At 47.6% G+C, this 576,716-nt stretch overlaps 4 protein-coding genes and 1 pseudogene across 8 annotated transcripts; 3 read left to right on the top strand and 2 right to left on the bottom strand.

Moving 5' to 3' along the window:
- Positions 1 to 29,076: 29,076 nt before the first annotated feature.
- Positions 29,077 to 30,652, top strand: TRH (thyrotropin releasing hormone). Its single transcript, XM_068981614.1, has 2 exons — positions 29,077 to 29,287; positions 30,135 to 30,652. The coding sequence occupies exons 1-2, from the start codon at positions 29,077 to 29,079 to the stop codon at positions 30,650 to 30,652; spliced, it is 729 nt and encodes a 242-aa protein (XP_068837715.1).
- A 34,476-nt stretch (positions 30,653 to 65,128) lies between these two features.
- On the top strand, positions 65,129 to 114,110 carry LOC138087513 (phosphatidate cytidylyltransferase, mitochondrial). Of its 2 annotated transcripts, XM_068982690.1 has the most exons (8): positions 65,129 to 65,387; positions 67,996 to 68,178; positions 71,139 to 71,231; positions 81,061 to 81,211; positions 95,574 to 95,719; positions 104,099 to 104,264; positions 105,524 to 105,586; positions 114,034 to 114,110. In XM_068982690.1, exons 1-8 carry the CDS (start codon positions 65,253 to 65,255, stop codon positions 114,108 to 114,110), a joined length of 1,014 nt encoding a protein of 337 aa, XP_068838791.1. In that variant the 5' UTR covers positions 65,129 to 65,252. The 2 variants fall into 2 exon arrangements, with proteins under 2 accessions (XP_068838791.1, XP_068838792.1); XM_068982691.1 differs by lacking the exon at positions 105,524 to 105,586.
- A 36,120-nt stretch (positions 114,111 to 150,230) lies between these two features.
- On the bottom strand, positions 150,231 to 151,122 carry LOC138087810 (RNA N6-adenosine-methyltransferase METTL16 pseudogene; annotated as a pseudogene).
- Positions 151,123 to 189,332: 38,210 nt separating this feature from the next.
- On the top strand, positions 189,333 to 331,502 carry VGLL4 (vestigial like family member 4). 3 transcript variants are annotated; one of them, XM_068981733.1, is made up of 5 exons: positions 189,333 to 189,396; positions 295,618 to 295,807; positions 325,530 to 325,752; positions 328,479 to 328,605; positions 328,929 to 331,502. In XM_068981733.1, exons 1-5 carry the CDS (start codon positions 189,333 to 189,335, stop codon positions 329,192 to 329,194), a joined length of 870 nt encoding a protein of 289 aa, XP_068837834.1. In that variant the 3' UTR covers positions 329,195 to 331,502. The 3 variants fall into 3 exon arrangements, with proteins under 3 accessions (XP_068837834.1, XP_068837831.1, XP_068837833.1); XM_068981730.1 differs by lacking the exon at positions 189,333 to 189,396 and adding an exon at positions 258,846 to 259,355 and having other exon boundaries at positions 328,479 to 328,599; XM_068981732.1 differs by lacking the exon at positions 189,333 to 189,396 and adding an exon at positions 258,846 to 259,355.
- Positions 331,503 to 332,116: 614 nt separating this feature from the next.
- ATG7 (autophagy related 7) lies at positions 332,117 to 573,178 on the bottom strand. 2 transcript variants are annotated; one of them, XM_068982053.1, is made up of 18 exons: positions 573,019 to 573,178; positions 572,501 to 572,555; positions 564,232 to 564,349; positions 562,438 to 562,515; positions 558,554 to 558,670; positions 557,115 to 557,264; positions 542,659 to 542,747; positions 540,924 to 541,045; positions 536,068 to 536,158; positions 535,167 to 535,311; positions 526,845 to 527,003; positions 520,846 to 521,040; positions 519,190 to 519,393; positions 518,633 to 518,748; positions 512,970 to 513,045; positions 496,377 to 496,457; positions 451,344 to 451,466; positions 332,117 to 332,506 (listed from the first exon to the last, which is right to left on the bottom strand). In XM_068982053.1, exons 1-18 carry the CDS (start codon positions 573,176 to 573,178, stop codon positions 332,474 to 332,476), a joined length of 2,112 nt encoding a protein of 703 aa, XP_068838154.1. In that variant the 3' UTR covers positions 332,117 to 332,473. The 2 variants fall into 2 exon arrangements, with proteins under 2 accessions (XP_068838154.1, XP_068838155.1); XM_068982054.1 differs by lacking the exon at positions 332,117 to 332,506 and adding an exon at positions 440,911 to 441,074.
- Between the last annotated feature and the right edge of the window lie 3,538 nt (positions 573,179 to 576,716).

The following is a 576,716-nucleotide window of genomic DNA, read 5'->3' as shown; positions in this document are numbered from 1 at the left end:
GCGCTTTATGAAGCCAGGGACCATTGTCCCTGCTCATTTAGTTTACCAGAACATGGTAGACACCGAGGGCTTCCCAGGTGGCTCAGTGGTAAAGAAGGAAATGGCAACCCACTCCAGTATTCTTGTCTGGAAACATTCCATGGATCGAGGAGCCTGGTGGGCTACAGTCCATGGGGTCGCAAAGAGTCGGACATGACTGAGAACACACATCATGATTTGTTGAATGCATGAATGAGTGCCTACGGATCAAAGCTGGCAGTCTGTGGTGCAACAGAGAGGGGCTGCAAGTGGAATTTTCTGGATTAATCAAGCTCCGGTTAATCATGTCCATATGGAAAAGTGTTCCAATATTGCCTGATCGTCTGATTATTGAAAGGAAGCTAAAAATGTGACTTTTGTTAAGTGAAATTCTCTACTTTTTAAAGTGGAGCTGATGTCATTTTTTAAGAACATTGATTGTACAGACCAAATGATACCTGTTGGCTAAGTCTGGCCCATGGGCTGCCTGTCTTTTAACATCTGATAGAGCCCAGCTCCCTCTTTCCACCCCTGTTTCCTCTTCTGGGCCTCCATTTAGGGAAGTGCCGCCTGGACACCTCCACCTGGATGGCCTCCTGGACTCACAGAATCCCCAGATTCAACCCTGATTTCACCCTCCTCTCAACCAGATGCTTTTGAGCTCCTCACCTCACCCCGCAAACTGTCTCCTAAATCAGTCTCTTTTCAATCTGACTCCTCCGCCTGCCCTGTTCCTGCCTTGGTGGCTGTCCTCTGAGGTACAGTTAGGGTGAGAGGAGCTCATCACAAGCTTATCAGGGCTTAGAGGGGTCTTAATCCAACCCTGGGGCAGAGAGCTCACAGAAACAGACAGGAGATGGTACCACTCTCTCTGATCTCTGGATAAAGTGCATACATCTGATAATTTAACACAAATCTATTTTTAAAAATTTAAATGGGGACCCACATATATATATATATATATATATGGCCAAAACTGAGATCCATATATGTATATAGCCAGGTGCAAAAAGTATTTGGCATGGTGTACTTTTCCACGTGTATCTACCCTGGCACCACACCAGGCCATAGGCCCCTTCCAGCCTCCCGGCAGATGGCCTGGTGTCCCTTCTCAGTCAGTAGTGTCCACAGCGTCCCCGCCTCCACACACACACACACATACACACACTCCCAGTATTATTCAGACTTTATCACTAATAAACGAGTGAGGCCGCTTCTGGAATTTCACACAACTGGGGTCCTGTGACAGGGACTCCTTTATGTCCGACTCCTTTGCTCAGTGTGATGATTCTGACATTCAGCTTTGCGTGAATCAGCAGTTTGCTCCTCTGATTGGATGGATGTTCACCTGGAGATGGACGGTGGGCTGTTTCCAGGTTTGGCTCATATGAGTCTGCCTCGAGCCTTGCTGTCCAAGCCCCCAGTGCCCCAGAGTCCTGATGTCTGGGGGTGTCTACCTGGAGCAGATTGCCTGGGTCCCATGCAAGTGCAGGCTCGCCTTCCACATCCAACGGCAGAGGAAAAGCGGCTGGACTCTGTGTTTTTAAAGGATTTTAAGGACAGGATGAGGAAGAGGTGTATGTGATTGGCTCGTGGACTGTCCTTCTGATTGGTTGGTGGTGAGGTAACCTGGAGTCAACATCATCAACCTTCTGGTTCCAGCTGTTCGGCCGTCTACCTGCTTATGGTCAACAAGCAGTTAATTTCTGCTATCTGGTGGGGCTTCAGTGTCTGCAAAACAACATAAAGAATATGGCTCAGAATATTATCAATAGAGTTTCCAGGTGGTTCAGTTGGTAAAGTATCTGCCTGCAATGCAGGAGACCCTGGCTCGATCCCCGGGTCGGGAAGATCCCTTGCAGAAGGAAATAGCAACCCATTCCAGTATTCTTGCCTAGAGAATCCCACGGACAGAGAAGCCTGGTGGGCTCCAGTCCATGAGGTCCCGAAAAGTTGGATACAACTTAGCGACTAAAGCACCACCACCAGTATCTCTAGCCTTTGAGAGGGAACTAAATGTCTTTAACTTCATTTCATGACTAAACTATTACATTTTATCTTGCTTGATTGTTTTCTTTCTGTATTTTCTCACCTCTCTGATTAAGTTTACCTTTGGGAGCTCAGGGAAGGCCTAGGAAGTGCAAGTTTTCCTGCAGAAATGAGGTAGGTAGAGGACATGACAGGGATCTGTGTTCCAGGAAGACCCCCAAGCAGGGCCCTAAGATAACACTTACTGGCCTTGTGACCAACCAGCACCACCCCCCTCTATGAGCCTCAGTCTCTTTGTCTGTGAAATGGGACAGTTAGCTCCTGAGGTCAAAACCTGGCTGCTGTTTTCCTGAAGAATCTGCTTTGCTTGACCTGCATGGTTATACCTGAACTTTGAACTAGTTGCCAACCTGTAGAAATCTGGAATTTTGATCTAAAGCCAGTATCTGTGCCTCTTTTGAGAAAGGAGTCCTTCCCTCAGGGCTGTGGTGGGTGGGGCGATGTTGGGGCCACTCCCTTTAGAGGTCTCCTTCAGTCTCTGTACAGTGCGAGAGACCCGGGTTCAATCCCTGGGTCGGGAAGATCCCCTGGAGAAGGAAATGGCAATCCACTCCAGTATATTGCCTGGAAAATCCCATGGACAGAGGAGCCTGGAAGGCTACAGTCCATGGGGTCGCAAAGAGTTGGACACGACTGAGCGACTTCACTTCAGTCTCTGTAACAGCTCCAAAGGCCTGTGTGAATCTAAGTTTCTATGAAAAGGATCCTGGGGTAGAGTGGTGGTGGCGTGTTACGGTTGCCAGATTTAGCGCATTAAAAATATAGCACTTTGCTGTCCACCAGAAACCATCACAACATTCCTAAATGGCCCTGTGTGTGTGTGTGTGTTCATGGGATTTTGCCCTTCCTGATTGCAAGAATGGTTGCAAGTTTAAAGTGCAATTCTGATTCTTACCACCAGGAGGAAGCAGAGATTGCAAATTGATGGGTTCCAGGCCCAGGCAACATAGGAGGAGATGCTTGGATGGCATCACGGACTCAATGGACACGAGTCTCAGCCAACTTCAGGAGATAGTGAAGGACAGGAGGGAAGCCCGGTGCGCTGCCATCCACGCGATCGTGATGAGTCGGACACAACTGAGCGACTGAACAACAACAACCAGGCCCAGGAGCTCTACTCTGTGGGGTTCAGGGGCTACCAGGGCAGGAGGAGAAGGCAGCTGAAAGATGGTGGGGACAGGATCTGGGGATGTGCCTGACCCAGTGTCTGACAACAAGCGGAGGCCAGAGGGCAAGAGGTCATAGCAGGTATTGCTGTTCAGTTGTCCCAATGAGTTTGGTGTTTTGAAGAAACAAGCAAAGTCCTCAGGGCTCTAAGTGATAAGCGAGGCCACGGCAAGAACTTGAGTTTTCACTCTCCCTAAAGCCAGGAGCCATGGAAGGCTTCTGAGAAGCAGAGGGACATGATCTGACTTCAGTTTCGAAGAGAACCATCTGGTAGGAAATAGCTCACGGGGCAGGGGGTGGGGGGGGGGGGGGAACCCGGGTGGAAGCAAGGAGACCAGCGGAGAGGCTGCTGCAGTTGCTGGGGTGAGAGGAGATGGTGGCTGAACCAGACTGACGCTGGGGGAAAGGGTGGGATTCTGAACACATTTTGAAGGATGAGCAGATAGGGTCGGCTGCTGGAGGGGTCGTGGGAAATGAGAAAAAGAAAGGAGGCAAGAATGACCCCAGAGGTTTTTGCTGAAGCAACTGCTAGGAGCAGGTTGCACTTTCAGAGACAGGACGCCTGCAGGAGAGCCGTCAGCACGTGTCAGAGAGAATGCACTGTGTGTGGCCCAGCCAGCCTGACCCTGGAGCCTGGAGAGGGGAGACAGACAGTAACCTCTCACTCACAAGTGAAGAGAAGATGCTGGCTAGTTGGCAGGGCCACGCAGATCACAACAGGGTCATGAGGTCTTCATGCTACCTAAGAGCAGCCAGAAGCAGCTTTCAGCGAGAGTCACAGGATACCTTGACCCTTTAGGAGAGAACAGAGCGCCTCATTGCCTCACTACCCCTCTCAAGGGGCTTGGGAGACCCTCCAGTTCCCTGATAGCTCAGTTGGTAAAGAATCCACCTGCAACGACTCCTGGGTCAGGAAGATCCGCTGGAGAAGGGATAGGCTACCCACTCCAGTATTCTTGGGCTTCCTTTGTGGCTCAGCTGGTAAAGAATGTGCCCGCAATGCGGGAGACCTGGGTTCGATCCCTGGGTTGGGAAGATCCCCTGGAGAAGGGAAAGGCTACCCACTCCAGTATTCTGGCCTGGAGAATTCCATGGACTGTATAGTCCATGGGGTCACAAAGAGTCGGATACGACCAAGCAACTTTCACTTTCCTGTGCCCAGGGACTCTCAGCAGCTGCCACCTCACCATGGGGACTGTCACGTCCCTCGGGACCCTGAGGCTCCTCCTTCATTTCCCTACAATCAGCTCCATCTGTGGGCTTTTTCATTTCCTCCAGAGCCACCCCCACCCCCTGCCTTGCTCATATCCTGTTGATCCAGACCCCTCATCCACCAGCGCTGCCCCCCACCCCGCTCTGGTTATGACTTGACTTAGGAGGGCATCACTCTGATGTCTGCCTCCCGGGTCATCGGGCCGTCTCCCCGTGTGTTTCCATCTCTGTGTCTTTTCTCCCCTTCTAATAAGAACAGTAATTGTGTGGGCTTAAGGACACACCCTACGACTTCACCTTAGCTAATTACATCCGTGATGACTGTTTCCGAATAAAGTCACATTCTGAGATACTGCTGGAGAAGGAAATGGCAACCCACTCCAGTATTCTTGCCTGGAAAATCCCATGGATGGAGGAGCCTGGTAGGCTACAGTCCACGGGGTCGCAAAAAGTCGGACACGACTGAGCGACTTCACCTTCACCTTTCACCTTTCTGAGATACTGAGGCTTAGGACTTCGATATAGCTTTTCAGGGGGATATAGCTCATCCCATGACAGCTTCGTTGTTAGGGTGATGAGCCAGCCTGCATGTCTACATTGCCCAAGAGTTGTGGCCTATGGGAGGGCTTTGCAGATGAGGCGGCTCCCATGGGCCAAGGACAATTGTCAGGAGAAGGGGGCAGCTATGCTCTTTAGCAGGCAACACTCACGGCAGCCAGGAGGTGGGTGCCTCAGCCCGGAGAGGGGAGCTGGGTGGGGTATCCACAGCTTCTGGACAGGCAAGCTGTTCAGCCTCTCTGTGCCTCAGTCCCTTCACTTAGAAAACAGGGCTTGTAACCTGTGTGGTGGTGATTTAGGCACCAAATTGTCTCCAACTCTTTGCGGCCTCATGGACCGTAGCCCGCCAGGCTCCTCTGTCCCTGGGATCTCCCAGGCAAGGATGCTGGAGTGGGTTGCCATTTCCTTCTCCAGGGGATCTTCCTGACCCTGGGTTCGAACCCTGGTTCCCTGCATTGCAGGTAGTCTCCTGCATTGCGTAGACCGTGTATGTTAGGGAAAGGTGAGGATTAACATCGTTTACGTTCTTAGACCTGTGTCTGATGCGTGGCAAGTTCTTGGGAAATCCTGCTGCTGCTGCTAAGTCGCTTCAGTCGTGTCCGACTCTGTGCGATCCCATAGACGGCAGCCCACCAGCTAGCATATTATTAATGACCTCTTGGGCCATGGTGGACGTGCCAGTCTCTGAGAAGCAGCTCAGTCTCTGTCTCAAAGACGGGCCCCTGCTCAGCCTCCTGGCTGATTCAGAAAAGCCCTCAGACGACTTAATTCACCACAAACACCACTGCAGAATGAGCCCTTGGAGGTCATCCACTTCAGTCCTCTGAGACCATTTTGCAGATGGGGAAACTGAGGCCCAGCCAGGAACTTACCCAAGTAACACATGGGAGGCAGCGCGGCAATCTTTCAGAGAGATGTCTTGGAACAGACAGACTGGGCTTGAAGCCCAGCTGGGTGGCCTTGGGTCAGTTCCTCTGCCTCTCCGGGCCCCAGGTTTCTTGTCTCTTAAAGGAGTCATCACTGTACTTATGATTGAACATGAAATGCTCTGTCTAAATGCTTATTAAATGTCAGCTCCGGTGTCACACCAGCACTATCAGGAAACACGTGGCTCGTATGCAGCCCTCCAGGAAGGAGGGGGACTTCCTAGCCCAGGATACTCTGGCCCCAGGCGGAGTGGCAGGGTGGGGGTTTCAGCCCCTGCACACTGACTCCAGTCTCAGCAGAGGCCATCCTGGTGGCCTGTCACTCAGCTCCCCGGCGCCATGGAGCTGCTTAATTGCATAGATGGTGGTGCTGTCGCCAAAGCCTCGTTCGTCAGAGCCGTGTGGTCTCAGCCGTGCTTGGCTGAGAGGTACATTCATTACGCAGACAGCTCCGAGCGGGACTTCCAGAGGGACGGGCCGAGGCGGGAGGCGAGCAGGCACGCTCCATTCCCGGGGCTCAGCAGGCCTCTCGTCCCACGGCTGATTGCCATGCGGGCCCACTCTGTGAAGGGTGCTGTCCTCATTGCTTCACAAATATCAGCTCACAACAGCCCCGTGAGGACGGTTATCTGTGAGGATGGTTATTGTGCCCGTCCCCATCTTGTAGATGCGTCATGAGGACTGAAGCTGAAGCTCCAATCCTTTGGCCACCTGATGCGAAGAGCCGACTCATTAGAAAAGACCCTGATGCTGATCTGGAGAAGGAAATGGCAGCCCACTCCAGTACTCTTGCCTGGAGAATCCCATGGATGGAGGAGCCTGGTAGGCTACAGTCCACGGGGTCGCAAAGCGTCGGACACGACTGAGCGACCAGCACACACACACTCACGCCGGGAAGGATTGAAGGCGGGAGGAGAAGGGGACGGCAGAGGACGAGATGGTTGGATGGCATCACTGACTCAGTGGACATGAGTCTGTGCAAACGGGGAGATGGTGAAGGACAGGGAGGCCTGGTGTGCTGCAGTCCATGGGGTCGCAAAGAGTCAGGCACAACTTAGCGTCTGAACAACAACAGCCACGGCCCAGAGAAGCGCAGTGACAACTCCAGTTTCACTCAGATCAAAAGTGGGGCCAGTGGCTCCCGGGTGGCCTCTCAGTGACAAGGGTGTTGATAAGTATGACATCACTAGTAGTTTCCAGGCACTGGGAGTTCGCAGGGGTCAGAGGCAGTGCTAAGCCCCTTTGTGAATGGACTCTGAGATAAGGATGAACAGCCCCTTTCATAAAAGACCCCTGGAGGGTGCAGGTGCTTGCCCCAGGCCATACAGCCATCCAGGAAACAGCTGCTTTGTCTTCTTCTTCTTCTTCTTTTTTAAATATGTATTTTCTTTTTATTTATTTATTTGACTGAGCTAGGTCTTAGTTTCAACATGAAAACTCATTAGATGTGGGATCTAGTTCCCTGGGCAGGGATCAAACCCAGGGCCCCTGCATTGGGAGGACAGAGCCTTAGCCACTGGGCCACCAGGGAAGTCCCTGATTTGGCTTTCTTAAATAAGGCAGTTCTGGTTCCCAGCCTGGGCCTTAACCACTCCCTCTGCTTGGGGGAGGTCCTTGCCCCTCTCTGGGCCTCAGTGTACTTTTTTTAAATAACTTATTTATTTGGCTGAGCAGGGTCTTAGTTGCAGCATGTGGGATCTAGTTCCCTGACCAGGGATCGAACCCGTGCCCCCTGCATTGGGAGCAAGAAGTCTCAGCCACTAGACCACCAGGGAAGCCCCCTCAGTGCCTTTTTCAATCCATCGGTTCAGTTCAGTCACTCAGTTGTGTCCGACTCTTTGCAACCCCATGGACTGCAGCATGCCAGGCCTCCCTGTCCATCACCAACTCCCGGAGTTCATCCAGACTCAAGTCCATGGAGTCGGTGATATCATCCAACCATCTTCGTCTGTCGTCCCCTTCTCGTCCTGCCCTCAGTCTTTCCCAGCATTAAGGTCTTTTCCAATGAGCTGGTTCTTCACGTCAGGTGGCCAAAGTACTGGAGCTTCAGCTTCAGCATCAGTCCTTCCAATGAATATTCAGGATTGATTTCCTTTAGGATTGACTAGTTTGATCTCCTTGCAGTCCAAGGGACTCTCAAGAGTCTTCTCCAACATCACAGTTCAAAAGCATCAATTCTTTGGTGCTCAGCTTTCTTTATAGTCCATCTCTCACATCCATACATGACTACTGGAAAAACCATAGTTTTGACTATATGGACCTTTGTCAGCAAAGTAATGTCTCTGCTTTTTAATATGCTGTCTAGGTTGGTCATAGTTTTTCTTCCAAGGAGCAAGTGTCTTTTAATTTCATGGCTACAATCACCATCTGCAGCGATTTTGGAGCCTAAGAAAATAAAGTCTGTCACTGTTTCCACTGTTTCCCCATCTATTTTCCATGAAGTGTTGGGACTGGATGCCACGATCTTCATTTTTTGAATTTGAGTTTTATGCCAGCCTTTTCAATCCATAAACGAGTCTTTACCAGGCTCCCTACACTGAACATCAGCAACTAGCCTGTGGTGGGGGATGGGGCAGGTACAGAAGACAGAGGGATCTCAAGTTTCTGTGCAGAGGGTGTCAGATACCCGCTTCCAGCCCCGTAGTTGTTTTGTCGATCAGTCGTGTTTGACTCTTTGCGACCCCATGGACTGCAGCACACCAGGCTTCCCTGTCCTTCACTATCTCCTGGAGCTTGCTCAAACTCATGTCCATTGAGTCAGTGATGCCATCCGACCACCTCATCCTCTGCCGCTCCCTTTTCCTCCTGCCCTCAATCTTTCCCTGCGTCAGGGTCTTTTCCAATGAAAAGGCTCTTTGCATCAGGTGGCCAAAGTATTGGAGCTTCAGCGTCAGCATCAGTCCTTCCAGTGACTGGTTTGATCTTCTTGCTGTCCAAGTGACTCTTTGGGAGTCTCCAGCCCTGAAGATCCTGCCAACCAGCGTTTCTCTGGGTGCAGACCACATGGATTGAATGGAATTTCCACAGGCTACAAGGAATCAGATTTTGCACTCTTGGCTCTTAATCAAAAAGCCTTAGGAAGAGAACACGTTCTCCACCCAAAACCTCAAGAAGGTTATTTGAGACATTTAACAAATTAATATACAGTTGAACAAGTTTGAGAATTTCGAAAAGTCTTACGTGTACACGTTCAAACATTCAAACAACACAGGAGGGTGAAGCAGGAACTTCAGCTCCTTGCCCTCCACTCTGCCTCCCGGAACTGCCGCCCAGAGAAAACCGCTCTCCTGATGCTACTGATCACCTTCTCGGAGCCAAACACTCCCCTGGGCACTGGGGACAGCAGGGGACCAGACACAGCCCCTGCAGAACCAAGGATAATGACCGTGGCTTTTAAAGTTTATTGAGTGCTTGCTTAGAGTGGCCAGGCGGGATCCTGATTCTTTTAACAGTGCCATGATTGTGCCCCTTTCATAAAAGAGGAGAAGGGAGCATCTCCAAATCATGATTTCCTAGACTTTGTCTGAGTTCAGCCTGTAACTGAAGCACTTGGACCGGCCGGCCGTGCTCAAATACAGGTTCCTGGGCTTGCACTCACCTGCTTCTCAGAGCGGGGGAGGAGCCTGCATTTTACACACACACCCTGGGAGTCTCTGTTGTTGTTCAGCTGTGCCTGACTCTTCGTGACCCCATGGACTCACTGCAGCACGCCAGGCACTCCTGTCCTTCACCATCTCTTGGAGTTTGCTCAAACTCTTGTCCATTGAGTCAGTGATGCCATCGAACCAGCTCATCCTCTGCCACCTTCTCCTTTTACCTTCAATCTTTCCCAGCATCGGTTTTGAGGATCACTTCCCCAGCTGCCCTGGGAGGTGGCAGGGTGAAGAGACCACTGAGGTAGTCGCATTCTGAAATGACAAACCCTTGTGGGGGGCGGGGGCAGCCAGGGCGAAGGTGCAGAGGGGAGCGGGCTCACCTGCTGGGTTTCTCTGAAGCTGAGCCTCCTGGAGGTCTAATTGCCTCCGTCTCAAGACTGCCAGCCCTACCAAGGCTCTCCCCCTCCTTCCCAAGATGTGCAATTATTCCAGCTGGCAATCCCAGCGGCTTTTTTTTCAATATCTTATTAGTCAAGCAGAACATTAATTAAATGTGAGAATAATAGGCCCAGAGGTGAAAAAAATAATTATAAAGCCAAAGCAAGTCCGTTCACAGGGCTCTGCAGTAGCTGGGACCCTTAACTTTGTGACGGTGAGGAAGACTGTCACCCGGACGTTCCCACCCTGCCAGGTGACTCGAGGTAGCACCTTTAGATGTGTATGGGGGGTGGGGGAAAGTCCATGGAGATGCTGAGTCCAGGGAGCCTTGGAAACCAGGGTCACCTTGGCCACCACGGAGCTCTGTCAGGGAGGGACAGGACGTGGGCCACCACCCAGGAATAAACTAGACCCTGTGGGAAAAGAAGCCGAACTGCTTTCTTCACCCCATCTTCCCACTCTGCTGGCTTCCCCCTGGTGAGCTCCTATTCATCCTTCAAGGCCCAGCCCCAAAGACCCCAATTCTGGGAAGCAGAGCTAATTAATCCTTGCATTTGCCTGGCTAGGAGCAGCTCTCTGTCACAGTTCAGGCTCTTATTCCGATGTCCGTCCCTGTTACGGTCCTCAAAACAAGGCCTGGCCCTGAGCAAGTGTAGATGAACAGGTATTTTGGCAAGACAAGCACCAGAGCTGGTCAGCTCTGCTTCCAAATGCCTCCTTTCAAATTAAGTATTGTCCCGACATCCAGCCTGTACCGAACAAGTAGGCTGGAGTTGTGTGTACTGTTTGAAGTGGCATTCAAGGTCCTTTGTGACCTCAGCCTCATCTCCTTCTTTACCAGTTCTTCCTAAGCATGTTCCTGGCCCAGCTATGTCCAAGTCACCTGGGGCACAACCTGGACCTACCCGGTCAGAGGCTCACGGAGTTTGCAGAGAGCCAGTCTGCAGATAGCACTGGGCAGTGGGAAGAGGTGGTGATGGACAAAGTCGGTGGAAGCCAAAGAGCCCCGCCACTCGTCAACCCCTAGCCCCAACCCTCACCCCCACCCACTCAGCAGCTCTTTGCCCAGCAGTACATTTATCTAAATTAAACACAGTGCTCCTAATGAAACAATGAGAGTTATTACACACTCCGCTACCTCCCGGCAAAGCCTCTGATTGACTCAGCCACCCTGAGAAGGCTCTGAGAACGCGGGTGTAGTCCACCCCCATCCTGCCAGAGGAAGGGGCTTGGACACTGGAAGCCAGCTCGGCAAGGCCCACCTGCTTCATTCACCGAGGTCCTAGAGCTGGAACACCCACCCACAGGAACTGTGGTGTGGGGAAGTCAAAGTGGACCTGTGGAGAGAGTGGTCCCTTTCCCAGCCTCCTTCCTTCCTGGCTTTGTGCTCAAACACTGGGCCCATGACTGGGCCGCTGGGACCTTCCCCAGCAGCCCTGACCCACCAGCTCAAGGCCCCTCCTGGGTTAAGTGTCACGATCGACCCTCGGCTTGGCTCCGTGAACCCTTGAACCCTCACGCCTTTTGCCCTTCCCTTCCCCTTCAGTAACTTACAAGGATCCCAGGAGCAGAAGCTGATGCTTACTGAGCGCCTCCTCTATGCCGGGCTTTGGATTCCTGTCTGGATTGTCACTGCTGCAGCCCCTATAGGTCCCACTCTTTCCAGCCTGGGGAGGGAATGGAAGAAACAAGGAGATGTTTCTGCCTGGTTCTTTTGGGTCACTTGCTCTGGGCACCTGGCCACCCTGCCGCGAGGGAGCCCAGGGGCCTTGGAAAGGCCACACGTAGGTTTTCCAGGCCACAGACCTAGCTGAGGTCCCAAGCAACAGCCAGTATCAGCTGCTAACTGAGGGGACCTTCAAGGTACTTCCAGCCTCAGCCACTGTCTGACTGTAACAGCACAAGAGACCTTGAGCGGGAGCCCCCCAGCTGAGTCCAGCCGGCCCGCAGACCTGTCCAGACAATGACCGACTGTTCTGTTATTCTGTCAGTTCTTCTTGTAAGCTGCTAAATCTGGGGTTGATTCCTTAGACAACAATAGAAACCCGGGGACTGAGCAGTAGGGGTGTGGAGATTCTGAAATGACTACGTTTCCACTTCTTAGCAGAGAGAGAGCTTGTGATGGAAGTGAAGTGCCAACCTAGAGAGTCAACATTTTTGCCTCTTTGGCTTCTAGACTTTTAGACACAGAAGTCGTAACCTTCATGCCAGCCGTGTGGCCTTGCGGAAGTCACTTTCCCTCTCTGAGCTTCGGTCTTATGAAGGACGTGATATGCTTGGCACTCACTCGGCTCTCCTTGTCTGCTCTCACCTCCACGGCACTGCGTGCCCTTCACATCTCCCTAGACACCCTCCTCCACTCTCAGGCCATCTTGCTCCTGGGGAACACACGCACACCCCTTCCTGCCTCCCTGGGTACTGGAGTGAGATGGGAGCCGGGCAATCGATAGCCAGCCCTGCCTGGATGAGTTCTCTGCTCGTTAGAAGGGCCTGCCGCCTCTGCCTCCCTCCCTTCCAACTCAGCAGGTACCTGATTCAGGGCAGGAGTAAAACAGCTAGCAATCTGCTTCTCACGCCACCTGCTCAGAGTCAGAGAGTCTGCCCCCTGCACCAGAGTAGGACCGAGATGGAGATCTAGGCCATTAGTTTCACTCCTGAGAACTAAGCTAAAGACATGATCTGAAATGTGAAGGTATTCATTGCAGCGTGGCTTAGAATAACGAAGCCCTGGAAAGAATTTAAGTGTGCGTGAAGTGTGACCCTTCATCTCTAGGGCCTTAGAGAGTAGAGCAGAAAGAGGCTGGGCTTTGGATTCAGACGGACCTGGGTTCAAATCCCCCTCTGTGTGTCTCTGTCTGTCCCTGTTGAATGTTCCTGTGCGTCTGTCTTCATGTCTCTGTGTGTCCTTGTGTGTGTCTGAGTCTCTGTATTGGTCTCCACGTGTGTCCATCCGTGTGTGCTGAACGTGTGTCACTTTCTCCACCACCTTCCCCACACCCCGCCTGCCTGTCCATTCCATCCCATCTTAGGAGTGGGTGACCCTGACCTCGGTCTGCCTCGGACCAGCCTGGTGGCTGTGACCTGGCCCATCTCAGCATTCCACTCTCCCTCCCAGGCCCAGGGGAAGTGCCAGGACTTGGTAAATCCTCCTTGAAACCCCAGCCCCCATCATCCTGACAGCTGCAGCAAGTCCGTTTGTGACTCTCTGAATGCGAACTGAAAAATGACCGGTGGTAATTGTGAGAGGAGGGTGTCTCTCTCTGCGTGACTCCAGCCAGAATTTATTAAATGTTCTTCTGAAAATTTCTGTTCATTTCCCGACCTGTTGGACTCAAGAGGCTCATCAATCACGAGGCGCCTTTGGCGTGAAGAGCATCCACATGGCTCCCGCTCAACATCCAGCCCTGCCCATCTCCGCAGAGGATGTCACAGTGTCCCGGCCCCTTTCTCAAGCTGCGTCCCTGAAGAGACCAAGCTTATCTTTCATCAGAGCGTAGTCATCACTGCGCTCCCCTCTCCGGGCCGTGGAGCGCTGCGACTGCAATTGGAAGACGGAGGGGGTGGGAGCATGGTGACGGAGAGGGGTCTCCAGGTCTATTGCAGCAGGGCATTCAGAGACCCCTTCCCTGGGTCTCTCTATTTGACCGTCCAGATCCACTCTGCATTTCCCCTTGCTGCTCCATGCGCGCAGAGCAAGCCAGTCTTCATCAATGGCTTCCTGGGCCCCTGGTTTTCTTTTGGGTTTGGCCGATGGAGTCTCCTAGGGAAGATCAGAGGTGGGAGGACAAAGAGGCTGTCGTGTTTAGATCCCTGGCTCCTCTCTGGGCCAGCGGGTCCCTGAACTGAAGGTTACAGCTCCGGCCACCTCCCTCTCTAGCCAGCCCCTGCCTTCCCTGGGTTTTGGTGACCACTGACTGCTCTGTCTCCCTTCAGGCTCAGAGGTGTTGACAGGGGTCCTTCACCTTTCCTGGGTGCTGCACGATACCTTGTACTCTCTGCCTATATTTTTATAAATATCCCCTTTATTGAATTATCCTCAAACTCTCCAGTTGGAAGATGCCATCTATTTCTTGGCCTGATTGTGACCAATATGCTTTTGCTATGCAGACCACAAGCAGACACACTTTTGATGTTTAAAATTTTTTTTTAAATTAACTCTGTTTCGGATAATAAATGCTCCCCCAATTAAAAAAATTTTTTAAAGAGAAAAAATTAACAAAAAACAAACAAAACAAACAGGAAAAAAAAAAAAGCTAGAAAACAAAACCAAAAAAAAGTGCCCATTGGGGAAAAGTCAGAAAATAAAAAGCAATCTTTTCCAAGTATCTGCTCTGTTCCAGGCCAGCATGATGCCAAGAACATTCCACATTCCCTTATATGACCCCCGTGAGGAAGGTTTTACTCCCTTCAATGTAAAGATGAGGAACCTGTGGAATGGAGAGGTGACGATACCTGCCCCAGTCATGAAGCAAGGCCGTGGTGGGCTGAGGAATGGAGTCTCACAGTCCAGAGTGCTTTCTGCGGTCCCGCCCACCTCCACAGACGCCCTTGCTTATCTGAGCATCATTCTTACTGTCCTGAATAGCTCTCTGGCCCCAAAACCAATAAAGGAAATTCTATTTGCTGCAGCCACTAGGCCCCCAGGATAGCCCTGGAGATGAGTTTAGCCTAACCTTTGCCATGGCCAGACCAGGATGTTTGTGATGGAATGGTCTGGCTCACCTCTGCTCTCCACTTGTGGGCTCAAGTGGAAAGAAGCCCTTCCTTGCGATTTCTCCCCCAAGAATCCATGCCCTAGATCTGCGCCCACAAATAACTGCTGGCTGAGTGCTGCTGCAGGCATCGCTCTCGCTGTGGTAAAGGCAAAGCAGGTCTGCAGGGAGGCGGTGAGCTCCTGCACGTCCTCCTCGTCTCCAGCTGCACGAGGTGGCCCCTCCTGAGTGCCTGACCCTCTCTGCTCCAGCTTCTCTGATGTCACCCGTTCTTCAGCACCCCGAATAACCCCCTCCTCACACTTCACACTTGACTGGTCTCCAGTCCACAGAGACGTTGTCCATGGTGACACGCTTTCGGTGCTATATGTCTCGGCACATAGCTGTTCTCCAGCTGTTTATACTGTTTTTCAAATCAATCAGTTGCTTACTTGACTGTCCTGGGTCTTTGTTGCTGAGTGCTGGCTTTCTCTAGTGCGAGCAGGGCCTCCTCTAGTTGCGACGCGTGGGCTTCTCATTGCGGTGGCTTCTCTTGTTGCGGAGCACAGACTGTAGGGGGCGAGGGCTCCCTAGTGGCATGCAGGCTCAATCGTCGTGATGCGCCAGCTTAGTTGCCTTGCAGCACGCGGCGTCGTTCCAGATCAGGGACTGAACCCGTGTCCCCTGCCTTTGCAGGTAGCTCCTTAACCACCAGATCGCCAGAGAAGTCCATTTAAACTGCGTGTGTCGAGTCTCCCAGTTGCCCTGTGCGTGCACGCGTGCTCAGTCTCGCTCAGTCGTGTCCGACTCTTTCTGTTGGTGAACACATCCACCCCAGGAGGGAGATGCCCCCTGGCACTACAAAGACGGAGTGCCCGTGCCTGGGACCCTCCCAGATCTCACCCTAGGTGTCTCCTCACCTCACTGTTCATCTGCGTCCTTGGTGATGTTATTCAGTCGCTCAGTCCTGTCTGACTCTTTGTGACCTCAAGGACTGCAGCCCACCAGGCTCCTTTGTCCATGGGACTATCCGGGCACCAATACTGGAGTGGGTTGCCACTTCCTCCTCCAGGGGATCTTCCCGACCCAGGGATTGAACCTGAGTCCACTGAGGCTCCTGCCTTAGCAGGCAGATTCTTTACCCTTGAGCGACCTGGGAAGCTCTCCAGTTGACCTAGGAGCTCCATAAGGCAGGAAACCAATTTACTTCTATCTCACTCACTCACTTGCCCATTCATGGATTTATTCATTTATTCACTCCCTCACTCGTCCATTCATTCATTCACTCAATCACGTAAAGCATTAGTATCCTTAACATTTCTGGCCTCCTTTTGGCTACATACAGATGAGGCCAGGAGAAACCATCCATCTTTTGAAAGTCCAGTTCAGATATTGTCCATAGGGCCAATGGCCCTATGTCGGGTAAGGCCTTGAACTTGCCGTGTTCTCTCAGAGACTCATGAGACTTCGGGTCACTTCCTCACAGGAATACTTCTCAGGTGGAATTGGAGCTACCTCTGAAAGGTGCAGAATAAGTAACAAAGAGGCTAGAGCTTGTGAACCAACAGGCAGAGCAAAGCTCCCTGCCCCTCATGGCCAGGTCTATTTTCAACAGCTGACAGGCTGCATACCATGTTAGTTAAGAGGCCAAGATTTGGTCTTCCACCTCGTGACCTTGGGCAAATTGCCCAAACTTCTGGGTTTCAGCTTTTTCATCTATAAAATGGGAATAAATATCATACTTACATCATTCATTTTTTATGAGGATTTAATGTAATAATGCATGGGAAAAATCCTTAGCATAAGGACTAGCCTGTAGTAACCAATTAGCTGAAAACTTTAAAAAATTATCATTAGTGCTTAAGCATTATTTTCATCTTCATTTTACAGAAGGAAAACTGAGCTAGAGATGTGAAGTAGGGTACCTAATCCCCTCTCCCCTCCAGCAAATCACTGGCTGAGCTGGTACTTGAATGCAGACCTATAGAGTCTGTGGCAGAAGCTAAGACAGGGGAATTTGCTCTGGTATCAGTCACATGATTCTTCTTCCCTGTGCTGGGATCCCTTTATTTATCTGAGTGTCATCTGTTAGTCATTAGGTCGCAAGTGACAGAAAGGACAGCAGAAACTGACTCAAACAGTGTATTAAAAAACAGAGACATCACTTTGCTGACAAAGGTCCATACAGTCAAAGCTATGATTTTTCCAGTAATCATGTACGGATGTGAGAGTTGGACCATAAAGAAGGCTGAGCCCTAAAGAATTGATGCTTTTGAACTGTGGTGCTGGAGAAGACTCTTGAGAGTCTATTGAACAGCAAGGGGATCAAACCAGTCAATCCTAAAGGAAATCAGTCCTGAATGTTCATTGGAAGGACTGATGCTAAAAGCTGAAGCTCCAGTACTTTGGCCACCTGATGTGAAGAGCTGACTCACTGGAAAAGACCCTGATGCTGGGAAAGATTGAGGGCAAGAGGAGAAGGGGGCGACAGAGAATGAGAGGGTTAGATGTCATCCTGGATATAAGTCTGAGCAAGCTCCAGGAGACAGCGAAAGACAGGAAAGCCTGGCATGCTGCAGTCCATGGGCTCGCAGAGTCAGACACGATTTAGCAACTGAGCAGCAACAACCGGGAAACCTGGAGGGTCCAGGCAGCAATGACTTTCCAAGCATGTTATCCCAGCACCGCCTTAATGCTGGTATGAGTGTCCCCCCCACAACTCTGGCATGTCTCCACCCAAGAGTCTAAGTCCCATGAGAGAGTGGGTTCCATAGGCCAAGCTTGGCCCACATGCCGGTTCCTTGTACTGGGATGCGCTGGTGTGGCTGGTGTGCCATCAAGGCCACTTTGGATGGAGATAAGGCACCTCCCCAGGAGAAAAGATGGCTCCTTCTGCTTCAGTTCAGTTCAGTTCAGTTGCTCAGTCATGTCTGACTCTTTGTGACCCCATGGACTGCAGCCTGCCAGGCTTCCCTGTCCATCACCAACACCCGGAGCTTGCTCAAACTCATGTCCATTGAGTGGGTGATGTCATCCGACCATCTCAATCATGGCTCCTTCTGCTCCCCAGAGGTCAAAGGATGGATATAGGCAGCCAAAACACAATGGCATCCAGTCCAGACTCACAATGAGGCAATGAAAAGGAGCATTTAAACTCTTAGGAGGGATAATGAGCCTCTCCTCGGAACAAACTAACTGGATGTCTCTGTCAGCACCTGCTGGGCTCCTCTTCCTCCATCTCTTGTGACCCTGACTCATGGCCCAATGTTAGAGGCGGATTAATTCCTGCTCCCCCACTTGCAATATTCAGAGTTCAGACTCCATATATTCCGAGGACAAGCTCTAATTAGCCCAGAACACTGGCATAGAGCCTGCTTGTGGCTGACAGCAAGATAAATATACCTAAATGGCCAAGGTGATTTGCGGTTGGTTTTCATTTTTCTCCTGTAATAAGAGCAGCGGTGGCAGGGGTGGGGGCTTGTCATCTCTGGCGGGCCTGATGGATGACGGGGTGTCTCATCCGCCGGTGACTGTGGCTCACAGGCAGCCCGCGGTTTATCATCCATCCCCACCCGAACCTACCCAAAGCGCTTCTGGACTCATCAGAGTCAGCGTATATCCTCCCAGGAGGATCCAAAGATAAGCTTCGTGATATTTAAAAAGTGAGAGTCTCACTTTTCATGATGGGCCCTGAGACATCAGAGTCTGGGCTGATTGCTTGAGGTATGGATTCCTTCAAAACATTTTCAGTTAAAAAATAAAACTCCCTCTAAATTAGTGAGGAGAAGACATAAGCAAAACATCAAAGAAAATTTTGCGAAAGGAAAAAGAATTCTCCATATGCATCAACATCCTAACACTAGTTGTTTTCAACAGCCCCTTCCAGTGGGATAAAGTAGAAATTTTTATTTATTTTAATAAAGCATTTTATTATGTTTAATTTTTTATTTATTTATTTTTGGCTGCACTGGGTTTTCTCTATTTGCGGTGACTGGAGGTTGGTTTTGTGTTGTGGAGCACGGACTCTAGATAACTGGGCTTCTGTAACTTTGGTGCATAGGCTTAATTGCCCCCAAGGGATGTGGATCTTCCCCAGACCAGGGATCAAACCCATGTCCCCTGCATTGGCAGGCAGATTTTTAACCACTGGACCACCAGATATGTCCCAGTGGGCAAGTTTTAGAATAACACAAATCTGATTCAAAGCCAAGTTCCTCTATTTCCTGGCTGTGTGACTCTGAGTAGGTCATTTTGCTTCTCTGAGCCTCGGTTGCTTTAAAGAGGCAGAATCATTTTGCCCTCATATGCCTGTGTGCATTGAATGAGAAAAAGATGTGTGCGGGGCACCCAGGCATTGGTTGCTACACACAGTCTCTTTCTGCTGTCCCTCTCCACGTTCATCTCCTTCCTCAGAGCCCACTGTGTGTTAAACTCTCTGGGAGGTGAACACATTGTGTTTGCAGGGGAGTTCCTTCTGTTATAATAACACGTGTTAACTCCCCGGGCTAGCTAGCAGAGTATGTGTGTGCAGTGTAAGCTCAGTCGCTTATTCGTGTCTGACTTTTCCCAGCCCCCTGGACTGTGGCCCACCAGGCTCCTCTGTCCATGGGATTCTCCAGGCAAGGATACTGGAGTGGGTTGCCATTCCCTTCTCCTGGGGATCTTCCTCTGATCCAGGGATTGGACCTGCATCTCTACATTAGCAGGCGGGGTTCTTTACCACTAGCGCCACCTGGGAAGCCTCAGCTAGCAAAGAATAAAGAAAAGAATTTACAGGTCAGTGTGAAAGGAGGCAACGAGAGTGGTCCACGCACAAGTGAAACACCGGACCTACAGCCATATGTCTTCCCCAGACGGGGTCACCAGTGACTAACTGGACCCAAAGATGATCACAGACCCTGCCCCAAACTGAGCCACAGATAATGTGTGTGACGCAGGCACATCCTGACCTATATCCCTGGACACAAACACATGTGCACATCGCACAGACACGGACTGCACACACGTCCATACGCACACTCAAGCTGCCTGTGTGATGCAGAGCCGTGCGCCCGAACACCTCTGTGCACATGCTCCACGCCACCTACACGCATCAGACAATACTCTCCAGAGCCGCTCTCGTGAGTTCCACTCCCTGGCCGGCTCCGCGGGCTGGCGGTGTCTCAGTCACCCCGGGCCCTCCCTGATCGCAGGCTCCATTCAGCAAGCTCCAGCAGAGCGGAAAATTGCTCTTTAGACACAATCTGGACCACACAGACCTGCAATTGGCCTCTCAGCATGAATGTAAGACCTCAGGGAGGCACAGGGCCTGGGCTGGTGGGGCTCAGGGCTTCAGCTCGTCTGTCAGCCTGGAGCATAGAGTCCTGGGCTGGTCCTGAACCCAGACAGGGGCCCGACTCTCCTGGGCATCTCACAGGGTGTGGGAAGCCTCCCTGGGCATCAGCCATCTCCGGACCACACTGCTCTGGTGAGGGGATGTTTCTGGCTCGGGAAGGGAAGAAAAACAGGTCCTTGAACAGCTAGGGCTCCCCTGTTTCCAGTCCTGCTGGTCCCGAGTACCCCCATCCTCCGGCCCATCCACCCCCAGGAAGCCTTCCCTGATTGCTCTTGCCTTCGTGTCTCTCCTCGCACACCCTGAAACTGCCACCCAAGTGGATTGTTCCTCCTTCTGGTAAATGTCTAGACTGCCTTGTGTGTGCCCAGAGATGACACGGGGTTGAGGGGCTACCCTTATGCCCTCTCGGTTCAAAAGACGTCGGCCAGGCAACTCAGCTTGTGCGCACTCGTTCTGGGCTGAACGCATTCACTCGTGCCGTCAGTAGTTCAATAACTCTTTACCAAGCACCGGCTCTGAGCCAGGAACTGGATAAACAGCACGGAGCAAGCAGCTGTCCTCACGAAGTGAGGTTCCATTGCAGGAGGCAGACAACTAACCAGGGACAAAGAAATAAACACCTGACTGTGCTTCATGATAAAGGCTGGCAGGGAAGGGCGAGTGCGACAGCCACCTGTTTCAGCCAGGGTGGTCAGAGAAAGCCCCCTGGTAGGACCTTCCATCCAAAATAACTCCAAGTCTTGTCCAACAAACCATCCATCCCTGACCCTATGGGCTGGATCTGTGGCCCCACCCCAGGGCTTTTGAGCACTTGGTACCTTGAAGTGGAATCGATGTGGACAGGTTCTCCTCCCCTGCTGGACTGCTAACATCTTCAGAAGAGTGTTCCTTTCTGGATGCCCTCAGTGACCCCCAAACTCAACATGACCTGCTCAGGGAATGTTCATTAAACGAGCAAATAAAAGGAGAGATGAATGAATGAGCAAATAAATGAGTAAATAAATGGATGTATGAACAAATGAGCATTTGCGGGAGGCTCTAAAGAATGTGTCCAATTATAAAGTCCACCCTTTTGACACCAGCTTCTTTTACATATTAATGACCTAACCCTTGGCATACAGCAAGAATGCAGGATCCAGAGACTGCTTGAAAAGTGGAATAGTGATTGCGGACAGGCCAGTGGAGGCATATTACGTTTCTGAAAGGTGGCTTTCACAATAAAAAAGAAGATGGGATTTTTTTTTTTTTACATCAATACACCACTTATTTTAGAAAAAATATTTCCTCACTTAATATCTCCATATAAGGTGCTTGAGGGCTTCCCTGACAGCTCAGTTGGTGAAGAATCTGCCTGCAAAGCGGGAGTCCTGGGTTCCCTGGGTTGAGAAGATCCTCTGGAGAAGGGAAAGGCTACCCACTCCAGGATTCTGGCCTGGAGAATTCCACGGACTGTATAGTCCATGGGGTTGCAAAGAGCCGGACACGACTGAGCAACTTTCACTTTCTAGGTGCTTAAGGGGCTCACACTATTCTTCATATTTAATATATATGTGTATACATGTCTGCATTCATAGTTTCTGAATATGTTGTCTTAAAGCCTGCATGTAAAAAAAAAAAAAAAAAAGAATAAATGGCCCACACGTGGCAAGGGCAAAGAAGAGGGGCAGAAGCATGGAGGTGTGAGGCTTCACACAGCAGCCCTGTGGTTTTGTGAGGAAGCTGGTTTGCGGCCAGGTGCAGCGAAGTAGCTGAGGAAGGCTGGGGGGTGCATCGTGGGAGCAGACTCAGGCTGAGCCCCGTGGGGGCACAGATACCTTAGACGCAGGCAGAGTAGAGTGAGAACCCAAGAGGAGACAGAGGGCAGAAAGGGGCGAGAGAGACGGGAGATTTCACAAGGAGCAAGGGTTCCACAGAAGCTCCTCACTGGCTTTGCTATTTCTCTTTGCCCCTGATGTACTCACAATTAACCAAGAAGACAGGGGGATGGTCTGAAAGGATAAATCAGCTCAGAGTTCTCCCTGTTTTAAACCCGCTGTTGTGCCATTGCTTCGAGAACAAAATCCATACTCTTTTATTCCTACTGCCAACAAGACCCCAGGAGATCTGACCCCTCCCCACTTTTCCCTTATTCTCTATGACTCCCTCCCCATCCCACCACCCCTGTGTGCCCTGGGCTGGAACCATCCTTGACACTTGGATGTATGTTGGCAATCCTTGTTGAATAAAGAAATACATCCATGACTGAATTAACAACTGAAAAGTTTACAGTGGACTCATGACCAATAAAGTCATTGATTAGTTGAGTCAAAAATCTCCAGTGGAATCTGACTGGGGAAATTTTCAGAGTGAGTTTCTATGGAGAAAAGGCAGACGCTGAAAGGACTCTTCTTCCTGGAATTTTTTGAGACGATTTTTATGATCTTGGAAAGAGAGGATGCTTATTATGTCTTATTGTTTCTATTAACGCTGAATGCAAAGGAAAGAACTGAATATTTAAAAGGTACCATTTGCTATAATTAAAAAGCTACCATGTAGTGGATATAGAAACCACTAGAGGAAGATGTAATCATTATGGGAAGCTGGGAAAAGGGTACCAATGACCTCTTCGTATTATTTCTTACAATTGCATGTGAATCTACAATTATCTCAAAATTAAAAATTTATTAAACACTGAAAAAAAAATTAATGGGTAGGCTAGACAGACCTTCTGCAGCTTAGGGTTGATAAAGACCCTACAATATCTGAGGGGCATCTCTGAACATAGAACAGAGGGCTTTGAGAGAGGAGGTTAGAGGAGCTCGGGGAAGGCAGGATCTGGAAATCAGAACTTTCCCAGGGTCTCAAGAGCCCTCATGCAGGAAGATGTATGTGTGTGTATGTTGGGGTGGGTGGGGGTGATAGTCGTGGGTACTGGGAGTTAGAAATAGTGTCTAAACTTCACCATTAAATTATCTCATTATTCTTTTTCAAAAGCAAAGCTGTCTTAATCTGATAAGCAACTACAGTCTTGAGATCAAGCAGATTTCTATCATCAGGTGGGGGAAAGAAAAAGCAAGTTGGAAAAATATATGCAATATAACAACTGGACTCCTAGCTCCATGAGAGGGAGAAGGAACCTGACTTGTTATCCTGCTGGGTCCCTGTTTTAAAATATAAGTTTGATCATTATTCAGGTATGGTGAGACCAGTAGATGAGGAGATGAGTGGGAGTGAGTCACGGCTCCTAAGAGGACAGTGCGCACCACACAGGGCCACAGAGGGAAGTACCAGCGTCCACCAGGAGTCAGGCAGAGGGAGGAGGGAGTGGGGGTCGGAAATGGGCAAGAGGCTGTGGCTCTTGGATGTATGTGTGGACACTTGGACATACATCCAAGTGTCAAGAGCTGGATGTCCAAGCTGTGGTTGCTCAGGAAGGAATAGGCACAGTGGGGTAGGCAGCTTTAGAACTGGCTGGTTTGAATAATTCCAGTGGACTCTGGGGCATCCGGACTATCCTAAGTTGTCTGGTACCTGACCCTGGCTGATTAGGGCTCTGGATTGGTTAGTTTGTATATGAAAGGTGCTCTCATGGGAGTTCTTTACTCTAGGAACTAGCTACCCTGGGAGGGGCAGGCCCTCCAGAGAGTCAGCAAGACCCCAGAGGTCAAAGCATTAAAAATATATCATGAATATAGTACCCAAGGTCTTGATCAGATCCTCAGTTCAGTTCAGTTCAGTCACTCAGTCATGTTCAACTCATTGCAACCCCATGAATCACAGCACGCCAGGCCTCCCTGTCCATCACCAACTCCTGGAGTTCCCTCAGACTCATGTCCATTGAGTTCGTGTTGCCATCCAGCCATCTCATCCTCTGTCGTCCCCTTCTCCTCCTGCCCCCAATCCCTCCCAGCATCAGGGTCTTTTCCAATGAGTCAACTCTTTGCGTGAGGTGGCCAAAATATTGGAGTTTCAGCTTCAACATCAGTCCTTCCAATGAACACCCAGGACTGATCTCCTTTAGGATGGACTGGTTGGATCTCCTTGCAGTCCAAAGGACTCTCAAGAGTCTTCTCTAACACCACAGTTCAAAAGCATCAATTCTTCAGTGCTCAGCTTTCTTCACAGTCCAACTCTCATATCCATACATGACCACTGGAAAAACCATAGCCTTGACTAGATGGACCTTTGTTGACAAAGTAATATCTCTGTTTTTGAATATGCTGTCTAGGTTGGTCATAACTTTCTTTCCAAGGAGTAAGCATATTTTAATTTCATGGCGGCAGTCACCATCTGCAGTGATTTTGGAGCACCAAAAAATAAAGTCTGACACTGTTTCCCCATCTATTTCCCATGAAGTGATGGGACCAGATGCCATGATCTTCGTTTTCTGAATGTTGAGCTTTAAGCCAACTTTTTCACTCTCCTCTTTAACGTTCATCAAGAGGCTTTTTGGTTCCTCTTCGCTTTCTGCCATAAGGGTGGTGTCATCTGCATATCTGAGGTTATTGATATTTCTCCCAGCAATCTTGATTCCAGCTTGTGCTTTTTCCAGCCTTCCATCTTGTGCTGATTCCAGATCAGATCTTAGTAGCTATTAAGGATTCAGTGGATATTCGCTGAAAGAAGGAAAGAAGAGACAGAAGGAAGGGAGAGAGCTGGCTTGTTGAGGACATCTCAGATACCTTTACCATCTTCTCTGGTCCCTTGGGGTATGGGAACCCCTATCCCATGACCCAACCATCCAGAAACTCTCTTCCTAACAAGCAACTCAGACCCCTGATTACAGAAATGGGCTCACCAGGGAGCAATATTCCCCCCACTTCCCCCTGCCCCTGGAAGGGAATCTCTTAGACTCAGACGAGATTCTGTTGTTTTGTTTTCCTTTCTCATATTGCTTGTGGGTTTGTGGACAGGAAATCTGGTCCCATCATTTCAAGGCAAATAGATGGGGAAACAATGGAAACAGTGACAGACTTTATATTTTTGAGCTCCAAAATCACTGCAGATGGTGACTGCAGCCATGAAATTAAAATTAACTTTTCTTGCTCCTCGGAAGAAAAGTTATGACCAACCTAGATAGCATATTAAAAAGCAGAGACATGTTTTTCCAGTAGTCATGTATGGATATGAGAGTTGGACTATAAAGAAAGCTGAGCACTGAAGAAATGATGCTTTTGAACTGTGGTGTTGGAGAAGACTCTTGAGAGTCCCTTGGACTCTCAAGGCATCCAGTCCATCCTAAAGGAAATCAGTCCTGAATATTCATTGGAAGGACTGATGCTGAAGTTGAAACTCCAATACTTTGGCCACCTGATGGGAAGAACTGACTCATTGGAAAAGACCCTGATGCTGGGAAAGATTAAAGACGGGAAGAGAAGGGGACAACAAAGGATGAGATGGTTGGATGGCATCACTGACTCGATGGACATGAGTTTGAATGAACTCTGGGAGTTGGTGATGGACAGGGAGGCCTGGTGTGCTGCGGTCCAGAGTCGCAAAGAGCTGAACACAACTGAGCAACTGAACTGAACTTGTGGACAGGGAATCCTGCACAGAGGAAAAGAAAATCCAAATACCTCTAAGGGCTGCCAGTGAAAGCAAACCCCCAGCTGACCTCCCCTTCTCCAGCCCCCCAGCTCCCTGGCACTGTACTCTTTCATCCCTCCTGAGGGGATCTCTGAATACAAGAACCACAGTTCATCTCCTGCGCCATCACACAGATGTAAAAATTGTTCTCTGCTCTGCTTTGTTCACTTAACAATACATCCTGGAGCTTATTGCATGTCTGCTAAGAGTGACATAGTGCCCTGCAGTTCCAGATGGGCCCCAGTTGATCCAAGCAGATCTCTCCTGATTGACAGCCAACCAGGCTTTTTCCAGTTCCTGCTTCTGTAAATCTTGCTGCCCTGAGATCTTCCCCACCCAGGGATCAAACCCGCCTCTCTTACATCTCCTGCATTGGCTGGCAGGTTCTTTACTATTAGCACCACCTGAGAAGCCTTGTGGAAGGTACACATGTGTCAAATTTTCAGGTTGCCACCCAGAGAGATGGTATTGATTTACACCTCCACTGCTGTATATGAAAGGTAACAGGTCTATGTGTCTGTCTGATTTAATGCTTAGCTAGGATGGCAGTTCTTCTAATCCTGGGGTCTGGTTGGGAGATCAAGTCTGGAATTTCAGGTTTGTAATCCACCCCCATCCAACCAACCATCTGACCCTGGGGACACAAAGTGTGTCTGGGAGTTGGGAAGGTGGTCAGGTTACCTCTACAGACCTCAGTATCTTCACCTAAGAATGAGGAGGGGACTATAGCTGGTGATCTAAAAGTTCCCTTCCACCTCTAGTCTTTCTGCCTCTCTGAGTCTCTATGTCCCTATCTGTAAAGTGGGACTTATAGTCCCTATCCCACTTATCTTGTGATGTAAGGCTGATGTAAAGGTGACGTAGGGATGCCAGGAGGTGGTGGACATGCCTGGAAAGTTAGATGCTCTGCCAAGGAAAGGAGTAAAAACTAACACTCTTGGATTCCCCTTGCCAAACCACCAGCACGGCTTGAGACATATAACAGGTACTCCAAGTTTTAGCCTGAAGAACTGTTGTATGGGGAGGCAGAATGATGTTCAGACTGTCCAGAGGTAGGCGAGTCTTCACCAATGTTGTTCCCTCTGCCTAAAACGTGGTTCCCTCTAAGTATGCCTGGCACACTTCTGTATCTCCAGGAGGGACTGGGGAGCCTGGCACACTGTGGGTGCCCATTAACTCTTTCACTATGAAGGCTGTTCCCAGGACTAGGGTAACAATGCTCTCCTCCAAGGCATCATCTGACTTCAGGGACTGATTGGTGCACAAGCTCCTTGGGATCGTTGCTTTTCTACTCCCTCTTATCCCTTCACTTCCTTTGCCTGGGGCAGGTAGATCCAAAAAAACTTCCTATCCAGGGGTCAATGACCAGAGCAACACACTGGGAAGACAGTAGAAACTGGTGGAGGGTGTGATGACCCAGGGCAGCTGTTGTCAGGAGGAAATGCAAGCCCACTTTTTCCCAACAGATTCTCAAGAGAAGCCATAAATCCATAATTTCCCTGAGTTCTCCTGGCTGTAAAACGTTGGTTACTGAGTTTTTTCTCTGGCCATGGGATTTCCCAGGCAAGAATACTGGAGTGGGTAGCCATTTCCCTCTCCAAGGGATCTTCCCGCCCCGGGATCGAACTGGTGTCCCTTGCATTGGCAGGTGGATTCTTTTATCACTAGCGCCACCTGGGAAGCCCAACAGCCCAGTTCAGTTCAGTTCTGTTCAGTCGCTCAGTCGTGTCCGACTTTTTGCGATCCCATGGGCTGCAGGAGGCCAGGCTTCCCTGTCCGTGACCAACTCCGGGAGTTTACTCAAACTCATGTCCATTACAGTTTTGAAATTTTAGAAACTGCAGCCTTCCCTCACTGTAGGGATGAGAAAATTGGGCCCAGAGCGGGGGAGACATTTTCCAGAGACGACACAGTCAAGATCAGAGCCCAGGTCCACTTGGCCACTTTCCTCCTCTCTCTGTCTCTCCCTCACTCCCCCTCCCTCTCCCCCGCAGCCCCCGACTCCTCCCCATCTTGACGGTTTCTCTGCCGTGGTCTGCTCTGATCTCTCTGTGTGTCTCTTAGCCTCCGTCTCCATCTTCGAGTCTGTCCTGTGCGCATCTCTGTGCGATTCTCTCAGCATCTCTGCCTTTGTCCCCTACCCGGCCGGGTGTTCTCTTAGACATCAGACCTTCGAAGCTGGATGCAGAAACCACCCTGCTCCAGCATCCGATTCTGCGGCTCGTGCCTCCTCCCCCGGCTCCTCCGCCCGCCGCCCCCGCCGCCCCCGCCCCAGATTTCCGGCGGAGCAGGCAGGCAGGCGGGCCAGCGGGCGGGGTACCCACGGGGCCGCTGCCGTCAGCGTCCCTTCCCGGCGGCCGCGACCCCTCCGCGCTGACCTCACCCGCACCGCCGCCTCGCGCAGATATAAGCAGCGGCCCGGCGGCGAGGAGGGCAACCGGCGACCCGGGTCCTACCAGCGCTCCTCGACTCCTGACCCGCCGACCCCAGACCCCGAATCTCCGGATCGGAGCCCAGGATCCCGGACCGGTCCCCGGAGCTGTTGCCGGGCAGGTAACCACTGTCGGTCCCTTCTCCCCGCGGGCGGCGTCCGGGACCCGGGAAAGGGGGGCGCTTTGCCCGCCCTCCAATGCGCCCCGCGGAGAGAAGCGGCTTTGGAGCTCGGAGCGCGCCCGGGAGGGGCGCTGCGCTTCCACCCCCGGGTCTTCCACGGCGCAGGCTGGGTCCCGACGGAGGCTCGGGGCGGGCACAGGGCTGGCGGTTCCTCCCGGCGCGCACGGCCCGGCCTTTGGAGCCGCGCATCGCGGGGAGGTTCGCATCCTACGGCTGCCGGGCTTCCCCAAGCTGGAGGTCCGCGCCAGGATGCCGGGGGCTGCACTGGGCAGTCAGGACACAAGCGGGAGAGCCTGGGAGTTAGAATTCGAATCCGGATCTTACAGACTGTTTACGGTGGCAACCGACCTCAGCCTGAGAATCTCAGTCTCGGAGCTAGAAATAGGATTTAGCCTATTGAAATTAGAACTTGATTCCTAGCCTGGCCCTAGAATCTTAGCGTTAGAAATAGAGTCAGCGTTGCAATCAGAACGCTGTAGAAGGCGTGTTGGAATAAAAACATTGCTTTGGGAACCTTGAGGGAGAATTTTAGCCTGCGACGCTGCAGGTTAGCGTCCTGGCTGTTGGGCCCGCGCCGCAATCTTGGTGGTTACACTCCTGTCATTGAGAAGTGGTGGTGGAGATGGGGTCCCTGACTCTCGCAGGTAGACCTGGGGGCGGGCAGGCTGTCCAAGCATCCTTAGGGCTGAGGATGCCCAGGACTCAAGGCAGGTCCTCCAGCTGACCTCGCCCAAACGTGGCAGGTGGTCCTGCTCCCGGGAGGGCATTTGAACGGTTGATCCCCCCCACAACTCACCCCCGGCCTCGGGTATCCCCCAGGACAGGAAAGAGAGCCATAGAGCAGGCTGGGACGGGAGCGCAGCGGTGTGCCTTTTTTCTCTTCCTGTCTCCCTGCCCCAGACGCCAAGATGCCTGGCCCTTGGTTTCTGCTAGCCATGGCTTTGACCCTGACCCTGACCAGTGTCCCCGGAGGCCGCGCACAGCTGGACGTGGCCCAGCAGGACGTGGACCTGTCCGAGCAACAGGGCCTAGAAGACCTCCTGCGGCAGGCGGAGCGCCTCCTCCTCCTCCGGGAAGACCTCCAGCGACTGCGAGAAGACCAGGATGACAGCGTATCCGGTGAGGGCTGGGACTGTGTGGGGCTGCGGGTTGAGAGAAGGATGCTGGCTGGAGAGGGTTAGGGGAAACCCGGCCACAGAGGAGGGAACGACTTAGTCATTCAGCCTCTTGCCTTTCAGAAACTCCCCCTGGCCACAACTTGGGCAGGTGGTGAGTTGACTGCTTCCTGGGATCAGATTCCTTTTCCATCTCAGTTCTGGGAATATTTCAGAGAGCAGACCTTCTGTGGGAAAGAGTCTGTGCCAGGGAGAGAGAGTTTCTTTGTGTGTTGCAGTGTGAATTACTAGGCACCTGTTCATACTAGACACCGGTATGCCAAGCACCCTTCTAAGTACTTGAAACCCCTTGTAGCAGGATTTGATCTTCCTAAGCATCAGATCCTAAATCTGTCTGCAATGCAGAAGACCCAGGCTCAATCTCTGGGTGGGGAACATTCCCTGGAGAAGGAAATAGCAACCCACTCCAGTATTCTTGCCTGGAGAATTCCGTGGAAAGAGGAGCCTGGCGGGCTACGGTCCATGGGGTCTCAAGAGTCGGACACGACTTAGCAACTAAACCACCAAGCCTCAGATAGGTACTGTTATTACCCTTCCCCACCCCATTTTACTCAGAAGGAAACTGAGGCTCAAAGAAGTTGAGTTGCTTATGGTCACACAGCTGGGGAGTGGAACCAGAGGCCATGGCCTTGACCACCTGTGTGAGTGTGCCTGGGTCTATGAGGCCTGAGAGGCAGGTGCAAGGCCATGAGTCTGGGTGAATGCTGTGGGAATCTGTCTTGCCTGGAAGAAAGGCTGGAGTGGGCATCTGTGGGTCATAGGGTCCCTCACGGGCCTCTTTCCTTCCCCAGAGTCCCAGATCTTTCAACCCGATTGGTTCTCCAAGCGTCAGCATCCTGGCAAAAGGGAGGAGGAGGAGGCAGACGAGGGAGTGGAAGGAGAAGAGGAAGAAGGAGGGGCCGTGGGACTCCGCAAACGGCAGCACCCCGGCCGGAGGGACGATGTGGCGGCATGGGCGGTGGACGCGGGTCAGCAGAAGCGGCAGCATCCCGGCCGGCGTGCCTCCTGGCTTGGGTACGCTGTCACCAAGAGGCAGCACCCAGGCAGACGGCTGGTGGACCCCAGGCCCCAAAGGAGCTGGGAGGAGGCAGGGGAGGACGAGGACGAGGGTGGAGAGCTGATGTCTGAGAAACGCCAGCATCCTGGAAAGAGGGCCCTGGGGAGCCCGTGCGGACCCCGGGGACCCTGCGGCCAAGCCAGCCTTCTGTTGGGCCTCCTCGATGACCTGAGCCGGGGGCAGGGGGCTGAAGAGAAGCGGCAGCACCCTGGGCGGCGAGCGGCCTGGGCCAGCGAGCCCCTGGAGGAGTGAGCCTGGTTGCCTGTAAACTCAGTTTGTGGTCTAAGAGCGTCTTGAGCCCTGTGCGCCCTACCCCTTGTGACCTCTCTTTTCCCCTCCTCTTTAGATGCCTGACCATACTCCTGAGCCCCCAGTTTACACACATGTCAAACTCTTGGCTTCACTTGCGTATATCAGGGACTTGAGAAAGCCAGCTGATGAGTTCAAACCCCAAGTCACCCCACTCAGCATCACTGGTGAGGCAACAGACCCCAGAGTCCCTCTCCCCCACCCCTGCAGGCCTGCTCCCCTCCCTAGCCCTAAGATGAGCGTGCTGTGTCTTCTAAGGGACCCCCAGAGTGGAACAGGGTACTATTGATGTGAGCAACCAGGGAGGGTGGGTGGAGTTGAAGCCAGCATGTCCAGATCCAGCTTCCAGCCCTTGCCACGTGCCAGGATTTGCCATGTATAAACTTCACCCCCGGCACTGAGGATCTCGTTCTCTTCTTGGGCATCCTTTTGTGGTTAGGAAGAGCCCCTCCTCACAGCTGTGTTCCACTTGGGAGAAACATTGTAGGTGGTGCTGTGTTGTGTGGTGGCTGTGGGAATAAACACGTGCAGGAATTTGTAAGCGTCACCCTGGAAGTCACGGCTCGTATGTATCCTTCTAGGCACCTTTCTCCTATTCGTGCTAATAAAACCTGTATCTGGATAACATCGGTGGTTGCAGTTATATCTCAGCTGGCGTGGGATTTATCTTTACAGCATTGAGAGGGGACAGGCTGAGAGCTCCCCAGCTCTGCTGAGAAGGGAATCAGGGACCTTGCAGGGGTGAAAAGTCCTCTCCACCATCCCCCGCTCAGAACAAGCTCCAGGGAGGTGGACGGGAGCTCTGGAGCCCGTTTGACACCTGGGGAGACTGAGGCCTGGAGAAGAGGAGGGACTTGCCAGAAGATACCCAGCTAGCTGGGGCAGAGCCACGGGTGTGAGAGGCAGCTCAGGACCCTGCCTTGAGTTTGCCTGATTGGTGACAGGGCTGGGCTGGCCCAGTTTTATAATCATCATCGTTCTTGGCAGGAACCAAGAGTTCATGTGTCATCTGGCAGGCACAGTGATGACAAAGGGCCAGGCTATGTTTGCGAACTCAAACCAGGGGCTGAGCAGGGAGGCAGGCTGGGTGTGGGACAAGAGGGAGTGGTGGGGACTTGGGCAAAAATGGAAGAGGCCGTCTGACAGCACTTCAATCCAAAAACTTGGACATCCTGTGAATCAAATAATGATAATAATAGTGACATATACCCAACATGTACTATGTGTCAGGCAGTTCTTAAGCACATTACGCATATTGATTCTGATTTTCATAATGATCCTAGGTGTTACTGTGATTAGGCCAAGTTTCCTAACCAGGAAACCAACGTACAGAAAGCTCAAGTGAAGTGTCTGGGGCTGAATTTGGCCCATTCATGGCCACCTTCCCACTTTTGACTGAAAACTTTGAAATTTCCCTGGGTCTTAGACTGTGCGTCATACACCTTCTTTTCTGGTGGGTGGATGGGCTATTTGGCTTTTCTGCAGACAGCATTTGGCCACCTTCCTGGAGCGGGAAAGAAGGGTTGGAAGGGTGTCTGAAACTCAGTTCCCGTCCTCAGGGAACCACGGTTCGGGTGGGCTGGGGTTGGAGGAACTCAGGGCTTATGCCTTCACACTCGTCATCTCCATTAATATCCGCAGAAGTCTGCTGAACTGTTGAGGTGTTGATGGATTTTTCTATTTTTGATGAGGGAACCAGCACAGAGATTAGGCACCTAGGTGCCTGAAAGTAGGGCTGGCCTTCCCTCTAGACCCTCTGGCTCTTCTTCACTGGACCATCAGGGCAAGCGGGGCCCCGGCAGGAAACCCTCTGCTCAGAGACCCTCTGGAAGGCAGACACCCTAATACAGCTAACATGGGCCACTTACAGAGCTCTTCCTGGGGCTCAGGGCTTGCAGGTGCTTTCTCAGCCAGTCCCGTGCAGCCCCAAGAAGCTGCCTGTCATGTCCTTTCTTAAAAAAATACACAAGACTGTTTTGTTGTGTTTTTTTGCTAATTAAAAAAATGTATTTATTATTTTTGGCTGCTCTAGGTCTTAGCTGCTCTGAGGGCTTTCTCTAGTTGCGGCGAGCAGGGCCTACTCTCGAGCTGTACAGGCTTCTCATTGCCGTGGCTTCTCTTGTTATGAAGCGTGGGCTCTAGGGTGCACAGGCGTCAGTAGCTGCAGTCCCCTGGCTTTAGAGTACAGGCTTGGTGGTTGTGCTGCGTGGGCTCAGTTGCTCTGTGGCCCATGGGATCTTCCCGGGTCAGGGATCAAACCCGTGTCTTCTGCACTGGAAGGTGGATCCTTCACTGAGCCACCAGGGAAGCCCTGGTGTGTCCTCCTGAAGCTGAATGGCAGTTGAGTGTGGAGAAATGAAGGGCTTGCCTAAGAGCACACCCTACCCTCTGCTCCTTCCAAATGTGCTTGGTGTGGGTCGTTGTTACCTCTTCAGACATGGGGCCGTTTGAAGAGTGAGACCCCCGCTTCCCCAGTCATATAATGATTCCCCTCTACCCCTGAGAGTGATCAGACCACGTTGCAGCTAGTAAAGCACGCAGGGTAGACACAGACGGCAGAGCAAATCTGTCTGGCTGAGCAAAGCAGGCTTCCTGGAGGAGGAAACATCCAAGCTGAGTCACAGGATAAATAAGAGGGAAGATATTTCAGGCAGAAATAAAGAGCATAAACAAAGGCCCAGTGGGGAAAAGAATCAGTGTTCCTAGAGTGCTAACACTGGAAATCTGAAGGGTTTTGACACATTCCTTTCTTCGAGGAAAAATGTGGCCCATTTCTCTACCTGTTGTCTAGCACTGATCACGGCCCCTTAGAAGCATGAGAGAGCAGTGTAGTTTGGGAATGGAATCAAGGAAGCCTTTCTGGGGAAAGGGGCACTTGAGGTGAACTCTGAAAGATGAAAGAAAAAGAAAACTTCCTAATCATGTACTCTGGGCCCAGACATCAGGCTTTGCCTGGTGGGCACTTTTATCCCACTGCTCAGCACATAGTAGGTGATTTGTAAATACCTGTTGAATGAATTAATTACCCATCATAGTCATCTCCAGTTCAAAGGAAAGGATACTAAGAGAGAAGTAAGGTTAGGGCTAGTCTGAACCCTAGAGATGAACTTGGGGTTCATCTCTATCCAACCCCTCCTCTCGCATCAGTGTTTACCACGTCCTGTGAATGCTACCTCCTAGATCCATCTCAAGTCCACCTATTTTCTCCCAGTTCCTCTGGCACCCCCCAGGTCCTGGCCACCATCACTTGCTCGTCTCTGGCTTCCACGCTTGTCCCCAAAAGGCCATTGTCCACACAGTGGCCAGAGAGAAGCAGATAGGACTATGGAAACCATACCTCTTAAGACCTCTTAGCAGCTTCCAACTTGCCCAGAATAAAATCCTTACCACGGCCACCCAGTCGGCCTCTTTTCTGGTTCCTGAACACACCTCAGGACCTTTGTCTGTTTCTCCCGCCGTCGGGAGCCCCCTTTTCTCCTATTCCTCACATTCTCCAGATCAGTATCCTAGGGTATCCGAGGATACTTGTGAAATATTCTAGGGTACTTCCTGAACTGTGGAGGTTAGAAAGCAGAAACTGCATTTCCCAGACTCCCTTGCAGCTAGAGTTTTGGAATCACATTAAGGTGTCCACGGGGAAGAAGTGAGATTGGGAAGGCTGCTCTGATGATTCCTGCTCGAAAGCAAGGTGATAGTGATCTCTTTCTGCAGCACCTTCCTGCTCTCCAAACTCCAGCTCTGAAAGCATCTAGAGTCAGTTGTTGAAAGCACCTTTCTGGCCAGCTTTGCAGCTATCATAGTATGTTCTTTTCCCTTATAAACAACTTTATTGGTGGTATGTTTTATATATCCTGAGATTTATTCATTGCAGGAATATACTCCAATGATTTTTAGTAAATTTACGTAGTGATACGACCATCATCATTAATCAGTTTTAGAACATTTTCAGACCCCCAATAAAATTCCCATGCCCATTTACAATTAATCTCTCTCCCTACTCTTAGGCCCAGGCAACCACTCATATACTTCTTCTCCATACATTTGTGTTTTCTGGATATTTTATACAAATAGAGTCTATAACATGTGATCTCTTATACCTGGCTTTTTCCGATTGGCACAATGCTTTTGAAGTCCATCCATGATGTAATCTGTCTTGTTACTTTGTTCTTTTTGATTGCTGAATAATATTCCAAGTTGTTGTTGTTGTTCAGTTGCTAAGTCATGTCCGGCTCTTTGTGACCCATGGACTGCAGCATGCCAGGCTTCCCTGTCCTCCACTATCTCCTGGAGTCTGCTCAGATTCATGTCCATTGAGTTAGTGATGCTATCTAACCATCTCCTCCTCTCTCACCCCCTTCTCCTCTTACCTTCCATCTTTCCCAACATCAGGGGCTTTTCCTATGAGTCAGCTCTTTGCATCAGGTGGCCAAAGTATTGGAGTTTCAGTGTCAGCATCAGTCCTTCCAATGAATATTCAGGGTTGATTTCCTTTAGGACTGACTGGTAGCGGGTTCTTAAGCTCAGTGATTCCCATGGTGGTCTCATTTTCCTCATTAGAAACAGAGAAAACAGCTTCCCTGGCAGGGCGCTTCTGTGGTATTTTTCTGCAGGATGGCTCCCCCAGCCCTTTGACAATTGCATAAGCACTTTATTCCGAGAGCAATGTTCCAGATATTCAAAGACTGGTACCAGTCAGGCATCAGCCAATCAGGACACACGTCCGATCAGAATGGACGGATTCTAACACACCTGTGAGGCCACAGCAGTATCGATACAACTTGCTGAATGCCAGCCCTGCTGTGTTAGATCAACGTTTCTGCTTAACATCCCTGGAGCAAAGTGTTTGCTGTGCTCACTCCTGATTCACACTAGGTAACTCCTCCTCCTCCTTAGCTGTCATTTCAGACAACCCTTCATCGGGATGTGGCACCAAATCTCGCCTTTCTTTGCAGCTGTCACAGTTTGTTTTTATATCTGTAGCCTACAGATATAAAACAGTTTACTTGGAGGATGATCCAGAAAGCGATGGTCTCAGAGTTGGGGAGGGATTTGGGGAAGAGAAGGCAATGAACGCAGATGCAGTCGTGAACAGATTTCCCTTGAGAAACTGGAGAACAGGACTCAGAGGGTCCCGCTCGACAGAGTGAGGTAGCTGGAGATTTTCTCCTGACTCTCATTGATCAGGAGTCAAAGGGGAGTCCTACGGATGCTAACACTTTGGCACTTTCAGCTTGCTGCAAGCACTGACCCCTGGGGGCCCTGAGGTGGAGAATCTTAGGATGCTATTGTATATTACCGCAAAGGTGAGCGCTGAGGGGATGGAGTGAGGGACCCGCAGAATCTGACAATCTTCTTGGGTGATTTTTTCATAAATGCCTCCTTCGTCACCAAACTCTGCATTCCATGAGGCGATCACTCCGGTACCCCCAGCACCAAGGACAGTGCCAGTGCAGGGCAGGTGCTTAGAAAACATTTGTTAAACATGAAAACAAAGGTGGAGATGGGAGTTGAAGGTTTCCTGCTTCCCTGATAGCTCAGTTGGTAAAGAATCTGCCTGCAATGCAGGAGACCCCGGTTCGATTCCTGGGTAGGGAAGATCCCCTGGAGAAGGGGATAGACTACCCACTCCAGTATTCTTGGGCTTCCCTTATAGCCCAGCTGGTAAAGAATCCTCCAGCAATGTGGGACACTTGGGTTCGATCCCTCCTGGGTTGGGAAGATCCTCTGGAGAAGGGAAAGGCTACCCACTCCAGTATTCTGACCTGGAAAATTCCATGGACTGTATAGGATTGCAAAGAGTTGGGCACGACTGAGCGACTTTCACTCACTCACTAAGTGGCGCAGCAGTAAAGAGCCCAACTGCCAATGCAGGAGACATAAGAGATGCAGGTTTGATCCCTGGGTGGGGAAGAGCTTGGGGAGGAGAGCGTGGCACCCCACTCCAGTATTCTTGCCTGGGAAATCCCATGGACAGAGGAGCCTGGTGGGCTACAGCCCATGGGGTTGCAGAGAGTCAGACACAAACGAAGGGACTTGGCACGCATGATGCCTGAGAGAGCCGATGGGGCAAACCCAAATGTTGTAGGGCGCTACACAGGCACTACATACCTGTGAGCCTGGCCTCAAGGGTGGCCCTGGAGCTGAGAGCTTGTGTTATGACCCAGTGTCACACTTGCCCAGCGACTCTGCCTTTTAGAGTCTTGGAGGGCGTCAAACAGCCCTCTGCAGGTGGTAGTCTTTAATCTCTACACTGGGACACCAAGAACCTCCTCTGTGCGGAGACTTTCTGCTTACCATTTACACCCCACTTTATGGGTGAGAGTTGCCTGGTTTAGAGAGGTGAAGCAACTTGCCCAAGGCCATACGTCTCCTATGGATGCTACCACCAGGCTCACCCCAGTTCTAAAGACTTCAAGGCCGGTGGTTTTTCCTTTCTACCCCTGCCATCCTCATGCACACAGCTTTAAAAGCGGAGGAACAGGGCTTCCTTGGTGGCTCAGTGGTAAAATATCCGCCTACCAATTCAGGAGACGCGGGTGCAATCCCTGATCTGGGAAGATCCCCCATGCAGCTAAGTCCATACGCTGCACTGCTGGCCTGTGCTCTAAAGCCCGGGAGCCCCTGCTCCACAGCGAGAGAAGCCACCGCAATGAGAAGCCTGCCCACCGCAACCAGAGGAAAGCCCACACAGCAACGAAGACCCAGCACAGCCAAAAATAAATAAATATTTTAAAAGCTGGGAAGCATCCCTTCAAGGAGCTGCCTCTCACAGAATCCAGCGAGGCCGCCTGACCTGCTTTGCTGTGAGCCATCCCCCTGTCACGACTTCCTCTGATATATGTTCTTGAATTAATTCCTTCTGCAAACCTTATTTCGATTAATTAGATGAAATCAGAGGACCGCTTGGCCAAGAGACTCAGTTCCTGCTCGGGCCTCTCAGGGAGTGGGGTGGGGTAGGGGAACACGTGGGGCTTCTAACCTGAAGGATGTTGGCAATTAGAACCCATTTCGATCACCCGGGTGTGAGCTGACTGCCTTGGAGAACATCAATTAGCTCAGTGGCTAAACTGCGCTGAGAGCTACAGGTTACCAAGGGGACCTGTGGTCAATGCCAGGATTTAAGTGGCTCTAGTCTTCGGGGATCATCTTTCCTGAATAGCGGCCATGTTCTGGGGCTGTTGATTATCGGCAGGCTGATTAGACCCTGTCCATGGAGGAGAGTGAATTCCTAATTGCCAGCTGCTGAGGAGGCGAGCTTCCCGGCACAGATGCAGGTACACCCCGTCCAAGGTGCCAGACAGAGGCAGGCAGGCTCACGTCAGGGGGCGGCCGCATTAGGTCAGTAGCCAGAGAGACAGCACAGGACACATGCCGGGCTCCGCCTGGTCTCCCCTAGGAGGAGTGTGGGGTCTGGGGGTGACCCTGGAGAACATGGAGGCCCAGGCCATCCTTGGGAGGATAAAGGAGACGCCAACCTAAAGACGAAAGGGAGCCCCTGCTAGTGCCAGGCTCTGAGCTGATAATCATAACAGTTATTGTTGTTCAGTCGCTAAATCATGTCCGACTCTTTGCGACCCCATGGACTGCAGCACGCCAGGGTTCCCTGTCCTTCACCATCTCCCTGAGCTTGCTCGAACTCAAGTCCATTGAGTCGGTGATGCCATCCAACCAGCTCTTTCTCTATCTCCCTCTTCTCCTGCCCTAAATCTTTCCCAGCTTCAGGGTCTTTTCCTATGAGTCAGCTCTTTGCATCAGGTGGCGAAAGTATTAGAGCTTCAGCTTCAGCATCAGTCCTTCCGATGAATATTCAGGACTGATTTCCTTGAAGATTGACTGGCTGGATCTCCTTGCAGTCCAAGGGACTCTCAAAAGAGTCTTCTCCAACACCACAGTTTAATAATCATAATAGTCAGTGCTAATTGAGCTCTTTAATTGAGTGCTGAAGAATTGGTGCTTTTGAACTGTGGTGTTAGAGAAGACTCTTGAGAGTCCCTTGGACTGCAAGGAGATCCAACCAGTCAATCCTCAAGGGAATCAGTCCTGAACAGCTATGGATGCTGTGCTGGCTCTTAGGTGATGGGGCTCGGACGACCCCTCAGGTCCTAAAACCCTTTAAGGGGATTCACAAAGTTTTCACTTTCCTAGCTGTGCATCTGTGTGAGGCCAGGTTGTCTTCATGTGTTTGCATCAAAATTTAATCTGGTAAGTAAACACAAAAGCAGATAAGAGAATCTAGTTGCCTTCCATTAAGTTGGACAATGATAAAATCTGTAAAATTGTACACCAACGCCACTTCTCTCGTGAATTTTTTTTTGTTTGCTTTGGAAACGCGATTATTTCCTTAAAAATATTTTAGTTAACACACTATGTATTAGTTGTTTTAAAATATTCTCACTTGGATTTCTCATACGGGAAACATCAATAGGTATAATCCAAAGTTCTTTGAGGTCTCAAATAAATTTTAAGTACCTAAAGAGGTGCTGAGAGAAACTTGATTGAGATAAACACACACACACACACACACACACACACTATCTTAAGAAGAGCTGGACTTAGCAGTCCTGTGTGCTACATATTCTTGTAAGGGCTTTATGTATTTTGAACTATTTAGTCTTCATAGGAGGTAACTATTACATAGGAGGTCACAGGAGGTAACTATTACAATTATCCATATGGGGAAACTGAGGCACAGAGCGGTTCAGTCTCTTACCCAAGGCCACATGTTCAGAACAGGGTGGAGCCCAGTTGCCAGCCCAGGCCTCCAGGCTCCCATCTGAGCTCTTGGCCAGGCCTCTGCACTCTGCTTCCAAGCAGCATGCACTCTGGGGCGGGGAGGAGGAGGGGAGATGGGGTCAGGCTGCACAGAGCTTAGGGCTTACGGGATTTGATGGCATCAGTGTAAGATTCCCATGATAAGTACATTTCTGCACAGAGAGATACCATGCTTTTGCTGGATCACACAGCCAGGAGAGGGCTCCTCACTCCTCAGTTCTGAGCCAAACCCCAAGGACCACCTTCTCACCGCCCTCAACAGTGACCAACTGACTCAGGGATGGGCCACGCTCAGCTGATGAGAGCCGGCTTCAGAGCTTCGGTGGGGACATTTGTCCGGAGGCTCTTTTTCCCCTCACAGGTTGCTGAACTGGTAGGAGGTTACCCTGGAGCTGCTGGGGGCCACTAGGCCAGTGCAAAGCAAGAACCTGGTTGAGAATCCTCACTGATCAGAAGACAGACAAGCGATGGAGAGACTGAGACCCAGCTCCAGCACTGCCTTATACCCTTGGCCTTTCTAGTGACATAAGCCAATGAATTCTGTTTTCTCTCAAGTCATGTGTGTTTCTTTAAATATAACACAAGTTTAACATCATCCGTACATGTCACCCTTTTATTTATTTCTTTAGCTTGCCAGGTCGTAGTTGCGGCATGCGAACTTTAGTTGCGGCATGTGGGATCTAGTTCCCTGGCCAGGGATCAAACTTGGTCTTAGGTGTCGTGAAGATTGAATGAGATGTGGCATGTGAATCATGTAATTTGGGAACTGACTCACAGTAAATTATCCTAAAATTCCGGCTCCTGGGATGATCACTTTATTAGTTTGCATTTAATTTTTGTTGAGGGAAGAGTTTTGAGCTGTCATACAATTCTCAAAGGGGTCTACGATCCCGGAAGTTCAAGAACCATTGGTTTGGGAATCCGAGGAGCGTGGGTCGGATATTACGATAAATGATCACGTCTTGCTTTTGCAAAGTCTGCCAGGATGGCGCCCTGTGATTGCCTCTGTGGGGGTCAGGATGCTCGCCCTAGCCAGGATGAGCCCCCCGCCAGCTTATCATCCCTCCCCCTGGCTCTGGCCCTGGGTCCCTGTGACCTCAAAGCTCCAAAATGCCTCATTAGTGCCTGGTGAGAGCAGAGCCAGCAAGTGGGGCTGCCTCTGGCCTCCGTGGAGCACACCCCTCATTAGAGCAGAAGGAAGCGTCTCATCTGACAGCGGGGTGGCCAGGGCCGGCGGTCCCTTTGTGTCTGGGCCCGATGACTCAGGGAACGCCAGCGCAGAGCCGTGGCACCGTGCCCCACTCCCACTCCCATGATTCTCCAGCCCCAGTGACCAACACTGCAGCTGGCATTTACTGAGGTGATAAACTAGGTATTTACTCCTTGGTCCTCCTGGTCTGGCCAAGAGAGGCTGAATCAGAACACAAGGCCTCAGGGAGGGAGACAGAGCCAGGATTCAGATGCCTTGCCCCTGCTCCAAACCCTTGCAGTGCAGAGTTGGGGGGTCGGGGGGGACAGATGGAAGTTGGGGGGCAGACTTGATGTCCGGCAGCCAGGCGGGCCCTCTGCTCTGCCACTCTCTGGCCTCGGTGTTAGGCAAGTCATTTCTGCTGTCTGCAACCCAGTGTCCTCAACTGTAAGGGGGGGATGAAGAATCATACCTGAACCGCGACCCTGCAGAGAACTCATTTCACAAGTTTGCTCGCGTTTCTGTCCTGCTGACATCCCCAAGCCGCACTAACCTCAGCTCTCAAACACAGGCAGGGTCAAGGCCCGCCATTTAAGGTCCTTTGTGAGCCAGACCCTGCCCACTGCTCCTGTGTCAGCAACCACCCAATCACCCACCTTACCCAATCACTCCATACAGATGAAACGATTTCTCTCCTTTACCCATGCAATACTACCACTTGGCCTGGAATTCTTCAGCCTCTCTTTTTGAAGTTGGAAAATCCCGACTTCAGGCTCAACTTGGGCACCTCCTCATCAGGAAGCCTTCCGTGACCTCCTCCCAGCGTTGCATCAGGCAACTCCTTGGGGATCCCACCTGCCAGAGCTGGACAGACCTGGGCCCAGGATCCTGGGGATCCATCTAGAACTGCCCATCTCAAAGCATGATCCAGCATCATCCAGAAACTTGTGAGAAACGTGACTTCTCAGCCTCCACCCTGGACCTTCTGAATCAAAACTGGGAGCACGGCCCAGCAATCTGTGTTGTAAAAAGCCCCCCACGGAATTCTGAAGTTCAAGTCTGAGAATCACTGGTCTAAGCAGCTGCATTTTCTGCATTTGTAGTGCCTTATGACCTGGTCTCACTTCAGCAGCTGCTGCAAGACGGAGGGGTCCGTGCCTCCCCTGGGTGCCGCCCGCTAACAGAATTGTTACAGATGAGAACTGTCTCTGACCCATCCTCTCTCCCACTTCCTGGAGATACTCAACCAATTTTGAATTGTAACTTTCTTTTATTGGCAAAGAAGAAATTTCAGCACCGGTCTTATTTCTCATCAGGCTCTCCTCCATCCCAATCCTGCCAGGCTGGGACCTGCTGAGTTTGAGAATCAAAACGCCAGTCAGCTGCCTCTTCAGGAAAACGTTGTCAATTTTGCATGGCTCCCCTCAGACACACCAAATGTTGTCTGGAAAAATACTGCTTTTCTCCTCTTCTCTCACCCAGAAACTCACCACTGTGGCTCAGAAAGCTGGGAAGGTCTCAAACATTTTCAGAAGAGTCACTTCCCTCAATCTAATCCCCTCCCTGCACTCCTGGAATCTGCTAACCTCTTGTACTAGGAAGTTCTTCTTGGTGTCTAACCACACTCTTTCTTGCTGTCACTGGCTCCAAACCAGTCTGTGATTTATAAGAAACAAGTGGTTTTATGTCTGTTTTTTGTCATTGTTCAGTAGCTAATTCATGTCTGACTCTGCAACTCCAACATGCTAGACCTCTCTGTCCCTCGCTATTTCCCAGAGTTTGTTCAAACTCATGTCCGTTGAGTCAGTGATGCCATCCAACCATCTCATCCTCTGTCGTCCCCTTCTCTTTTTGCTTTCCATCTTTCCTAGCATGAGGGTCTTTTCCAATGAGTTGGTGCTTCTCATCAGGTGGTCAAAGTATTGGAGCTTCAGCATCAGTCCTTCCAAAGAATATTCAGGTCTGATTTCCTTTAGGATTGACTGGTTTGATCTCCTTGCCGTCCAAAGGACTCTCAAGAGTCTTCTTCAGCTCCTAGGCATCAATTCTCTAGTCCTCAGTCTTCTTTACAGTCCAACTCTCACATGACTAGTGGAAAAACCATAGCTTTGACTATACAGACCTTTGTCAGCAAAGTGATGTCACTGTTTTTTAATATGCTGCCTAGGTTTGTCACAGCTTTCCTTCCAAGGAGCAAGCACCTTTGGATTTCAGTGACGGTTGCCATCACTGTCCACAGTGATTTTAGAGCCCAAGAAAACAAAATCTATCACCACTTCCACTTTTTCTCTGGAAACTAGCCAAGGGCCAGGCACACAGCAGGCACTCAATAAATGGTTTATTCACTTAGAAATAGTAGGGTAGGGGGGAGGAAATGGGTGGATTAAGAATAAACTTTGACAATCGAAAGTGAACATTTACTCTGAGCATTACGTTAAGTGTCTCAGATCTAGTCAAAGAGCCAACAACTTTACGAGGTAGATGGCATCTTATTCCTATTTTACTTGCGAGGAAACTGAGGCTCAGAGAGATGAAGCAATGTGTGTGAGTTCACACGGCAATTTTGTGACCGATCTGGTATGTGAACCCAGGAGAATATTGGGGGCTCACTTCCTGGATGGTCCCGTGAGTGTTGCTGGGGTGTGGTGGGCAGGCAGCTGTCTCGAGAAGCACCCAGCCCCTGGAGATTTTGGACGCGTGGGAGCAAGGCCCGAGGCAGAGACAAATGAGGCCCATTCGTGTCCTCCGATGAAGGGCTTCTGAAGCTGGCAGGAGGAGGCGGCGGAAGATGCTGTCAGGAGCTGCCGCGGTGGAGGAGAGGCCGCCACCGAGAAAGCAAGTGCCAACAGGTCTGAGTAAGAAACCCCTTTCCTCACACCCGGCTGGGGCTTCTTTTAGAGCAAAGCTTCAAGACCAGTGACAAGCAGCAAAGACAGAGCAAGCCTCCCTAACACTCCCCCGCACACCCTGCCAAAGCACACAGCTGTTGACGTAAAGTGCCTCCTTCTTTCTTCCCCCCAAACCCACCCTCATTCACTCAAGTAACAGATGTCGTTGTAAAGAAAAACCGTGCAATGGGAAAGCTGTTGAGTTGAGTTTATTCAGAATCTCACTGAGGACCACAGCCCAGGGGGCAGTCTCTCAGGCTGAGGAACTGTTCCAGAGAGGTAAGCGGGGGAAGTCAGTGTGCATGTGATTTTGGGGAAGTGGGTACCGGCCACCAAGCACACACCTTGGTACGAGGAACAAGCAGCTTAGTAAATGGTTTTACTGCTTTCTTTCTTTCTTTTTTAAAAAAATAAAATATTTATTTATTTCGCCACACAGGATCTTAGTTGTGGCCTGTGGGATCTATATCCCCGACTAGGGATCCAACCCAGGGCCCCTGCTTTGGGAGATCAGAGTCTTAGCCACCAGACCATCACGGAAAGTCCCCATGCTTTTTCAGAATATGGGAAGATGCAACAGTTTGGCTTCATAAAATTCTCTCCTGCAAATATCTAACTGTCTGAAGGCCTGTTCTGCCAGTTCTCCCACAGCAAGGCTGCTGCTGCTGCTGCTGCTAAGCCGCTTCAGTCGTGTCCAACTCTGTGCGACGGCCCCATAGACGACAGCCCACCAGGCTCCCCCGTCCCTGGGATTCTCCAGGCAAGAACACTGGAGTGAGTTGCCATTTCCTTCTCCAATGCATGAAAGTGAAAAGTGAAAGTGAAGTCGCTCAGTCGTGTCCGACTCTTAGCGACCCCATGGACTGCAGCCCACCAGGCTCCTCCGTCCATGGGATTTTCCAGGCAAGAGCACTGGAGTGGGGTGCCATCGCCTTCTCCTCTCCCGGAGCACAGAGTGCCTCAATTCCTGATCTCCACCCTGAACCCCCGGCAGGCTGTCCTGAAGGTCAGGAACTGTAGTGCCTTGTGCCTAACCCTTGCAGACCAGGAGGGCAAGCGCCATTCTTCAGTGGGCATAAAGTAATACATTATTGTATAAAAATGCAAAAATCAGAGTCTCCTTTTGTAACTCGCCACCTCCTGCTACCCGGGTTCGGAGGTTGCTGGCCCCGGGGGCCTTGCTCCCAGGAAGGGGTGGGGCCCAGGGGAATAAGGAAGAGGGTGTGTTACTGTGTGACATCATGGTAATCCTTGCACACGGCTCACAGATGTGTCCATTTCACGGGGAACATCTCCAGACAGACTAGGAGCCGGAAGGGTCCGGAGGAGTCTGGGGGTCAGCACAGTGCACACGCCACTGAGGGGTGGTGGTTCAGACAGGGAGATGCGGGAGGGCTTTTCACTGTGGGTTCTCTGGTGGTTCAGATGGTAAACAGACTGCAATCGGGGAGACCTGAGTTAGAATCCTGGATCCGGAAGATCCCCTGGAGACGGAAATGGCAACCCACTCCAGTATTCTACACTTTCGGTGTAGATTTTGTTATTCTGCCTGGTGTGGTGACGCCCACGGACTTGGAAAAGGCAGCTTAGGAATTCCTGGGAGGTTCAGTGGTTAAGACTCTGCGCTTTTCACTGCCGAGGGAGTGAGTTCAATGAAACTAAAATTCTGAGAAAGAGAGAGATGGAGATACAGAGAGAGAGAGAAAGAAAGAAAAGACACTTTGCGTCTCAGTTTCCGTGAGGAGAGGGTCCCACACTCTGGAGGAGAGCAGGCGGGCATGGTAGGGGGAAGCACCAGGGTTGATGGAAGGCAGGGAGAGGGAATACGTGGGCAGGAGCCTTTACTGTGGTGTCCGTAGGAAGGAACGGGCGAGCAAGGAAGGTAAGCGGAGCTGAATAATCCCAGTGGGCTCTGGGGAGCAGGGGCTGTCCCTAGCTGGCTGGGGCCTGGCCCTAGGTGGGCGTGGTGGTGGTGGTGGTCCAGGGTGTGAGAGCTCCTCTGGATGGTTTCATTTGCATCTAAAAGGCACTCTCCCAGGTAACCTTTTCTGAGCCCTAGGAACTGCCTACCCTGGAAGGACAGCCTCTCCGGAGTCTGAGAGCCCCCACAGTTGGTGGCATCAGAAATAAGGGAAGGTAGGGGACTTTCCTGGCGGTCCAGGGTTAGGAATCCATGCTTCCAGTGTAGGGGGTGTGGATTTGATCCCTGGTTGGGGAACTAAGATTCCCACATGCCGCCTGGCATGGTAAAAGGTAAAAGATTCAGTTAATACAAGGAGGAGCCAGGAACTCTGGGTCTGAGGCTGGCAGGCTAAGGGGGAGGGTCCCACACCAGGATCTGCTGTCATCTGTGATCTCGTGAGAGGGGCAGGAGGGACAGGACCTGACCTCTGGCTGTGTGTTAAGGAGAGATGCCAAGGGCAAAATGCCAGATGCGCTGGGCACAGGGTGAAGCCTCAGTGTTAGCTGAAAGCATGAAGGCTGAGTTTCGAGAAGGAAGCATAAATACCAGCAAGGGTGGCCTCTGCTTTTGCACATTTTCATGCATCAGCGGGGCGCGCACACACACTCTCACGCCTTGTCTCCTATCATCTGACGTAAACGTTATTGTCCCCTCTACTCCTTGCCCTAAGCCGCTTTAGCATCACAAGACTGTGCCGATAGAGCGCCATCATTCACTTTCACACTCCCCTGGTGCTGGATATCTAGGTTATTTTCAGTGGTTCTCCATTACAAACCGTGCCGCGATGAGCAGCCTTGTGCAGACGTGAGAGATTCTGTGGGATAGAACACCTAGAAGTGAAATTGGTGGCGGTGGTTTAGTCGCTAAGTCGTGTCCGACTCTTGCGACCCCATGGACTGTAGCCCGCCAGGCTCCTCTGTCCATGGGGATTCTCCAGGCAAGAATACTGGAGCGGGTTACCATTTCCTTCTCCAGGGGATCTTCCTGACCCAGGAACTGAACCCAAATCTCCTGCATTGCAGGCAGATTCTTTATCGACTGAGCTACAAGGGAAGCCCCAGAAGTGAAATTGAAAGTGAAGTGAAAGTCACTCAGTCATGTCCGACTCTTTGCAACCCCATGGAATTCTCCAGGCCAGATTACTGGAGTGGGTAGCTTTTCCCTTCTCCAGGGGATCTTCCCAACTCAGGGATCGAACCCAGGTATTCTGTGTTGCAGGCGGATTCTTTACCAGCTGAGCCACGAGGGAAGCCTCAGAAGTGAAATTGCTAAGACAAAAAATGGACAGGCATAATTTTTGTAAATCCTGCCGATTGTTCTACAACAGTCTGTACGCAATTTATACTCCCACCAGAGTGAATGAGATTTGTGCGTTCTCATTTCCCCATGCCATTCCCAACACTGGATATTAACAGCTTGTAATATTTTTGAAATTAACCCATTTCTATTTTTTTGGTGGGGGGTATGCCTTGCAGCATGCAGAATCTTAGTTCCCTGACCAGGAATCGAGCTCACACTCCCTTGCAGTGGAAGCTCAGAGTCTTAACCACTGGACTAGCAGGGGAGTCCTGAAATTAATCTATTAATGTTTCTAATATATATTCCACTTGGTCCCCAATGTGGTTCGCGATAGCTTTTACTCAAAGATATGGGAAGGAAGCACTCTAGAATCGTATGTAAGTGGTATAGACTCCAGAGTCGGACCACTTTGGTTCAAATGCCAAGGCTGTGTGACCTTGGCAAGTTTCTTACCTTCTCTGTGCTTGTGATAGGATGAGACAAAGAAGGGTGTGGTATACGGTAGCCATAAAGATGCCCGTCTGAGGTCTCCAAGGATGAGGTGTGTTACCGACTGCCTCAGCTGCCTGTACGGAAGGAGACACAACATTCCCGCGGAGAGCAGGCTCCCGTGGGCTGCTCCCAGCCAGTGACTGAGAGCAGCAGGCCCTTCCCCAGAGACAGGACACCCCACGGGCTTGACTTCCTTCTTTGACTCTCTTGCCTCCCTTTTATAAGGACACTTTTGATTACACTTAGGGCCCATGTGGATAACGCAGCATCATCTCCCCATCTCGAGATCCTTAACTCAGTCCCATCAGCCAAGTCCTTCTGACAGGCACGGTAGCAGTCACAGGTTCTCTGCAACTCGGGGACCATTATCAGCCTACCGCACTGCCCACCTTCCCTCTTTCCCTCTCCTGCCCATGGGAGCCAGGCCTGTGGTTGGGTGCCTCTCCCAGGTGCCTCCAGATGACGTAGAGGATGCTCAGTTAAATGTCGGGTGCACTGAACAATGCTTAAATAGACAAATGCATGGGACACAGTGCATAGAACTTATCCTATAAAATGATTCATTATTCATCTGACATTCTGACATTCAAATTCAACTCAGTGTCCTGAAATGTTTGTTTCTTCAGTCTGGTGACTTTAGTATTATCCCCAGGTCCCTGCGTAGGTACAGCCATGCCCTGGCTGAGGTGTGAGGAAGGCTGACTGCCCACATGGAGGGCAGAGGGTGTCTGGGGACCAGGACACCAGGAGCCCCCACCCTGATTCTGTGCCTCTCCTGCCTGGACCAGGCTGGGCATCCTCAGCCACAGATGGGGCTCTGGCACTGGTGCCTCCATCTTGGACACTTCCTTCTGTTAACCTATTCTATCTCTTTTTAAAATTGATTTATTTGGGGGCCTTCCCTGTCAGGTCCAGGGGTTAAGACTCCAAGCTGCCAATGCAAGGGGCACGAGTTCGATCCCTGGTTGGGGAACTAAGATCCCAACTGCCCAGCAGTGCAGCCCAAAAAGAAAAAAAGACCAAAAAAGGAGATTTATTTTTAAAAGTGAAAGAAAAAAAGTCCAGAAGACCTAGAGGTAGCTACTTTTACTAGGTTCTTGTGAATCCCTCTAGAGATATTTTAAGCATTTTCAGCATCCATGTGCTGCCCTTGACTTAGAATTAACCCCCTCCATTCCTATTCTCTGCAACCCTGAAAGGCAGCCTCTAATCCCAGATCCCACGTGCCCTCCCAGGTGTGGTGAGTGCGCCCCTGGGTCTGCACAAAATGATTTGGAGTGGAGCATGGCTTGAAGTTTTAACAGTTCAACCTCTATTTAAATGTGTCCTAAAGAAAACAGACCAGTACATCCCACACAGAATTTTCCATCTGCCTAAAATGGGGTTAACATTTAAAAGTGTGCTGTGTTCAAGGTAAATAATGGGCAATCTGCAAAAAGGGTGAAACTGTACAGGAGGTGGAGGGACAGTTTGGAACTTGGCTTGTGGCTATTAACATGACCAACCTAGACAGCATATTAAAAAGCAGAGACATTACTTTGCTAACAAAGGTCCGTCTAGTGAAAGCTATGGTTTTTCCAGTGGTCATGTATGGATGTGAGAGTTGGACCATAAAGAAAGCTGAGTGCCGAATAATTGATGCGTTTGAAGTGTTGTGTTGGAGAAGACTCTTGAGAGTCCCTGGGACTGCAAGGAAATTCAACCAGTCCATCCTAAAGGATATCAGTTCTGAGTGTTCATTGGAAGGATTGATGCTGAAGCTGAAACTCCAATACTTTGGCCACCTGATGCGAAGAACTGACTCATTTGAAAAGACCCTGATGCTGGGAAGGGGACAACAGAGGATGAGATGGTTGGATGGCATCACCAACTCAATGGAGACGAGTTTAAGCAAGCTCTGGGAATTGGTGATGGACAGGGAGGCCTGGCGTCCTGCAGTCCATGGGGTCGCAAAGAGTCAGACACGACTGAGCGACTGAATTGAACTGAACTGATAAACAAGGCAGGTCAAGAAAGTGAGATCCGTACTTTGCGCCTAGAATGAGCCCAGCCCAGCGGTTGGGAGAGGAAGGCTGGGTTCCTGAGCTGCGAGTCTCAATCTTGGTTGAACATCGGAATCGCATGGGAAGTGTTAAAAACCTCAGTGTCCAGGCTGCGTTCCAGATCAACTTGAGGGTGCCGACCCAGCGTTAGAATTCTTTAAGCCCCACCAGGGACAGGTGCGCCGTTTCTAGAGCTTCCCTGAGCCTCTCAGGGGAAGAGGATGTTGGGCGCCCCCTGCTGGCGGGAGGAGCCACGTTCTCCCAGCCTGGTAGGACTTGCTGGCAGACTCGGGGTCTCAGCTACACGGAGGAGAGGTTGCTTCTGTTTACCTAAGCTGTGCTCCAGGCTGCCTTTTCACAGCTGCTCCTGCTAAGTCACTTCAGTCGTGTCCGACTCTGTGCGACCCCATAGAAAGCAGCCCACGAGGCTTCCCCGTCCCTGGGATTCTCCAGGCAAGAACACTGGAGTGGGTTGCCATTTCCTTCTCCAATGCATGAAAGTCAAAAGTGGGAGTGAAGTTGCTCAGTCGTGTCCGACCCTTGCGACCCCATGAACCGCAGCCTACCAGGCTCCTCCTTCCATGGGATTTTCCAGGCAAGAGTAACAGCTAGAGGATGCTATTTAAAGCAGGAGGCTGGAAGGCACGTGAGAGGCCACTAGGTCTGGTGCATGGGCTCAGGACGCAGGCAAAGGACGTGTCCCAAATTCTGATCCTCAAAGTGTCACCACGGCCAAACAAAAATAGGAGCGGAAGGCAGAGGCCAGATAGCATGGGGCGTGGAGGAGGCTCTAACTGAAATGCTTAATACACCTGATGATAGTTTATTTTTCTCCCAGCTAAACGCTTACCCATTCCCGTGCTCTGGCATTTCTACACACGAAGTTGAAGGTCACGCATAATTCAGCGATTCATCCGTTCTACAAACGTCACCCGGGCCAGGCCCTTTGCAAATGTAATAATAGCTCACACGTATTGCGCGCTTACTTTGTGTCAGGAGCTGTTCTATGTGTTCTGCACATAGCAACTCATTTGATCCTCGTACAATCAATCCTACGTGAAAGCGCTAGTCGCTCAGTTATCTCTGACTCTCTGTGACCCCCTGGACTGTAGCCTGCCAGGCTGCCCTGTCCCTGGCATTCTCCAGGCAAGAGGACTGGAGTGACCCGCCATTTCCTACTCCAGGAGATCTTCCCGACGAGGGACTGAGCCTTGGGTCTCCTGCACTGCAGGCAGATTCTTTACCATCTGAGCCACCAGGGAAGCCCTGCAATCCTATGAAGAGGTCATTATCCCTATTTTACAGGTGAGGGAACTGATACACAGAGAGGGTCGATAACTCACTCCAGTTCTCACAGCTGGAACGTCCCGGGGAATGACTAGGACGGTTCCTTCCTCGGGAAGGTCGCTGTCGGGTGGGGTGACAGACCAGGAACTCACAAGAGATGAATTGCCCCCTCTGTCTGGGAGAGTTTGGGGAGGGCAGGCCCTTGAAATGGGTTCTAAAGGTTGGGTAGGAGTGCTGTGTGCGCTCAGTCGTGTCTGACTCTGTCCCCCCATGGACTATAGCCCGCCAGGCTCCTCTGTCCGTGGAATATTCCCGGCAAGAATCCTGGAGTGGGTTTCCATTTCCTACTCCAGGGGATCTTCCCCACCCAGGGATCGAACCTGTATCTCTTGCATCTCCTGCATTGGCAGGCGGATTCTTTACCACTGCACCACCTGGGAGGTCTGAGTGGGAGTCAGCTAGGTTGACAGCGGGTGGGAGGAAAGGGAAGGGCCATTTCAGGCCGCACATTCACTCACTGAGCCCTGCAACACTCACTGAGGGCCTACTTTGTGCCATTATGGTTGGGGGCTGAGATGCGGCAGCAAACAAGGCTGAGTAGCTACCACGTGTGGCTGGCTTCCGAGAGAGAGGCAGGCAGGCAATAAACACAGGCATATTCAGAAGAGATGAAGGATGCCAACGCCGGGCACGGGCATAGAGGTCAAGGGGTCAGGGCACGGGGGAACAGCCAGGAACAGGGGAGGCGAATGAGGCTCCCTGAGTCCAGAGAGGAGGCCAGTGATGCCCAGTCTGGGGGTGAGCACCGCCTTCAACTCTGCACAGCGTGGGTGTCCTCCTACCCCCCCCCCCACCCCAGGCGAGGAGAGAAGCGGTCATATTCTAAATCCGGCTGGGGAGCAAAAGCCAGCCGGACTTACTGATGGGTTGGGAGTGAGGTGTCAGAGAGAGGGGTCAGAGGCGACCTCAAGGCTTTGGGCTGGAACAGCTGGCTGAATGGAGGTGCCATGGACCCCCGTGGACAGGCTGCGGTCAGAGCCGGTTTGCGGGTGGGGTCTCCGAGAGAACAGAACCCCCGTGAGCTCTGCTGAAAGTACAGGGCGTCCTGCCGTCCGAGCTCACCGGCTGCTCAGCAGAGCCCCCGCGAGAAAAAGGAGGCTCACGTTCAGCGGTGCAGGGGCTTGGTGGGGGGGAGCGCGAAGGGGGCTGACTCTCCCGCCCCAGGTCGCTGGGGTGCTCACCCGCCTCTGATGGACAGCAAGGGGCGGCCTCGGAAAGCAAAGGATGGGGGCCCATGGAGTCACGCCGGAACCCAGGAGGGCTGGATGGCTCGTATATGGTCCTGTGGCGCCGCCTGGTGGCTGTGTAGGCTCCTCGCAGCCCTCTGCTCACCCTGCGTGCACAGCCCACAAAAAGATTGTTTAGCCTCTAAGTCGTGTCCTACTCTTTGGGACCCCATAGACTGCAGCACGCCAGGCTCCCCTATCCTTCACTCTCTCCCAGAGTTTGCTCAGACTCATGTCCACCGAGTCGGTGATGCCATCCAACCATCTCATTCTCTGTCATTCCCTTCTCCTCCTATCCTCGATCTTTCCCACCATCAGGGTCATTTCCAACAAGTTGGCTCTTCGCATCAGGTGGCCAGAGTATTGGAGCTTCTGCTTCAGCATCAGTCCTTCCAATGAATATTCAGGACTGATTTCCTTTAGGATGGACCGGTTGGATCTCCTTGCAGTCCAAGGGACTCTCAAGAGTCTTCTCCAACACCACAGTTCCAAGACAACCATTCTTCGGTGCTCAGCCTTCTTTATGGTCCAGTTGTCGCATCAAAAAGAGTATGGTGAAAAGGCCTCCCCACCCCAACCCAGCTCCGCCTCCCCAGAGGCAACTACAGCTGGAATTTGTTTCCCTCCAGAGACTCAGCGCCTCCTTTACAGCGACACTTACCTAAGGGTTTACTCTGCGCCAAGCACACGTGGTGTCTTTATCCTCCGCCTCCCTTCCCAGCACAGAGGCCTGCCCCTCTCCTCCTGCAATCCTTGCCCCTTTCCCCCACCTCCCTCAGAGGACAGGCAGAGGCCTCCATGACGGCCATGATATGCCTCCTGCCTCGGGCCCGATGGTCTAATTCCTATAACCCCCTCGCTCCCTGTTTCAGCCACGCTGGCCTCTTTGTTGTGTGGCGTTGTTTAGTTGCTAAGCTGTGTCTGACTCTCTGCGACTCCGTGGACTGTAGCCCTCCAGGCTCCTCTGTCCATGGGATTTCTGTCCATGGGATTTCTGTCCAGGCAGGAATACTGGAGTGGGTTACCATTTCCTTCTCCAGGGACCAGCCTCTTTCGATTTTTTAAACTATGGTAAACATATACATTATATTTATTATTTTAACCCTTTTTAAGTGCACACTTTAGTGGCATTAAATACAGTAACAATTTAGGGTAACTGGCACCACTACCTACACCCAAACTTTTTCATCATTCCTCCACAAATCTGCCCTCCTGAAACTCCCCTCTCCTCCTCGGGTAACCGCTACTCAACTTTCTGTCTCCGTGAACTTGCTAGCAAGTGCAGTCATAGAGTATTTGTCCTTCTGTGTCTGGCTTACTTCATTCAGCATGATGAAAATGTTACAGTGTATGTCAAAATTCTGTTCCTTTTCATGACCCAATAATATTGCACCGCGTGCCCAGAACACACTGTGTTTGTCCAGTCATCCACTGATGGACACTTGGGTGGTTCCCACAGTTTGGTTTCTGGGCACAATACTGCTGTGAACACAGGTGTTGGCCTCATCACTCTTTCTTCCACCCTCCAGGCACACCCTGCCTTGAGAACTTCGCACAGACTGTTCCCTCTGCCTGGACTGTTTTTCCCCAGGGGATCCACATAGCTCATTCCTCACTGCCTTCAGATCTTTCTTCAAACTGTGCCTAGAGTCAGCCCACTCCCAGCCCGCTACTAAATTCTGTGACCTGGCCCTCCCCATCTCCTTCATCTTTTTCCCATAGCCCTCACCACTTTCCAACACCCCGCATAATATACTTACTTAGTATACGTATTGTCTAGAGTCTGTCTCTCCAGCTCCAGGAGGGTGAGAATCAGGGTCAGTTTGGTGTATCTTGGGCAATACACACATACACAGTTTATTGAATGAACTTGAAATTGCAACCCAAGTCAATTTTGAGTCACACATTTTAAACTGGAGGCACAAGTCTTGTTAGATGCTGTGTGCTCCAAACTCTCTTAAATGCTCAAATACTTCAAATACCACATATTATATGGATTGCTTCAATTCGGGGCTGAAATTGGGATTAACTTCTCAACTGGCTGAGCACACGGATCTCCCGAGATGCAGGTCAGAGGAAGGCGCTCTGAAGCTGCAAATGACCGGTGTGAATTTTTCTTCCAACCCGAGCAGTGTGTTGACTTTGATTCTCTCCTCTGTCCCTGGGAACACAGCTCGGATTGTGAATATCACAGTTCGAGGGGTTGAGTGGGAACAGGGGTTGGGTGGGCGGCCAGCCCCTTTGGCCAAATCCAGGGCTTGAACGCTAGCACAGGGTTCCATCTGCTGGGTGTGTGGGAGTCGGGGGGTTCTTTCTCATTCACTGAAGGTCCCTCTGGCCTCTGGGTGGGTGGTAGCCTTGCCTGGTCAAAGGCAATGCCAGTCCATGACCTTCAAATCGGGCAGCCTTGCAGCTCACATGCCCTCAGGTCAATTCGCTATTTTCTATTTTTCAGGCCTGCAGACGCTGCTGCTCCCCACGCCCCACCCCTCGCACCCCCATCACATTCGACCAAATGTGGTTCCTATCTGGTTCAGTTCTGAGCTCCTGCCTGGCAGGGCCGTGACACCCAACAATATTTCCATGAACCAGTTTGGACTCTCACACCTCCCGTGGCAGGATCTGACTCAGCCTGACGCCAACTGCCAAGGCGTTTGGATGGCAGCTTCCCTTTCTCTTTATTGAACAAACATTTACTAAGTCCTTCCTACGCCCTGGGCACTCTTCCAGCACTTTCCAAATGCAGACCTCTTTAATCCTCCAACCTAGGAGGGAGGTATGATCATGGTCCCATTTTAATGATGAGAAAAACTTAAAAGTCCAGAGAATCTACATGACCCACCTGGGATCAAACAGCTCCTGGACTGGGATTCAAACCTGGGTCCCCTGGCATCTGATAACCACGATGCTTCACTACGCCTTCACTTTTAAAAAAGTGTTTTTTTAAAAAAATTTAATTTAATTTATTTGGCTGCATCGGATCTCAGTGGCGGCACGCGGGGTCTAATTCCCTGACCAGGAAGTGAACCCAGGCCCCCGGCATTGGGAGCGCAGAGTCTTAGCCACAGGGCACCCTGGAAGTGCCAGTTTTTGCCTGTCTTTCTTTTCTTCCTCTTCCCCTGCTTGCCTCCCTCCCTTTCTGCCTCTTCCTTGCCTCCATTTCCTTCCTTCCTGACCCAAGCAGCTGCCATCTGCCTCCCCTGGACACCACCCAGCCTGGCACAGTCTCTGCTGGTTCCCCAGACGGGGCCCTGCCAGTTCCTCCGTCATCGTGGCCGCTTCCCGGTGCCAGCGGACAGGGAGTGCCAGCCTCCACCCCGCCTCCTGCCCACTCCGCCTCGCAGCGGCAGGTGGCAGAGGCCTGGGAACCGGGGCTGGGGCCAGGCTGGAGGGAAGCCAGGCCTGTGGGGAGCTGCGTGACGCGCCCACACCCGCCCCTGACGTCCGATCTCCGCCTCGAGAGCTCCGTCCTGCTCAGCGGCTTCACTGTGATGCCAAGTCAGCCTGTGCTCCCGGGGAGGCACCTCAACAGTAGGGGCCCCGCCGCTGTTGTGAGTGTTACGCCGCCTTGTCTAACTGAGAATGGCCGGCAGAAATCACGATGGTTGAAAAACAGGTTCATCGCCTGACCCCAGACACAATCCTGCCTGGGGGCATGGCTTGTCCCGGGACTCCCGTGACCACTGGACATGAAGTGAGCTGTTTTCCTTCCCCACTGCTGGCTGTCAGGATCTAAGGGAGAGGCCAGTGACACAGGCAGGCCTGGGTCTGTTGCTCTGCTTCTGACCCCCTGGCAAGTCTCTTCCTGGTCCGTGTGGGTACAGGAGGGGGAGTCCCAGCCCATGCCTCGTGGGAAAAAATATACATATATATGTGGCCTTCAGGTTGAAAACATAAAACAGGTTTGGGACCCTTTTTATCTGTATAGATGGGAAAACCAAGACCAAGAAAGGGGATGGAACTCGCTCCAAGTCACAAAGTAAGATGCAGTCAGGGCTAGTTCCCAGGTCTCTAGACACCTAGCTTACTGCGCTTCCCTGGTGGTGGTGGTATGCGGTCGCTAAGTCGTGTCGACCCTTTGCGACCCCATGGATTGCCGCATGCCAGGCTTCATCTGTCCTTCACTATCTCCCTGAGTTTGCTCAGACTCATATCATTTGAGTTGGTGATGCCATCCAACCATCTCATCCTCTGTCACCCCCTTCTCCTCCCGCCTTCAATCTTTCCCAGCATCAGGGTCTTTTCCAGTGAGTCGGTTCTTCTCATCAGGTGGCCAAAGTATTGCAGCTTCAGCTCCAGCATCAGTCCTTCCAATGAATCTTCAGGGCTGAATTCATTTAGGATGGACTGGTTGGATCTCCTTGCTCTTCAACAAACTCTCAAGAATCTTCTCTAGCACCACAGTTTGAAAGCGTCATTTCTTCCACGCTCAGCCTTCCCTGGTGGCTCAGATGGTAAAGAATCTGCCTGCCATGTCTGAGACCTGGGTTTGAACCCTGAGTTGGGAAGATCCCCTGGAGGAGGGAATGCCAACCCATAGTATTCTTGCCTGGAGAATCCCCATGGCAGAGGAGCCTGGCTGGCTAAGGTCCACGGGGTCGCAAAGAGTTGGACAAGACCGAGCGACTAAGCACAGCAGCCTTTTTTACGGTGCAACTCTCACATCCATACATGACTACTGGGAAAACCATAGCTTTGACTAGATGGACTTTTGTCAGTAAAGTGATGTCTCTGCTTTTGAATACGCTGTCTAGGTTGGTCATAGCTTTTCTTCCAAGGAGCAAGTGTCTTTTGATTTCATGGCTGCAGTCACCATCTGCAGTGATTTTGGAGCCCAAGGAAAGAAAGTGTCACTGTTTCCATTGTTTTGCCTTCTATTTCCCATGAAGTGATGGGACCAGATGCCATGATATTATTTTTTTGAACGCTAAGTTTTAAGCCAGCTTTTTCACTTTCCTCTTTCACCTTCATTAACAGGCTCTTTAGTTCCTCTTTGCTTTCTGCCGTTAGAGTGGTATCATCTGCATATCTGAGACTGTTGATATTTCTCCTGCCCATCTTGTTTCTAGCTGGTGATTCATCCAGCCTGGCATTTCACTCTGCATATAAGTTAAATAAACAGAGTGACACTATACAGCCTTGATGTACTCCTTTCCCAATTTTGAACCAGTCTGTTGTTCCATCTCTGGTTCTAACTGTTGCTTCTTTGCCTGCATATGGGTTTCTCAGGAGGCAGGTAAGGTGGCCTGGTATTCCCATCTTTTTAAGAAATTTCAAGAGTTTGTTGTGTGATCCACACAGTCAATGGCATTAGTGAGCCAATGAAGCAGAAGTAGATGTCTTATTGGAATTCCCTTTCTTTTTCTATGATCAAACAGATGTTGGCAATTTGATCTCTGGTTCCTCTGCCTTTGCTAAATCCAGCTTCTACATCTGGAAGTTCTTGATTTAAGTACTGTTAAAGCCTAGCTTGAAGGATTTTGAGCATGACTTTGCTACCATGTGAGAAGAGCGCAATTGTGAGGTAGTTTGAACATTCTTTGGCAATGCCCTTTTTGAGATGGGAATGAAAACAACTTTTCCAGTCCTGTGGCCACGGCTGAATTTTCAACATGTGCTGGGATATTTGGTGCAGCACTTAAACAGCATCATCTTTTAGGATTTGAAATAGCTCAGCAGAAATTCCATCACCTCCATTACTTTGCTCCTAGTAATGCTTCCTATGGCCCCCTGGACTTCACACTCCAGGATGACTGGCTCTGGGTGAGTGATCACACCACTGTGGTTATCCAGCTTATGCGGACCTTTTTTATACAGTTCTTCTGCGTATTTCTGGCACCTCTTCTTAATCTCTTCTGTCGGGACCAACCCAACAACGACCCGAGGGAGTAGTGCCACAGAAGAATAAGGAAAAATAAGAGTCAGAAATAGAGTGGGGATCAGGGGGCTGATGCCGTTTGCAGGCAAAAGCCCAGATCCCAATCCTTGCATAACTTTTATTGTTAACTTCTACTTCCTTATTCGTGCTGGAGAGAGAACTGTTCTTTACGATCTCAGATCAGGGATAAGGATATACAATGCACAGTCCTCAATGCCAAACCTTCAGGCCTTTCATGACTTTGTTTAGCCTTTTGGCTAGCAACAGCCTTTCTCCGTAACCGCCTCAAGGCTCTGGTTACGGGAACAGTCACTAATGGTTTCCCATCAGTCACATCAGTACTTCAACATCTTGTTTTCAAGATGTCTTTCCACCATGTACTTCTGCCTGCTCCCAGCCCTTGGGGGTGTTGAGAAAGTCATTCTTATTTTTCAAAGAAGCCCCGTTAATTATAGTACAGGCCTGTGCATAGCGTATTCCCTTCATCTCCTTCTTCATTAGGTCCACACTGTCACTGCTCTGTATCGTGCCCCTCTTTGCATGAAATGTGCCCATGGTATCTAATTTTCTTAAAGAGAACTCTAGTCTTTCCACAACTTTGTTTTCCTCTATTTCTAGGGATTGTTTATTTAAGAAGGCATTGTTATTTCTCCTGTTATTCCTTGGAACTCTGCATTCAGATGGGTATATCTTTCCATTTCTCATTCCCCTTTCTCAAATTATTTTGAATTACCTCTCACTAATGATTGCTTTTCTTGTGTTTCAGCAAAATCATCAACGCAGCAGCACATTCTGCTTCGGGACTTCCCAGGTGGCTCAGATGGTAAAGTGTCTGCCTACCATGCGGGAGACCCGGGTTCAATCCTTGGGTCGGGAAGATCTCCTGGAGAAGAAAATGGCAACCCACTCCAGTATTCTTGCCTGGAAAATCCCATGGACTGAGGAACCTGGTAGGGTATAGTCCATGGGGTCGCAAAGAGTCGGACACAACTGAGTGACTTCACTTCACTTCTCCTACTAAGTTCTTTGCCCATTTCAGTTCAGTTCAGTTCAGTCGCTCAGTCGGGTCTGACTCTTTGTGACCCCATGGACTGCAGCACACCAGGCTTCAGTGTCCATCACCAACTCCCAGAGTTTACTCAAACTCATGTCCATTGAGTCGGTGATGCCATCCAACCATCTCATCCTCTGTCTTCCCCTTCTGCCCTCAATCTTGCCCAGCATCAGGGTCTTTTCCAATGAGTCAGCTCTTCACATCAGGTGGCCAAAGTACTGGGGCCTCAGCTTCAGCATCAGTCCTTCCAATGAATATTCAGAGTTGATTTCCTTTAGGATTGACTGGTTTGATCTCCTTGCAGTCCAAGGGACTCTCAAGAGTCTTCTCCAACACCACAGTTCAAAAGCATCATTCTTTGGCACTCAACTTTCTTTATAGTCCAACTCTCACATCCATACATGACCACTGGAAAAACCATAGCTTTGATTAGACGGACCTTTGTTGGCAAAGTAATGTCTGCTTTTTGATATGCTGTCTAGGTTGGTCATAGCTTTTCTTCCAAGGAAGAAGCATCTTAATCTCATGGCTGCAGTCACCATCTGCAATGATTTTGGAGCCCCCCAAAATAAAGTCTCTCACTGTTTCCATTGTTTCCCCATTTATTTGCCATGAAGTGATGGGACCAGATGTGATCTTAGTTGCCCATTTAATTTCTCCAAAAATTCAGGGCCGGTTTTACAAAGAGATAAAGTAGACAGTTGCTGATTTGCTTGAAATTCAGGAACAGTCAATGATGAAATCGACAAATACATATACTACATGTCAAATATTTTTCTAAGAAGTTTATGTATGTTAACCAGTTTAGTCATCGTGACTACCCTGTGAGGTAAGCACTGCCATTATGCCCATTTCATACACGTGGAAACTGAGGCACAGAGCTATTTGGCTGGGGTCACACAGATAGTGGCTGGGCTAGGATTCAAACCAGGCGATCTGGATCCAGGGTCCAGACTCTCGATCACCGTATTATACTGCCTCTCAGATGAGACAGTTGCTTTGGTTCCCTGAAATTCTACTATTATTCATTCATTTCTTCAGTGTTATAGGAGTCTGTGCTCTTCCAGAACTTCATTGGAAAACTCAGGGCCAAGAAGCTTTCCCCGAAATGTTGAAGAGCTGTCTTAACACAGGTATGGTCCAGCCCATCTCCGTGTCTCACTGTAATCCCTTTGCATACGCATCTGTGCCATTCTCAACTGCAGAAACTTTGTTTCAGGCACGGCGCTAGACACTAAATGACGGGCATGTGAATGAGATATGGTCCCAGAGCTCGGAGAGTCCCCAAGGCTTTTGTAACTGTTCTTGATAGACACATTTGAAATTTAATACCAGGGCTGGAGAGCTACAAGCTTAAAGCTCTAAGAGCAGAGGGTTATATGTGAGCACAGAGGACAGAACAATTACTTCTGATCAGAAGGGGGTGATATTTGAGCTGAGAGTAAAGGAAGATTTCAATAGGAGAATGAATGAGTGAATTTCTTAGGAAAATAAATGGTCTGTGTTCTTTTTATGGCACAAGATGAAAAGAATTAGACTTGGCACTGTATTCACAGGGACCAGCATTAGTCCTGCAACTTCAAGCAAATCATTTTTCTGCACAGCAGTTTATCCATCTGTAAAATTGGACTAGCAACCACTCATTTCCTGGGATTTCTTTTAAGACTTAAATAAAGCTATGTCTGGAAAAGTTCTTTGATTGAAATGCTAAGTGCCATAAAGATTTTAGGTATAATTATGCTTCTTAATTCCTCTTGTACTCCGTCTCTTAAGAATTCAGCACAACTCAGAACATTACCGAGTTCAGTGGCAGACGCCATTCTCTGTACTTCCTGGATACTGTTTCATTGGCCATCCCAACAATCCTATAAGGTGGGTCACATCCATATGCCCATTCTACAGATAAGGAAATGAAGGTACAGAGAGCTCAGCTGCCTGGCTCAAGGCCACACAGCTCTTAACTACTGGGGCCCAGATGGTACCTCAGCACCTCTGATCAGAGGCTAAAGATGCTGTTAGTCAGGCCCGCCTAGGACATATCAGTCAGCTGAGAAGGGATGGATGTGGCAGGGTGACCACCTCTGAGGACACAGTCATCAAGACCCCTCTCCTCCAGTTCCATCAGTAGATCAGCTGAAAATAGGATTAATCATAAGGATCACAGAACTCAGATTTTCTTTTCCCAAACATTTTATGTTCTTTACTTAAACACTGATTATAAGAAAAACCAAGGCATAAAAGTTAGAGAGATTTCACGGGGCTTTTTAGAAAATAAAATAGGCTAACACCCTCCTGGTGAAACCTAGCCCGATAAGGTCATTGTTAAGGAGTCCAAAGCCAACAGCTGGATGAATCAGAAAAACGAGGCCTAACATTCAGTCAAATCAAGTGGCATTTATCTGTGTTTTTAAATGGCTCTCTAACACTTTTATTTCCTTAGTATAAGAGTTCCAGTATAAGAGTTCCAATAAAACCCTAAAGTGATTGTATAGAACACTGGGGCTTTTTAATAGCTTCTAACTTAGCAAGCCACAGTCATTTAAAGAGAAGTGGATGAGCTGCTAGGAGGACGGAGATTTCTGCTGAAGAAAACAAAGGTGTTCTGGCTCCATGGCTTCTTCCTCTTTCTGGAGAGAGGTGAAATGCACATAGGAACGTGATGGAACTTTCCAGCTGGTGATTTTGCATTAGGAAGGAAAGTGTTTATGAAAATGAAAATTACTGATAATTATGTGTGAAAGCCCACAAGGGAGAAAAATGCAGAAACATTGCAGAATCTTTATTTATATCCAGAGCTGAAGCCCATTGGTGGGAGTGTGAATTGGTCCAATTTTTGGAGGTGGGGGGGACTTGTTAATGTCTTGACACTTTGACCTGGCAAGTTCCCTTCGCAAAATCTACTTTTTAGCAACACTTAATACATACCAAAGGTCTGTGTACAAGGATATTCACTGTACTGTAGTTTGAACGTACAAAGAAATAGAAATAATCTATTGCCATCAACATGAAAATGTTTAAACAAATAATGGCATAACCATATTCTAGAAAATTTTGCTAATAAATGGAATGAGAGAGATCTAGATCATTCTGACATGGAAAGTCATCCCTGATGTTTTCAGTGAGAAAAAAGCAAATTGCAAAGGAGTATCTATTGTATGCTTTCATTTAAAAATGTTTCTAATGTTAATAATGGAATGTGTGTGTGCTCAGTCGAGTCTGACTCTTTGCGACCCCATGGACTGTAGCCACCCAGGCTCCTCTGTTTATGGGATTCTCCAGGCAAGAACACTGGAGAGGGTTGCCATTTCTTACTCCAGGGGATCTTCCTGACCCTGGGATTGAACCCCCATCTCCTTGTCTTCTGCTCTGGCAGGCAGATTCTTTGCCGCTGTGCCACTTTTTAATGTTAATATATTCATAGAAAAATCTGTGGAGGAATATGTACCAAAGATTGCCAGAGGCGATCTCTGGGGGTTGGTATACATATTTTTGTAATGTTTACATTTTTATGTATAGATTATATATTATTATAGAATATAGATTGCTTTGGCAAAGAGAGGGGAAAAAAACAAAGTTGAATTATTCCATCAAGGGAAGAAAGGAAAAAAAGGAAATTTGCTGGCAGAGATTTATTTACTGTGCTTTGGTGAAAGGTAGCTCAGATGGTAAAGAATCCACCTGCCAATGCCAGTGCGGGTTCCATCCCTGGGTGGGGAAGATCCCCTGGAGGAGGGCATGGCAACCCACTCCAGCATTCTTGCCTGGAGAATCCCATGGACAGAGGAGCTTGGAGGGCTACAGTCCATGGGGTCGCAAAGAGTCGGACACGACTGAGCGACTGACACTTTCCCTTCCGGTGTGATTCCGTGGTGAGTACATCCCAGAGCCTGGCCGTCCAGGCCAGGGCAGAGTTGGCAGAATGGACCACAGCGCCCGTGCGCCCACAGGGAGCCTGAGCCGCGCCGGGTCTCCCTCCTGCGCCCTCTTTCCGGCTCAGGCTGGCCACGGCCGCTGCACCTCAACCTTGGTTGACGGAGTAAAACCAGCTGGCCTCGGTTTCCACTGCCTCCCAAGCTGCCCACTCCAGAAGCCGCGGACTCAAGGTGTAAAGAGCTCGGCCTTTGGCCTCGGGAGCCCTGGGTTCAGATCCTGACTGGCCGCACGCCTCGCTGTGGGGCGTGGGGAGATTTGCTTCTCCTCTCAAGTGGCCAGTCTCCTTTTGTGAACAGGGATGGTCTAAGAGAGAACCTGCCCCAGGGGTCTTTGGAATGAAGAGGAAAGCGCAGAGAGAGCTTGAGAACAGAACAGAAACGAGCGTCACCGACGATCATCGTCCCGCGGGTCCTTCCTTGTAGAGGCTCCCTTCCGGCGCCTCCCGGATGAACTCCTGCCCGTCCTGCTGGGCCCGGCTCACCGGCGTCGCCGACGGCCTCCGCGGTCTCTGCTGCGCAGGCGGAACTGCCGGGGGCTCCGCCTTCGGTCCTGCGGGGCCCTGGGCGCGCAGCCTCGCCCCTGCGCGGTGGGGCCGGGTTGGCTCCTCCGTCCTGCGTCCCCCCAGTCCCTGCAAGGCGGCAGCCCTGTTCCTCACCTCACAGCCCAGCACTCACCGCAGGGCGTGAGGCCGTGTTTGAATCCCAGTCACCTTTTTCCTGGTTGAATTCACCCTATTCTTGCCTCTGTCACCCCAGGCCAGGCAACTTAACGCACCCGGAGCTCTGGTAACAGCTTCCTAAGGGGTCTCCCTGCCCGTCTCCCTCCATTCCGGTCCAGGCCGAGGTTTGAGCCTGACGGGTCCCTGCCCAAAGCCCTTCAAGGGCCGAGCAGGACTGGAGGACACGGAGTCGGATTTTCATTCCGGTTTGCTGAGGCTGACGTGATGCCCAGCACGTTGCTTGCTGGAACGCTTGGCTGCTTCATCTGCGAAATGAAGGCGTCACCTCCTCCCACAAGGCTGTAGAAGGAACGCAATGGAAAATGCAGAGAAACGCATCAACGGCGTTGAGCCAAACCCCAATTTAGCTGTTACTACTTCTGTTATCCTTGAGAGGCCGGGCTCATCAGGGGAGGAGGGGAGCATATCTGAAAAGTCCCTGTCCAGGAATTCAGACTACATCCTGAAGGGCCCCGAGTCCCGGAGCAAGTTTCTGTGTGTGCGTGTGTGTGTGTGTGTGTGTGTGCGTGTGCGTGTGCGTGTGCGTGTGCGTGTGCGTGTGTGTGTGTGATTCTGTCCCCGTGGACTGTAGCCCGCCAGGCTTCTCTGTCCATGGAATTTTCTCGGCAAGAATGCTGGAGTGGGTTGCCATTTCCTCCTCTAGGGGATCTTCCTGACCCAGGGTTCGAACCCACATCTCCTGTGCCTCCTGCATTGGCAGGCAGATTCTGTAACCACTGAGCCACCAGGGAAACCCCACAAGTTTCTCTAATTATTCACGAAGAGGTGAGCTCTTACTAGGATCCTATTTCCATCAGAAACTGCATTTCATGTGCCCCTTGGTGAGCTGAATCCATAAGGCAAAGGGGAAAAGACTCTTCCTCACCTTTAAAATTAAATACAAATATCAGAGAACCTTGGTGCATTCTTCTTCTTCTCTTTTTTTCGCCATTTATGAAGCTCTTTCCTGCCCATCATAGAATTTGGAGGATTTTAATGGGAAGAAAGCACAGCCAAATCTGAACAGTGATAGTCTCTGGATGGTGGGATTTGGGGTGATTTTAACCTTACTTGTGTTTCCCTAAAGCTTCAAAATCTTCTGCAGTTTCAGAGCTGAATAGAACCAACAGTTGCATAACATTGTGAACGCAATAAATGCACTAAATTGTAAAGCGTACAAGTTTATGTTATGTGAATTTCACCTCATCCAAAAGATCTCCTGCAATACTATAGACGTGATTTCATAGTCATTTATGAAAATGAGGTTTGAGGCGAGAACAAGCAAGGACTTTTAAGGCTCAAAGTTCAGTCAGCAGACACTCTCCCGCTCCCTTGTCCAAGTCATAATCCCAGGCGGCCAGCCTGCAATGCGCTCCTCCGACCACCAGGGGGCTCTGCAGAGGCCTGGCGTCCCCACTCGCGGGAGGGCGCCTGCTCTTGCTCTTCCGCCTTCAGAGCACGTGTGCGCGCGGGGGGCGTGGCCCGCGTGGCCTCCTGAGCGGCAGGACGTCGCCTACTCGGTTGTGTCCCGGTTGCCTCCCTCCTGACTGACTGACTTCATGTCTGACAGACTTAGTGTCTGACTGACCTGCCGCCCCGAGTCCTTGCGAGCCCCCCTCACCTCGCCCCCCCTGCCCGAGCCTTCTTCCGTCCGGGCGGGTCCCCGGCTTTCCTCTCGCACCCCGAGCAGGTTCCCGGTCCCGCCCGCTGTCCTCCGGGGGGCCCTGGGTGACCCCGGCCCCATGGCGCTGCAGGCGCTGCAGAGCTCGGGGGTGGCCTTCCGCAAGATCCTGTCTCACTTCCCCGAGGAGCTGAGCCTGGCTTTCGCCTACGGCTCGGGGGTGTACCGCCAGGCGGGGCCCAGCTCAGACCAGAAGGTGAGCCCGGGAGGTCCCTTTGCCTTCGGTCCCTCCCGAGCCCTGGAGCTGCCGGGCCGCTCTGCGCATTCCCGTATCAACGCGCAAAGTCCCGATACAAACCCTACGAAAGGGCTCTTAGCAGAGCGGCAGCGTGAGCTGCGCTTCGAAGGACACGTGGGAGTCCGCTTGGATCCAAGAGCGGGAGATGCAATTATGTGGAGGGAAGAGCTGGTGCTGGGACAAGACGGAAAAATACATATATATATATATACACTTGCCAGGTTCTCGTTCAGCGTTCTCAGCCTTGGCTGAACATTGGAGTTTTCTAGAAAGCTTAAAAAAATACTGATAATCTGGGTTCCAATTGCGGAGATTCAGGTTTAAGTGGTCTAGGCTGTAGGAATTTTAAAAGCTTCCCAGGTGATTCTACTACGCAGCCAAGCTTGAGAATTACGTCCCTGGCTGTAGCAGAAAATACAAAGTGATTCTCCTGACTTTGGGAAGCTGACGGACGGATGGGTTCGGGCATTTGCAGGAAGGGAGTTAGCGGGTGAGCAGTATATTTGCTCCTACCCAGGGCATTTACCAAGGGTCTGTTTAGGGCAAAGCATTGTTACTCTTCAAAGCTGACGGAGCACCAGAGCAGTGAGGGTAGAGGTTTCCTTATGATTGTAGATATTTTTTTCCTTCCTCTGTTATATATATGAGGGGGAAAAAGTTTGCTTCCAAGATGGAGACGAGATTCAAGACATCCAAGAGTGGCAGGCAGTCATTTTCCATTTAGTGAGGCTTTTAATTGGCTTTGACTGACAGGCTTTTGAGCCCTTGCTGAATTAAGGTTGGAGGAGCAGGAGTGGAGATAGAGATGTTTTCTGTCTGTGCAGCTCGTGTTCTGGACTGGGTTTCTTTAATAAAGGAGAGAAATGGTCTGGTGCAGTCTGCATTAGGGCCTCACTAGGTTACCTAGCTGTAATCTTTCAGTTAATCTTTGCCTGTTCACTTCCTCGTGAGGCCATCTATACTGTGGCTTGAATTTCCTGGTTCCCGCCTATACTAGTACTTCAGTAATGTGCTTATTTTGTATTTTATTGTGCTTAGTCGCTCAGTATTTTCCAACTCTGCAACTCCATGGACTCTAGCCCACCAGGCTCCTCTGTCCATTGGATTCTCCAGGCAAGAATATTAGAGTGGGCTGCCATTTCTTCTTCCAGGGGATCTTCCTGACCCAGGGGTTGAACCCTTGTTCCTGCCTCTCCTGCCTTGGCAGGTGGATTCTTTACCACTGAGCCACCTGCAAAGCCCCCTAATTTCAGTAGTACTTTAATTTGGCAGCATATGAGAAATGATAAATTTGGGGCATACAGAAAATTATAGATTATAATAGGCTATCCTTAAAATTGTTAAAAACGTGTCCACTCAAAATCTTAACTATCACCACTAGTTTGTAGGAAACTCAGAGCATCCTGATTCTATAGTCATCTCTTCATTTTCCTGTGAAGATTTTCCTTTGAGCAGACCTGGAATTCCCTCCAAGAAAAGGTCTTTCCTTTTCCCTCACCCTCGTTCCCTGCAAGTTCACAAGTAGATTCCAGCACCTGCGTCTGTCCCAGATGAGTCCCTGCCTCGGTGCCCTGGTTACTGGGAGGCAGCCCCGTGTTGGTGGTGCACCCTTTGTCTGCCCTCCCTTTCTGCTGCGGGAGCGTTTCTTACCATGGCAGCCAGTCTTCCTCTTTGGTCCATCTCCCACCACTCTATACCTGCATCCCATCCAGCCCTACCGACCTAGACGCAGCACCCAGAACATGCCCAGCTCTCGTCTCCTCCACAGAGCGTTCTCATCTAACAGGACTCCCCCGACCCCCTTCCTCAGGGCTTGCCTAACACTTCACCAAATCTGCTTAACTGTTGTGCATTCTTGAAGACTCAGACTTACCAGAGTCTTGAAGAGTGTCGTCTTATAGGAAAATTCCTCCTTCTTCTGTGACCCCATTCTGAGTGAAGTTCCCCTAGCAAGTCCTTTCGCTAATAATCTGTCTTTTCTCCCCAGTTGACCTTGAGCGCTTTACCTCTATCTCAGGACCCATCAGAGCTCGTCATAGATGATCAGGGAGAGGTTGGCTAGTGGGTGAAGTTAACTTATTTCCCTTTGCATAATGCTTTATAGAGCTTGTCCACATGGTGTTATCTGATCTGAAGGAAAGTGGAGCACATTTAACTAGAATTAGATGGAAGACAGTGTAGCAAAGTGGTCTAGCCCAGAATTTGGAGCCAGACTGTGTCTGTCATTCATTAACCGTGTGTCCTTGGGCAGGGAGCTTACTCTGCGCCATGGTTTCCTTTCCTATAGAAATATGATTATAATGGTATCTACCTTGTAGGATTGTTTTGAGGATAAAAAGTTCTGTATAATACAGAAAATGTTTAAAAGAAGGCTGAAACATTACTTCATTAACCATTACTGTTCTTAAGTGAGTTGACAAAAAACAAAGCTCAGCTTGGTTCCACAAGCTTCTGACCCCGGGTCTGCTGTTAGTCAAAGCTACATTGAGTCTTAGAGCTGTCCACTCTGTCTCGGTGTCTTTCTAGAAGTTAAAACTAAAATCCATCTTTTTTCTTCACCTCCCAGAATGCAATGCTGGACTTCGTGTTCACAGTCGATGACCCCGTCACATGGCATTCAAAGAACCTGAAGAAAAACTGGAACCACTACTCTTTCCTAAAAGTGCTGGGGCCGAGGATTATCACTGCTGTCCAGAATAACTACGGCGCCGGCGTTTACTACAACCCGTTGATCACATGTGATGGGAGGGTGAGTGACTTCGGGCCTCTGTCTTAACTTGGGTGGATATTAACCTTTGTTCTTAGAATCCCAGCTAAATATGTGTGTTCTTGCAGTCAGGAAATGTTCACACTTTTGCTGGATGAAGGTGGTGAATGTCACTTTTTTTTTTGCCTTTGGCCAAATGTTTTTTGGCTGGGAAAGATTGAGGGCAGGAGGAGAAGTGGGCGGCAGAGGATGAGATGGTTAGATAGCATCACCGATTTGATGGACATGAGTTTGACTCTGGGAGATGAGTTTTGACTCCAGAAGGTGGTAAAGGACAGGGAAGCCTGATGTGCATGGGGTCACAGAGTCGGACACAGCTTAGAGATTGAACAACAGCAAGTGTCTCTTGGTCTCAAGTTGCAGTGTGCCTCAGGAGCCCCCGGAGCGCCTGTCAGGCGTGCACATGGTGGGTCCCACCCCCGGAGTTCCTGAATCAGTGGGTCTGGGACAGGGTGTGAGGATTTGCCTGTCGCACACGTTGAGAGGTGATTGTCCTGTAACACTGTGCTGGTTTCAGGTGTGTGGCGGAATGATTGATCTTACTGTGGGCTGATAACCAGTGAGTCTAGTTAACACCCATCACCAGACATAGTTGGTTTTCTTTTTCTGGTGATGAGAACTTTTAAGGTTTACTCTCTCAGCAGCAAGGATTTGCATTTCTTTCTTTCTTTCTTTCTTTTTAATTGGAGGATGATTGCTTAACACTGATGTGTTGGTTTCTGCCATACATCAGCATGAATTAGCCGTGGGTATACGTACGTCCCCTCCATCTTGAACATACCGCCCACCCCACCCCACCCCTCTGAGCTGTTGCCGAGCATCAGGTGAGCTCCCTGTGTTGAACAGCCACTCCCCGTTAGCTATCTCTTGTACACATGATGGTGTATATTTCAGTGCTTCTCTCTCTGTTTTCCCCACCTTCTCCTGCCCCCTGGATTTGCATTTCTAACAACCTTTCAAATGATGCTGATGCTGCCCGTCTAGAGCACACCTTGAGAACCACTGGTTTGGTCAGTGGGAGGGATGGGCAGACCCATTGCAGATCAGGGTGGAAACTAATCTTATTTATACGGAGAGGAACATACTCCCAGGGAGAAGCTGGAAGTGAAGAGCGGATCGTAGGTAATTGGAAGCGTGTGGTGCCCAGTGAAAGGAACCCCTCGGTGCCATCAGTGGGGCGGAATTTGATGACAGGTGTTGGAGGGCAGCACCCTGGATCCTGGCGGAGGGTTGTCCTACTGTGGGGACCCTGCCCAGTGGTCATTCCAATGAGGGGTCCAGGCTCTAAGAGGACGGCCAGGAACCCGGCATGACCCCAGTGGGAGCTGAGTCAGGGGCCTCCTAGAGTTAGCTAGGCAAAGGATGTCTCTGCCACGCCCGCGCTGCACCAAGCTCCTGATGGCTCAGGGCAGACGAGTCACCTGAGAATCTGTGATGCTGATGCTCCTGGGCGGTGGACCACACTTTGAAAGGCAGGAGGCTGGAGTACCAACTTGAGAAGGATTTTGCAGGCCTCTCTGAGTGAGGCAGGGATGAGCGCTGTGGTTGGTGATGTCTGCATCGCCTCTGGGCCGGGCGTTTACTTTTCTGGTTGCCATCCGGTCCTGCCTCCCAGCTGTTAGGCTCCTGCGGCAAGAAGGGCTCTGCAGTGTGGTGGCCGGAGTTGGGGGAAGGTGGTCACTTAGCCCAGCCCTGCACATCCACGCTAGTCATGGAGCTCGGAGCTCTATGCTTTCTCCAGTATTAATATTATGCTGAGCCGACCTCTAATTAGTAGTTTCAAACAGTATTACAGGCTCCAGTAACCAAATGTTTGGGCATAATTGTGTCCCAAACGGACTGTACTTTTTAATTGAAATTCTTTAGCTACTTTTTAGATATTTGCAGCCTGCGAAGGCTGCTTGGATACTGAAGTTCAGTGAAGTGAGTCTGAAGATATCTGTTGAAGCAAATGGGGTTTTGTAACTGGTAACAACTGCATTCAGGGTTTTGTGCAAGCTATTACTGAAATGAGCTTGACCATAGTTGCGTGTGTTCAGAGCCGATAAAGAGGCTTTATGTTTGCATGTTGCATTGTAATTACAGAAGCGTTTGAAATAGTCAGCCGTGAAAGAGAGATTCACCATGTGAAGAATGTCAGTGAAAACTTTGAGGAAAATTTCTTGTTCTCTGCGATGAAACAAACACTGGAGCCCAGACTGAAATTCAGAGACCTGGTTTGGCTCTGCTCCGCTGGGTGCCACCTTGGGCACATCGTTTATTCTCTCTGAGCATCAGCTTTCTTATTTCTCACATGAGGAGCGTGAACTGTGCCACATGTCTGTCAGGACCTGTGTTTTTATTGATATTTCCAGTCCATTGAGGACCAAGACCAGACAGCCTATAAGAGCCATTCTGCCTGTGACATCACAAGTGCCAGAGTTTAAACTGTGGTCATCGCACCATGAATACCTTAGGCAACAGACGGTCTTGGAAACTAACCCTTTGCAAAAGATTTCATGGAGATGTGTGTTTTTACAAGGTAGGCAGTTTTTTGAGTGGCTTTGGAAATCAAGCTTCCGCCCTGGTCAGATGGAGAAGGCAATGGCACCCCACTCCAGTACTCTTGCCTGGAAAATCCCATGGACGGAGGAGCCTGGAAGGCTGCAATCCATGGGGCCGCTGAGGGTCGGACACGACTGAGCGACTTCACTTTCACCTTTCACTTTCATGCATTGGAGAAGGCAATGGCAACCCACTCCAGCGTTCTTGCCTGGAGAATCCCAGGGACAGGGGAGCCTGGTGGGCTGCTGTCTGTGGGGTCACACAGAGTCGGACACGACTGAAGTGACTTAGGAGCAGCCGCAGCCCTGGTCAGAAATTCAGTTCTTTATATATTGCACTTGCACAAGGGTCCATATGGCAATTTGCTCTTTTTCACGCACATTTCTTTTCTTTTCCAGCTTATCAAATACGGAGTTATTAGCACCAGTGTTTTGATCGAAGATCTCCTCAACTGGAATAACTTATACATTGCTGGACGACTCCAAAAACCGGTGAGTGAGTGTTCTCTTAGGACTGTCTCTCCTCTCCAAACCTGACCTTACTTTGACCTTTGTGATTCCATTGGCATAGAAATGAGCTTCAGACTCCTTTTCCTGCGTACAGAATTTGTTGCCAAACAGTATCCAGGTATTACCCTGCTGCTTCCCTCTCTCTCAAGATTGTCCAGGTGTCTGAACGGATGAGACTCAGAGTCAGTCCGTTTGAGTTAGGAGGATGACAGGCGAGGTGCCCAGGCTGCAGTAGAGCCTCTATCAGCAAACCACCCCGCCCGCACCCCACCCCCAGATCACTGTTTCTTCTAGAATGCCAGTGCCACAGGGCACTGCTTGTCCGCCAGTTTGTCCCGACAGTGCCTGGGATCCCGTCTCCGCGCCCTGCTTGTTTGGGAGGTTGTTGGAGGAGGCCACAGGGGCAGGCTTTTCCCTGGGCTTTACTAGAAGTGACAGCAAACAGCAGCGTGGAGGACCTGAGCTTCCGACACGCATTCACAAATACCAGGTTTCTTCCTTTTTGCAGACACATAGTCTGTATCTGAGAAGGATATCTTCACAGTTTAAGATCTAGACAAAGTGGTCACAATTGCTAATCTCCCAATAAGGATTAATTTTTCTCGAACTGTCAGAGGGTCTTCAGCCCCAAAGAGGGTTCACAGAGTGTTCGCAGACACCTCTCATAGGTGACTTTGCTGCTCCGCCTTTGTCAGCTACGGCAAGAGATTAGAGTTTTATGTAGTCTTAGCTCACTTGGTTGTGTGATAAAATCCCTACTGATGTGTGGGAGGACCAGGTTCTGTTTCCTTGAATTTAGGCTGAACGTTTAACAGTGTCGCTCATTTGGTCCGGGCCACAGGCACACGGATAGTGTGCTACTCACTCGCTCAGTCACGTCCGACCTGTGCGACCCCAGGGACTGCAGGCCACCAGGCTCCCCTGTCCCTGGAATTTTGCAGGCCAGAATACTGGAGTGGGCTGCCATTTCCTGCTCCTGGGGATCTTCCCAGCCCAGAGATCGAACCTGTGTCCATCAGCAGGTGGATTCTTGGCCACTGTGCCATCTGGGAAGCCCCCATACTACACTTGATCATACCCAGAAAGCGTGGGTACATCTATATGTAAAAATCTGCCAAGCTGTGCTGGGTAGATCACTTTGCTTTACTATATATAGTTTTACTTAAGTAAAAGCTTGTTTTAAGTACAGAAACAATGTATGCGTTTGTGGTAAGTCACTGCAGTCATGTCTGGCCCTGTGTGACCCTATGGACTATAGCCTGCCAGGCTCCTCTGTCCATGGGAATCTCCAGGCAAGAATACTGGAGTGGGTTACCATGCCCTCCTCATAACTGAGGAAATAAATGTAATTGGATATTTGTAAATATTCCTTTTCTTTCCAAGTTTCTTTTTAAATACACAAAATATGTAGCTTGATAGGAAGGTTAATGAATGTAGAATTAGAATCCCTGGGTCTTACTCATTCCTGCTGCTTATTCACTGTTTATGCGACGTTAGGCAGCTTGTTTTATACTTCTCTGTGCCCAGTTGTGTCCAGCCCCAGGGACCGTACCCCACCAGGCTCCTCTGTCCACGGATTTTCCCAGGCCAGAATACAGAAGTGGGTCGCCATTTCCTTCTCCAGGGTATCTTCCTGACCTAGAGACTGAGCTCTCTGCGTCTCCTGCGTTGGCAGGCTGATGACCACCAGTGCCATGTGGAATGGGAATAGCAATCCTTGCCCTGCCCTCTTCACAAAGGTGGTGAAAAATGGAAGCAGGATGCTAATACTGGAAAGAACACAGGTGTTTTCAAGTCAGATAGTTCTAGGGTTTGAGTCCCAGCTCTGACACCCCCTAGCTGTGTAAACTGGCACCAGGGACTGAATCTGCCTGGGCCTTGGGACTCCCTCACTTGTGGCTGAGAGTGCTGACACTGACCTCAAAAGGCATTTGAGAAATGCCTGGATCTGAGATGCCTGGCACCTAGCAGACATTCAGGAAACCATCTTTCCCTTCTTTGTGTCTTCACCTGTCTGAGTCATTTTGAGATAAAATGAGGTGTTGAATGGAAAATGTATTCTCTGTACTATGTTTTGTTCTTATAATATTTCAAGTTTTTTTTTTTTTTAATCTACCCAGCACAGCTTGGCATTGTTGTTATTGTTCAGTCACTAAGTCATGTCCAACTCTTTGCAACCCGATGAACTGCAGCATGCCAGGCTTCCCTGTCCTTCACTATCTCTCAGAGTTTGCTCAAACTCATGTCTGTTGAGTTGGTGATGCCATGTGACCATCTTGTCCTCTGTTGTTCCCTTCTCTTCCTGCCCTCAATCTTTCCCATCATCAGAGTCTTTTCCAATGAGTTGGCTCTTCACATCAGGTGGCCAAAGTATTGGAGATGCAGCTTCAGTCTCAGTCCTTACAGTGAATATTCAAGGTTGATCTCCTTTAGGAGTGACTGGTTTGATCTCCTTGCAGCCCAAGTGTCTCTCAAGAGTCTTCTGCAATACCACAGTTCAAAAGCATCAATTCTTCAGTGCTCAGCCTACTGTATGATCCAATTCTCACATTCATACATGACTACTAGAAAAAACCATAGGTTTAACTAGATGGACCTTTGTCAGCAAAGTAACATCTCTGCTTTTTAATATGCTGTCTAGGTTTGTCATAGCTTTTCTTCCAAGGAGCAAGCATCTTAATTTCATGGCTGCAGTCACCGTCTACAGTGATTTTGGAGCCCAAGCAAATAAAGTATCTTACTGTTTCTACTTTTTCCCCATCTATTTGCCATGAAGTGATGGGACTGGATGCTATGGTCTTAGTTTTTGGAGTGTTGAGTTTTAAGCCAGTTTTTATCACTCTCCTCTTTAACCACGATCAAGAGACTTTTCACTTTCTGCCATTAAAGTGGTATCATCTGCATATCTGAGGTTTGTGATATTTCTCTCTGAAATCTTGATTCCAGCTATGATCCATCCAGCCCAGCATTTCACATGATGTACTCTGCGTATAAGTTAAATAAGCAGGGTGACAATATGCAGCCTTGAAGTACTTCTTTCCCTATTTGGAACCAGTGCGTTGTTCCATGTCTGGTTCTAACTGTTGCTTCTTGTCCTGCATACAGGTTTCTCAGGAGACAGTAAGGTGGTCTGGTATTCCCATCTCTTTAAGAATTTTCCACAATTTGTTGTGATCCACACAGTCTAAGGCTTTAGTGTAGTCAATGAAGCAGAAGTGGATATTTTTTTGAATTCCCTTGCTTTTTCTATAATCCAACAGATGTTGGCAACCTGATCTCTGGTTCCTCTGCCTTTTCTAAATCCAGCTTGTACAAATAGACTGCAGAAAACAGATGTGCCATGAAATCTCAGAATGTAAGCACTGGAAATGACCTCAGATTTCATCTAAATATCATGTATCCTGATAAAAACATCAGTTCAAAGCAACACTCAGATACACTCAGGTCATTTAAAACTGCATTTCTCAGCTTACTTGGAGAAGACAGTGTTCTTGATAACAATGACAGTCCCTCAGGCTTGTTGGGCTTTCCAGGGGGCGCTAGTGGTAAAGAACCCGCCTCCCAGTGCAGGAGACATAAGAAACACGGATTTGAACCCTGGGTTGGGAACATTCTCCAGAGGAGGGCATGGCGACTCACTCCAGTATTCTTGCCTGGAGAATACCATGGGCAGAGGAGCCTGGCAGGCTACAGTCTGTGGGGTTGCAAAGAGTCAGATGCGACTGAAGTGACTTAGCACATGTGCACAGGCTTATTAAGAAGCTTCTCAGTTGAGTTCAGTTGCTCAGTTGTGTCCAACTCTTTGTGACCCCATGGACTGCAGCAGGCCAGCCTTCCCTGTCCATTACCAACTCCAGAGTTTGCTCAAACTCATGTCCACTGAGTCGATGATCCCATCCAACCATCTCATCCTCTGTTGTCCCCTTATCCTCCTGCCGTCAATCTTTCCTAGCATCAGGAAATAAGCTTCTAGCACAAGAAAATTAAGCTATTTTAAGAACCAATTGAGGTTTTGAACATAACACATGAAATTAAAGATTAAAAATCATAAATGGATAAATCAACTCTTCCATCTACACCTGCCTCCAGTTTCTCTTTTCTGCAGAAGTAAATCACTGTTAACTGGAGAATTCTTAGGATCAGTTCAGTTCAGTTCAGTCGCTCAGTCGTGTCCGACTCTTTGCGACCCCATAAATCGCAGCACGCCAGGCCTCCCTGTCCATCACCAACTCCCAGAGTTCACTCAGACTCACGTCCATCGAGTCGGTGATGCCATCCAGCCATCTCATCCTCTGTCGTCCCCTTCTCCTCCTCCCCCCAATCCCTCCCAGCATCAGAGTCTTTTCCAATGAGTCAACTCTTTGCATCAGGTGGCCAAAGTACTGGAGTTTCAGCTTTAGCATCATTCCTTCCAAAGAACACCCAGGACCAATCGCCTTTAGAATGGACTGGTTGGATCTCCTTGCAGTTCAAGGGACTCTCAAGAGTCTTCTCCAACACCACAGCTCAAAAGCATCATTTCTTCGGCCCTCAGCTTTCTTCACAGTCCAACTCTCACATCCATACATGACTACTGGAAAAACCATAGCCTTGACTAGACAGACCTTTGTTGGCCAAGTAATGTCTCTGCTTTTCAGTATGCTGTCTAGGTTGGTCATAACTTTCCTTCCAAGGAGTAAGCGTCTTTTTATTTCATGGCTGCAGTCACCATCTGCAGTGATTTTGGAGCCCCCCAAAATAAAGTCTGACACTGTTTCCACTGTTTCCCCATCTATTCGCCATGAAGTGATGGGACCAGATGCCATGATCTTCGTTTTCTGAATGTTGAGCTTTAAGCCAACTTTTTCACTCTCCTCTTTCACTTTCATCAAGAGGCTTTTTAGCTCCTCTTCACTTTGTGCCATAAGGGTGGTGTCATCCGCATATCTGAGGTTATTGATATTTCTCCTGGCAATCTTGATTCTTAGGATAACTATCTTTAAACTGTTTTTACCCCTGAAAGTGTTAGTTGCTCAGTCGTGTCCAACTCTTTGAAACCCCATGGTCGGTAGCCTGCCAGGCTCCTCTGTTCATGGAATTCTCCAGGCAAGAATACTGGAGTGGATAGTCATTCCCTTCTCCAGGAGATCTTCCCAGCCCAGGGATCAAACCTGGGACTCTTGCAGGCAGCTTCTTTACTGTCTAAGCCAAATACAGATTTTTTTTTTTAACCTCTAGGTGGCAGCAAATATTAACCAAAGGAACAAATCTGATAAAAAGAAAGAGTTGGAAGCCTTTGGACGAAAATAATGGGTGAATATCTTAAGAAAGAATTGTGGGAATGAGTGTGAATTTTTTGTTTTCATCCGTCTTAAAAGGAATTACATTAAATTATGTTGTCTGAAGCTCTAAAATTATCCTCCATGTTACAAATGGAATAGGATTTCTCAATCACTAGCAGTTTAAGTCTTTAAAAGGAATATGCAGAGGGCATATGGGAACTCTTCTGTGCTTCTCATTTGGCTTTGCTGTGAACCTAAACCTACTTTAAAAGATAGTTTATTATTAAGAAAATAGGAAAGAATATAGAGGAGTACTTTGCTTAAAAACTACTCCTGGAAAAAAGTATTTCTGGAAAAAATTGAATACAAGTTGCATTTCTATTATACTTTACAGTTACCTTACCTCATCATTGAGGAGACAGCCCGGTGTTACTTCTAGTGTGACTGTGAGTTTGTGTTATCGACCAAGCCATTTTCCAAGTTGAGAAACACGTGAAGTAGCTAATAGAGTCTCGTTGTAGCCAGTCTTTAGGCCAAAGAAGTCTAAAGTCATATTAGTATTTATTCCTCTAATTTATTTAATGTAAGTTGAATTTTTGTATTTCAGGGTTTTTTTTTTTAGTGTATGGATAATTTGCTGTAAATATTTAAAGTATTCACATTGACAAACAATGGTATTTTGCCACCCTGTTAAAGGAATTTTAATTTATTTTAATGTATTCATTTTAATATATTTTTTTCTTTTATTTGCTAGTCATATAGCTTTTTTTTAAATAATAGCTTTATTGAGATATAATCACACACACTTCAACCCTTTAAAAAAGTGTATGACTCAGTGGTTTTTTTAGTATATTCACAGTTTGCAAGCGTCACCATATTGTAACTTCATTGACTTACTTTTTGTAGTAGAAAACCTCCCCCAGTGGTAGAAAACGTCCCTGAATGAGACTTGGAAGGCCTGGCTCGCTAGTCTTGGCTCTGCCTGGCTGAGAGCAAATCTTTGGGCCTCTAGCCTTTGAAATGAAAGATTGAGCCATTCATTTACTTATTCAAAAGACAACTAAGTTTTTTCTCTGTGTATGCCAGGAGAATTAAAAAAAAAAAGACAACCACGTTTCTAGTCTCAAGTGCCTACAGTCCAGTAGGTAGATAATAAGGTTGGTTTTTTAAAAAATTCAGCTCAAATGTCTACTGTTTCTTTTTGGTCCTCAAGCGAGTCCATTTAGAAAAATTGGCCTTTCTGTTCATTTGGAACAGAAAGCTGCTATGGGAAGTGTCGCTGGATTAATGGTCGAGTGTTTGAACGGGAGGGAGGGCTGTGTTCTTTGTGACTATAACTTCACTCTTTGCAATTCAAGCTCGTCTCATGTGACTATTATAGAGGAGACCATGTGTGACTTTGTCCTTTTTTCTGTCTTGAAAGGTACTCATAAATCTCTCCAGTTGGGCTTTTGAAAGTCCCTTTGAGTGTTACGCCTCCTCTCTTTCCAGTGAGGATATTCCCCTTGGCAGTAGTGCTGATGGTCGATCTGTGGTTCAGGTCGGGGCATTCCCAGTAAGATACAGACAGCTATTCACAAATCTGAGGGCTTCCCTTTTCTTCCAGGGCCTCTCTGGCAGTGTCCCAAGAGTTCACTAGCTTTTCACTCTGAACAGCAAGGAACAGTGCTGCCAAGACAAGCTCCTGGTTCACCTTCCTCTGGAGAACCAGATGAGCAGAGTGTCCTGAACTCATGTTTTTCCTTTGAGTTAGGATGCTTTTATTTTCATTCTCTTAAGCTTAAGTAGCAAACAGACTGCCTTTAAAAAAAAGAAACACCTAAGTAGAAACTTTCTTAGAGAACAGGAGTATTTTTCATCAAATAGGAAAAATTTTCCCAAACTTACTCTTTCCTTTGCACCTTTGATTCATTAGTATCTCAAAATAGCTTCTGTTTTCATTGAGTTTCTGTGAAAGTTCACCTCCTCACTCCCCTGCAAAAAAAAAAAAAAAAAAAAGAGGGTGAAGAATTACTGAGCAGGACCTGGTGAATGAGGATGAAGAGTAGGAAATAATAAAGAGGCTTCACAGGCTCACTGGACAGGTCCTGGTCCGGAGTGCCGCCTGTTCCTTGAGGGGAGCTCTTTTAACCCTCTGGGTCTCAGTCTCCCCATTAGTGAGATAAGGAGGCTGCCCTCTTAGATCCCCAATTCCATATGGAGTGTGAGGCTTGGGAAAGCTACTCAAGGACTAGACAGAGGAGTTATTTTAGGACCTTCAATTTTGTCTTAATCATCTTCCAAGATTAAAAGTTAAGCAGGACAGAATGGGTGAGGGTATGTCTGAATACTCAGAGCTGGCTTTGCCAAGTACAAGGGTGTTACCCTGGTCTTTGCCATCAGCTCATTATGCAACCTTGGGCAGGCCATGCTCTTGGACTGCTCCTTGCTTTGACTTTCTGCAGATGTTTGTGGTAATTCCAAACTCACCAAAGTGCTCCAAGGCTTAATTCAGGGCCATTAAGTCCTTGTAATTATAAGGAAGGAGGAGGCACATGGAATTAAATACCTTACATACCATATGAAGCTTTGTATGTTGTAAATATTCCATTTGAAAAAGGGACAAAAGGTAAAAGGTAGAATTCAGGTTCTTCAGTTCAGTCGCTCAGTCGTGTCCGACTCTGCATCCCATGGACTGCAGCACACCAGGCTTCCCTGTCCATCACCGACTCCCAGAGCTTGCTCAGACTCATGTCCATCGAGTCGGTGATGCCATCCAACCATCTCATCCTCTGTCGTCCCCTTTCTCCTCCTACCTTCAATCTTTCTTCAATCAGGTTCTTAAGCCTGATTTATAAAATAGTTGTTTTCTAATACTGCTTTTCACAATTAATGAAAAAACAGAGAAGAAACTATACTTTGGGATGTACATCATTCCTGTCTTTCCTTGCCATCTAATACAATTTTAATTTGGAGTTTGTCATACTGTTTGTGTCTTAATGAAAGGCAGTCTAAACCCTACTTTCTGGAACATGAGGAGAGTTTGCTTATAGCACTGAATGGTTCAGAGATGGCAGCTGCATTTCAGATACATGAGTGTCCTCAGGAGGGATTTCTAGACCCACTGCTTGCTTAGAAAGTCAGTCAGAAGCAGCATGATGGTCCACAATCACCTTGGGAGTGCACACTGCCACAGTTGCTACAAAGAGCAACGTGGCAGTTCTGGTTCTAAGCTCGTGCCTTAGAGCAGTGTGCTCACATGAGGCCCCTGGAGCAGCATCAGTGTCACCTGGGAACCTGGCAGAAATGTACCCAGGCCTGCTGAGTCAGAGTCTCTGGGGATGGGCCTAATAATGGGTGTTCGAACAAGCCCTGCAGGAGACTCTGATCTCATAAAGATGAGAAGCCCCAGCTCAGAGAAGCGCGTGCTCTGTGCACCAGGAGACACATAGGGAAGCTCCCTTCAGCTGCGGGCTCTCACTGAATCTTCCCAGCAACCTCGTAAGCCTGGTTCAGTTATTAACCCCATTTTACTGGTAAAGAATAGTACCCATAGTCACAGAGGCAGTGAGAGGCAGAGACAGGGCTTGAGCACAAGCTGTTGACTACAGTGCAGCTTTTACACCCAGTCAGACACACTGGAGCAGTTTGCGTCCTGATGGGCGGGGAACGTCAAAGACAGCAGTTTCTTCTAGCTAGCTAGCTTTCCTTATTCCTTCAGTTCAGTTCAGTTCAGTTTAGTTGTTCAGTCGTGTCCGACTCTTTGCGACCCCATGAATTGCAGCATGCCAGGCCTCCCTGTCCATCACCAACTCCCGGAGTTCACTCAGACTCATGGCCATCCAGCCATCTCATCCTCTGTCGTCCCCTTCTCCTCCTGCCCCCAATCCCTCCCAGCATCAGAGTCTTTTCCAATGAGTCAACTGTTCGCATGAGGAAGCCAAAGTACTGGAGTTTCAGCTTTATCATCATTCCTTCCAAAGAAATCCCAGGGCTGATTTCCTTTAGAATGGACTGGTTGGATCTCCCTGCAGTCCAAGGGACTCAAGAGTCTTTTCCAACGCCACAGTTCAAAAGCATCAATTCTTCGGCGCTCAGCCTTCTTCACAGTCCAACTCTCACATCCATACATGACTACTGGTAGGTTCAAATCAGTTCAAAATAGAGCATGGCCTGCTCAGGTTAGATAAGAACAGGGATGAGTTCTCAATAAAGAAGTAAAATGCCTTTGTCTACCATAAAATTAAATGAAGAACAAAGAGATTAAAAAATAAAATTCTCAACTTCCCAAAGGTCATTTATTCCATTTTGTACTGATTTCTTTTTCAAAACTCATGTGGTTTCCTCATTTAGAAAAATATTTTGTTTTCTTTCCTATGTCCTGAGTTCTCTGATTTGGGCTTAAAACAGGAGACTCCAGAATTAGATTAGTGACTGTTTCATGCCAACTGGCCTAACACTGCAGTATCTTCAGGGCTGAGGGTTTGGACAGCTCCAGCGCGTGTAGTAACTCCCAGGTTGGGCAGTGCCCCACTTCAGGAAGCCTTCTTCTGAACGTCCCGCTTTTCCAGGTGAAGATCGTGGCGATGAATGAGGATGTGGCCCTCCGCTCAGCCCTGGATCAAAACCTGAAGAGTGCTGTGACTGCGGCTTTCCTCATGCTCCCCGAAAGCTTTTCTGAAGAGGACCTGTTTATAGAGATCGCCGGGCTCTCCTACTCAGGTTAGAGGGTTTCATGCTGCACTTCCTGCCGGGAGGAGATTTGTTGCTGGAAGACCGAGCGACCCGACCCCCCGCCCCTCACTGGCAACAGAGGTTCTGGTCCCAGCACCTCTGTGAAGGTCTCTGCAGGAACCCTGCAATCTGCCTCCTTGCCCCCAGGGTCTGTTCCTTTTCACATCTCTACATAGGCTAACCCTCTGTTGTTGTTATTGTTAATTTTTATTTTGAAACACTTTCAGAGTACAGGTAAGTTTCAGTAATCATCCAGAAAGCTATGCCCTTTCCCCAGAAACGACTCACAACACTTGTTTTATCATCCTCTCTGTATCAGTGATGTTCAGAAGTTGACAGCAGAAACCCCCTGGAGGGCCTGTCAGACAGACAAGACAGCCGATTTGGGAGGTCTGGAGCGGGGCCCCAACGTCTGTATTTCTCTCCTGTTCCTGGTGATGCGGATGCTCCTCCAGGGACCCCACTTTGAGAACCACTGCTCCCTCTCTGCACGTAATACGCCACATGATGCGTGTTCTTCTGAGCTGTCAGGGAGTCGGGCACACGTGCCACATCCCGTTCAGGCCCATTACTTCAGTGTGTGTTTCCTAAGAACAGGGCATCCTCTCGCAGAACCACAGTGCAGGCGCCAAATAGCAACGATGCGTCACTTCTATGACTGATGAGCTTCATTTCTAATGTTGTCGGTTGTCCCAATAGTGCCCTTTCTAATATTTTACCCTCAAGTACATGATCCCGTCAGGGATCACATAATGTATTTAGATGCCATCTCTTTTATCTTTTAATTTGTAATGTTTCCTCAGCCTCTCTTTGTCTCGTATGACGCTCACATATTTGCAGTCTGCAGACCAGTGATGTTGGTGCCCTGAGGATAAGCAGTGTTTTCTCCCGTCTAAGCAAACTGGGGAGACATTTGAAGGTCAGGCCAGTATCCTATTTCTTACCAAACTTTCCCTCCGAGGGTGAATTTCCACTGATGATTCTTGCTGGAAACAGTCTTTACTATGATGGGTGCAAAGTGGTGACTTGGCCACTCCACCTTTCCTCATATTAAGGAAACCTTTCTCCCTCGTTCTCCATTCATCTATTTATTTATCTAAATATTAACTTCCTTTCCCCTTAAGCCAGCTGTGCTCCTCAGAGGTATTGGGGAGGGGGAGGCCGAGAGGGCAGAGCCTGGCCCCTCACTGTAGCCTTGGCCCCAGGAGCCCCCCCAGCGATCTGTTTAACGTGTTAAGAATTTGTGTATAACTCCGTTTTCAGAAAAGTAGTCTGTCTTTTAAACTGTAGTTTGAAAACCACTATCTTAAATATCCCTCTTTCCCAACTTTTAAGTATGAGTCAGAGAACTCTATGCTCAAATACTGCAGAGGCAGCTGACTCATTCTCTGAATCCCTGTACAGATAAGATTTCATGGAGACACTGTGCTCACAGAGACGCGAAAGGTCTCGCTCTTCAGTCTTGTTCCCAAAATATGTGTGTGTGACCACAGCTGTCATGCAGCACGGGTGAGAAGGCAGGTGAAATAGCCTTGGTCTCGGTTGCTTCCAGCATCTCACGGCAGCCTCCCTGCTTGTCAGCAAAGGCCAAGGGGCCAGCATGGTGGGGCTGCGTCCAGGAGGAACATGTGGGGAGGGGGCCTCTGTCTGGGCACCTCCCCAACCCCGCTCCCCTGTGAGGAGAGGTGGACCTGAGCCTTCAGTCAACTTTGTGGGAGACGGTGCAGAGCCGACGGCTCTGAGCACGTTGTCAGCATCAGCTTAGTGTCAGGCGGACTGCAGGCTGCTGCTGCTGCTCAGTTGCTCAGGCATGTCCGATCCTTTGCGACCCTGTGGACTGCAGCACGCCAGGCTCCCCTGTCCTTCACCATCTCCCGGAGCTTGCTCAGACTCATGTCCATTGAGTCAGTGATGCCATCCAACCATCTCATCCTCTGTCGCCCCCTTCCCCTACTGCCCTCAGTCTTTCGCAGCATCAGGGTCTTTTCCAGTGAGTCAGCTCTTCTCATCAAGGGGCCAAAGTATTGGAGTTTCAGCTTTAGCATCAGTCATTCCAATGAATATTCAGGACTGATTTCCTTTAGGATTGACTGGTTTGATCTCGTTGAAGTCCAAAGGACTCTCAAGAATCTTCTCCAACACCATAGTTCGAAAGCATCAATTCTCAAGTGCTCAGCTTTCTTTATGGTCCAACTCTCACATCCATACATGACTACTGGAAAAACCATAGCCTTGACTAGACGGACCTTTGTCAGCAAAGTGATGTCTCTGCTTTTTACACTGTCTAGGTTTGTCATAGCTTTCCTTCCAAGGAACAAGCTCTTTTAATGTCATGACTCTAGGAGTTCTCTATAAATTCCAAACACTGACTAAGGACATTTATTTACAGATTTTAAGTAAGCATTCAAGCTGCTGTCAATCTTGAGCTGACTTTTGTTCCACCGCCTGAAAGAACCATGTCATACGCTCCTGGTTTCTCCAGTTGTTCAGTAAACACTTGCTGATTGATAGCAGAATCATCCTCTGTTCTGCTTCTTCTAGAATATTCATTAAGAGCTGCTGTATAGCGATGCTGTTCCATCATCCGTAGGTCGGTACGTGGGTGGGTGGGTAGATGCGTAGGTAGGTGAATGGAGCACTTACCCCTTTATTCCATCACGGATCCTCATAGTGCCGCCCTGTCTGCTCAGCAGACGTGCGTGCGTCCTGTGTCTCCCTGTGCCACACACTGCACTAGGCCGGGTGCGTGCTCGCACGTGAGATACAAGTGCAGCTCCTCGGGGAGGTCGTGTTTTTTTAGGGAGAGGCTGACAGTCAAGGAGCAGCAGGCAGTCCCGACAGCAGTGAGTGCCGCGGGGAGAGGGAACGCTGCAGGCTGAGGGCGAGGCTGTTTCTCAGTGGGTGGTTCAGGAAGGCCCTCTGAGGCAGGGGACAGTGTCTACGAGCCGGCCTAGGGATGTTGGGGAAGAGCCGACCGACAAGTGGGTTGCTCCCCAGAGCCAAGTCTCACACCCTGCTGTGTCTGACCCCAGCCCCTTGGCCTCTGCTCACTCCCATTCCTCATCTCACCTCCTCCTGTTTTCTAGCTGTTATATTTGTTATTGCTTAATCAGCCTTGGGTCTGCGACTTTGGCCAAGTAGCCTACATTACTCATTTCAAAAAGGCTGGCTGCTTTTTCCTGCAACACTTAGGACACGATGCTTTACAAATTCTCCCCAGAGAGGGCTGATTCCCACTCTGTGTGATCCCTACCTTGTGGATAAGACCTTTTCCAAAAAGTGTTCTGTAAGTCAGTTGTTTAGATTGGGAATATATTTTCCCATTGAAACATCATAATATATGATGGTTGTTGGTAAGCCAGAAACAGTGTAATTAAAGGTTAACCAGCCTGTGATATGATGGAACTAGACTGGGATGGTGCAGGTGGGGAGGTATCTAGACCCTGCAGGCAGGTGTCTTCTGTAGATGTGAGACTTGCCCCAGGTGATGTGTTGAAAGACCAGCTCTTTTACCTGCCTTTCGTAGGCTTCTGAGAACCCAGTATCCTTGAATTGATCAGATTCTAATCCCTTCTGGAAACTACCCAAACCTCCCAAGTCCTTGGAATATTCCAGATTTCAAATTACTCACCAACCTCATTTTTATTTACAAGTTGGACATCTATTTTACACCTGTTTTCAGTTGAGAGAGCTGACATGTTGTCCCTAATGTGCAAAGTTCCGTTTCTCCCTGGCGGAGTCTTGGGGGACACAGAGAAAACAGTTGTCTCCGTGTCACTGGACAAGTTCCTGCCAGTAATTGCTGGTGGAGGCAAGATCCGTCAGTATTACTAGCAGTAATAATAATAATCCCTGTGTTCTGTGTAGTATTTGAGGATCACTTTAACTGCCCCAGGGTCAGTATTTATGGCATTATCATTATAAGTGATGGTGAGAAAGGAGTGGGTGGGAGATGGGAGCCTGCAGAACTGGGGAGGAGAAAGCCCTCTAATCCTTCAGTTATTCTTAGAAGTCAGCATTTAAGTAAACAGAAAAGGAAACTGAATGAACTTTTAAAGGGCCACCTTTCACACTCTTGTGAAAGGACAAACTAATGACTAGTTTTAGGTGATGATCCCTGGTTTAACATTTATCAAGTGAATCAGCGTCCCATACCTTATAAAGAATTAAGGATGCGATGTCTGCTCTAAGGAGCTTCACATTATAACAAACATATGTAGTCATAGTGAGTCAGTGGCAGACTTCAAAACTGCCCAGGTGGAAAAGGCAGGGGTGTGTAAGTGTATGTCCCATTCAGGGAGGGAGGAGCAGAAGGATGTGACGGAGGCCCATGCTGGTGGCAGGAGAAAGTCACATTCTGTGTCGTATGTCAGGAATGACTCTCGGTACTTTTGATCTAATAACTCATTTCATCCTCACACACAACCCTTTAATAGGGTGCTATATTATCGCACCATTTAACAGATGAGAAAACCAAGGCCCAGATCTGTCTCAGGTCAGTTATCTCAGATTAGTAGGTGCTAGAGCTGGAATCTTGGTCCACGCTCTTTTTTTAACTTTTCGTTTTGTGTTGGTATATAGCTGATTAACATGCTGCAATAGTTTCAGGTGAACAGCAGAGCAACTCAACGATATACATGTTTCCATCCTCCCCCAAACTCCCCTCCCACCCAGGCTGTCCCATAACATTGACAGAGTTCCATGTTAGCCCTCATCTTAACCACTGAAATTCACTGCCTCTCTGGTGTTTTGGAGAAGAGGTTAGACCCGGGTTGGGCAGGGTGTTGAAGACAAAGTGAGCAGATGGGAATTTGATAACTAAGAGCCACAGAGGTTTTCCAGCATTGCAGGTTGGGCCAGGATTTGTGGTTGTGGAAAGATAATTTTGCCAGCAGTGTGCAGGAGGGAGAAAGACTGAGAATGAGAACATTTTTTCCCTCAGCACCTAATCACGAGAGTTTCCTCTGCTGGACGCCCTTCTAAGCTCTGGGGATAAGGCAGGCACGGTCCCGGCCCTCGTGGCGCTTTCTCTGCAGTTGAAAAGGCAGATGGCAGACACGGGGCAGCGCAGAACAGGGGAAGGGGCAGGCGTCACTTTGGTGCAACCAGAGACGGCCTCTCCCGAGGTGGGACCTGAGCACCAGCGTCTGAGCGTCCATGAGGAGAGCCCCGGGAGAGCTGACCAGGCAGAGGGGCCTGCAGGGAGGACGGTTAGGACCGGGCCGGTGTTGGGTCGCCTCCAGAAACCCCCCCCGCCCTGTGGTGCATGGCAGGCCCCTCCACATGTGTGGGTGGATGGACAGAGCACAGCCAGTCTGGACAGCGATGAGCACTCGGGCAGGGCCTCAGGACTGCGACAGCCTCACATGGAAACAGCTGCTCAGCTGGGTGTTCCATTTAGTAAGTTGTGTCTGACTCTTTGTGACCCCCACAGACTGTAGCCCACCAGGCTCCTCTGTCCATGGGATTTCCCAGGCAAGAATACTGGAGTGGGTTCCATTTCCTTCTCCAGGGGATTTTCCTGACCCAGGGATCAAACCCACGTATGCATTGGCAGATGGATTCTTTACCACTGAGCCACCCAAGAAGCCCATTCTATTTAGTACTTTTTTTTTTTTAATCATTATATCACTTCATGGAAGGCAGCATTAGTGCAGAGTTTATAAGCTGGGGCTCTGCAGTCAGATTCCAGGGTTCACCTCAGCTTTAACCTTAATTAACCTTCTGTCTTGGGGCAAGTTTCTTATCTCCCTGTGACTCAGTTTCTTTCTCTCTAAAGGAGTTTTTATACGGATGAAATTAAATCATACATGTAAATTAAATCATATGTGCCTGGCACATCGTAAATGTTCAGTAAATGTCGTCCTGCGTTATTCTAGATCCATGTTTGCTTGTCTTAACATAGGGCTTCCCTGGTGGCTCAGACGGTAAAGAATCTGCCTGCAGTGTGGGAGACCTGGGTTTGATCCTGGGGTCGGGAAGATCCCCTGGAGGAGGAAATAGCAATCTACTCTAGTATTCTTGCCTGGAGAATCCCCATGGGCAGAGGAGCCTGTCAGGCTACAGTCCTTGGGGTCACAAGGAGTCAGACACGACTGACCGACTAACACAGACACAACACAGCCACTCGCTGTAGACAGAAAGGTGAGGCTGCAGTCAGACCTGAGTTTGAGCACTAGCCTCGTGGAGGTGCTGGAACCTTTCCGAGCCCGTTTTCTCCTTTGTAAAGGGGAAATAACTATTTCATAAAAAGATTTTCCATGAGATAATATGTATAAAAGCCCCAGCATCACAGCTCACTGATGGTTGGCGTTCAGAAAATGACTCCTTTGCTCATTTATCACTGTCACTGTGTGTCGTTGCTGGCTGCAGAGGTTTGCCTCAGGCCGAGACACCCTGATCCCCCAGTGCTTCAGTGGCTGGTGGACACCCAGGCTACCCTCATCTGCCGTTGTCTTACGGATGACATGACTGTGGCTCACGTCTGCCAAATCTGTTTGGTAGGGAAGAGAGCAAAGGGGGACACTAGCTTCCTTGGACACGTTCGCCAAACTGGGATTATGTTGTCTGATATACTAACCACTAAACTGCTTGCGTGTTCACAGAGTTAGCAGAGGACTTAAGTCAGGTAGAGTCACTTGGTCCTTCACAGTCCTTGAGGAACGAAAAACCCCTTCAACTGCTGACGTGTGCAAGAGAGAGAATGGTTTCTTTCAGTGCCAAACTGTCTGAATGCAGGCTCAGCTACTTCTAGGAACAAGACAAAGCAGTGAGGAAGTGCCAGCTGAGTGATTCTTAGAGAAAAAAAATTAGGAATGAGTGCCAGCCCTCTACAGTGCGAGTGGACATCCCCATTTCTGGATCCTGGTGAAAGCCAGTAGAGAGACTTTTCCTCTGGGGCCAGAGCGCCTGCGATTTCTTCCATGACAGTCACACCTCTGTGCCCTTGCCAGCAGTGTGCCTGGGTGACGTGCATGTTGGGAGTGACTCTCGCAGTCATTTGGAAACAGATTTCTGCAGGCTTGGCAAGCCTGAGCGCTTGCTGAAGCCTCGCTCGGAACGCTTCTTTACTCGGTCACTAGCTGGTTTCTGAGCATGCCGCGCTCCTGAATGGGTTTCAGTCAGCAACCGTGTCTAACGTCTCCGGGTTTCTTACTGTGTGGCTGGTAGTGTTCTAAGTGCTTTACACGTGTTAACTCATCTAATCCTGGAAACTCATGAACCCGCTGTACTGCCGCTCCATATTGCACTGTGTTTGAAGATCCCGAAGCCCAGAGCAGGAGGGAGCTCGTGCTGGGCCCTGCAGCTTCTAGTCCAGCGTGCGGATGAACGCCGGCGCTCTGGTCCAGGATCCTCGCTTCTCCCCTTCCCTGTCCTGTGGAGCGTGCCCTTCCTGGCTCACACCGGGGACTGTGGTAGGCACTGTAGGGCCCCGTGGGTCCCCTCCCCATTCCTGGCCATCTCCCTCTGCTTGTGTTCCCTTCTTTGCTCTTTCCACCTTCTGAGGTACTGTTTACTTGTTGGGTTTCTTGTCTCTGGTCTTTGTTCCACCGCTAGGATGCAGAAGGCAGACGTATTTCCTTGCGTTGTTCACTCTCCTTCAGCGATTATAGTGGTACCTGACAGATACTAGGTGCTCAGTAAATACTTAGGGAATGGGGGGATGGATGGATGGTTGTGGTACTGGTTCCTTCCTGAATCAGTATTGTAAACCTGATGCTTCCTACACCTCTCTATTTTGTGTTCTCTGAAGTGTGCAAGAGAAAAATTTATATATGATTCAAATGTATAGCACCAGTGCATCAGCTATTTGTTCTGACCTCATTCTCTTCCATGTGTGAGTTAGTTTAGTGATGATATAGTTTCTGCAGCCATGGAGATATTTTTGAGGATGTATTCTGAATGGTGTGTTAGGCTACCTCCTAGAAATACTGCCTTAGTCATCTTTGTTGAAATAATAATTATTTTTGTCACATGCAAACGAATGAAGTTGGACCCCTTACACACCCTACACAAAATTAACTCAAAATAGATCATGGATGGGTCTTCCCAGGAGTCACTAGTGGTAACGAATCCACCTGCCAGTGTAGGAGATGCAAGAGACATGGGTTCGATCCTGGGCTGGGAAGGCCCCCTGGAGCAGGAGATGGCACCACACTCCAGTACACTTGCCTGGAAAATTACATTCTGCAGAGGAGCCTGACGGGCTATAGCCTCTGGGGCTGCAAAGAGTCAGACGTGACTGAGTGACTGAGGACACACACACAGATCATGGATGTAAGAGCTAAAACCGTAAGACTTTTAGAAGAGTCAGTTTGAGTTATACAGTGTTTTCTTAAATATATACCAAAAGCAACAAAAGAAGTAAATAAATGGGACTATGTAAAAATTGAAACTTCTATGCTGCAAACAAAACTGTCAAGAAAGTGAAAAGACAGCCTATGAAATGGAAAGAAATACTTGCAAATCATTTATCTGATAAGGAGCTTGTGTCTGGAATGTTTAAAGAATTCTTAGAACACAGTAAAGAGACAAGTAACCCAATATAGAAATGGGCAAAGGATTTGAATAGACAATTTTTTGAGAGGAAGTATACAAATAGCAAATAAGCACATGAAAAGGTGCTCAGCATCATTCATCGTTTCTTTGCAACCCTATGGACTCTGCCATCAATGGAATTCTCCAGGCCAGAATACTGGAGTGGGTAGCCTTTCTCTTCTCCAGGGGATCATCCCAACCCAGGGATCGAATGAACCCAGTCTCCTGCATTGCAGGCGGATTCTTTACCAACTGAGCCACAAGGGATGCCCAGGAATACTAGAGTGGGTAGCCCATCCCTTCTCCAGTGGATCTTCCTGACCCAGGAATCAAACTAGGGTCTCGTGCATTGCAGGCACATTCTTTACCAACTGAGCTACCAGGGAAGCCCACTTTACATACAAATAGCAGATAAACACATGAAAAGGTGCTCAGCAGCATTCGTCATTAGACCCCAGTTCACACCCAAAGCCTATGATCAAAATATAAATGAGAACAGGTGTTGATAAAGCTGTGAAGAAATTGACCTGCATATATTGCTGAAGGAATGTAAATAATATAGCCACTTTGGAAAAAACAGTTTGGCAGTTTCTCAAAATATTAAACTTAAAGCAACTATGTGACCCAGCAATTCTACTCCTGGGTACCTACCCAAGAGAAATGAAAATATATATCCACACAAAAACTCTTATGCAAATGTTCAGGGCAGGGTTATTCGTTAAAAAAAAAAAAAAGGCCCCAAAGTAAGAGCCACCCAAATGCCCATCAACTGAGAGATGGATATATAAAATGTGGTACATCCACCCAGTGGAATATTATTTAGCCATAAACAGGAATAAGTACTGACAGGTGCTCCAACATGATGAACTTTGAAAAAACATCATGCTAATCAAAAGAGACCCTGTATTGTGCAGTTCATATAAAGTGTTCAGAATAAGAAAATCTATATATAGAGAAAGTGAATTAGTCTCTGTGTGGGGCTGAGGGTGGAAGCAGGGAAGGAAAGTGACTGCTGACGGTAGAGGGTTTCTTTTAGGGAGGCTGAAATGGTCTAAAGTTAGATGGTTGCTTAACCCTGTAAATATGCTTAAAAAACAATTATGTGCTTTACATAAGAATTATATGGTATGTGAATTATATCTCAAAAAAAACCGCCCCAGTTTAAAATGAGTATTACGTTGCATACATATCTCAGCTTCCAGTTTGAGCTCCTGTTCCTGACCACTTCCACGTCAGGAGTCCCGGGCAGTAACCTGCTCTGAAATGCCGTTTTCATGTCAGTTGCTGCTTGAGGCAGAGTCTGTATCTTTCTATGCCCTGAGTCCAACACAGCTCCTGGCACTTAGAAGCCACCCAGATATTTATTGAACTGAGATGACAGGAGTATGACAGTTCGTCTAAGAGGAAAGGTTAGCCTGCCAGTGTCATAGAAACCCAGGGCTTCCTGCACCCTCTGCCCTGCCCCTCCCATATACACATCATGACAGCAGTAATGTCTGCCTCACTGTGGACAGAGCATCCTCTGATACCTTAATCACTGAAACCTAAAGGCAGTCTTATGAGGTTAGTGTGACTGTTGCAGAGAAGGAAGCTGATTGAGAAAGGTTGAGTAACTCACCCCCAGTCACCCAGGGACATGGCTGACCTGAGAGCAGGGCCTTTCCACTCACACCGTTATGTTCCTAATAAGGTCCCTGACTGCGGAGGATGTGCTGGAATCACAGAGCAGGTTAGCTCCAAATGGACTACAAGCCTCTGAATTTGTCTTACTTCAGGTCAAGGAGAGATTACCCTTTTGTCTAGCCATTGCATTAGACAGGCTGTTCTCTAGCTTGGGCAGTTAAGAGTTAAACTCCCATAAAATACAAGTCAGCAGTCAGTTTTCCCTCAATCCCTGTGTTTTGTTCTGAGCGTATCTGCGGAGGTAAGAAAAATTGATTCTTAGGATCAGATGCTGGTTCATGCTGTGTCCACAATTTTATTCATTTTGTTCTGAAGCAGCGGGTGATAAGCCCATTTGCTTGCTGTTCCCCGTGGCTGAGCCGGTTCTGCTGCACAGCAGTTGGAGAAATCTAATTCAGCAGACATTTATGGATCTGCCTTCATGTACCAGGCAGCGGGCAAGGAGCCGGGGTCACAGGGACAAATGCGCTTTGGTCCCTGTTCGCAGAAAGTCCTTAATGTTTCCCAGCTCCTTTCATCATGGCTGGGAGTTGTTGTTTGGGGAGGATTTGGATCATCTGCCTTTAAATTTTGGTAAAATATACTCCCTCTCTCAGAAAGTTACCGTCTAAAACGTAAGAGCTTTTGTTCGTTAAATGTACAGGAGGTGAGGAGGTGGCATAAATATTTAGAACTCGACAGTGGTGCAGACTGATCCTTCAGTTCTGAGCCAGCTGTGTGAGACTCAGAGTTTGATGACATTTCATCCCTTCCGGGAGAAATAGAAAATATGTATAGGCTCTGCATGAAAGCATGAGGGTATATACACAATTGAAAGTCAACCCAGCTGCCTCTCCATTCACATTTGCTGGGACAGCATGTCTGTGCATCCGTGAACTTACTTCAGAACGCTAGAGGTAGTGAGCCAGCATTACAGAAGTGAGGGAAAGGGGGGAAATTACAGGGGAGAATTACAGAGGGAAGTGAAGTTAGCACCTGAAATGTCGCTGCCCTGACCCTGAGAGGTGGCCGGGCCTTGGGCAGATGGTTGTTCCTTGTCCTCATCCGTGAGATTGAGGATAATCAGCACCTTCCTTGTCAGGCTTGGCAGCCTTAAATGAGACAGCAGATGTGGAGCACATGCCTTTAAAGAGCCCGCAGTAAATGTGTCTCTTATTAGAGCAAACATAACCATTTAAAAGTAGTCTTTTGTCTTGTTTCTTTACAAAGTTGTTTCCTTTTGGTACTTTTGTGTCCTGGCTTCTCAGCTGCACATTATTCTGTGGTCATTTTCCATCTCAGTGTGTGGCTCCTGTAACTCTTAGTGGGTGAGCTCTGGTCCATGGTCGGTGTGGGCGCGCCCTGGTCCACAGTTGGTGTGGGTGCACCCTGGTCCACGGTCGGTGCAGGTGTGCCCCAGTCCCTGGTCAGTGTGGGTGGTCCATGGTCGGTGTGGGTGTGCCCCAATCCGTGGTTGGTGTGGGTGGTCCACCATCTGTGTGGGTCCGCCTCAATCCACCGTCTGTGTGGGTACACCCCGGTTCGTGATTGGTGTGGGTATGCCCCAATCTGGGGTTGGTGTGGGTGGTCCACGGTCGGTGCGGGTGCGCCCTGGCCGGTGGTTGGTGTGGGCGTGCCCCGGTCTGTGGTTGGTGTGGGTGGTCCACGGTCGGTATGGGTATGCCCCGGTCCATGGTCGGTGTGGGTGGTCCACGGTTGGTGTGGGTGGTCTGTTGGTGCAGGTGCGCCCCAGTCCGTGGTCAGTGTGGGTGGTCTGCGGTTGGTGTAGGTGCGCCCCAGTCTGTGGTCGGTGCGGGTGGTCCGCAGTTGGTGTGGGTATGCCCTGGTCTGTGTTTGGTGGTCACTGTGGGTGGTCCATGGTCTGTGGTTGGTGTGGGTGCACTGTTCCCCTGTTGAGGGGCATTTGGTTGCTGCCAGGATTTCAGTGTTGTAAATTGCATATTAAAAAGCAGAGACATTACTTTGCCAACAAAGGTCCGTCTAGTCAAGGCTATGGTTTTTCCAGTGGTCATGTCTGGATGTGAGAGTTGGACTGTAAAGAAAGCTGAGTGCCAAAGAATTGATGCTTTTGAACTGTGGTGTTGGAGAAGACTCTTGAGAGTCCCTTGGACTGCAAGGAGATCCAACCAGTCCATTCTGAAGGAGATCAGGCATGGGTGTTCATTGGAAGGACGGATGCTGAAGCTGAAACTCCAAGACTTTGGCCACCTTATGCGAAGAGCTGACTCACAGGAAAAGACCCTGATGCTGGGAGGGATTGGGGGCAGGAGAAGTGGACGACAGAAGATGAGATGGCTGGATGGCATCACCGACTCGATGGACGTGAGTTTGGGTGGACTCCGGGAGTTGCTGATGGACAGGGAGGCCTGACGTGCTGTGCTTCATGGGGTCCCGAGGAGTCGGACACGACTGAGAGACTGAACTGAACTGGAATCGTGCTTCAGTGAAGAGTCGTGTGTGGAGGGTGTTCACTGGCTTCCTGGGAGACCTCAGGCCGGTTCTGTCATCCCCGTATCCCTGTCCTTTCTTGCCACGTGGGGAGGTGGCAGTGCCCACCTGAGGGGACGGCCGTGTGGGCAAACGAGGTAGGACGATGACCCAGATCCTCAGCGAGCTTCACCTCCTGGTCTCTGTTTGGGTTTGGGGCTTGGGGCTCACTCTCCAGAGATGAAGCTGCTTCCAGGACTGTAGCAGTGTACGAAGTCAAGAGCATTACGTGAGAGAACCAGTTTCTCTACCCTCCCACTAGCAGTCATCCTCGTGTGTAATTGTGTAAACAAACAGAAAACGCTGTCGTCTGTGTTTGAGCGGCTCATTAGGGCAGTGAGAGGACAGGACTCACTCGAGCTCACTGCCCTAACCAGTCCCCATCTCATCTCACAGAGGTCAGGTTCCAGAGGCTGCCTGTGAATCTTTTCCAAAGCTTGTCGGCCCCACACGCTTTCTACTAAATTGCAGTGCGTGTTGGTCCTTTGAAGCTTAAAAATCCAGTGTATTTTATTCCTCACTGAGGTACATACTTACTGTTGGGTATCTGATAATTTTTCCAACAATTATGGCCTCCTGTTGGAGCTGCCCTGTGGGCCCAGCAGCATGCCGCTTCACTCACCAGGACTCCCTACTCCAGGGGTGCCCCCTGTATGGGGGAGATGGACCCTTCTGTTGGGGCGGGCCCTGGCTTCTGGGCCTGCGCATAGGCGGGACTGGCTTCTGAGCCTGCGCATAGGCGGGACTGGCTTCTGGGCCTGCGCATAGGCGGGACTGGCTTCTGGGCCTGCGCATAGGCGGGGCTGGCTTCTTGGCCTGCGCATAGGTGAGGCTGCACTCTGGCCCAGGAGCTGCCTGTGGCTGCTGGCCTCTCAGTGGTCGGGGCTTGTCCTCGGGTGACTGGCTGTAGGGTCTGCCCTGGTTCTGGCCCACTGGATAGCAGACTGGTGCTGACGGGCTGGACGGAGGACGCCAAGATGGCCCTGACCAGCAGTGGAATAATCATGGGCGGAATGAGCTCCTCAGGAGGGTGGCCATCAGCACCTCTGTCCCCAGGAGGAGGCCTTTTGCTTCTCTAGATCAGCAGTTCACCACTTGCAACTTTGTAAAGTTACATCTGCTTTAAAGTTCATCCTAAATGTAATCTGTGTCCTTGTCAAATATAATAAGGTTATTTATATTCACAGAGTGCCTCAAAAGCCCTCATATACATGCAGCAGGCAGGGCCAAGCTGAGTGAGCAGCACCAAGGACGAGATACACACAACCCCCATCTCTGGTCACAGGCAGAGTTTTGTTAACAAGATGAAAGTTTATAAATAGAGAAGCTTCTGCGTTGGAAAAACAAGTGCATATTAACTGTCAGGGTGACTTCCTTCTGTACTTCGGTATATTTTAACTGGCTAAAGGGCTTTGTGGTTTGAGAGGTTCTATTTCCCCCCAAACAAGTGCCTGCATTCCTGGGTGCTGTGTTCGCATCTTGAAGGTGAAAAAGCCAGTGTTTCGAGTGAGAGGCCTTGCCAGGCTGACCTGGTGCAGTGTCAGCTAGGGGGCTGTGATTCACAGGTCACTTGGGGGCCTGCAGTCCACAGGGCAGACTCTGAAGTTGCGTGCAAAACTGGTTTTGTGCTTGTTTTAACCAGGTGACTTTCGGATGGTGGTTGGAGAGGATAAGGCAAAAGTGTTGAATATCGTGAAGCCCAACATGGCCCACTTCCGGGAGCTGTATGGCAGCATTCTGCAGGAGAGCCCCCAGGTGGTGTATAAGGCCCAGCAGGGCAGCCTGGAGGTGAGCGGTTGGTGGGACATCACGGGTCCGTCCCAAGGCAGGAGCCCGTTTAGGGGAAAAGTCGGGTGAGCAGTATGACCAGTGTAGTAACATATTCATAGAAAGTATGTTTTGCGTGTAAATGTGTTCTCTATATGTTTGAAATAAGGCTAAAAGGTCACATAAGAAACTAGTGACAGACAGGAGGCTGTCTCTGGAGAAGGGGACCAGGGCTGACATGAGGCCGGGTGGGGACCGGTCTTCACCGTGTGTACCTTTTTTGCCATTTGAACTTCTTGCTACGTATATTAATTACTAATCAAAAACAATTAGAAGCAAACTCTGAAATTACATTCTCTTCGCCTCCAAACCCACCTGCCTCCCAGAGGTAGTCTCATTACAGGTTGGTGTGTTTGCTTCCAGATCTCATTGCATGCACTTCTGTGTGTATTTGTACATGTATAGACATGTAGGAAGTGGCTTGCTCTTTTTCATTTGGTTTTATTTTACAGAAATGTATTCATATATGTTATTCTGAAGCTTGTTTTTCCCCCACTTGTTATATGTATTGTGTCTTGGGACTTTTCTTTTGACATAGCAGACAAAACTTTCTTTCAAGGCATTTTTCAAAAAAATACTAAGCTTTTTGAAAATGAAGAAGAGCCCCTCCTTTGAGAAATGTAACTTGGATTTAAGATTCTTTTAACTATAAGATTCACAGTTTTTTATCTTTAAGATAACACCATTCTACTTTTTTAATGCTCTTTCTTTTCCAAAGAATACGAGCAATTAATCATGTTGAATAACAAATTAATGGTATTTCTAGAACTGAAAGGCAACTTTAAAAACTAGGAATTATTTCGAATGTAACATTGGAGAATACCATGAATGCCCAAAAAACCCACCACTCAGTTTAACAGATTTTGCCATGTTTGCTTTAGATTGAGGTTTTTTGTTTTTAATTTTTACTTTTCTCAAAGTGATGCCTGCACACTTTAAAAACCAGGTGATACCCCAAGGTTTTGAACAAAAAACAGCAGTTCCGTGCTGCACAGCTTCCTACTTGTCTGTGCTACTTCCCAGAGCAACTGCTTTCATCTCCTTCACTGATTCTTCTGGTGTTTACTTCATTATTTACAAGTAATATGATTTGACTGTTATTTCTTGATTTTTTTAAAAAGTTTTGTACTTCTTTTGTTATCGTTTTATGGAACATGAGGATTTTTTACTCTTATGCACTCCATCCACACACACACACTTTCATGCTCTTATCTCTTTCCCTGTCTCTCCCCACCACCACTCACCTATGCTCCATATATAGTTATTCCATGGACTTTCCGGATGGTTCTTCTGGGAAAATGAATCCATCCACCTGCAATGCAGGAGACCCGAGTTCAAGCCCTGGATCAGGAACATCCCCTGCAGGAGGGCATGGCCACCCACTCCAGTACTCTTCCCTGGAGAATCCCATGGACAGAGGAGCCTAGACAGCTATCGTCCATGGAATTGAAAAGAGTTGGACACAACTGAAGTGACTGACATGCATGTATACATAATATATAGTTTAAAATTAATAGTCAATATTTACCTTATTAGGACAACTGGCTTTTTTCACTGCTGAGATATACTACTGTGAAATTTAGTTTCCAGTACAACTTTGTTTTTCTTGGAGTTAATCAATCCATTTTTTCTGACTTTCTTGATTTCTATGTTGTTCAGTTGCTAAGTCATGTCTGACTCTTTGCGACCCCATGGACTGCAGCACTCCAGGTTTCCCTGCCCTTCACTCTTTGAGTTTCCTTGAATTTACTCAAACTCACATGCATTTAGTCAATGATGCCATCCAACCATCTCATCCTCTGCAACCCGCTTCTCTTCCTGCCGTCAGTCTTTCCCAGCATCAGAGTCTATTCCAATGAGCCGGCTCTTCGGATCACATGATGAAAGTATTAAAGCTCTAGCTTCAGCATCAGTCCTTCCAGTGAATATTCAGGACTGATTTCCTTTAGGATGGACTATAATCTCCTTGCAGTCCAGGGGACTCTGAAGAGTCTTTGCCAGCACCACAGCTCAAAAGCATCAGTTCTTCAGTGCTCAGCCTTCTTTATGGTCACACCCTCACATCTCTACATGACTACTGAAAAAGCCATAGCTTTGACTAGATGGACCTTTGTCAGCAAAGTAATGTCTCTGCTTTTTAATACGCTGTCTAGTTTGTCATAGCTTTTCTTCCAAGGAGCAAGCATCTTTCAGTTTCATGGCTGCAGTCACCATCTGCAGTGATTTTAGAGCCCAAGAAGATAAAGTCTGTCACTGTTTCCATTTTTTCCCTATTTACCAGAAAGTGATGGGATGGGATGCCATGATCAGTGTTTTGAATGTTGAATTTTAACCCAGCTTTTTCACTCTCCTCTTTCACTTTCATCAAGAGGCTCTTTAGTTCCTCTTTCCTTTCTGCCATAAGGGTGGTGTCATCTGCATATCTGAGGTTATTGATATTTCTCCCAGAAGTCTTGATTCCAGCTTGTACTTCATCCAGCCCAGCGTTTCTCATGATGTACTCTGCATATAAGTTAAATAAGCAGGGTGACAATATACAGCCTTGACATACTCCTTTCCCAGTTTTGAACCAATCCATTGGTTCATGTCTGGTTCTAACTGTTGCTTCTTGACCTGCATACAGATTTCTCAAAAGGCAGGTAAGGTGGTCTGGTATTTCCATCTGTTTAAGAATTTTCCATAGTTTGTTGTGATCCATACAGTCAAAGGCTTTAGTGTCATCAATGGAGCAGAAGTAGATGTTTTTCTGGAATTCTCTTGCTTTTTCTATGCTCCAACAGATGTTGACAATTTGATATCTGGCTCCTCTTCTTTTTCTAAATGCAGCTTGAACACCTGGAAGTTCTTGGTTCAGGTACTGTTGAAGCCTCACTTGGAGAATTTTGAGCATTACTTTGCTAGTGTGTGAAATGAGTACAATTGTGTGATAGTTTGAGCATTCTTTGGTGTTGCCTTTCTTTGGGATTGGAATGAAAACTGACCTTTTCCAGTCCTGTGGCCACTTCTGAGTTTTCCAAATTTGCTGGCATATTGAGTACAGCACTTTACCAGCATCACCTTTTAGGATTTGAAATAGCTCAGCTGAAATTTCATCACCTACACTAGCTTTGTTTGTTATAATGTGTCCTAAGGCTCACTTGACTTCACATCCAGGATGTCTGGCTCTAGGTGAGTGACCACACCATGGTCTGGGTTATCTGGGTCATTAAAACCTTTCTTGTACAGTTCTTCCATGCATTCCTGCCACCTCTTCTTAATCTCTCTGCTTCTTCTAGTTCTTTACCATTTCTGTCCTTTATTGTGCCCATCTTCGCATGAAATGTCCCCGTGGTCTCTCTAATTTTCTCGAAGAGATCTCTAGTCTTTCCCATTCTGTTTTCCTGTTTCTTTGCCCTGATCACTGAGGGAGGCTTTCTTACCTCTCCTTGCTGTTCTTCGGAACCCTGCATTCAGATGGGTGTATCTTTCCCTTTATCTTTTGCCTTTCGCTTCTCTTCTTTTCTCAGCTATTTGTAAGCCCTCCTCAGAGAACCATTTTGCTTTGTTGCATTTATTTTTCTTGGGGATGGTCTTGGTCACCACCTCCTGTACAGTGTTACTGACCTCTGTGCATAGTTCTTCAGGCACTCTGTCTACCAGATCTAGTCCCTTAAATCTATTTCTCACTTGCACTGTATAATCATAAAAGGATTTGATTTAGGTCATACCTGAATGGCCTAGTGGTTTTCCCTACTTTCTTCAATTTAAGTCTGAATTTTGCAATAAGGAGCTGATGATCTGAGCCATAGTCAGCTCCAGATCTTGTGTTTGCTGACTGTATAGAGCTTCTTCATCTTTGGCTACAAAGAATATAATCCACATGACTTCAGTATTGATGGTCTGGTGATGTCCATGTGTAGAGTCGTCTCTTGTTTTGTTGGAAGATGGTGTTTGCTATGACCAGTGCGTTCTTTGGCAAAACTCTGTTAGCCTTTGCCCTGCTTCATTTTGTGCTCCAAGGTCAAACTTGCCTGTTACTCCAGCTATCTCCTGCCTTTCTACTTTTACATTCCAGTCCCCTATGATGGAAAGGACATCTTCTTTTGATGTTGGTTCTGGAAGGTCTTGTATTTTGTACATACGTGTAACTAATTCACCCTCAAACTCTCCTACAAATCTATGAAACATCTTACATTGTAGACAAACATATAAGGTGTTTTCTCTGTTTCTTGCTTTTCCTGGGGACATTCTTCCTGGAGTCCTGTGTCCCCAGTTCCTTTCATGACTGGCTGCTTTCTAGACACGCTGCACAGCTCTTCTCTGGAGCTTTGTTTCCTCATCACCTGAGAATTTCTTCCCCTCTCCTTTTGCTAATTTTTGGTTTTCTTGAATTTTTCCTCTTTCACAGTTTATATTTTTAAGTACTAAAATGTGTACTTGTGAAAGAGGTAAAATTTTTGAGATCCTGTACATCTGGAAATTCTACTCTTAAACTGATGGATGGGTTTAGGTTAGACATCAGATTCTAGGCTGGAAGTAATTTTCCCTCAGAAGTTTTTTAAGTCATGGCTTTATTTCTTCTAGTTTCTTCTGTTGCACTAAAAGGTCCAACGGGGACTTCCCTGGTGGTCCCCTGGTTAAAAATCCACCTTGCAATGCAGAGATTTGACCCTACCTGGATTTGACCCCTGGTTGGGGAACTAGGGTCCCACATGCTCAGGGGCACAGCCAACATATTAAAACAGAAAGGTCCAGCAGTATTCAGATTCCCTGTTCTTTGGATGTGATCTTTTTATCTCTCTGATACTACTTAGTATTTTTTCCTTTTTTTTCAGTATTCTCAAATTTCATGATGATTTGCCTTTGCCTTGTGTATGCTTTCTCATCATTGTTGCTATTTGTGTTTCATTCGGCCACACCACGCATCTTGCGGGATCTTGGTTCCCTGACCAGGGATGGAACCTGTGCCCCTGCAGTGGAAGTGTGCTCGCCACTGAGCCTTCAGGAAATTCCCCTGGTTTTTACACGTTATTCTGGCACTTCGTGACTCTGTTCTGGAAATGTACGATGTTCAGTTCTAGGAAATCATTTTTTCATTTCTGTAACGAAATTCTCTTCTACCATTCCTTCATATCCATTGTCTTCATTTTTTTTCTAGAATTCCTATCAGTTGTTGGACCTCCTTGTCTGGTTATTTTTTTTCCCCCTCATTCCTGTTTCTTTAGTTTTTTTGTTCTGCTTTCCAGAATAATTTTTTGCATTGATATTCCAACAGATCTGTTGAATTTTTATTTTCCTCTGAATGTTCTTTTTTCATGTCTATATATATATATATATATATATATATATATAGCATTCCATTCTCATTGTATGTCTGCATTATCTTTCCTTGAAACCTGAAGAGGCCTGTCGGCGCATTTCTTTCTTAGTGATGAGAGATAGAGATTTCCTCAGTTGATCTTTACTTTGGAGAGGATGTCCCAGCATGCTCCAGATCTCTTGACCCCTGAAGACTTCCCTGCTGCGTTGGGCTCCTGAGACTTCATGGAGTTTGTCTTTTCCCCTTCGGAGAGCATACAGCTACCAAGGCCGCCGATGTCCTTGCCCCTTACTACTCACCAGGTGGCAGTAGCAACGTGTCATTGATGTAGTGGACCAGCATGAGATTACACAAGATAATTGGCTCGCTCCATTGTGAGGGTCGGCAAGTTTGGAATTTGCAGGTCCAGCTGGAGACCCAGGGAGGAGTCTGCTGTTCTCTTGAGTCCAAGGGCAGTCTGGAGGCAGACCTTCTGCCTTGGGGAACTTCAGTCTTTCTTCTCAAGGTCTTCAACTGACAGGATGAGGTCTGTCCACATTAAAAGGGGTCTTTTGCTATTCAGTGTCTGCTGGCTTCAATGTGAATTACATCTAAAAAGACGCCTTTAGAGTAACATCTGGACTAAAGTTTGACCAGGCACCTGGGCCCTGTAGCCCAGCCAAGTTGACATATACAGTGAGACATCACACCCTGTATCCTTTAGGTCTACATGTGACATCAGTCTTTGCCATTTCTCCTGGGGTGTGGTTTTCTTTTTCTCATTGCTCTTTTGACGAGAGGGTGAGAATGGCAGCTTCAGAGACTTCCACTTGGCCTTCTCCGTCGGAACAGCGCCAGTGTACCATCTGAAGAGTATGCTTTCTAGGACTACTCTTGGTACCAATTGTGTAGGATCAGGATTGGGGAGTTTTGAAATGAAGACATCATCTGATTGATCGTGTGCTGGCACTGTGGAACTTGATGGCCCTTCTGAGCTGTCCCCGCTTGGAGGAAGGAGGCCAAGCCTTCAAAGCCCTGCATTTTCCAGTCTTAGCAAACAGGCACCTCCCTTGGCTGTACCCAGTTCTAGGAGGCACTCCGAGAGAGGGAGTCAGCCAGCTTTCCCAGCAGGTAGTGGAATGAGTGCCTTGGCCCTGAAGCAGGATCTGGTTGGTACAACACAGCAGCCGCTGTCATATGCCTGTATCTGTTTTTAAAAACATCAGGCCATGTTGAGATATAATTTACATAGCATAAAATTTGGTGGTTTTTAGTCTCTTCACAGAGGTGTGCAACCATCACCTCTATCTGATTTTAGAATATTTTTATCACTCCGAAAAGAAACTCCATTGCCATTAGCAGTCCCTAGCTTCCCCTCCCCCAGGCAGCCACTAAGCTACTCTCTGCTCCATGGATTTGCCTGTTGCAGACACTTCTGTAGATGGAGTCATATAACAGGTGGGCTTTTCCATATCTGCTGTTAAAATGCAATGTGACTCATAATTTAACTGCTTTCACATTCGTATTTTAATGAGAACTAAAGAGTAAGGATGATTAGAATTTTGCAGGTTCTTTGAACATGTCACCTAATATTTTGTCTTTAAACACATACTTTGAAGCAGAAACTCCAGTGCATTTGTTTCCTCCAGAGAAAGCAGTGACAAGTGCTGTTTCCTCATTCCTCATATTACTCAAGCCATTTTGGCATCTCTGAAATTCCTGGAAGTTTCATAGGTAAAGACTTAGAGAAATATAAGAGCCTATTGACTAATCTCAATACTCAGCCCCAAAACATGAGTCTATAAACGGCATTTCTAGCATATTTTATAAAATATTCACATTTTTGGGTCATTTATCTAGTGAAAGATAAGTAGAGTTTGAATCCTGTGAATTTAGGAACATCTCAATGATTAGTATAAAACATTTAGGTTAAAGAAACCCTTCACCTTAGCGGAGCCTCTAATTAATAGCATTTTATTCTTTTCTGCAAAGACTTTATAGATAAAACTAGAAAATCCAGACATTAGGCATGTACTCATTAAATATTTGTTTAATGAAAAAAACTGGTAGAGTGCATGAATTCTGATCATCAAGAAGGGTGGTCATACCTGAAAAATCTGAATCTAAAACTGAATACATTCTTTTGTCTAATTTCGTTTCTTACTGTTCCCTTTAAGTTAAGACCTAACACTTGTTAGAAGAACACAGGACATTGTTACTGGGAGAATAATGTGATGAGCTGTTGAGGGCACTGACACTGCTGCTCACCTTGGCAGGCAGTCGATGTTTATGCGATTTTGGAAAAATTTAGTTCCATGAAGTACAGTATATTAGACTAGGAGTTAGAGCCACCCAGCTCTGTGGCTACATGGTATCCAAGTAAAGTCTAATGCATAGTTTTACATATGTTTTATTTCTGGGTTTATCTTTAAACCTGATATATTTTAGAATACATTAGGAACAAAAACCATTGGTGTAACTTACTGTTGTTTAAGAAATAATGACAGCTAAGATTTATTGGTACAGTTATTCATCCCCTTATTCAGCCACTGCTTTTTCAGTACCTACTATGTGCCAGGGGATTAAAGGTGAATAAAGGTTGGTCTCTGTCATCAGTTTATTCCTACAGTTGACAGGAGACACAAGTTTAGATCCCACTCTCTGATTGGCTGTGTGATCCTGGCCATGTTACTCTGTGTCCCTGTGTTTAAAATGAGTGCTTGATTTGCTGGGGCGTCAGTTTTACCTGAATCTTCACTTAACTACTGGATTTAGGACAAATAGAAAAAAATTTTTTAACTGAGAGTCACAAATTGATTCTTGAAAGAAATTTGTGTTCTTAGGTACAAACAGAGAAGTATTGGCTTGTTTGAAGGAGCTGAGGCTCCTTAACATTTAGGCATTCAGTTTCAGAAAGGAGAAAGTCTCCTTAGCACACTGCCTAGTCCAGAAGGTGAGTTCATATTCACTTTGTGTGGTTTTAAGGAGAAGCCTTGTGTCTTTGAATAGTTACAGCAATCAAAGCACTTCCATAGACATCAACAAATTTTTTTTTCCCTTAGATCGATAAAAGCCCAGAAGGACAATTCACTCAGCTAATGACATTGCCCAAAACCTTACAACAGCAAATAAATCATATTATGGACCCTCCTGGAAAAAACAGAGATGTGGAAGAGACTTTATTACAAGTTGCTCATGACCCCGACTGTGGCGACGTGGTGCGTCTAGGTATGTGCGTGAATCTGACAGGGAGGAGGTGCTGGCTGGGGGTAGCAGGAGGAGGGAGGCAAACTTTGTGGCTGAGACGGCTTCTTTCTTCTTTCTAGCCTAGAGATGGAGAGAGAAAGTGCCTCTAGGAAGAAGAAAGCGCTGACAGTCTGGGGTTTTTCCCAGCCTAAATTCTCATTTGTTTGAAGTAGGGTGCTGAAATTCCTTCTATTTTCAGATCCCTCGTCAAAATCACTGTCAGAGAGGAAAACAATGATTCTTTCGGTCCAAAAGCATAACTTTTAGGAGTTATTACAAAGACGTGGCTTTGTTCTCCGTGGTGGTCTGAGGAAGGAGGAGACTGGTGATGTTTTTAATGCTCTTGTAACATCAAGAGCACCACTCTCCTGGGCCCGTGCCCCCTCGGTGCGTCTCATGTGTATGCACTAGGTCCAGCACCCGAAATGTTTCGCACATTATCCCCAGTATGTACCAGAATCCTCCCTAGGGTGAACCCCAGATCTGAGCCTGAGCTTCAGAGGTTACAGGTATTTACAGGTTCAGACAGTAAGGAGATCGTTATGAATCGGCTCACCCTTCTCTGCTGAGCTTCCCCAGGGAGCAGCCGGGCCTTGGCAGGGTGCAGGTCACCACAGCGGTGCTGCGAGGCGAGACTGCCCGGTGGGCAGAGCAGCGTGTGTGCTTAGGGCGCCGGGAGCCTCTCCTGAAGATACGCGTGGAGGCCTGTCTCCAGTTGTTTTCTTTTTAGCGTGGCGCTGGCCACGGAGTGAGCTCTGCTGCCATTCTGAGGGCCTGAAGGGCCCCTCGCCGTCCTCACCGAGGAGTGCTGTGCGTGGTTGCAGGATGAGCGCCTCCTGCGCAGAAACATGTGGTGTTTGGTGTTTGTTTTTTCCCCCCCAGTCTTCTCACATCTTGGAATTGAGAGCCAGCAGGCTTAAGCAGGTTTAAAGTGAAAAAATGACCTTCGAGAGTCACCTAACCCCCTCCTCCCTGCGGGTCGTAAGATGAGGTGGTCCAGACCCAGAGGGCGCGCTCATTTGCCTGGGTTCACACAAGCTGGTCGGCGACACAGCTGGCAGCTCGGGTCTCCTGGCCGTCCGTCCTGATAACCCTTTTCCTTAGTCGCTCTGACACCAGGACAGAGATGGAGTTGCTGGTGTTATTGGATAGCTGGAATGAATATTTAGTTTCAAGTTTTTAAAGTGTTACGACGACTAACATCTGGCCTTTTTGGCATTGTTGCTGGTTTTTCCTCACAGGGCTCGCAGCAATTGTGAGGCCTTCCAGTATGAGACAGAGCACCAAAGGCGTTCTCACTGCCGGTAAGAATGTTTAAAAACCCACACTTCACATACCTGCTGGACTGAGCAGCCTCAGTACTCCGGGTTACAATGTAAAGCTTTAACTGTATCCTTCAAGTACTTGTCAGAGGCTGGATTTTGCTGGTCATAACCTAGGATACAGACTGGCAGATGGTGCTGTAATCTGGGGCCCTGAGGTACTGCTGGAAGGCTTGGCTGCCCAGGTACTCCGTATGGGCAGGGTTTCCCTGGAGGTGTTATATCTTTGAAAGTTACTCATGATGATGTTGCCAAAACAGCAGTACCTTGCCCTGCCCTCCCCCCCCCACCCCCACCGCTGTTCCTCTGCAAAGACAACCCCTGCTGACTCTCCGGCTGGTTTATTTATGTTTTCACTGCTGGTTCCCTGGATACTGGGCTGGTATTATTGCTTCTCCTTTTTAATTTTAGGCAGCATCTATGAATTCAGCTACCCCACCACACACACACACACACACACACACACACACACACACAGAGACACGTCCGTACATCAGTACGTCTGTCCATCCCTCCATCGCTCTCTCTGTGCTCAATGGTTGTGTCGTAGCTTTGACGTCGTCGTCTTGTTCCCGTTGTCTGGCTGTGTTACTGTGATTCATCGCTGAGCCCCCTGATACACTTTTCCTTCCCGGCACAACTTTCTTTTCCCATGGAGTTGTCCTCACCTGTCTCGTGGGAGAGACCCTTGTGTCTCACGTCTCTGATTCTCGTGGTGCACAGCCTCACTTTGGTGAAGCACACCGTCCAGGCACTTTCTGGGAAGGGATGCTGGGGAGGCAGCTTTGGAGCCCATGTGTGGCCAGGTCTGTCTTCAGTCACCTTCCCACCTGACTGACTGAGACTTAGGCTGGCGGTGATTAGAAGTAATTGTCCTTTAGAATTTTGGTATCGTTGCTCCGGTTATCTTCTCACTTCTCCGATTGCTGTTGAGGTCCAAAGCCATTCTGATTCTTAATCCATTGTGTATGCTCTTTCTGGAAGCCTTTTAGGTCTTCTTTTTCCCCCAGGGCTCTGAGGTTTCTCAGTGGTATATTTTGATGTGAGTCTGTTTTTGTCTGTTATACTGGATACTCCTTGCCCGGTTTGGAAACTCAGAGTATAAGGATATAGGAAAAATGTATTGTATTCTTTCTTCCCATCTGTTTTCTCTCTTCTCTTGCTGGAATTCCTTTTACTCAAATATTGGACCTCTGAGACAAGTCCTTTGGGTTTTTTTTTTTTTGATATCTTTGTTCTTTTGCTTTGCTTTCTCAACTATAGTTTCCAGCTTTTTTATTGTTGTTTTATCTTTGCTATTTTAATTTCTAGTATCTCTACTTTTTTTTAATTCTCAGAATATTCCTGTTTTTGAAATTTAAAACACCCTGTTCTTGCTTTATGGGCTTAAGCATTTGAACGTATCTTTGGATATTGTCAGATTGCCAAAGTGGGTTACCAGTTAACCTTGACACTGTGGTAGATGAAAGTTCTTTTCTTCCCCATCCTTTCTGACACTCTGTGTTGCAGATGCCACACTTTTTTCACTTAGTCTCTCTATCAGCCATCCACCTAGCATCCCTCAGGTGCTCACCACGCAGGACAGTACAAGGTGAGCGCGACACCATCCTGCCTTCAGGGGCTTCACCCTCTAGAAGAGGAGATGGCACAGACATAGGGGCTCGCAGCGCAGGGGACAAATGCACAGAGGGAACCTGCAGAAGGGCGTGATCGTCCAGCCTGATTCTCATCCCTGGGTGGAGATTGCCAGGCGACTGCATGATCACACCTCCTCACGCCTTACCCCAGCAGCCTGGGGACACAGCCAAGCTTCATCCTCCTGAATCTTCGGGAAGGTTCAGCCCATCAGCAGAGGTTTAGTATCTCAGGTGCCAGATCCACTCAGCTGAAGACTTTTCCTGCCACGCAGGGGTGCATGGCTTTGTGTTTCCAGTTAGAATCTTTATTTAAGCTGCTTTCTTGCTGATCTGTCCTGGCCAGGCTGGAGCTGAGGGGCTTTCTTTCGTGCGGGTGGCTCAGGCTATCACTGTGTGTGCATGATTGCAGCTCCTCCTTGGATAAGGCTGGACGCTTTGGCGCTTTATTTTTGGCTTCCTGTGCTATAAGGAACTACTGGCTTTACTCTTTTTTTTTTTTTTAGTCATGATAATGATGGTGTTGGGTTAAACAACCATTTTCCTTAGGGATACATACGAAGGGACTTCCCTGGCGGTGCAGTGGCTGAGGTGCTCCCAATGCCAGAGGCCCAAGTTCACTTCTTAGGGAACTAGATCCCACATGCTGCAACTGGAGACTCTGCATGCCACAACTAAGACTCCTTGCAGCCAAATAAGTAAATCTTTCTTTAGAAACGCATACTAAAAGATCTGCAGATGATATGACGATGTCTGAGATTCTCTTCAGAAGAAAAGCGTTTGGGCTGAGTCCCATTGCTGTCCACCTGAAACTCTCACAACCTGTTAATCGGCTGTGCTCAACTATAAAATGAAAAGGTGAAAGGAGGAAAGAAAACACGTTGGAAGGAAGTGCATATGGTGGGGTGGTAACTTGAGACTGGCCATGAGTTGTTGAAGTTGGGTGAAGATACGTGCCAGCATATTATGCTGTCTTGACTTTATCTCTAATAAAAGGTTTTTAAAAATCCATCCTGATCATCTCTTGACCCTTCAGCCTGAAATGACTCTTGGGTCCTCTTTCTGCCTGTTCTTCCTGGTCGCCAGCAGAGGGCAGTAGGTAACCCCTCATGGCTCCTGGAGCCCAGATTGCTGCTGGCTTAGTGCTCAGTGCTGCTCCCCGACAACTCCCCGGGCTCGCTGCTTGCCTGCCTCTCCCTCTGAAGGCGCCTGCTTGGGTCGTGGAAGCAGAGTGACAGGATGTCTGCAGCCTGCGCTGGGGCTGCAGGTACTGTGAGACGTGGTGTGCATTCCTTCACACTCTCCAGGTTTGCGCCCCCTGGGCCCTGCTCCTCTGGTTTATGGTGGTGGAGGGCTGTGCTGAAGGCGGCCCAGGCTAGGGACAGGGGTTTGTGAGCCCCAGAGACTCGGGTTCAAATCCCAGCTTAACTGCTATGACTTGGGTAAGTTGCCTAATTTTTCTGAGTTTTCATTTCATAGGGACAATTATTCTTGTCTCACTGGGTTGTGAAAACTCAATCTTAGGACATATAAAAGCATCTAGCACGGCTCCTGGTCTTTCCCCTTTGGTCTCATTACCAAGAAGTTCCCTGACCTCTCTTTAGATCATGCCCCCTTGCACTGTCACGTTCAGCTAGCATTCGCCCATTCCCAGGTCCCCAGTTGGACCAAACTAGCAGCCTTAGGCCCCGAGTGGCTGATTTGCTCTTCCCCTGTCCTCTGACTTCACGGCAAGCTGCAGGACCCCAGCTCCTGCACGCCGCTCTTAGAAGTCCTCTTGCTGTCATGGTCACGGCTGTCATTCCGCCTGGCCTTTCTGGGTCCCTCTTCTGGAACCTTCCGGAGTCCTGCCTCTGTGCAGTCTTCAGCCACCGAATGTGTCACCTGCAGGGCCAGGAGACCCCAGTGTATTTGGCTGCGCTTTTCCTCCTTTGTAGCCATTACCACTCCTCCCCTCTACAAGTAAGAAGGAAGGGTCTCCCTAGCTCGTGAAGAACTTCTGTATTCGCGTACTGTTAAGGTCAAGGAGAGCTGAGCTAAGGCTGCAGTCAGAAGACTGGCGTGAAGCTGTGCTTCATGCCTTTGCTCCTAACCTGGGATGGAAACAGCCTTTCTTCTTTGAAATGGAGAGGATGCTGATAACGCAGCCCTCGGTGTGTTTTGGGATCGTCCAGTATGTCCTTTATAAAGCACTGCTGCTGCTGCTAAGTTGCTTCAGTCATGTTCAACTCTGTGCGACCCCATAGACGGCAGCCCACCAGGCTTCCCCGTCCCTGGGATTCTCCAGGCAAGAACACGAGTGGGTTGCCATTTCCTTCTCCAATGCATGAAAGTGAAGAGTGAAAGTGAAGTCGCTCAGTCGTGTCCAACTCGTAGCGACCCCATGGACTGCAGCCTACCAGGCTCTTCCGTCCATGGGATTTTCCAGGCAGGAGTCCTGGAGTGGGGTGCCATTGCCTTTTCCGTTATAAAGCGCTAGTAGGTGCTATATAGGCTCAAGTGAGTCTGAGTCCTAGTGTCACTCTCTTCCTGGACAAGGATGGAAGCCAGGTGTCCATGGCAGCGGGGAGGGCTCTCTTTCCAGTGGGCTGTGATGGGTGGCGTGGCAGGTGTCCTGTGTGGTCTGGCCCTCTGTCCGTGTTAGTTCTCTGAGATTCCCCTACCGTCAGATGCCTCCATGCTCCAGGGTGAGCACCGAACTCCTTACAAAACCAAACACTTTCTTTCCCTTTAGCCTGGGAGTTGGTTACTGGGGAAGTAACGCTGACTTCATAGACTGCTGTTAGTGGAGTGGCCCAGTTCTCGTCAGGGTCTCAGGGCAGCAGCTCAGGGGAGTGGACAACGTTGAGTTCCCCGCTCCTGGCCTGCGCCTCCCTTCACCACAGCAACAGATTGTATTGCAACTCAACCTGCTAACAGGAGCCGCAGCCGCTCTTGTTTCTAATCTGAGTGGAGGGAGGTGGAATCTGTTTAGGCTGGAGTTGGGGGCTTGGAGAGAAATGGATCTGGGGTTAGTAGTTTTGACTGAGAAGCAAGCAGGGGCCAGACAGGGGAAACCCCTTAAAAGTCTAAAAGGGAATCCAGAGTTTCAGTGAGGGCGGAGGGAAGCCCCTGGAGGATCATCGGAAGACTGCTGCAGCTGGAGACTGGTGAGCAGCTTAAGGGATGTGCTGCCTTTCCTTGGGAAAGCAGTCAGCCCGCCGCAGCCAGCCCGGCGAGGAGGCAGGCCTGGACCAGGGCCACGGGGAGAGGCAGGGGGCAGGCAGGGCTTAGAGGGGGCCCGGCTCCCAGGCTCATGGCTCGGGAAGTGGGAGATGGTGGTCCCCTTCCTGGAGGTGAGGGAACACGGAGAGCATGGCAAGTTTAACTTTCAAAATCTCTTGCTTTATTTTTTCCCCCTGTCTGATTTTCTGGTCTATCAGAACTAATTTGCGGGTCAATACCTACTTAACCTCTGTAGCTTCAGAAGATTCAGCTTTCACAAAAACAGGTTTAGTCTTGTTCCTAAAAAGATTCCACATGCCTCGCGTCTGTGCTCACCAGCCCTTTCCTGAAGTGATGGAAGGATCACTGACTCTGCTCTCCTTCTCATGTCTTATGACTAAGCATTTTATCCCTGTTTTGGGGTACCTCCATATTTCAATAATAAGAACTTATTATTTCAATAAAAAGAATAAGAATGAAGGTTCTTCTGGTAATGTATTTATCATTTAAACCTGAACGTTTTAAAAATAAAACCACCTCAGAAGAGATTTTTTTTTCCTTTTAATTGCAAGACTGTTGAGGGCTTATTGATTTCCTCTCCTGTGGATCTGAAGTACAGAGTTATAGGGAGGTGGGCCCCTCTCAGCCTGGTCTCATCTCTGCCTCACGTTGTTTCCCAGAGAATTTTGTCTGTCGCTGAACTTGTCCGTTTAAGATCGCGTAGGGGATTCATAGTCTTACACGTGTAGTGTTTTTGCTGTAGGTCACATGAAACGGGCTGAATGTCAACAGAAGGGAGGCCTGAGGAGCCATATGTTGGGGTAGATTTCCGGTGGCTTTCAAAACTGAATCCTGACTTCGGATTCTAATCCGAGTTTGTTATGGCCAGCTTCAGGTGAATAAGGAGCTGCCTGATTTAGAGGAGGTGATTGAGGAGACCTGCATCTCTACCCGCTGGGGAGGGAGCAGAGTCGGGGTGTTTGCAGTTTGGGGCCATTTCAAGGAGTCCTGCTCGGCATGTCTTGGTGCCTATCTTTGGGTGAGCAAAGTTATGCCTTTCTGTTAGCTGTCTTCTTAGGGGCAGAATTGAAAAAATGAAAGTGTTAGTCGCTCAGTCATGTCTGACTCTTGGCGGCCCCATAGACTGTAGCTTGACAGGCTCCTATGTCGACGGGATTCTCCAGGCAAGAATACTGGAGTGGGTTGCTGTTTCTTCTCCAGGGGATCTTCCTGACCTAGGGATCGAACCCAGATGTCCTGCATGGCAGGCAGATTCTTCACCATGTGAGCTGCCAGAGGTGGGTCATAAAGTGTGAGGCTGTCCAGCAGTGGTGGATACTGGCTGACCAGTGTCCCGGTGGCCCTCCCGGCCACAGAGCCCTGCTGCAGAGCCCCTGGGACCAGGCCTGGTAGTGTGGCCTGTTCGTGCTCGGCCGTCTGGGAGGGGAGTGGATGGGTGGTATTGGAGTTTTCACTTACACTTTCCTGATGAGCAGTAAGTCTGGGTGTTTGTTCACACGCGTACATGGATGTCCTCTTCTGTGAAGTGTCTGTTCTGCTTTTGTGCATTTTTCTGTTGAGTTTTCTGCCTTTCCTTCTCTGCACTGAGTTCCCTGCATAGTCTGGGTACAGGTCCTTCCCTGGACACGTGGAATGCTAAACTGGCCCACTCGGGCTTGTCGTCTCACTGTCTCACTGGTGTCCTTGGATGAGCAGTCCTTAATCTTCTCAGTCCAGTTTTAAGGCTTTGTCCTTTAAGGTTGGCAGCCTTTCTTATCTTGTTTAGGAAATGTTGCCCCTCCAGGTTCATGAAGTTTAGTCCCTCGCCTTGGTTGCAACTGGAATATTAAGGTGAAAAAGATCCCTCACTCTGATCTCTTGGATCTTAACCATCTGTACAGCCTGGCTCCCTGGGAGAATCTGACTAAAACTCCAGGCCTAAAAAAACACTAAAACTCGTGTCTGCAGAGACACGCATACAGAGACACCTTCCTGTGACTTGAGAGAGTTCTCAGACTGGCCTTGAAGCCTGTCAGTGGGCGCCTCGCTGGAGAACCCCCCTGTAGTCCAGCCCTGTCACTTGGCAGACCAGGAAGTCGAGCCCCAGAGAGGGGAAGTCGCCGTGCCCAGCTGGGACCAGCACCCCGTTCTCCTCACTCCCATTGCAGGGCTCTTTCCCTCCATTCCCTGAAAACGCCTCTGGCAGAACCGTCGAAGAGAGACTGTAATTAAGAGGGGTTTCTCTCCACTAGCAGCAGACAGTGGCTTCCTGGTGGCACTCGTGGGCGGTGGTGTGTCCACCTTAGTTAGGTGTTAGGCTCCCGGGATTCTGCGTGCAAGGCTGGCGAAGCTGAGCTGGGACCCTCGTGTTGACGTCTCCTTGTCCAGCTGTGTCTCGGGTGCTGCCTTGAGCCTCTGTGCAGCTGCAAGACTGTCTTGATCTGCTCTGGCTGGAATTCTAAAATCACCTTACATAATGTGTTTCCTGTCCTGGCGCTCTAGTAGGTGAGGTTTACCAGAGCGTTTGCTCCAGGGAGAAAGGGGTGGAGGCGGGGGAAGGGGCTGCGAGTTTCTTGACGAGGCTGGTGTTCTGCAGTCCTTGTTCAGTGCACAAGCGAGGCCAGGGTTTCTAGAAGCGTTTGCTAATGATTTTACTGGTACCCTGCCTTTTTACCTGCCCCTGCCTGCAGTCGCCTCGTAAAAGATCCTGAGTGCACTCGACCGCCTCCAGGTAACGTGGCCGGGTATTTTCTAGAGCACTCACACCCCAGGGTGCGGAGTCTGGGGAACCGGTCCCGTGACCTCGTCAGCAGTGCCCACGCGGCATGTCACACCTGCCGCACACACCCCAGTCTGGATCTCAGGGTGAGAGAGACCGTTGGGATCTCTGAGCCATGCCCTGAAACAGACTGCATGATCTCACTGTCTGCAGATAGACTCCTGTGAGGGCTGACGGGCAGGAGTGCCCGCGTGGTTGGGCGCAAACCCAAGTGCCTTCCTCCCGTTTCCTCAGGCACTTGTGACTCCGTAGCTGGGGGCAGACGGCCGATCGCGGTGCGTCTGCTCCATCACAGCAAGTGTTTGCTGAGCACCTGCCCTGTGCTGGGGCCGCACTAGGCAGTGGGGACACGGGTGAATAGGACAGGCCCCTGTCCTCCGGGAGCTCCAGGGCTGGGCAGGATAGGTGAGCGCCGCGCAGTGTGACGAGTGCCGCTCTGGGCATCAGCACAGGCGCCGTGAGACCAGGAGGAGCAGCGTCTTAGTCGCCGGGGAGTCAGGCCTGCGGACTCAGCACCTCCAGGCAGGGTGATGGGGGCGCGGTGCTAAGGCCAAAGGCTGCAACACGCGCTTCACTGAAAGGACTCCCTCAGCCCTGAGCTCAGGCGCCTTTGCATCTCTGCTTTGGCAGATGTCGAATCAGTCTCTTCTCTCCGGTCGATCAGGGAAGTCCCTGGGGTCTCCTAGACCACTCAGTCAGTGCCCCTGGGCTCCACTCCAAAGACACACCTCCAGTCCCAGCGTTGTGGTGCCTCCAGTGAGCATCCGCCCAGGGAGCCTCAGTGTCTCACTCTCTCCTCTTTTCTCTTTTAGGTCTGAAGAAATCAGTGGTTTATAGTTCACTCAAACTGCACAAAATGTGGAAAGGATGGCTGAGAAAAACGTCCTGACTTTGGCTTGCTTTTGTCTATTTTACGTTTAGTTGAATAAAATGGTCCATTTTGATAGAACAGTGTCTGTTACTTTGACGCATTGCTTGAATTTGAAGATATCTCGGTTTGTAGGATGCGATTTCCTAGATTTTGGAAATGCCTGTGCTGCGTGTTTATCCAGTGGGATCCAGTACGTTTGAGGACTCAGCATGAGAAGCCTCTGGGCCCTGCTGTCCTGAGAGCTTCAGCCGCGGTCTGTTGGGTCCACGAGGCTCGGAGGCCTGAGAGGTGGTGCGTGCGCTGCGGACCAGCAGCCCCTCATCAGGGCAGGAGGTTTGGCTCTGTCTGCCTCGGCTCCATCTTACCCACTCGGTTTTCTCTGGTGAGAGTCCCCATCAGCATCTTCCTGGATCTGGGTGTCTTCCATTCCTCCTGATTTTCCATGCAGGTGTGTGGAGGTAACTCGAGTGAGGAGCCTGCACCAGACCGGTACAGAGCTTTCCCCGTGTAACGGGAGTGTTTGGGGAGGAGGAAACAACACAGGACTCGTTAGGTCAGAGAGCTGGGAAGTCAGAGGCTGGTGGGCGTCAGTGTCGGTTTGAATCAGCACATTAACAGACCAGTTTCCAGCCTCTCCCTGCCCTTTGCCGTGTTGACATCACACGAAGGCCGACTCCCGAGCCTCTTAACTCAGACCGCTGACCACAGCCTCAAAGACTGTGTGTGCCCCCATCCAGGTTTGGGGAGATGGTGTGGGGGGCTCCCTTCAGAAGCCCTCTTACAAAAGCAGGGAAACTCCAGCAAGCCTCTGTCTGGGCTCCTGGGCCCTAATGATAGCCTTCCGGTCCCTGCGCCTGTAATGAGGGGGAGCCAGGCCGAAGCGGGAGCCTGAGCTTGTGCCGCACTGGAGTCCACCTCCCTTCCCGCTCATGCAGGAGGAGCGCGCGGCCCGGTGGAAGCTGGGAAAGGAGAAGGTGCTGGGAGGCAGGGTCTGTCCCCTCAGCATCTCATCGTCTGTCTCCTCACCGTCTCTTCAGTCCAGACTCTGGTTTCGTCTTTCTCTTCTCAGACTGTCCCCACCTCACGCTGTTTCGATCATCCAGTGCCCTATCGCAGACACTTAGGTTCTTTTGAGAATTGGAACAATAGCTTTCTGCTTATTTATTATTATTTTTTTTACCTTTGGGTTCTTCCAACCCCAAAGGCTTGGGATACGAGCAAGCTGGGTTTGAATCGCCATGCCATTGCTACTAGCTGTGTGACTTTGGGCAAGTTGTTCAGCGTCTCTGAACAGTTTGGCCGTGTCTGAGAAGGGAATAAGGTCACCATAGTGAAGGTCCGGCAGGCTGCCTGTCCTGTGTACGAGGACACTGCCTGGGCATTCAGTCAGTGTCACTCTGTTGTTTGGTATTGCTGTTTTTGTTATGATTTTCTTCTGCACACCTTTGTTTCTTTGGGTCAGGTTCTTCAAGAAGCTAACGTGATTTCCAGTTGTTTATCGGATAAAATATTTCTCATCGGCCTTGGTCAGATACCACAGTTGGCTCATAAACAGCAGAAGTTGATTGTTCACAGTTCTGGAGCCGGGAAGTCTGAGACCAGGGTGCTGGTATGGGTGGTTTCTAGTGCGAGCTTCCTGGTGACAGAGGGCTGTTTGCCCAGCGTCTCCTCTCATGCTGGAGCTGGCAGCAGAGCTCTCTAAGCCTCTTCTTATAAAGATGCTAATCCCATTCATGAGAGCTCCACCCTTGTGATCATATTACCTCCCAAAGGCCCCACCTCGGAAACGTCATCACATGGAGGACCGAGAGAATGTTACGGGGACACAAGCATTCCATCCATAACAAGCTTGTTAAGGACCTGTAAGCTGGCTTTATTTTGACTGTAACTTGTGCCCCCTGTATCTAATAGAGCTTTTTATTAGACTGCGCTTCCCTGGTGGCTCAGCGTTAAAAGAATCCTTCAGCCAGTGCCGAGAAACAGGTTCAACCCCTGGGTTGGGGAGGCCCCCGAATACTAGGCTACCCAGCCCAGTAGTCTTGCCTGGGAAGTCCCATGGATGGAGGAGCCTGGTGGGCCACCGTCCATGGCATCGCAGAAGAGTTGGATATGACTTAGCGACTAAACAGCAGCAACAGAATGTCCTGAACTAGTTTGCACGGTAGATACTCAGTAGTTAATGTCAGAGTCACTTTCCAGTGGGGATCCCTGATGCCCCAGGAGAGGCAGTGGCGGCCGACAGAACGCACAGGAGCATCGTGACTGAGACCAACCCAGGCCTGCAGACTGGTAAGGTGCCTCTTCCCACACACCCCCTAGCTTTTGTAATTGATGAACACTTGAGTCTTTGTGTCCCGCTTCCCCAAGATGTAGTCTTATCTTCCTTTTCCTCCATGCATTTTGAAGTATCTAAGTTGAGATTCCTCAAACAGGTATCTTAGGATGAAAGCTTGAGACTTCCTCTGAAGAAAAAGGAATTCTTTGGCAGGAAGTAGCTCTTCTCATACACCAGAAGACCCAAAAAATAAATGTACTTGAGAGTCAGACTTCCTCCCAGCCGTGTTTTTGGGCAAGTTATTTTAGCCTTTCTGAGCTTCAGTTTGTGTGCTGTGAGGTCAGTACACGCGCTCATACCTCTGTGGCAGGGCTGGCGTTCAACTTTAATGAGGAAGCGTGCACAGTATCTAGCATGGCTCTAGGTAGATGAGAGTACGTCATGCTTACAAGTCACTCTGCTGTTCCGTTCAGATGGTGAGTTTGGATAGCTAGGGAATAGCCCACAGAAAGCATCATCAGGGAAAGAGAAACAGTCCTTGGTATATCAAATAGAGGGGATTTAACCAAGGGAATTAGTTATAAAAGGAAGAAGGTAGAAGGGATGACTCCCGGGGATCAGGAAGTGGTTGACATCCCTGGAATAGACTCTCCAAGCTGACCTGTTTCATGTGACCAGAGATGCTGCCTGTGGTGGTTCCAGAATATGTTAGCAAATTCTGTGGCCATCTTCCCAATCAAGGTGAACTCTTAATTCCCCCTCCTTGAACATGGACCAGCCTCAGTGGCCTATCTGCATTTCTAACAGGGTGCAGCGGACAAGACAGCCTCACTTACACGATGAGGTCCTGAGTCATGCCACACCGTCCCCCAGCTCTCAGGACACTGGCTCGTAGGGCCAGCCGCTAGGTTGTGAGGAAGCCCAGGCCGCCCCATGGAGAGGACGTGTAGCCGCCCCAGTGGACAGCACCAGCCACCAGACGAGTGAGTGAGTGAGTGACCGCAGCCAGGCACGGGACCCCAGTCAACTCCCAGAACTCGGGGTGGGGGGGGGATCAAAAAACAATGATTGTTGTTAAAGGCCACTAGGTTGAGAGGGGGTTGCAGCATTAGATAATTGGCCCAGTGCCCCTGCCACTGGGGGAGCTGCCAAAATGGTGCCACCACTGCCCAGATGCCACAGGGGACCAGACATCACAGCCACTGCTGTTGGAGGCAAAGCCAGAACCTTCCCCATCCTGACCTCCCGCCACCGTCCCCAACTGGCAGAACCTGATAGAAAGGCACCGGGTCAGAAAGCCTGCGAAGGGAGTTACAGTCCAGAGTGGAGTGTAAAGCCACATTCATCTTGTGGCTGAGGCCCGCAAGATAAAATCTGCCAGGTCCACTCTGGTGACAGGGCATCCACGTGTACCCTTTAACCCATACATGTCCTTCCAGCAACAGCACCTCTAGCTCCCCACAGCAGCAGGTATAGAAGAAAATGTGCTTGCTTTCTGGCAGAAAAGAGCTTTATATCCATCTCTTGTTTTGTTGTTCATTCGCAAAGTCGTGTCCGACTGACCCCATGGACTGGGTGATGATAATTCCTCTTGTAATCACAGTCTCACCTGACTACCATGTAACCTAGAAACTAACCTGTGAAGTTTCCTACCACTTCTTATAGAAAATCGTAGGGAAGAAAAATACATTCGTGCCTGTCGGTGATTGAGTGAGTTGGGTGTGTGAGTCTGTGTGTCTGCGAGTGTGTGTACATACGTTATCAAGCAAGGAAGGAAGGACACCCACCTCATTTTTCTGAACCGGTAGACACATCCAGCATCTCCCATCACTCGTTCCGTGTTTCTGCTGTCCTGAGCCGGCGCTTCAGCTGGCCAGATCTCCTTACCTGCTCGGTGACCCAGATCTTCATTCCTGCGGGACCCGCATCCTGAGTGGACCTGTCTTCACTGGGTCGGTCTAGTCTGTTATTAACTTTCTCTATTGAATACAATTCCAGGCTTTACGTGTCGAGTGGTGAGAATTTGATGGTCCTTACTGTGCTAAGGAATGTGTCATGTATTAGCTCATCTTACCCTCACAGTAGCCATATAAGGTAGATACTGTTCAGTTCAGTCCAGTTCAGTCGCTCAGTCGTGTCCGACTCTTTGCGACCCCATGAATCGCAGCACGCCAGGCCTCCCTGTCCATCACCAACTCCCGGAGTTCACTCAGACTCACGTCCATCGAGTCCGTGATGCCATCCAGCCATATCATCCTCTGTCGTCCCCTTCTCCTCCTGCCCCCAATCCCTCCCAGCATTAGAGTCTTTTCCAATGAGTCAACTCTTCGCATGAGGTAGCCAAAGTACTGGAGCTTCAGCTTTAGCATCATTCCTTCCAAAGAAATCTCAGGGCTGATCTCCTTCAGAATGGACTGATTGGATCTCCGTGTAGTCCAAGGGACTCTCAAGAGTCTTCTCCAACACCACAGTTCAAAAACATCAATTCTTCGGCTCTCAGCCTTCTTCACAGTCCAACTCTCACATCCATACATGACCACAGGAAAAACCATAGCCTTGACTAGACGGACCTTAGTCAGCAAAGTAATGTCTCTGCTTTTGAATATACTATCTAGGTTGGTCATAACTTTCCTTCCAAGGAGTAAGCGTCTTTTAATTTCATGGCTGCAGTCACCATCTGCAGTGATTTTGGAGCCCCCAAAAATAAAGTCTGACACTGTCTCCACTGTTTCCCCATCTATTTCCTATGAAGTGATGGGACCAGATGCCATGGTCTTCGTTTTCTGAATGTTGAGCTTTAAGCCAGATACTGTTACTGTCGTACAAATGAGGAAACTGAGGCTCAGAGAGATTAAGTAATTTGCCCAAAGTCACACAGCTAGTTTAGTGGTAGAGCCAAGACGTGCCCGCCGCATCCCCACCACCACATGGTTTGCGTGATCTGAACCAAGTCTCAGTGTCTGTAACCACTGTTCATCGACAGCTCGGGACATGGAACATACACAGTTAACAGTAACTGTTATTGTTGATGTTGCTTCCATTTGACTGATACTTGGATAATCTTTGACTCACTGCCCTGTGAAAATGGCCAGGCGACTAAACAAAGCGTCAGTAAGGAAATCTCCCTGGTTCCTGGCCAGAATTCCTTAGACCAGTGTTTGAGAATTCACAAGTGTCTAAGGCAAAGGCTGATTCCCTATGGTTGAGTCATGGCTTCCAGTCATAACCTCTCTGTATCAGCTGAGCGACCTCGGAAAAAGCTTTGGTGTCGGTGAGTAAAGACTCAATGAGCAGATCACAGGTCAGCTCTGCCCCAGACTAGCCGGGAGACGTTGGGCCTTCCTGAGGGAGGCGTTGGCTGAGTTCCCTTACGTGGCTCCAGGATGAGCAGTCTTCAGGAGATGGGACCAGAGGAAAATGGCAAGAAGACAAATACAATATAGTGCAGCACTGGAGGGCAGTGTATTGCCCAGGACCAGGTGTCCATGTGATCCCCAGCTGAGCGTCAGAAGAGCCGGGCGCTGAGACAGGCCTTTTGTAATCTGTCACGTGAGCAGAACTTGCTGGAAGTCAGAGGTACTCCTGTCGTTCTAAGACGTCTACATGGCCACTGTCCTGAATTGTGGCTCCAGCTGAATCATGGGTTCCTACTCGTTTGGGAATCTGTGTGGCCCTGTGTCTCCCCCAGCCCTGAGCCTTGCCGTCCAGTCCCCTTAACTTCCAAACACCACCAGTGAACAGTGAGAAGCAGGAGTGTGAATTTGACCAGACATGCTGTATTCTGACTAAGGGAAGATGCTCGTCCACCCAAGCACTCTGGTCCTGATCAAAAAGCCCCCAAGCTCATCTAACCCACAGAAGTGCCCGCCACCAACCTGTGCTGAGGAGCAAACACGTCGAGTGTCACAGACCCTGGAGAGCATCTGTGCAGGTCCTTTAACCAGTGGAGGATGGGACGGAACAGGGGAAGTGACCCAGCGTTTACTGAAGGCCTGTGAACACCAGAGGTCATCCAGAAACCACTCCTTTTAATCCTCGCCCTGCTTCTGCAGCAGCAATATGATCCCTGGGTTGGTTTTGTTTTTTTTTTAATAACCGAGGAAACTCAGGATTAAAGAGGCTCCATAGCAGGTCTCCCACCTGACAACTAGCACACAGCAAGGCTGGGGTTTCAGTTGTGGTCTGTGCAACTCAACAGTCCACCCGCTGTCCAGTATCACACCCTACTCTGACCCTTGCCTGTAAGAGGTGGATAATTCCACGTTCATCCAGATGAGCCCTCCTGTGGTCATTTTCAGCCGTAACTAGTCATGGGCCTAAAGTCGGCCGGTGTGGTTTCTCCTGCATGATTTCTGTTTCTTGTGACATCAAGTGAAACGATAAAAACAGTTCTTCCCAGAATGAGCTCCTTCTGCAGAGACGATTCAGGAAACGTCAGACTCCCTGGGAAACCCAGACACCGTTTACCCTCCTTCACTCTCCAGGTGGGATGAGGAGATCACAGACAGGTTGTGACGTGTATTTGTTGACAGCCTAGACTAAAGCCTGCAGCTGTTTTTTTTTTTTTAAACTGAAGTATAATTATAGTGGTGTAAACACAATTTTCAGTGTTGTGTTAGTTTCAGGTGTACGGCAAAATGAATCAGTTATACATATACACATATCTACTCCTTTTTTCGATTCTTTGCCCATATAGGCCATTGCAGTCTTGAGTTCCCTATGCTATACAGTAGGTCTTTATTTATCTTCTTTACCTCTTTTATGTATAGTAGTGTGCCTATGTCAATCCCAATCTCCCAGTTTATAAAGCCTGCAGCTTTTACATCCTGCTTAATCCTCCTTTTATTAGTAACACTCCAGCCTATTATCTTGCCCATCCAGCAGGTAGAAGGCAGGGTCATTGTAACAGTGTCTAGGGTTTCAGTAGCTTTTACATGATGAAGAAAATCTCTAGGCTCATATTCTTTACAAAAATTACAGGACACCCCACCAAAATAAAACTTCTAACTCTTGAGTTTCATTATCCTTAATCCCTTCTTACATGACTGACCTACTATGACAGCGGGCTACAGATAACAGAAAGTCACTGAGAGTCCAGGTTCCCATGGGCTGTGTGGAAGTGCACCAGGGCTGCAGCATGTGAACAAGCAGGAAAAGGCTGAAGGCTCTCAGGAGAGTGAAACTCAACTGGTATGAATTCAGTGTTGCTTAGCGAGGCGGCTTTGTGGGGGAGATAGGACCCTGCCCTCCGTAAGGTTAGCCAGTAGGAAGGACAGAGTTCTTCCCAATATCACAATACAAAATGAGGAAGGACCATTGATTTAGTACTGAAATATTTAATAAATGCTTCATTTCAGTTCAGTTGCTCCGTCGTGTCCGACTCTTTGCGACCCCATGAATCACAGCACGCCAGGCCTCCCTGTCCATCACCAACTCCTGGAGTTCACTCAAACTCAAGTCCATCAAGTCGGTGATGCCACCCAGCCATCTCATCCTCTGTCGTTCCCTTCTCCTCCTGCCCCCAATCCCTCCCAGCATCAGAGTCTTTTCCAGTGAGTCAACTGTTTGCATGAGGTGGCCAAAGTATTGGAGTTTCAGCTTTAGCATCAGTCCTTCCAATGAATACCCAGGACTGATCTGCTTTAGAATGGACTGGTTGGATGTCCTTGCAGTCCAAGGGACTCTGCTTACTACAGGACAATAATACAGCTGACTGTGGCTCAGATCATAAACTCATTAATGCAAAATTCAGACTTAAATGGAAGAAAGTAGAGCAAACCACTAGACCATTCAGGAATGATCTGAATCAAATCCCTTTGATTGTACAGTAGAAGTGACAAATAGATTCAAGGAATTAGATTTGATAGAGTGCCTGAAGAACTATGGTCAGAGGTTCATGACATTGTACGGGAGGTAGTGATGAAGACTATCTCCAAGAAAAAGAAATGCAAAAAGGCAAAATGGTTGTCTGAGGAGGCCTTATAAGTAGCTGAGAAGAAAAGTGAAAGGCAAAGGAGAAGAGGAAAGATATACCCATCTGAATGCAAGGTTCCAAAGAATAGCAAGGAGAGATTGCTATTTGATCAATGCAAAGAAATAGAGGAAAACAATAGAATGGGAAAGACTAGAGATCTCTTCAAGAAAATGAGAGCTACCAATGGAACATTTCATGCAAAGATGGGCTCCATAAAGGACAGAAATGGTATGGACTTAACAGAAGCAGAAGATATTAAGAAGAGATGGCAAAAATACGCAGAAGAACTATACAAAAAATATCTTCATGACCCAGATAACCACAATGGTGTGATCACTCACCTAGAGCCAGACACCCTGGAGTCTGAGGCGAGGTAGGTGTTAGGAAGCATCACTACAAACAAAGCTAGTGGAGGTGATGGAATTCCAGTTGAGCTATTTCAAATCCTAAAAGATGATTCTGTTAAAAGTGCTGCACTCAATATGACAGCAAATTTGGAAAAACGGCAGCAGTGGTCACAGGACTGGAAAAAGGTCAGTTTTCATTCCAATCCCAAAGAAAGGCAATGCCAAAGAATGTTCAAACTACCACAAAATTGTACTTATCTCACACGCTAGGAAAGTATTGTTGAAAATTCTCCAACTGAGGCTTCAACAGTATGTGAATCGAGAACTTCAGATGTTCAAGCTGGATTTAGAAAAGGCAGAGGAACCCGAGATTAAATTGCCAACATCTGTTGGATCATAGAAAAAGCAAGCAAATTCCGGGAAACCATCCACTTCTGCTTTATTGACTACACCATAGCCTTTGACTGTGTGGATCACAAAAACTGTGGAAAGTTCTTAAAGATATGGGAACACAGACCACCTGACCTGTCCGCCTGAGAAATCTGTATGCAGGTCAAGAAACAACCAGACATGTAACAACTGACAGGTTCCAAATCGGGAAAGGAGCTTGTCAAGGCTGCATATTGTCACCCTGCTTGTTTAACTTATATGCAGAGCATATCATGGGAAATGCCTGGCTGGATGGAGCACAAGCTGGAATCAAGATTGGCTGGGAGAAATATCAATAACCTCAGATATGCAGATGACACTACCCTTATGGTAGAAAGTGAAGAGGAACTAAAGAGCCCCTTGATGAAAGTGAAAGAGGAGAATGAAAAAGCTGGCTTAAAACTCAACATTCAAAAAAAGAACATTATGGCATCTGGTTGCATCACTTCATGGCAGATAGATGGGGAAAATAAACAGTGACAGATTTTATTTTGGGGGGCTCCAAAATCATTGCAGATGGTGACTGCAGCCATGAAATTAAAAGACTTGCTCCTTGGAAGAAAAGCTATGACCAGCCTAGAGTGCATATTAAAAAGCAGAGACATTACTTTGCTGACAAAGGTCCATCTAGTCAATGCTATGGTTTTTCCAGTAGTCATGTATGAATGTAAGAGTTGGACCATAAAGAAAGCTGAGCGCAAAAGAATTGATGCTTTTGAACTGTGGTGTTAGAGAAGACTCTTGAGAGTCCCTTGGCCTGCAAGGAGATGAAACCAGTCAATCCTAAAGGAAGTCAACACTGAATATTCACTGGAAGAACTCATGCTGAAGCTGAGGCTCCAGTACTTTGGCCACATGATGCAAAGAGCTGACTCATTTGAACAGACCCTGATGCTGGGAAAGATTGAAGATAGGAGGAGAAGGGGACAATGGAGGGTAAGATGGTTGGATGGCATCACTTATTCGATGGACATGAGTTTGAGCAAGCTCTGGGGGTTGATGATAGACTGGGAAGCCTGGAATGCTGCAGTCCATGGGGTGGCAAAGAGTCAAATGTGACTGAGCAACTGAATTGAACCGACAGGACAATAAGGCATTGTCCCAACTCTTAGGATCTTACAATGCAGAGAAGTAGTCAGGTCAATAAATTGGGAGTTACGTTTGTCTGATAAATGCTAAGTTATAGGAGTCACTATAGGCTGCTCTGAAGATACATGGAAGTGAAGGTGAGTTTTGGTTGAGTGCTCATGGTGTCTCAGGGGCTGTTCTCAGCACTCTGCGTTTATTCATTTAATCCTTCCCACAGCCTTATGTAATAGAGACTCTTATTATCCCCTATTTTATGCCTGTGGACATGGAGGCCCAGGGAAGTGATGCCTCACACTGTTTCACAGCTTGCAGATCATAGCTGGGGTTCAAAACTGGTTCGTCAGGTTCCAGAACCCTCCCTCTTAACCTCTTAGCCAAACCATCTCCCCATCACTTAGCGATCACCTTGTCTGAAGGAGGGAGCAAGTGATATCCAGTCTGCTACTTTAAGAACAAGTATGAGTTAACCAGAAGAGGAGGAACAGTATCCCACACATGGGGATAAAAGCCGTGAGCGAAGTCACCACCATGCCTTTGGGGAACTAAAGTTAGCTCAACAGCAGTAAAGTGCCAGGCAGATTCCGTGCAAAAGTAAGACTGGAGAGAGAACTGAAGCCACACATTGAAGGGTCTTATAAGGCCCTTTGGTGTATTAATCAGTATCCCCAGAGCAATGAGGGCTTCCCCAGGGGCGCTAGCGGTAAGAAACCTGCCAATGCAGGAGATGGACGCAGGTTCGATCCCCGGACTGGAAGATCCCCTGGAGGAGGGCATGGCTATCCATCTAGTATTCTTGCCTGGAGAATCCCATGGACAGAGGAGCCTGGAGGGCTACAGTCCATAGGGTCATAAACAGTCAGACACGACTGAAGCGACTGAGCACGCACGCACACACACCAGAGCATTGGAGAGCCAGCAGGGATTTTGAGCTGGAGAGTAGAAGGCTGGATTTACATTTTATGAGAAGGATTATGGCCTCAACACGGAGAGTGGATTAGAAGGGGCAGGACTCTGATCATCCAGTGGAGAGGCAGTGGTGGTCTGGGGCACAGTCACCGAGAGTGGACCCAGAGGGACAAGTTCAACTGATGTTTAGGAAGTAGACTCAGTACAACATGTTGGTTGAATATGGAGAAGGTGGTGTCAAGGTTCTGACTGGGGCAACCAGGAGAATGGGGTGTTGTTTACCAAGTCGGGGGTTCAGAAAGAGGGACAGATTTGGGGGTGGCAGGAAGCTGGTGATAAATTCAGGTCTGGGCACGCTGAGTTTGGGAGGGAAACCAGGAGAACAAGGCAGCTAATCATGCAGAGGATGATGAGGAAGTGTTAAGTGTATTCCCGTTCATCTGAATGATCAGTGTTTCCTCCTTGCAGTGTCTGCCCCCGTAGACGTCACATTTTGGCCTTATGACTTGTTTTGGCCAATGAAGGGAGAATAGAGGACACATATGTGACTTCTGAACGGAAACTTAAGGAGCTTCTGTCTCACTTCCCCTGCCCCAGCTCTGGCAGTGTTTCAGGGAGACGCAGCATCATCAGCCTGGGTCCCAGAGTGAAGAAGCCATGGAGCAGGGTCATGGCTGACACACGGTGCACTCTCAGCATGAGTAGCAAGCAAACATTGGTGGGTGTAGCCTCTGAGACGTGGGAATTCTCAATATATTCTACTTGTTACTGGAATATACCCTAGCCTACCCTGACTGATAAAGGCCACATTCAACTGGGAGGGTCTGAATCCTTACCTCACATCATACCAAACCTAACTCAGATGAATCGAAGCCTGAACGTAATAGCTAGAACCATACCACTCTTAGAAGAAAACATGAGTAAATCCTTATATTCTTGGATTAAATCAATCGTTTCTTAGACATGACACCAAAAGCACATCCAAGAAAAGAAAAAAAAATATTACTAGACATCATCAAAATTTAAAACTTTTGTGCTTCAAAGGACACCATCAAGAAACTAAAAAGGCAACCCACAGAATGGGAGGAAATATTTGCAAATCATATATTGGAGAAGATCCTTATACCCAAGATCTATAAAGAAGTATCTAAATCAATAATGAGAAGACAACCACATTTTAAAATAAGCAGGGATTTCGCTGGTGGTCCAGTGGTTAAGAATACACCTGGTAATGCAAAAGACACAGGTTTGATCCTTGGTCCGGGAACTGGGATCCCACATGCCACAAAAGAGCTAAGCCTGCACGGAGCCCTGCAGGACTCAACGAGGATCCCACACACTGCAACTAAGGCCTAACGCAGCCAAATAAATATACTTTAAAATAAATGGGCAAAGGATCTGAATACATATTTTTCCAAAGAAGATAAACAGCCAACAAGCACATGAAGAAATGCTCCACATCATTAGTCATCAGGAAAAGGCATATCAAACCACCATGAGATATCTTTTTATACCCTCTAAGGTGGAGGAAGTGGCAACCCATCCAGTATCCTTGCCTGGAGAATCCCATGGACAGACGAGACTGGCGGGCTGCAGTCCGTGGGGTCGCAAGAGTCAGACACGACTCAGTGACTAAACCACCGCCACCAAGCTGGCTTTAATCAAAAAAGAAAATACCAAGCAGTGGTGAAGAGGTGGAGAAGTCGGAACCTCATCCACTGCTGGTGGGAATATAAGGGTGCAGCTGCTGTGGAAGACCAGGCGGCAGTTCCTCAAACGGTTAAACATAGAGTTGCCACAGCATCTCGCAGCTCCACTTCAAGCTACACACATTGCGCTTAGTGGAAAGAAGCAAGAATATTATTATAACAATATATAATATATAATATGTAATATATAATATATTATGTAATATATAATACATACATAATATATATGCTATATAATCATATATATTATAGAATATATAATACACATTATATTATATATTATTATATATTGTAATTATATATAATATTATTATTATATATTATATATAATATATAAAAGACACTCCTTGGAAGGAAAGTTATGACCAACCTAGACAGCATATTAAAAAGCAGAGACATTACTTTGTCAACAAAGGTACGTCTAGTCAAGGCTATGGTTTTTCCAGGGGTCATGTATGGATGTGAGAGTTGGACTAAAAAGAAAGCTGAGCACCAAAGAATTGATGCTTTTGAGCTGTGGTGTTGGAGAAGACTCTTGAGAGTCCCTTGGACCACAAGGAGATCCAACCAGTCCATCCTAAAGTCCATCCTAAAGATCAGTCCTGGGTGTTCATTGGAAGAACTGATGTTGAAGCTGAAACTCCAATACTTTGGCCACCTGATGCAAAGAGCTGACTCATTGGAAAAGACCCTGATGCTGGGAGGGATTAGGGGCAGGAGAAGGGGATGACAGGATGAGATGGCTGGATGGCATCACCGACTCAATGGACATGGGAGTTGGTGATGGACAGGGAGGCCTGGCGTGCTGTGATTCATGGGGTCGCACAGAGTCGGACACGACTGAGCAACTGAAGTGAACTGAAGATAAACAAATGTGTAGAGACGGAAGTGGGCGAGTTATCTGGGGCTGGAGGTGGGTTGTTGGGGAGGGAGGGGATTTGGGAGTGACAGCTAAGAGGTGAGGGGTTTTTTTTGGAGTTACTGAAAAAGTTCTAGGGACTTCCCTGGTGGTCCAGTGGCTAAGACTCCATACTCTCAATGCAGGGGGCCTGGGTTCAACCCCCAGATAGGGAACTAAGATCCCACATGCCACAGCTAAATATGCCGCAGTGAAAATCAGCGATCCCAAGCGCCACAACTAAGACCCGCTGCAGCCAAATGAATAAAACTTAAAAAAGAAAACGTTCTAAAACTGATTGTGGTTATGGTTGCACAACTCTGAATATACTAAAAACCATTGAATTATACTTAAATTCAATGGTTTAAGTTCATTAAAGAGTGAATTGTATGGTATGTGAATTATATCTCAATAAAGCTTTTAAAAACAAAAGAAAGGTTGGTCTCAGGAGAAGGCCCTTGAGATAGCCTCAGAGGAATGGTGGGGGTTACGAAGAGAAACAACAAGGGAGATGGGACAGAAAGACCGGAAGAGTTAAGGAGTTGACAGAAAACAGGACTTTGGCTTTCTTTTTTTCACCTGAGAATTTAGAGATTTGTTTGAGGGTCTCAAACCAGAGGTGCCTCTCACCTCTAAGCCAAGCAAACCAGATTTTAGGACACAGAGACGACTCAAAAGTGGTCTGTTCCATTTGCTTGCCCTCCAGTGTGATGCCAAGATGTGCCTGGATATGACAAGCTATACCGTTTCCAGCCATCACCTGGAAGATAGGATTCCTCAGCCTGTCCCGGAGCCCGTGTTGTCCTCGGAAAGGCTGCTGGGACCTTTGAGTTGAGTGCCTACACATCTCACCACATGAGGAAACAAGACCAACACAATGCCCGTCGTGACATCCAGCGACATCCAGTCTTACCACAGTCATAGTCTGAGAACCAGGTTTCTCAAATCTCTTACAGAAGCTGGAGAAGCCAGTATGATTCCTGAGACTGGAGGGACTTTTAAGAGAGAATTTGCAGGGACGACGTATTTTCCTCCTTTGCCGCAGATAATCATCTGGCTAGAGGGCCCCAGACCTCCAGTCCTCGGGCCAGTAAGACAGACGGAAATCTCGGTCTGTGGATGCAGCTGCCTCCATGGAGATGGAGGATGTCACACTGGGGATGGAAGCCCTGGGGGCGGGGGGTGGTGCCCTGGGGAACAGACCCGGAGAAGGGGATCAGCCTGCAGGAGGTGGAGGTGGGGCTGCTGTCAGGGACACCCACTGGAAGGAAGCGGGGGCAGTGGGGGCAGGCAGAGGGAGAAGCCGGGCTGGACACGGCCGCAGTAGAGGCCTCAGCTGGTCCTCCAGGGGTGCTCTGGGGCCAGGTGGCCTTGCAGAGTGCTCCCCCATGACAGGTACAACAGGAAGCCTCAGCTGGGAGCAGTCCAGTTCTGACAGTTAGAGGGGTGTTTCTTTCTTTTTGGAAGCAACTTACAATATTGTCGTGGTTTTTGCCATACATTAACAGGAACCAGCCACAGTTGTCCATGTGCCCCCATCCCGAACCCCCCTCCTCCTCCCTCCCCATCCCACCCCTCTGGGTTTTCCCAGTGCACCGGCTTTGAGTGCCCTGTTTCATCCATCAAACTTGGACCGGTCATCTATTTCACATGTGGTAACATACATGTTTCAATGCTCCTCTCTCAAATCATCCCACCCTTACCTTCTCCCACAGAGTCCAAAAGTCTGTTCTTTATATCTGTGTCTCTTTTGCTGTCTCGCATATAGGGTCATCATTACCATCTTTCTAAATTCCATATATATGTTTTAATATACTGTATTGGTGTTTTTTTTCCTGACTTACTTCACTCTGTATAATAGGTTCCAGTTTCATCCACCTCATTAGAACTGATTCAAATGTGTTGGTTTTAATAGCTGAGTAATATTCTCTTCTGTATATGTGCCACAACTTTCTTATCCATTCGTCTGCCGATGGACGTCTAGGTTGCTTCCATGTCCTAGCTATTGTAGACAGTGCTGCAATGAACATTGGGGTACACGTGTCTCTTTCAATTCTGGTTTCCTCGGTGTGTGTGCCCAGCAGTGGGATTGTTGGGTCATATGGCAGTTCTATTTCCAGTTTTTTAAGGAATCTCCACACTGTTCTCCATAGTGGCTGTACTAGTTTGCATTCCCACTGGAGGGATGTTTCTGAAAAGAGATCTGAATGGTGCTGGCTTCTCCTATTCCACTGTAAAACCTCAGAGCCCCCGTAATACAGAACAGACATTCAAGTATCCACTGTCTATACTTTTAACATGTCTGTTTGACACTTTTCTCCAAAGATCTCAACAGCCTGGTGGCCACTAGACATGGGGCCATAGTGCCCTTGACATTTGTCTGTTCCAGAGTGAGATGTGATGTGAGTGTAGAATTCATACCAGATTTGAAAGACTTCAGTTCAGTTCAGTTCAGTCGCTCAGTCGTGTCCGACTCTTTGCGACCCCATGAATCGCAGCACGCCAGGCCTCCCTGTCCATCACCAACTCCTGGAGTTCACTCAGACTCGCATCCATCGAGTCCGTGATGCCATCCAGCCATCTCATCCTCTGTCATCCCCTTCTTCTCCTGCCCCCAATCCCTCCCAGCATCGAAGTCTTTTCCAATGAGTCATCTCTTCACATGAGGTGGCCAAAGTACTGGAGTTTCAGCTTTAGCATCATTCCTTCCAAAGAAATCCCAGGGCTGATCTCCTTCAGAATGGACTGGTTGGATCTCCTTGCAGTCCAAGAAACCCTCAAGAGTCTTCTCCAACACCACAGTTCAAAAGCATCAATTCTTCAGCGCTCAGCCTTCTTCACAGTCCAACTCTCACATCCATACATGACCACAGGAAAAACCATAGCCTTGACTAGACGGACCTTAGTCGGCAAAGTAATGTCTCTGCTTTTGAATATGCTGTCTAGGTTGGTCATAGCTTTTCTTCCAAGGAGTAAGCGTCTTTTAATTTCATGGCTGCAATCACCATCTGCAGTGATTTTGGAGCCCCCCAAAATAAAGTCTGACACTGTTTCCACTGTTTCCCCATCTATTTGCCATGAAGTGATGGGACCAGATGCCTTAGTGTGAAAGAAAAAAAAAAGAATGTAGAATATCTCATGAGTAATGTTGGATTTTGATTAATATTTATTGTATGTTGAGATGGTAATATTTTGGACACCTTGGCTGGCACACCCTGGTTTTTTTCAGAATTGCGATGAAGGCTGTTCTCTCTTCATGGGATGGCCAGTAAGAATGCTACTCATTTCCTCTAGTCACCCATGCCTTGCCCGTAGGAAGCCCTCAGAACAGTTTGTTGAGGAAAAGGATGAAGCAGGAACACCCCTCCTTGGCTAAATTCCCTCTTTCAGACATTGCTGTGCCATTTTGTTGATCAGCTTCATCACAGATGGGAAAGAAGAGAGATTGTGGGTACATCAAGTGTGTGAAAGAAAGAGTAGCTTACTGGGGCGTTGTGATGTCATTCAAGGAAAGCACCTGGGTACAGATCATCCAAACACAATGGCTACTCTTTGTGCAGAGGCTTAACAGCTTTTAATAAACACACTCTGAAAGCTTGTTCATGGGCATTGTCTAACTTAAGCCTCATAACAGTGCCGTGAGATGTATGTTATCCTCATTTGCAGGTGAGGGAACTCTCATCTCTCCTCTGACAGTTGACTGCTCTCAGCCAAGTCTCTCTGGTTTAGATCACCTGCCTAGCCCTGTGGGATTTGAGGTTTTGATCCTCCCCTGTTCCTTGGCCAATTACATAATCTTATATTGAAAAATTGATGGAAACCAAATGAGTAGGGTCCAATCTATGTTTTAGCCCAAAATCCTTGATTGAAAATTTTAACCAAATGCATTTATATTGTGAGCTAAATATTTATTTAGACTTGATTCGATCCCTAGGACAGGAGACTCCATTTGAGTGTCTTTTGTAAGCTCACTCTAGTTGTTTGACACCACCTTTTTATGCATCCTTCATAACTCGAACATAATTTTAAGGTTTCCTTTTTGGGAGGACCAGATGCTGAAAGCCGTTTGTTTTTCAAACCTTGGAGCTCTTCCAGAACCTGAAGCTAATCGAAGCACGTAACTGAATTCACTGGGAGGTGACCCATTTTCCAATTGAGCAGGTGAGGGAGGGGCTTGGGGTCATATTTTCAGTATTTTTATTAGGAGCACAGCCACAGCCAGCACAAATGTAGAGCTGTCAGTGGTTTTATTTAACTAGAACAGCAAACATATGTTTTCCAGATATTTTTATTCAAGACCAAAAAAAGCAGATTTTTTTCCAGTGAAAGAATGAGAGTTTTCGAAATGTTTAACTCATTTCTAAATGTAAAATACTTTTATTTTTAAAATATGCAGTAAGCATATTTTATGATGTTTCCATCAGAATATTTTTATGCTTAAAAAAATATTTTTATGATGTTTCCATCAGGTTTTCATGTGAAAAAGGATTACTTTATGCAGTTACGTACATACATACGATTATATAGCCACTACTCTTTTCAGTTTTTCTCTTTTTACTCACAGAAGAGAAAGCATTTCTGCTTTCCAATTTCCAAATGGTATTTCCACATAGTATTAACTTATCTAAAGAAAGGAGCTTCCCTGGTGACTTAGACTGTAAAGAATCTGCCTGCCATATAGGAGATGCAGGTTCGATCCCTGGGTTGGGAAGATCCCCTAGAGGAGGAAGTGGAGACCCGCTCCAGTATTCTTGTGTGGGAAATCCTGTGGACAGAGGAGCCTGGCCAGCTACAGTCCATGGGGTCACAAAGATTTAACACAACTGAGTGACTAACACTTTTAGTTTTCATCTAAAGAAAATACCTACACCTTCTATGCCTATTGCTGTCAGAAGCTTAATTATTGACTGAAAGTGACTGTGTGGCTTAACAGGAAAGACGTGACCTCTGGGTGGTCATCAAACCTAGATTCAAATCCCACCCCTGCTTCTTTTCAGCTAACTGGCCCCAGGAGATCATTTATCCTCTAAAAATTTGGGTTTCCTCTTCTAGGAAATAGGGAGAATTCCTACTTTGCAAGGGTCCTCGTGAGGCTCAAATTACCTGACTGGGGTGGTGTTTTATCCATCGTAAAGCTGATGTATAACATCCTCTCTGGTGAGCTGCAGTGATGAGGAGGCAGGGTGGTGTCATGGAAAGAGCTCAGCATCTGAAGATGGGAGAGGAAGGAAGACAGCTCTGCTTAAGCACCTGCTGCCCTCCTGCCCCTGCACATCACATAAGCTACATCGTTTGCCTTGCAGTGATCCTGCCAGGTGAGTGTTAATGTCCCTCCTTTGCACTCTGTTCTTTATACCTCTTAGATTTAAGTTCAAGTTTCCATGTTGCCAGTTGCTATGTGGCCTTGGGGCCAACATTTATTCTAAGTCTCAGTGTTGTTATTGTTGTTGTTTTTTTAATCTGTAAAACTGCAGTGATATTAATCCTGACATCACATAGTAATGCCTCAACTGCCTTTCTGGATACACCCAAACCCAGCAGCCCCAACACTTTGGCCACCTGATGCGAAGAGCCGATTCATTGGAAAAGACTCTGATGCTGGGAGAGATTGAGGGCAGAGGGAGAATGGGTGACAGAGAATGAGCTGGTTGCATAGTATCACCAGTTCAATGGACATGCACTCGAGCAAACACTGGGAGAGAGTGAGGGACAGGGAGGCCTGGCATGCTGCAGTTAGCAAAGAGTTGGACATGACTTAGCAGCTGGAACGGCAACAACGAAAGCCTTCTTAGACCTAGACAGACCAAAAATAAAAAAGTAAAAGTTCAAATGGTTACCTTTGGGATCCAGGGGGATAACGTGCATAGTAACACCTCACTCTCAGTAGGAGTGGAGTAAAGACATCTGGATATGAATTAAGTTACTTGCACCAGCACACTGGCTTGACTTTGTTTTAAAGCATCTCAGCACACACCTCTAAAGAACCCGCCTGCCAGTGCAGGAGACATAAGAGACATGGGTTCATCCCTGGGTCAGGAAGATCCTCTGGAGAAGAAAGTGGCACCCCACTCCAGTATTCTTGCCTAGAGAATCCCATGAAGAGAGGAGTCTGACTGGCTGCAGTCCATGGGGGTCACACAGAGTCTGACACAACTGAAATGACTTAGCACACGCATCTCTTAAAATTGTAGCAGTTCACACAGTGGAGACGGGACCACAGAAAGGCCAGATCCTGGCCACCTTGCTGAAATGGCAATGCTGCCTGAAAAACATAGCTGAAGAGTAAGCTGTACACATTGATGGCAGAAATCGCCAGGATGGTGGCAGGAAGTGTGATCCTGATGTCGAATGTCAGAGGTGGTTCAGAGACAGCAAGAAGAAGAGTGTTCTGGCTCATGGCCTGAACCTCAAAAGGAGAGAGGTGGGGTCCATGGGCAGCTGTGGGAGTCAGGAGGTCACAGGCTCCATCCCCTGGGCCAGGGGCGTGTGGCCCCTTCACGGCAGGTGCCTACCCCACTCTGTCCATGGCCCAGCTAGTCCGCCTTGTGCTCTCCCGGCCAGCTGGTCCACAACCACCCTGGGACCCAATGACTGCAGTCGTTGGGGGCGGAGGGCCTGCCTGCGTCAGCCTCCTTGATGGAGAACTTTCCAGGTGCACATTTAAAGGGAAGGAACATCCTCAGACTCCCAGGGAAGAGAAAGAGACACCTCCTCCGGCTGGGATTTCTAAGGTGCTGAGAGAACTCTCCCGTGCTCTGTTCGTCCAGGAAGTGTTCCTGCCTGTAAGTTGAGCCTTCTTGGAGTTGGAACCAGGGTGTTTTCAGTGACAGAGCACCTGGAAGTCAGCTTCCTTTGCAGGAGGTGATGAAACACCTGCATTTCTATGTCTCATAAGAACCGTGGTTGAACTCAGAGTACACCGATGTACTTCGCATGTAGTTGGGCCAGAAACATTCTGCTTGATTGAACATGCACACTTATGTGAAACCACCAAACCACAGCCTCAAGCAGACTGGCTCACGGAGGAGAAGAGCTGCTGAGGCTCCAGACAAGTTTCCCGGGGACCCAGTTTCCAAGAGTCTCCACTGCATTCATTTCATTTACAGTATTCATTTGCCAAGAGGTTTGGATGCTCTGCTAGTATTTGATAGTAGTCATCAAAGAAAAATGTCGGGAGAAAAACTTAAAATTGACCAAGTTACTAGTCATTAGCCTGGTGGGCTGTCGTCTCTGGGGTCTCACAGAGTTGGACACAACTGAAGCGACTTGGCGGCAGCAGCAGCTTTTTTATTAGCAAATCATAAAGAAAAAAATATTATATTTGCGGGACTTTGCAGTCAGAAAGACCTGGGTTTAAATCAAGAGTATTCTCTATTAGGAGAGTGGGCAAGTTAGTGAATCTCTTGGAACCCACTTCCTCTTCTTTGACATGGAGATAATACCTTCTTGGCAGGATTATTCTCCAGTTTAGCGTTAGTGTCTGTAAAGCCCCCAGCATAGCACCTGCTCCATAGTATGAGGCTTAACAAATGCCAGGTATTGTTAATACTCTTGGCACCAGAACACTTTGTTCAGCTCCTGGAACACCAGTGTTCCATTAGGAGGGAAAGGCTGAGCTGGAAAAGGCCTCGAGGGGAATGAATTGTATCCCCCAACTGTCGCTGCCTCCCCGCCCCCCCCACCTCCTCCGCCAAAGGAGGCAACAGAGACTCAGAGAGGAGCCCCACAGTCACACAGCAAGTTCGCAGCACATCAGGCCTAGAATCCAACCTCAGCTGCTTCCCCACCACACTGCGCGGATCCAGCGCCTTTCGAGAGCAGCCCCTACTGCCCCTCAAGGGCACCAGCTGTTGCCTGCAATTTCTTCTCCTCTGGCTACCTGCCAAGGGCAGAGGATACGCAGTGATTCCCCAGGGGACCCACAACCCACCCCCGCTCCCCAGCTCCTGGTGACCGTGTCTGTTAAAGAAAACACTCCTCTCCAGGCTGTGCCCACACGTCTGTGCATCTCATTCTGTTTATTCCTCCCTCTGCGGCTTCGCTCTGTTTGGAGAGTTTGTCAAGGAGGCTGCCTGCCCCGGCGCCAGGGCATGGCTTGAGACGCTGCCATCGGGCCGGGCTGCAGGTGGGAGCCGGATGCCCGCCTGGGGCTGCAGACAGCAGGTCTGGGCAGAAGGCAAGGGATGAGGGGTGGAGGGAGACCTGTTGGCACTTGCCTGCGAGTCTCCAGGGAGAGCGAGACACCTGGCACAGGGCAGGCAGAAGCAACACAGAGGAGCCCAGGTGCACCTTAGCGACCATACAGAGACATCACTATCTTGAACACCATCTTTATTATGTAAAACACGCCCTAAACTTTAAGAGATGTCGGTGGGTGCTCTCCCTCCCACCGCAGTTCTGTTTCCCTCCTGGGTTCACAGCTCAACGCGGAGGCCGGCCCTCCAATCACCTCCCTGAACTTCTCTTATGTCACCAGCAGCCAATCAGAGAGGCTGTTGAGTGTGCGATTCCAGGGTTACGACCCCGAGGGTTGATTTAATCCCGGCCAAGACCGAAGAAGCTTGACAGTTTTCGTCAGCAGGCTGAGCCTTTTAAATGGCTTTCTGAAAGCCTGCATGTTTTTCTAGGGCCACTTGCAAACCTTCTCCGCATCTCCACCCCTCTGCTGACACCTCCTCCGCACACCGAGGTGGAAAGCTGGTTTGCAAAGCCTGCGGCAGAGACCAAGTGCGGCCCCTGCTTCCTACTGTGCAGCTCCCAGCTCTGGTCCAGGACCACCTGTGCGTCCCACCTCTGGGTCCCCGGGGGTCCCTTGGATCACATGCTTCTCTAAATCACCCAGACTAGGCTCTTCTGTCCCAGACCAGGTTATGCTTTGCCAGGACTTCCTACCTTGTCATCCAGGTGCCTCCTTCCCTTGGCGGGATTGTCCCTGGTTTAGGCTCCATATGTCCCACATGGCTAATACAGGGGACAGCAGGGGAACTCCAGCGGCCTGAAGCAATGCCGTACTTCAGCAGTCTCGGGATTCTGCCTTGCCTTGTGCTGGTTGCTGGCTGGGGCTGGACTGGGGTGGGAAGCAGAGTTCTGCTCTCTAGCCCAGCCCGTGCTGAGGACCTATCTCTTCTGGAACCCTGATGGTAGCCTCTGCCTCAAAACTCCCCTTGCTTGGTTTTGATTTTCACCACGAATGAGAGAACTTCTGGATCCTCAGGTGTCTACTTGCTTTCATTCTTCCCCTGGTCTGATCTAGCAGTCAATAAACCGCTGCCCTCCAGACAAACAGGCTCCTCTTGGTCTTGTAAATAAAGCTGTGTTTGGACACAGCCAGTCTTGTACATTTAAGTATTGTCTGTGGCTGCTCACGCTACAGCAGTGGAGTCGAGAAGCTGGGATGAAGATCATGTTTTGGGAAAGCCAAAAATGTTTATGATTTGACCCTGCAGAAATTTTGCCAACCTCTTAAGTCATCTAGCAGGCTGCCCCCACCCCCGCCACCGCAGCTGATCTCTTAAAGCTGAGAGTCGATTGCACCATTCTTTTGTTTACAAAAAAAGTCTCCCGATTTACACTGTGTAGACAGGCGCTCCCTCCGGCAGCTCCACACAGCCCGGCTCTCACCCCCACCCCTCTCGAATTTGCACCCTCCACCTCTGCACAGGATCAGCTCTGATGTCACGCCTTCACCCAGCCTACAACACCCTTGCGCTTTCTCCATCTGTCAGGCCTCTAGACATCCTTTAACACCCAATTCACATGTCATCTCCCCTATGCACCCTTCCTGGATGCTCAGCAGAATTAATGGCTCCCTGCTCTGTGCTCTTTGGACAGACAACCACCATTGTGCTGACCATATGGGATGGCAATGATGTCTTTATGTGTTTGTCTCCCCCACAAGACAGTGAGCTGCTAGAGATCAGGGACCCTGTCACATTGCCTTTCTGCCCCTGCCAGGAACCAAGATGAATCCTCCAGATGATAAGTCAGAAACAGACCTTCATAAAAGAGCCAGGAACCTGACTGCAGCATCTTATCCAGGCCACTTCTCACGGTTGATGCTAGGGTTCTTTCCTATGTCTGGTAGCTGGAATATCGTAGGTGCTCCAGAAAATGTCTTAATGAGTGAGTGTGTAAATATATATATATATATATTTTTTTTTCTTCTAATCTAACATCAAAATGCGGTAAACACATTGTTACATTTCCTTTATCATCAAGTACCTTCAGGACTTTGAAAAGTAGTCTGTCTCTACCCAAAGATAATCAAATGGCCAATAGCACATGAAAAGATGCTCAGTATTATTAACCATTTAGGAAATGGTAAATCAAAACTACAACAAGTTACTTCACACCCACTAGGAAGGCCATAATCAAAAAGACAGGTAGTAAGTGTTGGTGGGATGCGGAGTGATTGGAACCGTTGTACACTCTGGTAGGAATGAACCATGGTACAGATGCTGTATAAAACAGTTTGGTAGTCCATCGAGTTACCAAATGACCTAGCAGTCCCACTCCTGACTATGTGCTCAGGAGGGATGAAAACACACCTCTGCACAAACACACAGCAATGTTCACAGCAGCATTATTCATGATAGCAAAAAAGTAGAAATGTTATAAATGTCCATTGACTGAAAATTGATAAATGTCCATCGACTGAAAAATGGATAAGTGTGGTGTCTCCCTTACAAATAAATATTATACAGCCTTAAAAAGGAACTAAATTCTAATATGTGTTATGAGATGGATGACCCTTGAAACATTATACTAAGTGAAAGAAGCCGGTCACAAAAGGCCACATAGTGTAAGATTGCATTTATATGAAATACTCAGAATAGGTAAATCCATAGAGACAGAGAGTAGACAAGGGTTGGCCTAGGTTTAGTGGGGATAGAGTTTGAGAGAAAAAGAAGTAACTGCTAATGGACAGGGAGTTTCTTTTTGGGGTTGATGAAAATGTTCTGGACTCAGATAGTGGTGATAATTGTACTGTTTTGTGAATATACTAAAATAATTGAACTATACACTTCAAACGGGCTTATTTTATGGCAGCAGATTATAAGCATGTATGTGAGTTTTAAGTACTCTTGTTGAATAGAACTAAAATTGGTGAATTCTACCAATTCATTATCCTGGTTGGGAAATTGTACTGTAATTTTTTTTTCATTGTACCGTAGTTGATGCACAATATTATATAAGTTTTGGGTGTATAAGATAGTGATTCACAATTTTAAAGGTTATACTCCTTTGATAGTTGCTATAAAACAGTGGCTTCCCCCGACCCCGGTGTTGTGCAATATATCTTTGTAGCTTATCTCATATAGAAAAGTTCATACCTTTGAATCCCCTGCCCCCTGCTGCCCCTTCTCCCTTCCCTCTCCTCACTGGTAGCCACTAATTTGTTCTCTGAATCTGCAAGTCTGTTTCTTTATCTCTTGTTGTTGCTGCATTTACTAGCCTGCTATATTTTTCAGATCAAGTATTTGTCTTTCTCTGTCTGACTTATTTCACTCAGCATAATGTCTTCCCAGTCCATCCATGTAGATGGCAAGATTTCGTTCTTTCTTATGGCTGTGTAATATTCCAGGGTGTGTGTGTGTGTGTGTGTGTGTGTGTGTATCACGTCTTCTTTATTCATTCATTCATTCATTGATGGACACTGAGGTTGCTCCCATATCTTGGCTATTGTAAACAATGCTGCTGTGAGCATTGGGGTGCAAATATCTTTTCAATGTAGTGTTTTTCTTTCCTTCAGGTATATACCCAGGAGTGGAATTATTGGGTCTGACGATAGTTCTAGTCTTAGTTTTCTGAGAGACATTCATACTGTTTCTACAGTCACTGCACCAATTTGCTGTCCCTCTAATCGTATAGAAGAGGATTCCCTTTCCTCCCCATCCTTGCCAGCATTTGTTATTTGTACTCTTTTTTATGATGGGAATTGTGACTGTGTACGGTAATCTCCCATTGTGGCTTTGATTTGCGTTTCTTTAATGATTCGTGGTGGTTAGCACTTTTTCATTTGCCTGTTACCCACCTGCATGTCCTCTTTGGAAAAACGTCTATTTAGGTCTTCGGCCCAGTTTCTACTCAGATTGTTTGTTTGTCTGTTTGTTTTTACGATGTTGAGTTGTATGAGCTCTGTGGATGTATTGGATATTAACCCCTTATTCACCATTTCATTTGCAAATATCTTCTCCCATTCTGTGGCGTGTCTTTTCGTTTTGTGGATGGTTCCCTTTGCTGTACAAAAGCTTTTAAGTCTAATTAGGTCTCATTTGTTTCTTTTTGCTTTTATGTCCTTTGCTTCAGAAAACAGATCAAAAACAGTTGCTTTATGTCAATGTCAAAATTTGATTTATGTCAGAGAGTTTCCTGCCTATGTTTCCATGTAGAAATTTTATGGCTTCTGGTCTTACTTTTGGGTCTTTCATCTATTCTGAGTTTATTTTTGCATATGGTTAGAGAATATTTTAATTTCAGTGTTTTACTTGTAGATGTCCAGTTTTCTGAACATCGTTTATTGAAGAGATTGTCTTTCCTCCATTGTATATTTCTTCCCTTATCATAGATTAGTTGCCCATAAGTTTGTGGGTTTATTTATGGGATTCTATCCTATTCCATCGATCTGTGTGTCTGTTTTTGTGCCAGTGCCATACTGTTTTGATCACTGTAGCTTTGTAGTAGAGTCTGAGGTCAAGGAACGTGATTCCTCCAGCTCTGCACTTCTTTCTCAAGATTGTTTTGGCTATTCGGAGATCTTTTATGTCTCCATACGAATTGTAAAATTATTTCTTCTAGCTTGAACTGTAGTTCTGCAAGGTGTTACCATGGGTGAAAGTTATACAAGATCTCTCTCTTTTATTTATTACAACTGCATGGAACCTACAGTGATCTAAAAATACAAAGTTTAATTTAAAAACATACTGGATCTTTTTCCTGCTCCTCTCCTCCCAAAATAAGAATGTCCCAGGAGCAGCATGTTCCTGTTCTTTCAATGACGTTGCTATTTGATGGCATCTCTCACTTGTTGGAAACCACAGGCCTAAGTCACTGACACTATGAATTTTTCAGGAGCTGACCAAAGTATTGGATGAACCAAAAATGTTTATTGACTCCAAAAGGTGGAAAGAAAACCATAAAATCACTGACAAATGTTTAGATGTCTAACAAACTATGATCTTACATCAAACATCAGCTGTAACTCAACTCAGCTTGTGTCCTTCTGTGTGTGTGTGTATCATACATCCTGAATATTTAATGTGAGGTATCATGAGGATTTGAAACCCACAGGTGACCTGGTTTAGAATCCCGTCTTTACCTCTTGCAGCCCTGTGGCTTTGGCTACGTTTCTTAACTTCTTTGAGTCTCAACCTCATTATCTGTGAGAAGAAAGTTACAGAATCTCCTCCACAACGGTGTTGTGAACATTAAAATTACATGTATAACTAGTTCATGTGAAAGCCTCAGTGGGGCACGTGCCCCATAGTAAGGCAGTTGTTACGGTAACACCCGGGATGCCGATTGACACTCTGTTGTTCCCTGACAGATGTTTGTAGGTCACTGGGGCTGATGCTAAACACCTCAAGCCCAGTAGGTCCTTGGTTTGCACTTGACAATGGCTTTGTGCTTAACCAGAGCCAGAGGGACCGCTTCTATTGCTGGCCCTGCTGGAGGAACAGCTGAAGCAAGAAAACAATGGCCTGTAACAGCGGAGGCTCCAGCTAACATTGTTTTATGAAAACTACAAAAACCGTGTGGAAAGACCACATGAGGGGTGGAGCCAGCTAAGATTTGCATCCTGAGGTCAGCTGGTGGTTGACTGAGTCACGAAGTGTTTCACACAAATCATGATCCGGCAACGACTGGGGTTTTCCTTGCTGAAACACAGGATACCTGTCCTTTAAGAGGTGTTTTTAGAAATCTGTGATTTGTGGTGTCTGACCTGTAAAAAGGCTTGCATACAACTGAAGTCAAACATGGTGATACACTCACTCAGTCGTCTTTATTGAAAGGCATAAGATTATGTGCCTTGGGATCCCGCCACAGCCTTAAAGCAAGGCTGGGCTTTCATGTTGCGTCACCTCTGGGATCACTGTTTGGGACAGCTCTGCAAACGTGTGTCAGGGGCTGACACCTCACTGAGCACCAAGGACATAGAACAGCAGCTCTGACGCTCACAGGACCAGACATATATGTGTAAAAGACAAACAGTGGTAAAGCAAAACAAAACACCACAGAACAGAAAAAACTGGCCATCTTCAAGGAATAAACATCAGCGATTCTCTGAATGTTTTATGTTGTTAGTCAGAGATAATGTTGCAAGAAAAATGATCATGGAGATCATATTCGTGTTTCTAGCTCTTGAAAAGTATTGTTTTAGAAAAACAATAGAACAGTAGAAATGCGCTGATATACTAAGGCAAGAGATCAGAAATGAAAAGATCAGGGTTGTGTTACAGGCTCTGCCACTTACCTACTGTGCAACTTTAGCCATGTCCCTTAACCTCTGTGGGCTTCAGTTTCCTTATTGGTAAAATAATAATAATAAATAGCCACCTCACTGGTTTGGTGTGAAGTGAAGTCAGAGAAATGGAGTCTTATTCATTCATTCATTTATTTTTGGCTGTGCTGGGTCTTTGTTGATGTTTTCTGGTTTTTTGCTAGTTGCAGCAAGTGGGGGCTGCTCTGCTGTGGTGTGTGGGTTTCTAACTGTGATGGTGGCTTTTCTTGGGGAGCACAGGGTCTGTGGCTTGGAGCTTCAGTAGTTGAGGCACGTGGGCTCAGTACTTGCGGCTCCCAGGCTCTAGGGCACAGGCTCAGTGGTTGCGGCACACAGGCTTAGTTGCTCCCCGACATGTGAGATCTTCCCAGACCAGGGGTCGAACCTGTGTCCCCTGTATTGGCAGGTGGGTGGAATCTTTTTTTCAAATATAAGTAACACTGTAGGAAATTAGAGAATGTTCTCAGTTGTAGGCTGTTGACAGATAACCAGGACCACAGAGTCGTATCATTTCCAAAATGTGTTTGGTTTTCAGGTTTTAGGCCAAAGTTAGAGTGTGAAGTAAAAATTCCAGAGCAGTAGAAGGAGACCACTGCATGAACCTACTTTATAAACTTTTCCTGCTTCGTTTTTCAAGAGATTTAGGACATTCAGTTGATAAAAGGAGAATGTGTGTCTCCCCGGGGAGGGCAAATGTTCACCTAACAGTGAAGGTCTGACGTGCTGGGTTAGGAGGGTCGAGCAGCAGGAGAGTTTGACCCGCTTTAGTGTTTGCTCTGGGCAGAGAAAGGGCGTCAGGACTGAGGTGTTCACTGGCCTTGCATGTCTAAAGAGAGGGAATTGTGTTAGCTCAGGGGAGAGAAAACAAAGGTGGGTTATGATAAGTCCACAAGATGGCAATAGGAGGCTAATGGAAAGCCACTCAGCCAACATTAAGTGAGCCCCTGTTTTGTGCCAGTTGCTTATTTCTCAGTGTTCTAAACAACAGGCCTTGGAGTCAGTAGTGAAAGTCACTCAGTCGTGTCTGACTCTGTGACCACGTGGACTATACAGTCCATGGAATTCTCTATGCCAGAATACTGGAGTGGGTAGCCTTTCCCAACCCAGGGATCGAACCCAGGTCTCCCACATTGTGGGCGGATTCTTTACCAGCTGAGCCACCAGGGAAGCTCAAGAATACTGGAGTGGGTAGCCTATCCCTCCTCCAGCGGATCTTCCTGACCCAGTAATTGAACCGGCGTCTCCTGCATTGGAGGCAGATTCTTTACCAACTGAGCTATCAGGGACTCAGTGGACTGAAGTTTAAATCCTGGCTCTGGTACTTGATCTGTGGCTTCAGGCAAGCAGTGGAATCAGCCATGTTAAACTCTTTTAATCCCAGGTAACGAGTGGTCTGACGGAGGTGTGTGCAGAGGGCCTGGGAAGCTTCTGGTCAAGCTAATGTCGTAAGGTCATACTCTGAGGCTCTCCCCTGCTCCAAACATATGAAATGGCAGATACAGTATGAAAAGAAAGAGAAAAAACATAGCCGCATGAGAAGACATAATAATAAATATCTCTGTGGAGTGTAAATGGAACACAGTGATAAATGGGCCGGCAGGGCTCTGAGTGGAGGAGCGGGCAGAGGCGACCAGGAATTAGCCTTTTGTTCAGTGACAGGAGAGGCAAGGGCAAAGGCCAGCTCAGGGACCCTGGGGAAGGAAGAGTGTTCTCTTTGTTCACACAGGTGCACACACACACACACACACACACACACACCTGTGAAAGGTGGCTGAGAAATCCACAGCTCTTTGGACATGTGGCTTATGAAGGGGTTTTCCCTGGGAGGCGGAGGGGCTGAGGTCATGGCCAGCCTTTCCAGTGACTTGTGCCTGGACGTGCACGTCCCCCCAGGTGGGTGGAGAGCCCACCACGGGGACCCAAGCCACCTCCACGATACTTGATTTTGGACTAGGAGCCCAAGGGTCTGGATGGAGGCCACAAGAAATCTGTACAGGGAAGAAGGAAGGAGTGAAGCAGAGAGACTGGGATGGGGGAGGGTGGGGGCTCCGGAGGGGAAATGCAGCCTCAAACTAAGCACACAAACCAGAATCCCAGAGTCTATAAGGAAAATCGACGCTAAGACAGGGCCAAGCAAAACACAGTTCCTTCTGTCGGAAAGCTTCCTGGGAGGGCAGTGACTTGCCCATCCAGAATGACTGCCATTGTGTGTTGTGGAAATATTATCATTAGGCCCATCGTGTGGGCTTTCTTCTGGGGAATGTTTTCTCAAACCTGATTTATAGAAGTCAGTTTTAGTCTAGATACTTAACCCTGGAGAGAGGAGGAGCGGGAGTGGAGGTAGGGGGGATGGATACTTTTTGAGTTACACACTGCTCTTGTTTTCCACACACTTTCTCAGTGACCCACACCCCAACTCTGGAAGCCATGTGTTCTGAGCCCAGGGCTGTCAGCTGAGGCTCCAAAAGGACTTCAGTTGCATCTATTTCCCCTGGAGCCCAGGAGGTGCTGAGGTGGGAATTTGAACCCATGTCTGGCTGTTCTAATGCTCTTTGCACTTAAAAATAGAGACTGGGTGACATCTTTGAATTCCTGGCACCTAGCACAGTGTAGGGCACATAAAAGATGCCCAGTAAGTGTTGGCCCAAAGACGGGAAGCCCGTTGATCAACCCACAAGCTCCTTGTGAGCGATCCCTCCTTCCACTAAACGGTAGAGACAGAAGCCGGCTGAATCGACACACAGGCCGGTGAATCCCTGATGAATGTCTGCTGTGGGAAAGATGAAAAGTGGTTGCTTTTCCATCATTAGACTCTTTAATCTCACCCTAGCCTGCTAATCCTCACTGTTAAATCTCTTTCACACTGTTGAGTCCTCTCCAGCCCCACCACCCCTTTCCCCACCGGGGACGCCTTGGTTCCTCACCCCCGCGGTATGTCACCCCTCCGTCCATCCCCACACTGCAGATACCGTCATCCCTCCCCGTTAAAATCCTTGCACGTTTCCATCACCCTGAAAACAAAAATCTGGAAAACCGTTCATGCCTTAACGTGACCTAGGAGTCCCTTACCATCTGCCTTGATTGGGCCTCCTCCTTGCCTAGAAGCGCCCTCTGTTTAGCTCTCTGCCCTTCAGGGACCTGGATTTGTCTCTGTTCCTCAGACCTGGCTGGTTTCTACCTTGGTACATGCTCTTCTTTCCTTCTGTTACCTGCCACGCTCCTGCTGCACCCCCAACCTCAGCTGGACATGAACTCTGCAAGGCAGCCTCCTCTGTCCACCCAAGACTGAGCTGAGACCCATGCTGTGAGCCTCCAGGGCTCTCTGTTCACTTCCTTCCAAAACTCCTAATACAACTTTAACTGTTTCTTAAATGTCCCTCTCCCCACCTGGATTCGTTTCCTAGCCCCCAGGGGCTCTCCCACCCTTCGTCAGCTTCTCCTGAGCACCTTCTCAGTGAGTGGGCGTGTGAGAGATGCCCGTGAACACAGGTTGGGCTTCATGCATGATTCTCACGCCACACTGAAGTGTGCCACACACGTGGTGATTGAAGGGAAGTGACACGGAATTGCTTCTAAATCGCAGAATCAGAGCAAAGATTAAACAGCCCTATGATTTACTTCTGAGCGACTTTTAGCTGGGGTTCTCTAGACGATCTGAAGAATAAGTTTAAGAGCGCTGTCGTTTCCCTCTTTGCAGCTGGCAGTTAATCAAGCGCCAGTGGGGCCCGGTTCCCACGTGGGGAATAAACAAGGTGACATCATGGTGGCATACTCCCAAGGGACTGTGCAAGCTGTCCATTCTGTGTGCTGGGTGGAAGAGCCTGTCCTTGCTCTCTGGGGCTGCTCCTCATCTTTGTGTGGCATCTGACTCTGTCAGGCCTCCAGGGATGGGTGACATACTTCAGTCTCCCGGTTCCTCCACGCTCCTCGCGACCCTCATGATCTAGCCCATCCTTCGGGGCAGTGGCCTCCGCTGCACACACAGAGCTCCAGGGAAACAGCGTCTCTGCACACAGGCTTTCAAACTGAGCATGGGTTTCCCCCCATCCCTTGCATAGCAACATCCCAGGTAACATCGAAATGTGTAAAACTTCCCCACTTCATCCCTCTCTCATTTGGTGGTGGGTCTTATGATTACTGAAGAAAAAATATAGATTGCAGAGTGCAGTGTTCTACACGCTGTAGAGATAGATTGCACTCTGCGATCTAGGTGGCCGTTTCACCTCCTTTGCTTCAGTTCTTCTTTGAAAACAACAGGAGAATAATGGTTCACAGGGTGTTTACCGAAGTTTGAAGCTAATAGATGTTCAGAGTTATAATTATTCCCAGCAAATAGCTAATCACTAAGCGTTAACTGTTTCTATTACTTTTTTAAAAAAAATTCTGGGCTGTGCTGGGTCTTCGTTGCTATATGAGGGCTTTCTCTGGCTGCGGTGAGTGGGCTGCTCTTCCTTGCGGGGCCTGAGCTTCTTAGTGCAGTGGCTTCTCCTCTTGCAGAGTGCAGGGTCTCGGGCGCTCAGACTCCGGGATTTGAAGCACGGGGGCTCAATAGTTGTGGTGTACAGGCTTAGTTGCTTGGCAACATGTGGGGTCTTCCTGGACCAGGGGTCAGGCCTGTGTCCCCTGCACTGGCAGGCGAATTCTCATCCACTCTACCACCACGGAAGTCCCTACGCTTATTCTTATACTGCATCTCTCGTGAGAGCAATGTCTGTGTATGAGGACATGGGCTTTGGAATCCAGGAGGCTGGTTTTCTATCTTGACTCCGTCACTTACTGGCTCTGTGACTTCAGGGAAGTTATTGAACTTAGAGCCTCCCCTTGATCGGAGTAGGATAGAGATGAATACCACTGACCTCAACAGTCATCGTGAATATTCACTGAGAGACTGTCTAGAAAGCACCTGGGGAAGGTCAGACACAGAGGAGGCAGCCAGTAAATGATAGCACATTTCCAGTACATAATACATGAGCATCGTGCTCACGTTAGCCTGTCGCAGGCGGTCAGGGAGGAAGGAAAGGCAAGCAGCAGCCCACAGACTAGCTAGCTGCTCAGTGGCTCTAGCATTAGGACCGACATGTATTAGTGTCTGGGAAAGAGTGTGTGTGTGGTAGTCACTCAGAAGTGTCCACGGACTGTAGCCCACCAGGCTCCTCTGGCCATGGGATTCTTCAGGCAAGAATACTGGAGTGGGTTACCATTTCCTTCTCCAGGGGATCTTCCCGACCCAAAGATCGAACCTGGGTCTCCTGCATTGCAGGCAGATTCTTTACTGTCTGAGCCACCCAGAAAGCCACCTCCACCTGCAATATTGAGAAAGAGAGCTAACATTTATTGAGCACCTACTATGTGCCAGAGCTTCCCTGGTGGCTCAGATGGTAAAGCATCTGCCTCCAAGGCAGGAGACCTGGGTTTGATCCCTGGGTTGGGAAGATCTCCTGGAGAAGGAAATGGCAACCCACTCCAGTATTCTTGCCTGGAGAATCCCACGGAGCATGGTAGGCTAGAGTCCATGGGGTCGCAAAGAGTCGGACACGACTGAGTGACTTCACTTTCACTTTTTACTTTCATGCATTAGAGAAGGAAATGGCAACCCACTCCAGTGTTCTTGCCTGGAGAATCCCAGGGGCCTGGTGGGCTGCCGTCTATAGGGTCGCACAGAGTCGGACACGACTGAAGCGACTTAGCAGCAAGGTCAAGAAGAACAGGACTGGGGGGAGGGAGAAGTGGCTCCCACCAGCCCCACTGGGCGGAAGTCGGACTTTTCCCGGTTTATCCCGGGGCAAGTTCAGAGTGCAGAGCAGAGTTGAGGGAATGGGACTGAAGTAGGGGGACGCTGAGGGGTCACTGCAGCTGCCCAGGGAGGGTTGTGGTTTTCTGGTCGTGGGCCGTCCTGAGGTAGGAGAGTAAGGAAAAGAGAGATGTGGGCCACCCTTAGAAGGCTGGAATAAATCGGTCACTGATTGGCTGTGAGAGGTGAGATGGGGGGAGAACTCGAGGGGACACTCAGGTCTCCAGGCCCTGGGGAGCAGGGAGCCTGGTTACCTGCTGGAGAGACGAGGGTGGAGCCAACTGAAGGGGAGGCTGCCCAAGGGCTTTGCACAAGTTTGAGGAACACCAGGGATAGATGGGGGGTCTAGCTACATCTGATTCATGAGTGTGAAACCCACGAGAGCCTTTTTTTTGTTTTGAATGTATGTATTTATTTATTGGTTGCTGCACACGGGCTGTCTCAAGCTTCCTCGGGTGGAGGCTGGTCTCTAGTCGGGGTGCACGGGCGTCTCATTGCAATGGCTTCTCTTGTGGATGGGGCGCAGGCTCTCGGCACTCGGCCTCAGTCATGGAGGTGCTTGGGCATAATTGCTTTGCAGCTCGGGTGATCTTCCCAGACCAGCAGCTGAACCCATGTCCGCTGCACTGGCAGACAGGTTCTTAACCACTGGGTCACCAGGCAAGTCCCCAGGAGGTCTTAATGGCCAGCTGAGATTAATCACGATTTCTACCCCTGAGCAAGTCTCCTCCGGAAACTCCTGGAAAAGGCTTTTTCTCTTCCTCTGGATGTTGTGGTGTGAGAGTGTGTGACCCAGACCTGCGGTAGCCATTTCACTGCCACAGGGGCAGAGCTTGGAACCAGCAGACAAATTAGGCCCCCGGGAGGGGGAAACCGGGCCCCGTGTGGAGCCCATCCCTGCTGAAGCTTCAGTTCTCTGGCTCAGTACATGAGAGGGAGCCTGACTAGGGCAACCGGGATGTTAGCCTGCGCACGCCCCAAGCTGACAGTGAACCGGGCCTCTGTTTGACACCCATGCCCTTCAACAGGTTTTACTGAACCGGGATGGGTGTTTCAGCCACCATCCCAAACTTTCTGTGTATTTGGAGGGTTAGAACCCGGGTCTCAGAGGGTTGGAGCCTCACGTGGGCCTGATTCTGGGAAGTCGACCTTTTACAGTCCATACCGAGAAACCTATTTAGACACGGACACTCCTTGACACCTTTTGTCTTGTGGTCACACGCTAACGTCAAGATGTTCCAGGATCCCGGATGGCCTGCACAGTCTTCACAACCAAAGCAAGTCTTGCCATTGTTAGAAACCAACCTGGGAACAAGCAGAGCCGACAGGGCTTAAGCTACGTCGGCTCTGAATGGACATGGGCCCTTGCTTCATTGCCTGAAAGCTGTACATCTGTTTCAGATTGTACACTGTGTGTCTGTGCTTTGATTCACAGCAACCTCCCATGTTATGGAATTGATTTGCACTGAACAGCACTGTCAATAAAAAGAAATAAGTGTCTGAAGAAGAAAGATAGCCTGCCAGCAGACCCTGACCAACTGTTGTAACAATGGACTGTCTGTCCTGTGTGGCTTGAAGCTGCACAGAATTCAAGGGCCTCTCCTGGGGACCCTCATCACTGCAAGGCCAAGGAAACAGGCTTTGGTGGTGGGACCCGCAGTACATGACCACAGGATTCCAGTCTCTAGGTCTGTGATCTGAAGAGCATGGACCTTGGAGACAGACTTGAGTTCAAGCCCCAGTTCCACCACAAGGAAGTTACTTAACAATCGCAAACATGAATATAATCAAACCTACTTCTTGGGTAGTAGTGAGTGAAAGTCACTCAGTCGTGTCTAACTCTTGTGACCCCATGGACTGTAGCCTGCAAGGTTCCTCTGTCCATGGGATTCTCCAGGCAAGAATACTGGAGTGGGTTGCCATTTCCTTCTCCAAAGGTGATCAGCTTAAGTCAGGTTTAAATCCTTTATAAGTTTACCGATGGCATTTTGTTGATGCTGATCACAATTATTTCTCTGAACTGCCATACTACAATGCCCTGTAATTTTTTTTTTTTAAGGAGGCAGGTGTTTAAAAATGGACTCATTTGTTGGTTTTTAAAGACAATTCCACATAATGTTACTAGTGGGCTAATGATGGAATTCAGCTTGCCACCCCCCAGGCCACTCTTCAAAGCAAGCTGCTTTATAGAACTTTCCCAACTGTGCGAGAATTTTGGGGTTAACTAGCAACAAGCCTGAAAGTTTGGTTACATATATAAGTATAAAGCTGGTTCATCAAATCCCTGTTCTGGCCCTCAACCCAGTGCATTTCAACTAAGGCATCATCTACCTCCTTCTTAACGTTTATCAGACACTTGAATAAGTAAAGTCCAGCCACTCCTTGGAGATGGTTCCCTTTTTCAGACACTGGGCTGCTGAAGGGCTCAGGAGCCTCGTGGTCCTGGGCTCCATTGCTAGAGCCTTTACAACCTTCCAGAACCTCCATGTCCTGCTTTTCCTCACTCCTTTCATCCTCCGTGGGTTCTGGGTTTTCCTCCCGGGAAAGCGAGTCCTGGCTGGGGCCGTGGCCTTTCCTGGGGGCCCTGGGCAACATCCTGGCTCCTGCCAGACTCTGGGGGAGACGTTTCCTCTTCCAAGGCTTCGACCACGTCCTTGGGCACTAGGGGCCCTTCTCTCAGCCGTCTCACTCTATCTCTCTTCTTCCTCCTTAAGTGAATCCAGGAGTTTTCTATGGCCATTAGGAAAAGGCTGATTTCCTCCTTTCCGCAGGGAACTCGTTTATGCTGGACCTTTAGGTCAGTGAGGATTTTTTCAGTCCATGCTGTCACAACCACGATGCCTTCCACTGTCTCAGGGCTCAGAGATGACGCTTGGAGGGCTAGTTCTTCCATCACAGACCCCAGGGCTACAAACGTAATGGGCTTCCTTGGCTTCTCTAGTTTTCTTCGCTTACTGGGTGGTGATGGTACTGTTACGTCATCATAAAAACTCCAAGCCAAAGCCCATCTCATTGTCCGACCCTGGCAGAGTTCAGTATAGGTGACTTTAGGAACCCCTTGTATGTGAAGTTCTTCCTTCAGAGGAGCCAGGCTGCATTTCTTTCCCAGCATACCCAAGCATTCTTGGGTATTGAGCATCAAATGGTATTAAGTATCATTTTAAGGTGCCCGGCAGGCCCCCTCTGGGATCTCAGATTTTTGTAATGCAGATAACAGCCACAGGGTCAAATCTCAGACTGTCCACCATACCATCCAAGTGACCCCTATAGTAGCTCCCCACAAAGAGAAAACTCTCAAAAAATGTCAATTTCTGCTCCTGTTCTCTATCATTTTACTGCTCAGTATAAGAATATCCAAAACATTCATAACTTCAATATGAGACTTTCTAATTACTTTGGGGCTGAAGACTGAGATCTAATGTGTGAAATGTTAATGCTGAACATACGTTCTCGTCTGTGTCCACTAGCATTCTTTCAACTTGACTGACATATAAGTTAGGTCTGATTTAGGTGCATGGCTCAAGGACTTCTGACAAATGTATGCACGTATGTAACCACCGATCAAGGCATACATGGTTTGCACCAGAAAGTTTCCTCATGCCTCTTTGCAGTCAGACCCTCCTAACCCCTAACCCAGGGAACCACTGACCACACCTCCACCATCAGAAATCAGATGTGTCTTCTCCCGAATGTCCTATGGATGAAATCACACACGTGGTCTTTCCTGTCTGCTTTCTTTTTTCCACCATCATGTTTTGGGGATTCATCCCATGTATTAGTAGGTTGTTCCCTTACTGCTAAGAACTAATCCATTGTGTCACAATTTGTTTACCTATTTACTTGGCTTCCCTGGTAGCTCACTTGATAAAGAATCCATCTGCAATGCAGGAGACCCTGGTTTGATTCCTGGGTCAGGAAGATGCACTGGAGAAGGGATAGGCTACCCACTCCAGTATTCCTGGGCTTCCCTTCTGGCTCAGTTGGTAAAGAATCCACCTGCAATGCAGGAGACCTGGGTTTGATCCCTGGGTTGGAAAGATCATTCTGTACAGTTATAAACTTGGCTGTTGTATATGTGTGTGCCTTTGTGTGAAAACCTAAAGCATCACTGCTTAAGTATTCATCGTGTAGAATATTGGTAGATATTAGGCTTATGTGATAGGTCTGTCCAAATGAGGTCCCTGTCAGGAGGGCAGAAGTAAGACCTGAACACAAAGGCAGCATCAGGATCAATTCTTCACAGACTCAGAGAGTAAGCCCCCAAGTTAATATCATGAGAAGAAGAGCAAAAGATTAGTCCACAAAATCAAAGTAAATAAGCGAAATAAAGACTTGACTCAAAATGATGCACTTAATTTCAAATAAACAAAAGCAGAGATAATCAGATGGCTACTCACTCCAGTATTCCTGGGCTTCCCTCGTGGCTCAGCTGGTAAAGAATCCACCTGCAATGCAGGAGACCTGGGTTCGATCCGTGGGTAGATGAGGGACATTTGTTTCCAGCTTTTTTGCTATTATAAATAAAGCTGCTCTTTGTGTGCCAGTCTTTCAGTAATATTTCATTTCTCTTGGGCACGTATCTAGCTGCAGAACTTCAGAGTTATGTGATAAGTAGATGTTTAAATTTTTAAATGTTTCTAAAAAGTGCCCAACAGGGTGTGAGAGGTCCAGTTGCTTCACGGTCTTTGCTGACACTTGATATTCTTTTAGCCATTTTCGTGGAAATGAAGGGGTAACATTGTGCTGTTACTAACTTTTTTAAAAAGTTGGTGGGAAAATGCATATAACATAAACTTTTACCATCTTAACCATTTTAAATACACAGTTCAGTGGCATTAACTACAGTCACATTTTGTGTAACCCTTCAGTTCAGTCCAGTTCAGTTCAGTCACTCAGTTGTGTCCAGCTCTTTGCAACCCCATGAATCGCAGCACACCAGGCCTCCCTGTCCATCACCAACTCCTGGAGTTCACTCAGACTCGCGTCCACTGAGTCAGTGATGCCATCCAGCCATCTCATCCTCTGTCGTCACCTTCTTCTCCTGCCCCTAATCCCTCCCAGCATCAGAGTCTTTTCCAATGAGTCAACTCTTCACATGAGGTGGCCAAAGTACTGGAGTTTCAGCTAGAGCATCATTCCCTCCAAAGAAATCCCAGGGCTGATCTCCTTCAGAATGGACTGGTTGGATCTCCTTGCAGTCCAAGGGACTCTCAAGAGTCTTCTCCAACACCACAGTTCAAAAGCATCGATTCTTCGGCGCTCAGCCTTCTTCACAGTCCAACTCTCACATCCATACATGACTACTGGAAAAACCATAGCCTTGACTAAACGGACCTTTGTTGGCAAAGTAATGTCTGCTTTTGAATATGCTATCTAGGTTGGTCATAACTTTTCTTCCAATGAGTAAGCGTCTTTTAATTGCATGGCTGCAGTCACCGTCTGCAGTGATTACTGCCATCCATCTCTAGAACTTTCATCTCATGCAACTGAAACTCTGCCCCCATTAAATCCTCCTCATTAATGTCTCCTCATCCCCCTTCCCCCAGCCCTGGGCAGCCACCAGTGTACTCCCTGTCTTTGTGAACTTGGCTAGCGCTCTAGTACCTCGTATAGGGGAACTGTACAGTGTCAGTCCTTTGGTGGCTGACTCGTTTCACTTAGCATAATGTCCTCGGGGTCTCTCCATGTTGTAGCATGTGTCAGAACTGCCTTCCTTTCGATTCTTTTGGGTAAGTATCCAGAAGGGGGATTACAGGATCTTACGCAAATCCCATGAATGGAGGAGCCTGGAAGGCTGCAGTCCATGGGGTCGCTAAGAGTCGGACACGACTGAGCAACTTCACTTTCACTTTTTACTTTCATGCATTGGAGAAGGAAATGGCAACCCACTCCAGTGTTCTTGCCTGGAGAATCCCAGGGATGGGGGAGCCTGGTGGGCTGCCGTCTCTGGGGTCACACAGAGTCGGACATAACTGAGGCGACTTAGCAGCAGCAGCAGCGGATTCACCGCACCGTCTCCCATAGAGGCGGCACCACATTACGTTTCCACTGTAGGTGCACAGAGTCCCCATTTGTCTACTGACACTTGTTGTTTCCTGTTTTCCTTTTTTTTTCTTCTTTTTTTAAAAAAAACAGTCATCCTAATAAGTGTGAGGTACAGTTACAGTACAGTTCAGTCGCTCAGTTGTGTCTGACTCTTTGCGACCCCATGAATCGCAGCACGCCAGGCCTCCCTGTCCATCACCAACTCCCAGAGTTCACTCAGACTCACGTCCATCGAGTCAGTGATGCCAACCAGCCATCTCATCCTCTGTTGTCCCCTTCTCCTCCTGCCCCCAATCCCTCCCAGCATCAGAGTCTTTTCCAATGAGTCAGCTCTTCACATGAGGTGGCCAAAGTACTGGAGTTTCAGCTTTAGCATCATTCCCTCCAAAGAAATCCCAGGGTTGATCTCCTTCAGGATGGACTGGTTGGATCTCCTTGCAGTCCAAGGGACTCTCAAGAGTCTTCTCCAACACCACAGTTCAAAAGCATCAATTCTTTGGTGCTCAGCCTTCTTCACAGTCCAACTCTCACATCCATACATGACCACAGGAAAAACCATAGCCTTGACTAGACGGACCTTAGTCGGCAAAGTAATGTCTCTCCTTTTCAATATACTATCTAGGCTCGTCATAACTTTTCTTCCAAGGAGTAAGCGTCTTTTAATTTCATGGCTGCAGTCACCATCCGCAGTGATTTTGGAGCCCAAAAAATAAAGTCTGACACTGTTTCCACTGTTTCCCCATCTATTTTCCATGGAGTGATGGGACCAGATGCCATGATCTTCGTTTTCTGAATGTTGAGCTTTAAGCCAACTTTTTCACTCTCCTCTTTCACTTTCATCAAGAGGCTTTCCAGTTCCTTTTCACTTTCTGCCATAAGGGTGGTGTCATCTGCATATCTGAGGTGATTGATATTTCTCCCAGCAATCTTGATTCCAGCTTGTGCTTCTTCCAGCCCAGCGTTTCTCACGATGTACTCTGCATAGAAGTTAAATAAGCAGGGTGACAATATACAGCCTTGACGTACTCCTTTTCCTATTTGGAACCAGTCTGTTGTTCCATGTCGAGTTCTAACTGCTGCTTCCTGGCCTGCATACAGATTTCTCAAGAGGCAGGTTAGTTGGTCTGGTATTCCCATCTCTCTCAGAATTTTCCACAGTTTATTGTGATCCACATAGTCAAAGGCTTTGGCATAGTCAATAAAACAGGAATAGATGTTTTCCTGGAACTCTCTTGCTTTTTCATGACCCAGCGGATGTTGGCAATTTGATCTCTGGTTCCTCTGCCTTTTCTAAAACCAGCTTGTACATCAGGGAGTTCACGGTTCACGTATTGCTGAAGTCTGGCTTGGAGAATTTTGAGCATTACTTTACTAGCGTGTGAGATGAGTGCAATTGTGCAGTAGTTTGAGCATTCTTTGGCATTGCCTTTCTTTGGGATTGGAATGAAAACTGACCTTTTCCAGTCCTGAGGCCACTGCTGAGTTTTCCAAATTTGCTGGCATATTGAGTGTAGCACTTTCACAGCATCATCATTCAGGATTTGAAATAGCTCCACTGGAATGCCATCACCTCCACTAGCTTTGTTCTAGCTTTTAGTGTGAGGTATAGCTCACTGTGATTTTGATTTACGTTTTCTTAATGGTTAGCAACGTTGAGCGTTTTTTCCCATGCTTGTTGACCACGTCTATATCTTCTTTGGAGAAATATCTAGTCAGTCCCTTGGCCAGTTTTTAACATTGGGATGTTAGTTTTCTGTTGCTGTTGCCACTAGTTTTTCAACTGTCCTTCTCTTGGTGATGTCATTTCATTTTATAGATGAGGACACTTTAGTTCAGAGTGGCAAAGTGACCACCATGGTACTAGTCACAGGCATTGTTCTTATGCCATCAAAGATAAAAATGAGCGATCGTTTGGATAATCATTTGAAGACTGATTGAACATATACTAAGGGCAATAGAAGTGTGACACAGGCTGGGGATAGACGTTTACAATTTCCTGGAGGGAGACAGATAAATAAGCAGGCAATGTTAGCACAGTGTGATGAGCACCATGACTGGGGAAGAACATTCTGCTCTGACTACTTGGGAAACTGGAAAGAGTTTAGCAGAGCTGGAGGGCTAAGCATAGGAATGGCTGGCAGTGAGGCTGGAAATGGAGATTGGTCACGGTTCCTAGCTGTAAACAACAGAATCCCCTCAGGCTTGTTTAAGCAGAAAGTAAATTTGTAAAAGAATATTAGAACATCCCCAAGAGGACCAGAGAATGGGGCTTGGAGGCCACAGAACCAGAAACAGTGCCCAAACTACCTCCACGGGGCTTTCAGCAGAGACTCCACTGTCACCGCCCTGCCGATATAGCCACCGAAGCTCCCTGACTGTGGTGGTAGAGACACCCAGTGCCCACCAGTGCTGGCCCCCCAAGCCGCTTGCCTCTGCTCTCATTCTGGTCTTCACGATTCCCCAGAGTGCCGGCTTCCTCACCCCGCTCACTGGTGGATGAAACCTTGCATGGCTGTGTCTGATGGACAGAACCTGAGCTCCCCAGGTGCAAGTCGGGAAAAGGAGCGTTTCTGGCTTCTGTCTTCGTGAGGCAGGACTCTAAAGGAGGGGAAACTCCCCAGTCATAGACAGGGTTTAAAAAGCAGTGGGCAGGTTCACACAGACACTTGTACGAGAATGTTCACAGCAACTTTATTTGTAATAACCAATAACTGGAGAGAGTCCAGATGTCCTTCAGCAGGTGTTTAATGGGTAAACAAAGTCTGGTCAGTCTGGTCCATGGAGTATTCCTCAGCAGTGAGAGGAACGGGCTATTAATACATACAGCAGCCGGGATGACTCTCCAGGGAACGACGCCGAGTGAAAGAAGCCAGTCCCCGCGGGCTGCACACTGGGTTACCCCATTGATATGACATTTTTAATCTGTATTTATTTGGCTGCACCAGGTCTGAGTTGCAGCAGTCAGGATTCTCAATCTTGGGCCCCCTGCTTTGGGAGAGTGGCATCTTAGCCACTAGACCGCCAGGGATGTCCTGATGTAACATTTTGAAAGAGAAAATCTTAGAAAGCAGATTGGTGATTGCCGGGTGTCAGGTATGTGAAAAGGGCTCAGTGGGAGTGAGATGGGGTTGGTTATAATGATGGATAGGCTGGTCTGTATCTTGACTGTGGAGGTGTATACGTGGACTCACGGACACAGCTGAGTGACTTCACTCGCCCACTCACACACCCATGAGTGCGAGGGGAACTGTAACTCTGGGGAGATGGGTGTGTTGTGTCCATGCTAGAACCCCGGTTCCGTTACTGCGCTGTATTTCATAAATGTGTTGGCATTGGAGGGAACTGGGCAGAGGCTCATTCTCTGTGTATCATTTATTACAGCTACATGTAACTTACAATTATCACTATAAAAACATTAAGAAAAAAATTAGCAGTGGGAAGCCAGAACACACTAGGCGTCTGGGGGTTTATTTTAAGAGCAGCGGGGAACTATTGAGGAATTGTAAGCAGCAGTGACATGTCTTCCTTTAGCACCTATTTTCTATCCAATGGTAGGATAATGTCCTGGTTTAAGTTACAACTGTGACAGTTTACTTTAAAATAAAATTTAAAAGATCTGAAAAAAAGCCAAAAAATAAAACCTTGATGTGGTTTCCCAGAGTCTTCAAGAAGGCAATTTTAGGCTCAATATGTGAACTGTGATTCCTCATCCAGAAAAAAATAATAAGAAATCATTCTCTCATTCATTCCACAAGCATTTCTTAAGCACGTCCTATGGGTCAGGCACTGAGCCAGGCCCTTCAGATTCTGTGATGAGTAAGACAACCCTGCCTTTGTCAGATTGCACTGTTAGACCCTGGGGGGAAAAAAAACAATGGCTCAAATACGAAATGGACTTATGTGAAAATCATGTAACCTGAAAGCTGGGGACAAAGGTCCAGAGAGGGCGCAGTGGCCTCACAGCGTCACTCGCGTCCCAAACTCCTACTGTCTTTCCGCTCCGCCGTCCTTGGCAGGCGGTCTCCAGAAAGGACGAGGAGCTGAATCAGCAAGCGCCTCAGTTCCCCCCGAATGCTCCCCCAACCCCAGGGCTGCACCCAGAAGCTTCTGTTCCTGTCTTGCTGACCCCTCCCATCCCGAAGGGAGCTGGCAATGAGGCTGATGAGGAGAATGGATGCTGTTGCTGTTGTTCAGTCCCTCAGTTGTGTCCGACTCTGTGACCCCATGGACTGCAGCACCCCAGGCCTCCCTGCCCTTCACCATCTCCCGGAGCTTGCTCAGACTCATGTCCGAGTCGGTGATGCCATCCAACCATCTCATCCTCTGTCATCCCCTTCTCCTCTTTCCATCAATCTTTCCCAGCATCAGGGTCTTTTCTAATGAGTTGGCTCTTTTAATTAAGTGGCCCAAGTATTGGAGCTTCAGCTTCAGCCTCAGTCCTTCCAATGAATATTCAGGACTGATTTCCTTTAGGATTAACTGGTTTGATCTCCAAGGGTGTCCAAAGAACTCTCAAGAGTCTTCTCCAACATCAAAGTTCAAAAAGCATCTATACTTCAGCACTCAGCCTTCTTTATAGTCCACCTCTCACATCCATACATGACTACTGGAAAAACCATAGCTTTGACTCTATGGACCATTGTTGGGAAAGTAATGTCTCTACTTTTAATATACTGTCTTATGTTTGTTACAGTGGTTTTTTTTTTTTTCCAAACAGCAAGTGTCTTTTAATTTCATGGCTGCAGTCACCATCTGCAGTTATTTTGGAGCCCCCCAGAATAAAGTCTCTCACTGTTTCCCCATCTATTTGCTAAGAAGTTGTGGGGCTGGATGCCATGATCGTAGCATGTTGAACGTTGAGCTTTGAGCCAGTTTTTTCACTCTCCTCTTCTACCTTCATCAAGAGTCTCTTTAGTTCCTCTTCACTTTCTGCCATAAGGATGGTGTCATCTGCGTATCTGAGGTTATTGATATTTCTCCCAGCAATCTAGATTTCAGGCTGTGATTCATCCACCCCAGCATTTCTTATGATATACTCTGCATAAAAGTTAAGTAAGCAGGGTGACAATATAAAGCCTTGATGTACTCCTTTCCCAATTTGGAACCACTCCTTTATTTCATGTCTGGTTCTAACTGTGGCTTCTTGACCTGCATACAGGTTTCTCGGGAGGCAAATAAGGTGATCTGGCATTCCCATCTCTTTCAGAATTTTCCACAGTGTGTTGTGATCCACACAGTCAATGGCTTTAGCGTAGTCAATGAAGCAGAAGTAGAAGTTCTTCTGGAACTCTCTTGCTTTTTCTATGATCCCTTGGCAATTTGATCTCTGGTTCCTCTGCCTTTTCTAAATCCAGCTTGAACATCGGAAGTTCTCGATTCACGTACTGTTGAAGCCTCACTTGGAGAATTTTCAACATTACTTTGCTAGCATGTGAGATGAGTACAATTGTGTGGTAGTTTGAATATTCTTTGGCATTGCCCTTCTTTGGGATCAGAAAGGAAACTGACCTTTTCCAGTCCTGTGGCCTCTGCTGAGTTTTCCAAATTTGCTGGCATATAGAGCGCAGCACTTTAACAGTATCATCTTTTAGGATTTGAAATAGTTCAGCTGGAATTCCATCACCTGGGCTAGCTTTGTCCGTAGTGACACTTCCTAAGGCCCGCTTGACTTTGGACTCCAGGATTTCTGGCTCTAGGTGAGTGATCACACTACTGTGGTTATCTGGGTCATGAAGATCTTTTTTGTACAGTTTTTCTGTGTGTTCTTGCCACTTCTTCTTAATATCTTCTGTTTCTGTTAGGCCCATACTGTTTCTGTCTTATTGTACCCATCTTTACATGAAATGTTCCCTTGATATCTCTAATTTTCTTGAAGAGATCTCTAGTCTTTCCCATTCTATTGTTTTCCTCTATTTCTTTGCAAAGACTCAGGAAGTCTTTCTATCTCTCCTCGCTGTTGTCTGGAACTCTGCGTTCAGATGGGTATATCTTTTCTTTTCTCCTTTGCCTTTTGCTTCTCTTCTTTTCTCAGCTATTTGTAAGGCCTCCTCAGACAACCATATTGAGTGACAACTAACTGGTGTCATCTGCCCATGTGTGTGATGGACATATGACACACGGCCTGCAGAGCTGCAAATCCAGCCTTGAGGCAATTAGGGAAGACGTCACAGAGAAGGAGGTCTTTTTTTTTTCTTTTTTTTTTTTGCCAAAAAAATATTTATATGTTTATTTGGCCATGTGAGGACCTTTAGCTGTGGGACCTTCAGTCTTCAGTACAACATCAGGATCCTTAGTTGAGGCTTGAGGGGCTTTTAGTTGCGGTATGTGAACTCTTGGTTGTGGCATATGGAACCTAGTTCCCGGACCAGGGATTGAACCTGGACCCCTGCACTGGAAGCAGAAGTCTTAGCCACTGGATCACTAGGGACGTCCCAGAAAGAGACCTTTTGAAGACATGCTCATCGAGGGACCTGCATTGCAGGTACCAAGCGTGGGAAAAGCAGCTCTTGTGTGTAAGACAGAAAGGAAAAGCTAGTGATGTTGGAGCATAAGCGTGTTTTAGGAGGGTTGGGAGAAAAGGCTAGAAAAATGAGCTGAGACCAGAACAGGAAAAGCCTTGAATGTCACGATAGGAAGTCTGGACTTGGTCCTCTAAAGCAGTAGTTATCATCTGGGGGTCTTGTTAAAACACAGACGGCTAGGCCCCACCACCAGACTTCCTGACTGAGTCTGTCTGGGATGGGGCCTGACAATTTGAGTTTCTTCCTGCTGATGAGGGGACCCCATGTGGAGAGACGCAGGTGTCAGGAATAGGACAGAAGTTTTCAAGCAGGGGAATCATACGATCAGTTTTCTCTAGAAGGCTCTTCAGTGGAACTAACCCAGGGACCGAGTGACTTCCTGCAGTGTCAGATACAGCAGCTCCCTGGGTCAGGAAGATTCCCTGGAGAAGGCGATGGCAACCCACTGCAACAGTCTTGCCTGGGAAATCCCATGGACAGAGGAGCCTGGCAGGCTACAGCTCATGGGGTCACAAAAGAGTCAGACATGACTTAGTGCCCAGATCACCACCACCACCATATTTGAGTGACAGGAGAACGAAGACATCGCAAGTCAACTCTGAGAGTCCAGGGGAATTTTCGTCCATCAGTGGGGGTCCACAGACAACTTAAGACTGGGCCAGGATTCTGGGCTAGAGTCAGCAGAAAACGTCTCTGGTCAATATAAGCAGAAACAGAGCTTAACGGGCGGATCTTTGTGGCCAAAGAAGAGATGGGAGGCTAGAAATTCACAGTCAGAATGTGGTCAGGAGCTTGGGAGGGGTAGAAACCCTGGTTTTCCTGGCACTGCACTCACTGCTTCAGCGCAGGCACTCATCCCAGGACTCTCGACACGGCTGCCACCAGCCTTCACATCACTCTTCCAGGAGTGAGGATCCCAGGCAGGAACACTGCTCGTTTCCCCCCACCTCCTGGCTGCCAGGGAGGGGTCATATGGCTCCCTTTGGCTTCTGTAGACCCAGCCAATGGAGAAAAAAAAAAAGTAAAAAGTGAAAGTCACTCAGTCGTGTCCTACTCTTTGTGACCCCAAGGATTCTCCAAGCCAGAATAGTGAAGTGGGTAGCCTTTCCGTTCTCCAGGGGATCTTTCCAACCCAGGGATAGAATCCAGGTCTTCCGCATTGTGGGCGGATTCTTTACCACTTGAGCCACCAGGGAAACCCAAGAATGCTGGAGTGGGTAGCCTATCCCTTCTCCAGCGGATCTTCCCGACCCAGGAATTGAACCAGGGACTCCTGCAGTGCAGGCGGATTCTCTTTCATGCCAATGGAGAATCTCCCCCAAATAAGATCCATCTCCAGTTGCTGGGGAGCCAAAACCCACGCAGTACACATACTTCCCCACAGACCAGAGGACATGGGCCCAGGTCTAGGATGTCTGCATTAAACAGGACAACCTCAGGGGCATCAGCTAGAAAGCCTTGCCCACACGTTTGCAGTTACTGCCAGCAGGGTCCATCCGGCGAGGTCCCACTGTGATCAAGAGCAGAGATAAAACACCCAGCCTCCACCGTGGCTATTTCCGTTTCATGGCCTCACTGCAGTGGGCAGATCAGGAGGGAACCATGCACGGTAATTGAACAGAGAAACCGTGTCTTCCTGGAGGGAAAAAAATTTTATTATTATTTTTTTCATTTAAACCAGTTTTTTCTGATGTTTATAGAAACAAGCCAATAAAAGGTCTCTGGCTCAGATTTTGGAGCTGAAACTCAGAAAACATCGTGTTTATCATGGAAGCACTTTTCTGTTCCAGTCCTCCCAGGCTGATCACACAACTGGTTTTGCTGAGAGCAGGAGCTCTGGGCAGTGTTTGTCTGGGTCCCTGGAGGCGCTGGCTTCAAACGCTCCCCCGCAGCGCTTCACATGTGGCTGCAATTAGCTGTGCAGCAGAGCTCCTGCAGGAGGAGAAACTGTAGGTCCCGTGTTTCGCAGCAGGAAGCTGTGACCCTTTCTCATTTTGGTTGCAAATCCTCCGCTTTGAAGGTGTTTCATTTGGGGAACTGCACAGGAAGTCCTTGATTGTATGTTACTCTCTTGGCAAAGACTTCTGCTCCCGGAAATAGGAGTGCTTTTGTCCTTCCTTCTCCAGTTACATGAAGGTGTTGTGGGGCGGGCGGTGGGGAACCTATGTTTTGGCTACTGCTTGACCTGCCCCCCGTCCCCCGTCCACCTCTCTGACCTCATCTCCACTAGTCTTCCCCTCCTACCCCACACCGGCCTCCTGGCTGGGGTTGGAACGCACGAGGCAACCTTCCACCTCTGAGTCTTTGTACTTGCTTTGTCTTTCCCTGGCACATTCTCCCCTCGTTGTTGTTGATCAGTCCCTCAGTCATGTCCGACTCTCTGCGACCCCATGGACTGCAGCACGCCAGGCCTCCCTGTCCATCACCGCCTCCGAGAGCTTGCTCAAAGTCACGTCCATCGAGTCGGTGATGCCATCCAAGCATCTCATCCTCTGTCACCCCCTTCTCCTCCTGCCCTCAGTCTTTCCCAGCATCAGGGTCTTTGCCAATGAGGTGGCTCTTCGCATCAGGTGGCCAAAGGATTGGCGCTTCAGCTTCAGCCGCTTCAGCATCAGTAGGGACACAGGATTTGCTCCTCAACTTCCTTCCAGTTTCTGATGGTGTATTTCTTACTGTGGAAGCCTTCCTGCTTCTGGTAAGTCCAGCCCTCACCTTGCTTGGTATTTTCCTCACTCGCCCTGCCCTGTTTCTCCCCAGTGTACCTGACACACCACTCTCATTTCTTTGTTTACTACCTATCTTCCACGAGAATCTGTCTTCATGAGGCAGAGAGTACGTCTTCTTCCTTGCCGATCACTGGTGGTCAGTGCGTAGTAGACACACAATAAACTGTGTTGGATGAGTGGGTGCAGGAAATAGTAAGAGCTATCATTTCACAAGTAGCAGAGTTATAAACATCATCTCTAAGGGAAGTGAATTTATGCTGATGCAGTTAGTGCAGTGAGGGGCCCGTACCAGGATCAGAAGCCACTGGGTAAAGGGGAAATAGAGCTTTTAAATATTTACCCTTGACTCCTCCTCTGCAGTTCCAGCTCACATACCCAGCGGCCTTTCCGACAGTCCCTTTTGGATGTCTTAGCTCACACTACATACATCCCAGGTGGAATTCTTGATTCCTCCTGCTGCTGGTATAAATCTGGTCCTTCCAGAACTTCCCAGTTCCATGAATGACCACCCTTTACCTAGCTCAGGGCAAAACCCAAGGCATCACTTTGGGTACCTGGCTTCCCTCTAGCCCCTACATGCAACCCACCAGAACATGACAGAAATGCCCAGGTGGCCACAAAGTTGTGTCCCCTTCTGTAGATGGGGGGTGGCTGCACACATCAGGACATTTCCTAGCACCCATCATTCGGGTGAGGCCACATGGCTCTCACTATGGAATATAAGCAGAATGATTCAAGCGGTAGCCATGCCCCTGAGTCCTTCTCTCTGCCTCCCGTCTCCATCTGTCCACTGGAGGAGGAGCATCCTGAAAGGATTCTGGGGCCCCAGGGGTGGGCAGAGTCTCAGGGTGAGGATCCTGGGTCCCCGAGTCACCACCTGGAAGAGAAGCCGCCTGCTCTCCTAGAACCGCTCACCGTTCAGACCTCACGTGAAAAACCACCACGTTTTCGGGCTCATTTGACTTAGTAGCTGGCATTACCTTAACTAGCGCATCTCTCTCCAAACATATCTCAGATCTGCCCACCTGTCTTCATCAATCTCTTATTTTAGTTGTAACCTCCAACCTCTCCCATCAGAAAGATTGCAGACCTGTCCTAACTCAGCCCCTCACTTCCGTCCCTGCCTGCTACAGATTGTGCTCCCCTCCCCCAATACGTGTTGAGACTACTCCCCAGTGTGAGGGCATTTAGAGCGGGGGCCTTCCGGAGGTGATTAGGTCCTGAGAGGGAGCCTTCATTAACGGGGTTAGTGCTCATCTGTGGGACCCTCGGGAACTCCCCCGCCCTTTCTTCCATGTAAGTGTACAGCAAAAAGGGGCCCATCTAAGAAATAAGAAGCCAACGTTGCTCGTTGTTGTTCAGTTGCTCAGTCATGTCTGTCTTTGTGAACCCAGGCACTGCAACATGCCAGGCTTCTCTATGCTTCACTATCTCCCAGAGATTGCTCAGACTCATGTCCATTGAGTCAGTGATGCCATCCAACCATCTCATCCTCTGTCACCCCTTTCTCCTCCTGCCCTCAATCTTTCCCAGCATCAGGGTCTTTTCCAAAGAGTCAGTTCTTCACATCAGGTGGCCAAAGGATTGGAGCTTCAGCTTCAGCATCAGTCCTTCCAATGAATATTCAAGGATGATTTCCTTGAGGATAGACTGGTTTGATCTCCTTGCTGTCCAAGGGACTTCTCCAACACCACAATTCAAAAGCATTAATTCTTTAGCCTTCTTTATGGTCCAACTCTCATATCCATACATGACTACTGGAAAAACCATAGCTTTGACTATACGAACCTTTGTCGGCAAAGTCAGGCTTTGCAGACACCAAATATGCCAGTGCCTTGACTGTGGACTTCCCAGCCTCCAGCACTGTGAGATATCAATGTTTGTCATTTAAATCACTCCGCCTGGAAGGACTAAGACCCCCCCTCCGTAGTTTACTCTCCACACAGCCATCAGAGAGACTTTTAAGAACCCAAATGATGTCACCCCAGTCAAACAGCTTCCCTTTGCATATGAGAGAAAGTATGAATTCCTTACCATAGCCTGTCCACTTCCCCAGCTTCATCTCAAACCTGTCTTCTCCCCCATTTTGGTCCAGCCAGCCAGGCCTTCACTCAGTTCTTCAAACAGGGCACACTTGCTCCTGCCCCAGAGCCTCTGCACTTGATATCCTTTCTGCTTGGAAGTGTTCCCCCCAGATCGTGGCATGACTGGCTTTCAGGTCTCAACTCAAATGTCACCTCCTCAGGGAAGTCCACCCTGATCACACCATCAGATTGATGCCATTCTGCTGCCACAGCAGGTCATTCTCTATTTCATTCCTTGTTTTATTTTCTTCATTGAACTCATCACTATTTTAAATGATCTCTTTTGAGTTAACTTACATGACTCAGCTCAAGTTTCCTGGCTAACTGTCCTCTCCCCACCTCCCCCCGAGCACCTCCCCGTTAGAGTATAAGCTCCATGGGAGCCGGACCTTGTCTGTGTTATTGGCAGCGAATCTTCAGTATCTCGAACAGTAAATGGCAAATGGAAGGTGCTCTAGACAGAAGCAAGGGAAGAAAGGAGGGGAAGGCGGGGGGATGGAGGGGAGACAGGAAGATTTGCCCTGATCGGATCAAGGCTCCTCACAGCGCAACCCCAGATCCACACAAAGCTGCTGGCGAGGAGGTGGGCAGGGGAGGTACAGGCCTGGGCAGCCTTTCTGAAGCAGGCTCAAAGGTGCAGAAATGACACCGCCTACCAACCAGGTCATCACTTTCTTGTTCCTGGGATGCTCTCTCCCCCTTTGGAAGGAAAAAAAAAAATACCCTTGCCCTTTTTTGTCCCCCTCTGCACAGAAACCTCATTTATTTTTGACCCAAACCCACTTCCCCTGCTTCCAATAAGTACTGGAAAGGTTATAGTGCTTCCTCATCCGTGTAATTTAGAAGGATATGAAATTGTAACTACAGTATAAAGAAGATGCACTTTGTCCAAGATGACTAGTTATTTATTCAAATCAAAGTCTTTAGAAATAGTTTCGTATATTGTGGTGCCCTAAACACTAACACACAGTCAGCTTCTTGGGTGTTCCAGGGCTGCATGCGGTGGGGGCACGTTGGCTTTGAAACAGGACCCACTGTTATTGATTATGTGACAGTCCCAATGTATACAGATACTTAAAAAAAAAAAGCCCCATCAGCCCAAGCAAGTTTGACTTGGATTTTTAAAGCTGTCCTAAGTAATCAACTGTAGGGGCTTCCCTGGAGGCTCAGTTCAGTAAATAACTTGTCTGCCAACCCAGGTTCCATCCCTGGGTTGGGAAGATCCCCTGGTGAAGAAAATGGCAACCCACTCTAGTATTCTTGCCTGGGAAATCCCATGGACAGAGGAGCCCAGTCGGCTACAGTCCATGGGGTCGCAAAAAGTACGACATGACTTAGAACTAAGCAAGAACAGCAAGAACGTGATCAACTTGAAGGGTTGATCAGATGAATGATGAAGTGGATAAATGCAGCCATTAAAGAAATTCAGTGTTTTTGAAAGTACTTCATAACTTTCAAAATCTGTTTTTGTTTTTTTTCCAGTTAAGGCTTTTTCTTTTTTGCTACTTTTCAGTTTAGTTCAGTCGCTCAGTCTTGTCCAACTTTTGCAACCCCATGAATTGCAGCACGCCAGGCCTCCCTGTCCATCACCAGCTCCCGGAGTTCACTGATTCACGTCCATCGAGTCAGTGATGCCATCCAGCCATCTCATCCTCCATCGTCCCCTTCTCCTCCTGCCCCCAATCCCTCCCAGCAACAGAGTCTTTTCCAATGAGTCAACTCTTTGCATGAGATGGCCAAAGTACTGGAGTTTGAGCTTCAGCATCATTCCTTCCAAAGAAATCCCAGGGCTGATCTCCTTCAGAATGGACTGGTTGGATCTCCTTGCAGTCCAAGGAACCCTCAAGAGTCTTCTCCAACACCACAGTTCAAAAGCATCCATTCTTCAGTGCTCAGCCTTCTTCACAGTCCAACTCTCACATCCATACATGACCACAGGAAAAACCATAGCCTTCACTAGATGGACCTTAGTTGGCAAAGTAATGTCTCTGCTTCTGAATATGCTATCTAGGTTGGTCATAACTTTTCTTCCAAGGAGTAAGCGTCTTTTAATTTCATGGCTGCAGTCACCATCTGCAGTGATTTTGGAGCCCCCCAAAATAAAGTCTGACACTGTTTCCACTGTTTCCCCATCTATTTCCCATGAAGGGATGAAGGGATGGGACCAGATGCCATGATCTTTGTTTTCTGAATGTTGAGCTTTAAGCCAACTCTCCTCTTTCACTTTCATCAAGAGGCTTTTTAGTTCCTCTTCACTTTGTGCCATAAGGGTGATGTCATCTGCATATCTGAGGTGATTGATATTTCTCCCAGCAATCTTGATTCCAGCTTGTGTTTCTTCCAGTCCAGCGTTTCTCATGATGTACTCTGCATAGAAGTTAAATAAGCAGGGTGACAATATACAGCCTTGATGTACTCCTTTTCCTATTTGGAACCAGTCTGTTGTTCCATGTCCAGTTCTAACTGTTGCTTCCTGACCTGCAGACAGATTTCTCAAGAGGCAGGTCAGGTAGTCAGGTATTCCCATCTCTCTCAGAATTTTCCACAGTTTCTTGTGATCCACATAGTCAAAGGCTTTGGCATAGTCAATAAAGTAGAAATAGATGTTTTTCTGGAACTCTCTTGCTTTTCCATGATCCAACAGATGTTGGCAATTTGATCTCTGGTTCCTCTGCCTTTCCTAAATCCACCTTGAACATCTGGAAGTTCATGGTTCATGTACTGTTGAAGCCTGAGTTAGAGAATTTTGACCATGACTTTACTAGCATGTGAGATGAGTGCAATTGTTCGGTAGTTTGAGCATTCTTTGTCATTGTCTTTCTTTGGGATTGGAATGAAAACTGACCTTTTCCAGTCCTGTGGCCACTGCTGAGTTTTCCAAATTTGCTGGCATATTGAGTGCAGGACTTTCACAGCATCATCATTCAGAATTTGAAATAGCTCCACTGGAATTCCATCACCTCCACTAGCTTTGTTCGTAGTGATGCTTTCTAAGGCCCGCTTGACTTCACATTCCAGGATGTCTGGCTCTAGATGAGTGATCACACCATTGTGATTATCTGGGTCGTGAAGATCTTTTTTGTACAATTCTTCTGTGTATTCTTGCCACCTCTTCTTAATATCTTCTGCTTCTGTTAGGTCCATACCATTTCTGTCCTTTATCGAGCCCATCTTTGCATGAAATGTTCCCTTGGTATCTCTAATTTTCTTGAAGAGATCTCTAGTCTTTCCCATTCTGTTGTTTTCCTCTATTTCTTTGCATTGATCTCTGAAGAAGGCTTTCTTATCTCTTCTTGCTATTCTTTGGAACTCTGCATTCAGATATGTTTCCTTTTCTCCTTTGCTTTTCGCTTTTCTTCTTTGCTACTTTTACTGAGATGTAATTGACATAGGGCACTAAGTCTCAGGTGTATAGCAGAATGCCTTGATTTACATATACTGTGAAATGATTACCACAATGAATGTGGTTAACATCCATCATCTCAAATAGATTTTTCAAAAAGGAAAAAAGTGTGGGTTTCTTTTGGCTCACGATGAGAACTCTTGGAATTGACTCCCTTGACAACTCTCAAATACACCACACAGCCATGTGAATTACGCTGCTGCTGCTGCGGGCATTGCGTTGCTAGTACTCACATGTCTCATAACTGGAAGGTTGTACCTTTTGACCACCTTCATGCAGGCCCCCATCTCCTTCCCCCCCGCCACCTCTGCTAACCACACATCTGATCTCTTTTTAATGAGTTTGGTTTCTTTCTTCTTCCTTTTTTAAGAAGATTCCCCATATAAAGGATTTCATACCATATCTATCTTTGTCTGTCCGTGTACATCTTATAAGAACCTTCTAAGTAGGACTGCTCCCTGATATGTAGGTGAGAAAATGCAAGGGTAAGCAGGGTCCATGTTTGTGTTCATTATCATGCAGTTAGAAAACGGTGGAACCAAGGTTTGAACTCTGGTCTGTCTGATGCCTCAGTCTCAGCTATTCTTGTGTGCCAACGGCTTCTCCATCCTCTGACAATGTTGAAACTGATGTTAGGACCCTAGTAAATTCCACCCTCAGAAGAAAAACCCAGGCTTCTTTTTGGTGAAGGTTCTCAACTCAAATGATTCTCCATCTGACAGGCAGGTAGTTAACTGTGGCCAAGCTCTGGCTGGCCTCGAATCCAGCATCTGCAACATTCTTTTCTATGGAAAATAGCTCTTATTATCTCTGGCCCCAGCCCGCCAAAGTCTGTCTCGAAGCAAGACAGCAAGAATAGATTGCCAAGCAGAACTGTTCTTAGAGTATTGGAAGGAAAATTCGCCGTGTGAGGACAAATCCAATCTCTGGATCAGTGTTAAACATCACTCAGCGATCAAGGTCTGAGCAATTGTTCTGGCCATAAAGCTGGTCTTGTTTAAGGGGATCCGTGCTCTGAAAAGAAGTGACATGCAGAAGAAAGCTCACCACTGACTCCTTGACAGGTTTCACGGGGTACCTCCCCCGATCCTGGAACACAACTCTCCCTCGAATCCCACGTGGGGCTCGGGGCTCAGGTTCCTACCACTCACAATGGCCCCGCCGCTGGACTCCACGCAGGTGCGTGGGGGGTAAAATCCCTGCTGGGTCATGGTGGAGGTGAGGCTCACTTCTGAGGAGCTCTCAGAAGGGACAGAAGAAAGGGGACTGAGTGCTGATTTCATGGCCGGCACTGTTAGGGACCCTCACATGCAGCTGCCTGGAAAATGCGCAAGTGTTTTCACCGTTCATAGCTCTGTTAGCTCCCGTGTTCTGATCCTAAGACCATAGCTCTGAGATCCGGGCAAGCAGCTCTGGGTGTGAGTTCTGACTGCCCGCCCCAGAATGATGGTGCAACGAGGGCAGTGTATTCACAACTGTGGCCCCAGTGCCTCCAGCCCTGCCTCCAGCCCTGCCTCCTCACACACAGGAGGATCTCAATACTTGTCTGTTAAGTTGAATTACCCCTGCGCCGCTTACTTAGCCTCTTTAAGGCTTCTGTCTCCTCATCGGTAAAGGTAGGAAAAATAAAACCTAGATCTTAGGTTTCAGTTGTACTTTACATGGTGAGATTGCTGTAGATGCATATACAGTTGTAAGAAATAACATGTAGAGACTCCAAGAGTCCTCTTCCCAGGTGGTAGCGCCTTGCAAAGAGACAGCACAACGTCACGACCAGGAGGTCGACACTGATCAACCCATTGATCCTATAGGATTTCCCTTCCAGGATTCTTACGTGGATTAAGTGCAACTCTGTAGGCATCATGTTTAGCGGAGCACGTGCTTCCCGTAAACGTTTGGTGCAGATTTTAACTCAGCAGGTCTCGGGGAGCCTGAGAATCTGTGTTACCAGTCACCTCCCAGGGGGAGTCTGCTGTGGTGATTGGCTAAGCATGTTGACTCCAGAGTCCAGACTGTTGCTGTTTAGTTACTCAGCTGTGTCCAAATCTTTGCGACCCCATGGACTGTAGCCCACCAGGCTCCTCTGTCCATGGGAATTCTCCAGGCAAGAACACTGGAGTGGGCTGCCATCTTCCTGACCCAAGGGGCAAACCTGTGTCTCCTGCATTGCATGCAGACTCTTAACTGCTGAGCCACCTGGGAAGCCCCCAGAATCAGACTGCCAGGGTTGAATTCTAGTGACACTTTTATTATCTTTAGGACCTCAGATAAGTTATTTAACCTCTCTATGCTTGGGTTTCTTCTTTTACTTCATGTGGGTATTTCTGATCCCTACCTCATAGGGTTGTTGTGAAGCTTAAATGAGAAAATTGTCTGAAAGCACTTAGAACAGTGCCTGGGCCATAGCAAGTGCTCATCAAGTGTTAGGTATCATTATCGTTCTGTGGCTTTCCAAATGGCACTAGTGGTAAAGAACCTGCCTGCCAATGCAGGAGGTGTAAGAGATGCGGGTTCGATCTCTGGCTTGGGAAGATCCCCTGAAGTAGGGCATGGCATGGCAACTCACTCCAGTATTCTTGCCTGGAGAATCCCATGGACAGAGGTCACAAAAAGTTGGACATGACTAAAACAACTTAGCATGTAGCATCATTATCATCTTAGATTCTTTCTTATTCTATATACTCTCTCATTGAAATAAGATGATTGGGGTTTTTCCAATGGTTACTTAGGCCCCCGGAAAAGTAGAAATTTACCTATTTTCTATGAGAAAAGAGAAGATATTGCTAGAAGGGATTTGTAGAGCTCTTCTAGACCAAAAATGGTAAATGTCTGATTCCTGAGTTTTCTTCCCCACCCACAGCAGACATTACTAATCAATCTTGACATTCTTTCTTCACTGAACCTCAACAATGGCTTCAGAGGCCTTCTTAAGGGAGGGCTCCCGGCACAGCTGGTGCTCAAGACGAAACCTGTCTGCCAAAACTGCTGTGGTCTAAGCTCCTCCCAGTAGTGGAGGTTTAGCCCCAGGGCTACAAGCTGACTTCCAAGGGCTCACATTGTCACCTAGAGACGAGTCTGAACTAGAACCCACATCCGGGCTCTTGGCGGAACAAGATGGAGTGAAGACAAGAAAGGAAGACCAGGAGAGATCATGAGAGCACAGGAGAGGCGAAGCAACCACGGGCGAGAAAGACTTTCCTCACAGACAGGTCAGTGCGTGGAAAAGAACCGTAAGAGCCTCTGTTCACTGTGGCCATTTCAGACTGGCAGCCACTGGCATTTCCCTTGTTGCCCCATAAAGTATGACGTCGGAGGACACAGTGAAAAAATGAACTACTTATTGGGAAGGTAGTGTGCAAACGAAAGCTGTCTTTACAATACCAGCTCTGCGTGCTGAGTTGCTTCGGTTGTGTCTGACTCTTTGCAACCCCATATGCTGTAGCCTGCCAGGCTCCTCTGTCCATGGGATTCTCCAGGCCAGAATACTGGAGTGGGGTGCCATTTCCTCCTCCAGGGGATCTTCCCGACCCAAGGATCAAACCAGTGTCTCCTGTGTCTTCTGCATCGGCGGGTGGGTTCTAGACCATTGGTGCCACCTGGGAAGCTCACAGTACTAACTGGGGAGCCTTAAAAAGTCAAAAGGAAAAAATGGCAAGGCAGAGACCTTACTCGCACTTAATTGAACTCCTGAGGGCCTTCCCAGTGTTATTTGAGTTCTATCAGTCTTGCTGCCAGCATCCCAGTCTTGATGGGGTGGCTGTGTGCTCCACCCTGCAACTCTGTCTCTTCCCACTCTCAGTTCTCACCACTGGACCATGCATGACTTCACGAACCCTCCTGGACACACAGCTTCAAGGGGGATCCAACTGCGGCCATTTTTGTGGATTGGGAAGACAGGAATCAGGTTCTTTGAGCAATTTGACCTATAAAAGTATGAAAGAAGCCAGTTACGGGGGCCGGGAGGCAAAAGCCAAAAGGGGTAGTAGGGAGAGGAATAAGGGAACCGACGTGATGAGGAGGTTCCTTGATGAGGAGGTCGATAAGGAAGAAGCAAACAGGGAGGAGGCGCAGAGAAACCAAGAGCGAGTCTAGGGAATGGCCCCGTGGCCCTTGGAGCAGGCCGAATCGTGGTTCCTAGAGCAACCTTCTCCTGCACTTCCTTTTCCTTTTCATTTGTTCACCTGGAAAATTTCATATCTATGTAAGGGAAAGCAACACAATAGCCCTCCTACCCCGCCCCCCGTACCCACCACTTGGCTTCAGCCATCATCAACTCAGGGCCCATCTAGTCTCTTCTCTGTCTCTCCTCACTCACCTTCTTGATTCTTTACTTTTAATAAATTTCTGGTGCATTTATAACATCTCTGCTGTGACACACAGTCTTATCAGAGATCCATGCACAGCCGAACTTATTATTATTATTTTTTAGTTACTTAAGTAGTTTTTTGTTTTTGTTTCAAGAAATTTGCCCAACTTTTCTCTTTTAACTCCTTATATATATATATTTTATTGTGGTAAAATATGCAGGATATAAATTTGCTATTTTAACGATTTTAAGTGTATAGTTCAGTGGCATCTATGTTGCTGTGCAACTGTCACTTAAGTAGTTATTTTTTTTAAGTAGTTAATTTTAATAGTGAACCCGTGAACCCACCAACCGAAAGCTAAGGCTCTGACAATGACCTGTATCTCTCCAGTGGTTCCTTCCCACCGTCCAGCCCTCGCAGGTCTCCTCCCCTGGTAACCATCATTCTGAATCTTCTCATCATCCTCCCCTCACTTCTGTTTTACATTGTTTTATTGCAGGTGAAGGCACGGCTGTAATTATTCTTCATGCTATTTGTAACATCACAAGTAGGCTGTTACGCAGTGTGTAATCTTTGGGAACTTGCCTTTTTCACCGACTACTGTCAGGATGCGTTTCTGTCGCTGCAGGCCACTGTAAGTCACCGGTCGAGGCTGCTGTCTGCGTTCCCACGTGCGGACAGTCCACGCCTGACACTTCGCGCTTCCCGTGCACTTCCTCCCCGCTGTCCGACAGCACCTTGAGTGTGTCGCTCATCGGCATGACCGCGACGTTCAGACTGAAACCGCCCTGCTGAGACATGGCCAGGGCGAAGTTGCCCGAACGCTGATGTAAGGCAGGCCTTGAGATTAATCCTTGGGAAGGTCGAAGACTGGTCACCTCCATGAGAAAAGGCCTTCTGTCCCCATGCTTTATCTGCAGAGTAAGGCTCCCTCTGAGCAGTGATGGAAATTAAAGAGGTAGCTTTAGGACCTCCACACTGACCCAAGACGGAAATCATTTAGCAGCACGCACATGGCAGAGTTGTCATACAGGCCAAATGAGATAATGATATGTGGGGACACTCTGAAGCCCAGAGCCGTTTCATACTTGTGCAGCTGCGTTGTGACTGTTGCCATGACTCATGTGCGTTGTCTGGACAAATCATTGCCCTCTTCCTCCACGACTGCAGTACCCCAGCAAGACTAGATTTAAGGGAGAGAGCCGGGGAGAGATGTGAATGTTCACTGAATCTTCTGCCTGCTCTTCAGTCCCTGCAATAGCTCTTCAAGTGAAGAACTGTCTCTTTTACAGATGAGAAAACTGGGCTTGACAACATGCCCAGAGTTCTAGAACTAATAGAGGTGGGGTTTGGGCTCAAGTCCAGGTGTCCTCAAATCCAAAGCCCCTTCTTCACTGTCACACTTCCCCACATCCGCTCCTGCAGTCCTCACCCTTCCTAATTTGGCGGGATGAAAACCTCCTCTTTACAATCTTTCTCAAGATCTTACGTCTTCCTGGTCTGAGACTGCCGATGACCTGAAATAGGGTCTTCAAGAAGAAAAAAAAAATCTTTGGGAAAACTGGGAGCCTTCCCAGGCTTTAATCTGTGCATTTACATCTGGAAACCAGGAAAACAGGCACAGCTGTGCTTGGGTCAGACTGTCACCTGGGTCATCCTACGTGCACTAGCCCTGTGTGGACAGGAGGAGAGTGCATTTCACAGGGCGGATGCAAGGCCCTGCCTCTGGTTCAGGCAACGCTTCCACACTGTTTGGGTCCCTGATGGCTCAGTGGGTTAAGAATCCAGACACAGGAGACCTGGGTTCGATCCCTTGGTTAGGAAGATCCCCTGAAGAAGGAAATGGCAACCCACTCCGGTATTCTTGCCTGAAAAATTCTATGGACAGAGGATCTGGGTGGACTACAGTCCAAAGGGTCGCAAAGAGTCCCACAGGACTGAGTGTGCATAAGCACCAGCGCAATCTCAGTGTAACATGGAACTGTTAATACCTGTCCTGCCTCCCCAACGGGGGCTAAGATCAAATGAGACACTAGGCTGGGGCCTGATATAACTGGATGAGGTAAGAGATGGCAAAACAGTTTGAAACCTGCAAAGCATTTCCCTCCAGTGTTAAAGTAAGCCGGCATTTGTTTTTGTTATCATCCCCTCTCAGCGGAGCCCTCTTCCCAGGGCAAGCTCCGTAGTAGGAGCTCCCCATAATGACTGAGGTTTGAGAACAGCCAGAAGGCACGGGCACCACGAAGCCATTTAAAGCAAACCAGAGGAAGTCCGGTCCCTCACTATTTATTTTACGAAGTTAGCGGCTGGATACGTTAAGCAAATGTTTTCTTCATTGTGGCAGTCCGCGAAAACAATGGGGCAAGGGCGGCCCGGGTTGAGGGGGGGGGGGGGGAACCCCGGGGAGGTTCAGGCCTCCACCCCTCCTACCCCCCAGCCCGAAGTCTCCGGAGAATGACAGGAAAAAATTAAAGACAGGGCTTTTCTTTTCGCCGTCACATGTCTGCGCTGCTGCTGTAACCAGAACCTGCACCAATTGGAAACGTTTCACCTCCTCCTCCTCCCCGCCCCTCCCCCGGCACGTTCCGGAGCCGACCCGGTGGAGGACTCCGGGGAGTGTGCCAAACACAGCAAACACTGGGGCGTGAGCGGCCGGAGGGGGCTCGGCCTCGGATCTCTCTGCTTTCCTCCTCGGTTCCCTCCCTTCCACACTGTTTTCATTTTCTAGGACTTCCTCCTCCGGGCGTGGGAGGCGGAGGAAAGGCGCTGCCGCGCGCCCGGGGTGTTGTGTGAGTGTGTGTGTGGAGTGTGCGGTGTAACAAGCTGTAATGGGAGCGGCGTCTGAGAGCCCTGGACTGCAGCGGCCGTTCTGATCGCCGGAGCACCTGAGCACACGCCTCCCCGAGCAAGGGCGACCTGTCCCTTCAGGTACGCGCGGCGGCCGGCCCGTCCGGGCTGAGCGGCTGGGTGTGTGTGTGCGGGTAACGAGCCGGCGCGGCGGCGCCCCAGGTCGGCGGCCGGTGGAGCGCGGAGCCCGCGAGGCGCCGGCGTGCGCGGCGCTCGGGCGGCTGTGCCGGCGTGGACGCCCACCCCCGGGCGCCCTTGCGCGCCGGCAGCTCGGCGAGCCGGTCGGCGCGAGAGGCGGGGCCGCGCGCGGGTCTGGAGCCGAGGGCGGCGGAGGTGCCTCAGGTCCTGCTCGAGTCCGCGGACCCTCGCCGGATGCATGGCGCTCGTGCGCCTGGGAAGTTAAGGGGCGGCGGGTACGGACTCGGCCTCCAATGTGGTCGTCGTGGTCACGACTGCCGTGGGAGACCCCGCAGGTGGGAGACCCTACTGTGTGCGTGTGTGGGGGCTGCTGGCCCGCAGTGGCGGGCACCTGGGCGCGCACGGGAGGGTCTTCTGCGTTCCCGCTCCCTGGGCCTTTGGAATCCGGTGTGTGTCAGAGGCGGGTACCCAGCGCGCGCGGCGCGCCGGCTCCACGCGCTCCCCGAGGTCGAGCGCCGCCCCGGCCCCCGGCGGACGGTGGCCGCCCGTGCGCGTGGGCACCCGCCCGGGAGGCGCGAGCTGCCTCCGGGCGCGCGGCGGAGGGGGGAGGGGAGAGAAGCCTCTCCGGGCGCGCCAGGCCCCGCCCCCGCCTCCCGGCCGGCTCACCTGGCCGGCGCCCCACCTGCCGGGCGCTGGGGGCGGGCCCGGGGGCGTGGCCTTGGCGGGCCCGGTGGAGCCCGGCGGAGCCCGGACGAGGGCGGGCGGCGCCTCATTCCAGGGATTCCTCGCGCTCCCGCGCTCGCGTCCGCTGCCGAGCCGGCTCTAGGCGCGCGCCGCCCGCGTGTGCGTGTGGGTGTGAGGAGCGGCGGGGGTCTGTGCGGAGCGCGGGCGCGAAGGCGCCTGCGCGTGGGCGCACCCGCGGAGTGCGCCCGGCCCCCTGCGCCCCGCGGTCGCGCCCCTGCCTCTGCCCCCAGCGGGGCCTGGCCGGCCCGAGGTGGGCGCGCAGGGAGCCGCCCGGCGGTGAGTGCGGGAGAACCCGGCCGGGTGAGGGCTGGCCTGCGGGGAGCTCAGGGGTGGGCTGACTCGGAGCGGGACGGGGGCGTCCTCCTGGAAGGACGAGGCGGTTTGTTCTTGCGGGGCGCTTCGAGCCTCCCGGAGGGAGAGCTCTAGCGCCTGGAGTGGAAGGTGTCTTGGGAGTCGGCGGCGAGGCGGCCGGCCAGCGCCCTGCAGCCCCATGGTCGTGGCCGGCGGCTAAGGACGGCTGTGGGGCGGGATCGCAGAGCTGGGCAGCCGGGACCGGCTCTTCCTCTCTGGGTACTTCCTGCCCCCTCCCCAAAACAAGACGGCACACTTTTCCTGCAGCGAATGCAGGCCTCGCCGCAAAGCAAAGGTCTTTTCTGTTTTTGTTTTGTGTAAAGTCTCCTTTTATTCATCACTCGGAGACCTTTAAATAGGTTAGGATGACAGTACTTGCTGGGGCTGTTAGTTTTCACTCGCGCTAACGGCAACTGTTCGTCTGTTTAAACCAGGTGATTTTTTTTTTTTCCCAATCGGTTTCACTTTGATCATTGGTGCTGTGTGTTTGCTAGTTGTATTTCCTCCTCTGCGGTTAATAAGAACCAGGAGCCTGGGGGGCGGGGGCGGAGGCGGGTCTTCTAGTTTCTACGAGCAGCTGGTTGCCCCCTGTATTCGAAAGGTACTGTCTCCTGTAGTTTGACTTTTTTCAAACTCAAGCCTACTTTGATGAAAACGAAGGCTCGCATCTGTTTCCTCTGAACATTCAAAGACAAAGGCAACAAGTGTTACTTCTGTTAGTATTGGAAGGTCAGTTTTGCGTTCCATTTTAGCATACCAAAAACTTTAACTCTTTCTCTAGCGTCAGAGTCCACAGACTTGTAATGTTCATTGTTTCCTGCTTGGAGCTGATGAAGTCAGAGCATGAGCCTGCGGGGAGCAGCGTGGGTCGTTTAAAGAGCGCTGAGGGGTCAGCGTCTCGAGGCTGTCCTAGGGTGGGGCGTGTTCTTGGAACAAGTTAGCTATCGTCTGTCTCTCAGTCTCAGTGCTCTCATTTAAATAATGGGTTAGGAAATGCTTAGAAGTTTGTTGTCTGCACTCTGGACAGTTGTGTGTGTGTGTGTTTCCTGTTGCATCTGCCTGAAAAGTCATCTCCCTCCTAGCAGAAATGATGTAAACCCCTCAATTTGTTCTTTGACTTTGGCAGTGGTTTAATCCCAGGCTGATTTCCCTTGCCACTGTTTTCTCACACTTCTGGGCAGCCAGCCTTTGCTTTCTATTTGGAAGAGAATGCAAACTAATTTTTATGTTGACCAAAACACAAAACAATTAAGAAGATAATTCTGCTATAAATAACCATGTACTGCATTCCAAAACTGTGAATGCTGTAGTAAAAACAACTCCCCCGGGCGTACTTCTGGAGACTTGAATTCAAGTCTTATCCTTGTCACCTACTCAGTTTTGTGACCAGAAAAATTTCCTGCTAGTTAACAGTTTGTGCTTTATTTTCCTCTGTAAGAGCGTGATAAAATCTGTTCTGATCCATCAGAGTTTCAGGAATTACAGGGAAGAGTGTGCTTTGAAAAATATTTTGTGTTACGCTATTTATAAAAGTCTTTGAAGATTTCAAAGAGCTTCATAAACACCGTTGTTGCAACTTCTCCCTGCTGATTTAGAACTGCCACTCTACCTTGTAAAGATTTTAACCTGTCTTACAAAACTTTGGAATGAACACTGTCCCTTTCTTATGGTCTGTTTGGTAAGAGTTCTATAGTGGGAAATTCCTTTTCACTCCTTAGGGAGCCGGCCTTGTCATCATCCTCTGGTGGTTGCCAAAACAAATCCTAAGGAAGATTTTACTTTGTGTTTGTTCCAGGTGTCTCTCCTCCATAATTTTGCTGTGCTACTTTCAGTTTGCCTTAATTAAATCGTAAGTAAAATACTCATAATAAAAGCTGCCTTCCAGCCTTGAGTATGACTAAAAATGAGTCGCTGTAAGTTTAGGAGGTAAAAGTCAGATACACTGGGAAAATGCTAATGTAACTAAAATCATGACACTGTGTGGTAGCGTTAACATACCAACTTGTCTGTTCCTTGATTGTGTTAGACAAGCTGTTGCAGCTATGAGAACCTGGTGAAAGAGTTTTGTTTTGTGGGTTTTTTTTTTTGGTTGGGGTAGTGTTAAGTTTCTGCCAGGTATGTTGACTGAGGCACATTTGTGATTCTTTTAGGGAGCCTCTCTGAAGTTAGTCAAGTCTATATGTGGGAGCTTAAGAGAAAAGGGGATACGACTGATTAGTCTCTAGCTATTTAGGATCTGTCCACATTAAAGCAGATTAAAAACCCAACAACTTAGAAATCAAACTGCCAAATTTTAATAATACAAACTGGCATGGTAGGGAAGGAAGGCGTGTTTGCAGGTGGTGCTGAAATCAGAAGAATCAGTGTTTGCAGGTATCTTGAAGCCTGATAACTGGATACAGGTGATTCTCATTATTTGTGGATTTCTGTATTTGTGAATTTGTCTCCTCAGTAAAATTGATTTGCAGCCCCAAATCAGTACTTGAGGCAGTTTCATCCTAGGCACAGGGGTTCAGCATTCACTAACTTAAGGGTTCTCAGAGGCTTTACAGAACATGTCAATGGCAAATGATGAGAACTGACCATATTTAATGATGCAGATAAGGAAAGGCCTTCCTAGTGATGCAACGTGTTATGGGTCAGAAGACTTTTCTAGGCTGCTGATAGGCGGGGAGTGGAAATTTTGGCGCAGTGGGGAGCTCGACCTGGGTATCGTGGGAAGTTTGCCAACTTGGGCTGTAATGTAGGTCACGTCACTCATTCCTGGGGGTGACAGATCCCTAAGAGGACCTGTTAGTACTTCTGAATAGGAGATTCTCAGTATCCTAGGAAAACAAGTGACAAGAACAAGCATGTCCAGAGTAAACTGAAAATGCCTGTGAGGTGCTGTGGAAGGCCGAGGTGTCGAAACTAAGGTCACAGTAGCCTAAATATGACAAAAGAAAAGATAATCCCTGGTTTTATTTGACAACCATGTTGAAAATCGTGGTAATTGGTAGTTTACTCAAAAAGTCCAGATTTGAAATTTCATTTTCCCTCCTTGGACACGGTGGTGTTAGTGTGGGCCCCCCCATACAGGCATCTTCCAGTGGGTATTTTGTGGAGCTGGGTGAACTTCAGCCAGCAGTAAGAATTTTGCACTGGCATTGAGCAGCTTCACCCAAAGGGTGTGAAATACACGATAACGTGAGTTTGGTTTTGCAGCTCTAAGTCTATATAGGTGGCCCTCGGCAGGCACATGGTCGCTTTCATACTGTCCATGTGTTTGCACGGCTGACACTGATGCCAAACTGTATTACAGTAGCTAAGGATTTTAGTTATTGTTGGGCCGTTTGTCGCCAGAATCATCAAGATGACGAAATATCACACCCCACCCCCAGGGTGGGGGAGGGGCGTTGCTGAGGGTGCCCATAGACTCAAGCCTCGGACCACTTTAGTATCAGAAGGGTTGGTTGAGTTGAGTGCTCATGCAGAGATTTCCATCCAGAGTGGTACCTGTGATTCAGCCCAGCTGACTGTGTTGATGATGTGATGGGAGGTACGGATGATCAGGAGACAGAACTGAGTTGATGGCAGGCACCTGATCCTGGTTCCTGATTCCTGAGATGTCCCACGTGGGGAGAAAGCGCTTGGCGGCCGCCCAGCCTATGGACCTGCCCTATTGAGCGTTCACGGGGTGGGGGAGGGGGGCACGTTAAAGCCCTACAGGAGGTATACACGCCTGTACTAACTTAGTTTTCTAGAACAAGGGGAGTAGCACCAACAGAGCTGTTTCTCATCCTGGGGCTCATGCTGGCGGTTGATAATCCCCTGAAAGAATCTATAAGTGAAGTGAAGTCGCTCAGTCGTGTCTGACTCGTGTGATCCCATGGACTGTAGTCTACCAGGCTTGTCTGTCCATGGGATTTTCCAGGCCAGAGTACTGGAGTGGGTTGCCATTTCCTTCTCCAGGGGATCTTCCTGACCCAGGGGTCGAACCCAGGTTCCCTGCATTGCAGGCAGATGCTTTACCCTCTGAGCCAGCAGGGAAGCCCGAAAGAAGCCATCCTAGGGGCCTTAAACAAATATGTTTTTAATTCCCTGGAAATAAGCATAGAACTCCTAGAATTATTGTTTATATTTCAGACATTCGACCGTCAAATGAATTTTCAGAAATCATTCTGTGTAGAAGTAAAGAATTGGATACAAGGGGAAGGGAGACAAGTCCTTCTCACATTGTAGATGTGTACATTTCAAGAAGACAGGTCCGTAACTCAGGCCCAGGACATGTCCCGATAAGAGAAGCTGGACAAGCAAAGGATCCATCTATTTATACTCTGTCTTTGGAAATATGACCATTGAAAGAGTGTTATGAATAAAGACTGGCTTTCTGTTTGGAAGTGTGGCATACAGTTTAACGTAAGGACTACAAACAGCAATGTGAAATTTTTCAGATATCATTTACTGAACCTTCAGAGTTATCCCTTGTAGTTTAATAGCATGTTGTGTTGAGCATGACTAAGTGGAAACCTTAGTGATACTGAACCTGTTCTTGGAGTTTGAAGTCCTCAGGGCTTATGTTAATTCCTGTGCAGCTGGAGTCCCAAGAATTCTTTGGCATTGCTGCCAGGGTCATCTGCCCCACTCTGCCCGGCTCACTTGGTGTGAGAATCTTCTTACCTGCCTTGGTTATGATTCATGGGACTCTGCTTCTCTCTTTCAGAGGAAGTGAAATACATCCTGGTTTTCGTGTTCCCAGGAGGGGAGGGCTTGCCTTCCTTTGCTTTCTCCAGAAATTATCAGATGGTTCCCTCGTATACATCTCAAGGTATGGGGGAAAGAGCTCAGGGCTAGAAGGCTTGCCGGAAGGTATTCTTTACTTTTGGTTTTGATTGTGTGTTTTGTCAGATAACTTAAGCTAAAACACTGCTTTCTCTCGAAAAGGCCTTGAAGAAAATTAGCTGAAGAATTAGTAGCAAAAGCATTGGATGGTGATTCAGGAGACTTGGATTTTAGAGTTAGTTTCTTTAGGAAGTCAGCTTACATTCTCAGCACCTTGGTTTTTCATCTGTAGAAAGCTATAATCTATTTGGCCAACTCACGGTGAGAAGCAGGTAATGTATGTGAGTGTGTCATGAAAAGCACAGCTGTGAGGTGTCATCTGTGACAATGCCAAGATAGTGCTCACTTGCCTTTACTGGGCATTTTCAGTTATGAGGTTGTATCATTTAATTCCATTCACTGGGCATTTTCAGTTACATTGTTACCATTTAATTCCATTCAGTGGGCATTTTCAGTTATCTTGTATCATTTAACCCACCTGCCAAGTTTGTGACCTTATGAAGTAGGCAGCCTTGTTAAGTTTTCTTTAGGTGAGCAAAGGTGGATCCAGAGAGGTTAAACGACCCCCGCAATTGGCGTTAGGCATTTGAAGTATGGAACATCGTAGGCTGAGTAAGTAAACGTATTGAAATGTAGGGCTTAGACTTAGGTTTTCTGATGCTGAAGTCCCTGTTCCACTAATTTAACAGATGGTAAAGCGCAAGAAGGAAACAGCGTTACACGAATGAGAGAGGTTTCTAGCAAGAAGGACAGAGGCACAGATCTGTGAATTGAATGTTAACAGAAAGAATACATGTGTTGCCCGAAGTTACTGGGGCCCCAGTTGGACACACTGTGGTGGAGAAACAGCCAGGAGGTGAATTCATGTCAGCTTGATGTGCCTGAAACTCTGCCTGCGTGTGGTCACCGGAATCTGGTGGCGATTCGGTCTGAAGTTTCATTTCAGTCAGCCTCACTGAGCTGCACAGCCGGCCACATCGACCTCAGAGTGATCCGCCTTCGGCGTAGGTTGCTGCTGGGGCAGCGGGTTCATGTTGCCTTTCTGCAGTCTCTATACAGTGTTTACTAGATAAGGAGACACCCAGTGAAAGCCTCTGACTTCTGGAGGGCCCCAGGGGCTGCACACCCACTGCCGGGGTGAGATCCTTCATGCTGTAGGCTTGGTCTACAGTGTGGTTATGAGCTGAGGTCGAGCTTGATGACCTCAGGAAGTGGTCCTGATGGAGTGAGGATGGGACAAGGCCAGCAGGGATTTGGGATACTGAAGAGTGTGCATCTGGGAGCTAGATGTGCCATCAGGGTCCCAGGAGAGTGATGTCTTTCGGTTTCAGGGTTTTGGCCAAGTGACGGCGTGGCAGGAACATCAGGGGGGTTTGACTGAGCCTCTCCCCACCTTCACCAGTTTCCACCTTTAGCCAAGACTCATGGTGGTGGTGGTGTAGTCGCCAAGTCATGTCCGACTCTTACGACCCCATGGACCCCCGAGGCTCCTCTGTCCACGGGATTTCCCATGCAGGAATTCTGGAGTGGGTTGCCATTTTCTTCTCTAGGGCATCTTCCCAGCCTCGGGATCGAACTTGGGCCTCATGCGTTGCAGGCAGATGCCTTACTGACCCAGCCACCAGGAAGCTGAGACTCGCACTCTTCCCTCTATTACACTGTAGTTGGGCCACTGCCCCTGGAGGAGCCGTGCAGTGAGCCAAGCCTGGGCTGGATTGTTTTACCCTGGAAATCTCCTTGGAAGACTTCCACGACATATCTTGTTCCCGTGCCTGAAAACAAAAACAACTAATACACCCCATAATTCTATTCCCACAGTGGGGTTCATGTCCTCTTGTGGGTCCGAAAAAATAAAAGCTTCCTTGGTGGAAACCCAGAATAATGGTGTTCACATTTAGAGCTGAGCTTTTCGTCAGCACTGAATATCCCTAAAGTTTAGTAGCTTTATCTTTGATACCTCTGCCTGTCTGCTTAGTTGCTCAGTCGTGTTTGACTCTTTGTGACCCCATGGACTGTAGCCCGCTAGGCTCCTCTGTCCATGGGATCTCCAGGCAAGAATACTGGAGTGGGTTGCTGTTCCCTCTTCCAGGGGATCTTCCTGACCCAGGGATCAAACCTGCATCTCCTGAATTGGCAGGCAAATTCTTTACTACTGTGCCATGTGGGAAGCCCCTCATTGATACCCTTTCTTAATTCTTCACAATAAGCTGAAAGAATGTATTATTGGGGATAAGGAAGTCTCAGAAAAGGAATATGGGCTGGCAGAGAAAATACCATTGCCTGGGGAAAAGAAAAAAAAACACCAAAGTATTTGTTCTCCTCATGATGAGGTACGTTCATAATTGACAACAACCACACAAAAAAGCGAGAATGGACTGGCCAGAAAAGAGTTGCAGGGCAGCAGATCCCTTGCAGATGGACTCTGTGTCTTTATATAGAAGGACGTTCCTCTCCCTTTAATGGGGTTATTATTGTCTTCCGGGTGTCAGCGTTTCAAGTGATTATGTTTTTGGTGATCGTGATGCTGTAAAACCCGTCATGGAATTGGGAACACTTCACTGGTGGGTACTTAGATTAACTTTCCGGATGCTGCGTAATCTTTTGCAAAAGCTCGTAGGTGATTTATGGGTTCATAAAGGATATAAAATAAACCAGACTCGTCTCTCCACTGTTTAAAACCATTCAGACCATTCAAGGACTTTTCCCTAGGAATAAGACCTCAGCTCCGTCACACCCCGCAGAGGGCGAGTGACCTCGCCCGTGCCAACGTCCTGCATTGCCCCCGTCTCCTTGACCGTGGTCACAGCAGCCCCCCTGCGTCCACAGGGTCAGCTTGGCCTGTCCCCTGCCTCCCCGTCGCAAGCTTAATGGCTCTCATCCTGTGGGTCTCCCATCCCAGAGAAATCTTCTCTGTCTCAAGTAGTGGCCAGTGCCCTTTTTCTGGTGCGTTTAGCATTATTTGCAGTTTATTATGTTCATATATATATTTTCAGTACATACGCAGTCTTTTAAAAACTGTTTATTGACTTCATCAGGTCTTAGTTGCGTCGTGAGGGATCTCTCATTGACGCACATGGACTCTCTAGTCTTGGCACTTGGATTCAGGAATGAAGGCATGTGGGCTTAGCTGTCCGACCAGGGATCAAACCGGTGTCGCCTGCGTCATACTGCGGATTCTTAACCCATGGACCATCAGGGAAGTCCCCTGTTCACATATGTTTTGAGGACACAGATGAGCGACTTCTCAGGTCACACAGGTGGGAAGTGGCCGAGCCCAGGCCGACTCACAGGGTTAGTGACCCCCTGGCCCCAGAGAGTCCCCTCTCCAATCACCATGGTGCCATCATGCTCATTTCCAGTGGGGTGTGACCCTCTCTCAAATAACTGTAGCCATAGTTCCCCCCCTGCCACGTTACTCACTTGTTTCACTGGGTGTCCTGGGCTGTGGATATTGTTTGAGATGTAAGTTTCAGACATCTGTTTTGTTTGACTGTTATCTTCCGCCTTTACTTGCTGAGGTCTTCTGTGCCTGCATAATGCCTGGTCCTTGGCCCTCATCTCCCCCGTCGTCCTTATCTCACACCTGGTTCCCCCAGAAGCCTGCCCCCTGGCCCGCCAGTGACTCCTGACTGCACCCCTTCTGGTCACACCATCTTCCCATCACCTGCTAAACCTCAGCATCCCTGACCCCACTCCCCCAGCCTGCTCAGGGGCTCACCACTGCCCGCTGGTTACCTGCTCCAGTGAGTGGAAACCGGTCTGGCCAGCCGTGGGCTCCCTCCTGGGCCTCCACCCACATCGTGCTTCCCAAACTTTGCTGCTGCTCCCTGATGAGACTCTCGGTCCTGACCGGGCTGATTCGTCCCCCTCCCTGCTTCTCATTCCTCCGCTGTGCCTTCCCTCAGGCTGTGGGTCCAGCAGGACTGTACACGTAAGGATCAGGGTACTCACACTCAGAAAGTATTCAGACCGTGTGATCCAGGTGGCTGGGAGAGGTCTGCGAGGAGAGACCGCCCAAGGGAGAGGGATGGGAAGGAAACCTTTGAAGTGGCTTCTTAAAACACACACACGTTCACAGGGTGAACACTTCAGCTGACACTGATCTTTTATCCCACACTACACATTTTACTGTTATATTTTGCCTTTTGTTACCCTGACCCGTGTACTTCATGAACAAGGTTGTAATGTCTTAAAAGCAGGCGTGATATTTCTGTTCCTCTGTGACCTGTCCCAAATACTCTGCTGAACTCAATAGTTGTGCAATAAAAGTTAGTTGGTGGCATTTGTAAGATTGCAGCAGATGGCAGGTGCTTTGTAGGGGAACTTTAAAGCACCTAATCTCTTATCTACCTACTTTGAACCTAAATCACTTGGGAAGAATAAGCTTAAATATGTGATCTTCCACAGGCTCGAATTCTGGACCTACTTCTGTGTGTCCTTTGCTATTTTATGCCTCGATATTTTGCTTCTGGGCAGATACTTTGCGTAAGAGGCATATGTTAATATGTATCTTTGGGTGTTTAGAATTTTGAAAGAGTTGTCCTTCAGCTTACTGAAGCAATTAATTTAGGAATTGTGAGCCTAAATACTGACCTACAGAGTAGACTGCTTATCAGCATTTACTTAATCAAAATAAAAGACTTGTAACTCACATGCTTCCTGAATAGGGAACTGGCTTGGGTGAACAGAGTAACTGAGTTTTCGTGCGTTCAACAAGCCTTTTCCTGTCAGTCTGTCCCAAACTTTCATTTTCTCCACCTCTGAGCAAGTTCCCGAGTCTTCACTCTGAAGGTGATCTTTTTGGTCGTATAAGAAAGACGAGGACTGTGCATGTCATTCATTTTCCTCTCGAGTGCCTCTGAGTTTACTTGCTCTCTCCTTGTCTCTGAAAAAGAAGAAATTTACTATGTACGTGTCCTCCCTGCCACTCAGAGCCTTCTTGGACTCTCCTCTTTCATGTTGAGACTGGAGGAGGTTGCCATTTTCTCCTCCGGGGGATCTTCCTGACCTAGGAATCGAACCCGAGTCTCCTGAAATGTAGGCAGAGTCTTTACCACCTGAGCCACCAGGGAAGCCCCATTCATTGCGCTCTGCCCATCATGTCAGATCATCCCCTGCCTTCAGCTTCCTGTTCCGCAGATGGTGACTATAGGCTGCTACCAGGATAACTTTCCTGGAATAGCACATCAATGGCCAACTCATTGCTCGGCTCAGAGATTTCAGTGGGCCCTTCATTGACACAAAATCCAGCCCAAATCCCGTGAAAGCCCTCTGTCCTCCGGTGACGTGGTGTCAGTCTGGGTTTCCATCCTTGTCGCTCACTTCCTGGCCCCACACTGCTCATCTTGCTGATTTGGGCGCTGGTTCTTGAGTGCGTTCCGCTTCTGTCCTTCCCTTCCGTACTTGTCCATTCGTTCTTCAGAGGCTCAGCTCACCTTCTGTTTTCTCCACAAAGCCTTTCAAAATTCGTTGGTATTTCTACAGGATTTTTTTTTTTTTTTTCAATAGCACTGTTTTGGCACCTAGCACATTTCTCCCTAATCCTTGACTTCCCTAAGTATCCCCTAAGACATGTTTCAGGTTAAAAGAAGGGCCAGTGAAATTTGAGAGATTTCAAGTATATAGGACTGCTGTCCCTACCATCTCCGCCCGCTGCAGAAGGCACAGCAACCCATCAGAAGCCCAAGAAGGAAAAGAAATAGCTTGATGTGGTTTATTCTGGTGTTTCCCAAACTTATTTATCATAGGAAAAACTTTTTCTCACAAAATATGAACATCCAGTGAAACACTAGGGGGAAAAACACCGCCTTAAACTAGATTTCTTGTTGGCATGTCTACTGTATAAATTGAAAGCTCTTTGAAGCCAACTGCTGGGCTGTTTGTTTTTCCTGCCTTGGTACGTAGTCAATAATGTTTATTGAATGAAATCACATTGCAGGATCAAGAGCTTATGTTTTTTCTGAGGCCCTCTAGTACTGGCATAAACACAGTTTTCAGTCTTTAAGCCGTGTCTGGCTCTTTTGGACCCCATGGACAGAAGTCGTCAGGCTTCCCTGTCCTTCACCATCTCCCAGTGTTTGCTCAAATTCATATCCGTTGAGTCACTGATGCTATCTAACCATCTAATCCTCTGCGGCCCTCTTCTTTTGCCTTCAGTCTTTCCCGGCATTGGGGTCTTTTCAAATGAGTTGGTTCTTCGCATCAGGTGGCCAGAGTATTGGAGCTGCAGCTTCAGTCCTTTCAATGAATTTCCAGGGTTGATTTCCTTTCGGATTGACTGGTTTGATCTCCTTGCTGTCCGAGGGACTCTCAAGAACCTTCTCCACCACCACAGTTCAAAAGCATCAATTCTTTGGCGCTCAGCCTTCTTTACGGTCCAACTCTCACATTGGAACATGACTACATACACAGTAGGTACTCAGTAAGGGCTGAAGAATGCTGAATAAATGCTGAGTGTATCTGAAGGGTGCACTTAAGGTATTTTTCCTCAGTTGAACTAACAGGATCGGTTTTCCTAATAACTGTGAGTGCATGCATGTGTGTGTATGTATTTTTAAATAATCTCAAACAGGAATTTTTTTAGGTTTTCCACCACCTTCAGCTCTTCTTCAGTGTTTGCTTTTATAGCTGTGCTGTAATTTAAGAAAACAGAATTAAAAATAAAAATCCAAGTTTTATTAAAAAACATGATAAGTGGCAGTGATTGCTACAAAATAATGACATTTTAGAATAAAGATCCCTATTGGACTTAAAATGCCTTTTAACTCATCAGTGGAATTCACACAGTTTTCATGAATCCATTGCATATTTTAAGCTCCACAGCTTTGTAGAGTCTCTTAGCTCAGGAGGCAAAAGAACAGAGCGATTCAGTCGTTGTAATTTTTGTTAAAACTAACAAACAAACCAACCGCCACCACCACAACAAAAGTGTTGCTGGTGTCATGCTATGCTCATAGAGTAGCTTTAGTTCTGAGAAGTGATTTTACTGGGTACGTCTGGACAGGCGTGCTGTTCTACATACACGTAAACATTTATAAGCACAAATAACATGGGCATGAATATTCACAACATCCTTTCTTTTAGTCCTGACTTGAGCTGCTTCCTGGAATTGGCACGGTTTGGTTTAGTGGACAGAATGGAATTTAACCCCTTTCCCTGTCTGTTCCCAAACCGTGTCTGTTGGCTTTCATCCCGGGCCAGAAAAAGTTTCATCTTCAGCACTGGGATCTGCATTTAATGCAGGAGTCGCCATCTCATGGGTAACTGCCAGAATTCTAGAAGAGTCTTTCGAATTCCTTTTAAATTCTTCTTTTCCCTTCTAGGCTCCAGCCAGGAATGGAGACCCCACTGGATGTCTTGTCAAGGGCCGCATCACTGGTACACGCCGATGACGAGAAGCGTAAGTCGGGAATCCATTCTAAGAGCTTTGCACCTCTTCCCCCTCGACTCCTGCAACGTCGTAACATCAGGTGTTTCTCCACATGGTTTCGGGGCTGTACGCTGTGAACCTGGCTTGTTTTCTTCCGAGATAGCAGCTTGGCGTCCTTATTTTTGTTTTCAAGAGCCAGAACATATCAGTCTTGTAAATGATATCTTTGGATGCTAGGGCTTCAGCTGTTAACCTCAGGAAGTCCTTTCCTCCGAAAGAGTCTCTTAAGTGGGACGTGGAGTAGAGATGCTCCTTCGGTGTGTCTCCAGAACTTTCGATAAATAGCTGTTTGTCAATAGACAGATTGACCAGCAGAGAACTAGAGATGCGAAGACTCATCCAGAATCATCTGTCATTGGAAGTGTGTGCATAATGGGAAATAGCCTTGCAAATCCCACCTGTACAGCTGAGAGAGGGTGCATACTGGGGTGGGGTATGCCCTGGTGTGGTGGGAGAGGGGTGGAAGAGGGGAGAACACTGATGTTGGAGGGTTGCTTGCCACTGTGTTAAAGTGATTTTCCTGCTCCTCCTCAGGCAGCTTTGTTTTTAAATGTTACTGTTCATGGTTGATATTTGCAGAAACGATTGCGAGGGTTCTTTTTTCTAAGCCCTGAAATGCTACTAACAAAAGATTTATTGAGATGGAGCGTTCATACATGGTAAGTTCTGGAAGGAGGAGCACCTCTTCGGGTTAGTTCTTGACAAATTTGGCAGCCGGAGTGCACGTTCCCTGAGACGTGAGATCTGCTTTTTCACTCTCTGCTAGGACTTTTGTTTGTCTAAACCTCAGCTCTCTCGCTAGTCACAGGAAATAGCAAGAGCTGCTTCCGAAGTCTTTGTGAAGATGACCTGGGCTACTGTGTGTGTAGAGGCTTGCCGTAGCCTCAACTCCTGGGGCCTCTGCCTTGCCCTGTCTTTCGGGCTCTGTGTGGGGCCCTCTGATGGGGCCTGATCTACTCCTTTATGTTATTACAGCGTCTGCAGCGTCGTCCCCTCCGCCGCCACTCACGCACGACCATCTTTAGATGAGTGATTGCATGAAATAGCTGTTGAAGTTTGTTTTTTTCCCCCAGCCTCTTACATAATGTACATCTGTAATTATCCCTCCCTAAGTAACTGAAGCTCAGGGATGTTAAGCATCATTCCCAAGGACATTGAACTCTGCGGTGGCAGCTCAGGTTGTAGACTTTTTATCGAAACAACAGCAGCAAAAACCCCTTTATGCCACTAAGATTGCACAAAGAGTTACTGACTTGAAGAGCTGTTTACAGATTTCTTTAAACATTACTATAGCCAATTTAGAAGCTTTTTTAAAAAAAATAGAAGACAATATTTCAAGTTTCTCTGTTTTGTGATGTTCAATTTGAATCAGTAAAACAGCATCATGTTTGTGCATGTGAAAAATAAGTGATGCCCTCGGCGTGGCTTTTGTGTCCTAAGTGTAGAGAGGGTGAGTTCCTCTCCTTCTCTACTACATTCTCGGGTTCCCTCCCGGAGCCCAGCTTCAGGATCCGTCCGCTCAGCCTGGAGGCCTGCATAGCGACCAGTTGTGTGTGAGCAGTGCTTGTGGATAAGGGGCATTTCTGGGCAGGCAAGGGCAGTCCTGCCTTCATGGAGCTTGCGTCGCTTGCTATTCGTGTCCGACTCTGCGACCCCCTGGACTGTAGCCCACCAGGCTCCTCTGTCCATGGGATTCTCCAGGCAAGAACGCTAGAGTGGCTAGCCATTCCCTTCTCATGGAGCTTATGAACCGATTTCTGTATCGACTCTGGAGGCTGTAAAATGTTCAGCAGGGGAGACTGGGCGTGCTTGTGACATAGACGCCAGGCTTCCGCGGTGCCTACAGTGTGGGAGAGCTGTTTTCATAGAAACCGAAGGACGCTGCCAAGGGAGAGAGGAGTTCTTACCTTCCTCCTGCGATGAACACAGTATTAGTCCTTTAAGAGGAAGGATGGATGTCTGTGTAGGTCAGAAGGATCACAGGGTAGACTTTGTTCTGGGCTCCAGTTGGTTTAACAGTAGGCCGGCCTGGTTCTGGGGTCCCCTCTCTAATGGTTTCAGCATCTCTGGACCACTTTTGACATTTGAAGATAAGTGGGGGAAAAAAAAAAGTTCAAAGATGTCCGTAATCATTATTACTAACATGGGCAGCATTTTTGAGAAACTGTTTTGCTGTGGTGCTCTGCACTTCATCCACAAGAGAGCAGAGCCCAAGAACCAGAAATTCACTGTATTTTCTGTTACCTGGCAGTGTAAGGACATGAAAATTCAGGCAGTTTGTAGACAGAGCTGAGCATTAAGTTCACAGCCTTTCTGTGGATTTCTTCAGACCCATTTGAGCTTGTTCAGCCTGATTCAGCGCTCTCTGCCCTAGACTAATTCTGTTTTAGCTTCTGTTGTAAGTTGCTCTTATACTTCACATTCTCCTCAACTTTAAAAAAAGTCTTGTGTATGTAATCTGATGTGGGTGTCTTATTACAAACAGAAAAATGTTCTACTATTAGAGATCAGGTTTCCAGCTCATGTGGGTGACCTCAATGGTTCTCTCTCCTTTTGCTGCTGGGGAGCCAGAGACTTGGGCATTTTTGAAGATGCTATTGATTTAGCATTTGGAGGAGAACAGTATCTGTTAGGAGCTGAGTATTTGATACCTGATAGCCTTAAGGCTTCGTTATGTCTACCAGTGAAGAATTAAATACCTCAACACTGCAGAGATAGTCAGTAGTGAAATGGTGGTTTTGTGGAAACACAATAGCTGCTTATCTGGATGGCCTAGAAGGAATACGCTTACTTAAAATAATCCTTCCACTGCTCATGAGACATTGATTGAATCAGCACCCTGAGTAATCCTGGAAGGTACTTAATGAAAGCGCAACACGATGGCCAGTTTTCCATGTACTTGAAGAATCTCTCTTTGCAGGGATTATTGATACTGGTGCTGGGAGCACGCGCTTACAATAATAGCGTGTGCTTGGTCGTGTCCGACTCTTTGCGACCCCATGGACTGCAGTGATTTCCCAGGCAAGAAGACTGGAGTGGGTTGCCATTTCCTCCTCCAGAGGATCTTCTTGACGCAGGCATCAAACTCAAATCTCTTGCATCTCCTGCACCGGCAGGTGGCTTCTTTACTGGTAGCACCACTCAGGACCTCAACCTTTTACCAAGCCTATTTTTAGGAGTCAAAATTTGAGCAGAGAATTTGAGGACAGGACAAATAGGCACCGATGTTTATATTAGTAACAGCACCTGGGTATGTCTGTACGGTGACACGGCACTTCACTGTGATACGTAGAGAATGTTTTCTTTTTGGTAGTTTTGTTTTTATGTGTCTTGATTATGAGTTCTTTTATTTGTTGACTTCCTCAGTTAGGCTGGAGTAATTTTAAGGAGCATGTAGCTTTCTTTTTGAGGATTCTGGTGGCGGGGACAGTACCTTTGTTTCATCTAACGAATACTCATATGATCTGAACGAGACAAATGAGGTTGGTGTGAGTGACTCACGGAGAGCGGTAGGGAAAAAAGGTGGTTTTCACGGTGTTGCTGTTGCATCTGCTCCTAGAAATTCACTGACTCCTTGTGTGGTGACGATCACTGAACACTGACTAATTGATGAAGCATAATTACCGCTATCCTTCCAGGGAAAGCATTCCTGGGAGCACTGGCTTCTTGTTATCATGGGGGCTTTTTGTTATGTCCAGATGTGTGGACATTTGCATGTATATAGATTCTGTTCGGAGAAGGAAATGGCAACCGGCTCCAGTATTCTTCCCCGGGGAATCCCATGGACCAAGGAGCCTGGCAGGCGGTAGTCCATGGGGTCACGAAGAGTCAGACACGCCTGAATGAGTAAACAACAAACAGGGTTCTGTCTGGGGCTTCCCTGGTGGCTCAGCCGTGAAGAATCTGCCTGCAACGCAGGAGACATGAGACTCTGGTTTGATCCTGGATGGGGAAGGTCCCCTGGAGGAGGAAATGGCTACCCACTCCAGTGTTCTTGCCTGGAGAATCCCGTGGACAGAGGAGCCTGGAGGGCAAGAGTCGGACATGACCATGGCGCAGGTTCTCTTTTGCCTTAAAAAGGGAAAAAAGAAACCTATCGATTTAACGATAAAGAGAAGTCGTGCTCACACTCTGTCTTCTCCGATGGACTTCTGTCCTCCCGGGCAGCCAGCGCTGCCTGCCGGTCAGGTCACCGTGTGGGTAGATCCTGGTGCCATAGCCAGTGCCTTCCTGTGACCAGACCATGCTGGGGACGCCCCGCATCCTTTTCTCTTTCTCTCCATGCCTCCTGTCCTCTTGTCTTTGCTCTCCGCACCTGACACTGTGGCTTTTCCAACATTTTGGCCACGGCCCAGAAGAAGAAAAGCTTTCACCTTGTGACCCTCGGACTCATACTGACAACTTCATGAAACAGTTCTTACCCTCACTTTTGCAGTTATAGCTTGAGTTGTTGTATTTCTTTGCATTTCACGCTGTCTGAGTAAAAGTTGGGTCATGACTCATTATGTTGACTTGAGGATCTGCAAATGAACTGGGTGGGACCTGTAGGTGAAAAAACATGATTTGGTTTTTTATCTCCTTTGTTGGATAAACTTGCTTCTGGCTCCTCCGTTTATGTCCTGGGGCGCTTTGACTAACTGCTGGGGCATGAAGGGTGTGCAGAGGTGCTGGAATCCGTGTGTGGCTGCACAGGGTGACGTCATCACATTGTTCTCGGTCGGGAGCCCTGGAGGCCTTGGCACGCCCACTCGGACTGCCCTTTTAGAAGCAGTTCTGCTGTAGCCTAAGGCTGTCCTCTTCCTGATTTTTAAAGTCAGTGCTCAAGAAAGCGGTCACTCCCCTTTGGTTAAGCCTGTTTAGGTCCCTCTTGTTCCCCCAAAGCATGCTCCATTGAGACTGCCCAGTAGACCCCGGGGAGCACACCGATCAGATCCTTTGCAGCCTAAGGTGATGGCTTTGCTCACTGCATTTGTGCGTGCATCCTTTGTGTCCTAGCACCTGTAGAGACCCCAGGTATCCAAGACCTGGGCTTTCTGTGGCCATGATTTCCAGAGAGAGGAGGGAAGAAGTGATGGTACGCATTCTACAGTCGCCTCCCCAGCATGGGTCCCTTCCCCCAGGTGGGAGTTACTGAGTCACGGGTCCAGTAATACTCCTCGGGGACTTCAGGATCTGCCTCTCTAACCAGGAGGGGCTGGATGCTTCTAGGTGTGAGATGAAGTAATTCTTTGGCTATCAGGATCCTTTAACCAGGTTCTCCAGTTGTCCATGGATGTGTAGTCAGTTGTGTCTGACTCTTTCCAGCCCCCTGGACTGTAACTAGCCAGGTTCCTCTGCTTTGGGATTTCCCAGGCAAGAATACTGGCATGGATTGCCACTTCCTCCTCCAGGGGATCTTCCCAGCCCAGGGATGGAACCTGGGTCTCATGCATCTCCTTCATCGGCAGGTGGGTTCTTTACCAGAAGCACCACCTGGGAAGCCCCCCCCCCCCCCGCCCGTTGTTTATATTTCGTCCTATTTCCTTCTGTCTCTCTCTGTATGTATGTGTGTAGTGTTTGTATATGTGTATACACACATATGTGGGTTATTTTTACTGAAACATTTGAGAGCAAATGGCAGATATCATGCCTCTTTACTCCTAAGTACTTCCGTGTGTATTTCCTACGAACAAGAACATTCTCTTGCATAACCACAGTTTGATTATCTTTATTACAACGTTACTTAAATATACATAAGCATAAAACTGGGCATAAAATCTTTACGCGTATAGTTCTTTTACAACTTCATAGCCAGAACTTGAACCTACAGTTTAAACGTAGCCCATGGAAGTCCGCCACGATCCAGCAGATGACGGTAAACCCTGCTCCTCTAGCGTACGGCGCCTGGCACTGGCGAGCCGCGGTTGATCCCTCTGACGTCACCCTGCCCGTCCTGCCGTGCGTTCTTTGCTGCACTTCCCCCACCACGTCGTCTCTGCAGACTCTTGTAAAGTATTTCATTGCATGCGTTACGGTGGCATAAACCGCTTTTCTTCTAGTGCAGATACCTCCATTTCATACTAGGTTTGTTTCTGTCCTTTTCTTGAGACCCGGGGGGAAAAGTGCAAACACAGTCACCGAAATGGTGTGCCAGCACTACGGTTATATAAACGGTGGGTGTCTGGTTCAGGATATGCTTAGGTCAGATTTTTTTTTTTTTAAGTGTTCTCAGTGAAATACCAGCGCAAGTGAAAACTCCTCCCAGACCCCTCAGCATTTGCCCGTGGACCTCAGTTTCCGGGTCGCTACATTATCATTCTCACAAGAGCCCTATTCAGGAGGTGCTGTGATCAGTCCCATTTTATGGACAAGGAAACAGAGGTGTACAGCGCCTAAATAGCTTGCCTAAGGATGCTTAGCTGGTCCTGGCGCTGCTGAGGTTTGAATTCGGGAGCCTGACTCTGGAGTCTAGCCTCTCGTTCCTCTATTCGGGTGTCCTCAGGTGGAAGGCATTGAAGACAGAGCTGTAGATTAAAACTAAAACTGTGTATGCTCCCTCCACCAATAAGTCAGCAAGAAGGTTTTCATTTGGAAAAGGCTTCCCAACCGGTGAACCAGCATTGCCCGAGTGTTAGCAGCTGCGATCAGCCACGCGTGGAGGATGGATGACGGCCCCAGAACTTCTTTGCGCACTGTGCTTTCTTTTCCTGTGAGTACCTCGGTCTGCTCAAGGAGGGAATCGCAGCTCTTGCTGACACGGGCTGCTTGCAGAGAAACAGGATGCCTCCCTGCCGAAGTGCCAGGCAGAGACGAGGTGACCACTGTCCAGAGGCGCTGAGTAAGGGAATAGGCTGGACTCGAGAACCTAAGGTTTTGTGGGTCTGTGTGAGTCCCCAGAGTTGTTGGAGGCGAAGGTTCTTCTCCATTCTGCTTCATATTCCAAGCCTGCACCATTTGGTGCTTATGATTGGCCTCTAATAAACATCTGTAGATAATAAAGTAACCATGGGAGTAAAGGCTCATCTCTAAGGAATTAAGTTATTGAACACTAGCAGAAATGACTTCGCTCTAATTATCACCATTACTGCCAAAAACGTACTGAGTCAACGGAGTACCGTGTCCCTCTCGATAATACTTTAGACTTTGCAAAACTTTTGCAGTAAGCTGGGTAGGAGTTGTCAGAGGGGAAAATGAAGCTTTAGGACTTTGGATGCCTAAATCAAGATTAAAGTTAAAAAAAAAAAAAAGCTTGAGGTGCTTCTGCCCTCTCCCTACCTCAGTACCTTCGTGTGCAATCGCATGCTGCTGTGATCATCAGAATGTTGTTGTTTTGTTTAATTGCTAAGGTGTGTCCGATTCTTTCGACCCCATGGACTGTAGCCCCCCACCCCCAGCACTTAATAACTGGGTGTCAGCTGTTGGTGGTGCATGGTCCTCCAGGGGATGAAACCACTGGTCCTGGAGAGCTGTCTTCTTCTCTGGCTTCATGTTCCCACGCCTTTTGATTTTCAAAATAAGGAGACTGAATTTACTGCCTTTTGTTTTTTAGTAAGCTTTCGATTTTATATTGGAGTACAGGTGATTAACAATGTTGTGATACTTTCTGGTGCATAACAGAGCTGCTGGCCATACATATACATGTATCCATTCTAACCCAAACTCCCCTCCCTTCCGGGGCCTACCACACAACATTGAGCACGGTTCTCTGTGCTATACAGCAAGGTCCTTGTTGGTTATCTTTAAATACAGCAGTGTGAACTCCCTAAGTATCCCCCCCTGCCGGTAATCATAAGTGCCTTCTCTAATTTTGTGAGTCTGTTTCTGTTTTGTAAATAAGTTCATATCTATCATTTCTTTTTAGAGTCCCCATATAAGGGATTGGGTAGCCATTCCCTTCTCCAAGGGATGTTTCTGACTCAAGGATCGAATTTGGGTCTCCTGCATTGCAGGCAGATTCTTTACCATCTGAGCCACAAGGGAAACCCTGCATAAAGGATATCATATGACAATTTTCTTTCTATGTCTGACTTAACTTCACTAAAGGTTGGAGTTCAATGTTTCGTGTGTTCAGTTATTTACTAGTGTTTCGTGTGTTCAGTTATTTACCTTTCATGAATAGTGGCAGTGAAAAGGTCATTCCTCAGTAGCCCATTTTATTATGCTTTAAAAAGCTGCATGAAACAATAGGCAGGATATATTAGGAGCTTATTGAAGACACGCTCTAGGTGTGGTCAGAGCTTTCATCAAAGTGCTTCCTAGGGTGGGCACCTGGCATTTAATCAGAAGGGCTGCCCTCCAAAACCAGATTACAAGTGTCTCTGCTATTCTGGTGGTTTTATATCTGATCAGATTAGCATATGAAACGTTAGAAATGGATCTCACTGGTGGAAATAATGGCCTGTTAACTAGCATAATGGTTGTTGGAAATAGATTCTTCCACTTAATAGCTCTTTAGACACTTGAGAATACTATGTTACCTTTAAATGAATATTTTTCAACCTTTAGAAATCCTTGCTTTTTCTCAATACACATAAAAATGTTTTGAGCTATTTTAATGTCATTTGCAATTAAATTGAAAATATCAGAGTCAAAAGTCCTTGGCTGGAATAAACACTGACCTTTTTTCACTTGATGGGTTCCTCCGTCCCCATCCTGTCTTCCCTTTCCTATGCCTTGCGAGTCCTTGCCCCAGTCAGCATCTTGTCCAAATATCCGCAGCACTAGCACCCCTTCTTTGTTGGGTGTCTTCCAAACCATCACGGCGGGGTGTCTTCTCCCCACACCCCGATTCATCAGTGTCCTTCTTGTAAGGTGGGAAAGTGCTCTGTGTGTGTGTGTGTGGTCTGGGTGCAGTACACCCAGGACCGCCACCAGCTTTGCCTTAGTCAAGAGTTCTTGGGGGTGAAGGGACAGAAGAGCGCGGATGCCTGAAGCTGCCAAGTGTGAGAGGGCAGGGGCACGGGACCCCGGGAGAACAGAGCTCTTCCTCCCTTTCAGCAGGCAGCCCCTCACCCAGTTCCTGCCACATCTGTGCCGGCGCTGGTTCCTGAGACTCGCCTGGTGGGCTTCCTCCCGCCCTCACTATCAGTGGGAGCTTGAAATCAGCCCTGGTGGGGGTGCTGACACCAGACCATGATTTTCTGTTTTCTCTCCCTACAGAGCCAGTCCTTATCGCTGGCTCCAGCTGACTGCTTTTACACGTGAATGTGGAGCCCTGGTTGTTCTAGACAAGTGAAGCCTGGATTTCTATATGAAATTTCTGTATATTTAAAATTCCGTATGAGGCCATCAGGAGTTCCCTTGCCAAGAGGGGACCAGTGAGTATGCAGCTCGTGTGTGCTTTCTGGCCTAGTCCCAGCGCTTCTATTAATACAACTGAAGAACGGGTGTTTTTTTTTTTTTAAAGCCGTTTGCATCATCCTCTCTTCCCTCCCACTTTGTAGTTGTGAATTCCTGTAGCAATTCTTTACGAACTCAAAAGGGAGATATTTAATATTAAAACAGCTCCTGGGATCTTTCATGATCTCGAGGTGGAAATGAATTTGCATATGTGTATAGTTTTCTTCTCATCCAGGCTTTTTATTTTTAAAAGAAAAATGGCTGCATCTTTTCTTCATCTTTTGTTTTCTTAAAGATTTATGTAGCATACTTACAAAATGCTTGTTGACGTGGCATTTTATGTGGATATAATTTGTAGAAGCAATACGTATGGGATTTACATTTTTAGAGAAATCGAATCCAGTTTGAAAAAGCAAACTGTTGCCCCTCAGTGGCTTTGCGATTTATTGTAACTGCTTTTTTTTATTGGATCGCGCTCTTGATTCCTTGTAAATGAAATGAGTAAATCTTCTTTGCATTTGAAATCTGGGGAACCTGTGAAAAATATTGCTTAAATGTCCCTTCTTTTATGGAGCTTAACTTGTTTAACTAAGCTATAATCAGTTTTCATTAATGAACTAGACAAAGCAGAAATCTGTTTTTTTTTTTCCCCCCACCAATAAGTAGGAGTTGAGAACGATGATTTTTTTTTCAGTTCCCAGCAAAGTGTTAGCTTTAGGGTGCTCTGAATAAAATTGAATTAGATAGGAATGTTTCGTTTAGGAATTCAGGAGGACAGACTGGATTTTTGGAGTAAATTGACAGCCTGAACACATGTACCAGGCTCCTCTCTTACCAAAAACTCTGTAAGATGATGACAAAATAGACATTAAGAAAAGTCTCTACCGCTGCTGGAAAACTAGCCTGGGTGTCTGCCTTCATTACTCCAAAAGTTATAAGGAATTCCTGGAAAGCTGAAAACAGGTGGGAGTAGATTGACAAAAGGAAGCAAAAACAAAAATAAAAAATCGTACGACACAGGTGCAAAGCCGAATTAAAAGCAGAATTTAACAGCGCGGAGCAACGGCCAGTGGGAAGGGCCCTGGAGCAAAATTCAGGCAATTAAAGTATTCCATCTATAACAGTTGACCCGCCCCCGCCCTGCCCCAGCCAAGAACTTAGACTGTGCTCCCGAGAAAGTCAGCATCCTGTTTGGGAGGGTTTCCTGAGTGGGTTTAGGGACCTGAGCGAGGAGCAGAGCAGAGCATAGCTTAACATCACCGTGGGCGCCCGCGACACGCAGGGTGCTGGGGAAGGAAGCCTCAGCCTTCTGGGGGCAGTGTCTGCTAAAATGCTTCACACCAGAGGCAAGACTTCCTTGTTTTTGACAGGTTTGTTTTGTCTCCCCACCTGCCTGCTGCTTGGTCCTCACTCCCATACCCTGGAGGAAAGCCATCATTTGATGCATCCTATACTCTTGCCTAGAGCCCTAAGGTTGAGCCTCTCCACGGACGACCTCAAGCCAGAGAGGAAGCCTGCTTTACGTGTGCTTGTGGCTCGGCCCAGTCGTTTATCTTAAGTATGAATGAATCTCAAGGGATCATTGGACATTTGAGTAAAACAAATCGGATGAAAGAAAAGACACGAGTCGCACACTCAGGGGAATTTAGGAGGTGTGTAAATGTATCAAGTAAGGGCTTCTTAGGTGGCGCTGTTGGTATAGAACCTGCCTGCCAAAGGTAAGGAGATGGAAGAGAGGCAGGTTTGATCGCTGAGACTCTGCTCTGGGTTGGGAAGAGCCGATGGAGCAGAGCAGGGCAACCCACTCCAGTGTTCTTGCCTAGAAAATCACATGGACAGAGGAGCCTGGTGGGCAACAGTCTGGGTCCACAAAGAGTCGGACACGACTGAAGCAACTTAGCATGCACGCACACATTAAAAAAAACAGTCTGCTATGAAAAAGCTGATGTAGAACAACAAAGTTAATGGAAGGTAAGGTAAGTGAAGTCGCTCAGTCGTGTCCGATTCTTTGCGACCCCATGGACTGTAGCCTTCCAGGCTCCTCTGTCCATGGGATTTTCCAGGCAATATACTGGAGTGGATTGCCATTTCCTTCTCCAGGGGATCTTCCCAACCCAGGGATCGAACCCGGGTCTCTCACATTGTAGACAGACATTTTACCATCTGAGCCACCGGGGAAGTCCTGGAAGGTAAAGCTATGATTATTGAATTTGAAAGATTAAAAAGATCAGCCAGGTAATCAAATAGGTATGATTAAAGACAAAGTTAGGGATCTGTAAGGCTGGCAACAAAATGTTGTACAATTAGGTAAAGATACTAGGATCTTACACGTGTGTCAGATTGAAGTTCTGGTGGGGTGAGGCCAAAGCAATATTGAGAAGAGAATGCATTTATTAGGAAAATAGGAAATAAGTGAGTCAAATGTTCAACCAAAACAATAACAGCAGAAAAACTGATATCTGCTCTTTATAAAAACAAAAATGAACCAGCAAACAAACAATAAAACCCCAAACTTTTTTTTTTTTTAATGTTGTTCAGTCACTAAGTCGTGTCCGACTCTGAAACCCCAGGGACTGCAGCACGCCAGGCTTCTCTGTCCTCCATGTCTCCTGGAGTTCACTTAAACTCACCATCGCATGCTTTGTCACCGTGTCTCCTCCTGCCCCCAATCTTTCCCAGAGTCAAGATCTTTTCCAGTGAGTCGGCTCTTTGCATCAGGAGGCCGAAGTACTGGAGCTTCAGCATCAGTCCTTTCAGTGAATATTCAGGGTTGATTTCCTTTAGGATGGACTGGTTTGATTTCCTTGCAGTCCAAGGACTCTCAAGTCCTTTCCACCACCGTAGTTCATCAGTGCTCAGCCGTGTTTATGGTCCAGTGCTCATATCTGTACATGACTACTGGAAAAACCATGGCTTTGACTAGACGGACCTTTGTTTGCAAAGTGATGTTTCGGCTTTTTAATACACTGTCTAGGTTTGTCATAGCTTTTCTTTCAAGGAGCAAGCATCTTTTAATATTATAGCTGCAGTCACCATCTGCAGTGATTTTGGAGCCCCCCAAAATAAAATCTGCCACTGTTTCTATTGTTTCCCCATCTCTCTGCCATGAAGTGATGGGACCAGATGCCATGATCGTTGTTTTTTGAATGTTGAGTTTTAAGCCAGCTTTTTCACTCTGCCATTAGGGTGGTATCATCTGTATATCTGAGGTTGTTGATATTTATCCCAGCAATCTTGATTCCAGCTTGTGATTCATCCAGCCTGGCATTTTACACGATGTACTCTGCATTTAAGTCAAATAAGCAGGGTGACAATATACAGCCTTGATGTACTCCTTTTCCAGTTTTGAACCAGTCCGTGTTCCATGTCCAGTTCTAACTGTTGCTTCTTGACCTATATATAACGAGGCAGATAAGGTGGTCTGGTATTCCCATCTCCTTAAGAATTTTCCACAATTTGTTGTGGTCCACACAGTCAAAGGCTTTAGCATAGTCTCAACAAAGCAGAAGTAGATTTTTTTCTGGTATTCTCTTGCTTTTTCTATGATCCAGCGGATGTTGGCAATTTGATCTCTGGTTTCTCTGCCTTTTCTAAATCTAGCTTGGACATATAGAAGGTCTTGGTTCACGTACTGTTGAAGACTAGCTTGAGGGATTTTGGGCATCACCTTGCTCGCATGTGAAATGTGACATTGCCCTTTTTGGGATTGGAATGAAAACTCACCTTTTCCAGTCTTGTGGCCATTGTGAGTTTTCCAAATTTGCTGACATACTGAGTGTAGCACTTTCACAGCATCATCTTTTAGGATTTTAAATAGCTCAATTGCAACTGCCTCACCTCCACTAGCTTTGCTCGAAGTGATGCTTCCTAAGACCCACTTGACTTTATACTCCAGGATGTCTGGCTCTAGGTGAGTGACCACACCATCATGGTTATCTGGGTCATTAAGACCTTTTTTGTACAGCTCTTCTGTGTATTTTTGCAGCCTCTTCTTAATCTCATCTGCTTCTGTTAGCTCCTTGTCATTTCTGTCCAATGTTGTTTCAGTTTCAAGGGAACAGCAAAGTGATTCAGTTATATACTGAACATGTTTGTTACTAGAAAACTAGTTATCCTTCCAAAGAAACAGTCTTGTTGAGGTTTATGTATTTGAGAAACATTTAGAGAGGTCAAGCTAAGATCAGTGAACAATCAGAGTCAAAAACTGTGAATGTCTGTAAGCTCCTGGGCTCTGTGATAGAGAGCCCAAGTAAAGAAATTTGATCTAGACGGTTCTAATATAATTCTTCCTCCAGGGAAAGCAGTGCGGAGATTTTACAAGAGTTCATTCTTTCAAAAAATATTATCGAGGGCCAGGTTTGTATAGAAAGGCATGCTAGATTTGAATAGAATACATTGAAATGTACAAGACACAGTATTTGCCTAAAAGCCAGCAAGATCAACGTTAATAAACAGTTGTGTTAGTCTTTACTTGCTGCTGTGGCAATCAGTGCAAACTTAGCGGCTCAGGAAACACCTGTTTATTTTATTATATTGATTGACCTTATATCTTCCTGAATTAAGCAGTTTGACTGTAGTACTGTAGGTTCACTTTTCCTAGTTATTTTCTTTGAACTTTCAGAAGCGTTTCAGAGATACATCACAAGAAGCTCCTTTACCTTTGTGTGAAAAGATCGTTTAAAAAAATCTTTCTGTATTAAGTTTTGAGCTTTTTTTTTTTTTCCTCTAAAAATGGATCAGTCTGAAGAGGTGGCCTTTCTGATAATTTCAGTGTGAGGGCAGACCCTGCTTGCCTGTGTCCACAATGCTTCACTTTTTTATGTCAACATACACTTCACGAGCAAAAGGAAAGCCTTGTTAATATTTGTGTCATAGCTGAGCATACGCTCCATCAGCAGCATTTTAACGAGGGTAAAGTAGTCTTGAGACTTGCTGAAAACCCAGCCGCTGTATTTGTGCAAGACTAGAAGTTACTCACCTATTTTTCAAGAGTACAGAATTAAAAAAATCATTATTAATGGTCCTTGAAGTATTTGCATAGAACATATGTAGAGGATGAGGCCAATTTTGTGTTCGTCTCTGGAATTGGTTATTTTTCATGGTATTGAACTTGAATTTCGGTTCATGTTACGGAAATTACATATGTGTGGTGCAGATAATTTTATAAATTAACGTCCTGCTATTAACAGGATGAGAGAATAGCACAGAGAAAGCTTATCAGTTAGAAGATAGTCAAAGAGTAAAGGGACGGCTTTTTTCTGGACAAGAGAGAGGGGTCTTAAATTTTTTGATTTTACCCTTACTTTGAATATTACTGGTTAATCATGGCTGTTTTTGAAGAAGAGAAGAGAATGGCAGCCCCCTCCAGTATTCTTGCCCAGAGAATCCCGTGGACAGAGGAGCCTGGCGGGTTATAGTCCGTGAAGTCACAGAAGAACCACTGAGTGGCTACTAACACTTGGCACTTCTTTTTTCTTTTCAAGCGAGACCAGTGAGCCACTAAATATTTTACAGCACGGTGCTGTGAAGTGCCAGTGTCTTCTTGTGGCATTTGACACCTGTTATTCCACCGAAGTAACTGATGCAGAAAAACGTTGCCTAGCGCTTTGTAGTAGACCGTGCGCTACTGGTCGGGCCCCCCGCCCCCCCAGCTCTCAGCCAGTGGGAGGCCCCCTCCCAAAGCCACGCTCCTTCCCTGGGTGCAGCAGTGGCTGGTGGGTAAGGTGTGTACCGGTCCAGCCAGCCCTCTTGCCCCCTCTCTCTGAAGGTTGCTGTGGCTGCATCCCAACCCAGCTTCTCCCTCAGTTCCCATCTCCTCCCTTCCCCCAGAGGGGTGATCCTGAAGACTCCCCAGCAAACTTCTGCATGCCGTCTCCTGTTCGTCTGCTTTCTGGAGCACTCACCTTGCATTTTTGCCCTTTTGTACTGTTCATGGGGTTCTGGAGGCAAGAATAGTGAAGCGATTTGCCGTTCCCTTCTACAGTGGACCATGTTAGAGAGCATCACCAACTCAGTGGACATGAGTTTGAGCAGACCCAGGGAAATACTGAAGGACAGGGAAGCCTGGCGTGCTGCAGTCCATGGGGTCACAAAGAGCTGGGCACGACTTAGTCAGAGAACAACACCACCTCGCATTAAACCCCTTCTTCCTTTTGAGAAATTCTGTGCAAACAAGACACTAATTTAGGACCTCAGGACTTTTTTTTTTTTTTAATACAGATAGAATTTTGATTATCCTCTTGATCAGTTCTCCGTCTAAGGCAGAGGTGCCCTAGCAATGTTCCTGATGTATGCTCTTCATCCTCTGCTTGAATGTAAGGGAGAGTTCATTACTTCACTACACTGTCAGTTGTTAAACACTTCCAGGAGTTTGGACAGCTTTATTGTTGAATGGAAATCTCCATCGCTGTAACTTTCATTCCTTGAGTAAGTTTCTACTCCCAGCTTCTCAGAACATTTAACCCTTGAAATTGTTCCAGTTTCCATCCTTGAGATATTTGAAGAAAGTTATCACATTCCCTTTAGGTTTTCACTCTAATCCTGTAAGAGGTGGCAGGTTCGATCCCTGGGTGGGGAAGATTCCCCCGGAGGAGGGCACAGCAACCCACTCCAGTATTCTTGCCTGGAAAATCGCACAGACAGAGGAGCGTGGTGGGCTGCAGTCCATGAGGTTGCAAAGAAGTCGGACACAACTGAGCATGCGTGCATACACACACACACACACACACACACACACACTCACACACACACAAAACATAAAGCAGGGTTCACTTTTATCATGTTGTACGTCATATCCCTAGTACTTATTTGTCTTACAGTTGGAAGTTTGTACCTTTTGACCAGCTTCATCTAATTCCTCTCCCACCCCTGCCTCTGGTAATCACCAATCTCACCTCTTTTTCTATGAGTCTATTTGTTTTTGAAGTATAATTGACCTATGACCCTGGGTTACTTCCTGGTGCACAACATAGCGATCTGATATTTCTGTATGTTTTACAAAGGGATGACCGCAATAAGTCTAGTTACCATCTGTCACCATTCAAAGATGCCACATTTTTATTGACTCTCTTCTCCACACTGTTTCATACCTATGACTCATTTAGTTTGTAACTGAAACTTTGTGTTTTTTTTTTTCTTTTTTGAGAAATATAGTTGATGCATAATATGTAAGTTTCAGGTGTACAAGAGAATGAGTCACTCTTTTGCAAGGTTATACTCCATTTATAAAGTATTGCCTCTGTTCCCTGCGTTGCGCATTGCAGCCTTAAAGCTTGTTGATTTTCTATGTACGTTGTACCTCTTAGTCTCTCACCCAGCCCTGCAGTCACCTGTTTGTTCTCTGAACCTGTGCCTCTCTTTCTGTTTTCTCAGGTTTGTTTATTTGTATTTTAGATTTCACGTATAAGTAAGATCGTGTGGTATTTGTCTTCCCCTGTCTGGTATACTTCAGTCAGCATCATGTCCTCCAGAATCATCCATGTTGTTCCAAATGGCAGGATTTCTTTCTCTCTTATTGCTGAGGAATAGTCACATATCTGTAATATAATACCTTAGTGTATATACATGTCACATTTCCTTTATCCATGCACCTATTTTCCGATACTTGTTTCCATATCTTGGCTATTGAGGCAATGCTGCATTGAACATGGAAGTGTAGATAGCTCTTTGAGATACTGATTTCATTTTCTTTGGGTATCTACCCAGTAGTGGAATTGCTGAATCATATGATAGTTCTATTAATTTTTTGAGGCACTTCCCTTCTGTTTTTTGTAGTGGCTGCACCAGTTTACCTTCTTATCAACACTGTACTCGGGTTCCCTGTTCTTGACAATCTTGTCAGTACTTGTTATCTCACCTTTTTGAAAATAGTCCTAACAGATGACATCTCTTTGTGGTTTTGTTTGCATTTCCCTGATGATAAAGCCTTCTTCAGCGATCAATGCTAAGAAATAGAGGAAAAGAACAGAATGGGAAAGACTAGAGATCTCTTCAAGAAAATTAGAGATACCAAGGGAACATTTCATGCAAAGATGGGCTCAATAAAGGACAGAAATGGTCTGGACCTAACAGAAACAGAAGATATTAAGAAGAGGTGGCAAGAATACACAGAAGATCTGTACAAAAAACATCTTCACGACCAAGATAATCACGATGGTGTGATCACTCACCTAGAGCCAGACATCCTGGAATGTGAAGTCAAGTGGGCCTTGGAAAGCGTCGCTATGAACAAAGCTAGTGGAGGTGATGAAATTCCAGTTGAGCTATTTCAAATCCTGAAAGACGATGCTGTGAAAGTGCTGCACTCAATATGCCAGCAAATTTGGAAAACTCAGCAGTGGCCTCAGGACTGGAAAAGGTCAGTTTTCGTTCCAATTCCAAAGAAAGGCAATGCAAAAGAATGCTCAAACTACCGCACAATTGCACTCATCTCACATGCTAGTAAAGTAATGCTCAAAATTCTCCATGCCAGGCTTCAGCAGTACGTGAACCGTGAACTTCCTGATGTTCAAGCTGGTTTTAGAAAAGGCAGAGGAACCAGAGCTCAAATTGCCAACATCCGCTGGATCATGGAAAAAGCAAGAGAGTTCCAGAAAAACATCTATTTCTGCTTTATTGACTATGCCAAAGCCTTTGACTATGTGGATCACAATAAACTGTGGAAAATTCTGAGAGAGATGGGAATACTAGACCACCTGACTTGCCTCTTGAGAAATCTGTATGCAGGTCAGGAAGCAACAGTTAGAACTGGACATGGAACAACAGACTGGTTCCAAATAGGAAAAGGAGTACGTCAAGGCTGTATATTGTCACCCTGCTTATTTAACTTATATGTGAGTACATCATGAGAAACGCTGGACTGGAAGAAACACAAGCTGGAATCAAGATTCCCGGGAGAAATATCAATAACCTCAGATATGCAGATGACACCACCCTTATGGCAGAAAGTGAAGAGGAACTGGAAAGCCTCTTGATGAAAGTGAAAGAGGAGAGTGAAAAAGTTGGCTTAAAGCTCAACATTCAGAAAACGAAGATCATGGCATCCGGTCCCATCACTTCATGGCAAATAGATGGGGAAACAGTGGAAACAGTGTCAGACTTTATTTTTTGGGGCTCCAAAATCACTACAGATGGTGATTGCCCCCATGAAATTAAAAGACGCTTACTCCTTGGAAGAAAAGTTATGACCAACCTAGATAGTTTATTGAAAAGCAGAGACATTACTTTGCAGACTAAGGTCCATCTAGTCAAGGCTATGGTTTTTCCTGTGGTCATGTATGGATGTGAGAGTTAGACTGTGAAGAAGGCTGAGCACCGAAGAATTGATGCTTTTGAACTGTGGTGTTGGAGAAGACTCTTGAGAGTCCCTGGGACTGCAAGGAGATCTAACCAGTCCATTCTGAAGGAGATCAGCCCTGGGATTTCTTTGGAAGGAATGATGCTGAAGCTGAAACTCCGGTACTTTGGCCACCTCATGTGAAGAGTTGACTCACTGGAAAAGACTCTGATGCTGGGAGGGATTGGGGGCAGGAGGAGAAGGGGACTACAGAGGATGAGATGCCTGGATGGCATCACGGACTTGATGGACGTGAGTCTGAGTGAACTCTGGGAGTTGGTGATGGACAGGGAGGCCTGGCGTGCTGCCGTCCATGGGGTCACAAAGAGTCGGACACAACTGAGCGACTGAACTGAACTGATGATAAAAAGTGTAGTTGAGCACCTTTTTATATACTTGTTGACCTTTCATATGTCATCTTTTGGAAAAGTGTATATTCAGGACCTTTGCCCATTTTTAAATTGTTTTCTTTGTTGGTAGTGGTGGTGTTTTTTTTTTGTTTGTTTTTTTTGTTTTGGTTTGTTTCTTGCTACTGAGAATTATAATACCAAATATTAACCCTTTATATAAAGGGAGTTATAGAATGTTAATCACCATTGTTAACTCATAATATTAACCCCTTATCAGATATATAGTTTGAACATTTTTTTTTCTGTTGGGGTTGCCTTTTTGTTTGGTTGATTGTTTCCTTTGTTCTGCAGAGGCTTTTTTTTTTTTAAGTTTGATAATAGACTCGCTTGTTTCTGCTTTTGTTGCTTGTTCTTTTGGTGTCGTATCTAAAAAAAATCAGTGCTGAGACCAATGTCAAGGAGCTCATCCCTCTGTTTTCTTCTAGGAATTGTATGGTTTCAGGTCTGAATTTAAGTCTTTAATCCATTCTGAGTCGGTTTCTGTGTAAGGTATAAGGGTCCAGGTTCATTCTTTTGAATGTGCAGAGTCAGTTTTCCCAGCATTGTTATGGAAGAGTCTACCCCTTCCCCATTGGGAATCCTTGGCTCCTTTGTAATAGGTTAATTGAACTGTGTACACATGGGTTTGCTTCTGGGGGTCTCCACTCTGTTCCACTGGTCCTTGTATTTGTTTTCATGCCAGTACTCCACTGTCTTGATTATTCTAGCTTTGTTTAAAGTTTGAAATGAGTATGAGCCTCCAGCTTTGTTTTTCCTCATTTTGGCTTTGGCTCTTCAGGGCCTCTTGTGCTTTTATACAAATTATAAGATTATTTCTGTGAAAAATCTCTGGAATTTTGATAGCGGTTGCTTTGAATCTATGACTAATTGCTCTGAATAGTGTGAACATTTTAATAATGTTAGTTTCTTCCAATCCATAAGCATGAAATATTTCTCCCTTTGTCTTGTCAGCTTTTTTTTTCAGTGTCTTACAGTTTTCAGTGTACAGATCTTTTACGTCCGTGGTTAAATCTCTGAATCCTTTATCATTTTTTAATGTGAGGAAATGTTTCCAAATACTTGAATGGTTGTATAATATTACCATCTAGTGCATGGGCCAAAACTGATGTTCCTATATTGTTGTAGTTTAAAATTATTTCTAATTTTTCCCTTTGATACTTAATACTGCAGTGAATATCATTTGTTCAGGCAGTTTCTTCATCCTTTGCCCACCCTTTTAGAAAGGGTTATTTCTTTACGGTGAGTTCCCTGACGTGAATTACTAGGTCCAAGGATCTATATTTGCTGTTATCACCACAGTTGCTCAGTCATGTCTGACTTTTTGCGACCCCCATGGACTGCAGCACGCCAGGCTTCCCTGTCCATCACCAACTCCTGGAGCTTGCTCAAACTCATGTCCGTCAAGTTGATGATGCCATCTAACCACCTCATCCTCTGTCGTCCCCTTCTCCTCCTGCCTTCAATCTTTCCCAGCATCAGGGTCTTTTCTAATGAGTCAGTTGTCCACATCAGGTGGCCCAAGTATCAGGACTGATTTCCTTTAGGATGGACTGGTTTGAGCTCCGTGTGGTCCCAGGGACTCTCAAAGTCTTTGACAGCACAGTTCAAAAGCATCAGTCCTTCCATTCTCAGCTTTCTTTATGTTCTGATTCTCACATCCATACATGACTACTGGAAAAAACCATAGACAGACCTTTGTTGGCAAAGTAATGTCTGCTTTTTAATGTGCTATCCAGGTTGGTCATAGTTTTTCTTCCAAGCAGCAAGCGTCTTTTAATTTCATGGCTGCAATCACCATCTGCAGTGATTTTGGAGTCCAAGAAAATAAAGTCTGTCACTGTTTCCATTGTTTCCCCATCTGTTTGCTGTGAAGTGATGGGACCGGATGCCATGATCTTAGGTTTTTGAATGTTGAGTTTTAAGCCAACTTTTTACTCTTCTTTTTCACTTTCATCAAGAGCTTCTTTAGTTCCTCTTTGCTTTCTGCATAAGGGTGGTGTCATCTGCCTGTCATTATTGATATTTCTCCTGGCAATCTTGATTCCAGCTTGTGTTTCATCCAGCCCAGCATTTTGCATGATGTACTCTGCATATAAGTTACCCTGGCTGTCCTGGGTTCTTTTCTTTTTTAAACTTTTCTCTGGTTCCTAGCTTTGTCACAATAGAAATGAATTTTCAGTTAAATGACTTTTTAATAGGTGGAATTAATTGTTTACTATTTACAGTTTATTGTTTCATATGTTTTAGTTTATTATTTCAAGTAGGTATATAATTTTGAAAATGGGATTTTATATATCAGTTTTTCATCATGCCTTGTTGTTCAGTTGCTAAATCGTTTCCAGCTCTTTGCAATCCCACAGACTGTAGCCCACCAGGCTCCTCCGTCCATGGGATTCTCCAGGCAAGAATACTGGAGTGGATTGCCATTTCCTTCTCCAGGAGATCTTCCTGACTCATGGACTGAACCCACATCTCCTGCATTGTTGTAGGCAGATTCTTACCACTGAGCCATCAGGGAAGCCCTTTGTTGTGCCTAGCACAGGATAGAAATAGGCATTGAGTTTGGCTGACGGGTTGAGAAAAGAGAATTTTAGAAGGGATCTAGTTCTGGGCAAAGATGACAGTTTTATTGCCATCAGATCAGATTGTCAGTTCTAGGCGTGTGAGTTTAGAATTCATTCTAGAAAGAGTACCGATCAACTCCGTGGGAATGGATTGTCTCTGAAAAAGGGAAGGCTACCGCATTCGAGGCCGAGGTTGGGACCTGCCCTGGGGAGGGGAGGAGGCTGCCGCTCTCCAGTGAACATGGTGATAATGGTGTGCGTATTGCCACGTCTGATTCCGCCATCCATCCATTCCTCCAGCAAATCTCTAGCGAGTGCTTGTGACGTGTCTGATGTCGTGCCGGGTAGTGAGATGGAGAGCGTCATCTCTGTGTGAGCAGGACTTCGCCCCGTTGTCTCACATCAAGTTGGTGGCAGAGACCGGGTGAGAAATCACTTAAGTGATTGCATCACGCATATCCCCCATCCTCTCCACTGCGCTGTTCCCAGCGCGTGTCTGTTAAGTCGCTTCATTCGTGTCCGACTCTTTGCGATCCCGTGGATCTTAGCTCACCAGGCTCTTCTGTCCATGGGATTCTCCAGGCAAGAACACTGGAGTGGGCTGCCATGTCCACCTCCAGGGGATCTTCCTGACCTAGGGATCGAACCTACGTGTCTTAAGTCTTCTGCACTGGCAGGCGGGTTCTTTATCACAAGCGTCACCTGGGAAGCCCATTTAGCAAGCTAGCTTTTTCTCTTTTTCAGTATAGGTGGACATTATTAGACTGACTACTTGGAGTTCATCCTGCAAGTTTTATATCGATTGGTTGATGAGCTTGGTGTAAGTGCTGCAGATGAGGGAAAAAATTGCCCATGGCGTCCACCATGTCTGAGGTGTCTTCACTGTTCTCCCTGCTGCCCTTCTGGAGTGAGTCTTAGAATATTCTGGGATCTCTTAGTACATTTTGGTATAGTCTGCCTTGCATCCGGTTTGTCACCACGGCAGTCTGCTGTCTCCCCAGGCACCATGCTCACCTAGAGTATTTTTGTGTCAGTCAGTTCAGTTCAGTCGCTCAGTCGTGTCCGACTCTTTGTGACCCCATGAATCGCAGCACGCCAGGCCTCCCTGTCCATCACCGTCTCCCGGAGTTCACTCAGACTCACGTCCATCGAGTCGGTGATGCCAGCCAGCCATCTCATCCTCGGTCGTCCCCTTCTCCTCCTGCCCCCAATCCCTCCCCGCATCAGAGTCTTTTCCAATGAGTCAACTCTTTGCATGAGATGGCCAAAGTACTGGAGTTTCAGCTTCAGCATCATTCCTTCCAAAGAAATCCCAGGGCTGATCTCCTTCAGAATGGACTGGTTGGATCTCCCTGCAGTCCAAGGGACTCTCAAGAGTCTTCTCCAACACCACAGTTCAAAAGCATCCATTCTTCGGTGCTCAGCCTTCTTCACAGTCCAACTCTCACATCCATACATGACCACAGGAAAAACCATAGCCTTGACTAGATGGACCTTTGTTGGCAAAGTAATGTCTCTGCTTTTGAATATGCTATCTAGGTTGGTCATAACTTTCCTTCCAAGGAGTAAGTGTCTTTTAATTTCATGGCTGCAGTCACCATCTGTAGTGATTTTGGAGCCCCAAAAAATAAAGTCTGACACTGTTTCCACTGTTTCCCCATCTGTTTGCCATGAAGTGATGGGACCAGATGCCATGATCTTAGTTTTCTGAATGTTGAGCTTTAAGCAACTTTTTCACTCTCCTGTTTCATCAAGAGGCTCTCTAGTTCCTCTTCACTTTGTGCCATAAGGGTGGTGTCATCTGCATATCTGAGGTTATTAATATTTCTCCCGGCAATCTTGATTCCAGCTTGTGCTTCTTCCAGCCCAGCGCTTCTCATGATTTTAAGTTGAATGTTGTTATTTCTCTTAGTAGGTATAAATTTGGTAGTGTTTTGGGATATTTGATTGTCATGCTGCTGTAGAAAATAGCACATGGTTGTCATAGTAAGGAGCATTTAACAATGAGGTGGCATGTCTTAGGAATATCCCTTGTCTGTCAATTTTTTTTAATGAATATATCAGTACTTAAAATTCCTTGTCATGAAAAATTTCCTACATAACAAGTAAGGAGAACATCTTCATGGATGTTTCAACCGGATTAGGAGGAGCTGTTGAGAATCCCAGCTAAACAAAAAGCCCCTTTAAGAGGAATGAAGTGTTGCCAGTAGGAATGGCGGTCCTGCGGAAAGATAATTAGTACTTAGATCAGAATTAATACTGTGTGTCTTTGGAGTGAAAATGCTGTGATATTAAGGATTTAGCTATGGGTCTGAGGCATTTATTTGATGTGAACCTTTAAGGGGCCTCTAGACAACAGCCATCTGAAAACAGTGGCTTTCCTTGAAGTAAGCCCGTGGAAATGTCGATTTACATTGTAAGCAGTATGGCTTCAACATTAAGTGAAATTTTTAAACAATGACTTCTTGTGTATTCTTTCCTCACATATATTTCTGCTCATTATTGCATTAAAAAAAAAAAACTAACTGATCATACTCAGAGCCACTAATGGGGTCAGTAGTTTTGCTTAGGAATTGATTCTAAGATGTTAATCTGAGGCTTGCAGCGTGATGCTTATGGTGGTATCACGTGATATTGAAAAGACCCTAAATATGTAACAATAAAACTACACATATGTTAGGACACTAATTCTGCCAGAAATATGTCTCATGCAGGTGGACGCGTGCATCAATTTTAGCGGTGGTTATCTTTTGAGCCTTAATGTTGGAGATATGTAACCCCGTTATAGCTGGAAACTCATTCTTGGGGAAATTTCTTAAAACGGTTTCATTGGTAATTCTTCTTATTGCTGCTTTTTCCCCCGTCTTCTGACAGTTTTGCTCTTCAGATTTTGGGCTTCCTGGACTGGTCCTCTAATTTTTTTTTCTATTCCCTTCTCCCATTTTTCCTTCTTGACTGTTTATTTTACTTTCTGGAGGACTTTTTTCAACTTTATTTTGCAATTCTATAATTATTTTTTGAAACTTCTGTTCTCATGCTCTTAGTTTCTAGAGCTTTTCTGAAAAAATGCCACCCTCTTTCAGGGATTCTGTGTCTCTGAGGTCACTGACAGAGAGCTGCACAGGGCTCTGCCCCTTCCTGCATTGTCTTCATGTCCCCGATTTGCTTCGGGGTTTGATGTGGCCTCTGTCCTCCGCCTTAGTGGCTTTTCTAAAACGCCTGCATGTCTGGTCAAGGTTAAGGTCAGAGAAGAAAGTACAGGGTTAAATAAAAGGCAAGGGAAGCCGGGGGTGTGCCCAGAGCCCCACCATAGAGGGATCTCTGGGGCCACCTGTCTGTCAGGAGCACCTCCAATCTCAGTATCCTGGGTCTTTTCATCTTGGGCTCCCCAGAGTTTAGACCACCGGCTGGCAGCCTCTGGGAGCCGAGTGGGGGGTGTGTCAAGTGGCCTGCCAGCTGAACTTGGCTCGGAGCTCATAGTGCCTCAGAAAACCGTGGCGTGTCCTACCCAGCCCCGCTGTTCACTCTTCCTTTAGTCTGCATTTGTAAAGACAGTCTTATTGAGATGCTGGGATTCCATATGATTGACCCGTTTAAAGGGTGCAGTGCAGCGGTGTTAGTATGTTTGTTCCCAGAGTTGTACATTAGCTGCTTGGGTACATAACATTGTGTACATTTGAAGTGTGCCGCACGTTTGACGCATTTACGTGTTGTGACGTGATTGCCATTGTAAGGCCAGCACCTCTGTCGTCATCGTCGTTCAGTTGCTCGGTCGTGTCCGACTCTGTGACATGGACCGCAGCACACCAGGCTTCCCTGTCCTTCAGCATCTCCTGGAGTTTCTCACATCCCTTGAGTCGGTGATGCCATCCGATCATCTCACCCTCTGTCGTCCCCTTCTCCTCCTGCCTTCAGTCTTTCCCAGCATCAATGAGGCAGCTCTTCTCGTCAGGTGGGCAAAGTATTGGAGCTTCAGCATCAGTCCTTCGAATGAATATTCAGGGTTGATTTCCTTGAGGATTGACTGGTTTAATAGCACCTCTGTCACAAGGCATAAATATAATTTCTGTTTTTGTGATGGGAATAATTAAGATCTATCTTCTTAGCAAGTTTGGGGATTATAATACATTACCGTTGTCTCTGTTGACTGTGCTGTGCCTTTGATCTCTAGGACTTACTGTCTACTAGTTGCAAATTTGCACCCTAAATACCATTTCTCCTGTTCCCCGACCCCAACCACTGGTAGCCATGGCTTTACTTCTCCTTTTATGTTTGGCTTTGTTAGATTCCACATGGAAGCAAAACCTGCATTTCTTTTCCCAGCACTTATTGCTCCCAGATATCACACTACGTGCTTATCTCTGTTTCTGGAACACCAGCTGCATAATGGCTAGGACTGCGGTCACTGCCGAGCTCCGGCATCTAGAACAGGACCTGGTCCGTGGAGGCTCCTGACCGAGTGTGTCACCATGGAGTCCCACTTGAAAGGCTCGTATGGGCTTCCTCCCCTTTCCAAACCTCTCTCGCACACTCACCTTTGGTCAGTGATTAGCAGGCTGCTTGTTGAAGTAGAAAAACATTGAGCTAATGATGGAGTTTTGGACTAAATATGTTTCAGAGACCTGTTTCACTGCTTGCTCTGGCAGTAAGTAGTGTTATTTTACTTAACCTTGTTTTTTTTTTGTATTCCATTTTTCTTAGTGGGACCAGTACCTGCTCTGCCTGCTTCCCATGAATTGCTCTTGTGAAAATGTTCTAAAAAGTATACAGTGCTGTTACAACTCAGGGCATTTAAAACTGAGGGACAAATCTGTTAACTTGTTTTCAAGCTCTTCTGAAAGTTGGCAGTTTTTTTAAAAGATAATTTTGTTTATTTATGTATTTTGCCTATATTGGCTCTTGGTTGCTCTGCGGGCTTTTCTCTAGGAAAGCGGTGAGCAGGGCCGACTCGTGAGTTGCAGCTCCCGGGCTTCTCATTGCGGCGCCTGCTCCTGTGGCAGAGCGCTTGCTCCAGGCGTGCAGGCTTCAGGAGTTGTGGCTCCAGGCTCTCGAGCACAGGCTCAGTAGCTCCGGTGCACAGGCTCAAGTTCCCCACATGGAATCTTCCTGAATCAGGGATGGAACCCGTGTCTCCTCTGTTGCCAGGTGGATTCTTTACCACTGAGCCACCAAGGAAGCCCCTGGCGTTGTTAATGGCAATAGAATCCTGAAGGCAGTTAGAGTGAGTAAGTGTACAAGCTGAGCTCATGAATAGCAGCAGAGTCTCTTTGGGGATCAAGGCAGGCAATGGAGGGAATATTGTGATAATATTAACATGATATTAGAAAGGGTGGAGAATATGATGTTCCTTTTCTGGGTGTTTTCTTTTAAAGAAAGAAACTTTTAAGGGGCCTTATTTGTGTTGGTGCTGCGATGCTTGTAACAGCCGGCTGTGGTGTTTCATTTTCAACCTGAGGTCAATTCACATGAAGTTGAAAATGTGCACTTAAAAAAAAAAGTGGGGTATAGGTAAATGGGATTCTGAGATTCCTTCTTTCCAAACAGATTATTTGGAATTGAACTCCCTATTGAGTGACACTTACTGATAAATATTGGTCAGTAATCGAAAATCCTCAGTTTGGGTTTTTTCAGGCCTAGAAGATGGAGGACTTAATCGCTAATGCTTGAAACTAAGCCTTCCTCTCCATCCCGACCTCTTCCGGTCTCCCTCAGGGCTTTTTCTCTTTCCCTTGGTTGAACCTCATGTCAAGGTTTATTATCTGTCACTGAGCCACACAAAGCTCAGCCCTGATGAGTGCATTTATCACATTTAACCCCCGTTTCCCATCCATTCCCCGTAAGCCGCCATCCTAGAGTGTTCAGTGCAAGTGTCTGTGTGCAGCAGTTTCTCTCTCTCTTTGCCTTTTCTCTTTTGAGTCATTCTTTCCACAAATGTGTGTGGAGCACCTGTCCTGCTGTTGGTACTCTCCTGGGTACCAGGACGCAGCAGCGAACAGTCCCAAACCCTGTCCCTCGTGTAGAAACATGGGCTGTCTTCCATCCGGTATGCCGCCTGCAATTGCCTCCAGCATAAAATAAAAGTATATAATGAGACAATCCGTGTATATCCTGACAGAAGTTTATTGGTCCTTGTTCATATTTTAAAGAGTTAATTGCATGTGATCAATTTTTCTGAAAAGTTAAGCCGTAATTCTTTGACTTCCGAGTGATCGTCCACTGATTTTCTTTTGTCCTGCTTGGGTCATGGCTGTTTGAGAAAGAAGAATTTCCTCCTTCTCCTGGACAGTGGAGGTTTGCTGTGAAACCTGGTAGAAGAGATAAGGGCCTATTTGCTGCTATAAATTCGGTTCTGTGAGGAGTGGCCCGAGAATTCACTATGGTGTGCGCTCTTTGTTTTACTTTAAGAGCTCTGCATTCTCTCTTTTCTTATAGAAGTTTTTATCGGTAACTTCTTTGGTAAATGTTTATGAGTAAAGAGTTTCTTTTACAATTTTAAACAATTGTTATTTATTCTTGGCTGCGCTGGGTCTTCATTGCTGCTCCAGGGCTTTCTCTAGTTGCGAGGAACAGGACCTTAGTTGCTCCATGGCGTATAGGATTCTTAGTTCCGACACCAAGGATCAAACCTGTGTCACCTGCATCGGCAGGCAGATTCTTAACCCCTGGACCACCAGGGATGTTGGCAGTCAGTCAGTTCAGTGGCTCAGTCGTGTCTGACTCTCCGCGACCCCATGGACTGCAGCTCGCCAGGCTTCCCTGTCCATCCCTAACTCATGGAGCTTGCTCAAACTCATGTCCATCAAGTTCGTAATGCCATCGAACCATCTCATCCTCTGTTGTCCCCTTCTCCTCCTGCCCTCAATCTTTCCAAGCATAAGGGTCTTTTCCAATGAGTGGACTCTTTGCATCAGGTGGCCAAAGGATTGGAGCTTCAGTTTTAGCATCAGTCCTTCCGATGAATAATATTCAGGGTTGATTTCCTTTAGTATTGACCGGTTTGATCTCCTCGCAGTCCAAGGGACTTTCAAGAGTCTTCTCCAACACCACAGTTCAAAAGCATCAATTCTTTGGTGCCCAGCCTTCTTTATGGTCTGGTAGAGAGCTTTTATTTCTCATAATTGGCTGTCTCTGCAGGCCTGTGGGTTAATTAGAAAATGCACAAATGAACATGCTAGGGGACTTGGTTTCAATAGCAGTGTATCTTTAAAGCTGTTTGGTTCTCTGTGGTCTCACTTGTAAAAGGGAGGGGCTGCAGAAAGGCTGTTTGCGAGAGTCTTGCTCTGCGAAGGAATTTAGCAGAGCCTCAGCAAGGGGACGAGGACAGAGATCAGGATGCAGATGTCATTCCATTGCAAAAGTTTGACAGGTGATACCCATACAGACTGACTCGGAGACCCACGGCTGTGCAGAAAATTCATAAGTAAATCCGAAGAATTTTCCAGGATATTGAATGAGAATGGAGATGTTTTTAAAAATAATAGGACAGTAAAAGCTACAACAGGAAGGGGGAAAAAAAGCACTAAGTAGAAGCATATGTTTTCCTCTTGAGCTCTTTTAATGCCGAGAGGACAGTCTTAGAAAATCAAGTTACTACGCAGACGCCTGAAGGATCTTTGCATCCTAAATCCCTTTGAAGTTGACCTTCTGAATTCTAGTTTTGTAGTTAAGTAGCCTTCTTGCTTAGCAAAGAGAACCCTTGCTCACCCTTCCTATGGGGTGATGATTTGAAACCATCACAAACCTTGAAAATGCACAAAAATTCTTGCCAGTTTCTTGATTCCAGCATTCTGCGACATGATACAGTGGGCCACTGGGAATCTTACAGAATTCAGAGCAATAGGAGAGGTTGGTGAAAGGGTTTCACCTTTCAGCTATAAGATGAATGCAGTCTGAACGTCTCAATGTGAAGTGTGGTGACTGTATCTGATAACTCTGGATGGCATAGTTGAAATTTGCTAAGAGAGTAAGTAGACTTTAAATGGTCTCATTTAAAAAATGAGGTGAGGTGATGGATGAGGTAATTAGCTGGGTGGGATCCTTTCACAATGTACACGTATATCAAATTACTACGGTGAACACTTTAAATATCATACAATTTTATGTGTGCATTATACCTCAGTAAAGTTAAAATGAAAATAAAGAATTTAGAAAAGTTGCCAGGAAAGAAATCTTTCTCTGCTTTGTAGGAGATAAGCAAATGGCAAAAGAGATTTCATATACCAGGCAAATAAGCACAGGGATTCAGCAATTACGTAACACAGTGTAATGACATGGTAGACCAGGATGAAAATTGAAAGGATGACGTTAATTAAAAAAAAAAATGATCGAATTGGTGAGAATCAAGAACTTTGCTAGAATTTTAGGCAAATATCCTATTCTTTTTTTAAAAAAATGCTAAGCATTTTGAGAACCTATTTTTAAGAGGCGTGTGGCTGGGTTCCTGGGCTCTGAGCCAGGGTCTGGCTGCATGGAATTTTCCCAGTTGAAGCTGAAAAGAAAAGTGAATTTTTAGATTATGTATTTTCAGAATGTGACGCTTTTGGCAGCTTGTTGCTGTGTAGAATACATTCTCTGGCTCTCTGCTGCTCCATCCTGTCCATGGGGTCAGCTGAGAGCTTGTGGGAAACACAGACTCTTGGTCCGCACAGTGGGGCTGCCCGTTGAGAGGTGACGTCGTGAGCACTTTCCCGAGCGAGTCCTGTGCACACTCGAATTTGAGAAGCACAGCCCCGCACGTGGGTTTATCTGGTGGTGGTAATGGTAATGAACACGCCTGCCAATGCAGGAAAATAAGAGACGTGGGTTCAATCCCTGGGTGGGGAATATCCCCTGGAGGAGGGTATGACCATCCACTCCAGTACTCTTGCCTGGAAAATCCCATGGAGAGAGGAGCCTGGTGGGCTATAGTCCATGGGGTTAGATGACGAGCAACAAGCATGCACGCATGCTCTACCTCAGGGTAAAATGTTCTCTTTATTTCCACATTTTCTTTGTTTGGGGAGAGGAGAATAGAAGAGGAAACTCAGCCGTTTTCTTTTTCCCAGCGTGAGGTGTCATCGACTAATTTGTATGTATTTAAAGTATACAGTGTGGTGATTTGGTATCTTCATACATTGTGAAATACGACCACCATTAATTAGTACATCCATTATTTCAGTTACCACTTTAAAAAAAAAATTTTTTTTGTTATATATTTGTAATTGACATGGTAAAATGGTATTGCAATGGGTTTCTTGCAAAAAGTTTAATATGTTCGTTTAAAGCCTCATTACTTCATACAAACATCATTTGTGCTTGAGGCCAGACTGTAATCTCCTTAAGGATGGGAGATGGTGGTGGTGGTGGGGTCTCCTGCCTCAGTTACAGTACTCTGCTCCTCTCAGCTGTATTGCCCATTAACTACCCCTTTCATTCACACCACTTATATACGTGTGTGTGCTAAGGCCGCTCAGTTGTGTGTTATATATATGTGTGTGTTCAGTAATATACGTGTGTGTGTGCTAAGGCCCTGCAGTTATGTCTGGCTCTCTGCCGCCCCATGACTGTAGCCTGCCAGATTCCTCTGTCCGTGGGGATTCTCCAGGCAAGAATACTGGAGTGAGTTACCATGCCCTCCTCCAGGGAGGGGATCCTCCTGACCTGGGGATTGAACCCTCATCTCTTCTGTCTCCTGCGTTGGCAGGTGGGTTCTTTACCACTAGTGCCGCTTAGGAAGCCCTTATGTGTATATATATATATATTTTTTAATTAAAAATTTTTTGCACCACTTATATTTAAATATTTAATGATTAGGTATTTCCTACAATTCTAATTTTGGGGCTTCCTGGATGGCATTAGTGATAAAGAATCCACCTGCCAATGCAGGAGACTTGGGTTTGATCCATGAGTCAGGAAGGCCCCTCGAGTACGAAATGGCACCCCACTCCAGTATTCTTGCCTGGAAAATTATTTGGGAAGAGGAGCCTGGTGGGCTACAGTCCATGGGGCTGGAAAGAATTGGACATGACTGAGCGACTGAACAGCAAAATTCTAATTATACCTTCAAAGGATATTTTCCATCACTTAAAAGAATGCCATTAAAAGTCAGAGAATCTAGAGGAGAATGTATAGATTTCCAGAGATGCATTTTGAACAAAGAAAATTCTGTCTCTGATTTGCTTTTCAGAAAGCATTTAATTAAATGCCTGTTGATTCCAAGCCAGTGCTCGATGCCAAGGCTACAAAGATGAGTCATGTTTGGCCCTGCTCTTGAGGTGAACACTGCCTGGTGAAGGAGAGAGAGACATTTAAATACACATCACAGTTCAGAGATGCAGCTGTGCTGGAGGATGAATGGAGCCAGAGAGAGGAGAGAGCGTGTCAGCCTGGTTGGTGTTGAGTCAAGGACAGAGTGTGGGGAGGCTGGGAGTGCATTTGTTAATGACGTTTGAGATGCAGGAAGTTTTTACAGGTGCAGAAGAAATTCTAGGTGAAGGAAGGTGTAACCTGGCCTTAAGTCAGTTCAGGGCAGGGGTAAATTTGGGGAAGGCTGGATAAGGTCGTGTGACCAGATCGCAGGTGATGGGGTCCCTATTGGGAGCTGAGTCCTGAGGGCAGGTCCCCCCCCGGAAGGTAAGTTACCTGAGAGCAGGGACCTTGACTGCATCCTTGCTGCCCGCCCACTGTGGAGCAGGGGGTCCACATGTGTTTAGTGGTTTAACGGGAAGGTGGCTGCAATTCAGTTATGAAGATCCTCCACTTTTTGCTAAGGTGTTTGGGCTTTATCCTTCGGCTGTTGGAGGTTTTCTAATGAGAGAGATGACAGGTTAGGGGGTGTCTTCAAAATGTAACTCCGCCAGCTGGACAGAGGGGTAGAGCGGTTCTCCTCCACTGTGTCTACCTAAACAGCAGGTCGGATAAAATGGTGGGCCTGGGACTGGTGAGCTCCCAGGCGGTGCTGAGGCTGCCGCAGCCTTGCTTTTAGCAGCAAGAGGAGAACGGATGGGATCATGTCTGTAAGGAAGCGTCCAGGAGCGATAGTGGGTATGCTGCGTTTTAGAAATAGTGGTTACTCTAAAGGGCTGTCTTTGGGATTTAGAAGATGAGAATGCTGCTGTTTTGATGTTTAAGCCTCTGTCCCCCTTCAAGGTACTTCTCGTCAGTTTGGTTTGTTTGCCCCTTTTCGTTTGCCTGTTTATACCCGGAAGAAATGGATTGCTTCCTGTGGCTTTGGGATGGAAACGAGAGACCCTCATGAAATGTGCCCCAGAGAGGTTCCTGATGGGTAAGGAAGCTTTGCTAATTGCAGAGTAAAGAAAATGCAGCCAAGTGATAATGATGTTTAGAGAGTTTTAAAGGAAGTGACTTTGAAAAAAAAATTTTTTTTTTTTGAGCTGGCTTTGATGTTTGGTCACTTTCCATTGTCTTCTGTGCGTTTGTTCGTGACATCACGGATATGTATTGTGGCCCTTCTGGGTGCAGAGCCTCATAGAAAGTGAATCAGTAGGTCCTGAGTGGTTGTATAGTATAGCAGGGAAGAGTAAGCAATCAGATTAATGATGAATTGTGAGTGCGTATGTGCATGTTCTGTAGGTGTCAGTTCAGTTCAGTCGCTCAGTCGTGTCCGACTCTTTGCGACCCCATGAATCGCAGCACGCCAGGCCTCCCTGTCCATCACCAACTACCGGAGTTCACTCAGACTCCTGTCCATCGAGTCAGTGATGTATGTATATATAATGTGAATAGGATCTGTTACTACTTACCTTTATGTCAGGTCAGAAGTAACATGAACCATGAAAAGAAGATAGATAATGTGTTATGTAAATTCAGAGGAAAGACTATCAGGAGACTCATTGATCTCCTTTTGCTCCGTGTTAGTCACTGAATGAAGCCCAGTGGTGCCTGTCATTCAAAACCACACTTTCTGGCTTCAGCCAAAGAGAACAGTGCAGGTGAGTGCTTAGTTTAGGACTTGGTGAATGTGAAAGCCTTTGTTCTTGTTCAGTCACTAAGTCCTGTCTGACTGTCTGTGATCCCAGGGACTGCAGCACACCAGGCTTCCCTGTCCTTCACCACCTCCCAGGGTTGGTGCAGTCTCATGTCCATTGAGTTGGTGATGCTATCCAACCATCTCATCCTCTGTCATCCCCTTCTCCTCTCGCCCTCAACCTCTCCCAGCATCAGGGCCTTTTCTAGTGAGTTGACTCTTCACGTCAGGTGGCCAAAGTATTGGAGTTCAACATGAGTCCTTCCGATGAATACTCAGGGTTGTCACTCAAAATCACACTCCTTGGCCTTAGGCAAAGAGAACAGTGAAGATGAAGTGCTCAGTTGAGGACTTGGCGACTTTGAGAAGCTGCAGGGTACTGAGCAGAAGTATCAGTGCAGGTGAAGGAGGAAACTGTGGTCCGGAGAGTCAGGCTGGAGATGTCCATTTGTTTGCTGTCCAGTTTGAAGGGATTTTTGTTGAAGTGATTACAATCTCTGGGTGAAAGACTGGAGACAGAAGATGGGTGAGGATAGCTGTTTGGAAATGATCAGCCTCGGGGGTGTCGAGGGAGAAAGTGGGACCAGGCAAGCACTCGGCAGGGCAAGGGCACCACAGGAGAGCATTGCAGAGGCTTCGAGAGGAATGTCGTGACGGAGGGGGGTCAGCAGTCTTTGCCGCAGAGAGGTTAAGGAGAAAATGAGAACTGAAGACTGTTATTAGTGATTTATGGGAGTAAATAAATTTCTCGTAAATGTATATGAGTCTCTACAAAGAATGGAGTGGGAATAAATAGAGCTATAGTAGCAGTAACATTTTGTATGTGACTAGTATGGCAGCGAATTTCTTTGTAGGTTTGGTGTCATGGAGCTTTAGAATCTGTAGGCTGGTAGGTCTCTGTTGATGACCTTTTATATTAACGGCTTGCGAGACCTCTTTGGCTCTGGATTCCAAACCCGTTTTCACTGTGAGTAGTCATACCCAAATACATGTTTTTGAAAATCTTACATGGAGGCCAAAAAGCTTGGAGTCATTTTTGACTCTTTCTCTCGCAGAGTGTCTACCAGCAAATTCTGTAGCTCTACGTTCTAATACACCCCCAATCTGACCGCATTTCCCTACCATTATTGCAGCTCTAGCCCGCAGACACTCACGTTTTTCTTTGATTTCGGCTGGGCTGGGTCTTTGTGGCTGTGCAGGCTTTTCTCTAGCTGCGGTGAGCGGGAGCTATCTTGGTGCCAAGCGTGGGCTTCACTAGTTGCGGTGTGTGGGCTCAGTAGCCACAGCTCCCGGGCTCTAGAGCCTCAGGCTCAGTAGTCGTGGTTTAGTTGCTTCTGGGCACCTGGGATCTTCCTGGACCAGGGATTGAACCCGTGTCTCCTGCAGTGGAAGGTGGATTCTTTACCACTGAACCACCAGGGGAACCCGTATTTTTTTTAAATTTGAAGTGTACTTGATACACAGTATTCTGTAAGTTATAGGTATGCAATATAGTGATTGCCACTTTTTCAAGGTGATATTCTGTTTGTAGTTTATAGAGTATTGGCTTTATTTCCTGTGTTGTTTGTAGCTTATTTTATACTAAATAGTTTGTACCTCTCATTCCTCTACGTTACCCTTCCCTTTCCCTCTCTGCACCAGTAACCACTAGTTTCTTCTCTATATCTGTGAGTCTGCTTCTTTTTAGTTATGTTCACTAGTGTGTGTGTGTGTGTGTGTATGTGTGTTTAAGAGTTCACATATAAGTGACATCATGCAGTATTCATTCTTTGACAGTTATTTCACTTAGCAATATACCCTCCAAGTCCATCATGTTGTTGCAAACCCCAACATTTCATTCCTTTTCGTGACTGAGTAGTATTCTTCTGTGTGTTTGTGTGTGTGTATCACGACTTCTTTATTCGTTCCTTTATTGCTGGACACTTAGGTTGCTTCCATATCTTGGCAAGTGTAAAATAATGCTATGGATGTTGGGGTACATGTATCTTTTTGAATTAGTGTTTTTGTTTCTTTTGGATATATACCCAGGAGCGGAAGTGTTGGGTCATATGATAGTGCTGTGTTTATTTTTTTTTGAGAAACACTCATTTCTTCCCTGGGTTATTGCAGAAGCTTCTCAGCTGCTGTCACTGCTTCTAACCTTGTTCCCTTTCAGCCTTAACCAGAATAGTGATCCCTTAAATATGTGAGTCAGACAAGACGGAGACCTCCAGAGTGGTATGGGCTGACACTAAAAATGTAAAGCTGATGATTTCACTGCTGTACTCGGCATCTCTCCACCTCATGCAGAGATGAGAGCTGATGCTCCTGTGCAGTCTCTGTGCAAACTGATCTCCTTTCTGTTCCTGGGAGGCTTGCCGCTCTCCTGCCTCAGGGCCTTTGCACAGGCTGGTGCCTCAGCATGGAATGATCTGCCTTCGGGTATCCTCCTGGGCTCCACCCCACCTTCCTTCATGTCTCCTCTCAGATACACCTTCTCAGAACAGCCTTTCTCGTCCCCCGCCTCTCCACCTCCCTGCGGCTGCAAGTCCATGACTCGACTTTATGCTGTCCTTGCCCTGGTTGTCTCTCACATACACTAGAATGTATGATCCATGAAACCTGGTGGGTTTTTTTTAAAAATAACAGTCTGAGGAATGTCTTTCATGTTTTATCATTTTTTTTTTAAACTATTGTCATTGAAGTATACTTGATTTACAATATGGTGTTTAGTTCCAGGCGAACAGTGTAGGGACTTGTTTTGTTTTTGCCAATTACATTCCATTATACGTTAGTACAAGACATTGGGTATAATTACGTGTGCTATACAGGAAATACACAGTAAATACAGTAAACACTTGTCGCTTATCTGTTTTTTGTATAGTGGTTTGTATCTGTTAATCCCTTTCTGCCAATTGGTTCCTCTGCTCCCCCCCGCATAGGTAACCGTAAGTTTGTTTTCTATGTTTATGAGTCTGTTTCTGTTTTATGTAGAGATGCGTTTGTATGATGTTTTAGATTGCACATATAAGTGATACCATAGGGTATTTCTTTCTCGGACTTGACTTCACTAAGCCTGATATTCTCCAGGCCTTTCCATATTGCTGCAAATGGCGTTATTTCATTGTTTCTTTTATGGCTGAGTCCTCCACTGTACGTATCTAGCACGTCTTCTTAAGCCAGTCATCTGTTGATTGATGGGCCCTTGGGTTGCTTCTCTGTTCTGGCTGTTGTCGATAGAGAGAGCAGGGGTTTCTGTCGCCCTGGTTTCCGTGTGGAATCTCTAGTGGCCTAGCGCAGTGCCTGGCCCCTGGCAGGCGGTCCGTGACAGCACGTGCTGACTGCGGGAATGCGGTCTCTTCCTCCCTTCAGGCTGGTGCTGGGCTGGGGTGGGGTGGCCATGGCCAGGTGGCCGCGTGGATGGGTGGGAGCCCCAGGGCAGGATGTGCACGGGCGGGAAGGGGCTGCTCTTCCAGGGGCTGTATCCTCAGCTCCTCCCTCCTCCGCAGCTTCCTGCCTGCTCAGAAGTTACTCATCCTCCGGGCCTTGGGCCGGCAGCGTGCTGGAAATTGGCTTTGGCAAAACTTGAGAGGGACACGAAGCCATGTTGGGATTTGAATACGGTGGAATTTTAGGGTGAAATGAGCACTCGCAGATCTCCGTCGTTTCGGGAAGCAGTGCCTGGAACTTCATTTCAGAATTGGTCGGCTGTTCTAAAAAAGTAACAGGAGACACTCAAGAAAACCTCCCACAGTCGCTACAAAGGGCCTGCGCCCTGAGAGGGCTGCAGGCAGAGGCTGCCGAGCTTTGAGGGTAAACGGAATGGGGACACACTTTGGCTAATTGAGGCTGTGACTGCCTTGTGGTGTTTGGGGTCAGTTTTGTTTTCTGAGCGAGAATTCTGGGCATCGCAAGGATCTGGGGCAGTAGAGATCGAACACAGAAGCACACTTCGGAAAAATCTCAGGGATTAATGTTTATTCTCTTCTGCTTATTTCTGGTAAGAATCGTGTTCTCTTTGACGAAATTGTTTCCTGTAATCACCCTTGACAAGCCTGTCTCTATCTGCTGAGTCTAGACTAGAGTCTCTTTTATGTGGGAAGCCTGGAGGAGGGGATGGCAACCCACTCCATCAAGTACTCTTGCCTGGAGAACCCCCTGCATAGAGCAGCCTGGTGGGCTGCAGCCCGTGGGCTTACACAGAGTCAGACGTGACTCATTAGCACGCATGCATGCATCGCCTCTGGGCGTATCAGAAACCCTAGAGGAGTTTTTACAGATGACACTGTGTGTGTGTACGTGAACATATGTGTCTTCAGAGACTGATACAGTACACTTCTGTATCTCCTAGGGGTGAGACAAATGACAGAAAAGGGATTTAAAAATATGATGCAAATTTATTGTCATTTGCCTGTTGCTCATTCATTAGAAATGAGAAGATACATTTAAAAACAATCACAGAAACCACCTGAAGTCCTCCCCTCTGCTCACAAGATAACTCACTCTTAGTTTTTGACGCGCCAGCTTCAAACATTTTCCCAGACAAGTGTATAATATATCACAAAAGTAGAATCCTATGTAATACTATTTATATGTTGTTACCTAGATATACAGTCGTATACACTATACATATGAAATACAAATGGAATCCCAGAAACGTAAACAAAACTGGAGTTACAAGGACTTCCCTTGTGGCTCAGACGGTAAAGCTTCTGCCTACAATGTAGAAGACCTGGGTTCGATCCCTGGGTCGGGAAGGTCCTCTGGAGAAGGAAATGGCAATCCACTCCAGTACTCTTGAATCACAGATACATAAACAAAACTGGAGTTATAGATATTGCCTGATTTTTTTCACTTAGAATTATTGTGAACACTTTTGTCCATGTCACTAAATATAGACCTACATTATTGCTTTTTAAATTATTTTTTGAAATATGCCCTTATTTTTGGCTGCGCTGGGTCTTTGTTGCTGTGCACGGGCTTTCTCTTGTTGCCGAAGTGAAGTCGCTCAGGTGTGTTTGACTCTTTGCGACCCCATGGACTGTAGCCCACAAGGCTCCTCTGTCCATGGGATTTTCCAGGCAAGAGTGCTGGAGTGGGTTGCCATTTCCTTCTCCAGGGGATCTTCTCAGCCCAGGGACTGAACCCAGGTCTTTCGCATTGCAGACAGGTGCTTTACCGTCTGAGCCACCAGGGAAGCATCTTGTTGCCGTGAGCAGGGCTGTTCTCTAGCGGTGGCTCCGGGGCTCTTGAGCACAGGCTCAGTAGCTGCGGCACACGGGTTTGGTTGCTCCGCGGCCTGTGGGATCTTCCTGGCCAGGGATCGAACTCCCACTTCCTGCATTGGCAGGCAGATGCTTGACCCCTGAGCCCCCAGGGAAGTCCCGGTATGTGGTTTTTACAGCAGCTTGCTAGATACGTGGTAGGTATAATTGTAACAGAGCACAGTCCAGCGCAGCCCTTAGGAAGGGGCAGATGCTGTGCCCCAGTGTCCCTGCACCCTGTTACCAGGCAGTGGTCACCCCTGGACCACTGGTGTCCATGAGCCACCACAGTGGTCCTGCTCAGCCATTGGTCGGTGCCGCAGTGGGCCCCACCCACAAGCTACCAGCTGTCAGTGAGCAAGGGTTAGTGAAGCCCTTCCAGCCAGTGGTTGGTGGAGTGGCGGTCCTCAGCTGGAGAGCGAGGTCAGAGGCATCCTGCCTGGCCTTCTCCCTGGGGCCTCCAGCTCAGCAGGCCTTGGGCCAGCGGGCAAGCTGGGGGCCCCAGGGAACAGGCTGGAGGCTGTGTCCTGCAGTGCTCCAGGGCCCTCCAAGGCCGCTGGCCTGGCCCAGGCCTTGAGGCAGCGCGAGTCTCTCCCACCTCCCCGCCTCTGCAACCTGATAGGATTGGCAGTTGGCCCGGGGCGGGGCGCGGTCTGGTGGCCTGAGGGCCAGTTGGGTTGGGCGCCTGGCCAGCTGGGCAGGGTCGGGGGACCTAGCCCTCAGGTTAGCTGCCAACTCAGCTCTGCCTCTTCAGCCAGGATTTTGGCCTCAGAGGGGGACAATCATGCCTCAGGACAGAGAATTGCGTTTGTTTGATGGAGATTTATAGGAACACTGTTACCTGATCGTGACCTCAGGAACAAAGGCTCTGACACCAAGACGTCTGCAACAGCTACCCACGCTGCTCTGTCCCCACCCTTCCTAGAAGAGGGCTTGGTGAAAGCTTTTGGGAAGTTTGAGGTTCTTAAGGCAAGACCCACCCATCTCACTGCAGGGCCCTCAATACACCTGTCTCTGTTCCAAACTCAGATAGCAGTTTGGGCATCCGGCACACAAACTTGCTTTTCGGGAACATAATCGTTTCTCTTCAATAAATTCTGAGACATGTGGTCACATACTTTTTTCTCTGACTTGTGAAGATGTTACCAGAGTATTAAGACTTAGATAGAGAAATCTAGTCCTATTTAGCTATACTTTAAAAGAATTGCAAATATTGGGGAAAAATACCTGAAGTTGAAACCATCATAGCAAATTGGGAGAGATGGTTACTAGTTATTGGTATATATTGGCTTAAGCCCATTACCTGCTTTATGTATAGCCCTGGGCTAAGGTAATTGATCTTTCCAGAAATGACCTGCTTTAAGCATTCCAGTACATCAAAGGCAGGCGAAGTTATCTGTATAGTTATGGTTCTACCTGTGCTCCGATCTGAGTGTTTATTAAAATATTTGTTCTGTGATTGTCTTCCAAGAAATCAAAAATTATTTATACTTGGTAACTGCCATTTAACCAGAGGACTTACTTAATACTCTTTTTTTTAAATCCCAAACTTCAAATAAACAGGAGTTTACTATGATTGCTTCTTATGTTCAAACTACCCAAGGTAGTTAAGCCCGTGTATGCCTTTATCATGGAGTTTAGATGTGTAGGTAATGTAAATTGACAAGAAGTTAAACTCTTTATCTTAATGCTGTTATGTTGCTAAATTGTGCCTGACCCTTTGCGACCCTGTGGACTGTAGCCCACCAGGCTCTTCTGTCCAGGGGATTTCCCAGGCAAGAATACTGCAGTGGGTTGCCATTTCTTCTCCAGGGGATCTTCCCAACCCGGGGATCGAACCTGTGTCTCACCTACATTAGCAGGTGAATTCTTTACTGCTCAGCCAACAGGGAAGCCCGTGGCCATCATTACTCTGATACTGTTTTGCTGGAATGGACTGGTCTGGCTTTAGGATTCTTGGTTGAGACTTTGTCAGATTGTAAGTACCAATCCAAAGCCTTCCCCACCATGGCTGCAAAGGGGAGTCAGCCATCAGAGGGTAGACGATGGCCCAGGGCCTTCTCTGGCCTCTGCTAGCCTCCGCCTCCTCTCTAGTCTTGGTCACCAGCCAAGTCATAGGAAGTGGGCCCCTGACAGGTTTCTGTGTCCCTCAAACAAGGTATTTAAGACACTTCATTATCTTATCAGAAATAGTTAGCTCTAAAATGCCATGAATCTTTTCTTGCTAGGATTAGATCAGAAAATGTTACACATCTGTGAATTCTCCAAGACTAGGTGATTTAAAAGTCGACTTTAATATAAAAATAAAATATTTAATATTTAAAGTTAAAATTTATTAAGGTTTAGTTTTTCAGATTCATTTTCTAAACACAAAAGGAACGCAAAACTGGACCCTGTATTTAATAAGCAGATTTTTTTATTTTCAATAGCTACATGGTTGAGGTAGTAATAGTATTCATTATCTTGATGATCTGATAGTAATTTTTAAGGAATCTATTTCTAAACATGATTCCAACGCAGATTTACTTGGCAGAATCCCACAAGCCAACAGAATTGCAGTTACCAGGTCGTTTACTCTGTGGATTATGATGCATGTGAGTTCTCGGTTCAGACAGGTCCTACCAGTTCTAATTTTTCTGAAATACACTTTGGAACTTACCTAGTAAATAGGATCAGTGCTCTGTGGGTTTTTTGTTTGTTTTATTTCTGTTTGTTTCAGTTGTCCCTGCTAGTGAGGAACAAAGGAATCTACAGGAGAGAATTAAGGGGATGTAATCTTAGAACGAAGAGGTAAATGACCGAAGAATCACCGGTAAAGAAGTGATTCATGGCATAGGAAGCCTTGTACTGGCCAGGTTTCTCCTGAAATATTGTGCTAGGTTGTTCATTACTTATAAAAGCGTGTCCGTAACAATCAAAATTCACATGAAGGAGACTGTGAATGGAAAGATGATGTTGGGGGTGGGAGGGTGGTGGTTAAGATTGTGAAATCCTTTTTCTTCTCCAGAGAGTTGAGAGAAGAGTTGGCTGCTGAATAACTGGTCTCCTCATTTTAGGTGAAGGATTAGGCTTATCCGTGTCGCTCCAGGAGACCTCACTAGGATCTGTGGGCAGAAATTGTAGGAGTTGATTTCAGTTCTCTGAAAATAAGAAATGTCTAACGTGAAGAATGGTCCAACAATGGGAAAACAAGCTCCCAGGTGAGAGAGTGAGCCCCCAGAACTAGAGCTGAGAGTGACTTGGTCTTTTGGACAGTGAGTTTTTTTTTTTTAAGTGCAAGCAAGCTGATTTTAGTAAGACCTGAAAAGTGATAGGACACTAAACGTTACAAGTAGATGGGAAAATTCACATTCTAAACATTTAAAGAGAAATACGATCTCCCTAGACAAACAAATAAGTAAACCATCCTATTTAAAGTAGAATCCCAGGAGAAAGCTTTGGTGAAGTCAGCCAGTCTCAGTTTTATGATGACAAGGTATCAGATAAGTATAAATCAATAAAATATCCTCACTTCAGTCTGGCTTACCCCTAGGGTCCTCAAGATAGCTTAGCTATATAAATCCCCCTCTACTTCTGTCTGTTTCTATAAGGCAAGATGTAATGGCTAGCCGAGAGTTTTATGTCTATATTTTAATAAAAAATATTTTATTTGAAATCTTAAGAGGAAATATAAAATAAGACAGAATAATGTAAAAAGAACGATGAAGCCCTAATAATTCACACCTGCCTGTTGTCTTAATACAACAATTTCTTGAACTATGACGAGGAGGTGAGATTTGGAAAGCCCACAGGTCCCTTCCACTTCTGAAACGTTAGAATTTTATAATTGGCTAGTGAAATCCCCAAACCAAATGCTTAGTCAGAAAAGTCTGTTTCCTGTCATTTAGTTAAAAGGAATTTAAAGAATTTTCTAATAAAATTTCTGATGGCTTTTGCAGTTCCTTCCTGCAATGACACAGTAGTTCACTCGAGCCTGGGTTGCACCCCAGTGCCGTAAACATTCTTCCATCCCCCTGCAAAATTTTTACTAAAATTTAATCTGTATTAATGTACCTACGGATGTAGATTTACAAAAGAGAATATCTCAGTGTGAGAATTCTATCATAACATAGTAACAATGAAAAACTACAATGTCTAAGAAGTTGATGCTGTTAAAGGAAGTGGATTTCTGTGACTTATCCAAATGGTTCATTCACCTGAAGATATAAAGATGTATTTATTAAGTGATTCATCATAGCAATGTGTGTAGAAACAAAAAAAATATGATAGTGGATAATGTTCTTGAATATTTATTGTTGGTGTTTTTAAATTTTGGAAAGAGCAATTAACATGAAATCTACGCTCTTAACAGATGCTTCAGTGCCCAATGTTGTACAGTAGACCTCCAGAACTTATTCATCTTGGTAACGCAGGCTCCATGTCAGCACCTACCCATTTCCCTTGTTCCCTCACAACTGCCATTCTGCTCTTGGTTTCTGTGAATTTGACTGTTTTCGATGTCTCATCTAAGTCCTGTAACGGGCTTGCTTCACCTAACAGACAGGTTCATCCATATTGTTGTCAATGACAGGGTTTTCTACTTTTGAAAGTCTGAATAATATTCCGTGAGTATGTAGGTCCCACATTTTCTTATTGTGTAAAGAAACAGAAGGAAACAGGCGAGGATAAAAACTAGAAACCGTTTATGGATTTGCTGTTGTTCACTTGCCCAGTTGTGTCTGGCTCTGAGACCCCAAGACCCCCAGCACGCCAGGCTTCCCAATCCTTTGCAATCTCCTGGAGCTTGCTCAAACTCATGTCCTTTGAGTCAGTGATGGCATCCAGCCATCTCCTCCTCTGTCGTCCCCTTCTCCTTCTGCCCTCAATCTTTCCTACCATCAGGGTCTTTTCTAATGAGTTGGCTCTTCACATCAGGTGGCCAAAGTATTGGAGCTTCACCATCAGTCCTTCCAATGAATATTCAGGGTTGATTTTCTTTAGGGTTGACTGGTTTGAACTCCTCGTAGTTCAAGGGACTCTCAAGAGTCTTCTCCAGCACCACAGTTCAAAAGCATCAATTCTTCAGTGCTTAGTTGGACCTTGTTTATGGTCCAACTCTCACATCTGTACACGACTACTGGAAAAACAATCACTTTGACTAGATGGACCTTTGTTGGCAAATAATGTCTCTGCTTTTTAATATTCTGTCTAGGTTTGTCATAACTTTCCTTCCAAGGAGTAAGCATCTTTTAATTTCATGGCTGCAGTCACCATCTGCAGTGATTTTGGAGCCCAAGAAGATAATCTCTTACTGTTTCCATTGTTTCCCCATCTCTTTGCCATGAAGTGTTGGGACTGGATGCCATGATCTTTGTTTTTCGAATGTTGAGTTTTAAGCCAGCGTTTTCGCTCTTCTCTTTCATCTTCATCAAGAGGCTCTCTAGTTCCTTTTCACTTTGTGCCATGAGGGTAGTGTCATCTGCATATCTGAGGTTATTGATATTTCTCCTGGCAATCTTGATTCCAGCTTGTGCCTTATTCAGCCCAGCATTTCGCATGATATACTCTGCATATAAGTTAAATAAGCAGGGTGACAATATACAGCCTTGATGTACTCCTTTCCCAGTTTTGAACCAGTTACTTGTTCCATGTCCAGTTCTAACTGTTGCTTCTTGACCTGTATACAGGTTTCCCAGGAGGCAGGCAAGGTGGTCTGGTGTTCGCATCTCTTGAAGAATTTTCCACAATTTGTTGTGGTCAACACAGTCAAAGGCTTTTGCAAAGTCAACAAAGCAGAAGTAGATGTTTTTCTGGAATTCTCTTGCTTTTTCGATGATCCAGTGTATGTTGGCAATTTGATCTCTAGTTTCTCTGCCTTTTCTAAATCCAGCTTGAACATCTGGAAGTTCTTGATTCATGTACTGTTGAAGCCTAGGTTGGAGAATTTTGCTAGTGTGTAAAATGAGTGAAATTGTGCAGTAGCTCGAACATTCTTTGGCATTGCATTTCTTTGGAACTGGAATGAAAACTGACCTTTTCCAGTCCTGTGGCTACTGCTGAGTTTTCCAAATTTGCTGGCATATTGTGTGCAGCACTTTCACAGTGTCATCTTTAGGAATTGAAATAGCTCAGCTGAAATTCTATCATCGCCCCTAGCTTTGTTTGAAATAATGCTTCCTAAGCCCCACTTGACTTTACACTCCAAGATGTTTGGCTCTAGGTGAGTGATTACACCATCGTGGTTATCTGGGTCACTAAGATCTTTTTTGTACAGTTCTTCTGTATATTCTTACCACGTCTTCTTAACATCTTCTGCTTCTGTTAGGTTCATATCATTTCTGTTCTTTAATTGAGCCCATCTTTGCATGAAATGTTCCCTTGCTATCTCTAATTTTCTTGAAGAGATCTCTAGTCTTGTCCATGCTATTGTTTTCCTCTATTTCATTGCAATGATCACTTTGGAAGGCTTTCTTATCTCTCCTTGCTGTTCTTTGGCACTCTGCATTCAGATGGGTATATCTTTCCTTTTCTCCTTTGCCTTTCACTTCTCTTCTTTTCTCAGCTATTTGTAAGGCCTCCTCAGACAGCCATTTTGCCTTTTTGCATTTCTTTTCCTTGGGGATGGTTTTGATTACCACCTCCTGTACAATGTTACGAACCTCCATCTATAGTTCTTCAGGCACTTTGTCTATCCAGTATGATCCCTTGAATCTATTTATCACTTCCACTGTATAATCGTAAGGGATTTGATTTAGGTCGTACCTAAATGGCCTAGTGGTTTTCCCTACTTTCTTCAATTTATATGTTAAGATGGTGGTATTCCGGGTGAATTTTTACTCTTGTATATTAAGCTACTACTAATACACTGTTCCAAGAGCCATATTATTAGATTGGTGCAGACATAATTACCGTTTCGGACTATGAATTTTAAATCATTATAACTAGGCTCATACACATCTTTATTAATCAAAATAGGAATCATTACGATCAACAGATTTTTGCCAGTGAGAAATAAGTTTGTTTGTTTCTGTAGCATAAACATGCCTGCTTCAGGATTCGACAAAGTCTTGGAAAGCATTTTCTGCCTCCTCCTGGTTGTGGAAGCGTTTTCCCTGCAAAAGGTTGTCAGGATGCTTAAAGCAGTGGTGGTTGGTGAGAGGTCAGGGGAACTTGGGCAGACTTTGGGAGATGACGGGGGACAGGGAAGCCTGGCGTGCTGCAGTGCATGGTCCGCAGAGTCAGACGCGACTGGGTGACTGAGCAACAGGAACAAGTGAATATGGTGGGTGAGGCGTGTTTGCAGCCGACTTCATCTGACTTTTGAAGCGTCGGCTGTGCGACACACGGTCAGGCGTTGTCCCGGAGAAGAACAGGGCCCTGTCTGTTGATCAGTGCCGGCTCTAGGCGTTGCAGTTTTCAGTGCATCTCATCGGTTTGCTGAGCAAACTTCTCAGAGGTAATGATTTTGCCGAGATTCAGAAAGCTGTAGTGGATCGGACCAGCCGCAGACCACCAAACAGGGACCATGACCTTTTACTGGTGCATCGGCTCTGGGAAGTGCTTTGGAGCTGCTTCTTGGTCCAGTCACTGAGCTGGTTGTCACCAGTTGTCAGATAAAATTCACTTGTCTTCACATGTCACAGTCCGATTTGAGAAATGGTTTGCTGTTGCGTAGAATAAAACTTCAAAACGACAACACTTCAAAGCAGCAGTTTTTGAATTTGTGTTTAGTTCCTGAGACACCCAGTTACTGAGCTTTTTCACCTTTGCAAGTTGCTTCAAGTGCTGAATGACCGTAGAATGGTCGACCTTGAGTTCTTCGGCAGCTTCTCGTGTAGTTGTAAGAGAATCTGCTTCTTTGACCCACTCTCGATTGGTCGCCATTAACTGTCGATGGCCAGCCGCTGCGCTCCTCATCTTCAAGACTCTCCTCTCCTTGGCAGAACTTCCTGAAACACCACTCACTGCACGTTGTTAGCAGTTCCCGGGCCCCGTGCATTGTTGATGATACGAGTTGTCTCCGCTGCTTTATGACCCATTTTAACTGGAATAAGAAAGTCGCTCCAATTTGCTTTTTGTCTGACATCATTTCCCTAGTCTAAATATAAAATAAACTGCAAGTAATAAGTCATTCAGTTCAGTTCAGTTGCTCAGTTGTGTCCGACTCTTTGCGACCCCATGGACAGCAGCACACCAGGCCTCCCTGTCCATCACCAGCTCCCGGAGTTCACTCAGACTCATGTCCATCGAGTCGGTGATGCCATCCAGCCATCTCATCCTCCGTCATCCCCTTCTCCTCCTGCCCCCAATCCCTCCCCCCATCAGAGTCTTTTCCAATGAGTCAGCTCTTTGCATGAGGTGGCCAAAGTACTGGAGTTTCAGCTTTAGCATCATTCCTTCCAAAGAAATCCCAGGGCTGATCTCCTTCAGAATGGACTGGTTGGATCTCCTTGCAGTCCAAGGGACTCTCAAGAGTCTTCTCTAACACTGCAGTTCAAAAGCATCAATTCTTTGGCGCTCAGCCTTCTTCACAGTCCAACTCTCACATCCATACATGACCACTGGAAAAATCATAGCCTTGATTAGATGAACCTTAGTCGGCAAAGTAATGTCTCTGCTTTTGAATATACTATCTAGGTTGGTCATAACTTTTCTTCCAAGGAGTAAGCGTCTTTTAATTTCATGGCTGCAGTCACCATCTACAGTGATTTTGGAGCCCCAGAAAATAAAGTCTGACACTGTTTCTACTGTTTCCCCATCTATTTCCCATGAAGTGATGGGACCGGATGCCATGATCTTCGTTTAAAAAAAAATTAAAGCAAGTAATGTGCATTAAAATTATGTATAAAATAACCACATTTATTTCAGAATGTCTTTCAATATAAAATGGTAAATTCAGTAATGCAAAACTGCAATGAATTTTGCACCAACCTGAATATACATATTTATATATTAAATGTATGTTACAGTTATTCTTGCTATTAAGAATTCCCTTGTTCAAAGTAAATATGAAGTTGGGTAGTACAAGTTCCTTAAGTGTAGGACTTGTGAACTTTTCAGGAAGTTGTAAGCAGTGTGATCAGATTGCTGTGTGCTCAAGGTGTCATGGGTAGCCTGTTACCATACAGTCTCAGTTACTCAATGCCGGGGCCCCTGCTCTGGTTCCAGATTCTCTTAGCTGCCATTGCTGCCAGCCCCAAGGTGAAACTAGATGCAGAGTTTTAGACTTGAAAAGGACACTTTGGGTCCAACTCCTTGATTTAGTAGATGAGAGTGCTGAGCTGCAGAGAGAGGTGACTGACCAGGACCCCAGACTTGAGACTAGGAGCCAGACCAAGTGTGCAGGATTTTATCGCGTGCACTGTATTATTTCCCTGTGCAGAAGGGGCGAGTCGGACCCTGGCTGCCTCCCTTTGAGGGAATGGTCTGCGTCCAACTACTATTCTTTTGGAACTGTTTGGATGGAATTTATACCTAAAATGCAATGGAAAAAGAAATAGCAGATTTATTCTCTTACATTATGGTTCAGCATTGAAAAGTCAAATCTGTCATTTTGCTGGTCTCAGAAATAATACGTAAAGAAATAATGTGTAATAACAGAGCTGTCCAGATATATGTATTTTTTTAATCATGTGCTTCAAGTTCTAATTTAATTTTGAAACCTGAGAATTGAGTTGGATGAATTAGTTGTGATTTTCACTTTTTCTTTTGCTTTTTTCTCTCCAAACTTACGTTATATCCTGGGCTGACCTTCAAACATTGTTTTTGTTGTATTATTCCCTCCCTTTCAGTAAAAGGAACTTATGGGACTCTGCTTTGCTGCAGAATCAAGCTTGCTGCTGCTGCTAAGTCGCTTCAGTCATGTCCGACTCTGTGCGACCCCATAGACGGCAGCCCACCAGGCTCTTCTGTCCCTGGGATTCTCCAGGCAAGAATGCTGGAGTGGGTTGCCATTTCCTTCTCTCCAGAATCAAGCTTAATTTCCGTCTAATTTATTCCTGGTCCTCAACCTCTGGCTGACTTTATGTTTTTAGTTAAATTTTCTGTTACTTTCGTCTCCCTGGAACCCTTTGCTTCAGTAAAGTCATAGCTGATGTCATTTTGACTGCCTGAACACCTTTTCCTGTGCCCTTTTGCTTACCCAACCTTTACTGGTCCCCTCTTTAAAACCTCCTAAATACTTTCAGTGGCCCCAAATAACCTTGCCTTCTGTATTAAAAAACAAACAAACAAGAAAAAACCCAAACGTAATTTTATTTACCAGCTTTTGTTATACAGTGTGTTTAAAAAAAACGCTCTGAAGTAAATCCCTCCCATCTCAAGTCCCTGGTTTTTCTGAGGTAACCACTGGTAAGTTTCTTTTGTCATGGTTTTCACTCATGAACACAAAATGGCTGCTTTATCTTCCGGCATCACATTTGCATTTAAGACACTAAGTCCGGGAAGGGGGAAACAAACCACGTCCTGCGCCATATCTGACTTTATTTGTTTAATAAAGTGAAAGCTTTCCCAGATTCTGTTTCTCTCATTGGCCAGATCTGCCTGTGTACATGACTACTCCTGGCTACAAGAACCTCTGTTATGCACAGTACATATTTAGTAGGCTCAGTGCTTCCAGTGGAGGTAATAAGGAAGAAGGGATTTGGGAGTATATTTTGAATTAGCCACCAGATTGTGTCTACCACGCACAAAATGGTAATTATATGTTGGATTTTTGAGACGTCGACTTTATGACAAGGCATTTTGCTGTATTCTTCTATTGTTTTGAATAATTTTTCAACTGTTTCTCTTTTGTTTACATGGCATGTTACTTTAAAATTATGAAAACTACTCCTTTTTCTATTTTAGTAGTTAAAAAAAAATCTCTTCTATAAAGGTGCTTTCAATGTAGATAATGGAAAACTCAATTAAAATGAGTTTAAAGACAAAAGGAATTGATTAAGTCACACAGGGGGACAGCGGGAAGGTAGGGCGGAGTTCGGGTGCAGCTTGAAGGATCCTGGTGTTGCCGGGTTCTGGGTTCATTTCTCTGAGAGCCTCCTTGTGTGTGGCTTTGTCCTTGGCTGGCCTCCTTCCTAGTAGCAGGATGGCCGCACCGTGTGCACCAGAGAAGACTGTGCCTTCATGATAGCTCTCCTCAGTTTCTTTGCAGAAAGTCCACAGAAAACACCGGCAAGGTAACTGCTCATCCTGGAACCAACCCCCATGGTTTCCTGAAGCCTGTCCTTCAAAGACCGAAATGAGTTTTCATCCACGTCTCTGTTTCTTTTATTGTCTTTTAGTACGGTGAGTGCATGCTAAGTCGCTACCGTCGTGTCTGACTCTTCTCGACCCCGTGGACTGTAGCCCGCTGGGCTCCTCTGTCCATGGGATTCTGCAGGCAAGAATACTGGAGTGGGTTGCTGTGCCCTCCTCCAGGGGATCTTCCCAACCCAGGAGTCAAACTCACATCTATTATGCCTGCTGCATTGGCAGGTGGATTCTTCACCACCAGCGCCACCTGGGAAGCCCTTTAGTGTGGGATCCCTTTCTTGACCTAATTCCTCTTCTCTGTTTCTTCCGTGAACTTTGTCCAGCTCTATTACCTCCCCTTGCTGTCTCACCGTGTCCTCTTATTTCACAGAGATTCAGTTCAGTCGTGTCTGACTCTGAGACCCCATGGACTGCAGCACGCCAGGCTTCCTTGTCCATCACCAACTCCTGGAGTTCACTCAAACTCATGTCCACTGAGTCGGTGATGCCATCCAACCATCTCATCCTCTGTCGTCCCCTTCTCCTCCTGCCTTCAGTCTTTCCCAGCATCGGGGTGTTTTCCAATGAGTCAGCTCTTCACATCATGGGCCAAAATATTGGAGCTTCAGCATCAGTCCTTCCAATGAATATTCAGGACTGATTGCCTCTAGGATTGTCTGGTTTGATCTCCTTTGCAGTCCAAGGGATTTTCAAGAGTCTCCTCCAACACCACAGTTCAAAAGCATCAATTCTTCAGTGCTCAGCTTTCTTTATAGTCCAACTCTCAAATCCATACATGGCTACTGGAAAAACCATAGCTTTGACTAGACAGACCTTTGTTGGTCAAAGACGTTATACCTTTTTTTTTTTTAAAAAAGTCTCATAGAGAAACGTTGGTTCATAGATTTCAAATTCTTTGTAGTGTGATTTCTCTGGTGTGTTCTCTTTTGTAGTTCAGTCGAGAGTCATGTTCAACTCTTTGTGACCCCACGGGCTGCAGCATGCCGGGTTTCTCTGTTCTTCACTCTCTCTGGGAGTTTGCTCAAACTCACGTCCACTGAACTGATGATGGTATCGAACCATCTCATCCTCTGTCGCCCTCTTCTGCTCCTGCTCTCAGTCTTTCCCAGCATCAGCTCTCACATCTGTACATGACTGCTAGAAAAACCATAGCCTTGACTGTAAAAGTGAAAAAAGCGAAGGTGTCCACCACTCAGTTGTGTCCAACTCTTTTGTCTTCCAAGGTCCGTGTAGTCTGTAGCTTTGGCTGTACTGACCTTTGTTGTATAGTCAAAGCCACACTGCAAGATCAAACCAGTCAATCCTAAAGGAAATCGGTCCTGAACGTTCGTTGGAAGGACTGATGCTGAAACTCCAATACTTAGGCCACCTGATGCGAAGAACTGACTCATTGGAAAAGACCCTGATGCCGAGAAAGATTGAAGGCAGCTGCTTTAGAACACTTTGTTACCAGCCTCTATCCAGGGGGTCCTTCTCTTCCAGTCTGGGAGGAATTGATGCTGTGAAATCAGTGTGCTCAGGACCTTCTCACTTAGTGTGTGCGTGCTCAGTTGTGTCCAACTTTTTGTGACCCCCTGGACTGTAGCCCGCCAGGCTCCTCTGTCCATGGGACCTCCCAGGCAAGAATACCAGAGTGGATAACATTTCCTCCTCCACGGGATCTTCCGAACCCAGGGATGGGACCCATGCCTCCTGCGTTGGCAGGCGGATGCTTTACCACTGAGCCAACGGGGAAGCCCTTCCCGCTCAGTTTCTGAACAGACGTGACCGCGCGACTGAATCACCACATGAATATTTTAAACCTGTAACATTCATCAAACAGAAAACCCTAACGGGATGGAGACATGCTCACCTGAGCCGAGTAAAACTCACGTTTTGAAAGTGCTGTCCATCACAATTTGAAGCACAAAGGAACGTACTTTCATAGTAAATAGAAATTCAGTAGAGGGAGGAGAATATGGCAGTTATGGGATGTCTGCTAGTAGGAGCAGTGTGCCAAGTGTTCAAGACTAAGTAGGGGACCCCAGGAAGCTCTTGGTCTGCAGGGGTGGTAGAACCATGCGTGACCAGAGCAGGCTGTGTTTAGGGCCCTGCTAAGAGTGCTGGCATCTGTGGGAGGAGCCACCTTTTGGGGGTACTGTCATCGTCCCCCTTTCCCAGAGACAGAGAACTAGACCTGAGGGGTTAAGTTATATGCCTCAGTTCACAGAGGTACTTCCTGGCAGAACCAAGATTGGAACCTGCTTCTGACGAAGTCCTGGCTGCCAGGATTGCGCATGTGAAATATTTATCACTGCAGTCCCCTTGTCCACAATAATCACAGTTAACTTCATATGCCTCTGGAATAATTGATGAGTTACATCAAGTATTTTGTGTGTCTCTAGTGAAGTACTGTGTTTGGAAGGCCTTGTCCCTCAACCCTGCTTTGGGATTTTGTTCTTTTAAGGGTCCAGACAAAGGTCACTTTCTTTATGAAGCTTACACCTGAGTCTCTTCAGAAAATAGGTTTTTCCCGTCCTCTGCCTTGTACTTTTGTCTGTAGTTCTCGTGGTCTCTCCCTAGTAATGAGCTCTTCAAGGACAGGGGCCGTATGGGCTGCATCTCCGGACCCGTCCTCTGCGAGGCCAGTGACGCGGGTTAACGTGAAGTCCTGTCCATACTGTTTTTTGGGTGTCTTGCTTCCTCTCTATCTAGGGTTCTGAAGACAAGCACGCAGTGTGTGCAGCCATGAAAACTGTATCTGGCTTGGGTTTCACTTGTAGGTTTTTACCTCTTTCATGACCCTGGGCAGGGTGAATTTCTACCTAAGGCTTGGTGGTGGGAGTCAGGTGTGTACGGAGAGCGCTGGTAGACAGCTCTGCCTCTGGAGCTCAGCAACCCTCTTTCCATCTTCCTTTTACTAGTAGTAATGATAGTAATAATAATCATAGAATTATGGGTGGTACATTTTGTGTAGTGTCTTCTATCAACAGCCAGATAGCACTTTTTGGGTCTTTGAAATATTTTCACATTCATGTTCTCAGTGTACACTGTAGGCACTTAAAACTTTTATAAGCGCCCATTGGGCAGCTTGTTCAGATGCGCTGTTCTTTGCGTTCAGTGCATTTACGTGTGAGAATTGACAGTGTGATTTCTCTCTTTTGTGAAGAAGAGTGGGCCACGTGCCAGATGAACAAGAGGAAAGGTCCAGAAAGAGTTCATGCGTTCTTTTCCTCTGTGGCCTCCTCAGTCTATTAAAGCTGGCAGCTGATTCTTTCATTAATCATGACATTAAAACAGCAAACACATTGTGGTGCTCTGGCAGAGGGTGACTGGAAGGTTCTCTTCCATAAGCGGAAGAAGGCTTCTGCTGGGTGTGTCATCCCTCCGGAGGAGGATGTGTGGGTTACCTTTCCCGGTGGTTGCAGGTCATACGAGAAGTGGTTTAGCCTGTGCCCTGAGGCCTTGTACCTACAGCGGGTCTGCAAAGAAAGTAAGGCGTTTGGGTGTTGTTTGGGGTTGCTGTTCAGCCGCTCAGTCGTGTCCGACTTGTGTGACCCCATGAGCTGCAGCACGCCAGGCCTCCCTGTCCTTCACCATCTCCTGGAGTTTGCTCAAACTCGTGTCCATTGAGTCGGTGATGCCATCCAGTCGTCGCATCCTCTGTCGCCCCCTTCTCCCCCTGCCCCCAGTCCCTCCCAGCGTCAGGGTCTCTCCCAGCGCTGTGGCGTGGACACTACTACGTCTGCAGGTGCAGCGGTGTGCTTTCTCATGTCTCCCTTTATCTTTTTAAAACTTGTTCTGCTGGGGAGGTGGGGAAGAGAGAGCAGGGGTAGATCGGCATTGCTGCACTGCAAATCGGCATTGCTGCCACGAGTGGCGCAGTATTTCTCTTCTTGGCAGCCCAGGGCGCAGGACTGTGCCTGCCCCCTCCATCGTTGAGTAACCAGGGTGTCACAGAATGCTGAGAGGCTTTCAGAAGTAATAGGATTATACCTGAAACTCTCAGGGGTAAAGTGGTTATGCAGCTTAACCCTCGGGTAACTAGCCTCCCCTGGAACTAGACACAACTGGGAATTTTAGTGTTTTTCATTCTTTTTGGAGGGAAGAGCCAGATTTTTCTAGATAGACCCAGTGTTCTCCCCAAAGAAATGTAGCACGGGCACTTGAGGCCTCTCACTGTTGCTGTTGCTGTTGTTGATTCACATGTCAGGAAAATGAGCTCAGCGAGATATCCTTCATACCTGTCGTAATGAAAAATGTCTCCAGCGTGCTCCCCTCCCGTCTCTCTCTCTTTTTTTCGCCTGGAGGTGCAGCTCTCATTCCTCTCCACACCCCTTCAGTAAGAAAAACCAAAGGAAACTTAGGAGCTCAGCAGAAACAACCGTAACTCATCATCGCCATCATTTAGTATATAAAATATGCAACTCTTCTTGCGATTGCAAATGAAAGTGGCTGGGTAGGGGCGAGGGGAGAAGGGGGAGAGAGGAACTGTCCAGAACCTGAGAACTTCAGGGCTGACTCAGATACTGTTAGAGGTGGAAGAGAGAAGAGTGTGTTTATGAAGTGAGGTGCAGGCGGCGAGGGGAGGGGAGTCCTGGGGTTGGGGGTGTGGGCAGACGTGGCGCTTCTTGCTCCTGGCTGCACAGTAAGTCCTGGACCCTGTTTGTCATGCCAGGGGCAGGACCTGCTTTTGTTTCATTTCAGTAACGCATGGGCGCGTGAGTAGTCTGTGTGATTTTTGCGTATTTGACAGCCTGTAGGGTGAGAGTGCTAAATTTTTAACTGAGTGCGTGTTATGATTGTCTTTGAAAAGTTAAAGAAAAGGTGTGTGCCCAGGTCCCCGTCCGGCTTGAATTACTGAACTGCCGGGGGAACCACCAGCCTTTCCTTTCAGAAAGGCCAGTGGGACGCCCTCCTCCAGCTGCAGGAACGGGTGAACCAGCAATAAAGCAACCTTTGCTCCCCCGTCTTTTTTATGGATGTTTTTTCTGTTTGAGGTTCTTTGGGGCTGGGCGGGGTATTGTCTAGCCTGAACAGGCCCACTTCTCCTTGTGGGAACAGAGGAAGCTCCATCCTTAGGAAGCGTGGTGGCCATCACCCACGCTTTGTGGGCACCTTGTGATGGGTCGCGGTGACCGCCAGGCCCATGCCGGGCAGGGGAGCTTCCGTCTACCCCTTTTGCAGACGAAGAGACTGAGGCCGGGAGATGACTTCCTTGACCACCACCCAGTGAAGGTGGGTCTGAACAGAATAAGACCCTGGCGGTTCTGACTCGGGGTTTGGTGCTCTCTTGTGCTGGGAGACCAGCGTGAGGTTCCGAGAGCTTGGGAAATTGGGGCTCCCCATCCCCTCAGCTTCCACCTTCCGTCTCCTCCTTTAGGGGAGGGGAACCACTGCCGGCTGCACCTGGAGATGGCCGGGGTCGACCGCCCACAGCCCTTCCCTGCTTTGCTTAGTCCCAGCACCCCACCTTCCTCAGGGTCCTGTTCCCTCCCCAGGCCTGGGGTTCCTGTCCCCAGGGTAGTTGGCAGTGAGTGCTTCCCTAGAAGGCCGGGATGTCACCTGTCCCACTAGCCCTGCTTAGAAGCCTGGTTCTGCAGAGCCGCCCAGCTGTCCACGCTCTCTGCCCCGGACGCCCCTAGACTGCACCCAGAATTTGGGGTGTCCCACTCCTCCTGGCTTTCCTGTGCCCAGCTTAGGTTCTAGAGCTCTTCCTTCTGGTTGGTTCTTTTTGACAAATCATTCACCTACCGGGTGCCGGGCACGGCGGCAGGTGCCGGGAAAGCAGTGGTCCAAAAACCCGGGGGCGGGGGCCTCAGTCACAGGAGCCCACACGCTCTGCCTTCTCCGGCGGGAGGGGTCCCGGGCCCCTGAAAACCCACCGTCACCAGCCGGAACCGGACGGAGGGACCGGCGACCCTGCCCTGCTTCTGCACGGGTTGCTCTGTCCTGTTCCCAGGGACACCGCACGTCCCTGCCCACGTGGGGGTAAAGAGGAATCCTGGTGTGCACGTGTCTGGTGTCTGTATAGCTGAGTATTGCTAGTGGACAGAATCTTAGTCCCATTCTGACCACAGAGCACCCGTAGTTTAAGGAGAGAGGCTGAGAGCGAGGGTCCATTCGCCCCTTCCATGTCAGGCAGGACTGGAGCTGTGTGAATCTGAGTGAGGGAATCACTTCCCCGTGGGGAGGGAGTTAAGCTGCTTCTTGGGTTGATTGACTCATGTCGCCCACGGGTAGCTCACTGGGGTGCCCGTGAGCTCTGGGCGGTGTGGAAGGCAGGGGATGTGAAGCTCCGTTCAGAACCCCTAGGGCATTGCTCCAGGACCTCAGGGACTCGAAGTGTGTCGGGATGACGTGTGGACCTATTTTCAGACTGTACTGAGTGTCGTTCTTTTCCGGGTGTGAATTTAAAATATGTCTATCCGGGCCCCACCCCAGATTTCCTCTGCCAGATTCGGGGCCCGGCATCCATAGCTTCCAGGGCTTCCTGGTGGCGCTAATGCTTGGCCAGGGCTGAGACTCTGTCTTCCTTCCAGTGGCGGGATTTCTGGTGAGTCTGTGACTGAGATGTCCTCACAGACAGAGCATCAGTGAGGACATCCACAGAATGATGGCAGGGCCGTGCTGGCAAGTCCATCCTTGGAAAAACTGGATTGCTTGCGTTGTGAAGAGAATTTGATGGTATTGACCTTTACTTGATTTAATAGAATGTCTTCAACCAAAACATTTCATTTTATTTCATATTTCCAAAATAGAGTTGACTTTGTGGGGAAAAAAAATCTGAACCATCTGCTTGCTTTTTGAAGACCTTTTCATCCGTCTTTGGTGTTTTTTAGGTCAGTAATTCATCCAGGAAAATTTAAATACATACTCTTGTAGACAATGCATGCTTAGTCGTGCAGTCGTGTCTGACTCTTTGGGACCCCATGGACTGTAGCCCACCAGGCTCCTCTGTCCATGGGATTTTCCAGGCAAGAATACTGGAGCATGTTGCCATTTCCTGCTCCAGGGATCTTCCCAATGCAGGGATTGGACCCCTGTCTCCTGTGTGTCTTGTATTGCAGGCAGATTGTTTATCCACTGAGCCATTGGGGACGTCCCATAGGCACTGAGGCATATCCAGAGAACAATAAGACATGGGTCTAACTTTAAAGAGATGACAGTGTGGTGAAGAAGATGAATTTGTTTACAGCTGTTAAGGTACAGTTTTCTTACAGATGCATGTTAACTCCCCATTGCAAAGGATCTCGTTTCCTACCTTTTATTCAGCTGCTTTTTGCAAATCTACCATGAAACTCATCCCTTGCAAGTTAACAGTTATTGTGGACTTCAAAAACTCTTCTTTCTTTTGGTTAAAAGAAAGACCCTGGGTAGAGTGGAAAACCAATGCTTCCGATCCCAGATCTACACTCTCTGTGTGAGTTTGGACAAACTTCTCAGCCTGATATCTGTTTCCTCATTTATAAAATGGTGATAGTTATTATTGTCAGTCACTCAGTCATGGCTGACTCTTTGCGACCCCATGGACTGCAGCACGCCAGGCTTCCCTGTCCTTCACCATTTCCCAGAGTTTGCTCAAACTCCTGTCCATTGAGTCGGTGATGCCATCCAACCATCTCATCCTCTGTTGTCCCCTTCTCCTGCCCTCACTCAACCTTTCCCAGCATTAGGATCTTTTCCAATGAGTCGGCTGTTTGCATCAGGTGGCCAAAGTATTGGAACTTCAGCTTCAGCATCATTCCTTCCAAAGAAATCCCAGGACCAATCTCCTTTAGAATGGACTGGTTGGATCTCCTTGCAGTCCAAGGGACTCTCAAGAGTCTTCTCCAACACCACAGTTCAAAGGCATCAATTCCTTCGTGCTCAGCTTTCTTTATAGTCCAACTCTCACATCCGTACATGACTACTGGAAAACCCTTAGCTTTGACCATACGGACCTGTGTAGGCAAAGTAATGGCTCTGAGTTTTGTGCTGTCTAGGCTTGCATAACTTTTCTTCCCAAGAGCAAGCGTCTTTTAACTTCATGGCTGCAGTCACTGTCCACAGTGATTTTTAGCCCAAGAAAATAAACTTTGTCAGTTTCCCCATCTCTTTGCCATGAAGTGATAGGACCAGACACCATGATCTTCGTTTTTTGAATGTTGAGTTTTAAGCCAGCTTTTTCACTCTCCTCTCTCACCTTCATCAAGAGGCTCTTTAATTCCTTTAAATAGTTGTGAGGTTTTAACAAGAAACAAGCTACGTGAGAACCTGGGGCTCCACCATGTGCCATGCCCAGCACGTAGTAAGAGCCCTGTGTCTTTCTGTCCCTTCGGCTTGGGGAACCTGAAGACAGTAGGCATTGGTTCTCTTGAGCTGCACCAGCCATCGATTGCATTGATTACCTGACTAAGGAGAAGGATTCCAGGAAGGGTTTGCTGAGCTAGACCATGGTTTTCCGGCAGCGACATTACTGCTGTTTCGGTCAGATGATTCTTAGCTCTGGGAAGCTGTCTGTGCGTTGGGGCGTGCTTGGCAGCATCCCTGGCCTCTGTCCACTAGATGCCAGGAGTCCAACCAGGCATGGCCAGAGTTCCCCTGGGCTGGAGGATGCAACATGGCTCTGTTTGAGAGCCACTGGATTAGACCCTCTGCCTCTGTTCTGAGTGACGGGTCCTATCGCTCTGTCCCTTACAAGCATCTAAGGGTTTTTGCTCTTGGTTAGAGAAGGGTGAAGTAGAACTGCAGTGAGGCTGCTCCGTACCTGCCCGAGTAGTGGGAATGAAAAGATGGAAAGTGCTGGCAAGGGTGTGGAGTGTCCTGAGATCCCATACACTGCTGGCAGCAGAATGCACGTGCTTGGTCATCCGGTTGTGTCTGACTCTTTGCAACCCCTTAACCATAGCCCACCAGGCTCCTCTGTCCGTGGGATTTCCCAGGCCAGAATACCGGAGTGGTTGCCCTTTCCTACTCCAGGGGAATCTTCCTGATGTTGGGATCGAATCAGTGTCTCCTGCGATTTCTGCCTTGACAGGTGGATTCTTTACCACTGAGCCACCAGGGAAGCAGGCGTCTAAATTGGTACAAATGCTTTGGAAAGCTGTTTGACAGTATCTTCTTAAACTGAACGTATGCTTGCTGTAAGACCTAATGTATCTTCTCCCAGATGTGTGTGCTACAGAAATGCAGTCAATGCTCACCAAAGATGGGAACCAGAATATTTGTAGGGGCACAATTTATAACATCCTCCACGGAGAAGCTACCTCAGTGTTCCTCAAATGTAGAATGAAGTGTCTGTTAGAACACTGGAATACTACACAGCCGTGAAAAGGGTGGCTCTTCACCTTCATGTGAAAATAAGGATTTAAAAAAAAATCATAAATATGAGTGCAAGAATTTAATCACACAGAAGTACATACCACATGATTCTGTTTGTATCAAGTGGTCAAACTGATCAAATGCCCTTAAATATTAGGATAGAAGTTACCTCATGGGGTAGTTGCTGGCAGAGGCGCCAAAATTCTCTGTTGAAAAATAGGTATAGTGTCTCTTCTGGACTGGATCCTAATTGGTTAAAAGGGTAATTCTGGAGGTAGAAAAAGGTGCTCAGTGAATGAAATACTGTGAAGGCAAATTGAACTGCTGAGTGAAGACTGAATCAGAAATTGGAACTATCACGAACATTGACCTTCAGATATTAAATATTTAGGACTTTTCTTCCATTGGACTTCTCCTGTTTTTACCAGTTAGTTCTATCCAACCTGGCAAGAATACGTCTGTGGATAATTATAATTTGTGAGAATGTTAATATCAGAATAATATTTTATTTATGATAGTTCTTTGGGATTTACTGAACTAAATTTTAATAATGAAAAACCACTAAAATAATCATTTTTGTTCATAAGGAAACATTTGTTTCAAGCATATAAAGCACTAGTTTAAAACTAGCAAGTTATAATGTTTCCCAAACGATTTCTCCTTTCTTGAGAATGCTAATTAATTTTTCTAGAATGTTTAATGTATTTTCTTTGACTGTGCCACACGGCCTGTGGAATCTTAGTTCTCTGACCAGGAATGAATCAAAACTGGGCCCCTTGGCAGTTAAGAGCACAGAGACCTAACCACTGGGCCAACACGAATTCTAACTCATTATATTCTCTTCCTCAGTGCTGGTTTAGTCTGATTTATTTAAAACAGCAGTCCCAGTCTGCGCTTTCAAACGCTATTTGTATCTTGTACACTACGTCACTTCAGCTGTGTCCGACTCTTTGTGACCCTGTGGACTGTAGCCTGCCAGGTTTCTTTCTCCATGGCATTCTCCATGCAAGGATCCTGGAGTGGGTTGGCGTGCCCTCCTGCAGGGAGGTGAGCCCACGTCTCACGTCTCCTGCACTGGCAGGCGGGTTGTTCACCACTAGTGCTGCCTGGGAAAATGGTCATCAAGCAGATTTCCAATTCACTCATTCGATCTCAAGTGAATTGGTTTTTGTTAGGATGTTATTTTAATTTTTGCAAAGTTTAGTGAGAGTGGAACTGTTTGTTAAAAGATATGTACTGTGATTTTTTAGATTAAGAGGCTGATTGTGTTTAAACTCAGAAATCAGGCGATTTGCTTTCCCAAAATTGTCTTTGCAACTTAATACTCACCCCTAGAGGGTGCTGTTGTATTGGAGGTTTAAATCCTGGTTTTGAAGAGCCATTTTAAGTTTTTAAAAAAATATATGTATTTGTGTTTAAATCCCATTATATTACCGTAATTATCTAGTTATACTTAACAGAAGTTGAGAGTGCGTGGCTTAGAAATAGAACTATTTTATACACAATAAAGGTCGAGACATACAGCTTAGTGGCATTTGCTATTGTGAACAATTTTGACAAAACATTGCCAACATTTCCTCATCATTTCAGTGTGAGCAACTCTAAGTTAGAGAAATAAGCAATGTTTTGTGATGCATTTAGGAGTTCTTTCTTTGAGAGAAAATCTAACAGAAAATAATTCGGTTCGGTTCAGTTCAGTTGCTCAGTCAGCTCCGACTCTTTGCGACCCCATGAATCGCAGCACGCCAGGCCTCCCTGTCCATCACCAACTCCCGGAGTTCACTTAGACTCACGTCTATCGAGTCAGTGATGCCATCCAGCCAACTCATCCTCTGTCGTCCCCTTCTCCCCTGCCCCCAATCCCTCCCCGCATCAGAGTCTTTTCCAATGAGTCAACTCTTTGCATGAGGTGGCCAAAGTACTGGAGTTTGAGCTTCAGCATCATTCCCTCCAAAGAATACCCAGGACTGATCTCCTTTAGGATGGACTGGTTGGATCTCCTTGCAGTCCAAGGGACTCTCAAGAGTCTTCTCCAACACCACAATTCAAAAGCATCAATTCTCCAGTGCTCAGCTTTCTTCACAGTCCAACTCTCACATCCATACATGACCACTGGAAAAACCATAGCCTTCAGTAGACGGACCTTTGTTGACAAAGTAATGTCTCTGCTTTTGAATATGCTATCTAGGTTGGTCATAACTTTCCTTCCAAGGAGTAAGCGTCTTTTAATTTCATGGCTGCTGTCACCATCTGCAGTGATTTTGGAGCCCCCAAAAATAAAGTCTGACACTGTTTCCCCATCTATTTCCCATGAAGGGATGGGACCAGATGCCATGATCTTCGTTTTCTGAATGTTGAGCTTTAAGCCAACTTTTTCACTCTGTTAATTATTCAGGTTCAAATCCTTGATGTGTGAAATGTTTGAAAATAACATATATTCGTATTGGTGTATGTGTTTTGTTTTGTTTTAATTCAACACTATACTGTTGAAGAGCCATTCTTTATGATCTGGTAGAGGAGAGATGCAAACATTATCTCCTCATCTGCTTTATTTTAGAATTAAGTGCAAGTATAAACCTAAGAAACAGTGGGATAAAGAGATGAAGCCTAGCTAACCAGGGTTCTTGTGGGAGATGGGATTTTTTAACTGAGCCTTTGAGGGGCCACAGAACTTTGTATTCTAAACGGTTTTTAAAAGAAAAGAAAGTCTGGTTCCTTAACTCTCCTTTCTTACCAGTCAGTGCTGTTTGTTTTTACTTAAACCCTCTTCTGTGCTTTCCCTTCTCACCACCTTGTCGTATGAATTGATAACAACATAAAAAATGACAGTACTTTGACCAGTGAAGCGTTTCACAAACATTATCATCACCATCATGTTGTTACTGTTCTTACTACACCGAAGAATGTATCTACAGATACAGACGTGCTGTTACCATGGTGTTTTTGCACACCCAGCTTCTTGGTTAACTGATACTGTAGACCAAGTTTTTATGATCAGCTTGCTTTGTTCATTTGGTAGAGTCTTTTTGATTATCATCCACCTGTTGGGTTGAAGTGATTAAAAAAATAAATGTGTGGGAAGGAGAAGAATAAACTTTGAAAGGAAAGCATTAGTGAAATATGTTGCTTAGAATTCTGGAAAGAGGAGAGCAGTGGAACCCACTGAGGTGGGGGCGGGAACCACGGAGTCCTGTCGGGTTATTTACACTTCCTGGGGTGTCTTTGAAGAAATTATTGTCAGACTTGACATTGAAATCTTCCCTGCTCAGCAAGTGTGCTAATGAAAGCATTTTATTTTTTAATAAGTGTGTGGACAGTGGTTTTGCTCATTTGGCTTTTATGCGGCAGCTCAGTTTTGCTGTGCCATTCTATACGGGTAGTCAAGTTTCTAGCAAATAGAACCACTTAACCTAGTAATTAGCCTGGGCTTCCTTCTGTCATCGTGTTTCCCATCGTTATTCCACAGAGAGGCTGAGACGCTGCCGTAATGAACATTTATGGAGCCCTTATTTTATGCTGTGGGGAGGTTGGTTTTCCTTTTCTCCCAATACTAATACATGAAATAATTAGTGAATAATAGAAGACAAAAAAGCATATGCATACAGGTCCACGTTCTCTGAAAGTTTAAAGTACAGGGAGTTTCTCCTTGTAGGCTGCTTTCCTCAGCCCCCCAGATTTACTGAGATATAATTGACATATACCACTGTATTGTGAAGTGAAGAACTAAAGAGCCTCCTGATGAAAGTGAAAGAGGAGAGTGAAAAAGTTGGCTTAAAGTTCAACATTCAGAAAACTAAGATCATGGCATCCAGTCCCATCCCTTCATGGCAAATAGATGAGGAAACAGTGTCAGACTTTATTTTTTTGGGCTCCAAAATCACTGCAGATGGTGACTGCAGCCATAAAATTAATTAAAAGATGCTTACGCCTTGGAAGGAAAGCTATGACTAACCTAGGCGGACACAGCTGAGCGACTTCTCTTTCACTTTTCACTTTCACGCATTGGAGAAGGAAATGGCAACCCACTTCAGTGTTCTTGCCTGGAGAATCCCAGGGACGGGGGAGCCTGGTGGGCTGCCGACTCTGGGGTCGCACAGAGTCGGACACGACTGAAGCGACTTAGCAGCAGCAACAGCAGCAGCAGATAGCACATTAAAAAGCAGAGACATGACTTGCCAACAAAGGTCTGTCTAGTCAAGGCTGTGGTTTTTCTAGTAGTCACGTATGGATGTGAAAGTTGGACCATAAAGAAAGCTGAGCGCTGAAGAATTGATGCTTTTGAACTGTGGTGTTGGAGAAGACTCTTGAGAGTCCCTTGGACTGCAAGGAGATCCAAGCAGTCCATCCTAAAGGAGATCGGTGCTGAGTGATCACTGGAAGGACTGATGCTGGAGTATTGACAAACTCCAGTACTTTGGCCACCTGATGGGAAGAACCGACTCATTTGAAAAGACCCTGATGCTGGGAAAGATTGAGGACAGGAGAAGGGGACGACAGAGGATGAGACGGTTGGATGGCATCACCGACTCAATGTACATGAGTTTGGGTAAACTCTGGGAGCTGGTGATGGACAGGGAGGCCTGGTGTGCTGCAGTCCATGGGGTCGCAGAGTCGGACAACCACTGAGCAACTGAACTGTGGGCTTCCCTCGTAGCTCGGTGGGTAGAGAATCTGCCTTCAGTGTAGGAGACCCAGGTTTGAATCCTGGATTGGGAAGATTCCCCTGGAGGAGGAAATGGCACCCCACTCCAGTACTCTTGCCTGGAGAATCCCATGGACAGAGGAGCCTGGTGGGCTGCAGTCCATGGGGGTGGTAAAGAGTCAGACACGACTGAGAAAATACAGATACACACCCATAGACACACATGTGCGCGCATGTCTTCTTTGGAGAAATGTGTATTTAGGTCCTCGGCCCTTTTCCTTTGATTTTTTTTCTTTTTATATTGAGTTGCATGGACTGTTTATTTTGGAAATCAATCCCTAGTCAGTTGCTTCGTTTGCAAACATTTTGTCCCATTTTGAGGGTTGTCTTTTTGTTTACGGGTTCCTTTGTAGACTGTTCTTTAGGACAGATACCTCATCATAAACATCTTTAAATCTTACAAAGTTCTAAATGTTTGGAATTCTTCAGTCATTAGTTGTTAAATCTCAATCCAAAAGGACATATCATGGTGTTAAGAATTAGATATAACTGATCCCTTGCTTTTGCTTCACCAGGGCGTATTTTGTCATCATGCGCCTGCTTTTTTAAAAGTGAGGACCTTCCTTCTCCCTCACTTTGATTATTTGAGAAATATAGTCTTTGTGGGTAATTGAGAAATGCAGAAAAATCTAACAAGTGCCCACACCGCCAAGATAGCCACTGCCTATGTTTTGGTGCACTTTCCGATCTTCTAAATGCATCTGTGTATATTATTTTTTCTGTATGTGTGTGTATACTCATGAACACATAAGCAAAATTGGTGTTTTAGTGTCTCTGCTGTTTTTAAATTCTGTTTTTATTTGCTTGTTTTCACTTAATATATGTAGCTGTGTTATCACACGTTTCGAGTATGTTGTTATCTTCCTGTCGTCATGTAGTTTAGAAGGAATTATAGTGGTTGGATGCTTTTCTGTCGTTGATAGACCACCATTTTCATGGATTCCCTGATTTTTGGACTTCTAGGTTTTCAAGCTTTCATTATCGTCTATGAAAGCATGATAAGCAGCTTTATGTAATTCTTGTGGACTGCTCTGTAGAAAGGTACTACCTGCTTACATTTCCACCAGCACCAACACAAATTCTGGGGGCAGCTCACCTCACCAGCATTAAATAAGATCGAAATGTCTTTGTTGCTGGTTTAATCTGGCAGATGGAAAATCACTTACTTGTTTAAAACTGGTGTTTTTCCCTGTTTTTTATTGAGATCGAATAGGCTTTTTAAAATTATACTGCCCTTTGTCTCTCGTGTTCTTTGCTCATTTAAAAATAATTTTTAAGATTAGATTTTTTTCCTGGTTTTCTATTTTCAAACATGCTTTGTATATCAAGAATAGGTATCCTTCATTCACCATAGTACATGTTACAGGTATGTTTTTTCTGTTTTCTGTTCTGCCTCTCTATTTGGCTTTGGCGTTTTCAGGTGTAAAAAAACCAAAATTTATATATTCAAATTCTTCAGTAGTTTCCTCTGTGACGTCTTTCTTTGATTTTTTTCAGGCATAGAAAATGTTTCCCCATTCCAAGTTAGGTCTCATCTGAACATTTTCAGACAGCTTTTTAAAGTTTTTTTTTTTAACAGTAAAAATACTATGTGTGTTTCATGTTTCTTATTCTGTATACAGTTCCACCCTGGAGACGTTCATTTCTTTATGTTTATTTTTATTGGAGTATAGTTGATTTACAGTTTTGTGTGAGTTTCGGGCGTACAGCCAAGTGATTCAGTTATACACATGCATATGTATTTATATATGTACGTAGGTGCTGAGTCGTGCCCAGCTGTTTGTGACCCCGTGGACGGTAGTCCACTGACTCAGGGACTGAACCTGTATCTCCCACGTCTCCTGCTCTTTACTGCTGAGCCTCCAGGAAAGCCCTACATATATACACACACGTATATTCTTTTTCAGGTTCTCTGCCATAATATAGGTTATTACAAAATACTGATTATAGTTTCCTATGCTATACAATACCGTTATGTTTTAAGCATCTGATAGATCATATTTCTTCATCCTTAAAGAAAAACCTTCCACCTGATTTTCTGTGGATAAAATTTAGAACCATCCTTCCAGTTTCCTTAAGAACAGTCCTGTTGGTACTTCTCTTGTTTGTTGCTGTGTGTAGTTGCCAAGTCACATCCGACTCTGTGACCCCATGGACTGTAGCCCGCCAGGCTCCTCTGTCCAGGGGATTTTCCAGGCAAGAGTATTGGAGTGGGTTGTCATTTCCTTCTCCAGGGCATCTTCCCGACCCAGGGATTGAACCCATGTCTCCTGCTTGGGCAGCAGGTTTTTTTTTTTTTTTTTTTTTTTACCACTGAGCCACCTGGAAAGCCCGTTGGTCCTTTAATTATGACAATCTGAGTCAGTGAATGAACCTGAGAAGCATCGACATTTTCCAGTGCTCTGATTTCTTAATGGATGTGTTGCCCATAACTAAAGCCTGATCAGAATCTAGGTGAGTGTTCCGCACATCCGAGGACTGGTCCCCAGTAGACGCTGACAGACTCCAGTCTGAGAATTGTTGAGTTAGATGATGCAGTGTGTGCTGGGAGTAGGGAGTAAGACGGAGGGTCTGCCTTTGAGACGTGGTATTTGAGGGCTGCCCGGTGCCAGACTCCTGCACGAGCAGCTGTGCTTACATGCAGAAGGCATAGCCCTGGTTTCTAAAGCCTGGCTTGATTGGGATGGAAGAGTGTCTGCGGGCAAGTGATTGCACAGAGCGGGGAATGAGGACTTGGAGGGACAGGGGTCCTGCAGGACAGAAGAAGCTTGTGCCAAGTCTGGAGAGAAGAACAGGTGTTTGCTGGCAGACAGGCTGGAAGAGCCTTTCACAAAAAGGCAGCATGTGCGTGGAGACATGAAATGACATGGTTTTTGAGTAGTGGGTAGTTCCACACTTGAAGCGGAAGGCGGAAGACGCGGGGAGCTGGGGTGGGACAGGGCCAAGCACAGGGGACTCACTGCCCTGCAGAACCGGCAGGTGTGACCGCCGCCCTCCAGCACGGGGCTTCTCAGACTGGAAGATTTGCAGGAAGTAAGGTGACTCTGCCGCATCGCTATAGAAGTGTCTGCCTGCTCCCTCACCTGTTCTGTGTTTCTCTGAGCAGGGTCACACTGGCATCCAGGTCAGCGGAACAGACATGATGAGGACCAGGGATATATATATATATATATATATATATTTTTTTTTTTTTTTTTTTTTTCCCGTGGCTCATTCTTCCGAACACAGCTCACGGTGCACTTGTAGGCCTGTGTCCACATGAGTGGTTGTCTCTCGGAGACTGAGATCACATTGTCAGTGACACTGAATCATTAAAGCGAAGTTGCTAAATATTTTACTCATATATTTACCACTGGACTGTTTGAATCTGGTTCAATCATTGTAGTTTAAAACGAAAACTTTTCTTCTCAAAATAAGTATATAAATGAAGTATCTAAATCGAAGTATCCGAAAGCAGGTGATTTTTTTTTCCCCCTCTCTTAGATAAAAGCGGTGGTTCTCAGCTGCATGACAGAACTGCCTGGGACTCTTTAAGAGCAACCCCAGTGCTGGGCCCCAGCTCCTCAGATTATTTTGGGCTACATCCTCAGCATCAGGACTTCTGAAAGCTCTGCCCCAATTCTCAGGTGCCCATCAGCTTTCTCTTGTGTGGGGTGCACGATTGAGAACTGATGTCAAAGAGTATAGTACCATAATTGTTTTCCAGAATCACCTGCGTAGTTGAATCCAAACCCAAACTGTCAGTTCAACCCGACTCTGTACCTAAAGGTATTAAGTACAATAATATAAATCAGATGTGTATATTAGAGGCTACAAGAGTTTTCTTCTGACCTTCTCCATTAAGTACCATCAAGTATTTTAATTGCAATTGATGATGTACCTATTTTTTAGATTCTAGACTATATAATCTAGCATAGATAAATAGCCTTATAAACTGAAGCTTGTGAAATGTCGATTCCTCTGTTGCCTACTTCACCTGCTGTGATTCCAGTTGCAACAGCAATGGCAACTCTTTTGGGTGTCGTATTTATCTCCAAATAAGATTTAATTAGCAGAACTTGTCATAAACATGCCTATTACCCAGAGTGCAACTGTTGCTAATCTTTTAACATACAAGCTGTTGAAAGTACTTATTCAATTCTTATTTTAGAGTATTAATGTTAGGTCTTGGTCTACAATATAGCATATCCCTTGATAATTTCTAAATCTCCAAACAGCATACAGTAATATTAGTACAGAAACACTTCTCATGGTAACTAACTAGCCTATTCATGGTGCCAAAAGCTAGCTGCCATCTCCAGAGAGAAAACTTTTTTTCCCCTTTATTTTGCTAGCATGATCTTCATGTGCTGAAGATTCTGAACATTGAGTGATTTACTGATTCAGTAAACAGCTTTTGGACATCACTTGTCTGGATGTTGGAATGTGACATTTAAGGTCCAGGGCCTACCAAGACACGGCAGCATGATACTCAGTTAGCCTCTGATACACAGATGGAACCGCTTTGTTAGGTGCAAAATAAAAATAATTTTCATCCTTCCTACCCATTGTGTTCCCTTAGGCTTTCTCCTTTGGATCTAAAGTCTTCCTTAAACTCCCTTTCTCTCTCCCCCCTTCTTGTGCTTTAGACGGTTATAATATTAGGGAATAAAACACTCTACAAGTAGTTCTACCAACTATTTTGGGAGCCATAGACCATTGTTTAATCCCTCTGAGCCCCCAGTTTCCGGTGCTGTAAAAAGGTGATACCACCCCGGGCCTGTTTATGTGAGCTGTTATGATGGTTATGAGAGAAGTTATATGTAAAGTGTAAATGCAAAGTTGTAAAACAACTTTTAAAAGAGAAGGAAAGAAAAAAGAAAAAGATAAAGGAAAAAATTAAAAAAAAAAAAAAAAAGCGTGGTCTGCGTACCACAGCAAAGCCGCTTGGGTTCCTGAAACCCAAAAGTGCAGCGGCAGCAGAGTTAAATTCCACGGAAGTTTTGCTTCCATGATGGATTTCTGACTTTTTTTTTTTAACTCAGCTCCTTCGGGGGGTGGAAAAAAAGGCGACTTCCTGGGTTTTCTCTTCCCTCCCTTGGTGTTGCAAAGCGGCAGGGCGGCTTCCTGTCCAGAGCCGTTCGGCCCTGGGCCCCTCTGAGTGCGGGGACCCCCCCACCCCCACCCCCACCCCCACCCCCTGCCCGCCCTGGGCCCCCACCTTCTCTTGGTCTCCCTTGCAAACACTCGCTCCATTTAGAGCCGGAGCCTGTGCAGAGAGCATCCTGCCCCTCGCGGCGCCCCGGGGATGCCAGTGAGCATGCTCCGCGCGCCGGGAGGAGGCCGGCCGTGCGCATTCGAGTCATTCCAGGCATAGCCGGCGTGTCGGCGCGGCGGACTCGCAGCGGGCTGTGAGCGGCGCGAGCGCGGCTTTGTCCTGGGAGATGGGCCGCGGGCTGCCCTTCCTCGCCCGGTTCTCCGCTGCAAGACACCCCCGTACGTTAGGCTTCTGAAAACGATTTTTCTTTTCCTTTTTTTTAAATGCTGGATTGACGATCCGGTACGCGTACCGTCTGCACACGAGCCCTCGAAGGGTTTTCTTTCTGCAAGTTCGATTTGGTGTGCCTGTGTCTTTTTTTTTTTAAAGACTTTTACTGACTTTGTTTTGATCCGAGGCCGGGCCTCCGTCTTCTGTGAAGTTTTTTTAAAGAGGAGAGCCGGGAGCTCCTTAGCCGTAGTTGACTTTGGGAACTGTATTATTTTTTTTTTTCCCCGGGGGGCGCAAGCAAAGAGCTGGTTTTCTGTGCTAGCCCGATCAATGCTATTTATGAAGATGGACCTGTTGAACTACCAGTACTTGGACAACATGAACAACAATATCGGCATTCTGTGCTACGAAGGTAGAGACCGTCCCTTCTAGAAACTGCCGCCCTGCTGGTTTTTGGGCAAGGCCACTCCTCTCCCGGTTCCGATCGCCTTCTGTGCGTTTTGTTCTCATTTCTTGGGACTTTCAGGGTGCTCTGGGAGGCAAGCGGTGCTTTCCTCCGTACAAAGTGATGTTGTTTGTGTCTCTTAGGCTTCAGGGTTACATTGGAGAGGGCTGAGGGGCGGGAGGCGGTGAAATATATACATTGGTAAAACCTTGGCTATTTCCTCGCGACTCCTCACACTTTAAACTTTAGAAAGATGTATTTCTTTCCTTTTTTTTTTTTTTGGATGTCTGTTGGTGTTTTCTTTAGAGGAAGAACTAGGACCCAAGCGAAAAGTTAAAACATGTCGGATTTTCTTTCTCTCTCTCCTTTTTTTTTTGCTCTGATACTTAAACATACACTGTCTGCTGTACAGTATTCCTGCCGTATTCCTACAGCCAGTAAGCGCTTTGGATGTGCATATAGAGGGGAACAGAAAGTTACAGTGAATTTTTGTGTTGGGGAGCAATTGTCCCAAACAATGAAGTTTTTTTTTTTTTTTCCTTCTATTCATTTCGGGGGCCCGGAAGGGCACCCATGTCACGGAGCACAGACTGGCTCTTTGTCTGAATTCCCATTTCCTGTACAGCTCCGGGAGGGTTCTGACATTGAGGGATGTTCCCTCCACACTCCATTCCCTTGTGGAAGCAAGCGATTGCACAACCCACCAACCAGTAAGCTAAATTTAAAAAAAAAAAGAAAGAAACCCTCTGAATTCTTATTGTTTATTACCTCCTACTAAACTGTGAGGTATTTCCCCACTGCTGGGTAGTATTTCAAGCTGTCTCTGTTAGTAGTAAGAAGAGAAAAGGCGATTTCTTAATCTCCTGGAACATTACGTGCGATTTGAAAACGTGGTAATGGTCTGAGTGTTGAGTAGTCACAGACACTCCAGGGGAATTCTACCAGGCAGGGGAAGTGTTTGTTTGGTTTTTTTTTTTTTTTTTTTTGTAACCACATGCAAATCTGATGCAGCGGGAGAAATTTCCATGTTTTCGTCCTATAGTGAAACTGAGCATTTCTCTGGAAAAAGAAAACATGGAAGAAACTTGGGAGGGTGACCCGATCCACTTGTGTTTTCCATGGTAAAAAAAAAAACAACTTTAGGCCTGTTTCCTAAGCACTTGAAAAGTTACCCTTTCCCCTTTAAGGAAAAAAAATTCATTCTGTTTTTGTTTTTACTTTATTGGATAAACTTACATTTAAAGTTGCCTCTTTCTGTGGTTTTTGGTTTCTTTTAATCCTTGTACAAGGAAAGTGAATTTTGGTGAATTGCTTCCTTTGAATCTGCTGTTTTAGGTATTATCCTGCTTCTAAAGTCCCTCATTTAAAAGGCAGACATGTTTAGAGTGGTCTAAGCAGCAAGTGATGGGGCTTGTTTCCCCTGAAAGTAACAGATTGCAGTCAGTGTGAAAGAATTTTTTTCTTTTTTTGGTGAACAAGAAATGGAAAACTTTTATGGGTACTTTCTGTGGGGTTGTCTTTGTCATTGAGTAACAGGATATTTTCACAACAATACAAAGCATAATAGCCTCGGAGAGGACGATAGGGATTATTAGGAAATTGATAACACATTAATTTTTTTTTATATCTGCAGGTGGTGAGGAAAAGTGTACAGAAAGCGGGTCCAGGTTGCTCTGTGGTATAGCGGATACACCCCACTTAAGAGTGGCCTCCTGGGCCCCCTCCTTAATTAGGAGGAAGAAGCTTTGCTTTTGAAAGTTGAGTAGATACGTGGGACGATGTGCTATAGAGTCTGTTTGGTTTAAACATCTGCTGCTGTTTTCCTTATTATGAAAGTTAACATTATTTTAACACCAAAATAAATACACAGGAAATGAAGAAAAGCGCAGCAAAATCTGAGTGGTGTTTATAGTGGGCTGTGTATGTCCTAGTGGTTTTCAGAGTGTAAACACTGCGCACATCTGCTCTGAACCCAAAAGGGTGTTTAGAAGATGGGCATACATCTTTGAAGAGATTTTTTTTTTTTTCCTGGAATAAGAAAAGCTGGAATAGTATTGTTCCTTCTAAATCCAGCACTTTCAGAATATTCATTTTATACCCATCTGCGTTCCAGGGAAGTTATTTGGAAAACGGAATGTACAGTTGGTGGGCAGTGTTTGATTTCACTTAGAGCCCAGGCGGGTTTCCTGTCTCTTGAAACTTGGACAGATCCAATTTAAAAAATTTTTAGTTTAAAAAAAAAAAGTGTTGATTGTTCATTATTGCTTCGGTCAGCTGTATTCTCTTCTTCAGCTGTTTTAGCGTTGTGCTCCACAAAGTAAGCCGTGTATCTGCACCATCTTTCCTCAACCTCTCTAGCAACTTAGACACAAATAGGTCTGTTTTAGCCAGCTGTGTCATAGCATACGTGGTCTTCCTGAAATCCCACATTCTGGGTATAATCCAAATAGCTTAGATAAGGACCTTCTGCTTGGGATCTGCTCCCTGGCACCTGACTTGTACCCTAGAAATCTGCAATCATAATTACAAAGAGAATTAAGGGGAAAAAATGAACCACAAACAGTAGGTCTGGGTGGGGGCCTGCTGGGATAGGAGACATTGATTGTCATAAGGCAGGGAGAATCTGCTTGTGCCTAACTTCTGGAAACTACCTTCGTTGATGATAAGCCAGTTAGCACACTAGGCTTAGGTATTAATGTGTCTTTTCAAAAAGCTCTGGTTTATTACTGAAATCTTCAACAGTTACCCAGTTCATCATTTGTCCCCCTTCCTACTGTATGTTCAAATTATACCCATTGAATCCCCGTTTTGCCTCTATCTCTGAAAAGGAGCCTTCATTCCCGCCCCCCCCCCCCCAAACTCCGGAGAAGGCACCGCTTGTAGATTGAAAGCCTCCTGAAGACAGGGCTTTGTCTCCATCACCGCTGTCATAATCCCGAGTCCTGGCACGGTGCCTGGTGTGGCCCGTGGCCCTCAGGAATCGATGGGCTCAAAACGCCACAAAATCTCTCCCATCAGCAATTGTGGTCGTTACTGTATAATTTAGCACTTAATTGTATACTGTCTCACATTCTTTAATTATCTAATTATTGCCAGGGCTACCCAGGGCCTTAGATGTTGCTTGCCTTGTTTTCCCCAAGGAAGCTGAGGTCCAGAACGGTCAGTTGTCTGTCCTAGTTGATTCCACAAGTTTGTAGCAGGACTGAGTGGAGGAGCGGACCCAGTCGGTGGTTTTGACTGGTCTGTTCTTCTGTACCAGGTTTCCAAAGTTCTGTGGCATCTCCTCGTTGGTTACTCAGACCCCTCTTGGTGTGAGGGAGGGTGGTCTGTCCTGGGGACCGTCACAGTCCGCCATACACGGACAGCATCTTTTGAGGCATGATGAACCGGTTGAGTCCGACCTGGATTCTTCCTTGCTCCGAAACTGGTTGCTGCTCTAGGTTCCCCACCCCGTCGCCATGATCAGGGAAGGTGGGAACCAGGACTCTAGGCGAGGAGCCCCGTTGGCATCGGCCCCTCCCTGCTGCCCTGGCACGGAGTTTTGCTCGACTTCTTTTCCCCAGCCGTGCGAAGGAGGCCCTCTGTAGACACCAGTTCCCAAAGTTTCCTCAAGGGGAGAGGGAGCTGGTTGTCCATGGGCTCTTCTCAAGATGGCTGGTGGTTCTATTTACATAATTACTCCCGCTGAAAGCTCAGGTCCTAATAAATGTGCTCATGGTTGGCCGTGGCTTTAAGCTGCTGTTAGTGATACTTTAATTACGGGTTAAGAGCCATTAGTGTGTAATTTGGTAGAGGAATCCTCCCCCCCACCTTTTTAATTTAATGGTGTGATTTATATTGGGAGAAAGTAAGACTAGATTGCATCTTGAGATATTCTGGAAGCTTAGGAGCATTCATTCTAAGTTCCTGAACTTTCTTAAGCTGTTCCTTGTTTCAGAACATAATTATCCCTGGTTTCATCACAGGCGGCATTTAAGATGATTTTCCGGAATTGAGAGGAAAGCACAGCTCGGGTGGTGGAGTCCAGTGAGAGCCCCTGCTTGGAGGTGTGAGCGGGGCCCCAGGGCCGGGCGACTGCGGGATTTGTTTTGTTTTCTGCCAGTTTAACCAGCAGCAGTTTCACGGAGTCCTGCTTCCATTGTTCTTTGTCTAATGAACTCAGAGACATCAGGAAACTTAGGAGCGTGGGGTACCAGCCAGTGGAAAGGGGCACAGGGCAGAGCTGTGGCTGGGTTCGTCCCCAGCCCCGAATTTCAGCGGCCAGCTTCACCCAGGGGTGTGTCAGAGGTGGGACGTCTGCAGCTGTTTTGCTGTGGAAATTCGTTCTACCGTGGCTTTTAATTTGTAGGCGAGGGTCAGAAGGGAGGGGGGAGGGGAGGGCCGGGGGAGGCTGGGAGGAGCTTGGCTAAGGAAACAAGCCCAGGTGAGCCCCGGAGCTCTCTGGCCAGGATCTGGCCAGTTGGGCCTCTCCTTCTGGTGACAGTTTGAGGGGAAAGGGTGACCGACCGCCCCTTCTTCCTCCCAGCTCCCCTCGCCCTGCCCTCTTCTGGAAGGATTATTGTACTTGGCTGTTTCTTGGAACCCACACAAGCTTTGTTTTGGAAGGCGGATTTCTCTTCCTTCCTCCCTCCTTCCTTCCCTATTGTCTGCAGGCCTTCAGTTCCTACAGGGTGTTTGGATTAGTCAGCCTTAAAGGCAGATTAAAAAAAAAAAAAAAGAAATGCGCTGTGAGAAGAGAAAGATTTGAAACCTCTCCTCCTTATTCGGCTTTTTATTGTGAGGATGTTGTAGAAAAGTGGGTTGTGTCCTGCAGAAATCAGATCCAGGCTTAGCACCTCTGCATGTACACAAGGGTATAAAACCAGTCTTACCAGGGCTTGTTTCTGACCGTATCTGTTTGATCTCTGCATATCTGAATGTTTATTCCGTGACAGTTTATACTGTGTGGTCTCTATGTATATACTGAGCTCTCACTGGAGCTGAGCTGCAGTCTTGTTCAGCAAGGGCACTTTTATCTCACAAAATAGTCCCCCCCCCTTTTATTTTTTAATAAACTCATATATCATCCTCCTCCACCCCCCCAAAAAAAACTTCACCCACTTTATTTTAAAAGCAGAGTTTGAAAATTTCATTTTCTGCTTTGCTCTCTTCCTCTCTGCCTTCCCAAATGTTACATGTTCTCCTAAGTTTTAAGGGGTTGTTTCCATCAGTTTGCTTTCTGATCCTGTCTTTTTTTTTCTTTTTCTTTCTTTCTTTCCTAGAATTCTGTAGATTGTTTTAGTTTCAAGGTATTGTGTACAGGATATGTTTTAATCCTAACCATGTCAGTCACTACCCTTTGAAAGAATGTTTATTTACGCTAAATAAAATAGAAAATCTCTTCTTAAAGTTGTCTTTAATTTGTGGCTATTTATATGATCTTTCCGAACTCTTAACATTTCACCCCCATCTGTTTGCAAAGACGTCTGTAAACATAACAAACAAGTATATTTAGTGAGTGAGTCGAGAAGACTCAGTGCTGTGCCTTGTCACCCAGCATCCATTTCTCATAAGCATGTATGGAATGTTGCTGCTCTGCTGAGGAGTGTGTTAGGCTTCTGGGTTGATCTTTCTGCGTGTGTGTCTGGCTGGCTGTCTCTGTGCCCCTCTGTATTGCTCTCTGTCTGTGCATTTCTCCGTCTCTTAACACTTTTCATTATGAAACATATATACACCTGAAAGTGCATAAAACACGTGTGTTGTTTATAATTAAAAATATAACCAACCTTGTCATGATCACCAGGAGAAGAAACAGTCAGTCGCTTCCTCCAAGCTCTCTCCCAGGCAGTTTCTCCCGACCTCAAGAGGTCATCACAGCTGCAACTGGCTTTACTTTATACTTTTAATACCTATGTGCGCCATTCCAAACAGACTAGCTTAATTTTGTCTGTTTTTGTTTTTACTGGAATTCTTCTGCTGTGTCTTATGTATGAGGCCCTCTAAAGTAGTGGCCATGTCCTAAGAGGTTTTCTTCTCGCTGTGAATACAGCCTGCTCCCCGGGCGGGCGAGGGGTGCCTCACACTGGAATATCCACGGAGGTGCCCTCTGCCCTCCTCACTGCCCTGTTTCTCCACTGTTAATAGACCTGGTGACGCTTTGGCCTGAACCGGTTTTTTTTTTTTTTTCCCAGCCAGTATTTTGGTCACAGTCTTTACCACCTGTTAAAACCCTCCACCATCCGTGTGTCATGGAAAACTGCATGTCAGAAAAATTCTGCCCAGTTTCAGAGAGCGCAGAGCAGGGAGGGACACTTCTGGAGGTACGTAGCTTAATTAGGACCCGAACAGAAACTTCAGTCCTGCGTTAATTAATAAGCAATTTGCTTAAAGGGCTGAGACATGTCACAAGTCAGCTTTGTCACAGCGCCAGGTTTCTTGGGATGGTGATCCAGGGACTTTCAGATAAACAGCGAAAAGCTTACATTGTTCCAGCGCTCAGACAATGCTCGACATTGTATAGACAGGGCTGCCAGCGAGCAACCAAGGGCTGAAACAGTCGTGGGTTGGCCTTATGCACCGTCTGAAATGGTGAATGGAGAAGGGTCACCCATATGGATCGCTGTTGGTGTTCGGTTTGTGTCTGCTTTGCATGAAAATCGTTGCCTGTTAATTCTTCTCGGCTAATGATTTGATTTTAATAGAGCGAATTCCAGAATTTAATGGCCCGATGCAGAAGTGTGCTGCCAAGCGCTGGAGCGGTGTTTACACTGCCCCCGCTCCAGCTGGAGCCAGCCCGCCGCTCCCCTGAGAGCAGCTGATGAGCGCCCATCTCTGGATGTTCGCCTCCTCCCCTCTTTGGAATCAAGCACATCTCCCCTTAGGTGGCAGGCTGATTAAAGTGACAGGGGACTAACCTGAACTTCCATCTCATTGTCCACAGCTTTCTCCTGTACCCCTTTCCTCTCCCTTTCTTACAGCGTGTGTCCTTTTAAGCTGTTGCTTTTCCGATGAGCCACTGATAAAACCGATTGGCTGACCCCGCAGAGAACCCTTGTTTTCTTTCCCTGATGAAAAGCACTGACCTCTTTGCCAGTGCTTACAGTCACTCAGGAGAGTGACTCGGGCAGCTTCTTAAAGGAATATGTAACAGCTGTGCCAGGCTTGACCTTCTGTTGAGCGGGAGGTAAGAGGGACGGAAAACAGCAGTTCTTCTCCATCTAAAACCTATGTGAGGTTTCCGAGCCCCGCCCTGCAGAACTCCCAACTGGGAACAGTTACAACCAGGTACCGGAGATGATGGTGGAACCCTTTTTCTGTTAGAGGCTTTATATCAATAAAGAGGGGGAGAAAGGAAGAGGGGAAAAGGAGCGGAGTGAAATAGAATCCCAGGATTAACCGAAGACACCAAGTATAACTCCTGGTGTCCAGTATTAAATATAACACATCACTTATATAGATATGTGTGTGTGTATGTATAAAACATGAGTGAAAGTCACTCAGTTGTGTCCAACTCTTTTTGAGACCCCATGGACTACAGCTCACCAGGCTCCTCTGTCCATTGGATTCTCCAGGCAAGAATACTGAAGTGGGTAGCCATTCTCTTCTCCAGGGGATCTTCCCCACCTAGGGATCGAACCCAGGACTCTCGCATTGCAGGCAGATTCTTTACCGCTGAGCCGCCAGAGAAGGCTATGTAAAATACCATATAAATACATAAAATCCACACACACACTCTCACGTGTGCATAGTGTACATGGTTTTATATTGTGTCTAACAGAATGGGAGAGAGCTTTCCTGTAGAGGTGGAGGAATCTTTAGACACTGTTTAAGGAGAAAGTAGGGGGACCAACACCACTCCTTGGCTTTCCCACCCGCAGGCTCTTCGGGATCCAACTGCCGCCCTCTGTTTCTGCTCACAAGTCCCCACCTTCTGGCCTCAGGGACGTCTCAGTGATGGGTGTCTTTCCTGGGTCCCCTTCCTTTCTTCCTCTCCTGGGTCTCACTCTTCGTCATCTGCTCACACTCGGGTCTCTCCCAACTTTAAAACGAGAAGCCCAAACCCGCCCCTCAACCTTGTGTTCTCTTCCTCACTGTTGGACCTTCTCCTGGCCATCCACGTCGCGGGGGGAAGAAGGTCGGTGTCCTGTCCATCTGCTGCTCAGCCCGCTGGCATCTGATTTCTGTTCCCGCCACTCTGCTGAAGCCCTGCTGGGCACGGGCGCACAGCGCCACCCTGCTGGCGTGTCCCGTGGACAGCTTTTAGTCCTTAGTTTGAGTCTGTGTCTGTGGTGCTGACTCCTTCCATAACCTTTACAGTTTTTCATCCCTTGGCTCAAAGACGTACCTCGTCCCCACTCCATCAGGAATGGGGCGCTGGGCGAGGCATCAGCAGGGCTTGTGTGCTCCTGGGCGTGGGTAGGAGGGTGGATGCGAGGAGGCGGGCCGAGAAAGGTTTGCGTGTAGCTTGAGGACGAATTGGGAGGAAACAGGAGAAGTAGGAGAGGGCGTGAACCTGCGGTGCTCAGGGCAAGGGGTGGTGGTAATCTGAGTCACTGCGGGGATGGAGGAGCGGGCGGTGGGGAGTGGATCTTGGAGAGAAGCCTGAGGGGACGTGGTTCTGGATGGGAGCAGGGGAGCAGGCAGAGAGCGGGGAGGACAGGGAGGCTCCCCCAGCCCCTGGCATTTCCAGCTGGAGGGATGGTGCCGCCACTGGCAGAGAGAGGGAATCCCGGGCTGTGAGTTTCCCGAGTATAGTCTCAAGTATGTTTAGTTTGAAGGACTTTGAAATGAGTATATGGGTCTAGATCTCAGAGGAGTGGGCTGCGGCTGAAGATCGAGAGTGGGATAGAGAGTAAGCGTGGTCACTGAGGAAGGAAAAGTTGCAGCAGCCCTGGGAACCCTTCCCGTCCCCTGGTCTCCGACGGTTCCCTGCATTATCACTAAGAAAACGGCCTCACCAGCGCCGCCTCTAATTGTGTTCCCTCTGGACCCGCGTCTGTGATCCCTCACTCTGCCCTCCAGCCTCGTCCTCCACTCACCCATTGCCCGGATCCTGTCTCCCGCCAACCCCCAAGCCACACCTGTGGTCCAGATATATGCAACCCCATCCTTTGAGCGAGCCGTTGCCTCTTGCTGAGATTTCACCTGCGCCAGGCCTTTGTCTTTGATCTCTTTGTTCTCAACACCACATACTGTGGTGTCTGCTTCGGTGAGAAGCGACTCCACTGTCTTTTTCATTAGAGATCAAGAAACATTGGAGTTGTGTGATTAGCCCTGGGATGATGCTCAGTTAGTGGCTAAGACAAATGAGTCTGTCAATTCCCAGCAAGTTACTCTTAGGGGAAGGACAGATAGCAGGGCAAAGAAGGGGTATGAAGGTTTGGTTGAGGGGAAATCTTTAAGACTCGGTTTCTTTAGAGAAACATTTTGAAGTGGGCTGGTTGCTTGGAAATGACTTCCTCAACTCATCTTGTTTTCCAGTTACTTCACTTTGGTCTATGAAGTGAACTGTTCATTTCTGGGGGAAAATATTTAATACCAGTTACCTGCCAGGTGCTGTTTTGTGTACTGGGGACATAGCTGGCAACAAAATAGATAGCAAGATCCCTGAGATTTTGGAGCTTAACCATGGAGATGAGAGGCAAACGATGAAGACGTAAATAAAGAAGATAATTACAGATTATGAAAAAGTGTGATTGTTACAGGTTGGTGTCTCTTAGCAGACTCAACGGTTTATGATAGTTTTATCCATTCTTAAAAAAGTGACTGGTTTCATTTTCAGACTTTGAGTAGACGATGTTTCCCTCATTGTCTCGTGAGGGACTTGAACGTATGTTGAGGAAACTTGGAAATGATCTCCTTTGGGACCCTAGCAGTGTGACGCCTTCTACCTGATCTGTTCACTGTGGTCAGAGTCAGACTGCCTGACTTCGTCGTACCTGTCTGTTATATTGGGACCTAGTGTTTATTGTAGCATCATCAGCTTAAACCCCAAATGGTTAGATGGCTTATTTGGATCTTAATAGGAACAAAATAAATATTTAGAATGACAAAAATTCAGTGAATTTAAAAAAAAGCCTAGGTAATCAATGGATTAGTTGTATGTTTTTCTTTAAACCTCTCTAGTCATACCTTGAAAGATATTGCCCTGTCTGGGATAGGTCCTACAAGACCCAAGGGGAATTTTTATTGTGAGGTCTTATTTTGTGATAGGAGAGTACTTGGGGAGGGCTAGACAAAGGCTCCCCCACTCCAGTACTGTTGCCATGGATGGAGGAGCCTGGTGGGCTGCAGTCCATGGGGTCGCGAAGAGTCAGACACGACTGAGTGACTTCCCTTTCACTTTTCACTTTCACGCATTGGAGAAGAAAATGGCAACCCACTCCAGTGTTCTTGCCTGGAGAATCCCAGGGACGGGGGAGCCTGGTGGGCTGCCGTCTCTGGGGTCGCACAGAGTCGGACACGACTGAAGTGACTTAGCAGCAGCAGCAGACGAAAGGCTGGTCTTGGACTTAATATGGGCCATGGACCGGAGGGTCCCACCTCTTTGGTTTTCTTCTTTCTTTTGTTGACATTGAGACATAATTAGGTATGGTGAAATTTTGAGGGCATGGCTTCATGAATTTTTCCCCTGTGTTTATACCTGTTGTAATTACCACCCGGATGAAGACATAGAACATTTCTGTCATCACAGGAAGTCCCTTCTTGCCTCCTTGCCGGGCAGTACCCACCTCCCAGCCCCCGCTGGAGGTATACCGCTGTTTTGGCTGGGTGATTATAAATTATTGATAGTTTTTCCTGCTCTTTGGCTTCACGTAAATAGAATCATTTGATTCCAGCTTCTCGTGCTCAGCATGGTATTTCTGAAATTCATCCACGTCCTTGCCCAGGTCAGGGTTCTCTTCTTTGGGATTGCCCTGCTGTAGTCTGTTACATGAGTATATCACAATTTGCTTCTCTCTTACAGTTGAGGGGGACATTTGCCTTGTTTCAAAGTTTTTAACATTATGACTAAAGATGCTCTAAACATTTTCTTTTCCCTGTAGTAAAAAGATGCATAACATGAAATCTGTTATTTTAGCCATTTTTAGGGTACAGTTCAGTGATTTTCAGTATACTTACTTTGTGGCTCAGCCTCCAGACATTTTGATACAAGCCTTTTTGTGGACTCACGTGCTCCTTTCTCTTGGATAAATACTTCTGGGTTTAATTGTCGAGTCATTGTGTAAGCTTAACTTTTTTTAGAAACTGCTTAACTGTTTTCCAGAGTGGTTGGACCATCTGACGCTCGCACCAACGGTGCAGAAGGGCTCCAGGAACTCTGCGTCTTCTGCAGAACGTGGTGTTGCCAGTCTTAAATTGTAGCCCTGCCAGGGGTCTAGGACGGTAACGTCCCAGTGTCTTTCAGCGTTAAATCTGTTACTCACTGGATTACCCGCTGTGACACTGCTCATTGGGCCAGTGTGCCGAGATACACAGTCTCTGCGTTTGATGAGTCGATGTGTCTCAGAGGCTGGAGTATGTATATTTGTTGTCTAATTTTAGGTCAGAGGTAGTGGTGTTGGTCTTGTTCAAAGGAGGGCTTGTTTTTCCAAGAGTGGGTAAATCCACAGCCATGGAAGCCAGCGGGAGGCCAAATCCAGAGAAGGGAGCAGATGGCACCGTGGCACCGAGGACTCTTGGGAACACTGCTCTGGTCTGCTGCTGTTGCGCTTTAGTTCGTGTTGGGTAGTGATTCATCCACCCACTGGCCTGTTGAAAGAACGCTCAGGGTTTAAGCTCTAGCAGCTCCGTCTGATTTATCTCCTGATTTGTCTATCGTCCCCTTTAGGCTCTTTCAATCCACCGCCCTCCCCGCCCCCCGCCCCCCGCCCCCGCCCCCATTTAGAACGTCCTCCCTGCTTCTTCCCAGCAATGTGAATTCTGTTCACGTTCCAGCCTCCCTTTATAAAAACTGTAGCTGAAACTTTTTATAGGCAGAAATTGTACTGTAACCTGTTAAATTCTCAATCCTTGGCAAGATGCCTTGCCCTCTTTCAGTGTTTATATTCTTTGCCTTTGAATATCCATGGCGTTTACAGCCTGTAATATTCATTTAGCAGTTATATCACCTTGTGTTTTGTTATCTTTAATGTAAATAAAGCGTGACATTGAAAGCAAACAAACGTTACAGCTTCCATCTAAATAAGTAAGGTGTTGAAGTTTGTCTGCAAAATAGTTACCTTGGAAAATTACCACTCTTAACACTGTGATGATCTCATTCCCAGAACATTGTTGGTGTTTTAGAAGTTGCCTTCATGGTCTTGAGATGCAAAGGCCACGAAGGCAGCTTTGGAACATTTTGAACAAGTGGCCAGTAGTGAAATATACTCAGCAGACACTCAGAGAGGACTCTTTCTGTCTGCCATGCTCAGTTGGGTGTAAGTGTGCCTATAAAATGACGAGCTGATTTTTCCTATGTCATTCTAAAGCCAGTTCCACAAGTGGAGTTTGAAAATAATCTTTTAATCAGTGACAACTTTCTTTGGAATAAGTAGGCTCAAGTCATTCCAGAATGACTGCTTTGAAAATGACAACACTCATTTGCATGCTTACCAGAAATTTTTACAGTTCGGTTTTATTCGAGTATCTTCTGCTGGTAGGAGCTCTTGTTGTGACCGTGGCAAGCACTGGGGTGAGCGCGCGGTGACTTGCGATCACACAGCCCTTATTTTAGAGGGCTGAGATAACTTGGCTGTTGATGCTGGGTAGACTGACAGCCTCTGGCTTCATCTGTGTACTGGTGAGCTTCGTGCACTCATTTGAATGTTGGTGAAGTTCTAGCAACCTGCTCTTCAGCTCACTTGTTGGAAGATTTGAATGCTAACCTAGTTTGCCTGTGAGGGATTTTTCTGTAGAACAGCTCACATATTTCCCTCACAGGTGGGGGACGATCAGAGCTCCTAGGGGCCACAGTGGTGTACAGAGCGCAGTTCAGGGAGTGTTTGTGGCATCTTAACATGCTTATTGCTGCCTTTAAAAGCTATGATGTCTCCAGCTGTGCTGTTTTACGGTCATGAGAAAAAAAAAAGAAAAATCAAGTTCCTGCCCTTCCCAGGGCTTATCTTTGAAGTAGCAAGAGAATAAGAGAAACTTGTGGTGATGCTGGGACACACGTCTTGCACGGGAACTCGTGTTGTTTTGATTTGGTGGCCTGTGCGTGTGTGTCTCACACCGTTTATTACTTTGGGTGCAGAGTATTTCCCTTCTGCATTTGCTTCGTCTCACCTTGGTTACACTGCAGCCGTGACAGTTGCTTGACTAAACCCTTCCAGTGCCCAGAGTTCATTGGAGGTTGCCTTGAAAAGGTAGAGAGCCGCCGTGTTGACTGTCCTCCGTGTCGGCTCTGTTGCTTCTATAGCTCTTTAAAGATGACTCAGTTCAGTTCAGTCGCTCAGTTGTGTCCGACTCTCTGCGACCCCATGAATCGCAGCACGCCAGGCCTCCCTGTCCATCACCAACTCCCAGAGTTCACTCAGACTCACGTCCATCGAGTTGGTGATGCCATCCAGCCATCTCATCCTCTGTCGTCCCCTTCTCCTCCTGCCCCCAATCCCTCCCAGCATCAGAGTATTTTCCAGTGAGTCAACTCTTCGCATGAGGTGGCCAAAGTGCTGGAGTTTCAGCTTCAGCATCAGTGTGTCCGAAGAACACCCAGGACTGATCTCCTTCAGAATGGACTGGTTGGATCTCCTTGCAGTCCAAGGGACTCTCAAGAGTCTTCTCTAACACTGCAGTTCAAAAGCATCCATTCTTCGGTGCTCAGCTTTCTTCACAGTCCAACTCTCATATCCATACATGACCACTGGAAAAACCATAGCCTTGACTAAACGGACCTTAGTCGGCAAAGTAATGTCTCTGCTTTTGAATATGCTATCTAGATGATAGTATTTTTTTTTTAATCTGGTATTTTTTTCACAGCTTTATTACTGAGATATAATTTACATACCATAAACTTCCCCCGTTTGAAGTGCACAGTTCAGTGCCTTTTGGAATATTCACAAGCTTTCATATAAATGGAATTCTGTAGCATTGTCTTGTGACTGGCTTCTTGCACTTCGCATAATGAGAGGCTCACTCTTGTTGTAGGAGGGGCCAGTACTTCATTCCTTCTTATGGTTGCATGGGAGTCCCTTGGATGGATACACCGAAAGATACTGTTATTTAAGAAGTGGTAATAGCTCCTGGATGAAGGTTGGGCTGAGTAGTTACTCGGACTATGATGTCTCCTTCAGCTCTGAAAAAGCAGAGGAGAAACATGCCGTTTTGTCCGCTGATCTGCACTCGAGCTCCAGCAAAATGTCCGGTCCTCGTCCTATGCGATAGCCCCCTGGAGCAGTAGCATGGTTTATTTTCAGTGTCTGAGTGACAATTTCTGCTCACAGGAAGACCGACAGTCTCTGCCTTTGCTGTTCTGTTCAGTTTTGCTCAGTCACGTTGCGTGGGGCTTCCCTGGCGGCTCAGTGGTAGGGAAAGACTGCCTGCCAATTCGGAAGACGCAGGTTTGACCCCTGGGTCTGGAAGACCCCCCCCCCAGAGAGGTAAATAGCAACCCACTCCATTATTCTTGCCTGGAGAATTCCATGGAGAGAGGAGCCTGGAGGGCTGTAGTCCTTGGGGTGGTAAAATAGGCAGGACTGAGCGACAATGTTACATAAATGGTTCTGGAGGAGGGAGGTAGATTCCTTGCCGTCAAATGATTTGCACTTCAGCCGTGGTGTTTTATTCGCACACCATCCGTGTGTGTGTGTATGGCAGTGACGTTGGATTTTCTATTTTGGATCTCTGATTTTACATGGATGTCTGTTGGTAGATGTATGTATATATATTTAGAACATTTCTGTATAAAGTTTTCTACATGTAGATAGAGAGATAGGAGGAAGCTCTATGGCAGTTTCAAAGACTTCAGAACCAAATGTCTTTCACCCTCAACCTAATAGATAAGCAGCTTGGTGTCCTCTGGTTTTCTTGTCGGGGGTCAGATCAGATAGACTGCCTCAGAGGCCTAATTACAGGGTAAGAGAACTGCGGTGCCAGAGGTCAGGAGCCGCCGCTCTGTCCTGAGGTGGCCTTTGAAAAGCAGTCTGGGGCAAAAGAAAAAGCCTCTGGCAACTGTGGAATTTTTGGAGAGAGAAACCTTTAGAAGGCAGCATCTGATTCTTTATAAATCATCTTAGTGTTTTGCTTCTTAATGTTTGAATATTGCAAGACTGAAATGAGATGCCTTAAAAGGCGGATCCCGGCAAAGGGCTTTTGACCTCCCTCCTCTGACACCAGTTTCCTCCCGGGGCTGTTCTCAGCTGCATCCACAGCTGGCCCAAGGGTGTTCCCCAAGGCCCTGTGGCCTCCATTTCGTCCTGGGGAGCCAGCCTGGAGAACTTCCTCAGCCAGCTGAGATCAGTGTCTGCAGAGTGTCTCTTAGCTCTCTTCCCTGCCCCTCTCAGTTCTCTCATCTTGGAGAGGTTTATGAATCGGTAGCCATGGAGAGCTTTTATGGAACATCTCTCGGTCCCGTTGGAAGGATGTCAGTAAATGCATTACAGGGGACGTAGTCCGCAGATGGTGTACCCATGCTCCTTACGGGAAAACCGAGACACCGGTGAGGGTCCCCTCCCTAAGCTTCTGACTGCTGAAAAGGTCAACTGTTAAAAGTGCATCGCAGTTTGAAAACAGGGTCTCCTGAAGGTGGTTGTAAATGCTGGACCTGTGATCGTTGGCTGGAGGAACCAAGATGGGCCTGAGTCTTGCTCTCTGGGCATTTCCTCACCAGACGCTTGAGCCTAGAGATGCTTGGTCCTTAGGTCTTCTCTCCCACCATTCCCATCGCTGTCCAAATACCCCTTAATTAGCTGAAACGTTTGACTGATCAGAATACTGGTTGACCATTGTATTGATCAGTTTTGAAAGTGGAAGAAGGATGAGTTGGAGATACACGCCAGTGTGCTTGGAGACATTGGCAAGTGCGGGGAGTGGTGCTTAAATGACAGACTTTTAGGGTCCCTGGACAACCCTTTCATTGGGACTGGGTTAGGGCTTTGTGTTAAACAAACATTTCAGGTGATTCTGGGATAGGTGGTCCAGGACCACACTTGGAAAAGCCTTGTACCCCAGTGGAGGGTAGGAGTACCGGCATGGGAGGCAGTAAGGGCGGTTTCCAGGGGTCCGTGAAAGTAAACTGAGAAGCCCCTCTGGTTTACGTAGGAGCTTGGTAGCTCATGATCAGACTAGTCAAAGGCCAATTTACTCCCAAGTCTTCAGGAATATGTTTGTCACATGAAATCACTTTCACCTGGTAAATACTCAGGATCAGCAACTTGGACAGAAAGCCCTGTGCAAGAGAGTATAATTCCTCTTTACACAGCACCTATTTTTAAATTTTGACTAAAACAAAATCCCTTACTGCTTCAGCTTCCTAGACCCTTCCTCTTATTCCTTCCAGTGCCTTGACAGTGTCCCAGTTAATGATCCATGGTCTCAGTGAAGTACCCCGATAATATGGGGGCGAATGTGGACACAAGGATTTGGATGTGGATGAGGTGGCTTCCCTTTCTCCATCTCAGATTATTGTCTCTGGAGTTTGAGCACCTTTGGGAGTCAAGATAGGTTTAATGTGAGAATCTTTAGTGACCGTCCGTCCAGTCGATGTCCAAGGAAGGTTGACACATCAACCATTGAAGTTATTTGCTGAAATATCAAGCGTTTAAGTTAAATGAGTCATCAAAGCCTGCACATCCTGGAGTGAGTGTAAGAAAGAAAAGGCATGTCCCTTAGGCCTCGGCTCTCAAGGCAGCAGATGGGAACATCTCAATTACACAAGCTCACATCTGTCTCTCCGACTTGACTGGGTCTGTGCCACCGTATGCTGTGGAATTACCGATTCTGAAATCCCTGGAAAGCATGGTTGAAGTGAGATTGACAAAGAGCTGGACCCTCAAGGTTAATGGCACAGAGAGAACAAGAGGCATGGGGAACTAACAGTGAAATACAAATGCCAGTGGTTGCAAACCACTCGTCCATTTAATTTGCTGGAAGTTACTATGATCTAGTAGACCCCAAATGAAAGTGTTTCAGTCTTGCTTTATTCCTTCATTAGTCTTAATTCCCATTGACCTTGTGTCAAGGCTGAAACAATTTAGAAGCATACTAGCATGGGCTCCGTCTTAATGACTGTTGTCAGCGTGCTTTTGAGGAAAATAGGTTGGCAAAACACATGTAGGTTCTTAAATCTATTAATAGTGTGACATTGGGTTTCTTTGTTTTGTAAAAGCATTAAAATAAGGCTCTGGGAGATGGCTTGAATTTCTGAAATGCCAGAATGTCTATGGTGAATATCACTGTTATTTATTATTTAGGAGTTGGCTCCCCGGGTATATCTGGTGGGTATTTAGCAATGGCTGGGGCCTTGTTGTACATGGGCTGGCTTACCGAAAAGCAAGAGGGAAAGATCGTGGCTTTTAAGAGAACGTTTGTAATAAAAGTTGCATACCTTATGAAGGAGCTAAGAGGAAGCGTCAGGCTTTTGTTCCTGTGCCTGAAGGATAAGTGTAAAAATAGATGTGAATAAAAAGACAGGAGGGCCACAGCATCGAAGGACACTTTTCCACATCGAATATCTGGTAGGGGACTTGAGTGTAGAATGTAGAAAAAAACTCTTACACCTCAACAGTTCACAGACTGGTAACCCAGTGAAAAAATGAATAGAGGATTTGGGGAGAGGGGAGGAGAGGGTGAGAGGTACGGAGAGAGTAACATGGAAACTTACGTCACCATATGTAAAGTAGATAGCCAATGGGAATTTGCTGTGTTTAAAAAAAATGAATAGAGGATTTGAACAGGACACTTCTCCAAAGCTATACAGATGGCCGATAGGCACATGAGAAGATGCTCATCATCATTAGTCATTAGAAAACCACAAGTGAAAACTAGTGAGATGCAACTTCATACCCACTGACATCAAACAGTAGAAAATAATAAGTGTTGCTGAGGATCTGGGGGAGATGAAACCCTCCTGTGTCACTGGTAGGAATTTTAAATGGTGCAAACTCTTCAGAAAACAGTTTGGCAGTTCCCTAAAATATTACAGAGTTGCCATTTGACCTAGCAATTCAGTTCTGAGGTATACAGCCAAGAGAATTGAAAACATGGCCTCACGAAAATCTGTCCGCAGATTTTACACCCATAGCTGCATCATCCTAACCGAAAAGCAGACTCAGGCCAAGTGCCCATCCCCTGATGAATGGGTAACTGGAATGTGGCATATTCCCGTACGATGAAATAGTATTTGGCAGTAAAAATGAACGTATTGACATATATTACAACATGGATGAACCTTGGAAACGTTATGCTGAGTGAAAGGGAAAGAAGTCTTCGTATGTGACTTCAGTTCTAAGAAATATGTCCCAAACAGGCCAGTCTCTGGAGACAGGAAGGAGGTGAGTCGTTGCCAGAGGCTGGAGGGTGGGGGACAGCGTGGGGACTGACTGCTAAGGGCTGTAAGTTTATTTTTATTTTTTTTTGGTGGAGAAGGGGTGGATGAACTATTTCCCCTCTCAGATTGTGGGCGGATGGTCGTACAACCCTGTGAATATGCTAAAACGCATAGAATCGGGCAGCGTTAAGCGGGCGTGACTTTAATGGTGTAGAATTATATCTCAACAAAGCTCTTGTAAGACTTGGTGGTTTGGAGTTGAGAACGTTGTTCGTTACTGTTACTCCATTTGATTCTTAGCAAAGTTCTGTGGGTGGGCATTTGCTCACATGAAAACACTGTGCAAAGTACCGTTAGCTGGAATCTGAGCCTCACCGGGACCCATTGTAGTCCCACTGGGTGGGTGTCTGGTGCTCTGGGGACCTTCCGTGCTGAACGTGATGCAGCTCTTCTCACGGAGCTGACAGTCGACTACAGTGCTTTCCTTAAATCACTACTAGCTATCTCAGAAGAAGCAAATTGGCGTCGTGCGTGCTGCACATTAAGCCGATCCTCACAGAGAATGAATGGTGTGCGTGTCGGGGTCCGGTGTTTGCAGCCTGGGGGAAAGGAGAGGAGGGGGTGGAATCCCAGGTCAGCCAGGGCAGGTGTGCACACGGCCACGTGTCCGCATGCAGGTGCTGCTTTCCGGCTCAAGCCTGGCCACTCTCGGCCCGTGGGGTGAAGTCCACCCTCCATTCTTGAGCGTAGCCAGTGGAAGAGGCCGCTCCAGGCCCCGCATGCAGGGCTGTTCCTGTGGGGCCAGTCTGATTGGAAGCGGGCAGAGGGAGGGCTCACGGGCCTGATGGGCAGCTGCCTGTGAAGCCAACCCAAGTTTTTTACTCATGGTGACTGATTTTAGGGGGCTTTGGAGAGGCTGCCCCCAGCACCACCATCCGTGGGCTTTCTTTTCTCCGCCTTTTCGCCTCCTGCGCTTTCACTGGGTCTCTTGTGCTCCAGAGGCTCAGTGGCACCGTTCTGTTTCCCGGCAGCCTGTGCCCACTGGTGAACTCCTGCTCATCCTTCAAAACCCAGATGGTGCACACTCGTCTCCATTAAGCCTCTCCAGAGTCCTGTGACCTAGGTCAAGTTGCCAAGCCACTCTTTGCTTCCATTTTCCTCTTCTGAAAGATGAGATTAATTGTATAGTACCTACTCCGTAGAAAATTAGAAGGATGGAATGAAATTCACATACATAAAGCTCTTGGAATCCCTCTTGCCCCCCTAAGTAAATATTTGCTCCTGAGTGGTTACCCGTCCTCCTGATTACTAACCTCAGGCAGAGGGTATGGCTGCAGGGCATTAGCACACCTGCGTGTCTGGCACTAACAGTACATTCTAGGGGAAACTTGTAAATTCCCCAAAGAGTCTGCCATGTGGCCACAGCTGTACAGATAAGGTGGTTCCTATGTTAAAGGGAGTGTATGTGTTGGGGGGTGATTCACAGTCACCTCTTTTAATATTGTCACTCCACGGAGTCCGTCTGAGGAAGGAGATTAGGCTTAAGTGACTTAAGGGCCCCTGAGAGTATAAGCCCTTCCTTCCTTATCCACAGCAGCATCTGTCTGTCTATCCAGGTGCCAGACGTCGTAGAGGGAGCCGATGGGGTGAGCTGAGGGTACTGTCGTGGGTTCAGAAATGGACCGGGTGACCCTGCTTTTTCTCTGCTCCTGCCCAAGGGTCTCTAACAAGTCTGGGGAGGGTGGGGGGCCCTTCGGCCTCAGCTCAGTAAGGGTCCTGCATTCAAGTCCTGGGAAGCCAGACTACTTCCTGCTATGGCCAAGGTCTCTCAGAACGAAGGTTTATTTCAGGACACACCTCAGGGCATAAGGAAGAACTGTTCAAATATAATTGTACAACGGCTTTAGACAACTCGCTTCTTCCACCGTCCTTGAACCTCATTACACCGAACAGTTTTCATCTGTGGGAGCGCGGACCTGATGCACACCACCTCCGCCTGGTAATCTGGGGGTTACCTCCTTCCCTGTCCCTGCAGCAAGAAAACATTTGAATCTGTGTCCTTTGTCACATTTCTGCTTTGCATAACCCGCTCCCAGGTACCTGGCCCTCGAGAGGCCACCTCCTGCCCTGGGGCCTGGCCGGCCTATGGCCTCCCGCTGTTTGCGCACCTGAGCTCAGCTGGCCCTTTGAAGTGCAGGGCAGGCCTTTCATCCCCCTTCATTTTTACTTAATGACAGCCTGGTCTTTGATCCGCACCATTTTCTTTCCTTTTTTTTTTTTGCTTCATAATGAGTCGCTTGGAGGTGAGGAGCGACCTGAAGGTCCGCCCCCAAAGGCCGCAACTTTTATGAGCACCGTGGTTGTTTGACCTTCATATCTTGAGCAAACATGCCCGAGGGAGTCGGCCCTTCTCGGCCTCTCATTGATAAAATTCGCTCACCCGATAACTGACGTAAACTTGAAAGGAGAGGTGAGGGTGGAGAGGGAATGAGAAGCAGGAGAAAATGTCCGTACCCGCCCCCCCCCCCCCGACACACACACATTTATTTGAAGCTGTCTCATTTAGGGGAGCCCCCCTGCCCCTTTCACACTCAGCAGCACGTGGGCCTTTCAGGTTTGGGGAGCACAGTCAATTCTCCATGCTGGTGGAATATATTTGTTCTCAGATTAACTTTTATGGCGCTTTAGATTAGGATCTAACAGTCTCTTGGAACTTGGTGATACAAGAAGTTCTCCTTGGTTGGATATAAGAATTTATAGGGAAATCTGAAAGATTTCTAGTTAATACGAAAATCTAGGGGACGAAGGTGCAGTAGTCCCTGCAAAAAGCAACTCACAGATGCCCATATTCTTTGGTTTTGCTGCTGCTGCTAAGTTGCTTCAGTCGTGTCTGACTCTGTGCGACCCCATAGACAGCAGCCCACCAGGCTCTGCCGTCCCTGGGATTCTCCAGGCAAGAACATTGGTTTTGCTACGTTATTCTTCATATGAATAGTACTCTTCTCTATGTATTAAATTAGCTGTGTGCCTCACCAGTAAATCTCCACCAAGTGTGTTCCAATGCCGTCTCAGGCTGGTCAGTCCACTTTCAGACTTCAGTTTCAGTCGCCTCTTAGTTTTTGGTTGGGACATGAAAACATCTTATAATAATAGCTTATGCAAACTGTAATTATTGAAATAAATTTATCTGTAAAAGGACTCCAAAATATACTGTGTACTGTGAAAAAAAAACACAACATAATTGTGTATTAGCTTGACATCAATTTAATGAATGATGGCATGTTATAATAAGATTGGTCTATTTTAACATAGAACTTACATTTCATTTGAGTTTGTTTTAAACCCTTGTTCCAAATTTTTCTTTTATAAATATGGATCATTATTTGAGGTGTTCGATGTTTGTTCTTCATCAATCAGGTGATACCCACAAATAACTACTGAATGAATGTTGATTAATCGTGGATAATTGGACTCTCTTAGCATAGTGCCTGCCACTAAAAGGATGGACATCAGTATTATTTTACTTCAAGAAAATTTGGCATACTGGTTTTTTTTTCTCCAACAATTAAAAATCACCTTACAGTAACATTAAAAGTATCCACAGACATAACAGAACTGTGGATGTAGAAGATGAATTAGACTTTGTCAGACCAACCTGTGGAACTTAACATACGGGGTTATACTGTCTTTTTTTTTTTTTCCATTCGTATATCCATAAGCCAGAAACCAGCGTGGCTCTCTGGCTTTTTCACTTTTGGTTTCTCAACATATAAAGAAATCCAGGTCAGCATGAGTGCTGGGGGAACGATGCAGGAACACGATGAGGGCAGCCTTTTTGGAAGGGTCAGGCGAAGGCACTAGTTAAAACACTGTCCAGTTCTCTGCGCTTCCCGTGAAAGGTCCCTTGAGCGGCCTCCTCTTCCCCGTTGTGCAGGTGTGAACATTGGAGCCCTCCACCCCCGTGTGCATGACTGCCCCATCCCCTGGCTGTTGTGCCCATCGTGGTGTCATCAGACCCCCCTTATCTGTGTCACCTCTTCCAGTGCCCCCCCCCCCAAGTTGTCTGCCCTGCGATCTGAACTCTGCCCATGCTCAGAGCCCTGTGCTATCTGACCCACTGATCTCCGTAGCCTTACCTCTTAACCAACAGATGCAAGAAGCCCTTTCTTCTACTTAGATGGACCTCTCACACACAGGACACCATTCCTGCTTTCTGCCTTTATTCCCACAGCTGTCCCCAACTGGAATGCCCATTTCCATAGTTTCCAAGTGTCGAAATCCTACCTGTTTTTCGAATTCCACTCCTGAGTATATTTATTAGAGCTAGAATTGATGTCTTCCTCCTATGAAGTGTCCATAGCTTCTCAGTGTTTCTTTTTAACCTGTAATGAGTGTATTTTTATCTTCAAATTACTATTTGGAAACTTCCTCCATTTTACTTCCTAATATGGTGATTGTTGACAGAAACTTTGTAGCAAAAGTCCTCTGTGGTCCTCAGCAGTTGGGGGTGGGGGGTAACAGCTTTATTGAGATACGATTCGTATGCCACACCACTCATTCGTGTCAGGAGCATCTCTTTTCTTTCTGCTTTTAGTTCTTCCTTACCTGTTATTTATCTCCGTGACTTATCGCTCCTGTGAGAACTGCTGTTCCTTGAGGCAAAGACCAGATCTCAAACATCTCTGTGTTTGCCTTAGTGGGGCATAGTTCTTGCTCTGAACATGGCAGGCATGCAAGTTCTTTCGAAAGAGCCACGTTTCTTCTTTTCTTCTGCCAGTTCTCAATCCCATACCTTCTTTAGGAGGGGCTGGATTCTAAACCGCTTCGCAGTTAGAAGCTCCAATACTTGGGCCACCTGATGGGAAGAGCCAACTCACTGGAAAGAGATGCTTGAAAGGTTGAGGGCAAGAGAACGGGGCAGCAGAGGATGAGATGTTGTGTTGGAGAGTCCCTTGGACTGCAAGGAGATCCAACCAGTCCATCCTAAAGGAAATCAGTCCTGAATGTTCACTGGAAGGACTGATGTTGAAGCTTGAAACTCCAATACTTTGGCCACCTGATGCAAAGGACCGACTCATTGGAAAAGACCCTGATGCTGGGAAAGATTGAAGGCGGGAGGAAAAGGGGATGACAGAGGGTGAGATGGATGGATGACATCACTGACTCGATGGACATGAGTTTGGGTAGACTCCGGGAGCTGGTGATGGACAGGGAGGCCTGGCGTGCTGCGGTTCATGGGGTGGCAGAGTCGGACACGACTGAGCGACTGAACTGAACTGAAGGAGATTGAGCATGACAGGATGTGTTGAGGTGCTTCAGTCGTGTCCGACTCTTTGTGACCCCATGGACTATAACCCTCCAGACTCCTCTGTCCATGGGATTCTCCACTGGAGTGGATTGCCCTTTCCTTCTCCAGGGGATCTTCCCAAGCCAGGGATCAAACCCACATCGCCTGAGTGTCTCCTGCATCGGCAGGCAGGTTCTTGACCACTGAGCTGCCTGGGAAACCCGACAGGATGCTCACACCCATGTTAGTCTGAAAGGTTACTTTTTTGGGTAGAGAAATTCTGTGAGCGTCACCCTAACCAAGCGGTGGAGCTTACTGTCACCTGAGGTGGTACGCCGAGGCATTAGGTGCCTCCCGTGTGAGGCCACATGCTGGGCACACCTCCTCTCGTTTCCCTGTTGAAAACGTTCACCTTGAATTGAATCACGGGGAAATCATCAGACCACCAGAAACTGTAGGGCAGTTCATTGGCCTGGATCCCCCGGAGGAGGAAATGGCAACTTGCTCTAGCATTGTTGCCTGGGAAACCCCATGGACAGAGAACCTGGAGGGAGACAGGCCATGGGGTCACAAAGATGGCCACGACTGCGCACTCACACACTCATTTAAAGATATCATTTAAAAAAAACACAGAAGAGGAAGAAAGACAGAAAAAGTCGCTGGGAAACTAGAGACTCGGCAGCTCTGTCACCCAGGGTCTTGTTTGGATCCTGGATTCTGTCTGCTTCATCCCCCTGCTTTTCTGAGACAGTCCAGTTGGGGAAATTTTAATCTGGACTGGATATTAGATGACGACGTTATGTCAGCTTTAGCTTTCTTGGGTGTGATGATGGTTCTGTGTCTATGAAGGAGACTCTTCTCACTCTGAGAAGACAGTTGAAGTGCTTGCAGTATGATGTCTGCAAGTTACCTTGCAAATTATAGCAATTATAGTAAAAAAAAAAAAAAGAAAAAAAAGCTGGATATGTGTAGACAAACAAAATGAATCAAGGTAAGGGGAATGGGATATTCACTTTTCATTACAGTTCCAGTAGCTTTAAAATTATTTTGACACAAAGAGTTGGAGAAAATAGAATTATGCCCTTGGGCACTTGGATCTTTGAGTGAGAATGCTGACAAAGATCTTCCTTTAAATTGCTTATGTTACCGGTCTTCACGGGGATTGGGCGCTTAGATCACATGGGTGGCCTGAGATCCCCGTGCTGCGCTCACCCTCGGCATCGTGGAGTCTTTGAACTCTGTGTCCTGTTTTAATCCTTGGGAAATTCACTCTGGCTTCTGAACCCAGCCTGTGGAGCAACGATAAGGAATCCGGTGGATTGCCGCCTCTGTGTGGACAGCAGAAGGGCTTTCTGAGATGCTGGACTTGGGGGGTCTGCCACACCCCAGTGACTTGCAGGCTTCCGCGGTGGCGGGGGTTCGGAGCTGGCGTGAGATCCCGAGTTGGGGTAGGCGGGCCCAGCCTGGCCCTCAGCAGTGCGGACGGCAGTTCGCGTGTGAATTCTGCTTTGGTTCCTGGGAGCCTCGTCTTCTTCCTTCAGGTCTGGACTAGAATATATATATTTCTGGGAACGAGACTGTACCTGTTTGCCTCTCGAGAGACTATAGCAAACATGATGGTGTTGATCAAAATATCTGCAGTTTGGAAGCTTCCACCGGGCCGTCTTAAAAGAGATGCTTCTGGGGCAGCAGGCCACGTTGGGGTTGGGCTTGGAAAGTGGAGGTGGCTGCGCTGGTCCCAAGGAATTCTGAGCGCATTCTGGGGGAGCGGGGAAGGTGTCCAGAACCAGCGAAGGTGTGGAGGGTGTGCCTGGGGCTCGGAGGGGCACTGGAGCTTTGGGCGCTGTGCCAACTTTCCCGTGTGATCCTTGAGACAGGCGGGGGCTGCTGTGTGGGTTTATGTCTTTTTAACACACGTGGCGGCAGTCCAGGCAGTCAGGTAGCTGCCCCGAGATGGCCCGCCGCCTCCCGGGGGTCAGGTGGGGCCCCTCCCTGACCCATCTTCTGGGGGTGCTGATCTGCCATTAGTTGGTGGGACACGGCTCACCCGCTGACCTCTGGCCAACAGAGCGGGAGTGACCCTGGAGAAGTCCCCTTTCGTCCTCTCTGTGGGAGTCGTAGCAAAGGATGAAATGGGACAGGTGGCTGTTCTGGGCTAGAAACTTCCTGCAAATTTCCGCTGATGCTCACTGCGATCTCCCACGGTAGCTGAGGACAGAGGTGCGAGAGAGGTGGAGAGACTTGGCCGAGGTCACACCTGTCTGCTAATCTATTCATTTCTCAAGTGTGTGTTTATTTCTTTGGGCGCACCAGGTCCTTGGCTTCGGCGTGCGGGAGCCTCGATCTTTGCTGTCACGCGGGGTCTTCAGTCGCAGCATGTGAACTCTTACTGTCTCACGTGGGATCCAGTTCCCCGACCAGGGATCGAACCCCGGCCCCCTTCATTTGGAGCGTGGAGTCTTAGCCACTGGACCACCGGGGAAGTCCCAAGATCACACCTTTTGAAAGGTTGCACTCCATTTATACTTATTTTAAAACAGGCCATCAATTCTCATGTAAATTAAGTGGGAGAGGAACCTTCAAGTTCTCATATAATCGAGTAGATTGCAAACTGATTTGGAAGAGTATTGATCTTTGGAGATAAAGTTTTAAATTTTTTTTGATTGATTTATTTATTTGAAGTATAATTGCTTTACAGTGTAGCCACGCGGTCATTTTAAATGATGTAGAACCTGCTAGGTAAATGAACAGCAACATAGGAATGCAAATATAGCAATTTTTAAAAATTTACTTAAAAATATTTTCAGGGCTTTCCTGGTGGCTCAGACAGTAGAAGAATGCCTGCAATGCAGGAGGTCCTGGGTCGGGATGGTCTCCTGGAGAAGGGAATGGCTACCGCTCCAGTATTCTTGCCTGGAGAATTCCTTGGACAGAGGAGCCTGTTGGGCTACAGTCCATGGGTCACAGAGTTGGATGTGACTGAGCGACTAACACTATTTTCAATTAGTGCTTCTTTATTTGGGGGGCGGGCGTTGCTGCGATGGGTCTCTGTTGCTGGACCCGGGCTTTCCCTAGTTGCAGTGCGTGGGGTGAGACTCTGTTGGGCTTGGGCTTCTCGTGGCTTGCTGCCGAGCACAGGCTGTGGGACACGTGGACTCAGTAGTTGGGGTGCATGGGCTTAGTTGCCCTGCAACTATGTGGGGTCTTCCTGGACCAGGGGTTGAGCCCATGTCCGCTGGATTGGCAGGCAGATTCTCACCTACTGTACCACCAGGGAAATCCCAGTTAGTGCTTTTTGATATCAGGTTATTTCTCTTTACCTTACTAAAGCGTCCGAGGGTGTATTTAGAATGGATATTTGGGAATTACAGAATTCTTGTCCTTTCTGTGGGATTTTCTTTCTGCCCCTTCTCCTCTTGCCCCTGAAGAATGACAGATGTTTGAAACCATTGGAAGCTGTCTGCACTGTCTACCCCTGGCACACCAACAGTCAGAGTGAGCCCCCGCCTCGCCCCCGGCTGCATCTCTGGGACCCTCCCCTATACTTGTGCTTTTCAGAGAGAGCCTTGCTCTCCCCTTTGTGAATATTCTTGCTCAGACACAGCTCAGGCTGTGTCTGCACTTTTCCAGGTCACGAGCCAGAAAGTCCTCTTGCTTTCTGCTCAGCCACCTGGCCCCTCCCCTCTCAGGCAGGCTCTAATCTGGAAGTGGCCTCCAGGAGTTACGCTGCTCGCATCTTGACCGGTCCCACTAGGGATAGGTCAGTTGGGATAGACCAAGTGTTGGAAGCGGTTCTGTCCCAGAGCTGTCCTGTCTTTGCATCAGAGTCAGGTCTCAACCCTGCCCTCCTCTTCCCTGCTTGCTTGCTTCTTGTCTTCCCTCCTCCTGCCCTCCTTTCCTCAGTTAGCTTGGGCTCCTGGATCAGGGTACCCCGGACACGGGGCTTACACAGAAGACGGCTGCTCTCTCAGTTTTGGAGGCTGGACTTTGAGATCCGAGTGTCGGCAAGGTCGGTTTCACGCGAGGCCTCTTCTCTCGGCTTGTAGACGTCTGTCTTCACGTTCACGAGGTCTTCCGTCTGTGTGTCTGTGTACTCCTCTCTCATAAGGACATCAGTCGTGTTGTCTGGGTACCCTCCCGTATGACCCTGTCTCCACGTAAGTCAGATTCTGAGCACTGGGGTGTTAGGACTGCGACATACGGATCTCGGGGGCAGGATTCAGCCCCTCAGGCCCCTCTTCCTGCCCTCACCCTCCCTTCCGCTGTCTTTCCTGCTTCCTCCAGTTGTCTTCCTCCCACTTCCTTGCCTTGACCTATAAAGCATCCTGCACAGCTAGAAAGATCGTGAAAGCTGAGAAGTCTAAATGCCCGGTTTCTCCTTTCAGCCCTTCTATTAATTTGCTTTGTGACTTGAATTATGTACCTGTTCTTCCTGCCCCCTCCCCGCTCTGTGTGGCGTGTGGCACTGTGTGGCGTGTGGCACTGTGTAGCGTGCACGATCTTAGTTCCCGAACCTTGCATCGAACCCGTGCTTCCTGCAGTGGACGTGCAGGGTCTTAACCTCTGGGCCGCCAGGGAAGTCCATGTCCACCCATTCTTGAAACATCGATTTCCTTGGCTGCAGGATGTGAGCTGTGCTTCCTTCTCTTCCCTTACAGGACTGTAGTCAGGAGAACCCAGAATAAAAGCTCAGATTTTTAAATGATTTTAAAATAGGATATGTACCTAAGTGGTTCGCCATTCCCTTAAGATGTAAGAAGGTCCTGACAAAGTATCTTGCAGACATGTCTACAAGATTATTTGGAGTGCTTGGAATTCTAATGAAAACAGTGTGTGTTTCAACCCTGCAAGTTTTACAGTGGTGTTGTTACCCTTAATTATATTATTAGCAGTCACTCGTGCAGGTTGTGGGTTTAGCCGTCTCCACCCCTCCAACAGTCTCACTGAGCCAGGGGTCTGGCAGAGACCTCCCCCCACGCCCACATCCTGACTGACTGGACAGGAGTGACCTTTAGCCGAGCTGTGGCCTTCAGACGTGTGATCGGGCTGCAGGGTCAGAGCTGCACGTCTCTAATGACAGAAGGCACTTTGGGGGGCAGCCCTGGGGAGGGGGGTGTGGGGTGCACAAGCTCCGCCCCTGGGTCGTAGAGTCGCATGCAGTCTCTGCACTGTGGGCAGACGCTACGTCACATCTTTTATCTCCGCTGGCTCACCCGGGTTCCATTGTGTTGCCCAACAGCCCTCCGTTGCAGAGAGCAGTCAAGAATAGCCACAAGTTGAACCGTTGGCGAGCGGGTGGCTTCGCTGTCTCCTCCCCTGCTGCTGGGCTGTGAGACAAAGAAGTATTCTTTGAGAGAAAAGGCAGACGCCCCGCCTGCTGGGCCGTGGGGTGGGAGATGGGTTGTGATATGTGGAGCGCGCATGTTTTATCAGGGGCCCCCCTGCCAGCAGGATGACATCAGCTGGTCGCCGTGGGCTGTGGTCAGACGGGAGACGGAGCCCACCGCCGAGCTTGGGGGACCGGGCCGTGGTTTTTATACTTCTTTGATTTAGGTTCTGACACAATCAAAGAGATAAGGAGTAGAGAACATAAAATGTGGGACACAGCCAAGATGTAAATTGTGGCAGAAAACTCTCTGTTGGGCAAGGCAGAGCGGTTCACGAAAAATCCTCAGAAGTTACAGTACGTGTTAGTTGCTCAGTCATGTCTGACTCTTTGCCACCCCAAGGACTGTATGTAGCCAGCCAGGCTCCTCTGTCCATGGAATTGTCCAGGCCGGGATACTGGAGCAGGGGAAGCTATAGCAGGAGACCCCTTAAACACAGACACTGTCATTTCAGCCTTGTGCTGTCTGACTGGTCTCCACAAAGCCACAGTCAGCACCGTGATTTTGATTAATCTCCCCTGAGTTACGCCACAGTCTTCAATGCGGCCACAGAGCTGGTGAGGAAGAGGCATGATGGGCAGCTGACTCGATTTTGGTGCCTGCCCTGGCGTTGTCCTGGGGTCCGTTTACCTCTCTGAACTAGCCCAGTTGCCTCCTCCGTGCTGAAGGTCTGAGTCAGACTCATGGCTGCGAGTCTGTGGACCAAACCACCTTTCTCCCAGGCCTCCGTTGACTAACACCAACTTTCTTGTAGCGTGGAAATAAGGAAACGAAGCTGGACCGCCGAGACTGGGAAGGGCTCTTGGTTTTTAGCTAAGTCCCCTTCAGCTGTGAGGTGAGCTGTCAGGATCTCAGTTGAGCTTTTCCTCCCCGCCTTGTGTCCGGTGTGTCCTGAACAGTCGAGTGTTTCTCCATCAACTGCCTTTGGAAGATACACGTTATGGAGCATGCAGAGATGAGAGCCAAAGGGAGGCCCTCAGGATGAGCTCATGGAACCATGGAATCTTACAGATGGGGGCTCAGGGGGCCTCCCAGAGGGTGCAGTGGTAAAGAACTCGCCTGCCAACCCAGGAGGACCTGGGTTTGATCTCTGGGTCGGGAAGATCCCCTGGAGGAGGAAATGGCAAGCCACTCCAGTATTCTTGCCTGGAGAATCCCCTGGACAGAGGAGCCTGGTGGGCTACAGTCCATGGGGTCCAGAGAGTCAGCTGAGCAGCTAAGCACACAACGTTAAAGAGACAGGCACTGTTGTGAAGACCCTCCAGTTAGGCTCTGTACTGGGTCCGGTCTAAGATGGACCACTGTGTCACGTCCCCCAAAGAAAGAAACAGTCCTCTTTATCAGGATATGCCAGCTGAGGGTGGGCAAGAGTCAGTTCCATTATAGTGTAGGAAGTCGGGAGTCCTAGAAGCCTTTAGCTGTGGCAGGAACATGACTCAAAGCTGTGGATTCCTGGGGCTCATCTCTCTCCCTTGCTCTCTCTTCCCTTCGTCCCCATTCTGACTTGGAAAGCAGGAGTTTCTTCTGATATCTCACCAGAATCATTATATAGCACATCATAAAGCTAAGTGGTTTTCTTTTTTCTTTCTCTCTGTGAAGGTTTTTTTTTTTTTTCTTTTTTTAATTTGAAATTAGTATATGCTGACTCTTGTGAAATCTTGGGCCAAAATCCTTGCTCATCTTCAAAATTTGGAGAAATAATTAAGGAATACTTTTGATCCATTTGCTGAAACCACTATCATGACTGGAAACAAGAACTACTTTTTTTTATCCATTAGGCATTGTTCTTCAGTAACAGATACCTGGATAAAATTATCTTCTATTTAACAGGCCAGATAACAGCTTGAGTCGAGCTCCTTTAGTTATAATTGTAACCTCTTAAAAAAAAAAAAAGTTAAATTGACAGTTGTAGCTAAGCCAACTCAGAAACTTAAAATACCGGGTTCCTCAGACAGCTCAAATGCCCTTCTCTTGTTTGTTCTTGACAAAGAAAGATCATTTCTCCTTTTTCAAATCACCAAACCATTGAGAGATTTGGCATACCCATTAGCGCAAAAGAAAAAAGCCTTTTATACCCCAAGATAAGTTCCTTTTGGTGTATATTCTTTTCCTCCCCTGCTTGTGGTCAGAGTCTGTATGAAAATTTCATCAACTGTTTTTTTTCTGGGCACTCCGCACAGCCTTCAGCATGTAATAGACACTCAAACACGGTCTGATTAAAAGCTGAGCTGGAGCTTAATAGGATTCTGATGAACCCGAGTGCCTGCATAACCTCAAGCTCTTCTGCTTTGTTTTTGTTTTTTACACTTGATAAATATTTAGAAAGTTATCTGACCGTGACATAGTAGAGAGATAGCTATAATAACAAGAGGTTTATTTTTATTTCAGGGACAATTAATGGATGCTTGTTCTTATTTAACAGTTAATTGTGGAGACAAGGATCTCGTAACAGTGGGATCTTCTTTCACCTACTTATAAATACAGCTTTAGGGAAATACAATTCACATTATCATGCCATTCGCCTATTCAAAGCACTCGAGACGGTGGATTTTAGTGTATTCACAGGGCTCTGCGGCCTTCTCCACTTTTAGGAACATTTTCTTTTTTTCTTTTTAGAAACATTTTCTTATCATTCTCAAGAGAAACCCTGCCCTCCCTAGCAGTCGTGTCCAATCCCCGACTCCTTCCAGCCCCCAGTCACCCCCAGTCGACTTTCTTCTATTTATTTATTTTAAAACTGATCTACTTTCTGTCTCCACACACTTGCCTGTTCTGGACATTCCGTAAAATGGAACCAGACGATATGTGGCCTTTCGGGTTGGAGCGTCCTATTCTCTAGGTTCTCCCGTGTTGTAGCGTGAATCAGCGCTTCCTTCCTTCTCCTAGCTGAGTAACGACATTTCGTCCTGCGGGTAGACCACGTTTTCAGTATCTGCTCAGCGCTGGGTATGTGGGCTTGGGGCTGTGAAGAGTAAAGCTGCTGTGAACGTTCTTGGGTAAGTTGTGTGTGATTATGTGTTTTCATCTCTCTCGCATCTCTCCACCTTGGAGGGTGGTTGCTGGCTCTGTGGTTAGCCATTTGAGGAGCTGCCCCCTGTGGTTTCCCTAGCACCTGCACCGTTCTACATTCAGGTCAGGAAGACACGAGGGTTCTAGCCCGTCCGCATCCTCACCGCCATCCTCTGCCCTTTTCGCCCAGCCCTCCTGGTGGCCGTGAGCTGGTGTCTCACTGTGGGTGTGTTTTGTGTTTCCTTGACGGCTAGTTGGACTTCCCAAGTGGTGCTAGTGGTAAAGAACCTGCCTGCCCATGCACGCAGACCTACGAGACGCAGGTTTGATCCCTGGGTCGGGAAGATCCCCTGGAGGAGGGCATGGCAACCCACTCCAATATTCTTGCCTGGAGAATCCCGAGGAATGAGGAGCCTGGCGGGCTGCCGTGCACCCGGTCGCCCAGAGTCGGGCACGGCTGGAGCAGCTAAGCCTGCACGGACGACTGGTTATGCTGAAGATACTTCCTCGTGCTTGCTCACTGGTCATCTGTAGACCCTCTTTGGAGAAAGTTCTGTTCTGATCCTTTCCTGTATTTAATTTGGGTTTCTGTTCCTGAATTTTTAAGAGTTCTTCATGTCAATATATACTCAAATTGATCTTTAAAAAGCCTTATTCTACTATTTTTTAATCTTTAACATATCCCCAAGCTCTGTACCTGGCCATCCTGGCCTCATACACACATTGTCAGGATATCGTGACCCTCTGCTGCATGGAACACGTTGTGGTCTGTGCTCCGAGGATAGGAAATGAATACCGTGTCCCTTACTTCAAGGGGCACAAAACAAAGTGGGAAGGGCCACAGTGATACATTTCTGTGTGTCAGGAAAAGAGATGACTTTCAGATCGAGGAATCAAGGAAGGCAGCCTGAAGGAGGTGGCATTTTTAGTTGGCCTTATGTATCGGATGCAATACCAGAGGATTAGGGGGAGAACCCGAGTAAACATCCTGAGTTCTCTGTGTTGTGTGGTGACTGGTTAACTCTTAGGGCTGAGATTTTCAAAGCCTAGATAGAGGAACACTGGGAACACACATGGGAAGCCTGGTTGGGACCAGATGTCGATCGTGCGCGCTGGAGCAGTCTGGATCCTGTTTTGTCAGTGGCTGGAGAGCCCCTGGCTGTGTGGGTGAGGGTGGGGCCGTGTGGAAGGCTGAGTCTGCAGAAGGTGCAGGGGCCTTGGGGGCAGGCTCACGGAAGGGACCACTGCTGTGTCTCCCTGTTAGAGACTAAGTGCTTTAGAAAGTCAAGAAGCGACTCCTGGGAGAATTGTTTACCCTTATGATTTCCAAATGTATTTGACCATAGCTTCACTTAAAAAAAAAAAATCATGTAAGATTGACGGTCCGTAGTTTGGGTTTTGACGTCTTAGTTCGGTATTTCACAACTAATTGGTAAAGGACCTGCCTGCCAGTGCGGGAGATGTGAGAAGAGGGAGTTGGATTCCTGAGTCCAGACAATCCCCAGGAGGAGGAAACGGCCCCCCACCCACTCCAGTATTCTTGCCTGGAGAATCCCATGGACACAGGAGCCTGGCAGACTTCAGTCCCTGGGGTCATAAAGAGCTGGACACGACTGAAGCGACTTCGCACACAGCACAGGGTCTCAGTAGATGTTGGCTGGTTGGTTACCTAACAGATTAGAGGATTGTGGACCACAGAATCGGGTGTGAAGGAATGTGAGATGTTAGCTGGTCCACCCTCTGGCTGGATGGAGGCCCAGAGGGGGAGAATGTTTGTCTCATTGGCAGCAGCCACGGCTCTTGCTACTGTTAACGCGTCTACGTGTGACCTTGAGTGGGTCACGTCTGTCACTCAGAGGAGTCCAGTGCTGACTGCAGGCACGTCCCCCTCGTCTCTGGAGGACCCCCACGGGGAGCAGGACCACCCGTGCTTCCTTCGTGGGTTCCTCTACCTCCCAGGTCCCCCATCTCCAGTGTTGTCAAAAGATCCATTCCTGTGGACCAGGGCACACACCAGCGCCTCCGTTTGATGACCTTGAACGCAGACAAGCCCAAGAACTTGGACAAGGGTGGGAGTTGGGGAGTGGAGCGGGAATGCAATTCTTACCCCAAGGGTTGTGCTTTTCGCGTCACGGCGAACGCTTGTGTAACGAGTGACTCCTCCTTTTTCTGGGAGCGACTCTTCCTTCGTCGCTTTGGTGGTAGTTTTCCATGGCAACCACCGTTGCCACACATCTGGCATCTCAATGAAATGGCTCCCAAAGCCCAGGGGTCCACACGGAGTCCTCCTCAGCCCGCGTATCCTGCCAAGGACGTGGAGAAACACTGGGCGGAGCGCGCGCTGACGCTCAGCCTTGCGGGTGAGGCTTCGTCTGCAGTTGCTGAGCTCCTGGGGGGTCTTACTGGGGCTCCTCCAGAAGTTAGCCGCGCTGCTGATGCTCTGTGGAGGAGGGGCTGACTTAGGGTATTTTCTGGTTTATCGACGTACAGATATCAGCAGTGCTGTTTGTTTTTTTAAGCCAGAAATGACTTAATAGGAAGTAGAGGGTCAACCAAAATCCTGCTGAATTTCTGAGGGTAACCAGCCAGCCCAGGGCTTGGTTTTTTTTTTAGGTATTTTATTTAAGATGGAAAGTTCCAGTTTGCTTCGGGACCAGAACCCTTAAAAGAAATCCTGACTGGAGGTGGCTTATGGGTGACCGTATGTTTGCTAGTTTATATCCTGCTGACTAAATTGGCAAAATTTTTATTTTTCCTGGTCAACACAAAGAAGGTGTCTTGTGTTTTTTTTTTTAATTCCCCTCACTCCTTTCCCTAACAGGATCATGCTTGTCGTGTGTGTGGCGTGAGCGGCGGTTAGAACTGTCCATGCATCTGTGATGGTACAAACGTTAGTGTGGCAACAAGGCTGCCTTTCTTAGGCCCCACAGGCCTTTATCCCAATATGACTCTCGAACGGTGACCCAAGTGGAAGCAGAAATGGTCAGGCCTGAGAGGCCAAATATCAGAAGCACAACAGAGGGGTTTAATGTTTGTGAGAGTTTGAGGTAAACCCTCCCCCTCCCCCTTCCATGACTTAGAAAACTTTGCTCTTAAAAGTAACTATTAGTCTCACTTATAAATGTTAGAAGGTACATAACCATGCTTATAATGAAAGGTTATGATTATTTTAATTCATAAGGAGGCCCAAAGTTAGCTCTTTGCTCAGAGCCTTTCTGAAACAGGAATGAAAAATACCCAAGATGTCGAATCAGATCGAAGTGTGAGCTCTGATGCAAGTGTCTGGCTTTGAAAGTCTTTTGAGAACTGCACCCGTGCGTTAACTCGTGACAAATTACACACAGAAACTTAGTGCTGATCATAATCATAGTGTTTGTAACATGCAGGTTTTTAGTGTACTCTAAGAAAAAGTTTATTTCCTGTTAAACCATGTATTTTTGTTTATTGTAACATTGGGGGCAGATATGCGAACTATGAGCCCATAAAATTTCCTCATTCTTAAAAAAATATATATATATATCATGCCAAAAACATAATAAAAATGTAACAAGCAAGAGAAGTGAGGCGAGTGTTTTAATGAAGCCATGGTTAGGTCGTACTCTTACAGATACGCAGTTGAATACCCAGGAGTCAAAAGACCTTTCATGTTTTCAGTTAACTCCTGAGATGGTTCATGGTCCGCACTCCCTAGTTACTTTACCGCCAGTTTTTATTTTAAACTAGACCCTAAAAAGTTGCCGAAGGGGAGAGGATGGTTATGTGACGTGATGATGGAGGTGTTAGCTCTGGGGGGGGGGGGGGGTGATGTTTTTGCGGTCTGTAAGTGTATCAGATCAACACAGGGTTCACCGTGAACCCGTGCGACATTGTATGTCAATTATATCTCAGTGAAGCTGAGGGAGAAGAGAGCGGTCATGCTGGGAAACCACGTTTATGTAGAAAGTCTCATGCTTGGCAGCTCGCCGCGGGCCTGGGGCCCGTTCTGAGCACGCTGGATCGGCCCATCACGTTGCCAGCAACTTTCCCCTGGGAGTCGTGGGGGCGGGCGGGCTCATCTCTCCTGCCTGGTGACAACGGTGACTCGTCTCTGTCTCTGCGCAGGTGAAGCTGCTCTCCGAGGGGAGCCCCGGCTGCAGACCCTCCCAGTGGCCTCGGCCCTCACTGCTCACCGCACGGGCCCCCCGCCCATCAGTCCCAGCAAGAGGAAGTTCAGCGTGGACCCTGGCGACGACGACCTGGACTGTGACGGGGACCATGCTTCCAAGATGAGTCGCACCTTCGCCCCCCACCTGTAAGTGCCCCCCCTACTCTGCTGCCGGCCCGGCTCACATGGGTCCGCGGGGAGCTTCTCCGGCCGCTCTGTGCCGACTCCGAAGGGAGAAGGTGCCTGCTAGTCCCCCCCCGCCCCGCTCCCCGCCTGGAGGGGCCATTTAACTGGTTTTAATAACTTAGGGGAGGTGACCTCCGTCCCATGTGTCCGCCGTTCGCGTGCATTCCCCACCAGTGGTAACTTGCTTCAAGCGGCTTCGGGAGGTGATCGGGGAGACTTGCCTCCCTTGGCTGGTCCCTGCCAGGTGCTTCTTGGGGGGGACCGGTCCCTGCTGAGTGTCCTTTGGGGCCAGGGCAGTGACCAGAGAGGCCAGCGCCTGGCTCCGGCTGGGAAACGGGCGGCTGCCTGACATGTGTTCGTGGCACACAGCCGAGACCTTCCTGCGGCAGAGGGTGGTTTTCGTGTTTGGGTCTGAGCGCGCCGGCTCCCGCCCTCCGAGAAGCGGCCACAGGTGGCTGGTGGTCCTGGGGCTGGTTTCGGGGGTGCAGACGGGGAGCAGGCTGCATGCGAGTTGCCTCAGTGTGCTCTTCTGTTGAGATGAGAGCTGGACTCTGAGTGACATCACCACATTTGTGCTGGGAAACCCGTGTGCTTCCCTGTGCCCTAGTTTTGCGCCGCGCCCCACCCCCTCCCCGTTGTGTTTCTCTCACGCACACCCTGCGGAGGGAGTGGATACTGCTTTGTATGTTGGCTGGACTCAGAGACCACCCCCTGCCATGGGGAGGCTGCTCTGGCCGTGGCGTGAGGGTGGGTGTGGTCAGGGGCTGGGGTCTCGGTGGAGGGCAGAGGTGAATGAATGGCCCGTTCCTTTACCTCTCCACACATGAGTTAGCATGCAACAATCACTCAGGATGCTCGGCTTCCCCAGTTCTTCCGAGGATGCTGCTGTTTGCTGGCAGGAGCGTGGAGCTCAGAGTCTGGAGGGGACCTCGCGTGGTCCGAGGGCGCCGAGCGCGCCAGCAGCCCTCGGCATCTCCGGCATTCCAGCGCGCTGGATTGTGTGTGCAGTCACAAGACAGCCTGACAGTGGTATTTATCCTCGGTAAATCACTGTAGTGTTAGTCAGAGGCTGAGCCTGCAGTCTGGAGCCCTGGAATTTGCTACGATCAGGAATCCAGCAGTAAGGCTCTGCACAACAATGACCTCTTGCAAACAGGGGAGGCTCATAACTTAGATGCTGGGCGTCCAACTGTTTGCAGTTCATTCTTTTGTCGCTAAGAATCATCTCTTTCCCCAAACCCAAATAAGAGACATTTGATCAAGGAAGTGGGAGTTGGTTGTGAGATGGTGTGTTTTGTGATCAAACATGCCTTAGTTAAAATCCCAGGTCTGCTACTTACCAGCGTGGCTTTGGACAATCACTTCGTTTATCTGGGCCTGATTTCCTTCTCTGCAGTGGCGCTGCTGTAAGTTTGTGTGGAGAACAGTGGTGAGCAGCAGAGTGGAAATATGCACGGAGTTGGGCACTGTACAATTGACAGTTGATGAGAGTTATTGCTTTATTACAGAGTCCATTACTCAGATATCAGTGATGATGGGAAACCAGAGCACTGTTAATGGCGAATGCGATGTTTGAAAGTCATAATTGGGTTATGGGTTCAAATTCATCCCTGCTTCCTTATTTCTCAGTGGGAGTAGGTTCCGTCCACACAGGAGTGAGTGCTGAGCGCAGTGTCTGGCAGCTAGTAAGCAGAGCTTCCATCATTACTGATATTATTAGAATGTCAGAGCATTTAGAAAATGATCTTGTGGTTGCAAATAGGACCTTGATGCACCGGTTCTGTGATGACACTGTAAAAATGTAAAGTGCCGGGAATAGATAAAGAGTTGTGGAGTTCACATGCAACTCACAATTGATGTCCTCATACCATAGGTTTAGAAGAACAGAAAAGGCAGCACCCCCCAGGCCAACCCCCTGGACTTAGAGACGAAAGATGCGCAGCGTCACTTGTTCGCCGAGGGGTAGTTCCTCATCTCAGTAACATTGCTGAGGTTTCTCTGCCTGTCTTCTAAGAGCCGGATAACTAGTTTTACAGGCAAGTGTAAAAGATACTCCTCCTCTTACGACTCCCTGGGGTAGGGTAGCTAGCAAGTGCGTTGCTTGACTTGGTGAAACGTTTGCCACGTGTGTTTTCCAAGAGCCGGATGAAGAGTTTTGGAGGCAGGTTTAAAAGCTTCTTCTCCTCTTAGGACTCTGTGAGGTAGGATGCTTAGTAAGCGCGTTGCCTGATTTGGTGGAACGTTTGCCATTTAAACTGCGTGCATCCCGCTCCTTTTTATCTCAGGTGCCCGGAAGTTTTCTATACTAAACTGCAGATTCGTATGGAGAGGACATGTGCTCAGTAGCATCTGACTCTTTGCGACCCCGTGGACTGTAGCCCGCCAGGCTCCTCTGTTCATGGAATTTTCCAGGCAAGAACTCTGGAGTGGGGTCCCATGCCCTCCTCCAGACATGTGGAGAAGAGGGGTTCTCAAAGGTGCATGCTTCGGCTGCATTTCACATAACCATCGTATTGAGTTATTTTCCACTGGAGCGAGGGTAAGGTTGAGGCAGGCTAGGAAGCTACAGAGTATGCCTGACTGTCTGCTGATTTCTTTGGGGAAGGAAGGGGGAGAGAGCAGAGGTTTCCCTAGTGATTTCTCCAGAATTTGGAAATTGAGAATTCCAGGTCATTTGAACTGTTTATTGAGAGGGTGACCCTGAGGAATTTTTGTGGGTTTTTTTTTTTTTTTTTTTTGGTTTGTTTGTTTGTTCTGATTTTTTTTCTATTGCCTAAGAAAAGTGTTACCATGAATGTCTTGTTTGGGAATTGAAAAGTACTGTCTGCCACTTAGAAAGAAAGTGGTTTAAGGTATGAGGCAAGGGTTAGGGTGGGATTTGTCTTACGGGAGCGAATTTCGTAAGCCATTTCATCTGTGACCCTGGTTTTCAAGCGTGAGCCGATGTGGACGAGCTCTCCTGTCACCTGTCTGTCCTTCCTATGGACTCCAGGGCTCCTCTTTTCTTAGGTGAGTTGTAACTCCCTGACTTTGGCAGACAGGAGCCGCTCCAACTGACTCGTGTCCTTCTTAGATGAGCCCCTCCCCTCCCTGAAGCCCTTTCTTGCTGTCCAGCAGACCGCATGCTTACCTTGTAAGCTTTCTGCACCAGCCATTGAATCAGGCGTTTCTCGGGGCCGGGAGCGGGTCTGATTGCGTTCACTGGGGAGTGGTCTTTAGAAGCCGAGACCTGGGTGCTGAGTGTCACTGTGGTGTCACCGCCTCTAGACTTGAGTTGGCTTGTGTGTTAACAGTAGACATGGCTGCTTGTGGCGGTTCACAGTTCACTTTAAATAAAGTTAGAAACTCAGTTGCTCAGTCACACTAGCCCCGTTTCCAGCTCTAAAGCCACCTGTCTCTTGGCTACCACACTGGACAGCACACACACAGAACATTTCTGCCATCACAGAAAGCTTGGTTTCTAAACTCAGTGGAAGGAGCTACGGGGTCCTGGGTTCACTTTAATACTGCAATTCTAATCCAACTCCGCAGAGCTCTTCCTCCCCCCTCCCAGTCCATCTTCATGTCTCCATGATTCCAGCATCAACTCCTTCAGTGTTCCGTCCTGCAGTGTACATCAGAGTGGCAGAATTGCTGCGCCCTTGCCATTCTGAAAAACAAACCTGCTAAGAAGAGTTTTTTCCCCCACCCTGTGCTGAGGAGCTCTTTTTGTGTAGAAGAACTCTACAAAAAAGATCTTCATGACCCAGATAACCATGATGGTGTGATCGCTCACCTAGAGCCAGACATCCTGAAATGTGAAGTCAAGTGGGCCTTAGGAAACGTCACTATGAACAGAGCTCCTGGAGGTGATGGAATTCCAGCTGAGCTGTTTCAAATCCTGGAAGATGATGCTGTGAAAGTGCTGCTCTCCATATGCCAGCAAATGTGGAAAACTCAGCAGCCACGGGACTGAAAAGGTCAGTTTTCATTCTATTCCCAAAGAAAGGCAGTGCCGAAGAATGTTCATACTACCGCACAATCGCACTCATCTCACATGCTAGCAAAGTAACGCTCAGATTCTCCAAGCCAGGCTTCAACAGTATGTGAACCATGAACTTCCAGATGTTCAAGCTGGATTTAGAAAAGGCAGAGGAACCAGAGATCAAATTGCCAACATCCGTTGGATCATTGACAAAGCAAGAGAGTTCCAGAAAAACGTCTACTTCTGTCTTATTGACTATGCCAAAGCCTTTGACTTCGTGGATCACAAAAAAATGTGGAAAATTCTTCAAGAGATGGGAATACCAGACCACCTTACCTGCCTCCTGAGAAATCTGAATGCAGGTCAAGAAGCAACAGTTAGAACTGGACATGGAACAACAGACTGGTTCCAAATAGGGAAAGGAGTACGTCAAGGCTGTGTATTGTCACACTGCTTATTTAACTTCTATGCAGAGGACATCATGCAAAATGCTAGGCTGGATGAAACTTGGGCTGGAATCAAGATTGCTGGGAGAAATACCAATAACCTCAGATATGCAGATGACACCACCCTTATGGCAGAAAGAGAAGAAGAATTAGAGAGAGCCTCTTGATGAAAGTGAAAGAGGAGAGTGAAAAAGCTGGCTTAAAACTCAACGTTCAAAAAATGAACGGTCCCATCACTGATGGCAAATAGATGGGGAAACAGTGGAAGACTTTATTTTCTTGGGCTCCAATCTCTCTGCAGATGGTGACTGCAGCCATGAAATTAAAAGACGCTTGCTCCTTGGAAGAAAAGCTATGACCAACCTAGACAGCATATTCAAAAGCAGAGACATGACTTTGCCAACAAAAGTCTGTTTAGTCAAAGCTGTGGTTTTTCCAGTAGTCATGTATGAATGTGAGAGTTGAACTATAAAAAAAGCTGAGCACCGAAGAATTGATGCTCTTGAACTGTGGTGTTGGAGAAGACTCTTGAGAGTCCCTTGGACTGCAAGGCGATCCAACCAGTCCATCCTAAAGGAAATCAGTCATGAATTGGAAGGATTGATGCTGAAGCTGAAACTCCAATACTTTGGCTACCTGATGTGAAGAATTGACTCATTAGAAAAGACCCCGATGCTGGGAAAGATTGAAGGCAGGAGGAGAAGGGGATGACAGAGGATGAGATGGCTGGATGGCATCACCAGCTCAATAAACATGAGTTTTAGCAAGCTCCGGGAGTTGGTGATGGACAGGGAAGCCTGGTGTGCTGTAGTCCATGAGATTGCAAAGAGTCAGACACGATTGAGCGACCGAACTGACTGTGCTGAGGGTGTAATAGTAGCCTCTTTGAAGTACTAATACCAACTTCAAAAGTTACTTTCCCATCCCTTTCAGTGTTGTGTTTGTTGAAATCTCTTCATTTGTTGGCACTCAATTAGAGATTTTTTTCTCTCCTTGTTAACTTCACTTTTTGAATATGTAAAATATTAACACGCTGCTGGAAGCCAAGGCTGTGTAATCATATCACCATATATGTAAGTCATTCTGCTGTGTACCTGAACTTTCACAGTGATGTCTCGTCAGTTATATCTCAACAAGACTGAAAGAAGAAAAGTCACAATCATACTGAAAAGTACTAGAGAAGTATTATTCCCTTCCCTGTGTCTCTCACCACTTTTGTTCCCTCCTCCTGAAGGAGATTACCCTTCTTGTGTGTGTATGTTAAAATAAGCAGGTGTGTGAATATGTTCTCAGTCCCTTTATTTCTTACACACAAAGTGTCGTATTTTATATATTCACTTGAACTCAGATATTTTCAATGATGTATCACGGATATCTCTCCACGCCAGTTCCTCGGTCTTGTTCATAGCTCCATAGTACTCCACTGCGTGCACGTGCCAAGGGTGGTCCAGCCGCTGCCCTTTGTTCAGATGTTTAGATAATTTTTTATGATGATACTGTTGCAGTGGATAATGTTGTCCATTTGTGACCTCTTGTGTATCTGTAATACAGTTTAAAACTCTCGGGGGCTTAACAGCTGATGCATGCTAAAGTTATACTGGTTTTGAGACGTAGCGTAGGCTGCTTGGCTGGTAGAGCCTGGTGAGAGCTGTGTGCTGAGGAGTGCCGTCTACCTCGTTTCCACCTGTGTGTGTGAGTGACGGATCTGTGAACTGTTCACTCGGTCACCTGTGAGAGGAGGCGAGTGTGACTACCGAGTGCTTCCTCTGTGCTGACCCTCCCTCTGCCAGACGCTTCGTGTGTTACCTCATTTAACCCTGACAGTCAGTGTGTCCCTTTAAGATGGGGGGGGGGTGTGTGTGTGTGTCAGAAGCTGAAATTGAGAGGATAATGTGTCCAAAGTGACAGTGATCGAGCTGGGATTAACCACAACACTGAAACCAGTCATCACGTGATCATGTCACACCTGATCTCACCTGAGACGGGGTGACGTGCTGCTCAAAGACGGACATCACATCGTTAGGGTGGCACTTGAGCCTTCCCATGTGTGGTGTGTGACAGGTGCTACACCATCTCTGTGTTGAACGGAAGATGAGACCCCCTGTCCAGAGACTGTGCGTCCTGAGCTCATACCCCGCGGGAGGAGGAGCTCTTTCTGATCAGTGGTGTGTACACGTGCAGAGTAGGTGCCCCTGGCCTCGGAACGGGCAAAAGCCCTGAGCGCCCGCTGAGGTCAGAGCCTCGGTCGCTGGCCTGGTGCCGTGACGGCTGCGCCTGCCCAGCCCGTGTTAACAGTTCACGCTGAAGGAGGCAGGGCCCCGCGAAGGACCCCCGGCCCCCCAACTGGTGCTGCTCCTCTGAGCTCCTGCCCGGGGCGACCCGTGGCCCCCGAGGCTGTCTCCCCGCCGCAGCCGTGCCTTCGAGGGCTCCCTCGAGTCTGAGGGAGCCGACCCCGGGTGTCCTGGAGTGCTTCCCCAGGGTAGGGGTCTCTGCTGCTGCTCTCCTCCCTCGTCTCCTCTTCCTTCTCCCTTGCTTATTCTTTTTTTTTTTCCCCTCCCTTGGCCTTACTCACTTCCCTCCTGACCCCATAGGAATGAACAGAAAAAGAGGGGGAAAACCAGACTCAAACCAGTAATTCCGACAGAGTGACAGGCAAGTTGGAGGAAGCCCTTTGAAATCAAGTTCTGGGCATGTAATAGCAGCTCTGCTAAAACAGAGAAGCCTCGCTGATTGCTGACTGAAATGCGCATTCTCCCCCGCAGTAGGGTTGGTGGTATAGACGGCACCTCGGGTGTTCAGGAGCGGCTCGTCTGTCCAGTATCTCCATCTTCCTTGGCAGCATCACCACACTTCCTTTGAGTCTCCATTTCTTGTATCTCTTTAGTACCTTCAGTGGGGATGTGTATGGACATGCCTTCACCAGGGACTGTTCATTCCACAAACTTCACGAGAGTAGAGGAAGCAATTCCCCATTTCGATTTAAAGCTAGACCCGGAGGGAATGGAGACTGCCGCAGCCACTGTGGAGAACAGTGTGTGTGTGCGTGTGAGTCGCTTAGTCGTGTCCGACTCTTTGCGACCCCGTGGACTGCAGCCCGCCAGGCTCCTCTGTCCATGGGATTCTCCAGGCAAGAATACTGGAGTGGGTTGCCACTTCCTTCCCCGGGGATCTTCCCCACCCAGGGATCGAACCAGGGTCTCCTGCATTGCAGGCCAATTCTTTATCAACGGAGCTATAAAGGGAAGCCAAAAATCAACTATAGTGTAATTTAAAAAAAAAAACCAACTAGACCTGGAGGAAATTGCAAAGTCGGGGCTATTTTTGTACCTTGACATTCTAGCAACTAGGGCTTTAAAGGTAAGCAGGCGTATGTATTTATTACGTAATACATAATATGTATTTATAGGCAGAGCGTGTTAGCGCTGTGTCCACGTCTACATAAGCCTTGGAGAGGGTCAGACTTTTCATTCCTGAGAGTGGTGATAGATCAGGATTCCCAGCATCCAGAGAATCACGAGAGCCTTTGTATTAGGGCTTGGCCACGACCGTCGCTGACAAGCCTGATTGTGTACTAAGCGCTGTGCTGAATGCTCCGTGGGCGTGATCACTCCGTGCGTCATCTCAGCTCTGAGATGCTGTGATTGCCCCTCTTTGCAGGTGGTAAAACTGAGAGGTTGTAACTTGCTCAAGGTCACGAAGCTAGCTGGTTGGTAACAGAGCCAGGAATCAAAACGCAGGCTGGCTGTTCCTGTAGCCAGCACTCTTAGGAACCATCTTAGAGCCATACTGAAAAGGCACACGTGTCCAGCAGCTGTGAGTCGGCTGATATAGGACCTTAACGCCTTGTGGTTTGGGATGATTGCTGTGTGCGCCTTCTCAGCCCAAGGGAAGGATTCCGGGCAGTGGCAGGCAGAGAGTAGGCCCCGGGGCAGCAGTGGCGGGGCGCAGGGGCCTCGGCAAGGAAGGGCTTGTCGGTAACTGAGTGAGTGAGGCGGTCCATCTGCCCTGCACGGCGAGGCTTCCCTTCAGGGGTGCTGCTCACCCTCCCCCTGAAGGCGCCGAGTGGAACGGGGTCTCTGTGCAGGTGAGAGCCCCACGCGAGCCGGGAAGAAACCCTTCCTTCTTGCTCAGGAGAGGGCTTTGGAATCGTGTTCTTGTTTAAGGTCTGTCTGTGTGCTTAGTTCCTCAGCTGTGTCTGACTCTTTGTGACCCCATGGACTGAAGCCCACCAGGCTCCTCTCTCCACGGGATTCTCCAGGCCAGAATCCTGGAGTGGGTTGCCTCTTTCTTCTTCAGGGGATCTTCCCAACCCAGCGATCAAACCCACTTCTCCTGTGTCTTCTGCATTGCAGGTAGATTCTTTACTTAGTGAAAGTGAAAGTCACTCAGTCGTGTCTGACTCTTTGCGGCCCCATGGACTACATGGGATTCCCCAGGCCAGAATACTGGAGTGGGCAGCCTTTCCCTTCTCCAGGGGATCTTCCCAACCCAGGGATTGAACCCAGGTCTCCCGCATTGCAGGTGGATTCTTTACCAGCTGAGCCACAAGGGAAGCCCAAGAATACTGGAGTGGGTAGCCTATCCCTTCTCCAGGGGGTCTTCCCAAGCCAGGGATCGAACTGGGGTCTCCTGCATTGTAGGTGGATTCTTTACCGGCTGATAAGGGCTTTCTACTAGGGAAGCCTTTACCTGCTGAGCCATCACCAATATTGTCAGACCAATAGAAAGTGAAAGTCGCCCAGTCGTGTCCGACTCTTTGCGACCCCATGGATTGAATTCTCCAGGCCAGAATGCTGGAGTGGGTAGCCTTTCCCTTCTCCAGGGGATCTTTCCAGCCTTAGCCTAAAACGCTCAGGCCAGGGCATTTGATAATTTGCTTTAAATACATGAAGACACTTTTTCTTTCCCCTCTCCAGATTCTATAAATCAAGAGTTCTTGAAATAGAATCCCTCAAACTATGTGCATTCTCTCTTTGTCTCCCACATCCTTCTTGGCATCGTCTGAACTGGGGAAGTTTTAGCCCCCAGATTCTGTCTTCTGCTGTGCTTTCAACACACAGGCGTGCGTGTCTTCCCACAAGTGTTCTGGGGTTTAAGAGGATATTTTATGGCCTTTAGTTTCCGTTATCCTAAATAACTAACTCTGAAATCCTCCTTAGCATCTAGCAAGTGTGTGTATTCATTTTGAAAGGAACTTGAGAAGGGAGCCTGGATCTGTAATGAACGCTTTGGTTCAGGGAGGTGGAGCCTAAGAAGTCTTTCTGGTGGGGCTGACTTGGCCCTGCCCTGGGGGTGGGGTGGGGTTTGCTGCCTGCCTGGGGTGGAAGCAAAGGTGGTTTTCCCGCCGCTCTGCAGGACCTTAAAGGCACAGCTGCGTGCTGCCTGGGAGTGTTTTGCTAATGAAGTGTGGTACCTTTAAAGAAAGGTCACAGGCCTGACCTGTGTTGTGTGGGTTTCTTGTTTGTCAGACTGGAGGCATTTTCTCATTTTCACAGTTCAGCCGAAAACAAAGACCTCCTTATCCGAGCCGGGGAGCCGTGCTCTTAAGAGCTGACATCAGCCTTTTCCCAGCAGGCAGCGTTTCTGCCTTAAGAGTCTTTGCTGAGAGCTGGGCCGGCCAACGGCTGCCCTGCCCTGGGTTTCTCCTGGCTGGATGACACACAGGGTGAAGAAATGCCAAGCGTGCCAGCAGTCAGGGCAGCAGAACCCAGCATTGTTGTCACGGGTCCCTTCTCGTCTGTTCCGGGGACCTCTGGGCGCCTCCGTTTCACAGAGCTTGTGAACATTGGGCCGAGAACCTTGAGAAAGGACTGCTTTCCTAGAGAGGTGTTAAAGAACCTTTGGGGCCTGTTGGGGAAGCCTCATTAGCATGTGTAAAGACACTGTTTAAAGACGACTCTAAAATGGGGGGTGGAGGGGAGTGTTTTTTAGGTGGATGGATTAAGTCAGAGGCGTTGGTTGAGAAGTTGAGGAAACAAAACCACACAGCGTTTGGTTCCCCCTCCTGCCCTGACTCTCTGGGGTTTCCGGGCGCTGTTCGCATGAAGAGGCTTCTGAGCTGGGGACACTGACGGCAGCCCTGGGTCCACACGGTTGGAACATCGGCCTTGCTGCTCTGTGGACGCAGAGCCAGCCTGTCCTGAGGTCAGGGCCTGGCACTCCTGCCGCAGGACCAGGAGGACTGCTCAGAGGTGGCCTTGGGTCAGAGTCGGGGCGGTTCTTGGCCTCTCCCCTAGATCTCGCCTGTAAACCCGTCGTCTCCTACGTCCCTGTGTGTCCGAGCCCCGAGTTCTACGTGTGGGGTAGTTTCTGTTTCATAAACGGCGGTGCGTGGTCCCCTAGCGTCTTCGCCGAAGCTTTGGGCTCAGGCATGCATGCTGCCAGCCTCTGCCTCCACCCCCGTCGGTCTTCCCACTCCTCTGTCTCTCTCTCTCGAAATTTCTCCCCAGATTGTCTCCAAAGCATGATTAAAGAGCTCCATGTTGCAGTCAAGGGGTAGGTTAGGGACGTAGGTTGGAATCCTGCCAACCAGCGGATCCAGCTTTTGGACCCGGGTCTCTGGCCGCACTGGAGGCCCGCGGGAAGCGAGGCCCGCGGAAGCGGAGTTGGCTCCCCTGCACTCGCCTCTGACTTCTCTGCCTCCCGCCTGCCTTCCCTCGACAAGACCCAAGAGCGGAAGGGCCAGATGCACAGAGGATCCGGATGGGGCAGGCGCAGACCAGCTCCCGGTGGGCCGGGGCACTTACTAGGGGCCCGTCGGAGGCTCCACTCTCTTTGCATCCCCAGCCTGTCCCTGTGGTTGAGCCTGTCCAGGGAGGATTTGGGCTTTTCTGTCTCCTCAGGACCACATGGGGACTCGGAGCACCGTTGCCCATTGAGGACCATCTTGCCTCAGTGCTCGAAGGATGGGGAGAGTGTTCCTCAGGCAGAGTTTGGGAAGCACCCGAACCGGGCTCTGGGGTCTGCCCGTGTGGTGGGCATGAGGCTGGCTCTGAGTCTGGGGTGCAAGGAATCTCCAGCGCAACTTGCCGTGGGGTCCTATAATCCTTAGTCATGAGCCCTGTCAGCAGCATTCTAGGGGGCATGCTTGCCAGGCCACGTGGGCATCTTATCTGGTCTTGAAGTGATGTTACAAACGTGCGCACGTGCAAGGCTCAGGTGCCATACGGCTTAGATTGGTGACGACGCGATTCCTTGGTTTGGGGTTGCTGGGTGCCAGCTTCCATGCTGGGTCTTTCAGGGAGAGTCCCTGAGGCCTGAGAGATGGGGGGAGCCCAGCCCCTTCCCCCTGACAGTGTGCCCCTCCCGGGCCTTCCCGACACTGGCTTCTCCACCCTGAGCTGTTTCCAGGGAACAGAGCGTCTCCCCTTCCGCATCCACGCCCCAGCCCAGGGCTCTGATCCTGAGCGTCAGCGGTCACGGAACTTCCATCCGCCCCTCCCTGGTGCCCTTACAACCCCAGGCCCGGGGGAACCCTGCGACCCCTCGCCCGGCTTTCTTGCCCCTGCAGGCCCCCCTCCTGGTTCTCGCTCCTGCACCTAGGCGCTCTCACAGGCTCGTCATCACCGCGTGTTCCAGATCCCATCCTGCTTACTGCACCGAGCCCGGGATGGAACACACAGGCCAGCTCCCGGCGTGTGTGGCGGGAGGGTTCCCAGGCCTTTATGCCCGGCTGGGGCTCAGCCTCCCCGCCCATGGAGCTGTGTGCCTCCCTGACCCTGTGTGTCCACCCCCCGCACACACCTGCAGAGCTGCCCCACCGGCGTCAACCTTAGCGATTCCTATCTCCACCAGCGCTTACCCAGGGCTGCCCCTGTCTCCATGGCGGGGTGTTTCCACTTGCCCTGCAGTCACCGCTGTCTCTTCTGCCTGCTTTCCCACGTGTGATCATCGCTGCCCCTAGTGAAATCTGGTCTCCCTGGATGTCCTCCAGGAGGCTCCTGGCCGTGGCCGTGGCTTAGACCCCCGTTCCCACGGCAGCACCCTCAGTGGTTTTGGCACCTCAATGCGCAGGAAGGTTTCTGGAGCTTTCCTCTCTGCTCGGAACTCTGTTGGCACCCCTAGGCAGCACCAGCGAACTCTGAGCAGACCCCCACCTGCAGGAGCTTCTGACCCACTGCCGAGGCATGCCCACCCCCGTCCTCAGTCCCTGTTCTTGCCTCCTCCTCTCGGCAAAGAGGGGGGGAGGGTTCCTGCTGCGTCGCCGCGGACGCTTCTGTGTACAGAATGACGCTTTGCCACTCCTAACCCAGGTCCGGGTGCCCCAGGCCTTCCAGGCGCTAAGGAAGCGTTCACATGAAACATGTCACTCTGAATGCACTGTCAACATCTTTCTCTTTGGAAGGGATGGTGAGAATCCCTTTCAAACACGTAGCAAGCCCTGAGCGGCACCTCTTTGTGCGTGTTTTTTTCCTGTGAACCCTTGATGTTTAGTTCAGAGACCCCCCCACCCCCACCCCTGGGACAGACCCCCACTCCCGCTGCTCCCCCTGCCTTCCTTACCCCTCCTCGCCACTGTCTCCCCCCAATCCCTGCCCCCCACAAGCAGAAGCGTGCAGGTCCCTAGTATCTGGGCACATACACACTTCATGTAAGCTGGATCACTGCCTCTGCTTGAGATGCAGGTGTTGGATCCAATGGTCTTAGCCCAGTTGTGACTGAGTGATCAGCCTCCGGAGTTTGCTGTGTGAATGACTCCCGCCTGCTCTTCTTTCTGTTTCTGCTGTGCACCTCCCTTGGATCCCAGGGTGGGCGTCAGGTGAGATGTATGGAAGGGAGAGATCCAGTTCAGATGGGGGCCGCTCACAGGTTAGAGGGATGGCTGGACCCTTCTCAGTGGAGAGAGTTCAGTCCACACTAGAAAAGCAAGCAAACCCCTGCCCAAGTGTTTACTCCTGGAGTTTTCCCAGGTCTACCTAAATGGTTCTCAAAGCTAAAATGTTTTTCAGCTATCTTACAATAGAACTGTGGCATTTATTTGTGGGAGACCACTTTGGGTATTGGGCTCCCTGGGATCAGTGGTAAAGAACCCACTTGCCAGTGCTGGAGACACAGGTTTGATCCCTGGGTCGGGAAGATTGCCCAGAGAAGGAAATGGCGACCCGCTCCAGTATTCTTTCCTGGAGAATCGCATGCACAGAGGAGCCTGGCAGGCTGCAGTCCATGGGATGGCAGAGTCAGACACGACTGAGCAACTGAACAACAACTTGGGGTGTGTTCGCCCCAGAGCAGGTTATGTCACGGGACTAACGCGGAGGCTCCCTCTTCTCCGTGACACAGGAGCGACCTTGGCAGTAGAGACGTTGGTGAAAGGGGTGATGGCCACGTGGCTCCACGACCAGCCTGTGTGTCTCGAGCACCTCCGTGGAGGGCGTGGCCGTGTTTGTGGGTGGGCAGTGGCTCTGTCTCCTTTCTGATACTGAGATTAAACCCGAGCTCTTCAGGGTGACCTGCAGGGACTCGAGTGACTTGTCCTAAACCCCTTGCCCAGAATTACCTTCCTTAGGTGGCTTCCTTGGCCTGTCAGTCCACACTCACAAGTCTCCTTGACCACGGTTGTGTTAGGAAGACACCCAAACCCCCGCTGTTACAGGCCTTTGCGCCAGCTCCACACGGTATGGGAAGAGACCTCCCCAGACTCACGGTGGGCAGCCTGGGTGGTCCTCCCGCCTCGAAACGTCCGTCTCGAAACCAGCACTGTCACTGCCCGGGGCATCTTAGCGTGTGTGGCGTGGCGCTCGCCACCATCTCGCGGGCTCCCCTTCACACCCTTGGCTGCCTTACTGTAACTTGGATCATTCTAAGCGCGCCACCACATCTGGTGGTCATGCGACCTGCTGTCCTCCCGGCGCCCCTCCCACCAACTTTGGGAAGAGTTGGGATCCACAGACAGAAAACCACCAGTACCGTGCAAACACATGTGTCTTCACTAGCTGTGAATACCCTGCGGCCCCGTTGGCTTTCTCTGCGGTGTGTGCCGTAGACAGTGATGCCATCTAACACCCCAGGTGTATTCACCTTCAGCAGTGCCGCCATGGGTGTCTTCTTCTCAATTCAGGGTGCAGTTAGATAGGGTTTTGTTGTCATGCCTTCCGGTGATCTTTGATCGAGGATAGCTTTCCCCGTGTTGCAGGGTGGATGGTTGGGGGGTGAGGGAAGCGGGGACCTGGGCAGGGACGACCCTGGGTGTCCCTCCTTGGGAGGTCACCTTTTGGAACCAGCTGGACCCACGGCAGGGAGCCTGTCTGTCCACACTAGGAGCGATGACGTCCTACGTGATAGACGAACCACGTTTCAGGATGTGAGTGGGTGTTACACAGGGGGGGTTGCAGGGGGAGCGTGAGTTCAGGAACGATGGGGAAGGGAAGTCGAGTGGGAGGAGGAGGCGAAGCAATTGGAACAAGACACTGTTGCTCAGTCGTGTCCGACTCTTGGCGACCCCACGGGCTGCAGCACGCCAGGCCTCCCTGTCCATCACCAGCTCCCGGAGCCTGCTCAGACTCATGTCCATCGAGTCAGTGATGCCATCCAACCATCGCATCCTCTGTCGCCCCCTTCTCCTGCCCTCAGTCTTTCCCAGCATCAGGAACAGGACATGGCTGAGCAGTAAGAAACAGACGTAAATGTCGCTGCGAGCACCAGGTTAAAACTCAGCACCTTTTCCTACACTTCTCTTGCTGCCCAAAGGCTCGTTTCTATTTCTAGCCAACAATTCCAACACTTTTACTTAAAAAAAAAAAGAATTTAAAAAACCCAACAACCCAGCACCTTCCCTCGTTCACAGCAGAGGAGGGGCATTGCCCTCGCCCTCTCCTCCCTAAACCTGCAGACCACTTTCCTGTGAGACCCTCAGTCTCTTAGAAGTAGCTCATTCAAAGCTCAGGTGGCCGCTCTTGACTGTGGGAACTCGTAGCATTTCGGGGAGCAGGGGAGCTGGAGGGAAGGGCCGGCCTTTGACTTTTCAGCAGCACTGTGCTGCTGCCAAGTCACTGCAGTCGTATCAGGCTCTGCGACCACACAGACTATAGCAGGCAGGTTCTTTACTACGGCTGCCACCTGGGAAGCCCATTGGATGTCTTACTTCTCGACTTTCTGAGCCCCGGTGTCAGCTCCGTGGTGCTGCTGTGATGGAGGGCGAGGATGTGGGGCCTGGACCGGTGACTGTGGGTTCTCGCACCTGAACTTGGGGCACCTGGTGGGCTGTGGAGGGGGGGAGGGTGGCGGGATGTCCCCAGGCGGGCCTCTTGCCCAGACTGGGCACCTTCCTCCTCCCATTGCCCCTGATCCCAGGGCCCCCTCCTTTTCTCTTATTGAGCACTGGTGGTTTGCCTCTTGTTTCGTTTCCGAGACCCGTAGCAGAGTATCCTTCCAATAGATTCCCCACTGTGCCTCAGCTAGCAAGCCTTGTTTGATGTTGCTTGTGACCAAAAAAAACTTGTTAACAAATGCAGACACGGGGGCTGTTTACAGGGTTGCACGGTGATTTGTCATCTTTCCGTGGCTGTCTCTGGGCTTCCATTCTTGTTCACATCTCACGTGGCCCTTGTCTCTAGAAGTGGAGTTTCTGGGTTGGATGGTGCCCGTTTCTGCTTCCTTGCCTCCTGCCGGTTCATCTCTTCTGGATTTGCTGACTGACATTCCCATGGGCATCTGTTTGCATGTGTCCATCACCCACAGCAACCCGGAGGTGACCTTTCGTTAACTGATAATTTTTCCAGGTTTCATGGGAGAATCATTGTTGTAACTTTGCTTTTTTCTTTCTTTCTGCTACTAGGAAAATTGACTAATCTTTTCATATTTTTATTGACCATTTGGATTTCTTTTGTGATTTCTGTCTTATTTTAATTAGCATGTTTATCTTTCTATTGGTGATGTTACAACTTCATATTAGGGATCCTCCATCAAATGAGTTAGGAAAATAACCATTTTCCTAAGTTAAATTTGCTTTTCAACTTTACTGTGTCTTTGAAATACAGATTTTTTTAAATTGAGAAGTGGTCAAGTCATTGAATCTTTTTTTTTTTCTTTTAATGGAAAAGCCTTCTAAAGTGTTTTACAAGGGACCAGAATGCTTCAGCAAGCGCCTGGTAACATGCATCTGGGCTGTGTTTTGCTGGTGAGGATAACTGCATGTGCTTGCTACATGTTAGTGGTGGGACCAAGAGGCATGTATCATGGTACATTTCCTTATTTGTTTCCTGGACCAGCACTTTCTGGGAGCCTGCTTTGCTGGGGCTGTGGGGAGTGTGTGGAGGAGTCTGCTCTGGGCCTGAGGACATTTCAGGGGTGGCAGTGTGGTACCGCCACCCCCACCCCCTCCCCAGGAAACAGGATCCTGGCCAGGGTTCCGGATTGTTTGCCTGCCCACCCCCCACTCAAGGACACTGAGTTCTGTGAGTGGCCAGCGAGCTTTCGGCGTTTGTTGTAATGGTCTCTCGTTGGTACCATAAGCATGCTCTGAAGTCAGACATTTAAATTCTGTTTTTATTTAACCATTTTACCAGATGTTTCCTGTGGTTTGACAGAGGTACCGCTTGCTCGAAAGTTCACAGTCCTGAGATCTGTAATGTTATGGACACTGTTGCTATAGACAGTGTGATTCTGTTGGGGCCGGATTTGGAAGACTGCTTTTGCATCATTTTCGGGTCGAAGATGTGTTTTTCCCCGGAACACAAATGCCGTCTTCATCATCATCACATCATCTGTTACCGTTGTGATCTCCGGTTTATGAAAGGCCATAACGGGCTGATGAGCATTTATTCCCATAAACACCACGGTGCCGCCGTGGGCTGTACTTTCTGTAAGCAGGACCCAGGCATGCCTTGCTTTTGTCTGTAAAACTCACCTAGGGCGGAAAGAACTCAGGTTGGGGGGTGGGTGAAGGTCTGGCCTGGCAAGGGGACTGAGGCTGGGGGCGGTGTGTGTATGTCGGGGGCGGGGTCGGGGAGGACACCGCAGACCTGTGCTCCTGTGCAGCCACCCCAGACCAGGTTCTGCAGGAGGAAGTCCCTTCCTACAGACCCCAGCGCAGGGAACACAGGGGCGTTCTGACTTTCCTGCTCAGAGGGGCCCTTGCGGGCCATGCTGCTCCTCTGAGTACCCCCCAAGCCCCCCAGCAGCCCGCTGGCCTCTCCTGGATTCCATTTAGCCTCCTTTATAGAGACGTTTTTAAAAGGCCGATGTTCTGGAAGATGAGGAGACAAAGGAGGAGGAAATGGCACGCTGTCATCCTGACGACCGAGCTCTTTTCTCTCGATCGGGGCAGTAAAGATGCGGGTCACCTTCTGGCAGGACACCCTCCGCGCAGAAAGCGCCCAGGAGCCTCGCGCCCCGCAGCCAGCCCCCTGCCCCCCCGCCCCCACACACACAGCGTGCCGCGCCCCCGGTGGGGACTTTTATTCTGACGGGCCTCCCGCCCAGCCCGTCCTGCGCGGGGACCGCCTGCCAAGTTTGGGAGGCCCACGGCTTTCTTGTGGGAGGACGCTGGGCTGTCTTCATGCTCTTTGGCAATGATTAAAGTGAGGTTAGTACCAAAAAAGCCCTTTCATTTTATTCCCTTATCCTTGCTTTTGCAAACCAGATGGCAACCCTGTATTTTCAGCTGTAATTGATTTAAACTCCGAAGGCAGCGCGGCTGGGCGAGGCGGCCCTGCCTCTGCTCCCTCCTCCTGCTCATCCCTCCGCCTGCCGGGCGGCCCCTTGTCCCAGAGTCACATCCCCACGGCCTGCAGATCCGGTTTCTTCTGCGAGGGGCCGGGGCTCTTAAAGGGGCCGCGGCCCTGCCGCCGACAACACACGCGAGCCGAAGGGTGAAGGCACACGGGGAGTCGTTGCAGGAGCTGCCTTCTTGCAGGAGCTGCCTTCCTGCGGTGGAAGCAGGCAGGTTTCAGGTGACCGCTGACTTGTTTCAGGCCAGCTGTCACGTGACCGGCTGCAGCTCCGGGGAAGACAGGGTGCTTGTCCTTCCCACTCAAGTTTGGCCGCTCGGATTGCCTCCAAAAGGAGGCGGGGCCGGGGGGGGGGTATGTTTTCGGTTTAGCGTGTATTCTTAAAGAAAATTACAAGGCAAATAAAAGCACTTGGCCACAACTGAAGTCTGAAGGCTCTGACCTCAGCTATGTGACCACTTCCCTCCGCTGGGAGGGAGAGGAGGCCCTCCTCTGCAGTGGGTCGAGGGCCGGGGATCCACTGGAGAGGAGGCCCCTCCAGCGGCCTCAGGACATGGGGCTCTGATCACCTAACTCCACAAGCAGCCCCCTCCCCCAGCCCTGGAAGGCAGCCTTCCAGGGGCTCTCACCTGTTCTGTCTGCAAGCCCTCTGGTTTGGGTTTCCATCTGGTCCTTTGAGAATCACGTTTACAGGGCAGCGGGTTGAGGCTGTGGATCAAGGGACATCTGTCAACTGTTCACTAATGTTACACGAATGGTCGTTATTACTAACACTCGCCATCCTTGGATGACTGGAAGTCATTTTTAAAGGCCCATAGTGAAAAACGAGAACCACAAATAGGTTATTTTGTGAATCTCCAGACACTCAACCCTGACTGCAGTCCCTGTGTGTCCCTGGGGCCGTGGGCTCAGGTGAGCTGGTGATGGATGGTCTTTGTTTATTTAGTTCTTATGTCAAATGCTTCCATTATTCGCCAGCATTTGTCTTGTGGAACACTTGGACTGTGTTTACAGAGATGTGTGTTTGTGTTGTCGTGGGCCAGACCTATGGTTCTGGAAACCTGTCATTTTTGTCTCGTAGTGAGGGACACTTACCACCAATGATTAGTCAAAACGTCTAAGGACCTAGAGTTCAACACAGAGTTACCATGTGATGCAGCAAGTCCTCTCGTGAGTACAGGCCCAAAGGAAGTGAAGGCATCTGTACACCTGTGTTCACAGCCCCCCGAGCAGCTCAGTGTCCGTCAAGGAATGAGTGGGGTCCATGCAATGGAATATTACTCAGCTGTAAAAAAGGAACCCCGTTCTGGCAGCTGCTACCCCATGGATGTACCTTGAAGACCTTATGCAAAGTGAAATGTACCGGTCACCAAAACACAGTGTGTGATATTCTTCAGTGGGGGGGCTCGTGTTCATTGAAGCAGTGAGGAGAAGGGTGATCGCCAGGTGGCTGAGGAGAGAGGACTGAGTTCATATTTAAGAGGTGCAGAGTCTCACTTTGGAAAGATAAGGAATTTCTGGATGTGGATGACGGGGATGGTTACACAGCAGTGCAGGTGGGGACTCCTTGGTGGTCCAATGGCTAAGACTCCATGCTCCCCGTGCAGGGGCTCTGGGTTCCGTCCTTGCTCAGGGAACTAGATCCCGCAGGCTGCAGCTGAGGGCTTGCACGCCGCAGCTGAGAGAGTCCTGTGCGCTGCAGTGAAGATTGCAGACCCGCAGTGCCACCATTAAGACGAGGCACCAAAAAACCCAGTGCGCATATATTTAATGCCACTGAACTGTATGTTTTTAAATGACTTAAATAGTGTATTTTGCCACAATTAAAAAAAAAAAAAGATTAAAAGAAAACCTTCCAAAGACTAATGATTAACTTCGGTTCAAGTGAATAAACAGTAATGAATTTATTATGTGTTCAGCCTTTGCATTCCGTGCTCAGCTGGGTTGAAGAGTGTGTAAAGAACTTGGAGGACAGATGGTTAACTCTCAGGCTAGGACATCTGGGGCCTCATGGTGGGGAGTGGTCCTCATGTGAGGACCTGGGCCGGGGGGGGGGGGGGTTTAATTTAAAAGGTGATTGGTTGGGAGTCACCATTCCCATTTGATGTGGGAGGTGCTTGTGAAAAGGAAAGGGGTGTGTCGCTCCAGGTATTGGGTGATGGCCCTCCTGGGTTCTCTGAAGACATTTTTAGGATCTTAAGTCAAGATTTGGGGTGGGGGGGCGGGGGCATGATGCCCTTTCAGGGTTGAACAGTCATGGTTCTCCTGGGTTCCTCTTCCGGGTGCTAGGTTTGGGATTAAATATTTGGTTTTTAATAGCTGGATGCTACTGACGTTACAGTAAAACTAAGCAGACACTACAGGGAGAGTCAGTCCTGATTGTGTAAAGAGTTTGAAAATGAGAATATTTGGCAAGAAATGCATTTTAATAAGTTGGGAAGTGAAGTAAGCCATCCACATCGGTGTTTTGCAAATCCCTTGGGGACTTGCTTAGAGAATGGAGATTGGTGATTGGTAATTTGCCTATCAGTTATCCATTGCTTAATAGCCTTTCTTAGTGTCCAGGAATCCTTGAAATAATCTTGAAGAAATTCTAATCATGTTCTTATTCTGTGAAGTAAAGAAAAAAAATAGCTCAGCTATCCTTTTCCTCTGGTTTTTAGAAAGAGTTTAGCCAAGACCATGTGGCTGCTCAGAGAGAATTAATTCACTAAATGCTGGAAATTAATACACTACATAATTTGCTGTCAGATGGAGGGTCCCAAAGGCCCTTTAATAATGATACTTCCATAATTGATAATTACAATAACTTTTAAAGAATATTTGGTAGATGCCTCAGGATCTTTTATTAAATGAACATTTAATCACTTTATATACTCAAACATTTTTAGTAAAGTTTTGTAATAATTTAATTCAGTAATTTATTTTTCCTTGCAGAGTTTCTGATGTTAGTCAGGGTTGGTGGGTGGTTTTGAAAGAAAAACTGGCTTTTAAAATTTTGTTTAGTGTTGAATGAATGTGTTGAGTTAGAACTTATCCTCTACTATCAAGAAGTCCATGGCTCCAAAATAAGAAAAAGCTCATGTAGTTCTATGTCCCCCGCCCCCCCAAAAATTTAAAAAGTGGGCAGATGTGAATAGACATTTCTCCAAAGAAGACACACAGATGGCCAGAAAGCACACAAAAAGATGCTCCACTCTCAGTACTGACCAGAGAAACACAAATCAGAACTCCACCAGGGTGCCCCCTTGATGCCTGTCAGAAGGTCCGTCATCAAAAATCTCCAAAGAAAAAGTCCTGCAGACAGCGTGGAGAAAAGGGCTCCCTCCTCCATTACTGGGGGAAACGCAGGTTGGTAGCGCCACTCCGAGAACAGGATGGAGGCTGGTTACGAAACCAGAAAGAGAGCTACCGTGTGATCCGGAAGCACCGCTGCTGGACACAGGTCCCCAAGAAACCCGAGTTCGGAAAGAAACTTTGCAGCGCAGAGTTCACTGGACCGCTGTTTACGAAGGGCAGAATGCTGGAGCAACCAAATGCCCATCGACAGGTGAACGGATAGGGGATGCGGTACTGTGTGCGATGGAATGCTACTCAGCCATAAACTAAAGAACAATAACGCCATGAGCAGTGACATGCATGAGTCTAGCCGTTGTCATACTAAGTGAAGTCACAGAAAGACGGAAACATGGCACCCCTCATGCGTGGTGATACAAATGAACTGATTTACAAAACGGAAACAGACTTACGGATATCGGAAACAAATGTATTCTTACTAAAAGGGAGGCATGGCAAGGCAGGGATGAATCGGGAGCTCGGGATGAACACACACCCACTGCTCCGCATAAGACAGGTAAACCAACAAGGACCTGCTGTATGGCCCAGGGAACTCTGCTCAGAATTCTGTGATAACCTCTGTGAGAAAGGAATCTAAAAAAGAATGATCTGAGTATTTGTAGCTTAATCATGCTGCTGTGCACCTGAACCTAACGCATCATGAGTCACCTGTACTGCAGTAAAAATAAAAGAAAAAGAAGTCCGCGGGATAGTTCGGAACATCAGGGCTCCCCCCGCGGCTCAGCTGGTCAAGAACCTGCCTACCCGTGCAGGAGATGCAAGAGGCTCGAGGTTCAATCCCTGGGTCAGAAGATCCCCTGGAGGAGGAGATGGCAGCCCGCTCCTGTGTTCTTGCCTGGAGAGTCCACGTGGACAGAGGAGCCTGGCGGGCTGCAGTTCACGGGGTCACAGAGTCAGGCACGACTGAGCGCATGCGCGCGCGCGCACACTGCCAGCATGGGAGCTGGATGCTGGCCACGCGCTTGCGTTCAGGGGCAGGAGCACAGCTGCGTGGGTCGTGAAGGGGAGAGAATTGCCGCAAACCAGATAGCGCTGGGGGAAACGTGCGGGTCCGTCCTTGACGGGCGTGCGCACGTGGGGCAGGAACTCATTTATAATCTCTCTCTTTAGCCAGTACGTCACAATGTAGCCGAGTGAAAGAGGGGAAAAAGAGAGCGGAAGGATTTTAGGAGACGACGTTGCCATGGGACCAGGCTGCTGGAGGACCGTTGCATCTTGGGTCCTGTTGTTGCCGGTGGAGTTCCAGTTGAGTGCAGGTCTCGGAGTTCTCCTGATGTCAGCATTCAGTTCTGTGTTGGCCTTGGTTCTTACTTTTGATTTTTTGGTTCAAAATATGCTGTGCGCATCGAAGAGCGTTGTCTGTTCTTTCCATTTCCTCCGGAGTGTTATTTCTAGTTCTGGGTACCACACTTAAAGGGCTTCCCTGCTGGCTCAGACAGTAAAGAATCCCCCTGCCAGTGCAGGAGACCCAGGTTTGATCCCTGGGTTGGGAGGATCCCCTGGAGGAGGGCATGGCAACCCACTCCAGTTTTCTTGCCTGGATAAATCCCCTGGGCAGAGGAGCCTGGTGGGCGCCGGTCCATGGGGAGTCTAGTTCTGGGCACCACACTTAGAGACGGATGCTGATTTGGAGAGCACACAGAAGTGGGTGACGGCAGGATGGTATGGTGTTGACGGTGTTAGGACCGTTTGCAGGGATTGTTGTTGGCTCAAGAGGATCCTGGGCGTGGCAGGGTGGGTGCAGAAGCAGTTTTCCGGCGGCTGGAGGAAGAAACAGACTTCCTTGGGCTTTTCCAAAGAGCAGACTGTCAATCAGAGAATTATACTGGAATGTAGATTCCGTTCATTATAGGGGGTGCCTTTCATTGGCGCTTTGCAGCCGTCGAGTGAACTGAGTAAGCCCCCAGCCCTGGGGGTGTCTGAGCAGTCGCCACAAGGGGTCACACAGGTGTGCTTCAGTTCACACCCCTCTCCCCTCGGTTGTTCACAGCCACCCCCACCACAAAGCCCTCTTCCTCTGACCAGGACGAAGCATCCAGGCTTTTCACCATCAGCACTGTGCAGTGTCTTCCAGCGACTTGTCACCGAGTGTGGAGTCAAGGCTGAGAGTGAGCCTTCCAAAGAGTTGGAATGGGATTAGAGAGGGGGCCCGGCTCCCACCCAGAAGGGGAGTGGAGATGGCATTGAAGGTGTTTTCAGACCCCCGCTTCCTGGTGGCAGGGCCTGGGATCGCTTCTCCGTCACGGTGACCCCTGGGCCAGCCGCTGCCCTGGAGCTTCACAGGTTCCTGTGTCATTCAATCCAGTTGGTGCAGGCTGTCCCTAAGAATCCGTTTGCTTTTTGGTCGGTCCACTTATGTATTGGGTGCTGGTGCTGACTTGTGGGAGCGTCTGAGCAGGCAGCGTGCAGAGGTCCGCGTGTCCGGAAGGGCCGTGTCTCCCCTCCCGAATCCCGGGCCGGCAGGTGGCTTGCGTCGTCCTGTGGCCTGAGTGCTGGGTACCACGTTTCTAGCCCGAGGAAGGCTTTGCCCGGGGAATCTCAGCATCAGCCTGAGGGTGTGCGGAAGCTGCTGGCTTGACCCCAGCAGAGCTGCTGCAGACACTGTCCATCTTAAGAGCCACCTCAGACTTCCCTGGTGGTCCAGTGGTTAGGAATCCACCTGCCAGCGTGGGGAGACATGGGTTCGATCCCCGGTCCGCTGGGAGACTGCACGTGCCGCTGCTGAAGCCCGAGTGCCTAGAGCCTGTGGTCTGCAACGAGAGCTGCCAGCGCGCTGAGGAACCCGCACGCTGATGCCTCAACTGGAGCGTGGCCTCCGCTCGCCGTGTGCGCGCAGCAGCCGGGGCCCCCGGCAGAAGAGCAAAGGGAGAAAAGGCAGCCGTTCTGGGCTCCTCCGTGGGCGGAGCCCGTGTCGCCCTGAATCTCTCCCTTGCCTGGCCGCGCGCATTGCGGCAGTGAGAGTCGAGCCCTGCGGGCGCTGTAGATGCTGCAGCTCTTGGGCGGGAGGAGAGACATGACGCTTCCATCCCTCCTTGGGCGCCCGGACTCTGTCCGATGCCAAGAATACGAGAGTTGCTTGTATCTTTTTTTTAAAGTGTTGTTCATTGAGAAAATGCCTAATGGCAAACATCACTTACACCTTTAGCAGCAGTAGGAATGCTGAGTTAATTTGTGTTTCATTGGTCTCAGCAACGCCTGCGTTCATTTGAAATGAGTGAACGCACACATGGGGCCCACGTGACGCGGTCGGGCCGCAGGCAGGGCCTGGCTGGTCCACGCGGGGCCGCCCTCTGGCTGCCAGGCCCGGTGGGGGAGGGCGAGGAGCTTCGGCAGTCGGGCTCTCGGTGTGGACCTCTTTTCCAAAACTTTGGTTTTTCCCTCTTGTCTCAGCTCATGATGGAGAACGTGCACAGGCTGTTCCAGTCGAGGAAAACTGGTCCCTTATTTACGTTGAGTCGAGCTGTTAGGAGGGCTTCCCAGGAGGTTAAAAAGGAACCTGCCTGCCATCGCAGGAGGCGCGGGTTCGATTCCTGGGTTGGGAAGAGCCCCTGGAAGAGGAAATGGCAACCCACTCCGTATGCTTGCCTGGGAAATCCCATGGACGGAGGAGCCTGGCGGGCCGCAGTCCACGGGGTCGAGAGAGTTGGACACGGCTGAGCGCAAGCTGTTAGGAGAGTGGTCCTGCGTCGTGGGTCTCAGAGGTCAGGGAGCCCTGACTCCCCGAGTGAGGCAGGTCTCTGAGCGCCGGCCCTGCTCTTGGGGCTGCAGCGTGTGGGCACCTGGCGGCCTGGCTCTGCATGCCCGTTGGATGTCCCTGGTGACGGGTGTCACAGACGACACTGTCTTCTTGGTCAAAGGCAGGGGCGGGTGGGCTCCCCCATGCCCTGCCGATGCCGGGTGGGCTGGGCACTGCAGCAGGGTCCCGGGTCCCTCTGTGTCCTGGGGAGCGGGGCTCTGAATGTGAGTTAATTCTCAGCCGTGTCCGGCCCGTGACACCCGGCTCACCGTCGAGTACCCGGACGGCATCTCTGCCTCACCTCCCAGCCTCGCGGTGCTGACGCCTTTCCTCTGAGCCCTGTGCCCTGCTGGGCTGTCTCCACCCACACCTCCCTGCTTCCTGTCTGAAACTGGTGCTGAGGGTGACGACACCCGACTAGGACGTCGTGGTCACACCCTTGCACCCCCCTCAGGAGGAGGAAGGAGGGTGACCTGGGTCTGGATGACCTGGGGGCCGTTTGCAAGCAGGAGCTGGGCTGGGAGAGGAAAACTAGGGATGGGGGCGGGAAAGGGGGAAAGCGCTTCACAGGTCTTTGTGCCTGGTGTGTAAATGCTCCTTAAATTCTGCTTTTTCAGAAAAAAAGTCTCTTCCTGCTGGGCATTCCCTCTGGAATTTCCTTAATTCCCTTTCAGTCATCACAGACCCTGTTAACTGGATCACACATGATTCAGTTCAGTTCAGTTGCTCAGTCGTGTCTGACTCTGCGACCCCGTGGACTGCAGCACACCAGCCTCCCTGTCCATCGCCAAATCCCAGACCTTGCTCAAACTCATGTCCATTGAGTTGGTGATGCCATCTAACCATCTCATCCTCTGTCGTCCACTTCTCCCGCCTTCAGTCTTTCCCAGCATCAGGGTCTTTTCCAGTGAGTCGGCTCTTCGCATGAGGTGGCCAAAGTATTGGAGTTTCAGCTTCAGCAACAGTGCTTCCAGTGAACACCCAAGACTGATCTCGTTTAGGATTGAGTGGTTGGATCTCCTTGCAGTCCAAGGGACTCTCAAGGGTCTTCTCCAACACCACAGTTCAAAAGCATCAGTTCTTCGGTGCTCAGCTTTCTTCACAGTTCAACTCTCACATGATAACGTCACACGATACCTGTCCTTTAACAGTTCACTTAGTGAATGGTTGTTTAAAGCTCTGCGCTGTGCTCAGCTCCGGGGAGCGGGCAGGGCATGGAGGGTGGGAGCTCCAGTCCCGCTGGGGAGCCTGCCGTGTCCCCTGGTGTTGTGGCCCTTCGTGCATGCACACGTCCCTGCTGTGTCCTCCAGCCCTGTGGTTTGGGGGTTGGGCGGCCTCCCAGAGCTGAGGATGGAGACAGGGGGAGGTGGGGGCTGGCCGGGGCCTGCCGAGTGCCCGGTTGCTGCCCTGCCTCCATCTCTCAGCCTCTCGGGCTGAGTGTTCGTCGGCTCTGCCTCGAGCTTCTTCTCTGAGGCGCTGGCACATGCTGCCGGCCCGATCCCCGTCCTAAACCAGCACGTCAGCCAGCTAGGCGAGTGTTCTGCATCCCGTGGCCACCCCGCCAGCTCAGGGGTGTTCCTGAATTACAGGAGCCCAGGATGGGGTGGGGAACACGGGGGCACTGAACTGGGTCCAGGAGCTGCCGCCTGGGGACCCCAGGGCCCCAGAACATTCCTCGAAAGCACTAAACTGCTTCATTCCGCTTCCCTCCCCAGCCTAAGAACTCGGAGCCTCTGCTGAGAGCGGGCAGACAAACCTTCCCAGGTGTTTGCTGCAGCTCTGGCCCCCGTTGGTGAAGGGCAGGGAGCCCTGCGTTCATGAGGGTGCGTGCGGAGGGCGTTTTGCACGGTCCCCTGCCTGGGGCCGAGTGTGCCTTCCCCCGGGGACTTGGAGGGCAGGGCGGCAGCTCGTGGGACCCAGGCCCGGATGCCCTGTCCTGGAGGACGGTGTCCTCTCCCTACTCGTGAGCCCCTTGCCATCTTCCCTGTGGCAGCGCCCTCCCCAGGGTGAGAATGGGCCCCTGGTGGGGTGGGGCCCGGGACCCTGAGCCTCGTGTTCTCGGGCGGTCCCCGGCGCCCACCACCCGGGAGGCCTCTGGGCCCCTTGAGGAGCAAGACATGTCCCTAAGGAGGGCGGAGGTGCCACGGGTCACAGGCAGGAAGTGTGTGGTTTTGGGTCCGGGAGCACGTGACGCCTGGGAAGTGGCGGAGCCCGGGGGTGATTCACTGGGGGAAGGAAAAGGACGTCTGTGTCCAAGCTCTGGGAACCGGGAAAAGGAGCTTGGAAGTGTGAGTAATGTGTAATTTACTAAAATTAACCAGCGACTTCTTCAGACGGTTTCTGGGTGCTTTCGGTGTCTCTTGGGGCCCTCGATGCCCGCTGCGTCCTGCCTGCAGGGGCCCGTTTGCCCTGTTCACTCCTCTTCTACCCAGGGTGACGCGGGGCAGACCCTCCGGTGCCCAGATCGTGAGCCCCTGAGCAGGGCTGTCTTCCTCCCGTAACCATCACGAGACGAGGGCTCGGTCAGCATTGGTGGACTGGGACGGAGCCTGAACTGCACGGGGGCTTGTCCCAGTGACGTGACCAGCCCGCAGCCTCTCAACGGTTCGTGGTATGACGTCTAGAAACCTCACTTTTCGGGGAGGTTCTGTCAGGGAGGCGGTTTATGTAGAACATCGAACACTAGTGGGAAATTGTCAGTCGGTCGGTCATGTCTGGCTCTGTGTGACCCCGTAGACTGTAGCCGCCAGGCTCCTCTGTCCATGGGATTCTCCAGGCAAGAATGCTGGAGCGGGTTGCCATTTCCTTCTCCAAGGGGATCTTCCTGATGCAGGGATCAAACCCATGTCTCCTGCATTGGCAGGCGGACTCTTGACTGAGCTACATTAAGGGAAAAACACCCTGTTCAGGAAAAGCCCGCTCACCTCGGGTCGGAGGGCTGATGTCCCTGCTGTGTGACCTTCTATCTGAATGTCGGCGTTCGCGGTTACGACTGTGGAGCCTTCTGCATAAAGGCCAGTAATGTCCTCTGAATCTTCACAGGAAGACGATACGTCACGGACAGGCTGGTTTCAGAATTAAGGGCTTTTTTCTCCTTTTCTCTTTCTGGTCTCGTAATTCTCTGGATGTTGCTGGGGTCTGTGGGGCATGCGCGGAGCACCTCGTCTGGATTGTCTCACTTGCCTGTGAGCATCTTCGTGGGCTGGAATTTCGTCCTCCAATTGTGTCTGAGTCACTGTAGAGTCCACCGGAGGATGGGGGGTTCGGGTGGGGACACCCACGAGTTGACCGGTGTGCCGCGTGCGGTCGGGCTGCGCTGCAGCTGATGAGCTGAGCTACGGGTGGTTCGTTCCGCCTGCACGATTCCGTACGTGTAGCCTTCGATCCCCGTTCGAGACCCTCCCAGGCGGCCCCCACGCCCACACGGCGGCTGAGGACACCGGCTCCGGGGACGTGCTGGCAGAACCTGGCTGGTCTCCTGCATCACCGCCCCGCCTCCCCCGAGCCCCAGTGCCACCCTGATGGGCACATACTGCATCTGCGGGACGGCTGCTCAGGCCCTGGGGCCTCGCCCTCACCCACAGCTTCTCAGCGGTCACGGGCGGGGCGCTGCGCACGAGGGTGCCGGGCCGAGTGGGCTCTCAGATGCCCTGGGGGGCTCCAGGGACACAGGAAGGCAGGCTCACTAGTGGGGTGAGGGGAGGGCGGCTGTCTCGCGAGCCTGCACGGCGCACTCTGGCGGGGTCCAGGGCCAGAGCCAGGCTCAGCAGTTGGGGGGTGTCGTTGGCCCAGGGGTGTGGACGGTCCCAGCGTGGGCGGCGTGACGGAGCCAAGGAAGGGCGGACGGATGGGGGGTCAGGGCTGTGGCGGGCCGGCCCTTGGGGGCCCTCATGGGCGCCTGCCGCGGCCTCAGCTTCCCGGGGATGCCACGGGTGACCCCGCCTCAGATGAGCCCCGGCGAGGCCCTCCCGCGGGAGTCGGGGATCCTCACCTGAGCACCGCACCGTGAGGCATCCAGTGACGAGACCACATGGGGTCTCAATCCCCCCACCTGGGAGGTTCACGGTGTCCCCGGCTCAGGTCGGGACCTGGTGTGTGGGAGATGCTGGGTTGTTGCAGCATCCTAACCGCCTTTGTCCTTCTGAAGGCTGGTGCCGGGCAGACCACGCCGGCTCGGGGTGAGGTCTCTGGCTCCATGTGGGTGGGGTGTGTCAGAGAAGCTGCATCCAGGCTGCTGAGGTGGGGGGCCCATCCCTTCCTGCTGGTGCCACGGAGCAGAACCCAGACCCTTTGAGGGCACCGCTCCCCAGTGCCCACCTGGGCTAGTGTGCAGGCCCCTGGCTCCCTGTGGGCTGTTGGAGGCGCCCCGAGGTGGGGTGATGATGGTGTGGTCCCTCCCCACGGCAGAGAAGGGCTAGAATGATCAGTGTGAGCCCGACCCTGGCCAAAGGCCCCTTCCCCACCCAGAAGCTGTCAGGCGTTCTCGTCTGAGCGCGCGCTGCTCTCTTTTCAGGAACAAGACGGCCAACGGGGACTGCCGGAAAGACCCCCGGGAGCGGAGCCGCAGCCCCATCGAGCGGGCTGTGGCCCCCACCATGAGCCTGCACGGTGGCCCCCTGTACGCGTCCCTGCCCAGCCTGAGCATGGAGCAGCCCCTCGCACTGACCAAGAACAGCCTGGACGCCGGCAGGCCGGCCGGCCTCTCGCCCACCCTGGCCCCGGTGGAGCGGCAGCAGGTATACCTCTGTCGGGGGGGCGGGACCCCATCCCCGGGCTGTGCCGGGGGCACCAGCTGCGTGGGTGACTCCGTGTATGCGCCCCGCTCCGTGGGCCGAGCGGCCTCAGAGAAGCGGCAGTGTCTGGGGGCTGCTGCTCTGCACGAGGAGGGAATGGCCTGGACTTGCCATGTTTCTTGCCCTCTTCCTCGGCAGCCCTTTCGGGATCAGTGCGATGATCCCAGGGGGACTCCGAAGCGAACCCCTTAGAGGCCACATGGCTGGAGTTCAGTGCCAGGCTGCTCTGCTCGGGGCTGGGGCCCTAGGAAGTCTGGTCAGAACCCTGTGATTGGCAGACAGGGACTGTTTTGGATATATACATATATAAAGGAAAATAAGGGAAGTAAGTTGTCAATAAACACAGCCTGTTTGGTAGGAAGAGACTTAGAAAACGGGCTCCTGGGGGAAGAGCTGATAAAGGGAGGCATTAACTGTGCGGTTCAGAAGCACGGCGTGAACCCGTGGTTCCTCTCTCTCAACCTCCAGGGCCTGGGGCACAGCAGATCCTCAGTCAGGGTTTGCTCGAGACTCCTGGACGCGGATGCGAGCACGGGGAGGTGCTGGAGCCGAGCTCAGCCTCCAGGCTGCTACCGCAGCCCCTGCCCAGGCCTGCTTCTGACCCAGTCTGTGCCCCCTGCTCGTAGGCGCCCTCAGGTGTTGGGTGAAGTCTCGCTGTTGCTCCCAGGAAGGCTGATGAACAGTTGCGCTTCCTGCCTTAAAGCCCCAAATCACGACCCTATTTGTTTCCTTTTTTTCTTTTTTTTAACAAAACCGGGCATAGGCAGCTGCTTTGTGTGGGTAGTGTGTTAGAAGCTGGTCAAGCAACATGTGGGCGTGCACACAGTTCGAGTCTGGAGGAGCCAGGTAATCAAGTAAGCCAGACTGTTCATGTATCAGCTGGGGGGAGTCGGGGAGCTACCAGGTAGGGAACACTCACCGGCGCTGCAGGAAGGAAGGAAGTTATAGCGAGAGGCCCCGGGCGTCTCCTGGAGCCGTGGGTGCAGCCAGGCTTCGGAAGGAAGGGCCAGACCGGGCTTGAGAGCTGGATGGGAGCCTGGCCCCCTTCCTCCCCTGGCTCCGGGCCCGTCTCTGCATCCTTTTCTCTCGCTGCGTGTGGATCGCACAGCCAGCTCAGCGTGGCTGCCCCCCAGCTCCCAAGTTTTCCCCCCCAAGTCTCCTGCCTCAGCCGCAGCCCCATCTGGTGGGTGGGGGTAGCACGGACTCGGCGGTTTGAACAGACCTCCAGAAGTGGCAGGACGCCTGGACCTGACCACGGGCAGGCCCCCAGACCCGTCTCAGGCCGCGCTCCAGGCCCGTCAGGTCCGATTCTTCCCGTTTCACAAAACGAGCTTAGAAGGTGAATGAAGGTCCTGCCTAACGAGCGGGCACTCGGTTCTCCGAGGCCCTCCGAGTCTCAGAGCCACGTTTCCTCCTCTCCACTGTTTCTGTCCCCACGGCAAGGTGTCACACCGGTTCCCGGTGGCTCTGCTCCGCTGCCGACGTGTGGAACCATCAGTAAAGCCCCGAGGTCTTTGTTCTCGGGCTGCTGCTGCTCAGCCTCACCTTGCCTCAGCTCGGGTGTGTGCTGTTCCTCGTTAGACCCAAGCACACGCCTGCTCTCTCAAATGGAGCCAGATCCGTATCAGAGACCTGCCCACTTCCCATCCCGGGAAGGTCTGCTCTGCAGGCCTCTGCAGGGGCTACCAACCTGGCTCTTTACGGGAATGGCCGGGGCTGGACAAGCCCCGATCCCCTTGCTGACCTGCTGCTGCACTCGGTCTCGGCTGACGCCCAGCTCCCCGGAGCTGGCTGGCCGCCTCCGTCTCATTTGGGGCTATCAGGACCCTTCCTGGCTGCAGCCTGAGGGCGTGGTTGGTTCACAGGTGTTTTCATCCGGTCGGGGGATGTCTGGCAGGGTGCCTGCTTGGAGGTGGCTTCATGCCTCACACAGAGGAGGTACTTGAACAGGGTTTTGAAGGGTGGGTGGAGGTTGCCAGGCAGGCAGCGTGGTGGTCTTGGGAAAGCACAGCGAGTTCCGGAAGGCCGACCAGGTAACACTGGTGTGTGACTCGCGCGCTGGGGGCGGTTCCTCCGTCTCCGTGGTCACTTGCATGGTCGGAATGGAAAGAGATGAGCGGAACTAGGAGTATTTTGGAAGGTCCCAGAATGGCTCAGAGAAGCTCTGGGGTCTGGGGGACACGCTCTGGAGCCTGTGGTCCCTTGGCAGGGGGCCTTCCCCCTGCCGTCCACCCGCTGGTCTTCCCCCCCCACTCGGTGATGGTCCCATTTCAGCCCAGCAGCCAAGCCTCTGTCCCCGGGGCTCGGCGACTCACACGGCTGCTGCTCAGAGGGGGCCTGGCACACCTCCTCGGCGCTTGCTCACTGTGGATTTGGGTCCTTGAGCTTCAGAGTGGGAACCACGAAGCGGAGGAGGGCCTTGACCAGATCTGCCTTTGGGCCGGGAGAGGTCTACCAGGGGGTGCTCGGCAGGAAAGGGGTGCTGGGGAGAAGGCCCCATGCGCACCTATGGGGGCTCTCCCGGTTCAGTGGGTGCCCGGCCAGGCTGAGGAGCACTGGGGTGGCCGTCCTGCCTCGGAGCAGGGGAGGAACGCGAGAGCGGGGTGGCCGGGTGGGGTCGGCAACCCCCCAACAGGTGCTTGCCGCTCATGCCAGCCTTCCCCCTGCAGAACCGGCCCTCGGTGATCACATGCGCCTCCGCCAGCGCCCGCAACTGCAACCTCTCGCACTGCCCGGTGGCGCACAGCGGCTGCGCGGCTGGCCCGGCCAGCTACCGGCGGACCCCGAGCTGTGAGTGCCTGCGCGTGCCCCCCACCCCCCAACAGGGCGGGGGACTCAGCGCCCCTTACCCTCCTGTTCCCGAAACGGCGGCCTCGGGGCCCCTGCGCAGGGCTGCGTTGTCCCAGCACAGAGGCGCCGGGCTGGGCGGGGGGAGCAGCCCGTGGGCCCCGCCCTCCAGGCCCCCTCGAGTCCAGCCTCGGGGCGGTCGCCGCCACCGCCCTGTGTGCGTGAAGGTGCGCGCGCACGGCCCCGAGCAGCAGGCGCCAAGACGCGCCCCGCGCCGCGGCCACCGTCTGTGCGGTCCCCGCTCTGACCGCCGTCCCCCCACTGTTCTCCAGCCACCTGCGACCCCGTGGTGGAGGAGCACTTCCGCCGGAGCCTGGGCAAGAACTACAAGGAGCCAGAGCCGGCCCCCAACTCCGTGTCCATCACGGGCTCCGTGGACGACCACTTCGCCAAGGCCCTGGGCGACACGTGGCTCCAGATCAAGGCGGCCAAGGACGGCGCGTCCAGCAGCCCCGAGTCGGCCTCGCGCCGGGGCCAGCCCGCCAGCCCCTCGGCCCACATGGTCAGCCACGGCCATTCCCCGTCCGTGGTCTCCTGAAGGGAGCGCTGCCCTCCGACACCACGTCCATCTGCATGGTTTGCCTGAGCTTTGAACAGTCAGTGCTTAAAAAAATGGAAAAATTGGGGAAAAAAAAATTCGGTGGGAGAGGGAGGGATGGTTGATTCGCAAAAACCACGTGGTGGGGTTTCTGTTGTGTTTCGTACTTATTTGGTCTTCGTCCTCGGGGCCCTCAGACATGCTGGCGGCGCCGCGTGGGGCACCTCTGTCCGCCTCGGTTACCAAAGACGCCTGGACAGGTCAGCGCCCTGCGAGGCCGGGCCGCCGCGGCTCGCGCTTTCTCAGTCACAGGCCAGGCCACTGGCGACCCCGACGCTCTGTGCTTTTCCGTTCGCTTCTCGAGAGCCGGGCGTGCGCGGCTCCGCTCCCAGCCTGCGTGTGTGCGTGCTTGTGTGTGCGTCTACTTGAAGAGAACAGGACTGTCGTGTCTGATTTGCACTATGGGAGGAGGACTCGAGTGGCCTGCCTGACAGCTTTGTGCGAGACGCTGGTGCTCTGAGGGCAAACTGCTGAGAAACAGAGGGTTTCAGGATGACATTTGTGACCATTTGTGTGTTTTTTGTTGTTTTTAATTTAGACAAAACCGCTTTGGAAAGGGGAAGCCTCATGCAGGCTATAGGTCTTTCTCTGTCTAGATTTCAGGTGCTTGCAACTGGACTGCAGACTCTTACCAATCACGGGCATTTTACCTTTTCTGAACACTGCAGTTTGTTAGGCTAGGGCTGAAGTTGGAGGAGCCTGTAGTGCTTTAAACAGTGATGCATGTTTTAATGGATAAAAATAGCTGGTTTCTATTAACTGTATAGACAGTAAACAAACAATCCTTAATACTTAACTAGCTTCTTTTCAGAATGCGTTTTATTTTTGTCAGTTACAGTCCTAGATATACTTACTGCTGGTACAGTTGTACTCTAAGATTTGTATTTGATATCCACGTTACTCCCTGGCAGGCCCTGGACGCGGGCGGGCGAGTGGCTGGTCAGCAGCCGAGTAGGATGCTGGAGCGGTGGCCGCAGGCTGACAGCATCGGCTATTTTCTGCCGCCCTGCCTGCTCCCAGGGGAGTTGGGACTGGTGTCTCCCAGCTTCCCTCTCGCTGCAGAAACTGCTCTGTTCCCTTGGCCGGACAGCAGATCCCCGACCATCTGACGCGGTATTTTTGTGTGCTTCCTCTCGTGTGCTGGGGCCAAGGCAGTATACATTCCTCTGACTTTATACAGTTATTGCTGCATTTATTATCATTTGCTATAGTCATAGCTACTAACTAGGAATTAGGTGAAGAAGCGAGCATGACAGACCCAGCTGTGGATGTTCGACAGCTGCTTTTGTTTCCGGGAACCTTTTCTTGGGCCCCGCCCCTCCCGGCGCTGCCTCCTGGCCCCGCCCACCAGGGCTCTGGCCTGTCCCCTGGCCTGGTCGTCAGGAGGAGAAAGATAGAGGTTCGCTGGTGACTTTCACAGTTGGCACTGGGTGACCAGGTGGGCGCTGGGCTCCTGGGGCTTCAGGCCTTTGAAGAGGCAGGAGGAAGGCGTCTCCCCCCCAACCCCGCACGCATTTCCCTCCCACTTCACTGGGCTTCCAGGCTTTTGCATCCAGGCCCCTATATTTTCTGTAGGAAAAAAAAATCATTGAGAACACTTTTTTTATATAGGTAACTTTAAGACCATCATTACGCTGTGCGTAAAGAATGTACAGAGAAATTTGTAGGTATTTTTTGAAGAACAATTAATTTGTTAATGATATGTAGCTATTTAATTTTTCCCTTTTCCTATTGTAATCATTCATATTGTTTTTTTTTTGTTTGGAAAAAAAAGTTGATCTTTTTTTTTTTTTCGTCGTAGATTTGTCTGTAAAAGTGCAGGAACACAGTTATTCTATGAGAACACTGCATCTGCCTTAATAGCCACTAGTTTGTTATTGCTACAGGCTACTGAGTGTCGCCCAGGAAAACGACCCACTGCCGGCGGCTCTGTGCAGAATGGGCGCCCGCCAGCGAGGACATCGCTGGGGAGGGGAAACAGGAGCGCCAAGGGCCGGGTCCCTGCTGGGAGTGGCCGCCGGGAGGGGCCCCGGGCGGGGGGACACTCCTCAGCCTCGGGGCACAGAGAGGTTCTCCACAGAGCCAGGCCCTCCGCAGTGCGTTCAGACCATTCTCTCTGTGTTTGTAAATCTGTAATATACCATTCTCTGTGGCCTGTTTTTCCTGGAAGAAGAAGAAGAGAAAAAAAAAAAAAGGTTTGGCAGGCCATCTTTTTTTTGTACTTAAAAGTAGCCTTAAGAACAATAATAAAGTGCTCTTAAACCACAAACTGTCAGGATGATCCTTGGGCCCTGGGGGACAGTGGGGTGGGCTCAGTGCCTGGTGTCCAGTGGCCTCTAGTTTTCCAGCCAGTGTGGGGCTTAAACCAATTTTTAACTCTCAAAAAGAGAAGCATCATTTAAAACCTACAGCAGCCCAACTCAAGACTCATCACTGACTTTGCTTCCTTGCCCAAGATAAAGAGGACAGCGCGTGCACACAGAATTGTGGTAAGGGCCCTGCTCGGTGGCGGCCACAGAGGTGCAGCCCAGGATGAAGAGTGGAATCAGCCCGAGCGACCCCAGCAGGGCGCCTCCCCCAAACCCTCTGACCATCCCCCTGGCTGCACGGAGGCAGACCCACCACCCACTCCGCACCCCCTGGAGTTGAGGCCTCCAGGCGGAGGTGGGACCTGGGAGCAGGCGCTCAGGCCAGGCCCCAGGGCAGGAGGGCCCTGCCCCGGCAGCTCAAAGGAAGGAGCCCGGTCTCCTTCCCCCAGCGCAGCGGAGGTGGGGAGCCGCCCGGCCGTAGCCTGCGTCCCCAGTGGAGGTCTGCTTCCCTGGGCCAGCGTGGCCCCTTCTGTCCCGCGTCCCCTCCGGCCGGCCAAGCTGGGGCCGCAGCCCCCACAAAGGCTGCTGGAAGGAGCCGGCTTTTTGCTCCTCGCAGGTCTCTTGGCCACCACCATCACCCCCGCGCCGTCACTCCCCCACGGGGGTCCCGGCCAGGAGGAGCGCGCCCCCCACCAAGAAGAAAGAACCGCTCGTGGAGGGGACCAAGTCCCAGGTCACCGGCAGTGCCGAAGCCAAGGTTATTATTGAGCTCAGAACTGCGGGATGAGGAGCTGTCGGAAACAGAGGACGCCAGCGGCTCCCGGCGAGGAGGCAGGCCAGGCCTCCAGCTCGGGGGACGTGGGGCCAAGGTGCAGTCCTGGGGCGGCGGCCTCGGAGCGCGAGGCACGTGTCAGACGGTCTCGTCGTCACTCATGTCCCAGATCTGCGTGGAGAAGGGGAGATGCTCAGTGTCCGCCCGCCCGCGGGACCGTCTCAGGGCCGTGCGCCCCCGGCTCCCCGTCTCCACCGAAGCACCGCCCTGCTTCTCGCGGGAGGAAACCGTGGCTCAGAGCTGGGGAGCCTGGCACCTGGGGGTTGCTGGGGAGTGGCCGGGCTCTGCGGCGCCGATCCTGCTGGCCTTCCCGAGGCGGCCCTCGCCTCTGCTCCCGCTCCCTCTCGGCCCCCTCAGCGTGAACCCCGGAGAAAGAAGGCCGCGGCCAGCATGGGGGGCCCAGGGGGCTCCCCGCACCCTGGGGGCGTGGGGGGGGGGGGCCTGGTCCCTGACCTTAGTCCCACAGACTTGCCAAATTCCTAGAATTGGTTGCAAAAGGCCACCTCCGTGCTCAGAGAGCCGAGAGAAGGAACGCGGTGTTTTCAGGAGGCTGGCCTGGGAGGCAGGGAGGCACAGCCAAGGTAAGCATCAGCATCCACAGCGGCTTGGCTGCAACGTGGGGGCTGTGGGGGACACACTGAGAAGGGCATGTCCTCCGAGGGCCGCCGCCCGGGGCCTCACACACCCCTCTCTGGTGCCCACTCCCTGCTGCCCGAGCACGCTGCGGCGAGACCACGAAGACCCCGCTGTCTGAAGGCGCGAGGCCCACGTGCTGAGGCTGGGCTCCCCCGGCTCAGAGCAGGCTTGGGCCTGCCCTGTTGGGTGGAGTGGAGGGCTCGGGTGCCATTCAAGAGAGGCTGCACCCACCGCTCCCCCGGTTCCTGCAGTGGGGAAGAGCCGTTAGAGGGCTCGCTGCGCACTTACTCTTTGCTCTCATTCCGTGCACCCACATGCCTGTGGAGCCCTCCCCGTGCCACGTGAGGCCAGAGGCTCCCTCCACAACTCACTACAGCCCGTGGAAACTGGCTCAGAGAGGGGCGTCAGCTAGCCCTCGGTCACACAGCAAGTAAAGTGCGGCGCTGGGAGCACAGGGGAGCGGGGGTTAGGAGAATAAAGAGGGTGCCTGGACCAGATCCAGGTGGGGGGCAGTGAGCCCCGCAGGTCAGGACGCTCCATTGCCCTGCCCAGGCTCTGGGCATGGGGAGGGGGACATGGCCCACTCCACTGCCCTCCTGTGTGGTCTAGTGGGGAAGGGCGTCTGCAATTAGAAGGGGAGACAGCAGGCCTGAGCATGGGTGGTGGGGAGGGGTCCAGGCCCTGCCCAGAAGGTTCAGGGGTACAAGGAAGGCACCCAAGGGACGCTGGGACTCTGCTGAAGGGGAGGTGGCATTAGGCATCCTTCTCTAGGCCCAGGATGGGGTTTCTATGAGAGGGCAGCCCATCCTCTGCCGTGGGCTGCTCTCTAGAGGGAGTCTGACTTGTGAACCCCAAGAAATTTCAGGATCAACAAACAGTATCATAAGACTTAACATGCAGACGCTAAAAAAAAGCCAGACTCACAGAACCAGAGGCTACACAGTGGATGGCAGGGCCTGGAGGAAAGGGGAGGTGGTCAGGGCACGAGCAGCACAAACTGTGAGGATGAATGCCGCCTGCAGACCACGGCCTGGCGTTCCCGTGGGCTGCAGTCTGTGGGCGGGTAGATAGATCTGCGTCAGAGTGGTCCTGACTGCAGTCTCCAAGACCACTGTGCCTCTAGTCTAGGACACGTCTGCAGGACCACACTGCCTGTACTCTGCAGAAAGACTCTGCCTACAGTCTGAGCACCACTGCCTACTGGCTGCAGGACCATGCTGCCTCTAATCCCAGGACCACTCTACCTATAGGCTGCAGACAGTCTGTCTAGAGCCTGCAGGACCCCTCTGCCTACAGTCTCCAAGACCAGTGTGCTTAGAGTTTATGCTGACGGTAGTCAGAGTAGGCCTGTACATTGTAGGCAGAGTTGTCCTCTGTAGACCAAAGGGGCCCATGAATGTCCTCTTAATGAATAAAGGTGGTAAGAAATTGACAAAGATTTAACAAATTTTAACACTCAGTGCTGGCAAGGGTGTGAATAAACACTTCCAAGAGAAGTATAAATTGGTGCCAGAGGTTTGGCAATATGTAACACAAAGCTTAAAAAATCCCTGTAGCTTAAGGAAGAGATAAATGGTCTTTTTGTAAGATGATATGCAAGTTTACTTAGAAAACCCAAAAAAATGCTTCGATGAGTACAGTCAGTAATGAGTATTCAGTAACACAGGAAGATACCAAATTAACGACTCAATTACAGCCTTCCTGTACACAAACAACATCCAGTTAGAAAACATAATGAAAGAGATGAGCCCAGTGAAAGAGAGAAAGGACTGGGAAGCAAGCCTAACAGAAAATTCACAACATGTCTACGGAGAAACCCCTTCTGAACAGTCCTCACAAGACCTGTGTGCAAAGTGCCCTGGGAGAAATGGGGACTTACCCTGGGTTTCTGCACGGGGCAATTCAATATCAGCAAAGACGTTCCCTTTCCTGAGTGAACATCAATTTAACACAATCACGATTTTAAGAAAAATCAAGTATCTTTCCTGGAGCTAGACAAGCTGGCTTTAAAGTTTATGTGGGAAAAAAAAAAAAAAAAATGAGGGACCCTTTGAGTATGAAAAGAACAGTGAGGAGGTTCCCCTACACTGCGTTTAAACATCATCAAATCTGTAATTTAGACGTTGCGGCAGCAGAACCACAGGCAGAGGGGCCAGGGGAGCCAGATGGCTGAGAAACAGGACAGGATAGGATGTCCAAGACATATGGAAATCCACCGTTTCAACAATACTGACCGCAAATCATTAGAAAGATAGGAGCTTTTAAATGATATGAGGACAACTGGAGAGTCATTTCCAAAAAGGTAAGATTGAGTCCATGCCTCACTGTATATCCAAATCAACTCCAAATGGAGCAGAGACTAAAAATTTTTTTTACATCTCTTGAAGGTAAAAAAATGAACTATTCAAATACTAGATGCAAACGTGGGTGAATTTCTTTATAACCTGGGAGTGGGCAGCCTATAATCAAAGTCTATAAACAACAAAAACAGATACACTGGATTATGTAAAAACACACAGGAGGAATTCTGTATGGAAAAAGCTCTATAAATAGAGCTAAAAAGACAAACGACACACACTGGGTGAAAACATAACCTTATACCATCCCCTAACATATAAAAGCTCTTTTAAAATCAAGGAGATAAAAACCAATAAACTGATTAAAAAAAAAAAAACAGGCCAAAACATGGGCAGTTTACAGGAAAAAACTTGTAAATAGCTTCGATACATAAGAAAAGGTGTTCAACCTTACTTAGAGTAAAAGAAATGCTAAAGCTTTGTAGGACACAGTTTTCAGAACGTCTGTGAAAGACACCACCACGAAACTGAAAAGGCATACCACAGGCCACAGGAAAACAGCCACGCGGTACATAGAGAGGACGTGTATCAAAATTTATACAAAGAACTCTTCCAGCTCAATAATAGACAAATAATCTGATTTTTTTTTAACATGGGGAAGATTCACCGGATATTTAATAGCAGAGGAAATATAGTACTATCAACAACCTGAAAAGATGCTCAGCATCCTTAGGCTCCAGGGAAACGAAAATCTAAACCACAACGAGATGGCTGAAGGGCACACACAGAGACGCGCAAATCCAAGCCACAGTGAGGCATTGCCTCACGCTGGCCAGGACAGCCACTGTGAAACCTCCACCACTACCGGAGAAGGTGCAGAGAAAGGGACCCCCTGGTACTGCCGGTGGCAGGGAACTGGGGCCACCAGTATGGAGAACAGTATGGAGGGTCCTTAAGAAATGGAAAGCCGATCACCATATGGTCCAGCAGTCCCACTCCTGGGCATCTATACACTGCGAGGACCGTGCTTCCCAAAGACACACCACCCCCACTGTTCACTGCAGCACGGTTCACAGTCCCCAGGACATGCAAGCGGCCTACGTGTCAATCCACAGATAAACGGCGCAGTCACGAAAGGGGGATGAAACTGGGTCATCTGTAGTGGCGAGAATGAACCTAGAGTCTCACACAGTGAAGAGTCAGAAAGGGGAAAATATGTATTCATGCATACGTATGCCATCTGCCCAGGTGACTAACCCACCTGCCAGTCCAGGGGATGCAGGAGACGTGGGTTTGATCCCTGGGTCAGGGATCCAAGAGTGGGATCCGAGAGTGGGAAGCGGCTACCCCCTCTAGTATTTCTTGCCTGGAAAATTCCATGGACAGAGGAGGCTGCAGGCTACAGTCCATGGGGTTGCAAAGCGTCGGACATCACTGAGTGCACACAAGCACACACGGAATCTAGAAAAATGGTATGACTCTCTTTGCAGGGCAGTAAAAGAGACACAGATGTCGAGAAGAGACCTGTGGGCACCATGGGAGGTGCTGGGACAGACTGAGAGGGAAGCGCTGACGTACGCACGACCCCTTTTGAGACAGAGCTGTGGGAAGCTGCTGTGCAGCAGGGGCGCTCAGCCTGGAGCCCCGGGACAGCCTGGAGGGGTGGGAGGCATGGCACTTGAGAGGAAGGGGAGGTGTGCGTGCACAGAGCTGACTCACTCTCTTGTACAGCAGACACTAACACAACATTGTAAAGCAATTATAATCCCATAGAAAAAAACCCTAAATATAGACACTTAGGATCCAACAATCCAGCTCCTGGGCATCTATCTGGAGAAAACTAATTCAAAAAGACACCCACACCCCAGTGTTCACAGCAGCATTATTTACAACAGCCAAGATGTAAACATCCTCCTCCGCTGATGGAGGAATGTGCAAAGAAGATACGGTACATAGACGCGACGGAATATTAGCCATAGAAAACGAAACAATGCCACCTACAGCAACGTGAATGGACCTAGAGACTGTCATACTGAGTGAAGTCGGCCAGAGAACGACAAGTATCCTATGACCTATTAAAATATGTGTAATCTAAAGAAAACGGTACAGATGAACTTACTTAGAAAACAGAAGAGTCACAAGCAAGTGACTTACTTTCACAAGTAAGTAGGAGACAGACTTACGGCTACCAGAGGGGAACGGGCGTGGGGAGGATACGTGCTGCGTATAAAAGAGAACTAATAAGGCCTGCTGTATAGCCCAGGGAGCTCTACTCAGTATTCGGTGGTGGTCTGTGTGCGGAAAGCATCTCAACTAAGAGTGGATGTATGTAGAAATGATTTACATCACTGCACCTGAAGCTAATGCAACAACGTAAATCAACTATATTCCAGTAAACGTCTTTTAAGAAATGAAGCCTTCTGGAATGGCCGAGGTGAAAACCTGTGGCTGGCAACACCGAACGTCGGTGAGAACGGAGCGGGGGGGGCGGCCGGAGCTCACCCAGCGCTGCTGGTGGGACCGGAGGGGGCACGGCCACTCCGGGGGAAGGCCTAGAGACAGGAAGGCCACACGCACACCTCACCTGTGCCCCCAAAGGAACACAAACACGGGCTTGCGAAAGGACTGTGCCAGAAGGCTCACGGTGGGCTTGGTTTGTAACAGGCGCAGCCTACACCCAACCCATCGAGAGGCAAACAGGGACACCATACAGCGGACGCTGCCCACCACTGAAGGAACCTGCCCCCAAGGCACAGAGCGCCTGCACACATCTCAGGGTCGCTCTGCTGTGTCAAGGGGGCCTCTGGACACAAGACCGCATACTCCATAAATCCACCCACGGGAAACTCTGGAAAGGGCAAGACTAACCTGTGGCGACAGAGAGTACATCGTTTGCCACACTCACCAAACTGTACACTTGAAATAGGTGTGTTTTACTACATGTAAACTGCACTATAATAAAAGTGATTAAAAAAAAAAAAACTACACAGGCCATTTCTTATCACTCAGATTGACTCAGATTGGCAAAAGCCCCAAAGCTTGACAGTGAGAGTAGTGTGGGGAAAACCCTGCTAACCTGTACCACTGCCAGGATGGGAGCCTTCAGACCCGAAGATGAAAATGCAGCAATATTAACGGAATGATAAACTGGAAATTAAAGCAAATGGCTACCTTTTAGGCGTGGGTGGAATGGACGCGCGGCTGCTTTGAACATACCTTTTTCACTTTAGAATCAAGTAAATGTTTTGCATATTTAAAACCAAAAAGAAAAATAACCGAAAGAACAGGCAGAAAACCAAGAGACCTGGTTCAATCCTTGGGTTGGGAAGATCCCCTGGAGGAGGAAATGGCTGCCCACTCCAGTATCCTCGCCTGGGAAATCCTATCGGCGGAGGAGCCTGGCGGGCTGCAGTCCCCGGGGTCGCAGAGTCGGACACGACTGAGCATGCACGCACATAAGACGGGCTAAGGAACGAACAGACGTTCCTCCAAAACAGACAAATGGCCAAGAAGCGCCTGAAAAGACACTGGATCATCTCTAGGGTTTGGGACAACACAAAGCAAAGCCTCAAGGAGATAACACTCTGCACCCATTAGGATGGCTTTAATCAAAAAGCCAGGCAGTAGCCAGTGTCGGCAAAGTTTTGGGGAAACTAAGCGTAAGACGGTGAGGCTTCTTTGGAAAGCAGTTCAGTAGCTCATCAGACAAGAGTTCCCAAATCACCCAGAAACTCCACTCCTGGGTGTATACCTGACAGAAATGAAAGTCCACAGCCACACCAACAGGAGTGCATGAATGTTCACAGCACTATTCATAACAGTAAAAAAAAGAAACCACCCAAATGTCCACCGAGCGATCAGTGGAAAACGGGGGCCCTCCCTGCAGTGCAGTGTTATTTGGCCAAACACCTGCCTACACTCCATCTTCTTGAGAGCCTAAGGACGTTGGGGAGACCGTCCCCTTTCACACAGAGGTCCCTCAAGTGCAGAGGGACTTCTGTAACCCGCCCCGGAGGCCGAGCTGCTAAGGGGGAGAGTGGGGGCTCTTCCTGCTTTATCCCACCACGTCCCTACTGCTGAGTGAAATTCCTTCTACAGAAGGGGACAGAAGCATGTGCCTGGACTCCCATCCTGTTAGGCGGGCATGCAGTGAGAAGCCCCATGGCCAAAGGCACGCACAGGAAGCATGCTAGCCCAGGGCAGAGGAAAGGCCAGGCAGGGGGCACCCAGGCTCCCCGCTCCGTCCCCCGACCCTGTTCAGAAAGCTGAGCCTGCATTGTTCCGGCCCCCCGGGAGAGGACCGGCTGCAGCCTGTGCTCCGGCCGGCTGGGGGGGCTGGGCAGTCTCTGACGGGGTGGGGGGTCGTCCTGTCCCCTAGCTGTCGCCCTGCAGCAGGGACAGCCCACCCAGAGGTGGCACTGCCTGTAGGCCAGTGTAGGGGTGTGCGCAGGAGGGGGCACCCAATCTGGGGAAGGGGAGCCGTCCAGCCATCAGGGCGCACGCTGGACCACACGCACTGGAGGGCTCCAGGCCTCCCTGTCCACTCTCCCGGAGACGCAGACGCGTTTCAAGGGGCCGTTCGTCACGCAGTTTCAAACTTGCATCGCATTTCTGGACCACACTGCCTGGAGCCTGCAGACTGGGGTTTTTCTTTGGTAAACAGTGTAATTATCCCGTAAATGGCACAATTATATTTGTGCGTGTGTTAAAAGTGTTCATTTGTTCAATGTAAACATTTAAAATACGCCACAGTTTTTGAAACCTAGTTTTAGCGTTTCTATTTTTTTTAAGATTAAAAATAAAAACCTGTGGCTCTCTCTGAGCAGCCCTGCTCCCCACACCCCCTGGCCAGCACCCTTGGAGGCATGACTCTTCCCATGGGGAAGATGGGGGCGGGAGCGGGTTGGGGGTGGCGAGGGGGGGTCACTGGACGGCGCTTCCCCAGCAGGGATTGAGCCAGGGTTCTGTCCACTTGGGGGGAGAAGAAAGGTCCCATCGTGGGTCCACGTAGCTCACACTAATAGCCATTCACTCAGTCATTCCCTCGCGAACGCTGACTCAGAAGCGCCTACTCAGTGGTGCTGCAGGAGACGGGAGGAGGGCCTGTCCAGGTGGCCAGGACTTCTCTCACGAGACCTGTGGAAACTGGGGGGGCTGGCGGGTCAGGGAGGGTTCCCTGTTCGCCAGCCTCAGCATCCCCCATTCTCAGCTCTGCGTTTCAGTCTGTGCCTCTGCCTGACTCCCCAGAGGGCTGGGCACACCTGAGGGCGGGGCCCGGCCTGTGGGACCCCTGTGCTCCCAGCCCTGCTGGGGGGCCTGGCCCGATACATAGCTTCTCAATGAACAAGATTCAGAACCATCTGCTCCGGGAACAGAACCACTCTTCCACAGCGGAGAAAGGAGAGGGGAATGTCGGGTGTGAGCAGAACACCCAAGAGTCAAGCAGTAAAGAAAGGGCCCGTCAAGCCTCGGACATGGTCGCTAGGAATGCGAGTTGGTGTGACGGCTTAGGAGAACAGTATGGAGGTTCCTTAAAAAAAAAAAAAAAAGCACAGATAGAGCTACCCGATGACCTTGCGATCCCACTCCTGGGCACATTCCTGGGGAAAAACACGGTCCAAAAGGATACATGCAGCCCAGGGTTTGCAGCGGCGTGTTTACAGCAGCCAAGACGTGGAAGCGACCTAGAGGCCCACTGACAGAGGAGCGGGTAAAGAAGATGTACGCGTATACAATGAAATACCACTCAGCCATTAAAGACAATGAAATAATGCCACCTGCAGCAACATGGATGACCTAGAAGTTGTCACACTGAGTGAAGTCAGACAGAGGAGGAGAGACATCATGTGACAGCCTTTATACGTGAAATCTAAAAAGGAATTACACAAATGCATTTATCTACAAAACAGAAACACGCAGAGAACAACCTTACGGTTGCCAGGGGGGAGGGCTGGAGGGAAGGGATAGTTAGGGAGTTTGGGATGGACGCATACACACGGCTATATTTAGAATGGGTAACCGGCAAGGGCCCGCGGCACAGCACAGGGAACTAGGCTCAGTGTTACGTGGCAGCCTGGATGGGAGGGGAGTTTGGGGAGAATGTATACGTGTATGGCTGAGTCACTCCGCTATGCACCTGAAATTATCACAACCTTGTTAATCGGCGCCACGCCAATATGAAAGTTCTTTTTTTTAGTCCCTCAGTCCACCTGCTTTGCTGGGCATCCTGGCAGGTCAAGCCCTTGGCTTCCAGGCCCACGGGATGGTGGGGCAGGGCTGTGGGCACCTCCTGCTAGGTAGGTGGGCAGTGGAGCCACCTTTGAGTCCAGACCACTGACGCCTCCTCCTCCTCCCTGGGAGCCCTAGGTGGGCCCCATGCCAGGCCCTGGGGGTGCAGAGTGGTGGGCAGCTCTTGCTTGTGGACTCCCAGAGGCCTGGAAGTGGGCTTAGTTCTGGCCGGGGACGAGGCTGTGTGAACAGCCGTGGGGGGCTAACCTGTCTGTCCGGGGGCGGGTCGCGGCACACACCCCTGGGGAGGGGAACCGGAGGGCCGCCGGGTAGAGGCTCAGGCAGGTCCTGGGTTCCCAGCCCGTGCTCTGGTCACACCAAGGGATAACCCTGCCCTCTCTTTCACAGTCAGCCCAGCATCCGAGTGCACAATGCGCACGCTCAGTGTCCCCGGGTGCACCCTGGGGTCGGAAGCTGAAGACCCTTCCAGCCCCTCAGACAGGGGCGACTGGAGGGAACCGCCTGGGCCGCTGGTGGAGCAGAGAGAGGGCCGAGGGTCCGGGAGGGAGGCCAGGGCGGAGGGGGAGGGCCCCCGCAGGGGAGCCCAGGCCTGCGTGGGAAGGCCAGGCCTGCGCTGTCGCTGGCCATGCCAGCCCCTTGCCCACCTCCGTCCACCTGCCTTTCACCCTCCTTCAGGGAGATGAAATGACCCCGAAGGCCCCCGCCTCCGGGATGTGCACACCCCCCGGGGCACCCCACCCTGGTCCCTCCCCTTCTGAAAGACACCCGCCTGCCACTCCAGACTCAGGTCCTGAACACTCAAACCTCCTCTGGGCGCCAGATGTGGGGAGGAATTAAGGCCCAACCCTCTTCCCGGGAACCCCGCCCCGAGCTCCGGCTGGAGGAGGCGTGGCTAGAACTTGCAGAACTCCGCAGTGTCCGGGGCTAAACTTCTCACCAGCCTCCCCCTTTGCCTTCCCCACGGGCGCCAGATTCAGGGGCCCCATGTGCACTGCCCTTCGGGTCCAGGAAGAAGACTAAGGTTTTAACAGAAAGAACCTGTGGTGGCCAAGGCAGCTGGTGCGCTGCAAATAAGGACTTCACTGCGTACACCGGCAGGCGGTGGGCAAAGGCACTGACAGTGTGCATAACACAGAGAACTAACGGGAACCTGAGGGCTTCCCTGGTGGCTCAGATGGCAAAGAGTCCGCCTGCAATGCAGGAGATCCCGGTTCAACTCCTGGGCCGGGAAGATCCGCTGGAGAAGGGATAGGCTACCTACTCCAGTATTCTGGCCTGGAGAATTTCATGGGCTGTGTAGTCCATGGGGTCGCAAAGAGTCCGACACGACTTGAGCCGACTTTCACTTTCAGAGAGAACCTACTATACAGCTCAGGGAACTCTACTCCATGCTGTGAAAGTGAAAGTGTACTCACTCAGTTGTGTCTGACTCTGCGACCCCATGGACTGTAGTCTACCAGGCTCCATCCATGGGATTTTCCAGGCAAGAGTACTGGAGTGGGTTGCCATTTCCTTCTCCAGGTAACCTTCCCAACCCCGGGATGAACCCTGTTTCTCACATTGCAGGCAGACACTTTACCATCTGAGCCACCAGGGAAGCCCATGCTACGGGGTGAGCTAAACGGGAAGGCAATCCAAAAGAGCTGGCTGCAGTGGCAGCAGGGGCGGGGCCTCTTCCCGGGGCGGGGGGACAGCTCTGTCCGCCCGCAGCCCCCACAGCTGATCAAAGCCCACGGAGGGGCAAGCCAGGGCTTGGGCACAAGGCTGGGCCGCACGGCACCTCTGGGGGCCTCTGTTCCCCCGATCTCCACACAGGTGCTCTGGGCTCCAGGTGACAAGAGGTGATGAGAATAACCTTACACCCCAGAACCAAGATCCAGAGAAAAGGGTCGGCATGCCGGGCCCGCCCTCGTGAGTGCCGGGGTCTCCTGGCTGGTCCTCACCTCCCTGCTCCGGGCACCGAGAACACAGCTGATGTGGGACACAGACAAGCGACAGGAGGAGGCCCTGGAGGGGGGCCGGGGGCCCGTCATCTCCAAGGAGGCGGAGGGAAGCGGAGAGAAGAGGCTGCTGTGAGCGGTACCCAGGCTGGAGGCACAGACCTCAACGCCACCACCCGCTGACAGTCCCCCAGGCTTGCATCCACCTTTCCAGGGCTGCTCAGGTGTTGTGGGCAGAGGGACGTGGGTGGGCGGGGAGAAGGTACAGCCCATGGTGGGCAGGGGGCTCAAGCCACCCCTTGGGCCAGAAAAGAGAAACTGCTGGCTGGGGCTGCTGTCCTTGTCCTTCCCCCTCACACACACCCCCAGGGAGGAGGGCATCCAGAGAGCCTGGTCCAGCACCAGAGGGAGGATCAGGCAGGCGTTAAACATGCTTTCAGGCACGTTTTAATGATACGATAAAATGATCAGAAGTGTCTGAAATGAAAGGAGAAAATAAAACTGTATGCTCAGTCTGACCCTGGGGCTTGCAGGGAAAAAAAAAAGAACCAGAAGCAGAAAGCAGATTGAGTGGTGAAAATCATGGGTGTGAGTTTCATTCTTGATTTGAGCATTAAAAAAAAAAAAAAAATACTCAGGAAGCTCAAATGGTGGAGAGTTCACCTGCAGTGTGGGAGACCTGGGTTCAATCCCTGGGTTGGGAAGATCCCGTGGAGAAAGGCATGCCTACCCACTCGACTATTCTTGCCTGGAAAATCCCCATGGACAGAGGAGCCTGGCGTGCTACCGCCCATGGGGTCAGACACAACCGAGCGACTCACACTTTCACTTTATGGTGCTGACCTGTGACCTTGGTGATCGGGGAAAAAGTGTGGTGTAAAGAGGGGGGATCCTGACACCCCCCTCCCCTGCCCGGTGTGTGGAGGTGAGGGCGTGGTTCTGGGCGCCAGAACTAGCGGCTGTTGCTCTCTTGTGCTGAGGAGTGAAGGGAGACAGTCTGGAAGAAGGGCTCCCTCCCTCCGGGCATGTCCTTAAATGAGCACCAGCATCTAAGAGCTCTGAGGAGGGTTTATAAAGACGGGGCCCAACTGACCACTGCTGCGGGGGTCGGTGGCGTCCAGGGATGAGGACGGGTGAGGAGTGGCGGGCTCGGGTTCCCAACCCCTCGTCTGGAAGGAGGGAGACTAAAATAGCAGGGAGTGACTAACTTCAGGGTGTGGACTCCCTGCTGCATTTGGGCAGGAGCGGGACTTATTTTGGGGACGACGTGAAGGAAGGGGGCATGTGGGGGAAAGCGGCCAGGCCCCAGGCTTGTTTGCTTTCTTCCTGACTTCAAAACACATTTTTCAAATTAGGTGGTAAGAACACAGGGCGATTTCTGTGGCACCAACATACTTTCTTTCAAGATATGATTTATATGTTTGACCCACATTTTAAATGAAATGATTATTGAGATAAATACCCGTGCTGGAGGCTGCAAAATGGTTTCCATTATGTAGTTCTTTTCAGGGCCTCAGAAGACTTTCTGAAGAGGGCCCCATAAAAAGGCGGGCGCTCTGGCATTTCTGTTCTCTGCCTCAGAGGGCTTTCGGGGTCAAACGCTGGAGAGGGGCAGGCAGGCGGGAGGCAAGCGTGTGAGCTCAGAGCTCCAGCGTGATGTGAACACAGCATCTAAACAGATGCAGGAGAAGCGACTTGGTACCAAGAAGAGAAGTTGGAAACTTAAAATCTGCAAACGCAGGTGCCCTGGGCATCGGTACACGGCCAGGTGCAACCCCTGCAGGAGTCTCCTGAGTGCTGGCCTCTGGGCAGGACCAGCAGAGGCCAGGGATGAGACAGAGGTGGAAAGAGCAGAAACCCGAGTGTGGTCCGGAGGTGAGGGTGGATCACGGCCGAGAAACAGACCTCTCTCCACACACATGGGAACGACCTTCAACCAAGCTGCCAAAGTAACATAATGGGGAAAGGAGCGTCTTTCCACCACACAGTGCTCAAACAGTGAGATCTCCTCATGGAGAAAAATGAACCTCAGCTTTATCCCAAATCACACAGAGAAATGAATCTGAAATGAATCATGGACACATATGTAAAAGCAAAAGGCATCTTCTTTAATTGATGAGAGACATAGATGTAGGCAAAGAATTCCTAGGATACTGAAAGTATAGACCATAAAATAAAAAATAGACTGGATTTCATCAAAATTCAAAGCCTTTTCTCTTTTAAAGACAATGCTAAGGAAATGAAGAGGCAAGCCAAAGATACCGAGAAAACACGTGCAATGCAGACAGACAAGTGACAAAGGACCTCTGTCCAGAAACGTTAAGGAACTCTTACGACTCGATCATAGGAAGATAAATTACCCAGTGGGAACGTGGTCACAAGATATGAGAGAGGTGTCATGAAAAAGACAGATAGTAATTAAATACCTGAGAAGATGGTCAACATCCACTGTCATCAGAAAGCTGAAATAAAAGCCATGTACCCACCCAAATGGCCAAAATTAAAGGGAAGGCCAGCTCTCAGAGTTGAAAACAACAGAATTCTCACGCTCTGCTGATGGAAGAGACAGCACACACCTTTGATACACAGTTCAACAGCTTCTGAAAAATTAAATATGCACCCCCCAAGACAGAACTAAATTCAGATATCAATTAAACTCCTATATACTGACAAAAACTTAAATATGAACTTATAATGATAACCCAGCAATTCCAGTTCTAGGTAATCACTCAGATGAATGGAAACACGGGTCCACATGGAGACCTACCTGTTCAACAATCTCACATCAGAGCTTTATTTTTAATAGTCTCAAACTGGACACAAATACTCCTAAGTGAAGAAACAATTATGATATGAAATGGGATGCTCTTCAGCAATAAAAGAAAAAAAAGACAAACTACTGACCCATGCAAGGAAATGGAAGCATCTCAAAACTTTACTGAACAGAAGAAGCTACACAAAAGAGTAGTCAATATATGATTCCAAAACACGATCCTAACATTTGTATGGAACCACAGAAGGCCCCCAGATAGCCAAAGCAATCTTGAGGAAGAAGAACAGAGCTGGAACCATCACACTCCCTGATTTCAAACTACACTACAAACTACAGTCATTAAACCAGTACAGTACTGGCACCAGCACAGACACAGAGGCCAGTGCAGCAGGACAGACAGCTCAGAAATAAGCCCCTGGGTTTATGGTCAGTTACTGCTTGACAAAGGAGCCAAGAATACGCGATAAGTGTTTTCAGTAAATGGTGTTAGGAAAACCAGTAAACCACGTGCAGAAAAATGAGACTGGATCCTTATCTTGTACCACTCACAAAAAGTAACTCAAAAGGGATTAAAAACTTACACATAAGACCTGATACAAAAAACCTGATATGGAAGAAACTCCTTGACATTGGTCTTGGCGATGGTCCTTTTTGTATGATACCCAAAGCACAAGTAACAAAAGCAAAAATCAACAAGTGGACGACGTCAAGCTAAAAAGATTCTGCACAGCTGAAGAAACTGTGAAATAAAAAGGCCATCTACAAATGGGAGCAAAAGCGTTAGTCACCCATTCGTGTCCAGCTCTTTGTGGCCACATGGACTGTTAGCCCACCAGGCTCCTCTGTCCAAGGAATTCTCCAGGCAAGAGTATTAGAGTGCGCTACCATTTCCTTCTCCAGGGGATCTTCCTGACCCAGAGATCGAACCTGGGTCTCCCTCACTGCAGGCAGAGTCTTTACTGTCTGAGCCACCAGGGAAGCCTCAGAATGGAAGGAAATACTTGCAAATCATATATGAGATGAGGGGTTGATATCCAAAATATATAAGGAACTCACACAACTCAGTAACAACCACTACCACCACTACCGCAAAACTAAACGATAATCTAAGCAATCTGATTTAAACAATGAGCAGAGGAACTAAACAGACATTTGTCCAAAGACATGCAGACGGCCAAGAGGTACCTGAAAAGATGCTTAACATCACTCGTCATCAGGGAAATGCAAATCAAACCCACAATGACGCATTACCTCATACCTGTTAGAATGGCTAGCACCGAAGAGACAAGTAACCAATGTTGGTGAGGATGTGGAAAAAAAGGGAATCCTTGTACACTGTTGGTGGGAATACAAATTGGTTCAGTTTAGTATGGAAAACAGTATGGGAATTCCTCAGAAAAAAAAAAAAAGTACAGTAGAGAATTACTTTCTGATCCACTGGTTCCACTCCTGGGTATCTATCCAAAGGAAAGGAAAACAGGATATCAAAAAGATACCTGCAATCCCGTGTTTACTGCAGTGTCACTCACAACCACCAAGATACGAACACAACCTACGTGTCTGTCAACAGACCGAGAAGACACACACACACAGTGGAATGCAGTCAGCCGAGGGAGAGGGAAGTCCTGCCACCTTCAGCGAGGACAGACCTGGGGGCACGGTGCTCAGTGATGCCACACGGAGAAAACAAGCATTGTCTGACATCACATAGGTGGAATCTGAAAGAGGCAAACTTGTAAGAACAGAGAACGGGGTGACGGTTACCAGAGGCTGAGGGCTTGGAGCACCTGGGGAGATGGTGTGTAAGGGGACACACTTGCAGCTAGTTGATAAATAGGTCCTGAAGAGCTGACACGCAGCACAGACATGATACAAAATGGTAGTGTTACGAGCTGTGAAGTTGCTAAGAGACTAGATCATAATCATTCTCAACACAAACAAATGAAAGGTATGGGACAGGGTGAGGGGGGAGGTCTAGCTAACACTAACACTGTAAGAAATAAATTCAAATCAACACGTTGTATACAAACTTATACGATGTTTCATGTCGATTATATCTCAGTAAGAATAAATTTTAAAAAATAAAAAATGTGGTTGCATTTATATGAAATCTTGGGAAATACAAAAGGAATCTGTAATGACTGATGGAAATCAGACCCTTGACTGCCTGGGGGTGGGTGGTGTAGGATTTCAGTGTTAGGGGCCCTGAGGAAATCTTTACCTTTTGGGGTGATTAGACATCGTCTGTATTTTGACTTTGGTGGTAGTTACACATGTGTAAGTTTGTCAAAAATCATAGGGAAGTATACTCTTACATACATTTCACTCTGTGTAAATTCAACCTCAATACATTTGATATTTTAAAATTCAGCAAAAAAAGCTAAAAGGTGGGACGTTCACAGAATATAAATATATGCTGTGCTGTGCTTAGTCATTCAGTCGTGTCTGACTCTTTGCAATCCCATGGACTGTAGCCAACCAAGCTTGCTCCTCTGTCTATGGATTCTCCCGGCAAGACTGCTGGAGTGGGTTGCCATGCCCTCCTCCAGGGAATCTTCCCAACCCAGGGATTGAACCCAGGTCTCCCATATTGCAGGCAGATTCTTTACCATCTGAGTCACCAGGAAAGCCCAATGTTTATAATAATTGCCAAGATATATGATTTAAGAGGAATACTGTGGCTTTTCCAAAATGGCCAAGAAGGCAGAGGGTAGGCAGTTCCCAAGGCGGGGGGGCCCTCCCACTTTTTCAGCACCCAGACTGTCTCCCACTGCCTGACCCAGAGTGTAATTTTCCAGCCACTCTAAGCGTAATAAAACCACTTCAGTCCAGTGTCCTTGCTTCCATAGCTGATTGGCAGCCCTTCTCTTAGCCTGGCTAGGATTTCCCCTTTAGTCACCAATCAACACCCCGAGTGTTAGCCCGTGGCTAACGAGCCTGGCCTCTGACGCCAGACTTCTGGGACCACATCCCACTTACTAGCTGGGTGACCTTGGGCAATTTACCTAATCTCTCTGTGACTGTTTTCTCATCTGGAAAATGAAGACAGAAACAGCATCTTCATAGGGCTGTGTGACAAAGACTTTAAAGTGCTCAGAACAGTACCCGACATCAGGTAACACGGTATGTGCTGTTATGTGTCTGAAATTATTGGGAACACAAATTGACAACCTGGAAAAGACAAAAAAAAATCCCGTTCACATCATGAGCGTTTCTCGGTCAGCTCTTAGAAGCTGTGATTGATCTCATAGAAGAGTCTAATTAAAGCTTTTCCTGCTGAAAGGACCCCAGAGCTGCTTCCTCCTGAGATGTCACTCCTTCACCTGCTCACTCACAAGGATTATGAGTTAGGTCTAACTCTACAGAGTTAGTGCTCCCGAGTTCAGATCCGGGCTCTCCCACTCAAAAGCTCTGTGACCTCAGGCAAGGTTTCCTACTGTGTATGAGACTCAGGTGCAGAGTTATCCTCACAAGAGCTCTCAAGGGTAAACACGCCACAGGTGGAGAGCACTCACCCAGGGCCTGGCGACAACTGGGCCCTTAAGAAACGTTAAATGGATCCAAGTCCAACTGTGCTGAGCCACAGGAGCATGGGCCCTTTCGGCTCCTGGCTGAGGATTTCCTAACGGACACAGGATTTATGTAACACCTCCTTCATTGCTGCATTCAGATCCTTGAGGGAGAATGGGGCCTGAGACTCAGAAATCAGGAACGAAACCGATGCTCTCTGTGGAGGAAGTATGTATGGATGTGAGAGCTGGACTATAAAGAAGGCTGAGCACCAAAGAATTGATGCTTTCGAACTGCGGTGCTCGAGAAGACTCTTGAGAGGCCCTTGGACTGCAAGGACATCCAACCAGTCCATCCTAAAGGAAATCAACCCTGAATATTCACTGGAAGGACTGACAGAAGCTCCAATACTTTGGCCACCTGATGCGAAGAGCCGACTCACTAGCAAAGACCCTGATGCTGGGAAAGACTGAAGGCGGGAGGAGAAGGGGACAACAGAGGATGAGATGGTTGGATGGTATCACTGACTCGACGATGCTCAAGTTGAACAAAATCTGGGAGATGGTGAAGGACAGGGAAGCCTGGCATGCTGCAGTCCATGGGGTTGCAGAGAATCAGACACAACTTAGTGACCGAACAACAATGATAATAACAATCCATCCATCCACTCATCCATCTACAAACACAGAACACCCTCCGTGTCCCGGGCCCTCTGCTGGGCTCTGTGTGTGCAGCCTCCACCTTCAGGGGGCCTCCGCGTGTGTGACACTCCCATCCTGGTGGAGGCAAGGGGACACTGAGGCAAGACTGGAACTAAGCAAATAGCTCCAAGACACGTGAGTGCCGCGAAGGCGCGGTAAGTAAACACGGAGCGAGAGCCAGAGCCTCAGAGGAGCACTTGCCGGAGACAGGGATCCTCAGGAGGCCCCGCGAGGCAACATTCCAGCCGAGATCTGAGAACTGGGAAGGCGCCGGCCCACCGGGTGGACAGAAGGGGCTCCGGGTGGCGGGAATGGCAGGTGCAGAGATCTGAAGGCATGCGTGTTCCAGGAACTGACGGCGGAGCCCGTGGTCAGGGTGGGAGGAGCTCAAGACAGAGGCTCCATGAGGAGGGGGGCCCATGGTGAGGAGTCTGGCTCTGCTCTAAGCCCGTGAGCTTAAGCGGGAAGCAGCATGATCACACGGGGGGTGCCAGGAGAAGCAAAGAGCAGGGTACGTATCTGAGGTCTCGTCTGGAGAGAGACCCAGCAGGCTGATCATGAGTATCTAAGATCGGAGTCCTAAAACGTTAGAGCTGGAGACGATCTTACACACGGCAGGTCCCCCAGCCTTGCCTCCAGTCACGGGAGGGAGACCAAGGCCTAACCGAGGTCACAGGTGGAGCCGGGCGTGGAGCCCCAGACTAGCAGGGTGGTCCTGGGTCTAGCCACAGACCTGGTCCATGCCTGACGAAGGAGAGGTGAGGGGTCTGCCTCCCCGGATGCCCCCCACCAAGTGTGCTCACACAAATGTTTACCCTGAGAACCAGGGCGGCGGCCTCTGCGGAACACAAACGGCCTCTCAGGGTGCCTTGAGACTCCGTGCCTCCTGTAGAACAGGGGTCTGGCTTCCCCCACTGCGGCCCGGGGCGGTCCTGGAAGGCACAGCCCTGCCCTGACCCCGGGGCTCCGTGGCCAGGACGGAACTGCTGTGCTGAGGGTCACTGCTGCTGGCGCTGGGGGTGGGCGCAGTGGGGCCCCCACCCCCGGCCCTGCTGTCTCGGGCGGCTGGCTGCCCGGTTCCCCGAGGTCTACAGGTCTATGCGGAGCCGGCTCTAGTCGCTGACAGCTGTCCATAAAGACGTTTCTCTTGCTACCTGACTTTCCCTGATGAGCTGCTTCCAACTTACCAGAAGGTGTGAAGTTCCCCATCAGTCCCCGGGAACAGTCCCTCCAAAACCCCCCACCCCCACAACCCGGGACCAGCTCTGAGAGGCCCTGCGGATCTGCTCAGAGGAGGGGTCTCCCTGCCCCAGCTGGCAGTTTGGGCCCGTCTGGGTGGGTGGAGGGTTGGGGGGCTTGGCGCCTCCCACACAGAACCGCCTCTTCTCTGCGGAGAATAAGCTTTGGGCTCATTTTTTCTGGTGGTATCAGAAGAGGTTCTTTAAGTAGGACTGATGCATTTCAGCCTGAAAGTGAGGGAGTGAGGCGGGCAGGGCAGTTCTGAGCTGCTTAGATTCTAGAAGGCCCCGGGAAGGCCAGCTCAAGAATGGCCACACGGCTCCCCCAGAGTCAGAAGGAAGAGCACTTCATTCCAGGCCCCCGGCCCATGTCTGTGCCAAGGACCTGGCCCCTGTAGATTTGAAAACGGAGACGGCTGAGCCCTCCACAGGGGGTGTGTGTGGGCCTCGGACGCTAGAGCTGGCTGGGGAGCTGGGGCCTCGCGCTAGGTGAGGACCCTCATCCGTGGGCCCGAGGGCCCTGCAGGGTGGTGTCCCGTCGCCACCTCCCCCAGCCTGTCTGGGGGCCTGGGAGACCCTCTCCTCCCAGCGTGCTCACCCCTCCACCAGCTCAGGGAGGGCCGGGGTGGCAGAGAATTAGGGTGACGGAAGCTGGGGCTGCACCTTAGGGTACTGTGAGAGGTTCCTCTGGGGACAGGGAGCTGGCTGAGCGGGGACGGCCCCTTCCCCAGCCTCCGGTCTGGCCAGGAGGGCAAGGCGCGGCAGGCAGGCTGTCTGACAGGCGGCCCAGGGCAGAGGCCTGAGCTGAGGGGCAGAGGGCTGGGCACTTGCTAAGGCTCCGCACTGGATGGTACTGATCTAAGCCCTGAAGGATGGAACATTTCGGAAGGCAGGCCAGCGTGACCTTAAGGGAGAAGTCAGTCAATAGGCCCTTTACGGAAGGCTTCCTGGAAGAGGTGATTCACAAGCGAAGGGGGGTGCTGTTAACTGTGTTAACTGAAGGCAACCAGGCAGTTGTGGCTCAGGGGTGAGAAGTGGGGGGCAAGGAAGGGAGGCCAGCAGTGGGGCTCTCAAAGGAAGGGGGTGGGCAGGGAGGTGAGGTGAGGGCTTCTGGGTGGGGCTCGAGGATGGAGAAGCCTCTAGGCGGCCCACGGGTGAAGGTCCGCTGAGCTGGGCTGCCTTTCTGTGGCTGGGGGCCTCTCCGGAGATCCCAGGGTGGCCAGGGACACAGTGGGCGGTGACCGGGGCCTGTCCCCAGGTGCTCAGCAGGCCCAGGGGCCGGGCCCCGGGGAGAGCAACTGCCCTCCACGGGCTGGGGGCCTACCGCTCTGGAGAGGTGACGAGCCCCTGGGCACGCCAGGTCACTCGGGGCTCGACCACATGGCCTGCGAAGGGAGCGCTCAGGACATGGAGGCCAGTCCCTGCTGGGCGGCACGTTGCCGCAGGCATGAAGGGCGCCATTCAGGAGGGCTGAGCTTGCCCCCACCAACCCCTAGCCGCGGGGCTCCAGGAGGTACCTCCTCCTCTGCGAGGGCGTCCAGAACTTGGGGCAGCACAGGGCCTGGTGAGCAGAGGACGCGGGCACAGGCAGGGCCCCTGTGCCAAGACAAACAGCGTGCGAGGCGACAGGGACCATGCCTTTCTTTACCTTGGCAGCGGCCTGCCCTCACCTAAATATAGACGCCTGTGCGGAGGCTGCCGGGGCGCTGGCCGGGCCCGACTCCCAGCAGAAGGGCTTGGGCGTCCAGGCTCTAGGGGCTTTTCATGGAGGGTCGCCGGAATCTCAGGATCCTTCCTCCTGTGGCCTGACCATCCTCGGAGGCGGGGGAAGCCGAGAGCCTACCTGCCCGCCGGCCGAGGGGCACAGCCATGCTGATGGGCTGGAGGAGGTGGGGACCCGGAGTCCCCTCCCGCCCTGCAGCCCCCACCCCGCTCCAGGCTCCCCTCTGGTCCGTCAGTACTTTTCCAGCTCGCTCGGCTCCACAGGCCGATTCCCGACCTTTCCTTGGCGGCTGCGCGTTTCTGATGGTGGGAAATCTGGGCCTTGAGATGCGCTCCAAGTTTTTTCTAATTGGCCATAACTTGAAAGACTTTAGAGTTTGCAGACAGGAAAAGAAAGAGTGGTTCATTCCCTTCATTTTTTTTTTTTTAAACCTACTTCGTAAACCATTTTCAGAATTTCCGGCCTCTTCCATTTCTCTCTTTTCTCTTCCTCGGCCCGGTGATGAACAGGCGCTATGTTCAGAAAGCCACGTTTTGCTTAACGGAGAAGCAAGACAATGGTGGCAGAGAAGAGGAACATCTCCGAAGAGTCAGCTCCCCTGTGACTTCCCTCCCGTGTCAGCCCTCTTCTCAGAAAGCAGCTTGTGTGGTGACGGGGTTCAGTCATTTTAGAGAAGTTTCTGCGTCAGTGTGTGTGCAGTGGCTACTCTTACAGATTGGGATTGTTTTCCTCTGTGGTCCCAAACTACCAGGAGAAGAAGGTAAATCTAAGTTCATGTTGGGAACAACATCAAAGCAGAAGAATAACAGAAAGCAAGCTCATGTGTGGGCCTAACTCCTCAAAGATCACACTTAAAAATCACTTTATCTTTCTTAATAAATTATTGCAAGCTGGACTAGGGGAAGAAAAAAAAAAAAAGCACTCCAGAGGAGGCTGACAATATAAATAACCGCCAGAGATCATTTTCTTCGTTTTTGTTGGCGTGGGTCTTGCTGGGTTTAAATGAACACGCACAGTGGTGATGAGAGGCACTGAGGAGGAGGGCTGCAAGGGCACGGATCGGCTCAGCTGGGTCTGGCCCAGCCTCCCTTGTCCCTGCACGCGGCGCTGTGGGCACTGAGCTGCTCCCAGACCCAGGGACCCCGAGTCCAGGGGCCCCAGGTGAAGGGCACGGTCCAGGCTCTGCCTGTCTAGGGCCCTTTCCTCCAGTCCTCCCCCGGCCCGGGGCCTGAGCCCCTCGTCCACCCTCTGGGAGACGGTCCAGCTGAGCATCCGGTACCGAGCTGGGTATGCGAGTCAACACTGACACCGGGGTAGCAGGGTGGGGACGGTGTGCAGACGAATGGACTAACTCGGGCTCCTCGGAAGCCCTCTCACCCTACACACAAAGAGGGTACGTCTCCCTGCCTGCTGCCTGTCCGTCAGGCGCTGCTGGTGAACCTGCCACACATAACCAGGTCGGTCCCCACCCACGGGGAGACGGTCATTAACTGCAGGCGAGAAGCCTGTCCTTCATCACTAGCTCACGTCCTCCTTGTAACCCCCACTTGAGCTTGAGCTGAGCCCCCCACCCCGTTCTCCTCCTCCTCTCTCTGCGCCCCACCCCCCTACTCTGAACTTCCGGCATATTCGCTGCAGATGATATGCTCCTTAAGACCAGTGTCTGCAGCAATGCACATGGCACTTGGCACCAATACATCACAAACCAGGCGTAAATCAACCATCAGGCTCAGTAAACGCTGCTGAATGAGGGAATAAAAGAACAAGCCTATTCTTAGCAGCAGATCAGCGAGGTACACTCTTCTTACCACCCTGACTCTCAAGCACCTGGAGGGCAGGCACCAGCTGCCCCCTGTGGTCTCTGTGCCCCTCACAGCACCAGCCTTGGTGATGCACTGGTCTGCCTGATGGTATACAATGGCATTTCTGTTTTTCCAAGTCTTCCGTGATCACTTTCTATTACTATTACTATTTTCTTGGCTGTGCTGCATGGCACGTGGGATTTTAGTTTGTGGACCGGAAACTGAATCCGTGCCCCCTACATTGGAAGGGGGCGTCTTAATCAGTGGACCACCAGGGAAGTCACAGGGATCCCTCTCTAAAGTGATGATTCTGGGGAAGATCAAATTATTAAATTTGATTAAACTTAATTTTGAGGACTGAATTAAAATGACGTCAACAAAGAGACGGGGAATACCAGACCACCTTACCTTCCTCCTGCAAAACCTGTATGCAGGTCAAGAAGAAACAGAACTGGACATGGGACAATGGATTGGCTCAAAATTGGGAAAGGAGTACGTCAAGGCTGTATATTGTCACCCTGCTTATTTAACTTATATGCAGAGTACATCATGAGAAATGCCGGGCTGGATGAAGCACAAGCTAGAATCAAGTTTGCCGGGAGAAATATCAATAATCTCAGATATGCAGATGACACCACTCTAATGGCAGAAAGCAAAGGGGAACTAAAGAGTCTCTTGATGAAGGGGAAATGAGAGTGAAAAAGCTGGCTTAAAACTCAACATTCAAAAAACTAAGATCATGGCATGCAGTCCCATCACTTCATGGCAAATAGATGGGGAAACAATGGAAACAATGACATATTTTATTTTCTTGCACTCCAAAATCACTGTGGATGGTGGCTGCAGCCATGAAATTAAAAGATGCTTGCTCCTTGGAAGAAAAGCTATAACCAACCTAGACAGTGTATTAAAAAGCAGAGACATGACTTTGCCAACAAAGGTCCGTCTAGTCAAAGCTATGGTTTTTCTAGTAGTCATGTACGGATGTGAGAGTTGGACCATAAAGAAGGCTAAGCATCAAAGAATTGATGCTTTCGAACTGTGGTGTTGGAAAAGACTCTTGAGAGTCCCTTGGACTACAAGGAGATCCAACCAGTCATTCCTAAAGGAAATCAGTCCTGAATATTCATTGGAAGGACTGCTGCTGAAGCTCCAATATGTTGGCCACCTGATGAGAAAAGCTGACTCATTGGAAAAGACCCTGATTCTGGGAAAGAGTGAAGGCAGGAGGAGAAGGGGGCGACAGAGGATGAGCTGGTTGGATGGTATCACTGACTCAATAGGCATGAGTTCGAGCAAACTCCAGGAGAGAGTGAAGGACAGGGAAGCCTGATGTGCAGCAGTCCATGGGGCTGCAAAGAGTCAGAGGTGACTGAGTGACTGAACAACAAACTGGATCCGTGTGTCTGGCAAACAGCAAGCGCTAGGTAAATGTTAGCTGCTGTTCTTCTCCTTAGACCACTGAAAACCATTTGATAAAACTTCGAAATGTTGTTAGGGTAGAGCTTCTTGAAAGCCGATGAACAGGCTTGTAGACCATCTCTTCGCTGGGCGCAGGCACGTTCACAAATGAATGAGCACTGCTGGTGGCTCCAGCAAAGGACTGGGGCGAGAGGAGGGGCTGTGAGGAGTGGCTTTGCCTCCCCAGGCGAGCTGCACCCACCCCGGCCCTTCACACACAGGCTGAGAGGAGGCACCAAGTGCACCAGTGCCCGTAAGGCCCCTCCTGCAGTGGGCTGACCGCCCCCCACCTCTCAGGCTGACTGGGCAGGAGTCCAGGCTCCCCACCCTTGTGCTCGCCCTTGCCCCTCACCCCACTGCACTGAACAGGCCCCTCGCACAGCCCCCCTGGTCCCTGGGCGCCAGGATGACTAGGTTCTAGTCTAGACAGGCTGTAACCCACTAGCTGAGAGCACTGGCCCGGGAAGGTGAAGCCAGCCCTGCCCTGCGGCGAGGGGGTGCTCACCGGGGAGCACAGGGCAGGCGAGGCAGTTCTCATTTTCATGAGCAACACAAATGTGCCAAGTTCCTATTCATTATTAAGAAGAATCAGAGAGACCAAGATAGCGGCTAGACGGGGTCACACACGCAGGTGGTGATGGCAGGGCAGGGGGACACATTTCATCATGCGGTCCAGGTTGCACACCAGTTGGAAATATTCTGGAGTTTTCGTGCTTTTCTGTTTATAGCTAAGGCACATCATTACTTCACAATCAAGATCCAAGTTTCTCAGAAAATCAATGAAAGGAGGTCTGGAAGCGACTCCTGGACCAAGCTGAGGCTCAGGCCATTATGAACCCTTAAATTCAAAAGGCTGCTCTTCCTAAAAAGCTTATCTTAGGATGCTCAGTACATCGACTGGCAACCCGTTCAGCGGAAGGACGCCCAGCAGGGACTCTCCCTGCTCAGAACGTGCTGCTGCTTGCAAGGCCTCGCTCGCCCTGTGAGCAGCTCTGACAAACGAATGAGCTGTTCGGGGCAGACAGTCTGTTTCGTCATGTCTGCTGAGGCAGGAAGGACATTACGACACACCTGTTCTCGCTCCGTCTCCGTGGGTCATCCGGGCCTCAAGCCCGCCTCTGTCTTGCTCCTGCTACCCAGGGCCAGAGGGTCCCCCACCGGCCAGCACCTCCCAACTCAAGAGGAGCACGCCAGAGGGAGGTCGGAGAAAAGCAGGTGGTGGAGGATGGGCACTGCAGGGGCAGAACGGGAGGGGGCGGGGTGGCTGACGGGCACACAGCCGCCCGGGCCCAGCATTCCGGCTGGACACGCACCCTTGCCCAGGCCGGCTCTCGACTCATCCTTCCTTCCATCCCTGCCCACGGGCCCTCCTGTCCAGCTAGCTCCCCAGATACTGGACCTAATAAATGATTGACCATAAAGCAGAGACATCACTTTGCCGGCAGAGTTCGTACAGTCACGTATGGATGTGAGAGATGGACCATAATGAAGGCTGAATGCTGAAGAATTGATGCTTTTGCACTGTGGTGCTGGAGAAGACTCTTGAGAGTCCCTTCGACTGCAAGGAGATCCAACCACTAAACATCTCAATGGATGCAGGAAATGTGTCTAACATTCACTCGTAATTTTAATAAAACTACAAAGCTATAACCAAAAGGAGGCTCCTTAACCTAAAAAGCTACGGAATATTGTGATAAATGGTAACACTTTGGAAGCATTCTTAGTCGTCAGGAACAATTCAATGAATCTATTAGGGCTTTAAATCAACAGTATTTTGGAGCCTTAGTCAAAGGGCGGGGAGGGGAGACAAGGAAAAGAAATGAGGCATATGAATTGGAAGAGGAGAGCCCAGACTATTGCTGTTTGCAAAAGATATGATGATCTACACAGAAAATCTGAAAGAAATCTCAAACTATTAAAACTAATATGAGACACCCACTATGTTGTTAGATACATAATCAACATACGAAAATCAATTTCGCTGAATACTGATAATAATTAGCACTTTGAAAAAAAAGTGTAACCCAAAGAGTCACGGACGTTACTAGCAATTGTACTGTTTATAAATTAGTAACTTCGAATGTAGTCGAGACTCTCCCATCAAGGAGCTCCTGAGTGCAGGCCATGGTCCAAGAATCTCCCATGCTGCCTGTGAACCCAGGAGCCAGGGCAGGGTCATCACGTTTATATCAGCACCGTGCTCTGAGGCACTGTTGCTGTTGTTCAGTCGCTACGTCATGTCCGACAGCAGCAGTGCCGTGCGGAATACTGAGTGTGACCCTGCGGTAGCACAAGAAATACGCCAGGACAAGAAGGAAGGGTTCAGGGGCTGCTGACAGGAGCGGGACTTCTTTTCAGGGTGATGCAGATCTTTCAGATTGACTGTGGGGATAGTTATACAACTCTGTGAAAATACTAAAAACCACTGACTTGTACACAGGAAGTGGGTAAATTGTAAGGCTTATGAATAATATTTCCATAAAGCTGTTGTTATTAAAAACAAAACAAAACAAAACAACAATCAGGGACTTTCCCATCTGGTCCAGTGGCTACGACTCCGTGCTCTTGATGCAGGGGGCCCGGGTTCCATCCCTGGTTGGGGAGCTAAGACTCAGCGCAGCCAGATAAATACACGAAACACAAATATTAAAGAACAAGAAGAAAAAGTAAAACAAAAAAGAGTTTCTCCAGGCAAACATATCTCAGAACTGACAGTGACATGTCACCTGCTTAGTACATTTTTCCTCAAGGTTTACAGTCTTTTTTTCCCCCCTTTTCTGCTTCAACCTCATAGTAATCTGTGGCAATACTGGTGGCCCCCTGAGGGCTTCCTGTTCGAGCTGGAGAGACTGAAGCACAGCACTCGGGTTGGCCTGTGGGAGCTCCATGGGGCTGACTCTTGCTTGCTCTAGAAAGTGAGGAATCTAAAGAAAGAAGCAGCACTGGAGGATACAAGCTGACAGCTTTATTAGAGAAGGGAGAAAGTGAAGGGGAGGGTTAGGTGGCACACTCCCTGACTTCAGGCAAGAGTCCTCTTTCCTCTTCGGCCTCCAGCACCTAGTTAGAGTCTAGCCCAAAGAAGGGGTCAATAAATACTTCTTTAATGCATAAATGAACAAGTAACTGGGTGACTAAGTGAACAAAGAAGAAAGGAATTTCCTAAGTGGTACACGCGCTAGGAGCACCTTCTGTTCTAACATTTGGTCCTGGACCCAGGTTCCTGACATAGCTCCTAAGTTCCTTGTAATTTCCTGAGTGACAGGAGCATCTTGCATCCTAATGGAGGGACTGGTGGTGTCCTCCTGGATGGCTTCAAGATGGGGGCTGGGCCCCAGAAAGACCACGCTGTGATCAGAAGCTTGGAACTTCCAGCCCTGCCCCTCATCCTCTCGGGAAGGGAGAGGGACTTTGCCTTCCAATGTTGGGGGGGCGGTGATCACGGAGCTACTAGGATCCCAGAGACGGTGCCTCCTGGAAAAGCCAAGACATGGAACAGAAGCAATATTGTAGTAAGTTTACTGGAGGCTCTGAAAATGGTCCACTTCAAAAAAACTCTTAACAACAACAAAAAAAACAACTCTGTGCTCTTAATGCAGGGGGTGTTGGTTCGATCCTCGGTCAGGGAACTGGATCCCACATGCCACATCTGAAAGATTCTACGTGCTGCGACTAGGACCCAGCCCAGCCAAATAAATAAATGAATAATTAAAGAACAGATCATGTCTACATGATAAAGCCTCCAAAAAATCTCAGAAGTAAGGTCCTTGGAAATCTTTGGAGCTGGTGGTGCTGGGAAGGCAGGAGGGGCAGGAGCCCCTTTCCCCAAATCACGCCCCACACATCTCTTCCACTTTGTCGTCTCTGAGCTGTGTCCTGGCGCCCTGAGTTCTGTGAGCCGTTCTAGCAAACTATGAAGCTGAGAAGGAAAGTCGAGGGAACGCTCAGTTCACAGCCAAGCCAGACAGAAGTCGTGGGTCACCTGAGGAGACAGTCTTGTAGGGGGAGGGGGAGAGTCCTAGGTTCTGAGTCCTAGCTCGGTCTCAGGGCTGAGCCCTTACCTGTGGGATCTGCCGCTCCCTCCAGGCAGACGGGGTGTCAGAATGGAACTCAACTGCAGGACACCTGGCTGGTGTCTGTGGAGAATTAGAGAATTGCTTGGTGTAGGGGGAAAAACCTACAGGTTTGGAGTACCAGTGTCTTCCGTCAGTAAGGAGAAACGGTAAGACGGTCAGATGGCATCACCAACTCAACAGACATAAATCTGAGCAAACTCTGGGAGACAGTGGAGGACAGCGGGGCCTGGCGTGCTGCAGTCCATGTGGTTGCAGAGAGTCATACACGACTTAGAGATGGAGCGACAGCAAAGGAGAAACGGGAGTGCTTCCTTTCACTGGGTCTAGCCAGCGATCACAACAGCATTCTGGATCCTCCAAACAGTCTTGTGATAGAGGCAGAATCTCTATTGTATACACAAGGAATTACGGTACAAAATTTCTCAGTACCTGGTCGTCTGGTTCCAAAAAATAAAAACTGGCTATACCTGCATATTCATACCTGCTGGGTGAAGAAAAGCTCAACCCATCAGCAACCGAGTGAGTCTCTATTCAGTACAGGGACAGAGGAGAACAAAACCCACCCAGGATTTCCTATGACCCTCCGGAAGTCAGTCACTCAGGCTGGCGAGGAGAGGACCCTGTCTCCTCCTCGTCGAATAACTCGCGTCAGACATGAGCAGACAGAGGGGTAAAGGCCCCGCCACGCCACCGCAGCCCCAAGGCAGCCACAGAAAACGCAGGGTACACGGAGCCGGCTTCTGCGCTGTCATCTGAAGTGTCTGCTCGCTGACAGACCATCGTGGTCTTAACAATTCGCAGAGTTACAGACGCCCCACCTGGAGGACGCCAGGGTAATGGGCGTCCGCTACAGACTCGGCACGCGTGGTATTTATGAGGGAGCGTTAAGAAGAGAGACCGTACATTCTTAGCAGAATTCTTCTGCCTTTCTGAGAGACAGGGAGCAGCTGCCACCATGTCACAGGGTCTATGCCCCGCCGCAGCTGCAGGGAGCCCCCAGCCCCGTCTGCAGCGCTCCGGCTCGGGTTTCCTGTGCCGTCAGCGGCTGGGGGGAAATGTCTTCCTTTGCTTCACCTGCTTCAGGTTACCTGAGCCATGGCTCACAGGCGGGGAGCGGTGGGGGGGGTGTGAGCCATGGCTCACAGGCGGGGAGCGGTGGGGGGGGTGTGAGCCATGGCTCACAGGCGGGGAGCGGTGGGGGGGGTGTGAGCCATGGCTCACAGGCGGGGAGCGGTGGGGGGGGGTGTGAGCCATGGTTAACAGGCAGGGAGCGGTGGGGTGTGTGTGTGAGCCATGGTTAACAGGCAGGGAGCGGTGGGGTGTGTGTGTGAGCCATGTCTGTGTCTCTCTGTGTGTGTGTGGCTCTTGTGGTGAAGATACTCATGCGAGAAAGAGAGAGAATGTTTCAAACTGCCTTTGAAAGGATACTTTTAACAACTGTTTTCTCTGTTTTGGCCTGGGGCTGCAGGCTGGAAAAGATAAAAGCAGTTCTCTCAGCTCAGCTTTAAATCCCAAGTGCACACACAGGCCTGTGCCACCACGGCCCCCTCCACAGCCCTGGCTGATTTTCCCTCTTCTTTCTGGTTTTTCCATGTTCGCTGGATTTAGCAACTGTTGTTTTAGCTGTAATCAGAGGCTGAGTGCGGCCCGGCCATCATCACATCTCAAGGTACTGTGTGATCCCTCTGTCACTTGCCGGGCGCCAACATCACCAGAGCACTTCCTAGGGAGCGTGTGAAAGGAAATCGGTGCCAGGCCCGTGCCGTAAATCAGGCTGCGCTGGGACCCCGCCCTCCCAAAGGCGACGCGATGCTTGGGGCTCCCCGAGGACGATGGAAATCCAACACCGGAGCGCGCACCCCTGCCCAGAGGTGGACTGGGAACGGGCCACGCATACGGTAACAATTAACAAGCATCCCCCCTCCCCTCTCAAGGCCTAGAGTTGGGCGAGATGGATGGGCCTCGTACGGGGTGGGTCACTGGGACAGAAGGGAAGATAATGTTCAGGAAAGAATTTTCTGAAGATCATTGTAACATAAATGGACACCTACCAGCAACACACGTCAAAAGGAGAAGGGAAAAGGTATTGATTTTATTTTATGGGTCAAACACATACGAAACGACCATCACAGCTCCTGGCTGATCCTCACAACTCAGGGACGCTGTCGGAAAGGACTTCCATTGGGTGTTACAAACACCAAGCAATCACTTCCTAGACCAGCGGAGCCCCACGTTCTCGGTATCTGGGACCAGTTTCGTGGCAGACAGCTCTCTCTTTTAGCTAACTGCTCTGGCTTTGAGGCTCACGTCAAGTTTCTCCCTACGCTGCAGGAAGCACCCAGCTGTCATTTGGGGTTCAGGCCACTTTGGGAATGCGAAGGCTGTCAAATGTTTACTCCAGGATCTAACGACTCCCAGATGGCCATCTATATTCCAGGTTCTGGCTAAAGTCTGAGCATCAAAGGAAACAGTGGTAACAAAACAGTGACTTGCAGGAAGACGGCACCTTCCCTGGGTTTTCACACAGATTCTGTGCTGCACTGAGCTCCGTCCCAGCACCACCTAGCCAGCCGTGCCAGCTTCGTTCTCCCGCTTCCTCTCGCACACCCTCCCCCTTCGCGCACCCCACCTGCTGTCTGAGCGAGACCCCTCCCCCCCACAGTCCTTCCCCTTCCTCCTCACCCCCACCCGGTCACCAGGGCCTGGACGTTCTACCCTCTCATGTCATCCACTTCTTTCCGGCCCTCTCTTAGCCAAGCCACTGTCCCCCTGGGCCAGTCCATCATCTCCAGTCTGTCCTGCACTCTGGGGTCGCTGTTCTGAAGCAGGGAGCTCATCACATCACCCTGCTCAGAACCTTTCAGCCCCCCATAGCTCCCCATGTGACGTCCCCGTGTCGGCATGGTGCAGTGGACTGAGGTCTGTGTGGCCCAGCCGTCCAGCCTCGGCCTCCCAGCCCAGCTCCGAGCTCTCCTGGGCCAAATCACACATGGTTGGTCCTCTGCTGTCTCACCGAGTCTGGGTGGGCCTTTCCACGTGCAGTTTGGGGCCTGCAATGGTCTTCTGGCTTCCTTTCTGTTTGCAGCTCTTTCTGTCACGTCTCAGATGTGTCTCTTCCTGGAGAAGCCGCTGGAAGCCCCCAAGGCCAGTCCGTTCCCTCCTTGGACTTCTTCTGGCAGCGGAGGAAGAATCGCAGCTCCTCCTTCTCCTTGTGCGCTGGCTGTCTCCCTGGCCAGGCAGACGCCCTTAAGGACAGGCATGGCGTCTATTTGTTCTCCACGGCCCTGAAAATCCTCTGCCCTCTGCCTACCTATCCAACCTGTCTCCACCCTGGCACCTGGCAACCACTGAGCCTTTTACTGACTCCATACTTTTGCTTTCTCCAGACTGTAATATTGTTGAAATCATACAGTATATAGCCTTTTCAGACTGGCTTCTTTTACTTAGTAACGTGCACTTAAGTTTCCTCCCTGTCTTTCTTTTGCGGGGGGGGGGGGGGATGTATTTTTAAATTTTTCAGAATTCTTTACTGGAGTATAGTTGCTTTGCAATGTTGTGTTAGTTTCTGAAAATGAACAGGCCGTCCAGATACACATACCCCCACCTTCTGGACTTTCTTCCCGTTCAGGTCCCCGCGGTGCCTTAGGCAGCGCTCCCCGTGCTCTACAGTGTAGCCGCGTGATTACTTTCCACCTACTATCAACGGCGCGTGTGTATCAATGTGTCACCCCCAGCCTCCCCGTTGCCCCCGCCCTCCCCCTTCCTCCTCTGTTCTCTACGTGTGTCTCCAGTTCTGCTTGGCACACAGGATCATCCATGCCATTTTTCTAGATTCCACACATGTGTTAGCATGTGCTATCTGTTTTTCTCTGACTGACTTCACTGTGTATGACACTCTCTAGCTCCATCCACGTCTCTACAAATGACCCGGTGTCACCCCTTTTTGTGGCCGAGTAAGAGTCCATTGTATATACGTGCCGCGTCTTCATCTGTTCCTCTATTGACGGACCTTTAGGTTGCTTCCATGTCCTGGCTCTGATACATGGCGCTGCTGTGGACACTGGGGTACGTGTATCTTTCTGAATTACAGTTTTCTCTGGGTGTATGCCCAGTAGTGGGATTGCTGGGTCATACGGTAGTTCTATTTTCAGTTTAAGGAACCTCCATACTATTCTCCGTAGTGGCTGTATCAGTTCACACTCCCACCGTGAGGTTCCCTTTTCTCCACACCTTCTTCAGCATGTATTATTTGAAGATTTTTTTTTATGATGGCCATTCTGCAATCCCCATCAAATCACCAATGGTAATTTTCGCAGAACTAGAACAACAGAATTTACAATTTGTATGTAAACACAAAAGAGCCCAAATAACCAAAGCAATCTTGAGAAAGAAAAACAGAGCTGGAGGAATCAGCCTCTCTGACTTCAGACTACACTACAAAGCTAGTCACCAAGATGGTATGGCACTGGCCCCAAAACTGAAATACAGATCAATGGAACAGGGTAGAAAGCACAGAGGTAAATCCATGCACCGACGGTCACCTACACTATGACACGGGAGGCAAGAATACACAGTGGAAAAAAGCAGTGATGCTGGGAAACTGGATACCAGATAGCTACATGAAAAACATCGAAGTCAGAACACTCTCTAACACCATACACAAAGTAAGCTCAAAATGGACTAACGACCTGAATGTAAGGCCAGACAGTACAAAACTCTCAGAAGAAAACACAGGCAGAACAGTCTTTGACAAAAATCGCAGCAACATCTTTTTTGACCCACTTCTTAGAGTAATGAAAATAAAAATAGAAATTAACAAGTGGGACCTAATTAAACTTAAAAGTTTTTGCATGACAAAGAAAACATAAATGAAATGGAAAGACAACCTTGAGAATGGGAGAAAGCATTTGCAAACAAAGCAACCGGTGAAGGATTAGTCTCCCAAACAAATAGTTCATGCCGCTCGCTCAATAGCAAATAAACAAACAACCCAATCAAAAGAAATGGGCAGAAAAAACCTAAACAGGCATTTCTCCTCTGTGTCTTTGTCACGGCTTGATAGCTGACTCCTTTTGGCACTGAATAATATGCCACTATCTGGATGTACCACAGTTTGCTAACTTATTCACCTAGTGAATGAAGGACGTCTTGGTGCCTCTAAGTTCTGTGGGGCTTTGTATGGACACAACTTTCAAAATCATCTGGGTAAACACCGAGGAGTGTGACTGCTGGATGGAGGACAAGAGCATGCCTAGTTTTGCAAGAAACTGCCAAACTGTCTTGGAAACTGCCACTCCCACCAGCAGTGAAGGACAGCTCCTGTCATTCCACACCCTTGCCAGCATTAGGTGCTGTCAGTATTTTAGAGCTGGGCCATCTTCATGGGTGGCGGAGGGCTTCCCTGGTGACTCGGTGGTAAACAATCTGCCTGCCAATGCAGGAGACACTGGGGACACTGGTTTGATCCCCGGGTCAGGAAGATCCCTTAGAGCAGGAAATGGCAACCGTCTCCAGTATTCTTGCCTGGGAAGTCACACGGACAGAGGAGTCTGGCGGGCCCATGGGGCGGCAGAGAGTTGGACACGACTGAGCATGGCCGCTACACTATGTGGGTGTGTAGCTGTATCTCATTTCTGCTATAATCTACAATTCTCCCGTGACAGATGATGCAGGGGGTCTTTTCATGTGCTTCTTTGCCATGTGTATATTTTATTTGGTGAGGTGGGGTGTAGGGGGGAGTCACCTCAGAGCCCCAGCATCTGACACTGGTTGGCACAGAGCTAGTGCTCAACAACATCAGCTTAGGAAGCACATCTTATGCTTAAAAGAAACAAAAAGGAACTGTGAGCCATGCCCACAACACACACCCCTGTGCCTTTATTCTGGCCACAGTCCACTGTAGGACCACAGTGCACAACGCGCCACCCAGCTGTCAAGACACGTGAAGTTTCCCACGGCTGGCATTGCCCCATGCTGACTTCAAGACCCCGCACCAACACTCTTTTGTTCAACCTCTTATGGCAAAGATGGTATTTAAGTATGGGTCAGGCTTCCCTGATAGGTCAGTTGGTAAAGAATCTGCCTGCAATGCAGGAGGGCCTGGTTCAATTCCTGGGTTGGGCAGACCCACTGGAGGAGGGAAGGGTTACCCACTCCAGTTTTCTGTCCTAAAGAAGTCCATGGGGTCACAAAGAGTTGGACATGACTGAGTGACTGCATTTAAGTACACAGGACAGTTTATCATCTGATCTTTCATGAAGGTGTAAAATCTTCGAGCAGGAGTACCATCACTTTATTATTTTTTCCATCACTTTAAAGAAATATTTATGAAGCTTACATAGTCCCTTGGGCTGCAAGCAGATCAAACCAGTCAATCCTCAAAGAAAATCAGTCCTGAATATTCATTGGAAGGACTGATGCTGAAGCTGAAGTTCCAATACGTAGGCCACCTGATGAGAAGAACTGACTCAGTGGAAAAGACCCCGATGCTGGGAAAGATTGAAGGCAGGAGGAGAAGGGGACGACAGAAGACGAGACGGTTGGATGGCATCACTGATTCAATGGATATGAGTTTGAGCAAGCTCTGGGAGATGGTAATAGACAGGGTGACGGACAGCCTGGTGTGCTGCAGTCCAAGGGGATGCAAAGAGTCGGATACAACCCAGTGACTGAACAACAGAAGGATAAAAACCAACTGACTTCCTGGTGAATGAGTATTAACACACGCGTGTCTCTGGGACTACCTCCACCACAATCTTGTTCACTTTCGATTCCCTCATGCAACTGTAGTTAAGACGTTGAAGAAAACTGCACCGTGGACACTCAGAAAAGTGGTCTGTTGTAACGTGTATACATGAATTAAGATTAAAATGCAGTTTCTACCAAGTCCTCTCAGGAACGCTGACCAGAGATACTTGGCTGTCTCTCTCACGGGGGGAGTCCTCTCACCATTCCACCCAGACATGCCAGCGCCCAGATCACACGCTCTCTCATGGGGCTTCCCCAGAGCCTGTATCAACCTCTCCCCTCTCAGAATTCTCCACTGACGCCCTTAATCCTTTACTGCTGAGCACCACACACACACACACACACTCTCTGACTAGTCGCCACGCCTGTTCAGCCTTTCCTGCAGGACGCGGGCTCTGTATGTCTCTGTGTGGCTGGCCACGTGCTACGCCAGAGGCTTGAGGAATCCAATCTGCCCTGAGACTCTTACAAGCAGAGTGGTTCGACATGCCCTACTCAGTCCCTTGTCTTGCCAGGGACAGAAACGCAGTGGCACTTTGGGAGCTTCAGTCATTTTGACAGCCAATGGCTTACACAGCAGAGAATGCCCCAGGTGCAGTCAGTACACGGGAGGTCAGTGCTAGAGACAAGAACAAGGGGTGTTTTCCGCAGCAGGCGGTCCATCTCCCACTGCCCTCTCCTGGGAAAATCACCGAGTCTCTTCTGTTGAAGGGATTATGAACTGAGCACAAGAAACTGCTACTGATCTGAAAATGGAGGGTAAAATAGGCATCTCAAGGAAAAGGACTATAAATCCCATCTTTAAAGTTCATCTTGTCTCTCTTACCAATTCTGAAATGGGAAGGGAAAGTTGCTCAGTCGTGCCTGACTTTCTGCGACCCCATGAACTGCAGCCCACCAGGCTCCTCTGTCCATGGGGATTCTCCAGGCCAGAATACTGGAGTGGGTAGCCTTTTCCTTCTCCAAGGGATCTTCCCAGCCCAGGGACCGAACCCAGGTCTCCCACATAGCAGGCGGATTCTTTACCAGCTGAGCCACCAGGGAAGCTCTAATTCAGAAATGGGAAGGGAAAAATTCTGCTAAAGAGCCGAAAGTGTAGGCTTAAAGTCATGCTTGACTTGCCCAGACTCAAATTTTGACTCCATCACTTTCCCTAGGCATGGAAGACTGACCAACAACTTCATCTTCTGGAGTCTCACGTTCCTCTCTGTAAAGCAGGCATCAGAGATCAGTAAAGGTTGTTCAGTTGTGTCCGACTCTTTGCTACCGCACAGACTATACAGTCTATGGAATTCTCCAGGCCAGAATACTGGAGTGGGTAGCCTGTCCCTTCTCTAGAGGATCTTCCCAACCCAGGAATTGAACGGGGGTCTCCTGCATTGCAGGCGGATTCTTTATCAACTGAACTATGAGGGAAGCACAAAGCGGGCATAGTAATACTATTAGGAGAGTGGCTGCCGAGATTAAGACAGATAGATCCTGAGAAGCACTAAACACAGGACACGACGGTGCTTCTGAAAGAGGAGTTATGACGTCTGTTCTTACTCTTATGCGCGCTACTTTGCACAAGGCATTTAAAGCATTAATACATTGCCTCACTTGATCTTCTGTTATTCTGAGATGCAACATTAATCCCACGCCAAGGCAGAACCAAGCTCAGAGTACCCCGGTGACTTGGTTTTGTGGTCCCTTTGGCCAGACGGCAACTCCAGGCTCTGGGGCCTGTGAACTCTGGGGTGGAGCTCTGAAATTGAAAACAGCCTCTTTACTTCCAGCACTTGGCCCAGGAAGGGAAATGGGGTCCAACACTTAGGGCTGGCTGCGGGGGTGGGGGTGGAAGAGTTGGGAGGGGGGCGCTCCAAGAGGCAAGCCGGCTGTAAAGTTAAGAAGATGCTCAAGGCCACTGGGTGGTGGAAGCCATAGATGCTGGCAAATGATCCGAGGGAGCTATGCCTCCAGATGGCATTTTGCCAACCGATTTAATGTCTACATGTTAAGCTATCAATTCTACCCCCAAGCCTGGAAGCTGCGCTGCCAAGAACAGCATGGTCAGAAACACAAGTTGAAAGAGAGCAGAATCAGTTTTTGTTTCATGTGGAGAATGTGCTGTTTTCAGAATGAAAACCTGGGAAAAGGATGCAAAGAAAGGCAAGCTTCTCGCAGCTGACGGTGGAACTTACTGTGGTGGACGTGGGGGGCAGGGGGTTGGGGGGTGCCCACAAGGAGGGAAAAGAGCTCTTAAGGCCAAACTGTCCTGGAAGCCCTGTCTAGACCCCACAACCTCTGGCTCACTTGGGGTGGGCATGCCAGGCTGGGGTAGGGAGAAAAGTAGGGGACCTCGGGGGAGGCAGTCTGGTTCATTAACTTGGTGCAGGGCTGAACGTACAAACGAGATAATACTGTAAATTAGATGTTCAGGCATGAAGTGGGGGGAAGTGATCTGCTTGAGAGCTGGCGGATGTCTATTTCAGACAAAGCAGCCAGACTCCAATGCTGGAGGCCTGATGCGCGGGATAGGTGCCATTCCTGGGCCGGATGAAAGATGATCCTGAAAGTGGCGGGGGGTGGGGGGTGGGGTGGAGAAGATATAAGATTTCAGGCAACTCTGCATCAGGCACGTACCTCCCTTCTGATTTCTGTGGAAGCCAGCTGGCTGGGGGGAGGGGAAAGCCAGGCAGGAAGAACCAAGAGATCTCCCCAGCAGTGGAGGGAAACAGGGGAAGTCAGAGGGAGGGGGAGACGTTCTAGGTTCAAAGAAATCAACTTAGAAAGCTTCCTTTATAAAAATAGCCCTTGCTCAATCCTAGCCTATTTATATCACCCGTCCAAGATTGCTATCGGGACCCGGGCCTGCATCACAAGACCCAGTGAATAACCCTCCCAAGTGTGGAGCGCTGGGTATCTGACACGGTGGTGGAGCAACGGAGTCAGGGACAATGTGAGCGCTGGCACCACACAGGGCACTTGCAAGTGGACCCCGCTTTACAGAAATAGATAGGTTCCTGAAAAGTTGGCCCCAAAGTGAACTCAACTAATGGGAGTCATATTTTCCTAGTGAAGCACATTTTAAAACTAGAGATGGATTAGAGGAGGGGTGGCCAAACAAAAACAAAACAGCGGTGACCCTAAGACCAAACAAAAGCCATCCTTCATTCAGCAAACTTGAAAACGGCACTCACTTACAAAGCCATTATAAATGCTCTTAAAACACACACGATTTGTTGGCAAACATATGCCCAGCGCCTCTGACACACAAGAGACTGTGCCAGGCTTTGGGGGGTGGGGCTCCAAAGACCCCAGTGCCTGCCCCTTGGGAGCTCACTGGCAATCTGGGGCTATAAAGAAAGGGATACTAAATATTCACGTTATCTCCCCCTGGATGGAGACAAGGGGTGTGTGAGGGGTCGCCTGGCCCTTTAAGTGCTATCTGGCCTTGGAACAGCTCTGTCTGCATCCTGCCAGGAGAAACCGACCAAGCTCGCCTCTAAATATGTCTTTTTCAAACCCTCCGTTTATAAGTTAAAGGCTGCTGGCCATGTGGTGCTGCGTCATAACTGCTATTTATTTAACTTGAAAAAAAGAAAAGAAAGAAGAAGAAACAAAAAAAATAACCATCTGGGCACTTTATAAATAAGAAGAGTCAGGGTACTTAGTAGCTTTCTGAGAAGTCAAAGGCCTCAACAACCCAAGGGGTTGTTATTTCAAACTTTAAAGGGCATTTGCTCAGGGATCTGTTTGTTTGGAAAAGGCCTGCCTCCTCCTACTCGATGCTTTCCCGCACATCCAACACTGGTCGCTGGTGACAAGAACAGACGCCTCACTTGTTATTAGCTCCATAGCTGCAGATCGAGGCATCCTGGCTTTGCGTTAAGCAAGGGACAGCACATTCCTGGCACCAACAAAAATGTCTCTGGGCTAACGGCGACAATGCTGCCAGCAGCCACTGCCATGTGGCCAGGCCTGGGGGACAGGGGCTCAAACTGTGCTGCAGCCCCAGACACTGCGCGCCCCAGGAGCGGCTACCACGCCGGGGGCTGTTAGCAACAGTGAAGCTCCTCCTGGCGTTTTTGACTTAGACCTGAAAGTGTACAGAATAATCAGTACACTTTTTTTTCTTTTAAAGAAACACCTTTTGTTTCATGATTATCAATGAAGCGATGGCAGAGACTGCTGGTTCCCCTAAAATCCATTCTTTCTGCCTGTGATGCAGGAGACCCGGGTTAGATCCCTGGGTCGGGAAGATCCCCTGGAGGAGGGCATGGCAACCCACTCCAGTATTCTTGCCTGGAGAATTCCATGGACAGAGGAGCCTGGCGGGCTACATACAGTCCATGGGGTCACAAGAGCAGGACACAACTGAGCGACTCACACTTTCACTTGTACAGATGTAATTCCTTGCTGGTTCTCCTAATATCCATTCTTTCCTTCTTCCTTTTACAGACAGAATTTCTCATGCTAGTTTTTTACTAGCAAGATACAGGGCTGCCTTGGAGACTACATTTCCCAGCCTACCTTAACATGCAGACGACCATGTGACTAACAGTTGGCCAATTCGAGACAAGGGCACAACCAACTTCCGGGTCATGCCCTTTAAAAGGGAAATCATTTGCCCTCGGCTTCCTCTCTTTCCCTCCTTCCGTATTCTGGAGTGTGGACCTGGCAATGCCAAACCAGTTTTGACAAGACCTAGCAGGGTTTCTTAATTCTGAAGTCCACAGATGGCAAAGGGGTCTATTTACACAGAACTGTTGGTCTAAAAACTTGGATGGGGAAAATGCTGTATAACTTTGTTTTCTCTAACTTCTATCTGAAGTTAATTAGTTCTTTCAATTATCAGATAGGGGGGAAAAAACACAGAAGTATTAGCAAGATCCAGGACTCTGTCAGCAACATACATTTACAGATAACCTCATATCACATTATACTTGTTATAGATTATCGTAAAATATTATATAAACTCATCAATAACCTGAAATTATAGTTGTCATTATACTTGCCCCTAGATCATTTCTTGATGTCTTAACAAAGCAGATACTGCTGTATTATAGGGTTTCTCAGGTGGTGCTAATAGTAAAGAATATGCCTGCCAATACAGGAGACGCAAGGGATGTGGGTTCAATCCCTGAGTCGGGAAGATCCCTGGAGTAGGGAACAGTAACCCACTCCGGGAGTCTTGCCTGGAGAATCCTATGGACAGAGGAACCTAGCAGGCTACAGTCCATGAAGCCGCAAAGAGTCAGACATGGCTGAGTGAGTGAGCACGCACTACGTGAGCTTCTTTCATTTTTAAAATTACTTTGGTAATTGTATTTCAACACAATTGCTTTCCTTCATAATTCTATGTATTGTATCTTACACATTTAAAAATACTACTTTGTGAAGTGGTCTATAGGCTTTGCCACACTGTCAGAGGGATGCATGGCACACCAAAGCACGTCATGAAGCCTTACCTAGGGGCTGGCAGAGTCTAGGGACCTGAGTTCCTGAGGACTATCTAAGGAACTCAGGCCCATGGATGACCTCTGCAGCAGAGCCACCCTTCAAGTCTTGAAGCACTCCTCTAGAGCAGGGCTGCCCAACAGAATGATCAGAGATGTTCCATACGTGCTGTCCACTACAACAGCCTATAGTCAAGTAGCGAAAGAGTGCTTGAAAGGAGGCCAGTACAACTGAGGAACTGAATTTCATCTTATTTTAATTCATTTAAATGCAAACAGACACATGGACCGAGTGGCTGCCATACTGGGTAACACAGCTCTAGACTGTTACATGAGAAACGTATTTCTGTCTGGCTTGAACTGTGACATTGTGGGGACTCCCTGTTACAGTACCGTATTTCACCTATATCTCAACTAATAGCCAAGTTCACCAGGAGTCAATAATAACAAACACACTAGGGGCAGAAGGCGCACATGCAGACACAAACTCAACAGGCAAAGAAACTCACTAACTGAAGCCAAGACCTACAAGAAGAATCTTCTATTCACAAAGCATTCCCATGCGCCTTGTTTCAGCTGACACCTCTGACCACCCCGTGTTTATTACTGCACCTATCTTACTCTCAGAGCGTCTGGGGACTTTGCTGACATTACAGAGATGGTAGACCCAGATCCTCCTGCCGCACCTCGCGCCTTCTGGCACTTCAAATGCCTCTAGACGGTAGCCTGCCGTCAGAAGCGGCCCAGCAGCTGCAGAAGCCCCACAGCCAGCACTTGGCCACCCCAGCCCACTCCTAGGTGTCCATTTGCCTCCAGGGCATACACAGCTGCCAAGCTCTTTTTCTGGCCCTGTGAGCTTTGAGATGCTGCAGGCATCTGAATTTCCCAAATTCCTGGCAAACAGCCCATTTCCTTCAGAGTCTACTATCTTGCAAGGACTTCTGAGTTCTGGGAACGGTGGTTGAAATACTCTTCTCAAGCCCGGGAAAGGGCCTGGAAATGACACTGCCTTTTCAGCAAACCTTACTACCAGGGTCAATTCAATGACAGCTCACTTTCTTTCTTTTGAAATTAGTTCAAAGAACACTATTGTTTTAGAGCAACAACCAAACATAGTAACAGATTATAATTTTATCAGTTAACAAAAGGGCCAAGTCTTAAATTCTAAACAACAAAGACACCAAAAGAAGAAAAGCCAATACTGAGGTGTGACAACCCACCCATCTATGCCCCAGTCTGTAGGACTCCCATGTATCCTTCAGTCTGTTCACTCTCATGATCACTTCTTCCACATCACTTTGCCAACAAAGGTCCATATAGTCAAAGCTATGGTTTTTCCAGTAGTCATGTACAGATGTGAGAATTGGACTAAAGAAGGCTGAGCACTGCAGAATTGATGCTTTTGAACTATGGTGTTGGAGAAGACTCTTGAGAGTCCCTTGGACAGGAGATCAAACCAGTCAATCATAAAGGAAATCAACCCTGAATATTCATCAGAAGGACTGATGCTGAAGCTGAAGCTCAATACTTTGGCCTCCTGATGTGAAGAACGGACTCGCTGGAAAAGACCCTGATGCTCGGAAAGATTGGAGGCAAAGGAAGAAGGGGGAGACAGAGGATGAGATAGATAGCATCGCTGACTCAATGGACATGAATCTGAGCAAACTCCAGGAGATGGTGAAGAACAGGGGAGCCTGGTGTGCTGCAGTCCATGGGGTCACAAAGAGTTGGACATGACTTAGCAACTGAACAACAACAAGCACACTGTTTTATTCTTTTTAAAAAGTTTTCGTTTGATTACAAGTCATAAATATACATGAGCAAAGTTTAAAAAGCCAAATAGTTCCAAGGCTTGTTACAAAAAGTAGCAGGCCTCCATCTTCCACTCTCTGCGGTGTCACCTGGTACTATTCAAGGAATGTTTTACCTCTACATGTGAAAATAATATGTCTATAATACTGGGACAGAAGAAATACGTATTTGGTCACTCAGATGACTGAGATACATTTCTCACACCTATTTGGTCTTCATCCACTGTTCCTGGTTCACAGCTCCCCCAGACCTTGGGATTCACCATGGAGAGCGATGGGAGGACCTCAGAATATTAGGTCCCTTGCCCTCAGTTTATGGAAGCTCTTGAGAACCAAAAAGGTGAAATGGGCGTCTGTTTGCTCATAACGAGTCCCTTCCCACCGTGACTGGTTCGCATCAATAAGGTGACTTTTGGAAATCTCCTGAAGATGGGGTCTGGGGACTGGCTGCCAGGAGAACTAACCATGAACAGAGGGCTGTAATTTTCAGTTCCACCCCCTGATTTCCAGCAGGGGGAAGGGGGCTGGAGGCTGAACCATTCCCCGATGGCTAACGATTAATCAGCTGTGCCTATGTAATGAAGGCTCTGTGAGAGCGCAGGAGTGGGGGGCGTGGACGGCTTCCATGGCTGGTACACCAGACCGCTTCCACGTGCCACTGCCGGGCCCCAAACTCCACAAGGACACAGCTCCTTTGTTTAGGACCTCGTGCTGTGTATCTCTTCATCGGGCTGTTGATTCATACCCTTTTAATAACCTGTGTAATAAACTGGTAAGGTAGCAAGCTGGTTTCCTGAGTCCTGTGAGCAGCTCTAGCAAATTAATTGACCCCAAGGAGGGTGCTGTGGAAACTGCCAATCTGCAGCCAGTCAGTGAGAAGTGGGCTTGTGACTGGCATCTGAAGCGGAGGGCAGTCTTATGTGTGAGTGCATGCTCAGTTGTGTCCAGCTCTTTGTGACCCCAGGGACTGTAGCCCACCAGGCTCCTCTGTCCATGGGACTTCCCAGGCAAGAATACTGGAGCAGGTTGCCATTTCCTCCTCCAGGGGATCTTCCTGACCCAGGGATCGAACCCTCGGTCTTCTGCATTGGCAGGCAGATTCTCCACCTCTGTACCAACCTGACCAAACCCTTAACCTGTGTGAGTATCATGAGAACTGAGTTAACTGCAGGACACCCAGTGGGCAGTGGAAAAGTGCTTAGTGTGGGGAAACTATCACCCCGCATTAGTAATGGGGACAAAATCTTTAAGGTCTGTATTGCTATTTCTTGGCTTCTTGATTTTTTTTTTTTTTTTTAGGTTTAAGCATTGTTGTTCAGTCCCTAAGTCATGTCCGATTCTTTGCAACTCTATTTCTCTTTTTGGTAAATGAGGATTTAGCTCTCTTCTGCTCTTAAGCACTCCCTTACCCCTGTGATCACAAACCCTTACCTTCCTGTCCTCTCATTCTTACAGCATAATTATAATTCCGATGAGATCAATATCTCATTGCTACATCTAGGTGAACCGTGTAATACGGTAGGATTACGTTTTTTTTCCTTCTACATCAGTTTTCTCTAGAGTTAACAACTGTCTTCTCTATTTGTTTGTTTCACTTTGTTCGTAAGTGCTTATCCACAATTTAATCCCCAACTGTCTGCCAATTCTCTAAATCCCTATATGCTCAGACACATTTAGGTGTGCAAGTGATTCCATTTCCTTAACAAAATCTGTGCTGGAGCCTTGCAACCTGATCTGGTCTGTTCCGGCTGCCCTCAACGCTTCAGGCCCGGCTGTCGTCCCGAGCCTTCCCTTCACCTTTACTCTGAGGATTCCGTTCACTCTCTCCTGCCTGCCCACTCTCCTCCCTACTCTCTCTCTTCCAAGTCTTCTTCTTTCTGGGTTTACGCCTTTGTTTTTCTGGAGTTCATCCTTCAGTGGTCTCCTCAGAAAGGGTAAACGGAAGGTAAAGTTTTCTAGGTCTTAAAGTGAAAGTGAAGTTGCTCAGTTGTGTCTGACTCTTTGCGACCCGTGGACTGTAGCCCACCAAGCTCCTCCGTCCATGGGACTCTCCAGGCAAGAATACTGGAGTGGGTTACCATTTCCTTCTCCAGGGGATCTTCCCGACCCAGGGATTGTACCTAGGTCTCCCACATTGCAGGCAGAAATACAGTCTCACAGAAAACCTCCTATAGTGACACAGAACTTCAGATCCAAGTACTAACATCAAAGATTTCAAGGGAGGAAAGGAAGCCAGGTTGAAAGAAGAGGGGGAGGAGGCGGGAGAGGGGGGCGAAAGGGGTGGCCTTACAGACGTCTCCTGCCACCTACAGATACCCAGGCGTTATGGGACTTTTCCCTGGGCCTCCAGAGAAGGGAGGACTGGAACTCGGCCCTACCAGAAATCAGACCAGACCAGAACCAGAATTCGAGTTCTCTGCCAAGAGGAGGTGATCAGTCTCCAATCCTCAGCTCAGGCTAAGATTCTAGATCTTTCTTTAATTTACCTTCACACTCAATTAACAATTTGGCAGGATATAGGACTGTAGGTTAGAAATAATTCTCCTTTATGGTTTGAAAACACTGGACCAATAACCTCTAGTTTCCACTGTAGTTGCTGAGGAGGCAAAAACTACTCAGATGTTTAAAATTCTTTATATGTGACCTTTTCTTTCTTTAAACTGTACATATTTTTCGACCCAACTGTTCTGACATTTCACTATGATGGGCCTTGGGGTTGGTCTCTGCTCTGGGCAGTCAGCTGGCTTCCAGTCAAGATGCTGTGTCTCTCAATTTTCAGAAATTTTATTTAATTCTTTATTTCTTTCTTCTGGTCTGTTTCCTCTTTCCTTCTGGAACCTCTAATACTCAGATTTTGGCCCTCCTGGCCTGATTCACTAATTTGCTCCCCTATTTTCCATTTCTTTCTCCTTTTAACTTCTGGAATATATTCTGAATTTCATTATCAAATTCTTCTATTGAGTTTTAAGCTTATATTTTTAATTTCTGAGAGCTTTTAAAAATTATCTGAATATCCATTTTTATAACTTTTTATTCTTCTTTCATATAGTGCCTCTTTTATCTCACTGAAAACCTAAATGACAGAGGGATTTTTAGTAATACATAAAGTTATCATGCCGAGGCATACTCCATCTCCTTCCAACTTAGTCTCTGTCTTTCAGGTCAGATGGCAAGGAGCACTTGGTCTGTGCTTCTGCTTAAGGAGGTACTCAGTGTGAAGCCCCCACCATGAACCTCACCATAGGGCCATCTGGCTGAGCTGTCTGTCATGTCACAGAGCTCCTTACATTTTCTGTTTAGTGCTGGTCAGATTCCCAAGAGAAATATCACCCATGCTCCTGTCTGGAAGGTATTAAACGGGAGGACTGTGGAGTGGGAGTCCAGGGTGAGGAGGAGGTCTGACCTCTCTGTATTTGATGCGTAAATATTCATTTAACCCCATCTTTGCAGTGATACATCCTATTTTCAACTTGGATTGAGGCATGCTCGTCTAGAAATCTTGTTTTACTCTGACCAGACAGTAAACTTTCAGTTTCTTAAACAAAGTTGTCCAGAGGTAGGGTGCCTACCATGAGGGAGACTCGGATTCAGTCTTTGGGTCGGGAAGATTTCCTGGAGAAGGAAATGGCAAACCACTCCAGTACTCTTGCCTGGAAAATCCCATGGATGCGGGAACCTGGTGGGCTACAGTCCATGGGGTCGCAAAGAGTCGGACACGACTGAGAGACTTCACTTTCACTTTTCAGGGTGGGGATCTAACTGCTTTTTCAGACAGACCTGCAACTCACTCTCCCGTTTTAAATCTCTTGTTTACTTTTCTTTCAGATGTGTCTGCTGTCCCCATATCCTGTCTCTGGGTGGTTCGGAGGGAAATACTGGCTTTCTCTATTGGCTGGCTGGCTTAGAACTTAACCTTCTTGTTGTCCATCTGTTTTGGTCAGTTCAGGCTGCTATGTCAAAACCACTATGGATCTGGGGGCTTCCCTGGTGGCTCAGTGGTAAAGAATTCGCCTGCCAAGGTGGGAGACATGGGTTCGATCCCTGGGCCGGGAAGACTCCACATGCCGCAGAGCAATGGAGCCCATGCCCCACAGCTACTGAGCAAGTGCCCTAGAGACTGTGCCCCTCGACGAGAGGAGTCACCGCAGTGAGAAGCCCTGGCACGGCAGCCAGACAGGAGCCCCCGCTGGCCGTAACTAGAGAAACGCCCGCACAGCAACAAAGACCCAGCGCAGTCAGAGGGAAATCACAAACAAGAAACTACAGGTTTGGGGGCTTAACCAACAAACATTTATTTCTCACAGACCTAGACGCTGCGAAATCCAAGATCAAGGTGCCAGCAAACTTGATGTCTGGTGACGGCCTGCTTCCCCCTTCTCACTTTGCCCTCACAGGTAGAACGTGCAAAGGAACCTTCTGGGGTGCTCCTCTAGAAGGGACTAAGCCCATTTGTGAAAGCCTCACCCTCATGACCTAATCACCTCCGAAAGGCCCCACCTCCAAATACTGTCATGCTGGGGACTGTATTATAACATATCAATTCTGGGAGGACAGTCTGTCTATAGCACTGTCTTTCCAGATTTCAAATTATTTCCTGCTGGTGTTTGCTCTTCATATCTCTGCAGGTTTTAAAAGATATTCCTTTTACTGTGATTTTAGGAAGTTATAGGAGGAATAATAAAAAAAATGAATATGCTTCATCAACTTTTTTTTAGTATTCACATGATTCATGTTTCAGAAGGAAAAAAGCGTATGTAATTATGTCTCCCTCCCACCCTTAGGGACCAGCCACCCGAGAGTCCCCTCTTAGGAAGAAACCACTGTTACTGATTCCTGGTGTCCTTCCAGCCTCCTTTTATCACTTTAGATCCTGCTCTATATTATCAGCATAACAGGTATCACTTTAGACTCCACCTTGTTACTCAAGTACTTTTCACAATACACTAAGAACTTCTTGAGGAAAAGAATATAACAAGTCTAGCTCCTTGGGGGAGGATAAGAACAATGATGAAGTTGATCTTTATAGCTCCTTCCACTTTCTGTACATTCTTCCCCCTTTTATGGCCCAGTTCACTACCTCTGACACTAAGAAGCAATCACAAAAGCGTCTCCCCAGCTATCATTAAACTAGCTCTACAAGAAAGGACCTGATTAATTGTTGTTACATGAATGACTAATACAGCCTACTCAGCCAATCTTCCCCAAAGTGGCCAAATTTTCAGGGGAGATAAAACGTAAGGGGAAAAGAATCAAACTCCAGCAGCTGCCATTTCGAAACCTGCCCAAGACAACAAGTCAGTTTTGCCAAGACGTGCTATTACCAGGACTATGCTTACCAGGAAAGTAAGGTTAAGTCAGAGTGGACTCTCAATACTAGACAATTTTAAGCCAAGCAAATGCCAAAGAGTCTATCTCTTAATATTGTGAGCAACAAAGCTCAATAAGCTAATTTAAACTTTCATGTTGTTATTGTTGCTATTTAGTTGCTAAGTCATGTCTGACTCTTTTGCAACCCCATGGACTGTAGCCTGCCAGGCTCCTCTGTCCATGGGATTTCCCAGGCAAGAATACTGGAGTGGGGTGCCATTTCCTCCTCCAAGGGATCTTCTTGACCCAGAATCACACCTGCATCTCCTTCATTGCAGGAGGATTCTCTGCCACTGCACCACCTGGGAAGTGTTTTAAACTTTCTTACATTAATGCTAAATAATAGTCATTTTCCATGTAAATGATAATGGGAAACATTACTGAATAACAAAATTACCTTAAAGTAAAATTAAATAAAAATAATCCACAGATCATGCCTTTCAAAATGAGTATAAAGACATATACCCTAAACCAAGAAGCAAAATGCTGACTTCCAGCTCGACTATAATAAAGTAGATGGTATCAGACTTACTTTGTTGCCATAATAAAAACTCAACAAATACATAAAATAATTGTTTCCAGACTCAGAGGGCAACCAACACAGGACCAGCAGAGAGTGATGGTTCTGATGGAGGGACAAGGCAAAAGGTAAAGTTTGATGCTATTAAGGAGGCTGGGATTTGGAGAGCAGGGATGCATGAAACTTAGAAAAGGAACCCAGAAATCTGCACAGAAACTTCCCTTGATCCTTGGTTCACTTGAGCTGCAAAGTGAAGGGTGAGACCCCTAAAAATCTGGGAGAAAGTACATGCTGAGAAGCTGAGACAGAGTGAAAACGCCAAAAGTACTGGAGAGATGCTGGGTTCTGGCCCAAGTCAGAGTGGAAGACTCAGGTGAATACACCAGACATTTATTCAGACCTCCTATAAGACTATCAACCATACTGAAGATTTAAGGGGAACATTAAAATAGATCTGCCCTAACAAGCAGACCTTTATAGAACTAAAGTGAACTTCCAGTAACTTAGAAGTTATTAGAACAAATTTAACAACTGTCTGAACAAATTTAACAACTCTTTAGAATACTATAACTTAATCTAGAGTAAACCTATCATTTACATTGCGTGACATATACCAAAAAATTACTAAGTATACTGCCTGCAAAAAAAAAAAAAGACCTATAAAAACTGATCAATAATCAAGACATAATTCAGTGAGTAGAAGTAGATCACAGATAATCCAGATATTTGATTTGGCAGACAAGGACCTCAAAATAACATAATTAATATATTAAAAAAAGATAGAAAAGCTGGATGAAAAGATAGAATATTTGAACTGAGAATTTACCAAAAAAAATCCTTTCCAGAACTTCCTAAAACAATAACTGAAATTAAGAACTCACTGAATGAGTTAAAAGTGGACTGGATATAGCAGCAGATAGGAATAGTGAGCCAGTAGATAACTCAGTATTAAGTATCCAAAATAAAGCACAAAGGAAAAAAAAAACAGAATTACAACTGCATCTAAAAGAAAAACTTACACTCTGAAAACTATAGGACACTGACGAAAGGAAACTGAAGACATCACAAAGAAATGAAGACACCATGCTCACAGACTGGAAGAATTAATATTGTCAGAATCTCATTACTACCTAAAGCAATCTACAGCTTCAGTCTGGTCCCTATCAAAACACCCATGGCATTTTACATAGAAGCAGGACAAATAATCCAAAAATTTGTATGAAACTACAAAGACCCCAAGATAACTAAAGCATTCTTGAGAAAAAAGAACAAAGCTGGGAGTATCCCACTCGCTCACTTCAAACTACACTGCAAAGCTACAGGAACGCTGTGCTCTGGCACTGGCACCAAGACAGACGCAAAGGTCAGGATAACACGATACAGAGCCCAGATATAAACCCATGTATCTATGGCCGATTAATCTACAGCAAAGGAGGCAAGAACATAAAATGCGGAAAGGAAAGTTTCTTCAATAAATGGTGCTGGGAAAACAGCACAGTTACATATAGTGAATGAAACTATACCACTGCTTACGCCACATAAAAAATAAAGTGAAAATGGATTAAAGATTTAAATATAAGACCTGAAACCATAAACTCCTAGAAGAAAACAGCCTCTATTATCTCTAACACTGTTTTCTTTTAGCAATATATTTTTGAATCTATCTCCTTAGGCAAGGGAAACAAGCAAAAATGAACAAGTAGGACAATAAAAAACTAAAAAGCTTCCTTATAACAAAATAAACCATCAACAAACCAAAAAGGTAACCTACTGAATGGGAGAAAGCATTTGTAAATCAGATGTCTGATAAGGGGTTAATATCCAAAATAACTCATACAACTTCAATGTAAAGTATACAAACTATCTGATTAAAAAATAGACCTGCAGAGACTGTTTTCCAAAGACACAGAAATGGCCAGCAGACACATGAAAAGATTCTCAACGTCACTAATCATCAGGGAAACACTGATCAAAATCACAATGAGATACCACCTCATGCCAGTTAGAACAGCTATCAAAAAGACAATAAACAACAAGCGTTGGTGAGAAGGTAGAGAAAAGGAAACTCTCGTGCACTGTTAGTAGAAATGTAAATTGATACAGTATGGAAAACAGTATGGAGGTTTCTCAAAAAATTAAAAATAGAACTATTATCCAATCCAGAAATCCCACTTCTGGATACTCATCCAAAGAAAACAAAACACTAATTCAAAAAGATACATGTATTCCCTATATTCATTGCAGCATTAATTACAATAGACAGGATATGGAAGCAACCTAAGTGTCCATCAACAGACAAATGGATCAAGAAGAGGTGGTACACGCACCGAGACACACACAATGGAGTATTTCTCAGGTATAAAAACGAGTGAAATTCTGCCATGTGTGACAACATGGATGGACGGAGAGGGTATTAGCATAAGTGAAACAAGTTAGAAACAGTACAAAAAATACTGTATGTTTTGGCTTATATTTGGAATCTGGGGAAAAAAGCAAATAAAACAACATAGATTCATAGATACAGAGAACACTCTAGCAGTTGCCAGAGGTGAGGGAGTGGGAAGACAGAAAAAAGCAAGTGAAAGGGATTAAGAGGTACAAACTACCAGCTATAACTAAGTCACAGAGATGTCAAGAACAGCACAGGGAAAAGAATCGAAAGTACTGTAATAACTCTGTCTGGTGTACAATGGAGAAAAATATTAAACCACTATGCTGTATACCTGAAACTAATGTAATATTGCAAGTCAACAATACTTCAATTAAAAGGCTATATGTATTCGAATGTTATCATATGCATTTTATAATCTTTTAAAAAATATTCATTATCATGTTTTAAGCAAATAGCTAGCTATGCTAAAATATGGAAATTTTATGCCCTTCAAAGCCAGAAGAATGTGAAACTGATCAAAACGCAACAGTGATAATAAAATCAATTAGTAGCATCTGCTTTTCACTGGATAACACATGAAATAAGTGATACAAAAAATGAACTGTTTTGCTAAGAATTTTTAAGATTGACTTTATTATTTTAATACTGTACTGATATAATAGAATAATTGTTTTTGAGCATATTATATTTGAATAAGCCACAGTAAAATGTCAACCATTAAAAAAAGAAAGTAATATAGATTTGAGGCATGATCAAATGATCTAACATTCATGTACGGAGACTTATGTACAAGAAGAGAGAGAACAGGAAAGAAACCAAATCTGAAAAAATAATGGCAAATAATATTCCAAGCCTGAAGAAACATATCTACTCCACAGATTCATGCTTAGTGATCCTCAGGCAAGATAAATTAAAAGAGAACCAAATCGAGGGACACTACTAAGTGATAGAAATGTTAGCAAAGATAAAAATTCTGTACCCAAGGAGAATGTCCTTTAAAAAGGAATGCAAATTAAAGATCCTTTCAGAAAAACAGAAACAGTATTCATCATTTCTTGCAGAGAACTGCTCTACAAGTAATACTACAGGACATTTAATATGGTGACTCTATTACAGGCACTTCTTCAGGCTCAAAGGCAAGTGGTCTGATATGGAAGGATACAATTACAAGAAGGAATCATCAGCTCTCAAATGGTAAATACACAGATGAACATAAAGACTGCTGATTGGTGAAAGCAACAGTGATAAAGCCTTGCGGGTTTTACTACTTACAGAGAAACAGAATATTTGGCAATTATAGCAAAAGAAAGCTGGTGAAAAGTACACAAAACACACTAGTGCAAGTTTCTTGCACTGTTTGAAAGATGGTAAGTGAAGCCGCTCAGTCGTGTCTGACGCTTTGTGATCCCGTGGATGGTAGCCCACCAGGCTCCTCCATCCATGGGATTCTCCAGGCAAGAATACTGGAGTGGGTTGCCATTTCCGTCTCCAGGGGATCTTCCCAACCCAGGGATCGAACCCGGGTCTCCCACATTGGAGGCAGACGCTTTAACCTCTGAGAAAGATGGCAAAGTAAACTGCAGTAGAGTAATTTGGAAATTTCTACAATAACCAGTAAAAGATTGATATCTAAAAGGTATAATAAAAATGTCAACAGAAAAGATAAAATAGAATTTTAAAATTCATGCCTAGTTAAAATGAAGCCAGAGAAAAAGGAATAAGGGAAGAAAATATAGAATGAACAAATATAAAAGAAACGACAAGAAAATTACACCCAATTATAGGAGCAATTACATTAAGTGGTAACACAGTAAACAACCTAATTAAAATAAACAACTGCAACTAAAAATACACATTAAATACAGAGACAAGTTGAAAGTAAATGATTTATACCATGCAAACAGTTTTTGTTGTTATATAAGTATTAGATAAATAGATGGTTAAGTAAGAGGTATTATGAGAAACAACTGGAAACATTTCTTAATAATTAAAGGGTCAATGAAACCGAAAGGTATCACTATCTAAATACGTATGCATCAAACAATACAGCTTTGAAAGAAATAAAACAAAGTTGAGAATAAAAAAAACAGATATAGATAAATTTACAGTCTGGAGATTGTAACACACCTCTCTAACTAACAGAGTAAGACATGAGAACTCAGTAAGGGGATATAGAGAATGTGAAATGACTAATCAACTTGAGATGTAATTTACATACATAGTATACTATATGCAAAATGGCAGAATTTAGATTCTTTTCAAGTACAGATGGCACATTTACCAAAGTAGATTATAGTCTTATTCATAAAGTATATCTCAACAAATCTCGAAAGATTAAAATCAATGTTTTCTGATCACTGTGAATCAAATGCATTAAATGAATGAAGGAAAGTGTAACAACAGAAAGAGGAGAAAGTGTCCAAATGATTGGATATTAAGCAACACACTTCCAAGAAACTCACAAGTCAAATACGAAGTCACAATGAATAACAGTGAAACTAGGATATATCAAAACTTGTGGGACGCAACAAAGCAGTACTGAGAGGGAAATTTGTAGCTTTATATGCAGTGCATAAAGTAGGAGAGAAGAAAGTTAAAAAATATGTTTTGCCAAATTTCAAATTTCTCATCATTTGGGGAGTTTTTAGTCTAATAATCTCATAGAAGAATATGCTGGAAGACTAAATGCAGAAAGTAGCTTGAACACATACCCACTTTTAAATCACTTGAATAACATATAATTTCTAAAAGAAAAAAATTCTTAAAATCACTAAAAGAAAATGGGCTACTCTCAGAAAACTAAAAAAAAAATCTATGGTCTGACTTCTAATACATGAAACTAGAAAAAGAGTCAAACTGAAAAAGGAAGGTAAATATAAATATAGGAGCAGAAATCAACAGGAGAACACAGAAGTAACAGAAAATGAAGACCAAAAGAGTTTATTCTAAAATATTTTACTAATTCAACAGAGTTGCAGGGCACAAAATCAACACCCCAGAGCTAGCAGCATTTCCATATACTAAAAATGAATAATCCAAAAAGAAAATTAAGAAAACAATTTCATTTACAGTATCATTAAAAAAATACTAAGGAATAAATTTAATCAAGGCAGTGAAAGACCTTCTCTACAATGAAAACTACAAAATATGTTGCTGAAAAAAGTAAAGATATGAAATTCATCACATTGTATACTCAAAGTAAGTGAATTTTATTGCATGCTAATTGTACCTCAAAATAGAAATGTTCAATTATATATGTTCAAATATATCTTAATGAAGATATAGCAATGAACTCAATGAAGATATATCTTAAAAGATGTAAAAATTGGGAAAGTAGTAAATTAGTCTGTATTCACACACGACAAATTGCAAGCACTGAAAATCTAACAGAACTGACAAATAACTAGAATATATAAGTGAATTTGGTAAAGATTGCTGGATACTAAGTCAACATGCAAAAATTAACTGTCCTTCTACATTCCTGCAACAAACAACAGGAATATGAATTTTAAAAAGTGCTATATATAAGAGTATCTTTTCTGTTGTAATTAACAGCAGTTCTCATTTAACAAGCATGTATCATCTTGCCAGATACTGCACAAAACCCTTTACACACGTGGCTTTCTTTACTGAATCTCCAAACAACTCTGAGAGGTGCGCATCATTAACTTCATTTTACAGATGAGTTAATAGAGCCCTAGAGGTGTGAGCCTTGACCAAGATTACGCAGCTCACAAGCAGCAGTCAGGCCTGGGGTTCAGGTTTATATGATGGACAAAGCCCACAGTCTTCTGATGTAAGTATCCAGCCCAGGGATGAAACCCAGATCTGCAGCGCTGCTGGCAGATTCTTCACCATGTGAGCTGCCAGGGACGTCCTCTGATATAAGGAAGTATACACATATGACAAAGGGCAGATGTGAAGAAGACTCACTGTAGACATTACTTCAAGGCTACCTTCTCTGTGCTCTCCTCTCTACTCCCCCACCCCTTCTCTACATTTCTCTTCTGAGACTCTCCTGTTAGATTGAGAAATGTCTGTAACTCCAAGTAACTGGCACAATACCTGATGCACAGTTGAGACTGAATAAAAAGTTAGCTCAATAAATGGACTCAGCCGCAATTCATGTTTTTTAACAATCCATGTGTTTAAAATTGTGATATTTTTCTGGGTGGCTGCACCACTTCACAGGGGACAAAGAACTCGAGAGAGCTGCAACTGTGCTGCGTCTTCACACCACTCGCTATTGTCTGTCTTTTACTGCAGCCATCCGGGTCGGTGTGCAGTGGTTTCTCACTGCGGCTTTGGTTTCCACCTCCCTAATGACCAACAGTGTTGGGTATCTGAAAAGGTGCTTCCTGACCATTGGTGTATCTTCTTTGAAAAAATATATTCAAATCATTTACTTCTATTCTACTCAAGTTTTTATTGGTAAGTTGTAAGATTTATACAACTTATATTCATTGGAAGGACTGATGCTGATGCTGAAGTTCCAATACTTGGGCCACCTGATGCAAAGAACTGACTCAATGGAAAACATACTTGGGCCACCTGATGCGAAGAACTGACTCACTGGAAAACATCCTGATGCTGCGAAAAGATTGATGGCGGGAGGAGAAGGGGATGACAGAGGATGAGATGGCTAGATGGCATAAGTGACTCAATGAGTTATGAGTAAACTTTGAGTTTGAGTAAACTCCGAGAGTTGGTGATGGACAGGGAAGTCTGGCGTGTACAGTCCATGGGGATGCAAAGAGTCAGACATGAATGAGCAACTGAACAGAACTGAACTGAAGATTTATACATTATGGATTTGGGGCCCTAATCAGACAGATAAATGATTTACAAATACTTTTTTTTCCCATGCTGCGGGCTGTCTTTTCACATTCTTAATGATGCTCGTCAAAGACCAAAAATTTTAATTTTGATACAGTCCAACTTATTTATTCTTGTCCTTTGTTTCTTGTGCTTTGGTGCCATACGTAGAAATGACTGCCTAATCCAAGGTCATGATTTATACCTATGTTTTATAGTTCTATGTTTTTTAGTTCTTACATTAAGATCAACATAAAGTTAATTTTTGTATATGGTATGAAGTAAGGGTCCAACTTCATTCTTTTGCATGGGGATATCCAGTTTTCCCAGTATCATTTGTTGAAAAGACAACTTATCATCCATTATATTGTCTTATAATTCTGTCAAAAATCAGTTGATCACAAATGTATGGGATTATTTCTGGACTCTCAATTCTAATCTATTGATCTACATGTCTGTTAGTACCACAGGCTGAAGGTGAAGCTCCAATACTTTGGCGACCTGATGCCGAAGAGCCAACTCATTAGAAAAGACCCTGATGCCGGGAAAAATTGAAGGCAGGAGGAGAAGGGGAAAACAGAGGACAAGATGGTGGGATGGCATCATTGACTCAATGGACATGAGTTTAAGCAAGCTCTGGGAGATGGGAAGGAACAGGGAAGAGTGGTGTGCTGCAGTTCATAGGGTCGTAAAGAGTCATACATGACTGAGCAACTGAACAACACAACAAATGTCAGTATTAATGCTATGGCATTGTAGTAAGTTTTGAAATGAGGAGGTGTGAGACCTCCAACTTTCTTTTAACCATTCTGAATCCCTGCATTTTTTAATGATTTTAAAAATCAGGTGTCAATTTCTGTTTTTAAAAAAAAAAGGCAGCTGAAATTTTAATACAGAATATGTTGAATGTGTAGATCAATTTAGGGGGCACTGCCACTTTAATAATATTAATTATTCCAATCCATGAACAAGAAATATCCATGGATGCCACTTAGTTATGCCTTAAGTTCTTTCAATAGTATTTTATAGTTTTTAGTATACAAAGCTTATGCTACCTTTGTTAAATTTATTTATGACATTGCATTCTTTTTCGATGCTACTGCGTATTGAATTAGTTATTAAATCTCATTTTTAGATTGTTCATGGTAAGTGTAGAGAGTCAGAATTGAGCTTTGTATATTTGCCCTGTATCCTGCAACTTTGCGGAATTTCTTTGTTAATTCTAATACTCACTATGTGGGTCCTCAGGATATTCTATAGATAATATTATGGACAGGGACAGTTTTACTCTTTCTTTCCAATATGGATAATTTTTGTTTCTTCTTCCTGCCTGACTGCCCTGGGCCTCTGTCCTTTGGATGTGACTTATTAGTTCTGAGAGTTTAATTTATGTTTTCTGGCAAAGAATATCACTCTAGATCTACAGTTATTTCTCCAGAAGCTCTACTGTTTACAGAGCTTTTGTTTGTTTGTTTGTTTGGCTGCACAGCATAGCCTGTGGGATCTTAGTTCCCCGACCAGGGATCAAACCTATGCCCCCTGCAGTGGAAGTGTGAATGTTAACCACTGGATCACCCGGGGAGTCCCTGTCTGGAGATGTTTAAGATGGATTACCTTCTCTGGCATTACATCTCTACAATGGAGAGGGAACCCTGACATTCAAGATCATCCAACTAGCTCTGATCCATGATCAGCAAATCACTTGACTTTAACTTGGCTTTCTACGGAGAATGCGCCAACCAGAGGATTTTGATGAAAAGACTGTCACAGTTCTTTTATTCTCCAGTAAGTTCATAAGTATCAGCTCTGGATACTCTGAAAAAACCATGTTTCCAGGCCTTCATAATTGAGAGTCAGACCTTGATCCATGCCTGAAACTGCCCAGCTTGAAACCAAGCGCCCCAAAGGCATCCTGTCATGTTCCTTCTGTCCCCCTTCTATAGATTAATGCCAGTTCAAGCATCATCCCTCTTCAGAGTTCACTGGCTCTCTGTATTAGCTCTGAGAAAATAAGAGAAGTGAAAGGCAACGGAAAAGGAAAGACACCCATCTGAATGAAGAGTTCCAAAGAACAGCAAGGAGAGATAAGAAAGCCTTCCTAAGCTATCAGTGCAAAGAAACAGAGGAAAACAATAGAATGGGAAAGACTAGCGATCTCTTTAAGGAAGTTAGAGATGCCAAGGGAACATTTCATGCAAAGATGGGCACAATAAAGGAAAGAAACGATATGGACCTAAAAGAAGAAGAAGAAATTAAAAAGAGGTGGCAAGAATATACAGGACTATACAAAAAAGATCTTAATGACTCAGATAACCACAATGGTGTGATCACTTACCTAGAGCCAGACATCCTGGAGTTCGAAGTCAAATGGACCTTAGGAAGCACCACAATGAACAAAGCTAGTGGAGGTGATGAAATTTCAGCTGAGCTATTTCAAATCCTAAAAGATGATGTTACTAAAGTGCTGCACTCAGTATACCAGCAAATTTGGAAAACTCAGCAGTGGCCACAGGCCTGGAAAAGGTCAGTTTACATTCTATCCCCAAAGAAAGTGAAGTCGCTCAGTTGTGTCCAACTCTTTGCGACCCCATGGACTGTAGCCTACCAGGCTCCTCCGTCCATGGGATTTTCCAGGCAAGAGTACTTGAGTTGGTTGCCATTTCCTTCTCCAGGAGAGCTTCCCAACCCAGGGACTGAACCTGGGTCTCCCGCATTGTTGGCAGACACTTTACCATCTGAGCCACCAGGGAAAGGAATGTCAAGGAATGTTCAAACTACCACACAATTACATTCATTTCACATGCTAGCAAAGTAATGCTCAAAATTCTCGAAGCTAGGCTTCAACAGTATGTGAACTGAGAACTTTCAGATGTTCAAGCTGGATTTAGAAAAGGCAGAGGAATCAGAGATCAAATTGCCAACATCCATTGGATCATAGAAAAAGCAACGAATTCCAGAAAAACATCTACTTTTGCTTCACTGACTATGCTAAAGTCGTTGATTGTGTGGATCACAACAAACTGGAAAATTCTTAAAGAGATGGGAATACCAGACCACCTTATCTGCCACCTGAGAAAGCTGTACGTAGGTCAAGAAGCAACAGTTAAGAGTCAGACATGGAACAATGGACTGGTTCCAAAATGGGAAAGGAGTACATCAATTCCGTATATTGTCACCCTGCTTATTTAACTTATATGCAGAGTATATCATACGAAATGCCAGGCTGGATGAAGCACAAGCTGGAATCAAGACTGGCAGGAGAAATATCAATAACCTCACATATACAGATGACACCACCCGTATGGCAGAAAGTGAAGAGGAACTAAAGTGCCTCTTGATGAAGGTGAAAGAGGAAAGTTGAAAAAGTTGGCTTAAAACTCAACATGCAAAAAACTAAGATCATGGCATCCAATCCCATCACTTCATGGCAAATAGATGGAGACACAATGGAAACAGTGACAAACTTTATGTTTTTGGGCTCCAAAATCACTGCAGATGGTACTGTAGCCATGATATTAAAAGACATTTGCTCCTTGGAAAAAAATGCTATAACCAACCTAGACAGCGTATTAAAAAGCAGAGACATTACCGACAAAGATCTATATAGTCAAGCTATGGTTTTTCCAGTAGTCATGTACAGATGTGAGAGTTGGACCATAAAGAAAGCTGAGTGCCGAAGAACTGATGCTTTTGAACTACGGTGTTGGAGAAGACTCTTTATAGAGTCCCTTGGACTGCAAGGAGATCAAACCAGTTAATCCTAAGGGAAATCAACCCTGAATTGAAGGACTCATGCTGAAAGTGAAGCTCCAATTTTTGGCCATCTGATGTGAAGAGATGACTCACTGGAAAAGACTCGGATGCTGGAAAAGACTGAGGGCAGGAGAAGGGGCGCAGAGGATGAGATGGTTGGATGGCAACATCCATCAGCTGAATGGACATGAGTCTGAGCAAACTCCAGGGAGATACTGAAGGACAGGGAGCCTGGAGTGCTGCAGTTCATGGGGTTGCAAAGACGGAGCGACTGAACAACTATGTATTGACACAAATACTGCGGCTCATCCAGTTTGACAAAATGAGTAGAAACAGAGAAAGAGTAAATAACCAAAGCTGCCCTCTGCCTGTCAACCAGCATTTTGCTTCCTCCCTGACAGAGTGGTGGTGGTGGTTTAGTCGCTAAGTCGTATCTAACTCTTGCGACCCCATGGACTGTAGCCCGCCAGCCTCCTCTGTCCATGGGATTCTCCAGGAAAGAATACTCGAGTGGGGTGCCACTTCCCTCTCCAGAGGATCTTCCAGACGCAGGCCTCCTGTGGCTCCCGCATTGCAGGCGAATTCTTTAACTGCTGAGCCACTAGGGAAGCGCCCTGACAGAGTAGCTTCCTTCGAACCCGTCCTTCCCTTCGCTCTTTGCGCTGCTGCTGTCTCCTCCGGTCTCCTAGCAGGCCTCCAGCTTTCCCTCTGCAACTGACGCCTTTCCTGGCTGCCAAAGCCACTTTCTCACAGTCCCTACCCTGCCTCTTCGGAGCCCCTGACATCTTTAGGATAAATTCCATTGAAAATGCTCTTCGGCCTAATCTCAACCCGCCTACCTTCCAGTCTTTCCGGTTCATCTCTATGCCTCACCCCACGTGCACCCTGTCCTGCAGCTACCTGAGTGAGGCAAAACCTGTGCCTTTGAACCCGCTGTTCTCATTGTTCGTTGTCTCTGTTAAAGTCCTACTATCTGTGAAGTCTTCCCCAGCCCCCAAACTGGAATCATCCCATTTGACACTCTATACTCCTCGTTTACACGTATCTGGTGGCCTTTAGATAATCTGTACAGTTATAAATGTATATATGAGCAGTCGTCAGCACCAGAGTAGGAGCTCACTGAAGGCAGGCTGTAACCTTTCTATTCAGCATGATATTGGAATAAGGTGACTGGCCTACAACTGGAGTTAAAGAGGATACGCCTTGTCTAACCCAGAAGGAAGAAATACATCCAACCTGCCATCAGGCAGGCCTGCACCTCAGTGATATCCAGGTCCGCAATGATTCTGCTACCGAAAGGCCACTTCCTCTCCTGGGGTGTGTCCCCTGTCTAGAGGGCTGTGACCGGAGTCAACGAGGCATCGTCCGGGTTGGGTGTGACCTGCCGCCTTGGGTGTACAGAGAACAGCCTGCCCGAGTCCACCCTGGGCGGTAAATCAGCGGGCAGCCTGGACACTAAGATGCTCTCCAAGAGGACCGCCTCCTCCCCGCAAGAAACACCGACTTCTCTAGGTTCCAAGTGAAGTCTTGAGTTTATTTTCAAGGGGGAAGAGAAAAACCTCCCAGGTGATCACTCTCTAAGTTAAAAACCCTGAGGGAAGCCAACATGTCACCTCTCAGACAAGCTCCCGCTTTCATGAATCACAAGTTTCTAGAACAGAGACCTAAACTAGTCATTTGGCGGACTGATGAGGATAGGTGACAGAACAGAAAAGACTCAGACCCTCAAGGACAGGTACTGTGTGCACAAGGACGATTCCTGGGGCATTATTATCCAAAGGCTGGGAACAACCTCGGTGTTTTTCAACAGAAGAATGGGTGGGTTTCCACATAAATTCACGTGGCGGCAACAGCGGAACTGGAGCTACTGATACAACAATAGCAAGCTTGTCGTTGCTGTTCAGTTGTTAAGTCGTGTTGGACTTTTTGCAACCCCATGGACTGCCGCCTGCCAGGTTCCTCTGTCCTCCACTATCTCCTGGAGTTTGCAGCAACACGGAAATATCTCAAAATACAAGCTCTTGAATGAAAAAAAAAAAAAGTGTAGTTGTGGAAGATTTATCTGGCACCATCTAGATAAAGCATCAAAATGTGGAAAGCAAGGTGCTGGAGGGTCCAGGGAGACAGCACCCCCGCCGTCAGGGTAGGAAGCCAGCACAGCAGAGGTCAGCGCCAAATTCAGGGCGGGGCTTCCCTCTGCCGGGAGGGCAGGGCAGAGCTGGGCCATGGTGGGTGGGGCTTCCCCTAAACCCCGCCCTTCACTCTGTGGCTGAGGGTAGAGTATGCAGGCTTTGAGGATCTTCACCAAGTCCTTATGCACCTCTGAAGAAATACCCCGGAATACAGTTAGTGGTTAAGAGGGCTTCCTTGGTGGCTCAGTGATAAAGAATCTGCCTGCCCATGCAGGAGACACGGGTTCGATCCTTGATCTGGGAAGATCCCATAGGCTGCAAAGCAATTAAGCCCCTACACCACAGCTACTGAGATCATGCTCTAGAGCACCGAAGCTGCAACTGCTGAAGCTGACGTGCCTGGAGCCCATGCTCTGCAGCAAGATAAACCACTGCAAAGAGACGCCCGCGCATGGCAATGAACCCAGCAGAGTCGTAAATAAATAAAGAAAAAAAAGTTAAAGTTCCTGGTTAAAAGAACGCTCTCAAGCATTTCATGTAAAAAGCTCCAGCGTTAGGATTGTATCCCTCACGAATTTACCAGTCTTTTCCAGGAAGGAGGTGAATCAGGTTCCTTGCCAGCTCTTGCATGGACAAAATATGATTTTTCATGAACCTTCCATCCCTTCCTGTGGCTGTCTCCTTCCTGCCTCCTCAGCTTTAAGCTGCACTCTGCCCTTTTCTCTTGGAAGCAAACAAGCGCACCTCAGTGGCAGCACCAACTGTCCAGGGTCAACCTCTCCGAGGCGTGCGCCAGGCCCTGGAGCCCCAGCTCCCTGAGGGCTTCTCAGGTGCTGCATTGTTGTGGAAGCACCCAGAGATGACTTGGGGGACCCCCGAGATGACTCAGAGGACTGGGAGCACTAGCTGTGGTGCTCAGCCAAGTCAGTAGACCTCTGCTGACCCGAGTGTCTTCACGTGAGCAGAACGACCAGTCTCTGTGTCTTCCGGATCTGAAATCGCTGGCACCACCAGCCACATCCGAAAAGTGCGCTTTAGTCCCTGGAGGCAACTCCAGGGTCAGTGCCTGTCCCCCTGAACATGGACTCTGACACTGGGGCGTCTCCGTGGCGTCGGGGTAAACAAGCTATTTATTAAGAGTATTCCGCAGAAACGTTCTCCCACACGCCTGAGTCACAGTGAAAACAGGAAGCCCACACCTTTTTCTTCTGAGGACCGTCCCATGTGCCCACCACCTTCTCCCAGCTGTATAAACGCCTTCTTGAAACCCTGCGGGGCCAAGGCCGATGGGCTGCTTTGTGTGGCGGCGGGGCAGGAAGCACAGAAGCTGCTCAGAGCAAAAGAGGAGCTGTCTGAGAGCCCTGCCCCAAGAGAAGACATCTCCTAAGCAGTTCCTGGCACCCCAGACCTCAGGCATGCTTACTTCACTTACGATACAATGGTGAAACTGAGCAATGGACATACAGTTAAAATTTTTTTTTAATTTTTTACTAGTCGTTTTTTGTTTTTAAAGATTAAAATGTCACTACATAGATCAAGATTCCAAAGCGAAGTCTTCCAGTCACTGTCCCCAGGCATCCAGCTCCCCTCCCCAGCAGCAACCACTTTCAGTTCTGGGCATATCGTTTAGAGATAATTCACGCACGGACAAGCCTGTGAGCACAGGACCACACACATCGTCATACATGTGATTTCAAAAGCAGACTCTACATGTTCTGTACGTGGGCATTTTTGTAATAAAATTTCTTCTTTCACTTTTGAAAAGCTTCAAACTCAGAGAAAATTTGAACAAGCACCTCTATACGAGTTACCTAAATATGCTGACTAATATTTTCCTGGAGTTTTTTCTTAATAGAAGTTTATTTTTTCCCCTTTGAACCTCCAAAAAGTATACTGCTGGTACCATGCCACTCATCTTCTGAATACATCAGGACAGAACCTCTAGAATAAGGGCTGCTGCTGCTGCTGCTAAGGGCTACCTCCTGCAAAGTGAAAGTTGCTCAGTCGTGTCCAACTCTTTGTGACCCCTTGCACTATACAGTCCATGGAATTTTCCAGGCCAGAATACTGGAGTGGGTAGCCTTTCCCTTCTCCAGATCTTCCCAACCCAGGGATCGAACTCAGGTCTCCTTCATTGCAGGTGGATTCTTTACCAGCTGAGCCACAAGAGAAGCCCAAGAATACTGGAGTAGGTAGCCTATCCCTTCTCCAGCAGATCTTCCCAAACCAGGAATCAAACTATGGTCTCCTGCATTGCAAGCTGATTCTTTACCAAATGAGCTATAAGGAAAGCCCTCTACCTCCTATAGAGCATAATAACATGATCACACTAATGAAAATTAACATTAATTCAATAATATCGCCTACGGAGTCTATATTCAGATTTCCCCTGCTGTCTCAAAAATGAAACTTGCTTTTTAAAGTTAGCCCTATTGATGCTTTTGAACTTTGGTGTTGCAGAAGACTCTTGAGAGTCCCTTGGACCGCAAGGAGATCCAACCAGTCCATCCTAAAAAAAATCAGTCCTGGGTGTTCATTGGAAGGACTAATGTTGAAGCTGAAACTCCAATACTTTGCCCACCTGATGCAAAGAGCTGACTCATTTGAAAAGACTGTGATGCTAGGAAAGATTGAGAGCAGGAGGAGAAGGGGACGACAAAGGATGAGATGGTTGGATGGCATCACCAACTGAATGGACATGGGTTTGGGTAGACTACAGGAGTTGGTGATGGACAGGGAGGCCTGGCATCCTGCGATTCATGGGGTCGCACAGAGTCAGACACGACTGAGCGACTGAACTGACTGACTATATCCTGAAGATTTTTTCTGTATCACTGAAATAAAGACTCCTCAATATTTTAAATAACTAAATAATTAAAAAGAGTAACATCTCAGTGGTCCATTGGCTAAGACTCTGTGCTCCCAATACAGAGGGCCCAGGTTTGATCCCCAGTCAGGAAACTAAATCCCACATGCCACAGCTAAGACCCAGCACAGCCAAATAAATAAATCAATATTAAAAAAAAAAAGATTAACATCTAAAGTGCTTACTGTGTCAGGCACTTTAGAAAAGATTTTTCTTCTGCTATCCCAGGGTTAATTTTCTTGTTCTTTTTATAACTTCATAAATTTAGTGCATAATTTCTTTTGTTTTCATTCATTTTGTTATTCATATAAGAACTTAGGTGGAGCTCCATATAGTCAAAGCTACGGTTTTTCCAGTAGTCATGTATGGATGTGAGAGCTGGACCATAAAGAAGGCTGAGTGCTGAAGAACTGATGCTTTCAAACTGTAGTGCTGGAGAAGACTCTTGAGAGTCCCTTGGACAGTAAGGAGGTCAAACCAGTCAATCCTAAAGGAATCAACCCTGAGTATTCACTGGAAGGACTGATGCTGAAGCTGAAGCTCCAATACTTTGGCCACCTGATGCCAAGAGCCAACTCATTGGAAAAGATCCTGATGCTGGGAAAGACTGAAGGCAAGAGGAGAAGGGGGTGACAGAGGATGAGATGGTTGGATGGCATCACTGACTCAACAGACATGAGTTTGAGCAAACTCTGGGAGACAGTGAAGGATGAGGAAGCCTGGCGTGCTGCACCCATGGGTCACTCTGTCAACAGTATTTACGTGTTGAATTCTCACATTATTTTCCCAAGACTCTAGAGTTCTGATTTTGATTTCCTCACTGACCCAAGAGGAGTTTTTAAATTTTCCTGTGATTTAAACAAAATGTATATATATTTTTAATGTATAATTTTCCTTCATATGGCACAGTGATCTGATCATTCTTCTTTGTGCTACCTCTCCGTTTTTAGTATGTACTGTGTGGTTTTCTCGGTGTCCTACTATGTGGGCAGTTTGTGTGACAACTGAAAAGAAGAATGCTTACCAAATTAATCTCCTTTTTTTAATGAAGGAAGAGCAGTTTCTCTAACTCCTTCCTCCACATCAAGTCATGTGAAAAGTAAAACACTTTTATATTTTTGGCATGGGGGTTTGAGACCTTTCAGCCTCACCACTGCCATGCAATTGTGTTCATATTGGTCTTACATGACATGTCACTGCTAATGAATGAAAGAGGCTTAGCAACGAAAGGGAACTTAAAAAGCAACTAAGCCAACCTCTACTCAGGACAAGAATTTCCTTCACAGCGTCTGCAAAAGATGTTCAAATGGATTTAACTTGAATTACTGCCATGCCAGGGACTTCCCAGGTGGCTTAGTGGTAAAGAATCTACCTGCCAAGCAAGAGATGTAGGTTCGATCCCTGGGTTGGGAGAATCCCCTGGAGAAGAAAATGGCAACCTGCTCTAGTTTCTTGCCTGGGAAATCCCATAGACAGAGGAGCCTCGTGGGCTGCAGTCCACGGGGTCACCAAGAGTCAGACACAACTGAGCGAGGAAACAGCAACGAATGCCACGTCAGGGAACTCGGCACACTGCTGAGACTGGCCTCCGGGGCCGCCGTCAGACACTCAAGGGCAAAAGTGGCATCGACTGGCTCCCTACCATGAGGACTGCGTTACCCAACGCACTCTGGGGACACGCAAGAGAAGACACGATGTTTGTGCTCTACGAGCTGTGGTTCCCAAGCTGCCTTTGGGCCCTGCAGTGAATTTCCACCATGGGGTATTTAAAATTTTTGAAACATGATACACAACATCTGTTGGGCCCTGCACAAACCACCAGGTCAAAGGAGTTTACAGCTTCCACATTAGTTTGTGCTACAATCATTGTGATGATCTCATATCTTTGTAAAACTAGGGGGTTTGGCAGTTGTTTTATAAAAGCAAGTATTATGTGAAAATCCACAAAGAACAGCAAAAAAGTCTGGCAACGTCCCATCTCCAAGGTTTGGGAAGCTGTGCAGTGCCCAACAGGAGTGTACATCCTGTTAGTAAATAACTGGTTATTTCAGAATAAAATGATATTGTCTTTCAATATACGTGCAATTTTTTTCAGCTTTTGTGCAATTTATGTGCAGTATTTTTTTTTTTTCAGATAGTTACTCAATTGTTTGGACATAGCTGCTCATTAAGTTGTCTGGTCCTAACTACTAAATAAATGGAACTGTTATGTTTTTCTTTTGGCCTGGGGGCTCTGTGAAATAATTCCTGAGACTCTAAAATCACCATGAACCAAGAAAGCTGGAGAACTCTGGCAGTTCATGGCTGAGTTTCAGAGACCAGAAGTCACGCCAGTGATGCAACCAGCATGTGAATACTTAGGCTTCCCCACTCACAGACCCAGCAGACACTTCAGGAGTTAGGCTGGGGAGAGCACCGCTTAGCACAGAGTCCAACCAGCAGGACTGGCCTGCCCGCTGAGCGAAGGGAAGGGCTGAACACAGACAGGAGACTGGCTTTTACAAGAGCAAGGAGCACTGGGAATGTAGATGGCCTGCTCTGGAGACGGTGAATATGCTGTGCCTTGTAGGAGTTGGGAACTCTGATCTGGGGCAGAACAGTGGGATGGAGTTTGGTCACAAGAGTGATACAGTAAAAAAACCAGTGTTTCAGGAACATCGGTCCCAGAGCTGGAGTGGATGTACTGGCGGGATGGGAAGGCAGGAAACTCTATCACCTTAAAAAGCGACTCTCCAACACGGCCCATGCTTGACCTAATACAGAGCAGGGGGCAGTCCCTTCCTGCTCTGGGGCAGACCCCAGCGCGACAAGGGCACCACGCTGCGAAGTTCCCCAAACTGCAGCTCCTGGTCATAGGAACTACAATCCTTGATTGTGTGCCTGGAGAGCTGCAGCTTTAGGATCCTCTCTAAGTGGGGGATGCTGGAATCAAGTTTTTAGAAATGTCTGCTTGGAGACCACTGCCTTACTTCTAGAAAAGTAGCTAAAAAGAGGGAGTAAACATCGAATGGAGAAAACAACTACTGGATAGAGATTTGGAATCGAGTCTTGATTTGACCACAAACACACCAAAGACTGGGCTTAGATCTTGGCTTCTTTACTCTTTAAATGAGGGCTCTATTGACTTGAGATGCAGAGAAATACTGAATCGCCAAAGAGGACTCAAGTCCACCTGATGGCTGAGGTTCAACCTCTTTGTATAGCAGCAAGTAGAGCCAAAGACTGCGGTTTTAATACTTCGTTCCAATTTGCATAAAGCGTTTATATCCACAAAGGGCTCTATATTATTGAAAAATCATAATCTGGGCTCCTGTAAACTATTTTTGCTGTAATAGCAGTGAACATATATACGCAAGCGCAAAGTCATTTTAGTCGTGTCCAAGTCTATGTGACTCCACGGACTGTAGCCCGCCAGGCTCCCCTGTCCATGGGACTCTCCAGGCAAGAATACTGGAGTGGGTTGCTGTGCCCTCCTCCAGGGGATCTTCCCCACCCAGGGATCAAATCTGTGTCTCCTATGTCTCCTACACTGGCAGGCAGGTTCTTTAGCACTGAGCCACCTGGGAAACCTGTGAATACGTACAACAGCCTGGAACACTGGCAGAGACTTCAGGGGAACAATATCAGCCTTAAGGGCCAAAGCGGCCCCGTGATGATGACTCACAGACCACATATGAAATAAAAATTAAGCCACTGATCTGCTCAGTGTCTGGAGGGAGAAGCATGCTCTATGCGACCTGCATTAAGACAGAGTAGGAATATATCCAGGTACGACGGGGTGAAGACTATGGAAAATCAGGTGATATAAAAACTCAGAGCTTGAATAATTATGAACATAAGAAATAAAGTGTTGGTCGATCAGTCGTATCTGACTCTTTGTGACCCCATGGACTGCAGCCGTCAGGCTCCTCTGTCCACGGGATTCTCCAAGCAAGGGTACTGGAGTGGGTTGTCATTCCCTTCTCCAGGGGATTTTCCCAACCCAGGGATCGAACCCAAGTCTGCATTGCAGGCAGATTCTTTACCGTCTGAGCCACCAGGGCCACACTGGAAAGGACGTTAGGAAAGTCCTATGGCTTTTTGTTTAATTTGAGTAGTAACTTTATTTTCCTTTCTAGCTTTAGGAGGACTGGTAACCCAGTCTTAAAGAGCTAGCCTGTAAAGCTCTCTGGATTCTTTACTAAAACTGGGTAGGGACCCAAGAGGACGGGGTTTGGGACCCCTATGGAAATGGGATCGTCAAAGCTCAGGACTCCGGTGAGGAGTCACAGAAGTCTCCCCGGGCATCCCAGTCCTTTTGGCAGCCCTCAAACACCCTTTCAGAGGCACTGGTCTGGGCGGGAGAGGACAGAGAGCCAGGCCTCCGCCATCCTCAGGGAAGGCCAGGGCACACCCGGCCACAAGGAGCCCCCAGATGCCGCGGTGGCAGACTTTGGCTGCAGCAGGGAGTCTGTGGCTGTCTCATGGAGGGGGAGGGGGAGGGGGAGGAAGAGGACACATGCTCTCACCCTTGGGAAGCTCGCAGACTGACTTCCCTCCGTGAGTCTATGCAAGCAGAACTCCCCCTCTCGCCCCTGCCCCCAGGTCAGCGAGCCCATTCACAGATTAGGAAGTGACCCGCGCACGCCCGGGTGAGGATAGGGGTGCGGCGGGGGAAATGCTGGGACAGGAGGCCGTATCCTGTTTAACTTGGCCTTGCCGATGCCAAGCCCTTTCCCTGTGAAAGTTTCTTTGGTTAAAAGAGCGATAACATCCTCCTTCCAGCAGCTTCTGCTCTCACAAAATGGGCTACTCTCCATTCTTGTGAAAATATGCTCCCATCACTCAGCCTTGTCCGTCGGGCGGGGAGGAGGCCCTGACGGACTCGCATCTCAGGGCCGCCATGTGCGAATCACCTGGAAGCACCAGTGTGATACACAGGGTTGGACTCGCAGGCAGCGTTACGTCCTGACAGTGCAGCGTCTGCCGTGTGCAGCCTGCATCTCGCTGGTGCTTGTTCAGTTCCATTCAGTCGGTCAGTTGTGTCCAACTCTTGGCGACCCCAGGGACCGTGGCACGCCAGGCTTCCCTGTACGTCACCAACTCCCAGAGCTTGCTCAGACTCATGTCCATTGAGTCGGGGATGCCGTCCAACCACCTCATGCTCTGTGGTTCAGTTAAGGGAAAATGAAGGGTGAACGTGAGAAGTTAAACTAAGCCAGATGAAGAGTGTGAGGTGGTTGGAACTAAGGCAGCGTTCTCGAGTGCGGGAGACAAACAGGCCTGGGTTCGACCTCTGGGTGGGCGAGATCTCCTGGAGAAGGAAATGGCAACTGATGCTTGCATGGGAAATCCTATGGTCAGAGGAGCCTGGCGGCTACCGTCCATGGGGGCACGAAGGAGTCAGACGTGACTGAGCGCACACGCCATGCCACACTTGTGAACAATGGCAAAACGGACAACAGGCACCCAGGGCTGTTAGAAGGGCGGCCACCAGAGTGAGAACTGAAAGCTGCAGGGAGTTCAGAGGGTTATGGTCAGTAGAAACTCCCGGGGCCACATGCGGCTGCGGCTGGAAGAGTGAGCTGAGTTTGTCCTGTCCTAAGGAGGCACCTCTCCCTTCAAGTTGGGAACTTGCCCCTCTGCAGCAGGAGCGGCTACTGAGAGGTGTGGTCTGGGCATCTGACTCTCCACCAACTGGCAGAGCAGCTGTGGGGTCGGGGTGTCCGCCACCCGCCTGCCTGTATGAGACCACATGGGAGCTCAGTGTCCAAGGACTTCAGCACCCAGCTGCCCTTAGGATCATGCACCTTACCGAGGTTTTACCACCATAAAACCCTCCGCAGCGCACGGTGGAAGGTCTGCAGCACGGAACCTGGCTGCCTCTCCAGCCTGGGGCTTCCTGTTGCCCGCCCCCCCCCGCCCCCTTATCAATGCAAACTTCCCTCTCATGATTTCCCACCCCTCACCTCACCCCATGCGTGTCTACCTCCGAGCCTTCAGTCACCCGGCGCTCCTTAACTCTGTCCACATGTCAAGATCCAAGAGGATCCCTGCCCCCTTCCTGGGCATCCCAGCCCAGGTCAGTGACCCGGAGCCTGGACTGTGGTTCACTGCACACGGACGGTCCATCCCCTCTGCACGGGCACGAGCCCACCTGCTCCATCCTCCCCAATAACCTAGAGACCCTTCTCTCTAATTCTCTCTACTCCTGGCTTGGCCCCTGGGGCACAAGCCATACCCACCCCCACACACAGCGGGGACAGCTGTGGGGTGTCCGGGGGCGGGACCAGGCATTGTCTGTTCCCTGCTCCTTCGCCTAAGCGCTCATGCTTCTATCTGAGGATGCTCCCGATAACATGGTCCTCGACCCCGGTCCTCCACAACCCTTGGCTTCCTTAGGTGTAGGTTCTGGCATTCGGTTCCTCGTGACGAGCGTCATGGTGCAGAAGCTGTCTGTCATCTGCCACGCCCCCCACGCTGCTTCACTCGCACTGTGCTCCTGAGCACTGAAAATCTCTTTCCATGGGGGCCACTTATTGCATCTCTCCCATCCTATGCTTGGGGAAACTTCTTTTTTTAAGATTTAAGGACTTACACTCGTTCCTACTGTGTTTTAGTGTTGTAGCTGCAGCCTCACGTCTGTCATGATATCTTTCGATCCTGATTTCAGTGTTCTTCCCTGGCTTAGCATCACCCATGCATTTGGTGGGTGTACCAATGTCATCCCAACCTAAGTCATGGATAAAAATGCTGGAAGAGACAGTTTTGAGGACTGAACCTTTCTGGCATATCACCTTCCCTTTAGGCCGTGAACTGCACTTTGTCCAATACTGTGCATATGATATCACAAATGATTAACTATAACTGTTGAACCACAGCAAATTCTGCTCCATAGCAAAGAATATTATAACTTATTTTCATGGTAATGATGCACTCTATCTTGATTCTTCCTTGCTGGTTTCATCTTCACCTTCTCTCTCTAAGCCTCTCTCTCTCTCTAGCCCTTGGAACTCTGGGAACGTCAGGAGGCCTGCAAAGCCCAAGGAATAAACACTGTGTCCACAACATGCTCCTTCAGTCCTTCTGTGGAGTCTAACCCGACTGGCTGCACAGCCAGTCTGTAGAGAACTCACTGTCTTAAACCAGATAACATCTGTGGATCCTCTGGTTTCCTGTTTGGCTCCAATGTCAATAAAATAATAGCTTCTTGCAGATATCCTTACTGTATAGAATAAACAAACTAAATACTTTTAAATACGAGGATTTGAGTATGGCAGGGCATGCTGAAATGGGGGTTTCCATGTGCCTCCTGTAAAATAATCCCATTGTATTCCTCAAGATGGACAACGGTAACATGCTGAAAGCGGCATGCAATGTCACCAGTCCTCATCAAATGCACTTCTCACCCCCAAGAAAACAAAACATAAGCAGGGGAAAGAAACACGCTGCTCCAACAGAAAACAGAAAGCTGGCGTCTGCACGTGGGGAGCTCAGTGGGCACTGGCTGATCCTAAGAACCACGGTCTTACTTGGCTTAGAAAACAGTCCACCGTGAGGGTTGAGCGCCAGAAAAACAGGACTCAGGCCCCAGGGGGTCGGGGGAGGGGGGCGGCGGCTGTCTTTCTTCTCTTCCAGATTCCGGGATTGAGCATGCCTGACCAGAAAGGAGGAAGACAGGTACAGGGATGGGGCAGAGGGTGTATGGAATGTGTGTGGGAGGGGAGCGCAGGAGAAGCATTTCTAAGATGATCTCTACTTTCTCTTTGGTCATCAGAGTGAAGTAAAGTGAAGTCGCTCAGTCGTGTCCGACTCTTTGCGACCCCATGGACTGTAGCCTTCCAGGCTCCTCTGTCCATGGGATTTTCCAGGCGATATACTGGAGTGGATTGCCATTTCCTTCTCCAGGGGATCTTCCCAACCCAGGGATTGAACCCGGGTCTCTCGCACTGTAGACAGACACTTTACCATCTGAGCCACCAGGGAAGTCATCAGAGGCAGTAGTTAATTTTGAATTCTTAAATGATATTAAGGAGGTTGTGAGAGCTGGACCATAAAGACTGAGCTCTGAAGAATTGATGCTTTCGAACTGTGGTGTTAGAGAAGACCCTTGAGAGTCCCTTGGACAGCAAGGAGTTCAAACCAGTCAATCCTAGAGGAAATCAACCCTGAATGTTCATTGGAAGGACTGATGCGGAAGCTTCACTACTTTGGCCACCTGATGTGAAGAGCTGACTCATTGGAAAAGACCCTGATGCTGGGAAAGATTGAGGGCAGGAGGAGAAAGGGACGACAGAGGATGAGGTGACTGGATGGCATCACTGACTCAGTGGACATGAATGAAGCAAACTCTGGGAGACAGAGGAGGACAGAGGAGCCTGGCGTGCTGCAGTCCACGGGGTCGCCAAGAGTCGGACACAGCTTAAGAGCCTGAACACCAACAAGTGAACCAGGAAGGAGAGAAAGCCTGAATGGTAGGCACAGGTGGAAAAAAGCTGAGAACCCAAAGTAAGGTGGCTGTTCGGATTAGTCACCTCAGGCGGCTGGCTGGAGAGGGTTGGAGGGACATTCTGGAGCAACTGGAAATGTTCTGAACCTCAACTTGGGTGGTATTTGCACAGGTGTACAGATGATAAAAATTCCTTGAGTGGTACACCTAAGATTTATACATAACCAAGATTTAATTGTACAAAAATTACATAATTCTCAATAAAAAGGTTCAAAAAACTAATAGAAGGGTTGAGCAGCACTGGCCTTAGCTATTAGTTGGCATTAACTCATGGAAGCGTGTTTACAAGATGTAAAAGGACATTATTGGGAGGCTGGGAAACTACCACCAATCAAAGGAACCTTCCACCAAGCTGGATGTGAGCTCTTGGTGAGGCCCACTGCAAGGCCAGGCTGTCCCCTGGAGCCAGAGGAGCAGCACAGATCCAGAGGGAAGGGAGGGTGACAGTCGCCAGACACAGCTTTTCAGACCTCGGGGAGGGCGGCCTGCTGGGGCCAGAAAGACACAGCTTTCTTTGCTGCTGGCTCTAGACTGAGGGACACAGAGGTCAAACCAAAGGGGATCAAGGGAAAGAGAGTCTAACCCAGGGGAAAGGTGGTCGGTCTGAGAAGCGAGACAATGATGGGCCTCGGGTTCTGAGAGAGCGAGAGGCCCGAACGCTGGCCACTGAGCATCGCTGTGTTCCCACAGCTGCTGCTGGCACCTGGCCTGGGGCTCAGGGCGGGCCGTTTCCTCTCACACAACACCACTATATTCATATCATCAACTGTCCAGCCCAGTGCAAAGGCAAGCAGGGTGGAAACCAGTCTAGAGAATGACCCGAGAGGGGACCCGGGCAGCAGGAGGAGGAGAGGAGGTTTCAGGAGGTGGCTCGCAGGCTCCCACACCGTAGGATGAACGGCTTACTGGAGTCTGGCTCGGACATCCGCCGTGTTACGGTCCTGAGACTGTCATAAAAGCCTCACAGATGTCTGTGTGTTTGGCCCGGCAACCCCGCAAGGTGGGTGTCTTCATTCCCATTTTGCAGATAAAGACGTGGCAGCCTGCAGAGAGGAGACCACTGACCCTGTCACACCACCGGCCAAAGACACAGGCCAGAGCCTGCAGGCCACTTGCGCAGACCTGTCTCCATTTTCGCAGACTCCAGAACAGGATCTGAATCTCTGTTCTCCAGGCTCAACAGAGCTCTGGTCATATTCGGGCACTGCAGTATGGACGTGAAGTCCGAGGCCTAACTCAGGAGCGCGCTCACGGCTCATTAGCTGAGACTCGGTTTTTATTCCTGTTTTAGAGGATAATTATTTATTAACTAAGACCTGGTAAAGTATTCTGACAATAGGAGAAATCAGTGGAATCATGACCTCAGTACTTGCTATGTGAATACAAGACATGCAATTCTAGGTTTCTGTGGTTAGTCACACACACGTATTTCAATACAGTATGTATGAAAACTTTAGCATCAGTCCTTGCAATGAATATTCAGGGTTGATTTCCTGTAGGATTGACTCCTTTGATCTCCTTGCTGTCCAAGGGACTCTGAACAGTCTTCTCCAACACCATAGTTTGAAAGCCTCAATGCTAAAGCTGAAGCTCTAATACTTTGGCCAGCTGGTGGGAAGAGCACACTCACTGGAAAAGACCATGATGCTGGGAAAGAGGGTGGCAGAGGATGAGGTTGTTGGAAAGCATCAGTGACTCAATGCACATGAACTCGAGCAAACTCTGGGAGACAGTGGAGGACAGGGAAGCCAGGAGTGCTGCAGCCCAATGGATCACAAAGAGTCAGACATGACTTAGTGACTGAACAACAACGATATGGAAACTTGTAACGTACAGCAAATAATTTTTTTAATAACAGTACAGTACATGTAACAAAAGCTACCATCTGAGCCATTTTAAAGTGACATTAAGTATTTTGCATGGTTGTACAACCGTCACCACTACCATCTCCAGAACCTTCTCATCATCCAAAACTGAAACCCTGCACCGTTTTTCACAAGGACTCTCACTGCCTGTCCTCAGGTAGTAGCTTCCAGGACTCTGCCCAGAGCACAAGCTTAGGAAATGCTTGTTGAAGAAGAGTGAGATTTATAGGCGCACAAGAAGACTGACTACTATATTCTACAAATAAAAGAGATTAAAGGGAATATTTTTTTCCATAACTAAAGACTGAGAGCAGTGTAGCCAAGAAGCATTAGGAGTAATTTGCGACTTGTTTACACTTCTGGCACTGGCTCTGATGGTCTATTGTGAGTGGGACCTTCTGCTCTCTGTCGACACGCCAGCAGGTGACGGCAACACCTCATGATGGGGTGGGCAAGCGGGGGTGCCTGGCCAGCCAGCACCTGGGGCTGGCTGCTGAGCTGTCACCGAGTGGACTGGCCCGCGGTTCTCATCTGGGCAAGCCTCCTTTGACGGATTTGTGTGACTTGGCAGGGACCCTGTGATGGAAATTCACTGAGGAGCCTGGATTTCAACTCCTGGTGAGCAGGGCTTTCAGAGGTCTTCTGTAGAGACGCAGCCTGCAGAGAAGGCAGGGATTCCCAGTCCCGTTTGGGTGAAGCTGGAGAAGCAGAAAAGCACAGATGACGGGGCCTCTTACTGACCCTGGCGCTGCAGAAGCATGGAAAGCCTGAGCACAAGGGCCCGTTTGCTGTCGAATTTCCTAATCCGGTAGAGGCACACAGCCCTGAGAGGAAAGGGCTGGGGAGGGGGCTGTTTGTTGGAAGGAGGTTAGCTGGGTTTTCAAAACCTGACCAAGGGACCAGGCGGCCACGCATACAGCAATGGCCACTGTGCCACTGGCTGGCCTCCCCTGACTTTCTCTGGCTAGAGAATAATTCAAGAAACAACTCTTGCTGGAGAAGAAATTATCCATTTGGATCTGCTCTCTGTGGGTTTGTGACTCATCTGAAACAACTGCTGTTCAACAGCTTTTCCTTTGCTTCCAGGAGGGACACGCCTAACCCGGTGCTTCAGACTCGAAACCCTGGGCTGGGAAAGGTGATTCTGAGCTGGTGGACTTGGACTGATTCAGAGATGCTCGGTTCCAAGAGAAGGAACCGAGAAATATCTGGGCTTTGGAAGTAACTTGGTGATGGTTAGATTCTGGGCTGGCACCAGCCTCTGGGGTTTAGGCACTCTGCTGTCATACGCTGCGCAGCCTTTCCAAGAAAAACTCTATAAAATGAAAATACTTCATTGCCATGGCCTTTGACTTCTTGAGAGTCACACAAATACTGTCATCTCGCGCAACATTTAATTTAAACTTGGTTCACCTAAAGAAAAGAAAAAAGAGTTCTGAATCTGCCCGTTTCCCTTCTTAAAAGAGCACCCAGTCTTCTCTATGTTGTCACTGTTTTGTTTGCTATGCGCCAAACTGTTATTTCACATATGTGAAAAGAAAGTTGGCATCAAGTCCATATGAACTAAACTGCTGGCAAAGGCGATGCTGGAGCTTGCCATTGAGAAGATTAGATTCCCAACAAACTTCTCTAGCAGCGTCCAACATCCACAAACTAAAAAAGTGTGTGTGTAAATACATACATGCTCACTCGCCTGAAAGAAGCTGCCGCCCTTCCTCCGAGTTCAGGTAGTGTCCTATTGGTGGTTTATGTTACCCTCAGCTTAAATATCACAGTTGCACAAATAAATACATAACAAAAAAAAAAAACGCACTGATTAATATAAACAGGAAATTGAGAATTTACTTTATTTAAGTATGGGGTTGCCCATTTCAACTATCTTCCTTATAAATAGGGTGATTCACACTTTCCCCATAAGTAAGACTGATTCGATCAGGTTTGGAGCGGGGAGGCGAGAGACGAGGGTAGGGAGGGACACTTTTTAAAAAATTTTCAATTCAGGTTTTCCTTTAAAGATTTTTTTTTTCTATTAAAGTGTGCTATTTTGCAGACTTGTTTTGCCTTTGCGCTCGCAGATTCAAATATGGAACTAAACCAGGAGAGAAATGGAAAATTTCATCATCCGGAGTTGTGGTAAGTGGTTGAATACAACAAGGTAGTTGAAAGCTGTGCTCCCTGAAACCCTGGAACCTGAGGCACCCGTGGCAACGCAGCGGCGGTGGCCTTGCCACCAGAGCAGACGCCTCTCATCTGCGCCTGTCCCTTCTCTTCAGGGCCCTGCCCACAGATCACACTAGTGCGGTCTTTAGGGCTCAAGATTGACTACAGGTAAGGTGGAACAGTCATCTGAAACTCCGACACTTAGACAACGCAGTCTCACAAAGTTGGAATATTTCTAAAAGAAAGATGGAGACCCATACTTTAGGAAAACATGTAGAGAAAAGCTTGGATCCTTCAGATTTTCATATTCACCTTCTAAAATAATCTTTGTTTTTCTTAGTCACTGGGTATCACTCACGGGGACACACTGATGTCTCTGACAGGACTGTTAACCACAGCTCACCCAGGGGTAACACATGATCCAGGCTCGGCCAATCACATGCTGCCATTTCCTCGGCAACAGCAATTGGTCCAGGGGGTGGGTGTATGACTCAGGGTAGGACCAATTAGAATCCTTCCCTGAGACTGACTGCTTTACAAATGATGGAAGACACATGCTGCTTTCCACTGGAGTTGCTCAGCTTGGAAGTTGGGAAATCTGGAGCTACTGAGGGCCATGGTTCCTGCCACAGGGAGAAGCTGGAAGCCCATCCTCAGGCTGAGTGATGGAGAGAAAGTCTCAGAGGGACTGAAACCCAGTTCCCAACCCTGAGCCCAGTTTCGGCAGCCCTTCCTTTTAATCCTTTTAAAAAAAAAATTATTTATTTTAATTGGAGGCTAATTACTTTACATTGTAGTGGTTTTGCCACACATTGACATGAATGAGCCCGGTTCCTGCAGCTCTTCCTTTTAATCCTATGCACTGTTCCACTAACGTTCCAACTCTATAAGCCAGGAAATTTCCTCTTTGCTAGGCTGGTTAGGATTTAGGGCTTTGACACAACTCTGAAGAGAGTTCTGAATAATACAGGGGCCCTTCTTAACTTGGAGATCACACTGTGACTAACTTCTTCAAGTGATTATAAGTGATTAATGCTTCCCAGCTGACTGTTAATGAAAGCCACTTATTTTCTCTGCCAACTGTTTGTTAGTGGCATCTCAAATCAAGGAAGAAATGGTGAAACTTATAGAGTGGGGGGGGGGGAGCTTGTTTTAAAAATAAAAGCAGAATTATATTAATATACTTCTATCCATTTAGCATTTCTCAGCACATGGGGAAACATTCATTACTGAATGTGTTTACTGATTCAGGTGTTTACAGCACAAAGATTCTTAAGCACATCTTATTTTGTCACGATTGTTCATCTGCCTTGTGGAACAAAAGAGGCCAAGAACCAGAATGGGGAAGAACGGAAGAAAAGCTTCCATTCACAGGAGAGCCTAATGCTTCCTGCCCGTGTGTTTAGATTCAGCGCTTCCCGATCCAGGGCTGAACGTCTCGGAGATGCTGGCAGGTACGAACACGCTCCCTTTTAATTATACCACCAAATTGCCTCAATAACTGATTGCCAGCTAAATAATTACAATCAAGTGGCCATTGTGCATAACAATCATTTAATGAGTGCCATCCGCAAACACTGTAATAATAGAGAGCTTTAATGAAGAAATCTGGAGAAGGGCCAGGGTTTTATGGAGGTTTGCTTAAAGGGAGAGAGAGCCATAATCTGTATTTAAGATTAAAAGAAGCCTTTAATCCATATGCTCAACATTAAACAAGGGAGTGGAGTCATGTTATGATCAAAAGTTACTGCGGGCATAAAAGAAAGCAATGTAAATGTTCTTTTAGGAATTAAAAATAAAAAAGGCTCCAGTAAATTATATTGAGGAAGTGTTCATAACCATTTGCTTTGGGGGAAAAAAAAATGAAAAGGAAAAACATCTGATTTTCATTTTGGACAAGAATACTTAGCTCAAATAAAATACAAGGGAATAGGATTTTATTTGATTTGTATAATATCACTAAAAATAAGGGAGCTGCCATTCAGGCTCCCTTGTACTAGTAATCATTCTCCTACCGAATCTATTTTTTACCCTCACTTTCTTAGGCTGGGTCTGCATCTTTGGGAGGTGTAATTACATTCTCACACAAAGTCCTAATTGAAATGGTTTTGATGATCTCAGCTCTAGCAAACAGTAGTTCTCATCGGAGGGGGGAAAAAAAAAGCAAAACCAAAAATCTCACCACATAAAACTCAGATCCACTGGCAGCTACCACCACTGCTGATGCAGGAGTATTTGACTAACAAATTAAGACTGCAGTTCCTAGAATTGCAGCCATTCTCTACGAACTGATGTGCAGCCTGGCCAGTGATAGCCTCCAGATTTTGCTAGAGTTGACTGCTGGGAGCGAATTAAAAGCAACATCGATCCTCTCAAGGAGGAATAAGAGGGGAAAGCAAAAACCAAACCAGAACAGTTCCTAGAGATATAAATAGCTGTAGACCAGATCTGGGCTCCAACAGCTGTCATCAATGTTAAGTCCAGGATACAGGAGCGGCACTAGACCCTGGTGAGGGGCCCACAGAACATCCCAGCCCCCAGGAAATCCTGATGATGGCTTGGGGCCATGGAAAGACTCCGAGAACAGGAGGGAAACACACCGCATCTGGGATCCTTCTTGTCCCAGGGTGGATGTTCAGGACAGAACACACTGCCCTGGCACTCCGGAGCTGCCCCAACCTGTCCAGGTTCCCCGGTGTGTGTGTGACAGAGACAGAGGAATCCGGGTAAGGCAACGGGGACAGGAAAGAGTCCTGCCAGACTGCCTACCTGGGGTCGAGGACACAGGTCAGGACAGATTTCCTAAGATCACTTCAGCTGAAGACTGACGTAGGGGAAGGTGTAGGGTTTTAATTTTGACATCAGGACTTTTCCTGACACTTAGTTGAGGATATTGACAAATTCTCCTTCAAGAAGTCCTCAGTTTTGAACTCGCCTACACTGTTGGTGGGAATGGAAGCTGATGCAGCCACAATGGAGAACAGTTATGGAGGTTCCTCAGAAAACTAAAAATCGAGTTGGCAAGTAAGACGCCATTTTGCTGACAAAGGTTCGTATAGTCAAAGCTATGGTTTTTCCAGGAGTCACCTACGGATGTGAGAGTTGGACCATAAAGGAGGCTGAGCATGGAAGAATTGATGCTTTCAAACTGTGATGCTGGAGAAGACTCCTGAGAGTCCCTTGGACAGCAAGAAGATCAAACTAGCCAATCCTAAAGGAAATCAGTCCTGAATGTTCATTGGAAGGACTGATACTGAAGCTGAAGCACCAATGCTTTGGCCACCTGATGTGAAGAGCCGACTCACTGGAAAAGACCCTGATGCTGGGAAAGATTGAAGGCAAAAGAAGAGGGCAGCCGAGGATGAGATGGTTGGATGGCGTCACCGACCCTCTCGACATGAACTTGAGCAAACTCCAGGCGATAGTGGAGGACAGAGGAGGCTGGCACGCTGCAGTTCAGGGGGTCACAGACTTAGACACAACTTAGCAATTGAACAACAAAATGATCCAGCTATCACACTCTTGGACGTGTATCTGGACACAACTAGAATTCAAAAAGACACATGCATCTGCGTGTGCACAGTAGCACTAATCACAGTAGCCAAGACCTCGTAACAACCGACACGTCCATCAACAGGTGAGTGGGGAAGACGTGGCACACGCATGCAATGGGATATTACTCAGCCACAGAGAATGAAATGGTATCATCTGCAGCAACATGGACGGACCTAGAGATTATCAGACTAAGTGCAATAAGTCAGAGAGAAAAGACACCGTATGATAACACTTATACATGGAATCCAAGATACAACACATACAGATTTACCTCTGAAACAGAAATAGGCTCACGGACATAGAGAACAGACCTGCAGCTGCTGGCAGGTGGGGGGCGGGAGGCCTGGGAGTCTGGGAGTAGCACATATAAACTTTTATGTGTGAGATGAATAAGCAACAAGGTCCTACTTGTACAGCACAGGGAACTATATTCGATAACCTGCGATGAACCATAATGGCAAATACGAGAAAGAATATATATATATACACATGCAACTGAATCACTCTGCTATGCGGCAGAAGTTAACACATCACTGTAAGTCAACTAGACTTCAACAGATAAACAAAATGGAGAGAAATGAGTCCCTGAGCTGCAGTCTGCGGTAGGGGTCTATCTGACCGCCTGTCTGGAACCCGGGGGAGCAGCCGAGAGCACCAGCGTCGCCTGCAGCATTCACCTCGGGGGTGTACCCAGTGCGGGCTGCCCTTTGATGGGTCCTCCGAATGCAGGCTCTTCAGCAGCCACCTCAAAGTCACTCTGCCAAACGCCAGCGGCCTTCCACGTGCCCCCCAAGTCTCCCGGGTTGCTTCAGGGAGCTGGGTGCCTGGCAGTCAGACCCTCCTGTTCCCTTCCCCTTCTAGCCCCTGGTCAGAATCTTGGTTCTCTCCACTGTACCTCCTCCTCCATAAAAGCTGGCTTCAGTAGTAAAAAAAAAAAAAAACAGCTTTTGAGGGTTTTGTGAGCCTGTGAGGACTTGATGGAAAATGCAGTGTGACTGGCTCTGCTGAGTGCTCCGTACGTGGGGTTATTATTGGCACACCACTGTCTTTAGGAGAAAATCCAAAGCCAGACCCTGTGCCAGGTCTGTGATAATGCCAGTGACTCAAAACGTAATGTACCTCGCCCGGCCACTCATACCCAAACGTCCTTGCTTCAGCCCTTCTGCACCCGGTCCAGTCCCCACACCGCAGCCGAGACAGAGGGAAACGTCCACCCCTCCCTGTCACCTCTTGATTGACGCAGGCCCTTTCTCTCAGCCCCCGAGAGCCCATGTCACTTGCTCCCCACCACGTCCCCCTCACTTCCTACCACTCTCACGGTACTTTTGCCAGGCTGGCCACATTGCCCCCCTACCCCCATTCTCAGACTGAAGGAGCTTGTTTCCAACCTAGGTCTCTGCCCGGGGCGATCACTCAGCCTCCCGCTTCTCCCCTGGGTGCTCCTAGGTGTGGCTGCCTCCTCTGGGTTCCGGTCTCAGCTCAGAAGCCACCTCTGCACGGGGACCGTCACCCACCCGCCAGTCTAAGCTGGGTCTAACTCCTGACTCTATGCCCTCCTCTCCCCTCCCCACTCTAAATCACTGTAGCTCAACAGCACCCTGTTTCGTTCTCACCTTTGTGCTCATCTCTAGCTGAACGTTTCTTTATTTGCTTGTTTGTGAAACTAGATGTAAGCCCCGGGAAAGCATGGAAAACATGTCTGCCTGACTACTACTGCACCCCCAGCGCGTGGAAGGAACTCAGCGTGGAGCAGACGCCGAGTGAACACGCCGTCCACCCCTGCAGCCTCACCCGCAGGCCACCACCTCCCAGGCACTCAGCGGCAGCTGAGCTGCCCTGCACGGAATGCAACCAAGGGGCAGATGACCGGGGCGCAGATAAAAATCGAGCCTTGGCCACTGTCTTGCCAGATCAGATGCATCATGAAGGGCTTGTAACTGGGACCAATGCTTATCAGAGACTTCACAGGACCCAAAAGGCAGTGGACCTGAGGGTGAACACGTGTGTAAAGACATCTGGGGCTGACCAATGTTTCTGGGTTCAAAAGAAATGTGAGGATACACAAATGTCTCAACTTACAGAACAGAATAGACTGAATAGCGGATCAGCACACTGTGAAACCGGGGCCAAGGTCACATCTAAAACAAAGCCTTGATTTAACATTTACATACATGCCAGCTGGGTTCAGACAGAAGGAACCTAACTGGCGTATAACCTTAAATTCTTAACCTCTGTTTACCTTAAATCTCACATCTTTTAAGTGGTGAGAATGATACTCATCCCTCAAAGGGTTGCTATGAGAAATAAATAGGATGATTTACAAAGGAGGCCTATTGGTGTACTGAATAGAAAGTAGGTACTCAAAAAAAAAAAAAAAAAATCAAAATCTCCATCTGGGTGGGTGGTAGGAGCTCAGAAAACACTTCCTAGGTGACAAGCAAATGGGTGGAAAGCACGCCAGGAAACCAGCACATGAAGAGGGGCAGGGAAAAGGCAAGTTAGTGAGTGGGAGACACAGAGCAAGGCCGCGTTCTGGGCCATGATGGTCTGTTGCCATGCCTCACGTAAGGAGGGCCTGCCCATACGCATGCTTCATGATCCTGATCACAGCGACGCGTGGCAGTCGGAGCTGAGCATCAGCAGGAAAGTCACCGAATGTGAGTAATCACGGACTAACTGCAGAAAGTAAGTACGTTCCTGAGAAGAGCATTTATTTTCCTGTTATTATTAGTATTTGGTCCTGTAGCTTGCAGGATCTTAGTTCTCTGACCAGGGACTGAACCCAGGGCCACAGCAGTGAAACTGCTGAGTCCGAAGCACTGGACTGCTGGGGAACTCCCAAACTGTTTACTTTAAATCTACACAGTATCAGAGAACTCATGGCAGGATTCCACTTTCAAAACCACTGGGCATGTGAGTATTCCATGATCTTACCAAGAGACACAGGTCCTCACACAAGCATGCTGTGCCCACACCTCTCTGTCTCGCGCTCCAAGGCCCCGACACAAACCCGGGGGCTGCCGGACCCATCACAGAGGCTAGGCTAAAAAGTCAGTCAAAGGCAGCAGTCGACTGGCTAGTCTTATTAATCCTAGGGGACAGATATTTACCAGAAAAAAAAAGGGAGAAGATAAGCCACCTGCCTGGGGTCCATCATTCCATCTAGCTCTCGGAAATAAGAGGAATATTAGAAGTATCAACACAGAAAAGAAAGGAAACAGCCACAGCAGACAGGGAGCCCTGCCCCGGCCCAGCCTGCATCACCACCTCTGTGACAGTCACGCCAGCTTTCCAATTTCTTTCTGAGCTCTCCCTGACTCTCACCCACGTGATCTGCGTGGGTCATTCGCCCCGCACCACGGTGATGAGGACACATCCTGCACCTGGGCAGGGAGAGCTACCCCTGTCCCACCGCGGTAAGCGGGCCACCAGCGACCAGCAGAGCAGGACAGGACAGTGTCGCCGGGAACAAGGCTCCCTTTCCACGGAAGTCGCTACACGTGGGGCTCCTGGTGCCAACTTGCCCTCTTGAGGAGAGAGCCTGCCTGAGAAACAAGCGATGCAGAGACCAGCCAGGCAAGGGAGGAGGCAGAAAGGTCATGGCAGGTATTTTTTGAAAACTTGGATCTAGTAGTGCCTAAGGCTAGCTATCCACGAAAGTTTTCAGTTAGTTGAACAAATAAATCCCCATGTTTGCTTAAGTCTCTTTGAGTTAGTGTCTAACTTTCAACCAAGGAGGCCTGACTGATATAGGAAGTAATCTTGTAGACTTTAATCCTAAAGGACTTCTCTAAAGAGGCAGCCTGTGCAGCACTCTTCTGAGTTCTCTTAAAAAAAAAAAAAAAAAGAGTAGAACACGTGAGATCCTGGGGGGGAACCACAGGCTTTTCTTGAGGCAACAACTGCATCTGACCAAACACAGATGGAACATCGGCGAGACGCGCACTGTGGGGTCGCCGTGGACGCAGGGAGGGCTTCTACTGACCATGTGGCTGACCTTCCACCCTCACCTCCCGTCAGAGTCAAAACTTCACTCGCTCTTTCAAAAACATTTATAGTATGTGCCAGGTATTACGGTAGGTACAGAGGACATGGAGATGCTTAAGATGTGGTTCTCATTCTCAGGAAGCTGATGAATAATTACGATCCAGGGTGACGAGTGTGAGAAGGGACCCTTCCGAAAGGATCAGTAGGTGCTTGCCAGGTGGGGAGAACAAGAGCAGAGGGGCGGCGGGGAGCACAGGTGGTCCAGGGCGGGAGGACGGAGCTTGGGAGGCAGGCTGAAGCCAGGCTCATCTGCCCTGAGGGACTGATCGGATCCTGGAGCCAAAGCTGAGCCTCTGGGAGTCCCTGATTAACTGTGTGTGCCTCTCAAGGCGGGGTGACCTGTGTAGAAGGCACACTGGAGGGGACGGAGACTGAAGCCTGTGGTCACTGATGGGAAATGACCGTGTGGACTCTGACGGAGAATAGCCAGGCTGGAAGAGAAGGCAAGTCTATAATCCTAACTCAGAGGGCACTGAAAACCAATGGCGCTCAGATGACTTGAGAAGAACTCTGCTCCGGGGGATTGTTTGCATCTCAGAGGACAGACTGAGTCAGAGGATTCTGGGGAGAGGTCATAAGTGCCTATGCTTCCTCAGACTCTGGATCCCAGCAGCTCCATCTGGAGTTCCCTCTCCACCCCTAAACCCCATCTGTCCACGGGGCTCGGCTTCAGGGAAGGCCCGGGCCCGGTCCTGCTGGCAGCTCGCCGGGAGCCCCTTTGCTACAGGATCCTACACTTGAATTTTAGACCTGATCACTCATGATATTTCTCTGAACCCCAGCTTCCTCCTCTTCAAAATGGGAACACTGTCGTTTACCACAGGATAAGGATTAAACTCTTAGTGCAAAATTCAGGCTTAAATTGAAGGAGGTCGGGAAAATCACTAGGACATTCAGGGATGACCTAAATCAGAGTCCTTATGATTATACCGTGGAGGTGATAAATAGATTCAAGGCATTAGACCTGGTAGCCAGACTGCCTGAAGAACTATGTACGGAGGTTCATGACACTGTATAGGAGGCAGTGATCAAAACCATCCCCAAGAAAAAGAAATGATAGAAGGCAAAGTGGCTGTTTGAGAAGGCTTTACAAATAGCTGAGAAAATAAGAGAGGCAAAAGGCAAGAGAGAAAGGGAACGATATATTCAACTGAATGCAGAGTTTCAAAGAAAAGCATGGAAAGATAAGAAGACCTTCGTAATGAGAAGAAATAGAGGAAAACAACAGAATGGGAAAGTCTAGAGATCTCTTCAAGAAGATCGGAGATATCAAGGGAACATTTCATGCAACGATGGGCACAATAAAGGACAGAAACGGTATGGACCTAACATAAGCCAAAGAGATTAAGAAGAGGTGGCAAGAAAACACAGAAGAATTATACAAGAAAGGTCTTAATGACCTGGATAACCACAATGGTGTGGTCACTAATGTAGAGCCAGACATCCTGGAATGTGAAGTCAAGTGGATCTTAGGAAGCATTACTATGAACAAAGCTAGCAGAGGTGATGGAATTCCAGCTGAGCTATTTCAAATCCTAAAAGATGATGGAGTTAAAGTGCTGCACTCAATATCAGCAAATTTGGAAAATTCAGCAGTGGCCACAGGACTGGAAAAGCTCAGTTTTCATTCGAGTCCTAAAGAAGGGCAATGCCAAAGAATGTTCTAACTACCGTACAACTGGGCTCATCTCATGTGCTAATAAGGTCACGCTCAAAATCCTTCAAGCTAGGCTTCAATAGTACATGAACCGAGAACTTTTAGATGTACAGGCTCAGTTTAAAAAAGGCAGAGGAACCAGAGATCAAATTGCCAATACTTGTTGGATTATGGAGAAAGCAGGGACATTCCAGGAGACGTCTAGCTCTGCTTCACTGTTTACACTTCACTGACTGTGGATCACAACCAACTATGGAAAATTCTTAGAGAGGTGGGAATACCAGACCACCTTACCTGTCTCCTGAGAAACCTGTATGCAGGTCAAGAAGCAACAGTTAGAACCAGACATGGAACAACGTTCAGGTTCAAAACTGGGAAAGGAGTATGACAAGGCTGTATATTGTCACCCTGCTTATTTAACCTATAGGCAGAATACATCATGCAAAACGTTGGGCTGGATGAAACACAAGCTGGAATCAAGACTGCTGGGAGAAACATCAACAACCTCAAATATGCAAATGATACCACTCTAATGGCAGTAAGTGAAGAGGAACTAAAGAGCCTCTCTTGATGAGAGTAAAACAGAAGTGTGAAAAAGTGGGCTTGAAACTCAGTATCAAAATTAAGATCATGGCATCCGGTCCCATCACTTCATGGTAAACAGGTGGAGAAAAAGTGGAGGCAGTGACAGGTCTTATCTTCTTGGGCTCCAAAATCACTGAGGACAGTGACTGCAGCCATGAAATTAAAAGATGCTTGCTCCTTGGAAGAAAACCTATGACCAACCTAGATTGCATATTAAAAAGCAGAGACATTACTTTGCTGACAAATGTCTGCATAGTCAAAGCTATGGATTTTCCAGTAGTCATGTGCTGATGTGAGTTGGACCATAAAGAAGATGGAGCGCTGAAGAACTGACGCCTTTGATCTGTGATGCTGGAGAAGACTCTTGAGAGTCCCTTAGACTGCAAGGAGATGAAAGGAAAACAGTCCTGAATACTCACTGGAAGGACTGAAGCTGAAGCTCTACTACTCTGGCCACCTGATACAAAGAGTTACTTTTTGGAGAAGACCCTGATGCTGGAAAAGACTGATGGCAAAAGGAGAAGGGGCAGCAGGGGATGAGATGGTTGGACAGCATCACCGACTCCACGGACATGAATCTGAGCAAACTCTGGGAGACAGGGAAGGATGGGGACAGGGCATGCTGCAGTCCATGGGGCCACCAAGAGTGGGACACGACTTAGCAACCAAACAACAGTAGGAACAAAGGGATTAAATACGGCAAGTGTCACAGAGTGCTCCGCACAGAACTGGCACGTGATAAACAGGGCACAGAAGCTGCGAGGCTCCTATGGAAGACGAAGCAGACTCCGCTACGCCCTACAAAGACACAAAGACATCCTCATGCCAAGCAGCGGCTTCTCACTTGCCAGGGATTTCCAGAGCTTACAGGCAATAGAGTTTTGTTGAGAGAACAAGACAGAAACACTTTTTGTGGTAGTTAAAGCACGTGGACATGCCCTCTAAAGGCCCCTAAGAACTCCAGTCAGGCTGCTGAGAAAGAGGCGGGAGAAGAGGGATGTTGGTGCTACTGGAGGCAGAAATGCAGCTCTCACCCTGCAGCTCTGGGGTGAAAAGGTCAAATGGACCCTGCTTCCTCGTCTGAGAGTGCAGGAATGGCTGGGGAGGGCTTTGTGACTGAAGGAAGGGACTCTCATCCGTGGACACATCTTGTTTGCAGAACTTCTTCAACCAAGCCCTCTGCTGACAAGTCAGGACTCGGATGCCAACGGGCCTGGCTTAATTGTTCGTGCAAAGAGCGAACTCAGTAAGAGATGAGTGAGCCGCGATGCCGAAGTCCAACAGGACTGGGCAGCTGTGCACTGCTTCAGCGTTTCCATCCCCAAGCCACCCACAGAGAGCTCTGAGTGCCAGGGGGCAGAGCTACAGTCTGCGAACACTGTCAAAATGTCTCAGGTCCGCTTAGGGCCGCGGTTCCAGGCCTATTTCAGACCTAAGGTATCTATCGCCTCAGGATTTAATGACCCAAATCCAACCCCCGTAAAACACACACATGCAACCTTTTGTATGCAACCCCTGGGTGCGTGTTTGGGCACAGTCCCCACCTCACCCTCTAAGTTCATCTCAGTCCAATAGGAACTTAGAAGAACCACTTCATAGGGCCTGAAGGAATGAGGCCGGAGAGTCAAGAGCTCTTCTCGGGGTTCACACGGCTTGCGGCCATGAACCCCACCTCTTCGGGGGGCGGGGGCTAATGAAGGCCGTGGCACTCAGAGCCTGAACATTTACCTGTCTGCACCACCTCACTCTGAGTGGCCGTGGGAAACCCTGGGGTCTTCAGTGGCTTCCCTCGTGCTGAGTAGATAAAAGCCAGAGGATGCTCTGGGCAGGGGGACTCCTCGGGTGATCGGCACCAAACCCGAACGGTTAAAAATAATTTGCTAAATACCTTCCTAGATAAATTGAAACCCAAGACCTTTCTGAGTCCTGTCCAGCCCTGCCTCAGAGGACGAGCCGGGCTGAAAAGTCCTGCTCTTTCCTTGCTGAATCCCTGAGTCAGACTTCTGCCTGTCAATCTTCTGACGTCATAAGTCAAACTGTGCCATGGAAGGCCGGGTAAGCAGCTTCAGGAAACAGAAGCCCGACTGTAAGCACACAGGTATTTCCAAACAGAAAACAACTCTGCCCAGTTGCTAACTCGGCTACTGTATATAAATTTAGCCATGACACCAGGAGGGGAATTTTTTTAAAAATAGAAGTCAAAGGTCAAAAGGATAAACAGCAGTAGCATACCACTCACTATCCTCGTCAAGAGGTCTAAGTGGTAAACAAGACATAATAAAGTCTTTGCCCTTAAGACTGGGTGCTGGAGTGGAAGATGGAAAATAAACACAGGCTGCAGACGGCGATAAATGCCGTACAGAAAATCAAACAGGGTAAAGGGGATAGAGAAAGCTTGAGGTACTGTTTTCATGTCCAGAGAAAAAGATACAGATGAGGAAACTGAGGACAACAGAAGTTGGGTGAATCGTTCAAGGTCACCGCTAGTAAGGAGTGAACTTAAACTCGGCCGGTCTGATTCCTCCGTTGTTCCTAACTGCTACACCATGCTATCTCATTAATATCCAGAGAAATCAAACAATTTGGAGAATAGATAAGGTGAGAGGCCACCTTTATTTTTGTTAAATAAGTGTCTCCTTTAGGATCAACAGCAAAATTCCAAGAGCTATGAACTCATATGAGTAGGCTACTGGCACCATTTTGACAGCAATGCGAAAAATATCTGAGATTCTATATGTGATATTTAACATACTTTAAACCTTAAAGCCACTCTCTGGGATGAGAATTGTGTGTGTGTGTGTGTGTGTGTGTGTGTTTAGTTGCTCAGTCATGTCCAACTCTTTTGCAACCCCAGGGACTGTAGCCCACCAGGCTCCTCTGTCCGTGGGATTTCCCAGGAAAGAATACTGGAGTGGGTTGCCATTTCTTCCTCCAGGGGATCTTCCCACCCAAGGATCAATCTGCGTCTCCTGCATTGGCAGGTGGATTCTTTACCATCTGAGCCACCTGGGAAGCCAGAGATGGGAATTACTGTTCTTATATTTCATAAAAGGACACTGAGGCTCAGAGAGTGTAACCTGTTGAAAAATCACAGAGCTTCAAGTGTGGAAGCCGCAGTCCAGGCCTCATGCCTCCAAGCGCACTGCTTTTTCCATTACACCACGGTGCCTTCCAGAAGCCTCCCCCAAGAGCTGCGTTCTGCTCCCACTGGGAGACAGGGCAGGAACGATCTTGGCAGTGCAGAGAGAAAGGAGTGACTGTTCTGTGTCTCTGCCAAATACTCGTGTCCTTTGCAATATGACTTGGATACAACATCCAACCCAGCACTAGCACCTAAGCATTCTAGAATTTGCTTAAGGATTTTTTTTTCCACCTTCTCCGTATGGGGTCCAAAATTAAAAGGGGAAAAGCACATTTATGTCTCATTCAGAATTCAAAAAGTAATAAATCCTTCAAGGCCCTGGCAAGTTTCTCTAATCCGCTGTAATCATGTTTCCTTGTATAACAAGTCTTGTGATGTCTGAGGCAGCGTCTCGCTATAGTAACGGCAGCCTGGATGCTGGAGCTCCTCTTCTCAGGCCTGGGGGGTTACTCCATTTTCCACATTAGGGATAAGCCGCAGACTTTAGGTTCTAAAACAGAGCCAGAAACGCTGACGAGGATCCAGATGCCCTAAATATAATTAGAACTAAATTTGACTGCCCTCTGTGAAAGGCACAAATGAAAAGAATGTTGCAGCTTCTAGAACACGGATCCAGGAAGCGAAGCTATGAGTAGGGCCGACAACAGGCTTCTTATGCACTTGGAGACTTTCCAAATTTCCCCTGCTTCACATCCTTGGCTTTGTAACTTTTACAACAGCCTCCTATTAGGGAAGGGGGTTTCCTAGATGGCTCAGCGGGTAAAGAATATGCCTGCAATGCAGGAGATGTGGGTTCAATCCCTGGGTCGGGAAGATCCCCCGGAGGAGGTTATGGCAACCCACTCCAGTATTCTTGCCTGGAGAATTCCATGGACAGAGGAGCCTGGTAGGCTATAATCCATGGGGTTGCAGAGTCGGACACGACTGAGCAACGAAGCACACACGGGACACACATTAGAGAAGAAGGATGTACTACTGCTACTGCTAAGTCACTTCAGTCGTGTCCGACTCTGTGCTACGCCACAGACGGCAGCCCACCAGGCTCCCCCGTTCCTGGGATTCTCCAGGCAAGAACGCTGGAGTGGGTTGCCATTTCCTTCTCCAATGCATAAAGTGAAAAGTGAAAGTGAAGTCGCTCAGTCGTGTCCGACTTCGTGACCCCATGGACTGCAGCCCACCAGGCTCCCCCATCCATGGGATCTTCCAGGCAAGAGTACTGGAGTGGGTTGCCGTTGCCTTCTCCGAGGATGTACTACAGATTCATCCTAATAAACCACATTTTCATGGAGGCAGCCTTTTCTTTTTTTAATTTAATTTGCTATTAAAATTTTTTTATTGGTATATAGTTGATTTACAATGTTGTGTTAGTTTCTGCTGTGTAGCAAAGGGAATCAGAGGTAGCTTTTACATTAATGATATTATTTAAACTTTCACAAGCTGATTTGATAAGTAACAGATAATTTATCTCTATGGTCAAACATTTACTTCTGTTATTACCAGAAAGACATTTATTAAATTCTTGAATGGAAATGGCATCCTCTCATTAGACCACTTGACATGAGCAGTGTGGAAGAGTGTAAACACACATGTCTCACTTCAAACTGTGAGTGTTAACTATAATGACTGTGACAATGGTCCCATTTTTGAGTGCTTACTATGTGCCAGGAACTGTGCTCAGTGTTGTAAATACATCATTTTAGTGTTCAGAATGCCCTGACAAAGTTATTACTATTTCCATTTTACAGTACAGGGTCTCCACCTCAGGAAGGTCCCACCACTTGCCCAGGGTTGCACAGCTTGTTAGTGGTGAGCTAAAATTTGGCTTCCCAGGTGGCGCAGTGAGATGGAAGAGACATGGGTTTGAACCCTGGGTTGGGAAGATCCCCTGGAGAAGGAAATGGCAACCTACTCCAGTATTCTTGCCTGGAGAACCCTATGGACAGAGGAGCCTGGTGGGCTACAGTCCACGGGGTCGCAAAAGAGTTGGACATAACTGAGTGACTGAACACACAGAATTTGTATAGATGGGATTAGACTCTGGAACCTGTTCTGGAAAAAAGGTCAAACCCTCTCCCCACTGCAGAAGAGTCATTGCTTCTAGCTATTGTCATTGTATCTTCCTGAACTAAACTTGATTTTCATAGAAATAACTTTCTTTTGTGCACTTTTTTTTTTTTCACTTTGGGGATATTTACTTAAATGGTTATAATTACAACCATAAGTCCATCTGGCGTTTCCAGGTCTGGCAAGAAACATGAGTGACTCCTGGAGAGCATACGCCTCACCCGGTGGGAACAGAAAAGCACAAGGTGTCCTGGAAACCAGCCTGCAGGCTGGAAGCATCCCGCCTCCCATGGGCACCAGGTTGTGCTGGACCAAGGGGGCGCGGAGTGCGTCAGTCAGGAGGGTCAGTGAAGGGAAAGCCAGTGAGAGGAGCCTCACTGAATACGTATTATTTTTCAAATGCGCATCACGCCTCTCGCTGCTTAAATCACTTCATCATCCCTCTCGTGGTGCAGTCAGGTTAGTACCAACACTTTCAGTTCTGCTTGTCCAGCACCTTCCGTCTCCTGGTAATGGCCAGCATCTTCCTTCCCTCATGCCAACCATGTTCCTTTTCAGACCCCGCCTCTCTGGCTCAATCTGGCTGACCCCCAAATAAGGAAGAGATGCAAGCTGGGCCGTGAGTTCTGGGTCCGGGTCGGGTGCTGGTCTGCGTCAGGTGCCTGAAGCTGCCAGCGGCCACGCTTCCTGCCTGGAGGAAGACGCCCGTCTCCAGGGAGAACACCTGTTCGTGCTGCTCCAAAACTCCAGCTTCGCCCGAGGTTTGCTGGAGCCACCTTTCCTTTCATTGTGTTCAGTGCCCCATGACTTCCCTTCGCCTCTGATGATTCAAGCTGGGTGTGTGTCACTTGAAGCCAACAGTGTTCTGGATAATTTAGAAAGGGTGCCAGCCATGGAGAGTCTGGATGTAGACTCTACCTGCCTCTACCAAGTCTAGATGCAGATAAGGATGAGAAATAATACTCCTTCCAGGGTGGAAAAAAAAAAGTTCACTCACAATTGCTATTACAAGGTGGTAAAATGACTGGTTTAACAAAGCTGGGGCTTTAGGGGCTCTAGGGAAGCACAGATTGTTGGAGACACTATTTCTTGCAGCGAAGAGACGCTTCTGTGCCAGTTGGTTCACCTGGAAGCAGACAAGGACAGCGGAAGTGCCATCTGACACCCTAAAGGGAGGCCACTTCTGCTTCTGGTCAGCCATCTGAGTCCTTTGGAACAGAGGACGCTGAATTTTCTGCTGCAAACTCAAGTCAGCGGCTGTCACGGAAATGGAAGAGTTGGATACATGGGTAGAAATCTACATATGGGGTGAAGGATGGGGAGCCAGGGCCCCTCATAAAGGCCCGGAACTCAGGTGCAGGCTGAGCAAGTGTGGGGTAAGAGAGATGAAGTGCCATCCTGTGAGTCTTTGTTCGATTATTCACTGTGCAATCTCAGACCACAGGCTGGGTCTCCTCAGCTGCCTCTGAGCGGATTTGGGATGCCTGTCTTCACAAGGCAGTGAGAAGGGAAAACACTCTGTGGAAATCCTAGACACGATTAGGGCAAAGCTCTCTCTGAAATCAAAGGTCAGCTTCAAAATGACTTCATTTGGGGCTCTCTGGCCCAAACGTTTCTGACTCCACCACTGTCTCCTGTGGTTGTCACACGTCTGTCCTACTCTTTGTGACCCCGTGGACTGTAGCCCGCCAGGCTCCTCTGTCCATGGGATTCTCCAGGCAAGAATACTGGAGTGGGTTGCCATTCCCTTCTCCAGGGGATCTTCCTGATCCAGGGATTGAACCCAGGTCTCCTGCCCCGCAGGCGGATTCTTTACTGTCTGAGCCATGAGGGAAGCCCAATGGCTGTCAAAACATACTCCCTCACAGGGCCCATAGACAGGACTGAATCAGGTTTGGGTTCACTGGCACCATGATGCCTGTCTGCCCTTACCACAGCACTTCATAAGCATTACCTCACTGTATGGAAATGATTTGTTAAATTTATATGTCTGTGGCTACAAAAAAAATTTTTGGAGAAAGAGACTTAAGACTTATTCATCTTTTTACTATGTATCTTATACAAAGAGAGAATTCAACAGATTGTTGTGCAATGAATTAAGGAACTATGTCAATTATGTGAACCACTCCATTCTCTTCTCCTCTTGAAGGGAAAATCATCTCAGAAGCCACAGGGTGCAGAGGGAAGCGCTGACCTTGAACTAGACCATGGCTGGCAAAGACATGCATTCGTGCTTGCCCATGGCAGATGTGACGACTCAGCCGTGAACCTCTCTCATCACGTCTGAACCAGGCCTGAGACCCCTTCTCAACACAGCTTCCCAGGCAGCCACCCTCCTGAATGAGACGGTCGGCACCCCTGATACAGATGAAAGATCCTTGACGACAAGGTGGTGGGTGGCGGAGGTATGATGTGGCCTCACAAACACTGAGATGACGGAAAGAATGCCTAGACGGAGCCCACACTGTTCCTTTAAAACGCAACATGCCACCTTAAAACAATGCGGGAAGAACCACTCAACTCAGTGAGCAAACAACTGACCTGCCCAGTTGGGTAGTCGTGGCTAAGGCGGCTGCCTAAGGTCTACCTGTTCCTTGAAACGAGATGCTCTGTCCTGAGAGGGCTCGGACCCTGGGAGTGGAGCTGCGTGACTGGTGCCAAGAGAAACCTCTGCATGATCTCAGAGAGGCAGCGCAGTGCAGCGGGCCAGACCACAGGCCTCAGAGCGCTGTTCCCGCCTCACAGAGCTGCTTTAAGGACTTGATGTGTCACTATTAGATAAGGAGCCTAGAACAGTGTCTGGCACGTAAGCACGAAAAAAGTAAGCATCAGCTCCTATTATTTTGTGTGGTGGTCTGGTGAAAGTCCCCCCAAGCACCTAGTAAAATAGCCATTAGCTATCATTCACTGATGGCTATTGCCTTGGTAATATAGCAGGCTCTTCGAACAGGCCTGGCAGGCTGACGAACTGTGCCTGCATTCTCCATTGTTGCCGTCCACAGCCAACCACCCTGGCTGTTATCAGACAAGGAAGACGAGGCAGCCCGTTACCTCCCTATTCGCTCTGGCTGCCAGGAACCACGGAGTTACACTCCATGCTCAACTCTGGAAGTTTCCCTTAGTTTATGTTTCCTAAAACAATGACTGTAAAAACACAAAACTTGGCTCTTGTTCTTTTAATCTTATCCTAGAGGCTTTTAGATTTAGTTATGTTTATGGTTTTGACTATAACGATTTTAAATATTCTTTTTAGAATCAGGTAGAATGTACATAAATATGAGGAAAAAATATAACTGTCAGAGTCTTCATGCCGAATGCCAGCCAAGACATGAGTTTGAGGTGATATATTACATTTTTGTATATTATACGTACCACACTCCTCTCGGAAAACAGGGCAAATCTTAAATAACATTCTGCAGACACCAAAAAAGACTCATTTTACTGTCGTGGTTCATCATTAAAAATGTCACACACACACCTCTACCCTACATTTCCCCAGGATCACTGCTCCTTCGACAGAAAGTGAAGCTGGAATCAGAGAAACTATCACCTAAGCCAAAGACAGATTATGTTGTTGAAACCAGTTCTTTTTCTCATCCTCTACCCTGATTCGCAGAATCAAAGAGCTCACTGACTGCAATTCTCTCACTTTATAGAGGACACTGAGACCCAGAGAGAAGTGACTAGCTTAAGGTCACATATTGGGTTAGTGGTTGAGCTGAAAGTCAAACCTAAATCTGTCAGGTTTCTGTTCTAAGATGCCAAGATTCCTCTCTAGACAACTAAAATAGAAAATGAGGACGTTTACTTAGTTTTTAATTTTGAAATTCTTGAAATTTATTATTTTATTATAGCAAAATAGAGGGCTTTTTAAAAAAAATCAAAGCAATAGATCCATAAAAAAAATAGATCAACGTTCTCTGGGAAATATTTCTGTTGCAAAAAGGCTTTACTGTTAAGGCCTTTAACGTGTGTCTTTCACTTAGAATCAAGGGCCCATTCTAAAACTAGGAAATCAAATTGCTCATTTATCCAATGTACACTTAATGGTTACTTACTACATGAGGCAATGTGCTGGTTCCTGAGACTATACCATTAAGAAATGTCCCTGGGGACTTCCCTGGTGATCGGTGGTTAAGACTCCGTGCCACCAATACAGCGGGTGCAGGTTCGATCCCTGGTCAGGGAGTTAAAATTGCACATGCTGTGCAGTGTGGCCGAAAGATTTTAAAAAAAATTCTTCTTTAATTAAAGAAAAAAAGAAATATCCCAGACGTCATGGAGCTCAAGATCTAGAACAAATGTTCAACACATACGCCATCCTCAGTATCTTCGGTGCTCATGGCAGATGACTATCTTTCCTGCTTCTATGACCATGTTCCTTGCTGACCCTGAAACTGGCCTCAGAAAATCCTTCCTGACCCAACCCTCCAAGTGGCCAAGAGCAGTTGGTAAGACAGGCATGAGCTGAAAGCTACCTGTTACTCCGGAACTAGTATAGTCATCACGTGTCTATTAAATCTTACACAACATGCAGTTATTATACTTGCTGGAACCTTGATTTCCCTCCATTAGAATGTAAACTCTTTCATGCATTTAGCACTGATTAAACTGGGAAGAGCAACGCTTCTAGGTGCTGGGAGAACCCTTGATAACAACGCATGAAGGACCAATTATACCCCCAAGGAGAGACCCCGTTGTCTCCCACGTGAAATGTCCCTTTCATCCCTGGAAGCTCGGCCCTCTGCCTCCTGCCCGTCATCACCCACAGCTGCCATCTGCTGCTGGGGAATCAACAGAGGTGCCGCGCCACTCACTTCAAAGCTGCTGCTTATCATGCCCAGTGATTTACCAACTGAGAGGAGGACCAGTTACTGACAGTGCCGCTGCCAGAGTACAGTTCTTCCTAGAGGAAAAAGCAACAACAACAACAACAACAACAACAAACTTTTGATCTCGCCTTAAGGTGGACCCAAAGGCAGCTGCAGCACCTCCCTTTTATAAACCTGCATCGGTCCTCCCCTTTGTGGAAGCAGTTCTTCTCCAGGTTTGATCAAGGGAGGAAGAGCAGGAAGACGGCTTTTCCTCTTAATGGCTTTCACTGTGTCTGTAAACATTGTAATTGTTGGTGATAAGTGAGCAAGGGCCCTGGGAAGTCCCGCGCAGGGAGGTACGGTCATGCCCCAGAGCTGACCTGTCTCCACAGCACAGGGCGCTGCATCATGTCGTCCGGAAGGAGACGCGGTGGAAGCTGAGCCTGCTTAATGCCTCAAAATACACCCCTCTCGGGCCGCTCACACCTGGGGCGGCTATACACTAAAGACCTGCATTTGCAGACGGGTCCCCTCCTCTACTCCTGGGGCCTGGAGAGGCCGGACACTGTTAGAAAAGAGAGTAGAAGCAGCATAAACAGGAAGAGGTGACAAAAATCAGGGTTAAAGAAGGAAGGGAACTTCGCAAGTCTCTGCCTCTTTGTATTACATTTTCACGTCCAAGGAGTGGTTGTGTTTCTGGTTGGGAGACATGGTGGTTGGGGACGGGGTGGAGTATAGAGAAAAATGGGCTTATTTTTCCCTCCCTGCCCCCTGAGTTTAGATCCCCTAAGGAGGGAAAGATACAGCTTCTTGGAGGCATGTTCTGAGTCTTGTGCCTGCCTGTATCTCTGCAGCAGCACTGTTCTTAAGAGCTTTCTGCAATGATGAAAATGTTCTCTATCTGTTTTGTCCAGTATGGTGGTCACCAGCCACCTGTGGCTACTGAGCACTTGAGATGTGGAGGGTGTGACTTTAGGATCTAAAGCTTTTTTAAATTGAGTTTTCACCCATTTAAATGTGCAGTTAAAGAGCCATATGTGGCTAGCGGCTGCTGTACTGGACAGTGCGGTCCTGTAAGATCCAGCACCAGACTAGGCTCCTCATGAGTGTTCAAGAAACATCTATTCAACTGAATGAGACTTTGTGCAGTAAATACATACTGAGCTTCCTCTACATGCCAGGCACTCTGCCAGGTGCTGGGGCTGGCTGAGATGCTGCCCCTGAATGAGTTGGAACTCCTGGTTGTGAGCGACAGGAAACTCAACCTTGCTTCTGTTGTTCAGTCGCTAAATCGTGTCTGACTCTTTGCAACCCCATGGACTGCAGGACGCCAGGCTTCCCTGTCCTTTACCCTCTCCTGGAGCTTGCTCAAACTCATGTCCATTGAGGCGATGAAGCCATCCAACCATCTCATCCTATGTGGCCCCCTCGACCTTGCTTTACCCAAGGCAAAAGGAGAGCTGGCTCACAGGCCGAGAGACCAAGATAACGGCACCCTCAGGGCAGCTCAATTCTGGCCTTGGAGGATAAGGCCGTGACCGTCCTCACCCTCTCCCTCTCTCAACTCAGAGAGACTCAACTCTCTTCCGTGTGTGGTTTCCACGTGCAAACTGGCTCTCCACTCAGGAGCACTAGAAGGCTGCCCCCGGCCCAGAGCTCATGCTGGCAACGCTCCCAGTCCTAGCCCCGCCTCCCAGCCCAAGTCTCATTGGATCCCATGGCTATCACTGGGTCATATGCCTATTTCTGCACCAATCATCATGACCAGAAGAATATGAGGGCATGACTATCTGGGGCTTCAATTACAGACTCCAACCCTGAGCCAAAGGGGTAAATCAACTCCACCAGAAAAAGCACATGGGATGAGAGCAGAGGTCCAGGATGGGCTCTTAGACTAAAATCAATAGGCAAAGAGAGAATTTTGCTAAGGAGCAAAAACAACATAGATCCATTCTAGTCTCTACTTCAAAGGGCTCAGTGCCTCTCTAGGGAAATTTTAAATAAGAATGCTGGTTGGTCAGATCTGCTGGCCAGATAGAGAAGAAAACACTAAAGAGGAAAAGCTACATTTGGCAAGGTCTAGGATGAAATGTTAGTAACGTTTAATGACACAGAATTTCCTCTAATGCTGTCTACTTTTTCATAGATAAGTCTCATGAAACCTGTGTGGCCAAAGTGCCACCTATAGGACCTAGATGCCTGGAGGGATGGGGGCCTGGTGTCTGCAGCCTTCCTCAGATTCAGGGATCTGAAGTCTCCCTCTGTGCTCCCATCTCCCGGCTCAGGGCGTGCTCGGGCCTCAGAAAGTCCTGCCGTGTGTGGACGCAGGCGGAACAGACGCAGCGCGGCCCACCCAGGGAAGGGACACACATTGCCAATTCACACAATGCAATGTGAATTGTCTATTTTCATAAGGGCTACTCCGAGAAAGATTATTTGTGGGCAGGATGACTCATGGGAGAGCCAGATGAATTTGAACCACAGAGAAGACAAAGGGCTTGGAACATCGCTGAGATGAGAGAAATTAGCCAGAACAGCTGCAGCACTTTAGGGTCTTTTAAATAGCCTCCTTCTCCACCCATTTCGAGCTGTGCTCTCTCACTCATTAAACACAGGCCGAGGTTTTCCTTTTGTTGGCTCCAAGGGCTAGCAGAGGTTGGGAAATATTCTTTTCAGCAAGCTCATCTTTTTATCCCTCTGAGCTCTCTGGGATTATCTTTTTTTTTTTTTTTTGAGAAGATGATTCTGGATTACTCCGAGAACTACTCTGAAATTTCTTGGCTTTTTTCTAGGTGGGAAAAAAAGTTAATAAATGTTGTGGACCAGACTTTTCATGTTTCAAGGACGATCAGGGCTCAGGCCACATGGCAAGAAGGCCCATGACTCGGTCTCCTGGGATCCAGAAAACTTGCAGCCCCCCTCAATGTCAAACTGACCACCCCTCCTTTAACTGTACAACGAATCTTCCAGTTTGAGCGTGGCTCTCTTTAGGCAGGGCTTCCCTCATGGCTTGGTGATAAAGAATCTGCCTGCAATGCAGGAGACGCAGGAGATGTAGGTTTGATCCCTGGATCAGGCAGATCCCCTAGAGAAGGAAACAACAACCCACTCCAGTATCAGTGCCTGGGAAATCCCATGGACAGAGGAGCCTGATGGACTATAGCCCACGGAGTCGCAAAACAGTCGGACACGACTGAGCTACTGAACAACAACTCTTCAGGCATGGGCTGTAGGTACGCCATGCTTGGTAAGCAAGGAAGAGCTGTTTGTTTTCAACATCCTTTCTGGGTTTTAACAGACTGCTCAGTTCAGCGGTAAGTGGGCCTGTCCCCCGCTGGAATGGCACTGTGCTTCCTGGAGCCCAGGAGGCTGGACACTTGCAGCAGACAAGAACTGGTCCTCCTGTGGGCTGGCAGCGGACACACAGTCGGTGCTCAGTGACTGCTGGTGAATTGTGGAACACTGTTGGCAACTTAGAGATGCTTCTGTGCATAAAAAATACTGAAGAGAATGGGTCTGGACACTAGTATCTGCAATTATTTGTGTTTCAGAAAAGTGTTCCTCTCCTCTCTATAAACCTCAGTTCCCCGGTGGTAACAACTGTTCAACCCTAAGGTGACTCGGCTTTTTAAATGGTCCTTATTATGGGTCTCAAGCCTATGTAATAACTGGTTAGCTGATCGTGTAAACGCAGCTTGGTAAGTGGTCCTCTATCCCTCAAGGGTTAACTCGCTGGGACTCTAACAGATCAGATCCGCATGAATGAGTTTGCTTTTTAGAATGCCCTGGAAAAAAAAAAAAAAATAGAATGCCCTGGTCTTACCCCTTTCAGTTGTGTAATGTCTAGTGGGCTTTCTTATGGGTTCTGCCTTCTCATTCATTGTCTTTATTTTTTTATGTCAAAAACTATTTCATTGCAGCACTGGTGGTAATAACAAAATCAGAAATAATCTAAACATCCATCAACAGAGAAATGGAAAAATAACACGAAGTTACATATATACAAGAGAATATGATACTAGAGTTTAAAAAAAAATTTTTTTTAAGACAAAAGCATTAGACCTATATTTAGCAACATGGACAGGTCTTTAAAGCATCGGGTTGCATGAAAAAGGCAAGTTGCAAAACACAGCTTATGCAACTTATGTACTGTTTGTAAACACCTGGAAAGTACAATTCATTCAATATAAAAATACAGAAGTGAGGGCAGGCACTAGTAGTAGTGGTCTCCCTGGGGAAGGGCGAGGGATGTCAAGTGGGGGGCTTTGTCTGTAACATTCCTTTTACCTTAAAGAAAGAAAAACTTGAAGCAAATAACACCAGTGGCAGTACCACACGGCATGACCGGCAAGCGTCTGCCACATGAACGTTTGCTGCTACTTTTCAAGTTCACAGACTTTAAGAGAAGTTTTAGATTTACAGAAAATTGAGCAGAGTTCTACGTGTTCTCTCCTCAAGCCTCACAGTTTCCTTATTATTAACCTCTAGCATTAGCGGGGCACACTTGTTAACAACCGATGGGAACACTCGTAATACGTTATTATTAACTCCAGTCTGTATCTCACATTGGGGTTCACTCTGGTTTTATAGTTCTGTGGGTTCAGATATGTGCCCATCACTACAGTGTTATACAGAATATGTCATGAAAACCTCCTTTGGGCCACCTACGTAACCCTTCCTTCCTCCTCCTGAGCCCCTGACAAACACTGATCTTTGAACTATTTCTATAGTTTTGCCTTTTCCAGAATGTCGTATCACCGAGTACTTACGCACTAAGCAGCCTTTTCAGAACGAGGCCTTTCACTGAGCAACATGCAGTTAAAGCTCCTCCATGTCTTTCTGTCATTTCACAGCTCATCTCTTTTTACTGCGGAATAATATTCCACTGAATGAATGTATCTCTGTGTTTTTTATTTTTAAATCCATTCACCTACTGAAGGACACCTTGGCTGCTTCCAGTTTGGGTGGCTATATTATGCAGCTCCCCTAAACACTCATGTGCAGGTTTTTGTGGGGACATACGTTCCCAACCCCTTTGAATAAGTACCTAGGAGCACAATCCTGAACAATCCTGAATCATATATGAAGAACGGACAACTTGTTTTGTAAGAAGCTGCCCGACTGTCTTCAAAAAGGCCTGTGCTATTTTACATCCCCACCAGCAACAAGTTCTCATTCATTTTAAAATTAAATTTGTTGAGATACAACTCACATGCCACACAGTTTACAGACCATACGATTCAGCCGTTTAAAGTGTAAAATTCTGTGGTTTACATGTCTTCATGGAATTAAGAAACCATCACCACTGTCTAATTCCAGGACGTCTGCATCATCCCCCAAACACCCAGGACCCATGCTGATCTCCCCCAGCTCTCCCTGCACCCCCACCATCTCCTGACGACCGCTCATCGCTTTCTGTCTCTATAGATTTGCTTATGCTGGATATTTCATATAAACGGAATCTCATTCATTAAAAAAAAAAAAAATTCTTGTTATTTTCTGGTGCATGCTAGCTTCCATGCCAGATGCTGGAATCACAGACTGGAGTAAAACCTAGCCGTCTGCCTTCTAGCTGCTCACAGTCCAAGAATAAACATTTGCAGACCTCCCAGGGTTCTCTCTTGGCCACAACAGCCACACTTGGGTTAGCTGGCTGAGGCCCGTGTACCTCCTGGCCTGAGTTGGACGCTTGGGCCAGGAGGCCCGTCACTTCCCTTTGGGTTCAGCGCTGCTGGGTAGATGCTACCCAGGGATCCATCTCACTGGGTGCTGATCAGGCCTACAAATGTTCCCGTTTATTGCTACTGATCAAGCAGATGGACTTGACCTATCCTTTTCAAAAGACACCCTCCTTGGTAATGACTCAGGAGTTTTAGCCTGTTTTCAAATACACCCAGTTTGTCATCTTCCTGCCATTAAGATCAAAGGAATGTTTCTCCTGGGTTTCCAGTAAGGTGCTTGAGATGTTCCCCTGCGATAATGACTGTACTCAGCACACATCAGTGGAGAAGGCAGTGGCACCCCACTCCAGTACTCTTGGCTGGAAAATCCATGGACAGAGGAGCCTGGTAGGCTGCAGTCCATGGGGTCGCGAAGAGTTGGACACGACTGAGCGACTTCACTTTCACTTTTCACTTTCATGCATTGGAGAAGGAAATGGCAACCCACTCCAGTGTTCTTGCCTGGAGAATCCCAGGGACAAGGGAGCCTGGTGGGCTGCCGTCTATGGGGTTGCACAGAGTCGGACACGACTGAAGCGTCTTAGCAGCAGCAGCACATATCAGAGTGGGTATACTGAGGTCTCCCTGCAGATCCTGAAAATAAGGTTAGCCTCGGAGAGTGGAATCAGTAGAACTGACACGTGCTGGAGGACCCTAGCCACGTGTCGAAGTTAGTCTACTGAAGAGACTGTAGAAAAGCAGTTGAGGATATAGGGGGCTTCCCATGTCAAAGCGACACAGGAGCCATGTCAGGAGACACATTTTAACTAAGAAAGTGAAAATCTACGTGAACTCTAGAAGATTGTTCATAGGTGGTATCAGGTTCCACATGGAGTCTGAAAAAGGGAGTCCAGGGTTTCTGCAACCATTTGTTCATGCGTCTGCCTTTGTCCAGAGATTAGCAAGATGATCTTACTGGAAAGCAAAACCCTTCAATTCCTGGGGGATCACAGGTCCATGAGGTGATCATGAAACCTCCCAACTACTAACTGTCTCCCCATGTATGGATGGGAAGTGGCAGACAAAACAAACGTAACAATGTGTTTTACATATCAGTTTCTTATGAGTTTGGCTATTGGGAGTTAGTCTTCAAGCTCTGGCAAGATTGAGTTTCTGACCCAAAGGGGTAGGACCCATGCACCATGACGATCCACCAAAGCACCTATCTGGAGAAGACAGGTTTAGGAGAGGTGAAAACCATGGTCCAACATACAAGGCCTGCCATTCAGAACAGGAATTTAACTAACTCTAAGGCAAGTCCAACAACTAGAGATATTGTACCGTAATAGTTAAAAACACAGGTTTGGGAGCCAAATGACTTGGCTCCAACACTTACTAGCTACGTCAACTTGGGCAACTTAGCCTCTAGGCACCTTGATTTCCTCATCTGTGAAATAAAATGCTTGTGAAGACTAAATGATAAATGAGATAACCCAAATAAATGCTCACTCAGACATCTGGAACACAGGAAGCTCTCAGAAGTTAGCCATCACATCACCATCGTCTGAAGGACGATCAGACCACCCTTTGAGACGGGGAGCCCCCCGGAGTTCAACTGGCAGAGATCTGTCAACTGAGGGCCAAATATAAACTTGATGTCGTTGAATTTACTTCAACTCCAGGATTTCCAATGAGCTCTAAGCCCCTGAAGCTCTTACATACAATTCAAAACAAGAATGTGGTCTCAGTAGTTGATGCGTTTTTTTTTACATAAAACCTTTTCTTGCCATCCAACCGATGGATACTTTCCTGAGGACTTATGTGCACAGCACCTGTCAGCCGATGAGAGCGGGAAAGGTGGTCCTTTCCTTCAAGAAGCTTAACATCTAACTGAGAAGAGGAGGCGAGAGAACGAGTGATGCAAACGCGCGTGCTGGATTCAGGCCAACTGCCCATTCGGTGCTTGCCTCTTTGTTGGAGGGACAGGGCAGTCTCTGTGTCCAGAATCGCTCTGTTCTAAGGAACACGAGGAGTGTGTTAGTAAGCTAAGCTGCATCAGTCCCATTGCCTCTCCCTCCCTCTCTCAGCCTCAGTCTCTTTCCAATCCCTTCAAGGTACGACGAAGCAGTGTGATGGCTCTGTGGTCTTTCAGTCTCAGATTCCCAGGCGGTGCTGGCTGCACCAGGCAGCACCGCTGAAGGCAGACACGCAGCTTCTGTGCTTTGACTTCCCGGGACAGTAAAGGCTGCCCGTTATTTACTTGTAAAGTGAAAGTGTCAGTTGCTCACTTGTGTCTTACTCTCTGCGACCCCATGGACTGTAGCCCACCAGACTCCTCTGTCCATGGAATTCTCCAGACGAGAATACTGGAATGGGGAGCCATTCCCTTCTCCAGGGGATCTTCCCGACCTGGGGATCGAACCCGGGTCTCCCAAATTGCAGGCACATTCTTTACCATCTGAGCCACCATAAGGACTGCTCTGATGCCCCCTCTTCTCATCCGTAGACTCAGTGGGGGAGGAGGAAAGCGGGCTTTCTTCACGTGACCCCAGGAGGTTATTAATATTCACTGACTGAAGCAGGTTCACCCAAGGCTATTACAATCAGCATACGTAAGAAAAACCCCTGATCTTCTCTTAAAGCACCACCTCCACTCTAGTAACACTTTCTTTTTGTGACATTTGAACCACAGTTCCAGACTTCCTTTAGGTTCCGTGGGATCTGGCTGCTGCATTTTAAGTATGTTACTCTCCTTTAACACACCAGGTAAGGGAGAGAGGCCCCAGGGGTCTGTCTTGCACTCTGTGGATGAGCAGCCGGGGCCAGGGACACCAGGAGACTCCTCTCAGTGGGACAGTCGCCAGTTTACTGATTGCTCTTTTGCCTCGAGAAATTCACAACACCTTCGGGCAAGAGGGAACAGCAGTGTGGTGTTTATTGAAATCTACATCTGGTAGCAATTTGTCCAACAGCAACCAGCTTTCCTCCCGTCCTTTTCTTCAAGTCAAATAATCCACAGGGGCCCATAATGCTCCACAACTGTTCATTTGTGTGAGGCCTGTACCGCGCCGTTTATGTTCCTAATTACAGATCTGGGTTTATCAACAAGTTTCAGCACGGTAAGGACTTCTTTTTAGACTGCAGTGGACTGAGGGCTTGTGTCCCGAGGCAGCGACGTGGACTGGCCATCCCCATCTGGGCTGACAGAGGCGGCCTCATGCTGGCCTCTGGCCCCACAATTGGCCAGCACAGATGGCCTGAGCGGCCCCCTTCCCTGCTCTCTTGAGGTGTGGCCTCACGATGCTGCACAGACGCCTGGGAGAAGGGAGAGCTGAGCCCTAACCGACAACGAGAAATGGGTGTGCTCTCAGGCAAAACTCTTTCTTTCTTTAGCGGGCGGTGGTGGTGAGGGAAGCCGAGCAGCTAGTTGTTTGCTGAAGGACTCGCTGAGCAGAGAGTTCTTTTATGGAACCTGTAGTTAGGTGAGAAGATGGCGCAAATCTAGAAAGCAGAGTATGTCAAGCTTGGGGGGGAAATATCTGGAGACTGGAATGCCCGGATTTACAATGAAGACCCCAGAGGAAAGCAGAACTGTTTAGGAGGGACAAGAACAGACAGAGGACTTAAGAGCAGGGTGGACTTGGGATGGGCTTCTAAACACGTGCCCGGCTATGTGTTACCAGTCTCGGGAAGGTCTGGCCTGTACCTCTTTGGATCCCCACCCAGCCATGAAATTGGAAAGGGGTCAATAAATATTTGCTGACTGACAGGAGCCAGGCTGAAGTATGAATAATTTTACTAAAAATATACATTATAGAATATTTCGCATCCCCGTCCCTCTGTGCTCTCCCACAGCTAAGGTGAGAAGCAAGATGGATCAAAATGATGATTTCAGAACCGAGAATCAATTTAATTTTAAGTATCAAAACATGGAAACCCCCCAAGTACAACACAGAGCAGCTGTTATGTTTGCAAGTGAGAAGGGTCAGCTGTAAAAATACAGCCCCTAGGATCAGGGTCATGGGCCAAACGGTGAACACACCTCCCAGGCTCCCAGGACCCTCCGCTGCAGTCAGGAAGTCTGGGCCAGCGGCTCTCCACTTCCTCATCCCCACTTTCTCTCTCACAGGCTGAAAAAATCCCTCCTCCCCGACAAAATGCACTCCTTTATCTTAATGCTTTTATAATCCAAAGTCATACACAAACTACCGAGGAGGAGAGCTTTAGGACAGGACAAGCTGTTCAGTATGCCATTCCACTGGGAGACGACAGAATTCAGAGGGTGGCGATGGCGGTGGGGGAACAACTTGATGGCTTAGCTGGTCAATGTCATCTCAGTGGTTTACAGGTTGTATTCCCGTTTGGCTTCCCGGAGTCCCATTCCTACCTCCTCAAAGCCTCAGGTGCTGGGGACCCTGTGGAGGGGTGGGCTGGCCATCAGGACTGCCTCCGTCAGACCAGCATGCCCAGGAGATAACCTCAACTGGAAGAGGCCTGTGTGGGGCGACAGGACAGTGGGGACACTGCCTAACGGGAGAAGTGTGTCTCCTCATGTAGAGATGAGGGTGCGAAGACAGCTTAACAGATATGCTCAAGTTTCTAAACCAAGGAACTGATGCTTAATTATTATTTCAAAAACTGCTTATGTATAAAGATACAAACATAAGGAGAAAGCAAATAATGGCTTAAAAGGTGCCTTTAAAACCCTGCAAATTATTGGGAAATTTTGAGTTCGTGTCGGATTTTAGGTGGTGTTACAGAATTACTGTTCTTTATTCTGTGGTGACAACAGTATTCTATTTACATAGAAGAGTGTCTGTATGTTTACCAGATTCAAAAAAACTTATAGGGGAGGGAGTGTCACTGTATACGGAACTTGCTTTCAAACAGTTCAGGAAAAGAGAAAGTGTGTGAATATGCATGCGACGTGTGTGGAAAGAACGAGCAAGAGATAGATAAGCAGGTGTGGCAAAACATGAACAGACGAATTCAAGAGGAAGGTACTGGGTATTCAGTTTACTTTTCTGTAAGCTTTTATGTATGTTTGAGACTTCTCACACACACACACAAAATATCGTGGGGAAAAAATAAAATCCTGTAACAAAGAGTGAAATTTTAAAGATTCAGAGCCAGGTTGGGATTTGGATCTTTCGAATGCCCACTTCAACTTAAACAGCAACAGACCACAGGGCACCCTTGTCTTCCCTTTACCCCTCCATCAGGGGCTGACCCTGACTTTTTCCTGCTAAGGAGCCCACAAGGGAGGCAGTTGACCAGTGGGCTCTGTGGTGTTGGAGAAGACTCTTGAGAGTCCCTTGGACTGCAAGGAGATCCAACCAGTCCATCCTAAAGGAAATCAACTCTGAATATTCATTGAAGGACTGACGCTGAAGCTGAAGCTCCAATACTTTGGCCACCTGATGTGAAGAGCCGACTCACTGGCAAAGACCCTGATGCTGGGAAAGACTGAGGGCAGGAGGAGGAGGAGGCGACAGAGGATGAGATGGCTGAATGGCAGTTAAAGCAAACCTGGGGAGATAGTGAAGGACAGGGAAGCCTGGCGTGCTGCAGTTCATGGGTTTGCAAAGAGTCAGACACAACTCAGCAAGTGAACAACAACAACTCAGCAAAGTATTTACTGGCTCCCAGTGGCAGGAGAAAGGGTTAAATGAGGTGTGCAGAGACCATGGCTTTGAAAACGAAGGCACAGTAAAACTGGAAGAAATCGTGGTCACATCTACACCAAGTTCGCTCTTACAATGAGCTCGTTTTCACAAACAGAAAATCCCCACAACCCCCAGGACCCAGACAGAGAAAGGAGGAGACAGAAGCCGGGGACTCCCAAGCATGTGCCTTGGGGCCATGTACTTGCTTTCTCTTCAAAAATATTTTACGGAGAAAAAATTTATATGCCACACAATTCACCTGTTAATGTGAATTATTCAAAGGTTGTAGCACATTCGCAAGGTGCAATCACTAATCAGAAAGAAACCCTTACCCAGAAGCAGTCACTCTTCATTTCCCCTCAGGTCTCCATACACACCCACTTCCCAGCAGAGCCTAATCTGCTCTGACGCTATGGACTGTTCAATCCTGGACATTTCGTACAAGTGAAATACTGTAACAGGTGGCCTTTTGTGACTGGCCTCCTTCACTCAGCGTAAGGACTGCAAGTTCATCCTTCATCCACGGCGTAACATGTGCCTTTCTTTTTTATCACCAAGTAATACTTCATTATGATTCCAAGCATCACATCCACATTTGACTGGTCCGCTCTCCAGGTGCTGGGCCTGCGGGTTGTTCCTGCCTTCTGGCGATTATGATAAAGAATGCTGTTATAAACATGTGTGTACGAGTTTCTGTGTGAACAGTAGTTTTCATTTCTCTTGTTTATACACCTAAAAGGGGAAGAACAGAGCCATATGGTAACTCTATTTAACTTTTTGAGGAACTGCCAGACTGCTTTCCAGAGTGACTGCACCATTTCTCTGAGCAACAGTGTGCGAGGCTTCCAATTTCTCCGTACCTCGCCAGCACTTCTCCCTCTCATCTCTCACAGCCATCTTAGTGGGCCTGCAGTTGATCTCACGGTGGTTTTGATCTGCATTTCTCTGACGGTTAATGATGCCAAGCCTCTTTTTTTTTTTTAATGGACTTATTGGACATCTTTATATCTTCGAAAAAACGTCAACTTAAATCCATTGAAGTCACTCAGTCATGTCCGACTCTTTGCAACCCCATGGACTGTAGCCCACCGGGCTCCTCAGTCCATGGGATTTTTCCAGGCATGAATATTGGAGTGGGTTGCCATTTCCTTCTCCAGGGGATCTTCCCAACCCAAGGATCGAACCCAGGTCACCTGCATTGTAGGCAAACACTTTACCACCTGAGCTACCAGGGCAGCCTGCCTTAAATCCATTGGCCATTTTTAAATTGAATTAGTGATTTTTTATTATTGAGTTATAAGAATTCCTTATATAAATATTCTGGATATTGGTTCCTAATCAGAAAAATGAATTGCAAAAAAAAAAAAACCTTTATTCTCTAATTCTTTTCCTTTCTTGATAGTGTCCTTTGAAGTACAAAGTTGCACATTTTCATGGAGCCCAATTCCCAATTAATCTGTATTTCCCTTTGTTAGGTGCTTTCTTATTCAATGCTCACAGTAATTGTGCAGAGTAGCGTTTACTGATCCCATTCAACAAATAAGGAAAAGGAAGCTCAGAGAAGCAAACGACCCAAGGTCTCACAGGGGACCACGGCACATGGCCCGGCCCTGCCACACGAGTGAACAGAGCAGCTGTGGCCACTGCTCGGAGCTGGGCCATGAATTCAGGCCTCCTGAGCAGGCGAGGCTCAGGCCTTCATATACTCTGGGAGTGTTACTGTGCAATATGGCCAAGCTTTAAACAGACTCCTCAGATATTACACATTAACATTCTGAGGATGCTGCCACTACCTAAAACAAGGGGATCTGGGGAATCTGTCTTTGGAAGTTATATGAACAGGTAGTGAGTTGGGCGTGTTTTAGGTTTGAGTTTATGATGAAGCTGAAAGTCCTGGATACCAAGTCTGGAAAAGGAGGTAAGTTATTCAGTTGGATTGCGCCTTTTAGGGTTTATATACATGGTGACACACACACCAACCAATACAAAGTATGAGAAGTCATTTAAGATTAAAGGTAGATCTAGGTCTCAGAACTGTTTCTAGCAATGGCAGCCAGATATGAGAGATACCAGAGGACACTGATACACCGTATGAAAAGGAATCACACTGACACATTCAAAGACATTTTGACATAAAAACTGGCCATCTTTGTACTTCTCAGCCACACCAGTACACTGAATCAAAAACTCCCGAATTACTAGAGCTAAAAAGGATTTCACATTTCGTCCAATCCCCTTAATGTAAGTGATGTAACCGATGACTCGAGTCCTCACGAGAACACTAGCAGAACAGGGCTAAAATGTAAGGGGATGCAGTTTCCGTGCTCTAGTTCTTATTATCAGCCGTGGGACTCTGCTTTTAGCATCGATGGCTCTTCCCCTCTCTCCCCCACAGACCTCCAAGCGGGTTGTGCCATCCAAGACGCCTCTTCTAAAGGTGTGGAAGTGTGCCCGAGGTTCACTGTCCATCCTCCAAACGGATCGTCCCTAATACCAACTTATTTAAACATCTCAAGTCCATGGAGATAGGTCTCACAGCAAATAAAAGGGGCTCATTTTATGAAGTGAGTTCTGAAGGGATACTGCCAAGCCTTATTTCAAAAGCCAGGCTCCAGTTTCCAGTCTAAGAATTAGATGGCTTTCTGCCTGCTGTCTCTGCCTTTCCCCTCTCACTTAGGAAAGAAGGCCAAAGCTGAGCCTCGAGGGACTGCTTCATAAGGAAAAATCGACGCAGGGTACAGTGTCAGGATGGGCCAGTGCAGGTTGGAAGTGGGCTAGCAGAAGGCTTGGGAGAAGAGACGCTGCTTTGCGAGCGGGTTAGGTCAGTCCCCGGGGCCATTTCCCTCCACTGGAAACAGGTTTAAGTGCTGACACGGGGGTTTCCCACAGCTTCTACTAGCCTCCAAAGGCATATTTGTCATCGGAGGCTCTTGATGAAGCTGTACATAAATATCTGACTGTTGTTAAATACAAAACAAAACAAAAATATTCCACGGGAACCAAATCAAAACCAGCTGTGAGGAGGAGAGGCCAAAAACTCAGTGTCAGTGCAAAAGGCCCAGCAGAAACACTTGTTAATTGCGCTATTTACTTTGCTGAATAGTAAACTGTCATGCCAATGAAGTCATATCACATGACTACAATGTCTTTCATATGACTCTCCAGCTATGGGAGAAATGGGCATTTTATTTTCTAGAATTCTGGTTTCTGTAGTAGATGAGTCAGAATCTGAGTTTTAATTCAGAATCGACCCGTCAGCCCGGGGCCTGTTCATTGCCACTCGTAAAAAAAAAAAAAAAAAATTATGATTTTTACATCCTATGGTATATAGCTGGTGTGTTACACTTACTTTTTAAATGATCATTCATGAATCCCTAATTCTGCAGAAAGAAAGTGGTGCTTAGCAAAAACACAGCTCTTTTAAAGGAGTGCCATAATTGCAATCCTAAAAAATAACTGAATGACACAGTACCAAGTAGAACGTGTGTGTGTGTGTGTGTGAGTCGCTGAGGCGTGTCTGACTCTGTGCGACCCCATGGACCGTAGCCTGCCAGGCTCCTCTGTCCATGGGATTCTCCAGGCAAGAATACTGGAGCGGGTTGCCATTTTCCCCTCCTGGGGATCTTCCCAGCCCAGGGATCAAACCCAGATCTCTCGTGTTGCGGGCAGATTCTTTACCATCTGAGTCACCAGGGAAGCCAAGTAAAACACAGCCTGAAATGAATGCTGGGATCATGAAACCTGCCAACTTTCAAAACTGAGAATGAACGATTTCAGGCAAGTTGCGTTATGGAATCTTGGAATTTGAACATCTCAAGGATATACCAATATAGCTTGTTTTATTCACTCCTATAAATCAGTGTTTTCTCTCTCTGGTTAGACAGAGTTTGAAGCTTATTTGGCATTTCCCACAGCACAATGCTGAACTCACAGCTGGAACTAAAGCAGTACATGTGAGCTGCTACTTGATGAAAAACAACCCTAAGAAGGAAAGTCACAGCAAATTTTATGAAAAGATGGCTAAGTCATTCACAAGTTTGATTAGACTCGGCCTTTATACAACAAGCTCAGCAGTTTAAACAGTATGTGGTGAGCATGTCAATGGCTCCGTGACTTGGATGTCTTGTGTTTCATCAACTTGAGGGTCATTTCCTCTGGTTCCAACTGGGATAAACGGTCAGCTAGGAGCCATGGGGGACTGGGGTCCATCTTCAAATATGCGAGACCATTCTCAACAGGGTCTTGAAAGTAAAGGTCAGAACTCTGTGCAAAATTCCCTGTTCAGAGAGCAACATTTTAAGAGGGTAAAAAGCTGAGTGAGGCCTCCTAATACCTCATGGGCAGAGTGTACTTACCAAGAGCTAAACTAGCTACAAAGAATCTAGCAATCTCCGCCTAAGACCCTTTCCTTATGAAAAATTTATGAGGTGGGTGTTTTAAAAATTTTCAGTCTATGACTTGAGATAAAATTAATTCATCACCACATGCTTTTCAAGTAAGTATTTTCACTGCATCCGGGGTCGACAGCTTCTCTTCACAGTACTAAGTGAGACAGGAGGACTTTATCTGCCAAGCCAAGCTACCAGTTTTGTTCTTTTTCTCCAAGCTGTATCTCCACCCTGTCTCTAATACCATCTAGTCATTTTCACTCATTTATCCCGCCACCTCAAAATCATCACAGCCCAAGACAGCCCAAGAGAAACCGACCTCTGTGAATCTGGCACGCCCTCCCCCAACTACCAGCCCCCTTTTTGCACCCTGCTCCTCACCCCTCTTCCAGCAGACCCAACCTGGCGATCTGTCTGTTCCTCTCAACAGCACTATCGTTAAACTAGCACAAAGGCAATCATTTTTGGATATTCGATGATGGGAGGGTCAATCTCACTAAACGTGGTGGATTCCGTCTTGAATCTCTCTCTCAGCCCATTCTCTCTGTGCCCCTTTCTAAAGGATCTGTAGTCTCTAGTGGGGTCAGTTTTTCATTCCTCCTTCATGAAGGGGCCATATCTGGGAGAGAGACCACAGATGTTAAGGGAGATGAAAAAGTTTAACAACAATGAAACACGTTCTTTCTTTAAAGTGAAAGGAATTACCCTGCTACAAAATGGATGAACCTAGAAAACATCACGCTAAGTAACAGACATCAGACACAAAGGCCTTAACTTGGTTTGGTTTCAGGCTCTTGAAAGTGAAGTCGCTCAGTCGTGTCCGACTCTTTGAGACGCCATGGACTGTACCCTGCCAGGCTCCTCCATCCATGGGATTTTCCAAGCAGGAGTACTGGAGGGGGTTGCTATTTCCTTCTCCAGGGGATCTTCCCGAACCGGGGATCGAACCTGGGTCTCCCGCATTGCAGGCAGACTCTTTACTGTCTGAGCCACAATGGAAGCTCATTCAGCCTCTTGATGAAGGTCAAAGAGCAGAGTGAAAAAGCTGGCTTAAAATTCAAAACTAAAAAAGCTAAGATCATGGCATCCAGTCCCATCACTTTGCAGTAAATAGGAGAGGGGAAAAGTGGGAGCAGTGACAGACTTTATTTTCTTGGTCTACAAAATCGCTGTGGATGGTTTGACTGTAGCCATGAAATTAAGACACTTGCTCCTTGGAAGAAAATCTATGACCAACCTAGGCAGTGTGTTAAAAAGCAGAGACATCACTTTGTTGACAAAGGTCTGTATAGTCAAAGCTGGTTTTTCCAGTTGTCATGTAATGAGAGGGTAACAGGCAGGAAGGCTATGGGCCCCCAAATGGAGGATACAGGCTGCAAATATCAGACATTAAAAAAAAAAAAATCTCTCTCTTGAGTGGCAGGAGGAAACAAACTACAAATATCAAGATTTTTTTCCCTTCTCTATACAAAATTAAAGGAGGTTCCTTTTAAAATTCTGTGTTGCCATAATGACACCTGGTTCTACCTGAACTTAACTTTTCTCAAACCTTGAGCTAACCAATGCATTTTTCTTATGGAAATGTTTTTCTTAAGCTATGTTAATGAACTATGTATTTACCTTCAGTCAGTCAGTTCAGTCGCTCAGTCATATCTGACTCTTTGGCACCCCATGGACTGCAGCCAGGCCTCCCTGTCCATGTATTTACCTTAGATTCTGTCTTTCTTCAAGTCAGTTTGCCTAAGACTCAGAACCGACTTGACAAACCAGTCTGTTTTATTCAACAAACTAGTATGTTTTACTCATGCAAATGTTCTCTTAAGCTATGTTAATGAGACTATGTTATTCCTTGGAAATCCACCTTTCTCCAAGATATACAAGATATATGTCAATCGTTTTATGGTCCAGGATGACTCACCTTCTGCCCATGTTATCTCAAAATGCATGCTGTGGGTGAGGGGCCTGGAGCCACTGTCTGAGTTTTGAGACACTTCCTTTCTCTAATTAGCAGCCTGCTAGTAGGTATGTAACTTCCTGCTAAAGGCTAGCAGGGGGGCACTCTTTCTGCCCGCTTCTGATGTCTATGTCAGAAGCGTTCTCTATCTCTTTTATACTTTAATAAAACTTTATTACACAAAAGCTCTGAGCGATCACGCCTCATCTGCTTTTGAACTGTGGTGTTGGAGAAGACTCTTTAGAGTCCCTTGGACTGCAAGGATATCAAACCAGTCCATCCTAAAGGAAACTGATCCTGAATATTCATTGAAAGGATTGATGCTGAAGCTGAAGCTACAATACTTTGGTCACAGGACATGAAGATCCAGCTCATTGGAAAAGACCTTGATGATAGAAGAAATTGAAAGCAAATGGAGAAGGGGGCAGCAGAGGATGAGATGGTTGCATAGTATCACCGAGTCAATGGACATGAGTTTGAGCAAGCTCCGGGAGATGGTGATGGACAGAGAAGCCTGACGTGCTGCAGTCCATGGGGTTGCAGAGTCAGACACGACTGAGTGACTGGACAGCAACAACATGTGACATATCCAGGATAGGAAAATCCACAGAGACAGAAGGGAGGTTAGTGGTCTCCAGGACTGGAAGGAAGGAGGTGGCGGGAGGGAGGAGTGACAGCTCAGTGGGCACAAAGCCCCTTTTTGTGGGGATGAAAAGTACTAAGCTCGACAGTGACAGTAGCAGGACTGTGAATGTACTAAGAGCCACTGAACTGGACATGCTGAGAGGGCGGACTTCACGGTACGTGACTTGTAAGTCAATAAAGCTGTTATTGAAAAGTGCATTCAGGGTTTCCCTGGTGGCTCAGTGGTTAAGAATCCGTCTGCCAAAGCAGGAGACACGGGTTCAATCCCTGAGTCAGGAAGACCCCAGCGGCCGCGGGGGAGCTAAGCCCGTGTGCCACAGCTGCTAAGTCGGCGCTCTAGAGCCTGGGAGCCGCAGCTACGGAAGCCCGCATGCCCCGGAGTCTGTGCTAGGCAACAAGAGAGGCTGCCACAGTGAGAAGCCTGCGCGCCGCAGTGAACAGCCCCCCTCATCACAACCAGAGGAAGCCTGTACTAAGTATCAGACCCCCTGTGGCCAAACATAGGCAAACAAACAAACAGTCTCTGATATCGGATGACTCCAACTAAACGCTCAAGATCTGAGTAACATAACTCCTGGCCTCTGAGACCTTTATTCCAAGGACACCCTGGCCTCCCTCTCCTGTTCCACTCCTTCCCCATGCTTTCCCTGCCCAAATCTTCTTTTCAGAGACAGCCTACTTATCCTATCCCAACTAACTGGAAAATCTGGTCCCTTCCAAGGAAAGCTTTTTGTTGACATAGTTACTCCTCCAGGCAGGAGTAACTGTTCTCTCAGCACCTAATATGCAAATGTCTAAAGCGTTTTTTGCTGACACTAGAGTTCAGTAGTTGCGTCTCTGATGCACACACTGTGAGCTTGTCTCGCTAAGTTTTATATTCAGTTACGAGCACAGTGGACTGCTAGAGTTTTCAAAAGATGTTCAGTAAAGGCTTTCTCTTTTGCAAAACTAGCACTGTACAAACATTTTATAAACAATGTATAAAATGATACTGTCACATATAATTATCTGGTTGAATCTTTTGCAAGTGTCATGTTGATGAATGAAATCAGTGAGTCCAAGAAGAGAATTCACTGGGCATTCCTCATTGCATTGCTTCCCTGGTGGCTCAGAGGGTAAAGCGTCTGCCTGCAATGCGGGAGACCCTGCGTTCAATACCTGGGTCGGGAAGATCCCCTGGAGACGGAAATGGCAATCCACTGCAGTATTCTTGCCTGGAAAACCCCATGGACAGAGGAGCCTGGTAGGCTACAGTCCATGGGGTCACAAAGAGTCAGACACGACTGAGCAACTTCACTTTCTTTCTTTCTTTCACTGCATTGCCAAAACAAGTTGGGACTTTTCCATATGGGATGCAGAAGTTTGTATCTTTATTACTGAACATCTGTAAATGTACTGAGAGTCAACTATGCAAATCAGCACAAGACCTTCACGCAGGTACGTGGATACCTTTTGGTATTCATATTTATTCACACACATTTTTCACAGTAAAGTAGAATACCATAGGCAAGACAATGATTTTTGTTGCTAGGAGGTCTGCTGGTAAGCATTCTTTTTTAAAAAGATAGTCCTATTTCAAATTTTTGAAGAAAAAGAATAATCCTTTTCTAAGATAGGGGTTGCAAACTCCATTATCAATAAGAGTCATCAACTGAAAAGCATCTTCAAAACAGCACCGTCACTTAAGAATATCTTTCGGGCAAGAAAGCAACAGCAGTGTTTGTCTCCACGAAGGGAACTGGGTGGTGAGGGCAGGTGTAGAAGGAAGGTTTCCTTTCCACACAGTGTTTTTATGCCTTTAAAATCTTGAATCAAGCACATTATTTAATCTATAAAATTGGCTTTTTGGCTCCAGCCAACTATCACTATTAAGGAATGCAGGCCTGGGGTTACCAGATCGGATCTTTCAAAGAAGCTGGAAATGGGAAAACTCACATTTTTATGTAAAACTCATAATTTTTAAAATGTTGGCTTCGTTCAGAATTTAACACATGGGAGGCCAAACAAAACATGTGTGAGCCGTATCTGGTCACAGGCCAACCAGTTTACCATCTCTAATCTAAAACCTATGTGTGGCTTATGACTGCAAAACTATAAATGTACTTTAATGGAGGAAAACTTCAGAATGAAAACTCAGACTGTGGATGAGGTCACTCCCCCTTCCTGCCCTACCATCTCACTGCTGTTGCTTTCTTAAACTGCCCCTTTGCCTTCTGGGTCTTCGAAAAGGCAACTAATGTTTGACCAACCAAAACGCAAAACAAGCCACGTTTGATCAATGAATATACCCTTTATCCTAGCATCCGGTCTGTTTTTAATGAGTGAAACATGGTAGGCGGCGGCGATGGGGTTGATATCAAGTTGCAATTCTTCTAGGCAACCAAAGAGAAGTATGTGAATTATTTCTACGTGGGTGGAAAAATTCCCCCCGCCAACTAGTCAAACGCCACTAGTCCCTCACCATCAGCCCTGCTCAGGAGACAAGTGCAGCCTTGATCAACCTAACATTCTGAACCTTCTCTGGGAAGCCAATCCCAGCGCTGGGGAAAATCTCACCGTCTCTTAAAGGCCTGCAGAGACGCTAGTCATCCGCTGAGAGTGAGGCTAAGAGACTGTGTGAGCCTGATCACAGGTCACAAGTGGAAGACTGCCTCTGCTGGATGCCCAGAGGACACCGGGGCAAGACAAAGAAGAATCGCTTTCGGTTCTACAACAAGCACTAGAGAAGTGCCATCACGCCTCTATGGTGAGGTGAAAACTCTTACTTTTATCTGCTGAGAGCTTCGGGAGATTTCATTTCGGCATTTCTGTGTGGTTTTCCTAATCTCGGTGATAGGTCCACTCTTATAAACAGCAGTCTTTTCACCACTAGCGAGTCTGGTGGTGGGCTGGCCCACCATTCACTGACCCCTGGGGCCTCCCCCAGTAGTAAGGATACACAACCCCAGATGGTAATCAATGAACAGGACTAGGGGGTGATGGTAATTCTACAAATGTCCTGCTCCCAAAGGACAAAGGCACCCAAGCTTTTCTTATGTTACTTGAGGAAATGCTACGACAGACCATGTTTTCCTAAGAGCTTCTTTACCCAGGTTACTGTGGGAGAGGGCTGAGTCAGGAGGATGTGTTGATTTAATCTCATTCATCCGTCTTGAGGGATTCCCTGGTAGCTCAAACGGTAAAGAAGTCCCCTGCAATGCAGGAGACCTGGGTTCAATCTCTGCGTCAGGAAGATCCCCTGGAGAAGGGAATGGCAACCCACTCCAGTATTCCTGCCTGGAGAATCCCATGGACAGAGGAGCCTGGCAGGCTACAGTCTATGGGCTCGCAGAGTCAGACACAACTGAGCGACTAAGCATCCACCTTGAGGAACTGTTTTGCCAAGTGCCACACATACAGAGCGTACTATTTTCTGAGAACAGCAAGCATTTGGAAAAGCAAAATGATCATCTACCCTGTAATCCCAGTCTTTAACAAACAAACAAACCACGATTATAGCAACCCAGGAAATTAAGATTTGCAAAATATTCTAAATGGCAAGCAAAACAAAACTCTCTTAGGTTGTAACTGAGGAAGCAACCTCATGGTGGGCTTCAGGGGCCCAAGAGGACGGATTCGCTTGTGAAATAAAAACCAGGCGTGTTCTCGATGAACATGGCTGGAGTCCAGTGTCTCCCCTGACTTGCATTTTGATGTACGGACATCACAGCCAACTCTGCATCGGCCACAGGCATGCTGCTCGATAGAAGGAGCCGGGATGCTTGAGAATCGATAACCCGCAGTCTCTCATCAGCAGTTTTGTGCATTTGGCACTCACCACACAGCAACCTGTACACAGCAGCATCCAGCCACTGCAAGAGGCTCACTGACTCATGACTAGCAGACCGACTGAGCAATTTGGTTCTAAGGAGAACATTCATAATTAACCACTTCCTTCCTTTTCTGTAAATCTGAATACCAAACAGGCTTTAGACACGTCTGTCTTCTGAACAAGATGCTTGTCTTAAGTCTTACCTCAGCAGCCTGGGTCTCTTGATGCAGCAACGTAAGACCGGTCAAGTCCTCTAAGAAGGAATGTGAAGAATTGAACACCTTCGCCAGGAAGTTAAATCCTTCTCGTTCATACTGATCGAGAACCTGTAAAGACATTTATGAGTGAAAGTGTTAAGTCACTCAGTCATGTCCGACTCTTTTTACCCCATGGACTACAGCCCTCCAGGCTCCTCTGTCCATGGAATCCTCCAAGCAAGAATACTGGAGTGAGTAGCCATTCCCTTCTCCAGGAGATCTTCCTGACCCAGGGACTGAACCGGGGTCTCCTACCTTGCATGTGGATTCTTTACTGTCTGAGCCACCATGGAAGTATATTAGATATATATTAAGGAGGAGGTAGGATTTAAATGCATATGAAAAGATTTTTACTTCTAATGATCACCTGTCCAAAAATGGAACTAAAACAAGAATTAAAAATTAAATATGGGAAAAATCAATCTGTCAGGCAAAAACCTGTGAGGGTTTAATATTTATCATTTTCCCTTTCTTAGAAAGAATGACAATACCATCTTCCAATTTAGATGACAGTATTTATCAGACAAAATAAGTTACATGTAAATTCACTAAAAATTCTAGAAGAGTAGAGGTTGCTGATTCTAAAGTTCACTTTTTAGGAGAAAAGTAATAGGCAATTATTTCCTTGTGTATTGACAGATGAATGGATAAAGAAATCGTGGTACGTATATACCATGGAATACTAGCCATAAAAAGGTATGAATTTGAGTCAGTTGAAACTGGGTGGATGAACCTAGAGGTTGTTATACAGAGTGAAGTAAGTGACAAAGAGAGAAACAAATACTGTATATTAACACATATCCATGAAATCTAGGAAAATGGTACTGATGACTCTATTTGCAGGGCAGGAAGGATGGACTCATGGACACAGCAGGGGAAGGGGACAGTGAGACAAATTGAGAGTGTAGCACTGAATTATATCCACTATCACGTGTAACAGAGATGGCCAGTGGGAAGCTGCTGCGCGACACAGAAAGGTTAGCCACGCTCTGTGATGGCCCAGAGGGGTGGGATGAGGCTGCTGTTGAGATGGAGGCTCAAGAGACGGGCGGCACGTGTATATTCATAGCTGATTCACGCTGCTGCATGGCAGAAACACAACACTGTAAAGCAATTATCCTCCAATTAAAATAAATTAATAAAAGAACAAACAAGCAAAATTATAGGCAAGAGAAGAGCCAAGAAAAAAGTATTTTAAGGATAAAGGGAAACGAAGGGACAAAAGGTGGGAAATGAGACCCACCAGTTAGTCAAATCCATTAAAAATGATTTTTTTTATGTAAAAATGAATTTCACCAGGCATATCACAAAAAAGCTGCCCAAACAGCCAATAAACTTATGAAAAGTTGCTCAACATTACAAGTGACAACTAAAAACTGCAATGAACCAATGAACGACTGCTTTGTGCCCACCAGAGGGGCTCAGATGAGCAAGACAGAAAACAGCAAGCGCTCACAAGGATGCGGAACAACCACTATTCTCACGGGAAGACAAAATAAGATGACCGCCTTAGGCGTTTAATATTTATATGCCCTGTGATCAAGAGATTCTTAAAGAAGGCTGAGTGCCGAGAATCAGTGCTTTTGAACTGCAGTGTTGGAGAAGACTCTTGAGAGTCTCTTGGCCGGCAAGATCAAACCAGCCCATCCTAAAGGAAATCAGTCCTGAATATTCATTGGTAGGACTGATGCTGAAGCTGAAGCTCCAATACTCTGGCCACCTGATGCGAAGAGCTGACTCATTTGAAAAGACCCCGATGCTGGGAAAGATTGAAGGCAGAGGATGAGATGGTTGGATGGCAACACTGATTTAATGGACATGAGTTTGAGCAAGCTCTGGGAGATGGTGAAGGACAGGGAAGCCTGGTGTGTCCATGGGGTTGCAAAGACTTGGACATGACTGAGCAACTGAACAACACCAACCAACAAAAAAATGTGCACAGAAGTGCATCAGACGACCTGAACCAAAGTGCCCACAGCAGCGCCATTCACGACAGCCCCAGCAAGGAAAGACTCCAGTGTCCATCAACAGTAGACTCAATTAACAAACTGTGGCTTATTCATGCAATGGACTCACACAGAGACATGCAAATGTACGACAACTGCAAGCAGCAATACAGATGATTCTCACAAACAACGTGAAACAAAAGAAGGGAGAAGCAGTGTACACTACAGGATTATAACGACATAAAGTTTCTTTAAAAAAATGAACCTGTGCTGTTAGAAGTCAGGAGTGTAGGGATGCAGTCAGGGACTGGAATTGGAATAGGGCACAGGGGAGGGTCTGAGGTGCTGGTAACTTTTTCTCTTTTATCTGGGTTCTGGTTACAAAGATACACCTGGTAAAAACTATCAAGCACTCTTTCATATATACATTGTCCTTTGATCAAAAGATCAAAAGAGGGACTTCCCTGGTGACATAGTAGATAAAAACCTGCCTGCCAGTGCAGGGGACAAGGTTTGATCCCTGGTCCAAGAAGGCTCCACATGACACAGAGCAGCTCAGCCTGTGGACCACAGCTGTGAACCTGCGCGCCCCGACTGCCAAGCCCTTGCGCCCTAGAGCCTCTGCAACAAGAGCAGCCAGCACAGCGAGAACCCCCGTTCGCTGCAACCAGTGAAAGCTCACACAAAGCCACAAAGACCCAGTGCAGCCAAAAGCAAAAAATATCAAAAGATAGGAGACCGGTTGTCTTTTGAGGAGAACAATATAAGAACATGACTGCTTAGAAGTGATTACCACACTGAGGAATTCAACGATTACAGAAACTGTGAATTACAGAAGGTGAAGGAATTCATAGGGCCTGGACTCCATCTCAGGCCTGTTCATGCTGACCATGCTCGGCCACCGTTCCAATGGACTCTGAACTCTGTGTTTAGTGCCTATGAAAACAAACAGCAACAGAAGGATAAGACCGCCTCCAGACAGGGGAACCTTGAAGATCGTATCTAGGTTACTCATCGCCTAAGAGAAAACATACACTCATCACCCCTTCCTCCAGACAGGCCATAAATTTTTCTGTATCAGTCGGAGTGTAACCTTGGGTTTATTGATTATTGGCTAACTGTTTGACTGAGCACATGAGCACATAGCATGTGAATGATGGGGTTATTGGGATTGTGTATTTTCCTTGGTTTATGTAAGTCTCAAGGAATTTGGAGTGGTGGGTTCAGACACGTACACATGGGGTATCAAAGATTTTCAGAAATGCTGGTTGGGGTCCTTGGCTAAGAGGAGACTCTGCCTTGGGCCCGCCGGTGTAATAAACTGCACTCCACTGTCTGCACTGTCCTTCTAAGTGAGTGTTTCCCGGAACATGTGGCTACAACAAAGGTACATAGTGAACCAGAATGCCTTGGAAATTCTCTCAAAACTCAGAGTAAATAAAGAGACAACTGCTTCAAATACACAGCAGACACTGATGATACATCCCAGAAATCAACACATAAACGGAAAGGTTGGAAAAGCAATGACACAAAATAAAGAAGAATTTTTTTTTTAATGTCTCCATGCAGAAATGAAAATGTAGAAGTCCCTCAATCCAGCAATTCCACTTCAAAGACTTTTCAAAGAATTTTTGCTGTTGTTGAGGCTTGTGATCCCCTCCCCGCTTCCAATATTCTTTAGTACTGAGAGGGTAACAGGCAGGAAGGCCAGGGGTCTCCAAATGGAGGAAACAGGCTGCAAGTGTCAGACATTTTTTCTCTCTCTGTTGAGCGGCAGGAGGAAACAAACTACTAGTGTTATATTTTTCCCCTTCTCTATGCAAATTTAAAGCGAGGTCTCTTTTAAAATTCTGTGTTGCCATGATGACACCTGGCTCCACCTGAACTTAACTTTTCTCAAACCTCGAGCTAATCGATATATTTTTCTTATGGAAATGTTTGTCTTAAGCTATGTTAACAAACTATGTATTTACCCTAGACTCTGTCTTCAAGTAGGTTGCAAACCAGCATGCAAACAAACCAGTATGTTTTATTCATGTAAATGTTCTCTTAAGCTATGTTAACGAGAATGTATTTACTTGGAAACCTACCTTTCTTCAAGATTCTTGTCAATCATTTTATGGCTGGGGACAACTCACCTTGTGCCAATGTTATCTCAAAATGCATGTTGTGGGTGAGGGGCCTGGTGCCATTCTCTGAGTTTTGAGACATTTCCTTTCTCTAATTAGCAGACTGTAGTAGCTATATAACATGCTGCTAAAGACTAGCAGAGGGGCACTCTTTCTGCCCCCTTCTGATGTCTATGTCAGAAGCTTTCTCTATCTCTTTCATACTTTCAGTTAAAACGTTATTACACAAAAGCTCTGAGCAGTCAAGCCTCGTCACTGGCCCTGGACTGAATTCTCCTCTGGAGCCCAAGTATCCCGGCATTTTTCGTGGTTCAGCAACAACCTTTCAATATTCAGCTATTTTTTCTTTTATAAGGTGAATATTTTAAAGAAAATCTGATGATGAGCATGTTGACTCTTCAGTGGCATGCCCACCCCATCCCCACTTAAATCCTGCTTGTTGTTGGTCAGTCGCTCAGTCTTGTCCGACTCTTTTCGGCCCCATGGACTGTAGCCTGCCAGCCTTCTCTGTGCATGAGATTTCCCAACCAAGAATACTAGAGTGGGTTGCCATTTCCCTCTCTAATATTTTGCTTGCATGGGCACAAAGACTGATGCGCAAGGATACTCACAAAACACCATTTGCAACAACAAAAGATTCGAAATAACCACCCCTTTAAAGGTGCTGACTAATTAAACTGCAGTATATTTACGGTCAAAGACATAATCAGGGTGCATTAAAAGAATGAGGCATTTCTACGGTACTGATATAAACTGACTTCCAAGACAGAGACATATTAAAAAGCAATATCCAGACCGTGAATCTAGTACTGATGCTTTTAAAATAAAGGGGGAGGAGAGGAAGCAAGGGAAATGCACATAGGCAGGGGCTTGTTTTCGCATATATACCCCTGGAAGGACAGACACACACACACACACATGCCTGACAACAAGCAGTTGCTGTTGTATATTCTTTTACACTACCTGAGTGTTTTTAGACCATGTGCACATATTATCTATTCATATAGTATCATAATCTCAAATTATTTTTATTTATTTTTTCCTTTGGTGCCAGAGAAAGGTCTTAAAAGAAAAGGATGAAGAACTCTAACGTCCTAATGAGGAAGCTGGAGCTGGAGGGGAGCAGTGGCTCCTCGTGGGCACAGGAAGTGTGTAGGTAGGGACCAGGGAAGTGGCTGCAGTGCTAAGTTAAGGAGAATAAGGAGCTGGGTGCTGGGGAGCTCTAGGGTCTGGACAGTAAAGTCCAGTGAGGGCCAGTCAGCTCTGGGGTCAGGCGGTGAGGTCATCTGCTGCCAGAGAAGGGGACGTGGTGGGCCATGGAGCTGGAGGAGGGTAGTGATGGTCTGGGACAGCGGGGCGAAGAATGGGAGAGGGGCAGGTGGTTAGTGGTGCACAAAAGTGCTGACAACCTAAAACCCCCATTCAAGACAAAAATCATGAGTTTGGTGAGAAAGATATTTAACAAACCATCAAAGCTTGGGGACTGGACAGAAAGGGTCAAATAATTTGAGGCGCTAGTGAGTAATTAAAAGACAGTTGCTTCTTGGAAGGAAAGCTATGACAAAACTAGATAGCATATTAAAAAGCAGAGACATCACTTTGCCGACAAAAGTTTGTATAGTCAAAGCTGTAGTTTTTCCAGTAGTCATGTACAGATGTGAGAGTTGAACCTAAAGAAGGCTGAGTACTGAAGAATTGATACTTTTGAAGTGTGGTGCTTGAGAAGACTCTTGAGAGTCTCTTGGACAAGAAGGAGATCAAACCAGTCAATCCTACAGGAAATCAACCCTGAAAATTCATTGGAAGGACTGATGCTGAAGCTGAAGCTCCAATACTTTGGCCACCTGATGCGAAGAGCCGACTTATTAAAAAACTCCCTGAAACTGGCAAAAATTGAGGGCAGGAGGAGAAGGGGGTGACAGAGGCTGAGATGGATGGATGGCTGCTGCTGTTGCTAAGTCGCTTCAGTCGTGTCCGACTCTGTGCGACCCCATAGACGGCAGCCCACCAGGCTCCCCCGTCCCTGGGATTCTCCAGGCAAAAACACTGGAGTGGGTTGCCATTTCCTTCTCCAATGCATGAAAGTGAAAAGTGAAAGTGAAGTCGCTCAGTCGTGCCCGACTCTTAGCGACCCCATGGACTGCAGCCTACGAGACTCCTCCATGGGATTTTCAAGGCAAGAATACTGGAGTGGGGTGTCATTGCAACACTGATTTAATGGAGATGAGTTTGAGCCAACTCTGGGAAATGGTGAAGGACAAGGAAGCCTGGTTTGCTGCAGTCCATGGGGTCGCAAAGAGTTGGACACGACTGAACAACAGAAGTGAGTAGTCATGAAGGGGCCTGAGGTTTTTGAGCACAGACCTGCAGGCGGGAGGCACAGACCTGCAGGTGGGAGGTACAGAGAAGTGGAATCCTGGAGAGCTGGAGGAGCAGGGGGGACTCTTATATGCCAAGGCATCAACAAAGTACAGTCTTTGGCCGATTAGCCACAGTAAATTAATTGGACAACCCAGTGCCTGGATAAAAAAGCATTTAATAACTGAATTCCTCAGTAATTACGAGATTCTTTACAAACCAGAATGTTATCTCAGGAAAAATGTGCATAGAAATTAGGTGACCCTTTTCAAAATGCCAAGAGCTCTGTGTTTAGTGATCATCCCATTTCTTTTAAAGAGAGATGACAGTAATATTGCTATTTTTCAATTGACATCTAGTTCATTTATAATGTTGTTAGTTTCAGATGTACCGCAGCGAGAGTGGTTCATATATATGAATTCTTCTTCAGATTCTTTTTGCTTATAGGTTATTATAGAATAGTGAGTGGAATTCCCTGTGCTATGTACAACAGGTCCTTGCTGGTCATCTGTTTTATATATAGTGGCTTGTGTATAGTTAATCTCAAGCTTCTAATTTATCTACAGCCCCGTTACCATAATCATAAGTTCTCTCTGTTAATCTTAAGTTTCCTCTGTGTGTGTAAGTCTGTTTTGCAAATAAGTTCATTTGTATCTTTTTTGTTTTAGATTCCACATATACGCAATATCATATGATATTTGTCTTCCTCTGTCTCCCTTCACTTAGTATGATAATGTCTAGGCCCATCCAGTGATCACTTATTTCTGAGTGAACTATTCAATGCATTAAATAGCTTCTTTCTGCCAGGTTTCCAGTAAGGCAAAAAAAAAAAAAAAGACACGGGAATGAAAAATGGACAAAAGCTTTGATTAAAAAAAAAAAAATTGGAGTAACTCCAGAGATGACTCTTTGTTGGACCTTAATTAAACCTGGAGATTTCAAGCTTGTGTTTCCACAGATAATTTTGTAGTGCTACAAATCTGGACGAAGTGGAAAAAACGAATGGTCAGGGCAGAATGAGTGAAGGCCTTCCCCATAATCAGGATGTACAGAAAGTTTGATGCTGAAACATTATTAATAGCTCTGGCTTGAAAAATATGTGGAAAAACTTAACCCTCCAGGGGCATATTTAATCATGCAAGAGTTTTCCAGTATTCCCTTTATGTGCTGGGAAGTTAATCTGTGTTACGAGTATAAGCAGCTTATAAAATGTAGGAGGATTTTTTTCCTCCTCCACAAACAGCTCAACCTTAAAGGAGAAAAAAATGTGTTTTAAATTATCAAAAAAAAAAAGAAAAGAAAAAACTATCACAATGAATTTGAGCACTGCAACAACCTGTCATAAAACATAAAACATATAATACCTCTTAAGTAAATTATATAATATGTGGTCTTATACACATTACATTTTGGAAGGTTATAAGTATTCTAAAGATACTAGGACAGTTTGCTAAGTAGAGAAATAATAACTCCTTTAAAGATATGGATCCTTTCCTGATGGACACAATTTTCCTTACTTAACTATGGCAACCCACCCCCGTATTCTTGCTGGGAACTCTCATGGACAGAGGAGCCTGATGCGCTACAATCAGTGGGGTCACCAAGAGTCAGCCACAAATGAACAACAGTAAGGCTATGCCACTCTCCATGGCACGCTGACTTGCCATGGGCATTGAAGGAAACGCTCTGCTTTACTGTCTCGGTAATCTGGCGCTGATCACTTTTAAATATCAACGAGATGCTCGGTAACTTTGTTTCTATTTCTGTATATGTCCGTGACATAAACCAGATAATGGATAAGAAAACAGCTTCCTATGGAAATGCAGCTATCATCTTAACTAAATCAGTTGCTGTTAACTTCCTCTGTTTAGACACAGGCTTTACAACGTCAAAATTTTAAAAAGGAGGACAGTCCTGAGTTCAAGATACATAACAGCAGGGGCTGATTCATGGGTGGAAGAGTGGGAGGCACAAACGACTCAGTACAAGACAGGTTACAAGGACATATAGTGCAACGTGGGAGATAGCCAATATTTTGCAATAATTGCAAATAGAGTATAACCTTTCAAAAATATATAAAATGTTTTTTAAAGTGAGTCTGAAAAGATATAAATGAGATTGTAAAGTTAACTAGTTCTTTCCCGTAAACTGATCTAATTTCATAATGTAAATAAAAATATAAACAAAGTTTAGAAAACATACCAGTATGTCAAAAACTATAGCATTAATCAGGATAATACCTGGCATGTCAAAAACACAGTACAGATAACTCTCTTGTTCTTTCCCTAATGTCATTGTATAGTGTCCATTTTTCTTAGGTATCCAAATCTAAAACGGGTACAATGGTAATTTAGAGGATATGGGAGATTTTAAATCAAAATGTTGAATAGCTTTCAAGTTTCAAGAATGGAATAAGAGTTCCGGAAACTTTGGGGATTTTAACTGAATTTCTTACAGTGCAACACACAACTATACTAAAAAAAAAAAGCCACATAATATTGTATCTTGGTGTTGTCACATACCAAACTCAGAAATCTACTGAGGTTAATTGAGCAGAAGGAAAGAGACTGAAAATTGGGAGACAACATGCAATGGGCAGTGATTTGCCAACCGTGGGCAAAACTTCGTCTTTCTGAGTCTGTCTGCTCATTGCTACCACGGGTTTGTCTGTTGCTTAGTTGCGAAGTCGTGTCCGACTCTTTGCAATCCCATGGACTGTGGTCCACCAGGCTCCTCTGTCCATGGGAAGAATACCGGCGTGGGTTGCCATTTCCTCCTCCAGGGGATCTTCCTGACTCAGCGACTGAACCTGCGTCTCCTACACTGGCAGGAGGGTTCTTACCACTGAACCACTGGGGAAAACCTACAGTGGGGATAAAACTCCAAGCCTATCTGTCCACTTAGATCAAAAAAAAAAAAAAAGATTTTATGACTCCAATCACTGACTAAGAATGGTTTACGAAGGACAATAAAAACGCTATTCCTTTATTACCTTTTCTGCACTTATTCTCATGATATAATTATTATCACCTAACAGGGTGTGATACACACAGCAAATACATGACCAAATGACACACAGTGACATTGAGAAAATATCCGAGTAAGGATCTCTGAAAATACTCTCTTCCATAAACGAGGCGTATTTATTTAAGAAAAGCAGCTGTAAAAATAAGGTTTGTGGCATTTTAACTTGACCAATTCCCACCCCTTTTCCCCTTCTAGCTTGACTATAGCCTTGAAAACCAACACCATCACAGTGAAAACTAGGCTGGTAGCCAGCAGAGGAGGCACATCGGTGCTCTGAAGGAGCTGTGACCCCATGTTCAGAAAATTGCCACCTGTTTGTAAGGAAGACCCCACTCACTTGCTGTCTTTATTTGGCTTGACTCAGAAATCACTGTATGTGAAAGCCTTTTTCCAGGTACCAGTTGTTGAAAAGTATCAGGAGCAACTGTTTAACACTGATCTGCTGAGGTGGTAAGCGACAGTTAAAGCAACGGTAAGCTGACCAAAAAGCTTAAAAGGAAAATGTGGTGAATCCCACAGTCTTAGGTATCTAGAAGACAGCACGGGAGCATAGAGCGAGGTGCATGCCCTAAGTCTCACATGCGCTCAGGAAAGATCTGGGAAGGCCTAAGCTCTCACCTCGAGCTGATTCTCACCTCGAGCTGGTCAGGAGGATCTGGGCAGGTAGGAGACGAACAGTAAGGCAGAGTCCCTAACTGCCCAGGCGAGCACTGAAGACACGCCCCACCACACACAGAGCCCCCAACAAAGAGTGGAGGGCTTACTGGTTCTGTTAGGGGAAGCACACTGATTGAAACCGCCCACCCTGGCCAGGCACCATCATAACCATTTGCATGAGTTGTTTTAGGACAGGAGATCCTGATAAGGAATACGGAACTAATAAGCCACCAACCCGAAGAGTTTAGGAAAGGTCGAAAGGAGACACCACGTGTCTGTCCACTTCCCAGAATCCCTCTTGCTAGCATCCATTTTGGCAGAGTGACGCATGCACCACCAGGAGAGACTCTGAATTAGAATGATTGGCCAAAGACCACCCGGAAACTAATCCCATCACCATAAAACCCGAGACTGCGAGCCACGCGGCAGAGCAGTTCTCCTGGGTTCCCTTACCCTACTGCTCTCCACCCAGGTGCCCTTTCCCAATAAAATCTCTTGCTTTGTCAGCACATGTGTCTCCTTGGACAATTCATTTCCCAGTGTTAGAAAAGAGCCCAGTTTCAGGCCCTGGAAGGGGTCCACCTTCCTGCAACAGTTCCAGGCATTTCAGGAGATCTCTGTCCAGTCATTAAATGGCCACTAAGTTAACTGGGCATAAAGGGCCACACAGGACAAAGACTACAGACCTAACGAGATTAGCTTAGAGGAGTCACTGAAGAACAGACAGCAGGAGCAGCAAGGAATGGCAACAAACCTTAGAGAAGGAAGAAAATCCAGTTCCCAGAACTTCTGCACTAGATTGTTGAAGATGTCCAGCTCTCAACAGAAAATCACCAGTTATGCAGAGAAACAGGAAAGTATGTCCCCCACACAAAACAAAAAGGAAATCAGTCTACAGAAACTGTCCCTGAGGACCCTACTAGACAAAGACTTGAAAACAGCTATTTTAAGTATGTTCAAATAACTAAAAAAAATCATGTATAAGTAACTAAAGGAAAGTATGAGAAGGCTACCTCACCAAAATACAGAATACCAATAAAGGGAAATCAGAAACAGCAACAACAACAACAACACCCAAGAGACATTCTGGAATTGAAAAACACAACTGAAAAATTCATGACTCTCAACAGCAGATTTGGGTTAGCTGAAGAAAGAATTACTGAACATGAAGATAGGTCAATTGAGACTATCCAGTTTCAAAACTCTTTCAAAAAACTGCAGAGGAAGGAACACTTCTAAACTCATTCCATGGACCCACCATCACCCTGATACCAAAGCCAGACAACAACACAGAAAAAGAAAATTATAGGCAAATATTACTGATGAACATAGATGCAAAAATCATCAACAAAATTCTAGCAAACAGAATTCAACAACACATTAAAAATTTCAAACACCGTGATCAGCTGGGTTTATTCCAGGGATGCAAGGATTCTTCCATATACACAAAGCAATCAATGTGACATACCATATTAACAAACTGAAAGATAAAAACCATATGATAATCTCAAGAGATGCAGAAAAAGCCTTTGACAAAATTCAGCACCGACTTATGATTAAAATTCTTCAAAAAATAGGCACAGAAGGAACCTACCTCAACACAGTTAAATCCATTTATGGTAAGCCCATAGCAAATTGTATTTTCAGTGGTGAAAAACTGAAAGCATTCCCTGTAAGATCAGGAACAAGACAAGGGTGCCCACTCTCACCAATATTATTCAACATAGTTTTGGAAGTCCTAACTATGGCAATCAGAGAAGAAAAAGAAATAAAAGCAATCCAGATTGGAAAAAAAAGAAATAAAGCTCTTACTGTTTGCAGATGACATGATACCATACACAGAAAACCCTAGAGATACTATCAGAAAATTACTAGAGCTAATCAGTGAATTTAGCAAAGTTGTGGGAAACAAAATCAATACACAGAAATCACTTGCATTCCTATATACGAACAATGGAAACTCAGAAAGAGAAACTAAGGAATTAATCCCATTCACCACTGCAACAAAAAGAATAAAATATCCAGGAATAAACCTACCTAAGGAGACAAAATAAGTGTATACAGAAAATTATAAGGCACTGATGAAAGAAATCAAAGACAACATAAACAGATGGAGGGATATTCCATGTTCCTGGGTTAGAAGAATCAATATTGTGAAAATGACTATACTACGAAACGCAATCTACAGATTCAATGCAATTCCTATCAAACTACCAATGGCATTTTTCACAGAACTAGAACATAAAATTTCACAATTCATATGGAAACACAAAATTCCCTGGACAGCCAAAGCAGTCTTGAAAAGGATGAATGGAAGTGGAGGAATCACCTTTCCTGACTTCAGATTATACTACAAAGCTACAATCATTAAGCCTCTATAGTACTGGCACAAAAACAGAAACATAGACCAATGGAACAAGATAGAGAGCCCAGAAATAAACCCATGCACCTATGGGTACCTTATTTTTGACAAAGGAGGCAAGACTATACAATATAAAAGAGGCTAAGATAGCCTCTTCAGTGAGTGCTGCTGGGAAAACTGGACAGCTACATGGAAAAGAATGAAATTAGAACACTTCCTAACACCATACACAAAGATAAACTCAAAATGGATTAAAGACCTAAATGTAGGACAGAAACTATAAAACTCATAGAGGAAAACATAGAATACTCGATGACATAAAGCAAGATTCTCTATGAACCACCTCCTAGAGTAAGGGAAATAAAAACAAAAATAAACAAGTGAGACCTAATTAAACTTAAAAGCTTTTGCACAGCAAAGGAAACTATAAACAAGGTGAAAAGATAATCCTCAGAATGGGAGAAAATAATAGCAAATGAAACAACTGACAAAGGATTAATTTCCAAAACATACAAGCAGCTCATACAATTCAATACCAGAAAAACAAACAACCCAATCAAAAAGTGGGGAAAAGACCTAAACAGACATTTTTCCAAAGAAGACATACAGATGGCTAATAAACACATGAAAAGATGCTCAACATTGCTTATTATTAGAGAAATGCAAATCAAAACTACAATGAGATATCACCTCACACTGGTCAGAATGGCCATCATCAAAAAGTCTACAAACAATATATGATGAAGAGGGTATGGAGAAAAGGGAACCCTCTTGCACTGTTGGTGGGAATGTAAATTGATACAGCCACAATGGAAGACGGTATGGAGATTCCTTAAAAAACTAGAAATAAAACCACCACATGACCCAGCAATCCCACTCCCAGGCATATACCCTGAGAAAATAAAAACTGAAAAAGACACATGAACCCCACTGTTCACAAAAGCTAGAACATGGAAAGGAAAGGAAAGTTGCTCAGTCGTGTCTGACTCTTTTCAACCCCATGGACTGTAGCCTACCAGGCTCCTCTGTCCATGGGATTTTCCAGGCAATAGTACTGGAGTGGATTGCCATTTCCTTCTCCAGTGGATCTTCCCGACCCAGGTCTCCCACATTGTAGAACATGGAAGCAACTTAGATGTCCATTGACTGATGAATGGGGAAAGAAGCTGTGGTACATATATACAATGGAATATTACTCAGCCATGAAAAGGAACACATTTGTGTCAGGTCTAATGAGATGGATGAACCTAGAACCTATTATACACAGTGAAGTAAGTCAGAAGGAGAAAGATAAATATCGTATACTAACACACATATGGTAAGTCAGTGGGTAAAGAATCTGCCTGCAATGCAGGAGATCTGGGTTCCATCCCTGGGTTGGGAAGATCCCTTGGAGGAGGGTATGACAACTCACTCCAGTGTCTTGCCTGGAGCATCCTCAAGGAGAGAGGAGCCTGGTGGGCTATAGTCCATGGGGTTGCAAAGAGTCAGACACAACTGAGCAACTAAGCACACACAGCAACTCATATATACGGAATCTGGGAAACATGGTACTGATGAATTTATCTGCAGGGAAGCAACGGAGAAACTGACATGGAGAACAGACTTATGGACACTGGGGGTGGGGGTGGCATGCAAGGAGAGGGTGAGATGTACGGAAAGTGTAACATGGAAACTTACATCACCATATGTAAAATACACAGCCAATGGAAGTCTCTGTATGGCTCAGGAAACTCAAACGGGCTCTGTATCAACCTAGAGGAGTGGGATGGGAAGGGAGATGGGAGGGAGATTTAAGAAGGAGGGGATATATGTATACCTATGGCTGATTCACATTGATGTTTGACAGAAAACAACAAAATTCTGTAAAGCAATTATCCTTCTATTAAAAAATAAATTAAAAAAATTAAAAGTGATGGAGAAATTAACACACTCCAAGGTAAAGAGAAAACAGACAGTTAATCACTAGAAAACCTGCCCTATCAGAAAAACTAAGGGGAATTCTTCTGACTGAAATGAAAGGATACTGGACAGTAACTCAAATCTACATGAAGAAAACATTACAGGGAAAAGTAACTGTATAGATAAATACAGAAGACTAAATATATTTCTGTTGCAATTTTTTTCCTATGTGATTTAAAATACAAATGCATAATGCAATAATTATAAGTCTATGTTGTCGTGAAATATACAAAGATGTAATTTGTGTGACAGCAAGCACAAAGGAAGGAAAGAGAAACAGATATATACAGGAGCAAAGTTTTGGATACTAATGAAATTAAGTTGATGTTAAACAAAATTACATTGGTATAAATTAAGATTTTAATTGTGATTTTCAGGACAGCCATTGAGAAAATAACTGAAAAAATTTATTATAAAAGAAAACACAAGGCATGAAATACAAGAAAAGTAATGTGGCATGTCCGAAAATATCTAGTTAACACGGAAGAAGGAGGTAATAGAGAAACACAGAAAGAAAGACGTAAGACACATAGAAAACAAGCAGCAATACTGCCAATGTAATTCCTGTCTTATCGGTAATTACATTAAATGTAAATGAATTAAACACTTCAACTAAAAGGCAGACATAGCAAGATGCATAAAAAAGCATATCCAACTAAATGTTGTCTACTTGAGATGCATTTTAGATTCAAAGACACAAATAAGCGGAAAGTAAAAGAAGAGAAAAAGGCATTCCATGCACTTTCAATAATGCAAGAGAAGTATTACTAAGTTCTAGAGACCTAACGGCATGGTAATGATAGTGAACAACAGTATATTGTTTACTCGAGGTCTGCTAATAGGATAGATTTGATATTAAACTTCTCATACACGCACACACATACACACACAATAACTGCGCTCGTTGGAGGTGATGGATATGTATTAGCTTGACTGTGGAGATAATTTCACAATACATACATATTTCAAGACATTAATTTGTATACCTTAAACACATATAATTTTATATGTCAATGATATCTCAATAAAGTTGTTGCGTTTTGCTTTTGGGGCCATGCAGTGTGGCTTGTGGGATCCTAGTTCCTCCAACCAGGGACTGAACCCTGGCCCCAGGTGCTTTCAGTGAAAGCACCATCTTAACTAATGGACCATCAGGGAATTTCCTAAAGTTACTTTTTTAAAAAAGATATCGCATGCAAATGGTAGCCAAAAGAGAGTTGACTAGACTCTCTTTTGAGAGAGTCTAGACTTTAAAATTGTTAATAGAGACAAAGAAGAACATTATCTAATGATAAAATGGTCAGTCTATCAAAAATGTATAATAATTATAATCATACATGTACCTATCAAACAGCCCCAAAATAAACAAAATAAAAATTGACAGAATTGAAGGGGAAAATATAAGTAAACAACAGTTAGAGAAGTCCATACTGAACTTTCAATAATTATTATAACTAGAGAGAAGATCAGCGAGGAAACAGAAGACTTGAACAAAACTATATACCGGCTCGATCTAGCAGACGTCTACAGAATACTATACCCAGTGACAGAAGAACACATATCCTCCTCAAATGCGCCCGAAGCACTCTCCAGGATATACAGTGTGCTAGACCATCAAGAAATGAAGTCATGCACTACATGTTCTCCAGCTACAAGGGAATGAAATTTGTTATCAGTAACAAAGAATTTGGGAAACTCACAAATAAGTGGATATTAAAAAAACATACTCCCCAAAAGCAGTGAATCAAAGTGAAAACCGCAAGGGAAATCAGAAAATACTTTGAGATGAACAAAAAAATTAACACAACATACCAAAATGTATGAGATGTAACGAATGCACTGCTTAGAGAGAAATGTATAATGATAAGTGTCTATAATAAAGAACAGTTTCAAATTATCAATTTTACCTTTCACCCTAAGAACAAAACAAAGCAAAAATCTAGCTAAATATGAAGCAAGCACAAGGAAGGAAATATAAAAAACTGAGCATAAGTAAAATGTCGGTTTCTTGAAACGTCAACAAAATCGACAAATCTTTATCTAGACTGATCAAAAATCTGAAGACTCAAACTATGAATATTGAAGGTGACAGAGGGGACTATCAATATTAGAGAAATAAAAATGATTACAACACCATGAACAACTGTACACCTAGATGAAATGGACAAATTTATAGAAAGATACAAAGAACCAAAACTGACTTGCTGGTGAACTTTACTACACATTTAAAGAATTAACGAAACTTTCACAAACTCCCAAAAAAACCAGAAAAGCAGGAAACATGTCTTAACTCACTCTCTGAGGCCAGTCGTATCCTGATGAATGAGAGAAGACATCACAAAGAAAAGTCCCTTATGAATATAAATGCAAACATCTTGAGTGAAGTAGTAGCTGAATGAATCCAGCAACATAAAAAGAATTACACACCTTGAGAACGTGGGATTTACTCCTGGAAAGCAAGGCTGGTTCAACATGTAAAAATGAACTAATGTACTATACCACATTATGATAATAAGCAGCAGAAACCACACGATCACTGAGAGACACAAAACGCATTTAACAAATTCCAGAACCCTTTCATGACAATACACATGCAAATGAGGAACAGAAGAGAACTTCCTCAACCTGCCTAAGAGCATCAGTAGTCATCAGTACGGTGAAAGACTCAAAGCTTATTTACTAACATCAGGAACAAGACAAGGATGCCCACTTTCATCAACTCCATTCAACACTGATTTGGAGGTCTGGCTCAGGGTAATAGGCAAGAAAAAGAAATAAAAGACATCTTTCTTGACTGAATTAGGGGAGTTTCCTGGCAGTCCAGTGGTCAGGCCTCAGCTATTGTACTGCTGTGGCCAGGGTTCACTCCCTATATGCATGCGGTGTACAAAGTGGCAAAAACAAACAAACAAAGAAAACCCACCGAGTCTAGATTTGGAAGGAAGACATAAAACTATCTCTATCTGCAGATGACATGATCTCATACAGAGAAAGGTCAAAGGAAACCAAAATAAATTAGAAAACCACCTTAGAACAAACTAAGTACAGCATGGCTGCAGGATACAAGAGCCATATTCAAAAAAAATCAAATCTATTTCTATATACCAGCAATGAACAATTCTAAGAAGAAATTAAGAAAAAAACTATATTTTCAACAGTATCAAAAAATAAGAGGTGGGAGGTAGGAGGAAGGTTCAAGAGGGAGGGGACATATATCCACTTGTTGCTGATGCCGCTGATGTATGGTAGAAGCAAACACAATATTGTAAAGCAATTAACCTTCAATTCAAAACCAAAAACTTAAAGGAGCATTAACATATGTAGGAATAACGGTAACAAAATAAGTATAATGCATGTACACTAAAAAAATAAAAAACTCCATTGAAAAAAATTAAAAAAACAAAATTAATTCAAAGACATCCCAAGTTCACGAATCTCAAAACGTTGTACTGGTAAGATGGCAGTACTCCCCAAATTGACCTAATATTCAATGTAATCTCAGATGGCTTTTGGTAGGGGTGGCAGATATTGACAAACTGATCCTAAAGTTCATATAGAAATGTAAGGGACCTAGGATAGCCAAAATAATCCTGAAAGAGAACAAAGTTGGAGATCTCACACTATGTGATTTCAAAACTTACTAGAAAGATACAGTAGTTGATACTGTGAGTTACTGGATATACAGATCAACAGAATAGAACGCAAAGTCCAAATATAAACCCTTCCCTTTTTTGTTTTTTTTAACAAAAGTGACAAGACATTTAATGGAGGCAAGAATCATCTTTTCATCAAGTAGAGCTGGAACAATTGAGTATCTACTTGCAAAAGCTAGAAGCTAGAACCACAGCATAGGCCATATACGAAAATTAACTGAAAATGGGTTATCGACCTAAATTTAAGAACTAAAACAAATACACTCAGAATAAATCATAGTAAATCTTCATGATCTTGGGTGGGACACAGGTTTCTCAGTTATGACAACAAAGCCATAGGCAACCAGAGGGAAACAAAAATTAGGACTTCATCAAAATTAAAAACTATTGTGCTTCAAAGCATAGGTTAACAGTGAAAATACAAGCTATGTGAGAAAATATTTATACATTATAAATCTGATAAGTTTGGTGTTCAGAATATATAAAAAGCTCTCATTAACATATCAATAAAAAGACAACTCAACTTAAAAATAGCAAAGGAATTTAATAGCCATTCCTCCAAAAAAAAAGCTATAAAAATAGCCAACAAGCACATGAAAAGATGCTCAACATCACTGTTCTTTAGGGAAATGTAAATCAAAATCACTAGGCGATACCACTTCATGCTCAGTAGGGTAGTTATAATAAAAAGGAGACAATAATAAGTGTTGACAAGGAAGAATGGAGAATCAGAGCCCTCGACACTGCTGACGGGAACTTAGAACAGTGCAGCTGTTGTGGGAAACAGTTTTGGCAGTTTCACAAAACGTTAAACATAGAGTTACCGTATGACCCGATAATTATACTCTTAGGTACACAACCAGGGGAACTGAGAACATTTGTTCACACTAAAACTTGTACACAAATGTTTATAGCAGCATTATTCACAATAGCCAAAAACATCTGTAATAGCCAAATATTCATGAGTCGCTAAGTGGATAAAAATATGGTCTATTTATACAATGGAATAGTATTCACCCATGGAAACAGACAGAATGCTGACACGAGCTACAACATCGAGGAACCTTGAAAATATTATGCTAAGTGAAAGAAGCCATTCACAAAAGACCACATGTATAATCCTCTTCATATGAAATGTCCAAATAGGAAAATCCACAGAGACAGAAAGTGCTTGCCATGGTCTGGGGAAAGGTTGTGACTGGGGATAGACCTTTGTTTTGGGAGTGAAATTGTTCTGGAATTAAGATAGTGTGATGTTTGCACAAATTTGTAAATATACTAAAAAAGCCAACGAATTTTACATTTTAAAATGGTGAATCTTAGGGCACATGGATTTTATCTTAATTAAAAAAAAATAAAGACAATCAGCTGTTAGTATGACAGGGTATCTATAAAGCAGCCTGAGTAATTAAAAACACTACCTGGATGGCTGGTGGAAGGGAGGGGAAAAGGGGTGAACTTAGCCCTGCCCCCATTAATCCTTGGACTGCTAGGGCATGCTTACTCAACATGTGTCATTTCCAATTAGAGTTTTTTTGGAGCTAAATAAGCACCAAGTCTAATTTATCATTTTAAAAGATTAACAATGCTTCTGAAGATTCTTGGGAAAATAAAGAAACACATATGGTGAACAGAAAGGGAGAGAAACAGAAAGAGTAAGTTCACTTGAGGAGGTTTCATAACCTTTAAGTTTTAGGGACTAGAAGAGGATCAAAGAACTAGCAGAGAGCTTTTGTAGAAAAGTTAATCTGGTCCCCATTCCCCTAAAAATGGGGAAAAAAAATATGCCATGAGCAACTTTATCCAAATCTATAAACTAACTCTTTTTAATTCTAAGATAAAAACAAAATGAGATTTTCTCAAATAATTTGACTTTACAAACTTGAGCTGGTTAAAAAAAATACTTGAGCTGGCTAGTGAACAGGATATTATAATGACCAAAATATTTACAAATGGATGCTCTGACCAATTAATCCACTCTTGTAAAGCTTGTTAAGTTTGAGGAGGGCTTGTTTTTATTGGGGTAAAATGTACGTGACATAAATTTATCATCTGAGTGCACAGTTCAGTAGCGTCAAGTACATTCACACTATTGTGTAATCATCACCACCATCCATCTCTGGAACTCTCTTTTGAAAAACTGAAACGCTATACGCATTCAACTCCCCATTGCCCCCGGCCTGGCCCCTGGCAACCACCACGCTACTTAATGAGTCTGACTACTTTAAGTACCTGATTCAGTGAAGTCATACAGTCTTTGTCTTTTTGTGACTGGCTTACTTCACTTAGCCTAACGTCCTTTTTTTATTCATGCGGTAGCATGTTGGAATTTCCTTTCCTTTTTTAAGGCTTAGGAATGTTTTGTTGTATGTATAGACCACGTTTATCCATTCAGCTGTCGATGAACACTTGGATCGCTTCTGAGTTTTAGCTTTTGTGAGTCATGCTGCTACGAACAGGGGTGTTCAGGGGTGCCATCTCTTGTCAAGGAGATAACCTAACATCTGCCCTGACACACAGTGCATACAGAACTATTTCTGAACTTGTGATGCTCGTTCTTTGGTCTCAGGTTTGCTTATACAGTAACATTTGGTTTGTTTTTATTTCTAATTTTCTTTGTTAGATCATTAGCCCTCATTAATTTCCAAAATTAAGTCAGGGAAAAGGAACCAGGCTATCTTACAAACTTAAGTATTAACTAACAATAACATATCAAAAGAAGGCTTCCCTGGTAGCTTAGCTGGTAAAGAATCCACCTGCAATGCAGAAGACCCTGGTTCAATTCCTGGGTCAGGAAGATCCGCTGGAGGAGGGATAAGCTTCCCACTCCAGTATTCTTGAGCTTCCCTTGTGGCTCAGCTGGTAAAGAATCCGCCTGCAATGCAGAAGACCTAGGTTGGATCCCTGGGTTGGGAAGATCCCCTGAAGAAGGGACTGGATACTTCACTCCAGTATTTTGGCCTGGCTGCAAACAGTCAGACACGACTGAGTAACTGTCACTTCACTTAGCAAAGGAAGATTTTTCCCTCAATTAAAAGCAAGTAACTTACAAGCGGAAAAAATATTTAAAAATATATGTTAAAAGTTTACATTAGGTACAAGTTGTAGAGGAATTGGACAAGAACTATTCTTTTTCAACATTTTCTTCTGAACACAAACAAGCTGAAATACCTACCATTTCAGAAACAGACAAAAATCCTCTCAACTACCTCTCTCTTACTACCTTCCCCCAATGTCTTTAACAGAAAAAAATATCCCTGAGAAATGCATCTCTTTCAGCATATGGGGAGCGGAGGAAAAAGGCACAAAGGGGGATATAACTGCATCTTTTGTCATACAAATCTCACTTTGAAATGGAATTTCTAGGGATGTAATTTTTCTTTCTCAGTTATCTTTTTAAACCAAATGTGTCTGTGTGTTTTACCTGATTCTAACATCCTGGATATATTCTTTAAAGGATCATTTGGAGGATTCCAAGACTTAAAATACATGGAAAACTTAATATAACAAAGTATAACTTTCTAAAGACATTCTTCAAAATAAATCACAAAGCACAAAAACTACAGAGCAGAGATTCTCAGTCTGGAGCCAGCGTCAGAATCCCCTGGAGGGCTTGTTAAAACACAGAGCTGGGGTCCACCCCCGGAGTCTGTGATTAATTAGGTCTAGGGTAGGGTTGAACCAGTCAATCCTAAAGGAAATCAACCCTGAATATTCATTGGAAGGACTGATGCTGATGCTAAAGCTCCAATACTTCGGCCATCTGACAGGAAAAGCCAACTCACTGGAAAAGACCCTGATGCTGAGAAAGACTGAAAGCAGGAGAAGAGGGTGACAGGATGAGATGTTGGGTGGCATCACGAACTCGATGGACATGAGTTTGAGCAAGCTCCAGGAGTTGGTGACGGACAGCGAGGCCTGGCGCGCTGCAATCCATGGGGTCACGGAGTAGGACACGACTTAGAAACTGCAGGACAATTACAAGGGTGGCATCTAAGAATTTGCATTTTCTACTGAGTTCTCAGATCACAGGGATGCTGTGGAGTCCTTTGAAAAAACCTGCTATATCCAAATAGGAGCATATTCTCTTGAGACTCAAGAAGCATGCACATTCCCTTTAAACTAACTTTAAAAAGTCACCTTTAGCTGTTCCTCCAAAAAGAAATTACTCTATGGGATAATATGTTTATTTAGCAGTTTTGGTCAATCCCTTCAATAAATTCTTTATGGTACAAAGTTTTTAGTACTCTTTCAGAGAGCCAGGTCTCATTAAAAGAACTTACTATCCCAAGTGACTTTTGTAATGTGTGAATTCTGGTTCAGCGAATTTCTTTCAATTTGGAGGCTGATAATTATACTAGCACATATTTGGCAAGCAAGCTCCACTGAGAAAAACTAGGTACTTGATTATATCATTTTACTCGTTTTTCTCTATCTCCATCCACATGATCCTTGAGCTTACTGCCATAAACCAACAGGCATTGGATCGAAATAGCCCACACACAGATTTGGTTTGATACATGGAATGCTTGCGGCAAGGGGAAGTTCCGCTTAATCCAACACTTAAAAAATCAGGTGCTTTCACATTAAAATGCAGATTTCCTCCACTCTTAAAATTAAAAAAAAAAAAACACAAGATCTGGTAACGTTATTTCCAATTTTGCAGGTAAATCATCATCCAGAGCTGGGCCACAGCTGCCCTTCACAGAGAGTTCGTGCTCTAGCTGGCCACAGTCTCCGTTCATTTCCCGTCATCTCCTCCACTGGATTTATCAGCCTCGCCTCTGTTGTTCAGTCACTCAGTTGTGTCCGACTCTCTGTGACCCCATGGACTGTAGCAAGCCAGGCTCCTCTGTCCAGGGAATCTCACAGGCAAGCGTATCTGAGTGTCGGGCTTAAGAGGAATCGCATAGTAAGTCTTTGGGATTGGAATGAAAACTGACCTTTTCCCTAGTCCTGTGGCCACTGCTGAGTTTTCCAAATTTGTTGGCATATTGAGTGCAGCACTTTCACAGCATCATCTTTCAGGATTTGAAATAGCTCAACTGGAACTCCATCACCTCCACTAGCTTTGTTCGTAATGATGCTTTCTAAGGCCCACTTGACTTCACATTGCAGGATGTCTGGCTCTAGGTGAGTGATCACACCATCGTGATTATCCACATCGTGAAGATCTTTTTTGTACCTTCTTCTGTGTATTCTTGCCACCTCTTCTTAATATCTTCTGCTTCTGTTAGGTCCATACTATTTCTGTCCTTTATTGAGCCCATCTTTGCATGAAATGTACCCTAACTACATTATCTCTAATTTTATCTAATATTATCTCTAATTTTATCTAATTATCTCTAATTTTTTTTGAAGAGATCTCTAGTCTTTCCCATTCTGTTGTTTTCCTCTATTTCTTTGCACTGATCACTGAAGAAGGCTTTCTTATCTCTTCTTGCTCTTCTTTGGAACTCTGCATTCAGATGCATATATCTTTCCTTTTCTCCTTTGCTTTTCGCTTCTCTTCTTTTCACAACTATTTGTAAGGCCTCCCCAGACAGCCATTTTGCTTTTTTGCATTTCTTTTCCATGGGTGATTATGTATAATATTATCTATTTCTCCTGTAGTTCTATAAAATTTTGCTTTATATACTTTGCAAACATGTTATTTGTTATTGTTGAGTTGCTAAGTCGTGCCTACCAGGCTTCTCTGTCCATGGGATTTCCCAGGCAAGAATCCTGGAGTAGGCTGCCATTTCTTTCTCCAGGGGATCTTCCCAACCCAGGGATTACCTGCGTCTTCTGCACAGGCAGGGGGATTCTTTACCGCTGAGACATCCAGAAAGCAAGTATATCTATTAGGTACAGACAAACTTAAAATTCTATCTTCTTGGTGAATTAAAACTGATCATAAAAAAGTAATACACAATAATGCTTTCTGGCCTGAAGTCTGTTTTATCTGATATAAACATAGCTATACCAGCTTTCTTGTGATGAGCATTCATATTGTACACATTTTTACATCTTTTTATTTCTAATCATTCTGTATCCACAGATTTAACATGCACTGTATAATTTATAAAATCTAGACTGAAAAATCTTTGTCTTTTAACCATTAACAGTCAATTTATGTTTAATGTAATTACTGATATTTGTATTTGTCTACCATCTTTCTTGAGAGTCCCTTGGACTGCAAGGAGATCCAACCAGTCCATTCTGAAGGAGATCAGCCCTGGGATTTCTTTGGAGGGAATGATGCTAAAGCTGAAACTCCAGTACTTTGGCCACCTCATACGAAGAGTTGACTCATTGGAAAAGACTTTGATGCTGGGAGCGACTGGGGGCAGGAGGAGAAGGGGACGACAGAGGATGAGATGGCTGGATGGCATCACTGACTCGATGGACGTGATGCTGAGTGAACTCCAGGAGATGGTGATGGACAGGGAGGCCTGGCGTGCTGTGATTCATGGGGTCACAAAGAGTCAGACACAACTGAGCGACTGAACTGACCATCTCTTTTTGTCTTTTATATATTTCACTTGTTATGTTTCTTTTCTCTTCCTTTAAACTCTTCTCATTAGCATTCCCTTTGTTAGTTACAAATTAGAAAAGTTTCTATTTGTTTAATGTTTTTTCTATTATAACGTTTATCCTTGACATCCAGGTGAAATGTTAATTGACACCTTACTACCCTCCTCCAAAACAATGTACAAATCTCAGCATAGGCTAATTCCACTTACCTCCTCCAAATTTTTATGCTATGTTTGCCCTGTATTGTAAAAAATTCACCACGGTATTATCTTACCCAGCCAATGTTCACTTAGAGTTACCCACATATTTACCACTGTTTTTGTTTTTTTCTTTAACTATACTTTTGACCACCCATTTGGATTTCTTTTCTCCTACTTGAAGAGCCTGATGCTGGAAAAGACTAAGGGCAGGAGGAGAAAGGTGTGATAGAGGATGCGATAGTTACAAGGCATCACTGACTCAATGGACGTGAGTTTGGACAAACTCCAGGAGGTAGTCAAGAACAGGGAAGCCTGGAGTGCTGCAGTCCATAGGGTCATGAAGAGTCGGATATGAGTTGGTAAATTAACAATAACAGCAACTTGAAGACTACCCATTAGGAACTCCTTTTGGGCAAACAGCTGGTGGTAGACTCAGTTTTGTCTATATAAAATAGCTTTAACCTTCACTTTTATCTCTTTTCATTCCTGAACACTATTTTCTGCTGGGTCTAAAATTTGGGGCTGGCAGTTCTTTCTTTCAGCACACGAAAAACATTATTTCATTGCCCCTGGTTTATGTTCTACAACAGAAAAGTCAACTGTTGTCTAACCATCACTCTTCTAAAAACTTCATGACATTTCCCCTCCTTACTGCTTTAAGATGTATCTTTATATTCTGCTTCCGGAAGTTTAGTTATGATGAGTCTAGGTGTCGATTTAATCTTATTTCTACTATCTCGGCTTTATCGGGTGTCTTCGATCCTAAGCTTGAGGCCATTCATCTGTTTCAAACACGTTAAGCAATGATCCTTCCAGCATCTCACTCTCCTCTTCTCTAGGACTCCAACTGGACGACAGGCCTTCCTCTATCGTGTCCTCCCTCCGCTTTATATGTATTTCTTTGTTCTCTCTCTGTGCTTCTCTTTGAATAGTTTCTTCTGATCAACTCTTCTGTTCACTATTTGCTTTTCAGATGGGTCCAACTGTCTGTAAACTTGTTCATTTTCTTTTACATATTCAGGTCTGGAGTTTTTTAATCTGCAAAGCCACAATTTAGAGTTTTCGGTCCTTGCTGAAAATAAACTTTTATTTCCTTGAATACTGTAAACGTAGAACTTTACACTCTGCATCTGATAAGTCCAATATCTAGAACTCTGAGTCTATTTCTGTTGTCTGTGGCTTTTGCTGATTCTCACCTATGGTGTCTTCTCTTTTTGGGTGCGTGTTTACCTGTAATTGTGGCCAGGTGTTACAACTGAAAATTTATTTATAGAAGTAATTTGAGAACTAGAATTATTATGCCTGTTTCTGAGAACATTTCATTGCTTTTGCCTGGTACCTATGGGTATTAGCTAAATGGAAATCATCTTATTCCAAGTTTTGGGGATATTATAGTTTCTGGGCTGCTCAAATAATGTGAAATTGAGCTGCAGTCAATATGAGAGTTGGTTTGCTACTAGTCCACCCTTATCGTTAGACATATCCTCAAGGAGTCCCAACTCAAAGTAAGGAATATTTCACCAGGTTTCCCAGGTTTCAAAGACTCAGACTACAATTTTTACCTCCCTAACTCTGAAAGGACTCCAAAGGTGAGCTCAGACTCTCAACTTCCTTTTTCTGATTAGCAAATGCCCACAGGACAAAAGTGGCACCAGGGCTAAGATCAGTCCTCTTTTGTTTACATTCTCTCCCAAATCTTAACTCAAATCCATACAACTTACTAGTTCTTAAATGTTTAACATTAAGTACATTTTTATCCAGCCTCTTTCAGTTCAGTTCAGTTGCTCAGTCATGTCTGACTCTTTGTGACCCCATGGACTGCAGCACTCCAGGCCTCCCTGTTCATTGCCAACTCCCAGACCTTGCTCAGACTTATGTCCATTGAGTCAGTGACGCCATCCAACCATCCATCCTCTGTCATCCCCTTCTCCTCCTGCCTTCAATCTTTCCCAGCATCAGGTCTTTTCAAACGAGTCAGTTCTTCACATCAGGTGGCCAAAGTATTGGAGTTTCAGCTTCAGCCTCAGTCCTTCCAAAGAACATTCAGGACTGATTTCCTTTAGGATGGACTGGTTGGATCTCCTGGTAGTCCAAGGGACTCTCTAGAGTCTTCTCCAACACCTCAGTTCAGAAAGCATCAATTCTTAGGTACTCAGCTTTCTTTATTGTCCAACTCTCACATCCATACATGACTACTGGAAAATCCATATCCTTGACTAGACAGACCTTTGTTGGCAAAGTAATGCCTCTGCTTTTTAATATGCTGTCTAGGTTGGTCATAACTTTTCTTCCAAGGAGCAAGCCTCTTAATTTCACAGCTGCAGTTACCATCTACAGTGATTTTGCAGCACAAGAAAATCAAGTCTGTCACTGTTTCCACTGTTTCCCCATCTATTTCCTATGAAGATGTCATGATCTTAGTTTTCTGAATGCTGTGTTTTAAGCCAACCTCTTCACTCTCCTCTTTTACTTTCATCAAGAGGCTCTTTATTTTTTTTTTATTTTATTTTATTTTATTAAATTTTAAAATCTTTAATTCTTACATGTGTTCCCAAACATGAAACCCCCTCCCACCTCCCTCCCCATCAAGAGGCTCTTTAGTTCTTCGCTTTCTGCCATAACGGTGATGTCATCTGCATATCTGAGATGAATGATATTTCTCCCGGCAATCTTGATTCCGGGAGAAATCTTGATTTTTATGCTTCTTCCAGCCCAGCGTTTCTCATGATGTACTCTGCATATAAGTTAAATAAGCAGAGTAACAGTATACACCCTTGACGTACTCCTTTCCCTATTTGGAACCAGTCTGTTGTTTCATGTCCAGTTCCGACTGTTACTTCCTGACCTGCACACAGATTTCTCAGGAGGCAGGTGAGGTGGTCTGGTGTTCTCATCTCTTCAAGAATTTCCCAGGGTTTGTTGTGTTCCACACTAGCCTCTTTAGGTGACTTCAGTAAGAGAGCTGCTTGAATTACACGGCTGACCACTAACTGAAGTAAAAGCGTCCCAGTAGTCTGTTACGTATTATAACCTTGGCACATGCCTTCAGCATTATGCTAGGTTTCAGTATTACGTTAACCAAGTACTTCCAGATATCCAAGCTGGGTTTAGAAAAGGAAGAGGAACTAGAGATCAGATTGTCAACATTCGCTGGATTATAGAGAAAGCAAGGGAATTTCAGAAACACATCTCTCTCTGCTCCATCGACTATCCTAAAGCCTTTGACTGTGTAGAACATGACACACTGTGGAAAGCTCTCAGCTCTCTGGGAATACCAGACTATCTTATCTATCTCCTGAGAAACCTGTATGTGGGTCAAGAAGCAACAGTTAGAACCCAGTGTGGAACAACTGACTGGTTTAAGATCAAGAAAGGAGTATGACGGGGCTGGCTGCTGTCACCTTGTTTGTTGAATTTATATGCTGAGTGCATCATGAAAAATGCTGGGCTGGATGAGTTACAAGCTGGAATCAAGATAGGCGGGAGAACATCAACAACCTCAGACATGTGGATGATACCACTCCACTTGCAGAAAGCGAAGAGGAAACTAGAGAGCCTTTTGATGAAGGTGAAGGACAGGAGTGAAAGAGCTGGCTTAAGACTAAATATTAAAGAAACTAGGATCATGGCATCCAGCTCTATTACTGCAGGGCAAATAGAAGGAGAAATGGTGGAAGCAGAGACAGATTTCCTCTTCTTAGGCTCTAAATCACTGCAGATGGTGACTGCAGCCATGAAACCAGAAGACGATTGCTTCTTGGCAGGAAAGCGATGGCAAACCTAGACAGTGTGTTGAAAAGCAGGGACATTACTCTGCCGACAAAGGTCCGTATACTCAAGGCTATGGTCTTTCCAGTGGTTACGTATGGTTGTGAGAGCTGTAAAGAAGGCAGAATGCCAAAAATTGATGACTTCAAACTGCAGCGCTGGAGAAAACTCCCGAAAGTCCCTTAGATCAAACCAGTCAATCTTAAGGGAGATCAACCCTGAACATTGACTGGAAGGCCTGATGCTGAAGCTATAGTATTTTGGTCATCTGATGTGAACAGGTGACTCTTTGGAAAAGTCCCTGATGCTGGGAAAGACTGAGGGCAGAGCAAGAAGAGGGCATCAGAGGATGTGATGGCTGGACGGCATCACTGATGCAATGAACATGAACTTAAGCAAACTCCAGGAGATGGTGAGGGAGGCCTGGCGTGCTGCAGTCCATGGGGTCGCAGAGTTGGACACGACTGAGCGACTGAACAACAGCAGCCGCAACAGCACGGCCTTCGCTTGACAACACCTACTCCAAGGTGAAAAGTCCTGTGATAGTCTTTGAAGAACAGTAACAGTTCTTGTTGGTAGCAACTTACCCCTATAATGCAGAGGAACTATGAAGGATGAGATTTCAAGTTACAGTTTCCTTCCATCAACAGATGTATGAATAAAGGAAGATGTTTATATGTATTTGTGTGGATACAATGGAATATTACTCAGCCATAAGGAAATGAAATCATGCATAGATACCTATTAATCCACAGTTAGACCTAGAGATTGTCATACTAAGTGAAGTAAATCAAAGCAGAAAGGCAAATATTCTATATCACTAACGTGGAATCTGAAAAACAGTACAAACTTATTCACAAAACAGGCTCACAGACATGGAAAACAAACATGGCTACCGAAGTGGAAGGTGGGGAGGAATAAATTGGGAGTCTGGGACTAACAGACACAGACCATCATATATAAAACAGGTAAACAACAAGGATTTACTGTATAGCCCAGGGAACTACACATAGTGCCCTATAATAATGAATAATGGAAAAGGATTTTGAAAAAGAATATAGATATATACAAATAAACATATTACCAAATCACTGTGCTATACATCTAAAACTAACACAATATCATAAATCAACTGTTCTTCCAAAAAAAGTTATAGTTCCTGTAATGTGTTCACTCTATGACCCTGGACAAAGATCTGTCTGCAAAATTGGGTAGAGGAAATAATACTTCCTTACATATCAGAGTGCTGAGTCGCTCGGTGATGTCCGACTCTTTGCGACCCCACAGACTCTAGCCTTCCAGGCCCCTCTGTCCATGGGATTATACAGGCAAGAGTACGGAGTACTGGCTATTCCCCGCCCCAGGATCAAACTGGTGTCTCCTGTGCCTTCTACACTGCAGGTGGACCCTTTACCCACTGAGCCACTGGGGAAGGCAGGAGATGAGATCAAAGAACACAGAAGAACTAGAGAAAGCCTGTAAAACTAAAACTGCAATTCTCTTCCTTCCTTGCTCTGCCCTGTGGATGAGCCACTCATGCACGGCCTAGCTAACTCATCACAGCAGGCTAGTGCTCAACTCATAACTCAGGTCAGTCATCACTGGCTGGCAACATTCCGGAAGATGCAGCAGTCCAGGGGCCAATCAAGAGCCACCTGTTGTTATAGTTTCTATATTTTGAAAACTTCTGTATACTGACTGTGCACACATATGACGTATACACACACACTTCAATACTGTAGCTAGATAGTATTTCACGTACCTTAATTAAGAAATGCCTACTCCAGGTGTGGTTCACATTAGAAAGACTAGCAAATGCCCAACCTTCAGAGTCAGGTTATCATAAGTATGCCAACTACAGCTGCCTAAATCTACAGGAGAGGGTTCCCAATGAGCAGAAAGAAAGATAAAAGTAACTTCTCTGACTAATAGCATTCAATACACATAAGGTTGGCTGGAATAGTTGTAGAGGGGCAGTCAGCCTTGCATATATACATGTGGGTTGTTAAGAATCTGGCAAACCAGGCAACCGAACACTCCCGCAGCAGCGCTCTGGGCCTGGTTCTGGACATTTCACAGAGAACCCCATCACCTGATCCGATGGAAAGGCTAGACACGTCCTGTGATGAGAATAAGTCTGCATCTGTTTCTACGGAACTTCTGACGTGGAACACACAGTGAAGGCAAAAGGCCAGGGGCTTCTCTCTGTAGGAGGCTGAACGACTAACTTCCGTGCCTGCGTGCATGTCTGTGTGCTCGGTCGCTCCGTCGTGTCTGACTCTTTGCCACCCCGTGGGCTGTAGCCCGCCAGGCTCCTCTGTCCGTGAGACTCTCCAGGCAAGAGTGACAGAGCAGGCTGCTCTCCAGGGAACCTTCCCGATGCAGGGAGCGGACCTGGGCCTCCTGCAAGGGCAGGCGGATTCTCTACCACTGGCGCCGCCCAGGAAGCCCGCTGAATGCTCTTACACATGGCAAAACTTGGTCTGAGACTTGACTTTATTGTTATAGATCAAATGGTAGCATGATATCCTCTAATCGCTGGAAGTTATCGATTTCTACCAAAAAGATTTGCACTGTCAGAAGCAGGGAGACCGTTGGCTCAGTTCACTTTACAACAATTTCTGATGCATCCGATTTCCCAAATGAAGCCTGCTGGAACAGAACCTCAAAGCAAGACCATCATGCTGATCAAGCTGATGCACTAACTTGCCAGCCTGGACACTCTAAGAGCAAAGCTGTTCCTCTTCAGTGGAAAAACCACAGGAAGCTACACAGACGGCCTTGGGGTGTGGGTTTTTCTGGGCCTGGGAGCCTGCCAAAAATACCATCATTCCATTTCTGGCCCCTAGAATGCAATGATACCCAAGCCTTTTTTTTTTTCTTCTTTTTTTGCCTCCAGGAATTCCCCTAAACCACCTGGACTCAGTACTCTGCTCAAAATGATGTCACTTAGACAGTATCTGTATTCAAAGGAATACATGGGAAGCAACTCTCCTACTTCCTTAAGTAAATGCAAAACAGAAGCATCTGTACTTTCAAAACAGCACTTGTTTGGGATTCCTAACAACTGTATGTCCCTCTCCTTCAATTTTTTTTTTTTCAATTGAAGCTGAAAATTTACCCAAATAGGAGAGTGCACTATGTTTGCCATGAACAGTTTCTTGAAGAAAACCTCTGAAATCCTCACTCCCCTCTCCCAGCCTGCATCTGGGCTGCTGGAGGGAGGCAGCACCTGCCATCGCTCCAGCCCACATGATATTCCCTACGACACCTTCTGAAGTCAAGACCCTGAGAAGCACGTTCAGCACGCTCCTCTGGGTATCAGAATTTCCCTTTAAAAACACAAGTTCCCCAAGGGTGGTCAACCAACTGGTTCATCAAGGAGCTTAACCAATCTATTTTTTTTTTAATTTATTATTTTCTTTTTGTGGTACACTGGGTTTTCGTTGCTGGCTTTTATCTAGTTGCAGTGAGCGGGGGCTGCTCTCCAGGTACAGAGCACGGGCTCCTCGTTGCTGTGGCCTCCCCTGTGGCAGGGCAGTCTCTAGGCACGGGGGCTCAGTAGTTGTGGTGCATGGTCTCAGTCGCTCTGCGGCACGTGGAGTCTTTCCGGACCAGGGATCCAAACCTGTGACCCCTGCAGTGGGAGGTGGACTCCTCTGCTGTGCCATGCCACCAGCGCGGTCCCCAATCCACCCTTGAAACTGTTGAAAATGTAAAGTGGACTCTTCCCCTCTGCCCCCAGATAAGTACACTGGAACACTCTGAGTGTGAGTTAATCCTTTCACCTCACTGTCTGGAGCTGTTTAATACAGCCGGTAAACAAACTGGGAGTCCTGGACTCTTGTGTGACTTCTCTGAGTCCAGTGATCTCTCCACCTGATAGACTGGGAAGCCCCCTTGCTAGCCTCTTCACAGGAAGCTTGAAAGGGAGACTGGGAGGACGTCCATCAGGGATGCCAAGGCGGGCGGAAATGCCGCCGCCCAGGCAGCTGATGCACTCAGCTCCCATTGCATTGGCCTCCAACCCACTCACAGCTCCAGCAAGAGGCAGGAGACAGGCAGGGACGAGAACGCACAGACAGGCAGCAGCCTGGAGCTGGCACAGAGCTGCCCTCCAGACCCTTGGGGCCTTGCCTCTAAGAGCGCAGGGAGATACAGAGTTCCGAGGGAGCACAGGCAGAAGCCTTTCCCCAAGGCTCGCATCGGCTCCTCTCAAGCTGTGGGCCCAAGCCCTGTCACATAAACCTGCAGGGATCTCCAGGAAATGAGAAGATTCACCCCTGCCTCGAGTGCACAATCCTGGGAACATTAAACCTCATTTTATTTTGGTTCATAAATAGAGCCCTGGGTGAACAGCTTACTGGAAAAGAAAAGAGAAAAGGAAAAAGAAAAGACAAAGAATCTAACAGCCTGCACGTTTAATATTTGCTGATCTCCTAAAGCCATGCCCTTTTTACAAAAATTGCTCATCTTTTTTTTCTTCAATTCATCTCGGGTTTTTTGGGTCAACTTCTGAAGATGGAAAGTTTGTTATGTCTGTAAATTAGAAAGTGAGCACATTTATAAAGGACAGTGAGAATGGCACCTGATCTCCGCTTGCACAAAGGAGCGATCAAAAACATTTACAGAAGGACGTGCCTGGCGGTCCAGTGGTTAAGAATCTGCCTTGCAATGCAGGGGACGTGGGTTCGATCCTGGCCTGGGAACTGAGATCCCACAGGCCTTGGAGCAACTAAGCTTGCAGATGGCAACTACTGAGCCTGCCATACAACTCGAGAGCCCGTGAACTGCAATGCAACATCCTATGTGTCACAACTAAGACCCAACAGTCAAACAAGTAAGAAAAATAAAGCAGGAGGATGCGAGGGGAGACATGTACACAGTGGTGCCTCATCCATGACACTCGGCATACCTGCTTTTCTTTAATCCTCACTGCCACCGAGGAAGAATCATAGCTCTTCTCCCCCTGAGGAAACTGAACTGCAGAGACTTCCAGATACTTGCCACAGGTCACGTAGCTACTAGGTGGCACTGTCTTGAGAGCTCGTGCTCATTTCTAGTGCACAAACCCTGTCCAAGTGGCTTGTTGCCTTTCTGCCAGGCCTGCACACCCACAGTTCCCTGGGACAGGAGCTCTCACCCGTTCAGACCTGCAAGCCGTCTGAAGCCTCTGCCGTTCTTTAAACATCACTGACTCAATGGACATGAGTTTGAGCAAACTCCGGGGGATGGTGAAGGTCAGGGAAGCCTGGCGTGCTGCAGTCCACGGGGGTCACAGAGAGTGGGACACGACTGAGAGACCCAACAACAGCAACAGAAACTTGAAACACTTTTTTTTTGCAAATGGCTCGTTCCCTTTATTCAGGACACACAGCTTCAAGCTGCTTTTGGCCTTTTCCAAAAAAATCAAACCCACCCTCAAGGGTTAAGAATTCGCCACTGCTGAGGCTATGAGGAGGAAAATATTGTGAGGTCTGAAGCAATTTCCCAAGAAGAACTTGTCAACTGTTTTTGAGTTACCACAGCAGAACTGAAATAAGTACACACACCCCCTGTGCTGCACCCCCTCCCCACCTGCCCCCAGGGGTCCCTGAAACAGCCCATTTCTGGGGACTTTCAGTCCTTTTGGAGAGAGCACGATAGGGTGACGCGGGTCTCAGCTTTCAGGTATTAAGCAAGTGCCTATTGGAATATTCTCAGTAATAGGGAGCAGTGAGTGATTAGGCAAAGAACACCAGATGTTGTGAAATAAAACTCATATTCCTCCAGCAGAGCCAAGTGGCAGGCGTGTGCTTTTGTTCTCTTACTTATGGCAACCCACTCCAGTACGCTTGCCTGGAGAATTTCATGGACGGAGGAGCCTGGTGGGCTACAGTCTATGGGGTCGCAGAGAGTCAGACACAACGAAGCAACTAACACACACACAGATACTGATCTACCAGGAAACCATTTTGCTCTCATTAATTTTTTTAGTTTTTCAGTCCACTTGCATTGTGACTGAAGTCAAGTTCGTCAGGTCAGACTGAACTAACAGAAAATCTGGATGTGGGCAGAGTGGCAAGCCCACGGCCGGTTTTCTGCTCAGGCTTCCTTCTCAAAGAAAGAACAATGTGGAGTTCATGTTCATGCTCGGGACGGGTGAGGGGTTTTTAATGCGACAGTGAATCACTCCCACTCGCTTCAAACCCCAACTTTTGCCATCATCTCCCATTAGGGTCCTTCAGGTAAACGCTGACATAAAACAAAAGGGAAATGTGAAGTTCAACCTGGAGCTGGGGGAAAACCCAGATTCTCTCTCCCACCTTTGCGAACAACACGAAAATGTACTTCTGCCTGGACTTCCGTTCAAAGCTGGAGTGCCAGTAAAGGTCTTAAAAATATCCATATGCTTCAGTGACTCAAGTCAACTGCCAAGACACCTAGGCTGCCTGGAGTTCTGACTGTGGGCTGTGACATTCATCACGGCCAGCAAAGCAGTCCTCGCGGGGAATGAGCGCGTGTCCCAGCGATGCTGCTGTTCCTTAAGATTCTGCCGGGTGCCTGCTCACTCAGTGTCAAGACAATTCTTATAACTTAACAAACTTTGCCGTGTCTGCTCTCCCACCGACTGTTCACCTTCGGCAAGCCTGCAGCCCTGCCAGGGCCCCAGAGCAGATATCTCCCCACGGTTAGTCTGACAGCTATAAACTTAAGATGTCTAACTTCAGTGTGTGCTTTAGCCAGCCCTTAAGACACTCCAGGAAACAGGAACATGCAGTCTTTTCTTCCGTGTTAAGAAAAATTAAAAACCTTAATAAAACTTCTATGCTGGAAGAATTACTGAGAACTAGGAAAGGCCAGACACTATAAAATTTATCACTATGATCACATACGATGTGATATAAACAAGTTATAACAACAGTAACTTTGGGAATAGGATGTTCTCAAATGGTTCTTTCACATTGTCTAGGGCAAGAAAGGCTGCAGTGATAAGTACTTTTAGAAATACCTGGACAGGATATCGGAAGACCTTTCAGAAAATAATAAAATGGAGACTTTTAAGAATCCTGCAAGAGAGCAAGCAAAAGCCTGCAAAGAGCTCACTGCCAGAATGCGTCCTTTCATAAAATGTTAAGTCATCTTTGATGAATCCCAATGGCTCTTTGGTTTAATATACTTTGGAAACGGTCTTCCAACACAATAACAAATCATCGAAAGCATCAACTCAAGCGAATGAGGTAGTAAAAGCTGGAAAGCAGCTCAGCTGAACACGTACCCAGAGCACTGGGATGTGACATTTGATTCCAGCTACCATGTACAGCTGCATGAAAGATCATGCCCACGCAGTGGCAGGCAGAGGGTGTGTGGCACCACACCTCCGCTTCCTGCCCGACTCGGCTCCTGGAGGGCACAGCCTACCTTCCCGTCCCTCCCTGTCGTGCTGCTCGTTTGTCCAGCTACAAAGCGCTCGTTCATTTTTCTCACCATTCAAAGCTTATTTCATCAGTTCCTGCCGCTTGCTATGAAATGGTTATCCCTTCCAAGCTTAGGAACATCTCTTGGGAAAACACGTTTAAATAAGTTGATATGCCTGATGTACATAACTGTGTGGTGTCATTTTCCTACCTTGTCCAGAAAGACACCATCAGAAACTTCATAGGCTATCGTCTTGACCTCTGTATCATCCCAAAATGTTTCATGAAACAAAAGCTCCCGATGTCTGATGAATAATGGTTGTGAAAATAAACACCCAAATATATATTAACATGAGTTTAAGTACTCAATTTAAACAGTTTAACATATATATATTATTTCCAGCTTCCCTAATGGCGCAGACGGTAAAGTGTCTGCCTACAATGCGGGAAACCTGGGTTCAATCCCTGGGTCAGGAAGATCTCCTGGAGAAGGAAATGGCACCCCACTCTAGTATTCTTGCCTGGAAAATCCCATGGACGGAGGAACCTGGTAGGCTACAGTCCATGGGATCGCAAAGAGTCGAACACCACTGACCGGCTTCACTTTCGCTTTCTTTTATTCCAACTGTGTCTATACAATACAAGCACGAATGTCCACAAACGGTTTCCCAATTCAAGCTGATGGTGTCCTTATTTCTTGGAGTGGGAACCTATCCATTCTCCAGCGGATCTTCCCAACCCAGGAAACAAACCAGGGTCTCCGGCATTGCAGACGGATTCTTTACCAGCTGAGCTACTAGTGAAGCCCTCTTATTTCAAAAAACAGCAGTTACTCCCATGTTCTTCCCTCCCCCGCTTACAAAGGTATGAGGGGTAGAGGGAGGAGGGAAGACGATGCATGTATTACAGAAACAAGAAGGAACATGAGCAGATGGCAGCTGGGGCTCTTTGCCCATCAGGAAACAAACCCATGGGCACTGGAGCAGTGGCAACTAACTCCTAGAACCGCACAGGGTCAGGGTCTCCTCCCCCCCCCACCTGGATGTAGTTCAGCCTAAAGAAAGTAGCTGATCAAGAGAGGCCACAATCTCCAAGTCGTGGAACAATACTCAGTGGCAGAGCAGCCCAGGCGTCTCCCCTCACTACAGCTGAGGGAAAGGGCTCCCCAGAGAGAGGGGGCTACTTTCCCAAGCCGCAGAGAGCTCACGGTGGGGCTGGCGGCACCCACATCCTGCAGTGTCTCGTCAGGAGAATGGGAGTGTCATCCCAAACCTCCCCCCACCCCAAACCCAAAGAAACCTCAGAGCAGGGATGCCTTCTGAGGATCCACGGGCATGTTTGAGGGACTTCACAAGGCCAATGAACTCACCTACAAAATTGTGTGTGGCTTCCACATCTCACGGGGGCAGGGTTTACTGGCTTCATCAGTCTGAATGAGGCCCAGAACCACTGTATCAAGAGCTGGGGAAGGCAGAAAGGCTAAAAGCAAATGAGATTAATTCCAAACTGAAAGGAACCCAGATTTTCATTAACGTGAAGAGCCAGGCAGCCACTGGAACCTTCTAAGGGGAACACAGCCCTAAATTTTCTGGTCTGGATGTTAAAAGAAATACTGTGAGGAAAAAAAAAACATGTGTTTGGACAGGCAAGGCGAGTTTTTGACCTCAAGTGACAGGGAAAGCAATAAGCACTGATTGGGTGGTCTCAGAAGACCACAGGTTAGATGCAACCAGCAGGGGAGGTTTTGGCATCAACAGTCGTCAGGGACCACGACGGAAGGTTTCTGCGGCCCCTCAAAGCCAAGGCAGCCTGCGCTTTCAAGCAGGCCTTTCACATTACGGTACCTGCTGGGCAACAGTGAGCCCAGGAGGGAAGCCAGAAACCCGGGGAGACCTAGCGCAGCCACAGCGGTCTCTGTTTCCCTCTTGTTTCTGATGCCGACATCAGTCCCAGGGGCGGGCAGAGGCCTTGCTACTTGGTCACAGGGAACTGGATACACGTCAGCCACGGCGATTTCCCTGGGAGACAGAACATATTTTCCCTGCTCTATGGATGAGGAAACTGAAGCAAAGAGAGAACCGTCCAAGGCTTTTCAAGGAGGTGAAGAGCCAAGAGCTCCGAGGTTAAGGGCTTGCAGCGAAAACACTCCACACTGGCTCAGGCTAGATGTTTTGCCTCCTTTTGGGAACCGAGCAGTTCTGGGGGGTTGGGGAAACCCTAGTTGCTAAGGACGAGATGTGGGATACAGTTTCACACAACACGGCCATACATATGGAGTCCATCACACATTAAAACAGAAGACTTGGGGCCTCGCTGGGTAAATGAGATAGAAAAAGGGAACCTGGGGGTTACTCATCATTTTCCAAATCAGAGATTTATGTCCCTTTTGGAAAGGAGAAGGAAAACCTGGCTGCAGCCCAGTTTTGAGGAGTAGTTGCCACTGAGAGGCTGCATGCAAAAATTCCTGGCCTGTGCTGTGGAGAGCTCTTCCGATTGGGCTCCTGCCAATTCTTGTAAGTGACTGAGATTTAAACCCTGTATCAGATCAGAGGCCGAGAGCATGCTTGACACAGCAGCACAAATCCTCTCTCTAAAGCTGGTTTCAGGCTTGTAACAGGAGTGCTCAGAGAGAAGAATCACCTGCGCATACCCATAAAATGTAGGCTTCCCTGGTGGCTCAGACCATTCAAGAATCTGCCAGCAGTGCAGAAGACCTGGGTTCCATCCCTGGGTTGGGAAGATCCCCTGAAGGGAATGACTACCCACTTGGATATTCTTGCCTGGGAAATCTCATGGACAGAGGAGCCTGGTGGGCTACAGTTCACAGGGTTGCAAAGAGCTGGACATGACTTAGTGACTAACACTTTCACTTCACCCTAAAATATAGGTGATTTTTAAGTCCAGAAGGGCAGACATTAACACCTGACCATGATCTGCATGGCTAGGATACAGTGAATTACTTCTTTATCCTTAAATATACTTGTTGATTTTTCTGCAATGAAAACGCATTGCTTGGGGACTGAAGAAAAAAGCAAGAAAAGGAAATATAAAAGCTAGAAACGTCGAGGGTCAACAGGGAGCCGGAGCTTATCTCATCCAACTGACTCACGTAACGGAAGAAAGGGAAGCTGGCAGAGCGGGGAGCACTGGGAAAGCCCTGACTTTCTTCCCAGGCCCCTATCCCCATGCCGGGGCTGCAGCAGCTCAACTCCTCAGGCTAGGAACCCCCTAAGCCCAGTGCTAGGTGAGAAAGAGCCTCAAGGGCCAGAGGAAATACAGCCAGATTCCACTCAGGAACAACCGAGATGGAAACAGCTCACCAAGACAAGGGGAATGAGGTGTGCTGCTCCCCAGAACGCCTCAGAAACGTGCTATGTTCTCTTGCCCCGACTGTTGCCCATGTGATGCCCCGGGCCTGGAATATCTCCCCCGTGTCCTCTCCCCCATGGATCTCTACACATTCCTCCTTATCCTTTACCGTCAGCTTAGAAGCTGCTGAGAGGCCTTCCCAGGTCTTCCCCATTTACAAAGCTAAATGGTACTGGGACACCCTCACTAGAGGATATCCTTTAACTTGCACGGCACGGCAAAACAAGAAAGCAAGAGGATATGCCTTGACTCTGGAGCACATCACAGTGTCAGGGAGATTAGCATTGGTTTGTAAGTCTCCCTCACTCTTGGCTCAGTCAGTAAAGAATCTGCCTGCAACGCAGGAGACCCAAGTTCGACCCCGGGGTCAGGAAGATTCCCTTGGAGAAGGAAATGGCAACCCACTCCAGTATTCTTGCTGGAAGAATCCCACGGACAGCGGAGCCTGGTGGGCTACAGTCCATGGGGTCACAAGAGTCGGATGCAACTTAGTGACTAAACTGCTCTCTTGTTAGTGTTCTTTGAAGGCAGTGGCTGTTTTAATCGTCTCTGCATCTCTGGCACACAGCAGGCACTCACATGTCAGTTGAGTAGACGAACGTCTGCTGACAGACAGTGAGAGTTCCATTTCTCCTTCCAAACCTACCCTTTGTCTTTCTGTCCTCAACAGCACATCAGCAGAACTTTTAGGAAACAGGTTGCTCTGGGGTAGAGGTTTTTCTTAAAAGAATTTTAAATACTTGAGTTTAATATTGACATTTCATGCTTCTTCAATTAAGAAAGAAAAGAGAAATGAGAGAAGAAAGGTAGGATTATATAATATCAAAAGAAAAATGACAGCCTGGCTCTGCCGAAGGCAGAATGGAAGCACAGTTGACCGCATGATGATACCAGAGCTGACAGACACTCTTCTTGCACCAGCCTCTCTGTCCTCACGACGCACACACACAGGTGCACATGAAAAGCTAATAACAAGTCACTTTGGGAAGTTTACTCATAGCCCATCAACAGAAGGGCCCATTGTACTGTAAACACCAGAATGAGTATAGTATTAGGGTTGCTAATGGCTAATTAAAGCAGAAGATCAGGTTTCTGGGCACATCTTGCTACATCTGGGCACTAGGCAGTCCCAGATGGTATGAGAACTGAGTTTGCGGCCTGCTTCCTCATAACAGGCTGTCCCTGCAACATTGCCAACGTGGGGAGTGACGGAATCGTGCAGCCACAGCAAGAGTCCCCTGCCTGCGGTCCCCTTGGGAAGGGCCCTGTTCCTGACTCGGAAGGACCGAGAGAAGGCTCTGGTCAACTGCTGGATCCCAGGAACAAGGCTACAGTTCCATCAACACCAAAGGGGACCTAGTTTTACTCCTTGGGAAAGAGAATGGTCACAATACTCAGCATATTGCTCCCCTCCCCTAAGACTGTCTCAGAAAGGGCACAAGGAAACTTTCCGGGGTAAGGGAAATACTCTGTACCTTGACTGAAATGTAGGTTACATGGGTGTATGTGTTTGTCCTAAGTATAGAATTAAGTCTCTTAAGATTTCTGCATTTTGATCTATGCAAATTGTACCCAGAAAGTAAGAACCGTGCGCAATGATCAAATTCCAGGTGGTAGGCTTACTATCTACAATGGGGTGGACTAGCAATTTTGGAACTACTTTCTGTGCAGTTCAGTCACTCAGCCAGCGTAATGGGAGCCAGGTTTCTCACCGTGGGGGAAGGTAGTTACAAACACAGAAAGGGGGAAATTCTCACGACCAAAGGCGGGGAATGTACCCCATGTGCCTCCTGACATGAGGACACAAGATCTCTTCTTTCATCTCATCTCTCTGCCAAAAATTCATAACCTGAATCTAGTCATAAGGAAACAGTAGACAGATCCAAATAGAGGGAAATTCTACAAGATAACTGGCACAACGTCAAAGTGTTCAAGTTAAGGAAAGATAAAGAAAAGCTAAGGAACTCTTCCAGACTGAGGGAAGCCAGCCAGACGTGACAACTGAACGCCTGATCCTCCTGACTCGGAGTCTGGTCTGGAGAAAATGCTTATGAAGGACATCACTGGTACAAACGACAACACCAGAAACAGTGACTGTGCGTCAGGTACCAGTATTATGCAAACATTTACCTGCCTGCATTTGATCGGTGCATTCTGCTTAGGTAAGACAGCAATCTTTTTCTGAGGAAACATACACTGATGTATTTAGCTGTAAACAATCACAATGTCTCCAACTCATCCCAGAGTTTCAAGAAAAGGAGGAGGGGGACTTCCCTGGTGGTCCAGTGGTTAAGAATCCACCTGCCAATGCAGGGGACACAGGTTCAATCCCTGATCCGGGCACTAAGATCCCACATGTCACAGGTCAACTAAGCCCAGGAGCCAGAAAGTGCTGAGCCCACTCGCCGCAACCAGGGAAGCCACCACAGTGAGAAGCCCTGCGTTGAAGAGTAGTCCCTGCTCGCTGCAACTAGAGAAAGCTGGAGCACAGCGACAAAGACCCAGCACGGAAAAAAAAAGAAAACGGGAGAAAAAGAGGAGAGGTAGGCAGGGAGAAGATCACATATACACACATGCGGAAAAATATGAACAACGGGGAGATCTGGGTAAAGGAGTTCCTTGTACAGTTCCCACAGCTTGCCTGCAAGTTAAAGATCCTATCAAAGCAGAAAGGTGCCCCTCCAAATACCCTAACTTCCCCCAAAGTATCTAGGTGGAAATCTAAAGACAAATTAATTCAAAGTATTATGAGAAATTCTTTCAAGAATATTGGTTTCAAAAGTATACTTTTCCCTCTGGTAGCAGTTCACAAAACTATTTGGCTCTGAAAACTTAAAAAAAAGAAAGAAAGAAAGAAAAGAAAGACACAAACCTTGAAATAGGGTTTTTTGAAATTCCAGTGACAGATACTATCTATCATTTTAGAAAGTCTAACAAGGCAATGCACAGAAATCAGAAGGAAAGCGACTCCTCACTGCCCTCCTCCCTTCAGATCCTCCAATATTTTTTCTGGAAGATGGAATAATTCACCTGGCTGCACGCCAACTGAAATCAACTAGGATAAGGAGCAATGTGAATGTAGACGATCTAGCTTGCCTGTACTCTTCCCCAGCTCAGGCTTTATAAACAGTCTATGTTTTACTTGCATAAATAAGGTGACGAAGGCATTATTACTCAGCACAGCTTATTCTACCTCCCCAATCTGTATTTATGGTTAAATCAAGACACAAGCACGGCCTTGTGTGTGTGCGCGCGCTCAGTCGTGTCCAACTCCTTGCAACCCCATGGACCACAGCCCTGGACCAGGCTCCTCGGTCCATGGAATTTTCCAGGCGAGAACACTGGAGCAGGTTGCCATTCTTCCCGATCCAGGGATCAAACCCACATGTCATGGGTTGGCAGGCAGATTCTTTACCACTGTGCCACCTGGGAAGCCCATTCTATTTAGTACTTTGCTTTTTAAAATCATAATAGTACTTCATGGAAGTAATATCAAGACACAAGTATGGCCTCAGTCCTATGGGAGGGTGGAGGGGGGGCAGAAGCAAAAATACTGAAAAGTACCAAAGGAAAAAATTACTTCATGGATGTCAAAGGAGAAATTGTTAAAAGTCATTTTTAGCCCCAAAGAATGTTTGAAACAAAAACAACTATGATATGACTCAGTATAAAAAAAAATATCATGGTAATATGCATTAAGAAAAATTCATACGCACAGAGATAAAAATGTAACTGCATCTGTCATTTCAAAGTATTAATGCTGGGCCTGCAGATAATAGAGAACGACATTCTCCTAAGCAAATGAGGAAGGTAGCCAAGTAAGTACATGCTGGGCTTCTACTGTAAGGAAATACATGCACCCATGAAGCAACCTTTTCAGCACAAAAGAAATTTAATACCCGGACCACATGAAAAGTGAGCGCTCTGGGAACAGCGCAGCTGTTAAAATGCAAGTCAGTTTGCATTAAGCCGTCCAGCGTGTTTATGTAAAGCAGGACTCTCAGAATGACCACTAAGAGGAAATACTTTGCTAACAAAAAAGTGCTATCTACACTTAATTCAAGGCTCAGAATAAGCGTGAAAGAAAAATGCAAAGCTATGCGCTTTCAAAGAATATGAGGGACCGCAGCTAGCGGATATGCTTGTGATCCTTTTGCAAACAGTATCTCCGGGGCTAATTTAATTAGAAATAGAACAAGGAGAAAAAAAAAATGAGTGTTTGCATTTCACTTAGAGAACCTAATTATCTTCACCTCATTTGACTAACTAGACCTAGATAAAGCCACAGAAAAGTCTCTGACACTTGTGTCCAACAATTTCAATATGAAAATTAATACTGCCAAGTTATTTTGAGACCAATTAGCTCAGACATTCAAAGGAAAAAAAAAAAGGTACTGTGCTGAAGAGCACATAATCCTAAAACCTGCATTTCTGAAGACGGAAGTGCACGCAGACATCCTTGAGGCCTTGGCTCAGGCACAAAGGTATGAGACACGCTAGAGAACCCATGGCAAGTATGAGCTCGTGGATAACCACCTACAAATGGCAACATTTAACTCTCAACATGGACACTTGGGATGCAGAGTGATAAAACCAGAACTCAGTCTACTTTTGAAGAAGAAAGAAAGAAAAAATTACTCGAAGTTTTTGAGCACCTAAAATTAATCAAATTTATCAACACTGTTGGTCAAATGTGAGTTAACTTTTTAGAGAAACTGGTCAAGATGGTGCTTCTCCTAAGACGAGACCCAAGTAAAATTTTCAAAGACAGCTTGTCATCTCGGAGTGCAGAGACTTTACCCAGAATTCAGTCCTGTTCAGACTGATGTAGGCTACACAGCAAAGAAGTCCCAAATTATAACTGAGAGCCTGGAGTCTGGGATTAATGACCCCAATGCCTAACACTTGAACATGGAAGTCTTACCAAGAATCTTGAGTTTGAAAAGCCAGGGTAAATCACTTGGCATTAGAAGGCTTAGGAAGTCAGCTAGAACACACAGTGTATGTGTAAAAATAACTCAGACTATCTCAAGGCCTATTAAAAACAATGAGATGCCATCACTGTAGGTTTGAGGTATATCAGCCGGTTCCCATTACAATGGGGGACACACGAGCTCTGTTTTTAGAGCCTCTGGAAAGATCAAAGCTGAATGGGCCTTTTTATTGGCTCCCCGTCCAGTCCCCTAATCTCTGTTTACTTTTTCTTTGTCATTATGTGGAATTCCAAAAGACACACCATCAGGACTGCCTGGTCTCCCTCATCCTCTGAGCAACACTTAAAAAACTACTCTGTGATGGTTTGCGCGAGCGAGGAGCCTTCGGGGGAGGAACAAAGACGAGAAAAGTTCAAATTCGAGTCCAAATCAGCCTGCTTGCTGCAAGGACTGACACAGAGCTGAAATGATCCAATTCAGTCTCTCTCGCTATGCTACAAACCAAACTTTCTCAGGCTGGTTTCCCTGTGAGAATGAACATAGCTCAATGAAACCATAACCCCTTCTGGTTTGGTTTTTTTTTTTTTTCAGACCCTCGCCCTCCCCAGTGAAAAGCCCTCAGCTGGTTTCGGGGCCTCTAGCTAGGAAGGCTGACTGGGCTCATATTAAAAAACAAGTCCCGCCAGTGTAGAACGACTTACTTTGGAAGAACAAGCCGTGCATTTGTCAAAGGCCAGGCTGACAGGAAGGACGTTATCAAACCGTGACAGAAATCCTCGTATCTAGAAACAAACAAACAAACATTCATGTCAAGCCCCGAACGACACACCTGCGAAGGACATGTGTAGTTTCTGGCAAGAAGTAGGAAACAATTAATCTGTGCTCTTGACACAGATTATGAACAGATTACTAACGAAAATGGAGTTCAATGTACTTTAGTACTTGTGCTAAATAAATCAGTTTTAAAGAAGAACTATATTAGGTCCTTTATTCCGTTAAGAACTGGCACATAGGCTTTGCACATATCTGAGACCTAAACATAAACTGACTCCAAAACATAAAAACCAAGCTGAAAAATCTATTTTAATAAATGTCTTCAAATATATAATCAGCCAACTAGTTTATTATGGCAATTCTCACATATGTTACAGTGAATATAGGATCAATGCGCACTTTTAGGATATGGCACTGGATGGGGCCTCACAAGGTAAGAAGGTCTGTGAACAACAGAAGGTAGAAATAGTCCTAAATGTTTATTGAGTTACTTGCCTGACTTGGAACCCACAGAGATAGAAATGCAAACATTACGAAAAGTATGGGAAAACAGCGCCACCCTGAGCATAAAATTCTGAACTACATCTGATTTCCACTTAACAGGGTATCAGCCTGGGACAGAGGATGAGATAGTTGCATGGCATCACTAACTCAATGGACATGAGTTAGAGCAAGCTCCAGAAGTGGCAGACAGGGAAGCCTGGCGTGCTGCAGTCCATGGGGTCACAAAGAGTCAGACACAACTAAGCGACTGAACTGAACTAAGCCTGGGAAATCCCATGGACAGAGGAGCCTGAAGGCTACACAGTACATGGGGTTACAAACAGTCAGACACAACTTAGTGATGGGTTTTCATTTTCAGCTATAATCAGTAGGTGGCAAACAGAGGGGAAGTGACAGACCTCGGGCTCCAAAATCACTGCAGACGGTGACTGCAGCCATGAAATTAAAAGATGTTTTCTCCTTGGAAAGGAAAGCAATATAAACCTAGACAGCGTATTGGAAAGTAGAGACATCACTTTGCTGACAAAGGTCTGTAAAGTCAAAGCTACGGTTTTTCCAGAAGTCATGTACAGACGTGAGAGCTGGACCATAAAGAAAGCTGAGCACTGTAGAATTGATGCTTTCGAATTTAGGTGCTGGAGAGCAAACCAGTTTGATCAAACCAGGTCAAACGAGCTGCAAGGAGATCAAACCAGTCAATCCTAAAGGAAATCAACCCTGACTCTTCATTGGAAGGACTGATGCTAAAGCTCCAATACTTTGGCCACCCGATGTGAAGAGCCAACTCACTGGAAAAGACCCTGAAGCTGGGAAAGATTGAAGGCAAAAGGAGAAAGGGGTAGCAGAGGATAAGATGGTTAGATAGCATCACCAACTCAGTGGACTTGAATTTGGGCAAACTCCGGGAGACAGCAGAAAACAGAGGAGCTTGGCTGCAGCCCATGGGGTCGAAAAGAGTGGAACATGACTTAGTGGCTATACAACAAGAAGATATAGTCAGGTTTCACAAACTATGATTCAGGTAATTTATTCAGATATTATATCTCCAGAACTACACTTATACCAAAAGAAGAGTTTAAACTTTATCATTTGTTATCACTGTTCAGTTCCTCAGTCATGTCAGTCTCTCTGCAACCCCATGGACTGCAGCACACCAGGCTTCCCTGTCCTTTATACTTATCAGATTATTAAAAATACATCTGGTGAAATCTCTAGACTCCAGAGGCCTTAACATTTATAAGAAGCCAAACAACACGAATCTTGTTCCCAGTTAATTTATTTGATCTTGACGCCTGTCCTGTTGATGGGACTCTGGCTGAGGAGGGTGAAGAATGTTGGCTTAGGCAAGCAGAGAGTGACTGCGCTAAGATCCAGAAGTGGGTCCCCAACTCCAGGCCTGCCTGGGCTCCCCTGCTTCCCTCCCTTCTCAGGACAGCACAGCTTTCATCTTCCATATGAGGCTCACCACACATTTAGCAGCCTCACTTGAATACAGCACAACCACCAACCCCTCCACCATCCCACCCCTAGTCCTTGCTGCCTTTAGCCACCCTAGCAATTCTCTGCTATCCCCCCTCCCTCACCCCCACAAAAAAAATCCCAACAAAACCTGGCCAACTCTTTATGGAAACAGACCTCCTTCACAGCGTGGGTTAACCCCACTGCAACCAACAGTCTAGCTGCGTTTGCACACTAATCAAGGGAAAATCTCACCTTAAAGGAAATGCCCAGAGCAATCTTTTAAATGTCATCATCTATATGTGATGAGATTTCAGTGTAAAGCAATATCGAAAGAGTGTTTAGTAGAAATGATAAATTAGACAGCTGGGATAAGTAGCTGGCTTCGCGGTGAACCTTTGAAAATGGGATAGTCGTGACTTTCCTGTGTCTTGGGAAGGTGGTGACCATTTCCTAGGCCAGTACTTGAGGCCCAAGTAGGGCCCTGAGTCTGCTCTCTGGTTCACCAAAACCGGAGACAGCAAACCGGCAGACCACAAACGGGCATGTTGACGTCCTCGTGAGATCTTGAAATGACAGGACTGAAAAAATTCTCAGAGCGAGTCTCCTCATATCTCAGTGGCTTTCACATTAAATTTACCTAGAAAAACATTCATCATATGTAGCCTATTTTCCATTAAAATATTCACTGCCATGGCCTACATCTCAGTGGTTCCATATACACTTCATAAAAAGGTTTCCTGTCTTTTCTTTCATACAGCTAAGATCAGACTTCATGTTGTGCAAAGGAATAGTGGCAATTTGCGAGATGACTGGAGGTGGGGAGATAAAGGGAAGGGAGAGAGTAGAACCAATTAGGAGCAGAAAGGGAGAAAAGAGGAGAGGAAGGAAGGGAGGGAGGAAGGAAGGAGAGAGAAAATGTAAACAAAAAGCACAGATGGCCAGCAACAGAAAGGAGCCGTGGTGAACGGAGCGCCTGAGCGGGGGTCCCCACACCATTGTTTAGCACCCAGACAGCTCTCTACCAGGAAGCTGTGACTCACTTTCCCAGGAAACAAAGTAGAATAACATCTGTGTGTGAGGCCTTGCAAATTGCCTATGTTGGTATCAGAAGGCTCAGAACTCCAAACTAATTGCCGTTTTAGGAAATGTAAGAGATGAAAGCCTCGTCTCACACTGGCTGCGACAGACTCCTAACAGGGCCCTCGACAGGAGTGTGAGCTCCCAGCACTCTGGGGTGGACTGAGTCTCCTAAGACTCAGCTCTGAGGTGTGCCACTTTCTCTCAGCTTCCTGTGTGTGCTGAGTTGCTCAGCTGTGTCCCACTCTTTGCTGCCCCAAGGACTATAGCCTACCAAGCTCCTCCGTCCATAGGATTTTCCAGACAAGAGTACTGGAGTGGGTTGCCATTTCCTTCTCCAGGGGATCTTCCCAACCCAGGAATCGAACCCCGGTCTTCCACATTGCAGGCAGACACTTTACCATCTAAGCCAACAGGGAAGCCCCATCAGCCTCATAGGGTGACCAAATACAGCAGAGAATTCCTCATGCTGACATTCAAGGGCCCCCTAATCTGGGCCCATCCTGCCTTTCCGATTATGTTTTGCATTCAATCTTTTCACAGGCTTCATATATACAACTACTAAGCTCAAAGCCAACCTCCCCCAGACAATTGGCCATTGCGGGCCTTTGCTCATTTACTCAGTCGTGTTCAACTCTTTATGACCCCAAGGACTGCAGCACACCAGGCTTCCCTGTCCTTCATTATCTCCCGGAGCTTGCTCAAACTCATGTCCCTTGAGTCAGTGATGCCATGCAACCATCTCATCCTCTGCTGTCCCATTCTCCTCCTGCCTTCAATCTTTCCCAGCATCAGGGTCTTTTTCCAATGAGTCGTCTCTTCACAACAGGTGACCAAAGCATTGGAGCTTCAGCTTCAGCATCAGTCCCTCCAACAGCTACATTCAGGACTGATTTCCTTTAGGACAGATTGCTGGCCTTACCTCATGCCAAACTCTGTGACTCAGAGCTCTTCCTTTTGCAAGCAGCTGTATATCCAAATCTCTAGCTTCCTTAAAAGCCACTCAAGCTCAAACACATCCTTTTCATAAATCCTAAAAAGCAGAGACACTACTTAGCCAACAAAGGTCCGTCTTGTCAAGGCTATGGTTTTTCCAGTAGTCATGTATGGATGTGAGAGTTGGACTATAAAGAAAGCTGAGCACCAAAGAATCGATGCTTTTGAACTGTGGTGTTGAAGAAGACTCTTGAGAGTCCCTTGGACAGCAAGGAGATCCAACGAGTCCATCCTAAAGGAAATCAGTCCTGAATATTCATTGGAAGGACTGATGCTGAAGCTGAAACTCCAATACTTTGGCCACCTGATGAGAAGAACTAAGTTGCTGGAAAAGATCCTGATGCTGGGAAAGATTGAAGGTGGGAGGAAAAGGGGAAGACAGAAGATGAGATGGTTGGATGGCATCACTGATTCAATGGAGATGAGCTTGCATAAACTCAAGGAGTTTGTGGTAGACAGGGAGGCCTGTCGTGCTGTTGTCCATGGGGTTGCGAAGAGTCAGACACAATGGAACTGAACCCACCACTTGACTTAGGGATCATGCCTTCATTACATGAAATTCTTCTTTTTGGTATTTATCACCAAAATACCTTGTACAATAGTTATTTCTCTAAAAAAAAATAACAGGGGTATTGAGATTAAGATTCATGTACCATAAACCTCATCTTTTTAGAGTATACGATTCAGTGGCTTTTAGAATATTCATGGAATTTCGAAACCATCAGCAATATCCAACTTCAGAACATTTTCAGCACCCTCAAAAGAAACTTGGAACCCATAAGAAATTAGCCTCCATTCTCTACCTTTCCCTGACGCCGGCAACAGCTACTCTACTTTCTGGGCTTCCCTGGCGGCCCAGGCCCATCCTGTCTTTCCGATTATGTCTTGCATTCAATCTTTTCACAGGCTTTGTATATACAGCTACTAAGCTCAAAGCCGACTTTCCCCCAGACAATCTGCCATCGCTGGCCTTTGTTGGTCAGTCTACTTTCTATTTCTACTGATTTGCCTATTGACTATGAATGGGATCATACATGACCGGCTTCACTTGGCATATCGTGTCATGTGTCTGTCCCTCATTCCTTTTCATTGCTAAACACTATTCAGCTACATGGATACACCATATCTTGTCTGTCCATTCATAAGCTGAAGAACATTTCTGCTGGGTATAAACAGAGTGGAATCAGTGAGTCACAAGGTAACTATAATACTTGTTTTACAGTTTGAGTACCCAAGTGACTGCATATTTCTTTTCTGCAACAGGGTTATTTTTCCACCGCGTGTCTTTTGAGGATAACCATTATTCTAATGAATGCGAGGTGGTATCTCACTTTGCTTTTGATTTGTATCTCTCTAATAACTAGTAGTGTTGAGCATTCTTTTCATGTGCTTCTTGACCATTCATACTATCTTTCTTTGGAGAAATATCAATTCAAATGCTTAGCCAAACTTTATTAGAGTGTCTTTGATGTGAACCATTTTTAAAGTCTTTGTTGAATTTGTTACATTAATTCTGCTTTATGTTTTTTTTTTTGGCTACCTGACCAGGGATCAACCCTCACCACGCCCCCCCAGCTCCTCCCTCACACACACATTGGAAGGCGAAGTCTTAACCACTGGACCTCCAGCGAAGTCCTGTTGGCAAAAAAAAAGAAAATTTTTTGACGACTCCTTGTTTTGGCTGCGCTGGGTTTAGCTGCTGCACGTGCAGTCCGCACTGCGTTGGGGGGTGGGATCTCTGCTCTGGCACATGGACTCTCCAGTTGTGGAGCACGTGCTCAGTAACTGAGGCACACGGTTTGAGCTGCTCTGCCGGATGGGGGACCCAGTCAGGGATAGAAGCTGAGACCCCTGCACAGCAAGGCAGATTCTTAACCACTGAACCGCCGGAAAGTCCTGGCCACATGTTAAACTGGGTTATTTTTCTTTTTATTGTTGACCTGTTTAGAGTTCTTTATATATTCTGGATTTAAGTTTCTTACAGATATATAATTCTGCAAATATTTTCTCCCATTCTGTGGAGAAAATAACAGGTTTATTCTGATACAATCATATATAACAAATCACTTCTCAATGTCATGAAGACTGATTATGTTTTCTTCTCGTTTGATAGTTTTAGCCCTTACATTTAGGTCTATGATCCATTGTGAGGTGATTCTGAGGTGATTTTTGCATGTGGTGTGGGGTAAGGGTCCAAGTTCATTCTTCGCGTGTGGAAATCCAGTTGCTTCAATACTTTGTTGAAAAGACTCTTCTGCCCTCCAAATGAACTCTAGAAGTGACCCATAACGTAAAAGGGTTCATATCTGAGCTCTCATTTCTATTTTGTTGATCTGTATATCTATCCTTATGAAAGTACTACACTTTTTAAAAATCTGGACCGTTTTAAAAGTCTTGATTGAATTTGTTACAATAATGTTTCTGTTTTATTTTTTGATGGTTTTTTTTTTTTTTTGGCCAGGAGGCATGTGGAAACTCTGACGAGGGATGGAACCCACACTCCCTGCTTTGGAAAGCAAAGTCTTAACCACTGGACCACCAGGGAAGTCCCTATACTGTCTTGATTACAGTAGCTTTGTAGTTAGTTTTGAAACCAGCAAGTGTGAGTCTTTCAGCTTTGTTCATCTTCAAGGTGACTTTCACTATTCTGGGTCCTGTGCCTTGCCATATGAATTTTAGAATCAGCTTGTGTAGTATAATTACTTAAAATTTTATTCTTTATCTCACTTGCTTTTACAGGGCAAGATAGAGGTCAAACTATTTGCATCTGTCCATAGCACAGTGATGTGCACATAATAGATACTGGTTATTAATTATGAAATGAAAGAATGAGAAAACACAAACATCCAAGAGCCAACCAAGTTATTCATGTCTGAAATATCCAGAGAAAACTACAGCCCCGGTAGCTCAGCTGGTAAAGAATCTACCTGCAATGCAGGAGACCCAATTTAATTCCTGGGTTGGAAGATCCGCTGGAGAAGGGATGGGCTACCCACTCGAGTATTACTGGGCTTCCCTGGTGGCTCAGATGGTAAAGAATCTGCCTGCAATGCAGGAGACCCAATTTAATTCCTGGGTTGGAAGATCCGCTGGAGAAGGGATGGGCTACCCACTCGAGTATTACTGGGCTTCCCTGGTGGCTCAGATGGTAAAGAATCTGCCTGCAATGCAGGACACCTGGTGGGAAGATTCCCCCGGAAAAGGAATCGGCTACTCACTCCAGTATTCTGGCCTGCAGAATTCCATGGACAAAGGATCCTGGCGGGCTACAGTCCATGGGGTCACAAAGAGTCAGACACATCTGAGAGACTTTCACTTTCATCCCAAATGAACAACAACAAAAAAACCTCTTCCCATCATTCACATTTTCCAAGTAATTTGAAACCCATCTCCATCAACAATGCTTTAAATTCACAGTATTACAAACGCTCTGAGCTCACACAAAATGCTCTGTATTCCCTAATATCTTACAAGAAATGCTTAGAATTTAAAAAGTGGAGGTTGCCACTTAAAATTTTAGCACCTTCCTTAGACAGGCACTGAAATCTCAGAGCAATCCAAAATCCAGGCACCTGATGTAAAACCCAAATAAACATATTGCACCTGTTGAGAGAGGCCAGGCACCAATTCACAGCCAAACAAGTTACAAGGGGATGTCCCTGATGGTCCAGCTGTTAAGAATCTGCCTTCCGACACAGGGGACAGGAGTTTGAGCCCTGGCCAGAGAACTAAGATCCCACATGCCACAGAGCAGGGCAACTAAGTCTATGCATTGCAGCGAGAGCCCGGGCAGCTAAATAAATATAGGTATAAAAAAAATGCATAATAAGTTTGCTCTATACACTCACCATCACCTGTAAGACGTCAGAAGACCCAGGGAATCCGTCACCAAGCCTCTAGTTCTTTCCACGATTTCTGTGCACAACCCCGTCACATCCAGCTACTTAAGCCACGTCTAAATTAATGTCTAAATGACAAGGCTTGACAAAGTGATCTCTCCATCCACACAAGGCCTCCTGACACTGCTCAAGACACAGATTCCATTTTGGGGACTGCACACAGCTTACCCTAAACTCTTAACTGATTACTAATATCTGCTGTCAATCTTTCCTTACAGGAGAATGTGTTAACAGCTATTTTTAAAAATCTGATTCAACCCATAATAAAAACAAGCATCTGACAGGAAACAAAAGCGCAAACAAAAAATCACTGGTACTCCCACGGCATACTTATGCCCGTTTTCCTATTTTTTTAATATAGTATTTACATACTTAACTTCATTTTGAACAGCCTCCCCTGAATAATACTGGCTTCTCATTACTTTCCTTCCCCAAAGAGGGGGAAAACTGCCAATTTTACACACACACACCCCCCTCCACCCTCCCCTACCTAGCTTTCTGGCTAGTAGGAGGTATCCTTTAGCAGTGACAAACTTTGCCTGCATCCCTGCATGTTTTATTTTTTTAATTTACACTGATGATTTTTTTTTCCCCTGTAATACTGAAAAGAACAAAGAAAATGTTAAAATGGTCCATATGAAAATCAGACCAGTGGGGATATTACCCTGGAAAAGGCACAGAATCAACGTTAGGGGTGACGGAACTGCTCCAGGTCTTGTCTGTGGCAGTGGTGGCCACACACAGAGCACACACCTGTCAAGACTCATTAAGCTGCATATTTAGATGAGCGCGTTTGACTACACATGTATTGTACCTCAAAAAAGAGGAGTTAAAAAAAAGGTAGCCTTATTAACAGGTTCCAAACATTACAGAACGGTACAAAATGAAAAGCATAAAGTCCCTGTTGCTCCCAACCCCTCTGCCTCAAAAAAACAAAACGAAACAAAACCTTCAGCATTAGCTTCCTGGGTAGCTTTCTAGAGGGAAAAAAACACTGTTCTATAAAACAGAAAACACTTTACAATCTGTGTCTCTGCTGTGCTGTGCTTAATCGTGCAGTCGTGTCTGACTCTTTGTGACCCCATGGACTACAGGCTGCTAGGCTCCTCTGTCCATGGCGATTCTCCAGGCAAGAATACTGGAGTGGGGTGCCATGTCCTCCTCCCGGGGATCTTCCCAACCCAGGGATTGAAGGTCTCCTGCGTTGCGGGCAGATTCTTGACGCTCTGAGCTCTCAGGGAAGCCCGTCTCTTTGCTACTCCCTGAATATTTAAAAGCCCCACCCAGGACCGATGGCATCTAGGAGGAGGACAATTACCTGCAGCTTCCTGGCTCCGTGCCCTCTGTCACCCCCAGACCCCACAAAGGGCAGAAGCAGCTTGAGTTGAAATCCTTATCATCAAACACCAGTGAGATGAGGCGCTAGGTCATATTTGGGTTTGGCTACCAGGTCCTAATGCGAACAACTGACTCATTGGAAAAGACCCTGATGCTGAGAATGATTGAAGGTGGGAGGAGAGGGGGACGACAAAAGATGAGATGGTTGGATGACCTCACCGACTCAATGGACGTGAGTTTGAGCAAGCTCCGGGAGTTGGCGATGGACAGGGAGGCCTGGCATGCTGCAGTCTGTGGGGTCGCAAAGAGTCAGACACAACTGAGCGACTGAACTGAACAGGGCCTCATGCTCCCGTCCTCAGGAGTAAAGGTGCGCGCAGAGCAGGGTCTGTGGAAGCTCCTCGGCCTCCCTCCTCCCCCGGGTGGGTGGGTCCCAGGACAGCGGGGGGGCAGACCCACCCATTAGGCGCACCTGTGCATGTCTAATTAGCCCCTCTGGCTGGGGGCAGGGGTCTGCCTGGGACCAGGAGTCAAGGGCCCTTTCGGAAGGAAAGCGAGTGTCTGTGTGAGTACAAAACTTAAAAAGTATGTTCAAAGACCAGGATTCGGCTTGTGTTAACTTGACAGACTAGGTACTTTGTCCCATACGATGCCATCAATAAGCCATTTTTATAGACTGAAGCCGAGTCATCATTCTCAAAATGCCGAAGGTCCCTGGAGGCTGTCATGCAGTGGACCTGGAATGGGGCTGGGGATTCTGACATGGCTCCCGAGGAGAGTCTGGCACCAGATGTGGGAGCCCCTGGATTAGGCTGTCTCCCACTTAAAGGCTCAAGGGTTCCAGCTCTATACCCAGATCCACTGGCACCTCTTCTGGTCTTTCTCTGTGCAGCAGCCAAACCTGAAACCTGACCACATCCCGGCTCAGCTTGTGACTTTTCAAGGGCTTTCTGCGGCCCCTGGCTATGTGGCCTGTGAGGTCCTGCTACCCCCAATCCCTCCACAGAAATGACGGCTCCCTCCCAGCCTAGGAGGTTGTGTAGGAGGGCCTGTCCCGGCATCACGTGGAAATGGTGGCGGGGGGATGGAGCAGAGGGCCAACATTACACGCCATCCGTGGGACATCCCTGGGGGCTCAGCGGTGAAGAATCCGCCTGCCAATGCAGGAGATGCAAGTTTGATCCCTGGGTGGGGAAGATCCCCTGGAGAAGGAATTGGCAACGCACTCCAGTATTCTTGCCTGGGAAATCCCATGGACAGAGCAGTCAGGCGGGCCAGTCCATGGGGTCACAAAGTCTGACACGACTGAGTGACTAAATAACAACATCCATGTGTCTGGCTCTGTGGAGTGTTTTCACATACTCCCCTCACAGGGGTCTCACTACCATCCTGTGACCTCCCTCGTATTCCAGACAAAGAAATCGAGGCTAAGGGAGTGGCTTGGCTTGCCCAAGATTCCGCAACCACCAAGTAGCAAAGCCAGGGATCTGAGTTCTGTTCTTTCTCTCCAAAGTGTAGAGGGAAAGCTGAAAAGCAAGGAGAAGGTAGAAAGGAAAGAAGGAAGAAAGAAAAAGACCAGAGGAAGTAAGAAACAAAGAAACAGACACCCTCCCCAAACCAAAAACTCATATGAAGATGGCTGCTATCAGGGTCTGAGTGGATTAAACTGTCTTTGGTCATTTATGCCCAACTGGCCACAAAATAAATAGATCAGGAATAGGAAGGGGTCCCATCCATTGGGCTACCCCTGGTAGTATTTACACCTAAGCTGAGTTAAAAGCAGCGTGGAGCCCCAAGCCCACCTCACCTGGATGGGAAGTGAAGGTCCAAGGCCAGAAACAAACAGAAACAGCTGCTCTGAGAAGGCACAGCCGTAGCCACAGAGGGGCCCCCTGCTCTCACCTCACACTGGGTTCCAGCAGGCCTGGCAATACTTCTGGAGCTTGGAGTCTGCGTAAGTAAGAACTAAGTCCAAACTCCACGAGGCTCTTGGATGTTGAAACGAGTCTTAACCAAATTCAGTGCCAAAAGAGAGTTTAGCAATTTCGAAACCCTAGGTGCACCACAGAGATCTGGACATTTTTCGGACAATGGCTCCAGCTACCACCACTGAGCCACCGCTCACTCTCAAACAGAGGCCACCGAGGAGCAGAAGCCGCAAGCTGGAAATGAGCCAGCGTTGTCCTTGGAAAAACAGCGCAGGATGCGACTAATCCCTCCAGCCCTTCCCTACACTCACTGCTTCCGGAGTTTTATGAGATTCCTTGTAACCTCCTTTTTAGAAAGGTAGATAAGCTCGCACTTTACCATTTTAATGAAAAGTGAAAGAAGGGCCTTCCCTGGTGGCCCAGTGGTTAAGATCCACCTTGCAATGTAGGGGAAAGTGGGTTCAATCCCTGGTCAGGGAACTAAGATTCTTCACATGTGCGTGCCCGACTCTTTGCAACCCAATGCACTATAGAGCCCACCAGGCTCCTCTGTCCATGGGGATTTTCCAGGCAAGAGCACTGGAGAGGGCTGCCATGCCCCTCTTGAGTGTGCTAGGATTTAGAAACTATGATTTAACCAGTACATGAATCCCAGTGTCTTATTATGCCCGTTCCAGTAATTTAAAATATGAAGTTCTGAAAGGATCAGTAACATGCCCAAGGTCACACTGACAAGTGGCAAGAACTTCCTCAAACCCCTTTTATCAAATGAGCTGATGAAAAGGAAATGAAGAGGCAAAGTTGGGATTCCAATTGGGTCTGTATGATCATCGAGCCTTCAGGTTCCCTGCCATGTGGGCCTCCTACACAGGACAGCCTTATCAGGTGAGCAAAACTTGTGGGGCATGAGAGACCTCCTTCAGGTGATGAAATTATACCCAGGCTGGAACTTCCCTCGGGGTCCCAGTGGTGAAGAAGCTGCCTTCCAATACAGGGGATGATTGCTGGTCCGGGAAGATCTCACATGCCATGGGGCAACTAGGCCTAAGCACCACAGCTACTGAGTCTGTGCTCTAGAGCCCGGGAGCCATAGCCACAGAGCCCACAGGCCCTAAAGCTCACAACCAGAGACGCCGCTGCAGTGAGAAGCCCACGTGCCGCACCTAGAGAGCAGCCCTTGCAGCAGTGAAGGCTGAGCACAGCCTTGTTTACAAAATAAATTAAAAACAAAAAAAACAGACACCTTATTAAAAGGTAACAGCCTGAGAATTTGTGGGGAACAGCCTGTGCAGACAGGCTGAGGCATGGCTGGAGCCCACAGCTCTGGCTAGCTCAGCTTTCGTCTTGGTGGGGAGATTTCCTGGGCTGGTCCCTCCCTGGGTCCTGCCTTAGTTTGGGCTTTGTCCTAGTTTTCTGAAATTAGCTAAAAGAAAGAACTCCAGAGCCCAAAAGAACCATGGGGTTGGCAAGACCAAACTCCTAGGAGGGGCATACCCATCCAGGGTCTTCGTTGAGCAGTGCTTGAGGACCGAGAGTACCTTTGCACAAACACTAAAAAAAGGTGAACGGCTCTCATCCAGAGTCAGAGGAGAGCAGGACGGCTAGATTCACGGCCGTGGTGTTCGGATGACTACTGAATCGCCACGACGCTTTTCATTCTCTGAGGGATGTCCAGTTAGATGACCAGGAGCTACATCGGCTGTGAATTTCCATCACATCTCTGTCTCACCAGTCTGCACACCAACTGCCTGGTGATGTCAGGAGTGGCTTCTTTCTACATTTGATAACTCCTGAACTGCGCCTCCCATTGAATAACCAGAAAAGGAGGGGTCTGACCTCACAGAACTCAGTCGTGACCCCAGGAGCCAGGAAAAAGACAACCTTCTTTAAAAAATAAAATTAAATAAATAAAAGATCCCACTCGTCGAGCAGCAGAGGGAACGACAGTATGCTAAGATCGACAGTGACAAAGTTCTCTCTACAGAAGAAGCCAGACTCCAAAGAGCATGTACCACTTTCGTTTACAGAGAGTTCAAAATGAGACAGAAGTTTCCTGAGGTGTTCGGAGTCAAGAGATGCTTGTCTCTGTGTGCGAAGGAGGCCATGATAACTGGAAGAAGCATGGAAGGGGCCGTGGGGGTGCTTGACAAGATTTCATTTTGATGCGTGTGCTGGGTACACACGTGGTATTCCTTCTATGATAATCCAAGTTGTACACTGCATGGTCTGTGTGATAGCGTGCATTTTATATGTGGATAAAAATGACAAACTGAAACCACATTACAGACAGGAAGGGCTTATACTCATGACCTTCTGCTTGTAGAATCCCATCTACATACAATGGGCTGGAGGCTTTTTAAAAAGCACAAATCCATAAGCCTATTTTCTCACCTTCAAATGGTTTCAAATGCAGTAAGATGGTTGGGGTATCACTGGGTATCACTGAATTTCAGGGCCTTCATGAAGCCTTTGCCTGCACTTGGCCAATCTCTGGATAAGCCAAATCCTGCCTGTGGGCCCACAAACAGAGAGACTAAGTCACCCCCAGGCCTCCCAGGTCTGACCCCGGGGAAAGCAGAGACAGGAGAGCAGGAAGTGAAGCAAGCTTCCCCAGATGATACGACTGACTGGCTGGTGGGTGAGCGGCCTTGGGATTCTCCGCTTGAGGACTATCACTCTTCTACTATATCTCATTCCACAGAGGCCAATTAATAAACGCTCTCCTTTGGGGAATGGAGAAAACGGAGCCCGGGGACGTCATGGGCCGCCCTCTGTATACAGAGCAGACAAAGGGGCTTGGGAGTTCCTCTCCAACAGGAAGTCATTTGTCTGGGAGAGCCAGGAAGGGGGTTGGGGGGGGGGTGGTGCTGAGTCTGCACTGCACACAGCCCAGTGTTTCCATGGAAATGACAGTCTCCTGGTCAAAGCACGGCTGTATACACGGACTCATTCCACTTCAAAAAAGAAAAAAAAAAGGAAAGAAATTTAAAGCCTCTAAATAGGGACCACACAACCCTGAATAATCGTGAAGTTCTTTCTCCACTGTCTTTTTTAGAAAGTAGCTAAAAATAAAGGCTTGACACTTGAAATAATGTAAGCAAGCAGTCACCCGCACGCACTGGGCCTTTCCCATATATGGCTGTGTTACCCTTCAGCCTTTGAAAAGGCCAAATGAAGAGATGGCCAACAACCAAAATAATCCTTCAGACGTTTGAAAACGAGGAGAAAGAAGTGGAAGAGTGGGTGACTGACAAACAATCGCCAGGCTCCATGGGGGTGAGTAACACTGAGAAGGATTAGTTGCCATAGTACTTGAAAAACACGGGCACGCATTTTGACACGGAACCCCTTCTATAAAGACTCTTTTTTGCCCTCTGGCCTCAGCACCAAGAAAACTACAACTGTGGTGATTTAACATCAAGGACTTCAAGACAGAAACTGGTGCGGGGCGTGACTGAAAATTTAATTAAGGCCCTTCTCAGCAGGAGATCTGCAAAGAAGGTGTGGGCACACCTCAAGGGCAGAGACGAGGAAGGCGACTGGGGAAGAGTGGCGAGGGTGGGCATTCACGTGAGCAGTGCCCAGCAGAGGTTGGCTCTGGAAGCTCGCTTCCTCGTCGTGGGGCTCACCGCAGGGTCTGCTGGGTCATACTTGAGGGGTTTCTGCAGAAAAGGTTAACCCATTCGCGCCACACAAACGCCCTCCTGAATGAGGGAGGCTGGAAAAGTCGCATTTGCGTGGTGTTTCATGGTTTTCAAAGCCTCATCATTTTAGACAATTCTGGACACGAGGTCCAGCACCTGGCGCGGACACGGAGGCTCGGGGAGGTGAATGACCTAGCGTGAGGCTGGGATGGGCGACTTGTTTAAGTGGCCCAGAATGTGACTTGAAGTGAAGGGAGAAGACGCCTGAGAGTCCCTTAGACTGCAAGGAGAGCAAACCAGTCAGTCCTAAAGAAAATCAACCCTGAATATTCACTGGAAGGACTGACGCTGAAGCTCCAATACTTTGGCCACCTGATGCAAAGAGCTGGCTCACTGGAAAAGACCCTGATGTTGAGAAAGATGGAGGGCAGGAGAAGGGGGCAACAGAGGATGAGATGATTCGCTAGCATCACATAATCAACGAACAAGAATCTGAGCAGACAGCTGGGGACAGCAGGGGGCAGAGGAGGTCAGTGTGCTGCAATCCATGGGGTCACAGAGAGTCAGACATGACTTCGTGACTGAACCCCACCTCCCAACCTGCAGGCCAGGGCCGCTTCCACTCAAAAAGCCTCTGCCACAGCCCTGGTCAGAGAGCCACGCTGAGGTTTGGATTTCGGCATACCTACTGCCTCTCTCTTATGAAAGTGGACAGGTAACTTCCTGTCTTCTGATGCAGACCCTCAACCAGAAAATGACAGGGCAGGTGTGGGGAGGCAGAGGGAGAGGTGAGTGAGGTTGGCACGTGTCACCCTGCTCTCTGCGCCCATCTGGGGGTCTGTCCTCACGGCCCCAGGCAGGACTGTCGGGCACGCACACTGCTGCCCTTGGAGACGGCCCTCCTGCCACAGAGCGAAATACACACGCGCACAGAGCTCAGAGCCATGACTTCCAGGCCAGAAAACCTCCAAAGCATGATCACAAACAATGGTGCAGAGGGAGCACAAACTTAGCCTTTCACTGTCGTTCACTCTCCACGGGATGGGCCTTCCTTAGGAAGCCTCAGATTCTGTTTCTGAAAAGATGTCCCACTTTTTGGTGGCACTGTGTACTTCTAATGGTCTCACTGTGCATGCCTGGAAAGGCTGCTCTTTGGCTAAAGGGCAGCATCATTACTGAGGGCTGTGATACTCTAGGCGCGGTCACCGAGACCTTTCTATACCCCACTTCTTATCTCTGCCGCTACCAGCTGAGGTCGGAGTTCCGGCCCACATTTTACAGATAGGAAAACTAAGGCTCCGAGTTTGGTGACATGGCCAAGGGAGGCCACCTTAATAACTGCAGGGCTGGGATTGACGCTGCTCTCTAGTTGGCTCCAGAGCCTGTTCGCTCTCATTCTACTCCACCCGGGAGCCCCGAGTCAACACGAGAAATGCTAAATCAAGACTGGATACTAGTGTTCATCCAGGGTTTCTTCTCATCACCATTCTACAGCCCGGGATCCCCTCCCGGTGCTCATAAAACACCGCCACTGAAATTCCAAGGAAGCAGGAGCGCCAGGAGGGTGGAAGAGAGGTGGGCTGGGAGGATGGCATGGTAAGGTGACCCCCAAATACTTCCCTGCTGCACCACCGGGAGGTGGCCTGGAGTTGACTTCATTTCCACTCACTCACCTGGTGAGGCACGAGGCCGAGGGACGTTGGTGGCTCATTCATGCGGTCATCACTGCTGCTGGCAATGGCGTAGCCCCTGAGAAAGGGAAACGGTGAGAGCTGCTCATTTCAGAGAAGTTTATGTTTAATTCCCGTGAAGATGATCGAGAGGAGGTCCGTGGAAGATTTATAAGGATAACCGAAACACCCTTTGCTAGGCAGCATAAGCCAGGGAAACAAAAAAACTAACTTTCCTGGGAGGAAGGTAGAAGAATAGTTAAAAAAAAAAAAAAAAAAAAAAAAAAGCTTGTGTTTTGAAGTTAGAAAGACCAGAGCTTGTGGCCACAGGCTACTTGCCGATAAATATTAATTCTCGTTGTCTGAAAGAGTCTTGTAAAACACCACAGCACATTGCTGACATTTTGAAACAGAAACCGTTTCGACCTTAACTTCTTGAGGTGATGTACTTGCTACTGATGGACGAAGGAGAAAGAAAAGTGAGGAATTAATGCGGCAGAACGGATGCGCTCCACCCCAAACCACAGGGTGGAGTCTCCTTACGTCACAGAAGACAGTGACCCGGGCCCTGGTTCTAGCCCGTGACGGCAACAAAGGTGGCCGAGCGGCCGGCGTGGGGCTGGTGTCAAGGACTCGCAGTCAGCTCTGAAAGATTTTATCCCAAATGCTTCCTGTCCGGGGGCCACAAGAGAACGCAGGTGCCAGGGAGATGACAAAGATGAGAGGAAGACAAAAAAGCTGCTTGTTTCCATTCAACTCAGAAGCAGGTATACTAGTTATGTATGCTACCGACACTACAGAGGCCGTCTTTCCAAGCACTCAGAACTCAGACTTACACAGTAAGTGGAATGCGCATGTCGATATCTAACAACTGGAAAAACAAACCTTTCAAAAATTCACTTCTTCCATGTCGGTATTACAAACAGCATATCTTAACAGAGTGCATAAAGACAGAGTTTGCAGCCAAACTGGGCTGAGCTAAATCCCAGCGTTACTGCTCACCAGCTATGTGAATTTCAGCAACATAGTTATCTTGGCTATACCTCTGTTTCCCCATCAAAAATGGGACAAAAAAAAGAAAGAAAGAAAGAAAGAAAATGGGACAGATAACAGTTCTTTCCTAATGTTTGCTATGAGGATTAAATGAACTACTATTTGTAACACGCTTAGAATAAAGCATAACACAATGTAAATACCATGTCAGTGTTGAAAATATATCAGATAAATCACAGTGTATCTGTCACACAGACAGATGTAAATGTGTTTGGCTTCAGTCTGACTTCCATACAACCTTGACACCACTGCCTCTAACAGATACTGAGAAACTCTTAAATGGTTGATTTTCTTCTTCTTTCCTTTGTTGTCTTTCCTTTCCTTTCCTCCTTCCCTTTTTTCTTTTTTTTTTACATTCAGTTCAGTTCACTTGCTCAGTCGTGTCCGACTCTTTGCGACCCCATGAATCGCAGCACGCCAGGCCTCCCTGTCCATCACCAACTCCTGGAGTTCACCCAAACCCATGTCCATTGAGTTGGTGAGCCATCCAATCATCTTATCCTCTGTCGTCCCCTTCTCCTCCTGCCCCCAATCCCTCCCAGCATCAGAGTCTTTTCCAATGAGTCAACTCTTCATATGAAGTGGTCAAAGTACTGGAGTTTCAGCTTCAGCATCATTCCCTCCAAAGAAATCCCAGGGCTGATCTCCTTCAGAATGGACTGGTTGGATCTCCTTGCAGTCCAAGGGACTCTCAAGAGTCTTCTCCAACACCACAGTTCAAAAGCATCAATTCTTCGGCACTCAGGTTTCCTCATAGTCCAACTCTCACATTCATACATGACCACAGGAAAAACCATAGCCTTGACTAGACAGACCTTTGTTGGCAAAGTAATGTCTCTGCTTTTGAATATACTATCTAGGTTGGTCATAACTTTTCTTCCGAGGAGTAAGCGTCTTTTAATTTCATAGCTGCAGTCACCATCTGCAGTGATTTTGGAGCCCAAAAAAATAAATCTGACACTGTTTTTAAATTAATTTTTGTCTCACTTTTATTTGCTAGAGGAAAGATGAATTACTTCTGTTGTTTGTAAGTCATAAAGGAAGATCTTCCTTGTTTGGAGAAGCAGGGTCTCTGGACCACAGCTGTGCTGGTTTCTGCATCCACGATGCAGTGAGCTGCACACAGAGCCTACCACGAGGCCCAAGGCCGAGTCGGAACAAAACACGCCAGCCTACTCCTTTCCTTCCTCTCACAAGCAAGCCTAATGCGGTAAGTGCTTAATACATCAAAAAGCTGAATAATCTGAAAACCATTTTTATAACTGGTGTGGCCTTGGTAGACTCGGTGGTTAGGACCAGCCCTCCCATTGAGAAGACAAGGCAAAGCCAGACTAAGTATAAAGAAAACCTGTGTTTGAAAGCATCGGAGAGTTCCCAAGGTAGGGGAGAATTACAGAGCCAAGGTACGTGGGAGGAGGGAAGCCCACAGAGGTAAGCCCACCTCCAAAAGCAGTGGCCACTGGATCAGAAGCTGAACAGTGATCCTGACTGACTCATGGGGCTGATGGTACAGTCTAGAGCTGAGGTCTGCCCATAGGGAGGAACCATGGAGAACATCCCAGGCTTCGAGTTGGGATCATGGCAGGGATACATCCTCAGACTAAGGGAGAGCCTGAAAACAGACAAGCTAACTGGATAAGATGGTCTAAGACGGCAGTCCACCTGGCCCAGCAGTTTGCAAGAAGGAAATGGAAGTCACAACATCTGTATAATTTTTCACATAACGGCCAGTACTCAGTCAAATAGCCAAGCAGATGCAAGAATTGAGGAAATTTCAATACTGATTGGATATGTGATAATATTAGGGAACTGCCTTTGTTTTTAAATGTAAAAACAGTGGAGATACATGCCAAATAGATACATTTTTATGACTGAAGTAGTATGTCTTGGATTTGCTTTAAAGCAAGTCAGTGGAAGAAGAAAAAACATGGACAGTGGTATAGATAAATGATGACCGGTCATGTGTTGGTAATTACTGAAAATGGATGGTGCATACAAAGGAGTTTTTATATATACACAAATGGCTTGTGTGTATGTATACACATAACATGTATCTTTTTTATATATGTTTTATTTTTCCATAATAAAAAGGCTTTGTTTAAAAAAAAACAGGTATATGAGGAGATAAAAACAATAGACAAGAGGAACACACTCATTAGAGATCTCACATTAATGGGCATATCTGATAAAAATTAAAAGGAAAACATGATTAAGTGTTTTCAAAGAATTTAAAAAAATCACAATTTCAGCAGAGAACAGAAAATGTGTAAAATAAGATCAAATTATTTCTAGAAATTCTAGAACTGAAACATATAATAATGAAATTTAAAACTCAGTGGACAGTTTAACAAATAGACATAGAAGAAGAGAGAATCAGTAAACTGGAAGATAAGCCAAAAAGCAAACAGCCAGACTGAAGCAAGGAAAGACATAATGACGGAAAACACAGAAAAGAGCATTATCGGATTTTAACATACAGCTGGAGACTCAAAAGGAAAGAATCAAAGCAGAGGCAGAAGCAAGGCTTTAGGAGACAATGGAGGAAAATTTTCCACCGTGAGTGAAAAACATCAAGCTGTGGATTCAAGAGGCACTAGAAAGCACAATCAGAAAAAACACAGAAATAGGTATATAATAATAAATACAGAATTAGGTAAATATTTCCAAATCCTGAAAACCAAAGACAGTGAGAAAATCATAGAAGCAACTGAGGACAGGGGAAGGGGGAGAAAATCCAACTGTACCAAAGGGGAAGCAATGAAATCAGCACCTTGCTCCTCAACAAGGATAACGGCAGCCAGAGACACAGGATTACGTTCTCAACATGCTAAAAGACAAGTTATGACCAACCTACACAGCATATTCAAAAGCAGAGACATTACTTTGCCAACAAAGGTCCATCTAGTCAAGGCTATGGTTTTTCCAGTGGTTATGTATGGACTGTGAAGAAAGCTGAGCACCAAAGAATTGATACTTTTGAACTGTGGTGTTGGAGAAGGCTCTTGAGAGTCCCTTGGACTGCAAGGAGATCCAACCAGTCCATCCTAAAGGAGATCAGTCCTGAGCGTTCATTGGATGGACTAATGTTGAAGCTGAAACTCCAATACTTTGGTCACCTGACGCGAAGAACTAACTCACTGAAAAAAAACCCTGATGCTGGGAAAGATTGAGGGGAGGAGGAGAAGGGGACGACAGAGGATGAGATGGTTGGATGGCATCACCAACTCAATGGACATGAGTTTGAGTAAAGTTCACGAGTTGGTGATGGACAGGGAGGCCTGGTGTGCTGCAGTCCACGGGGTCACAAAGAGTCGGACATGACTGAGTGACTGAACTGAACTGAACCGGTCTAGAATTCTGTACATGGCAAAAATATTTTTCAGCATAAAGATAAAACAAAGGCATTTTTAGACAAACAAAAATTAAAACATCTTTGTCACTGGCATTTCTAAAGGGTATTCTCTCAGCAGAAAGAAAATGACCTAGGATGGAAGCTCAAGGACATAGAAAGAAAAGTTTAAAAATGGAAAATAATAGCAAAATTAAATGAATCCAACTATGTAACAATAACAGTATCTTCTAGTGTTTAAATATATACAGAATATAAACTCATTTTTAAATGAGTGTGTAGACACTGCTGGGTGCCTGCCCAATGTCCATTCTCCTTTCCTATCTTGTCACAGTTTCATTCAGAGACAATGTGCCCAGCTGAAGAGCCACATTTGTCTGTCTTCTTTGCAGTTATAAGGGCAAGATCAAGTTATACACGAGTTTTAGAATCAATGCATAAGTGTTCCTGGAGAGCCATTTAAAGGGGGTCAGCCTCGGGGACTCCCCTGGAGGCCCAGTGGTTAAGACTCCATGCTTCCACTGCAGGAGGCACAGGTTCAATCCCTGGTTAGGAACTAAGATCCCACATGCTGCAGAACATGGCCAAAAAGGCAGGGTGGCAGTGGGGAGCCTCGGTTGAACACAGCTCGCATCCTTTGGTCATTCCTTTCCTCTTAACTGTGACACAGAAGCAGCCCTGAGGGCAGAGCTCTCATCCTGTGGCCACGGCAGGACAAGCACAGGGAAGAAAGCCAAGAGTGGCCGAGTGCACGGTAAAGAGACACAGTCTCCGACGGTACATGGGAAGCCCTGTCTTGGTGCTTGCTTCTGAGCTTCTTGCTGCATGAGAAAAATAAAGCCTCGCCTCCATCTGACTAAGTCACTGAAGACAGATCTGTTACATACAGCCAAATCCAACTTCTATCATACGTGATTCACGTATTGCCTTTCAAATGCTTAGAGCTAAGAAGATCAAAATTAATATATTAACAGAATGAAAGCAGAAGGTCCTAAAGCCCCTGTGAAAGTTTTTATCCTTCCTTATCATCAATTACCAAACAACCCTAGGAGAGTTCAGTTCTACAAGGACGCAGAGACACAGCTCCAAAGATCACATGACAAGTTTACCAACCGAAAGGATCAAACCAGGTTTTTTTTAAAATCTTGCTTTTTGAGAGTGGAAAGGACAATACAATTCTCAGAAAAAGTCAGACTGAGAAAAGGCCAAGGGAGATACAGAAGCTGTCTCTGTTTCAACAGCCATCTCTAAACGGGAAACTCACCCTTCTGGATGCTGCAGAACGGAGACCATCAGCTCCACTGCCAGGGCTCCGGCGATCGTGGCTAGTCCCGGGCGACTCACAGTGCACTGCTGGTCCAAGGTCCGGTCTCTGGTTGACTACGGAGAAACAGTCATGGACGTGAATGCAAAGTTCTGTTCCCTGCAAGGCGAGCTGTCAGGAGCATGCAACTCCTCCACGATAAAGCTCCATCACACAGCCAGATGCTCACTGTTGGCAGAGATCAGTCAGCCTCACATAATACCATGTCTTGTGAGTACCAAGAAAAACAAAATATACCTGTTAAGTAACGAAATGAGGTAATACTCTAAAAACCCTCGAGCGCCCTGTAGACACTGGTGAGTGGGGCACAGCTGTTTACAGTCGATGATGCCAAGCAAGGCTCACGAGGGATAATGCCACCGCCCCAAATGAGACGATTTTTCTCTTTGTTAAAAGACAATATTTTAAACAGTCTTAAAGGAAAAAGCTAGGTCTCTTTGCCCTAGTGGGCAAGATGGCTGTAGGAGATACTTGGAACAACAAAGAAATCTACTTACATCCCCTGGGGCCACCACGTCGTTGCAGAAGTAGCAGCCAAGTTTGTAGCCAGGAATGTTGGCAAACAGCGATGAGCTCAGGAGGTCGGCAGACGCCATGGGGTAGCTGGGACACAAGTCCCCGGCCCCCTGATGCCTGGGCTTCTTCAGGCCGTGTCTCATGACAACGAAGGTGTCAAATCCCAAGGCAGCGTTGATGACCAGCTGTGAGTTCCAAGGAATAAAGACCGGAGTTAAGAGACACTTACATTTTAGGCCATGGCTAACTCCATATTGGGTCAACTTAAAAAATCTGTTTTGTAATATGTGTTTGTGTTCGACTGTAATTAGATTCTATAAGCTAATGTTGGTACTCGACCCTGAATATTCATTGGAAGGACTGATGCTGAAGCTCCAATACTTGGGCCACCTGATGTGACGAGCCGACTCATCAGAAAAGACCCTGATGCTGAGAAAGACTGAGGGCAGGAGGTGAAGGGGGTGACAGAGGATGAGATGGTTGGATAGCACCGCTGACTCAGTGGACACGAATCTGAGCAAATTCTGGGAGACAGTGATAGACAGGGGAGCCTGGCATCATGCAGTCCATGTGGTCACGAAGAGTTAGACACAGCTTAGGAACTCAACAACAACGCTGGGAGCAGCTACCCAGGACTGAGGGCTTACTAAGTGCGAAAGACTTGACAAGAGGTTAACATAGATTCTCTCTCTCGGTTTTATTTAAAACTCCCAGCAAACATTTCTTATTTATAGAAGAAGATGCTGAAAGTCAGAAAGGTTATTTCTACAACTTGCCCAAGGTTACTTAGCTGGTAAGAGGGAAGGTATATAAAACTAAGTCTCCAGCATTCTCAAAGCCCTTCTTTGCAGCATTATGCTGTTGCTTGTCGTTTCTACAGAGAATTTTTTCATAAGTCTCATATTTTTCACTTTATATAATTCACCCTTCACACAGGTTGTCAAGGAAAGCTTCTTTTCATTTATAATAACTTCTGTTAGTCATAAATTGACTCATTCTCCCAAATGTCTGTTTACATAGAACACTGAAAAAATCAAAGAAAACTACACTGGAAAAGAAGACAAAAAATCACTCAGAATCTCATAGCCCCAACAATTATAATAATAGTTCGAGGTGTTTATTATTTTCTCTCTTGCCCATCCCCCTCCTTTCTTTCTCCCTTTCTCTTGCCACCCCCATTCTTTGATAAACAGACATGGATATCTTCATATACATAAACATGATTGACGTAAGATATATATCTATATCTTATTTAACTACGTAGTATTTTCCATCATATTAAAATTCTTTGACACCATAACCGGGAGCGGTTACATACTATTCTGTCCTGTGTACGCACCCTGACTTGCTGAACCATTCATTCTTTCGGCCCTTTAAGCTGTCACTGGCCCAACCGTGGTGAATGAGCCGGAGTCTGCGTCCTGTGGGAGCTCACATTCCACTGTGAGCAGAGTGGCCCCGCCAGTGCACGGGGCTCACAGGGTAACATCTGGGTTGCATGATGGTGCGTGAGGTGGCTGGTCTGCGGAGGAAGCCCTTGGCTTCGGGTCAGCAGGCCACACAAAGACCCCTCCGCTCCGGAGGTGGGGGTGGACTGGGGGCGCACTCCACCCTGGGAGATGGGGCCCATGCTCTACCTTTCTCTTGCTCGCGGCGATGACGGCAGGCAGCCACCGGCTCTCCCGGGTGTCCATCAACAGGAAGATGACGTCGTGGCCGTCGATGAGCTGCTCCAGTTGTTCCACGTCCCTGCGGGCCTGCTCCAGGGTGACGCTGGAGAAGTTCACGGGGTGCCCCGGCATGGGGATGCTCATGTTGAACCCTCTGGCGTTCTGGGGACACACCCAGAGAGGGGGGGCTTCTGAGGCAAAGGGATGGGTGGGATCTCAGAGCCTGCAACTCCCCATCACCTTGAGCACGTGGGGTCACTTACAACCTGACATCTCCCCATCATGACCATGCTGCCTCAGCCTTCTGCCAGCTGAGCTCTCCACCTTCTTCACCTCTGCGACCCAGACCACCTGTCCTGGCATCTCGGGTCCCTAAGGCTGGACAGGGCAGCAGAGACACGGATCTAGCTCCAAAGTGGCAGGGGGTGGGAGGGAGGCACTTTCCCTGTGGACAAAACGAACACTGGACAGAACTGTGTACCTTCGGCTTTTTCCTACAACCTGGGGCCAAGGAATGTCATCACAATGCTCTCGGCTTCCCCAAGGCCCTCGGTCCAGCCGGGCTGTCTCTCCACTTGTCCCCACATTGCCTTTCACTCTGCTTTTTAGTGTGGAACACCTCTAAACGAGATGTTACAACAGAAATAATTTAACAAATTCACCTTAAGATTAGGATGGCTCAGAGTCTTGCCTTAATTTTCACAGGGGCTATATGCATTAAAAACGAACAAAACCCTCAAAACTGAAGAACTCTCCTTGCTGACTAACCAGAAAACTAGACTTAGGAATGTATAGATATTAGTCTGGTGGGGGTGCTGGGCAACAGCAGAGTGTTGTGCTGAAGTGAAGCTTCATTTCCTGTCCAAAAGCAGGAGCTGCCCAGTGACCCGGGTTCTCACGACTCAGGACTTTTCATGGAGCCTTTAGAAGAGCTCTGTAACTTACCTTTCGTCCCCTGCTGGCTCCACAATGTGCTGGCAGATGAACTGTGAGTCACATATGCATGCCAGTGAAGCCAGGTACACTGACTTTCCCCAGAAAAGAAAGAGTTCTAGAATCACAAACTCCACCCTCAATCCCCTGCATAGCACCTGCCACAGGGAAGCGTGTAAAACACCAGCTTTTTTATTTGTCAAAACCCCTCACATACTGCAAAAACGGCTCAGGGGACACAGCAGTAGGTCCCTTTACAAAGTAAAATCTATTCTGTAAATGGATGTTATTTTCTTCGTTAAACCTAATATCTGGAATTCAAGAAAGGCACAGTAGTAATAACAGCAAAAATTTCAAGAAGAGTTGGGCAGGGGGGAAAAAAAGGTTGCAGGAAAAGATGCCAGGCAGAAAGGACTTCAGTAAGAAGGAAGGTTCAAAACAAGTCCATTTTAACGAGGACACCAAAAAGATACCTCTCAGGACCTCATAATTCACTCACTCATTCATTCATTAAGTACCGTGTATCTGCTGCATACATAATACTGTAATGAACAGTAAGAAAAGCAACAACCACCATAATAACAACAACAATACCTTACTGTCGTATTTGCAATTGATGTGTTTTAAATGATGGTTGCTCAATCCACAAAATTATTGCCTGGGAATTTTAATGACACCAAGATTAAAGCGTAATTACTCAACCTCAATTCTGACCTTCTGAATAACTCAGACCCTCACCCCATCTCCGTGGCTAACCTGAATGAATCTCTGCTTGCTGCAGCTCCAGCCATCGAGCCTGCAGAGGCACACTGGCTCCCGGCCCACCACTGAGGCCACGAGTCTGAGGCTGCAATTCAGCGAGCTGCAGCACGGTACTTTTCAGGCCTGGCTGCACATCAGAACCACCTAGAGAGCTGTCTAGATTCCTAACGCCCAGCTTCTTCCCTGGACCACTTCAACTGGAGTCTCCGAGAGCGGGCCCAGGGATGGATATTTTCCAAAACTCTCCAGATGACTAAAACGTGCAGCCAGGGCGAGCAATCATTTACAGCAAGTGAAGTACACGGACGGACCTCGGGGGTCCAGTTTGATGTGTTCTGACAAGCTGCAGATTAACCCCCGCACACGCCCCTCAAGGCATCTACTATTATCCGAGGCAATGCTCTCATACCCTTTCGCAGGCAGTCCCCAGGACCTCTACCCCCAGACTGTGAGAGCTGTGGCTGCCCCTCCCCCTCCCACCCTTCAGCACTGTCGGTTTTCTAATTTTAGTCATCTCGGTGCGTGTGCAGGGATACGTCCGCATGGGCCTGATTCACACCCTATGATGACGACTGACGGTGCTGAGCATGACATGTGTTCCCTGGCCACGCACGGACCTTCCCTAGGAAGCCATGCTGGCCCAACCCTTCAGTTCCTTAAAAAAAAAAAAAGGTTAGCCTGTCTTATTACTGGTTGGCAAAAATTGTTCACGTATCCTGGATATAGGCTTTTGCCAAATACATGTCCTGTGAGTAGTTCTAGTTTGGGCCAGCCTTTGTGTTCTCTTATTGGCATCTTTCGAGACGCAGAAATTTTGAATTTCGAGGAAGTCCTGTTCACCCATTTTCTCACTTATGCTCCGTATTTCCGTGGCTCTAGGAGTCTCTGCCACCACAGGATCACCAGGCTGTTCTCTTCCAGAAGCGCCTAATTCCAGCTTTCATGTTCAGCTCTGTGGCCTCACTGGGGTGTCACCCACGGGCTCAGAGTGGCCATGAGGTCTCTCCCTTCTGGATGGCTGGGACTCCGGTGCCTTGCAGCCTGCAGGGGCTCTGGAACCTCATTCTGCCCACAGCAGACTCACGGTGCTTCCTGCCCAGATTACGGAGTGCTGCCCTGAGAACGTACAAAGCCTCAAGGTGCTGCTGCCCAGACACTCTTCTGGAATGCCTTCCCTGCACGACTCCCACAGGCCTGATACTCTGTCCTCAAGTTTCAGCTGCTTGGCTGCTCTGAATTCTCATCTGTTTCCTCAGCTCATCGAGACCAACAATACCTCCTTGGGCTCCCCGTGGGCTCTGACACGAGCTAAAAAGTGCCTCCGTGCAACAAACTGGGACAAACACTTTCTGAGCCCACAGTCTCTCACTGGCTGCTGGCCAGCATCTGCTGAGTCACTTTACACAACGTACCTGGGTGCAAAACCGGTAGATGCACCATGGCAGGAGAGCCAGTCCATCAGTCACTCATCAGGGTTGCAAACAGATGTCCAGAGACGGGCTTTAAAACCCTCAGTGTGGCTCTATAACCCTACATTTTATTGCCTCACCTTTGGGGGGGGGAATGGAAACCTCAGGTGGTTATTTGATTGATTCAAGCTCAGTTGTTTTCCTACTCAATGAATTCAACCCCAGGATCACACATATTATTTGTGGCTGAGCCGTTCTTTTCAGGTCTTCTTCACTCAGACTAGCCTCCTGTCCAGGGTCTGGTATAAGGAGGGTGATGAGCTAGTCTCTGTTGAATGAAAAACTACACTAAATTGAACATGCAAAGAGAATCACGTAAGCCTGGCTAGCCAATAAATGAAACGGCTTCACAAGTTCTTTTCACAAATTTGATGCATTGCCCTAGAACTTAGGTGGGTTCAGCATTATCTACTATTTTCTAAACTTAATTATTTTGGGCTGTGCTGGGTCTTGCTGCTGCACGGGTGTTTCTCTGGCTGCAGCGAGCAGGGGCTGCTCTCCGTTTTGGTGTGTGGGCTTCTCTTAGGACAAGGCACCAGGGCTGGGGCACATGGGCTCAGCAGTCACGGTGCAGGGGCTTAGCTGCTTCACGGCATGTAGGATCTTCCCAGACCAGGGATCCAACCCGTGCCCCTTGCTTTGGCAGGCGGATTCTTCACCACTGAGCCACCAGGAAAGCCCCTGTGTTACCTATTATTCCTTATAAGACATGAGGGGTAAAAGTATACGAGACCAGGCTCCCCACAGTAAGGACTGCATAATCCAATAGGGAAAATGCAGTAGCGTGACATAGGTGCTGGGGAACAGGCTTGATCCTGGTGGGCTGATGCTTTCAAGAAAAGGGGAACCTGAACTCTAAGGCCCAGCATGACCTGGCCCTTGCTGATGCCCTAGCTCCAAGTCTGTCTTTCTTGACCCCGCGCCACAGCCAGCCCGACTTCCTTTCTGTCCACAGGGGTAGAGGCTGCATCCTACCTCAGCGTCTGCACAGGCCGCTCTGTCCACCCTGGTCTAGCTAACTCTCTCCCGCGTTTCAGGGCTTAGCTTCCTCAAGGAAGTCTGTTCTAGGTCAGGTGTACCTGCTAAACATTCCCACAGCCCCTGAGCTCCTGCTTTGCGCACTTACTGCAAGTGCAGCCATTCATGAAGTTAGTTTACTGGCCACATCCCCTACTAGACTCAGCTCCAGGCGAGGAAGGGGGAAGTTCATCTGCCTTGGTCCCCAGCCCTTACCACAGAGCAGGCCTTAAATAAACGCACGATGAATGAGTAAGCCATAGGATAACCGAACAAATAAAACAGGGGGAACTGCACTGGGTCACAGACCACGGCTAGGATTTGGGTGAGCAAAAATCTCAGGCAGAGCTCAGATTCTAAGCCAGGTCTGTCTCCGGTGAGAGAATGGATTATTCTTCCTGACTATGCACTGCCCACCTCTAAGAGAATTACGTGTCCATGCCCTTGGCCACGTGGCTTTGCAGGACCTCCCACCAGGTAGGCAGTGCATCCAGACCAACCCCACTGACTTGGGGCATGGCCCTGTGACCTGCTCTGGTCCAGTAGAGGACACTGCTGAGACTTTAAGAGACACAGGAAGTACTGGTAGCCTGACCCACTCCTTTACACTTCCACCTTCCATCATAAGGAGAGCAGGACCAGCTCAGCATTGCTCCCGGAGCCTAGACTCAGACAGCATGACACACAGAGCAGACGAACAGGACTCAAAGCCAGAGTCCGGTCCAGCCCAGCCACTAAGTCCCGGCGAGCCCGCAGACCTGTGAGCGTGAAATCAGTGTTCGTGATCGTAAGCCACTTGGACGCTGGGAGTGTGTGATGTGGAATGTTGTCACCGCAGAAACGTAACTAAGAGGCCTCCTCAGCGACAGGGTGTGACTTGTTCTTCTCTCTTTTGTCATCCAGCACCCAGCTGGGTACAGAGGGCTCAGTTAGTCCCACTGAATTAAACCCAAGAGATGACATTCTTCTGGTGAAACGGACTAAACGGTCAAAATCACTTTTAAAGCAAAGGCTGAGAATGAGTGAATCTAATGCTCAGTGACTAAAGAGAGAAACCCTAAGAAAGCAGGCTTCTTTTTTCTTTTTTTTCTATTTTTAAGCCAGGGCTGAGAGCCTCTTGTGGTACTTTCAGTAGAAGCAGATGCTTTGGGGGCAACTGAGCTAACCTCTGTCACACAAATCGACGAGGCATGCAAGACACAGAATGTCTTCTGCTGGATAATCTCAAGAACACGGCCAGATGTTGAACCAGATGAGCTGAACAACTTGCCTCTCACTGTTTTCAAAGTGCATGATGGATGTCAAGAACAAGTAGCAGCCAGAGTGAAAGGCTCAGTGCTTCGCCAGATCTTCCTTGTGCAGACTATTTAATTTCATAAACCTGTACTAACCATCAGGAATCCTGGCCATGAGGGAGGTAATATCCTACAGTGGATCCAATATCCAAAGAGGATAAACCCTTTGGAACAAGGCAGTATCTAAAGCTATGCAGACCCCCAAATCCCTCAACTCAGGGCTTTGTATCTTATGAAACATTTTTGTCATATAGTCTCCATGGTGGTTTCACAGTAATATATGAGGGGTTTATTTGTTCTTAAAATCCCCATTTCTGAGGTGAGCAAAGAGGTTCCTGAAGAAACACACGATGGGGCCCTGGCAGTAAGTGACCAATGGCTGAGTCTGTTCCCTCCATCCCGTGGGGCCTCTTTCCCACATGATTAACACTTAAACACTGACAGGCCAGGCAAAAAGCCCTGACCTTCTCAGCACCCAGCACCAACGTACCACTCCAGGGAATATCTTCTGCAGCCGGTCCGCTGCCGCCAGGGCCTTGGGCTTCCCACCCCCCAGGCAATCTTCAAATTCATACAGAGGCTGCCTCACAGGGTTGGAGTAGGAGATCTTGGCATTGTCCACGAACGTGATGTGTCTGACGCCCCAACCCTGCACGGAAAAACAGGAGATTATGGTGGGTTTCTGATGAACATTTCACAGGCTGTCTCTCTGGAAATCTCTGAAAGGGGTTTGGCTTTGGGGCAGCTTGGGAACCTGAAAACACAGGAAACGCGGGAAATTGAATTGTGCAGAGTCCATGTTTGACAGATAGAATGTCAACTTCCTTTAAAAGACGAAATAATTATACACCCGGTGCCTTGCTTCCTACAGCAATGAGACTAAGACATATGTCACTGCTGGTCTGACTAATACTTCACTATTTTTGACAGTGGCACCAGAGGAAGCTTAGGAAGGTGAGTCCCTGCTGCTGTCTTCAGAGGACTGGGAAGGGCCACCCAGTGACCTCGCTTTCTCTGAATGAGTCAGTGGGCATACGTAACAGCGCATCCCAAAATTCACTCAAAGCCTGAAATAGCTCCATGCATTAATAAAAGTGACTTATAAGTTATTTCCAATTGTATAACACCATAGAAGATTCTGTACTATTTCTCAATGAGGCAAAGCCCTTATGAATATTCTGGAATGTAGGGGACAGCTCTACGTTCTCAGAAATAGCTTTCATGACTTCATCCATTTCAATTACATCTCAGAACTGAACAATTTTAAAGTTAGATAGGCTCCCTAAAATCTTTAGCTCCATTACTTTATTTTACAGATTCAGAAACCGAAGCCCAGAAAAGATACGTGACTCAGCGTGGGTCATAAATCTGGTTAATGGTGAGGAGGAAATGAGATGCCCAGGGTGGAGGAAAAGAAGATGCCTCCTTTCTGGGGGGTGAGGTGGGATGTGTGTATTTCAGCAAATCACAAAGAATGGCCTAAGAGAAGCCCTGCTAGGACTGACTGCAGAGTCTGACTAAGAGTCTGATCTCTGTCTTATTTCAATATCCTTCCATCAGTTCAGTTAGTTCAGTTGCTCAGTCGTGTCTGACTCTGCGACCCCCATGGACTGCAGGACGCCAGGCTTCCCGGTCCCTCATCAATTCTCGAAGCTTACTCAAACTTATTTTCATAAGAGTCGGTGATGCCATCCAACCATCTCATCCTCTGTCGTCCCCTTCTCCTCCTGCCTCAGTCTTTCCCAGCATCAGGGTCTTTTCCAGTGAGTCAGCTCTTCACATCAGGTGGCCAAAATACTGGAGTTTCAGTTTCAGCATCAGTCCTTCCAATGAATATTCAGGACTGATTTCCTTTAGGATTGACTCGTTTGATCTCCTTGCAGTCCAAGGGACTCTCAAGAGTCTTCTCCAAAACCACAGTTCAAAAGCATCAATTCTTTGGTGTTCAGCTTCCTTTATGGTCCAGCTCTCACATCCAATACATTACTATTGGAAAAACCACAGCTTTGACTAGATGGACCTTTGTTGGCAAAGTAATGTCTCTGCCTTTTAATATGCTGTCTAGGTTGGTCATAACTTTTCTTCCAAGGAGAAAGTATCATCTAATTTCGTAACTAAAGTCACCATCTGCAGTGATTCTGGAGCCCTGAAAAAATAAAGTCTGTCGCTAATTCCATTGTTTCCCCATCTATCTGCCATGAAGTGATGGGACTGGATGCCATGATCTTCATTTTCTGAATGTTGAGCTTTAAGCCAACTTTTTCACTCTCCTCTTTCACTTTTATCAAGAGGTTCTTTAGTTCTTCTTCTGTTTCTGCCATAAGGGTGGTGTCATCTGCATACGTGAAGCTATTGACATTTCTCCCGGCAATCTTGATTTCAGCTTGTGCTTCATCTAGCCTGGCATTTCGCATGATGTACTCTGCCGCTTATTTACAAGTTAAATAAGCAGGGTGACAATATAGAGCCTTGGTGCACTCCTTTCCCAATCTGGAACCAGTCTGCGGTTCCCTCCGTCAGGGACGCTGAAGTTCAGTCAGTCTGACAAGTGCAGAGGCAAAGTCAACACAATCCACGATTCGGGGCTGAGGGTGACGGGCCAGAATCCATCCTTTCAAAAGCATAGTTTAGACTGGCTGTGTGTTTTGAAGCCCATGGGTAACTCTGGTCTACTCACCCTGTCTCATAAGTGATTTTTCATCAGCAGAGCAAACCACCATGTAGGGGGAACAAAGGTATGGAAAATCCAAAACTCATTTGTGCTTGGCTAGGGGATGTTTATTTTGCATGCCTTAAAGCAATTCTGAGTGGAGAGCAAGGAAGGCAGTCTGGAAACTGCTAGACGGCAGAGGAAAGCTACATAAGTGATAAGCGTGCTGCAGGTGAGTCGCAGGCACGTGCACTTGCACACTTAACTGTCAGTCTCTTGGAATGCTATACAGCACTGGGGCTTCCCAGATCAGCTGGCAAAGAATCCGCCTGCAATGCAGGAGACCCTGGTTCAATTCCTGGGTCGGGAAGACCACCTGGAGCATGGACAGGTTACCCACTCCAGTATTCTTGGGCTTCCCTGGTGGCTCAGACAGTAAAGAATCCGCCTGCAATGCAGGAGACCCTGGTTCAATTCCTGGGTCGGGAAGACCACCTGGAGGAGGGATGGCAACCCATTACAGTATTCTTGCCTGGAGAATCCCCATGGACAGAGGTGCCTGGCGGGCTACAGCCCATGGGGTCACAAGGAGTTGGACTGAGAGACTAAGCGCATACAGAATAAGAAGTGAAGTGAAAGTCACTCAGTTGTGTCTGACTCTTTGTGACCCCACGCACTATACCATCCATGAAATTCACCAGGCCAGAATATTGAAGTGGGTGGCCTTTCCCCTCTCCAGGGGATTTTCCAACCCAGGGATTGAACCCAGGTCTCCCACATTGCAGGTGGATTCTTTACCAGCTGAGCCACAAGGCTCAAGACTACTGGGGAGGGTAGCCTATCCCTTCTCCAACAGACTAAGCATGTACAGTGTAATGGCTAATTGGCAAACATTAAAGAAAATTCCAACACTCAATGCTAGTGAGGATGGGGTTTTAGTGATTGAGAATGTAAACTGGTGTCACTCTTCCGGAAAGCAATCTGGCAATATGATTCTAGAATTTTTTACATGCTCATATCAATCATATCAACTTCCAGCAATCTAGCTTAGGAAATAATCCAAAATACTGACAAAAATGTAATCACCAAGATGTTCTCTGTAAAATAATTTATAGTTGTAAAATATTCAAAGCAATGTTAATGTCTAAAAATAGGGGAATGTCTCAGTAAATCATGTTTCATCATATAAGAAGGCATTTTTTACAGCCAACTTCTTGTTGCCAATATCCGATGGATCATAAAAAAGCAAGAGAGTTCCAGAAAAACATCTATTTCTGCTTTATTGACTACACCAAAGCCTTTCACTGTGTAGACCACAACAAACTATGGAAAATTCTTAAAGAGATGGGAATATCAGACCATCTGACCTGCCTCCTGAGAAATCTGTATGCAGGTCAAGAAGCAACAGTTAGAACTGGACATGGAACAACGGACAGGTTCCAAATTGGGAAAGGAGTATGTCAAGGCTGTATATTGTCACCCTGCTTATTTAACTTATGTGCAGAGTACATCATGCAAAATGCCAGGCTGAATGAAGCACATGCTGGAATCAAGATTGCCAGGAGAAACAGCAATAACCTCAGATATGCAGATGACACCACCCTTATGGCAGAAAGTGAAGAGGAACTAAAGAGCCCCTTGATGAAAGTGAAAGAGGACAGTGAAAAAGTTGGCTTAAAACACAACATTCAACAAACAAAGATCATGGCATCCAGTCCCATCACTCCATAGCAAATAGATGGGGAAACGATGGAAGTAGTGACAGACTTTATTTTTGGGGGCTCCAAAATCGCTGCAGATGGTGACTGCAGTCATGAAATTAAAAGATGCTTACTCCTTGGAAGAAAAGCTATGACCAACCTAGACAGCATATTAAAAAGCAGAGACATTACTTTGCCGACAAAGGTCCGTAATCATGGCTATGGTTTTTCTAGTAGTCATGTATGGATGTGAGAGTTGGACCATAAAGAAAACTGAACACTGAAGAACTGATGCTTTTGAACTGTTGTGTTGGAGAAGACTCTTGAGAGCCCCTTGGACTGCAAAGAGATCCAACCACCCTATATCCTAAAGGAAATCAGTCCTGAATATTATTGGAAGGACTGATGCTGAAGCTGAAACTCCAATATTCTGGCCACCTGATATGAAGAGCTGACTCACTGGAAAAGACCCTGATGCTGGGAAACACTGAAGGCAGGAGGAGAAGGGGATGACAGAGGATGAGATGTTTGGGTGGCATCACTGACTCGATGGACATGAGTTTGAACAAGCTCTTGGAGTTGGCGATGGACAGGGAGGCCTGGCGTGCTGTGGTCCATGGGGTCGCAAAGAGTTGGACACGACTGAGCAACTGAACTGAACTGATTCTACAGCCATTAAAAAAGCTTTTTGGGTATCCTTTTTAACAACATTAGAAAGTGTTTTGTGTTAACTGATGAAAACAAGGGACATTTTTACAAAGCAAATAAACAATTTAAATATATGTTACACAAACACCGAAAGGAAACAGGTGATAAAGTAGTAGAAAAATGGGTCTTCTTCCTCCGCCTCGTAACTCTTACACTGCAGGGATTTTCTATAATGGATCTAGATCTATGCTGACTTCATAATCTAAAAAGTGCTGGGAAAACCTATGTACCTAATTCAGGAAGTTAGGGAAAGAATGAAATAAATTCCCATAAAAAGACGAAGAAATGAATAAAAAGTAGATAGTAATCAATCTGGAAACAAACCGAAACAAAAATTACAGAAAAAAGAGAGCAAGGATTTAGTTTTCTGGAAAGACAAGCCTATCTGGCAAGTCTGAATAAGAGGAAAAAAAGAGAAAACAGAAATATTCAACATTAGGAACATGGTTCAGGTGGTAAAGAACCTGCCTGCAATAGAGGAGACCTGGGCTCGATCCCTGGTTGGGAAGATCCCCTAGAGCAGGGCATGGCAACCCACCCCAGTATTCTTGCCTGAGAATCCCATGGACAGAGGAGCCTGACTGGCTATAGTCCATGGGGTCACAAAGAGGTGGACACAACTGAGTGACCAACACTGACTACTACTACAGAGAAGATGGGACTTCCCTGGGGGCCAGGACTTAAGACTCTGAGCTCCCACTACAGGGATCCCACTCAATCCCTGGTCAGGGAACTAATATCCCACATGCCCTGCAGTGCTGCCAAAGATAAATAAATAGAGAGTAAATAAAACAAAGATGGGAAAGATGGCAAGAGAATACTATATGTCTTTTATATTAATTAACTTTCAAATTTAGATGAAATGGATGATTTTCTAGGAAAACAACATGATTAAACTGATCCAAAGAGGTATAAAATCTAAAAGGTCAATGACTGCAGAAACATTTCTAAACGCTTCCACAGATCCCCTGCTCTCATTGCTAACAAAATTCCAAAGGCACCAGGCCGAGCTGGATTTATAAATGAATTTTGCCATACCATCAAGGAACTGATACTTTATACACTAGACCTGTCCTGCCACATAGAAAAAGGCAGAAAGTTTTATTTTATAAAAGTAGTGTAATTCAGCTATAAGATAAACAATGACACCAGAAAGGAAAAGAAAAACATTACCATAAACCAGTCTGACTTATTAATACATACAGAAGACTTAGCAGTGAAACATTACCAGTTGAACTCCACTGTATATTAGGAGAATAACAAACTATGAACAAGTCAGAGTTTTCCCCGGAATGCTCAGCATCTTGATAGATGGATTTGATGATAAAGCTCAACAATCATTTCTGATATAAACTCGCAGCAAACGAGAAAGAAAAATCTGCCCCCTTAACTTATGGAAGAACATGAGCAGAAACCAACATCACATATCAAAACTAAAGGAAAAAACAAGAGGCTTCTCATTGAAATCAGTAACCAAACGAGGGTGCTAACTCTCGCCACTGTTCCTCACCATTGCTATGGAGTCCTAGTCAATCCCATAAGACAAGGAAAAGAAACCGATACAGATGTTGGTGAGGGACACTTATCAACCTAGAAAATTTACAAGAATCAAACATAAAACTATCATAGCCAGGAAAGTGTAGAAAGATGACCAGATAGAAGATAAACATTCAAAACTCACTATCTTTCTTATATATTCATCCCAGTAAGAGTCGATTGGAAAATTTAGTGGGAGGAACATATCTTTAAAAGAAAAAGAAGTTAAATATGTGAAAACTAATTAAAGGAGGCATGTGGGAAACCTAAATAAATAAAATGCTACAAAGATGATCTAAAAAATTTAAGAGACATACAATGCTTCTGGAACTAAGGATCAATATTGTAAAGATGTTAATCTCTCCCAATTTATTTATAAATTCACTGTAATGAACAAATAGAATGATGGAATAAAAACAGACTCCAAAAAGAGACTCAGGTATAAAGGAATTTAGAATTTAATAAAGGCGGAAAAATGAGATTTGCATTAGTGAATGAATGACATTAAAATAAATGACTATTTTAAAATGTTACATTGTTAAATTCCATAAAACAAAAAATAAATTCCACATTAATAAAGATCTTAACATAAAAATAGGAGTTCTGTATACCATAAAGGAGAAGATTAACATATTCAATAACATTTATTAATTAAAAATTAATACATTTTTAAAAACCTTTACATGGTTAAAGATAAATACATGGAGAAAAATATTTGCATGACATTACAGAAAAACGGTTAATATCCATAAAAAAGGAAAAGGGTTCGGCAGAAGATGAGATGGTTAGATAGCATCACTGACTCAATGGACAAGAATATGAGCGAACTCCAGGAGACAGTGGGGGACAAGAGGAGCCTGGCACGCTGTAGCCCACGGGGTCACAAGAAGTCGAACGGGACTTAGCAACTGAACAATCCATTAAAAAAGGTACACCAAGTCAAGATACAAGAAACAGCCTAAAGGATACGAACAGAACAAACAAAATTCACAAATGAAATCAAGCTAGACTAACCCTCACTAATTAAAGAAACGCAAACAAAAAAGCTATTTTACATTCTCTCTAACATAGTAGTTCTACTTCTAGAGTTTTTTTCCTAAAGAAATAATCCCATGGACATGCGAAGGTATAAGAATGTTCATTTCAACAGCATCTCTAAAAGAAAAATATGCTGAAATTGTTTAAATGAACTGAAGCAAGTCATATAACAATGGGCTTCCCTGTTGGCTTAGATGGTGAAGAATCCACCTACAATGCGGGAGACCTGGGTTTAATCCCTGGGTTGGGAAGATCCCCTGGAGGAGGGCATGGCAGCCCACTCCAGGATTCTTGCCTGGAGAATTACCATGGACAGAGGAGCCTGGTGGGCTATAGCCCATGGGGTTGCGAAGAGTCAGGCATGACTAGGCGACTAAGCATAGCACAGCATATAACAAAATTCTACATGTACATAAAACGGAATAAATAGAGAACCACAATTATTGCTCCATTGAGTTAAAAATAGAAACTTGCTATAAACAGGTTGCAATGATCCAAGCTTTGCAAATATAAATAACTAAATAAGAGCAAAGATGACCAGTGCATCTCTGTATTTGCACACGCCTATGAAAAGTACAGGGAAAGATGCTCCATAGCACTTGACAAAGTCTGCTTAATTCTGGGAAATGACTTGGGATGAGAGTGGAGGCAGATTTCTTGCTTCCACCGTATAACAAAAGCATGTGTTCCTTTTATACTGAAAGAGATACTGAGAAAAGAAAGGAGGGAGGGAGGGAGACAAGAAGGAGAAAGAAGGCACTCAGGCGCAGTCGGTTGTCCCAGGGGGTGGGTTCCAGGAGCTCCTGGAACCAGCCAGAGATTCTTTTTTTTTTTTTTTTTGAGTCAATGAACTCCTGCTTGAAGACCAAGGCAGGCTGGAAAACAAATATTTTTAAAATGTAAACTTCAGTCAAAACTGAACGATAACCTGAGAGGAAAAAAGAAAAAAAGGAAGGAGGAATCCAACAAAAAGACCAAAAAAAAAAAATAGAGATGTATGCTTGGCTGTTGGGGTTGTTTAGTTGGTTAATTTTTGGTTTGGGTGCTTTTTTTTTTTCCTTAAAAAAACAAAAATGCCCTTCTACTCTTGGATGTGAAACCCACAAGTCTGGAGGGTAGACTGTAGTGAAAGAACAGAAGCCACAGCTTAAGAGGCGCCATTCGACCGCTGCAAACTCACCATCAACGTCCGGGCTACGTTACAACCCAAGGTGCCGGCTCCGAGCAGCAGACACTTGGCAGACACAACCTTGTCTAAGTCCAGAGTAGGGACCAATCTCCAACACATCAGCTTGAGGTTGAGATCGACCGATGACTCAGCTAACCTAGGAAAGGAGAGAATCGTTTATTTATGTAGTCAGTCACCCGCTTATGCCCCCAGTCCTGTCCTTTTTTAGGAAGAAAGTAGCTTGTATGAGAAGATAAGAAACAAGTAACGGAGGGAATCAGGATCAAAGGAAAAGCAACACGAGGCTGGAGGGTAAGTGAGGACAGCGGTTACCACAGAGTGGTGTGTGCCGCCATAATCCTCGGCAACTGCACCGTGACGGGCCCCCATTTGATCCTGAGCTCCCAGGAGCCCAGGTGAACGGGAAGCCTGACTGGTTACAGGGGGTATCATGTCTGGGACTAAAACCACACCAGCCGCTTAAGAGGAAAGCTTTCCTAACGCTGGATACAGAGAAATTTCTGTCCCCTCAGTAGAGGGAGCACTTACATCATCCCCTCAGTACGAAACTGGTTTCTGTGAAATCTCTCTTACCATGGCCTTCCCTGTAGGCTAATGGGACACCAGTAAGGAAGACGAACAAAGGACAAGAAGGTGGAGGAGGTGCGCAGGTCTGAGAGGGCGGGCTTGAAGCGAGAGCGACATTTAGGATGTCCAGAAAAACAGACGCTGTGTGCCCTTCAGATATCCATCACTGATATTCATTCTCACAGCCAAACTTAAATCAGGAGGTGGCCAAGAGCGAATGAACACACTGACATCTGCCTTCCCCCAGCCCCGCCTGGGCTGGGCAACGTGCTTGGCCTGACAGAACCGGGCGTGCACCCCGGCGGGAACGGCTTGCAAGCTGTACCTTTTAGGGTCCATACACTCGCTGAGGTTCACCATCCTCGGTCCCATGCCTCCCTTCTGGTTCTTTTCCCATCCAACCGCCTTGGGACAATCTGGAGACAAATAAAACAGCAATTTCAGTGAAGGAGAGAAGGATAAAGAATGAGTCCAAGGAGCAAGGTGGTGCACACCTCAAGGGGCTTTCAGTCGACGTCTTTTCCAAGGAGGTGTGCAGGCCTGAATTTGCACCCCCCTGCCTTGGCTGCCTCCTCGTGTCCGGGGCCACGAGGAGTCTTGCTTAGAGACCCCCAGGCCCAAGCACAGTCTTCCTGCACAGGGGCTTCTGAAAGAGCCCTGGCAACTCTGCCCTGAGTTCCCTCCACTTCTGCTGCTACTGGAGGCTGCTCAGAAAAACAAAAGAAAAAGAAGACTATACCTGCAGCGGGTCTAGGCCTGTGGAGGGGTCTCCATCTGAGGAAGCCCCGCCAGCGTGCCTACAGCCCACCTTCCCACCCAGGTCAGCATGCCCCTTGGGCGCCTCACCCTGACGTCGCCCTCTCGCCCTGCCTCCCTGCCCACCACAGCGCACCTACCTGTCCACAGAGCTCGGCCCAGGGACTGCTCCTCTGCTAAGCTGTCCTCTCCATTAAGACTCCTCTTCCCTGACTCCTCCCTTCTCTGCTCATCTCTTTTAACCTCTGCTACGGGGGCCTCTGCAACTCCAATTCCAGCCGTTGTCAAAATGCCTCCCCCCACCATGCAAAGCTCTGGAGGATGACGATCCTGTGGCCAGCGGGCCTGGGAAGTGCTTCGTACCCTACCTGTGTCTCCATCTGCCCCCGCCCCCGCCTGGAGAGTCCCTCCCACGTAGTGGAGATAAAGCTCGGAGAGACCTGCAGTAAAGCAGCCACTCCATCTGATTTGGCTTTGAGCTTCCCAGTCTTAGCTGGCTCTCCATAACTCCCTCACCCCGTAACACCGACTAAAACCCCACGGGACACATTCAGGGAACTGCTGCTCTATTCCACTACTGCAAAATCCTCTCAAAAAAAAAAAAGTCTCGAGTGCTCTGCGGAATACCTCAATGGAATCCTGGTTTCTTTGGTGGAAACCTGGTCTTGTAACTCCTGCACCAGGGGGCCACCCACGCTTATATGCCCCACACCTGGGGACCTCAGTCACTTTCCCTTCTGCACTGAATTCCCCAAATTCAGAAGACAGTCTCAGCTCCTTTACAGGGAATTCACTCAGCCACCTACCATTCCACTACCACCTCCAGTATCTGCTTTAACTGACAGTGTCTGAAGAAACAGGAGCTCCTTGATTTAAGGTTCAGAGGAATTTTAGGACAATTGGCAGGAATTTGTCACTAATTGTATACTGGCTTTCTTTGGAAATTTTCCTATTTTTATATTTCCATCAACACCCTATTTTCATTTCCTTGGACCTATTAGCTTTTAACCTTTGTTTCCTAAAATAATACTGCTCAATATAATTATGGGGCCAAGGGGTATTGATTTCCTTTACACAATTTTTTATTTCTGGGCTAGGATGACCAGTGGGAAAACAAGTAGCTTCAAAAGCTACTTGGCTGCAGGCATCTTTCACAGCAGGGAGCCAGAAGACAAATGCCCCTTCCTATTCTGGTTCAGGTGCTATGGGCTGCTCCTTTTTTACATCACAAAAAAATTAAAGCTGAAATAATAGATTTGAGATCTTAAAGTGAAGAAGAACTCCAGAATTATTTTTCTGGGGACAAAAAAAAAGTTCAAACCTGTTATTGATTCGCATTTTGTTTGATTTCCTTATTGTTCTTACAGTAAATTTAAAAATGCTTCTTTAATACATGGCACAGAAATTTGACAGGAACTTTAGAAACACAGTCTAGTACTATGATTAATAACTCCAATCTAAGTTTGCTCCTATTACAGATAAGAAAGCATAAAACAAAAAGAAAATGTCATCGCAAATTAAAACCTCTCTGTACTCAAGATGTTACAGCCATTTTAATGAAATCGGACGTACTTTAAACTTATTGATGATTTTTTAAAAATACTACGTGCTATGCTCAGTCGAGTCTGACTCTTTGCAACCCCATGGACTATAGGCCGCCAGGCTCCTCTGTCCATAGGATTCTTGAGGCAAGAATACTGGAGTGGGTTGCCATGCCCTCCTCCAGGGAATCTTCCCCACCCAGGGATCAAACCCAGGTCTCCTGCATTGCAGGAGCCACCACAGAAGGCCCCTGCTCCCATCTAACCTGCATCCATAAGACATACTCCAAGCTAATGAGAAAACAATAACTTTAGGGGAAAATTAGGCTCTGTTCTCCCCTAGCTGGACAAAGAGGAGAGTTGGATAGAGTTGCACATCATGGACAGGAACGGAAAGGAGGGGCCTCCCCTGCAGCTGGCTGCCCCTCCCTCAGCCAGCTGCAGGAATACTCTGGGTCAGCAAAGGAGAGGGAGCCTGGCTGCACCGGGAGAGCAGCAGCAGCCACAGGATGTTCAAAACTATTTCTTACGACACTGTCACTGCAACTATGGGATGTCTCAGAAATGTTAAAAGATACTACCATACTAATAGCTTCAGTTCACATTACAATACAGAGTTTAATTTATTATGAAGTTTTATTCACACCTAAAACAGAGAACATCAATCTGCATCAGAAACATTTGCCTTTCTTAAAGTAAATCATCTACACTTGACATCAAGTATCAAGTATTGTGCTACAGAAAACCGCTTTCTCAAATAGAAGTGCATGGCGTATCCTGGGTTTGCCAGCTTCACCAAGCATCCGTGATATCGCAGGGATCAGAGAGTAATTCAGTGACTTTATCTTAAAAATTGAAAGAAAAGTGCCTCTCCCCAAAGGTGGTAGGCTGGAGAGGATGCTACATCAAACACAAACATCCAAAGACGATGGACGAGAAACGTCCCTGACGCTGGGAGGGACTGAGGGCGGGAGGAGAAGGGGCATCAAAGGATGAGATGGCTGGACGGCAACCCCGACTAGACAGACATCAGTTTGAGCAAGCTCTGGGTGTTGGTGAAGGACACACACTAGAAATGCCCCTGATGCTGGGAAGGACTGAAGGCGGGAGGAGAAGGGGCAACAGAGGATGAGATGGCTGCAAGGCAACCCCGACTAGACAGACATCAGTTTGAGCAAGCTCTGGGTGTTGGTGAAGGACAGGGAAGCCTGGCGTGCTTCAGTCCATGGGGTCGCAGAGAGTCAGGCATGACTGAGCAGCTAAACAGCAACAGGAAAAGACAGCGGAGAGACAAAAGATACCTTAACTCCAAACTCGCAAGTAAACAGCTTCCTCTTTTGCCTGACCAGCAGAGATTTTAACACTCCTCATCTCCAAAACACACACTCACAGTAAGGCACATGACTCACGGATTGAAGAAAGCAAGGTGCCTTGGGACAGTGCAGATGCTGTAATACAGGAGCAAATTAAACCATGTAAGTATATAAAAGTACTCTGAAGAGCTTGCTGCACAAAGAAAGCTGAACGGTCATCTTGGAAAGAGTTCCGGACTTTGGGTAAGATGGGTCATTACCATAAATTAGCATTCATGAAGCAACTACAGTATGCCCCCACAGCGTCCGACTTGACACAGCAGTCAGATTCCTCATAAGCGGTGCTCCACGAGATGGCTATCACCTCCTTTACTTCTACTCAAATCTGAGTATGTTATTCTGTCTTTGTGATGTGTACCTCAAGACAGACACAGACATAAATGCAAAACCATCTATACTTAAACACACATCTCTCTCTCTCTCTCTCTCTCTCTCTCTCTCTATATATATATATATATATATATATATATATATATAACATGTCTGTGAGTCTGCATTTCCTAACTTATGAGGTGGGGATAAGATGAAGAACGTTACATGTAGAAGGAGAAATGGCACTTTTGCTGACTAGTTTACGGAGAATAAGATCACACACAATATTTTGTAACAAATAAAAACGTAGGTACATTAATACTTCATTCTTCCTACAAGAAGGGCAAGGAATAAAGATTCTTTTGTCAACCAAAATCAAAAAATTAAGGAAAAAAAAATCCTCAAGGCTGAAAAAAATGCCGTGAGGGAATTCCCTGGCGAGAATCTCCACCCTTCGTTCCAGGGACACACCCCCAGTGACAAAGAAGCAGGAGCTGCAGCTCCCCTCCACTGTCACTGTACAGGGAGGAAAGGAAAGTGAGGCCGGGTTGGTTTCCTGGGCTCCAACATCACTGCAGATGGTGACTACAGCCACGAAATTAAAAGATGCTTGCCCCTTGGAAGAAAATTTATGACCAACCTAGACAGAATATCAAAGAGCAGAGACATTACTTTGCCAACAAAGGTCTGTCTAGTCAAAGCTATGGTTTTTCCAGTAGTCATGTATGGATGTGAGAGTTGGACTATAAAGAAAGCTGAGCGCCGAAGAACTGATGCTTTTGAATTGTGGTGTTGGAGAAGATTCTTGAAAGTTCCTTGGACTGCAAGGAGATCTAATCAGTCCATTCTAAAGATCAGTCCTGACTATTCATTGGAAGGACTGATGCTGAAGCTGAAGCTCCAATACTTTGGCCACCTGATAACGAAGAGCTGACTCATTTGAAAAGACCTTGATGCTGGGAAAGATTGAAGGCGGGAAGAAAATGGGATGACAGAGGATGAGATGGTTGGATGGCATCACTGACTCAAAGGACATGAGTTTGGCAAGCTCTGTGAGTTGGTGACGGACAGGGAAGCCTGGTGTGCTGCAGTTCATGGGGTCACAAAGAGTTGGATACAACTGAGCGACTGAACCAAACTGAACTGATTGGGTTTCTGATAAATGGTAATTATGTGCATTCTCCAAGGTGGCAAATTACCTGGGCTGAATGCCATCTCTGGAAGCTTCACTTCGAAGACGATGCTGTGGGTGACGTCTCTCACCCCCTGCAGGGTGCGGTCCCGGAAGCAGACCACTTCCACGGACTGGAAACTGCCACTCCTGGTGTCAGCCCCGGATGTTTATGTTTCAGTTTTTTCAAGGAAGGAAAAGAGAGAGCTCACATAAGAGCTTCGGCAAACCCAGCTGGAGAGGATTCAAGTCACTGTAAGTACACCCCCCTGACACCCGTGGTGGACGCAGCTTTCACCTCTGAGATTCTGAGCACATCCACATGGGCTTCCTTTGTCCAAGCGTCTAAAGGCTGGGTGTGGAACAGGCTCGGATTTCTTTTTAGGTGAGGTTTATATAACGACTTCATATTGCACAGAAATAATTCTGACAAATGAATCTTGAATGCAGGGGGAAAGACGCCCATAAGACATTAAAAAGAAGCTCCAAGACAAGCATGAGTTCCTCCGGTCCCTCTTCTCCCACAGGAGCTTACAGAGCAGGCCGTGGTGGGGAAGCCCACGGCTACACACTCACCACCAGGATAAGCACATGTAACCCTCTCCTTCTGGGGAAGGTCTATGATCTAGCAATCTCCCAGTGGACATCGTTGTCTAAGTAAAGCATACACAAATGTAAATACCCAAATCCTAAATATACAGGAGCATGACTCATGCTTCCTCCCAGTCCTTAAACAGCCCCTTCAACAGCAACTCCTACTCTAACTTCTAAGTCCTACTCTAACTTCTAAGTAGGGACTTAGGTTTTAACTTAAAAGGTCCAGCCTCTTTCATTCAACACTGTGCTTTTTAAACTCACCGTGCTGATAAGTGTACCAGTGATTCACTCAGGCTGACTACAACACTGCATTTCACGGCAGTGAATACACCCCGCTGTATTATCCATTTCATTGTTCAAGGAGATCTGGGTTATTCCCAGTGTTTTGTTATAAAGAACAATGCTGCTGTCGGCATTCCCATATAGGTGTCTTACTTGCATCTGAGGGTGCATTTCTGTGCTTTATGTACCTGAGAGGGAAACTGTTGAGCTATAGATATTTCTAACTTTGGGAGATACTTCCAAACAGGTACCCAGCGATGTCTGAGGGTTCCCATTCATCTACATCGTCGACAGCACTTGGTATTGTCATCTTTTTAAAATCAGTCTGGTAGGTATCTCATTATCCGGTGAGTGTGTGGTAGTATCTTTCATAACAGCATCTTATTATCTTTATTAACGAGTACTGTCTTGTTATATTTTATTTCCTGGATGACTGATGATGTTCGGCATCTTTCCAAAAGTGCACTACCCTCTGTTTTATTCAGCTTAGGGTCAGGATAAAGGGAGGACGATAGCAATGAGAAAATCCTTCCTGAACACAGCTCAGCTGAAGTGGGGGCTAGAGAAGTTCGGGATGGGGATCCCCGAGCTGTGGGTCCTGCTCTACTCTACGCTGTCCTCAGCGCAATATGGTTGGAATCTGAAGCTCCGTAACAGACCTGCTTAGAGGCTCACTACCAATGGAAACTGGATCACAATATACTGATTTGTTATCTGGTTTCTACACCAGCAATGACAAAAAAATCCATTTGAGAAAATAGAAATATAGACAGAGTCAGATACAAGGTCAAAAACATACAGTCAAAGACTGACAGAGACAGGCAGGCAGACGGACCGCACACGCACACGCACACGCACACGCACACGCACACGCACGTAAATACCATCTGTGGGCTGCTAGGACCAAAAGGTTCCTCAAAGGCCATCCGGGGTACTGCGTTAAATTACAGGGATCATACACGCCAATCGTTATCTGTGAACAGAAAAGACTCCGCGTGAGGCAGGGACCGTGTTAGATTCACACCACAAACACTGCTAATCCCTCCCCTCTCCTATGGATCTGGTTGTGCAAAAGCATCAACTATTAGACACGTGGTGAACGGCTGGAGGAAAGAGAAGAAAGCAAAAGGACCCCACACCTGACGACAGAACGTCCTGATGGCCTGGGCTGTCAAATTCTTCCCTTCACCCTCTGTGACAAATTAGATACATTTAGAAGGAAGACTGAAGGAAGACAGGGAGGGAGGGAGGGAGGGCAGCCAACTGTCAGGGCTCACAAAGAGAAGATCTTGTCTCAAAGAGATATGGTCTGTGAAAATTGCTAATTTTCACGTAATGAAAAAAGTGAAAGACGGGTCACTACCGCTGTACGTAAGCGCATAGTCAGACCAAACTAAAAAGCGAGACGCCTTCGACGCTGCTCACCTGCCTCTCCTCCCACTCCTCCCGCTTGCAGCTCCCCCAGATCTCCATCTAGAAAGCTCTTCTTTTTGATGAAGACGGTCCCCAGAGGAGGTCGTCACCCTGTCTTCTCTGCTTCCTGATCCCTCTGCACATCGTACAGGACACCTTTCACATTTTCTGTCTCTTTCTTCCGAAAGACACTGAGGTCTTAATCTCTAAATACTGTTCTCCAGTAAAAGGAATAGGGGCTCTCTGGACACATGGGTAATCCTAGGGCTAGAGGAGGAACAAAAAGGGCTTCCCTGATAGCTCAGTGGTACAGAAGCCGCCTACAATGCAGGGGACAAAGGAGAAGCAAGTTCAATCCCTGCGTGAGGAAGGGATGGAGGAGGAAACAGCAACCCCCTCCAGTGTTCTTGCCTGGGAAATCCCATGGACAGAGGAGCCTGGTGGGCCACAGTCCATGGGGTTACAAACAGTCAGACACGACTGAGTGGCTGAGCACGCACAGCAGGGAAACCAGAAGATGAGCCTGGGGCACACTGCACACCAGACGGCTAGCGAGTGCTGAGTGAGCAGGAGGCCAGGGGCACGGCACGGGGAGCCAGACACTCCCGAAAGGAGCGCTCAGTGCCAAGGCCGGCACAAGGTGAGCAGGGAAACAAAGAACGCAATACTGGATTGTAACCCAGCCCCAAGTGAGTACCCATGAGTCCATAAGGACATAAACGATGAGACGGATATTTGAAAGTGAAGGGACAAGTCTTCCTTACAGAAGATTTCCAAGCAATATATGTAGATTCAGACCCTCCAAGGATAGAGCTTAATCCCTCTCCACCTTGAGTGTGGGCTCAACTTAGTGACTCATTCCCGAAGGAAAAATAGTAGGGATAGTTTTGAATATTACAAAAACAAGGGAATTCCAGAAAAACATCTATTTCTGCTTCATTGACTATGCCAAACCCTTTGACTTTCTGGATCACAACAAACTGGAAAATTCTTAAAGAGCTAGGAATACCAGACCACCTTACTTGTCTCCTGAGAAATCTGTATGCAGGTCAAAAGGCAACAGTTAGAACTGGACATGGAACAACAGACTGGTTCCAAATTGGGAAAGGAGTACGTCAAGGCTGTATGCTGTCACCCTCCTTATTTAATTTATAAGCAGAGTACATCACGTGAAGGAACCAGCCGAATGAATCACAAGCTGGAATCAAGATTGCCAGGAGAAATATCAACAACCTCAGATATCCAGATGATACCACTCTAATGGCAGAAAGTGAAGAGGAAACTAAAAAGGGCCTTTTGATGAAGGTGAAACAGGAGAGTAAAAAAGCTGGGTTAAAACTCAACATTCAAAAAACAAGAGCATGGCATCTGATCCCATCATGGGCATCTCTTTCATGGCAAAGAGATGGGGAAACAATGGAAACAGTGGCAGATTTTATCTTCTTGAGCTCCAAAATCACTGATGGTGACTGTAGCCATGAAATTAAAAGATGCTTGCTCCTCGGTAGGAAAGCTATGACAAACCCAGACAGTATATTAAAAAGCTGAGACATCACTTAGCCAACAAAGATCCGTATAGCCAAAGCTATGGTTTTTTCATGTATGGCTGTGAGAGGTGGACCATAAAGAAGGCTGAGCACTGAAGAATTGATGCTTTCAAACTGTGGCGCTAGAGAAGATTCTTGAGAGTCCCTTGGACAACAAGCAGATCAAACGAGTCAATCCTAAAGAAAATCAACCCTGAATATTCATTGGAAGGACTGATGCTGAAGCTCCAATACTTTGGCCACCTGATGCAAAGAGCCAACTCACTGGAAAAAACCCTGATCCTGGGAAAGACTGAGGGCAGGAGGAGAAGAGGCAACAGAGGATGAGACGGTTGGATGGCATCACAGACTCAACAGGCATGAGTTTGAGCGAACTTCAGGAGATAGTGAAGGACAGGGGAGCCTGGCATGCTACAGTCCATGGAGTCACAAACAGTCATGACTTAGTGACTGAACAATTTCACAGTGGAGAAACCTGGCCAATTCTACCTTACAAGTGATCAATTTTAACACCACTAGGAATGTCATGTGAGTTTCAGGTAGCTAATACATGATGTGATGACAAGGGCACTTCACCTTTGGGGCACTCTTTTCAAAAATAACCCCAACTGATACAACCCCATTTAATCATAAGTAGTTTCAGGATGTCTGCCCTCTGATCCCCTCTCTCAGTGCCTACTGTCAATCTGAACACATGGACCACAGCCTTGTCTAACTCTATGAAAGTAAGCCATGCCGTGTGGGGCCACCCAAGACTGATGGGTCATGGTGGAGAGGTCTGACAGAATGTGGTCCACCGAGAAGGGAATGGCAAACCACTTCAGTATTCTTGCCTTGAGCACCCCATGAACAGTACGAAAAGGCAAAAAGATAGGACACTGAAAGATGAATTTGCCAGGTCGGTAGCTGCCCAATATGCTACTGGAGATCAGTGGAGAAATAACTCCAGAAAGAATAAAGGGATGGAGCCAAAGCAAAAACAATACCCAGTTGTGGATGGGACTGGTGATAGAAACAAGGTTCGATGCTGTAAACAGCAATATTGCATAGGAACCTGGAATGTCAGGTCCATGAATCAAGGCAAATTGGAAGTGGTCAAAAAGGAGATGGCAAGAGTGAATATTGACATTCTAGGAATCAGTGAACTAAGACGGACTGGAATGGGTGAATTTAACTCAGATGACCATTATATCTACTACTCTGGGCAGGAATCCCTTAGAAGAAATGGAGTAGCCCTCATGGTCAACAAGAGTCTGAAATGCAGTACTTGGATGCAATCTCAAAAACAACAGAATGATCTCTGTTCATTTCCAAGGCAAACTGTTCAATATCATGGTAATCCAAGACTATGCCCCAACCAGTAACACTGAAGAAGCTGAAGTTGAATGGTTCTATGAAGACCTACAAGACCTTCTAGAGCTAACACCCAAAAAAGATGTCCTTTTCATTACAGGGGCCTGGAATGCAAAGGGAGGAAGTCAAGAAACACATGGAGTACCAGGCAAATTTGGCCTTGGAGTACAGAATGAAGCAGGGCAAAGGCTAATAGAGTTCTGCCAAGAGAACACACTGGTCATAGCAAACACCCTCTTCCAACAACACAAGAGAAGACTCTACACATGGACATCACCAGATGGTTGACACCAAAATCAAATTGATTATATTCTCTGCAGCCAAACATGAAGAAGCTCTATAGAGTCAGCAAAAACAAGATTGGAAGCTGACTGTGGCTCAGATCATGAACTCCTTATAGTCAAATTCAGACTGATATTGAAGAAAGTGGAGAAAACCACTAGACCATTCAGCTATGACCTAAATCAAATCCCTTATGACTATACAGTGCAAGTAAGAAATAGATTTAAGGGACTAGATCTGAGAGACAGAGTGCCTGATGAACTATGGATGGAGATTTGTTACACTGTACAGGGGACAGGGATCAAGATCATCCCCAAGAAAAAGAAATGCAAAAAAGCAAAATGGCTGTCTGAGGAGGCCTTACAAATAGCTGTGAAAAGAAGGGAAACGAAAAGCAAAGGAGAAAAGGAAAGATATAAGAATCTGAATGCAGAGTTCCAAAGAATAGCAGGAAGAGGTAAGAAAGCCTTCCTCAGCAATCAATGCAAAGAAATAGAGGAAAACAACAGAATGGGAAAGACTAGAGAGCTCTTCAAGAAAATTAGAGATACCAAGGAAATATTTCATGCAAAGATGGGCACAATAAAGGATAGAAATGGTATGGACCTAACAGAAGCAGAAGATATTAAGAGGTGGCAAGAATACATAGAAGAACTATTCAAAAAAGATCTTCACGACCCAGATAATCAAAATGGTGTGATCACTCACCTAGAGAGAGACATCCTGAAATGTGAAGTCAAGTGGGCCTTAGGAAGCATCACTACGAACAAAGCTAGTGGAGGTGATGGAATTCCAGTTGAGCTATTTCAAATCCTGAAAGATGATGCTGTGAAAGTGCTACACTCAACATGTCAGTGAATCTGGAAAACTCAGCAGTGGCCACAGGACTGGAAAAGGTCGGTTTTCATTCTAATCTCAAAGAAAGGCAATGCCAAACAATGCTCAAACTACCGCACAATTGTACCCATCTCACACACTAGTAAAGTAATGCTTAAAATTCTCCAAGCCAGGCTTCAGCAATATGTGAACCGTGAACTTCCAGATGTTCAAGCTGGTTTTAGAAAAGGCAGAGGAACCAGAGATCAAATTGCCAACATCTGCTGGATCATGGAAAAAGCAAAAGAGTTCTAGAAAAACATCTATTTTTACTTTATTGACTATGCCAAAGCCTTTGACTGTGTGGATCACAATAAACTGTGGGAAATTCTGAAAGAGATGGAAATACCAGACCTGTCTCTTGAGAAACCTGTATGCAGGTCAGGAAGCAACAGTTAGAACTGGACATTGAACAGACTGGTTCCAAATAGGAAAAGGCTGTATATAGTCACCCTGCTTATTTAACTTATATGCAGAGTACATCATGAGAAACGCTGGGCTGGAAGAAGCACAAGCTGGAATCAAGGTTGCTGGGAGAAATATCAATAACCTCAGATATGCAGATGACACCACCATTATGGCCGAAAGTGAAGAGGAACTAAAAAGCCTCTTGATGAAAGTGAAAGAGGAGAGTGAAAAAGGTGGCTTAAAGCTCAACATTCAGAAAATGAAGATCATGGCATCTGGTCCCATCACTTCATGGCAAATAGGTGGGGAAACAGTAGAAACAGTGTCAGACTTTATTTTCCTGGGCTCCAAATCACTGCAAATGGTGATTGCAGCCATGAAATTAAAATATGCTTACTCCTTGGAAGGAAAGTTATGACCAACCTAGACAGCATATTAAAATGCAGAGACATTACTTTGCCAACAAAGGTCCATCTAGTCAAGGCTATGGTTTTTCCAGTGGTCATGTATGGATATGAGAGTTGGATGGTGAAGAAAGCTGAGGGCCGAAGAATTGATGCTTTTGAACTGTGGTGTTGGAGAAGACTCTTGCGAGTCCCTTGGACTGCAAGGAGATCCAACCAGTCCATCCTAAAGGAGATCAGTCCTGGGTGTTCATTGGAAGGACTGCTGTTGAAGCTGAAACTCCACTACTTTCGCCACCTGATGCAAACAGCTGACTCATTGGAAAAGACCCTGATGCTGGGAGGGATTGAGGGCAGGAGGAGAAGGGGACGACAGAGGATGAGATGGCTGGATGGCATCACTGACTCGACGGACGTGAGTTTGAGTGAACTCCAGGAGTTGGTGATGGACAGGGACGCCTGGTGTGCTGCTCTTTTTGGGGTTGCAAAGAGTCGGACACAACTGAGCGACTGAACTGAACTGAATCAGTAAACAAGTGACAAATCCAAACTAAGAGGCATTTGACCAAAATAACTGAACTCTTCACAATTGTCAAGATCACTAAAAACAACAGAAGTCTGAGGAACTGTTAGAGACCAGAGGAGGAGACATGACAAGAGAATGCAGTCTCCTGGATGGGATCCTGGCGTGAAGGAGGGTGCTAATGGAAAAACTGGTGAAACATGAACAAACTCCGGAGTGGAGTTAATGGTTATGCATTAATGGTGGTTTCTCACTTCTGACAAGTGTACTGTGATAATGTAAGGTGACGACACCAGAGAAAACTAAAACAGGTGAGGGCAGCCTCTGCACTATACTTCAGCTTTTCTGTAAATCTAAAATTATTCCAAGATAAAGGCCATTAGAGAAGAAGAAGAGAGTGAGCATCTACCGCGCAGAGAGTAGCTTCCAGGTCTCCATGGTGAGTTCACAGATACACAGCATATACCGAATGAAGGCAGGTGAATGGTGAAAAGATGGGAAGAGAGGGAGCAGGAGCAGGGGTAGGGGTGGTGAAACGGTGGGTTAAAGGAGGGAGGGGAGGAAGGTGGCTGGCAGAAAACTATTCACTTAGTAGTATCAGTTCAGTTCAGTTCAGTCTCTCACTCATGTTTGACTCTTTGCGACCCCATGAATCGGGCCACGCCAGGCCTCCCTGTCCATCATCAACTCCCAGAGTTCACTCAAACTCACGTCCATTGAGTCAGTGATGCCATCCAGTCATCCTCTGTTGTCCCCTTCTCCTCCTGCCCTCAATCCCTCCCAGCATCAGAGTCTTTTCCAATGAGTCAGCTCTTCACATGAGGTGGCCAAAGTACTGGAGTTTCACCTTTAGCATCAGTCCTTCCAATGAACACCCAGGACTGATCTCCTTTAGGATGGACTGGTTGGATCCCCTTGAAGTCCAAGGGACTCGCAAGAGTCTTCTCCAACACCACAGTTCAAAAGCATCAATTCTTCGGCCCTCAGCTTTCTTCACAGTCCAACTCTCACATCCATACATGACTACTGGAAAAACCATAGCCTTGACTAGACGGACCTTTGTTGGCAAAGTAACATCTCTGCTTTTGAATATGCTATCTAGGTTGGTCATAACTTTCCTTCCAAGGAGTAAGTGTCTTTTAATTTCATGGCTGCAGTCACCATCTGCAGTGATTTTGGAGCCCCCCAAAATAAAGTCTGACACTGTTTCGTTTCCCCACCTATTTGCCATGAAGTGATGGGACCAGATGCCATGATCTTCGTTTTCTGAATGTTGAGCTTTAAGCCACCTTTTTCACTCTCCTCTTTCACTTTCATCAAGAGGCTTTTTAGTTCCTCTTCACTTTCTGCCATAAGGGTGGTGTCATCTGCATATTGAGGTTATTGATTTTTCTCCCAGCAACCTTGATTCCAGCTTGTGCTTCTTCCAGCCCAGTGTTTCTCATGATGTACTCTGCATAGTAGTTAAATAAGCAGGGTGACAATATATAGCCTTGATGTACTCCTTTTCCTATTTGGAACCAGTCTGTTGTTCAGTGTCCAGTTCTCACTGTTGCTTCCTGACCTGCATATAGGTTTCTCAAGAGGCAACATCAACTGTATTCAATTTTCCACCCCTAGTACCAGCAGGCTAGAGGATGTATGGAGGTGAGAGATGGATCATAAAGAAGGCTGAACACCAAAGAATTGATGCTTTCGAACTGTGGTTTTGGAGAAGACTCTTGAAAGTCCCTTGGACTGCAAAGAGATCAAACCAGTCAATCCTAAATGTTCATTACAAGGACTGATGCTGAAGCTCCAATACTTTGGCCACCTGATGCGAGGAACTGACTCACTGGAAAAGACCCTGATGCTGGGAAAGGTTGAAGGCGGGAGGAGAAGGCAACTACAGAGGACGAGATGGTTGGATGGCATCACCGACTCGATGGACATGACTTTGAGCAAGCTCCGAAAGATGCTGGTGGACAGGGAAGCCTGGTGTGCTGCAGTCCACGGGGTCAAAAAAGAGTTGGGCATGACTTAGGAAAGGAACGAGTACCTGGCTAGTTCCTCCCTGATGCCGCCACTCTTCCTTTTCTCAACATCACAGGCTCTCCACTTGGTGATGTTTTAACCCTGGGATTCTCCTGGGTGAGACAGTGAGGGCATGGTCTGAGAGGCCATTTCCTATGAGAAGCATGAGTACCCTGAGGAGGTGGCCCCACCATGCACACTCTCTGAATGGAGATGCTACCGTCCTGGAGCTTTGCTTGTCCAGCTGGTCATCACCACCATGGGGGCAACTCTATTTCGTTGCCCCATATAGACTGTGATGGACGGCATCTGTCAGGCTGACTGCATTTAATAAGTCATCCTCGCTTCAACCGCACACTTTAAAAAATTTACCGAAGGCATTAATCACCCTTTTATCCAGCAAGAAAGCGGGGAGAAGGGAGAAGCTGGCATTCAATGGCTGTAACATTTGAAACAGCTTAGAGAAGAGAATGGCCTGATGGTGGGGGAAAAAAAAAGAACCGGCTACAGCCCAGTGGGTATGGTTCTAATCCTGCCGTTAATTGATTCTAAGACTTTGGGAAGGTCTTCCCTCGCCTGTAAAATGAAGTGGTAAAATCATTTCACCTCAAAGGAGTCTTTCTAGCTCCAGAATTATAGATCTTTATAGGCCATTAAAGAGAGAGAGAGAGAAAAAAAAAAAAAACGTAGATAGGTTACAAAAAAACATAAGACTATATTAAGGTTCAATTTTACCTGGTGTCTAAAGGCTCTTCAATTTATATTTGGGAAGAACCCAGACATATCAATCCAGAAAATGCCATTCATACAGAGATGCTGCATTTCAATTTTCAAATACCAGTCCATAAGCCTGGGCTGTTATCAAAGGCTCTGAGTTACTCTCATCTGATCTTCAGCAATTTGACATCTCTGTGCCTAAGTTTCTCATCTATAGGGCCACTCTCATCTGCACTTGGCTCAGAGACTGAGAATAAGAGAAGCACGCAACCAATGAGAACCATAACCACAAAAATCCCATTGTAGCAAATCCATCGACCTCTCCGTTCAGTTCAGTCTATCACCGTCAGTCATCTACCTTCAGCTTCAAAGTCATCATTCCTTAGCTGGCAGAGAAAAAGGGGGATAAGTTCTAGTTTATCAAATATTCTCTGGGTCTAGGTTTCATCACCTGAAACTGTAGAGCTGAGACTAAATGATATTTAAATTATACAAACTAGAATGTGACATCAGATAGTACAAATGGATGCTTAACTTCAAAAAATGAGCCTATTTCTGACACTAAATACAAAGACAACCAGGCAGGAAGGTAGTAAGAAAACAAAAATCCTTTTAGATAAGACCAGGAATAAGTTTCTTAGAGCAACCTGACCTAAAAATGAGCTATAGAGAAGGAATGAACCACTAAAGAGAAATTGACCACTTATTTATAAAGAGAGGTTAGCTCACATCTGTTTTAAAGGAACTCTTCTACCCACAGGAGGCACGCATAAGTATGAAGAGGAAGCGTACGGAGAGGAAGATGACAGAATCCATTTGACGCCAGGCTGAACACAATGAAATAGTCCTCTGATGATTCAAAAGTGACCCCAAAATCTTTCATTGCTTTAGGAATCAAACCTGCAAGCTTAATCACTGTAGGATTCAGTCCAAACGAGGCTGAGCAAGCCAGTTTAACTATTTGGGTAAACAGACTTCGTAAATGGCAGTCAGAAATAACCACTGGCTAGGAGATCTGGATTCTAGAACTGGCTTTGCCACAGATTCATTGTGTGAATGTGGGCAAATCACTTCCTTTTACAAGAGAACTCAGCAGAAAGAAACAAAATGTAATTGCAAAAAAAAAAAATCTATTTAGAAGGTTTATGAAATAAATGCTCCTTTCTCCTTGGCTGAGAGCATATAATTCATTGAAGTTGTTCAGTGATGAGCTGGCTACCATCCACCCAGCAATTTGCTGAAAAAGTACAACGTGAGAAGAGAAAGAGGGCAAAATTGCCAACTTGAGCGTCTGGAGAAATTTTCACACTGCCATAAAACATGCTTAACTGACAAATGACTATCTATTACCCACACGCTCGATGTAACAGGAAATGCACAAAGGGGATTATGTGCTTTAAAAGTATAGGAAAAAAGTTCCGAGATCTCATGCGTGGCGATGTCACCGATGGAGACCAAGATGTGGATACCGCTGAATGAAGAAACAGTCTCTAACTAACAGCAGACCAATTACCGCGATGCCCAGGAGAGGACCAGACTTGGGGTGAAGACCTTGAGTTCAACTCAGACATACTGAATTCGAGGTGCTGGAGTAGGCAGGCAGGGGGTTGGCTAATGCAGGCCAGGATCCAGAGGGAAGTTCAGGCTGGAGACGGTGGTCAGTAGGGTTGTGGGCACCAGGTTTCCCAGAAGAGAAAGCAGACTCAAAGGAGAGAAACCCGGGGGGATTCCAGCGGCTCTCCAGCTTCTGTGTGAAGGCACCACGGCAGGGCTCACAGAGGAGCAGGGGCTTCTCGAGGGTCAAAGTCCCTGCTAAGAGAAGGAGGCAGGAAATAGAGTAAAACAGGAAGCTGGAGCACAAAGGCAGGAATTCATGTCGAAAAGAATGCCTATTTCTCGAAGCACAGGATAAAAAATTTCAAGGAAAGTTCATGACTCAAAGAACATGAAAGAGAAAGTGGAATTATGTGAAAGCAAGTGAACAGGGTTCACACCATGAGGCAGGAACAGGCTCGAGTGAAGTGAGAGCTAGGTTTCACAGACATCACGTCTCCAGAAAGAAAAGAGTCACTCAGTCGTGTCCGACTCTTTGCGACCCCATGGACAGTCCAAGGAATTCTCCAGGCCAGAGTCCTGGAGTGGGTAGGCTTTCCCTTTTCTAGGGGATCTTCCCATCCCAGGGCTCGAACCCGGGTCTTCCGCATTGAATTCTGTACCAGCTGAGCCACCAGGGAAGCTCTCATGCCTTCAGGGCTCTGCTCCAGCCTTGCTTTCCTGGGAAGTCTCCGTGCTCACCAGCCTCGTGCTTGTCCACGAGGATCAGCAGTTCTCTCCTCTCTAAATTCACGCACAAACCATGTGCCCATCAAGTATCTGGCATCACGCTACAGGCAGAGCATGTGCTGTGGGGTGTTACTTGGTCTCGGTGTGACTGCTGCTCCGGGCTGATCAGGGATCCCAGTTGAGATGACCTGCGGCAAACCAGCGATGGTGCGCAAGCCCAGTCAGTGCCCAGAGACAGGCCGCTACCAGCACACAAAAGAGGGGTGTCAAACAGCGCCAGGACCGTGACAGCGCTTCCAGGGTGTGAACTGGGAAGGGAGGGGGTGAGACACTGGCCAGCAGCAGGAGGAACACTGGCCGGCGTGACCGAGGGCGGCAAGACGGGGAGAAGACGAGGGCAGCAGGGGCGTCTGGAGGGCACAGCTTGGGGAGCTTTCGAAGGCGAGGTGGGAGGGATGGGCAGGCGCCAGGTCTGAGGAGGCCCTGAACGCTAAGCCTTTCTAACTCTATCTTGAAGACCACAGGAATCACAGGGGGTTTCAGGTAGCAGAGGGACACGATCCAATTGCTGTGTGAGAACATGCATCTGGGCAGCACGGTGGGGCTGGATGGGACACCCAGGACCACAGACGGGAGGTCGGCCGCGAGGCCATAGAGCTCCCGAGAGTCCACAGTCTATGTAGCCTCTGGCAATCCTTCCTAGAACAAGACTGGACACAGAGGCACAGACAAACCACCAAGTATCGTCCGTGTCATCTCACTGGCCCATCTTTTCTGTGACTTGAATTTCTAGCTAACTTTCCACGAGTCGATGTCTCATCGCTCCTACAAGGACTTGGGTTCCACAAGAACAGGTGCAATCATATTTCATGATTTCTGGCTCACAGGAGGTGTTCATGATATGCGCTGAGCCATGCCAGGCTTTCCTGAGATACAGCCTTAACCCAGTGAAGGATGCTGTGTCCAAATCAGGTGGTGGTTGGCCTCTGGGTCAGGGGCCTCGCCAACTCGCCCAAACCACTTCACAGGGGACACCAGAGAACTGTTCAGGCTTTAAAAACTGGCTGCTGCTGAGGAGGGAAGGAAGTGGACTCGCACTGCCCACCTGCTGCGAGCTGGGCACTTGGTCCACGTTGTCGCATTTCTTGTCAGCAGTGTCGGAGTAGAGAGGAGCCTGGCGGACTACAGCCTGTGGAGTCTCAAAGAGTGAGACACCACTGAGCAAGCATGGACACACAGGTGGTAGCATTACCACCACGGGACAGCAAGATCTGGGTGACGCAAGGGTGTGCGCACCCCCCGAGGTCACAGACCTACAAGGTGGCAACACTGGAAGTCAGACCGACTTGATTCCAAACGGCAAGCAGGGTCCACCTCTCCCCGAGCGACAAGAGAACGGACTGGAAGAAAGTGCATGGGCTTCGGAACCAGACAATTAAGCCGTGTGAGTCTCATTTGTGTCAGAGAGAAAACGCAGGACTTCCCTGGTGATCCAGTGATTAAGAATCCACCTGCCAATGCAGAGAACATGGGTTTGATCCCTGGTCTGGGAAGATCCCCCATGTCTCGGGGCAACTAAGCCCGTGCGCCCTAACTGTGGAGCCCATGGGCCCTCGAGCTGGTGCTCCACAGCAAAAGAAGCCAGCGCAATGAGAAGCCTGCCCACCACAACCAGAGAGCGGCCCCTGCAAGCTCAACCAGAGACAGCGGGCACACAGCGACGAAAGACCCGGCACAGCCAAAAATAAATAAAAACAGGAAACGCAGGTACTGAGAATAGCTATGTCAGGAAGCTATTACACGACAGAGCATGCGAAAGCCCCCTTAAACTGCCAACTGTTGCTCTGGCAGAGCTGCCCTCCGGGGGAAGGCCACGTCTTCACGCACAACCTGAAGTCCAGCCGCTTTCAAAGCCAGGCCGATCTGCCCCATCTGCCGTCACAACGGGGCCTCGAAGCACCAACGGCTGGTCTTGCTGATGCTAAGTTAGCTGCTGCTGCTGCTGCTGCTGCTGCTGAGTCGCTTCAGTCGTGTCCGACTCTGTGCGACCCCATAAATGGCAGCCCACCAGGCTCCCCCGTCCCTGGGACTCTCCAGGCAAGAACACTGGAGTGGGTTGCCATTGCCTTCTCCAACGCATGAAAGTGGAAAGTGAAAGTGAAGTCGCTCAGTTGTGTCTGACTCTTAGCGACCCCATGGACTGCAGCCTACCAGGCTCCTCCATCCATGGGATTTTCCAGGCAAGAGTACTGGAGTGGGGAGTCATTGCCTTCTCCCGCTAAGTTAGCTACAGGTCTGCAAACCTGACTGCAGTGGGGCTTGGGGCAAGAATTATAATAAAAACCCAACCTTCAGTCATCAATCTAAAGAGGGCTCCCTCTGACAAAGAAAATGCTAGTGTAGGTGAGAAAGAAAAAAATCTACTTTAAAAAAAAAGGCACCTGAAGTTCAGGCCAAGGAAGAGCCAGGGCACCAGCGAGAGGCCTGTCTCGTCTCAGCTCTGACGTACCTACATGGCGACCGAAACTCTCCCACTTGATCTCAAACCTGCCTGATACTCATCATCAATATTTTATTTTTAATTTTCAGTGTCTTAATACGGCTAGGACAGCTTCCTATCTATCTCATCACATCTAAAAGACACTTACAGTACTCCTTCCCTCATTCAAGAGTTTTACTGAGGGCCTGAGGCGAGGGCTAGCCACTATGTTGAGGCAGATACGTGTGGGACTCGGTCCCTGCCCTCTGGCAGCTCACAGTCCAGCAGCATGACAGATAGTGTGTGCAAGGGAGTGAGAAGGGGAGTGAGGCGGGGGAGGCCGGGGGCAAGGCCAGTGAGCTCAGAGGGGACAAGTCACACCTGAAACACCAGGAGAAGGCCTCTCCATGGACGCAGGGCTTTGACAACGAGAGAGTCTCTTAGCATCCCCACAGGCAGGACCTACTTCAGGAAATCCAAACAACACGAGGACAAAGACAGACACAGGAACACTTCTGGGTCTGTTTGCTTAGAGGGACTGTCTGGTGAAAACCAGAGGAGCTCAGCGGGACCACCGGCTCATGAGGAAAATAGGGGAAGATGAGGCAGGAAAGGTGGACTGGGGGCAGAAGGAGGACGTCTTGAGCTCTTGATCAGTGAACGGCACGGGGAACGGCACGGGGCTGAGGCAGATCCTTGCGGGGTGGAGACCGTCACTGACCACAAGCGAGAGGACCAGAGTCTGCACTGCCGCGGTAGCTCTGGCAATGAACTAAAACACAGACAGAAAGTGTACCAGGAAGAAAAACTGAGGAAGTGAGGAATCCAGAATTACTCTGAGGCGCCACAGAGCTAAGAAAACCTGGAGGAGGTCCTGATTTGGGAAGTGCAGGGGTGGGGGACGGTGAAGATGCGGAGATGTCCTGAAATCTCTGGAAGGCTTAAGACACCTAAATGAGCCTGAATTTCGCAGTGGTCTATCGTAACATGAACATCAGATTTTCTTATTGGATAATAAAACGCTCCTCAAAGTTTCTCTGACCTTTGTCCTTTGACCCTGGAAGAAATCGCTGTAGTGTTTGAGCGAGGAAACCAGCACCATGGTCTCATCATACTTGATTAGGAAGTAAGGCAGCGCTGGGACTCCTTCTGTCTGACAAAGGTCATCATACGCGTGCTCGAGGGCTTGAATCTGAAATCAGGAAACACTGAGTTATTCTCCAGACAACTACTTACCTAGCTCTGAACTGAGAAAAATTAACATACAGTAAAAGGTACTTTCAGGCCAGAAGACTGGAAATGATTGCTCACATCCCTGTTCCTCTCTTGCAGCAACCAAACCTAAGAGTGCCCCAAATCATACCACCTCACTCTGAGATAATGCATGGCGGAGTGTCTCAGACAGGAGCACACACAAATATTTTACGGCACCCTTAGCGTGATGGCGCCCGGTTCCCTAAGATGCCACCACAAAGGTTTAGAGAGGTGTCCAGACACTAAGTCTCGCCTGTGATATCCAAGCATGAATCTACCACGGATGGATATTGCCCTGACCCCTTCTATAATCTTCAATAGCTCCCTTGAGACACGCTTTCTCTTACTTATCATACAAGTGACTCATTCACAAAGCACAATTCAAGGCTGTTTATAGCACGTCCATAGCGATTTGTCACAATACTTTGAGAACATTTTTGTTCCCATGAAGAGAAACCTCAAACCCATCAGTACTCAATCCCCAGGCCTAGTCTTTTGTTCCCACTTACAGTTCTCCTTAGAAAATTCATTCCACAGAACCACATCTTTTGATTTATCTTAGCAAATGAGCTTTTTAATTAACAAGGGCTCTCCCTGGCTTCGGATTTCTGGGCTTTAGTGAGTCACATGCTTCGTGAATTCAAGTCATCTTGACACTCAGCATTTGCCTCGACGACAATCAGAATTTGGCGGCTGAGGGCCTGTCTTCTACCAGCTTGATGGTTTGCACTGCTGTTCTGGGAACCACCTCTAATGGCCTTATTATCTCCCTTAAACTGCAAGGACTAGCTCTGCAGGGACCGTCCCTAACGCAGAGGTTCTGCAACTTGGCATAAAGGAAGGAAGACGGCTTCTCTTTGGTTGCAAAGAGTCTCTCCACTGAGAGTGGAGATCACACTTGGGCAAATTCCCACAGTCTTTCAAAGTGTTCCTGTAATTCCTCCCTACTGGCTTAGCACCTCAGCACAGGTCACGAGGACCTGGACCTACTAGCTTAGCACCTCAGCACAGGTCACGAGGACCTGGACAAGTCCTGCTGACCACGCTTCACACGTGCTTACGAAACACTGTGCAAGGAAGTCTGCTCTTAGTGCCGCCTTTGGAGGATTCCACAGAGCCCGCCTCCCCACCCAGACAAGGGCAGGTCTGTCTTTAGAATGAGCTAGATGAACGACTCATGCACATTTAAACTCAGTTTGATCTGCATTTTGTTTTATTTGTTGATACCTGTTTTGGCAAAAACCACTGATCCAAGCCCACTGGCCCCTGAATGAGGGGTATGCTCTCTGGAAGGCAGAGGGCGGGGGAGCAGAACCAGTAGTAGAAATGGTACTTCTTTAGATCCTGGAAGAAACAGGACAACACATCAGAATGGCACGGTGATCACACGGAAACGCGCCTACGAACGCTAACTGCCCAACAGCTACGTGAGACAGACAAACTAACGCACGCCAGATAAAACCGGCTTGTCAGACGACAGAACCCCCGGGTTTATCTGAAATGTCCCCACACATCACACACTAATGTATCAGGATAGACACATTTTATCAACCACTTCCTAACAGGAAGTATCCAAAAAGTAACTGATGTTTGTTGTCACCATTGTTCAACATATAAAATCACCCCGGGAGGTAACTATTATCTGCCCCTTTTATAGACAGAAAACTGAAGCCTACAGAGGGGTGGAAAGCTTCAACATAGATACTAAGTGGCAGAAAGGAGAGGCGAATTTTACTTCCAAAATGTAAGCTCTTGTCCACGGTACCAGGCGTACGCAGCGTGCCATCTGTGGAGGCACAACTTCCCCACAGTTACCGCTCCTGTCACAACTGAATGAACTGAGCATGCTACTGAAGTTATTAGAACGAGCTACGCACAACCTGAGATAATATAACAGTGTTTTCAGAAATGTCGTACTGGTGAAATTCAAGTCAACAACTAAGCACTTGCTGTGTACAAGGCAAAATGTTAGATACTCCGGCAGTAAGAAGACGAAGAAAATGCAGTCCAGCCCTCACGGAGCTCAGTCACTGCAGGGAACAGAGGAAACAAGTATGTGAGTAGCTGGATGACTCACAGAAGAGGTTCCAAGAACTAGGGTGCGCCGACGACAGAGGAGGGCGTGCCTTCAGGGGTGTGTGTGACTGCTCCCCAGCCAGGGGAAGCGAGAAAGGGCCTGTGACTTGTGAGGCTGTCCCCACTCAGGCCCAGTGTTCTCGTCTCTGAATTTCTGTAGCAAATGTGGCCTGAGTCACTCATGTGGGAGGATCCCGTGGCTACGTGGGTACTCGACAGCTTCCCCACCAGCCTGTTACCACTGACCACTTTGTAGTTTATGTCGCTACTTGACGTTTCCTCTCGGATCTTGCCAGGAATCAGGAGGGGACGGATGCTTGATGACTTCTCACTGAGGTACGATTAAGGCACCATAAAGGCCACCGGAGTGGACTTATCTGGTGGCGTAGTGGGTAAGAATCTGCCTGCCAATGCAGGGGACCCAGGTTTGATCTCTGGTCTGGGAAGATCCCAGGTGCCTCGGGGTAACTGAGCCTGAGTGCCACGACTACTGGACAGTGCTTTAGCACCCGGGAGCCACAACTGCTGAGGCCACGTGCCCAGGAGCGTGTGCTCCGCAACAAGAGAAGCCACTGCAGTGAGAAGCCCGGGGACCTCCCGGGCACAAGAGAGGAGCCTCCATTCGCTGCAACTAGAGAGAGCCCACACAAGGCAATGAAGCCGAAAAGAGTCACCGTGTTAAAGATGTCAAAGCACATTAAGCGGTTTTCTAGTATACTGACAAGGCTGTACCACCATCCCCACCAATTTCAGAATGTATTCATCGCCCCCAAAAGAAACCCCAATAGCAGAAACTCCCCAGTGGTTTATTAGTTAGAAATACCATTCACAGAAACTGTCCATTCACCTCACTCTCATCCCCTGGAAACCCCTAGCCTACGTTCAGTCTGTATAGATTCGCCTATTCTGGACTTTCCAAACAAATGGGGTCATACTTAGGTGACTTTTTAAAAACAAACTTATACATAAACACATGTCCAGATGAAAAAGACTAGTCATTATAGTTTCCACAGTCTTTATTTCTGTCATGAACTGGTCAACTAAGGACAAATTCCCTTTAACAACAGCAAAGCAAGGTGCAAAATGGAAATTAATGAAGTGTCTGTACCTTGGAGTCCTAGAAAGAACAGAAAGGAAAGGAAAACACCTCTAGAGATTTTTATCTCTTCCGCGTGCTTAAATGATCTGTCATAACTGATCTTTAGCGAAAGGTTAAACGATTCAAGATGAAGGCCTTGGCAGTTTCTAAAAGCTCTTATCAGGTCATCTTCAAGAGTCAAAAGGCTTGAATTTCTTAGGCTGCTTTTCAAGATACAAGAGATCTTGATTACATCAAAAATAAAGCTCTTTATATCTGATGGGTTTCTAAAGACAGAGACTTTTTAATTTTTTTTAAACACAGGCTAAGAATACTCACTAGACAGGGCAACATGGCCAACTTACATAATGACTCTGAGAGATGCCTTAAAACTTTAAATGATATCCAATGCTATTTTCTCATTAAATGCAAGTTGTCCATTAGATTTTACTAGCTAGAACCCTTAATACAGAACATTTATTGATGGTAAAGTAAAAAAAAGAAACTTTAATTAGCATTGCTTTTATTTATCCTTACAAAATTACTCACTTTATAAAATATCAATGCCAAATTGTGTCTAGTAATCCCCTGAGGTATCTGGCGTTTTTCTGTCTTGCCACTGACACACAGAAAGCACTTTAACTTGTTAGGAAATGCGCTCCTTTCAAGGCCCACATGCCCATCGCCCCCCAATCTGGGTATGGCCCCCAGTTTGAATCCTCTCTCTCTCTCCCCTTTGCCTCGGGTGGTACATCAAAGAGGCAGCAGGAGGAAGAAATGGAGGACGAGTTCATGGGGGAGGAAGGAAGGCAAGACCTATATCTTGGCAAACCAAAAAAGAAAAGAAAAATGTAGGGAAGAGGATTAACACCCGGAGCTGACAAAGCTGGGGTGAACAACCAGCGCACTTAATGCGTGTCCACATCAGTGCGTCTACATGCCCACTCCAGTGGGCTATCTTCTAAAGAAATAAGCGGGAAAAGAAAATCAGTGTGGCTGACAATGTTCACTGCAACTTTCTTAAAATAATAGTGAATACTGGGGACTTGCCTTGCAGTCCAGTAGTTCAAACTGCTTCCAGTGCAGGGGTCGTGGGTTCGACCCCTGGTTGGGGAACTAAGATCCCACATGCTGCGTAGCACGGTCAAAAGCAAAATAAAATAGTGAATACTGAAAACAACCGAGATGTAAAAAGGTCTGTAGAACACACACTTGACAGAACACTATAATGTTAACATAATTATAAAGGGCAAACGAGCCTTCTGCGGAGATATATGAAGACACACGCACGCACGCATATGTGTGTATACACGTGCATTCGCATGTGTGTGGGCTGGCACTTCTATTAAAAGCAACCAGCCCTCGCCTTCTGCCATGTTTCCCATCACCGAGGCTCCCTCCCCCTGCTTCCCTGGGCAGCAGGTGTTCCCCCAGTGTGATTTCTTCTCTTCAAAGCCGCCCTTAAAGTTCACTTTAACTAGATCTCACTTACATAAAACATTTGCTTTGTTTAAAAAAAAAAAACAGCAACACAGCTGTGTGGACAAGCTATGCAGGGTGACCCCCCTCTCGTCTAGAAGTCACCTAGGGATGGCTTAGATCCTCGAGTCGTCACTTGTTTCTTATGTCAGTGGACCCAGCAACTGAGCTCTGCGGCGCTGAACTTAAAGATGTTAGCAGCGATGAACCCAGCTCCCGGAACTGGACTTTGTCACGTCCTCAAATGACGAGAGCTGGGTCTCCCTGTCACATAAACCAGGCAACAGCCACCAGCGCGATCGAGGAGAATGAATTAATCTTGCATCAGTGAGAAACGCCAGCCACTACCGGGTCACCAAGCACCCAAGGATTTGTTTAGCAGACGTGACTTGAGAGAAGAGAGCAGCCTGTCCCACCAGCGCCCTGGGCTTGGCCGGGGCAGTCCGCAGTCCACACCCCGCCGAGCCCACAGACTTACCGCAAATGTCAAGAGGAGGAACTTGTTGAGGAGCACGGGGTTGTCCAGGGCAGCCCCCGATTTGATGGATTCCCAGATCTGCCGGGAGGAGAAGCAGCGTCAAGGCAGGTCCCGGGGTCTCCTCCCGCCTCCCTCCCAGGAGCACACGGAGCTGCGGGGCAGTGCGCCTTCCTGCCCACAGGCCCAGCACACTCATCCTGGGCCCCCTGCAGAGACAGAGGAAAGTCCAGAAGCATCCTCTCTCTTGCGGGGTCTCAGCATCAGGGAGGAAACCCAGCCTGTTCACGCCTTGGTTCCTGCCTTCCACAGATGTTTACTCACTGTCAACTACAGAGCAAGCACATCGGGGCTACAGAAGTGAGAGGCACACTCCCCGCCCTCCAGACGCTAAGAGCCTGGGAGAGAGCCGGGCACCCATGTCTGCATGCCACCAGGCAGCAGGGGACCTCGCAGACGGGCGGACAGGACCTGGGAGAAGCCCTGACCTCGGCTAAGGATAGGCGCCAGGAAGGAGCCAGGGATGGGCTCCAGAGGCCGTGATCTGAACTATGTACAGGGCATTTCTTAAAAGCCTTATTTGGGATAATCTTTCCCTGAAGAGAAAAAAAAATCAAGTCTATGGATACTCGGGAAGGGCTGTGACTGGAAGCAGAAGCGGGCCCTGGTCACACGTTTCAGGAACTAAGACCAGTGGCTAAACTTTGTGCCACTAAGCAAACCAGCAGCTGTGCCACCAGAAACCCCGGCACACACGCGAGCGGAAGAGGGAAACAAGCAGCGAGAAGGTCCTGCTGTGGAAACAACGAGCTTGGAGAAGTTGGAGCCCAGGAGAGTGGGCCCCGCTTCTGACAAACCGAAGGGGAGGCTGAGCCCCGGACACGGGACAGGGCTGGGATTCCCGTGGGGAGCAGCCTGCTGTTTCCAATGACAGCCTAAGACCCGGCCCACTCTCTAGAGACCCACTCTCCTGACCCACTCTCTCGAGATGGCCTCTGAAACACGCAGGAGCCCATGAGCAGTCACGCCGCAGGCCGAGGAAAGCAACCATCGCCCCCATCACGAGGGGCGGGGCGGACGCCTTCCTCAGGCCCGAGGAAGGGGACGCCCCTCTCTGACCACGGCCCCCACATAGCTAAAACTCACTGGGGTGAAGCTCGTCGATGATGTGGGTGGCAGAGAGGGCGGGGATAAGCCACCTGCCCCCCACTCATTCCTCACACTAACTCAGACGTGAATAAGGAAAGGAAGGACACTCAAGGCAGAGAAAAACATCGAGTTCCAGGGAGAAGGGGCCACAGAAAGCGGTGAAAGGAGGAATGTTCCCTGATGTGCCGTGAGTGGTCAGAGACGGTGAGGGCAAGGGAGATGGGACGGGAGGCCACGGGGCCACGGAGGCCGGGCTGTCCCACGGGGCCTTTCCATTTAGCCCTGAGGGCGCGCGGGAGACATGATGGGCTCTGACAGCTGACAGCACTCAGGACTAAAAAGCCTCTTCAGGGGGCACTAGGAACAGAGAACCCAAATCCACGAGACACAGGCACGGAGCCGGCGCACTCAGAGAGGCTGAGCTAACTGGGGAGAGCCGGCGAGTGCGTCCGTTCTCTGCTGTGACCTTCTCCTCAGGCAAGAGCCCGGCTGTCTCCTCCTTGACCCACCCATCACTGCAGAAGGCCCTGAGCAGCTTGAGCGCCGGGTACACGCTAGCTTCTGTGACAGAGTCAGACACTTGGTCTGCGACCGTGTGCCCACGGGACCATGGACAAGACAACGGGTACATTGCGTTTCCCAGCTAACCTCGTTTGCTGCTTCTTCCAGAAGTAGCTTCTTATCTGCAGCCTTGAAAGCCTCGAGTGTGTTGGTATTATACAGCGTGCCGACCGCCGGACAGCAGCGGGCTGGGGTGGGCGCACTCCTGGGCACGAGAGAAACATGGTTAATGGGCACAGCTGGGACGCGGAGAGCCAGCAAACGACAAACAAACCAGAAGACAGTCAGAGACAAGGACCATGCTCTACAGGGCAAAGAGAAGGCTGGTTTACATTTCTCTGGAAAATGACGAATATCACTGCTTCAAGGGTAAAAACGTGCGCTCTACCCCCAAAAGCCTCTCTATTCCCCTTCCCCTAATGTCTCTGCATGCTGTCTTTCCGCTGCCCCCCGCCCCCCGCCCGCCAATATAAGCTCTTTCCTATTTAAAAAAATTCTTTCCCATCTTTAAACTGAAAGAGAGATTTTATTTACTGAGCTTCTACTGGACCTGGGTATAAGGTTTCGGTTCTGAAAGGAGTCTGTTCTCCCTCTTGAAGGATTAAGTAACTTGCTTAAGGTCATATAACAGGCAGGGCAGGGGTCTCAACTCAGAACTGTTGACTCGAAGGGTCTGTGTTGCCCACTCCCCACTCAAGCACTCCCAGGCTTCAGCACCCTGCTGCAAATCCTCCTCTTCCAGGAAGCCATCCATCCATCCCCCCCTTCTCTGATCATGAGCATAGTTATTTTAGAGTGTTGCCAAGACCAACAATCACACCCCTTGGGGGACAGGAAGCTCTCCAAAGGCAGGGGCATGCCGCCTCCTCCTGACTGCACTGCACGCTGGACATCTGCATGGCCATGTCGTGCCGCGTGGGTGTCACATTCTACATTGTCCCCTTCCCCTCCAGTCCCCCGGCCTCAGAGTAACCCAGGTCAGGAGATGAGAAAGATAAGATGATTCTGAGCACAACCCAGATGTGGGAAAACCTGGTGTCACCTCCGAAATGATTAATTTGCATTTCAGAGGTTGTGTGTGTGGGCTGAGTTGCTCAGTCCGTGTTTGACTCCTTGTGAGCTTAGGGACTGTGGCCTGCCAGGCTCCTCTGCCCATGGGCTTCTCCAGGCAAGAACACTGCAGTGAGTTGCCACTCCCTTCTCCAGGGGATCTTCCCGACCCAGGGACTGAACCCACATCTCCTGCATTGGCAGGCGGGTTCTTTACCATTGAGCCACCTGGGAAGCCCTTCAGAGGTTACAGCTGTTAACTGAAAATAGCGGTCATCTTATCACAAGATGCACACTGTGGTCACAACCACTGTGGAGAGGATGCTCACTGCTCACACCGATGGCAGCTCTTCAGACCCAGCGTTTCTCCCTTCCGAGTCTCAGTAGAATGGGGTTCGGGGAGGAGGGCTTAGAGAGCTCTAAACCCTCAGCAGGTGTGGAGGGTGCAACGGGCGCGGAGGTTCTGCCAAATGCTGTCTCTAAGGCTCAAATGCCAAGTCCTGGGAGAAGCAACTTCCAAAGGCCAGAGCTTGCCTCTGGGAGCTGATGAGTCAGTGGCTCATAGGCTGTATCTGTCACCACTCTGCGACAACAGAAGAATATTCCTCACTCGGGTGAGATGAGGACATCAAGGACAGACTTGAGGAGAAAAAAGAAATCAGAAAAGGATAAGACTAGGCTGAGAGGGAAGAAAAAGGAAGCGCAGCAGCTGGTAAACCAGGCTTCTGCAGGCAGACGTGGTTCTACACGCAGACATGGCCTCATGAAATGGCTACAGAAACAGAGAAGGATGCTCTGATCGAATATGGTACCCTCCCTCCCAGCATCCAGATGTCCTGGGTGTGCGAATGCTGGGCCGAAGCCTTGCTGTGAGAGCAGAGGAAACTAAAGCATGCGAACTCAGGCAGCTGCTAGGACATCGGCCCTCGTGTGAGCTCATTAGTGAGTCTCAGAGACTTTCAGAGGAGAAGCATTTTTCAAGGCTTAAAGTTCCACCCAGGGAGGTGGCCAGAGGAAAGAACTTAAAATGTGATCGTGGGAGGGTAAGCCAGTCCAGTAGTTTCTCCAGGTTCAAGTTCCACTTGTTCCAGAAAGAGGTGGCTCAGAGGAGGACTGGAAAGAGCCCTAAACTTGGAAACCAGAGAGTTTCCAAATCCTGCGCCTGGACACGTATGAGTTTAGTTTGCTGTGATGCCATTGCTGTGAAATGTCCAGGGCAGCCAAATCCATAGAGACAGACAGCAGAGTTGTGGCTGCCCAGCGCGGGGGACAGGCAGAAGGGGAGGGATGGGGAGTGACTGCGAAGGGTGCAGGGCTTCCCTCTGGAGTGGCAAAAATGTGCAGTGGTGGCGGCTGCACCTCGTGAACATATTAAGACGTGCTGAATTGTGCACTTTAAATGGGTAAACTGTATGGTACATAAAGTGAAGTGAAGTCGCTCAGTCGTGTCCGACTCTTAGCAACCCCATGGACTGTATCCTACCAGGCTCCTCCATCCATGGGATTTTCAGGCAAGAGTACCGGAATGGGCTGCCATTTCCTTCTCCAGATCTTCCCAACCCAGGGGTAGAACCTGGGTCTCCTGCATTGTAGGCAGACGCTTTACTGTCTGAGCCACCAGGAAAGTCCACATGGTACGTACGTAAAGTATACCTCAATAAAGCTGTTTTAGAAAACTAGAATTAGACATCTTCCCCACGTCCTACAGCCTACAGTGAACTCTAACTAGTTAGTGAACACACTAACCCGAGTTGGGGAAAACATGAGATCCTACAAAGGCCTGAAGCCTGGCACGTTCTCTCTGGACACCAGGCCCTCAACATCACTCAGGCTCACAGTGATGACTCAGGAAAGTCTGAGAGCTGTTATGGAACCTCCTGGGCAAAGGCAGACACGTGGCCAGATCCTCCAGAACAGATAGGCAGTGACGGTGGCTGGGATGGAACGAATCTAGAGAAGCCTTTACTACGTGTGCGCAGTCTCATCTGCCTGAGGGGAGCTCTGGCATCTAAGTCACATTCAGTCTAGGGGCCTGACTGCATGATCCCCTGCTTTCTGTAACCATCTCTGAGCTTTTGTTCATCGCGTCCTCTATCGGGGCCCATGGGTGCCTTTCCACCAGCCATGCCACTTCCCATTTTGACAGCCAGGCCCTCAGACTGCTTGCCATTGACGCCAACGGCTATCTGAGTGGCCAGTCCATGTCGGACCTGAGTGAGGTGCTGGCAAGATGGTGGAGAATAAGCGGGCCCGTGCCCTGCACAGATGATCTAGCAAATGAGCCCTATTTCCTCTGAAAAGGTCTCTGAACACAAGGGTATGCCTTCTATTTATCTTACTAAGCCCAACTTGAAGCTTAGAAAAGGAAAATATGTCTTATCACTAATTAGGTAAATGTTGTGATTCCCTAGTGGTCCAGTGATTAAGAATCTGCCTGGCAATGCAGGGGACAACCGTTCAGTCCCTGGTCCAGGAAGATCCCACATGCCACGGCGCAATTAAGCCTGTGTACCACAACCTCTGAGTCCCCGTGCCTACAGACCCTGCTCCGCAACAGGGATAAGCCTGAGCACCACATCCAGAGAGCAGCCCCACTCGCCACAACCAGAGAAAGTCTGTAGCAACGAAGACTCAGCACGCCAAAAATTAATTAATTAAAAACGATTTTGAAACGGTGCTATATATTTTAAAAATAAATAACTAGGTAAATGTTCCTCAAAGGAATTTTTTTTTTTCTAACCAGCTTTAAATCCATACAGAGACTGCCCACCAAAGTCTATTTTTCTCTCTTTATATAGAAGTGATGCTCTGATGCTTGTAGCTCAGCACCATGTCTCAGCCTCCCCTACAAGACGGTGAGGCCTCGGCTCTGCCTAATGGAACGCGAGTGGGGTGATACATGCCCCCCAACCCCACGCTCACCCAGGCCATTAAGGGTCTTTAAGAGAGTTGGGTGTGTCTCCTCAGATTTCCACTTTGGTTCTCTTGTGCCTCCTCTTTTTTGCCACCGGAAGGCGACAATTCCATTCTCAGCAGCACACAAGCCCTCCAGGATGATGGAGCCACAAGACAGAAAAAGACTGGACCACCTCCGACCCCAACCCCCACCTGGACTACTAAGCAGGTAAGAAACAGACTCCCTCTGTGTTAGGGCCATTACATATCGGGGGCTGGTTCATCAGCGTGCCAGCCTAAGACAGCTCCCTCTAGGGCAGGACAGTCGGTGCCTGATCAGTCAAGTGTGACTGATAATTCAGCCAAAACAAGGTAGATAACAGGATCCTGTGATGCCAACTGCTGGTAGAGATTCATCTGGCTTCCGGGATCTCAGAGTGAAAGGGGTTTCTCTGGTGCTGTGCAAAGCTGAGGTACACCTGGCATCTATAGATGAGGACTCGGGCTGTTAGCTCTCTAAACTGCATCTTATGCTTCTCTGTATCCCCAGGGCCCAGCACATTCTATCATCAAGACACAGTGGAAGCAATCAATAAGCATTTCTGAACCAACTATCAGCCCCCCACGTTTGCTCCAGCACTGCATACCCTGTGACGCTAATACCTGTCTTCCACCTCCATGCAGAGCTCCTCCAGAGTCCCCTGTTTGCTTAAGTCTTTGTATTTCTACCACCTACACATCTGCACATAAGAAACATTCAGTGTTTGATGAATAAATGCGCAGAGATTTTCCCTATAAACCCACGCAGATGCTCAGCAATAAACGCAAAGAAAGAACAATCATGAGAAAAACAATGTGGATACAAAGACCTCGTTTCTCCAGAGGAGCTCCGAGTGCTTTCAGTGAACTTCCTGACTGTCTCAGTCTGCCCCAGCAGAGGTTGTACCACACCACAGACTGGGGGGCTGCCAAACAACAGATGTTTATCCCTCACGGCTCTGGAAGCTGGAAGTCCAAGATCAAAGCACCAGCTCCTGGCGAAGAGCTTCTTCCGCTTCAGCTGTGTCCTCGCAGGGTGGAGGGGGTAAGCTAGGTCTCTGGGGTTCCCGTCATTAACCCCATGCATGAGAGCCCTGCCCTCACCACCTCCCAAAGGCCCACTTCTTCAGACCGTAACCTTGGGCCCTGGGTTTACAACATATGTGCTTCTGAAGAACACCAACGTTTAGACCATGGCACCAGCCATCCTAAGAAAGGGGGCATCAATCACAGACTTTTACAAAAAAGTTAAATAAAAAAAAAAAGAAAGGAAGAAAATCAGACTTTTAAAACTGAAAGGAACATTTAGAAGCTGGGAGCTGCGGATGAGGAAACCGAAGCTGAGAAAATGAAAAAGACTCATTCCAGGTAAGGCAGTTAATCAGGGGCAGATTCCAAGCCATCAAGCTTCCAATCCAGGACTCCCATGTCGTAATTCTTGCTCATCTCCCCCAGTGCCTGCCGTGGAGCCTCACGCATGGTGAATATTCAGCAGCTAACTGACAAACGATGATCAAGAAAATCGGGCCATCTGGGTGAAAACCACAGCCACAGGATCACAGACTTTATCTCCTTCAACTAAAATTTCAGGATTGTAAGGTTTAAGAAACCTGGATTTTGCAACAAGATCGAGCCTAACTTCTGTGAATAGTTTTTTTTTTTTTTTCTGTAATTAGTTGTGCCAAAGAATAAAATTACTGAAACTCAAAAAATAATAAGCTTTCATCTAGTGTCAGAAGAGACAGGAGCCGGCTTCCCTGGTGGCTCAGTGGATAAGAATCCGCCTGCCAATGCAGGAGACACAGGTTCGATCCTTGATCTGGGAAGATCCCACGTGCTGCAGAGCAACTAAGCCCTAAGCCCGTGTGCCACTACTGAGTCTGTGCTCTAGAGCCCACGGGCTGTGACTGCTGCAGCACACGCACCCTAGAGCCTGCGCCCTACAACAAGAGAAGCCCCCGCAATCAGAAGCCCACACAACTAGAGAGGGGCCCGCATGTGCCACAACTAGAGAGGAGCCCACACAGCAGCAAGACCCAGCACAGCCATAAATAAATAAGTCAAATTATACATTAAAAAACAAAAAACAGATAGGAATGAGGGCAGCTGGTGAGGAATGCTGGACCCTCCAGGTTATACTAGAACTACACTACCCCATTTATTAGCCTCAGATAATTTAAGACTGTACGCCGAATGCATTTTCCTCATTATTTTGTGATTGCTCCAAAAGTCAGTCAGTCTTTGCCAATGCAGGAGAGAGATGACTAGGATTTTTTGCTTTGACGCGCAGTCACAAGGATTTATTATGGAGCAAGAAAGCTCTGAAGGGAATAAGAAACATCAAAACATATCTTTTAAAGGTACAAAGACTAACATCATTTTCCATTCAAGTTGTGCAATTTAGTTTCACAATTTGATTGTGACAGAGGAATAAAATGTATTGACTTTTGAAGAGATTTTTTGTTTTCAAATTCCAGGGAGACTTTACTTGAAATACCCTGATCTTTGACTACAGAGCAGGCAATGGCACCCCACTCCAGTACTCTTGCCTGGAAAATCCCATGGACAGAGGAGCCTGAAGACTGTAGTCCATAATCCCGTCCCATCACTTCACGGCAAATAGATGGGGAAACAATGGAAACAGGGAGAGACTTTATTTTCTTGGCCTCCAAACTCACTGCAGATAGTGACTGGAGCCATGAAATTCAAAGATGTTTGGTCCTCATAAAAACCGCTGTGACCAACCTAAGCAGCATATTAAGAAGCAGAGACATTACTTTGCCGACAAAGGTCCACAAAGTCAAAGCTGTTATTTTTCCAGTAGTCATGTATGGATGTGAGAGTCGAACTATAACAAAGGCTGAATGATGAAGAATTGATGCTTTTGAACTGTGGTGCTGAAGACTCTTGAGAGACCATTGAACAGCAAGGAGATCAAACCAGTCAGTCCTCAAGGAAATGAACCCTGATTACTCATTGGAAGGACTGATGCTGAAGCTGGAGTCCCAATACTTTGCCCAGCTGATGCGAAGACCTGACTCATTAGAAAAGACTGTGATACTGGGCAAACTGAGGGCAGGAGGAGAAGCGGGCGACAGAGGATGAGATGGTTGGATGGCATCACCGACTCAATGGACATGAGTTTGAGCAAGCTCCGGGAGATGGTGAAGGACAGGGAAGCCTGGCGTGCTGCAGTCCAAGGGTTCACAAGGAGTCGGACACGCCTGAGCGACTGAACAACAACAATGAATCTGACTATCTCCGTATTTAGATGGTCTTTACAAGTACCTCTTCATGTTCCCCCTATCCCCGACCCCCACACAGCAAACACACGAGGGAGCAGAAAAGGATGGCCCCCTCCTGGAAGCCTGTAATCCTCCAGCTCTCGGTTATCTTAAAGCCTCTCAACATGCTTTCTGCTCTGCCCCCAGGCGCAGAATTTAGTTTCTCACACAACCCAGTCAACAATCCCAGCGACCGGAGCGCTGAGCTCTGGGCCTTTCTGATTCGGCCGCTGCTGACCCCCTTCCCTTGCTGAAAACAGCATCTCTGGCTCTTCTTCTCCAGCGAGTCGCGCCTCTCTGGCGAGTTCTGCGTCTCTGCCCTTCCTGATCAGGCCCGGTCCCTGTCACTGCCCTTCCTTCCTTCCCCTCACGCTACAGCCTCTTCCTATCTTACAGCCTGGGCTCTGTCAGCTCTAACTCAACATGTCCTAAACCAAATCTACCTCCTCCCCAAACTACACCCACCTCCTGGCTTCTCGGTTTCTACAGAAAATAGGAAATTGCCCGCAGCTACTCAGACTTCAACCTCAGAAATACAGGTCACTTTTCTCTCACCCTTGTTTCCTAAAGTTAGCCATGTCTAAATGACTTAGGTAAGTCACTTCACCTTTGGACTCGTGGTTTCCTCACCTGTGAAAGGGAAGAAAACCACACCTGGTAGGTCTGAAAGGATTATCTCTAGAAAATAAGTCAGTAATTAACTCAATAAATATGTTTCTTCCCTCCAGCAACTCCCCCATGGTCCCCAATTAGTCAAAGACACCTCTGTGAGGACATTATGTCACGTTTCTTTGTACATCCCTACAATGCTATTGCACAGTAACTTGTATATAGAAGTAGTCTAATAAATGCTCACTGCTGCACCTAATAGGTGATAAATACGTGCTGAAAGAATGAACCAGATAGTCCTGAGCACCTAGCACTTGTCTCCATGCCATGGGAGGTACAACAGAACCACGAGATGCTAGCCCTGCTCTCGGAAACTTCTGGGGATCGCCCCATGGCCCACCTACAATGAAAGTTAAAAACCCTCATTCCTTGCAAAAATCAGCATTCTCTATTTTAGATTTCGATCAAAAAATACTCACATGTCGAAAGCACTGAACTCCAGTGTTAAGCGAGCTGGCAGCCCTGCAGAGTCACCTGGAAGGAAGCATTTACATGTTCACTCATGAGTTAGTCACAGCAGCCTTTGCAACAAAAACATTTGTGGATCACTTTCTTCTGGTGAAGCCCAAAGGGCCCCATCCAATTTCCAGCCACCCGAGCTGAACAAGGACTCAGCAGCAGATGACGGCTTTTGTGAATCCAAGGTATCTGCCAAGAATATTAACCCAAAGACTCACTGGGGAAAATGTTTCTAATCCCCTTCCCCAGCAATACTCAGTGATGGGTATTAACTCTTCCGATTAATACACTGGCTTCTCCCTTTCTTCTCCCAATAAGGAGAAAAGAAATGAACATGGGTCAAAAAGTCAGGAAGTAAAGTAGAAACCAGGGGATACCATTAATGGTAAAAGTCAAGGATATCCCATTCCGAAGGAGAGCTGACCCTACACTGGGCAGAGAAAGTAAGAGAAAAAGAATGGAGTTTCCTATCGCCTACCGTTGTAGTAATAACCCTTAATGTCCTTGGGAGCTTCGTCTAGCCGGTACTCATTCAGCTTCTTCTGGGTTAACTCATGCCAGAAGCCAACATCCAAGGCACTGCTGAAGGGGGCGAACTGCAATCTGGAGAGGCCGGGGTCCCCCATAGCTGCTGCCATTCGCTATCGCCTGCTAGAAACAAATCACGGCAACAATGCACAGGATACGGTGAGAAAGGCCATTTGTAACCACACTTGACACAGAGAAACAGAAAGTGACCAGAGGCTGAGAAGCTGCCTGAAGACATAGCTTTGGAAAGCAACCCCAGGCTCCTGGCCACATTGCCGCAGTCAGCCTCTGGGCGACACAACGGACCTCCTGGGCCTTTACTTCGGGGCATCTTTCTTTCTCACAAGCTGGTCTGACTGATGCGCTAGTGTTATCCCTTCTTCGAGCCATCCTGTGTGGCCCCAGGGAACTTTACAAGCACAAAAACCTGAAGTCCAGCCAGTGACCAACGCCAGCTGTCAGGGTTCTGAGTGAGGCAGCGCTTGAGCACCCCAGCCAGGAAGGATGAAGAAGTTCCCCCACCCAAACCATGGTATCAAAACTGCTTTGAAATCTCACATTTTATCCTTCAAATTCAGGAAATTTACACTTTACTTTATCTACTTTATTTTTTTAATTTTATTTTTTTACTTTGTATTAGGGTATAGCTGACAGACCTAGACAGTGTGTTAAAAAGCAAAGGCATGAGTTTGCTGACAAAGGTTCATATAGTCAAGGCTGTGGTCTTTTCAGTAATCATGTATGGATGTGACAGCTGGACCATAAAGAAGACTAAGTGCGTTAAGAATTGATGCTTTTGAACTGCGGTGCTGAAGAAGTCTCTTGAGAGTCCCCTGGACTGCAAGGAGACCAAACCAGTCAATCTTGAAGGAATCAACCCTGAATATCATTGGAAGGACTCATGCTGAAGCTTCAATATTTTAGCCACCTGATGTAAAGACCTTGGTAAAGACCCTGATGCTGGGAAAGATTGACAGCAGGAGGAGGGGGCAGCAGAGGATGAGATGGTTGGATGGCATCACCGGTTCAAATCATCAAATAAATTTGACCGTCCCGGCCAGCAGGCATACGTTCAATGTAATGCCCTATGTCCCCTGCACACTCTCGTGAGTGGGCGGGGAGGGGACACAGACCTGGGGGTGATGGGGTGGTGGTGCGGGGGGAAGCACAACCCTAGAGGAACTTGCAGTTCCAAAGGCACACGGTGATGAGGTCACTTGAGTCTCCAACTGCCCCAAGACAGATGAGTATGTCTGCAGTGGGATGTATGAGCAGTCACACTAGAGAGGATAAATAAAAGATGACAGGTCATGTCTACTCAGAGAGGTTCTGCGTGAGTTTTGGGCCAAGATTTTTTAAAACCTTTCAGTTCTCTAAACATGTTGGCTATCAGAGAGACAAGGAGCTCTAGTGCAGTAGCAATTACATGGTAAAATGCAAGTGAGCGCCACCTAAACCCGGGAAAAACCAGGCGGAGGAGGCGCGGGCAGGTCAGAGCAGGCAGAAGGCTCCGAGCAGGGCCTGCGCACTCTGCGGCCTTGGCCTGGATGCGCAACATCACACCAGCCAGCACTGAACAAGTGTTTCCACCTCCTTGTGGGCTTATTAAAAAATGAACATGCCTCGGATCCACTTGCTAGGGGGTGGGAGGGGTGGCGGGTTGGGGGAGAAAGGACAGAGAGGGTGGCGGGGACCGGTGCCCCAGGGGGATCCTGATTCGAGTTTGATGCTATCTTGAAGCCTTCAGGACAGCAGCACTCTTACTTCTGGAGTCAGAATTGGCCTGCCAAATGCAGGAGACATGGGTTTGATCCCTGGATCAGGAAGATCCCCTGGAGAAGGAAATGGCAATCCACTCCAGTGTTCTTGCTTGGAGAATCCCATGGACAGAGGAGCCTGGTGGGCTACAGACCATGAGGTCACAAAGAGTCAGACAGGACTGAGCATACACACACAGGCAGACACAGCGACCTCCAAGCCATTTCGAACCCATTTAAATGCACCCTGGGCCCATATGAAACCAGCTCTGGCTTTTGTCTAAAAGGCTCTTCGTAGCTTTGCGCTTGCAGAATGTTCACCTTTTGGGGTCACTCCAGTCTTCACATGGCCCAGAAAAGTCTGTGGGTCCCGGGCACTGTGCCTTCAGGGCCCAGTGGAGAAGAGACCCTCATGCTGGCGGCCTGGGGCCCACCCTGTGAGCGACACTGGCATGGAACACCCTCACAGTCACCTGCTTGTTTCTGCGGGTTTCTCCATCGCTCCCTTCTCTCTGCCCCTCCACAACACAGCTGGCGTTCTCCTGCTACTGCTGGCTTCTGAAAGCTTCCGCGCTCAGCCCTCTCCTTTGTCTAAGCTTTCCGCAAAGCAAGTTTTTCATTTTATACACCCATTTCCATCTAGATGCCAATGAATCCCAGGATGGTGTTTCTAGCGCTAACCTCCAACCATATATTAAAGTGTCTTCTAAAGGCTGAAACTGAATTTCTCACAGGCATCTTCAGCTTGACAAATCGAAAACTGAATGTTCCTTTCACTGAAACTGTGTCCATTTTCCTTTACGTCCTAGTTTATTAAACAGCACCACCATATAGCCACGAAGAAACCTCAAAGTCATCTTCAAGTCCTCTCTCTCTCACATCCAGTAAGCCACTGCATGCTAGAGGGTCAACAGTCCTCCGCCACGAGATGAGAGTGGAAGTTACGAAGCACAGGCTGGGGCCAGGCGCTGCGGCAGGGGTGGGCGGCTGCATTATTTCCTCCCCAAAGTCCTAAGAAGTGACAGTTCCGGTTTCACAGAAGATGGCACTGACGTTCAGAGAGATAAGAATCAACACCCCAGCAGAACAGCAGTACAAATAGATCTCATCGGAAATCCTCTGTGGGATGGGGCATCAGACCCCTACACATACTTCACAATCAACCGCAAGTTAGTCTTGAAAGTCGACAATAACCCATTTTGATGACCTACTAACATCACCAAGATGTTGAGGTACCACGGAATGTAGCTTGCCAAGCTCCCCTGTTCACGGAATTCTCCAGGCAAGAATACTGGAGTGGGCAGCCAGTCCCTTCTCCAGGGCATCAAAGGTCACCAAGATGAAATTTCACCAGTGCCAAAGACAAAAGAGAAAATTCTATTCCATACAGTACTTGAGCAGCCAGGAAAAAGAGGAGGACCACAGAAGAGAGTGGACTAGAAAGTAATCTGCATAAGAGGCACACTGCTGGGCTTTCCCCGGGGGTCCAGCGGCTAAGACTCCGAGCTCCCACACACCACAAATGAGACCCAGCACAGCCGAACAAACAATATTAAGACAAGTCAGAGGCCCAGGCTTCATTTCTGACATATCTGGTCTTTGAGAAATTCTGAACAGAACCCAAGAGTCCATTTCACAAGAGGATGTGGCTGGTGTCCAGCCGCTGAAGTGCTGCCTTACTGGTTAGGGTGATGGAAAGGTCTTAAGCAACAGCAGCCAACGGGTGATTAGGAAGCTGCTGGAAACATCTAAACAGGATACTCGAGTAAAAAGGTAACACCTAGCACCCGTGCAACGTCTATGTCACACTGTCCCTCAACCAGAAGGGAAGACTTAAGACGTAACGATCACGAGGGAATCCTGGAGGAGGAGGAAGTGAGTCCCAGGGGCA

The sequence above is a fragment of the Capricornis sumatraensis genome, chromosome 10, assembly GCF_032405125.1.
Source record: "Capricornis sumatraensis isolate serow.1 chromosome 10, serow.2, whole genome shotgun sequence".
Taxonomy (NCBI): domain Eukaryota; kingdom Metazoa; phylum Chordata; class Mammalia; order Artiodactyla; family Bovidae; genus Capricornis; species Capricornis sumatraensis.
Note: the sequence above shows the minus strand (reverse complement) of the source record. Positions and strands in the feature narration are given on the sequence as shown.

What these genes read in the sequence shown, in the direction of transcription:
- ATG7 (XM_068982053.1), bottom strand. Translation starts at nt 573,178, where the DNA reads ATGGCAGCAGCTATGGGGGACCCCGGCCTCTCCAGATTGCAGTTCGCC. An exon ending in AGTGGTTTTTGCCAAAACAG is followed by an intron (nt 557,265 to 558,553) that starts GTATCAACAAAT and finishes TCCTGATTTCAG; the next exon opens with ATTCAAGCCCTCGAGCACGC. An exon ending in AGAGATGGCATTCAGCCCAG is followed by an intron (nt 536,159 to 540,923) that starts GTAATTTGCCAC and finishes ATTTGTCTCCAG; the next exon opens with ATTGTCCCAAGGCGGTTGGA.
- TRH (XM_068981614.1), top strand. Translation starts at nt 29,077, where the DNA reads ATGCCTGGCCCTTGGTTTCTGCTAGCCATGGCTTTGACCCTGACCCTG. An exon ending in CCAGGATGACAGCGTATCCG is followed by an intron (nt 29,288 to 30,134) that starts GTGAGGGCTGGG and finishes TTCCTTCCCCAG; the next exon opens with AGTCCCAGATCTTTCAACCC.
- VGLL4 (XM_068981732.1), top strand. Translation starts at nt 259,274, where the DNA reads ATGCTATTTATGAAGATGGACCTGTTGAACTACCAGTACTTGGACAAC. An exon ending in CGCACCTTCGCCCCCCACCT is followed by an intron (nt 295,808 to 325,529) that starts GTAAGTGCCCCC and finishes CTCTCTTTTCAG; the next exon opens with GAACAAGACGGCCAACGGGG. An exon ending in CCCCGGTGGAGCGGCAGCAG is followed by an intron (nt 325,753 to 328,478) that starts GTATACCTCTGT and finishes TTCCCCCTGCAG; the next exon opens with AACCGGCCCTCGGTGATCAC.
- LOC138087513 (XM_068982690.1), top strand. Translation starts at nt 65,253, where the DNA reads ATGGCGCTGCAGGCGCTGCAGAGCTCGGGGGTGGCCTTCCGCAAGATC. An exon ending in TGATCACATGTGATGGGAGG is followed by an intron (nt 68,179 to 71,138) that starts GTGAGTGACTTC and finishes TTTCTTTTCCAG; the next exon opens with CTTATCAAATACGGAGTTAT. An exon ending in TGGCGACGTGGTGCGTCTAG is followed by an intron (nt 104,265 to 105,523) that starts GTATGTGCGTGA and finishes TTTTCCTCACAG; the next exon opens with GGCTCGCAGCAATTGTGAGG.